General features: G+C 32.6%; 5 protein-coding genes, 3 long non-coding RNA genes and 1 pseudogene across 50 annotated transcripts; 6 read left to right on the top strand and 3 right to left on the bottom strand.

Moving 5' to 3' along the window:
• Positions 1 to 12,308: 12,308 nt before the first annotated feature.
• Positions 12,309 to 15,222, bottom strand: LOC143257555 (frizzled-4 pseudogene; annotated as a pseudogene). Its single transcript, XR_013031926.1, has one exon. The product of XR_013031926.1 is annotated as a frizzled-4 pseudogene (transcript).
• An 8,372-nt stretch (positions 15,223 to 23,594) lies between these two features.
• Positions 23,595 to 51,359, bottom strand: LOC143257554 (lathosterol oxidase-like). Of its 3 annotated transcripts, none has more exons than XM_076516406.1 (5): positions 51,220 to 51,359; positions 37,490 to 37,723; positions 31,942 to 32,074; positions 30,856 to 30,986; positions 23,595 to 24,924 (listed from the first exon to the last, which is right to left on the bottom strand). In XM_076516406.1, exons 2-5 carry the CDS (start codon positions 37,697 to 37,699, stop codon positions 24,571 to 24,573), a joined length of 828 nt encoding a protein of 275 aa, XP_076372521.1. In that variant the 5' UTR covers positions 37,700 to 37,723; positions 51,220 to 51,359; the 3' UTR covers positions 23,595 to 24,570. The 3 variants fall into 3 exon arrangements, with proteins under 3 accessions (XP_076372521.1, XP_076372523.1, XP_076372522.1); XM_076516408.1 differs by having other exon boundaries at positions 51,000 to 51,230; XM_076516407.1 differs by lacking the exon at positions 51,220 to 51,359 and adding an exon at positions 50,728 to 50,908.
• Positions 51,360 to 64,726: 13,367 nt separating this feature from the next.
• Positions 64,727 to 326,650, top strand: Dap160 (dynamin associated protein 160). Of its 19 annotated transcripts, none has more exons than XM_076516390.1 (45): positions 64,727 to 65,015; positions 74,800 to 74,927; positions 76,184 to 76,247; positions 76,637 to 76,824; positions 83,324 to 83,431; positions 89,520 to 89,646; positions 113,043 to 113,210; positions 113,809 to 113,975; positions 116,305 to 116,394; positions 121,383 to 121,533; positions 124,330 to 124,441; positions 126,778 to 126,927; positions 128,221 to 128,361; positions 132,114 to 132,201; positions 136,433 to 136,572; positions 139,823 to 139,970; positions 141,500 to 141,559; positions 154,635 to 154,807; positions 160,657 to 160,814; positions 161,557 to 161,704; positions 165,173 to 165,319; positions 170,073 to 170,134; positions 170,960 to 171,024; positions 184,695 to 184,882; positions 187,791 to 187,832; positions 194,493 to 194,537; positions 195,515 to 195,574; positions 200,608 to 200,652; positions 206,378 to 206,524; positions 211,588 to 211,750; positions 218,152 to 218,352; positions 243,244 to 243,365; positions 257,065 to 257,171; positions 260,744 to 260,816; positions 267,117 to 267,224; positions 267,983 to 268,081; positions 278,218 to 278,385; positions 280,785 to 280,856; positions 282,021 to 282,161; positions 287,262 to 287,374; positions 303,142 to 303,224; positions 307,841 to 307,924; positions 308,456 to 308,533; positions 323,327 to 323,500; positions 324,602 to 326,650. In XM_076516390.1, exons 2-45 carry the CDS (start codon positions 74,816 to 74,818, stop codon positions 324,748 to 324,750), a joined length of 5,229 nt encoding a protein of 1,742 aa, XP_076372505.1. In that variant the 5' UTR covers positions 64,727 to 65,015; positions 74,800 to 74,815; the 3' UTR covers positions 324,751 to 326,650. The 19 variants fall into 19 exon arrangements, 17 of the variants coding, with proteins under 17 accessions (XP_076372505.1, XP_076372504.1, XP_076372509.1 ...); XM_076516389.1 differs by having other exon boundaries at positions 139,823 to 139,976; XM_076516394.1 differs by lacking the exon at positions 187,791 to 187,832.
• LOC143257553 (uncharacterized) lies at positions 218,365 to 231,549 on the top strand. The gene is made up of 2 exons (XR_013031924.1): positions 218,365 to 219,336; positions 230,776 to 231,549. It is a non-coding gene; the product is annotated as an uncharacterized LOC143257553 (long non-coding RNA).
• A 10,474-nt stretch (positions 326,651 to 337,124) lies between the features above and the next one.
• On the top strand, positions 337,125 to 391,486 carry LOC143257548 (1-acyl-sn-glycerol-3-phosphate acyltransferase gamma-like). Of its 20 annotated transcripts, XM_076516375.1 has the most exons (10): positions 337,164 to 337,343; positions 342,708 to 342,781; positions 345,045 to 345,197; positions 353,721 to 353,915; positions 359,046 to 359,218; positions 371,960 to 372,121; positions 381,997 to 382,150; positions 384,559 to 384,743; positions 385,379 to 385,577; positions 388,802 to 391,486. In XM_076516375.1, exons 4-10 carry the CDS (start codon positions 353,741 to 353,743, stop codon positions 388,984 to 388,986), a joined length of 1,233 nt encoding a protein of 410 aa, XP_076372490.1. In that variant the 5' UTR covers positions 337,164 to 337,343; positions 342,708 to 342,781; positions 345,045 to 345,197; positions 353,721 to 353,740; the 3' UTR covers positions 388,987 to 391,486. The 20 variants fall into 20 exon arrangements, with proteins under 20 accessions (XP_076372487.1, XP_076372488.1, XP_076372493.1 ...); XM_076516373.1 differs by lacking the exon at positions 342,708 to 342,781 and having other exon boundaries at positions 337,126 to 337,343; XM_076516378.1 differs by lacking the exon at positions 342,708 to 342,781 and having other exon boundaries at positions 337,127 to 337,343; positions 345,045 to 345,185.
• An 8,927-nt stretch (positions 391,487 to 400,413) lies between these two features.
• LOC143257546 (uncharacterized) lies at positions 400,414 to 412,935 on the top strand. Its single transcript, XR_013031920.1, has 2 exons — positions 400,414 to 400,901; positions 411,633 to 412,935. It is a non-coding gene; the product is annotated as an uncharacterized LOC143257546 (long non-coding RNA).
• On the bottom strand, positions 403,410 to 424,608 carry LOC143257545 (uncharacterized). 3 transcript variants are annotated; one of them, XR_013031917.1, is made up of 3 exons: positions 424,278 to 424,608; positions 411,946 to 412,040; positions 403,410 to 403,587 (listed from the first exon to the last, which is right to left on the bottom strand). It is a non-coding gene; the product is annotated as an uncharacterized LOC143257545 (long non-coding RNA). The 3 variants fall into 3 exon arrangements; XR_013031919.1 differs by lacking the exon at positions 403,410 to 403,587 and adding an exon at positions 409,667 to 410,050; XR_013031918.1 differs by lacking the exon at positions 403,410 to 403,587 and adding an exon at positions 420,571 to 420,739 and having other exon boundaries at positions 411,931 to 412,040.
• A 42,073-nt stretch (positions 424,609 to 466,681) lies between these two features.
• LOC143257544 (uncharacterized) lies at positions 466,682 to 473,691 on the top strand. The gene is made up of 5 exons (XM_076516366.1): positions 466,682 to 467,021; positions 469,377 to 469,432; positions 469,705 to 469,742; positions 469,953 to 470,408; positions 471,090 to 473,691. The coding sequence occupies exons 2-5, from the start codon at positions 469,399 to 469,401 to the stop codon at positions 471,801 to 471,803; spliced, it is 1,242 nt and encodes a 413-aa protein (XP_076372481.1). The 5' UTR covers positions 466,682 to 467,021; positions 469,377 to 469,398; the 3' UTR covers positions 471,804 to 473,691.
• Positions 473,692 to 496,923: 23,232 nt separating this feature from the next.
• Positions 496,924 to 522,857, top strand: LOC143258273 (putative glutathione S-transferase 7). Its single transcript, XM_076517244.1, has 6 exons — positions 496,924 to 497,012; positions 506,461 to 506,601; positions 513,683 to 513,775; positions 515,982 to 516,100; positions 521,235 to 521,342; positions 522,494 to 522,857. Exons 2-6 carry the CDS (start codon positions 506,469 to 506,471, stop codon positions 522,656 to 522,658), a joined length of 618 nt encoding a protein of 205 aa, XP_076373359.1. The 5' UTR covers positions 496,924 to 497,012; positions 506,461 to 506,468; the 3' UTR covers positions 522,659 to 522,857.
• Positions 522,858 to 551,461: the final 28,604 nt, after the last annotated feature.

The following is a 551,461-nucleotide window of genomic DNA, read 5'->3' as shown; positions in this document are numbered from 1 at the left end:
AAATATCTAGCACAATCGTAATATTCCCATTTCTAGCATTATAAATGATAACTTTTTATTTATCTTATTAAAACAATTTTTAAAAGTTTTTCTAGACTAGTTTACTTTAAATGGCGTTCGTGTTCTTTCTAAAAGATATTGAGCTCTATAACTCCTGTTGTAAACTAAAAACTTCATAGATATTAGAGAAACACGCTTCATAATATATATATTTTAAAGCAGACGGAAAAATAAAATAATTTTACTACAGTTTAACCGTAAATGTTTTTCGAGTCTCTACTTGCTTTCTTAATGAATTTTTAGACCAAAGGTTATTTCTGAAAAAAAAAGTTATAAGACAAATGATCAAAATACTGCTATTTAATCTGATAAGAATACCTTAAAATTTGACGGTGAGCGTTGTTAATCAACTGTCTTTCCTTATTTTATTAGTTCCAAACTAGGGATAGCATAAGATAGTATTTAGGGAAAACAACTTACCTATTGTACCATCAAGGCCAGTGGTTCTCAACCTTTTTATGCCCCGCACCCCTAAAAAATTTTAATATGTTCTCGCACCCCTCACAGTAATTATTTATTTGCCCCCCAGTGGCACAGTGGTATGTCTACGGACTTACACACTAAAAACCGGGTTTCTATACCCGTGGCGGGCAGTGCACAGGAAGCTCATTGTGTAGCTTTGTGCTTAATTCAAAACAAAACAAATTATTTATTTAAGAATAAAGGTGAAGGTGGCCAAAACAATTTTTTTTAAAATTAGTATTTAATGATATATAAACAAAAACGAAACATTTGGAAAAGAAAAAAATATTACAACAAACTAAAAGTTGCATAAACCCTACATGGCAATGGCCTACAAAAAATAAATTTTCATCCATGCATGAAATGAAATTTCTTTGAATTTAAAATGTTCAAATGTTCATAAGCCAATTTAAATTTAATGACTCTTTTGTTCCTGTTTATTTATTTCGAGTTTTTCAAAGCGTGGCACTTTGTTGCTGATAGCAATCCGCAAGTCTGTGCACCCAAGCGATTTCTAGATTTTGTCTTGATTGACAAAAGGGCACTAAATCCAAACTCGCATAAGTATGTTGTCGCAAATGGGATGAGCACATTTAGTGCTTTTTCACAAAGTCTTGGAAACATGCCCATTGCCAAACACCAATATTGTTCCAATGTTTTGCTTTCAAACTGCATTTCAAGAACTCGATTTCTGCGCAGTTCAATAAGATATTCCTTCAGTTCTTTATCATCTGACATATTATCCAAATTGAAGGAGTATGGATTCATAATCCATTCTTCAGAAGTTTCCATTTCTCCTCCAAAATATCCATCAAAATGACTTTAATAGTATTTCCAAATGATCCACAATTTCTTCACACACACATGGAATTAGGGACTCATCCTCACCTACCATTTCTTCGAGTGATGGAAAATTTGAAAGATTCCCTCTTTTAACTTGTCGAAACAAAAGATGTAACTTTTCTTTGAAAGCATTTAACTTTTCGCAGCATTTCAATATGTTTATGTTTTTTCCCTTGAAGAGATACACTCAGGTCATTCATACGAGTGAAAATATCACTCAAATAGGCTAGCATTTGGTTAAATTCTTGTGATTCTATTTCTCCGGGCAGATCATAGTCACGTTCCTTCAGAAAAGTTTTGACTTCTTCTCGCAGTTCAAAGAAGCGCGTTAAAGCTCTCCCACGTGACAGCCAGCGGACTTCTGTGTGGAAAAGCAAAACTGAATGCTCACTTCCAAAATCTTCACAAAGCGACTTCAAGAGGCGGTGGTTCAGAGCGCGACCCCTAATCCAGTTGGTGGTCTTCACAGAAGTGTCAAGGACCTTTTTCAACTTTGGAGGCAATGTTTTTGATGCCAAAGCATGTCGATGAAGAAAACAGTGAGTACCTTGCAAGTGCGGAGTCTCTTGTTTCATCAGTGCAAAAAATCCTGATTTATTTCCTAGCATAGCAGGAGCATCGTCGGTACACACATAACCAATAATTTGGATATCTAAATCAGATTTCGCAAAGAAGTTCTTCACACACTGGAAGACATCTTTCCCTTTTGTGGTTGTTTTCAGATCTTCACAGAACAGGAAATCTTCCATTATGGTACCATCATGGACATACCTCACTAGTGCGATGAGTTGACTGCAATTTGCAACATCAGTTGTTTCGTCCAATTGCGATAACTTGGTCCAAAATGTCCGAACTTAAATTACCAATTCGGTTTTGAATAACATTATTTGATAACAGCACTAATTTAAGCCTGTTTGAGGCTTCTTTTCCCAGAACAATTGTTCCCATTTCTAATGCACACGGTTTTATTACCTCTTCTGCAATTGTATGGGGCTTCTTTGATTTGGCTACTTTATACGCCACATAGTACGAAGCCATCAGCAGTGGTTTGTCAGCAGATATCAAACCTAATTTTGGAAGGGTTGCTCGAGAACCAAAGCGGGTCTTTCTACCTTTCAACGATTCAACATCATGACCTGCAACAGCTGCTCCACCATGCTGGTTGTTGAAGTGTTCTTGCAGCTTAGATGGCTTCAAATTTGCATTTGAAAGGACAGCATCACAAAGCATGCACTGGGGTTTTTGCAGATCCTCAGTTGTTCCGATGCAAGTGAAACCAAACTTCTCATAATCATCATTCCATTTCCTTTTTTAGACATAATGAAGTTTTTGCACGAACACAGAATCAACAATGCACTGACTACCATAGGATCACGCATGGGTTTATATACTCTGCGAAACTTTCTAGAACATTCTCGAATATACGTCACATGACGTCATCGATTAATTCTGGATACTTTTGGAAGTTTCTCGAGTCACGAGCACGTGAATACATAACATAAATAAATAATAGACACTTTAAGACGGCGTTCACGAACGTAACCTAATTAGTTGTGCTGAGTATTTAGGTCACGTTTACGTTTCGTATGTTGTTTATTTACAGTTGTACATTAAGATTTCGGTCTGCGCCGGTGACGGTAGAAACGATAGTTTATCGTAACAAGGTAATAAGCTACGTCTGTAACAAGAAAAATAAGAAATAAAAATCGAACGTATTTTTTGAATATATAGGACAGTACCCTTAATATAAACAAAAAAACTGAAATGTTATCTCGCACCCCAAAGGGTGCGAGCATCCCTGGTTGAGAACCCCTGATCTAGGCTGTCCCATATTATAATCTAAACTAAAACTACTAAACAAAAAATTAAAATAAAATCTCAAAGCCAAACCTTATCATTCATATAGTCAGCAAGCTTTCTCTTAAACTTTTTCTTAAACAAAAGGCAACCCATTCCTACAGCCAGCAACCCTGCCAAAATTTATATTTATGTTCCCTAATCTTACTGTTCTCACCATTAAGTATGAAAAATGATGATGCATCAACATTATCAACTCCCTTTACAATCGTAAACACTTCAATAAGATTCCCTCTAACGTTTTTTTCAAGAGAAAACAATTTCAAATATCTTAACCTCTCTTCCTTTAACAACCCCTCCATCTCAGGTACCATTTTAATAACACTACCCTGAATCATTTTCCAAAAATTTAATGTATTTCCATGAGTAAGGAGCCCAAGACTGAACACAAAACTCCAAATCTGGGCTAACCAGTGACCTGTACAATGAAATTATAACCTCTTTAGACTTGTATTCAATTATTTCTGTAGATAAAACAGAAAATCCTATTTGATCTACCACTAGCAACAGCACACTGATTGGATGGTTTAGAGTATGATTAACTGATACTTTCATTGGTAACACTGTTAAGGTTATTCCGATCCAGATTGTACTTATAATTTAAATTGTAATAAAATACGTATTTACAATGTATTTATTATAACTACAATTCATCTGTCATTTATTTGTCCAATTCACTAAATATCTAAATCCTTTTGTAAATCTGTAACATCATACTCACAGTCATCAACAACAAAGATCTTAATATTATCGACAAACCTAAGTAATTTATTAACTATTCCTTTATCTATGCTATTGGTGTAAATCAAAAAGAGCAAAGGTCCTAAGACTGAGGTATCTCATTTGCGGCATTAATCTAGTTTGACTGAACTTCATTTATAACATTTCGCTGCTTTGTCTCATCCACCACTCTTTTATCCAATTTTCTAACCTATCCCCCACACCTATAGAGATAATGTTTACAAGCCTTTTATATAGCATCTTATCAAATGCTTTCTAAAAATTCAAGTCTACGCTCTTACTGTCATCCACATAAGCAGCAACCTTTTCAAAGAATGTCTAAAGATTTCTAAGCCAAAATTTTCTTAGTGAGACCGTGTTGACCATACAATAAAATTCTAAATTCTGTTAAATGACTTTGAAAAGTATCCCTTAACAAACTTTCTAAACTTTTCCCCAACTGTTGTAATACTAATGGGACTATAATAAGTAGAACAATTTTCAACTAACATCTAATCCTTCAGCATCTGACTACTATTCAAGGATTCACAAAAAAACTAGTAGCAAGTGGCTCATCCATCCAATTCTTAACCTTTTTCAAAACTTGCAGCCGTCCTGTTCTTTCTGGAAGGAAAACGATTATCTTGAATATCTAGAAATTTATCTTAAAAACTTTCCATATCTGAACACTGTTTCTGAGTAACTCAGAGACTAATTCACAACAGATAATTCTTGTTGCATCCCTTCAAAATTTGTTTTTGAAACTCGTAACAAAAATATCACTATTCCTTATCTCTATTTACAAAAAAAACAACAACAAAAAACGTTGAACTTAAAAGTTCAATGATCATTTACACCCAGTTGTTCACCAATTTCCAAACTCTCAGTTAATAATAAATCTAAAATAACATTGTCTCTAGTAATTTCCTTGACCAATTGGAGTATAAAATTATCTAGAACAATTTCTAAAATTTTTTCTTCGCGGTTTGACTCTAAAATTTCCAAAATATAAATGCTGAAATCAAAATGACTCATAATCATGACTTCATTAACATCTGAAGCCTTATTCTCATCATAAAATTCTTACTAATTTCATCAGTTTCATCTTGTTGTCTGTAACAAATTCCTACTAAGAGTTTTTCCCTCGATATCTACTAACATAAGCCCAAATGGATTCAATCTCCATGCTATTATTCTTAATATTCTCAACTTCAACATGATTTAATTGACTCTTTAGATACAGGGCCACTCTTCCGCTTCTCTTTAGTATTCTCTTCATATTAAATAACCTATAACCCTGTATATCAAAGAAATTTCCGTAATCAAAATCATCTACATTTAACCAAATTTCAGTTACTCCCATTATATCAAAATGATTAATTCCTAAGAGCGCTCTAAGGTCATTTATTTTATTTCCTATTCTTTTAGCATTATAATAGTAACAATTAATCCTACCCTTAAAACTACTTTTGTACTCATTTCTTACTCCGAACTTTTCTCTGCATCTCAGTTTTTTGTATTTAGTTTATCCTCGCCTTCACTACTGTCTAGTCCTAGCTTAAAACTTCCCTTACAGCTTCGTTAATAGCATTTGCAAAAAAATTATATGTAAACTATTTATTCCAAAAAGCTACCTTCTTCCATTAAACTGATCTAAAAGTCCAAACAGCCAGTCTGTATCTCCTTACATAATAACTTAAGCTTGACATACAGCCCTAGTAATCTACTTATAACTTCATCCCCACAATTAATTTTCAGTGGTATCCCTGGCACCATTAATTTATGACCCTTTTATTTAAATGCCCTTAATCAATTAACTTTTCTGTCTTATACTTCCCTATATTGTTAGCAGAACTAAACCTCAAATTTTAGCGTTGGAAATATTCAAGTTTAACAATGAATAATGTTCATAAAAAATACATAAATAGAAAACGAAAATGTCAAGCTATGTACAGAGTTAGAACCTTATGTTTATTAGATTTGATCTCCAAATATGAAACCGCATTAGACCAATGTCAGTGAATCTATAAAGACTTGAATTGTCTTTTGCTTAACAAATTTCCGACACTTAAAATAGAATATATTAACATTTAATTTGTGCCCAGATTATTTTCACACTTATTTAGTTTTTAGATTGTTATTTATTGCCCAAGAACAATTTACTGATAAAATTATAATCTATTTACAAATTGTTTAAATAGTAATTTACTGCTTTAAATCTAATGTTTTGCGATGAATACTATTAAATTTTACCAAAGTCCTGTTTCAATATATACACTTTAAACATTCCTGACAACTTTGAATTGTATTTTTTTCCTTTATTTGTTTCGGATATTCATATAAGACTATTTGCACTAGACATTGATGACTTTGAGCTAACAGCCAGCAGCTATAGTCAACCCACTATCATCTCTTAGGCCAATCCAGCCAAGCTGAATAATGTGAGTTGACTGCCAAACTTATCATACGAGCACTGTACCCACACTGCAGAGCACTAATTTTTTATTATCATTTTTTTTTGTTTCTATTTGAATGGAGGGGACAGGATAAGAATGAGGGGTCTTCGCATCCACAGTTCGGCACGTTAGGTCCTATCAAAAATAAACATTGAATGTTGTTTTTATTGTTCTAAAAAGTATTATTATTGGTTTTGTGGTATGTTTCGTTTCTGCAAAACGCCATACTTTGCTAATTGTGGAAGTGTTTGATTTTGTTAATAAGGTTTCATGCTAGGTTCGTGTTTTAATATTGTATCATTCTGTTCAGAAAAACTGGGGTTCCTTATGTTTGTATATTCATGGATTTGAGAATTTTTTTTCTTTGTTTGTTTCTTTAATCTGAGTTTTGAATTACTTCTTGTTTCACCTATGCCAAAGGTTGGGTAATTGTTACACTTGGTTTGGTAAATGTTTTCTAATGTAAGGGGTTTCTTATACATGTTTATTAACGTGTGTTTAATATTCATTCCATCCAGGTATGAAAATGAATCTAGTCGTTATGTTAAGGTTATATTTCTGTGTTTGTCTTTTTCAGATTCCTTATGGAGGTTCGCTAATATTTTCTATATATTTGATAGTAGAAGTGGTTAGATTTACTTTGTTATATGGGGTGCTTCTGAGTCTGTGTGTTCGTTAAGTGTCTCTTATCTGTGTATTTTAACCTCATTAACGATTTCAGTATCTTTTGTGTGAAAGAGATTTACGTTAGCGAAGTATTAAGTTAAGTACGTAACTTCTTTATCGATGTTTTCTGTGATGCATATGAAGGTTTCTTAGAGTGTTTACATCTAAGATTAGATTACATGAGAATGTACTTCTTGTGAATGGTCGCACCAGTGATCAAAACGTCGTGTCTGTTCTAAAAATGATCTTCCTTACTGTAAAAGCTGAAACTACTAATGAAACAACACTAAATCAGAAGGTAATTCAAAAATGAAGCTTTTAACATAACTGAAATGTTGACCATACAAATAAAATAATCAGTACATAAGTAAATGATTTAAGTGTAAACAGATCCTATTGACTAACACACAACTGGAAACATAACACAGTGTAGTTAAAATGTTGACTATACAAACTAAATGATGCAAGATCTTCGATGTAAACAGCTAAAAATCAGTAGGTAATTAAAATATGAAATGTTAGCAATATATATCTAAACGATAAACGTAAACAGGTTGAGACCAATATATAATCATTAACTTAGATGTAAGCAAGCGTTAATTAGTATGTAACTAAAATATTAAAAGTGAATAAACAAAGTTTCGAATTATTTCATAAATTCGCTGCACCAATGACAGACAATACTGAGTCTTATAGGGTAGGCCAAGTTTATTCCTGATGATGACATGGTAAATGTCGAAACATGTAGTCCACGTTTCAGAAGCCGTAGATTGGCCTGAATTCGAAAATGTTTTTAATTGTGTATAGGTTTTAAAGTGGTGTGTTATCTATTTACTATCTTAATAGGGCTCGGCATGAGAGTCATGGGTTCGAATCCCTCTAACACCAAATATGCTTGCCATTTAAGCCGTGGGGCAATATAATGTGATGGTCAATCCCACTATTTCTTGGTAAAAGAGTAGTCCAAGAGTTGGCGGTGGGTGATGATAACTAGTTACTTTCCCTCTAGTCTTACACGGCTAAATTATAGACGGCTAGCACAGATAGCCCTCATGTAGCTTGGCGCGAAATTAAAAAACAAATAAACAATTTTAATAGATATTCTATGAATAACGTTCCTGAGTTTACATAGAGGTAATGCGTACACTGTGTAACATATTACCATTGTGAGTTTAGAGGAGCGTTAATGTAGGTAATCTGTGCACTACACAGCAACATTACTGTGTTTATAGAGAAGCTAGTAAAAGTAATGGGTACTTTACTTACAACTATTCCTAATAGCTGTATTAATGTAGCGATTGAGACACAATATAGAACATTATCGTTGCGTTTAAAGAGAAGTTAATACGAATAAAAAGTACACTACACAGACTTACTGAGTTTACGGAGAAATTAAGGTAAGTAATATGTATCAATTAAAGCTGAGGTGAGTAAGGGGTACATTATGTAAAGTTTGCTTTCCATTATTTTATAGGGAAATTAAAGTAGGTAATGGGTACCCAGTAAAGCTGGGGTAAGTAATGGGTACATTATGTAAAGTTTGCTTTCCATTATTTTATAGCGAAATTAAGGTAAGTAATAGGTACCAATTAAAGTTGGGGTAAGTAATGGGTGCATTATGTAAAGTTTGCTTTCCATTATTTTATAGCGAAAGTAATGTAGGTAATGGGTACACTATAAATGAAAGAAACATATTTAGTCTAGATACAACGTAGTGTATGTACTAAGTACTCTATGTAAAATTTTACTAAGTTTGCAGGGAAGTTAATGTGAGTAACTGGGAGTTTATGTACAGCATTACCATAGTGGTTTTACAGAGAAATGTATATAATTAAAAGATATACTATGTAGACATTATTGAGTTTAGAGGGAATTCAAGTCAAGTGATAAATACACTAGGTAAAATAATGTCATACTTATTTTGCAAACTACTTGAAGCAAGTGGATGCTTAAAGAACATTACTGAGATTACACAGAAGTTGAGCTTGCACGGTCATATCTTTAGGGACGCTCGACTTTCAGCCTGCGGGTCCCAGATTTGAATTTCCGTCCTATCAGACATGTTCGCTTTTACGACCAAAGGGGCGATATGATGTGACGATCAATTCTACTATTCGTTGGTAAAACAGTATCCCAAGAGTTGGCAGTGGGTGCTAATGGATACACTAAGTAGAATATTATTTTCGTGAGTTTACAAAAACATTAGTATAAAAAATGTAAAATTATGTAAAACCTAAGTGTACTGAACTTACAGAGCAATTCATATAAGCAACGAGTACGCTCTGTAAACAACTGTAAGTTTACAAAGAATGTATTGCAATAGTGTGTACAATATTTAAAATATTCTCAGTTTACAGATACATGGCTAAAAGAAATAGACACAGTATGTAAAATATTACATATCTCTGTATACAGACAAGGTAAAGTACGTTGTTGGTACAATGTATTGACATTCTCTTTGCGAATTTACAGATACGTAATTATAATAATGGATAAACTATGTCAGGCATTACCATTTTGTATTTAAAGAGATTTTAATGTGCGATCTATCACCATACAGAGTTTGCAAAAATATTTGTGTAAGTAATTTGTATATTATGTAAAACATTGTCATACTGAATTTATAGAGAAGTTTGGGTAATTACCATACCGTTTTCGTTCTTATTAAAAAATAAGTATGACTACTAAGTTCTGATAAGTAAAACTTTTCATATCATTAAAACTGTAGTTTATGGCTGTATTTATTTTATTAACAATTTTTAGCTTTCAGTGCGAACTTACACACCTGAATTTAAGTTAATGATTTTCCAGACTTTTTACGTGATAGTTTATTTCAAACAAAACTGTATTTTGACAAACTTCATCAGACGTTAAACATCTACAACTAAAATGTACACAATGTTCCAAGATATATATTTAAAATTGGTTGTCCGTCAATATCAAACAGTTTACACAAAAAGAAACTACTTTCTGAACATCGTATTTCAACACCTCTACTGTCAAATGAAATACTTTCTGAAATCGGAATTTTGGGAGAATATAACAATTGCTTAAATATATGAATATATGAAGGGGCATTACTGATGAAAGATAAAAACCCTTCCTTGAATAACTATCAAGATTGGGCTGCCTACATAATCACTTTTGTAATATAAAAAAGCTGTACATACATGCGTATACATATTTACTTTACATTATATCTATTTTACTATCAAACGAATAAGCACCGTCTATATGAATTTTTTACGGTGTAGTTTACCTACTAGCAGTCATTATTTTAAAATAAATATAGTCTATAATAATAAACAAGCATGTCTGTTGGTCTGCGTGCGTGTGTGTATGATCGCCATAACTTCAAAAGATTTGTTTGTTTGTTTTGGAATTTCGCACAAAGCTACTCGAGGGCTATCTGTGCTAGCCGTCCCTAATTTAGTAGTGTAAGACTAGAGGGAAGGCAGCTAGTCATCACCACCCACCGTCAACTCTTGGCTACTCTTTTACCAACGAATAGTGGGATTGACCGCATTATACACCCCCACGGCTGGGAGGGCGAGCATGTTTAGCGCGACGCGGGCGTGAACCCGCGACCCTCGGATTACGAGTCGCACGCCTTACGCGCTTGGCCATGTCAGGCCACTACTTCAAAAGGAAAGAACCTAGAAACGTGAAATTTTTCACATACTCTAAATGGACCTTAGGGTATGTATTTTGGGTATTATTACTTATTCACGTGCACACGTACCTTTTTAATGAGGCAGGGTAGCGAAAAAACACATAGGAAAAACGTGGTTCCTTATATTGTAGAAATTACATACAAGTAGACATGCACTCGTGCACGTGTCTATCTATGTATGTGTGACCGTCATAGCTCCAACACAAAAGCACCTAGAAATCTGAAAATTTTGCCCATACTAAGTGAACCCTAAGTATATGAACCAGAGTATTATTACTTATCTGCGATAGTGAACAACTTTGTATGAAAAAAAAAAACATAGAAAAGAAATGGTTCTTTAGGTTAAAAATAGAAATCCAGGTAGACAAGAACGTACTTGTGAACGCACATGTACATTTGTAGATGTATGATAACCATAGCTCCAAGAGAAAAAACCAAGAGACCTGAGATTTTGCACCCATACTAAATGGACCTTGAGGGTATGCACCTGGGTATTATTACTTATATCCATGTGAATGCACCTCTTTTGAATGAGGCAAGTTGGCAAAAAAAAAGAGAAGTAGTTTCTTATATTAAATATTATTATTATAGATAGACAGAAATCAACTGTTTTTCTCAGTTTTGTAGTTTATATGTACCATTTTATACTTTCGGCACACAGACTCTAAACCAAAATATTTTAGGCTATACTTTATTGTTAAGCAACATGATATAAAAGTCATTGCTGGAATGTATTGTTATCAAAACGCACTGGCTTTTACATATATTAAAAGTTGTTATATAAGAAACCACTTTTTTATGTGATTTTTCGATAGATTGCTTTTGTTTGGCTGCAATTCATATATTTAATTGTGATATAACGAACCACATCTTTAATTATAATAATAATATTATTATAGGGCGTGTTTGCATTCGTCTGTGTGATTTTTTTGGGAAACAACTAATACTGTCCAACCTAAAGCACCTCAACGGTAAAAATTGTAATAGATTCTGATAAACTGATAGAAATTGTGACATCGAGTATAAATTTAAAATATTTAACACAATGATAACGTTCATAGGTAATAATTAATTCTAAATTTACTGCACTTTCTTTTCGAACGTTTTTATGTTTCTTGGAAATAAAAGTATTTAAAATATTTTTGACGATTCTTCTCTGCTACAATAAGTCCATAGTCACCTAGAGTATATCAACGTAATATTCCGAGAGAATCAGGTACTTTCGCTAAAAATTGAAAAAAAGTTGAAATATCATTTTAAATAACTAAATAAAATACTCATTTTCTTACGGTATATTTTATTTTACTCACATTCTAGTTTGCTATATTTTTATTTTACTTTCCCACCTTGCGGATTGTACTCTAGTTTTATTCGTCTGTCATTTATTTGCGACGCTTGTTGTTTTTGACTTTGTTTCTAAAAATGTTTTTAGATAATATGTTACGTGAAAAGATGCTTTGTTGATATACTTTTTTCTTTAGATGCTAAAAATAACGAAAATGATAAAGTTATGGCTAAGTATAAAATTGTATCTGTTCAGAATTAATATTTCAAGCTATAGGAATACACGATTAAAATTATGAAATATTTGTTTACTTTAAAATATATATATTTACAAATTGATCTTTTACAAAACACAATTTTTATTTACTTATCTTTTAAGAACTACTTAAAACATGCCATATTATACCTCTTAACTAATATTCTGTTGAAAATAGCAGGATCGTTGAGTTCCTTGCAACTTCAAAGTCTAATAGTCATTTGTGTGTTTGCTGGTTAACCTCAAAGAATTATATTTTTAAATGTACACAGATAATGATTAGAACATTACTCGATTGTTCTAAGGAAAGTATGTTGTTTATATACGTTATATTAATTACAATTATGTAATAACATGTCTTCTTGGTATGTTAACAAACCAAATCTTGATGACGATTAATAACTGACTCTCCTAATATCTTACAAAATTTAGTTTTGAAAACACATTATCGTATTTTAGGTGTACTAAAAATAACCATTATTTTAATAAAGAAGAAAAACATCCTGAAACCAATAAACCAAGAAATTCAATATAATCTATTGAGTAGTAAGCACATAAGCTGTTATAACTATTTTCGTGTAATTGATACACAAAAGATAATTAATACAGAAGCTGAAACAAAACCGAACTCCCTGTTATAAGCAAAATAAAATGCATTAAGATAAACAAAAAAAAAACGTATATTTAGAACTTCGTAATAATATCTGCAACTAAATTATTAATCTTGCTGTACTTTTCTTGAAAGTTCTTGTGTTTTGCATTAAGTTTCCCTTAACTACTTAACTTTCTCTGTTAGGCCTTTTCAGGTTTTGGTGTTTCTAGCATATAATTTCACTTCCTCTCTAGCATTTTTGTAAGTTTTTAGACTACCGTTTCACTACCTCTTTTAAAAGGGTGCATTTTCGACATGTTCATGATTACGTGCTTCTGAGAGAAACCATGGTGCCTATAGGTAAGTGGCAAGTTTTTTCTCCGTCTCTTGGTAATGCTTTGCCATCTTCTCCCCCATACGGTAACAGGCTCTTTACTCGAACACACCCACAAACCGGTTGTTATCCCAATCACGAGTGACATGAAAATTTTAAGGGTGAAAAATTCCATCCTAGGTCGTGAACCTGATCCGACAACCAGCCACTGTTCTCGAGAAAAGTATTCATAGAAGTTGGCACCCAATACACAGGTAGCTGGAATAGTATATAACACGGCAAAAATACCAATTCTGACTGTGTTAATATCAAGTCTCTCTGACTCATGGGAGGAACCGGAGCGAAATACGCTTACGATCCCGTAGATTAGGAATACTGACCCCATTAGAAGATAAACGAAGGAGGGGGCGATGACGAATGCAATTAGTGTGTTACCATAGTGTGCTCCAACATAACACGTGCCTGTCAGCTCGTCAGCTTCAACGTTCCCCGTAACCAAGACGACAATAGTTTTGATGGATGGTAAGGCCCAGGCAGCTAAATGGAAGTAAGTACTTTGTCTCATGATGGCCTTGTGACTCCATTTTAGCTTGGCTGCCAGAAACCACGTCACAGTGAGAATCAACCACCAAATAGCGCCAGCCATACCAAAGAAGTACAATAACATGAAGTTAATAGTGCAGTGAATATTATCCAGATCTTCTTGGATCAATATAGAAACTCCGTGTTGACTGTCCACATGACATGCAATTTCATCTCTGTGAATAACAAGTGGGGTTATATATGCAATACTATATACATTATAGGCAGCGCTGAGGAAAAGAATGGCTCTTTCGGGATAGCATGGCTTGCTAATATCTGCTAGAAAAGTGAGGATGGTGAAAAGAGTGGACAGAAAACACCCACTGGCCAACACTGCCACCCATATATCAATAAAGTCCTTGTTGTCATGGGTGAAAAGAATGTTTGCTGAACATTTCTGAGCACAACGGCGGGTTCTGTTGATGTAGTAGTATAAATGAGACAGCTTGTAGTCCTCACAAAGTCCATAATGCCTGCTCTTGAGACCAATGGACGTTCCCTTCTCTCCACCCAATATTTTCGGGTTGGTGTGATTAGGACTAAATGCTCGAACCTTACTCTTGAACTCAGAATTGAATAGATGATATTTTTCATAATTTTTGGTCTCGGGTCCGTCCATACACATATGATCTTGGTTGTTTACAGGTGGAAACTTGGAGCAGTTAAGGGAGGCCGGCCAGTGAAACCCAAAGTTCTCTAGCACCTGCTCACAGCGTGATTTGACACTCTTACAGAGAGGTCGACAGGGCCCTATGGTCTCTAACACTTTTTCGGTACACATAGGCAAGTACACGGAGCACAAAAAAAACTTTAGACGTGAGGAACAGTCGTATTGAATTAAAGGTACGAAGGTCTGGAGCTGCAACATTGCTTCAGATTGTAGCTCGCTTCCCACCAGGTTCGGCATTCCAGTATCACTGTAGCCCAGACCCTTGCATAATTCTGAGCGAATAGGCTCGCATTTGCGTGTCGGCTGATATCCACATGCAGCCAAAACAGCCAGACAGAGAAAAGCTAAACTCATAGCAGGGAGCTGGCGTCGTGTATCCGAGGAAGGCAGGGCCATTGTCTGAAGAAACTTGTGTTAAACTTAGACTTTCTATAGATTCGAATTTTTAGTTTTCAGTGCATGAATAGACAGACCCTGTGCTCTCGTTAGTGGAATAAAGTACAGCTATTTTCAAATGCGTCAAAGTAGCTTGTAAAACTGAAAAAGTAGAGTGAAAAAAGTCATATGGATTGCACATGTCTTTTCATATACTAGAACCATGTTTCTTCAAACACATTCCATATCTTTCACAGATTTAGCTTGATTTTGCATATGTGCATATGTGTCATCCTTACGGGGTTGTATATACATATGTATTTACTGAAGCTGACTTTGAACGCTAAATACTCTGAGTTCGAGTTGCTTCTGGAATTTTTAACTAATCCGAGCCAGTATCACGACAAGAAGATTACGCTCAAGCAGAAGTTTTTTGTGATTGGTAGAAGCGTATGTGTTAATCAGACCCGAGTGATATGAAGTTAAAGATAACTTGATTTTTTACTGAAGTTTCATCAACAGGCAGCTGAATGACACAGTAAAGAAATAAAATTAGATGTGGTGTTTTGTGATATAATAAGTTACTTCTCATAATTGAAGGGCTATAATTGTTTCCTCAAAGTTTATTTCTGACACAAAAATCTCGTGCAGTTTTCGATCTGGTTTCTGGTTTAATGGACATAAATTATGATTTTACAAACTTTCTGAGCAAATTATAAGATTGTAGAGGCTTAAAGCCCAATGATTGTTTTGAATTTCGCGCAGTTACACGAGAGCTATCTGCACTAGCATGTATGTATGTATGTTTTCTTATAGCAAAGCCACATCAAGCTATCTGCTGTATCCACTGAGGGGAATGGAACATCTGATTGTAGTGTTGTAAATCTGAAAACCTACCGCTGTCCCAACGGGAGACCTGTGCTAGCAGTCCCTTATTTAGCAGTGTAAAACTAGATGGAAGGCAACTAGTTATCACCACCCACTGCTTATACTTGGACTACTCTTTTACCCTGTTTGGTGTGACGAGGATTCGAATCCGCAACCCTCAGAGTGGAAAATGAGCATCCTAACCACCTGGTCATTTCTGCCCTAAAGCCCAAAGCAAACTGTGTTAGTATTTTTCAGTGATGTCGAGAAAACCCACTTGTAAAGAAAAATATATATGTAAAAACGGCTCTATGTAAAAAAATTCTCAACCCAAACGAGCCGTTTTTTTTTTATATATATATGTTAGTATTTTTGAAAATACTTTTTAATAATAGACCTATTTGTATACTTTTTTTATACAACATCTAGATGACAACTCTCCCATTAGTAATATGATAGCATTCCCAAGGTACTTTAAATTCACCACTGCACACAAACTGATGGGTGTTTTACTACTTTTAATATCATAAATAAAAAATAATTGCTAACTCTTAAACATTATTACTGGATTAAGTCTAACTGATTAGATTTGGTAGCATGAAACAAGGTAAGATTTTATAAATGTCGTTATCCCCGACTAGCGAAAGCTTCTAACTAGCTTGGGATGTTAAGTTTATATATTCTAGATGATTGTGTCAGTGTGTGTATTTTAAACCTATTGTCGCGTGGAAGAACAGTGAGAAATACTTTAAACATTTTTATTTTCAGGAAACATAAAAAAGTCGTAAAAAGTACAGTAAATTAAGAGTTATCATTGCGTTAAATAATCAAGTTTACATTTGATGTCGCAATGTCTATCACATATTATTATAATCTATTAGAATTTTTTTTACCATTTCAGCACTTCAGGTTAGATAGTATTAGCTTTTCTCTCAAAAAAATCGAAGACGGACTTACATACACGCTCTATAATAACAGTTATAATTAAAGAAGTGGTTCCTTATATTACAAATTATAAATATAAATCACAGACAAACAGACACGTGCGTGAATGCGAGTGAATGTTTTAAAGAGGCAATCTATCGAAAAATGATACAAAAAAGGGGTGGTTTCTTATATAATAACTTAAATATATATATAATATAAGCTAGTGCGTTGTGGTGACAATGGCTTTTATATCATATTGCTCAACAACAAAAGTATAGCCTAATATTTTTGTTGACAGTCTCTATGCTGAAAGTATAAAATGATACGTGTAAAGTATAATATTGAAAAAAATGATATCTGTCTATCTCTCATTTATATCTACAATATGTATGTGGGTTTTGTTGCCCACTTGCCTTATTCAAAAAATGTACACTCACATGAATAAGAAAAGTATTAATACCCAGGTGCATATTCTCAAGGTTCACTTAGTATGGGTGCAAACTTTTAGGTTTCTTGGTATTTCTCTTGGAGCTATGGTAATCATACATCTAAACATACAAGTACGTTCTTGTCTGCCTGGATTTCTATTTTTAACCTAAATAACCATTTCTTTTATATGCGTTTTTTTTCATAAAAGTTGCTCATTGTCGTAGATAAGTAATAATACCCTGCTTCACGTCCTTAGGGTCCACTTAGTATGGGTGAAAACTTTCAGGTTTCTAGGTTCTTTCCTCTTGTAGCTATGACGGTCACACATACACAGACATGCACACTTGCACGCATATGAGTAAGTAATAAAATACAGGTGCATACCATCAGGGTCTGGTTAGCATACATTCGAACTTTCAGGTTTCTAGACTCTTCGCTTTCGGAGTTATAGAGGTCACACACACGCACGCAGACCCACAATCACATCTTTTTGTTATTATAGAATCTAGATTAACCTTACTTCGGTAAATAATACTTTAAAACCATCGACAATTTTAATTAGCTCTAATAATGGTGACTGTATTTCAGAAACTAGTAAGTTGAAATATCTTATAAAGATTTTATCGTTCCTTATGCCAAAAAACAATGGCATATTTTACTCTTAATGTAGTAACACAATTATCCTGAAAGCAAAATAAGTTATTCTATAATAGTAAAAGGACTTGGCTGTGGGTCTGTGTGTGGCTATCATAATTTCAATAAGAAAAACCTAGAAACCTGAAATTTTATACCCATGCTAAGTCCGTGGACCCTAGGGTGTGCACCAGAGTATTAATACTTATCTGCGTGCATGTGCGCATGTGCATGTGCATTTTTTAATGCGAAAAACCACAAAGAAAAGCAATCACTATAGCTCCAAAAAGAGTCTAATGTGTAACAAAATTTGCTTTGTTATATTTCCCAATTGCTATTGTGAACTCTGCATCCATAGCTTCATAAAGTCTTGTGAATAGATATATATGGTTATTCACTAGTGCTTAATTTATGCAAGTTTTTGCTTAGTTTTCGATCGACTTTCATTAGTTGTACAAGTCTTACAATAAGACTGGGAAGCAAGAAACATTCTTATCTGCAACAAGAAGAAACGCATTTGTTTCTGAGTAATTTCATTATTATGATTCTAAAACTCATTTTGAAAATTATTTATCACCTTTAATTCTCGAGTTATGATAGATTTATACAATTCGCTGGTGAAAAACCAATCCATGAGGTACTGATTTCATTGCAGATGCAACATTTAGTTTTTAATTGATATACTGTTTAGTCTTTTTTTTTATATAAAACTGTAAGGTATTTTCTACAAATGTAGCATAAACTGTTTGGAGGTTTTTGCACTTTCAGACTGTACTTGAAGTGGAAGAAGCCAGTATTTCAAATGATTTTCTAAAAAATATAAAAGAATTTATACTTATAGAACTAGATTATTAAAAAAAACGTTTTTCAGAATTTGTTTATTTTGTGATTGTGATAAAGGAAGAAGATTGGTCTTTGTTTTGACTGTGCACAGAGTAGGGTGAAGTGATCAAATGAGTTAGTGAAAGGCAACAGAGAAAGGTATCTGACTCTGCTTCTTTTATAATCGATTGAGGGACTTCTGGAATATTATAGCAAACTTAACGTGTTAGTTTCGTGATTCCTGGGAGGAGCAGATGAGTGTGGGGCTAAAGCAAAAGTGGTGCAATTTGCTACAACTATATTGAAAACAACTAGAACACATGAACAATATATTTGGAATTTTACATTAATACAATATATTTAATGTTTGAATTTATCAAAATTATTTTGCCTGTTACACTGTCAAAGTAAACTTAATTTTACAGCATAAATATATGATGGATAAATTCGAACTACATATTTGAAATCAGCACTATCAAATTATCATAAATTATTTGTATTTTCTCCAACACCACATTTTTTGTTGTTTAGTATAATAGTCACTCGTTTAATACGCGAGTGATTATAGCGGTTTCTCGCAAGGATTGTGACACAGTTGTGTTACAAGATTACAAACTTTTAGGATAATTTGATCATCACGAACAACATGTTTGATTCTTTGAAGTGCATAGCAGTGAATTTTATAGCAGGATGGAAGCTACGGAGTAAATCATAGAAAGGTAATAAGTTTATTAAATAGTCATTCCAAAGATATCGTCAGTATATCTGACCCATATGTATAGCTTCTTAAGCGTTTCCATAAACCAGTGTTCTAAAGCTTACCTTTCTAAAATCTAACCTATGTAAAAGCCATGTTTGTGTCACGTCACACTTGATTTCTCGAAATGGGGGAGTCATAAAAGCCAAAATTCATTTACCTAGTTGAGCAGTTCGATTAGTGTCTGTCTATTACGATTTTCGTGACGACAGGCCGTTATGGGGTGGGTACCATGGAACCTTATAAGTGAAGTGAGTGTTGGTATTATAAGTCTAAAGACGTAGTGTGGAATCACCTAATCTAAAGACAAATGCATAAACTTTATGACGTAAATAAAAGTATATTCGATATATTAGAAGTTGTTCACCTAACTGATTTTTATTTATAATTATTCTACATATATGCCACAAATTAATTTCATGAATGATTTAGTTTTTATTTGCTCACAAAGGAATTTACAGATGTTTGTTTGCATCATTTACACTTTCCGGCCTCTTTTCTGTTCAAGATTGATTTCGCAAGATTTATTTCTGTTACCTGTGAGGTCAGAGTGTACTATGGGGTGGAGGTGGTAGACTTGTCCTGTCAGTTTTGATGGGTTATACACTAGTATACACACAAATAACTTTTAAAATGTTACAGGTACACGATTACTTGGAACAACATCAAATAACTGCTGATAGTAGGTAGCATTCAACTGAAAACAACTGTTTCTCAACAACAAAATTAAGCATGTCTTTAATTTGTTGAATAGCATATTCCAGTAAATCTAAACTTTCGTTATGATTTTCTACATATCCCATGACCAAATCAATGCCTTCATGAATAAGGATTGAGGGATACAATAAGCCAACATTCAGATTGAATAACATACTACCGGGTTTAATGGTGTTACTATCAGTATGTAGAGCCTTAAGAAAGAAAATATTAGGGATTTATAAGTTTGTAGGAATAAAATAAAAATAATTGTAAAGTAATCTGTCTATATAAGTCATGACAGTTTCTACATTAGCGAGTCTCAAAGGGACACCTTCTTTGTGGTCTTTAGGAAGACTAAAAAATTGAGGTTCTTTGCCATTGTTTGGCTTAAGATTGTTTGTTACATATTTATGAAGTGAATTTTTATTAGACTCTTTAATTACATCTTCACGTTTTTTCTCCAGTGTTATTACTAGGATCACGTTTTTGTCTTTTGTAGATGCTTTCATTGTATGGTTATCTATAACCATAAAACTCTTACTTTTATCAGAAACTTTTATAATTATGTCATCGTTTCCTTATATACCACTCAGACCTGTCTTTTCCGAAAATTTTAAATTACAGCGGTGGAAAAAACTCGCATCTTCCATTTTTTTACACTTTTCTTGATTTCTGTAATTGTTTACGATTGTTTTTGGAATTTCGCACAAAGCTACTCGAGGGCTATCTGTGCTAGCCGTCCATAATTTAGCAGTGTAAGACTAGAGGGAAGGCAGCTAGTCATCACCACCCACCGCCAACTCTTGGGCTACTCTTTTACCAACGAAAAGTGGGATTGACCGTCACATTATAACGCCCCCACGGCTGGGAGGGCGAGCATGTTTGGCGCGAACCCGCGACCCTCGGATTACGAAGCGCACGCCTTAACGCGCTAGGCCATGCCGGGCCAATTGTTTACGAGACTGTGCATTGTGAAAGTGTCAGAACTAGTGTAAAATGGTAAAAGACTTTGTGTAGTGTAACATGGCTCATATTTCACTCACACACATACACGCACACATACACACACATATATATACATATTTATTAACACGCCAACCAGAAAGATTTGTTTGTTTTTTGAATTTCGCACAAACTTACTCGAGGGCTATAATGTTGTTGGTCAGTGTATTATAAGTCTCGGAAGTTATAATTATGATTAACCTTATTAATTGGAAAACTACAGATATTTGGCCAGAAACGTTCACATATTTCGAACATCACGTACCATTCAACTTCAGAGAATTAACTTTAGATGTTAGCGTTTCTACAAGGGTAATAGATATTGTCGTCGGAGAAAAACCTACATGTGCTTAAAGGGAAGTGTACCTTTGTATTAGGGCCTGGCATGACCTAGCGCTTTAAGGCGTGCGCTTCGTAATCTGAGGGTCGCGGGTTCGCGCCAAACGTGCTCGCCCTCCCAGCCGTGGGGGTGTTATAATGTGACGGTCAATCCCACTATTCGTTGGTAAAAGAGTAGCCCAAGAGTTGGCGGTGGGTGGTGGTGACTAGCTGCCTTCCCTCTAGTCTTACACTGCTAAATTAGGGACGGCTAGCACAGATAGCCCTCGAGTAGCTTTGTGCGAATTTCCAAAAACCAACCAACCTTTGTATTAACATAGAATCAATTCGCTCTATGTGGACCGTAAATAAAATATTCAGTTCCAAACAAGATAGAAGACTCATTATTGCTTGTAAGTTTGTAAAATGTTTGTATATAAATCATTACTTGTAATGATCTTTATTATAAATTGTATTGTTGTTTGTATATTAAAATATAGTTGTGTTAAGTAAAGAAAATTGTATCAATCTTGTTGGCAAATATAAACAATTTGATACATCTCTACATTTAATTAACTTCTAAATTAAAATTGAATTCAGTTTCAGGCTATTTGAAATCCTAATGTGTAACAATGTTAATAAATCGGTTTGTTTGTTTGTTTTGAATTTCACACAAAGGTACACGAGGGCTATCTGTGCTAGCCATCCCTAATTTAGCAGTGTAAGACTAGTGGGAAGGCAGCTAGTCATCACCACCCACGGCCAACTCTTGAGCTACTCTTTTACCAACGAATAGTGGGATTGACCGTGACTTTATAACATCCCCACAGCTGAAAGGGTAAGCATGTTTGGTGCAATGGAGATTTGAACCCATGACCCTCACATTACGAGTCGAATGTCTTAATAAATTGGAGAATCAACCAAAATAAATTATAATACATAACATCACCCATACATTTACGTTTTTTTTTTGACAAAGAGAGACAACAAACTAGGTAATGAGCATAGATGACAGAACAGAGAAAAACAAGCTAGTTCTCAAACCGGTATTCATGCTGTGAGTGATGTAGTTTACTTAATAAGTAGCAAGAAGTCGATTAACAAAATTTACAAATATTTAAAATGCTTTCCTTAGAGAAATTGCAAAACTACATGAAGCTCGCCCTTTCAATCGTGTGGATGTTATAAAGTAATGGTTAATTCCACTATCTGTTGGTAAAAGAGTAGTCCAAGAGTTGGCAGTGGGTGGTGATGACTAGCTGCCTTCCCTCTGGTCTTGCACTGCTAAATTAGGGACGGCTAGTGCAGATAGCCCTCGTGTAGCTTTGAGGGAAATTCAAAAACAAACCAAACCATGAAGCTATAATTATGGGAGGGAAGAAGAGATAAAATACATTCAAGTGTTACATTTATGATGACTCAAATTTTAAAGACCGTTATCAAGAATCAGGTCAGCTAAATCAATCTGCTGCGAGTCAAACACTGTTACAAATTATACTGAGCTCCATGTTTCTGGCAGCTACTTTATATATAACATATAATTTACACAGTTTAAAAGAACTTTGCCTCCCTCTACTTTCAAAAGTAAAAATTACATTTATTAATACTAACTTTCCAAGTGGAGGTTTACCACAAGCAGATCTGCATAGTTCGAACACAGCTTGAATTTTTTAAAAACAAAGTGCCATATGAAGACATAACTTCAGACTTTTGGTACACTAGACACTGTGAAAACAATAACATATCTAACAATGTTAAAACTTAGCTAAGGAAAAAGAACAAATGCATGAATTATTTTCAGCAAAACTGGAAAGCTTGTATATTTTGTTACTTATGTATATTGCATACAGAGGCCCCCTAGCTTTCAGAAATGGAAGGATAAATATAGTTGCTAAACATTTTTTTGCAGTTTTATAATTTGCTTGTTAAAAATTAATTACTATTAGGATAGTAGTTGATGAAGAAAATTTTAGGAACCAAATGCAAAAACACACCATTGAAATTGAATGTCATAATTCCATGAAAATACAAAAGGTAACTGGTAATAGTGTTTGCTATACTATTAATAAGCACAAGCCATGAAAGAAGTTAGTTTCTTGACCAAAGTAAACATCTTCTTCAATGAAAAAAAAATCAGGGCAAGCCAATGTTACTGAATACTGAAATTTCCATTTTGCCAAAAACTATACTTGTTAACAAAGTACAAAACTGGCTAACCATAAGGGAGGTTAAAGTTATCAATGTTTAATTAAAAGTTATTTATTTTGGTAAATGTTTCCACCATTTTTTTTAGTTAAAATAAATACAATGTTTCCTTAGTTACATTTTTATTTTCTAGTTTAAACACCATATTGTAATGTTTCATATATCAACACTGTACAACCACATTACTGATACTGTTATGAATGCCACTATATTGATATAGTAAGCATATGTATTGCTGTATTGACTATATGGTCTTTTTTACAAAATCTCTTTGTTAACAGTAATAATTTATTATTACAATAGAATAATACCACTCAAGTAAGTTGATAGTGAACAACATAATACTGCAATAGTAACCTTATAACAATTTAGGCATATTACTTTAGTACCAACACAAGCAATGTTGTAGTAACAGTTCTTGAATATCTATAGTACAAGGTTTTAAACTTGAATTTACTAGAACATAAAACTATTATAGTAAATGTGTTTAATGCTCTAAATAGATGTTGAAAAAATTGCACATAAATAATGACATTTTTGTACAATGAAACTTAAATCCAGAAGAGCTATGCCTGAAAGTTAAAAAAATTATAATTTTTTTCTGAATAAGAAACCTTTTTACTGGTCCAGTACTAATAACTACTAAATATTTACCCTAATAGTTTATTTCTAATCAACTTCCCTGTTCAATAACTACAAATAACAATAAAACCCTCAAACATATTGAACTTTGTCATGAGCCAACAATATTCTTTGGCAACATAATTGTAACAAGCTTACAAAGTTTTACTAACAGCCTAAATTAACCATGTTACCTTTATTATACTAATTCATATACATTTTTAAATTACATAAAACAACATATTAACTTTAACATAGTAAATCACCAGGCTGTAAAATTCTTAAGTCAATGGTATAAACATCTATTCATTGCATACACTGTTACAATAAGTTTTATGAATAATCAAATCTCATAATGGCATTACATTTTTTATTTTAGATAATTTTGTTTTCTAAATGACAGTTATGTGATCACTAATATTTCATGCCTAAGGTTTGTAAATAATAAATTCAGCAATACTTAGGTGTCTTTGGTTTTTAATACCTCTTCCAAAGGACCATTGCCTTCATAAGAACTAGGATTGCGAAATGAGCCACCAAGTCTATCCCAGAGTGTGAGATACTGACCATAATTATAGTTATAAAACACATGATGATCCATATGATGGGCAGATCCATTAACCACAGACTTTAGGATGTTTGGCACTTGGTAGTTACCATCATGGATAGAAACTGTCCAGACATTGACTGCAATGTACAATACAAGGTACACATATTTGTTCATGGGGAAGAGAAAGACATAAATGTGGTAAGGAACACTCTGAAGAAATCCATCAAGTGGATGAAAGGCATGACTTGCAAAAGGAGTAGGGATCTGAAAGAAATTTATGTCATATGTAAGAAGTCAAACATAATCAAATATGTGTTGAACCTTTTGGGCCAAAATTATAAGAAAAAAAGAAGATGACACTTGTTTAAATAACGAAGTTGTTAAAAGTAAAAACTAACATTTGATGGTAAACAAAAATACCTGAAACTGAGAATAGCCTCATTCTTAAAATACAATAAAACATTTACTCAGTAAATGTATAAATATAAAAGCCTTTAGACTGGTTAGTCTCATTTGAAATATTTATTATGTACATTATTTTTTAAACATTTGTTATTTAAAAATATTGTACCACTTTTTAAAATTATTACACATATATACATATATTAAAAACTACAGAAAAAATAATAATACGTTATCCCACAATACATAAAAAATCTTAATCTCCACATGGCCTAAGCTGATTGTATCATTTAACTATTTTCCATATTTCACTGCTTTTATGCAAGAGGAAAGAAATCCTATGAGCTTTTTGAAAATGATATTAGAAAATTAAATGGTGAGTATTATGGTATATTTAGGTCCAACTGAATTTCCTTCGAGTAATAGGATAGGTCCATTGAATAACAGAAGATTCAAGGTATCTACTGAAGAGTACTTCTGAATTTCTCTAAACAACTGAGTTTGTGAGAAAGAACTAAAGAGACAAGATTCAATATGAAATACAAATGACTATTCTTTATTATAACACATACACAGAGTGTGTACTTAAGTGATTAACAATGGATGGTCACTTTTATTGGATCAGACACCTATTTTCCTCAAGATCATATATGACTTTCACTCATTGAATGTTTAATTCTAATACTTCAGGTAATATAAAATGTACTGAAAGCAAGCGAACATGACCCACATGACCAGTCATTCTCATTGAAACATAAAGTAGGTTGTAACCTTGATATATCACCTGGCTTACCACTAAAGGACACTGGTGTCTACATTATTACATAACATGCACTGTTACAGCCATACCCACTCTCCTAATGGACAGAATATGTGTGATTCCAAGAGAAACATAAGGTAAAAATTGTAAATAAAATTATATGAAATTAACAGTTTTTTTGACCATGCATTATGTGAAAAATAAATATATTCAGAAATAACCAATACATTTAGAATACTACTACTGTCATATTTTTGTATAAAACCTGCTAATTTCAAGACAGAAAGATCTACAAATACCTACAGATTTATTTATTCGAGTATGAAGAATGACTCATGTAAGATAACTAAATCTCATTTGCATATATTAAATAAAGATACTGGACAGTTTTAGTGAAAATGAATACAATATTTATTACAGAAACATAATACAGCATATGTTCTTGTACAATGAAAATGCAATCACTTCATTAAGCTATGCTTAGTTCTGAAGATTTATTTTTATAGTGACAGACTACCATTGAACTAAACACATTGTTCTAAACAGAAAGTCTTCAATTAAAATATAATACTGTCCCAGTCCTTTTAATTAAAATGCTTTATATTTTTGAATATTCTCTGAGGCTGAATATAAATTACCCATTAAAGAGAATAAAGAAATAAAACAACTAGAAAAATATTATTGTAAATTCCTGGACCATTTACAGCTGCCCTTATAGCATAGAAAAGCAAACATTTCACTGAAACAGTTAGAAAAGCTTTAACACCTTTGTCCCTTCTCTCTTTCAGGTTTTCCTCGAGCCAGTAGTTAAATTTAACTTTAAATCTAATCACCTATAAACTCCTGACAATGTTGAGACACATCTTATTTCCAAAAACATGCAATACAGACAAACAATATATATAACCGTGAGCTACAACAAACACTAAAAGCTTAAAAAATCTTTGAACAAAGATGTATTTATAAAGAATAAAACCCTTCAATCAAACATTACCTAAAATTTTTAACTCAATCAAAATGTTACAACACGTAACAATAACAGTGGAACTCTCAATCAAAATATTTCAACTCAACACAAGACATAACAAAAATGCCCTTTAATAAAACAAAAACAATGCATAAATAAATACTCACATGAACAAAAAGTAAAATTATGAAAGCAAAACATAATGAATATGCTGGCTGAGGTACACTGTCCACTTTAAAATGGACAGATCAACAAAACTATACACAAAGCTAAAATAATAAAAAAAAACAAAGCTACATTATTATTGTAAAATCTTATTATCAACTGTAATGTTGATAAATCACTAAGAGATGCCCCTTTCAAGATGGGAAAATCTGACACAAAATGAAGAAAACCTGTAACCATATTGTACTTTAGACAACTCTTGTTGCAACTAAACAAGCTGATAGATCCTATTCCTCTGTGTTTTCAGAAACAGGATTCAACTAAACTTCGGAGGACACATTTGCTTCTCAACCAACATTCAAATATCTTTCAAATTTGTTGGATCAGCCCAGACTTTCTACAAAGTCATAGAAAATTCTCATTGTAACTATTATACTTTCAATAAGTGTTTTCAAAGCAGGGAAAGTGATGCTGCAAATGCTTATTTTATATCAAAGGTGTCACAGTACTCAAAGTACGGTAACATCTAAAAAGTAATAGTGTTTCATTGCTTTATATTTAGCAGATTTCTACTTCAGATGCTAAAAGTAGAATAAACACAGAAAATGGTGCAAAAAGATTAAAATAAACTTTCAGGAAGTTTACTTAGGAACTTTGTTGTCCATACTGAAAAGGACAGGCAGTGCTATTCATTTTGTTTCTTCTAGTTTCTAAACCATTTACTAGCAGTAAACTACAGAAAATAAGTGGGAAAGGTTTTGTTTGTTTGTTTTGTGAATTTCACACAAAGCTACACAAGAGCAATCTGCACTAGCCATCCCTAATTTAGCAGTGTAAGTCTAGAGGGAAGGCAGATAGTCATCACCACCCACTGCCAACTCTTGGGCTACTCTTTTACCAACAAATAGTGTGATTGACTGTCATATTATAAAGCTCCTATGGCTGAAAGGGTGTACATGTTTGGTGCAACAATCCCCAGGTAATGAGTTGAGTGCCTAAACTACCTGACCATGCTGGGTTGTGGGAAAGGTAAGAAGTGTATACTTTGACCATGAGTAGTTTTGAAATTTTGTTATCAATACTAAAAATGCTATAGATTTTGTTTTGTATTTGTAATTTTTTATTTTCATTATACTTTGTTACTTACCAACAAGTATAATGATATAGTAAAGGAAATAATATATAAAGCTTTACTGAAAATAAGAATGTATGATATTTAATTACAAGTTTTTTTTTATTTTTCATTTGTTTTCTCTATTGATTATTATAAAAGTAACTAAAATTATAAAAGTATGAACTTATTAGGTACAATAATGAATGAAAAATGAAAATATCTTCATGGTCTATACATGCCAGTAACTTGGGAATTATGTTATTTGATATAATAATGTGATCAGCACATATATTATGTAACTTTCAACTTGAGTCACCATAGTGTCAGATGTGAATCTGGATTATGAGTAGGCTCCTGTAGAGGCTGGTGCCACTCCTACTGATATCTGGAAAAAAAATCCAGACCCTAGTGGGTTTTCTATCTTTTATATTACTGCAGAGGTCTTCAAAAATCTTTGTAACTTAGATTCTGCACTGTTATGGTAGTAAAACTTGTCCAAAAAGTTGTTAATGTTACCTTGTTCTAGTTATCTTATTTCTTTGTTTTCTTTAGTATGTAATGTCTTTGCCTACAAACACATTTCAGCATTTGGTAAGACATGCAGGTGCCAGGCTCACAACAATTATATGGGTGTGAATTTCCATATTATTATTGTGATCCTGCCATCTGGTTTTCTCTGACAAAGTGTTACACGTTATCCTGTTACGGATTGCGATTTTCGCATCACCTTGTCAGAGAAAACCATGACCAATGCTTCATCAAGAAACAGTGATTATACTATTTAACAGAAGTGCTTATATACAGTACAAGGACAGAGGGCACACAAGTTAGGGGATCAAAAGTGACAAACACTTAGACTAAATAGCTTTTACCTCATAACATTATACACTTATATATTTTTTATTGTTTTTATTATACTGGCCTTTCAGTTTTGCCTGCCAAACAATACAAAAATTTACAATAATGTTGTGTACGTGCATTTATGTTATTGTATCCAGTCATAGATGACCAGTCCTAAAAGCCATCCAAGTAAAGTATTTAGGATGTATCTACACAATATCAAATACAAGTCTACAGGTTATTTATTAGGCCACATTTGAAATATTGTGGTCAGTCTTGAGCTCCTCATCTTGGAAAAGACATCAAATTGTTGGAAAGGGTTCAAAGAAGTGTTATTAGAATGGTATCTTGGACGGAATGGTTATCACATGAGGAGAGTGTATTCTCTTGAAAAAAAAAAGTTGGAGAGATCTGGTTGAGGGGTTTAAGATTGTAAAGGAAATTGATAATGCTGACGCATCATCTTTTTATATATTTAACAGTAAGAACAGAAGGACTATGGGAGACAAATATAAATTTTGGCAGGGTAGGAATCGTCTTCAGCAAAGACAGTTTTATTTTTCTAACAGGATGTTGGTCTTTGAAATGTGCTGCCTTCAGATTTTGTAGAGGCAGTATATTTAAGTGAGTTTTAAGAAAAAGTATGAGAAGTATATGAATGATAAGGGCTGGCTTTAAGTTTTTTTAAAACTATTTTAATGTAATTTAGAGAATGGAATAGCTGATATGGACAAGTAGGTCATAGGTTGTCTCAAAATGTTATTTTATATGTCATCTTATAAATACCATTTTCTAATGTAAATTTCTAAGATATTAAAGATAATAATGCTAAAAAATAAATATATAAAAAAGCAACAGGCTTTTGTTTTTTAAACTACATGTACTTGTGAAAACTTTTATAAAGTTTTAAACAACTTCTTCCACTAGTTTTATTGTTGTAGTAAAATATAGCAAAACTTGTATTGGCTATGTAGGAAATTAACACGTGGTAATGACTGGGTTAAAAAATATCCAGCCTTGTAGACTGTTAAAACCATGATAAGACTCCTAAATGACTATCAAATGTCTGAACTAAACATATTAAAATAACTTACTTAACACAGTTCTTAAAATATCCCTAAATTATACAAATACTTTTAAATAATAAGAATACTAACATAAAGCTTAAATAACATAAGTAATTCCAAGAACTTAGCTTTAACCTGCCTTTCCATTATCAGAAGCCACAATTAATCTTCAAGTTGTAAATAAAATTTTGAGTTGAGTTAATATTATTTTTTCTTTAAATGAAATAACTGAAGAAATTATTAAGTGTCCAGATTAAATTAGTTGAACTTTAACAGAAGGATGGTCTACAGTCATTCATACTTTTTACCTGATACCTTGAATGAATGATACATAGAACTAATAAAATTCTGTTGAATTGCACTAAAAACAGCAATATAAATATAAAAGATGCCCCTCCACACACAACTACAATTCTGGCTGATTTGCTTCGATACACACATGCAAAAAGGCTGCAGAAGTATATTTATATAATTGATTGGAAATATGAGATATAATTTAGTGACTGCATAACACTAAGTTTTTGATGTCTCAGATCTACCAAACTAGCCATGTAAATAACCCAATGGCCAACTTGTATCTCTTTAGAGCATGCATTTTAGGCATATGCAATCTGAAAGACAGACTTTTAATTTTTAATGTGGTTTTATTTGAGTCAGTTTTATGCAAACCGTTTTGTAAATGCACTAAGAAGAAAATAATTGTTATGTTAAGAAATTATAACTCTTAGGACTGTCACATGCCTCATAACAAAATGTATATAAAGGACATATATATGAATTATAATCTAGTATCTGACAAGTTTGTTTCATGAAACCTTCTTTAAGACCTAAGATTGATGATTACTATTTTAAAAATATTCATATTAATGAAAAATAGTACCTTCCACTTATGATGAGGCTTGTGAATGTGCTTGTACACCAGTTTGTGGTGGAGGCCACGGTGAATCCAATAGATTAAGCAGTCAGTAAACATTATAAAAGCAATCACAGAAGCAAAGACTGTCCACCAGCCTAAAATTATATAAAATAAATATTCAATTTATTTAAAGATGTCATAAAACTAGAGAGTTCCTATATAAAATAAAACTTCAATTTATTAAAACAAACATAATTTTGCCACTTAAAAACTGAAAGGGATTTTTCATTACTCCTGTAAGTTAGATGTTTTCTAGAAGGCACATAACATTAAGATCAAGTAGGATTATTATAGAAGTAGTTCTAGAATATCTAATAACTGTGGATGTTAATGACTGAGACTCTGTAATATATATAGAAATACAAACAGATAATAAATATGAGGATCAGCAAGTTCAGTTTAAGTCAGAAGAATCCCAGTTTCCTTTATTTGTTGTTTGGCACAAAGTTAAACAAGGAGTTACCTGTTTGTGCTCATTACAAGAATTCAAACTAGGTTTTCAGCAGTGTGAACCCTCAGATGTACAACTGAGTGTAAATGCCAGCCAATGTTCAAGTATTAAAATCAGTGTATTCAATTAACCAAGAAACTGTAGAAGTGTAAGAAAAAATAATGCAATTTATTAACATTACAGTGACTAGACTTCACATTATAATATGCAGTCAAACACTTGTATTTCCTTGTTTCACAATATTTTCACTGAAACCTATTTTATTTTACCAAATTATTAGTAAAGTGTTTTTTAGACTATGCACTTTCATAATCTCTTTCTATAAAGCATGTTTGTATTTTATTTTAGTTGTATCCATTTACAATACAAAACCAATACAAAAAATAACAATAAACTCAAATTCTTCCTTTATTTTTAATGATGTATATAATAAATATGTAAAGACATTAAGTAAACTTATGTAAAATACAGATAAGTAATATATTTTATCTCAGATAAAAGAGATGGCAACCAGATATACACAGTTTCTTTTAAATTTTGCAACAAAACATTTCACTCTTATGATTATAATGATTTTCTAAGCACATTAAAGCACATACCATACTTTGAATCACTGATCTTGTTGTAAAGTAAAGAACAGCCTCTGATTTCAAGCAGGAAGAGTACACTGGTAAACAATGCCATAAATGGAATTGACTTCAATGTATAAAAAATCTCTTTTTGTACTTGTCTCTGTAAATAATATATAAAAAAAACATTTATAAAAAAACATTTATAAAAAAAAATAAGTTAACATTTTCTTAAACTGAAAATCTATTTCCAATAATATCTTCTCTAAAACTTACGACTATTACTCTAACACTCTATAGGAAACCCTCTGTCTCCAACCCAATGCCTGAAAATCATGTTTGGTAAGGATTCCACTAGTAGAACCTGGGGGTTATGTACACTGATAATTCCCAAGAAACATTACTTTGGAAACAGACAATAGGTGTACCAAGTTCCCTTAATTTTGAAAACAAACAACCTATCTAAGCATTGGCTTGACTATTTTTTTACTTGCTCCAATCATTTATATGCCATTGGCAATATTTGTACTGTAACACTCTCCACCTACATTCATGTACCCTCTATACTGGTACTGTATAAAAGCACCTGATTCAGATAGAGTTATAACCTTTTTGAAACTGACTCCATCAGCAATCTCTAACATCAGCTCTTAGTGGGTGAGAAGGAATGGTGGAAGAGCATGAAAAGAGGTAAGAATTATTGGAAATACATTTTCTATTTAAGTAAAGGTTAACTTTCAAAATACACTTGGCACAGATAGCCTAGTTGCTTTGCACCATAAAATGCCAAACAACCAACCAATCAAAACATACCTCCATTCAGCTAGAATTTCACACTGAAAAGGTGGAAGGGCTGGTGAGGGCATTATCCATACAGAAAGCATCTACAGAAGATTGACATGCTAGCAGGGAGAAATGCACTACATCCAGAAAAGGTATGCTCTTCACCTGAAACTTAATTCATGTACTGTAGACTGTTGACCAGGCCCCAACCAGATAATCAAAGTTCCATTGTTCAGGATTTGAATTATAGGGCCATGGTCCCAATATCCTACATTTGTGGCAAGGGCAATTGGACTGCAAGATAGACATATATACTCTAAGTGGCTCACAACCTGTAGCCTAGGGGTATTATGTTCTGAGCCACCAAAATCACAACCTTTTCCTCAACTTGATGAAGTCTAGCAATCCATCAAGCTCAGAATGGTGGGATCTTATGTGCCTTACTCAACCTAAAGAAACAGAACTCATCTGGTGGGTAATTATGAACACTCATCCTCATCCCAAACCATGAGGGCAAGGTAAATTCCATTTGCCCCAGGAATTATAGGGAGGACATGGAACAATTGTGCTCAATCAAGGACCCAGGATGGGACGACTCCTTGGAATTACAAAATGACAATGGACCCTCTTTCATTAGCTATGTACCTTACCAATACCGATCAAAAAAGAAGGACCATGCTCAACCTTGCCAGATAGCCAAATGTCAACCTAGATAAAAATAAAATATACTGCATCTGGGGTTGCTAGTGCTTGGCCAACATTTACCATAGCAAATATCCAGGGTCCTGGGTAGTGGGCCTTGAAATTTGCCCTCTTCTTCCAGAATGGAGGCAATTCACTCTAACATTCTGAAGGAAAGCCTCTGTCCATCATCTAGTGACTGAAAACCAGTTTTGTTAAAGAATTCACTAGATTCTAAGAATCTGGAGGTTATGTGCACTGGGAAGTCCTGAGGAACAGTGCAATAGGTGAGCCAAGTTCCCACAATTTTTGAAGCAAACTGATCATAATTTATGTAATCCAATTACTGCAAGAATGGCCAGGATCCCCTTATGCTTTGTGCATAATAGTCCATGAGGGTGGTCAAACATAGTACAATAATACTATCTAGCCAGTCTTGGAATGGTCTTATGAAACACCTCATTCCTACAGAGGCTTTTGAAACTGAGATAAAGCATATTCAATTAGTGTTTGCTGGTGCAGAATTGGTTTGGTAAAAGCACACTTGCTTGGGCAACATTTGCCACAGAATGGAATCCTGTGAAATTGGGATAAGTAACTATGAATGGTAAAGAAGAGATAAATGTAGCAACAAAAATACTTACCCTTCTGTGTAATCCAGCAGAAGGTGTTAATAGAACTATGGGGGTTGTCAAACACTCTGAAATTAAAATACTGCCAGGTCATGCAAATAGCATGAGATAAAATCTTGGTTGAAGGTTCATTTACCATTCTGAACAACGTCCTTCAGCAGACAATTCAACCAGGTTGCTAAGAGCATAGAAATGTGACAAATTTGACTAGATGTGACTCACAAAAAATTCCTTGACTTCCAAGAGAGCCCAGAATAAGCAAACGGATTATGTTTAGCACAATTGAGTGAAGTGGGTTCAACATCCCTTCACTACACAATTGCCGTTGTGTCATTTCTATTGAGAAATACCTATTGCCAGACTAAGCAAAGCCTGAAACAGATACAAAACAAAGATAGAAATTAAACCCTGACACTGTGCAAAGAACTGCATAAGCTCCATGCCTGAACCTTGAATTTCTGGATAGCTATGTGTACCATGTCAGATTATGGTTGCTTCAACAGAGATGGCCAAAGAGGAAAAAGTAGGTACTCCCTAGGGTATTGCAGAGGCAGAAACCAGGGTATGTCTGCCAATCAACAGAACCCAACAATGGGTTAGAGCAAATGATTTGTAAGTACACTGGATAACATAGGCATCTATTGCCAAGGCTCAAAGGTGAAGTACTGGAAACCAAAATGCCAGTAGTTGGGTGTTCCATCTCACCAGTTATAAGTGTTTCAAAAGGTGAATCACTCCAACAGAAAACCTTGCAATGTACCATCTATTCTGTTGGGAGAATCTATATGGGTCAAGAGAGTTGACCTGTGTAACACAACAAGCCAGTGGAGTGATATAATAGGATTGTTTCTGATAAAGGAGATCTAAGGTTTAAAAATTAGGAGCCTTGACCAAATGCCTTTTGACATAAAATGCAAGACACCACTACCGAATTATTGTAGTGATGCCTGATGATGTTTCCCTTAATAAGCCATCATGTTTTGAAGAGCAAGAAGGGCTAATTCATTGTAAAGGTAAGCCTCATCATCTTTTCATAGAACCTGGAATTCCTGAATGTTAAGATATCACCCTCTCCCAGAAGTCAGGGATTTGTAAAGATATAGATCTCTGGATAAAGTGGTGACAGAGGAAACTAAGTTTTAGTAGCATCCTAACTTAACAATCCCTAGAGAAAGAAGAGCAATCCTGAATAACAAAAGTGGGGGAATCCAGTGAATTGATATTTATGATCTCCTGGTCTCATAAAAATCATTGAAAGGATCTCTTGTACATGCATTCCTTTCAAATGAGGGACTGGAGGGATGCCCACATTTCTAAATGAGAAAGAACCATCCATGCAATGGTATGTACATTGGGTTAAGGAATGAAGGTGACAAGATAAAGCTCGTACCAATTGGCAGAACCCATATGATGTCAAAGCTAATTGGAAGGTAAAAACCCTGAACTGTAGCATGTAACCCCTGTGTACAAAAAATGCAGATAGTAGCAAAATCTTCCATTATGACAATGTGTATAGGAGATGACTGAATCAAACTTGGACATCCAAAATCCTAGTAAGAAATGGAAACTCATATAGATGAGTGAATCACTTGTGAAACTTGGAAAATATAGGCACTGAATTAGACAAGAAAAATTGATGACTGAATACCAACCACCTATCTTTTTAAACTTAATAATTAACAGGAATAAAACCCTGGAAGAACTAATGTGGCACTCTATATCTTTGCCCCTACACCAACCAAACTCATGTAGCTGAAGACATAAATTTTGATATCTGCAAAAAATGGAAACCAAACAGGTTGGGTAGATAATTATGGTGAAAATGTGAACAGAATGAATAATCCTGACTCAGTGCCTATAGATCCATGGTTAAGGTTATCTCACATCCAAAAATTCTTGGAGCTGAGCCCCACAGACCTCAAAGGCATACAATAACCACTAATAATGCTGGAGCATTCCTCCCAAGCAGAGTAATTTCTAGATATTGAAAGGATCTATTCTGAGAACAAATTTTCTGAAGGACTGAGGTCAAGGATCAGGACCATTGAAAAGGGCAAATTATGAACCTCTTCAGGTGTCAATGAAAGCCAAGATGCCAATAACAACAACAGGGATGAATTTAGAAGCTGACAATCAAATCAATGTTCAAGCTAACAATGGTTACAGCTCAACATCAAAGAAGTTGATGATCCCAAGAGTCTTTCAACATGTTAGGAAAATATGTAAGACATGAGAGTTGCAAGTCTGTAAGCATACCCCTATCCCACCAAGGGACATTAATCTATTCAAATTAATTATAAACTCTACCTCAGAACCCCTGATTTTGAATAGCAAATGTATTACTTAAGTCAGAATACACTTTTCCCTAGCAGTGGTAGTCTAAATCATGTTGTTCTGATAACCATGACAAATAATGCATAGTGGTTCCATCACGTAACTAAGCAGTAAATGAACCTAAAATGACTGTGAATGGAAACAAAATAAAGTCTTCACTGCCAGACTTTACAACCATCAAATAAGTTTAAGCTCAAAAGCCACTATGGAAAGACCAAAACATTACACTTAATAGATCAATGGAAGAAAGCAATTCAGAACCAGTTGTTCCCAAAGTGGCTTCCTTTTAGATGTCTTTTAAATGATGTTCTGATTGCCATGTTTAGGAAAAACATGTTGTCAGGTAAATTTATTTTGTTAAAGCGAAACAATGTTGAGTCATCTGCTATGTCCACAATAGAGAATTGAATCCCAGACTTAGCACTGTAAATCCATAAACTTACCACTGTTGCATAGAAAGACCAAGAAGTTAACAGAATGAATGAAGCCACAGGAAAAAGCAAATTTAAATTTGCTACAAAATGTCCATCACTGTCTTCAGTTGCTCCATGTAGGAGCACCAATAAACTAAATACATGTCACCATCTCACTGAAATATAAGATAACAAAAAGTCTTCAACTGTGAGTGATTTTCACTTGCTCCCCAACCACTGTGTGACACTATATATCAGAGAAAGGACAGGAGATGTGATTTGCCTCTGTACCAGAAATGATAACCTGGGAATTCATACTGTACATTTGCTTCTCAGTTGTGATGCTAAGAATTGGAAGTATTTCCAATGATCATAGTATGGATAAACCACTTGTGAATGATTTGTCAAAAAAAGTGATAACATTATCTAAATGAGGTGCTTATATAGAGAACCAGAAAAAGGGTGCATTGACATATGTGGAGAGTGTCATGAAACAAATATTATCAAAGGCAATTATGTGAGACATAAAAGACTGAAGAAAGAAACAAAAAATTGACCAATGTTTATCTGGACAAAGGAATAAACCATATCAGTCGAATAATAGCTGTAAGTGTGAAAGAAGGTAATTATGTTTTGGAATATGATAAATTTAGTAACAGTTACAAAAACTTTCAACTGTAGTAACATCATTGAGCAAAAAGAGCACTTATCTCAACACAAAATAACTATACTTACATGTAACACCTGGGGATGTTTTAGCAGTCTTTTATCATATACAAAACTGTAGCTAAAAGTTGCTGGAATAAGATATACAAGAGTTCCACCAAGTGTTAACACTACATTTAACGTCAAAAACTGTCTCCAGATGTCATCTTCAGGCCACCAAGATGGGTACAATAAAGGTGTGAAAACACACTGATCACACACTTGTAAAACTACATCCATTTTCTTCCACTGATTGCTTATTGTCTAAAAAAATAATAAAAAAAATTAGTGTTCTAATAATTCAGTACAATATTTTTCAAAACACATAAAAAAATTAAAACTTCATCTTGGATATACAGTTATGCATGAAGAAATATTTATTTACTTTAAAAATTAATGTGTAGAAATTTAAATAACTTATTTATGAAAATTTTCAGTAAAAACCTAATACTCTCTTCACAATATTACATAGTATCAAATGATGAAAACTTTACACATTGTCATGAATATAGAAGAAGTATATACAATATCCATATTACAGCTGCTGAGAATGCACCTGCTTTAGTTTAAAAAGATTCATTTAAATAAAAGAGAGAGATGCTTCTGTGTTTAAATTATTTTCTTTATCCATAACACTGATTATCCTTTCATAAAAAACCTTCCCTTATAATAAGAAATTAATTTTTTATTTAATGACTCAGTCTCAAAGTAGTATCAAAGTGGCTCTGAATAAAAAAGGACTAAAATATTTCACTGATGATATAAATTGTTGGAAAGAGCCAATAAATAATTTGTAATCCATGAAAATGTAATGCAAGATTTGGAAAGTATATTTCAATACAGATATTTAAAGTGCAAAAAAAGAAACTGAAGGAAAACCTTAACAAGTGAAAGTTACAAATATATATATATATATTATTTTTCAGGTGATAGTATTAGTACAGGCTTGTCGTAAAATATTATTAACAAAATAATTCGCTAAATAAATATGACATTCCAGACTCAGAAAAAATTAAGTATACTCACCACATACATGATTTTATGGTTTACAAAACTAAAATATTACATGTAAGCATTTCAAAATTATGGCTGAAACAGATAACACTTTTATCTTTGAATGTGAAGACTGATTGAAAACATTTTAAAAATATACTGTAAAAATTACAAACAAATTTAAAGTTTTTTTAATTAGTTTGAATTAGCAAATCTTCATTTCATAAAGTATTATTTTAAGATCTTCTATTCTTAATTTGGTTCTTTTCATTCTACAAAAAGTTTTGGAAGTCCAGTTCATTTAACAAAAAGTTTGTGTTTGTTCTACACAAGAGAAACAAATATCTTAGAGAATCAAATCCTAGATTTTAGCATTGTATATATATATATAAAGTTAAGGTTGACCCACCAGGTTGTGTTATAATAAGTGTTTTATTTCTTCAATGGAAAGTTTCACAACTTACATACTTTCATGTACTCATGATGAACTAGCAATTTGTCCAACACACAAATAAAATTTAACAGCTACTTATTTGTTCAATTTCTCCTCATATTTATGGCACAGATTAAATAAAACTTTATAGCACTGAAGTGATTAACTAATTAGCTAATATAACTAACATAATTAACTCATTAGCACACTGTCTGATTAACTCATTATATGACTAACTAAAGAATAGATTAACTAACTCACTGTTTATCTGGCTAACTCACTAACTAACAGATTACCTCTTATGTTTTTATAGACATAGACAATCCCAAATCCAACAACACAAAAATTATTATATTCTAGAAACCAGCTATTCTGGTGAACATTTCATTAGTTTGGAGATATTTCTCATATCCAGACTTTTTCTAGTTACTAATGCACACTTCTGATGAAATTACTGAAAACCACACCAAAAATTACTATCCAAAAAGATTAAAGTCACACTCTTGAAGTTTCTAAAGTCATCCTGCTATGCGACTTTTTGTATTACAAATATTCTTCAGGCACTTCAATTCTGCATGATCTGTCCAGGATTTATCCATATAATAATGGCAGAACTTACTTAGGATATAATGATGATTTCTAAGTTGTACAATACGTTCTTTGTGCAACATTCAATGCCTTGCTATAATAGATGGTCACATGTCTTTCCCATGTTGTTACATGTGACAGCATTGTTCCCACTGCAAAAATATTTTCATCTGTATCTGAGTGGATCTTCCAGTGTTGGGTACATTAATATACAAGTAGCAGTTAATTCTTTCTTCAATTTGTTGAATGCTTGTTTACAATCAGAAGTTCAATAAAACTTATTTCATTTTTCAAGTAATTTTTCTGCAAAGGTCAAAGTATATCACAGAATGATTTTACAAAACAAGAATACTCACAGCACATATTTTCTTTGGAGATGACTATTTTTGAGCAGATTCAATCAATGTTGGGTGAAGACACTCCCTCTTCATTCACTGTGTTTTCCAAGAAAGTCATCAGTTAATGGAACAATTCTTGCAATTCAGCTAAAGGTTCTCTTTCCTTTGTCCATCACAAGTACCATCAAAGGTCTTCACACACATGACTGTGTCACCCAAGTAAGTGAGTACAACATTACAAGGTACTCTTGAAAGAACACATTCCATTATTCAAATATATCAGGTGCATAACACACAAAATTTCCAATCCTATTTCCTGCTGTAAGTGATACTTTTTTTTCTACTTGCTTTACCAAGTTACATCTGCTAATATCCACACTTTAGATCCAACTGAAATCACATAATACAGATAAAGCACACAGAAAATAAAATCAATCCTTAGCAGTGGGTTGGTATCCTCATTTGTGACTTCATTCAACTTCTGGTAGTCCACACAAGATGTAATGGATCCATCTGGACTATTACTACTTGGTTCAATATCTTCTTATTCTTTCAAATCTTGTATGTCTTTGAGATTACAAGCTTATTCTGCAACTGACAAACCGATGTATTGGGACTACATTTCCAGTACCAATCTCAAATTTCCTATGTCCAGCAAAAGTCATAATATCCACTGTTGAAGATATCTTCATATTCCATGAGAATATTGTGTAATCTATAGCATTTATCAGCTGTAGGACCTTTACAGCTGTGATCATACAGCTCCTGTATGTGAGAAGGTAAGATGTCATTATGTGAAGATTTTACATCAGACTTCCTACATCTTGCCTTCTAGATGACCAATCTAAATCTTCACAGATTGCAGTGTTCCCTCTGGAACTGACTCAAATTTCATGGAATGTTGTGTTTATGACAGCATTCTTGCTTTTCAGATTCTCAGAGTTCTTGCATCCAGTAATTCCTCAAAAGATAATAAAGTGTTTCATGCTACCCTGCCTCATTCACAAGATGTAAACCTTACAACAAAATTTTATGGAAAGAAGGAAGTATGTCCATTAAGACTGTACTCAACTGAAGCATTTTTTCTCACAGTCACCTCTACATAGCACTAACCTGAAGGTGCCAATATTAAATATGTTTACAAATAAGTTCTGTAAACAATATTTCCAATATGAATTTGATAGTAATTAGTATTAGACCTTGACTTGAAACATGAAAATTCTGTATATATATATTGTTGAATTTTAACAAGTTCTACTAAAAGAATAAAATAATTTAGGAAAACAAATGTCTGTTTGTCCATTGTATATGAATATGAAGAAAAGAAAAAACAATTACAAGTATGGGTGAAGGCCTACTATGAGGTGATTTATGAATGTATATTCATTTCTGTATGTATATATTGTTAAAATTTAATGAAAATCCTTTTCCAACTGCAAATTATTATATCATAATTTTTCTGTAATGTTATAGCATTACAATTATTTTTAAAAGCCAATTGTAAGAGTACTCTTCACATTGTTTCATGCTGATAAAAAGATAATATTTTTATATTTTAAACAAAATGCACATGCACTAACCATGTTTTATATACATTTCAAACAGATTTTATGTATAATTTTCTTAAATTTTGTTAACAAATTCAATGTTTTATTAAGTTTGAAAATTCTATTAACAAAAGAAAAATGAATATCAAATATTCTGTTATTTAACTGTTCTATTTTTAACAAGTGTATACATAAGAACATGTAATTAAAACTTTTGAAATTCAGGCATGTAATGACAGTATCAAAATGCCAGAGATGGTTTTTAGTATCAAAACAAGTTATTGAAAGAGCATATCCTTGTGGACAAGGTAGGTAGGTATTTCATGTTTATTGGCACAAAGCTACTAGGTTACCTGTGCCAAACAATATGTAGTATACTATAAAGGTAAATGAAAAAGAAGATAAAAATACATAAAATATGTAAAATTAAGACCTGCCAGAAAGACTGAAGCATTAAGTTCAAACTTGCTGTCAGTCACCTGAAGTTGGCCTTTCCAGTCCTGGATTCAGGTCAAAATAAAATTAAAATGTGTAAAAGAAATCATGCTAAAACAGTGTATAGTCCAATAAAAACCTTAAATTACATTATTAGTTTCAAACACCAATGGCTCTTAAAAATGTAAAAACATGAGTGAGGCAGCCAGTATCACTTATGGCTATGCCAAGGGCAAACCTACCTTAAAAATACATTTAAAATGGCATTCTTGGCTGTAACAACGACATGATAATAAAATAAGTAAGATCATGATCTGAGTGCCACACAGACCACTCATTGGTGCATCAGTACCAGATTAAATAAAGGAAGTGATAAGTTAAAAACTGTGATCAATGCATAGCCTAGCCAAAACAACTTCCTCCCTTCAATCTTTACAGAAACAAGATGGCCAAAGAGCTAAAGAAGGCTTGATTTGAAAATCCTTATTATTTCATTGCATACTCCAGATCGACTGCCAACTGGTGTACAGCTGGGTTTTGATAACTGGACCATAGTCCATGTATGGAACAGGTACGGTGGTGATAGAGGCAGAGCAGATGGACTTTGCCTTTCTGTCAACTAGCTCAGTCCCACAAATACCAATATGACCTGGTATCCAAAAAACTAGACAGATATAGATGATAGAGAGAGAGAGAGAGATGGGCCAGTTTGTTTTGGATATTGATAAGAATAGGATGGTAAATAACATGGAATGATGTCAGGGCAAATAGACAGCTGAGTGAATCAGTATAGATCATACAATATGTATATTGCATAATTTCAATATGATTCAGGGCAAGATAAATGGCATACAATTCGGCAGTGAACACAGAAACTGTATAGGGGATTCTGTGTGCTACAACCGAACTGTAACAAACCATGGCAGAGCCTACAGAGTCACCTGATTTTAAACCATCCGTATATATGGAAATGGAAAAATTGTTTGAAAGATGTTAAGCAAATAAAGAGTGATATTTCCAATTGGGAGTACTGGCCTTCCTCAGATGACTGAAAGATAGGTCACAGTTGGGGACAATAATTAGCCATGGTGGAAGAGAACGAACTGTTGATATTGCTATGCTATTCAAAGATATATCCAATTCTTCTGATTGTGTCCAAATATGAAGGCTAAAAAGGTGGGTGTTTCCTTATAGCAAAGCCACATCGAGCTATCTGCTGAGCCCACCAAGGGGAATCAAACCACTAATTTTAGCATTGTAAATCCAAAGACATACCACTGTACTAGCAGGGAACAGGCTAAAAGGAACAGTGGCATATTTTCTATTGGATGGAAAACACAACCCCAAGTAGGATGCTGTGGTAAAGAGCGAAGTTTGAAAGCATACATAAGAGACAATTGCAAATGGAGAATATACAGAGGGGGTTCATGGGACTCCAAATACAAACTTTGGACTGGAGAAGTATGAAAGGCCCCAGTACAAAGCCAAAGCCCCTGATGGTGGACAGGATCCAGCATTTTCAGTGCTGAGGTTCTGGCAGAACCATAAACAAAAGATCCATAGTCAAGTTTGGATCGGATAAAGGCACGATAAATTTTAAGCATGGAGTATCCATCTGCTCCCCTAGAGGTGGAAGAAAGGACACGAAGGATGTGCATTGCTCTTATTCATTTGACACGAAGTTGCTTGATATGGGATATAAAGTTTAATTTTCAGTCAAATATAACACCTATGAACTTTGCCTCAGAGATGACAGGAAGTACAGCATCATCAATACGAAGTTCTGAATCTGGATGAATACCCCATTGGCGGCAGAAATGTACACAAACAGTTTTAGAGAGATTAAGTTGAAAACCATTTGTTGTGGTCCACTTACGTATATGACTGATTGCAGTTTGTAGCTGCTGCTCAATGACATGAGATGTGAAAGTCATCAACAAAAAGACCATTTGCAACTGTAGGGGATAGCTGTTCACTGATGGCATTAATCTTTATACTGAAAAGTGTGACCCTCAGGACTGTGGAAAAAAGTGGGAAAGTGTTGAGCCAACACAGACCTGGAATCTGCAGTTCATTAAAAAATGCTTAATAAAAAGTGGCAAATTGCCACAAATATGTATGAGTGAAGGTCTCGCAAGATGTCATATCTCCATGTTGTATCATAAGCTTTCTCTAAATATAAAAAAAATAGAAAAAGATGTTGTTGCTTCAAAAAGGCTTCTCTAAATGATGTTTCAAGGTGAATCAAGTGGTCTGTCATGTAGTATTGTCTTCGGAACGCACACTGAGAGGGTGAGTGAAGGTTGTTTAATTCAAAGAGCCAAACAAGATGAGCATTAATCATCCTCTCTAAGGTCTTACTGAGACAACTTGTCAAAGCAATGGGACGGTAATTAGAAGAAATCTTTGGATTCTTCTCTGGTTTAAGATTAGGGAGTACAATAGTTTGGCACCAAGCATCAGGAAAGTCATTCTCCTGCCATATCCAGTTAAAGACAGCCAGAATAATAGTAAGAGATGCAGGAGAAAGGTGGCACAGCATATCATAATGTATATCATCAGGTCCAGCTGATGTATTGCCAGACCAATGAAGCACAAGCTTGAGTTCCACCAATGTAAGAGGGCAATTGTAGTCATAGGGATGATCAGTCGAAAAGAGGCAGATGTTCAACTCGTGTTTTAATAGCTATAAAGGAAGAGAATGAGTTTGAAGAGCTAGATACATGAGAGAAACATTCACCAAAAGTATTGGCAATGCTCTGAGCATCAGCAACTTCATAGCCATTGAATATTAAGAAAGAGAGGGGGCAGAAGTATACCATCCACTCACCTTTCATATCTCGTCCCATATGACTTTTGAACTGGTGGTTGAAGAAATCCTGGAGGTATATTTAATCCAAGATTCCTTCTGGCTTTGACGTCTAACTTGCCGAGCCTATGCACGTGCTTGCTGAAATGCAATGTGATTTGTAAGTGTGGGAAATCTACAAAATTTATCCCAAGCACATTTCTGAGCTTTTGTGTTATAAAACAAGAATTCCACCAAGGGCAGGGATGCCATGGGAAAGATGTCGAAGTTTTGGGGATGCATTGAGCAGCTGCTTGGACAATACAATTAGTTACTGCTGCTACACAATCATCTATTGGCAGGATCAAGTTCCAAGAGAGCAGTGAAAGAGGGCCAGTTGGTCTGGTCCAACTTCCACTGATGCACATGGATCAGGTGGCACTGACCATGGCCAATCTCTCTTAATATGATAGAAAAATGATCACTACCCCATGGAATGATGTCAACCTCCCAAGAAAAGCAAGTGAAAAGTGAAGGGGAGCAGATAGAAAGATCTATAACAGTAAATGACTGATTGGGTACATGAAAATAAGTGTAAGAGCCAGTATTGTAGACAGGTTGTGATTCAGGAGCATATGATGTATAGCATGACCCCTCATATCAATACTAGAACCACCCCAGAGGGGATTATGCCCATTAAGATCCCCCAAAATTAAAAAGGGGGTTGGCAGTTGCTCAATAAGAGCCTCAAGGTCTGAAGGATGATAATTTTTTCCAGGGGTAAGGTACAGAGAGCAAACAGTGATGGTACAAACTAAGGAAATACGAATGGCTACAGCCTTTAAGGGTGTATTCATTGACAAGGACCAGGTGGGCACATGTTGATCAATCAGCAGTGCTACTCCCCTACGTCCTTGTCCTACACCTGACCTGTCATTTTGGTATAAGGAGTATTGTCGAATTGTGACTGTATTAATAGGTTTTAAAAATGTTTCCTGTAAAGAAAGGCATTTGGGATGATAAAAGTCAATCAAATCCTTGGTGTCATTCACATCTGACTGAAAACCTCAACAGGTGCATTGGATTAGCATGGCCATTTTTCTTTATTTTGGAGTAGAATATGGCATGGAGACCTTCTGTTTGCGACTGCACTTTTTTCTTTATTGGATGTGGATCGATCACTCTCTAATGATCCTGCTCTGGATCAAGTAGGAAGGTCGGAGTTTGTAGACATACGTTCCAGTGACTGAGGACATGAACAAATGGGTTAATTTTTGGGGTGTCAAGAGAGGAAGACCCCATGGAAATACCTGGGCTTGAACAAGGTGAATTTGGGCACTGACTAGAAGATGTAGTAGAGACAGAGATAGAAGTAGAAACTGATTTGTTAACTTTGTTGATTTTGGAGGGTACTAGATTAAGATGCACTGTTAAGGATTCTGTAGGAGGCACAGAAAAGTCTGTCTGGACTCCTACTGTAGTAGTGGAATGGATTACAGCAGCATAAGTCTGAGATGGAATTGGGAATCATAATTTCCAAGCTCTGGATAAATAATATTGTGAACTGTCTTGAGACATTGAACTTCTTTCTCTTCCACCCATTTTGGGCAAGAAGTAAAATAGGAAGGATGTGGACCATTACAGTTCACACAATGCAGTTCTAGTTGGCATTCAAAAACATCATGGTCTTTACCAGCACAACGGGCACATGTCAAGGAACCACAGCAAGATATTTTTGAAACCTGCAAGGATCTCTGACTCTGGAATGGTCTTTAAATCCCTTTCAACTATAACTCCTCTGGAAGAATTCAAAGTAGAATGAGGAGTAACCTCAATGGGTATATACCAATGGCCTTTGACTTCAAGAGGAGTTTGGAATGTTGTGATGACGCTGTTTCTACTAAAATGTCCCCAGACCATAATTTTGTTACTGATTTAGGTGAGCCAGGAAACCCTTCTGAACCATTGTGAATAAAAGATAGAGACATCTGCCCTAAGAGTTTTTCAGTTAAAAATGTATAATTAAAAATTGCAGGACAAATTCAAGTTGTGAGTTTGACTGTACAGAGTCATCAATGCATGGTCATTTGCCAGTAATAAGATTTTTCTCTATGCTGTTATGCTTGTTTATTTTTTCTTTTATTTGAGGGGAATCCATAATAAAAAAAGAATATTTTGGTGCCTACTGACTGATGGAGCCCTACGAGGGGACGCACTACAGTGCCATATAAGGTCTGCAGTGGTGACAGGGTTTCGTGAGCACAATACCCGAACACCAGTATCAGACATAATGTCCACTGCACCTGTTGAGGATGTCCTATGCTGGCACTCAGTTGACCCTGACCCAAATGGACTAGCCAATAGATCTTAGGGGGGCCACACCAAGACTGCTCATCTACAGGAATTCAAGGCCAAAGTGGTGTGTTGGAGTTGGACCCCTCAACCACCAGGATCCTCTCCTCCCCTTCATGGGTCACCATGCACAGCAAACACACAGGTGGATGTTTAAATCCCAGAGAAGGTAAACTGAAAGTACAGAACCTTCTCTGGGAGGTCCCCTCACCAGGAAACAGGAATCCACATCGAGGGACCTTGTGGACAAATAATTGATTTTGTAGAATTAAACAGGAATACTGGTAGAGTAAATACCACAATGTTACTTCATTAGTAAGAACAATTATATAATCTGAGAAAGAAAAAGCTTTACAAATTCATTTAGTGAAATATGAAATCATAAGAGAAAGACAACGTGAGTTCATAAAAGGAAATTTTCTTTTGATAATCTGTTATCTTTTAATTTGAAAGCTTTACTACTTATCTAGATGAAGTTAATGTTTGGTGTACTTAGATTTTCAAAAGTTTTCATTATATGTCAAACAAAATATTAGGCAAAAAATCGTATAGGTAAAGGTAGAGTAAGGGCTAATTAACTGTACTGTATAAAGAGTGACACAAGAAATAAAAACAGTTGTTATTAACACAGTCTAGTCAAACTGACTAGTGCTTAGGCCTTCACTTTTTGTACTTATATCAATGGCACTGATAAAGACATAATCAGTAGCATCTGCTGCTTACAACAATAATATCTTAAGTGTTTCTAGCTATTGTAAGGATGTCTAGGTACTAAAGAATGACATGGACTTATTGAGAAGTTAAACAACTGGCAATGACCTTACTTATAACAAGTGCAAAAGTTTACAGCCAAATATACACAGCTTGTGAAATGCATTACACCATAACAAATGTTGTAGTGCAAAGTGACAAATTTGCATTTAACATAATTTGAATCAGATTTACTATAAACAGGAAACTAACAGTGCAACTAAAGAATAAAAATTTTGACACAGCAGTGAAAAAGTCAATCAAGCCACAAAAGTAATGTTTTGTTGCTAGTTGTAAAGTTAATAATATTTAAGGGTGTATTTAAAAATGTGCTGATTATAAATCAGGAGAGGTAATAATCTCACAAAACAAATCACTATTTAGACCTCACTTTGCATTTTGTTAACAATTTGATCTGGGAAAAGATATCACATTTGCTAGTGTATACGACAATACGTTTTACTCTTAAAACAATTGTCTGATTGTATACCTCATCTTATACAAAGATTCAAAGAGTTCAGGTAAGAACTCTGATTAAAAGCATACTTAACTAAAACTACTTTCTTTTATTTTTGTTTGCTTTTTTAGGTAAGTGTGTTGACATTGTGCCACCTACTGTGTTAAAATAATGTATTTGTAATGGTATCACTTTTCTCAATCCTCCATAACTACAAGTTATTTATCTTATATGCTAGTTAAAATTAATCAAATATTTTTATTTCAAATGTATTGATTTCATCCATCATACTAAAACATTGTTAATATTAAATCAAAAAGTTTCTATAGCATGCACTAACTTTTGTAAAAATGTCTTTTATAGTCATTACTATATCTTAAAGTTTAGTATTTTATAACAGAACATTTCAACTGTGATGAAAACTTTAAAAGGTTGTGTATTACATGTTTATTACTTAAGTCATATTACGCTGTTTGTAATGTTTGAAGAGTATAAAAACCACACTTGTGATTATATTGACAAACCCAGAGAGCAGATTAGCACAGTTTCAAAATAACTTCTAAGTAACATTCTAGGCTTTCTTGACAATGTAAGTCATCCTATAAACAGAGCCTAAAATTTCACTTAACTTGCTCAAAAAATCCAGAGTTGTGTTATACACAGACAAATATGGTATTTACTTACTGGACAGAGCTCAAATCAGAGTTATTAAGATGGTTTATTGTACAAAAGAGTGGGCATTCTAGTTCTTTAACATGGCCCTGCATAACCTGAATAACTCAGATACAAAGAGAAGTAATCACTGAATGGACAGAAAAAGAAAGACTAACTATCTGGAAAGAGAGATGGTAAAAGATTACAGAATAGCTATAAGCATGGTAGAAGCTATGAAGAGGATGTAGCTGAAGAAACATAAACTAATAGTGTTAAAACATTGTTAGGTACAGGGTTCATGGAGTTACAAGACCTTTAGGAGAAAACTTCTGGTCTGGTAATATAATAGATCACAAGCTTATAACTTTGAATATAGAAACATACAGAAATCAGTTGATGCACAAAACTGTCTGAAATACAGGCAAGGGCATAGAATAACATCCATGAGTACAGTTATAAAACAATGTGAAATGTAACTCTAACACACCTTTTAGTTTACCACCATTCAGAAACGAATAACAGTGAAAAATGAAAACATGTTACCCTCCAAGTTTTCTAAATTGGAACAAACTGTTCACACAGTATTTCATATAACAGTTTACCTGATGATGACCACACAAGAGGTCATAATGCTGTTATAGTTAAAAAAAATAAGAAACAAATAATCCACTCAAATATTATATCTATGAACTTTTATTTAAATTTACACTACATATAATTTATACACCCAGAGAATTGGGAGTAGGTGCTATGAGCTAGTTGACTTCCCTTAAATCATCTGTTCAAAATAAGTGACAATAACAAGTATTGTTACTAGCTTTGCAGTAACAGAAAAAGAAAATTTAGTGGTAATGTGAATCAAAACTGATTTCTTCAAATCAGCATACCCTCCCCACACCCATTACATTCATTTGTAATTAAGCACAAAGCTACAGAATTAACAATATGTAATGAGTCCACTAAATGTATCAAACCCTGATATTTAGACTTGTTGCTGAGTCACTGGGACAGGGGTCACCCAATTTGTAGTTTGTGCTTAAAAACAAACAAAAATGCCAGCAGTATTTTGAATATTTAGATATTCAGAACAACTGAAAACAGTAAATGATCAAAAACCGTAATTTAATATTTTCATGACAGCTAATATAACTGTAACTTCAATTAACTGAATATTGAAATAATCAAAAACAGTAATAATTGGAAAAATTAATTTTGAATAGTTGATTATTTTTGTAATATTAATTGATTTCTTTATGAGACACTAATTGACAAAATCATTACTCCTAGATAGTTGATTATATTAATTAATCAATTAAATTACTCATCTCTAAATATAGCACACTCTGCTCTTATTATACCTTACTGGTAGTGCTATATTTATAATATTGTTGTGTGTGGTGACACTATTTTATTTACAGAAAAGTTGTAAGGAGCAGTGTTACTATTATTATACCTTACTGAAAATGTTATATTTTAATGACATTATAGTGATTAATGATATTGTTTTGCACCTCTCTGAACATGATATATTCATAATGACACTACTGAGTATTAGTATTACTATCAAGCCTTAGCAACAATACAGTATTTATGATATACCCTCACATGGTCTTGAGAAAAATTAACGAGATCTACTGGAAAATCACAGAAATATGGAGAAGAATGCTAAACAATCTAAGTTGAGAAAAGTAAGGATTATCAGATTATGGATGGTGCCAATATTAAAATACAAACAAGCAAGATAACCCAATATTTTACACAGAATTAAAATGTATTCTTGTGAAAATAATGGTTATTTTATGAAAATTATTTTATTAATAAATTAAAACTATATTAAATGTTACATAGTTTAACATACTGAGGGTGTTCAAAAACTTCAAAAAACATTAGAAGCTTTACATTGTTAATTAAGTCTTATTCAAAAAGGTCTTACTGTTGAAATTTCAGTTTCCTAGATAATACAAAATCTATATTTTATACTTTTATGTATTCCTGGTTTTATTTCTTTTAAATTAATGATTGTTTGTAATTAAGCACAAAGCTACGCAACAGGAAATCTGTGCTGTGTCCACCAAATATATCAAATCCTGGTATTTAGCATTATAAACCTTCAGACTTACACACACACACACACACGTATATATACACGAATACATTTTTTTTCAACAAAGTTAAAATTGAAGAAAAAATATACAATGTACATGCCTAACGCATTCCTTCAAATTTTACGTTAAAAAACGAAGAAAAAACAAGTGGAAGGGTCATAGGCTAGTAAATATACAGTAACCTAAACGATATTATAGATTTATAATTTATACTTATGTACTTAACAGTACTTAAGTGTTGTATTTAAACAGCAGTAGACATTCAACGGCAAAAATGGTAAAAGCTATGGAAAATCTAAGAACCTTAAGCTAACACACACCTCCCACGATTACAAAATCCAGATGCGTGTGATAGTCCGTATATTTTCCATCTAATGTCGAGAAACAGCACACAGTATAACTAAAAATCAATCAAGAGATGTCTATACACGTACGATATACTTTACACAAAGCTATCAAAAATATTCGTTACATGTACATGTGACACAAAAGAACTGCGTTATCAGAATTTATCCATTCCTCAAAATATAAACATTTGATATTAATAAATATGTGATTAATTATACATATATTTGTTTATTTGTAACGATTGATCAACTGATTGATTGATTATTTGGAATTAAGCACAAAGCTACACAACAAACTGCGCTCTGCCCACTACGGATATCTAAACCCGGTTTATAGAACATGCGTCCGTATACATACCGCTGTTTACTGGGGATCTATTTGTTTCGAATCTTAATACCCACTCTACCTCTGTAATTATACAATTTTATTCACATGTGGATTTTAACAAACGTGAAGTTTTGTGTCATGATATATAATAATAACTTTACATAAAATATATCTTTAAATCACAGTTTTTGCCACTATAAGGAAAATCATTTCATCGCAGTTCGTTCTCCATAAAAATTTGAACAACAAAGAAAAACTGTCCAAGTAGAATGATAGAAATGATTTACTGCTTGAAAAATTCTTATTAGTTCCTCCTGAGTGATAAGATAACTCCTTTATGCAGCACTGGTTGCGTTCTTATATTACCTTCTTTTCCACATTATACTTGCAATAATTGTGCTCCCATTGCTAACATCACGGCATCTGTATTTGAAGGAATCTCCAAACGTTTGTTATAGTAGGGGTCAATTCTTTTTTTTCACTTTGTTTAATGCTTGGTTAGAGTAAGCAATCCAACAAAACGTATTTGTTATTTTTAGTAATATGAGTACAGAACGAGTCATGTAAAAGAACGATATTGCAAAATGATAATAGTATAGTAAGAACACAATCCTAGAAATCCTTTTATCTCAGGCAAACCCTTTGGTGTTGATCAATTTTGTACACGTCAACATTTTGTGAGCTTGTTGACTATCTGTCCCAGGAAACTTGTCTATTGACAGAACAATTCACATTTCTTGAGACTTGCCTTAAGTTGTTTTCCTTCAACTGATTTATAACATTCTTACTCCTTCATGAGCATTATCAAAAGTCTACTCGTATGCATTTATGTCATCGAAGCAGATGAGCATGAAGTTCCAGGATACTCCACACAAAAACACTCCATTAACTGTTGAAATGTAGCACAGGCATTAGACAATAATTTTGCCACAATCCATTTTCTTTGAGAAAATTCACCCTTTCTCTATTTTCTTTGTCCACTTGCATTTTCTAATATCTGCTTATTGGTCCATGAGGTATAACAATATCAATCAAGGGATTTGGTAAAAAGAACATTCCTTGATATAGAAAGTTTTACTTTTTTCTGTCAAGATTGATATCGTTTGGATTGGGTGTCGGAGACGTGTTGCATTCGCCTCCGGATACTGGCCTATTTTAAAACTTGTTTTCATTTTTTTACCAGCTGTGTTCATAATCATTATTTTACACAGAACAGAAAAGATTAATTGACCAGAACCACTTTCCTCATTTCCTGAATGAGTCTGTAACTACTTGAAGATTCATTTGGCTAAAGGCCTCCTTCCAATAGCTAAATGATAAGCTTGAGAGCTTGCACTATTGAAAACCAGATTTCGATATCCATGGTGTGCTCAGTGCAAATGATCAATTGTATAGCTTTGTACTTAACTGTCTATCTCATACTACTCAGTTGGCCTAAAGACACCACAGTATCTTTTAGCTTTAATTTGAAGAAACAATATGTAAATATCTTTAATCTAGAAACTCTAATGTAAACACAGAATCAACAAAATATGGAAAAAAGAACTAGAATAGAATATTTTAAACGAATAATACAAAAAAATAATATCGCTTTGAACTTAAGATGATAAAATATATACAAAATATGCAGTGCTTGTTCAAGATTTTGCCCATCCTTACCTTAATCCTGTTATTAGGTTCTCCAAGACCATCATTATGATCTTTAGTCATATCTAGCCTTTGCGAAGGTTCTCTCAATATGTGTAAACTGGGCCCAAAAGGGGATAATTTCTTCATATCGCATCAGAGACGTTATCTTTCAGTACAACCATTTTTCTTCATAGTTGTAAAGAGTCCAAACCTCAAATATATCTTGTCAATGAATTTTCAACACTTGAATATTTTCTAGCATGTCTTTATAATCACTTGGTGGTTTACCGAGAGTTCCACCTTTGGTATTCTCTAAAACTGCTTTCATGACTGCTCGGCTGGTGGGGCTTCAGTAGTTTCTTGGACATTATTGTATCTTGTGTCTGTAAGACAAGGGTTGCAACATCCTTGTATTCTTTGGCTTCTTGGCCAATCAACTATATTAGATAATGATGGTTTATGAGTTATAACAATATCAATCAAGTGGTCCAACCAACTGTCAGAACTTCTTTCATTTCTAGTTTCAGTGATATCTCTTGGCCGAGCATGGCCAGGTGGGTTAAGGCGTTCGAGTTGTAATCTGATGGTCGTGGGTTCGAATCACGGTTGTACCAAACATGCTCGCCCTTTTAGCCGTGGGACGTTATAATTTGACGGTCAGTCCCACTATTCGTTGGTAAAAGAGTAGTCCAAGAGTTGGCCGTGGGTGGTGATGACTAGCTGCCTTCCCTCTAGTCTTACACTGCTAAAGTAGGGACAGCTATCGCAGATAGCCCTGGTGTAGTTTTACGTGAAATTCAAGACAAACAAACAAAGAAACCATTAATTTCTCATATGTCTAATCATGAACCACCAGATAAATACGTTTAGTTCTTTATCCCTTGTTGAGCAAGTTGATGTGAATTGATACTGTATCCTTATCCTATTTTAACCTGCCCGGCTCAAACTCATACTATTTGTCTAGTCATCATACAATAAATTTTTCTGTGTTGTATAGGCACTGTTTATTGCTGTATTCTACACTTTTTTGGTGGACTTCACAGCTGTTGTAGTGCATACATTAATGTACCTAATTTATTAATGAAAGACTAAAGGAAAAACAGTTAGTCATCACCAAATGAGCAGTGGGATTGGCCATCAAATTAGAATGTCTACACGGTGAGCATGCCGGACCGATACATTACTGATCTTAATTTTTAATTTATAAATGTTAAATGTATAGAATTATGTATTTAAATCAATAAAAGCTAATTTATCTTTTATTCTATTAATAACATCATATCTGCATTTTGAAAACCATTTTTGAGTTTAGTTTGTAGTATAATTAAATTTTAGAATATAATAATATATTTTAATTATGCTTTTAGATCTTGTTTGATTCTTTGTTTTTGAATATCGTGCAAAGCTACACGAGGGCTATCTGCGCTAGCCATCCCTAATTTAGCAGTGTAAGACTAGAGAGAAGACAACTAGTCATCACCGCTCAATGCCAAACCTTGAATTACTATTTTACCAATGCATAATGGGATTTACCGTCATATTATAATGCCCCACAGCTGAAAGGGCGAGCATGTTTGGTGTGACGAGGATTCGAATCCGCGGCTCTCAGATTACGAGTCGAGTGCCTTAACCACTTGGCCATGCTGGGACCATTTTGATCTACTAGCTCATCTTTACTTAGTACTTCTCTCCATAATATTCTAGAACAAAGTGTTTTTCATTATTTCCAATAATAAAGAAAGTATAATTATGAAAAGAATCTGCCAAACAGTTCTAATTGTATAATAGATTATGTATACAGTACTGTGCAAAAGTGTTAGAATAAAGTCAAAAATTAGATTTCAAATTACTTTCAAAAACTTATGGAAGGTAAATCACAGGTGAAACATCAAAATTTTATTAATCTTCATATTTACTAGAACAGAAACTCAGTGGAACTGTTCAGCAAACAGTTAATATTTTGTGTGTCTCTCTTTTACTTTCATAACTGTAGATAGTCTTTCAGACATTGTTGCAACATATTTAATCAAATTGCCTTTTGGGATTTTACTTTAAATGTCCTAAAACACTCCCATAACGTTTATTTGGAAGTAATTTTTGATTTGTCAAGTGTTTGATCAATCAAATCCCAAATCTGCTCAACTGGGTTGAGATAGAGGCTCTATAGAGCCAATTGCATCATTCGAATGACTCTAGTAGCATCTTTCTTATATTAGTAATTTCTGAATGGGTTGGATGACTGTTTGGGGTCATTATTTTTTTGGTACCAAATCCTTTACCAATAATACACAAACTACTGGGTATACAATGACAGATTATTAGGTGATGATACTTGCGCCAGTCCATTATTCTGTCTATTTTGCATATACCTATCTATTTTCGTCTCAATATAAAAACATCCCCATACCATCACACTGCCTTTTCTATGTTTCATTGTAGGTGCTGTACAAGTACATATCTTTCATCCTTCTTTATTGGATGTATAACTTTCGCTTTGAACTAAATATTTAAAAACTTGGACTCATCCATCCATAGCATCTTCTTCAAATAATTAGTAGTCCAGATTGTGTACTTTTCAACAATATTTGGACATCGAAATAACAATTTTTTTAACTGCTACAAAACCAAACATTCTCATTGAGGCTTTTATTATACTACAGTTCTGAACACTTCCTGCTTAAGACCAGTAACAGTTTTCCTTCTGTGCAGTAGCCTACATAAACGAAGATACTTAACATCAATGTCATTACGTTTGGGTGTTCTGTCTCTTCCTTTCCTATTTACATATTTACCTGTTTCAGTCTTACGATCTAGCGTGCATCTGAAGGTGTTTGTAGAGCATTTCAGGTCTGCAGCAATTTTTCAGAGTACGATCAGTATCACATAAAACTTTTATACGAACTCTCTTCTCTACCGACAATTATCTACGCTTTTTGGGCCATGACAACACAAAAAATTTTATATACAGTGTTAAACACTCTTTTTATCAAGGTTTATTTGTAGAGTGTTCTTAAATTAATTTCTTTTAATATATACATGCTAGCTTCTTTCTATATAGTTAAGATACTACATGGGATATCATGACAGTTATATCAGACCCTAAATTTGATCAGTGTGTTCGTTCAAGTAGAACCCTTATGAGATGCCCTGGTACAAGTATATAGGAATTATAAAGAATGATAAGTATTCTCACCCTAACTCATTCACTCGTCAACAGGGATCAGTGAAACATTATCAAAATCTTGAAATTTACAAAATGTATTGGCATGTGAAAATTAGCCCAATAAAATGGAAAAAATGACAAAATAATATTTTGTCCTAACACTTTTCCACAGTACAATATATTCATATTACTTAAACAAATGTTTACATTTAAATGTTTCTATTGTAATTTCATATATTAAAATAATAACAGGCTTACAATATTTTAAAGGGAAAGTATTTTGTATTATAGAATCATACAAACTTTTAAAAACTTAAAAAATTTAAAAACACATTGTTTAAAATTAACTACTATCTATGACGATATTCTTGTTGGTAATTCTTTAATTATATTTTCAAATTATTTACTATAAGCTTAAATTTTATAATATCAGTAATTATATGTTTAGCATGGTTATTTTGAAAAATGAAATGTAGGTAAAGCTTTTGTTAATACTCTTTAACTTTGAACTATTTAGTTTATATATAAGTTTGTCGAAATAATTACAAACGTTATCAAGCATCTACAACTTTTTATCTAAATCGGTAAAAATAATTTATAATTTACCTGTTTCATTATATTTTATCTTTACCTCTATTTTCTTTTTTGTTTCATTTTTGTTAAAAGTGTCTGAATGAAAGAAATTACCAGTCCAATTATTATTTCTTAAATTCATTGCAAAATCATATTTATAATATTGATTGAAACCATAATAATAAAAAGTTTTATATTTAAGAATATAAAAATTTTTGTTTTGTAATCTGAATGTTTCTAGGTCACCATCTCTCATATTATAATCAATATGTAAGGAAAATGATGACAGTTCTGTCAGTACTTAGTGGGACCCGGTACATTCGTAACATTCCTTTAATGGTGCAAGGGTGAGCTCCTGGTGGACAACAGAGCAGCTAATACTCTAATAAGCTGAACCATGTTCCAAGGCCTTCAAGTGAAGCCATCACTACAGCCAGTAAATACAGATCTCTTTATAGCAAATAGCAAAAGACTGGACATGAGAGATGAGGTGGATCTCTGGCTCAGTCGGGGAATGTTTCTCACAGAAAAAAAGTGGCTGTTGATGACCTTGGGTTTGGAATAGGTGTGTTCAGTGTATATACTGTGGAGTTTGTCAGCAATACTTGCCTGAACGACGGAAGGTACGACATTTTGAAGTAAAGTCATCTAGAGCCCAGAAACCAATGGATTGTATGTATATGTGGCCAAGAGAAAGGTAGTAACACCATTTACACTCATAATACTCTGCAGAATAATCTAAACAATGAATTCATTGGTACCACGTAATATGGTTATAGAATGTATTTAGTAGATAAACTGTTTCCTCTCCAAAAAATAGACAACATTAGCTCAGGAAGTGATCTGTTTAACAAAGGATGTGTTCTGATTTTGCTTTCCAACTACCGATGGTAGGTCATTCAGCTAGACAGGGAAATGATATCACTGATTACTAGTGGCTTATTGAATGAGTGTGCCAATATATCTGTAAGACCATATAGTCGACTGAGGCTAAAAACAGTAATTCAACATGATACAGACACCAGCGATACATGCCCAATAAAGCATCATTTTGATTACTTCCTTGGAGTACTAAGGAGTTTCAAGAAGATATAGCAGATGCTGCAGAAGAGTATTGTAAATCGTTGAAAGTGCTTGGTATTTTCCAGTGGTGGTTTTCAAAAACAAAGAAACCAAGGTTCTATATGGACTTAAACAGATAAGCATAGTGACTTGTATCAACACTTTCCAGTTGTCATGGAAAGATGAATGCCTGGATGCTTTAGAATAATTCTATGCGTTCTGTACTTTATATCTGTGGTCGAGGTACTGTTAAGTTGAATCGGGCGATAAAAGTAGAAAAAAAAGCTTTTAGTATGAAATATACCCTGAATGAATTTCACATCATTTCATTACAGTAATTGCAATGCCCCAGCCATTTTCAAGAATAAAATGAAGCTTACAGCTAAAGAAATGCAGTTGGACAGATATTTTGTTTATTTCCACAATATTTTGGTGTTTGCCCATCTTTTGAGGAAATACCTAAGAACCATGATTCGAAAAAAATATTCTAAAACTAAAACGTGGAAAGTATTTGCCTATGTAAATTGAATTTCAATTCCTCAGTCACGTAGTCAGGAAGAGTGAGGTTTTAATGAACGTGTCTAAGACACTACGAAACTGGCCCCAACCTATGATGAAACAGGAGATTCACAATGTTCTTGGTTTCTCTTTGTGTTATCATTTGTTGTGCCCAATTATCAGTAACATCAGCGCCGTTGTATGCTCTCACTAGAGTGAAATAACACTGATTGGAGTATGATCAAGCCTTCTGATCCATAAAAACTGGCTTTAGTGGATGCTCCAGTGCTATTTATCCCCAGTATGATTTTGGTTTCTCATAGATACTGATGACAACGACAGAGGAACAAGAGCAGCGATGTTACAGTTGCTGGATCACATATGTTAGTCACATGCTAGCAACTCCTAAATGAACATACTGCGCAATAAAAAAATTGCTTGCTTTGGTTAAATAAATGTCAAATTTGATGCTTAAAGAGCTCTGTGATGAGAAGCTAAAGGAATATACCTAGTATGGGCATTCTTGTGATTCAGTGAATGCAATTCAGCCCAACACTAGTAGAGAAGAATAGCATGGATGCATGTAACTTGTGGCACTTATACACACAATGTGCAAAAAAGTATATATTATTGTTACCATTCTGAGAGGTGGGATGCTCTAGCAATACTACAGATAGCTTCCAGAGCTCTATGGCTATACCAATGCATTTAATAATCTATATGTCCATTATATATGGCCTACTGTATCCTCAAGGCCAGATTAAGGGTTTTATTGGCCATAGGCTTTTCTACTTATAGAGGCCCCCTCGAGACAGAACATTTATAGTTATAGCTTGAGGCCCCCTACTTCGTGTGAAGCCCTGGAATTCAGCTCGTAAGCCCATGCCTTAATCTGGGGTTGTGTATTCTTATCTGTGACACAATTAATACATTTCACAATACAAAATCATGGTAGTTTATAGGATACAGTTTTATTTACTGTTCAATATCCCAACTAGTTCTTCTCTTTAGACTCATGAATATTTTAATGCCACATTTTTAATAATATTTTTATTCAGTATCATTTGCCTCATCTGATTACTCATCCAGCATGGTATATATCAATGTCACAGTTGCAAGTACCTCCATGAAACAACTCTTCACGACGATACTTACATCATTACATTAAACAATTAGCTTACCATTCAAGAATCAGAGTCACATTCTCTGCCTTCTATCCATTAATATTTTTCCTAGCAAGTTGCAGATTCTGTTACATGCATTCAATTAATACACTAGTAGTTAATTCATTTCAAATAAGACATGAATCCCTCAGATGTAGTTAGTAGCTTATCACTTGCAAATTTCTCCTTTGTAAATATTTCATGTCACAAAGCTTTAAATCTGCTCATCTTCCGTATCTCAGAAGGGTTGGTATGGGTATTAACACTTTTACCAAAATAAAGCAGAGAATAACGTTTCGATCTTCTTTGCTTCTCGTCATCAGGAATTTTTCACCTTCTTTTCATACAAATCAGATATTCCATCTGAAATGCAAGCTTGATGAATATGTTGAATCTTAATTTCATGAAGCAGATTAGGATTATTTTGCACTACTTTTAGCCAATGTAGTTTATCAAGTCCACTAAAAACACCCATAGAGTCATCTACTAAGAACGTATAGAGTTAGAAGAATCTGAGAGATGCTATGACCAAAGTCAATTGCAACTTGACAAATTATGATGGATTGCCTTTCTCGTTTTGTACCTGTTGTGAGATACATCTCATCAATGCCAAGATGTTGCAAAATATCTTGGCTAAATATCAGCTACATATGTATCAATACTACAAACCACTATAGTATTTGGATAAATAATTTCCATTGCGTGTGATACATTAAGAAGTGTACCAAAAATCTTCTTCTTGATCAGTCTCCAACTCAGCCACATATTTTTTCAATCCTCTTATCACGAGTTTCACCATTTTCAGATTCTTGAAGCCCCCTAGCAAGATATATTTGTTAGTAATCTTTGATTTTTTCAGAAGGTTGCCTCAACCTGTCCTCCATAAAAAAATTTGCAATGTTGGCCTTTGTCATGATACTGATAAATATCGTTTTCCTCTGCTCGGGCATTTCTCATCTCTGCATTTGGAAATTTCTATGTCTTAACCCTTCTTCAGTCTTGACATAGTACTCAATATGATAATTGTTTCTCGCTATTGCTACGTACGTAACAGTTTGGCTTAGAAGAATGCCTAGTGACTTTTAAAAAGTCTGACAGTCATTTGCATCAATGCAAACTACTCACAGCAACACTGTGTAATAAATGACAAATATTGTCTCTCTTTCAGATGAAGGCAATTATTACACAGATAAATACTTGTCCTTGATCCAGGCTAGAGCAGTATTTATGTTAGTTTTTATTCATACTTTCATCAAAGTGAAACACTGATCAGCTTCATATCTCTTTTATGAGATTATTTTCCACAAAATATTCACAGGTAATTCCAGTCAAAATATTCTCTTTATATCTGCTTATACCTGGTTCACATTCCAAGCTTTTCTTTGAAGACGCTCTTGATTAGTAAGTGATGAACAGAAACTTCGGGAAGTATTCAAAAACATTTAGTACATAATAATTCTCCTCCTAATGAATGACCATATTCGGTAATATACACATAAATTGCCTCTAATGATTATAATGACATGTAGGCGGAAATTTTCGAGAAATGAACATCGTCTTTGGCTTTCGATATCAAATTGAAACGTTGCAACACTTTTATTGTGCTGTTCAAGGTCTCAGACAACATAAAGAAAAAAGAATGATTCACACATTATGATAAGCAAAGAGAAAAGTGATTCACAGCTCGGATTGTTTTAACCTGAACATTTTGTCCGCTATTAGACTGAAAAATATCCTTTAAATTTTCATTATTAAAAACTAAAGAGAAAGTAAAAATTAGTAATCTATCTATCCCATCGTCATATATTAGCCTACCCTCATCATTTCTCGAAAGCCCCCTTTACATCATAACATTTTGCTAATTCTTAATGTGTCTAAAAAATCATTTCTAGTTATTTTATCGCTATTCTTTACAACCAGTCTATCTAAAAAAGGTAAGGAGTTACTTGTCCCTACTTCTAAGGTCAATTTTTATAGAAGTGCGTTGATTAGTTAGATGTAATAAAAACTCCAAACATAACAAAGTCGTGAAATATATAGTGAAAATGAAATGGCCGTAATTTCAAAATGTTGCATATAAATTTCAACAAAAAACAAAAGAGCACGTCGGAGTATAATCCTTCATTTTGAAGTACTGATAGTTCCAAAGAAAATATTTAGATTCGAAGCATAATTATAGAAGTTTATTTATTGTTGCTAGCCAACTTGTGATTCGAATTGTTCCATTAGAACAGTGGTTCTTAACCTTGTTGGAGGTACTGAACTCCGGAAGTTTCGTACTTGCATTCACTGAACCCTTCGTAATTGGAAAAATAAAATATGATTTTTTAAAATTCAAAACATAAGTAGATATTTTATTAGTGCACAAAATGAACCATGCATCAGTTGCACACAATACCACTGTGTTCAAAGAACAAAGCCAACAAAACATGAATTTCATACAAAAACAAAAACATAACTCAACGAATATTTACTGCAAATCAATGTGACTTTTGCTGTTGCCTTTCAGAAATGCGCGGCTTCACCTTGGCAAGTGCCACTCTCATATTATTTTAGCAACAAAGTCTGTTCCTTTTCTTCGTTTTTATGTCTACCATCCTCGAAAAGGATTGCTCGCAAAGATAGCCTGGTATGGCCAGGTGGGTTAAGGCGTGCGCCTCGTAATCTGAGGGTCGCGGGTTCGCATCCCCGTCACGCCAAACATGCTCGCCCTTTCAGCCGTGGGGGCGTTATAATTGTAATGGTCAATCCCACTATTCGTTGGTAAAAGAGTAGCCCAAGAGTACAGATAGCCCTCATGTAGCTTTGCGCGAAATTAAAAAAAAAAACAATGCTCGCAAAGATACGTTGTAACAAACGGTATGAGTATCTCAAGGGCTTTCTTAGCAATAACAGGGTATGCTACGATTCGGTGACACCAAAACGTTGAGAACATTGTTGTTCTGAAAAGTTGCTGTTGAACCTGGCTCTGCTGAAGTTCAATGATTTCGTCGAGGTATTCATCATTGACATCTGCTGTCGCAACACTAAACGTGAACGGCTGTCCCACCCATGCTGGATATGACTATCTGGGGGGGAAGTATCCGTCGAGAGACTTTGCGAGCTTATCTAAGTGCATGGCAATTGCTTGCTTCAGTTCCCCAGGTACAGAAACGTCTCCGATTTTAGACACATCTTCGATCTTACTTACATAGTCGTCCAGCAGGGGAAAGTTTGCGAAGTTATCATCCTCTGTTCGTCGTTTCCATAACGGTAGCTTTTTTTTGAAAAGCCTTCAGGTTTTCTTCTGCTTCGATAATGTTGACTCCAATGCCCTGCATCTGTTGGTTGAGATGATTGAGAGCATTGAAGATATCGGCCATGTACACCAAAATGAGAATGAACTCAAATTTTTCGAAGCAATCTGCATGACAATGTTGGTGCTCTCGTAAAAACAGGGCTAATTCCACATGCATGGCAAAAACGCGATTTAGCACTTTTCCCCGGGATAACCACCGAACGTTAGAATGGTACAGAAGTACCTCGAATTCAGAGCCTATTTTATTACACAGCTCTTTGAAGATGCAGTGCTTCAGGACACTATTTCGCACAAAGTTCACACATTCCACTACAATTCTTAATACTTCTGCCAGTTTTTAAGGCAAGGTTTTTGTTGCCAACGCATGCCTGTGCAGAACAGTACGTTACAATGATGTGTGGTGCATCGGCTTTTACCAGCGCACCAAAACCAGAGTTTCGTCCCAACATGACTGTAGCTCCGTCTGAACAAACTGCAGAAACCATATCCCATGAAAGATCATTGTCTCTGAAGAAGTCATTCACAAGTTTCTTCACGTTGGCTGCCTTAGTTGTTGTTGTAAGAAGCTTACAAAATAAAAAATTTTCTTTTATCTCGTCGTTCTTCATATAGCACACGAATACGACAAGCTGGCTTAGATTAGAAACGTCGATGGTCTCGTCGAGTTGAAGGATGAATTTTGGTGGGCTTGAAATCAGATCTGCAATTACTTGAGCCGAGATGTCGTCGCTCATGTCATCTATTCTGCTGTTGATGGTTTCATTTGAAAGAGGAATTTGGGATAATTTATTTTCAGCAGCTTTTTCCAGCATGATATTCGCCATTTTCAATGCAGCTGGTTTTATGAGTGCTTCACCAATGATGTGTGGTTTGCTTTGCTTTGCGATTAAGTACGCAACTTCGTATGATGCTGTGAGGATTGGTTTGTCAATGGGTACAAAGCCAAGAACAGGCAAAGTAGCCTTTTCATCGAACCTGGCTCTCTTTACCTTGAATTCAGCAAACATTGTGTTCTTGTATTTCCCATCTCCATGCAGCTTTAGGTAGTGTTCTCTTAGTTTTGCCAGTGCTAGACTGGAATTGCTCAACTTGGCATTGCAAATCATGCATTGAGGACGCCGACTCCCATCACGTTCCGTTATACACGTAATTCCTTATTGTACGTATTCGTCCGACCACTTTCTGTTTTTGCTCGACATAGTTAGTATGAAGGAATTAAAAGATTAGGAAAAAATCACAAATGATGCACGATTACTACAGTCACAAGTCGACTGCTAAGCGCACGAAGTTCCCTGCACCACAAATATTAAGGCCAAGTGATGAGACGTGATCAGCCGCAGCCAATGATGGCCAAGTGGAGCATGACGTCACGAATCATACGAGTGGGGTGAACGAACGGACACACACACAGTTTGTGTGTGTCTTGACCTCCGCCAAACCCCTGGGGTTCGATTGAACCCAGGTTAAGAACCACTGCATTAGATCCTGTTGTTCATTAAACGTTATACACCTCTGAAAGGCTTAGATAAGGTTTGTGCATTAAAAAACCCTAAAAGGCGATGTGATGGTAGTCTGAATAAATTATTTAATATAAGTCAATTTTATTGTTGTTCTCCTTCACGTGATTAGAACCTTATATTATTCTTCTTTTCTTTAACGTGTTAAATTATCGTTGCTTTTCCCTGCCTGATGACGATCTAAGTATAACGCCGAAACCTTGCCTGGCCATATATATATTTATATACACGTGTGTATTTCTCTGTAATAAACATTTCACAAGTTAGAGAGAACGAATTTCTTATATACGTCACAGAATTAAATCGAACTTTCATACGTTATATTTCACTTTGACACCAGTTTGTATAATTTTCGAAAGTTTCAACTGTCAGCTGTTAAATTATGTTCTGAACAAATTACCTATATTACTACGAAACTAACCATTAATATCTGCTGAATAGTAGGTCAAGCGATCGATGTGGTGCAGTTTAGCAAACTTAGCTTCGTAAAAGAGATGAGGGTGTAACTTTACTGCAGTTAGAATTTGTAGTACCATAGGTGAGTAATTGTAGTATTTTATTTAGCAGTTTTAGTGTATTTCTTTCTTTTATTAAGATAAAATTCACTATTTATAACTATGCACGTATGCTGTGAAAAGGAATTACGTTAAGAATGTTAAAAAATAAATATGTATTGTACAAATGTCGTACTTAGGCCTAATAATAATAGTAATACTGTTGTAATAATAAAAATATAATATTAACTCAAAAATTATAATTTAATACAATTTTAGAAGCACGACATCGAATATTCCAAAGTACTATAAAAGTCGCGCAGTTTCCGTCCGAGTTACACTAGCTTCGCTGACCTGTTACTCATTTTCATAACTTAAACAAGTTAGTGTTACGACCATCAGAGAACCAGTGGGTTAAATACTGAGAATGCTACATACACTTAATACGTTACAGTTAAGTGCAAGTATGTTGTGGTTAGTCGATACAAGAAAGATTTTAGTTAGACTTGTGAAGTTGGATCTTCAAAAGGCGTTTAATAATTTGCAACACAAAGTTGACTTGGTAGCCTTTTTTTTTGTCCTTAATTAAAGTACTGTTTATATAATTTATTTCGGGGTAACATCTACAGAGTTAAGACTCAACATAAAGATAGAAATAAAAGATGAATAAAGATAAATGTAAATTTTAATGCATAGCTGTTCAGTTTGTTTTGAACCACTTGTTAAGCAATGGTTTTACTTTTAACAATACTGTGAGCATCCAACATTCAAATATTTAGTCAACAATATGCTGCATATAACAGGGTAAATAAACTTTATGCTTATTAGTTTTAATCCTCTCCACACACATATTTGTTGAATTGCATTCAAAATTTTATTGAACTACTATTTTGTGAATTTATATTAATAAGTTTGGTACTGTAAATTATAATTAAAGTTTTAGTATTACACATAATTTGAAATCTTAATTTAAAAGTAAATATTGAAAACACATACTTAAAACATGGATTTTTGAGAGTCATTTGTTATGCTGAATGGAGCATTGATACATATTAGATGTTTGCAATGCTGAAGTACAAAGTGTTTAGTTTCTTATGAATTAGTGTATCAATTACCAACACTGACAAGCTAGAGTGTAAAATAAGAACCTGTATCTTTTCTATTTGAAGAGGTATTGCTCATGTAATGAATCAGACACAGTGGCTCCATCCACTTCTTTCAGTTTTTGGAAACACTGTTATAAATACTTTTTGGAAACTGTTAGACACTTTTGTATAACCAAACAAAAGTTTAGATTGTCCCCATAGTAAACTTCTCAACCATTTTCAAGTGTTACATCATATCATTCTTTTGATACAAATCTCCAAACTGAGAAGTTGAGTTTTTAGTCTTCTCAAAAATTCATAATTTTTTAGATCCAAATACAGCTTAGTTACTACACTTGATAAATTATTGTGGAATTCTATGGTGTTAGTTTAATAATTTATTATTTTTTTGGTTGTTTCACATCTTTTACATGTGAAATTTCTTAAGGCTTAACAAGCTACAACAAGCAGCAAACGTGTAAAAAAGTTTGTAACTGGAAAAAACAATTGCTTGCTTTACCTTTTTATTTACTGCTTCATGTCTCAAAAAAATATAGGTTTAAGAACTTGTTTGTAAACAATAAAAATGTGTATGCATATATTATGTACTAAAACTGAAATGTAACTGTATTTTACAAAATACTAGTCTGCTAAGAAACAGTCAAGACAAGGCACTTTATAACAGTCAAGTTTTATATCATTGGATATGGTTACCTGAGTGCACATCATTGCAATGTTTGTAATCTTAGTCAGGCACAGCTGAAAGGTCAACAGAATAAAAATAATAAATGTATAATGTTATGAAATTTAAGCTATTTAGACAAAATATTTGTATTTTTTGTGTTGTAATTTGCAGTCATTTTAGAAAGAAAAAAACATTTATACTCCTGATTGTTTTGGTGAAGGTTACAAAGTCTGTCAAATTCATCCAACCTGCAGAGGTACTGTAATGAAAATAATAGATAAAATATCAAGTTTTTTAAATTGATAATTATTACAAGTAAAATAAAATTTTCTTCCAAATAAAAGCATTTTCAATTTTAAAATGAAAATTACTTTGTATGTTGGTTAGGTAACATACAATAAGAAAAGAAAGAGATGAAAAAACATTACTTAAAAAATCTTAAAATTTAGTTTAAAAAATCTGATATTCTGTGTATGAAAACCATGTAATGTTTACTGATAAACTGTCAGATTTCATGAATATAGACTTGCTGAGATAAAAGTTATAGCAAGTAAACTATAACAAGGACAAAATAGTTATAATATTGAATCAGAGACCAGGCTCATACTGAAAGATTTAAGTATAGATCATTTAATTGACTACATTACCCATAGATGGCTAGAATTATATTTGTAACTGTAGATGCTTATCTTACAGAGGAAATTTCTCTTTCAAATGGGAAGATTGCAATTGATAAGTAGGGATTTCAATAAGAGAGTTAATGGGGCAAAAAGTTTTGAGAATTATACTTTAGGTCTGAAAAGTATATTTCATTAAGTAACATTAAATAGGTTTCAGCCATTAAAAACTGAAGAGTGGGTGTTTGAGCAGATAAAGGAAACAGATGTGAAAGAAAAGGATGATTATGTGAAGTTTAAGAAGGTCATAGTTGTAGCAATTTATTTGTTAGTGAAACATGTAGATTGAATTGTTTTTCTGGGGTAAATAGGGATAGAGTGACAAGATTATCCAGATAGAGGAATGAAGGAAATAACTGTTATTGTAAGTAATGTAATGAAAGATATAGCAGTGAGGTAATATTTGTGCAAAGAGAGTTGATTAAAGTTAATGATGTAGGGAGGAGCAGGTCAGAGGAGCTAAATGGCAAGTAAGAAGAATAATAGACTTTTAAAGAAAAGTGCTATAATTTAAGTTGTTGGGGATACTGCCAATGACTCAGTGGTAGGAATGATAATTGAAACAAGTCACTAAGACTGAAAGTCAGACTTAGGTTAATATGTAAGGATGATCAGATTGGCTGGTTGGACTTTTGGAGTAAATTTGATTGGGGAAAAGAAAGTTTTGTGGATTGGACAGTGTACACTTAAATAGAGCAGGAGATGGTTTCATGACCTTTAGAGGCAGCTTTAAAATAGAGCTAGACAGTTGTAAGGGCCAGGATAATTTGATGAATTAAAAGTAAAATACAGAAAAGGTTTAGGAACTAAATAGATGAGTAATTTTTTAGTGTAGGCTAAATTATTAGTATTTCAATGCTAGAAGTGTTGAAAATAAATGACTTTAGAGCACTTGTTGGAAATAAGGATATTGATACCATGAAAATATCTGATACTTGGTTAAATATATACAGTTGCAAAATAAAAATTGCTTTCAAATACAAAATCATAAGTGGTTCAACAAGGATAGGTTACTGAAATGAGGGGGAGTGACTGCATGTCAAGTATGAGTTATGTACAATTTGAAGTTGAAAATATCAAAGAAAAGTGTAATGAGGTTAAATCTATTTGGGTTTGTTAGTGGATATTAGGGGTAGAAGATTTCAGTTAAAATTTATTATTGATAACAGATTACTGATAAAATTAATGAAAATCATTACAGTGACATTCAAGCTATACAATTTGGAGCACAAGTGATCTTTGCTGAATTGTTTGTTTTCTTGCATATGAAGATTAGAAATAATTACATTTTGGTTACAAATTTGAAATAAATTTTGAAGATATGCAACAATAATTGTTTATTATGAATTAGGCTACTGAATTTACTCTTTTGTGATGGACTCAATATCATACACATTTGCACATACTAAATATTTTTATTATAACTTTTTATGCAGTATGTAAACCTTTACTAAGTTTGGTAGGCATTTAGTAAAGATTGCAAAGATTTTGTACACAAAAAAAGTTTTTTTTGTAATAATGTATTTTTACTAAAGATTTGTTTGCAAAAATATCAAGTCTGCTTCATTACTAGTTCAAATGCAATGTGATTTTTATGTTATGATTAAAAATTAATCCTCATCCCTATAATCTTAGATATTATTTGTGTAAACTCTTAAAATCTCCTAAATACATTTAAAATATTTGTTTTCAGTAATACATAATATTTTGTCTGTAATTTTCTCTACTCTAACTAAGTGGGGTCTGTTGATTTGACTAACCTAATAACCACCATAAAAAAGTTAAAAAATATAAATTATGCTTTTTTTTTTATTATGAGATGATGACAGATTATAACACAAATACAAATGTTTAGTCTAAGTAGATTAAGTCTTATATCATTGTATATTTTTATTGTATTGATCTTCCAGTTCTACCTGGCTAACATTACCAAACTGGCATTTATGAGATGCACATGCACTTATTTTACCATATCCAATAACATAAAACTGACTTTTAGTCTTTGCAAAGTGATGCTGTATTGGCTATGTTTTAGTAACTAGTATTTTGTAATATATATATATAACCATATTTCAATTATTATACATTATGTATACAGGCTATTCCTATTTAGAAATGAATTATTAAACTTATTTTTCCTCAAATAGAGAACAGTAAAAAAAAAGAAGTAAAGCAAACAGTTATCTCTTCTAGCTATGACCTTTGTATTCAGATGGTAACTGGCATAGGTTCATATGCCTTTTAAAATTGTGCACACAAGAATTTTCTAATCAGTTGACCAAGCTAATATTTAGCAATACATACAAACCAGATATAGCATGCACAGAAACATAAAACTATAAACAGTAAAAACTGGTTGCTGCTAAAAAAACAGCACAGACCAGTCAGGTTGATAACCTCCAAATTTATTAGTGATAATCAGAAAATTGTTCAGTGATATTTAATATTCTTGTTTTTATAACAGTATTTTCTGTATTACATGAGGTATAAATTGTGTGAAATTATGAGTTTAGGTTGTTTGTATTGTATTGCCTGGTAAACGTTTATGCAACACAGTTTGTTACCATGAAGAAAACAGTGTACTTTCATGTTTTCTTATTAGCTGTGTTCATGCATATTGCTTGCAAGATTAGTTTCCATGTAATAAAAATTAGATTTTTATATATAGTTACGTGTATAAAGATACCAACTTTTTCTACATAATTAAATCATTTTAATTTATGATACCTCTTATTTATTTTACATATTATGGGAAAGTTATCCACCTCTACCTTTTAGTTGCAGTTGCATTGTATAGATAGTAGTGTACCATAGGAAAAAACAACACAACTTTATAAATTAGCAAAAAACAACAAACAAACCATTGCCAAGAAGTTTATAAAACTATACCTCTTAAGACCTAATAAAACTTGTAGGCCAGGAAATTCATTATTTTTAGGGCAAGGTCATTTCACCTGGACTTTTCTCTTATTTTCAAGGGCAGCAAGGCCAAAAAAAATTCACTGAAAGGTACTAAGGCCAATACATATTATTGTTAATGAAATAGAAATATGCTTCCTAATTAGTTTAAAGAATATGGATTTTTTATTGAGGGGTTTGGAAACTGGTTTATCCTTCCATGTAGGTGTTAACTTCAAAAAGTGAGACTTACAGGGTAACAGTACATCAGCATTAAGATTTGCAAAAGTAGGTATTGTGCTGATGTAAGATACTTTGTGACTGTAATAAAATTCCTAGTTTTTGCCCTCTTCTGACTCAAATTTGCCATTTGACCTGAAAATTGTATACAACTTTTAAGCATATCTCTCTACTTATTAATATATATAATTTTGAGAAGGATGAAACATAATCCCTGGGAGAAGAAATATTTTAAATGTTTCCAGAATATGATCTATAGTGACCTTGCAAATCGTGAACACATTTGATTGATTTATCTAATTTTGATAAAGGTCTGACCTGCATATAAAGAGAACGAATACCTTAGATATATCATAGCTTTTCTCTCTCCTGACCCAAAAATTCCATCTAGATTTGCATTCCTTGCCTTTTGAACTAATTAATTCTTTTCCAGCTTCCATTTATGTTAGTATACATTCTTCCCATATATGCAAAAACTGACTTTAAAGTTGTAATAATCTATTTCTGGGGATCCTTGCAAATTTATGTTTTTTGTTTATAGACATACTGTATTTGTATTATGAGTATAAGAGGTACTTTCTTTTTGCTTCAGAAAAATCATTAGGATTTTCTTCAAAATATAAAACTTGAAAGGAAAATTATCATTTCCTTAAGCAAAAATGTGTTACGTATGAAATGATTATATATTTGGAATGTTCAAATAAAACTTCATTACAGTCATAGTTTATAAATACATAAGTACAATTTTTGAAGATTCATCTTACACTTACTGACATTTTTTTTATACTTTTCCACTTCACATCTTTTGTCCTTCTGCTGCTGATTTTACAGTGGATGTTAGATCCCTTCTGTAGTCAACCTTGGCAAGGCTTTCTTTGTTGATTATTTTTCTACTTACCTGGTTGCTTTGTTGTGTTGGAGAGATGTGTTGCTTGCAGGAGTTTGTTCCCCCTAAACTCACTTAAGGACATAAGTATGGCTCCCTCACCTTAAGAGACAGTTTTTTGTTGTTTTTTTTGTGGGGGGTGGTCATCCTGATTCTTTTGGGTCGTGTATTGATGTGGCAAGGTTGCTTACATCTGTCTTTTTTTGCTAATCATTTATCACAACCTTCATGATGCTATTCATGATTCAGGTCCTTTACCTGCATCTCAGTATTCTCATCCTCATTCTAGTTTTTTCCATGCCTTTTAAGAATATCAATAGCAGAGATATAGGTGACATAACAGTGGAGCCAAGCCCTGTTGAGGCCAGGCTTCAGTGCTTTGTTGACAATTCTTGTTGCCACCATCTCTTTCTTTGTTTTCACTTCCTTTCCATCCTTCAAAGGATCCTGTCTGAAGTTGTCATTGTCAAAGGCAGTGGAGAAACCTTTTCAAGAAAGCTGTCAAGCTAGTATGTCTTATTCAGGCATATTTTTACTCTGTTTTTCATTTTCCCCAAGAAGGCTGGGAATTGGATAGTAGTTATTGACTTCCCCCATATAAATTGGTTTTTGATTCTTTTTATTTCACCATAGAGTTATTTTTGTCCCCTTGTTGGATTTTCACTCCAGATCTTTGTATCTTTAGCTTTGGTGTTGTGGATACATACATTTAAGTTCTCATCTCTCCATCCTCTTGGGTTTGTTTTTGAGAGGTGTGTTTCTAGCTCTGGAATTGCCACTGCTCCTTTTAAATTTTGTCAAGTAGTGAAGATTTTCATTCTACATCTACAGGGTGTTCAGAAAGTCACTGTGCAGTTTTGTCTGTTAATAAATATATAAGTGCACAGTGACTTACCGAACGCCCTGTACATTCAGTGGGATTCTGGTCATAAATTTATGGATAACTGGCTCATTCCTATTCCATGTCTTCTGATCACACCTGTTAGTCATCAAATCCCACCTTGAGAGGTTTTATCTCTTAGGCATGTTAACTTTCCTGTAAGTTTTCATACTCTTTGGTCATTTTTCTTCCCTTTGGACTGACCTTGTTTGGTGGTTGGATAGATCAGTACTATGTCTGGGGTTCCTCTTCCATCTTTTTGTCTGGATCTGCATGTTTTTACTTGTTTCTCTTATGTGTTGGGTGTATATATCAATACTCAGGAGATTACTGGAAGTTTGTTGGATAAATTCAACCTTCATATCAGTGTTTTGTAGCTCATAGTTGTTTGTTGATCTATATTTCATTTCATCCATTTTCTGAAGTGGAAGGTGGCTATGGTGCATTCTGATAACTCCATGTATTTCACCAAGCAAGGGGTATGAAATTCATGTTCCTTTGCTTTTAGATTCTTGAGTACCTCTTCCAGGCCCACGAGTGCCATGTACTTGTGATTTTGGCTTTCCATTTTTCCAGTGTTTTGAATCTTATTGCAATGTGGTTATCCTGTCTTTACAAGCTCATTCCCACAAAGTGGTTTCTAGCTCCTCAAGGTTTCAAGAGGGATGTTCTCATATTGGGGAACACTTCATTTAGATGCATTTGCCATTCATCTGAACAACAAAGTACCATCTTTCTGGTTTTAGGTTCCTCATCCTCTGACTTTAGGAGAAGATCACTTTAGTCAAGAATGGAGGGGTTTTCACATTTATGCTTTCTCACCTATACATATTTAGAATGTGAACTACATGTTTTGATGTTTATCACAGCATCATCAGGAGTAAACTTGCAAAACATAAGTTTTTTTTTTTTTTTTTGGCTTGATCATGTGACATATATGATCAACAACAAAACAACAACAAAAAAAACAATAACAAATCATCATCATTATGCTATTTAAAATATGTGAATAAAATGTGAGAATATTAGAAACTTAAAAAATAAGAGATTATTTATTATTTAATTACCTGTTTCTACAACTCCTGCAGTTGTTGCAAGTCTTTACTACTACTGATTGAGACATGAGAAGGCATATTTTTCCATGTAGGCAATGTTCACTTGTCCTGTTAATATTGTTTGAAAAATGATTGTTCTTGTTGGTTGTAGTGATGTGATTAAATTTCTAAAGGATGAGAAGTTGACAACTCTAAATGATCAAAACTGTGAAACACAAAGCTCAGTGTTAGACCATTCAACTTTTATTGAGACACTTGGAGCTTTTTCCAAACATTAGAAGCATTTGCTTTTTTTTTTATTGTCCTAATAATCACCTGTAAGCATTTTAGGCATGTTGTCATTACCTTCCTTTGTTTTCACTGTTCATTTGTTTAGTGCTGCATTTTATTTCATTGTAGAATCAAATATTTGAGCAATAGAGAAATGTTTATGAACACATTTTTTCAACTATCTTGCAGAGTTACTGTTTACATTGAATGTTTAAAGAAAAGGCAACCAAAACAAACATTTGTGTGATAAGTGGCTGCTTCTAGTTTCAGTAATCTTATCCCCGTCGACCAAACATGCTTGCTCTTTCAGCCATGAGGGCATTATAATGTGATGGTCAATCTCACTATCTGTTGACAAAAGAGTAGCATAAGAGTTTGGCAGTGGGTGGTGATGACTAGCTGCCTTCCCTCTAGTCTTACACTGCTAAATTAGGGACGGCTAGTGCAGATAGCCCTTGTGTAGCTTTACGTGAAATTCAAAAAAACAATCTAGTAAACTTAAAGTATATGTTAAATATCACTGTGGGTTACATGCAGTTCAGCTTGAACTGCTGCTACTTTTTTGTGACACAGTGCTGCACATAACCTTAAACTCTGATAGTTTATAAACAACAAACAGAATACATACCAATGGTGTCCTTAATTAGTGTGAGGGCCCTTACTACAAGACTTGCACATTTTTTCCTGTTAAAGTATGTTTTGTTGAGTTGTGAATTTGTAATATTTCATTCCTCTACTGCTGTTCCAATATTACTGCTACTTAAAAAAATATTTATGGTTATTTCTATTAGTTTATTAAATATTATTTTTATAATTGGATAGTTTTAACTCCTAATTGTTATTAGTTATTTTGTATTTTTAATTATGTTAGCAGGCTATAATGTTACTGAACATTAAAATTAACAAGTAAAGTCAAAATGTGCTGTTTTGACTAAACATTTAAGTGTTTCTTAAATGTTATTGCAAAACATAACATTGTTAGTAATGCTACTTCCAATAATGGTTCTGCCTAACAGTGTTAAGAACTAGTTAGTAAAACGTGAGATACTAAACAATTAGAAAATTAAAGATGCCTGTTTTTGAGTAGTAGCTTACATGACTGTTAACTAGAAACTGAACTTTCTAGTATAATACAAGTTTTATTGTTTTTAGGATGTAGCCTGATACAATGGCTGGAATGAAACCAGTTGGCACTGATCCTTGGAGGATACCAAATGAATCTCGTGCAAAGTTTGATGAGCAGTTTCTCCAGTTGAAGCCAATCAATGGTTTGATAACTGGTAAGTAATTAATATAATTTTTTTTATTATTTATTATTATTATTCATAATGTTTTTAATTGGCAAAGTGCTACAACCAGTAAAAAAAATACTACCTTCACATTATTAAGCTTCTGTTTAGTCAACCTCTACAAGTAGTCATGTTACATATGTAGCTTATCTTTAATGAATATTATACTAAGACCCATATGTTACAATTTTATAAATAATTAAAACTAAACTAATTTGAAATTTTTAGTTGGGAATAATGTTATAACAATACAAACACTGATGGAATTAGTGAAAATCAGACTACATTGTTTTGTTCATTTAACCTTAGATGAAGTTTGTTGATTAGTGAACTTTTCTTTATGTGCAGTTCCAGTTCTTTTTTTGCCTTTGTTAGGATTTTAAGTTGCCAATATTTATTGGTTCATTACATTTATTCTTTGCATGTTTCTTAATGTTGGAAAATGAATTATATTTTAAATTTGCATGTTCTTGCAAATGAAACTGACGACCTTGTGGTGGATTTATTCTAGATAACATAAAGAACATTTAAGACTATAGACTATATTTGAAGTTTTGAATATGGGTAATATGATCCTTAAACTCTAATCTACATTCAGCCATATATTTATACTAATGTTAATAAATGTAAAATAAAAAAGCATGGCTGTTTATTAGTATTAATATGTATATTTTAATAAAGAAATACAATCCTCTAATAAACAAAAGGCAAAGAGTAGGTTTATACTTATGCTAGCTCAAGGTTATATGTTTGATGTTACAAATTGGGTGTACTTAAGTGCTGTGAACAACTGTACTGAATACCTGATGATGCTATAGTGGCAAAATGTGTTTAAATGTATATTTTTGATCCCATTTTAGCTGTTTTTGAATTTTAAACTTTGTAGAATGTGGAATACCTCCAAAATTAAAAACAAAATTGGAAATTTCACCATATGAAAATGATGGAAAAATTAAATTACAAATATTTTCATGGGTCAAAATTAGAGGCTATGTAGTATGTTTGTTCAAAATTTCATGTAATTTGGTCATGCATTTCTATTATGTTGATTAAAGGCTATTTCCATTCTACCACTGAAGAAGGAAGATGTACCTTCTTAAAGCACTTAGTCTATTGAATTACTTTAATTGTGATGTACTGTAGATGTTATAATTTTAAGAATATTTCTGTAATATTTGAATATGTTTAAAGAAGAGAGATATTTTTAAAGTGAATTTAGATATTCTTATATTTCTTGTTTTTAATAGGACAGCAAGCCAAAAGTTTATTTCTTCAATCAGGACTCCCACCTCAAGTATTGGCTGTGGTTTGGTAAGTTAATCATTGTTTGAATTTTTGCATGTTCTCCTAAATACTTGGTAAAATAATTGTTGCTTTTGAAATCAGAAAATGAGAACTTTGTATTCTTTCTTGATTTGGAAAGTTGCACTTTTTACCAGTACTTAGCAATTATTTAAGATATTTGAAAGTAAACTATATTGTGTATAGACTTGACAGTTTGAACTGTTAGTATGACACCTTAATGTTTAAAAATGATTTAATAAATATAAATGGACCATAGTAAAAATGCAGAGACCTCAACATAATTAAAAAGAAAATTATCCCTTTTCAGTTGACATTTTGTGTTTTTAATGAGAACAATTATAGGAACAGTATGTGACCACATTAGTCATGAATGTATGAATGTTTAATTTAAATAGGGCATTAGCTGATATGAATGCTGATGGGAAGATTGATCAACATGAATTTGCAGTAGCAATGCACCTGATTCAGCTTAAACTGAAGGGTTATGAACTTCCTAAAACTTTACCACCAAGTCTCAGAAATCCTACTATTCCAATCAGTTCTGGTATTTCAACTTTCAGCCCAATGACTTCTGTTGGTATGAGTAAGTAGCTTTTTTGCTTTTTGTTGAAAGAAGGGTCATGTTCTATTAATTTAGATAAACTATTTTTTTTATAAACATGTAGGGAATTTTGTTTTTTTGATTTAGTCTCATGACATATTAGGAAGAGTTTTACTAATGCAATCTAATACTTTATTTGTCTCTGTCATTAGCAGCAAAACTATAACCTCATATTGTTGTCTTAAGTGTGTATGTAATATTTCCAAGGTTTAAGGGCTAGCTTGAATTCCATTTTTGTACATCATTTCATGTTGTAATTTATACACATACTTTGCTTGACTTGGACATTTTGGAGATCTTAGCATGTCTTGAAAAAAAGTATACTGTATATGTTTTATGGTATATGATGTAATTAAAAAATTAGTCATTGTGTGTCTGAAATATAAGTGGATTTCTAAAACTTTCCACTGAACTTAGAAATGATTTAAGACAACTTCACAAATTAGATAAATTAGGTGTATTCAATAGTTTTTACTGGGATGTTATTGGTCAAGATTTGGATGTTTATGTTAGTAAGGCCTTGGACTTCTACTGCCAAGAATTGTATATTGGTTCTACATGCATGGTCTTACTAAAAATGTTTGGAAGTTTTGTATTATGTAGCAGTAACTAAAGTGCTGGAAAACTTTCAATATTTTTCTAGAATGCTTTTAACATTAGAAATGACATGTAAACATTTGTGATGTATTAGTCAAGATATGGAGAGATAAACTTGAGTAAAAATTAATTTAAGTGGGAGTTTGATTTGTGAAAGGTGGGCATGGCAAGAGGAACCTGATTTTCAATTTGATGACTGCATGAACAAATAAAATTCAAGGCTGTGAAAATTATGCTTTGCCTTAATGAGGATGATATTATACTAAGTAAATTACACAGAATATTGTACTTTTTAGATGGATGGTTAGTAAAATGTGAGAAGAGGGAATGTCTAGAGAGCAAGCATCAGAATTCTCATACGAAGGGAAAAAATATTGCCATATAAAATTAAGAAGTTAAAACTTGGGTACTGTTAAAACTTTGTAAAATGCTACATATTTATGTGAAATATATTCATATACTGTGAAAAGAAAGTAGATTAATTAGATTTTGAAAGTACTTCACTAAAACATTCTGATACATGAAGAAAAAAAACAGATGCCTATGGTAAGAGGATTTAAAGCTATAGTATGAAAACTGATAGTTTCTTTGTGGTTACAAGGCTGGTCAAATTGACTGATACAGTATGGAAAGAGTTAATTCATAATTTGGTTTAGTTGTGGGCATGGGTGATTTATGGAGTTTCATGATGATAAGAAACCCACATTCCAACCTAAAAAGGTTAATTTTATTCTATATCTTATTTTAATTAAAGTTTTAATACCCATACCAACCATCTTGAGAATATATTTATAGAGTTTGTTTACTAATTATGATGTGATTTTATTAATGCATTATTTTTGAATGATGATGGGGGGGGGAATGTATAATGCTACAGATTGGGTTTCTTTGTCTAGCTGTGTGTTTAACAACAAATATAATGGTGTTTTTCAAATGTTTGAATAGTAAAAAAGTAATAATCAGAAACTAATTTTGATTGATTGATTATTTTTGAGTCACAACATAGTGATTATGCTGAACAAATTTTAAATGATCAGAAATAATGAAAAGTCATGACTACAATATCTTGTTTAGGAGATAGGAGTAATAAGAAACTCATTTTGATTAGTGTATTATTTGTTTGGCATTAACTAAAGGATATGACTGCATTTTATGAACTTTTTCCAGAGTTAATTTTCAAATTTATTTAAACTACTTTATTATGAGTGTGTATTAAAAAGCTTGACATCAAAACACTTTATAATTTAAATTTTAATATGATCTAAGTTTTAATTTTGTAAATATAAAATAAATTGCTGAAAGAGGTTATCATTCTGCAACTAAGAATTGCACAACTTGATAGAACTTCATCTTCTCATTCCTCTTCTGTTAAAAGTACTTTAACTCTTCCATATGGGTTGGGTGCAAGCTACCCAGCTCATAATCATGAAAGTAATTATACTGTAAATTTTGATAATGTACTCTATTTTTCCAAAATTTTACAGGTTATTGGTAAACATTACAAGGCTTTTGAACACAAGATATCAGGTTTTTAAATTAAGTATTAATTATAGAATTTTTTATTATAAATGTTCTTATTTTTCTCTCAAGATGTTCACTATCAGACATGCAAATTAATTTTGATTTTAAGGTTAATAATACTTTTTTTGTATCAGTAAATTTTCAGATTTAGCATGTAAAATCTTTGTTGCTTCCATATACTTATTAACTATCTTTCAGACAAAGTGTTATATTTGTTATTTTCATTATTGTATCTGTGTGTGGATTGGTTTGATCAACTTTGTAACCTCAATAAAAAAAATTAGGAAATAAATAACTAATGCATTTTTCTTTGTAGAGTGACTACAAATTATAATATGAAGACATATATGTTTAGTTTAAATAGTTAAACTTTCATAACATTACACATCTATATATATTTAGTATTTTTTAGTATATTAACTGTTCATCAATGCCTAGGTAACATTATAGAAGTTGCAATGTTATGGTGCACTTGTGTTACTGTATCCAAAAATATAAAACTGGCAACCATAAAGTGACCTGTCTTTGGCTATGTTTTATTGGACTAGTCATATTTCAATTTTATTAATAATAATAATATACATATACATTTTTTTTTACTTACATACAAGTTTTTAAACATGTTTTTCTTAAAACATAGAACAGTAAATAAAGAAGTAACACTAACTAACCATCATTTGTTTCAGTTATAATCTTAGTACTTGTTTACTGTTTGGAGTTGATTGCTAAGTCTTGTAATATTTTGTGCATGGAGGATGTAAAACAAAATGATTTTTTTCGGTTATTTACACACACACACACACGCCAAATATTGATAGTGGTTTGTTTGTACTTAAGCACAAAACTATCCAATGGACTATCTGCGCTTTGCTGACCATTGTGTCACCAGGAAACATAATGGTTAGTACACAGTGGCATTGTATGTAAAATATATAGAATCAGGTTTCTTTGTTTATGACAAGAGAAACACCCAAGACTAAATATTTAGTTATAAGACTTTAATATCTAATGTGGCAACATAAGCTGTATACATATTTTCCAAAACATTTCTTATACATCACCTTGCAAACGTAGTGTTTATGTAAGGAATTTATAGATCGCTCATTGATAGTATACTAATGGAATAAAGGCCATCAAATATTATTAGCAAACAGGGTCTTATAACTGCTAATTCTTTCATTATTATAATCCTTCATGAAATTTTTCAGAGTAAGGGATAATCAAATCTTGGTTTGCAGTTTGTAAAAAGTGACTCAGAGTATGACATTTTATTTTTGGCTAGGTTTATTTTCTTTTTATTGTTTTATTATTGAGCTGATATAATCAGTTTGCCATCTCTTTGTTGAGACTAATTCATCAACTATGCTTGTGAAGATGTACTACTACTTTTTTTTTCCCTGTTTTTTTACCATTGGCTTTCCCTTTATCTTGTGGCTATTCACCTCCACTGTAGTTTCTTTTTGTTTTAAAGATGGATATTTAGGTGAATGCTAGGCCAATTACTTTCTTTTAAAATATTCTGCCATCATATGATTATTTTGCATCAATAAAATGTAAAAATTGCTACTTGAATTCTATTTTTAAAGATAACTTGATGATATCCTATTTCATTTATTTTCACTGTATTACTTGTGAAGGTCATTTATGTAACATTCAGTATTTGTTAGGGGAAAGGATAATGTTATAGCATTGGCTAATAAAATAGTAATCCAGGAAACAATTTGGCAACTTGTCTCCAACTGTTTACATTGCCTGCAGGTAAAAAGACATTTCATCCTGACAAGTTGTACTTAGTACACGTGTTGGAAACGACTAAAATTAAAGGAACTTTCTCCAGTTGAAAATGAAGTAACCATGGGTTTAATTTTAAAAAAATGAAAAAGAAACAAAGGTAGATAAGCTGCAAAACCTTTCTGAGAGCATTGCATAAGAAAGCATTCTGTCAAATGAACCTGATAACCTACAAACAAGACCACTTCAGAAAGGTACATTATTGTGAATCAATAAGCAAATGTATGCACACAAACATGTACATCAACATGAAGTTTTGTTTCCTACAAAGATGAAAAATAGCTTCATTATATACACTGCTGACCAAAATCTTAAGGCCAATGAACATAAAGAAAAAATGTGCATTTTGCATTGTTAGACTCAACCACTTATTTGAGTAGAGTTTTGAAAGATGAAAATAAGAAAATGGAAAATAAAAATACTTTTTTTAGCATTTAATAGGGAAAATGTGAACACTGAAATTAGCCTAAATACTAGCTGGTCAGAAGTTTAAGACAATACCAAAAAGAAGTTCTAAACAGGGTAGGAAATGCTCAACAACAGGACTCAGTAGTGAGTTGCACGGCCGTCATTGCGAATAAATGCAAATATTCACTTTGACATGATCAATACAAGAGTTTGCAGAAGGCTGGCTGGAATGGTATTCCAAGTGGTGAAGATGGCTTCACAAAGTTCATGCACTGTTTGAAATTGACGTCTATTTCTATAGGCTTCCCTTGCCATCCACCCCTAAACATTTTCAAGGAGGTTCAGTTCGGGTGAACATGCTGGATGGTCCAAAACTATCATGTTATTCGCCATGAAAAAGTTCTTTGTCCTGCAGGCACTGTGGATTGCAGCATTGTCCTGCTGAAAGATCCAGTCTTCAGACTAGATGTACAAGCAAGGGCCTTCAATCAATAAGGATGCTCTCTCCAACATGCCAATGTAGCCAGCTGCTGTTTGATGCCCTTGTATAACCTGAAGCTTTGTTGTTCCATGGAAGGAGAAAGCACCCCAGATTATAATGGAACCTCCACTGTGTCATGTAGAAAATGTCTCAGGTGGGATATCCTTATCGTATTAGTAACGTTGGAAGCCATCTGGACCATCCAGGTTAAATTCTTTCTCATCAGAGAACAAAACCTTCTTCCACTTTTGTATGTTCCATGTTTGGTGCTTTTCAGCAAAGTCTAACCGAGCTGTTTCGTGATGTGGCCTTTGAAAACATTTTTGGTTTCTAAAGCCTTCCTCTCGTAGATGCCGTCTTATTGTTCTTAAGCTGCATTCTGTGTCTGTAAGGACCTTAATCTGGTTTGACAATTAGCTGGTGTCTTGCCGGACAACCCGTCGAATCCTCCTACTCAACACCAGCAAAATTTTCTTAGGACGACCACTTGAAATTCTCGTTCCATATCCCTCAGGGTCTTTTAAGAAATTTGCAACAGCAGTTTTACTATGCCCAATCCCACCAGCGATGGCACATTGAGAGAGACCTTCCTTTTGCAGCTCGACAATTCTGCCACATTCAAACTCTGTCAACCCTTTGCCATGTTTTTACCCAATGTAACACAGGAGATGTCAGTGGGAGATGTTGACAATGCTAATGCTTGAACACAAATGACTGAATTTTGTTACATGTTTACCAATTAATGCTTCGTTTCAGTATGGTCTTAAAGTTTTGACCAACTAGTATTTAGGCTAATTTCATAGTGTTCACATTTTCTCTGTTAAATACTAAAAGAGTTTTTATTTTTATTTTCCCAGTTTTTATTTTCATTTTTCGAAGCTCTATTCAAATAAGTGGTTGTGTCTAACAATGTAAAATGCATATCTTTTCTTTATGTTCATTGGCCTTAAGATTTTTGCCAGCAGCATATATTTCTTATCACTTCTCAGTTTGAATGATACCCAAGAACTACTGTGTGAGATAGAAAGACATCCATGTACAGGCATTAACAATCTTTGCATAGAGATACTCATGGGAAGAGATGTGGAAATTGCACATTTTATTGCAGAACTGAGGAGGTTATCATATCATTCATTCAATTGCCCTAAAAAGCAGTGTTCTTCTATTTCACCAAAGATGAAGAAAATCACCAAACACTTGGAGCCATTAACACTGGCTCCAAATATTTAGACAAATTTTTAGTAAAAATGCATAATGAAAAATTTTGATATTTTCTTTTGTCAGCAAATGACTTGAAGGCTTATCAAAAATTTTCTGAAGATGCTCAAAATGTTTAAAAAATTATAATGATGAAACTTTAATTGTCCTTTGAGGTCATGTGGTTGACATAGTACACTGAGTCAGTGACAGAAACATTAATTAATTTAATTGTAATTTCAATCAGTTGATTATTTGATGTGATAATAACCAACACAATGAATGTGGAAGTTAATTATGTGATTTAATTGCTCAGATATACTTGTATTCAGTTTTTGTTTATTTTTTCAGTAAATTTACATAAAAGTCCATTTCATGCATTAATATAATATTCGAAACTGGAACATTAAAGTCTTGAAGTTTAACAAGTTGAAATGTATTTTATTTTACAAATGTCTGTGATTATATTTTTATTGTGTAATACAGTTCCTCCCCCTTCCTCCATGGGAATGGTTCCTCCTCTGTCTACTGCCTCACAGGTGAGACCTTCAGTTGTGAATGGTGGGATAGGAATTGGTCAAGGAGTGTTACCTGGTAAGATTCAACATTACAAAAATTGAATGACTTTCTGTTTTTCTTTTAGTAATGTTTAAAGTATATTTGTTCTTAAATTTAAGTATACAAAAGCATAAAAGAATCTCATGGGGAAAATGGAATATTTCTTTACATCTTACGTTATAATTAAGTTATGTGATGTGCTGTTGTAGGTCATTTTAATATGCACAGTTTATTACTGAGTGGTCAAAAATAATTCAAGATATTGGTACTTACTTTTTAACTTTCATTTTCAAATACTTGAGTATCATTATGTTGCCTAAATTCATATATCTATTCAAATAAGCTACTTACTATGTCTCCACAAGCAAAGAACTTTCCTGTGTACGTCAACTAACTTCTTTACAGTTTACCACAGTGACAAAAACATACAGGTTTAATACTATGCCAGCAGAATTATTTTGTTTGATGACTCTGTACGGTCAAACTCACAACTTGAATCTGTCCCGTGATTTTTAATTCTACATTCTTTAACTGAAAAACCCTTAGGGCAGATGTCTCCATTTTTTATTCAGAAGGTTTAGAAGGCCTTGCTGGCTCACCAAAATCGGTAAGAAAATTATGGTCTGGGGACATTTTAGCAGAAACAGCTTCATCACAACATTCCAAACTACCCTTGAAGTCAAAAGCCATTGGTATATGCCCATTGAGGTTACCCCTTATTCTACTTTGAAATCTTCCAGAGGAGTTATAGTTGAGAGGGATTTAAAGACCATTCTAGAGTCAGAGGTCCTCTCAGGTTTCACCAGCCAAGGTGTTAAAGCCATGCACCAAATTTTTACTTGTAGAGCTAGGATTATGGAGCTGACAAATGTTCCAATATTAACATTTACAACATCATTGGTATGGCAATATATCAGTTGGACCTGATGATATACATTATGAGATGCTATGCCACTTTTCTCCTAGCTGTCTTTAACTAGATATGGCAGGAGAATGTCTTTCCTGATGCTTGGCACCAATCTATTGTACTCTTTATTCTTGAATCTGAGAAGGATCCAAAGATTCCTTCCCATTACTGTCCCATTGCTTTGACGAGTTGTCTCAATAAGACCTTAGAGAGGATGATTAATGCTCATCTTGTTTGGTTCCTTGAATCAAACAACCTTCTCTCACCCTCTCAGTGAGGGTTCCGTAGACAATGCTCCATGATAGATCACTTGATTCGCCTTGAAACATCAGTCAGGAGAAGCCTTTTTGAAGCCACAACATCTTGTTTCTATTTTTTTAGAGAAAGCTTATGATACAACATGGAGATATGGCATCTTGCAAGACCTTCACTCGTACAGATTGCGTGGCAATTTGCCACTTTTTATTAAGCATTTTTTAATAAACTGCAGATTTCAGGTTTGTGTGGGCTCAACACTTTCCTGCTTTTTTCCACAGGAAGTTGGAATCCCTCAGGACTGTGTTCTGAGTGTCACACTTTTCATTGTAAAGATTAATGCCATCAGTGAAAAGCTATCCTTTAGAGTTGCAAATGGTCTTTTCTTTGACTTTCACATCTCATGCCAGTCATCAAACATAGGTTTATTGAGTTGCAGCTACAAACTGCAATCAATCATATACTTAAGTGGACCACAGCAAATGGTTTTCAACTTTCTCTCCCTAAACCTGTTTGTGTACATTTCTGCCACCATTTGGGTATTCATCCAGATCCAGAACTTCATATTGATGATGTTATACTTCCTGTCGTCCCTGAGGCAAAGTTCATAGGTCTTATATTTGACTGTAAATTAAACTATCATATCAGGCAACTTCGTGTGAAATGTATAAGAACACTGAACATCCTCCGTGTCCTTTCTTCCACTTCTTGGGGAGCAGATCGATACTCCTTGCTTAAAATGTATTGTGCCCTTCTCTGATCCAAACTTGACTATAGATCTTTGGTCTGTGGTTTTACCAGAACCTCAGCACTGAAAATACTGAATCCTATTCACTATCAGGGGCTTTGGCTTTGCACTGGGGCCTTTCATATCTCTCCATTTAAAAGCTTGTATGCTGAGTACCACGAATGTCCTCTGTATATTCGCCTTTTGCAATTGCCTCGTATGTACACGTCCAAACTTCACTCTTTATCACAGCATTCTACTTGGGGTTGTAATTTCCATCCTCACTGAGTCACACTTTTTTATAATAGAAAATCTTTCCTTGTGTCTTTCAGCCTTTGCGTCCGAGCACAATCAGAAAAATTGGATATATCTTTGAATAGCATAGCAATATCAACAGATTGGCCTCTTCCACCATGACTAATTACTATCCCCAACTGTGACCTCTCTTTGAGTCATCTGAGGAAGGCAGATACTCCTGATTGGAAATAACACTCTTTATTTTCTGAATATCTCTCAAATGATCCATCCATTCCTATATATACAGATGATTCAAAATCAAGTGACTCTGTAGGCTCTGCCATAGTTTGTTACAGTTCACTTGTAGCACACAGAATCCCCTCTACAGTTTTTGTGTTCACTGACAAATTGTATGCCAATTTCTCTTGCCCTGAATCATATTGAAACTGTGCAATATACATATTGTATGATCTATACTGATTCACTCAGCTGTCTATTAGCCCTGACATCATTCCATGTTATTTACCATCCTATTCTTATCAATATCCAAAACAAACTGGCCCATCTCTCTCTCTCTCTCTCTCTATCATCTATATTTGTCTAGTTTTTGGATACCAGGTCATATTGGTATTTGTAGGACTGAGCTAGCTGACAGAAAGGCAAAGTCCATCTGCTCTGCCTCTATCACCACCATACCTGTTCCATACATGGACTATGGTCCAGTTATCAAAACCCGGCTGTACGCCAATTGGCAGTCGACCTGGAGTGTGCAATGAAATAATAAAGTTTTTCAAATCAAGCCTTCTTTAGCTCTTTGGCCATCTTGTTTTTGTAAAGATCAAAGGGAGGAAGTTGTTTTGGCTAGGGTACGCATTGATCACAGTTTTTAACTCATCACTTCCTTTAATTTGGTACTGATGCACCAGTGTGTGGTCTGTGTGGCACTCAGGTCACAATCACACACATTTTATTAACATGCCGTCATTACAATTAAGAACAATGGCACCATTTTAAACATATTTTTAAGGTAGGTTTGCCCTTGACATTAGCTAATGTCATCGGTGATACTGGCTGCCTCACTCATGTTTTTACACTTTTAAGAGCCATTGGTCTTTTTAACTTAATTTAAGGTTTTTATTGGACTATATACTGTTTTAGCATGATTTCTTTTACACATTTTAATTTTATTTTGACCTGAATCCAGGACTGGAAAGGCCAACTTTAGGTGACTGACAGCAAGTTTGAACTTAATGCTTCAGTCTTCCTGGCAGGTCTAAATTTTACATATTTTATGTATTTTTACCTTCTTTTCCATTTACCTTTATAGTATACTACATATTGTTTGGCACAGATATCCTAGTAGCTTTGTGCCAATAAAGATGAATTACCTACCTACCTACTTTGTTAGAATGTATTTTTTATATTTATCAAAGTCACCTCTGTATATATTACAATTGTGTGGCTTTTTAGGACAATTTATGAACAGTTGCATATGGTTCAGTTATTGAACATGTATGTGAACCACAATGGTGGTTAAATAATCATTAGCTAGAAGAACAGTCTTTGTTAAAATCACATTTATGGATTATATCAGTCATATATTTAAATTTTCAATTAACTTTCTGATGTATGTATGTCTTTGAGAGAAAGTAATTTTTAACTGGCTAATGTTTAACAAGAAAATAAAACCCATCTTTGAATCCACACATTGCAACGTTTCCTTAAGCAGTACTGGACTTTGCCAGTTTTGTGGTTTCCCCACTCTTGCACGAAATGAAAATTTCAGTGTAGGCAGTTATTATGTGAGTGAGCTCAAAGCATTCAAAGAAGTTGTATGTTTCTGGTTATAATGTTTGAAATAAAGTGATTTGATAGTGAGGCTTTTCAATAAATGTATTTTGATGGTACTAAGTGAATAATGTCTAATTTGATTAACATAAAAAAATGTTGATAATAAAATACGTTGTGCATAAAACGATCCTGTAGCTGATATTTCTCTAGATGCAGTATACCTCTTTAAACCTATGCATATGAGGGGGTTAATATACATGTCTTAGAGTTTTACAGAGCTATATTCATATTTCTTTCACACATGGTGGTTGACTTTTGGAATGAGCTGTCCTCAAGGTTGGTGGGAAAAGGAAATCTATGAGTTCAAAAAACAATTGTATAAATATGAATAGTAAGGGGTGGGTATAGTTGTGAGCTGCAGGGGACATCCTTGATGGGCTAATAAGATCCTTTTTGTACATTTTAAATTTTATGAATCTAAAAATTAGCTAATTGTTTTTGCTTGCTTTAGTCTTTTATGCTCCACTCAGTTGCCCTTGGTAATAATTATTTTACGGTACTCTACACCTACATCAGTGTGCCCTTTCATGGTACTGTATATAAGCATTTTATTCAGATAATGTCGTCACTTTTTCTTGACAAAAAGTGACAAACAGGTTTCTCACTATTACAGTTGTTACGAGATGTTTTGAACATTATTGTGTTAACTGGTTAATTGTTTCATATAGTTGTCAAGCTGATTTATAGTGTGAACTTGCAGCTCATTATTTTTGGCACTGAGGCAAATTTGGTTTGTTCCATCTCATTTCTGCTATCTAGCTTTGCATAATAGCTTGAGGAGGGGTTACTTTCAGTGTAGGATGTTAATAATCTTTTCTATAGTGAGATGGAGACATGGATGATGCTGGTTCTTCAGGAAGTTCAAGGCTCATTCAGTCCAATTCTTAGCATTTAGAAGAGACTTTAGATTTTTCTGTTCCTTCTTTTAGTCTCTTGGATTTTCCTTCCCTCTGTGGGACATTGGTATATTTACAGACTTGAGTGGTAGGGCCTGGGGTTCAGTTCCCTAGGGTGGATGCAGTAAATGGCTTAAAATTGCTTTGCTTTAACAAAACAGTTGGATCTTGCTAAACACTTTGCCATTTAATGTTAATTACTGTTAATTATGTTGTTAGATGTTCTTAGCTAAAGTAAAAATCTATAGATTCTTGTTTTGACCCACTCCTGCAATAGGCATCTTTCTGTGCTCATGTCACATGACTTTAGTGTGTTACATTCAAAATTTAGTTAAAGTTCTTTCTTCTAAAGGTATACAAATAAACATGGCATAGAAACTTAGTTAATAATTCAAATTTTAATATTATGAGTTTTAAGTTTATATTTTCATAAGGCAGTAGTGAAAAAAATCTGAATTTCTGTTAGTTAATAGTTGAGAAAGTAAGTACAGTTTTCTGTAAAAAAAGTTGTGTGAAGCTTTTATGATGTTCTAAAAGTTATGTAAATTAAATGTAAAAACTGTAAGATGAAAAGAAATGTTTATTCTTAGTATGAAAATCACCTTTCACTAAGACTGATTCAGTGAAGGCTTCATACATTCACTGACACATCTTAAGTAAAATGTTTTAATATACAACATACTTTTCACATTTACTAAAAACTTGCAATATTTGTGAAAATGCACATAGATTCAGAATTATATAGGAAAGATCATTTCTGTTATATGGCCATTGGACCAAATCCCTGCCTAAAGGTTTGGTTGATTGTCATGGTTAATATTAGGTCCTATGTTGATGTGTCCAGTATACACTATACATATTTTTTCTTTCTTTTTTTTAATCTTATTCTATTTCATGAAGAAAAGACTAACAACCACATATGAAGTATAAAACTCAGATTTTATAGGAACAACAAAGTAATTTTATGATAATGTTATGTCTTTTTATATAAGGGTTAAGATTAGAATTATGATGTATCTAATTTACTGACTAGTAGACTAGTTTCGATTCACCAGAAACTATTAAGTTATGAAATGTTTACATAAACTACATGATGTAATAATAAAAGACTGGATCACACTTAACCAGGAAATATAAAAGATCTTAGTGGAGTTGCTAGTGTTGATAGGTAATATTTTAAAAGCTTGTAAAATTTAAGATTTTGTAATACTATCACAGATAAAGCTTACTGATATTCTTTTATTTCTGCAGTAATTCCAGCTCCCAGTGTACCCATTGCTTCCATAGCCTCATTAGCTCAGGGATTTGTTCGACCAGCTTCACCTGTGGATGCGAATCTTCAGAGATCAACTTCAGTTAGCAGTCAGGACTCGCCTACGTAAGTGTTTCAAATGATTCAAGGAATATACTGAGTGTTATCATTGAAAGTGGACATTTAGTTGTTTTTTTTTCTATAAATTAATCTGTAAATAAAATTTAAGATTTAAAATTGATTATAATTATATAAAATACTCAAACTTTAGTCTAATAGCTAGAAGTAACCAGAAATGGTATGTAAAACTTCCAGTGACTGTTGTGGTTTTGTTTGTGTGTGTGTATAGAATGTTAATACTCACCAGTCAAGTGAAATAAAACAAAATCAAAAGGAAGGGCTGCATTAAAAACGGCATATCCAAACCTGTGACTAATGATATTTTCTAGTAACGCCTAAACATAAAAAATCAAGAGTGCTGCACAAATAAACAGGATCCACCTTCCCACAATTGTCAGCAAGCAGTGAAGGGTGATATAGATTTGAGATGTTGTGGTATTTGAGCACCCACATCTCTCTCTCTCTCTCGCCTAATTTTTGTTTCTTTTGATTATTTTATTTATGAATTATGTGAGACTGAACAGAGGTTGAGACTGGTAGATTGGGTATCCCCATCACAATGTGGGTCCTGTATTTTCAGTAACTCCTAAAACCTAAGGTACATTTTATATTCCACATTATTGCCTGTATGCTGGTGATACTTTTGATTTGTGCAGAATTTTTATTTTTTATTTGGGCTTGTTTTTGTTTATTAGAAATCATACATGTATAGAAGTTTTAAAACATTAAGCATGTTAAAGTGAACAACAAAATCTATTTTGTACATAATCTGTTGTATATCTGATTTGATCATCCAGTCCATCTGTATGTTTCTTTTATGGTGATATTTTATAGCAGTTAGTGACTTTTTGAAGTACTTTTTTTACTTAGGCTTGAATTTTAGTTTGGACAGTATTTTTTTGCTTCAGTTTGTTTTCTAAATATGATGATACTATCATTTTTAAATACAGAAGTAAAACCTGTAACTTATAATAAAATAATACTTATAATCAGTAAGTAAACATACATTTGAACTTCTAGATCTTTAATCATGTTAAATTTAAGATGCAGTAAACTATGTATTCTCTGCATTTTAAAATATTAATTAAAGTGGTATGTCTATTATTTTGTGAAAGAAAAAATTTTATGAAAGAACTTAACTGAAGAAAGTAAACATGTTCCAATGCTCATGCTATTTCTAATATGGTACATATTTACTATAGTTGCCAAGTGATTGTGAACATGCAACTTTTTTTCTATTAATTGTTTGCATAACCCTCTCGCTACATGTAATCAAAGTGTGTTGTGACTTTCTTCTTGTGACCAATATGTACTTCCATTTGCTCACACTTCCCACCATTCTTCTACACATATTTAGGTGCTCATGTCTATTGCTACACTTTGAACTTTACTGACAGAGAAAATGATGCTTCTGTGTTCAGAAAATGGTGTAATATAATATGTCATTTGGTAGATGATAATTTTAGCTTTTTGTTGGTTCTACATAATATGGTATTAAGAGCAAGAGAGAACAAATCCAAAAAGAGATATTGTGACAAGTGAGTGTGGCAACAGGAGTCTGATTTTCTATTTGATAGCTTTGTAACTAAACAGTATTGAAGGCTATAAAATTATGGTTTGTCTGATCAACGATTACTTTATAGTGAGTAATGTACATTTAATTTCATTGTTATTGGAGAGATGATAAATAAAGAAGAGAGGATACCTAGAGGAAATATTACATTTCTGGCATTAGGTATAACTCAGGTTTTGTTCCATATAAAATTAGGAACTTACACTTTATAGGCTATTAAAACATGGATTATTAACTATGAATTTATGCTATACTAATTGACATAACATAAAATGTTGTTTAATTAAATTTTGAATGAAAGTCACTAAAACCTTGTGACATGCAGTAAAGGATACTTGTGGCAACAGGGTTAAAAAGACTAAAACTGAAATGTTCTGCTTTTTTTTTGTGTTATCTTTGCACTACGTAATAATTTCCTTTACAATCTTATATATTCTGTACACCATGTGAAGTTGTATACTGTGGTATGGTGTCTGGAATTCTTGTTGTAATCAACCTGCATTTTTTGTAGGAGTTCATGAAAGTTTCTGTTTGAAACTAGATCTGATTCATGCTCTGTACGAGCTGGAAAATTTCATGTCATGTAGTGGGTTCTCGTGACCCTTTCTGTTGATCATGTACTGGTCATTGGATTCGGTGCGAGCTCTCATGAGCATCTTATATCAAGTTAGTGTGTTCAATGTTAATCATGTGGTTTAACACTCTCTTGGTCAAAATGTCAGAGGCTTGATCCAATGCATGCTCTGTACGAGCTGTGAAATTCCAGCATGTCATACCGTGAGATTGTGCAACCCTACCCATTGAAATATGGTATTTCATCTCTTGACAGTGTACTGAAACCATTGTAGTAGGGTATCAGAATATATAGAGGAAAGGGTCTTACTGCATTTTTGAAAGCCATTGGTTATATATGTAGTTCATTGACTTGCTTCTTTTTGTCCTTCCATCAAGTTCATCCGTTAACTCGTCATCAATGGTGAAAGGACATCTGTATGCCACCAGCCTCAATTGCTTTCTTTCCACTATTTTGATCCGACCAGGCACCTCAATCCCCACTTCTCTGAAACAATTACAACCTTAAATATCAACTGAGTAATATAAAAACAAGCCAGACCAAAAATCAAATCCAAATTCTCGATAATCACAACAAAATTTTACAACGAGCAGGATGAAGGGGGTTATCAGTATCCTTGAACACCCCAGTTGGTAAAGTTTACCTTCCTATAAAACTAATTAACTGCCACAGGATTTACTTTCTCTTTCTTTCTGTTTGACTTAAGCTATAGAAAAGGATTTTATTTTCCACCATTTGGATTTTGCAAAATATTTCAGTAATAGTTTGTATGATTTATTTATAATACAACTGTAAACCTAATGGAAATAGTTTTATCTTTTCATCAGGTGTGGGAACACATAGCTAGATTTCATATGGATAATGTTTTTCTATGTGATCAGAGAATTATGAATTTTAGTTGTCATAAAATGTTGGATAAAATCTTAGGTGAAAGTTACTGCAAAATATGTAAGCAGACAGTAGTTTTCATAGACTTTTGATTTGCCCTCTGTTCAAATGACTTATCTTTATTGTTTCAGTTGCACAGTGCACTTTTTCTTAGAATATTTGGTTGTCTGGAGTGATGTTAACATGATTAATGACAGTGGTTACTGCATAATTCAGTTATGAAGTGTTCCTGATTAGTATCTAGGCTTTATCAAACTGGGTTTTAAAAGACTATACCAGGAAAGTAAATTTTTAGTGATAACTAGATATCTAACAAGGTGTATAATTTGGTTGTGCTAAATAGATGACAGACATGCAAAGCATATTTTTGTGGTACAAATTAGAGTTGTTAAAACACAGCTGAGGATGTATTACGTAATCCTACTAAGAGCAGCAAGCACCAGACTCACTTTGAAGGAGAAATAACTATCATTTAGCAATAGCAAAACAGCATCATTGGCTGTATATTAAAAAAAAAGAAAAAAGGATGGAGTGCTAGGCCAAGAATGGTAACATAGAAGATATTGGAAGTGGAGATTCTATAGTACTTGATACTCACACTCACATTGGTCCTACAAATCATTAGACTATGGTAAGACTACAATATTTATATAATTGATAATTTTTTCCTATAATTGATTTTTTTTTAAACTGAGGGTTTATATATTACATAGTTCTACAAATGACTGATGTAATGCATTGCTCCAAATGCAGTCTTTGGTTTTTTAATTTTTTAAGTTTGTGTTTTTTAGTGTATTTTGGACTGAGAACTCACTTTTACTTGTATAATCTCACCAGATCTTTTTCAATTTTTCACTAAGGGCAGAGCTGGGTATATAATTACTGCTCAGAAAATTAGTTAAATTACAAATCTATTTAATTTGAATATTAATTAATCCTTTTGTGGCAGGTTACGGATCAAAGGCCATGTCATTGCATTTGTTTATTTGCATTCAAAATTCTATTGAACTATTATTTTATGAATTAATGTAAATAAATCTATAGTTTTGTATGAATTAGGAAGTCAAATTACCAGTATTGGCAAGATAGAATATAAATTAAAAATCAAAATAGGAACTCAACTTATCAATATCAACAAGGTAAAATATAAAATAAAAACCTCATATATTTTTATTTTATTGAGATATGGCTTATATTCACACAGTGGCTCTGTTTACCTCTTTGGGAAACAGCTCCTTATATACATTTACTTCAATGTATGATGTGAATAACCAATGAATAGCTTAGAACCTCTCCTTTGTGGTATTCTCAGCCACTTTAATTTGTTAAAAGGATACCACATTCTTTAGAACAAAGATTTCTAGAAGGTAGTTTGTCTTTAGCTTGGTTTAAGTTTCATATTTTGTTTAAATCTAAATACAACTTAGTTATTAAGTTTGATAAATTGTATTGGAATTCTTTTGATTTGGTATAGTAATTTATAATTTTTGCGGTTGTTTAACTCTTTGTGTATATATAAAATCTAAAAAAAAAGTTTTGCTTCATGTTTTTCATGTACAAAATTTTGAGACATAACAACCTGTGTCCAGCAGTAACAAAGTTCAAAGCTAGAAGAGAATTGTTTGCCTTCTTTATTTATTGTTCTATATTTTAATAAAAATGTTTAATTTATTTCTAAATAGTAATAATCTATATATATATAATGTATAGTAATTGAAATGTGATTGCATATTACAAAATACTAGTCCACTAAAACACAATCAAGACAGGAAAGACTAAAGGTCAGTTTTACATTACTGGATATGTAACATGAGTGCATGACTGGAAGGTCAATATTATACAAAATATACATGTTCGTGTATAGTGTTATGAGACTTAAGCTACTTAGACTAAACATTTGTACTTTTGTGTTATAATGTAGTCATTCTAGGATGAAAAAAACAATTTACATTTATTTCCAAATTTGTTATGATGGTTACTAGGTGGTTAAGTGACAAACCTCATATAGAGGATAATAAAATAACAAAATATAGTCTTACTTAGAACAAATGTTTGAAATGTATTTAGAAAATTTTAAGTTTTAAATTGCTTGTAAAATCTCAATAATAAATAACATTTGGGATGTTAGCCACCCAAAAGGATGAAATGTTAAAAATTGTAGAAATTTTGATATTGTCTAAAGACTTCAAAAAATTTATTTTAAAATTGTATGGAATGCTCATTTATATATAGTTCTTTTGAATAATTTGATTAAAGTAGCATTGTTTACCAGCAAGATGTATTTTATAGTTATTGTATATAGCAACATTTAATAAGGACTACTTGTTATAATAATGTAATTCAGAATAGGCTGTAATTTTAATTTCAGTCTTAAGATCCATCTTATGTTGTAAAAAAATAACTGCATATTTTTTTATTCTACAAAAATTAATGTTTATTTTATTAATTTTTCAGTTAGTTCCTTCAAAAGAATGCTTCTAGACAATGAAATAGCTAGCAAATTCTAGTGGAGAAAGAAAAATCAACTTTCTTGACTGTACTTGATATTACAAGACATTTCAGGTCACTTTGAGAAACTAAAAAGCCAACAGGATTCAAGATATGTTCTTTTTGATGAAAGCCTAAACACCAAAACACAAACTACACAAATGAACATGCATTTTAAAAATGTGGGATAATGGTTCTGATTCTGTAGTTACATGCCACCTCACTTCAAAATTTATGTGGCATGTAACAACATAGGACTTTCTACAAGTCGAAAGAAGGACTAAACCATAAATCCTTATTAGTTGAGAAGTCATTGAATGGGGCCATTGTTAAATACAAATTATATATTTTGATAGAAGTGGAACTTGAACAACGTGAATTCGATATTCTTTAATTTAGTGAGTTTTGATTTGCACACAAAGCATTCAAAAAAGGAGCAGACTAGAGTTGAGAGGCTGGCCAATTTTTAAGTTGTGCTTATTGGTTACGGAAGCAAAGAAGTCTCTGTGGCTTTAGCATAATTTTCACCGATCCACTCTTGTCACTGAAGTTCTGAAAAAAAAAAGATGGTTAGAAAAAGTGACAGTCACAGAGAGAGTTATTAAAATAAACACTCAAGCAACAATCACTCATGTGTGAAATGGTTGAATTAAAGAGTATGCACTGAGGAAGGTGAGCATGCTGTTAGAAATTACTTGATGAATTGGGCTTGCAGTCTGAAAAACACAGGGAAGCTGATTTTTATTGAAAAATTAAATGGTTTTCAATGATCTGCTTAAAAATGAAAGTGCAAGTCTGTAACCTGTAAAAGAACTAGATGAAATTTTAAAGAACTCAAAGATGAAATGAAACACAACATTCAAACTGTATGTGAAACTAGAATTTTTCTTGCTCTTTTATGGGCATATCTACTTCACAGTACAAAATAGTGCACTTTCTAATTTGATTTTTTACATCATGTTTTAAATTAAATATGAAAATGAGATAGCTGACAGGTAGAATGGTTGTAATTTCTTTTCTGGCATATGAGTAAAATATGCACAAAATTTTGGCTTTTACTCTTAACATAGAACAGTTGTAATTGTACTTAACAGTGTAGTCTGTTCGTAGCTTATGCCCATTTAATTTTTCATAATCATGGTCATCATTAGCATAAAAATAAAGAAAAAGTACACATTCTAATCTGACATTGGACTTGTAAAAAAAAGAAATGGATTTAGTTGATAGATAGGAAGCTTGTAATTGAACAAAATAATGGAAATTTTTGACTAAATTGCATGAAGCTCTTTTAGCCCATAGAGCAGTTGGTTTTCAAATTTTTTTTATAGATTACTCAAGTTTTTTGAAATATAATAATGTAATTTAACAAAAAATTAGTGCATAGAATCACTACAGTATTAATCAGACCTACCTTCAAAGGATGCACCTGTTTTTTATGAGTAAGGTTCTGTAATGTTTGTCAGGTTCAGCATTCAGTGTAAGACTAGAGGAATAGCAATTAATCACCACCACCCACTGCCAATTCTTGAGCTATTCTTTTACCAATGAATAGTGGGATTGACTGTCACATCATAATGCTCCTATGGCTGAAGGGGTTAACATGTTTGGTGTTAGGGGGATTTCAGCCCGTGACCCTCAGATTACGAGTCGAGCATCCTAACCACCTGGCCATGGTGGGCCACATCTTCGAATTGGATGAAATATGACAAAACAGTAGTTCTCGGAATATATATATAACCTGAAGATGACCTAGGAAGGCCAAAACGCTGTTCTCTCCTTATTGATAAAAGTGTTAATACCCATACCAGCCATCCTGAGATACGTTATTAAAAATTATTAATTGAAAAATGGAAAAGGGATTGTCAAAAAGGTACAAAAACAAGAATCAAAATGCAAAGATATTTTCCAGCCTAAAAGTGGAGATTGTGTAAAGCAAAGTGAACAAATTAGGCTGGAAGTGGTGTCTAGATTACTTTTTCAATGTATTGAAATGTTCCATTAGGATACAACTTTACTGGTCTTTATTATAGTATTGAAATGCTCTATTAAGATGCACTGTACTGGATTTCATTGTGGTATTTGAAATGTTCCATTGTGATATTCTGTAATGGTCTTTACTGTGGTATTCAAATGTTTTATTGTGATATACTGTACTGGTCTTTATTGTTGTATTGAAATGTTCTGTTGTAATATACTGTACTGATCTTTATTATGGTATTGAAATGTTCTGTTGTGATATACTGTACTGGTCTTTACTCTGGTATTGAAATGTTCTATTGTGATATACTGTACTGGTCTTTAATATAGTATTGAAATCTTCTATTAGGATATACTGTACTGGACTTTATTATGGTATTGAAATGTTTTATTGTGATATATTTTACTGGTCTTTATTATAGTATTGAAATGTTCTGTTGTGATATACTGTACTGGTCTTTATTATGGTATTGAAATGTTCTATTGTGATATACTGTATAATTCAGGGCTGCAAGAGGTGAAAATCTCTGGAATCAGAAAGCAAACTACTTTGTCTGCAAGTTCTTGGTACTCTTCAGTTCTGTGGATTCAGAGCACTAGTAGCAGAGTGGTTTTAAAGTCTCTCTACAGTATTTGGTAACAATAAAGTTCTAACAAGCATTTTTCTTCCTCAGAGAAACCAGCAAGCAGATCATTATCTTGTGTGAAAATTCTTAAGTGAAGAAGAGGTTTTCTCATTTTGTCAAAAATTGTAAAATATAGTTTTAGATTTTTCTGCTTAATTCACACACATTCTTTTTGTTTACGTACCTGAACTTTTAAGATTGTGAGTCTTGGGTTTGCTATAAGGTCTACAAATTCTTCCTTCCCATAATTATGAAATCTCTTCGTGGACTACCTGGAGGGAAGTAAGGGCCAGCTGTGGTACACAGATTATGGCTTTGGGGACCTTTACCATAGTGTCAAGATGTCTTCCTTTTATAGCCAGTGCAATATTCACAAGTAACATTGAGGAGACCACTCTTCTTGATGTAGAAAACAACACATTAACACTCCAAATATCCATCAAGATCTTTGTACATTTAGGAACTCTTAATTTCTCACTTTTGCTAGCACTTTTGTAAGTGTTACAGTCAATACTGCATAGTATTTCAGTTTTGTTTGATATGGCTGTTTTAGAGGTTTTGAATTATTTCTATTTGAAAGCCATCCAAGAATCTATTCCGTTTATTTGTATTTTGACAGGTTTGACACTGTCAATTACTGTTTCTTTGCTAACTAATGTTTTTGATGTTGCTTATATTGAGCATCTTTTTAGACTTAAGCCAACACAGTCAGTCCAAATGCATGACCAAAAGCTGACAGGTCATCCTGTTAGCTCCCAGACAAAATTTGAAATTGGTCTTGATTATCTCCATCTTGCTGAATCCACTTTGTGCCTCAACAGAACTGGTTGATACAGACCAGCAGTAGGTCAGAGACTGCAGACGTTAGGTAACTCCTCGGGGATGAAACAATCAATGACTGACCTTTCTTGCTCTGTGTGGTGAAATTAAGTAAAAAAATAGATTGTGAAAAGTGTATTACAGAGACCATCATAAGAATTGCATTACTATTCCTGTTTTTAAATTATTATTTGATGTGTATTTAAAATTTTATTTTGTGAAGTATATGAGTGATAACTGGTTCAGCAATCAGAATGGGCTGATTGTTGCATAATAACTGGAATTGATAGAATTTAATTTCCCATCACAGAAAAGTGATTGCCAAGAAATTGAAAGTGAAACCACTCAGACCACTTTCTTTACAACAGCAATTTTCTGATTTGTAAGTATGCTTACAATAACAGCCCTGTACTTTTTCTTTTAGTACAAAACATTATTCACCATAGAATAAGATATTATCAGTTAAAGAATCTCTCTTTTTCTAAATTTATATGCATAAGTTAATACACTAAACAAAAGAGTTTTTAAAAAACAATGATCATCTCATGTTGAAACACACTCATTTCTTTACAGATCATACATCAGTGAATGGTTGATAACAGTACCACATATACAGAGATATTTGTGAACTTTTCTCCCATAAATGTTTGGGATCATACATCATGTGTTTACCTAGTAGTACTGCACTGTGTATTAGTTTATTATTTAGAGATGTAGCCAAAAAGTGCATCATAAATGGAATGATTTGAAACTTGAAGTAGGGGTTTTATTGTTAGTTTAAATTGTGCATGTCACTTTTGGATATGGAATTATAAGTTAAAAGTGTTAAACAGGTATACACAACTATTTACAAAATAGCTGACCTGTTGGGCAGCTGTGAAACATTATACACTACTGGCCCAAAATCTTAAGGCCAATGAACGTAAAGAAACTAGACATTTTGTGTTGTTAGACTCAACCACTTATTTGTGTAGAGCTTCGAAAGATGAAAATAAGAAAAGGGAAAATAAAAATAAACTTTTTTAGCATTTAATAGGGAAAATATGAACACTATGAAATTAGCCTAAATACTAGCTGGTCAAAAGATTAAGACCATACCAAAAAGAAATCCTAAACAGGGTAGGAAATGCCCAACAAGAGGTCTCAGTAGTGAGTTGCGAATAACTGCAAATATTCACTTTGGTATGGTTGATACAAAAGTTTGCAGAAGGCTGGCTGGAATGGTCAAAAGTTTAAGACCATACTGAAATGAAGCATTAATCGATAAACACGTAACGAAATTTAGTCATTTGTGTTCAAGCATTAGCATTGTCAACATCTCCCACTGACATCTCCTTTGTTACATTGGGTAAAAACATGGAAAATGGTTGACAGAGTTTGAATGTGGCAGAATTGTTGAGCTGCAAAAGCAAAGGTCTCTCTCAGTGTGCCATCGCTGGTGAGATTGGGCGTAGTAAAACTGCTGTTGCAAATTTCTTAAAAGATCCTGAGGAAAACGGAATGAGAATTGCAAGTGGTTGGCAGGAGGATTACTTATGAATATGCATGATTGCTGATTGGTTGGAATGCTCATGAATAAGAAACTTTATATTTTGGGATTTTTGAGTAGGAGGCAAATGGTTGAAGGACAAGAATGTTGAAGGTACCCAACAAGATGTACATGACCTTGTAACCAATTGCCTGTTGTACCTATAAATAACCCCTCGGTGTGGATTCCTGTATGTGGTGAGGGGACCTCCCAGGGAAGGTTCTGTTCTTTCATTTTATCTCCTATGGGATCTAAACATCCACCCACTTCATTTGCTGTGCATGGTGACCAGTGAAGGGGAGGAGAGGATCTTGGTGGTTGGAGGGTCCAATCCTAACACACCACTTTGGCCTTGGATTCCTGTACATTGGTGGCCTTGGGGTGAAAAAGAGTCAATTGGCTGTGTCCACTTGGGTGAGGGTCAACCAAGTACCAGTGTTGGATGTTCTCAACAGGTGTTGTGGACATTGTATCTGATGCTGGTGTTTGGGTATAGTGCCAACAAAACCCTGGTGTTGCTGCAGTGTTCTTGTTTGGCATTGTAGTGTGTCCCCTCATAGAGCTCTGTGGTGGGTGGGGTCAGTGGGCACTGAAATATTTTTATTATTATTATTATTATAGATCCTCCAAATAAAAATGTAAATAAAATAGTGAAAAACAGTCCATAGGTAAATGACCACGTCTTGAAGATTCTGAGCAGCAATCTTCAACATCTGTAACAGCTGTTGTAACTTATTTTCTTATACCACATTATCTTTCAAGCAAACTTTAAGGCCAATGTCACCCTTTTTTATTTAGAAAAGGCTAGAGGGTCTTGTTGGTTCTCCAAGGTCAGAAAAGAAGCTTCAATCTGGTGACGTATTGGTGGAAACATCCACATCTCAACACATTGAACTCCTCTTGCATTCAAAAGCAATTGGGGATATACCTATTGAGGTTATGCCTCACATTACTTTGAATTTGTCACATGGAGTTACTGTTGAGAGGGGTTTGAAGAACATCCTGGAGTCAGAGATTTTCTCTGGTTTTTCCACCCAAGGAGTTTCTGCAGTGAGGTGTATCTCCACTTGCAAAGATGAAATTATGATGCTGACCAGTGTTCTCATTCTGACATTTACATTGCCACATTTATCTGCTACCATCAAGGCAGGTTATCTTAATTGCAGGGTTTGGCCATACATTCCAAACCCTCTCAGATGTTTTCAGTGTCAAAGGATCAGTCACTTGAAGGCATCATATCGTGGTTTCTTGACATGTGCTTGTTGTAGTGACATGGACCACAATGCCTACGAGTGTGAAATGGACCATAATTGCATCATTTGCAATGGCTCTCACCTGTCCTACTTTTGTTCTTGCCCTGAATGGTTAGAGGAAAAAGAGGTGCAGTGTTTGAAAATGATTCAAAACATTACTAACTCTGAAGCTCGAAAGTTGCTGTCCACCACTTCGTTTTGGACATATGCTGCTGCACTTTGTCCCACTACTACAGTGGGAGTGCAGACAGATCTCTGTGTGCCTTCAAAAGATTTGTTCTCAAACCATATGAAAAGTCTTTTGACCTCCAAGGTTAAAGTTTATGAATGAACCTCAACACCCATCTCTGTCCCTAACATACATTCCAGGAATCCCCAAGATTCACTTTCTTAGGTTCTGAGTAAAGGCATACATCTTGTTCTCCCACTCCAAGATACAAAACAATAATTCATTCAGTTGCTGAATCCTCTACAACAGCAAAGACATGCCCAATTGACCCAGTGTAGGATTCATGGAGGTCAAGAAACCTCCTTGGTTTGTATTGAATAAAGACAATAAAGAAAAAAGATGTGGTTGGAAACAGAAGAGCTCTTCACCCAATTTGCCTACAAATAAATAAAAATGGCCACCTTGATGCAATGAAACTGTCAAGGTTTAGGTTCTAATCTGGATGACATCAAACCACTGATTGCTTCCTACCATCCTGTATGTCTTTCCTTATAGGAAACAATTCTGAAACCTGCAGATACAGTCACCTTTCAGCAGTTTTCTTTGTACAGAAATGACAGGCTGTGTGATGGATGAGTGCATGGAGGAGTGGCACTGTTGGTAGATAAGCATGTTCCCACCCTGTTTTTGCCACTCAACACAATGTTGGAGTCCGTGTTTCCTTGGATCACACCATTACTGTTTGTTCTCTCTACGTGTCACCTGGAGAGACCTTGATGCTGTCTGCCTTTTTAATCCTGGGGGACTTTAATGGACATCATCCTCTCTGGGGAAGTACTGGTATTGATTGGGAGGGTATGCTCTCTGATGACAACCTTTCTCTTTTCAATAGTGGTTCTTATACATCTTTTCATGCACCTTGTCTGTCCTTTACTGTTATTAATCTCTCAATTTTCTCCCCTTAACTATTCTCCCACTTTTCATGGAGGGTTGGCAATAATCCATGAGGCAGTGATAATTTTCCTATAATTTTGAGAGAGACTGGCCATGGTCAACACCACCTGATCTGTGTGCTTTGGTGGAAGCTGGATCAAGCAAACTGGGCCTCTTTCACTCTTTTTGCAGAACTTGATCCTGCCATCAGTCGACAACTGTGTGGTAGCAATAACTGACTGTATTATAGAAGCAGCTGCTCAGTGTATTCCTAAACCCTTGACACGTTTTCCATGATGTCCTCATTCATGGTAGAATCCTGCCTACCACTTGGCACAGAAGGCTTAGAAACAGTCCTGGGATACTTTTTGTAGGTATCTCACACTGCATTGCTTTCTAGCAGGCCCTGCACGTGCTTGGTGGGTGAGACGTCAAAGCCAGAACGATTCTTGGATTAAGTTCACAACCAGCATATTTTCTACCACCAGTTCCAAAGTCATGGGAAAAGATTCAAAAGGTCAGTGGGCAATATAATTCTGTTCCCTTCTTGATCTTGCTCTCTAATGGCCAGGAATTAGCTAATACCTGGAGCTTTGCCGATACTCTAGGTTCAAGCTTTTGTCAGATATCTAGCACTTCTGCTTCATCCTTCACCTTCTTAGACTCCAGCTGGGCAATCACCTCTTTCCATTCGAGTTGATTGTCTCTATGACTATAATCATCCCCTTACACTGCTGGAACTAAAACTGGCCCTTTATCGGTCTAGCAGTACATCAGTTGGACCTGACGATGTGCATTATGAAATGTTTTGCCATCTACCTCCTGCTTCTCTTGCTATTCTTGTTTTTAACTTGATCTGGCAGGACAATGTTCTTTTTGATGCCTGGCACCAGGCTATTGTTTTACCTTTCTTTAAGCCTTGGAAGGATCCCAAAATTCCTTCAAACTACCACCCAGCTGCTTTGACAAGCTATCTTTGTAAGAGTTTAGAGAGGATGATTAATGCTCGTCTTGTTTGGTTTTTCGAAACAAACAACCTCCTCTTGCCTACCCAGTCTGGGTTCCAATGACAGCACTTTACCATGGACTACCTGATTTGACTTTAAATGTCAATCAGAGAAGCCTTTCTCAAACAACATTTTGTATCGATATTCTTTGACATTGAGAAGGCTTATGATACAACATGTAGGTATGGAATTTTGCGAGACCTCTATTTATATGGGCTACATGGTCATTTGCCCATTTTTATTAAATATATTTTAATCAACAGGCGATTCCAAGTTCGTGTAGGTTCAACTCTTTTCCGTCCTTTTCTACAGGAACTTGGAGTCCCTCAGGGCTATGTTTTGAGTGTTGCACTTTGCAGTACAAAGATTAATACTGTCACTGAGCAACTCCATCTTACAATTGCAAATGTGCTATGTCGACAACTTTCACATCTCGTTATGTCAGTCATTGAACATGAAGTATATTGTTTGCTATAGACTGCCCTCAATCATTTACTGAAGTGGACCATAGTAAACGGTTTTAACTTTTCTCTCTCTAAAACTGTTTGCATGCACTTTTGCCACCAAATGGGTATTCACCCTGATCCTGAACTCTATATCGGTGAAGCTGTGCTGCCTGTGGTTCTTGAGACAACGTTCATGGGGCTTATCTTTGACTGTAAGCTTACCTTTATACCACTCATCAAGCAGCTATGGGTCAAATGTACAAGAGCACTGAACATCCTCCTTTTTTTCTCTTCCACCATTTGGGGAGCAGATCGATGTTCTTTGATAAAAACATATTGTGCTTTTATTCAATTGAAACTAGACTATGGGAACATTGGAGTATGGCTCTGCCAGGATTTCAGTTTTAAAGATGCTTGGTCCCGTTCATCATCAGGGACTTCAGCTTTGCACCAGGGCTTTCCGCACTTCCTCAGTTCAGAGCTTATACACAGAGTCTCGTAAACCTTCTTTGCATCTCTGCTGTTTGCAACTGTCTTTACTCTATGCTTTGATATGCTTTGAAACTTTGTTCTTTACCAAAGCATTCCACCTGGGGTTGTGTTTTCCTTCCTTGCTGGGCCATGCTTTTTCAGAACAGATGATCTGCCATTGCTCCTTTTGGTCTTTGTATTCAGGTGCAATTGGGTGAATTGGGTCTGTCCTTGGTTATCATTAGCTGTATCCACTGGTCAGCCCATCCCACCATGACTTATTACAGTCCCCAAATGTGACCTATCTTTAAGTCATCTGAGAAAAGCAGACACTCCCAATTGGAAATACTGTATGTTATTTACTGAACATCTTTTGAACCATTCTTCCATTCCTATTTATACAGGTGGTTCGAAATCAGGTGACTGTGTTTGCTCTGCCATGGTTTGTGGTTCAATGGTTGTGTGCAGAATCCCCTCTACAGCTTCTGTGTTCACTGCTGAACTGTACACCATTTCTCTTGCCCTGGATCACATAGATGTTCAGCAGTACTCACACTGCACTATTTATACTGACTTGCTTAGTTCTCTATTGGCCCTGGAATCGCTTCACGTTGGCTCACACCCTGTTTTTACCGATATTGAAAACCGACTGGCCCATTTCTCTTTAACATCTTTTTTCTGGATACCAGATACATTTTTGTGGATAAGTTATTTGCTGGAAGGAGCTTGCTGACACTGCAGCTAAATCTGTCTTCTTTGGCACTATCAATGCTGTGCCTGTTCTATACATGGACTATGGTCCTGTGTTCAAGACTCACCTCTGAGCCAGTTGGCAGTCGACTTGGAGTGAGCAACATGAAAACAAGCTTTTCCAAATAAAACCCTCTATTGGATGTTGGCCATCTTGCTCCCATAAGGATTGGAAAGAGGAAGTTCTAACTAGACTATGCATTGGTCACAGTTTTTAAACTCATCGTTTTCTTTTATTTGGGATTAATGCACAAATGTGTTGTCTGTGTAACACTCAGGTTGGAATAAGTCACATTTTACTATCTTGCAGTCATTACGATTGAATGATGGCACCGTTTTAAACATGTTCTGTCACAAGGTTTATCTGTAACATTAGACAGTGTTATTGGTGTTGGTGACACTGTGAACCTCAGATGTGTTTTTAGTTTTTAATCTTTTTAATGGTATTTAAGTTTTTTAATTTACACGTCAGACATTTTTTAATGTGATTCCCTTTTAAGAATCAGAGTATGACTAGTTCAATTTGAAATTAGAAAATGGCCGTAACATCAAATAACTTGAAACCAGGACTGGAAAGGCCAACTTCAGGTGACTAAAGGTGGTTTTTAAACTGACCAGTTAGTCTTCCTGCTAATTTGTGATAATTACAGTTATTGCTACAGAACATTCCTTAAAACTTGTATTACTGTAGCTTTTCTCTTATCATTGTAGACTAGATGTAAAAATTAAATTTAAAGCTATTTGTTTTTAATTCAAAAATTAAACTTTGTTTTGTTTTACCTTAATTCACTTTTATGAATTTTAATTATTGCACTTTAATTTTAACATTTTACTGGGTGTTTGGTGTAGATAGCCTAGTTGCTTTGCACCACAAAACACCAAATCAACCAACCAACCTGAAATTTTGCACACATTAAGTGAACCCTGAGGATGTGCACCTGGGTATCATTATTTATCCATGTGTGTGTCCATGTGCACCTCTTATGAGGCAAGCTTTTGAAGAAACAATTAGAAAAGAATGATTTTTTGTTACAAATTATAGATGTAAATCATAAACAGAAAACAAGAAACATTTTTATTTTGTATTTTATAAATTTCATTTTTAGACTTTTAATACATAGACTCTTAAGAACAACATTAGGTTGTACTTTTATTGCTGAGCAATGTAATATGAAAACCATTGTTGAAAATCATTGTTATCAAAATGTACTGGCTTTTTCTACATATTAGAAATTGTTATATAAGGAACTAATTCTCTGTGTATTTTTGTTAGATTGCTTCTTTCAAAAGTTGTGAACATTAGGTTATACTTTTATTGCTGAGCAATGTGATATGAAAACCATTGTTGGAAAGCATTGTTATCAAAATGTACTGGCTTTTTCTACATATTAGAAATTGTTACATAAGGAACTAATTCTGTGTATTTTTGTTAGATTGCTTCTTTCAAAAGTTGTGAACATTAGGTTATACTTTTATTGCTGAGCAATGTGATATGAAAACCATTGTTGGAAAGCATTGTTATCAAAATGTACTGGCTTTTTCTACATATTAGAAATTGTTACAGAAGGAACTAATTCTCTTTGTGTATTTTTGTTAGATTGCTTCTTTCAAAAGTTGTGAACATGAGTATGTATCTATGATTTTCATCTATTATTTGAAATACAATGAACTATTTCTTTAAATATAATATTTTTCTAGTGTGTGTCTATGTCTGTGCATGATTTCTTTGGGAAAACAACCAATATTGTAAATTTGAAGCATTGCAATGACAAAAAAAATTGTAATAAATTTTGAGGAAATGCACTTGAAATTTCTGATATCAAACATAAATGTGAAATACTTAATGCAATGATAATTTCCTTTGATAATAAGTAATTCTTAATTTATTGTACTTTATGGCTTTTTATTTTTCTGAAAAATAAAAATGTGTAAAAAAATTTGACGTTCAACTGTCCTACATTAAGTTCAGATTACACACACTTGCCTAGTCATTTAGAATGTCATACTAATAACATCCAAAGTAAAGCTAGGTACTTTCACTAGTTTTGAATAATTTAAACAGTATGATGTTGATGTACTTTATTGTAATGCATTTAAAGTTTTATTTGTTTTTCAAATTGGAAGATTGACCTTAATATATGCAATAAAGATATAATGAGGACCATTTTTTTATAAGACTAATTAAAAAAAATCTTTCAGTAAGCAAATTAAGATTCTTTATGAGTGAAACCTTTCAAATGCTGTCACTTTTTCATCTTTGGTTGAAATACTCATTTGGCTTAGAAAGTGGTTTTGTTCAAAACATGTAGAATAACAGCAAAAGTCTTTGAACTTGTGTCAGAAATGAATGATGAACTTCAACAGTTTGATTCTTATAACAGCCACATACTATTATGTACTATTCACATACTAGCTACATGGTCAGTCTGTATTTTACGCTCATTCAATAAAGAATGAAAATGTGATTGTGATTTATTTCTTCATGGCCAATTTATTGATAATTCCAACCATTTCAAATTCAATGAATCTTCAAAGTACATACACTGAATTTATTATAGTTTTTAAATTTAAACTGTGAACAATAATACACAGTGATATCATCTTTACTGTACATAATGAGAATTTGAGTGATTGTGTATCATAACTGACAGTTGGTGATTTCAAACTATGGCATCATTGGCAAAACAATCATCTTATGTTTTTTTTTTTGGTTTGGTCAGTTTGCGTTGTTGAATTCAAAAGTATTTGCCCTATCATGTATACATTTACAACCAATGTACAAGCAGTAAGGTAGATTCTCCAAATAATTTAAAAGTTATCAGTTTTTGATTGCCTACTTTTAGAAAGTGTCGACAAAAAAGAACTGTACATCTTTCAAATGTGTGAGCCTTGATGGAGGTTTGGTGTCATGTATTGAATGTTAAAAAGTTGCATTATTGTTGAAAACAGTAGTCATCTTTATAAAGCTCAAATAATCACTTTATTTCAGATTTTATAAGTGAAGATTTATATATCAGTTGAATTATGCTGATAAAAGTTTGAATATTGTACAAAGTGAGGGTATTTTTGTTATTGAAAGTGCATTTGTTTTGAATACACCAACATTAGTAGAAGTGTACATGACTGATAAGTGTTAGTACATTTGGGAAGGTTTATTTGTGGCTTGTTATATGTTACTCAGTTAAGAAGTGCTTAGAACGACTTATCTGGAGTGAAACTATTAATGGTTCTTGATATTAAGGGGCCATGTGGACTAACTAGAAGGTACTTTTTATGAGTCCTCTGGCTTTTTTGGTGGCATCTGCTAATTGTGAGCTCTGAGTTACCAAACAGTTCTTACTTCACCTGGCACAGTAGTAAGATTCTGGTATTTTGTGCACATAATATATCTTGCATGTTTTTTTACTTATTTTATATTAATCTTTGAATACTTTATGCTCATAAAAGTTATTCTTGTCCCCACATTGACTCAGGACAGTCCTTTAACCTGTGATGCTATAAATTAAGTTTCAATAGGTGTGGTAAGCACAGCAAAATAACCTGTTGTGTAGCTTTGTGTTCAACAAAGATCAATGAAATCAGTGAAAGATCAATACAAAAAAACTAGTCAGTTATGAGCTTCAATGGTAATGAATGTGCTACTGTGTCTATTTTATTACTTTATGCTCTGGAAAACAATGAACTGTAATGAATTTTTTTATTGTGATAACATGTTGACTGTGTGGTTACTGACCTAGACAGCTATGATTATTTGCAGGCACTTTAGTACAACTTTCATAGAGCACTGTACATATTACTTTTTGTATTTTTCATCCTAATGAATTTGTGTCATATTTTATTAAAGGTATTTTTAGAAGAAGAAAAAAATTATACATCTAGGCAATTTGTTATGTGGTATTTATGTATTAGAAAAAAAAATATTTTAATCTTTTTATTACAGAGTGGGTGGAATTCACCCAGCTCTGAAGCATAAGAGAAATTTTATAATAATGTTTGGATATTCACAAAATTTTGCAGGTTATTGGTAAATGTTACAAGGGTTTTGTAACTAAAATATTATAGCCTTAAATTTAGTATTAAGATTTTTTAATTAAAGATTTCCTCTTACATATTTTCTTTCAAAATGTTGACTAGCCAACATGCAGAGTAATTTTCATATTAACTTTAAAACTACTTTTATGCTTCAGAACATTTTTAAATTTCACATGTTAAATCTTTATAATCTCCAGATACTTGTACTATTTTTTCTAAAAACTTTGTATTTTATCTGTTATTTATGCTACTTGGTCTTTGTACAGGTTGGTTTGGTTTGACCAACTTTGTAAATCTTCATAAAAAAATTCAAATCATGCTCTTTCTTATACTAGAATGACCACAGATTATAACACAAAAACACAAATTTTTAGTCTAAATAACTTAAATCTCATAATATTATTTATTTATATATATATTATTTATATTCACCTTTCAGCAGTTTCTTACTAACATTGTAGAAGTTGCAAGGAAGTTGTGCATGTATGCTTATGTTAAAGTATTCAAGAATATAAAATTGACCTTTACAAAGTGACTGTTTTGGCTGTGTTTTAGTGGACTAGTATTGTGTAAAATAAAATCCAGTTTCAATAGGTTATATGTATATATACATTATTACTATTTAAAGTAAGTTTTAAATTTCATTTAATTTTCTTATAACATAAAACAATAAAGATCTGAAGCAAAACATATTCTCTCCTAGTTATAAACTTTGAACTCATTTGCTGCTTGCCAAGCTGTATCAAATTTCACACATGGAGGATGTGAAACAAAGAAATATTTTTAGGCTTTATGTATACATTTTGACATGACCTGAAATCTTAAATCACTATCAATACCATAGAATTCCAATAATTTATCAAGCTAAGGAACTAAACCGCATTTGAGTTTAAAAAATGAAATTTTGAGCTCAATATAGACTTGCATTACTGTTTAAAATCTACCACAAAAAACGGTGTTCCATATAAATACTTCATAAAGGGTCAGAGAACCCCTTAGGGACATTCTGATATTTTGACTGGTTGTTCATACATAGACAGAAGTAGGTTTACATAAAGAAGTGTATTCAAAAATGGAAAAAGATAAACGGGGCCACTGTGTTTCATTTAGTACATATAGTGATATCTTGGCAAAAAGAAGAGATAGGTGGTTCTTATTTTAGATCCTAACTTGTCAATATTGGTAATATGAATTCCTAATTTATAAGAAACTATAGACTTTGTAATTGGACATCACAAACATCAAATTTGAATCAGTGCTGAACTCAACATGCTGTGTGTCACACACACAAAATCAATATTTAGGATTTTTTGTAATATTTAATTTTAAGAAACTAATTAATAGATCAAACTCAAATTGAATTATAATCTACAATTTAATACTAAATGTATTGACATAATTCATAAAATGTTAGTTTAGTAAAATTTTGAATGGAAGTCAACAAATGCAAATTATGTTCTATAGTCCGTGATAACGAGAAAACCCACTTGTATAGAAAAATATATAAAAATGGCTTGGTATAGGTTCGCTTCTCTATATAAAAAAAATTTCTCAACCCATACCAGCAATATTTACATATATATGTTCTATAGTCTTTTTCAAATCAAAAACTAAAGTTAATGATATTGACAAGCTAAAATAATATCCTCCTATCCTTTCTGTTTTTTACTATTTTATGTTGAGCGAATCAATCAAGGTCACCCCATCCATCTCTTCCATTTATGGAAATAATTGTTTATGTACAGTACACATGCTTTGCTGTATCATGTTATAACCAAAGAAAAACTGTGAACTTTCCCCATGTAATATTTTTTTAGCCTATTTAAGGTATCTATTTCACAAGTATAGTCCTTTGTTTTCCATCCTGAAAGGAAGGGGTGAGAGAAAATAGGGCTCAAAAAGGTTTTTATATTCAAATTTGATTATTTACAGTGGAATTATGTGATAATGGTAGAGTAACATGTATTTTTTTTTAAGTTTTAAAATACATGTGTAAACTGTAAAACATTTTACATTTTCCATATGGAAAATTCAGCAAGACTTGGCATACAAAGTATTACAAGTGAGTACAGACTTTTTAATGATCATAAATAGTAGAGATTGTTGTTTCTTGTATTTACTGTTCTGTGTTTCAAGAAAACTGAAACATAAGAATTTATATGTAAATAGTAATAATATATACATATGTAACTGTATTTTATAAAATACCATTCTTCAAGAATAAAGCCAAAACAGATCATCTACTTTGTAAATGCCTGTATTTTGCTATTGAATACAGTGAGTTGAGATCCATGTGATTGCAACTGTGGTATTAGTCAAATCTTCCTGAAAGTTTAGTAAAAGAAAAATAACAAATATAGATGTATAATGTTTTTGAGCTTTAATCTATTTAGAATAAACGTTTGAAGTTTGGTGCTACAAAAAAGTGTAACTTAAATATAATTTCTCAATTTTTAGAGTGGTTATGAAGCTGGTTGACTGCACCAAAGCTGTTCCAGATAGAGAAAATAACATATGATGGTTTTCTGAAAAAGAAAAAAATTATACTTTAATGTGAAGTTGAAGAGATTTTGCAAATGCAATTTGATAAAATTTTGATGCATAATGGTATTTTAAATCATAAAATCAGAATTACTTTACATGTGTGATAGTTAACATGTGAAAAGAAAAAATGCACAAGCAAATCTTTAATGAAAAAGCTTCAAACAATTAAAAAATATATTATTTCACATACCCGAGCCTCATTATGTTTAAGAATAATCTGCCAAATGTTGTGAATGTATGTTAAAAGTTTTAGTTGAGTCTGTAGTGAATGCAATATTCAAAGTGAAAAAGTCATGGCAGTATGGCTGTAGTGAAATGAATCTTAAGTGCAAAGCTTTACTGATGTTTATGCAAAGGTAAATAACTAGTGACTTTTACAGTTGTTAGGAAATTACTTTTTTAATGGATTCAAAGGAAATTTTTTGAACTCTGTTTTACATTCTAATCTTGTTTCTAAAAGTCTGTCTTATGACATATGATGAAAAAATTAAGATATTAAAAGTCAGTCAAAATACTAAGTGTAAATAGAATTGCATATAGAATAAGATTTTAAGACTGCCTTGTTATAAACAGTTTTCATGTGTAGAGTTAAATAATGACTGTGACTTCTCAGAACCTTTTTTATTGAATAAAATGTACCACATAAAACTAGACCAGTAACAACATTATATAGTTTGGTAGTCTGCCCTAGAAGCTTGTATTAACTTATTCACACCAGGACAATAAGTAAAGAAATACAAACCTATTTTCTAGTGTAAGAGGTAAAAGAGAAATCGTTGCTCAACTATTACTGAAGCTTTTGTCATTTTTCATAGTACTAAGTTCTTTTGTAGAAGAATATAAATGAACATACATAAAGTGTGACAGAAATGCATTTAAGGTAAAACAGAGCAAAAACCAATAAATAATTAATATTGATGTATTTTCTTTTATTTATTTATTTTTGCAGTTTACAGGTAGAATTAATAAAATGTTTTAATGCATTTTTATCTGTCTTCATAATGTACACTCAGAAATTTTGTATTGAATTTTGAACATAATTATGTACCTGTCTTATAAATTAGGTTTGTTCAGTATTTGAAGGATTAAAAAAAAAAAGGTTATTTTCATGCAGAATTATTTAACAACAAAATGTTTTACATCTACACATTAATTCATTATTTTATGAAATTGTACCGTATGAAATGCATCTTTTTCTAGGATTATGTTTTGTTTAATTTTAAACTATGTTGAGTTACAGTTTGGTTGCCACACCTAAACTGTATTATTGTTGATTGAAGTTTCTTCATCTTTTTAATTGAGTGTTCTTTTCATTTTTCTTTTAGGACTTCAGTCAACCTGGGAGAGTGGATGATACCTCAGTCATCTAAACTTAAGTATACCCAAATGTTTAACACACATGATCGAACTCGAAGTGGGTATCTTACTGGACCTCAGGCTCGAAATATTCTGATTCAGACAGGTCTGCCCCATGCTGTCTTAGCCCAAATCTGGTAAGGTCCTGGCTTTAGAAACTAAAGCCTTATTAAGTTCTGTCTTGGATATCTTTTATATTCAATGCTGTTTGTGAATATAAAACTAATTCTTGATTTTACACATTGTAGGATAATTAAACAGCATATTAGTATTAAAATTGTACAATTTACTGGTTTCCCAACCTGTTCTTGATTTAATAAATTTTATTATGAAAAGAATGTTTATCGTATGCAGAAGATGCTTGCATGTGATATTTAACCACAAGACTAGAATTTTTGATGTAAGTAGTTTAAACTAAAAATGTTAATTTTGCATAAAATCATTTTGCAGAAAACTTTACACTCTTTTTTTTTTTCAAACTTGGAGTATTAATAAACAATGACAATATATTTCGTTTTATTTTTATATAGACAATACTGTGTTTTTATTAAGCTGTTTAACATATCTGAATAGTATAAAATTATAAACAGAATATTTGATCAACAGTCACTGTACAGTAGTCATTTAATCATGTTTATCTGTTTCTGTTGTCACTTGTCATTTTATTGCTATTGAAAATATAATTTCACTTCAGTTTGGTTTGAGAAATATTTCTAAATGGTTTTGTCTTAATAGGAACTTATCAGACATTGATTCTGATGGGAGATTGTCATGTGAAGAATTTGTTCTAGCTATGCACCTTGCAGACTGTGTTTCTGCAGGAGAAAAGTTGAAACCTACACTACCACCAGAATTGATCCCACCATCGTATCGACGAACTCGATCATCTAGTGTACATTCCAGTAAGTTGCAACTTTCTGAAAGGCCTACAGGTCAAGTCAGTATATAAAGAATTACACAGCTTACAGTTTCACTGTCTGTTTTAGGTTTTTATTATTTTAGAATTGTTACTTTAATGTGAAAGTGCATTGACATCTTACATTTCTTAATATATGTTTAGTAACCCTTCAATAATTACCATGCAGTGCTATTGTGTCAGGTGGTATGATCACATGCTAGTTTTAGCATGGGAAATAATTAATACCAGAATAATATTCTAAGTGTGGTAAAAGAGTTAATGATTTATATAATGGTTAAATGTATATAAATGTGTAACAGTAAAGTTCTGAAAAAAAAAAAACAACTAATTAGAGATCAAATTTAAGTGCAGTTTTAGTGTTAAATCCAGCAGTTAAAGGCTTAAGCTACTGGTTGAGCAAATAGTGTTCTATGAGGACCAAGTAATATTTGTGCATTAATGTCATATATTTCCTTGCCATAGTTTATTTAAAAAAAAAAAAAAAAAACTATAGGGTATTGGCTGATTTCAAACAGTCATTAACTTTGTACCTACAGACTCATTTGATTTAATCAAATTTGTAGTGCCACATAGACCTTAAAAGTTTCCATGCTATAATTTTAAAATATTTTGTGCATCTTCACAAAATTTTGCAAGCCTTCAGTAAGTATTGTCTTTTGTTGACAGAAATTCACTTTTAAATGAAGTATTTTTATAAAAGATTTCTTTGTGTTGACTTCTTCAAGTTCCAAGTGATTTTCATGCTAAGATTAAAAATATATTCTGTATCTGAAAATTCAAATTTTATTTGGATAATCTCTCTAACCTAAATTACTTTCAGATGTTTAGTTTTTAGTGAAACTGTCATATTTTATCTGTTCTACACCTGTACATTTGGTCAATTTGACTGATTTCATAATCACCATAAAACATTAAAAATTAAGAAATAGATGTTTATTACTATTTTTTCTTTCCAGAACAGCTGCAAATTGTAACAGTGATTTACAGTTGTTGATCCTGAGTAGCATAAAACTTCTACCTAAATTTTATTGTTTTGTTGAATTTTGAGCTTTCTGAACTAATAATTTCACTACACAAGTTGAAAATCACTTGGTATTCATGTAACTTATGTTACAGTATTGAGTTACATAACACATGAGCTGCTTGTGAATGTACTTTGTGAAGAATTTTATTAATAATTTTCTTTATTTTATCTTACCTATCTAAATAAAAAGTTTGTAATTTTTACAACTTAATGCCTTTTATAACAATAAACAAATAATGCACATCAAAAACAAAAAATATAGTACTTACCTGGATCATCTATTTTTGCTGAAATGTGAACCAACTTGTTTTTTTATATATGAGTGGTGGTAGACTACACTAAATAATGCACCCAGGAATACACAATAATGTCACATAAAAACCAGATAATGTCCTATAAATATAATAATTTTTCTTGTTTTCTAACTATGCAGTAAGAACTCTGAAAAATTCAGGAAAGCTTATAAGTGTGTCTTCCATCATGATAAAGTTTCATAATACAGAAAACAATGTAGTATAACATGCCATTTGATGGATTAAAACTTAGGCTTTTTACTGGTTTATAAGTAGTACAATGTTAAACATCAGAAAGAACTGTTCTTAATTTGTGAAAGAGAGGATGTGGGTATGATTTTCTATTTTATGGCTCCATAAACAAAAACTATAAAAAATTATTCTTTGAGTGAATGATTTACATTGAATTTCATACTTCTCAGAGGGGTTGTAAATAAAAGATTGAAGACTAAAAGAGCAAATGTCACAATTCTAATACTAGGAGAGATTGAGGATCAAAATTTAATATTATATAAATTTTAAGTTTTTATTTTTATGAGGCAATATTTATAAATAACTTTAATTTTCCCCAGTATCATAATTACCAAATTTATTTCATTAGGCATCCTCTGTTTTCTGATTTATTTGCTTCCTCTGTAATATTCTAATTTCTCTGGAAAAGCATAATTTCCTTGGCCTTCATTTGTTTGTTTTTGTAGCCATGAAATAGGAAATAAGATCTTACTTGCCAATTTATTACATACCTTTCAGAATATGATGTTTTTGTGGATATGGAAAGCATAAGTCTGTTTACAGCTAATTTATATTATAAAACTGTAATGTATTGCTACCAAAATAAAATTAATTTAGTTGAAGAATGTTGATTATTAATCTGTATTAAAAACGTTTATCAGGACAAAGATTAATTTTTAGGAGTTTATTTGTATTCCAAATTGTACTGAAACTGAAATCTACATACTACTATAAAAACAAAAACAAAAAATGTTTCTTTCTAGCTGGTTCGGCAACATCTAGTCAGAATCTTCTAGCCGATCTAGGGTCTTTGATGGGTGAAATGAAAGATGAAGACAAAGTTAAATCACTAGGTGTGTGTCTTGTCTTTTGTTTCTTCTTCTGAATAAAAGCTTTTTACTTTCAAAGATGTTTCTGAGCATATGTCTTGAGAACAAATTATTGGTAATAGTGTCTTAATAACTTGTAATTTACATATAGATGTATGTAAAGTAGTCCTAATGATATATATGTATTTTTTTTATTAGATGTGTTTTTATTACTGTATGAAAAGAAAACTAGGCATTTATTTTGCACTTCTTCCTCTGTTAATATTTGTTTTGTACTATTTTTTCTTACAATGTATGGACAAAGCACAAATTTTATCTCGTAATTGCACTTTAGATTGTTGTTTCTTTGATAGTTTCCTATATGACTTGTCAGTTTTTGGAAAGTTGTTATTGTAATGTTGGGTTAGCAGTGGCTCTCAACTGAGACTTCAGTTTCTAGTGAGTTAGAGACATATTTGGTTTGTGGTTTTTCTCCAAAGGGACTTGAGATTATAATTCAGAGTGATCCTGGACATTCTGGAGAGAATTATATTTGTTTTCTCCTGCACCGTCCTTTATTCTGTTGGCTTCTCAGGAGGTCACTTTGGGATGAGTTGCATTGGGCTCCTTTTCTGTAGTGTATCCATTAAGTGTTTTATGTTTTTGGTCTTTCCTTACTCACTCAGTTTTAAATCTGCAACTTCCTTGATGGATGAGAGGTATGGGATCAAATACTTAGTTCTCCCACCATCCATTGACCAGGTGAAAGCATATTCCAACTCTCAAAGAATAAATATGCTCCTGGAAATTTGGGGCTATAGAGCAGAGTCAGTAGTTAACCTGAATTAACCAAATTTTTCTAGGATTCATCTCATCATATATACAGGGTCAATTTAGTTATTATGTCTAAAATTTGTGAAAGAATTCTGAGATAATTGTGCTCATTGTTGATAAGTTGGAACCATTTTTATTATGCACACTGGTTTGACAGTCAGTTTCTACATTTACCACTGATGTCTTGACCTCTCTTTGCTCCTACAAGGGGTCATAGTTCAAGATTCGTACCCCCCAACATCAGCCTCCTGGTCCATTGGTATCCAGAATAGATTCTATCCACATATAAGAGTTCCTTTGCTCAATTCCAATGCCACCAGTGGCATAGGAGAGTGTTGAACATCTTTGGATTTGAGAATTCCTGGATATATGATAAACCTTAACCATGGATCCATCAGATACTACAGATCCTTGAGTCAGCAGTAGTTACTCAGTTTGCATATTCTTAGCCATTATCCACCCAACCTGTAGTGTTTCTGCTTTTTGTAAATCTTAGGATTTTAGAACCTCATTCTAGGACTGTCAGGATTTTGTTTGACCCAACAAACAGGTGGGAATAAAACACTGGAAGAACTGGTACAATCATTTCCTGTCTCCAAGAAGACAGGAGATTGACATCTAGTCATCAAAATTTCTTGTCTTTATCAATTCCAATAGTTCCTAGGCTCACAAATTAGTCATTCATTTGATTCAGCATTGTTTTTACTTGGAATCTGAATATAGAAGTTAGATTTTGCTTATCTGCACATTTCCATAGTGGCACCATCCAACCATTGTATGCATTTTGTGCAGGGCTGTATCCTTAAGACGAGCATGGAAATTTATTAATGGAAATGGCACACATATTGTCAATGGCATATTAAGAGGAGGTTTAACCCACTTTGATCAAAAGTGCCAACCATAAATTTGTCTCTTTTTTTTTTTTTTTACCTGAGTTTGTGACAAGGGTTTTGCATTTTTCACAATCACCCTGTATAAAGCAGCCTTACCTTTTGACATTTGAGACAACTTTATTGAGTCTGAAGTAACCTCCAGCTTCTTTACATCATTTTTGGTCTTTCATCCCACAAACAATTTAGTTACCCAACTGATATATTAAGGTGTCAGAACTCCTTTCTCAACATTTGAGACTTTAACCTCATGTGCTATATGTCACCTTTCCTTAAAAGATTTATTTTTGTTGCTGCTGCCAGTCAGAATGCTTTGCACTGATTGTTCTTCCTCCCTAAGACACTGAAAGCAATGGAAGAAGATAAATCCTATTCATCAGTTCATCTGATCACTATTTTTCACTCCTATGACTGAGCAGGTTGTTTATTAGGTGAATTGAAAGTTTTGAAGATTGTGATGTTTGAGGTAATGCCTTTAGAGATGCTAGACAACAACTTTATTCACTGAGATCATTCAGTTTTCCAGAATTTACACCAAGTTACATTAACAAGGTAGGTATGAAATTTATCCATATCACTTATTCTGGCCTTTGAATGCAAGGAGACTTCTCACCTCATGAGCTGTAGTTTATCAGATTCACCACATTTCTGCCCTTAGCAATAAAATTGCTAATTGCAGGACATTTCATGGGCTGGTATATGAACCTGTCCCAGTACTTTTGTCTCACATTATTTGCTTTATCTGGTTGTATTTTCTTTTAAGAGTTTTTGACTAACACCTGTAACTATAATATCTACTAGATTACACAGAGGGATGAGTTATTTCTTTGCTACCATTTTTTCTTCATTGCATTCCATGAATCTGCTCTGTGGTGAGTGATGCCAGGTTGGTGCACATTTATCACACCAATTCTGCACTAGCATTCACTAATTCATTCTACTCTATCTAGGTTGCAACAGGCTCTGTAGAAAGGAAGTGTTCCATTAGACCACCTAGAGGTTGAATGAATGGTATTGCTGTACTTTGCTGGACTGCCACTTGTGAACTATCATGAGCAAAGCTAAAGAGAGCCTGTACCCATCCCTTCTGGCCATTGAATTGATTTCTTTAAAAATTTAGGGAAGTTGGTTCCCCTATTGCACTGTTTTTAGAGCAGTTTCTCAGGGCTCCCTAATGCACATTACCCCAAAATTCTATTAGTGGAACTAGAGAGTCCTTGCCATAGTTGATTTCCAGTCACTGAGTGGTAGACAGAGGTTCTCCCTCCAGGGATGAGTAAATTCCTCTACTCTTTGAGAAGAAGGCAGAGTTGGAGGCCCTCTTATGTGGGTCCCTAGTTGTTTTCTCCAGATGTTGATAGAAAAGGCTTACTCGTGATACCAGTTCAGATTTGAACTCGGGTATCTGGTTGTGTTGAGCATGGCCTTTGTTTTTGATCAATATTGGTTCAGTACAGTATTCATGAAGAGGGTTCATTGTCTCTTCATAATTTTGAATGAGTGTTCTAATTATGGGACTTTGATTGTGCATACTTTGTTCCACGTCTTCCCAAAAGAACTTGTCCAATCAGTTATGGAGTAAAGATGGATGTTCCTGCTTCTAGACTGGATGAGTTTTCTTTTCCAATATGGTACATAGAATCCTGTCATTCTGAGCTTGGGGTGTTGCATTTTGGACTTCCTCAGGTGGAGGAGAAAATTTGTCCACTTTGATGTTGCTTATCTTCTAGTATGCTTCATGATTCTAGTAGCTCAGAATGCATCACTCTGTAACTACAGGTTGGGATGCTCTCGTAATTGTCGTAGCCATGAATTTGGTATAATTCCAACCCTGAGCAGTGGGACCTCAACTATCTGGCTGATATTAATGATAGCTCATGAAAACTTCCACCCACATTACATGTAGCACAGTTCCCCCATGAATGTTCCAATCTTCTATTGGCACACCCATGATCTATGCACATGATTTATGTATGGATCATACCCTTGCTGGTTCCTGCACTTTTATCACTGTGAGATTTTAGCTGTAGTCTTAGAAAAGGTAAGTAAGTTTTGGAAGTTTCTTCATCTTTTTAATTGAGTGTTCTTTTCATTTTTTAAAATCAAATATGTATTTTCAGTAACACTTACCTCCTTTCACATTCTCACTAAGAGCTGGTGTTGGGAACTAAGGAATGAGTGAGTCTTAAAAAAGTAATAGAGGGGGGGCAATGATGTGAGTGGAGAACATCATGTCACAGATATTGACAAGGGCAGTTAAGTTAGGAATGGAAAACTGTAGCAAGTGAGAAAAATTCAAACCAGTGCTTAGGTGAGTAAAGGAAGGAAACCCTAGCAATTGAGTAATAGCCATAACAGGAGAGGAGGTAAGTGTGTTTTTGAAGTAACACTTAAACTGTGAAATGTGCAGCAATTTTTACTTAGTAAATTCTATCCATCACCTAATGCCATTTTGTGAAGTACTTACAAGTTTAATGCAACAAGTTTATTTATAAAACAAAGTAAGGAAACCCTGGCAGCCAATTAATTGCTGTAGTGTGAGGAAAGGTAAGTATTATTGGAAATACATTTTTGATTTAAGAAAATACCTATTTTACTTACTGAAGAAATTTATCTTTTTGAAAATTTTGGGGTTGGAGCTATGGATGGTGCTTTTCTTGCATATCAATAATTTATATTTGTCTTGTATATTTAAGATGAAAAACATTGTACTGTTTATCAGTTTTTTGCATGCATGGGTTATTGTTTTGTTTTGCTTTCTTGTGTATGCATTTGTTATGTTGTGTGTTTGACAGATGGGCTAAATATTGGTATATTTAAGGTTCCATTCCTGGTGAGTAGCTCCTTTCTTGATTATGTTGGTCAGTTCTGTGAAACTTCCTGTTTCATTTTTCTTTAAAATATTTTATGTTTCTTCTTTTCATTATCTATGTGAGTTAAACAAAACTAAGACAGTTTAGTAAATTTTTTGTCAATAGAAAGTAAAATATTAGCTAGAGCAAATGTAAACTTGTGATGAAAAGCATCTTTGGCATGAACAGGCTGAAAAATAAAACAAATTACATCAACGATGATGTGGATGAAGAAAGCTGTCGTTTAGTTTTCAAATCATATCTAGAAATTGAACATCCATAAGTAGATTATACTTCAGAAGATGTTTAAAATGAAGAATTTCCTTCATTATGTTTTTCAATTCTGTTTTGAACTGTTTTATCCCAGTCTCTGACATACACATTTTAATATTTTGTTTTTGTAGCTATTGCAGCTAGATAATGTAAAGTTATTAATCTGTAATGAAATTTCAATTAGCTACGTTTGAAGATAGACGAAGGGAGAATTTTGAGAAGGGTCAAGCAGAACTGGAAAAACGACGACAAGCTTTATTGGAAATTCAAAGAAAAGAACAGGAAGAACGTGAAAGAAAAGAAAGGGAAGAACAAGAACGGAAAGAAAGAATCAGGTATATTGAGTTTTTTTTATTAATTATGTATTAAACTGTAATTCTATTTAATGCAATTTTGAGTTCAGTATATTCTCATAATTATTTTTTAGAGATATGGTAATTTTTGAACTAAATGAATTGTGAAATTTTTAATTAACTTGCAGCTTACATGAATATGAATTTTAGCATGAAGTTTATTCCTTGAATTAATTTTATGTGCAGTGATTAGATTTAGATGGTAATTGAATTGTTCTGTTTAAAGTTTAGTAAGATATCTTAAAAGCATTACAGTTGTTTGTATCTTGGAAAGTATTTTTGAAAATATCTAGAGCTGTATATTTGGTGAAATTCCAGTTAACACATTACATTCAGTTAAGTGTTAAAATTTCGACCAAGTTTCAATTTTATGTCATACAGAACACAAACTTACAATTTCCTTTTGTTACTTTCACAAACAACATGTGCTATATTTTTAAATAAAGTTTCAAAATCAAGTCTGTTACAGTTTTATGATTATCATATGTTGTTATGACTTGCAGAGGTTTGTTCTGCTAGAGTTTAAAACCAAGTTTCTGGTATTTGTCAAATAAATTATAACACTGAATTTTTTATATGTCCTTGGTTGACTCTATCACACTCACATTGGTACATCCAAACTTGAAGGAAAAAGTTTATCATTGAATTAATAATTAGATTAAATAAAGTTGTAGTCATTCTTCCACACATTAAAAAGATTTATTAATTTTATACATAAACGAAATCACAAGTTTTGATTGTAGGTTACTTTCAGTATGCCCTGAATGACATCAGTAGTGTTTGTAGATTTTGAGAATTTTTTATTTACATAATACATCTCATGTTCTCATGGTAGGATGTTCATAAGGATTTTGAACAAAATAGTGCCAATTTTACTTTCTAAATTTAATACAATGTAGATTGTTCCATTTTTAGCTAAGCACTGTTCCTTATCCTTAATTACAGTGATTTGATTGCATAGATCTCAACTTTAAGTAGTTAAAGGCTAGTGATCTGAACATGTAAACTATTTTTTGTTTTTGCTTCTCTCTATAACTGTATAGTCAAATATAGCTTGAACTTAGCATGTACTAATATAGAGATCAAAGTAAAAGTGATAAAAGATTAGCTTAGCAATTGGTTGCTAGAAGAACTTACACAGTGTACTTGATCATTTTATATAATTCATTTTAATTATATTTCAATGCAATCTATGGTCACAAATGCACACACACATTTTTACAGAATTTGGGGCTTATCTGTGACTGCAAGCTGACTTTCATTCCTCACAACAAGCAGGTATGTGTAATGTGTACAAGGACACTAAACATCTTCCATGTCCTCTCTTCTACATCTTTTGGAGTGGATCAGCATTTTTTGCTCAGGACCTATTGTGCCCTCATTCACTCCAGCCTGGACTATTAGTGTCTGATCTATGTTTCTTGAAGGTGCTGGATCCCATTTACCATCTAGGGTTTAGGCTCTGCATAGGGGCTTTTTGCACATCTCCAATTCAGAGTTTGTACACTGAGTTTCCCAAATCTCCTCTTCACTTTCAACATTTGCAGTATTCTTTGCAGTATACCATTAAACTTTGATTCTTACTACAGCATCGTATCTAAGGTTATGTTTTCCTTCCTCTATGGGCCATGCTATTTTGGAATAGGCAGTCTGCCAGTCTTCCCTTTGGCCTTTGTATTCAGACAGTTAGCCAAGTTGGGTGTATCATTGGATGAAGATGTTTTCTACACTTTTGAAACACTTTCATTCACATTTATATATATATGGTTCAAAATAAGTTGACTTTCTGAGCTCTGAAATGGTCTGTTGTGGTTTGGTGGTTACTTACAGAATCCTCTCGACAGTTTATGTGTTCACTGCTGAATTGTATGCCATTTCTTTCACCCTGGATTACATAGAAGTTATGCAGTACACAGATTGTACTATTTATTGACTCTGTTAACTATCTACTAGCTCAAGAATTGTTTAGCATTAATTATATCCCTGTTCTCATTGGTATTCAACAACAGCTAAACCATTTCTCTGTCACCAAAGTCAGGTTCATCTGTTCTAGTACTGTTATAGCCGTGCCTCTCCTGTATATGGACAATGGTTCTCCATTGAAGGCTTAGCTTCGTGCCAGTTGGCAGTTGACTTGAGTGAGCAATGTTATAACAAGCTTTTTCAGATCAAACCTTCTGTTGTCCTCTGACTGTCTTGCTTCCATAAAGATCAAAAGGAGGAAGTTACCCTAACTAGGCTATGTATTGCTCACAGTTGAAAACCAGTAGCTACAAAATCCAGTTTTTATTTTTCTCTTCCATGTGGATTTATTTTGATATCAATTTGGTGAAGTTTGACTCTTGTGTGTGCATTCTGTTGATAAACTTAGTTTCTTAACTCTGTGATTATCAAGGAATGTAAATTACTTTGTTACTTATAAGTGTGTTGTTCATGAGTGAAGGAAATTTTCTGAGCATTAAAGTTTGACATTTTGGATTCTCTAAGCACTGTGAAGATATTATACCTATCTCCTTGCATCTAGAAAACCAATTTTATTTTTGTATCACCAGATACTTATTTTATTTTTTTACTTAAGTTGTAATGGAGAATATCAGTCTTTTCTATATTTTTGCAAAGTTCAGTTATAACACAAGATATCCTGTAACCTGAAGGTTTTTAGAAAATAGATTGACCTTCCATTTCTAGAGATGAATTAAGGAAAAGAACATCTTATTATCAAAAAGTTTAGTTTTATGAAATTGGTTTTTGGAAATTAATTGTAATTTCTAATTGTAGGCAAGAGCAGGAGAGACGACGTCAACTAGAACTTGAGAAACAGCTTGCTAAACAACGAGAAATTGAACAAGAAAAAGAAGAACAAAGACGAAAAGTACTCGAACAGAGAGAGGTGAGAAGAAAAAATAACTTTCATTACAAGTTAAAAAAAAGCAAAAAAAAACTAGTCAGAAATAGAAACTGTTTTGAGTTAATATTTAACTTGGATTAAACAATTTCAACTTGCTCAGGTTATTGACAACATTATAGACTACTGTTTTAGATTTTAACATACAACTTCTTTATAGTTATTTTTCCACACTTGAATTATATTTTACACTGTGTTATGAAGTTTATGGTTTAAGACTTGATGTAATATACATTTTTAATGCTTAAAATATCTCTTTGATCAATCACTATAATAAACATACAAAGAAAGCTTTTGATTTAATATTAGCTATTAAATAAATTGTATATTTTAATCTAGATACTATGCAAGATATTGACATTACTTCCTATGCATCTCTAAATAAATATTTATTTAGTGGTAATTGGCCTACGAATTAATCTTGTTGTTTTCAAAATACTTAAATATTTTAAATTTGGTAATTATGAAATTCATGACTTTTCTAAAAAGTGATGTTAAAATATTTTTTAGGTTATACTCTTTATTTCAAACTTTTTATTAAACAAGTGTGATTAGTTTTTTATGCTGTGTGTAATATTGTTACACATTACATTCTGTTAAATACATGTTAATCCTCTCACCACATGCAGTGTTTTCTGTGCATATCATGAGGATTTAGTGAATTAACTTCAAAATTAACTTCATTAAACTGTTTTCCTATCATGGTATACCAATAAATATATAAATGTAGCCAATTATCCATGTTTTAAGTTCCTATTTTTTATAAGGTTATTATATAAAAAATCTAGAATTTTCCTAGTGTGGGAATTGTGTACTTTGTTCTCTAGGCATCCCTCTTTCTCTAATTTATTTATAATCCCTCGAAGAAGTATGAAGTTTAATGTAAATTACTCATTATGATGTTGCCATTACTTAGGCAATTAAGTAATTATAATAAGTTTTCACAAGGTACATGTACAAGTAGCTCTTGCATAATATGATTTAATAGCATAATCTCAGTCATACATTTACCAAGATCTACAACTTATAATGGCATAGATAATAGTTGAGCATAGTTCAAAAGACAATAAAACAATGAAATATATGTAGAAACATATGTATAACAGTTCCCAGACATCATTAAAAGTCGTTATAATTGATCTCTTGTCGTTAATAGTCTTTAACTAGTATTTTATACAAATGTTTCTGCTTCTCGAAAACAATTTTTTAAAACTAATGCACCAAAGAACACAGAATAATAATGTTGAAAAAGCAGGCAGTGTCTTTATAACTTTCGCAATATTTCCAACCCTATGGTTATGTGTCAAAACTGTTAAGAATTCAGCTAAATTGCTCAAAATGTTTCCAATGGGAAAATTAGTCTTGAAAAGGAATTTAATGTAAATTATCTGTACAGAATATAATGTCATATAATACATCATCTGATAGCCAATTTTCTTGTCTTTTTATTGATTATAAATACAATGTAATTAAACATCAGAGATATTTGTAAGCAAATTGTGGCTTCTTGGAGGGTGGTAAGTAAATTAAAGAAGAGGTGATGACCAAAAAACATATGTCACAATTCTTACACTAGGGGAGATTGAGATTGTTTTTAAATTATTTATTTATTTATTATCTATGTTTTTGATGTCAGGTTTATTTGTGTACAATGATAATTAAGTAGTTCAATTAAATTTTGAATGTAACTCAATAAAACCTTGTCATGCCCATTTTCACCTCCCCTTTGTGAGAAGGTTACGTTGCTTGTGAAATGTGATCTCTTGTGACTTAGAAATTGTTACAATAAATGTAGTTAGGTGGGAGGAAATAATAGATAAAATATAAGATTATACTGAAAAAAACGTTTGAAATTTATGTAGGAGGTTTTAGAGATTATGCAAATGAAAATTAAAATTAAGTTGAAGTATTTTTAATTTTGACATGAAAATTATTGCACTTGGAACAGTTAACACTGTGACCTCTTATAGTCATGGAGAAAATGCTATTAAATTAAAAGTTTTTTTTTTATATTGAAGACTTAATAATTAGTGAAAGTTCTCAAAATTTTGTAACAATACTTAAAATATATTACAAACTATAGTATGGAAATACTAAATGATAGTTTGGGTTTTGTTTATTCTCCTGAAGAAGAATAGTGAACTGTTTGAAAGTGCTCAAGTTTTGGATCTCTTTTTAAAAACCATCTCAACTTTCATGTGACATCTTAACCAAATTTTTTTATAGATTGTTATTGTTCCTTGACATACTGGTTTAGGAAAGAGATAAGTTGTGATTAAATAAATTGATACAAATGTGTTTTTCTTTCCTTTCTGTGACAGGCAGCAAGAAGAGAAATGGAGAGGCAGCGACAGTTAGAGTGGGAACGACAGAGAAAACAAGAATTGATGGCTCAGCGACAGAAAGAACAAGAAGCAGTATGCCATCTGAAAAACCACAGTAAAAACCTTACTTATGAACTGGAACAGCTGGTAAATATGGATTTTGATTTTGTAAAAATTATATGAAAGGGTGTATAAATATTAATATTCTAAATATCAGCAGGTGATTTTGTCTCTTTGTATAATAAACAGAACAGTTGCTAATGGCATCAGCCTTGATGCAGAGCTTGACCATAAGATCCACATGGCATCTGCCTCTTTTGAGCAATTATACTAGAATGTCTGGAAACAGCATGTTTTGTGATCAAAAACCATGTGTACGTAATATCAAGCCATGGTACTGAGCTTACTGTTATGTTCAACAGAGATTTATATATTCTGTCATCATCATGAAAAGAGATTGTCCAGCATACAGCTTTTACAGGGGAATCCAAATGTATCTTTGGAAGGCCAAATCATTAACAAGGAGGTCATGAAGTTCACAGATATGCCTAGGGTTGAAGATTTTTCTTAAAATTGTGCTGGGCTGGTCATGTGATGTGTTTACCAGAACATAACTTCCAAAGACTACTTTATGGATAACTTTCCACATGCCATCTGGCCAGACCAAAGCTACATTACAAGATGTAGTAAATAATCACATGATCACAGCTACTACTACTGCTGACTTGGGAGTCCATAGCCAATTATCTTGAGAAATGGAACAAATTCATCGAGAAGATTTGGAGGTTGCACGCCAAAAATTTGTGGAAGTCTAACAGGATCATCATGCTCAGAGACATGCTTTACCTACAGTTCCTTGCACAGTACAATACGACATACAAAAAGAAATGTGCCAGCAATTTTGGGGTCTAACCACACAAGTTGTTGAAATAGAGATGACAATCCAAATGTTGGTAGTTTCTTCCCCCAACTTCTCTGTGTCATCTTCAATTATTGAAGGACTGTCAAGGACAATGAATAATTTTGATGACTTTATAATACAAGGCATTTATGCAAGCCAGCACACCAATGCTGTCTAGTATCTGTTTTGGATTCTAATGTTAGAAAAATGTTTGAGTTAATGGTGTCAAAGTTTGGACAGTTGGTAAAAGATATTCTGATATTTTTTTTCATTGAGAGCTGAAAGTTGCAGTAAATTGAATAATTTCTTAGTTGTTTAATAAAATATGCTAAGATCAGGCTTTTTCAAACAGGACAGGTTAGATAAAGAGTAACCACTAATTTTTTCTTTGGCCTGATTGCATGAAGAGTTTACATAACATATATTCTAAAACATCCTTGAAAAAACTAGTTAATTGACAATTATTTTTAGAGAAAGTTTGAGATTTTTTATTGGATATGTACATTGAAATTTGTATTTTGTTCCCATTACCTCTGTAGAACAACAAAATAAATGAGCTGTCACAGAAAGTATCAGAGACCAGAAAGGGAGTAACAGACATAAAATCTTCTATTGATGACATGAGAGTCCAGAGAGATACTAAGCTGTCAGAATTGAACAGCATGAAGCAACAGATGAAGGTTAGTAGCTTATTGCTTTTGCATATTTTTCACAGTTTTGTATCTATAGTGAATAAACTCTCATTACTAGCAGATGACAGTTTCAAAAGTTTTGGTCATCAAAGATAAATGTATATATATATATATATGTATAAAGAAATCTGTAGGAAAACCATTTAATGATATGAAACGTATATAGTTTTAAATGATAAAAATAATGTGAAACTTAAATTTTATCACCATTATGTTAATATGCCAGGATTCAGTTTCTAATTTTGCATATGAAAATACCCACTCTAGTTGTTTTTTTTTACTCTTTCAGCAGAGCTCGGTCAGTTTGGCTGACCTTGCAACCTCTTTGTACTCATTTATAATCTTTGTAGATTTGATACTTCTTCCTTCACAAAATTTGGCAGTCTTTCAGTTAATATTATAAGTATTTCACATACAAAAAATCATATTTTTAGTGAAGTATTTTTAATAAACTAAGACATGGATATATTGGGTATTTGTTTTGAGTAGTTGTTGTGCAAAGCAATTTTCATATTAATATTAAAACCACTTGTCCTTATTACAAAAGTGTTATATTTCATTGTGTAATTCTAGAGTCTCTTCACCACATTTCAGACTCTTTATAAAACTATATTTTATCTGTTATTTTCTCTATCCTATCTCAAAATGAGATCAGTTAGTTTGACTAACCTCATAACTGCACAAAAAAAGAAATCAAAATAAAAGATGAATTACTCTTTGTTTCTTTCTAGAATTACTTCTGATTGCAACACAAAATCACTTTCATTTATCCTAAGTAGCTTTAGCTCAGTATACATCTATTTATAATTAAATTTTATTGTTTTATTGTCTGAACTGTGTTTAACTACTATCTATGCCATTATAAGTTGTAGATCACTTGGGGAATGTGGTATGCTGCCTAACAACATTACCAATGAGCTGCTTGCAAGTGTGCCTTATGAAACATTTTTATTATATTATTACAGTTTATTTTACCCAGTCTTAAAGATACCTACTTTTACATTTTTATTGTATTACCATAATTTATTTTTATTCAATCTAAAGATCTCATTTTTTACATTTTATAATAATAAATAAAGAATAAACATATAAAACAAGAAATAAATTACTAACCTAATCCTTTTTTTCTCATGTCCTTTTACATGTTGAGGACACAAACTTCCTGTTTTGTACTAATGGCAGTAATGTAATAAATAAGTATAATTAAATAATACACCAAAGAACAGACTAATAACATGCAGAAAGTAGACAATTTCCCTAACTCTCAATTATTCTGGCTTTCGAACTATGTGAAAAAAGCCTTTACAATTTCATCCAAGCTATTTGTTAACCTTCCTATGGGAATGAAGTTCGTACTCTAAGTGAAATTGTCAGTTTTCCATTCAAAACACTGTTATACAATATATCATTTGATAGATCAAAACTTTTACTTTCTATTGGTTGAACATTACATTGAAGTTAAATAATTATATCCAAATGAAGCTATATGAATAAACAAAATAATGAGTTAGGAATGCATTAAAAACAGCAAATCTAACCTTTCATTAGTTAAATAATAGCAATAACATTTTCAAGCCATCAACCAAAACACATTAACGTGAAATAAAATATGCTGCATATTTTTAAAAAAGGATTCTAGGGTAATAGCTACAACATGGGATTATAAAATGTATCTTAGGTTTTGTAGGTGACCGAAGAAGTAGGACTCACACTATGGTGTGGGGATACATCGCCTATCCCCCTTAATTTCCAATTTGCTAGTCTCACATAAGAAAATCAGAAACAAGATATGGTTGCTCAAGCCCACAATGATCCACATATATTTATTGCCATTAATAAATAATAAATTATTACAAAAATTACAATATCTGAATAACTGCAAAGTTATAATGTATGTGAGGTGGGTAAACCATAAATTGGAAAAATCAAAATATTTTCTTTTATGAAAAATATTCATTTTGGTAACCTTTTTATCAATTACTTTAACTTCTAAATCTAAATAATGTGCATCTGTATTAGAAATTGAAGTATTTTCAATTTATAATTCTGTTGGATAAATGGTGTCAATAACATTATATATTTCAGAATTATTTATGTCAATTAAATTACCAGCATATCTGTAAGTTAAAGTAAAAATATCTGGATTTGCATAGTTTTCAATAAATATATTTTCATAGTAATATAAATATAAATTTGCTACACAAGTCGAATAGTTAGCTCCCATTGGAACTCCTATCACTTGTTTAAAAACCTTTTTATCAAAAAATATAAAATTATTATAAATACATAAACTTAATATATTTTTATGTTTTTGGAACCATATATTTTCTTTTTCCAGTTTTATAAAAGGATAACAGTATTCTATTAATGAATTCAAAACAAAGATTAAATTTTTTAATGGTATTATTGTGTATAATATTGTAAAATCAAATGTTTGAATACTTTTCATGTGCTCATACTTTCTTAGACATTCTAAAATAGGTTGGTTATTTTGTATTATTCAAATAAGAGAGAACTTATTAATAAATCCTGAAAGAGAGGGTGTAACAGGTGGATGTGGAAGATGACGTGTGATTTTCTATTCAGTAACTATGTAATTCAGCAAAATAAAAGGTTATAAAAATTATGATTTGTGTGAGTAATGATTATTATATATTTAGTGATTTATATTTAATTTTGTGTTTTTTTAGGGGTGGTTGATAAAATATACAAGATAAAGTGTGTCATCTATGTCACAGTAGGGGAATTTCAGGATTTTTAAAAAAAATATTACCTTGTAATATAGATTATTAGCAAAGATTATACACTATACTAATTGGTATGAAATAAATACAAAAGTAATTTAATAATATTTTGAATGTAAAACAATTTTTGTCATGCATGGCAAAGAATACCCAAGACCAAGAGGATTAATATACATTCTCTAGTAATCAAATGATCATTGATTTTGTATGTTTATATTTTTTAAATATAAATAAATCTTCAATTGTTTGTCATTTCATGATATCATAGCACTATAAATTTTGAGAAATTGCATAAAGACAGTAAATCTTAATTTGCAATTTTTATATCTACTGTTATCTTTTTAAGCTGTTCTTTATTCACTTTTGGAATGATCTCAGAGGATTTGTTTTTGTTGTTAACTACATATTTAGAAGCATTTGAAAATTCATCCATCAGATTTGATTTAAGTTTTATATTTTCATGCACTTTCTATTTGAGCATTGATTACTGGTTATTGCCGGCCTCTGAATCTGAGGATTCAAGGTGTAACTCCATTGCTAGAAAAATATACTCATTGATAAGAGTAGCTTATTAGGTGCTGTTGGCTCTGGAATAGCTGTGAAAATATTCCTTATATAGTTTATGCAAAGTTATAAAACAATAAATTAGATATTTTTCATAGGCTGTCACGTTACCCAAATCCTAGATGCTTGGCCTAATTGGGAAAAATCAAACTTAGAATTTAAAATCATTTGGTGAGTAGATATTCATTCAGTGATGTTGAGAAAACCCACTTGTAGAGAAATATATATGTAAAAATGGCTCGTTTGGGTTGAGAAAAATTTTTTTTATGTAGAGGATTGAACAACGTTCGCTTTGTGAACCTGACGATGACAGAAGGTTGAAACGTTGTTCACTCCTCTACGTAAAATAAATTTTCTCAACCCAAACGAGCCGTTTTTACATATATATTCATTTAGTAATAGTTGTATTTAATTGGTTACTTTATTTCTTAGGAGTTGAATGATAGACTCTTAGAGTTGAACCAGGAGAAAATGTACATGAGTGGTCAACTCAAAACTGCTTCACAAAACAACCCAACAGGTGAGTGCCTTTTTGCCACACTGTAATTTCAAAATGTGCCATTTAACAGGTGTGCAACATATGTAGTATTGATAATTTTATAATATACAGTTTGACATGACATAGGTAAGGGTAATGGAATAAAACTGATAATTCAGTAATGTGTATTGCTAATTAAATGATTTACAGTTGATTGATATGTTGTTATATTAATGGTGATTTAATATTGCTTATTGTGATATGTACCCCTGATAATGAAATGTAATATTCTTATGAATGACTCTTTAGTATTGCTGACAGTGATGAGATGTATTGTTGCTTGTGATGATGACATAATGGGAGTATAGAGTTGATAACATAATGTATTTTATAATTGTAAATCCCAATTTGTCACTAAGGTATACCAGTGGTGAGGAATTGCATTTCCCATCAGTAACTTTTGACAAGAGCAAACCAAACGTTACAGGCTTTGATTTTTTTCATACTGAAATCTCTATCATCGTTGTTTTATTTTTATAATGAAGAATATACTTGAAAGTTGTTTTATTAAAAGCCTTAACGTATTATTGTAATCATAATTTGTATATAGAGCTATTTATAGAGCTAGATATAAAGTAGTTTAAAATGTAGTATTTCTTCTATTATATAATAACTTTATGCCTGAGCTTATTTGGTAATAAATTATTTTTTCTAATTGATTGGACTTGTGCACACATCTTTAAGATATTGTATATAACTAGATATGTTTTATATATTTCATGTGCATTTCTTAAATACGTATGTGATAAGTTATGTTTTGAAGGTGTTAACAATGAAAATTGTCAAAGTCCTTTCAGTGAACAACATTTAATAGTACTGGATCACTAGCAATATTTGCTAATTGTTTAATTGATGAGCTTATTGGTAAATTACTTTCAATTAATTGATTAGTACATCCTATACTCCTTAAAACTCATACAAGCAAAAACAAGAGGGAATCCTCAGCAGCCACGGCTCATGAAGTTCTTTTAGGCAGGGTTAGGGTAAATTAATGTATGAGAACTTTATTTTTTTTATTAGTTATATTTTTATGTACCACTGTTTCCAAGCATGTACCTTATTTGAATTTATCATTCATCAGGATCTCTGCCAGTTTACTTTTAAGTTGATATTCTTTTAGGCAAAATTATAGTAAATTAATCTGTGAGACCTTGTTTATGTTCAAACACATTAATCAAAATGTATCAACTTACTGAATCCAAACCCTTAATTAGATCTAAAATTGGTCAGAATATGATGAAGCTATGAGATGAAAGATTGTACTTAGAAAAAAAACCAAACAAACTGAACCTATTCTATGAGCCACTATGCTGTGGGTAAAAATAAAATAAACCTGTTATTACATAACAGCCTTGACTTTTCAGTCACTACATTGTTCTAACATAGTATTATTGTAATTCTTTTCTCTTTTTTTTACACAATTATCAACCTGTCATTGATTTAATACTATAGACTTCTTCTGAAGATTGCCATTTTCACATTTTCAAAGACACTTTTTTATCTAAACAAAACCAGGGATTAACTGTTAATATTATGTGTTTTTCAAGTATTTAGTAATTCCACTCCAATTTTTTGTAAATTGAATAAATTCATAATTACATTGTGAAAATGCTTTAATATCATAATAAGGGTAATGTTTTTTCTTGAATCATGTCACAATTACAAATAATTAAGTAGTTACATAGGCAGGGCCCGGCATGGCCAGGTGGTTAAGGCACTCGACTTGTAATCTGAGGGTCATGGGTTCGATTCCCTGTCACACCAAACATGCTTGTCCTTTCAACCATGAGGGCATTATAATGTGAGTCAGTCCCACTGTTCATTGGTAAAAAAGTGGCCCAAGAGTTGGTGGTGGGTGGTGATGACTAGCTGTCTTTCCATTAGTCTTACACTGCTAAACTAGGGATGGCTAGTGCAAATAGCCCTCGTGTAGCTTTGCGTTGAAATTCAAAACAAACCAAACCAAATACTTGGGCAGTTTACTTATGTTCACTGTTTGAATAGGATAAATCTAAAAATAATAATTGATAAATTTGAACATCTGTATTTTTCAATTGCCTGTTGTACTTACTAAACAGTATACTTATCTGATGTCATAATAATATTTATCTGGTGAACATAATATGTATACAAACATTGGCTATAAAAACATAAAACACTATAATTTTTACAGAAAGAATCAAACATCAGCAAACTACTTCTGTTAGGTTGTAAACAATTGTTGGAGTTCTTTGTTTAGCACTGTATATACTGTACATATGTAAGCTATGTGAACCTGATGGTGACAAAACCTTCTATAAATATTGTACATTTATTACTGTGTTAACCTTCTAATAAAGTTTTCTTTGTTACCTATTCAACCCATCTTCAAACAGTAAGTTTTTCTCAAATTATCTTGTGCCTTCTCTCTGAAAATTTCTTACTTTCAAACAGATATAATTTAATATACAAATATTTGTATAGTTCACAAAGAAAGGAACACTGACAAAAAACTATAAAAAACAATATAAACACATATATTTACTCTATTAATTCATGATCTTTCCAATTGTGTTTAATGATGAAACCTCTTGATGTAGCACCATAGCTAGGTTTTGACCAATGCCTGTTCAAGAATATAGTGAATTCCTGAAAATCAAAAAAAGTTGTATTGTAAGGGGTAATAGGTTGTTAATAAAAATAAAAGTACATATACCTGTTACATACAAAACATGCTTCAAAACTGAGTTTATAACTTTGAAAGAACAAAGTTCCTTGAATTTAAATTTTATGCTTACAGAAATGGTAATATTTTAGCCACAGTAGAATTCATGATAAAAAATACAATGATCTTCATTCTAGTATGCAGTTATTCCAGTACATGAAAATTATCAGTTTGTACATATTACTTTATAACGTGAACGATTATCAAAGGTAAGATAATTTTCAGAGAATGGGAAAGGAAGTTTCACAATGTTTTATAAAGAATCATAAATTATGTTCATTTAATAAATAATTAATGTTTAACCATATGTACTTTCTACAGTTTCAGGTAGATATCCATTTAATTTGACAATGCAGTTCCTGATTAAGTTTCCAAGATAAAAAGAACTTACCTCTGTGATAGTTGTATATCAAACAGTTTTAATTAGAGCAACAAGATAGGTTTACAGAGTAATAGGAGGTTTGAACAAGATGTGTATTATGAAGTATAAACTAATTTTGAGTTCTCTGAGTAACTAAGTTTGGTCAAGGAAATAGAGACTGGAGACACTTGTTTAAAAATACACTGAACAGTCTTTAATAACTTTGTGTGCTTGAGGGATGATGAATGGTCACTTTTACTAGATTGTAAGCTATTTATTCTCCAGACTACCTTGGTAGAGATCCTATTACAGAATGATTAAACATGACACTACCTACAGTGGTAATATCAAACTTACCCAGATTCATTAGAGCTACCCAGTTGTTGGTCATTCCCTTTGAAACTTAAGGAAAATTTGTAACATTGCACAATCCACAGTCAGAGGACAATGCCATTGATATCCATGCACAAGGTGCAGCTTTCAAATAATGCTAAGGACAGACCAGGAGAATGAAAAAGAACAAAGGTAGTTAAAATGAAAGCAATTTAACATCATTCTTGACCACATGTGAAAATTGCACATATCTAAATTAATTGAATACTTTAGAAAAATTCTTTATTAAAATAAGGTAGAAAATGAATGGTGTTACATATCACAACATATGATGCTTGTTGAACCTAGCAGTATGTTGCACATTTGCTTTATGTGTGTTTTAGCCATTTCATCTTTAAGTCGTTATCAAGTAGTTTATTATTCAATGTACTTATGAAATCATCTTTTTCACAGTTTTTATTATCCTAATTTTGTTCTTTGACCACCTTGTCCTGGAGAATTGTTTGTGTAGCCATGAAAAAAAGATTCTTTGGTGTAGTAATCTTATCATTGATTTATTTCTTATTGTTATAGGATTTGTTTTTTCAATGAGAAGTACTTTTTTTTCAGCTACATTGTTATTTACTGTTTAATGAACACAGTAGCTGCAGATTTTTCCTTTACTGTGTTACAGCATAAGAGGATTTACAAATCTTGAAGCATAACATATAACCTTAACAATACCTATGCATGTGGTAATTTAGTGAAACAATTACTGTAATCCTAGTGTTTAAACAATGAGTAATAGGCTTTTATGAGGAATTTTTCTTGTTTAGCTGAATCATACAACATTGTGATGCACAGCTACAATAATAAACAAGCTACTCTCAACCAGTTACGAAGTACCCTTGCCAGCATTGAAACAGAAACAGCTCAGAAACTTCAAGATATAGAAAACAACAATTCTGAATTGAAGGTAAAAGTTGGTGTATAAAATACTTTACAACTTTACAAACATTCTATTGAAAGTGATTATAGATGTACATTAAATGATATAAAATGTTGGTAGGTCTTTAAAAATTTTTAATAGTGTTTTATTGTCAAGTTTTCATGGCTAACTGGTCAATTCTTACTTTTCTAGTAACATTGGAATTGCATAAAGTAAATTTTTTCTGCTTTTCAGTATTTTCTTATTTTTTAAAATTCTACTAATATAAAGCTTTTTTCTTAGAAGTCATTGTTTTTAAATTATTCTTAACTTTTTTTAAACCCATGGTATATTGCCTTCTGGTATCAAGTAACATTTAAAATAATGCTCTGTGAACTATTTACCACTTTTTTTTTATGTGCATATGCATTCTTTGGTACATTACTTGATATACATTTTGCAATGTTTGAACTAGATACAGTATTAATATTATGACATACTTTGTAAAGATTAGATAGATAATGGAAGTTTTTCTTTTTCTTTCTCAAAATAGACTAATTTTTTTCGTGTTTTACAAGTTCCTGTACCTGTCAGTAATGTAACTAAAAAATGAGGAGGACGTATTAGGTTAGGTTGATAATGCAACTGATAGTAATATGAATTATTAACAATTATAATTTGTTAACACTTCTGCATGTAGCATGTTTATCTACATATCTCATGAGTTTTAGTTTGTTACATTCAAAAGTTATCATGGTGTACCAATAAATGTAGCTAATAATTCAAATTATACAATTACACAAGTTTTATGTTCTTAGTTTTGTAAGACAGTATTAAACCAAAAACCAGAATTTCCCCTTGTATAATAATTGCAACATTTTCTCTTTAGACGTTCTTTCTTCCCTAATTTATTTACCTCCCATCAAAGAAGTACAAAATTTAACTTACTGTGATTTTCATAGCCTTCAATCGTTTGTTGCAGAGCTGTAAAATAGAAAATAAGTGCTGTCTCCCCACCCTAACTGTTACATTCTCTCTTTTGGTAAATTGCCAGTAGTTATCTCTGACTTTTAATACTATGTTATATTTAACCAATAGAAAGCCAAGGTTTTAATGGGTCAAATGATATAGTTTACTATTTTGTTTCTGGTTGAAACTATATTCTCATGCATCAATGGGCTTACCTGACTTTAACAGCTCTTGTTACATAGTTAGAAAGCCAAAAAATTATGATAGTTATGATACATTTAGTGCTTTCTGCATGTTGTTATTATTTGTTCTTTGGTGCATTATTTTGATTAAATAGAAATATTTCATAAAAAAACTGAAATTGCAGTGTATGTGTACTCATATTACTATATCCAGTGGTACAAAAGTGATCTTTACAAAGTGACATGTTTTGGCTTTCTTTCAGTGGACCAGTATTTTTAAAATACAATTACATATTTCTTACAATACATATGTGTATATATTATTACTATTTATCAATAGGTTTTTAAATTTGTTATTTTTCATAAAAATAAAACAGTAAATAAAGAAGTGTTAAAAATGATCTCTTCTACTTATGAAGTCTGTAGTCACATGCAATAGAAATGGCAAAAAATTTTTAATTACTTTATCAATACCATAGAATTCCACTACAATTTATCAGGGTCAGTAACTAAGCTGTATATAGGTCTAAATTATTTCTTACTTATTTGCTTTGATTTTGTCAGGAAAAGGAAAGTTTTCCTGCATAAACACTGCAAAGGCTGAGAATATCACATGGGAGATATTCTGAGCTTTTGATTTAGTATACATACGTCTTAGAGTGAAGAAGTAGGTGCACATAAGCAACTACTTCCAAAAAATGGAAGAGGTGGGTAGAACTGTTGTAATTTATTCAGAATAGATAAGATATTCTTATTTTACGTGTTAGCTTGTCAACATAAGTAATTTGAGTTTCTCATTTGAAAGAAAGTGTAGAATTTGTGTTTGGACACATCAAACACTTAATTCTTTCAATATGAGCTCAGTCAGTTTGATTGATCAGGTGACCCCTTTGTAATATTTCGAAGTCTTTATACATATAATACTTCTAATTTTAAGTATAGTGTGAATATCTTCATGAAATTTGTCAGTCGTTTAGTAAACATTGTCTTTCACATACAAAAAAAAAATCAGAATATATTGTGAAGTATTTTTGATGAAGTAGAGATTTTTCTATGAATATATCAAGTATTTGTTTTGTATAGCCTGGTGCAAAGTAATTTTTATGTTAAGATGAAAAATACTTCATCTCAAAATCTCAAATTTCATTTATGTAGTTTCTGAAACCTTCTAAATATATTTTATATGTTTGTTTTCATTAAAACTTCATATTTTATCTGTTGTTTTCTCTACCCTAACTCTATACAACATTGGTCAATTTGACTATGCTCATTATCACAAAACAAATATTGAAATAAATCTAAATTACCACTTTTATCTTTGTAGAATGACTTGAAAAAACAAAATTTTTTTTGGTTGTTTTAAGTATTATTAAAGCTACTTTGCATTCATCATACTGTTATATTGTAACAGTATACATCTGTTTATACTTAAGTTTTATGGTCCTTTGAGCCATGTATAGCTGCTATTATTCATGCTATTATGTGTTGTAAATCATTTGTGGAATGTGGAGGACATTATGTGTTTGGAATTACATTACCCGTGAGCTACTTGCATGTGTGAATTGTGAAATATTTTTGTTATTTATTTTACCTAATGTAACCATAACTAATAGAAAGAGATCCCTGTTTTTTACATTTTAGCTACTTTTATAATAATACACAAACAATAAACGTACATGCTTTATGAAACATTTTTATTATATTATTATTAATTTTACCTAATCTCAAGATAATATGAAGAGATCCCTATTTTTACACATTAGTTACTTTTTTAATAATAAATAAATTTGAAAAATAAGAAGTATAGTACTTGCCTGTGTCTTTTTTTTATGTTGTTAACTGTAGGTGACACTTAACCGTAGTTTTTTTATTCTAATGATGGGTACTTTCTTAAATGTGTTGAGTACTATCTTTGCTTTATTAAAGATAGTTTTGTTTCTCAAACAAGTGCTGTCATTTATAGACTCCCACTGTACTTCATCATATCATTTCAGTAGTTGAAGTAATATTGCTTATTGCATTGATCTCTTGAGTGTTCTATGACTTTATGGCTTATATTTACTAAAGACTATTGTTAATGTTATGTTTCATAGGTAAAACACTGATTGATGGAATTATGTAAAAAATTTACCTGTTTAATATTTTAGGAATTAAAGCAACAATTAGCTGATATAATGAAAGCAAATGGAAAACTTCAACAGCTGTATGAAGAAAAACGGCTGCATGTTTTGCAACTGAAAAAGGAAAAGGACAGCACTTTTACTGAACCACATGCACAACAGACTATTCAATCTGGTATGAGTAGGTTTATTTTGTTTACAAGTTCATCAGAATTAAAGATTATTCTAAATTTACAAAGTATTCACAGCTACTAAACATGTAATAAAATTTATTCAATAACACTATGTTACACAAATTTTGTTCCTGGATAGTATGTGTTATTTCTTAATTGCTTATGTTGTAAAAGTACAGAAAATGGCCATTATTTCCTTCAAACTTTGCTTTTGTGACCTGGATAATGAAATTTAGAAATTAACCTATTTTCTATGTAAAAATGTGCAAATTTGCACCTTTTCATTTACATAAGGTCTGAATAAAACAACATATGAATCAAGATTTACATGTATTTATACTAAATTTGTACAAAAATGTTTAGAAGTGAGTAGTTTTTCAAGATTTGCGACTGTAATGTAATCCACTTTCATGTATCAGCCCCCAAATATAGTTTCCCTTCATGTCTTTGTTATACGCTCCTAGGTTACAAAAGCAAAGTTTGAAGAGAAAAATAGGTCTTTTCCATTTACTTTAGGCATAAGCAATTGGGAAATAACACTTTCTGCCCAGGAACAAGAAAAAGTAAAATATTTGTAACATAGTGTGATAAAACAAGAGTGAGGTGTACTGAGACTTATTAATATGGAAGACAAAGAACAAGGAGTAAGCTGTGTAAAAGCAGATAATAAGGTTGGTGTTTAATGCAGTCATTTTACATGAAGGCCCATTTCACAATTGTAATTTATTCATGTAAACAGACAACAATAACTGATAATTATATAAATTTAGATGAAGTTAGAATTTTAGATGCAGACAAAGTCTACAACAGAGATATATAAAAGTTTTTAAGAGTACTGGTTTCCAGTTACTTCTGTTAAGTTTGTGTGCTATCTTACTAATTTGTTGTAGAATATTGTTCAAAAGAAGATCCCTTTTTTTCAATGTTTCTCCCCTACTGTTAGTTCATTTGGGTGGGCACATTTTTTGAACTATTAGTTAATGAAATCTCTTCGTATAATGACCCAATAAGTATAAATCAATAGAATATCGAGTAGCACCAAAAGTACTGGGAACTGAAAATGTATCTCCATCAAAATTCATGATGCAATTAAGGCCCACAGCAACTAAAACAATTTTAGAAAATTGTAAGAAAAAATACACTCCAACTGAGCAAAAAAGTACTCATTCATACGTCACAAGGCCCAGCATGGCCAGGTGGGTAAGGCACTCGACTTGTAATCTCAGGGTCAGAGGCTTGAATGTCCGTCACACCAAACATGCTTGCCCTTTCAGCTGTGGGTGTGTTCTAATGTGACAATCAATCACACTATTCATTGGTAAAACAGTAGCTCAAGAGTTGGCTATGGGTAGTGATGACTAGCTGCTTTCCTTCTAGTCTTACACTGCTAAATTAGGGATGGCTAGTGCAGATAGCTCTTGTGTAGCTTTGTACACAATTCAAAAACAAACAAATAATTCAAAAGCTTAATGGATAAAGTAGTTAGATTGGGATGTTGGTCATTTGTGATCAGTTAATTTGTATTTTTCAGCAATTTTTGATGATGTCTGGGGAAACAGTGGAGTAGAGTTTCAGGATGATAATTGGGCCAGTGAGTATACGTATTTCTTTAATCACATTAGTCATTATTTTAACTATAGTAACTAAAATAATTTGGTTAATTATATTTCAGTTTATGTTGTAATTGTAACAGACAATAAGATATTATTACAAGGATAATTGAAAAGTGCAAAGAATGGTACAGTTTGCTATGAATATCACAAATATCAGATGGAAGGTGTGTGATTATATTTGAAACAGTTTCACTCCAATTCTAGTTTGAAAAATTATTTCATACGTGTCTCCAAATGAAAACAGGAGTATTAACCCTTTCATGACTCGTACCACTTTAAACACTTTTCTGTGCAAAACAGTGAGTTACATTCATGTTTAATTAAACAACTTTATTATCAATGTACTATAATGAAATTAACATTATAATGTTTTATAATTCAGAGTTTTGTGTTATCTAAGCTTATTTTATTTATGTTATCATTTATGTGAAAATAAACTTTTAAAAAATCCTTAAACTTCAGTTTCACATTGTTATATGAGCAACAAAGTATGAAAAATCTTAACTTTTCCAATCCCCATCATGTCTCAAGTAATGCCAATCTTCTAGATGTACATCAAGACAGCACGTTTACTTATTCTATTAAAATTAAAATTTTATGACTGAATAAAGTAGAAATAAATTATGAAGTTCTTATGGGTGTCATGCTCAACCTTTACACACACACACGCACGAGCTTTATATCTTACATGTGCTTGATACATGTACATTTTTATAGTCATCAAAAAAGAGCTCATTTTACACTAAAATCCACTGACAGCAATTTTGAAATTGATGCACAAATTTTATTATTTGATGGATGTAACTGTAGGGTCGATGGGTGATTGATCCCTGATGACACTCAGTTTATCTTAGCTAAATATGTTATAGTTAAAGACAATGAAACTGTGCTTAGATCTTACTGATGTCTGAGCTAATTGTGGATTATTTATGTTTTAAAATGCTTTACTGAAGTGTTTGAACATTAAGTACATATGACACTTTGCATGAGTTCTAAGTATGCCACGTTTTGCATGCAAGGAAAAGATAATTTTGCTAAAGGCTTGTGCATTTTTTCTAAAGATACTGTAATTACAAATAATTTTTAACTCTTTTGCAACAAGTGGATATGTTTCACATCTGCTTGTCTTTGGTATGTCATTTATGAAACTATGTGTGGTCACTTTGAGGTGCCTTCACAAAACCTGGTGATATTTTGTTTAAGATTATAAGTATCTTGTACACAATTTTTAAAAATGTTATTTATTTAGTGTTGTTATATGTTCTCACACTCTGAATAGTTCAAATGTAAGATGATTTTCATTTTAAGTATAAAAGCACTTTTCTTTATCTTAGTTTTTGTATTTCATTTGCATAACCTCCAGAACCTACATGATGAATATTTATGAAAAACTTCAAAGTTTTTTAAGGAACATGTTTATACTTTTTCATTTTTCTACTATGTTATTAATCTCAGCTATTATGATCAATATATAGTGCAATGAAATGTTTAAAATTAAGAACTAGAAGAAAAATGCATGTATATATCTTTTAACTCTTTATAAAATAGAATGCAGATGTCTTTAAGTCTTTTCACTAATATATTAATTTTAATGTTTCATTTTCCTTTCCAATATGATGTCTTTTATGATTTATGATAAAACACAGACTAGCATTTGCTGCCTATTCTAATGTTATAATTGGTAGAGACACTTTAGCTGCTCTCAGAATAGTTTTCACATATCTGTGTAAGAAAAACTTTAGTGGAGATAAGCATAGAATACTATTAAAAAATCATTAAACCTTTTCAATATTATTTTTAAAACACAAATAATGCATATTTAACTAAAGTGTTAAAGTAAGAGCTATATACAATTTAACTGTCTTGCTAAGTATAACATAAGAAAGAACCATAAATTCTGTCATTGACCAAGCATTCAATAATACTATTGGCAGTAGCATATACCCTGTAATGAATAGTTATAATGAACACAAATGAATACATTCAAAAAATGAACAACATCTTGTCAGATACAAACAAATTTAAACTACTAAACACAAATCCGACAAAAACACATGAAAACCAGTTAAACAAAATACTACTACAAATGAAAAAAAACAACACAATCTCAAAACATTTATTCTCACCTATGAAAGACCGACTCGCACACACCACAACTACACGGCACCCCCAAACCTCACAAACCTGATTGTCCACTACGACCCATAATGTTGACCTACGAATCATTTAACTACAACCTCAGTAAATTTATAGCATGGGCATTTTCTAAATATGTAACATCAGTTGGCTCCTCTTTCAAAGACTGTTTTAACTTTAAATTAATTCTTTATCAACTAAATCATAAAGCCTTAATGGCCAGTTTTGATGTTATCTCCCTCTTCACAGAAGTCGCAATGACAGAAGCCTGCAAGATAGCTTTAGAACTTTATATCCAAGACCCCAACTCATTGATACACAACCCTTATTCACTACCACCAAAACTGACTTTATGTTCAATAGCCAAATCTACCTACAAATAAATGGCTTAAGTATGGGGAATCCCATGTCACCAGTTCAAGCCAACATTTTCATGACACTGATTGAATTACAAGCGATCAATTCAGCCTTACACCCGCCACTATACTGGTACAGGTATGTTTGTGATACATGTGCTGGATTCACATCCACAGAAGACACATTTAGTTTTTTGAGTCATGTTAACTTGATACACCCCAATATTAAGTTCACCTGTGAACAGGAAAAAAGTAACCAAATAGCATTTCTTAACCTCAAAATTACTAGAACTGATACACAATTCAAAACAGAAATCTACAGAAAAATCATTCATACTGGATTATACATTCCCTGGAACTCAGCACATGAAAGGAAACAAAAACTCAACATATTAAGGAACCAAATAAACTCAGCCACAAAGCTATGTTCACCCAATGAAATTAACAATGAAACAACACTTCATTAACATCAACAAATTTCCTCAAAAAACTGTGGGAAAAAATTATACACACACACCTAACCAACAATAAATTCCAAAATACGACAAACTACAAAACCTAATACTGCTGCATACCATATGTTCCTGACATCAGTGAGAAAATAACTTACATTTGAAAAAAACTTATAACAAAACACAACATTCCAGTAAACACCAAATTTATTCAAAAGCGAGGAATAAAACTAAATTCCATACTATGTAAAAACACCAACATAATTTATAAAATACAATGCAACAATTGCCACGACTTCTATATTGGAGAAACAAGCAGAAAAATGGAAACTAGATTCAAAGAACACAGAAAACACCTCCACACATTTTTGAACATTGCAAAACAAATAAACACAACATAACCATAGAAAACATCCAGATATTAAGTAGGGCAACAAATAAAAACAAATGAAAAATCAAAGAAGCCCTACTCATACAGTAACAAAAACCAAAATTAAACCAGTATAAAGGAACACCTTTACACCTATACCAATTAATAATCTAACATCCACCTGCAATGCCCTTTACAATCCAGTAATCGTGTTTATACTCTCATCTCTAAGATGTGTCCATCAATGGTCACATTCAAACACTCTCTCTTTCTTAACCTGAAGATGACCTAGGAAGGTCGAAATGTTGTTCTCTCCTTATCAATAAAAGTGTTAATACCCATGTCAGCTGCTCTGAGATACATGTTTATAGATTTTGAACATTACAAACTGTAACTTCTATGGATTACCACCAGCTGTTAGTATTTTTATGAAGACATTATATAACTTCAGCTTTGAAAAATTCACCATAAAGTGAATTGCTCCTATATCAACTAAGAATTAATTTGCTCATCATGAACCATTGATAAAATACTTGGTTCCAGACCTGATAGAAGTCTTAATATTGTTTGTAAGTTTGTAAAACTTTTATAAGAAAATCATTATTTGTAATAATTAATATTATAAATTTTATTATTGGATGTATATTAAAATATATTAAGAAATAAAACTGTGTATCAATCTTATTGGCAAACGTCATAAATTTGATACATATGAGCATTTATTTAGCTTGTAAATCTAATCTACAATTTATCTCAGTTTTGTGCTATTTGTAATTGTAATATGTAATGTAATACATTAGGGGCTTGTGTGGAATACAAATCTAAGACAAAATTGAATCTAGATTCATATTCAAATCAGTGCCAACAAGATTTAATTATGTCTGATTATCAAGGTTTTCTTGAATCACCCTTCCTCAAATAACTAGAAATATAAAACAAAGTGAGTTGTTCTCACTTGCCATAGTATTAGAGTTAGAGGTTAAGAAATCGGTGACACAAAATAAACTAAAAAGTTTATTATTGAAATACTAGTTGATGATGATTTGTTATCTGAGGAAGCATTAGTGGAATACTCTAGTGACTCCACTAGCCAGTCAGGGTTGAGTGATAAAGATAAGTTACAGATGCATCTAAAACTCAAACAAATCAAGCTTTAAGAAACTTGTATTGAAGCTGAAAGAAAAAAGTAAATGTCTCAAGACCAAATAAGCCCATATCAAAGCTGACAAAGAAAGGCTTGCATCAAAATGGGAAGAGAAAGTAAATGTCTCGAGACCAGACATACGTGTATCGAAGCCAAATTGTGAGCAAACTGGTATCACAAAGGCTAGGAAGAAATTAAGCAGAAAGAAATGTCAGTTAGACTCAACTATGATTAAACATAGTAAAATGACAACTTTGAACTCAATATATTAAAAGTACCACCATTTAATGAAAATGAAGTTGATAAATGTTTCCAACATTTTGAGAAAGTTTTCCAAACTATGGAATAGCCCACTTTATTATTATTAAAAAGTGTTTTAACTGGTAAAGCACAAGAAGCTTATGCTGCTCTCTCTACCTAGAAGTCTATATGGATTATGATAAAGTTAACCTTTTTGCTACAGGTCATGGGTCAAAGGCTATATTATTGTGTTTGTTGACTTGCATTCAAAATTTCATTGAACTGCTATTTAATGAATTTGTCAGTATGGGCAATGGCAAGAAAAATATTCATATTAAATTTGATATGGATTCTGAGACAAAGGTTTTGTGGTCAGTTGAGACAAGTTTAGTTTTTAGTCTAAATTCAAAGAGTTACATTTGGCACAAGTCCAACACAGTACATCACCTAGTCAACACCATCTCAACTGTCAAACATGCTGGTAGTAGCATCATATTATGGGAATACTTCTCATCAGCAAAGGATTTAGAAGCTTGTCAGGATTGTGAGGAAGATGGATGATATAAAGTAGAGGCAAAACGTAGAGGAAAATCTGCTTGAGTCAGCCAAGAATCTAAAACTGGTTCAAAAAATTTACAATTTAGCAGGAAAATAACTTGAAGTGCAAAGACAAAGCTATCCTGTAGTGATTTCAAAAGAAGAAAGTAATTGTCCTGGAGTGGCCCAGTCAAAATCCTGTCTTGAATCCAATACAAAATTTATGTTGAGACTTGAGATTGCAGTCCATCAACAATACCCAATGAACTTGCTAGAATTTTACCAAGAAGAAAAGACAAATATTACACCATCCCATTATACAAAGCTGGTAGAGACTTATCACAAAAGACTTATTTATAACAGTAATTGCAACCTAAGGTGCTTCCACCAAGTACTGACATAGAGGCTGAGTACTTACATAATCAGCAAATTACTTTTGCTGGTATTCAACCTCTTTCACATATAATAGTGTTAAGTTTGATCATTAGAGTTTTGAATAAAAACAGATTGGTTAACTTTTTTAAAAATATTTGTATTTCATCAGAATGTTACATTATTAGTAGGAGTGAATACTTTTGCAAAGCACTGTCTGTAAATAAATTTGGCTATTAAACATTTTGACTCTACTTAGTTGATTGTCAGGCATGAGAAAATAAGGATAATTAGGTACTATAGATAATAGAAGATCTTAAGAATATTCTAATCACTGAAACAAGAACAACAAAATTAGCCAACCATATTGACTATTTTTAAACAGTATGAATGAATTTTAAAAAAATAAGGATAAACACATTTATGGTTTGTTTTTTTCAAATAAACATTCTGTTTATAGTTATTCTTCAGAAACTTCTTTTAGAGCAAATTCAGTGTTTAAGAGGATTGTGTTATATTTAAAATGGGATATATTTTTATGGATGCTTTCTTTTATTAACATTTTAAGGTTAGAATTACTTGTTTAGTGTTTCCAGTATAGTTGGGTTTGTAATCACCACATGTAATTACTGTCAATATAAGAGAAGATGATCTCTCTCTCTCTCTTCTTTTTTTAGAGATATTTTAATCTAAAGTACAGTTTGAAAATATTAACTTGTGTATCAAACTTTCATACTAAATACTGAAGTTGTTTAGAAAGTAGGTAGGTGTTGGGGAATTTATCAACTGTAAACAATTTTCTCTGATTTTTAAGTTTACAGATATCCTGTATGGAGAAAAACAGTTAGAGTATAAAATGTAATATGTCGAACAGATTTTCTAATAAGCAACTTTACAAAGAGAATGGTTATTTAAAAAAAAAAAAAGTGAACCTTTTTTTTTCTCACCTATGTTAATAGTGTTTGTTAATAGTAAGTAACACTTTTAGTTCATTTTGTTATTGTTATTGTTTCATGCTATTTATAATATTTGTTGATTTGTATTTTCTATTATTGTAATTAATATTAAGTTTTTCAAACATTAAGTTAGTGAATTTTAAGTAATTCACTGATGTTTGTAGGACTCTGACAGTAAATAAAATAATCAATAGCACCAGAGACATCATACAGCTTGTGACATAATTAGCACATCAGCATATGTGTTTTATCCATGGACATTATTTTAACTACCGTAATATTTTACCCTTACCTTTAATTGTTATTTAGTATGAAGGCAACCATAATAGGTCATGCAAAGAATAGCTAGGTTCTTCTTTAAATGGAATGTGTATAGTCTGAAAATGCTTTATAATCCTTAATCTAGGTTGTAGAGGATCACTATAATACAATGTAAAAGCTCTTAATAATACCAAAGTAGGCTATTTTTATTTTACAAGTTATTGTAAACATTTTATTGCAATGTATATTAACAATAATAGATGGAGTTACTGATATTTTATTTAAAATGGAAAATAAAATATAAACATTTACCTTAAAAAAACTTTTGATATTCATTTATGAGATTCTGTAGATTATGCAAATTAAGTGTGAGATAAGAATAGTATATTTTTATACTTCATATAAAAATTATCTTGCATGTAAACTAGTCAGAGGGTAAGTTCAAATAACTACATTAAGTTACAACTTCTTATTATAAGTGCTTAAAAAATCAAATTAAATATTTTATTTTTCTGAAAAATACATAATTTTGAGACTGTTGTTGTCAAATTTTAAACAATATCATTCTATAGTTTTTGTTTTTTTGTTACAATAAGTAAATATGACAAGAGTAACACTACCCATTAAATAAAATTGGTAGCTGATAGTCATAGTATTAATACACTGCTGGCCAAAATATTAAGGCCAATGAACATAAAGAAAAAATATGCATTTTGCATTGTTAGATTCAGCCACTTATTTGAGTAGAGCTTCAAAGGATGAAAATAAACTTTTTTAGCATTTAATAGGGAAAATGTGAACACTATGAAATTAGTTTAAATACTAGCTGGTCAAAAGTTTAAGACCAAACCAAAAAGATGTCCTAAACGGGGCAGGAAATGCCCAACAAGAGATCTAAGTAGTGAGTTGCATGGCCGTCATTGTGAATAACTTCAGACATTTGCTTTGGCATGGTCAATATAAGCATTTTTAGAAGGCTGACTGAAATGTTATTCCAAGTGGTGAAGATGGTTTCACGGAGATCATGCACTTTTTGGAATTGACGTCCATTTCTATAGACTTCACTTGCCATCCACCCCTAAACATTTTCAATGGGGTTCAGTTCAGGCGAACATGCTGGATAGTCTAAAAGAATTGCGTTATTCGTCATGAAAAAGTCCTTTGTCCTGCAGGCATTGTGGATTGCAGCATTGTCCTGCTGAAAGATCCAGTCATTTTCACACAAGCGAGGGCCTTCAGTCAAATAAGGATGCTCTCTCCAATATGCCAAAGTAGCCAGCAGTATGATGCTCCTGTATAACCTGAAGCTCAATTGTTTCATGGAAGGATAAAGCACCCTAGATCATGATGGAACCTCCTCCACTGTGTCATGTGGAAAATGTCTCTGGTGTGATATCGTTATTGAGCTAGTAAAGTTGGAAGCCATCTGGACCATCCAGGTTAAATTTTTTCTCATCAGAGAACAAAACCTTTTTCCACTTTTGTATGTTTCATGTTTGGTGCTTCTAAGCAAAGTTTAACTGAGTTGTTTCGTAGTGTAGAAGGAGGCATGGCCTTTGAAGACGTTTTTGGTTTTTAAAGCCTTTCTCTCATAGATGCTGTCTTATTGTTCTCGAGCTGCATTCTGTGTCTGTAAGGGCCTTAATCAGGTTTGACAATTGGCTGGTGTTTTGCCAGACAACCCGTCGAATCCTCCTACTCAACACCAGCGAAATTTTCTTGGCCCGACCACTTGAAATTCTCATTCCGTATCCCTCAGGGTCTTTTAAGAAATTTGCAACAGCAGTTTTACTATGCCCAATCTCACCAGCGATGGCACTTTGTAGCTTGACAGTTCTGCCATATTCAAACTCTGTCAACCCTTTGCCATGTTTTTACCCAATGTAACACAGGAGATGTCAGTGGGAGATGTTGACAACGTTAATGCTTGAACAAAAATGACTAAATTTTGTTACATGTTTACCGATTAACGCTTCATTTCAGTATGGTCTTAAAATTTTGACCATTCCAGCCAGCCTTCTGCAAACTTGTATCAACCATGCCAAAGTGAATATTTGCAGTTATTTGCAATGACAGCCATGCAACTCACTACTGAGACCTCTTGTTGGGCATTTCCTACCCTGTTTAGGACTTCTTTTTGGTATGGTCTTAAACTTTTGACCAGCTAGTATTTAGGCTAATTTCATAGTGTTCATATTTTCCCTATTAAATGCTAAAAAAGTTTATTTTTATTTTCCCCATTTCTTATTGTCATCATTCAAAGCTCTGCTCAAATAAGTGGTTGAGTCTAATAACACAAAATGCATATTTTTTTCTTTATGTTCATTGGCTTTAAGATTTTGGCTAGCAGTGTATATATTAAGTTTAAGTTCTTAGTTTTTTAAGGAAATGTTAAAAACAAGTCCTCAGTTTACTCTAGCATGAAAATTGTGATATATACTCTCTCAATATCCCCTTTTCTCTCATTTATTTACCACATCTCTGAGAAATATAAAATTAAGCATGAATTACTCATTATAATGTTGGCATCACTTATGCAAAGCATATTTTTTGTAGCCTTCAATTTTACTTGGTTACAGAGCCATAAAGTGGAAAATCAGACCCTTCTCACCATTCTTACCTGTCGCATCCTCTGATTCAGGACTTTTTACTAGTTCTCTCTAACATTTAATCCTATATTATTTGTAACCAGTAGAAAGCCAAGACACTAATCAATTTATTAATGTATTACATCACGTTGCCCTCCAGCGGCACTGAAGTATGTCTATGGACTTACAATTCTACGAACTGGGTTTTCAATACCCATGGTGGGCAGAACATAGATAGCCTGTTGTTTAGCTTTATGCTTAAATACAAACAAACAAATTCTAAGCTCAGAACAGTATACATCTATTTATAATTAAATTTTACTGTTTTATTTCATTTTCACCCATGTTTAATTGCTGTCTGTGCCATTAAAAGCTATAAATCGCTTGGGGAATGAGCAGTTCACATACCACTATCAAAGTATATTACCCACAAACTACTACAAGCTGTTCATGTGTATGCTTTGTGAAATGTATTATATTATTATTATTTAATTTATTTAGCCTTCACCAACCTAAAAAGATCTGTTTTGACATTTTATTTATTTTTATAATAATAAACACTAAATATGAAAAACAGGAAATAAAGTACTTACACAATCTTTTTTTTTCTTTCTGTTGAACATCAAGGATAAATTTGATTTAATTATATAATACGCAAAAGAACATAGACTAATAACATGCAAAAAGGTAGTCAATTTCCTCTAATACTCAATATTTTTGGCTTTCTAGCTCTTTGACAAGGGCCATTAAAAATTCATTCAAGCTAGTCATCAAATTTCTCATTAGAATGCATTTGATAGATGAAAACTTTGACTTTTTATTGGTTATAGGTGATGTATTATTAAATGTAAAAGAGAACATTAACAAATCCTGAAAGAGAGGATGTTACAGGTAGGTGTGGCATGAGAGGTGATATTTTCTATTTGATAATTGTGTAACCAAATAAAATTGATGTTTACAAAACTATGGTTTGTTTGAGCAATGATGATTTTATAGTGAGTAATTTATCTTTAATTTCATACTTTTTACGTTGTGGTGGATAAAATAGAGAAGAGAAAATGTCACTGAAGAAAATTAAGAATTTTTTAAAATATTGCCTTGTAGTTATTGGGAACTTAAAACTTGTGTAATATTAAAATATAGATTATTAGTCGAGATTTTATGCTGTACTAATTGACTAAAACAAAGAGTATTTTAATAAAATATTTAATACAAGACACTAAAATTTTGTGTCATGAGCAGTCAGAGATACCTGGGTTATGAGGGTTAACACTAACAACACTGTTACACTGCATAATCTTTCGTTTTGGTAACTCCTTTCTGATGGTGGTACTTTTCTGCACATGTCACAAGATTTTACTTAGTTACATTTAAAAGTTAATTGGGCTATTTCATGATCATTGTTTGTCAGTGAAATGAGCCTTAAAACTTACATTATAGTTCTAAGTTTTATACAATCTAAGTTTTAATTCCTTTATTTAAAAAAAGTAAAAACTTGAAGAAAAATTCATAAATTTTATTCTCACAATCCACTAGTTCACAAAATGTCTAATTTGTGTTGTTGAAATCTGAACAATTCTTGACTTTTATCTTCCATATGTAAAAAGAATCTTGATTAATTGCCCTGTTCACACATTCTTCATTCAAGACCCATAGGGTACATTTCAAGAAAGGAGAAATAAATTTCTTTGAACTCTTGACAGATGCCAGGACCTCTTTCTATCATTGAGTTACGATTTCTTAGTCAATTGTATTTAGTTTAGATAATGACCAGTGAAAAGAGTGCTTATGGAATTATATTTTCTTAACTGTTCATTTGAAATTGATGCGAAGAATTATATAGATAACTAACCTAACGTACTGTTAGCATTCTTGTTGCTTTGTCCCTGCCAATTTAGCATTATTTCTCACCAAGAAATGCATTAGTTTTATAGACAGCTGTACTGCATTTAGGGTTGAGTTTTAAATTTTACTTAAGTATGTTTTAAGGTGCATATCTGAAAGGTTTAATGTGTGTGTGTGTGTATTTCAATATAAACCACTGCCTGTTCAGTTGACATGAGATAGTACAATACGTGAATGCCACTACATTCTGCCAAGGGCTAGAGTTTCTTTGCCCATTGTATGATAAAATTAGCTGGGGATGGCCATTGACATTTATTGTGATAAATAACACCACTGAAAGACAGAAGAGCATGTTAAAATTTTAAAATAAATTATTTGTAAAAATGTAAAAGTCATATAAAATAAAGTGTTTTAAGATTATTTCATCAGATATTATAAAGTATGCACATTTTTCCTACATATTAATTTTACACAGTAGAAGTTGATGATAAGGGTTACAGTTAGTTGTATAATAGATGAAGTGAAAAATGTATATAAATATTGAACTTGAATTAAAATAACTTGATATTCACTTAGGAGGATCTAGAAGCTATGCAAATGAAATTTGAAAGACCTGTAATTTGGTAAAAAGTATTTTTCTATATTTTTGTTGGTTATTGAAGAGAATATATGGGTACAATACAGTAAACATAGTTAAATAATAAACTGAAAAACAGAATAATAATATGCAAAAGACAGACAGTGTCCCATAACTATCAGAATTTTTGTGACCTTCTAGCTATGTCACAAGAACTGTTAAAACTTCATCTAAGCTCATCATTGTGTTTCCTGTGGGAATGAAGTTTGAACTGAAAGTGATACTGACATTTCATTTTGCAGAAAACAATATAATATATTATGTCATTTGATAGATGGGAACCACAATAGAGTTTCTTTGTAATTTAAAGCAGTGAGGAAGATAGGTCATCCAAAAATGTTAGAAGTAAATTAGTGAGGAAGAAAACTGAAGCAGAAGGAATACTAACAACAAAATTATTTGTTCTTCTAAAATCTAATCTTATTCATTTTCGTAGATCATTCAGTGGCTTACAGACTTAGATTAGATTTATCAGACTTCAAATATCAAAAGTCTTAAGAAATAGCTGAAGAACATTTGTTGTTGTTTCCACATAGTGTGTTGAAAAACCATTAATAAAGGACAAGTCAAGATCAAAATGTGATGGCCTGAGCTTTGGGTTTGCTTTTCATCAACACTAGAACAATGTTTTGGGAATTTAATAGTGTCTTCCCAAATAAAGTATTAAGTTCTAAACTTATGCAAATTAGTATAAGAGAAACAGGTTCTTTCAGATTTTTTCTTGTTCAAGGTTAGCATAAAAATGTGGCAGTTTCTTAAGTATGATTGACTGATGATTTTAGGTAAGATTATATCTAAATTATTTATTTTTACATTTGTTTCTCTCTTTCTTGTCATAATTTAATTATTTTCCTACTTTGGTTTATATTTCATCACATAAATTTACTCTTTTAATTTAACACTATTTTTATGATGTTTTTCACAATAATGTAAATATTTTTTACATAAATAAAAGTTTCTCCTTTTATTTTCTAATGCCTTTCTATTGTTATGTATTGTTACTGTTTCTTGTACTTCTCTCCACTATTATTATTTTTTCAGGATAAAGATTGACCAAATCTTCACATAATGAAGATAAGTTGTGATAATCTTTTTTGGTAATTTCCAGTTCTTTGTAACTTAGATTGAAGCTTAAAGCAATGTGTTTGTTATTTTTCAGAGTTCAACATCACAACTGAAGTGCAAAATGAAAATACTACAACTGTTGCTTTGTCAGAAACTTTGACTGATTTTAAAGAGGAATCTTCAAGTATGAAAAAGTATCGAGCATTGTATGCATTTGAAGCTAGAAATGTTGATGAACTATCTATCATGCCAGGTGACATCATTATGGTGAGTAATGTTTGTGGTTTGTGAAACTTTTCCTCATGAGAATATGTAAGCTTTGTCTCATCTTATAGAAAACTAATAATGACAACATTAATTATACTATATATTTTTTATGTTGTGAAGCTTCAAACTTCTTGACATTAAAGTAACCAGTGATACTAATTAGTATAACTATTTCAGCATGATAATAATGGGGCTACATGTGATTGATTAACTTGGTTAATTGATTATCTAGGAACATTGATTAGTGTAAGGTTAAATAACCAATAAGTAGCAAGTTGTGATAAAATCAATTCCACAAAAATAATCACAAATAAAAATTAGCATTTCCAATTATTATTATTTTTTATTCTAGCTGTTTGAAAGTCTTTTGTGAGAATAATTGAGTAGTTTGAATGAGCCTCATGGTTAATCAGTTAGCAAATTCACCTACTTGCCCATCTCTAGGGCCATAGGTGGTGATTGCTTTTTAAGTGCTGATTTATGCTTAAAACATCTTTCAAACACTGAAAAATTCTAATAATTAAGAAAAAACCAAAAAATTCATAAAACTGTATTCTCTGATTCTCCATCATTTCAGATGAGGCCCAGCATGGCCAGGTGGTTAAGGCACTTAACTCATCCAAGAGTCATGGGTTTGAATCCTCATCACACCATACATGCTTGCCCTTTCAGCTGTGGGGGCATTATACTGTGATGGTCAATCCCACTATTCGTTGGTAAAAGAGTAGCCCAAGAGTTGGTGGTGGGTGGTGATGACTAGCTGCCTTTCCTCTAGTCTCACACTGCTAATTTAGGGAGTGCTATCACAGACAGCCCTTGTGTAGTTTTTCATAAAGCTCAAAACAAACCAAACCATTTCAGAGAAAAGTAAAGATGTGACTTTTGTTCATTATCATTGGTTAAAAAAAAGATCCCACTGAGCATCTAACTATGCAAACATGTCATTTTAAGAATTACTGTAATCAAATTATTTTTCTCATTGGAATATTATATATAAGGTAGTAATGAGCAGTTTTTGGACCTTCTTAAGAAGTTCACTCTATCTGTAACATAAACTGAAATAAAAATCAACTTTTGAAATTAATTTTTGGATATTATTATTTTAAGTTATTCCATTCATCTAAGTTTTATGTGGGGACAATTAATTAATTCACCTTATGATTCTTGCCTTATGGGGTTGATCAATATGATAAACCTTTTAACCACAAAGTTATCATCAGAGGTTTCATTCCATAACTTTTAACTTTTCTTTATCTCCACAAAATGTAGCAAGACATCATTAACATCACAAGTCTTTTGTATACAAAAAACAAAACAAAATCAGAATTTTAATTTAAATATTTTTACTAAAATGCTTGTAATGAATATATGAAGTAAGAGTGTTGACTGCCTGCAGTGCAAAGTGATTTTCTTATGAAAATGAAAGTACTTTATTTTTTTATTTGAAAATTTTTAACTTTCATTTGCAAAACCTCTAAAACATCTGTAATAAACATTTCTTTTTCAGTGAAACTATATATTTTACCTGTTATTACACCCTGTCTCTTCGTGGATATGGTTGTTTTCACTGACATTGTAATAAGCACAAAAAAATACAAAACAATTTGAAATTAGCCAATATTTCTTTCCAGAATGACTGCAAATTGTAACAGGAAAACTACTATATCCTAAGTAGCTTAAGGCTCATAATGTTCTAGATCTGTTTTTACTTACTTTTACTGTACTTTTAACTGTATCTGACTAATACTGTTACTACACAAGTTATAGATCACTTGATGAATTTGATGTTACAGTATTGAATGATACGGTGCACAAACTGCTTACAGGCATTTTTGTAAATAATGTTTAGTGTTACTTTTCATTATCTTACTAAATAAAACCTAAGTAAGTTTCTGAATTTTGTGTTTTAATTATGTTTCTAAAAAATATGCACAAAATACAAGAAATGTAATACTTACCTTGTATCTCTGTTTTTGTGTTGTTTTTGCTGTCCATTGCTGATGAAATGTAAGCCTTTGTTTTATAATGATGGTACCAGTACACTAAAAAAATTTCTTTACTTAAGTAATGCATTTAAGAAAAAAATGATAGCATGCAAAAAAGAAACAGTGTCTTCTGATTATTATAATTTTTTTGGTTTCCTAATTGTGCAATAAAAGAATTTAAAAATTCAGAAAAGCTTATTTATGTGATTCTGATAGAATAAAATTTGAAATTGAAAGATGAAATAGACAATGCCATGCATAGAAAAAATATAAAATAATATGTCGTGATAAATTAACCCTTTCCAGACGAGTTACAAAATCAGTCAAATGAAAACCAACCTATACAAGGATACAGTAGTGAAAATAACATATAAAATAGTTTTTTTCTTAAAATACATTTAATAGTTGTCAGATTGTTATAAGATTTCACATTTGAAGTTTGAAAATTTTATGATGCATAAAAGTATTTTTAAACATAAGAAAATAGCTATATGTATTGGATATTGAACATTTCTTGAAACATTCTTTAACTCAGAATCTTAATAGTTAATTCAAAATCTTGATATTTTGTGTACAGAAACCTTGTAATTTTTGCCATTAACCTGAAAAAATTGTAAATATATGCATATATTATCAAAAATTATAGTATATTTACATTTATGGATACTTTCATTGTTACGAGCTGGGTGGATGCCACCTATTCCATAATGAGAGGGTTATAAAGCTATGAAATTCACCTTACCTTTGAACTTGTATGTTATACTAATGCAGTCAGTGATGGTAATACTTTAAAAAGCTGTGAAATTCACTTTGACATTAAACTGGTCTGTAATACTAGTACAGACTGTAGATATGCAGGGTAAGTTGGCTTAGTGGATAAAAAACTAAATGAATAAAGCTGAGGATTGCTATAAAATGATGTTAATTTAAACTAGATGAATGTCAAAAGTATGGTGTCTCAGAGCTTAGTGTATGGTTTTCATTCTTTATGATTTACATCAATGGCATAGATGAAGGAATAATTAATAAATGGTTTAAATCTCTGATGATATTAAGGTTACAAATATTGCTAGTATATAAGAAGAATGCTTCTTCTTTAGAAAAGGATTTCCGTTGTTGAATTGGATGATAATGTAGCAAGATAGTGCATGTGATGTAATTGGAATTATGAATATAATTTTGGTGAGAATAGACTTTGGAGTGCTATGAAGTAAAATAATTTTGGCATTCTATTTGACCAGTCTCTTAACTTCATCCATGTGGTCTCAGTCAGTATGACCAACCTTATAACTACAAAGAAACCATCAGAGTTTCCATACTATAATTTTTGACATACTTTCCTTAAATATTACAAATTCGTTTGTACACATATTTTTGTAATGATTTATTTCTGAATATGTGGAGTCAGAGCTTTGAGTGCTAAGTGATTTTTAGATCAAGATTAAAAATATTTGTAATATAGTATTTCCTATATAAATATCTCACTTTAGTTTCAGTAAAATTTATATTAACTCTATGCACTTGTCTAGTTTCATTGATTTTACATAGTAACTACCATAAAAATAAAAATGAAATCTAAATTACCACTTTTTCCTTCTAGAATGATTGCACATTCTAGAAAGAAACTACAGTTGTTTTTTCAAAAATAAATTAAACCTCATAAAAGAGGTCATCTTTATATTCTTAAATACATTGTTTTATCATCACTTGTAAATCAGTGTTACTGGATTGAATGTCAAAAGTTCACAAGTTGCTTACAGGCATACCTTGTAAAGAATTTGTATTTTTATTTATTATCTTATTTAATCTAACCTATCAAGTTTCAGATTTTTACATTTTAGTTATTTTTATAACAATAAGTATAGAATATACATGAAAAGCATGTATATACATGAATACAGAAATTACATTTGACTTTTGTTGATAAAATTTAAGCCTATTTCTTATAAATAATTTAATTTACTTAAGTAATGCACATGATAACACAATAATAACTTACTAAAAGCACATAATCTCCCTTAATTATCATAATTTAACCTGGTTTCTAATTATGACATATGAGCCCTTAAATAATTCCCAAAACATCTTTTTGAACACTGTGAGATAAACTTGCACACTGAAGATGGAATAGTTAATATTCTGTACTGAAAAAGTCATTAGATAGATTAATACCACCTTTCCGTTTGTTCTAATAGTATAAAATGTCATAACTATTCACAATTTGCGAAAGAGAAGATGCAACAGGTTGTTGTGGCAAATGGGTCTTAATTTTTTTGTTTGACCCTGTAAGCAAATAATATTGAAGGCTATAAAAATTAGAATGTGTTGTAGTAACATCTGTATTATAATTAGTAACTTATGTTAAATTCCATACTTTAGAGAGGGTTGGTAAATAAATCAAATAAAGGAGAAGACCTGGAGAACAGATGTCACAAGGGAAGATTAAGGACTTTTTTTAAATATTTCCTTTTGAAATAAAGTAAAATCAAATTTATTAACCCTCTTTTCTTAGGCATCTTTTTTCCTGTGCATGTCATGGGATTTTATCGAGTTTTATTCAAAATTTAATTAAACTACTTTCTTATCATGCTATATTAATAAATCTGGTGTAAAAATGTAGCTAATAATCCATATTTTAACACTTTGTTTTAATATGACAGTATAAAAAAAAAATCAAACCTGAATTTCTCCTGGTGTGAGATTTGTGAAATTTTCTTTACAGGTATTTTCTCTAATTTATTTACTGCCCTTCCAGGATGTAAGAAATTTAATGTAGATTACTCATTATTATGTTGTCATTGCTGAGGCAAAACATACTTTTTAGCCTTCAGTCATATTTAGTTAAAGGATTATTAAATGGAAAATCAGGACACCTATTGGCATGCCCACTTGTAATATTTTGTTTCTAAAAAATTAACAATGATTATCTCTCATATTCGTATTTATTCCCAGGGGAAATACATTAATAAACTTCACTGAATTTTTAAAGGATCTTATTGCATAGTTAGAAGTTTATAAAAATTGGAATAGTTATGGGGCATTATTTTCCATTTGCATGTGATTACTCTGTTGTTTAGTGCATTATTTAATTACATAAAAAAGTGTTTAGTGCAGTAGCACTGTTAGTATTAAAAAGTAGAGTAAAAATGTATTCAAATGTTGAGAGCAAACAAAAGTCAAAGGTAAAAATTAGAAACTTTTATGTTTGGGTTAGATTATATAAAATAGAGAATGATAATACTTTGTGTCTTACATAATCTGATACAGTAACAAGAACTGCATGTTCTCCAATCGATTTACAGATGTTTCTGATGGGAATATCAGTCGTGGTTCAGAGAGTAATTAAGCATAAGATATGACAAGGGAGAAGTTCACATAAACTTGTCTCTCTAATCAGAAAAGTGGGAGGTTTAGATTTTAGATTATAAACTTAAATATCTCTTAAGTTAAGTTTCTTATTAGTTAGTCTATCTCACAGTCTTAGAAGGGAATGGATAAACTAAAGTAAAAGAATCAATAGGGAGATGGATCACATTGACACAGAAGTGAAGCTTAAGAATTTATTTAGATATTTCCTTTTGAAATTAAGAGATTAAAGCATAAATTATGTTTTAGTGACAAATTTATTGACAATAAAATTGTATAATTAAAGTTTTAATGTAACTCTCTGACATGCATGTTTTGCTCTAGCTGTAGACATAATATTAAGTGGATTGTACGTAGTTTAGTTGTCTAGTGAAGTTTTGGGGTCCCAAACCAAATGTTTGAAAAGGTCCCTTAAGGTGAACACTGCTATTTACTATGCTTAAAGAATATGGAATGGAAAGATTTTAAACATTAATTTGTTTTTTTAACATAATTTAGGTTCCCATTGATCAAAGTCCAGAGCCTGGTTGGCTAGGTGGTGAATTAAAGGGAAAGACAGGTTGGTTTCCTGAGTCGTACGTTGAGTTAGTTGAAAGTCCATGTGGTACTTCTCAAACCATTCATATCATGGGAACAGAAATGAAGAGGACATTAGAGTAAGCAATAAGTTTAATTTTATGTATTTTGATGAAAATGTGGTTGAACTTAGCTATGCGACATTTAGAATGATGTATTACTAAGAGTTTCAAAATTCCCTCAACTGCTCAGTACTACATAATCTGTTAAAAGCTAACTTGAACCTTTATTTACTTTTCCTTTTTGTTTGCAATTCAATATAAAAACAACTTGTATCAGATGTGGCAAATTGATGCATCCAGTTAATTATCAAATGTTAATCAGTACATTTTTTTATAGTTGGAGCTTGTCACCTTGTGTGGTGTGTTTTATTTCAATTAGATCTTAAAAAGAAGTTAAGGAACCAGTGAAGTCTTTGACTGTACAATGGTTGTTGATGAGGAAATTTAATTTGCAGTTTATTCAGTCCATTTTAGTCCCTCAAAAAGATTTTCAGCTGATATTAATTCTCGTAGTTACATAAACATTTGATGCTTATAATTCTGTAGTTAATGACAGGATGTTTTAACCATCCATCCTCTTACTATAATTTTTATTAGATACTCATTTGACTAATTAAAACAAAACTTTGAAAGAAAATACTGATTCTGATTTAACAAAATTGCTAATACTTTACATTTAGGTTGGCTTTCTGCAGAATGTTCAAATAAATAAAAGATTTGAAATGGTTAATATTATGCTGAAGTGTAAATCTTTTTTTTTTTTAAAGAACTCAACAGTTTAAAAACAAAATGTCTTACTTATTTTGGAATTATTTATTAGGGGAATATCTGAGGACCCAGAAAATGGAATAGCTGTTCGAAATGTGGGAGAAGAATTGCCACGAGATACGTTACAGCCATCTGAGAATTCTTCATTTACTCAGCTGAAGACAGGAGTATCGGGAGCTTCTTCTCCTATACCTGGACAAGTGGGTTATTATTCTTAGTTAATATTTTCAAATGTTTATTGGACTTGTTATGTATTGAGATAGTTTGATTTGTTACATTTGCTGTATTTTTTTTTTTTTTTTGGAAAGTTTTTCTTAAATATTAAAATCTATCCTTATAGTTTCAGAACTCTTTATGGGTTTCACTGTTGTGTCATAATGTCATGAAGGTGTTGTGTACATATCTTCTATATCCAACAGTTGAAACCCTTAGTTCTTAAACTACATGAATGAAATGAGGAAGGAATTGCATTCACTGTGGATTTCTATGAGCATGAATTGGTCTTATCAGATATTCTCATTAGGAAACATATTAATAAGATAAAATTCAGTGTATTTCAAAAACCTTTTGGCCTCAGCATACTGCCAGATTATTATTCTTTAAGTCAGAAACTGCTCACCTTTTAGACATGCTTGGCATATGATTAAAATGTGTTGTGATAGTAGAGATAAAGACAATAAAAAATGTATTTAAAAGCACTAGTAGTAGATAGAAGTTATAACTATAATTGTTGACACAGCTTTCCAAAAAATGAAAGACAGACCTCTATGAATGAAATACTCTAAGTTAACTCTGCTAAAAACATTTCAAAACAAATTCATTAGTATACCATTTTTACCTGGGATTTTGGAAAAAATTACTAAAGCTTTTCAGGTAACCCTATGACTACAATTAACTCTTAACCCATTTCTGCACATCATGAGATTTTACTAAGTCGATTTCAAGAAATCAAGATAAAAGTAGGAAATAACACATATAAGAAAAACAAGATTGAAAAGTATTCTATGAAAATTTCAAAGCAGTGAGGCCCGGCATGGCCAAACGTGTTAAGGCGTGCGACTCGTAATCTGAGGGCCACAGGTTCGCATCCCTGTCGCGCCAAACATGCTCACCCTTTCAGCCGTGGGGGCATTATAATGTGACGGTCAATCCCACTATTCATTGGTAAAATAGTAGCCCAAGAGTTGGCAGTGGGTGGTGATGACTAGCTGTTTTCCCTCTAGTCTTACACTATTAAATTAGGTACGGCTAGCACAGATAGCCCTCGAGTAGCTACGTGCGAAATTCAAAAAACAAACAAACAAAGCTATGAACATAACTCCATTTCATAAATTCAAACATTTTCAATGTAATGATGTAATAGAGGAAATGGAAAATAAAATATAATCATTTACCTTAAAAAATATTTGTATAGGAGGATTTAGAGGTTGTGCAAATGAAATGGGAGAATTATTAGATAATAAACAGTATTTTTATACTCAAAATGAAAACTGCCTTATTTTGTGAACTATTCAGAGTCTTGAGTGCAAATAACTACATTAAATGTTTTATTATAAATAGAAATATAAAATTAAATATCTCATTTTTCTAAAACTATGTAATTTTAAAATTGTTCAGGACAAGTTTAAAACTATTTCATCAGCTAGTTTTATTTCTATAAAGAACTTTCATGAGAGTTACCTGCCTACTTAAAATGTAAGTAGGTCATCATTGTAAGATTAAAAGGTTACAAAATAGCACTTATCCCACAAAAGATCCAAAAAAGATTTATTATAATGATGGAATATATTAAGTCAGTTGCAGTTATGTTAATATGTACATTGGACAAACAAAAATGAGATTGGAAGAACACTAGTATGACACAAAGCATGGCAACACTGTGTCCTCAACTGTAATTAAACATTACTGTGATGGTAATTATGACTGTTGAAATGTAAAGATTTTAAGAAGAGACATCAGCTCATTTAGAGGAAGCAGGGAACCTGTCTAAATGGAAGGAGACCAAAATCATCAGCAAAGGAATAGAAAACAACAGAAGAAATTAATGGAAGCTGTTTATATATTACTAGAAAATAACTTAAACTACACAGTGGGTGGAAGCATAGTGAAAGGAAAAAAGAATGCTGATTGTTCAGGTTGTAGTCAACAGATGGCAATAATGGACCAATTAAGATGTGGAAAGATGAAGAGACAAGGAACTTAATCTGGGAAAATTTGTATTAATACCTTTTTAAAGCACCATGGTGTCATAATCTCATGAAGAAGACTTGTCGTTAAGAATAAAAGATCCTGTTCTAGCATCTACAGTCTCATTGCCACCTTAAGTGTCCACAGTGCCATTCTTTCAGAACCTCTTGTCTACTCATGCTTACATCTCTTAATTACATGTTTACCATCTAAAGAATTAGCATATTTCATTATACTTAAATCTGACAGTAATTTGTGACTGGCTTGAATGGGATACAGTTTATCAGGAAATGAAATCTGTTGGCCAGTTCATTGTTTGAACAGAAATGAGATTTTTCTAACCCACATAAAGTTAGTTAGAAAGCCAAATAAATTTGTGAATTTTTGTGTACCAGTATGTCGATTTTTTTATCTCTAATTTGCAACTTTGAAATGTAGACAAATTAATTTGTCTTCCCTGCGCACTTGAGAGAATAAACAGAGCTTATGGTAAGGCATAGCCAGTATGATGTAAAATTATAAATCAATGTTATAAACATTGTAAGTACTAGGAATCTGTGTTATATTTGTTGTCTTATGTTTAAAAAAAATTAAGTACTTGTGAGTAAATAGCAGTAACATATATATACATGTTCATAAGCACTTGTACATTTTCTAAATTTATACTGCTAAATTCCAACCTTCCCAGGAGAAAGCTATCATCCAAATACCTACCAGGTTTATTGGATCAGCCATATTTTGTGCAAAACCATATCACAAATATTTTCTCACATTATTATTACTTTAGACAATTGTTTTTGCAACCACAGTACTGCATACAAGTTGGTAAATCCTCTCTTGTTGTGTTCTCAGAACAAAAATTACAATAAACACTGTGGGAAAGTTCTGGTAAATTACTTTAAGCTCATTTGCTATTGACAACATCAAGGTAAACTGTCTTATTTTCTGGTTTATATTCAGCCACTTACAATAAGATAAACTAGGAAATAGATATGTGAAAAGGCTAAAAGTAGAGAATTGCTGGAGAAGCACTTTAGAACTTTGTAATCAACACTAAAAGGGATAGAACAGTACTACTAACTTTATTTTACATTTTTCAACTTGAAAGCATTATGGTGGTTATGAAGCTGGTCAAATTCTGATTTGTCTACAGAAGGCTTGTAATATTTACTAAAAGTTTGAAAATGTTCATGAAGATGCACACACACACATTCATGTTAATAGTTATAGAAACTGGTAGTCAGTTTAGTGTCATGTGATTGATGTAATATAGCAAGTCAGTAGCAAATAAGTTAAAGAATATATTACACTTAAAGACTTCAAAAACTTTAAATGGTTTGTTATTTTTACTATAATTTGAAGTTGCACAAACCAGAAAAATGTGATTACACAGCTTATGAAGTCCATGTTACTTACATAACATTTTTATGAAAAGTAAGAAAAAATGTTTGCTTACTATTATTAATTATTTCATTTTATAGGGCCAAGCTGCCCCTGATGGTCTACAGGCTCAAGCCCTTTTTCCTTGGAAAGCCAAAAAGGACAACCACTTAACATTCAACAAAGGAGATGTTATATCTGTAAAGGAACAACAAGACATGTGGTGGTATGGGGAATTCCAGGGAAAGGTAAGGTGAAACTAGACTGTCATTTCTTATGGCCAATAGCAGTTTGTTGTAAGATAGGAAAAAAATATCCCAACTTTTCACTTTTTTTTTCATCTGCAAAAATCAACCAGCATTTTCAAAATAAAGACTGTTATTTATTAAGATGAAAACTGCTATTGTGTTCATGGTTCTTAACTTGCATGATCACCTAAGCCTAATTATTAATTTGTAACTAATTTCTTGTATTAACTAGATACTAATTCTCAAAAATATTTTGGCTTTCTACCTATGTGACAAGGGCCATGACAAAATCATCCAAGCTAGTCGTTAACTTTTGCAAAGATTGTACTTTGAGTGACATTGACAATTTTCTGTTCAGTACATAATGTCAATTAATGAATGAAAACCCTAGCTTTCTATTGGTTCTAGGTAATATATAATTAAATATAAGAGAGAACTATTAAGAAATCCTGAAAAAAGGGATGTGACAGGAGGTGTCTTATTTTTTTATTGATAGCTCTATAACCAAACTAAATTGAAGGCTATAAAAATTATGGTTTGTCTCAGCAAAAATAATTCTATAGTGAGGAATATACATTTAATTTCTTATTCTTTTAAGAGATGGTGGAAAAAATGCAGAAGACCAGATGCCTAAGGAAAATGTCATGTATCTCATACTAGGGAAATTCAGGATGTTTACAAAATATTCCATTGTAGAATTAGAAACCTAAATATTATTAAAATATGGATTATTTGCCAAGATTTTATTCTGAACTAATTGGTATAATATAAACAAAAGTACTTAAGTGAAGTGCTAAATATGTAAGACACTAAAGCTTTGTTATGCATATTAAAGGATTTCTGGGTGGAAAGAGCTATGGAGCCATAAATTAGAAAACCAGACACAAATTGCCAATTGTTTCCTCTGACATTTAATACCATATCATTTATAACCAATAGAAAGCTAAGATTTTAATCTCTCACTTGACATATTATACTACAATTTTCTATACAGAGAATTCTCTATTTTGCTTCCAGTTTAGTGTTCCCACAGGGATCATGGTGATGAGATTAGATAATACTTTAAAAGCTTGTATTGAATAATTAGAAAGCCAGAAAAATTGATAGACATCATCTGTTTTATTCTGTTTTTAGGTAGTTTATTTAATTAGAAAATTATATTTTGTGATTGTACCATTAGTGTTAAAAAGTAAGGTTTAAGTTTCATCTACAACAAAAAAAGGAAAGAAAAAAAAAAGACCCAGGTATTGACTTTATTTCATGTGTATTCTTTAGTATTGTAAAATTAACTAAAATATTTAAATTAAACTTTTTAGGTTAAATTCGGTAAAATAAAGAGTATTAATAATAATAGAATATGGGGTCGTGAACTTGGCTGATTTAACCCAAGTTCTCAGTGTGAGAATTAGTTTTGAAGGAATAATCTTGTAAATTGTTTCATATTTCCTCTACTAGCTCTTTGAAAATGGTTTTTATCTGCAACTATGTATCTTTCTGTATTGGACATTTTGCCATTAGAATTGTATGATTGAGATTCTTTACTGCTTCTGGTTGTTTACATTTTTCAACCTTATCATGATGATGCATACTACAGGAACATGGTTGCTTCTGAATTTAGTACCTAGGTAGGTTTTCATTTGTACTGCGCTCATTGATCTTCTTTTCATGGTAATGTAATTAATTTGATTTCTAATGTTATGTCCAGGACTTTTTCCTGTTTATCTGCTTTTTGGATAGTGCTCAAAGCATGTGTTTGTATTAACTTGATAATTTGTAACACATCAGTCAAGCCATTTTTTTTCTTTCCAAGTCTATTTGGTTCAGTTATATTATTTACTCATTCAAAATCAACATTTGCATGAAGGTCTCCCATCAGTTAGTCCACTTCTGAGGTTTGCATTACTCTTTCACTTTATCAAGATCATTATAGAAATAACTGTCCCATTCCTCATTTTAACATTCTGTATGTAAATTTCTTTTATTATAGTATTTAAAGTTTTAACCTTTATTTTTACAAGCATCTCTCTGTCTGGGACTGATGCACCAGTGTGTTGTCTGCGTAACACTTAAGTCTCAATAAGCCACATTTTACTTTCTTGCTGTCATTATGATTCTCAGTTATGGCACAATTTTAAACATGTTTAGTTCCAAGGTTTATCCATGATGTTAGACAGTGTTATTGGCATTGGTAACACTGTCCACCTTAGAAATGTTTCTAGTTTTTTAAAGGCCATTAATGTTTTTAATGCTATTTAAGTTTTTAATTTATAAATTAGGCATTTTTTTAATGTGATTCCCTTTTAAGAATTAAAGTGCATCTAGTTTAATTTGAAATTGGAAACTGGCCATAACATCAAATAACTCCAAACCAGGACTGGAAAAGCAAACTCCAGGTATCTAACACTGATGTTTGAACTACCCATTAGTTATCCTGGCAACTTATAATAATTAAAATTTTGCTACAAGTCTTTTAAAACTTGTATTACTTTACTTTATGAAAATGGCCATAACATCAAAAAACTCAAAACCAGGACTGGAAAGGCCAACTTCAAGTGATTAATGCTGATTTTTTAACTTACCTGTTAGTCATCCTGAAGAGTTATGTTGCAGAAAGTCCTTTACAACTTGTATTACTCTAGTTTCTCTCTTACCATTGTAGACAAGATATAAAAATTGGATTTAATGCTATTTATGTTTTGAATTCAAAAATTAAACTTTGTTTTGTTTTACCTTAATTTCCTTTCATGAATTTTAATAATTTTACTTTAATTTTAACTTTTTATCGGATGTTTGGTGCAGATAGCCTAGTTGCTTTGTGTCATAAAACACCAAACCAACCAACCACTCAGTCTGATATTGTTCAAAATCTGTGCAAAAACTTTTTGAGGTTTCTTCATCCAAAATGAACCCAACTCTTCTTTCATGAATCTGACCTCTTGAATATTGATTTTTAATCTCTCTATCTTATGCTTAGCATTAAACAGTTTTCCATTTTGGTGTAGTTCACACATTCTGTATTGCCACTTTGATTGCTCTCTTCTGGATTCAGACAATAGCATGCTGCCATCCAGGAATCATGTATCCCATTTGACTTTTACTAGACAAGATGCCTTCTCCATTTATGCTATTGTGATAGTTTCCTTGCTTTATGAAATACCATAGGTTATGCTTGAAAAAATATTGCAGTAACTTGTCATTTCTTGCTGCAGGCTGCAATTGTTAATTATCTTGAGCAGATTTTATCATTGTCCCAGTTGCACTAGGTGCCTGCCAAATGAGATGATCCACAATTTTTCTTTCCCCAGTGACTTGAACTGTAACCCTGATAAAGCAGAATAATAGGTGCTATGCCTTGCCTAAGGGTAACCTAGAAACTGTAGTATACAGGAAGTACTTCTTTCACTGTTACGTTAACAACTGCTGGATGCAATTTACCATCACACACAGGACATACAAGAAACACAAGACTTGATAATACTGACCTATCTGAAATAGTCCATTATTCAAGAGAAAAAGGTGTGATAATTTGGAATAATTTTGAAATATGGATGTGAATAACATATCAGATTTCCATGAAGAAGACTAGAATTAAACCTTGGCTCCTACTAAAACTGAAATAACCTTACTGAGGAATGTTTTAAATGTGGTAGTAGATAAGCAGCCAAAATCTAGAATTGAAAATGGTTTATGATTAGTAACTAATTAAACAAGACAAAAAGTTACTAATTCATGATTATATTTAAATGATTGTATACCCAGCCTCAACATAAATACTTAAAACTGCTTGTATTTCACTGAACAATACAGATGTCCTTGTTTGACCTGTGATGAACATGTCCAAGATAAAAGCAATGTATAATGCTAACACATATTACTTTTAATTGACAAAGCTGCTACAAAACAGAATAGACAATATTAATGCCTAAACAGTTGCAGCTTATCTAGTGTATCTTTTACTGTTGGATGGTAAGAGATGAACCATACTGACTGAACAAAGCTGTGGTTTCCTGTATTATTCATTAAATTAGGAGATAAAACTGTATATTGTGGGTTTTTTAGTACATTCAGTTAGCTAATGAAACTTGCCATGGTTGCACGTGTTGCTACATTTCCAGGTATAGAAGTGCTAATGGTGTTTATTAATATGCTTTCAAGTACTTTCCAGCTAATAATAAAAGGTTTTGTTTATGCATGTTAATTCCAAAAGCACACCCTTATTGTGAGTTACAATTCAGAAATACTTCTTTCTTTTTGCCAAATGTGGTCATTTCATGTCGACCATCAAAATCAAAAACATTTTTCAAATATCTTGCTCTTTTCTTGGCCAGTGAATTTACTTGTATGTAGGAGATCAATATGATCTGAAAACCATTTATAGTTATTACAGATATATAGAAATAAACTAAATTTGTTGAATACCCTTTGCACTCAGATGACTTCAAAACTCGATGCATGTACAGTCTTATAGTTGGACATGTGCCATCAATTTCAAGTACATGTCTACTAAGATGAAATTCTTTGTGTATTATACATTTAAAATATAGAAGTCAGTTCTAGAGGATAAGCAACACATGATTTTGTTCATACAAATACTTACTGCTCATGTTTATTAAAATACTATTTATTTGAATCTGTTTTATATTGTACCAAAATGTTTTCTTGATAATGTTTATATTAGTTTACAAATTTTTCCTCATTTAAAAAAATTCAAGCTATAAGAGAAATGGTAATTGGATATTTCTTTGTTTTATAGGTAGGATGGTTTCCCAAATCCTATGTCAAGCTGATTGCTGGGCCAATGAGGAATCAAGAAAAGTAATCAGTTTAACTAGTTTAGCTATACAGAGTTTATAGACAGTTTTTAATCTTTAGCAGATTAGGGATAGTGTTAACTCTGTATTATCTCAAAAAATGTATGTGAAATATTCTTACAATTTTTTTTTAAATTGCATACCACTCTTTCCAGAAAACCATTTATTTTTTATTCTAATAAATGGAGTTGTCATCTTTAATGTACAAAATTTTTTTGAGAACAAGGCTTTTCTTTTTTATGCTTATGAAATGATAGATACACTTAAGATTATTAACTGATTTTATACCAATGTTGAACTTGACTCTCTGAGAAGTTTCAGTACATAAGTAGTTAAAAAATATAGTACTTCATGAAGGTTAGTAAGTAGCTGGAAAGATGTATAATATTTCAAGCAGGTAAGTTGTTAGTAGTATCTGTAGCACATAAATAGAACTAGAAAGAAAGTTATTTCAAAGAGGTAAGTGACTAGGTAGTAAGATATTTCAGTAAAGCACATGAGTGATTTGAAGTACAGTATTTTGAGCAAATGGTTTACTAGTTAAAAAGTACGTTTCAAACAGTTGCGTGATTGATTAGATATAAATATAATATTTTAAGGATGTGAGTGGGTGGTTGAAAATGCAAGATACTTTGAGCAGTTGAGCAAGTAATTAATAAGAAATACAATATTTCTATAAGTGAGAAGCACCTAGAATTAAGATGTTTCATCTAGGTGGATAGGTAATTAATTTGCCCAAAAGGAAAGATTTTTTAACCTTTTTTTCTTACAACACATTTTCATGATATATATGAATGTAACATATTTCTTTTATTTTGAAAATTGTTAGTGTTTCATCATCTCCTCCTGAAACTCAGACAGCATTTGAGGAAGATATTCAAACTTCATTAACAGGTAACAAGAAAATGTTTTAATGAAATTTAACTTGCATACAGCTGCTTATTAACTCTGTCTTTACAGGCATCCTTTACTGAATACTTCATGAAGTTTTAGTGAGTTACATTCAAAATTTAATTAAAGTACTTTATTATCATAGTATACAAATGTACATAATAACCCATATTTTAATATTATATAAGTTTTAAGGCCTTAGTTTTGATAAAGAAATATTTTAAAAATCCTCCATCTCTATGCAATATAAAAATTGTAATATTTGCTCTCTAAGTATCTCCTCTTCTCTGATTTATTTACCACCCATTAGAATTAGAGTTTATCATCAGTTATTCATTATAATTGGTATCAATAATCAAGGTATAATACTTCAAGGTTATTTGATTTGAGAACCATGAAACTGAAAAATCAGAACCTTCTTGTCACATCCTCTTGTTCACAAATTGCTAGTAGTTTTCTCTAATACCAGTAGGAAGCTAGGGGTTTAATCTGTCAAATTATATATCTATTGTTTTCTGTGCAGATAATTCTGTTTTGCTTCCAGTTTAAACTTTATTTCCATGGAAAACACACAGATGATTTTATTTGATATTTTCTGCTTTTTACGTGATATTATTCTGTGTCTTTAGGTGCCTTACTTAATCAGATATAAAGTTATTTAATGTAATAGTACCATTAGTATAAAAGGTAGAGTTAAATTTCCTTGATTGTCAACATAACAAAAATAGTGATCTGGGTGGGTATTATTTTTCATGTATATTCTTTTATTTACTCTTCTAAAAGAATCTAAATTTTATGAATTAGAAGTTTATTAGATTAGAAAAGGTTAGATTAAGTAAGATAAAATAATATAAAACTTTTCACAAGGTATGTTCATGATTAATCTGTGCTTTATGCAAGTTGACAGGGTAACATCAGCTACAACTTATGTGATAGTGTTATTGGTTAAACATGGTTCAAATGGCAATAAAAGGTAAAGAGGTAACTCTCAATACAGACTCAGACCCAGCAGGCCTGGCATGGCAGGTGATTAAGGCACTTGACTCGTAATCGCGGGGTTGAGGATTCAAATCTTCGTCACATCAAACATACTTGCCTTTTCAGCCATGGGGGCATTATAACGTAATGGTCAATCTCACTATTCATTGGTAAAAGAGTAGTTCAAGAGTCGATGGTGATGACTAGCTGCCTTCCCTCTAGTCTTACACTGCTCAATTTGAAACAGTTAGCACAGATAGCCCTTATGTAGCTTTGCACAAAATTCAAAACAAAAATAAACCCAATCTCAGTAACTAACAACAGGACCACTTTCACTTGTATATAGTTTTTATAGAATAACTTTTAATACACTGTATATCTTCACAACATTTGGCAGACCTTTAGTACACATTATAACTATTTTTACACACAAAAAAGTTTTTTGTAATGAAGTATTTTTACTAAATAAGAATATATTGGAGAATATATACTTCATGAATGTATTGTGTATTTGTTTTGAATAAGTCATGTGCAAAGTAATTTTAATGTTAAGATTTGATTTGTGTATTCTATAAAATCTCTTAAATTCATTCTAGATGTTTGCTTTTGCTAAAACTTTATATTTTATTTGGTATTTTCTCTACTCTAACTCTATACAACATTGAACAATTTGACTGATCTTTTAACCATTGAATAAAAAAAATTGCCCCTTTTTTGTAACATGAAACTACATTTGTTTGTCCTATGTAGCTTTAAACTTGTAACATTACAAAACTAATTATAATTAAAGTTTATTGTTTTTTTGCTCTTTAAAGCATGCCTAACAACTGTTCATGTCATTATAAGCTGTAAAACACTTAAGGAATGTTGAGGTCATATTACACCATCAATGTTATGTTACTCACAAGTTTCTCGTGCATGTGCCTTGTGAAACATTTTCATTATTATTATTTATTTTAACTAATTTAACCTTAACTAACCTAAAGAGATCCATATTTTTATATTTTAGTTACATTTATAATAATAAATAAAAAATATATATGAAAAATAAGAAAAAGTTCTTAAGTATTTATTTTTCTGCAGTAGACTGTTGATGACACTTTATTCTACTTTTTAATACTAATGTAAGTAGTGCACTAAATACTTTTTTTAATTAAATAATGCATCAAAGAACATAGAATAATAACATGCAGTGAGTAGACAATTTCCCCTGACTGTCACAGTTTTTCTGGCTTTCTAACTATGATAAGAGCCATTACAAATTCATCCAAGTTAGTCATTATCTTTTTCATGGGCTTTTCCAAAGCTTTTACTAGCAGTGGCATTAACAAATAACAACAAAAAACAACATAATAAAACAAGTCACTTAGTAGATGAAAACCTAGATTTTTCTAATGGTTATATATAATACAGAGTTAAGTGAAAGAGAGAGCTATTAGTAAATCCCAAAAGAAAGGATGTGACAGGTGGATTTGGTAAGAGGGGTCTGATTTTCTGTTTGATGGCTCTGTATTCAAACAAAATCGAAATGTATCAAAATTATGGTTTGTTTGAACAGTGATCATCTTATAGTGAGTAATTATGTTTAATTTTGTACTTAATGGAGGGGGTAGTGAATAAAATATAGAACAGAGATTTTCCACAGGCAGAATGCAGCTCATGAAAGTCTATTGAAAAATAACCTACTTTTATAATAATATTTTTGTAGTGAAGAAATTAAAAATTGTGACCTGTAAGGTAAAAATGCATTAAAGCTCCAGCTGACATATACTAATGAAATTTTAAAATTTATTTTCTGTGCACCTATATGTTTATTATTTATGTCTATAATTTTACAGTAGTAACTTGATAGTAATAGCTTTTAAATTATATCATATACATCTCGGCATATTATACCATCATTTTCCCTGCTAGACAAAGTGGACTTGCTCAGCTATATACTCCCTCCCCTCTGCTAGACAAAGTGAACTTGCCAGGGTGGTAGCTGTTGCCAATTTGTCCGTTTGCTGTTGTGGAGGTCGACATGTTGTAAATTATCACTATTCAGTTCCATGGTAAATATAAACATGGTCAAAGTTTTAAAGAAACATAAATTGACAGTGAAAATAGAATGTACCAGAAACTTAGGGAACTTGATTATTTAATTACAAACAATAATGGCAAGTTTGTATGCAAGTTATTATTAGTGCCCAAAGAATTTAAAGTGAAAAGGCATTATTCAATGATGCATGAAGAAAAGGATAAAAAATATCAAGGAGAAACTTTGTTCAGATTGCAGATTTCAGTAAGAAATTAAAACAATGAAAGAATATGTTTAGCAAGTTGTCAGAAAGCCAGACATCTGCTTTGAATGCTTCATACATCATTTCTTTTGAACTTGCAAGAGCAGAGAAACTTTTTATTGATGGCAATTTTATAAAGAAATGTGCTGTTGAAATGGCAAAGGAGTCTGGGGATGCCAAATTGCTGAGAAATTTGAATCGGTGCAGCTTTCTAACCAAACCATACATAGAAGGGTCACTGATATGGGAGAAAAATTGTAAAACTCACTTGTCAGATTGGTTAAAAAAGTACTTATTTCTCGCTTTGTCTTGACGAAAGTACTGATAAAGCAGATGTAAGTCAGCTGTTAATATTTATACACATCATTCATGAAGTTTCTTCAACAAAAGAGGAATTATTGAGTATATGTGATCTTCGTGGGACCACAAAAGGAAAGGATATCTTTGAGGCAGTGAAAAATTCAGCTCATAAAATCGGAGGTTTCAATAAGTGTTCAGCAGTAGTGACAGATGGTGCACCTGCAATGATTGGAAAAATATTAGGCTTTGTGGGTTTTCTTAGGGAAAATGAAGTAACTTGTCCAACATTTCATTGTGTTATTCATCAGGGAGTTTTGTGTGGGAAGTCAGTGAACCAAAACAAGGTTTTTAAACTTGTTAAAGTTATTAACATGATAAGAGGGGGAAATGAAGCTTTTTTACATCAGCATTTGAAGCAGTTTTTGGAGGATATGGAGGCAGAATATGGGGATTTGGCTCTTTACAACCAAGTAAGGTGGCTCAGTGCCTGAAAGTGTCTTGAACGATTCTTTGGAATAAGGAAAGAAATCCTTGCATTTCTTGATCAGTTTGTTTCATTGGATACCTTAACAATCTCAACCTGAAGCTCCAGGGGCAGAACCAGATGGTATCAGATGTAATGGGAAACATAAATGGGTTTCGAAATAAGGAAAGAACTTTCAAAATTTGTTTAGAAAACAACGACTTGGCTCACTTTCTAAGTTGTCAGCAAATAACAGAACAGTTCAAAGATGACGAACCACTTGATTTTTCAGAATTTTGTGTAAATATTGAAGATATCATAGATGAGTTTAATGCAAGATTTGAAGAATTTGAAATGCTAAAAAGCAGGATAGAGCTGTTCAATAATCCTCTTTGTGTTGACATAAAAAATCAACAAGCTGACGTTCAACTTAAATTATGTGACTTGCAAGCTGATCTATTTCTGCAAACCAGACAAGAAAAAGGACCAAATTTCTTTAAATTACTTTCAAAAAATCGGTTTCCAAATCTGCGTGCTTTTGGACAGAAAATGACTTCAATGTTTAGTGGCACATACATATATGAAAGGGTGTTCTCCACTATGAAATTCATGAAAAACCACAACAGAAGTTGCCTCATGAATTCTTCTCTGCTTCACCTCCTGAAACTCGCAACGACAGAACACCATGTCAACATATCTGCTTTGGTCAGTGCTGCTGAGTGATCTCAAAGCTCACATTGAAAATTTTATGTTCTTACTACATTAAATATCATAGATATGTTTGCTATTCTAGTTTCTTTTATATGTAGCATTTTTTTCATTAAATTTACTTACTATGTAATTGAACATGTTTAAATTACATATTCTTTTTATTTTCATAAAGAAATTCATTTTTTTTTTCACAAATATGCACATCCAAATATCATGTAACAAAGTAAGTCACATTCAGGTTAACTCCTTCCCCAATCATAACTCATTTTACCATGTTGAAAGGACATAAATTAACCCTGCCATGGATCTATTTACTCTGTTTTGCATTATGTAATACACTAACAAGCCCTAATTTGACAAAAATATAATGCTGTTAACCACTAGACTCATGAATATAGTTGTGGCCCTTGGGCACTCTTAAGCTGGAAACACCTGATATAGAAGATAAATAGAGAAAATGTATCACACTAGGGGAAGTTAAGGATTTTGTTTAATATTACCTTTTAAAATTAAGAACTTACAATTTGTATACAAGTAAAATATGGATTATTAGCAAAAATTGTACTCTGTAATAATTGGCATAACATAAAAAGTAGATTAATATAATTTTGTATGTCACTTAGTCCTCATGACATATGCATTAAAAGATGTCTGTTGGGATATGGCTAAGCTGTTTACAGTAAACAAGTGTAGTTTCATGTTGCAATTTAAAGTCTTTATGAAAAGGAGGGGGTAATTCTAACATGGTATTGTTGTTACTGCATAGCTATTCTTATTCTAAGGCAAAAACTTTTTCTCATATCATACAAACTTTTTTATCTCTCCTCAGTTGAAACTGATTGATTCCAATGCTTCTCTCATACAAATCATCATGTGTCAACCCTCCACCAATAAGAGTGTAACATACTCTTATGGTGCATGTGACTCCCTTTGTTCACTTCTACTGAACTGTCACTTCTCGTTCAGCAGTACTCATGTTTAGACATTTTTATTTAAATTATCTTTGTTTGAGTCCTTTTTGTGAATTTATTAGTTTAATTTTCAAAGTAGGAACTCTTCATTACTTCATTTTCCCATTACATTGAAAAAAATGTTTCAATTTAACATCATTTCCCTTCTCCCTCGGGTAGGATTCCTGAATGTGGTGATGGGACCTCCCAGGGAAGGTTGTGTTCTTTCAGTTCACCTCCTTTGGGATCTAAACATCCACCCACGTGTTTGAATTGTGTAGTGTCCTGTGAGAGAAGGAGAGAAAACTGGTGGTCTAATCCTAACACACCACCTTGGGCTTGAATTCCTGTAGACGGGCAGCCTTGGGGTGCCCTCCCCTAGGATTAACTGGCTGGTCCACTTGGGCTAAGGTCAACCAAGTACCAGTGTTGGATATTTTCAACAAATGTTGTGGACATTATATCTGATGCTGGTGTTTGGATATAGTGCTCACGAAACCATGGCATTGCTGCAGTGTCCTTGTTTGGCATTGTAGTGCATCCCCTCGTAGGGCTCCGTGGTGGGTGGGGTCAGTGGGCACTGAAAACTTCTTTTTTAATTGTGGATCCTTCAAATAAAAACTTCAAAATAAAATAGTGAAAAAACAGTCCATAGGTAAAAGACCACACCTTGAAGGTTCTGAGCAGCACTCTTCAACATCTGTAACACCTGTACCTCATTTTCTTATACCACATTCTCTTTCAGACAAACCTTTAGGATAAGTGTCTCCCTTTTTCATTCAGAAGGGACTAGAGGGACTTGCTGGCTCTCTAAAGTCAGTCAAGAATCTTCGCTCTGGTGACATATTGGTGGAAACATCCACATCTCAACATAGTGAACTCCTCTTACGTTCAAAGACAGTTGGAGATATACCTATTGAGGTTACGCCTCATACTTTGACTTTGTCACAAAGAGTTATTGTTGAGAGGGATTTGAAAAACATCCCCGTGTCAGAGATTTTTGTTGGTTTCTCCACCCAAGGAGTTCCTGCAGTGAGGCATATCTCCACTCACAAAGATGGAATTACAATGCCGACTAGTGTCCTCATTCTGACATTCACATCACCACATCCACCTGCCCCTATCAAGGCAGGTTATCTTAATTGCAAGGTATGGCTGTACATTCCAAACCCTCTCAGATGATTCCAGTGTCAGCTGTTCAGTCACTCAAAAACATCATGTCATGGTTCCTTGAGTTGTGCTCATTGCATTGGCAAGGACCACAATGCTTATGAGTGTGAAATGGACCCTCATTGCATCAGTTGTTATGACTCTCACCCATCATACTTTTGTTCTTGCCTAAAATGGTTAGAAGAAAAAGAGGTGCAATGTTTGAAGATGATTCAAGACATTACTCACCCTGAGGCTCGAAAGTTGCTGTCCACCACTTTAACTCGGACCTATGCTGCTGCACTTTGTTTCACTACTGCAGTGGGAGGGCAGATGGATTTCTCTGTGCCTCCAAAAGAATCTTTCTCAAACCATATGAAAACCATGGTTTTGACCTCCATGGTTAAAAAAGTTGATGAATCAACTTCAACACCCATCTCTGTCTCATTCATTCCAATAAACCCCAAGATTCACTTCCTTTGGTTCTGAATATGAGCATTTCCTTGGGTACATCTTCTTCTCCCACCCCAAGATGCAAAATAATCATTCATTCACATCTTAGTCTCTGGAATCCTCTTCCAACAACAAAGACCTGCCCAATCAATCAAGGGCAGGATCTGTAAAGGTCAAAAGACCTTCCTCGAATAAAGACAATAAAGAAAAAGACGTGGTCATAAACAGAAGGGCTCTCAACCCAATTCTTCTACACATAAATAAAAATGGCCACCTCAATACAATGAAACTGTTGAGGTTTACGTTCTAATCTGAATGACATCAAAGCACTGATTGCTTCCTACTATGCTGTATGTCTTTTCTTACAGGAGAAATTTCTTAAACCTACCGATACAGTCACTTTTTGGCAGTTTTCTATGTACAGAAATGACAGGCTGTGTGATGGACAAGTGCATGAAGGGGTGGCACTGCTGGTTGATCAGCATGTGCTCACCCTTGAAGGCCATAGCCATCCTTGTTTCCTTGGATTGTACCATCACAATTTGTTCTCTCTACCTGTTGACTGGGGAAACCTATGATCAATCAGGCCTTGATGCTCTCATTGAACAGTTGCCATCTCTTTTTTTAATCCTGGGAGACTTTAATGGACATCATCCCCTCTGGAGAAGTGTTAATATTGATGGGAGGGGTTGCTCTGTAGAGTGTATGCTTTCTGATCACAACCTTTTTCTTTTCAATAGCAGTTCTTATACTTATTTTCATGCACCTAGTCAGTCCTTTACAGTTGTTGATCTCTCAATTTGCTCCCCTTCACTGTTCTCCCACTTTTCATGGAGGGTTGACAATAACTCACAAGACAGTGATCATTTTCCTATAATTTTGAGAGAGACTAGCCATTGTCAATGCCATTTGATTTGCATGTTCTTATAGAAGCTGGATCAAGCAAACTGGCCCTCTTTTACTACTCTCACAGAACTTGATCCTGCCATCTTCTGTAAGCCATCCATAGATGACTGTATTATACAAGCAGCTGCTTAATGTATTCCTAAAACCTCAACATATTTTCCACAATATCCTCCTCCGTGGTGGAATCTTGCCTGCCACATGACATGGAAGGCTCAAAAATAGGCCAGGGATACTTTTTGTAGGTATCCTACACTCTTGAAGCACATCACTTTCCAGCAGGCCCGTGCACGTGTTCGGTGGGTAAAAAGTCAGAGCCAGAAGGACTGTTGGATTGAGTTCACACTCAGCATATCTTCTGTCACCAGTTCCACTATCATATGGGACAAGAATCGAAAGGCCAGTGGGCAATATAATTCTGCCCCCTCTCAATCTTACTCTCTGATGACCAGGGAGTAGCTGATATCTGGAGCATTGCTGATACTTTAGGTGAAAACTTTTGCCAGGTACCTAGCACTTCTACTTCCTCCTCCACCTTCTGAGCCATTAAGACTTGGACAGAACAATCACCTCTTTCCTTTCAAGCTGATTGTCTCTATGACTATAATCATCCCTTTACACTGGTGGAACTCAAACTGGCAGTACATCGGTGGGACATGATGATGTACACTACAAAATGATGCGCCATCTATCTCCTGCTTCTCTTGCTATTCTTCTGATTGTTTTTAACTGGATCTGACAGGAGAATGTTTTTTCTGATGTCTGCTGTCAGGCCGTTGTCCTACCTTACTCTAAGCTTGAGTAGGATCCCAGTATTCTTTCAAACTACCATCCAATTGCTTTGATGAGCTGTCTCTGTAAAACATTAGAGAGGATTAATCAGTGATGTTGAGAAACCCACTTGTGAACCTGACGATGACCGAAGAAGGTCGAAACGTTGTTCGCTCTTCTATGTAAAATATTTTCTCAACCCAAACGAGCCATTTTTGCATATAAAATTAGAGAGGATTGTTAATGCTCGTTTTGTTTGGTTCCTTGAATGAAACAAATTCCTCTCGCCCACCCAGTGTGGGTTCTAAAGACAGCACTCCACCATGGACCACCTTATTTTACTTGGAATGTCAATTAGAGAAGTCTTTCTCAAACGACAACATCTTGTATCAATATTCTTTGACATTAAGAAGGCTTATGAGACAACATGGAGACTTCTGTTTATATGGGTTATGTGGTCATTTGCCCATTTTTATTAAAATTATTTAATGGACAGGCGATTCCAAATTCATGTGGGTTCAACACTTTCCCTTTCTTTTCTACAGGAACTTGGAGTCCCTCAGGGCTGTGTTTTGAGAGTCACACTTTTTAGTATGAAGATTAATGCCATCATTCCCTCTTACTGTTGCAAACGGGCTTTGTCAATGACTTTCATATCTCATGTCAGTCTTCGAACATGAGGTTATTGAGTGGCAGCTATAGACTGCCCTCAATTATTTACTGAAGTGAACCATAGCAAACGGTTTTAACTTCTCTCTCTCTAAAACTGTTTGCATGCACTTTTGCTGGCAACAGGATATTAACCCTGATCCTGAACTCTGTATTGGTGAAGTTGTGCTATCTTTGGTCCCTGAGACAAAGTTCTTGGGGCTTATCAAGCAGCTACAAGCCAAATGTACGAGAGCACTGACCATCCACCTTGTCCTCTCTTCCACTACTTGGGGAGCAGATCGATGTTCTGTGCTAAAGATATATTGTGCTCTTATTCAAGTGAAACTAGACTATGGGTCACTGGTCTATAGCTCTGCCAGGACCTCAGCCTTAAAGATGCTGGGCCCCATTTATCATCAGGGACTTCAACCCTGTCATGGGGCTTTGAGCATTTCCCCATCTCAGAGCTTATACACAGTCTCACGAACCTCCTCTACACCTCTGCGGTTTGAAACTGTCTTTATGCTTCAAAACTTTGATCCTCACAACAACATCCCACCTAGGGTTGTGTTTTCCTTCCTCGATGGGTCATGCTTTTTCAGAACAGACGATCTGCCATTGCTCCTTTTAGTCTTCATATCGAGGCACATTGGATGAATTGAGTCTGTCCTTGGATAACATTGGCTGTATCCACTGGTCAGCCCATCCCACCATGGCTTATCACAGTTCCCAAATGTCACCTTTATTCAAGTCATATGAGAAAAGCAGATACTCCTGATTGGAAATACTGTCTGTTATTTGCTGAACAACTTTTGAACCATAGTGTTTCTGAACCATAGAGCTTCTGTGTTCACTGCTGAACTTTATGCCATTTCTGTTTCCCTGGATCACATAGAAGCTCAGCAGTACTCAAATTTCACTATTTATACTGACTCGCTTAGATCTCTACTGGCAATGGAATTGCTTTACGTTAGTTCTCACCCTGTTCACATCGATATTCAAAATCGACTGGCCCATTTCTTTTTAACATCTACTTCTATCCAGTTTTTCTGGATACCAGGCCACGTTGGTAATCACAGGAGAATGGGCTTGCTGACACTGCAGATAAATCTGTCTGCTCTGGCACTATCACTGCTGTGCCTGTTCCACACATAGACTACGGTCCTGTATTCAAAGCTCACCTTGATGCCAGTTGGCAATCGACTTGGAGTGAACAATTGAAAACAAGTTTTTCCAAATAAAACTCTCTATTGGATTTTGGCCATCTTGTTTCCATAAGGATCAGAAAGAGGAAGTTATTCTAACTAGAATAAACATTGGTCACAGTTTTTTAACTCATCATTTTCTTTTATCTGGGACTGATGCACAAATGTGTTATCTGTTTAACACTCAGGTCACAATAAGCCACATTTTACTGTTTTGCCATCGTTATGACTCTTAACGAAGGCACCATTTTAAAAGTTTTTATCCTGAGGTTTATCCATAACGTTAGACTGTGTTATTAGCGATGGTGAAAACGTCCACCTTAGAAATGTTTTTAGTTTTTTTAAAGGCCATTAATCATTTTAATGCTATTTAAGTTTTTTTACTTTATACATTAGATCTTGTTTAATATGTTTCCCTTTTAAGAACCAAAGTACATCTAATTCTATTTGAAATTAGAATATGGCCGTAATGTAAAATAACTCGAAACCAGGACTGGAAAGGCCAACTTCAGGTGACTAATGCTGATTTTTGAACTTACTTGTTAGTCATGCTGAAGAGTTATGATAATTACAGTTATACTACAGAAAGTCCTTTACAGTTTGCATTACTGTAGTTTTTCTCTTACTGCTGTTGACTAGATACAAAAATTGGATATTATGCAATTTATGTTTTTAATTCAAAAATTAAACTTTGTTTTGATTTACCTTAATTTCTGTTTATGAAGTTTAATAATTTTACTTTATTTTTAACCTGACGTTTGGCACATAACCTAGTTGCTTTGCACCATAAAATACAAAACCAACCAACCATTTCCCTTCTTTATTGTTTTCTCTCACTCTCATCCTGTATTGTGCTGTGTCTTTTACTTCCACTCTTGGAAAACAGATAAGTATAATAAATCATTTTTCATTATGTTTTCTTAAGTACATGGTGTTTTAGTCTCTTCCCCATTTTTCTGTTATTATTTATTCTTTATGTTGATTCATTTGTCTTATTTAGCTCTTGTTTTTTACACACGTGGTTTCACTGTTGGGATCTTCTGGGTCATCGTGCAACCTATTGTGGGTTTGTATCTCCTTAGGATTTATGTATTTTTACTTTGATAATATGTTTTAGATCTCATATCTGAAATTTTGGAATCTCATCCATAATTACTGTCAACACTATCCTTTTCTCTTTTGTTTCAGGTCTTTCACAAAAACTCTATTCCTTTCCTATCCCTGTCCTTATTCTGTACTTATAGGGGTTTCTCAGTGTCAATAGTCATGTTGCCAACAGTACTGGAGACTAAACAGTGGGTTTTGGTCCAGTGGGAACTCAACTGTATGATTTTTCTTGCACTTAAGCAATTTTTCACCAGAGATCCATTGGTTCTTTAAGTTTTATCAGAGATACTTGTTCAACTATTTCTTTCCTTATCTCCTTTGTCTCTGTTACCCTTTTCCTTTCCCATGACTTGGGATCCTACCACCAGCCAGCATCTATCAGAGGTGGTACAAAATATTCTGTCTCAAAAGGTAATTGCACCTGCTCATCATCTCTCTCCAGGCTTTTATTCTGGGCTGTTTGTTACTGGTGGCCTGTACTACTTTTTCCTGCCTCAATCTAATTTTCTGTCTGCCACATTTTGCCCTGAACACACAGAAGTTGTTTTTAACCATAGGTGAGTTTTTCTTTCCACATTTGTGAATGATCAATTGGAGTGTCATAAATAGTTACTTGCATATCTTAATATCTCCTCACTTGCAACTCTCTCCTTGATTTATTCTTCATGGGGTGGTTTATCTCTTTCTTTGCTCTTTGGACTGCTTCAGCCATGTATTAAACACATTCAGAACATCATTCATCATTTACATGTTCTTGGGTTGTGCTTTCCTTTTTCTTTAGACAAATGGCTACTCCTAGACTTTTTTTGAACAAGAGTCCATCTGCTACCCTTATTAGCTGTTCCTGGAAGTGATCATAATGGTGAGTTAATGAAATTGGAGAAGTCCTTACTGCATCCTATCCAATATTTGTTTATGTGGTGATTTTTCTACACCCATTTCAGTCAAACCCTCCATTTTCAGTTTTTGATTTTGTTTGATGAGTTTTCAGTTTTATTACAGCTCTCAAGATTCTGTTAGTTTTGTTAATGTGATCTTCCATGGTCACATTTATTCCCTTTATTCAAGCTCATTTGTGAGCTCTTTATTGGGCTTTTCACAACCGGTGAAACCTTGTAAAAGGACCCTTTGTTGGCTCTTATTACCCTTCCTTCTACCCTTCTCGGTGATTGGCATTGGTGATTAGATATGATTCCCACATTGCCAGGTGTCCTGCTTCTTCATCCTCATATAAATTTACACTTTTCATGGACACATTCATTCATTGATTGTGAGCAGTTTGAAAAACACAAAGATATAGTTTTGGTCTGCAGCTACAGTTTCTCATTGTAAGTTGTATTTTGCTTCTTTTCTCTATCTCATCAGAAATTCTCTGGTAATGATCCATTCCAATCCTTCTCCAGAGGTTATTTATTTCAGTCATCAGGGTGGCACTTGTTCTCTATCTCTCTATATTCAAACATTGAATCTTCGATGTTATCTGTAACTTGTAAATTATTGTTACCTTTGAAAGTTCTTTCTAAGACTTTAGGTTTTTAAAAGACAATAGAGTTTGAGCCAGTCTGATATTTTCCATTGTGAAGAAATATTTATGGGCAATTACAAAATTTACAATAGATGTTTAAAGGTGTGTTTGTGGTATAATAAATACTATGAAAAGATTGCATGAGATTATAAACTTAAAATAAATATTTTTTTTCAATTAGGAAATTAATCAGTTGTATGACTGTGGTTGGTATATTTTCTGTAGAAGAAGCTGAACGTTTCGTAGCCATGTACCCATTCCAGTCCCAGGAACCTGGAGATTTATGCTTTCAACAGGGAGACACCATACTGGTGACCAAAAAAGAAGGGGATTGGTGGACAGGAAACATTGGAAACAGAAGTGGCATCTTTCCCAGTAATTATGTCAGTAAAATAGATTCTGTACCAGATGAGGTAAGATATAGACATCAAATGTTAAAGCTGTCTGACATGGATCATTTAATAAAATACCTCTGCAGTTAATTCAGTCTCTATTTGTCAAGACAAGAAATTCTATAAAGTTACTGTTTCAGTATTAGCAGTAAATCATTAAAATTGCTTCTTATTACATAGTTGTTCTAATAAAGAGTTAAATATTCTTCAGATATGATACCTAACCTCCACTCAGGCAGTAACTTTCTCAGTTCAATGCTGCTCTTTTTTTTGTGCAGTCCACAAACCATCCAGTTAAGATCACTGTTCTGATTGTTAAGTCGTTAAATATACACAATGACTGTTTTAACTTAAGTATAGCATGAATTTAAAATTTAATTATTTTTAGATGTGATAGTTTATTTCAGGTTTGTTTATGTAATTGTTCTAATCATATGCTGTGTAGTTCAGTTCTAATAAGTTGGCACTTATTGCATTATTTTACTAGTTTTTCGTGAGTATTATTACATCATAATATCTCATAGTTTGTGTAGAAAGTTCTAGATCTCAGTTGGGCTGTTTATAAATATTTGCTCAATAATGTAATTCAAAATAAAAAAAGTTGGATAGAGATGTAGTCAAATAGATCTAGGATGTGTGTTTGTAAGTTTAGCCATAAAGAGCGTGCAGTGGCATTTTAAATTTTTATAGTGCCAGGTACCATTTTTAATTGCTTTCCATGCATGGTACTGCATAGGATCTCTCTACTGTCAATATATTTCAATGAAACTAAGTTTATCGTGTATGTTACAACTTAAATTTTTGTCATCTAACATTTTATTTCTTTGTTTGAAATTAAGTGTTTAAAAACACATAAATTGCAATTTTTGTGTCACAGGATTTATATGCTATAAAAAATCTCAACTTCAATAGAGATTCATTCTAAACTACATAAGCTGGCATTGTACATGAGTATTTAGACCTTAATGGACTATTGTCATGTGCGATTGAAAGTCTGCAGTTGTGGTTGCTTAGAAACGGGTATAAATTTTCCAGCCCTTCTACATCATCAGGTATTCCACTCTGTGCATGTGACTTATTGTAACCACTTACTGTTTGCCTTTCCATTTGAAACTTCCACCAAGTCTGACTGCTTTAATTCGTGTTTCCCCTTTTTCAACCTTTTATGGACTTACATCTCTTGGATTTTATTTGTGGTCAATTCAGAATTTTCCACATGTGTAGTTTGATTTCTCAGTCAGTTTGTTTTCACTAGACCAACATAACCATAATAATTATCTGAGTACCACAACATGACCTTTGTCCAACTAATCAGCCACCACATCAAGTACAACAACTACAGCCTGTCCCAAGGTGACGTCATAATCAAGTCCAATTCCAGAGTATATGCAAACTTTGAACACCATCCCTTGAAATTTGTAGTACATAGAGATTAATTCCGTATTTGCGGTACTTATTTTTGATATATCAAAACAAGAACCTGTCATGTGAGTAAACCAAGCACTTGCCAATGCTCAAATCCTTTCTTGAACGGTAAATATGGATCATTTTATTACTGAAATAGTCCAGTAGAGGTTGTTCACACATTATACAAACGATCAGTATGAGGGTAGGAATTTTAATGTAAAAGATTTGGAAGTGGTTGTGACTCGTAACACCACTAAAAATAAAGATGTACAGAATATCAGTGGATAGGTTGTTCAGACCCATTTGAATTAAGAAAGCTAGAAACATTTTTCATTTCTGTTACCTCTGTGTTTTTCTAATATTTTAGATGCAGTTTTTTTTATTTTCACAGTCACATTTGAATTTATCTCTACGACAATGGTAGCTAGTAATTGTGGAGTCAAAATAATCACCAGGTGAAGCATCTTGTAACTGAATTCTAAGACAGTATTCATTGAAAGCAAAATTGACTGGATCTTGCTCAGTGTTTGGTCAGTTATGCAATGAGGACATTAGGGTTCACATCACCAGCTGTTCTTTAATCCTAAACAGGTGTTACTCCTCTATCACAAACTGGTGTAGCAGAACCATGTCTACCATCTCTTGTCTTTCCTTTGCAGTCACTTGGACCTCTTGTGTGTATCCCAGAAACCTATATGTCTGCCACACAATGTGATCAATTGGAAAATAAAATCTGATAAAACCATTGGGTCACCACTATCACTAGACTGGTTATCACTGCTGTCATTGGTCTACATTTCAATCTGAGCATCATTGTCATCTGAAGACATTGTTTATAGATATACTTGAATATAAAGTATGTGCATGTGCAGACCTGGCTTGGTAAATGGGTTAAAATTCCCTTAATGTACTGAGAGCAGATAGTCAACTGTGTAGCCTTGCACAAAGAAAAATAACATTTTATAAATGTGATTATACTGGAAACTAACAATAGGTGAGGTGATTGCACAAAATCTTCAGATTTGTGGTTTTAATTCAAACTCTCATAGATCAGTTATACTGGTATAGAAAGTGATGGATTATCTGATATAATGCTTAGCATATCTAACCAATGTTTACTGATTAATTCTTCGATAAATTAGTTTGTTTCAATAACTGCACGTATACCTGACATGGAAGTCCTTTTGAAGACCTTAAGGATTCTGCATATTTATTGTGTTATGCATGTTTTTTTAATTTTCTTGAAGATAGTTGATAACATGCACTGAAAAATGAAAACCCAAGACCTTTTTTATGATAACTTTCTTCACAAATAAGAGATTTTCCATTTTGTAAATTTACCAGAAATACAAATTTCCACCATGCTTTTACATACTGAACTTTTTGTGGCTCTTTCTTTTGCATTTAATAACTGGTGTTTTCATACAGTTTGTTTGATTTTTGTATTTGATAACCTGTGAAAGAGCATATTTCTCTGGTATAAGAGTAGTTAACCTAATACACTAACTTACTCTTGTTCTAGGAACCACCTATTAAATCAACTCACACAGATGACTTCAAACAGGTTTGTGGGGAAAATACTCACAATTATTATTTCTAGAAATTAGAAAGTTTGGTTGAAAATAAAAATTTTGATTAAGAATGGAGGACTTCAAAATTTGTTTTTATTCAGTTTGGAATTTCCATAAAAATATTAACTTGAGTTTGATAATCTGTATGTAAAGATCCATGTACTTATTATCAGAAAAATAATGAAAAAGAGAGAAATTTTAAATTAAAATTTGTATTGTACAGATATTTTTTGTGCACAAAAATAATCCAAAACAAATATTAATTGGTAATACTAGTGGAAACCCTCGTGTAGAGTTCTAGTAAAATTACTTTTATTTAGAATTTTGTGTTATTATAAAGAAGTGGTTGTTGGATACCACATTTATTTTTATAATTGCCCCAATGTTGAATACCGAAAGTGTCAAAGTTTTTTCATGAACTTTTGTTTGTTGTACCATTTAGTAGATGGCACCAGATACCAATAACATGTTACATCCATCAAAGTAAGATTACAAAGAGCTGGATGCAGTTTATCTCTGTAATCTTGACTATTCAAAGTGTGTGTGTGTGTCATGTCATAGTTACATTCAAAACTATTTAAAAATGCTATTATCAATATGGGTGTAGCATAACCTGATGGTTAAGATGCTTGACTCGCATTCTGTATGCTGCAGGCTCAAATCTTGATCAGTGTGCTCACCCTTTCAGTCATGGGACATTAAAACATGACAATTAATCCAACTACTTATTGGTAACAAGTAACCAAAAAGTTGGTAGTGGTTAATATTGATTAACTGCCTTCAATCTAGCCTGTCATTGCTAAATTAGAAATGGCTAGCACAGATAGTCCTTGAGTAACTTTATGTGAAATTCAAAACAAAAAGGAGTGAAAGTTATAAATATATACATCAGCAATCTTGGTGTTACTTGGTCATTTTGACTAAACTTTTATCTGCATTTAACTTACACAATATATATTCTAAATTTTAAAGGCACAAAATGTATTTTAATGAATGTTGGCAGCATGTTTTTAATGCTGCAAATTTCATTATGCAAAAAGGAAGATTTCAAAGTATTTTTTGCTAAAGATTCATCTTTACACCAGTACACCACTTTGACCTTGAATTTCTGTAGATGGGTGGCTATGGGGTTGGCACCCAAGGGTTATTCTGCTGGTCCTGTTGGGCTAGTATCAACTGAGTACCATTGATAGATGTTCCCAGACATTGTGTCTGATGCTGATGTTTGGGTATAGTGCTCACAAAACCCTACTATTGCTGTAGTGTCCCTGTTTGGCATTGTAGTGCATCCTCTTTTGGGATTCCATGGTGGTTGGGGTCAGTGGGCACTGAATCTTCCTCTCTTTATTATGAATTCACCAATTCTTGAAAAAATAAAATTATAGAAAACAGCCAATCAGTAAATGACTGTGTGTAAATGACTCTGTTACAAAATTGCTGTCACAATCAGAACTTATTCCATAATTTTTAATTCTTCACTCTTTATCAGACAAATTCCTGATGCAAATGTCTCTCTCATTTAAAAGGGATAAAATGGGCTTGCTGGCTTGCCAAAGTTAGTCAAGACGTTGCTCTTTGGAGACATTTTGGTGGAAACATTTACACTTTCACATAGTGAACTCCTCTTGAGATCATAGACCATTTGGGATACACCCATTGATGTTACTCTACATACTAATTTAAATTCTTCTTGAGGAGTGATCGTTGAGAAGTAAGTAAAGAAAATTCCCTAGTAGTCAAAGATACTTGCTGGTTTCTTCTGGTTTGTCGTATATCCACTTGTAAGAGTGGAATTATGATGCAGGAAAATATCTTGATTTTCACATTTACATCGTAATGTCCACTTGCCTCTGTCAGGGCAGGTTATCTGAACTTTAAGGTACAGTCATACATTCCTCACCCTCTCAGATATTTCTAGTGTCAACAGTTCATATATTTCAAGGCATCTTGTCATGGTTCTTTGACATGTGCTTGTTGGGATGACAAAGACCATGATGCCTGTGAGTGTCAAACAGATCCTTACTGCATCAATTGTGGTAGTTCACACCCCTCTTTCCTACCAATCTTGCCCTAAGTGGGTAAAGGAAAAGAAAATACAGTGTTTACATACTGTTCATGATATTTCTTACACCGAGGCTCAGTAGTTACTGTACTCATTTCCCTTTCAGTCGTATGCTGCTGCACTAGTTCCACTGCTACAGCAGAAGTGCAGACAGGTCTTTCCATGCCTCTAACAGAGTTGTTCCCAAACCATGTGAAGGGTCTTTTACCCTCTATGGATAAGCCACTTCACAAGTCAATGTCTGCTTTTGTCCCCACTATTCCTTCCAGTGACTGGCCACTATGATATAGGAGAACTGTCGAAGTTTCCATTATAATCTGAATGACGTTAAGGCCTTGATTGACTCCTATCATCCTTTGTGTCATTCTTTACAGGAAACATTCTTGAAACGTGCTGATACACTCACCTTTTGGCAGTTTTCTCTATACCAGAATAACAGGTTGTGTGATAGGCAAATGCATGGAGGAGTAGCATTACTGGTTAAACATCATGTGCCCACCTTATATATGTATATATACTCTTGTAGGCTGTCACCATCTGTGTTTCCTTGAGTCATACCATCACTGATCTCTCTGCCTGTCTTCTTCAGAGACATACAATCAGTCAAATCCTGATGGTCTCATTTAACAGTTGCTGTTCCCCTTTTTAATCCTAGTGGACTCCAGTAGACACAACGTTATCTGGGGTGGTGCTAATATTGATAGGGAGGGGTCATTCTTTAGAGCATATGCTCTTGGATCACAACCTTTCTCTCTTCAGTACTGGTTCTCATACTAATTTCATGGACCTATTCTGTCTTTTACTGCCATTGATATCTGAATAGTTCATGATTATGTATTTCACTGAAATAACACTTTTCTTAAAGGAAAGAGCATCAAAAGATGTGGACAAGAAGATCAAAGTGGAAGACTAGTATATGAAAGCCCATGAAGGGAGTATAAGTGGTGAGTTCAAGCAAAGTCAAAACGTGGTGGCTGATCAGAAGCAGAATGTCACCAAAAGTAACAAGTCAACAGACAAAATGGGTATGAGATGCCATGTTTATTATAAAATGGAACATATTTCAAGTGAGTGCAAGTCTGTCAACAACAAGCAGCAGCAGTTGTTAACATAAAGCAGTTGGAGCTACCTGCAGAGATAGTGCTGGCAAGAAACTAGAAAAGAGCTAATGTCACCATGAGTGCTGCTGCCAGCAGAAACAGGTTGAAGACAATGTGTCAGAATCATAAGAAGAAGGAATTGCTATCGCCACGATTAAACAGTGTATTGATTGATGGTCAGCTCACATTAGCAAATGTGTTAACAGAGCTAGTGCTAATTGAAGCATGTGACAAACATCAAGAGTTGCTTACAAATTACATCATGTGGGTAGATAAAGGTTATCATGGGGACAAGAATGTCTTACAAAATTTTAGGTGCAGCAGTTAGAATCATTCTGGTATCTAATGGCTAGATGACAGGCAAGGTGTGTGCTTATTGATGGGACAGTGAGAATGTTTCTCGTAGTAAGAATAAATGTGAATACTCCATTCTGTGTTGGGAAGAATGAGGCTGTGTGTATGAAAGCACCCATCTTCAACTTGGTGATTGGTAATATATAAAGTAGTAGAAGTTTGGAGGAACCATACAGAAAGGAAACTGATGAGGCATCTGCAGTCACCATAAGAGCTGAAGAGAAGAAGAAGAACAAGACAGAAAGCCATTACAAGTTTCAAAAGAATTTGGTCTACAGGAACCAAAGGAAGCACAGAAGAAAGATTCTTTATTGCAGAAGCTTTAGGACAGTGCCCAGGAGAAAGTTGAACAAAAAAGCAAGGGGACAGAGATGTACAGAGTAGAGGACCAGAAGAGAGTGCTGTGCTGGATCTATCAAGACAAGTTAAACAGATCATAATATTAACAGAACACCAAAGTCAATTGATGAAGTTCACTCATGAGTTGATTGTCCAAGGACACCTAGGAGCAAAGTAGGCAGCAGACAAAATCATCAGCAATTTATTTTGCTGGGGGTCATCATAGATGTGACCAGATTCTGTAGGTCATATGACATCTATCATAGGACAAGAGCTGCTGTGGCAGTGTGCAAATGTTTTCACAGACTGACGAGAGAGTTGTGTAACACAAAATTGAGACTATGATCAAGGATCTAGTCAAGGTGCAACTGTTCCAGATGCATTAAGTAATGAGAAGCCAAATTAAGCAAGAAGTTGAGGCAGTGTTAGATGCTGGAATCACTGACCCTTCAAATTTCACCTGCTGTTAACTGGTAGTAATCATAAAGAAGCATGATGGTCCATCTGCTTCTGCATAGATGTCCAGAAGCTGAACCTGTGGGAAATTCCAGGATTAATTGTACAAGGAGTTCATTATTCAGATGGATCCTCTGTCTTTTGCTTACATCCAGGTATGCAAAACTGACATTGTGAGGATCATGAAGTGAGCATTATATTTTCAGTACAAGTGATTCCACATTTAAGCCATTAAAGGGATTGCATATATCAGTGCAGAGTGTATGAGTAGACTTTGTGCATAAACTGAAAACCATATTTCTATATAGTTTTAAAAATTGTTATAAATATTTTTATTGATAAGAAGCTTGTTTTTTAGATATACACAACTGTTGTTGTCTAAGTATATAGTGTAAGTGTTAAATTGTTATTTGTGGATCTAATAGTTTATCACAGGTTTGTTTACATAACTTTATATGTATCATATGTTGTGTAATTCAACTGTAAATTGGTACTTGTTGTATTATAAAAGTTGTGCAGTTGCATGACCAAAGTAAATAATCACAGCAATAATTTATGGCCTTATTGAAAATAGCATTATCCATATAAACATAGCTTCTGCTATACCATCACCTAGTTCTTTGTTATTTTTCACAAACTTACTAGCAAATTAAATAATTTATGCAAGTGAAGATGTAAAGAAAAGTATAGAAAAATCAGTCTTAACATGATGAATTTTTATTCCATTTTGTCAGCATTGACAATCATGGTAAGTGCCAGGAAATTAGTCAACGTTGCAAATGGAGGACCAGAGTTAGGCATACAGACCAAAGTTAAAGACCCACATATTGAGAATATAAATATTGTAAATTATTTCGTCCCAAAAACATCTTTTCACACTATAAAGCTTGCAAGTATTTTGTGGCTGGCTGGGTGTGTGATGGCTAATGTCAGACTGTACAATCTGGATTTTCTACATTGTATTGTGTTGGTTTTGTAAGACCATGTGTCATTTAAGACCATTTTCTTCAGTACACATCACCATGTATTTCCCTCGAGCCCTGGATTGTAACACAGCCTGTCTTGACAAGTCACATTGTTGATAAAATTTTTAATTTCCCATTGAGCCCTTCCACATACCACTGTTTGTATGGATCTGTATTGTTGTATTTAGATCATGAGAAGTACCAAATATTTACAAGCTTAGGTTTTAACAAATGTTATAATTCTAGATTTTCAAAATTATTGTCTTACAGAAGTAAGAATTTAAGTTTTTATGCTATTAAAATATGGATTATTAGCTACATTTTTATGTTAAATGTATTGATATACCAGGATGAAAAAGTAGTTTAAATTTTGAATGTAACTCATTAAAACCTTGTGCAGAAAAAGATGCCTGTGGAGAGAGAGTTAAATAAGTTTGAAACTTGGTTTTGTACCTCTAAGCAGTTCTTGAGCTATAATCATTTAACAACATTTTTTTTTCAAAGATAATTACTGTATACGGTGTAAAAAAAACAAAACTTTTTGTGTATATTTCCTTTATGCATCCAGACAGTGTGAGACTTGTATGTATCATTCATCTATTAGTTTTGTGTTTTTGTATATGCTAATGAAATGTAGAAGGATGAGGAAAGTGATATAACATACAACACTGTGTATTGAACTCTGTGATGTGGCCTTTGTCATCAGTTTTATTTAAATTCTTTCTGTTGCATTTTCTTGAATAAAAAATAAAAGATAAAAGATGTATGTTTAGTGTAAATCAGGTTCACTGTGTTTGAGTTAAGGCCCAGAAATTCTCTGTAGATTGTTTAAGACGTACATCAAATATGTTTGTGTGTCATATTGAATAAATAATGTGACATTTGAGTCTTCAGAAGTGTTCTTTCAGTTAATTTCCTGAAGAGAACATAAAACTATTCAAACACGTAAAGTGAACTTAGTGAGGAACATTGATGTTTTAAGATGTTTTTCATTGTGTAAAAAGTCAAACATTATGTATGTTATTTATCAATGTTAAATCTTTTACATAAGTGTTGGAGTACAGTACAGTACAAAAAATAAAATGTGTGTGTGTGTGTGGTAATATATTTCAGTTTTTAGTGTATATTTTTAATTAGAATGATACATCTTCTCAAATTTATTTCACTTCCAAATGAAAATTGTGTTAATTTGGTCAGTATGATTCACAGATCTTCTTAGGTTGATAAGTTTGTGTAGTTTCAATGACACCTTGATTGATACTCTTTACCTTAATAACTGTAAATCTTTTGCAATAAAAATTTCTCTGTTTTCTTTCTTTGTCTCTCTCCAATATCTATCATTGGCATCTCTTGAACAACTACACACTCTTGTCCTAGGAACAAATTATTATTGAACAAACTCATTCAGATGAATCAGACCAGGTTAGTGAACATAAGTGAAGACTATAATACTATTAGGTTGAGGAATAATTCGTGAGCGTTTTTAAATAATTTCATTCAAGCATTACATGCAAGACTATACAATACTTCAATGCATGAACACATTACACCCAAAACATTTATTATGATACTTTATTTCATGTAATACCTAGGTATATAGTATGCATTGTTTTAAACAAAATTGCAAGAAATTAAATGCGAAAAGCAGATGGTGTCGAAAATGCTCGATTTTGTCCACTTGACATTCCATTTAATGAGTTGAAAATGAAAGCAAAAATTAAAGACATATGAAAATCAAACACACCATCTATTAGAGCAAAAAATTATCTACCAAATGACATGAAATATTTTGCGAAAGCGTTTCATTTATGAATATATTTTGTTAACTTGAAAAAACGCTCACAAATTATTCCTCAACCCAATATAATTTGAAATAGAAAGTATGGTAGTAAGAAATTGTTTTAATCAGGAGTAGAATGTTATAGGTAAACGTAAATTATTAAATGCTATATTTTTGTACAAGTATATTAGAAAAAAGTAGCATAAGGTAGAACCATATTTGTCAGATAAAAATGTTCAAATTGTCATGATGGCAAAAATAAGACAAAACCTGATTGTTTAGTGCTCAGTACTTACATTTCCCATTTTACGGTATGTGACTTGATACATATAGCAATTTTGATTTTGATTTTTTGTTTGTAGTTTAAAAGTAGTAGTTTTTGCAGTATATATCTGATTTCCAGTGGTAAAATACATCATATATTGTACATTTATCTTAAATTGTGATTATTTTATATGACATCAAAATATGCATTGAGGTTTCAGAACATAGTTTCAGATATAAACTTTATTCATGAAGCTGTTTTATGTAATGAAAAATATTTCTTAGGCCTTTTTTATGTGTGTTTTTACATGCATGCTTGGTAGCTTATGTTTTCCATTCCTTTCTTGTGATTTAGGTATCAACCACAATCCCATCTGACACCTTTTCAACTTCAATCACACCTTACACTGCAGAGGTAAAGATGATTTGTAGCTTTTGGATATTTATGTTATTAAACTTTATGCTGTTCATTTTAAAACAACTGTTACCTAGGAAAACAATTCTTAGGACAGAATGTGTTTATCAACATTAAAGATAGTTGGGCCCGTGAAAAAAGTTGAACAAGAGTTACTTTATACATATATATACATACACACGTAAGTTGGCTATCATAAGATATTCCTGTCATCATAACTTGCTTCTTTTTTTTACTCTGAAGTTTTAAATTACTTTCTTTGAAAGCAAGATTTTTACTTTTTACTGACTAAATTTTCATCAGAACCTTTCATTTTAGTTTAAATTAAAAGTTAATTTTTTAATAAAAATGGTAATAATTAACATTTGTAATTATAGATGTTTTGGAAATTATTGAAATTTCGTAATCAGCACTAAAACCTCAAACGTTCTGACTAGAAAAAAGAACATTAGCTATTAAATAAGTAGTTTTTTTATACAACTGAATGTTTAAAAATAATAAATTTAAACAGTATCAATAGTATGAAATCAACCATAAAATGTGTAGTATATCAACAACAAAACTGTTATGAGAGATTATTAAAAGAAAAAGGCTAAAATATAAGTATAAGTACTGCATTTTTAAATTATAATGTCAATAATCAAATAAAAACACTGGGAATCTGGAATTGATTAAATTCACTTTGTAATTGGATACAGCTGTTGAGTGGATAAGTTACCACGTTATCTGCTTCTTGCTGAAATTCTCATGTCGTGTGCACATATTTTTATGGTAATGTGCAGTTTTACCAACACAGGTAGCTTAAAGTTTCCAAAAGTGTATTTATATATGATTTGTTAAATGCAAAGGGGTGGATAGACACTTTGATTTAAACATTTTTTTAATTCTAAATATTGATATTACTACTATACAGAGCTTAATTTCTCGGTTATGTGTCAATTATTTGTTTTAATCTGTGGTTTGAATTTAAAATTATCTGGTAACGAAAAGTGATGAGAACTGTTGGATACTTTAAAACAGTGTGTATATCTTCATGGTAGATTCCAGTTTATTTATTAAAAATGTTCATGTGATAGAGTGTAAGAAATAAAGGGATTTTGGAAATTCTGTATGAAGATGTAATCAGAACAGATAAACTCTGTTTAGAACAAAGTCATATTTAAAGGGGTTTTGAATGAAACCGAAAATGAGAGTATAAGCTAGTGAATGTTGTCTTATGATAAAAAAGATGTTACAAAGTGTTGGTTTATATTGTTTATTTGGAGTTTAAAAGAAACAGTTGTTTTCTTTAATCGCACATGTAAAGATTATACACTGATGTTGTAAGTTGTATATTATAAAAAACTCTTTGTGCTGTTAGTATTGTGAAAAAGTAAAAAAACATCACTGATGTAATTAAATTTTGAGAAATAAGTTATAGAGGTTTTAATGTTGATGATGGAATTTGAAGTCATTCTGAAACATCCATAATTAACCCTTTTGCAACAGGTCACAGGTTAAAGGACATTTCATTGCACTTGTGGACTTCTATTGAAAATTTCATTGAACTACTATTTTATGAATTTATATCAGTAACTTTGGAATCAAATTATAGGTTATTATTCTTGCTTTAATATTATGTATGAGTTAATTTCTTAATTTAAAAATAAATATTAAAAGAACACACCTAAATATAGGTTTAAGTGAGTCACGTGGTATGATGAATGCAGCGCTATTTAAAATTAGATGTGTGTAATGGCAAAATACTGAGTCTATAGTCATGTACAAATTAAGAACTCAAGTTACTAATATTGACAAGCTAGAATATAAAATAAAAGCATGATATCATTTTGTTTTGCTGAAATATGGCATATGTACTGAATTAAACATAGTGGCCCTATTCACCTCATTCCATTTTTGTAAACAGTTTCTTATATACACTTATCTCAATATATGACAAGTGAATAACCAATCAACACCTTATAACTTCCCCAAGTGGTTTTCTCAGCCATTTTAATCTGTGGAAAGGCTACCATTTTCTTTCAAACTATGATTTCAAGGAGGTAGGATATGTCTTTAGTCTGCTTGGAGTTTCATATTTTTTTATGTCTAAATACATATTAGTTACTAGGCTTAATAAGTTAGTGGAATTTTATGGTATCAAAATAGTTATTTGATTTTTTGGTTATTCAAATATTTTTGTAAAACATTAAAAAATTTTATATTCTCCACTTGTGAAATTTAAAAGGCTAAGCAACCTATGTCCAGCAGCAATTGAGTTCAAAGATCATAGCTAGAAGAGATAATTGTTTGCTTTACTTCTTTATTTATTGTTCTATATTTTAAGAAAAATAAGTTTTGTAATTTATTTTTAAATAATAATCTTCTTTATACATATGTAATGTTTAATAATTGAATTATAACTTTTACAAAATACTAGTCCACTAAAACCCATCCAAGACAGGGAAGACTAAAGGTCAGTCTTATATTATAGGATAGGTAACACAAGTGCATGTGCACAATGTCAATGCAAGTTATGTTATCTAGGCAAGACTGGAAAGTTAATATATTAAAAAATAATGAGATACTTAAGCTACTTAGATTAAATATTTATACTTTTGTGTTATAGTAGTATGTAGTCATTCTAGCACAAAAAAAAATGTAATTTTATATTTGTTTCCTAATTTTTTATGATGGTTGCGAGGTTGGTCAAGTGATAGACTCCATATAGGTATGGTATAGAAAACAACATAGAATATAAAGTCTTACTGAAAAGAAACATTTTAAATGTACTTAGGAGGTTTTAGAGATTATGCAAATAATTTTTGAGATTTTTGGAGTGAAGAATAGTTTTCGTGATCATAACATGAAATCATTTTGCACTCAGACTAGTAATGAAACATGTTTTATTTTCACAAACACATTTTTAGTGAAAAATATTTCATTAAAAAATGATTTTTTGTGTACAAAAGACTAAATCTTTACTAAAAGTTTACCATATTTTGTGAAGGTACATTTGCTGTATCAAAAATTATAGTGCAAGTGTGTAGACGAACTTGTGTATTTTATACCGAGCCCGTTGTGAAAGGGTTAAATATTTATAATAAAACCTTGGTTTCCATTTTGATAACCTTTTAGTTCTTTGTATGTAATCACTTGTATTTGATACACTTATCGACAAAAGTGACAGAAAATATGTCAATATCTATGTACCAACTTGTTGACTTTTGACATGTAACTTTTGTTATGATCATTGGTTCTTTTTGTTGGAAAAGAAGTGTAAATTAATTTCATACATGGAACCCCCTTCTGTTAATGAAGGATGTGTTTGGTATATTAATATAAAAAATTTAAGTTATAAGGAACAAAAACTTAACCAAACTGAAAAATTGTTTTTGTTTTTTAAGTGGTGCTTTGTATGAAATTAAAAAAAGAAAAGCAGATAGTAAAATTTAACTGAGATTATTTGAAAACAATCTGTTTTTTTTATTATATTCAACTTGCTAATGATAAGATTCTGTAACATAGTGTGGTAACTTTGCCACTAAAAGCAACAGTTGTATGTTACATGTGTATACATATATTTGCTTGTTTAATTTGTGTGTCAAATTTTGCATGATTCATGGTTTTTCCCTAACATATTTGCATTTGACCTGTGTTTTTGCATTTTTCTCATGTATGTAATTTATTGTAACATTCTTTACATTCTCTTACATGATGTGACTTTCCATTGAATTAACCTGCTTTGCTCAACTTGTGTATTTCTTTGAGTAATGTATTAACATGTTATTTTCTAACATTAAGTTTCCTTCTTTCCCATTTTCACCTTATGAGAAATGCTGGAAATTTAAATGGTTTATCCTCCTTAATTTCTTAAAATATTTAATGGTTTTAAGCAGTAAAAACTAGTGATTGCAAAAAAATCTCTAAAATATGTTAATGTGATTTTGTTTTTCATCAGAGTAAATTGTGTATTGTGGTTTGGCAATTGACTCAGTGAAGTACATAATACAGAGTGCTGTTTAAAATTAAAAACCTATACTTATTCTGCTAGTAAAATATGTATCTTATTGTGTATGTCATGGTCCCAAAAATTCATTATCAAACTACAGTGGACTATGGAGGATTGGGTATGCTACATTAAAATGATGCAAATGAGCTGGTTGCTCAACAGCTACAGCTTACATAAAGCTACAGTGAAATAGCATATGCCAGAATTACATTTTGATGTTTTTTTTGTGTTCTGTAGGTCAAGTGATACCACTGAAAATTTATTGCTTTTTTTACACACCTTTCAGACAAAATGACATTTGTACACTCATTACAGTATGTTGAAATCAAGATTTTAGAATTTCCAAGACTTGGATATCCTTGTAATTAAGGGAATTGGAAAACAGAGAAATAAGAACCAATTATGTATAGTAGGTCTAACCATAAAAAGATGTACAAAAACTTGTACAACAGCTGTAGTAAATAGAGTGCTGTATCTTGCAGCAGGTAAAAAGCTATGAACACAAAGATCAGTGGTAAAAGCAGACCATGTGTCTTAGACAACAGTAAGCAATACACTTAAGAAGGACCTCCATCTGGTAATGGAAGCATCAAGGTAACACTTCTCATCATATCCCTATTCAGTTAAGTGTACTTCAAGCAGCTGGATTTGAAATAATATTAATGTTCCATATGAATACATGCTGGTCAAGTCACAAGATGCATTATCTATAAGTTTCTTTGCAGTAAAATTATTGAAATGAGTTCTGAGAAACCATCATCCTTTGCACAGTAAATTTATTATGGTAAGGATTCAGAAAAGGGAGGAATACTCTGTACATGGCATTCTTGTGACAGAGTATTTTGTAATGGAAACTATATTGCATGTGTACTGCCAGGAGGCACAGTTTTCTGATGCTGTATTACTGGATATGGACTGTTACAAAATTATTTTAATATAACATACTCAACCTCTGTGCACTTTATGATTGATCATTTCTGTTAGTATTGGTTTAAAGTTAAAACTTTATTCATTGGCTTTTAATGCACTCTTGGGACTTCAGGCTACAAGGTCAGACAGTCCTGCAGTTGAGAGTCCTAAGCCTAAGGTAATGAGTTGTGTTGTATTTTAGATATGTTCTACGTTTGAGCATGATGTCTGCATGTTAGTGATACAAGTTTTGAGTCCTTTAAATAGTTAATGATATGTTATGGGTGCATTTGACCATTTATATTTTTAACACTGCACATCTGAGGTTATTTATGAGCACACTTTTTATTACTACAGAAGACTTTGGATAGGTCTGATTGCTTGTTTGACTCTTATGATGTTTATAATATATTAACTCATTCTTTACAGCCATTTTTTGAGATATTTTGTGAAGAATATTGAATATTGTGATCTTATTAAAAAGATGGCTAAGATAAGATGATGAGCTGCTGCTTATGGGAACTTGGCCAGAATATGTTCGTGAATGTATAGTTTCCAAGTTAAAAAAAAATAAAATAAAAATATTAGTGCACATAATTCAAACATTTGCTTGCACATTTTGATATTAAATGGAAAGTGGGTAGATGGCAGAAGGTTAAGAAAACAATGGACAAGATGCCACAAATATAATTTGCTAAAATAGTAATCTTAGGGTGTGGGGATTAAATACCTTGGGTCATTGAATAGAAGAAAGTAAATTGTTGTGATAAGTAAGAGTTCATTTAAGCTGGATTCATGTTATAAGTGTGGTATCCCAGGGATTGATGTTAGAACATTTATTACTGTTTTTGAACTTACATCAATGACATGGATAAGAAATGGTTAGTAAATTATTCAAATTTATTTATGATATTAAAGTCTTGGGTGTTTTTTGATTGTAAGAAGGATGGAGCTGCTTTACAAAAGGCCTGATTGTTTGGTGAGTTGTGTGAATAAAGAGTAGATGCCTTTTAATTATATTAAATCTAAGGTAATGGATACAGATTATCACAATTTTAATTATTAGTATAATATTTGTTGGAATAATCTTAAATGTTATAGAATAATGGAATCTTGGTTTTCTACTTTATCTTCCTCTTTAAGCCATCCAAGCAGTGTGTCGTTGCTTGTGGTAGGGCAAATAGAATTTTAAATTGTATCAACAGAAAGATCTGAATAAAAGTCTAAAGAGGCTGTAATGTCATTGTATAGGTCATTGCTTAGGCCACATTTGGAAAACTATATTAAGTCTTTTCCTTCTTACCTTGGGAAGGACATTAAACTGTTGGAAAGGGTTCAGAGAGGATGTGAGTACATGTTTTAGCAGAATAATAATCACCTTTAACTAAAAAGCTTTATTTCTCTTAAAAAAGTAGTTAGCTTTTAGAATAGGTTATCTTCAGATGTAGTAGGTGCATTTAACTTCAGGTTTAAGGCTTGTTAAAAAATTGGAATGTAAAAGAGTAGTTGAGTGTGTTGGTTTTATTTTAGAATTCTATATAGTAAATGGAACAGCTTAGATATACATGTGGGTCCCTTGTTGCCTTTATAAGTTATTGACATTTTTATTTGTATTAGAAAATAAAAGGGAAATACTCTCTGACATTGAATTTTAAACAAGCAACAATATCTTAGTATAAACATTAAATTTATTTTCACACTTGTCTCTTGAAATAGTTAACAACTTGAAACAGGATGAAATGTGAAGAAAAACTGTGAAATGTTCTAAACATTAAGAAAGATTTTTTGGAAAGGTGTTGTATATTTATTCAACTTCTAAATTGTGACATAGCTAATATTTTAATATGTTGTATATATTCTATATTCAGTAATGCAATGACTAAAATAGAAGGAAATATGAAAATTCAATATTCTAAAAAAGTACTCAACCAGCTTTATGGAAACTTAAGTTTTCTATCAGAGGATACTGTAGAACTAAATAGTTTAATAAACTTTATAATTTCTGTAAGCCATGATACAAGTTTATATATGTATGTATAGTTTATACATGACAGTAAAATATGAGTGAAGCATGTTTATATCATAATGTATAGTTTTGATTATCAGATAAAATTATTGAAGAGAAAAACAAATTGTTAAAAACATGAAAAAAAAGATGAGATGATTACCTGATGAAGCTGTAAGCTTGTGATTGGAAAGGATTGTATTTCTTCATTGTTAAATATTTTTAGCTAAAGTAAGTAAATTATACATAAGAAAAGATAAAAGATGATTACTTGTTGAACCTATAAATGTATGATTGACAAGAATTGTATTTCTTCATTTATTGTTTATTTTATTTTTTTTAGCTAAAATAAGTAAATTTTGTATATTTCTTTGTTGTATGAGTAAAGAGAAAAGAATGGGAAAAACAGATTACATAAAAAGATTTTGTTATTCTCTGACGCTTCTCTCGAAGCCTAACTGTCTGGTAAAGCTTATCATGCCTAGCAAATCTCATTTGATGAAAAAGAAAAATTCTTCTAAAAACTTAGCAAACAAATTTGCAGAGGAAAAGAAATGAAAGAAATCACAATGTTACAGGAAATAAAAATATAGTATAGTATACTAATTAGTAACTTAACATCCAACTGTAACACCCTCTACAATCTGGTACCTGTTCATATTCTCGTCTCTAAGACATGTTCAGCAACGGTCAGTTGCAAACTTTCTCTTTCTTAACTTGAAGATGACCTAGCAAGATCAAAACGTTGTTCTCTCCTTATCAGTAAAAGTGTTAATATCCATCCCAGCCATCCTGAGATACATTTAAGTCTACTTATTTTAATCTACCAATTTTCATTACATGAAATGTTGACACACACATTACAAAACAAAAGGATTTTAAAGAAATAGTAATTTTAGTTAAAGTACTTCAGGTGGTGTTAAGTGAACAAAATTTCTTAGTAATATTGCATTACAATATTACTGATTATGTTTTGAAGATTTCTTTGTAACACTTTGAAATGCTTTGGTTGAGTTGTTAAATCTTCGGAATTGAATTTCTTGTTACCTTTCAAGAAATTTGTAAAATTTTTGTCACAGGCATCAATGGAAGTAAAAAGAGGGTTCCAAGTGAGATTAGCTGGTGTGTTTGACATTGGGACTGTGTTTCAAGAACATATTTCCTTTTAATCTTGAAATTCTTTGAAATGGCAACAGGAATTTGTTAGAGTAGTCAATTCTTCCCTACCACAGAACTAACTACTGACAGATGCATGCTTACCTTCTTTACTTCAAAGTGTATTTTGAAGCCACACACTATTTATCAGAGATACATGTTTATAACCAGTCAAAAGTCTCCAGTTTTACCTCTGTGATAATGTCAGTTTTCCTGAGCTGTTGGTGTGGGGAATGTTGGAGAATTGAATGTGTTATGATCAAGCTGAAAGTCTGTGTAGAAACAAACTTTTTTTAAACCTTTATGTAGCTTTATTAGAAAGATTGTTTTTTTTTTGTGGTATCAGTCTAGTAATTTATAATTTTTGGTACTTCAAAATGCATATATAAAATTTATGAACATGTGCAAGATTCAGTGAAGATTAACAGTACACGAGTCTGAGTACAATTTGTTAGAAGCTAGAATATGTCTATCATTGATGGAGTAATACAGCTTGTTGTAGCCTATTGATGTGTATCAAGAATAATAAAGAGCACAAAAGGACAAAAAGGAAAACATTAAATATAACTGTAAAAATGTAAGGCACACCAAAACAACTCTTGGAAACTGTATCAACACCATTAGTCTTCTATTAACTGAACACTTAAACAAATCTGGACATTCTGTTAATGATTTACTTTGATTAGCATTGAAACTTACTTGAAAATAGAGCTGATAGAGAGCAAGATAAAAGAACCTTAATGGACTGATGTTCTAATTACTGTCCAATCTTATGCAATAAATCTAAACCCTGTAATTAATTGTCTCTGATCATTCATTTGTTCTCTCTCAGAAAAATAATTCTTATTAATATACTTTGTGCACTCTCAGTGTGTACTACTAATTTTTCTGTTTATTTATGACCATTTTCCATGCCTGTTTTGAGAAATTAATCTACTTTACATTTCTCTTTCAGACATTTTTTATGTGTCACCCTTATTTTACTTCAACAACACTGAAGTTTAGTTTTTCTTGACCATTTCAACATGTTTTTACATAATGCTCTCACTTCTGGCCATATTGCACCAGACATTAGAGACATTTACTACCTGCTATAAGTAGAGTGCTCATGTTTGTTTCATGGTGTCACTCAACTCCCTTTATATATTATCATTTGGTTACACTACCATTTCTAGTTCAAATCTGAAGAAAGATTCATCTTTTTGAAAGTGCTAAGGTATTGGGTTTTTATCATTCTATATCATCATATAATAGTTTTTAAAAAACTACTACATCTCCATAATAATGGGGAAAAAAATGCTGATACCTCCCATAATATTTAAAACCACTGTACAATATTTCTTACTAGTTAAAACACACCCCAAGAATAACTGCTGTCATTGATTAGTGATGCTTTTTATACTACAGCTAAATATCTGATTACTCATAATAACTAAACAACACTAGGTCTAGGATCTCTCGGGATGGAAATGATTAGTGTATATCCATTTACCAAAGAAGAGAGAAGCAAGAGACAGTATGTTTGTTTTTGTTTTGAAAAATGAAGACACCTAAAACAAAATCAGATGGTTTTCTGAGTCACATATAGAGGAGTGAACAACGTTTTGACCTTCTTCTGTCATTGTCAGGTTCATAAACAAAGAAAGAGGTACTGACCAATAGCTGACCACATGTTTGAAGGGGGTTGTGTAATTGAATGTAGGAACGTAGAGAGCGTGCTTAGATGTTTGATTATGTTTATTAATATAGGTATAAAGGTGTTCCTTTGTATTGGTTTGTTTTGGGCTTGAGTTGTTTTATAAGTAAGGCTTCTTTAATTTTGCATTTGTTTGTTTGTTTCTTGACCGAAGAACATCAAAACATTGTTCGCTCCTCTATATAAAAATTTTCTTAACCCATACCAGCCATTTTTACGTATATATTTTTCTCTACGAGTGGGTTTTCTCATCATCATGGATGTATTATCCTAAATTGGTTACCTTTTAAATAAGAACAATTGGTTAGATATACAGTATTTTTCCATGCAAAATAAGTCAGTAGCCACGTTGATGGCTCAGCATGGCCAGGTGGTTAAGGCATTGACTCATAATCCAAGGGTTGTGGGTCCAAATTCCTATTGCACTAAATATACTCACCCTTTCAGCTGTGGGGGTGTTATAACGTGACAGTCAATCTCCCCTATTCATTGGTAAAAGAGTAGCCAAAGAGTTGGCATTGGTTGGTGATGACTATTTGCTTTCCCCCTAGTCTTACACTGCTAAATTTGGGATGGCTGGTGCAAATAGCCCTCATGTAGCTTTGCGTGAAATTCAAAACAAAACAAACCAAGCACATTGATAGTTTATATGTACATAAATTATTAGAAGCAGTTCATATTGTTTATTATGGTTTATTGTGCTTCAATTGCATTTGATTTAATAGGTTTTTTTTTGCTGAAGAGATGTGATTTATATTTCTGTATTATTGACCACATTGCAGTTGAAAACAAATATGATTTATAAGATTGTATCACTAAATATATTGTTACTATATTTCTCAAATTCTAGGGGGAGTTTTTCTTTAATATATTTTGTTTTATTATTTAAGATACTCATCAATTGTTTATTTTCGTTTTTGTAGTCAGATGTTTAAATAATTTAACAATTTCTCTTTAACCATGTTTTAGGAATATTATTTGTTTTATTTATTAGATAAATCATATTATATTTTGAAATATACATCACTCCTAATTTTTTTATTCTAGAACACCAAATCATTGAAGAAGCCTGAAATTGTAACAGTTCTTGCTGCATATAAAGGGACAGGTCCTGAACAGTTAACACTGGACCGTGGTCAGCTTATCCAAGTTCGTAAGAAAAGTTCAAGTGGTTGGTGGGAGGGAGAATTGCAAGTAAGACTTTTGTTTTTTTGTATTGTCGACCCTAACTAGTGTGAAAGGTTTCCTACTATATAACCCTCTGAATATAGGATGGGTGTCCACCCATCTCATAACCTCAAAAATATATATGAGAGTAACTGTATTATAATTTTTTGAAACTTATGGGAATCTTTACAAAATTTTGCACATTATTAGTAAACAGTACAAGGCTTTCAAATGCACAACATTAGGTTTTTAAACTCAGTATTAAAAGCTTTTTTGCTAAAAGATAAGTTTGCAAAATTTTTCTTTCAGGGAGGTTAACTATTCAGTGTGCAAAGTAACTTTATTTTTGAGACTAAAAAAATACTTTTCTGTGTCTGAAAGTTTTCAAGTTTTATTTTATTTCGTATATACTTCTAGATAATTATCAAATTTTTTGGATAAAACTTTAATCTGTTATTTCATCAGTGTTAACTCTATACAGTGTTGGTTGATTTGACCAACCTCATAACCATCATAAAAATTTAGAAATAAATATAAATTACTTTTTTGTTCTAGAATAAATGTAGATTGTAACAGGAAACAGTAGTTCAATAAAATTTTGAATGACATGCCCTCTGACCCATAACTATCCAAGTCATGAGGTGAATATGCATACACAAATGATAATTTTTGTGGTAGTAACTTTTGTAAGGATGTACTAATTTCTCAGAAATTGTCATAAAGTATCTGTCATTGTTGGTTTCATTTATTTTACTATATACACATTGATTTCTGTATATCACTCCTGATATGTTAAGAGTACTACCTTGTTGAACAGTATCACTACAGATTCACTGGTCTTTGTGTATATCTGTTCAGATGTGTTAACAGAGTGACAATAATCCATTATTGTCCATAGTAAAATGCTGCAAACTGGCTTCCTTCTCTCTTGTCAATAGCTGAGAATTAGAGATTATAGTAGATGGTGTTAGTAATTGTGTCATAAGTGCAATATTTAAAAATACAACACTTATTGCATTAAATGATAATTTATTCCATTGTTTCCTTCTACAGTGTAGCTTAATATAAAATACTTATAACCTTGCATGAAGAATGGTTTTCATGTGAGTGGTTGTGTAAGTGGTGTAACAGGGCTGTTTTTGCTTTATATATTTCAGAAAGTTTCATGATTACCATGCTGTATTGTTGAAAGGTATTAATGATTCTTGGATGGAGTTATTAGCTTTTAATAACACATGTCTTGTTGACCTGCATAATACCACCTGTATGGAAAGTATTAAGTCATAAGTTGAGCTTAGAAACATTATTGTAACCATTTTTTAACAACTGTTTTGTTATTGAAATGTTTGTATTCAGTTTTCCTTAATATCAATTGCCTGCTTTGATATTAACTATCCATATTATAACTGATTGGTTACATAAATTCGTACACAGATTGGCTTTTATCTGATCTGTGAAAGTTGATTTCATTGGTGGACACTCAGCATATTTTGGACACCAATTAAAAATATCAGAAAAAGTGATTATAACTTTTTCTATAACATTTTACATCACATTTATTTAAGGAGTGATATTTTGTAATTTATTTAGTGTAACTTGCAAAGAAAAATGTGCTGTACCAAAAAGTCTTGTATGTAAACAATGTTCTTACCAGTGTTTTTCTAGAAATTTTCAGCCCATCTCAAAGTATGTAGTTACTCTACGAGCAACTATCACGTCTTGAAAATATAATTATACATGTCATGTTTTCACGTGTTTTTATTGTTTTTATATGTTTTTGTTACAATAGTTTTTTCTTCCCAACCATTTTTTATTACACAGCATGTGGTCTCTACAGTAACTAACTATGAACAAGTAAAATTTAAATACCGTATACAGGTTTTAAACTGTTTATATCAGTTTAGAATAAATAAAGTAGTGAAACAGTGATTTTACTGTAGTTTAAAGTGACTCTCCAGAGCTCCTATTAGAATAAACAATGAAACTGATATGAAATTAAAAGGCTTGTAATAAACCTAAAAATATTTTTTGAAATTAACCCTTTGAAATTGGGAAGATGAATTATCATCCACTTGATAAAGGAAGGATATTTATGCAACAAAAATATAGTAACTCTTGAGCTCTTTATAAAACCTCTTAAAATTTTGTTAAAGTTTATAAATATTTTGTACAAACATTATTTTAATTAAGAGTTTCTAAGTAAAGATGTTAATTGTAGTAATTGTTTTGCACTTAGACTTAAACTGTAAATCACCTTCACTAAAACTATTTTAAGTATAAGTTGTCCCCCAGTGACATAGAGGTAGGTCTTTGGACTCACACAGCAAGAAATTGAGTTTCAATACACATGGTGGGCAGAGTGCAGATAGCCCACTGTGTGTAGCTTTGTGCTTAATTCCAAACAGTCAATCAGTTCTTAACTTTGTGGTTTTTGAGTTTCGTTTGCATAACCCCAAGAACCTCTGAAATTAATATCAGAAGGATTTAAGGTAAATGTTTACATTTTTTCATTTCATTTACCACATCACTAACACTTATCAATGTAAAGTGCAATGAAATAATTAAACTTAAGAAATAAAAAAATTCACACCTTTTTATTTCTTGTAAAATATTGTATTATTGAAGATACAGGGAACCAAAGTAAAGAATTTTCATAGCTTGTTGATCTTGTGGCAATACATCTGAAGTTTAAGTAGTTTTTTTAAGGGTTTCTTTTTAAATAAAATAATTAACACTTGGATAACATACCACTTCAGATCACGAGTTATAATGCTCATTACATTCACATACATTGATATTAAAGGTGTTTAATTAAATTTTGAATGTGACAGAAAAGGGTTTAAAGGAATAACTGCCACAAAGTGGTTAGATTATATCAATTTGATAGGTATGGGATTTTCTTCTGTAAAACTAAATCAGTTGAACTTGATTAGGTTTAGTGAATATGGTAGACATGGGTAAAAAATTGCAATGACTAAAATATTTATTGAATATTATTGTTACATTTATCGTATTCAAACAATGCATATCAATAAAATAACTTATTATTTTGTGAAAAGGAAGTATAGTATAATTTTTAGATAAAATTTGAACTCATCTGAGGTTATCGTTAGCAAAAATATAGTTACTTAACCTTACAAAGGTAATTTTAACACCAATGTGAAAGATAGGTTACTAGTCAGGCTTTGTTTTTGCAATATTATGTACAATTTAGAGATGTAAATTGACATTACTGAAGCCAGCAAAATAATATATCAGTAGTATGAAACTTTGAAGTACCTGAAAATAAAATATTTTTCTGTTGATCTACTGTTTTAAATACTGTCTCTCTTGATATGTCATAAACTTATTTGCCTTAACCCTTTTGCAACAGGCTTGATATAATATACACAGGTTTGTCTACACACTTGCATACATTAAGTATTTGCATCATAACTTTTGATACAGCAAGTGTATCTTCAAATATTTGATTGTCTTTTGGTAAAGATTACAAGTATTTTGTACACAAAAAATCAAAATTTTTAATTAAAGATTTGTTTGTGAAACTATAGTCTTTGTCATTACTAGTCTAAGTTGAGCACAAAGGATTTCATGTTATAATTTTAAAAAAATTATTATTCATCCTAAAAACCTCCAAATACATTTCAGACATTTGTTTTCAGTAAGACCTTACATTTTGTTATTTTCTATACTTTGTCAAATAATCAACCTTGTAACCATCATAAAAAAATTAGGATATAAATATAAATTGTACTTTTCTCATAGTAGAATGATACACATTACAACATGAAAATACAAATGTTTAGTCTAAGCAGCTTAAGTCTTATAATGCTGTATATACACAGGGTCATATATATTTATTATTTTTTATTATATTGACCTTCCAGTCATGCCTACATAACATTACTTAGCTTCCATTGTTGTGGTGCAACTAGGTCACATATCCAATGATATAAAATTGACCTTTAGTCTTCTCTGTCTTGGCTTTGTTTTAGTGGACTAGTATTTTGTAAAATGCCATACCATTTCAATTAATATACGTTATATATGTATGTAGAATATTACTATTTAGTAATAATTTATTGTTCTATATTTTAAGAAAAATAACTAAGTCAAGAAGTAAAACAAACAATTTCTGATACCATAGAATTCCACTATAATTTATTTAAATTTTAAAAATGTATGAAACTTCAAACATGCTAAAGACACAACCCTAACGTCTTGAAAACTGGGGAAAAAAAAGCTTAAAATGGCTGAGAGAGCCACACTGGGGACATTATAAACTGTTGATTGGTTATTTACATGTCATACACTGTAGTAAGAGTATATAAGGGACTGTTTAAAAAAAATGGAAAGAGTTAAACAGGACCACTGTTTGATTCAGTACATAAGCCATGTCTCAGCAAAATAAAAAGATACAAGGTTCTTATTCTAGCTTGTGAATATCAGTAATATGAGTTCCTAATTTGTACAAAATTGTAGAGGAAAAGAGTAACTTTATTAAGGCTTTATTGTAGTTACAAAGATGATCATGTTGACAAACTTTGTACAAAGTAGGTGTAGATAGAATGTACAATTATAAAACTTTTACTGAAAATAAATTTATTTAGGATGTTTTAGAACTTACATAAATGAGATTGGATATTTTGTCAGCTGAAGAAAAGTATTTTTACTCGTAAGATAAAATGCACTTCGCACTTGGAGCAGTCAACACATTGACTCCATATTTTGTGGGGAAACGTTTTGTGAAAATACTTCATTAAAAATTCTGATTTTTTGTGAAATCTGCGAAGATCAGTTTGTGGTATAAACAGGAGTGATTCTTGATATGTTAAATTATATAAATGTAAGAGATTAAAGGCCTTGGGAAACAGATATGTTGAAATAATAGTTTAGTGTATAATCATTGGTTATTAATATTTCAATTTGATATTAACTTGAAAATGTAAATATTTAATGAATGAATTACTTTCAGTGTTCACTATTCTTTGACAGGTGAGGTATATAAGAATCATCACTAGAATTAAAGCTATTTTTTGCTGTTGTTGTCATTGTTACGCTGTGAAAAAAATCTTTACGATTATATCTAGGTGAAGGGAAAAAAGAGACAAATAGGATGGTTTCCAGCTTCTTATGTGAAACCACTGGGGGGCAGTGGTGCTAGTAGTAACCGTAGTACTCCAGACATTACTCAACAGTTCATTCGCCAGCAAGAGGTCATACAAGACACAAACATAAATCTGCAAAGCCCAGGTAAGAGAAATCATTTTGTCATTGTTCAATGAATTTGTTGAAGTTCATTTTAATTAATTTTATTAGTAAAGATACCTACATTTGTATGTAGTTTTGCATGTATTAAATAAACAATTTAAAATAGAAAAGAAAAAGGAAAGCACTCGCATAAAAGAACAGTTACACAAGTTTGACAGTTTCTTTTGAGCCTCTGTAGCTGTTCAGCATAAACTGAGTAAAAAAGGATAAAACATATATGTTTTTCTTAAAATGTGTGAAAAATGTTGTACATACAAGAAAAATACAGCTTTTTATAAATCTCTGTTTTACAACCCATGCCATCTGTTTCGATTACCTCTGAATTTGCATTCATAAAAATTAATAACTCGGCAATAAAGTTTATATATAAAACACAGTGAATTCAAACATGAAGCATTATAACCATTGGATATTTTTAAACCTCAGGTGTATCCTATAAATACAGAAATTATGATGAACTAAGAATCAGTACATGATAAAATTGTATACTGTTTCATTTAATTCACAATGTATCTTTTAACCACTGACCCAAAATCTGTTTCACACATGCTTATTAACCATTATACAGCCAAAGACTTGATTTCCATATTCACAAGCCCATTAAAAGAAAATTTTAAATATCTTGTGTACTGTTGAAACTAATGCTAATTGGTAGTTACCTCTAGTCTTTTGGAAATCGTTAGCTGTCTTAAAAAGATGACCTGTAAGTTACCTTTACATTTGATTTGGATAAATGTAATTTGAAACAATGCTGCATTCAACATATCATATGCCACACAAATTTATTTTTGAGCATATGTTTTTAATATTTACATTTAAATTATGACATTAACTAATGTATAGTACTAAAAGTGTTGTTATAATATAATTTGATACCAAACCTAAGAGCTTTGAAAGATAAAAATAAGAAAATGAAAAATAAAAATAAAAAACTTTTTTAGCATTTAATAAGGAAAATGTGAACACTATGAAATTAGCCTGAATACTAGCTGGTCAAAAGTTTTAAGACCATACTGAAATGAAGGGTTAATCAGTAAACACGTAACGAAATTTAGTTATTTGTGTTCAAGCATTAGCATTGTCAACATCTCCCACTGACATCTCCTGTGTTACATTGGGTAAAAACATGGCGAAGGGTTGACAGAGTTTGAATGTGGCAGAATTGTCAAGCCGCAAAAGGAAGATCTCTCTCAATGTGCCATCGCTGGTGAGATTGGGCATAGTAAAACTGCTGTTGCAAATTTCTTAAAAGACCCTGAGGGAAATGGAACGAGAATTTTGAGTGGTCGGCTCAAGAAAATTTTGCTGGCATTGAGCAGGAGGATTTGACGGGTTGTCCGGCATGACACCAGCCGATTGTTGAACCAGATTAAGGCCCTTACGGATGCAGAATGCTGCTTAAGAACAATAAGACGGTATTTACGAGAGAAAGGCTTTAAAAACCGTAAACGTCTTCAATGGCAACGGCTCCTTCCACACCATGAAACAGCTCAGTTAAACTTTGCTGAGAAGCACCAAACATGAGACTTAGAAAAGTGGACAATGGTTTTGTTCTCTGATGAGAAAAAATTTAACCTGTATGGTCCAGATGGCTTCCAATATTAGTGACATGATGAGGATATCCCACTGGAGACATTTTCTAAACAACAAAGTGGAGGAGGGTCCATCATGATCTGGGGTGCTTTCTCCTTCTATGGAACAATGGAGCTTCAGGTTATACTGGGGTGTCAAAAAGTAGCTGGCTACATTAGCATGTTGAAGAGATCGTCTTTATTGACTGAATACCCTCGCTTGTGTGGAAATGGCTGGATCTCTCGGCAGAACAATGCTGCAATCCACAATGCCTGCAGGACAAAGGACTTTTTCATGGCGAATAACATGATTGTTTTGGACCATCCAGAGTGTTCACCCAAACTGAACCTCATTGAAAATGTTTGGGGGTGGGTGGCAAGGGAAGTCTGTAGAAATGGACATTAGTTCCAAACAGTGCATGATCTTTGTAAAGCCATCTTCAGCACTTGGAATAACATTCCAGCCAGCCTTCTGCAAACGCTTATATTGACCATACCAAAGTGAATGTTTGAAGTTATTTGCAATGACGGCCATGCAGCTCACTACTGAGACCTTTTGTTGGGCATTTCCTACCCTGTTTAGGACTTCTTTTTGGTATGGTTTTAATCTTGTGACCAGCTAGTATTTAGGCTAATTTCATAGTGTTCATATTTTCCTATTAAATGCTAAAAAAGTTTATTTTTATTATTCCCTTTTCTTATTTTCGAATAAGCTCTACTCAAATAAGTGGTTGAGTCTAACAATGCAAAATGCATTGGCTTAAGATTTTGGCCAGCAGTGTATATATGTATATATATATAGGCTCAGATATATTTTATTCCAATAATGTGAAACTGTTGATTACTTATTGATTTGAAATTTCTAATATTACTAATTTTCAGTTTTGTAACATAGGAATAAATGTGGTTTTATATATATATAAACTTGTTAGATTTGAATGTTTTATTTTTTTATTTATAATTTTAATGATCTATCATTTTTCCCAAATCTTACTACAACTACAGAAATGCTAATCAGTTGAATTCTTTTAGGGCCACATGTTCTAAAAGCACACAAAACAAGCTTATTGAAATATCTGCTTAGGTTCTAGCTTTCAGTCTTAAGTGAGTTGTATGATAGTTCACAGATGTTTTGGATACATCTAAAGTAATAACCTGTGTTTAATCCTTTCACTATAGACAGGTTAAATTACATATATCATTTTAAAGAGTTACATTGAACATTTAATTAAACCACTTTATTATCTAAGTATATGAATAAATTTTGCATCAAAACATAGTTAATACTAGACTTTAATTTCTGAATTTTATAAGGAAATATTTTAATAAATTGTCAATATCTTGCCAATTCTCTAATTTATTTATCATACTGTTCTGTAATATGGACCTTAACATGAATTACTCATTATAACACAGATATTATTAAGGAAAAGGCTAATTTTTGTAGCCTTCAGTTTTGTTATAGAGATATAAATTAAAAATTCAAACCTACTCGTCGCATCATCTTTTTCACAAATTGCCAATAATTTCATCTGTCACTTTATGATGTCACTTATAACCAAAAGAGAGAATTTTAATCTACCTCATGGAATATTTTATTACATTGTTTTCAGTATAGAGTATCTGTTATAGTTTTTATTTTCATGGACATAGCTTCATCAGTTATTGCTGTTAAATGTAATCTTTTTTTGGGGGTGTTTTTTGTGGAAAACTGATTTTTTATACTGCTTGTTTATTTTTTGCTTTTCTTTCATGTTGGAAGTGTAATGCTGATTTTTGTACATCATAGTTATGAAAATTTGATGTAAGAAGATGTATATTCATTGGTCAGAAGTGGTTTTTGTTCTGAGCATGTATTGTTTTTTGTCACTGCAGTTGTAATTGAATCTCTCTAATTCTTTGATAATTGTGCCTTTCTCAGAAGATTTTAGATTGTTGGAGTCGAAGTTAAGGAAGAGGGCTTTTCTAATTGGTTTATGAAGTTAAATTATATATTATTGTCATGTGAGTGATTCAAGGTGAATTGGACATTGGAGCCTGTGGAACTTAGATGGTCTAAAATTTAAAGAAGGAAAAGAGTGACTCTATAGCTCAACTTCGTCAGCAATATATTTAAACCAGAGATCATTGTTGGTGTTGGTATCATGATGCTACCAGTGAAGTGCCATTTCTCTCTAAAATGTGCATAAATCTTGTATCCTAAATAATACCTACTATGTTTACCCTCTGATACACCACTGAGTTGAAGTTATAGTTTGTCTCAAAATGAAAATATTAATTGTGTAGTAGAAAATGCAAGATTTCTCAGACATTATATATTGTCAGTCTGTACATTTCTACATTTGTTTTGTGATTCAACATGAACTTGCACACTGCTTTGACGTAACTGCTGTCTGTGCATATATGTGGGTAGAGAGCTATGACATCAGGTGTAAAGAGTATTGCTGTGCTTGTCACTATGTGAAACACATGCGTAATTCATAATAGCAGGCCTTATGTATTATTGAAACATGTTAGAATGCAGTTTAATAACAGCATCAAAATTGTACATGTAAGCCAAGACAGTCTTTCAGTAGAACTGCCATAAGCTGATTTCTTTCCTTACATTCGCAAGTTTCATTTTAATCTTTTTTAGTATGGAGAGGTTATTGCTTTGTGGTATTAAAAGGGTGTTTAATAAGACATGGAAACTGCATGAGTTGTTGAATCTGTAGTTGAATAAATTTCAGATATAGAATTAATGTGTGAAACAATGCCATCAGTTTTAATGTTGGTTGTAATAGAGGTTAAGTTTGCAATATTTTGTTGGATTTTGTCTCTTTATTTTCATAGAAATAATAATCAATGATAACAAGAAAACCCACTTGTAGAGAAAAATATATATGTAAAAACGGCTGGTTTGGGTTGAGAAAATTTTTTATGTAGAGGAGGGAACAATGTTTTGACTTTCTTCAGTCATTGTCAGGTTCACAAAGAAAGAAAGAGGTAACGACCGATAGCTGACCACTTGTTTGAAGGGGGTTGTGTAACTGAGTGTAGGAATGTAGAGGGCATGCTTAGATGTTTGATTATATTTATTAATATAGGTATAAAGGTGTTCTTTTGTACTGGTTTATTTTGGGCTTGAGTTGTTGTATAAGTAAGGCTTCTTTAATTTTGCATTTGTTTGTGTTTGTTACCTCTTTCTTTGTGAACTTGACGATGACCGAAGAAGGTAGAAACGTTGTTTGCTCCTCTACATAAATTTCTCAACCCAAACCAGCCATTTTTACATATATATTTTTCACAGAAATAGTTCTTTGGAATAGAATAAAAATTTATTCAAGGGAAAACATGTTTAAACACACTTGATTAGAAAGTTTAGTTGCTACTGTGAAACCATGTTCTTTAGCTGTAGGTTTAGAGAGGAAGTTAACATTATTAGATCATTTTATGCTGTTACTTTTTTTAACTGTTGTCACATTTTCTTGATTCCTATAGGCATCTGTGATGAAAGTTTCTAATTTGGTGGGATTTTTTTCATCATGTGTATACTCCTCCAGCTGTCCTGAGATACACATTTAATGACAAATAAACATCATGCACTTCCTTTTTTCAAAATAATATATATATATATATATATATATATGTGAAACAAGTTGTACATGTGTACAAGAAATCTTTATAGTAATTATATGGAAATCTTAAACACTATGTGGTTTTCTTGTCGAAAGTCCACTTAGGCCTATTTGGCTGGTTTAGAATTTCAGTTAACCAGACAAACTGCCTTTCCCTATTTCTGTTGCACTATTATTTTGTGTATAATTCACTTACAGTTTTGGTGTGAGTTACCACAGTCATATGTTACTCTTCTAGTAATTGTTTGGCTGCCTTTCTTAATAGTTAGAACCATGCTTTATTGAAATGAATTATTTTTCTTATCTCCTTTTCTATTGTTAGTTTTGCTCTAACATATTAAACATTAGACCTAGCACTGCTACAGTAGTTTACTACATGCTGAACCTTTCATTGGCCATGACTTTGCTCTCTTCTTTTGTTTTTCTCTGTTTGCTCTTTCACACTCATTTCATACTGTTTATATGTTTATTACCAAATCATCTGCTTGCTATATGCTTGACATCAGTGAGTAACACAGTCTCTAATAATTGCCTCTTTTTAACTTTCTTGTAATAAAAAAACTAAATCATAAAATATCTATTTGCAAAATAAACTACTTTAACATGTAAACTAAACAGTCTTTTTATCATGACAGATTCTTTCAGCTGATTCTTGTAGAGCAATGAAACATTCTTTTTATTGGTTATAAACATGTTCATAAAAGTATGTGTATTGATAAGTTCATTCAGAGCCATGACAAGATGGGAGGAGCTTCATTAATGGGAATCTCAGATTTACATATATATGTATATACATATATAAGTTGAGAAGATGGGCAGTTTTATTTCTATATTTTGAATTTTTAGCGTCTTTAGTTTGATTGCCCTCTAAAAGTATTGAAAAAAAAGATAAATTATAAAATAAGAGAATGGAAAAATTCATGCTTTACATGACACATAGAAGTGAATATAAAGAATTTTAAATTTCTTTTGGAATTAAGAAATTAAAGCTTGGATAATATAAAAAGTTAAATTCTGAGGTATGATTTTCTGTTAAGTTTATTAGTATACACTTGAATATAACTGTGAAAAGGTTGTAAAATGTGTATCTTGACAATACAAAACTACCTTTTCATTTTGGATAGTTATTAAAACAGTGAGATTCATTTAGTATGTGTAGGTTGTAAAGAAAATGACTTCATATTTTTCTTTCTAGAAAAAGTGGTGGCCTTGTATCCTTTTACACAGCAACATGAGGATGAACTAACATTCCAAAAAGGTCAAGTAATAATTGTTATTAATAAAGATGATCCATCTTGGTGGAGAGGTGAAATGAATGGAAAGATTGGATTATTTCCTTCAAATTATGTGGAACCTATCACTAAACCAAGTTCAGTGACACCAACACCAGGACAATGTAAGTATCTAAATGTATATATATATATGTGTGTTTTTTTACTAAGTCTCTTTAAACATATTGGAAATTTATGTTGTGAGACCATGTTCTAATGTAGAACTACCAATAAACTGGTTAAAGCAGATTAATAAACAAAGAAACCATCCAATGTGATGTACTTATCATTAAGTCACCTATAAAACATTGTTTCAGCCTTTCCCATTATTTTCCAAACAGATGCTTGAGTAATGCCTTCTTTGATCTCGTTGGTGATTTTCAGCTCTCAACAATAATATAAAATGTTTTGTTTCATGACTTTCTAGTCATTATTTCATGTTGATTGTTGTATGGAATCAATAGAAGTTCAGATGGCTAAATTTTCAAATTGGCCTGTATTTAAACAGCAAAAAAAAAAAAAAACAATTATGATGCAAAAATTTTGTTGGCTAAGTTTCTTAATTAGTTGTAAGGCTGTCATATCATTGCTGATTCTAAATCTAACTAGATGTCTTATTGTGAAACCTCATAGAGTGGATGGCAACTGCCTGTTGTGGAGAAACAAGTGTAGAGTATAATGTTTTGAAAGTCTTCTGCCTTTCATCTTCAAATCAGCGTGTGTGGAGGATTCTGGGTATGTATTTGGGTTAACTTATTATTCCATTCCCCAACAAGGAACGAAAAATAACCCGGGGCGGTCAGAAACTATTGTTTCTCTTCACCCCACACGAGGCAAGAATAAATTAGTCACCTGATCACAAAAATAATTAACTGAATTAGAGTGGCATGTTGGTTGTTATTCAAGAGCGATAGTCACTAATGACCTTTAAGTTCACAGTTTTATGTATCTAATTGAGGAGCATCGGGAAACAGCTGAGAAATGGGCCAATGAGCTGGAGAGAAAACGAAGAACAAAGGGAAAAGGTTCAGCACAACAATCACAAGCATCCGAAGAATTACGTGGTGTAAATATTGTCGAAGTGAGGGGAGCAGAGAGATGCAAACACAGTAAGCCAACATAATTAAGACTCATGACTTGGATTAACTGGACTTTAAACACTTAAAATTTAGGTATTAAAGTGATGGATCAGTGTGTGTGTATGTGCTGATGGTCTTTTATAGTGTCCTGGTGGATTGTGGAGAGCATGTTATGATTGGTTGGATTATTACTGTTTCTGATTGGAGGAGAGATTTCTTGTAGATTCAACCAATGGCAGCCACAGGTTACTCACCTCTAATCCGGAATCTCTGTTAAGTGAAGGTTTAATAGTGTTAATACAAAATGATTCTTTGATTTTTTCTTGTCTTCCAGAATTTGTCTGTGTCAATGATTCTAGTTTTCTGCCAGTTTATTCTCTGTCCAGTTGACATGGCATTCTCTCCAGTGGCTGAATTTTGTGTTTTCATGAGTCTTGCACTATCTTTATGTTCTTTTATTCTTGTTGCAAGTTTTCTTCCCGTTTCTCCAACGTATGTATCGTTGCAGGAACACAGAATTTCACAGATGACATTTTTGAGATTCTTTTTGGTAGGTCTCTGTTTTTTACCAGAACAGACCTTAAGGTATTGTAGAATTTCCACCAGACTTCTTTGTTGAATTTTTTGGCTATGCATTTGAGTTTCTCACTGAAATGTTGTGGGTATGGTAGGTAAATGATGATAAATTTCTGATCTTTTCTTTCTGTCATGGTCTTCTTCAAGGAGTTTTTGATGAAGGAGGAGATGTAACCATTTTGTTTACAATCTTTTGGCGTTCTGCTTTGATGGATGTCTTATTACAAATGTTTCCTGCTCTCTTATATAGGCATTGGATTATACCACGTTTTATCGAGGTTGCATGATAGGACTGGCAGTGTGGGTGGGTTTTCTGTATACAATTGTGGTTATTTGTCTTGCTTGTTTGCTGATGAGTATGTCAAGAAACGATAAACTGTTTTGTCCGTCTATTTCCAGAGTGAAGTGAATTCTTTTGTCCACAGAATTGAGATGTTCTAAGAAGGCTGGTAAGTTTTCATGACTGTGGGGCCAAATAGCAAAGGTGTTGTCGACATAAAGTCTGCAGAAAGTTGGTTTTATTGGTGTGAATGAAAGGGCTCTTTTTTTCAAAGTCTTTTATGAAAATATCTGCTAGGATTGGAGAGAGTGGTGATCCCATGGCTAGACCATATGTTTGTTCGTAGAATTCCTCATTGTATTAGAAATAGGTTGATTGTAGACAAATGGTTGTTAGTTCCATTATGGCATCTATTTTCATATGTGTTCTGTGTGGTAGAGAGTTGTCATTCAGCAGTCGTTGTCTGGAGAATCTCAAAAATGTCATCCACAAAATGCCGTGTTCCTGCAACAGTACATACATTGGAGAAACGGAAAGAAAACTCACAACAAGAATAAAAAAATATAAAGATAGTACAAGACTCACAAAAACACAAAATTCAGCCATTGAAGAGCATGCCACATCAACTGGACACAGAATAAACTGGGAGAAAACTAGAATCATCGACACAGACAAATTCTGGAAGACAAGAAAATTCAAAGAATCATTTTATATTAACACTGTTAAATCTTCACTTGACAGAGATTCTGGATAAGAGGTGAGTAACCTGTGGCTGCCATTAGTTGAATCTACAAGAAATCTCTTCTCCAATCAGAAACAGTAATAATCCAACCAATCATCACATGCTCTCCACAATCTACCAGGACACTATAAAAGACTGTCAGCACCTCCACACACACTGATTTGAAGATGAAAAGCGTAAGACTTTCGAAACGTTATACTCTACACTTGTGTCTCCACAACAGGCAGTTTCCGTTCATTCTATGAAGTTTTATCATGCATACTCTGCCTAAACAATCTATCAAAGATGTCTTATTATAAAATAACAAAGACATAACCAAACATCCATCAGCTAATAAAGAATACAGTTTTGTAAAAATTAAATATTTATTTAAATTAAGAATGTCTTATGAAGTGAGATCTGAAATAAAAAGGTTTGAAAATAAAATTTTATTTAATTGCTTATTGGATGGCAATCAATATCATGTGGGGAAGTCTGCCATAAGTGGGGTAGTTATATTTAAACATACTAGAAATATATTCTGAAAGGATAAATTAAAATTTTTGGGTCTAAGACAGACTCATACTGACTTCTGTACCATAGCAGACTCTGCTATAGCAGGACCCCATTGTATTCAGTTTATGATTAACTGGTGGTATAAATACTTGACTAGTGAAATGGGGTTTTATTAGAATATGAAGTGTGTGAAAAATGTTAATAAAGTTAGAAACTTTTTAGTACTTAATTTTCAATTTATTTAAACCCTGGCATGAGCCCCTAACAAGTGCACTGATTGATAGTAGTTCAAGCATGTATAAGTGAGATGTACACATTTCATACAGCTAGTGGATGTTTGACTGGCTTAGGAATACACTGCTAGAACTGAACTTTTATTATATTTCATTACTCTGTTTCTGATTTATTAGCATCCAATATAAACTAAAATGAAAGCTTCATAGCATTACTTTTTCATAATAGTAGTGGCACGGTAGTATCACTCTGACTTCTCACTTATACATTGATGTTTCTTACCTTATTAGATCTACTTATTGTTCAACCACTTAAAAACACATACTATAGATATTAATTGACACAGCATGGTATAGAATTTTAACTTTTTGTCAATTTACTAAGATGTCTATTTGTTCAACCCACATTGACACAACACTCCTATATCCTTTGCAATTCTCTCTGATATTGTTGCTGGACAAATTTATTACCCAGTGAAAGAATATGCTGTATCCTACATAAACAAATGTATGTTTTGCTTTAATGGTAAAAGCCAATGATACCTCATAGAGATTGGTGTGTTTAGACTAAAGACATTGCTCTCAGCAGTAAAAAATTTTTTAACCTATATTTAAGTTAATTAGAAAACCAAGTGAATTATAGTAGCTTTGGGACATCTGGTGTAGCATATATTTTTATGCTGTAAAATGCATATTTGAAGGTCATGAATTATTCTTGGACAACCAAAATAGTAACAAAAATAGGATTGTTAAACCATGCACTCAAATGCAAAAGATCTTAAGACTAAATTAAATGCTAAATATTTTGGTTTTTATATTTATATTTTTTTCTTGTTAATTTTTAAAATTAAAATAACTAAAATGTTCAAGCTAGAAAACAATTAGCCTAGACAAGAAACATAAATGAAAAATAAATAAATGTACTTACAAGAAACACATGGGTTGTTCTCACATGAGGTAACTCAGTAGTTTGTTTATCTGAAGTTCTTTTCTGGTAATGTATTGCTTTTTCTTCAAAGAACAATAAAATAATGAAATTAAATAAAAGTGGGTGTGAAACATAGGAGCCTGGGGTTATGTGGGATAGATAAATGTTAGTGTAATTACAGCCATTGTAGAGAGTAAAGGGTATTTTTGATTTTACTTCATATTTTTCAAAGTTTACCACAGTTTGTCTTCAGTTAGAGAAAGTTCAAGATTTTATCCATAAAAATCTGGATCTTCATTCAGGAGGTTCTGGTAATTTTACCAATAAAACATAAAAAATTCAAGGTTAAAAAATATTTTATTGTGAAAAATCACCTTTCACTGAGACAATATGCAAAGGTTTCATAAATTCACAAATAAATCTTTAGTAAAAAAATATTTAAGATGTGATTTTTTTTATACAAAAAGCTGGTAATGTTTACTTAGAATTTGCCAAATTTTGTAAAACTACACTTACTATATTCAAATTTGTGTGGTTACATGGTGACTACAAAATGGTGAAATTAACAGTTTGTCTCCGTAAGGTTAAACAGTAATGACATGCTTTTTGTGTTTAAATGTTAAGAATTCGTGTATATTTGTTGTTTCAAGCTAATTGAACTTAAATCCATGTGATGGTTAATTGTAAGCCAATTAGATAATAACTGCCTTTTAATAGGAGGAAAAATACAATTTTAATAGAAAGTAAAGTTCTTTGGTTATTCCTAGAATTAGTATAAGAAGCATCCAAAACAAAATAAATGTTACAATAAAAAAGTGTACAGACAGGAAAAGTGATAGCAGTTGGATAGATTTTAAAGATATTTTCAATCCCTGCTTTGGTTGGCAAATATAGACTGCTTCATTTAGTTATACAGATTTAGTTATACAGTTATATGCCAACTAATTTGGATATTAAAATCTTTTTTAAAATTTGTGGAATTAGTATTTTTTTTACTTGTGTGTGTGCATCTTACTGCATTATTTATTTTGTTTTAGATACTTTTAGCAATTCTGTGAATGACCAATGATTCCTACTTTCCATTAAAGTTTTACTTTTTTCCCCTGTTTATTTGTTCAGTGCTTATATGTGAATGGAATGGGCATGCACAACATCTTTAAATTTTCAGTATAGACATATCCCTGATAGCTATAACTTTCAGAAGAATTAAAACCACAGTCACAAACCTATTAAAGCAATCCTTACTTTGGCCTGCAGATAAGGCTGTAAGGCTGCCAAGGTAGGGATTAAATTTTATAAATGTGTGGTTGTAGTTTCAATTCTAATTTCATTACTTTTTGTATCAGGATCCCTACTTGATTTTAAAATTCATAGTTTTTTAATTTTTATGTTATACCTGCATAAAATATAAACTTCACCTTTAGAAACTTTTGTTCATTTATGTTATTCTTGTATACACACACATGTATATATATCATCACATAATGCATTTCAATTTTAGTCATTTATAGACATAATAGAATAAAGCTAATAGTAATATCACCCAAAAAGTGTTAGGGATATCTTCTGTCAAACAAAACCTAAAATGCCAAAGTTAAACAAGCTGAGCATCATGGAAAATCAAAACATTGGTGTGGAGGTGAGTTCTTAAATTCACATCTCATTTTCTACTGTCATTTGTTGTCTGCAACCAGATGTTGGAAAGCAGTTACCCTTAAATTATTTAAGTTTTAAAAGTAGAAATAGAACTACTCAATTTTTTTTTACAATATAAAACTCCCAACCACCATTCTTATAAATATCTTAAAGCATAAAAATGACATAAAGGAAACTTATAAATTGTAAAAGATTGGTTCAAGTAAAACACAGGCAAGAGAAGTTATTTATTCAAGGCCATCCTTGCTAAACTAACAATCTCTAAGCAGGGAGTTTTCCATCATTGACAATTTATTATTTATTATAATTTATTATAATTATCTAAGTCTAGACGATTAGCATAACAGTCATTGCTACTGCTTTTATCTGTTGTCAGTTCCTCAGGATATATTATACTTAAGGCAAAGGATAAGTTATTTATTCAAATTAAATCATCAATATCTTGGAATGTATAGTTAAACAAATTGGGATTTAAACTTTTGTTTTAAAAATAAATATTTGTAGAAGAAGAGATATATATTGGCCATATTTGAAGAGAAATCAGTACCCTTTGGAATACTTACCATTTGTTTATAGACCTCTTAACCAGAGCTAGGTCAAATTGACCAGCTATGTGGCCTCTTGAAACTAATTTAAAATCTTTATATATTTACTACTTCTACCTTTCAGTATATCATGTATATCTCCACAAAATCTGTCAGTCTTTCAGTTCACATTATAACTGAAGCAGTTTTAATAAACTAAAAAAAGATTCTCCATGAATATATTTGGTATTTGGTGTAAATAATCTGTGTGCATAGTTATGTTTATGTTGAGGTTAAAAATACTATTCTTTATCTCAAAAACCTGAAATTTTTTTTGTATAATGTCTAAAACTTCCTAAATATATTTCAGATGTTTGTTTTCAGTAACACTTTGTTTTATTTGTTACTTTCTCTACCTTATCTCTATACATCATTGTTCAATATGACTAACATAACTCTTCACCCCCCCCCAAAAAAAAACAATCAAGATAAATCTAAATTAATATTTTTTTCTTTCAAAAATAACTTTAAATTATAACATAAAATTATATTCATTTATCATAAGTAGCTTTGAGCTCATAACATTATACATCTATTTATAATTACATTTTATTGTTTCATTGCTCTCTGAACCATGTCTGGCTACAATCTGTGTCATTATAAGTTGTAAGTTGCTCAGGAAACATGCAACTCATATTACACAATCGAATTATCATACCTCATGAAACATTTTTATTATATTATTATTTTATCAAATCTTAACTAACATGAAAAGATTCATCTCTTTACATTTTAGTTACTTTTATGATATTAAATAAAAAAATAAGCATAAAAACAACAAATAAAGTACTTAGCCAGTCTTTTATTTTTTCTTGTTGTCAGATGTTGAAGATGTGTAAACCTACAATATTTATACTGCTGTACTACACTAAATAATTTTTATTTAATTAAATAATGAACCCAAACACATAGACTAATAACATACAACAAAATAAACAATTTCCCCAAACTCTCAAAAATGTTTCTGGCTTTCTAACTATGTAACAAGAGCTCTTACAAATTCATCCAAGCTACTCCTTAATTTTCTCATGAGAAAAGAGCTTGTACTCTGAGTGAAACTGATGATTAACTCTTCAGAACACAGTGTTATACAATGTCTGATTTTCTATTTGATAGTTCTGTAATGAAACAGAATTGAATGCTATAAAAATTAGGGTTAATTTGAGCAGTGATGATTCTGTAGTAAGTAATATCTGTTTAGTTTTATAATTTTCAAGGGATGGAGGAGAAGAAAAGGTGCCTAGAGGTGTGTTGTGTGTCACAGTAAGGGAAAATCAAGATTATTTTTTTTTAATATTGCCTTGTAGAATTAAGAACATATAACACTTGTATTATTAAAATGTGGATTATTAGATTTTATGCTATACTAATTGGTATGACATAAACAGAAAGTAGTTTAATAAAATATTGAATGTAAGACATTAAAACAATACCTGGGACAGGAACATTAAAACCATGTAACAACTTATTCAGTATGAGCTGATCATGTGGTGTATAATTTGGCTTTTTATAAAATACCTTTATTAATTACTTCTCATAATTTTCTATAAACCTTTTTGTAATGGGTGTGTCAAACTTTGCAAGTTGCAACTTGTTATTAGTGTATCAAAAATTAGCATTGAAATGTAGTTAATAAATTAAATTATGTAAGAAAATATTTAAAAAAAATCTTCAGTCTTTCACAGAATGAGAATTGTAACATTTTCTCACTAGTTCTATCCTCTTCTGTGAATTATTTACCACCCCTTTGAGAAGTACGTAACTTATTGTAAATTATTCATTATAAGTATTACTCGGGCAAAGCATAATTTTTGGCTTTTAATCTTATTTGTCTGAGAGCCATAAACTACACCTACTTGTCAAATCCCACTTTTTGCAAATCATTAATAGTGTAACATTTTACACTGTACTGTTTATAACCAGTATAAAGCTAAAAATTTAACATTTTAAATAACATATTACATACTTTTCTGTTCGGGACTTTGCTTCATCAGTCAGTTTCAAATTTATTGTCATAGAAATCATATCAGTGAGCTTAGCTGAGTTTTGAAAGGCTCTTATTTAGAAAAGTGTGAAAGTTACAGGACATTGTTTGCTTTTCTGTGTTATTATTCTATGTTCTTAGATGCAGTATTTAATTAAATAAGAAATTATTTGTTGTAGTAGTAGTAGAACTATTAACATAAAATGCAGGCTTAAATTTTAACAGTCAACAGCAAAGAAAATAACAAAACTGGTGAGTACTACATTTCATGCTTTTTATGGATATTCTTTATTAAAAGTAGCTAAAACATAAACACTAGAAATTCGTTAGGTTCATATTTGTAAAATAATGAAAAGTAATATAATGAGTATTCTTCTTGATACATGCTTCCAAGCAGTTCATGCATTTCATAATTCAGTACAGTAATTTACAACTTGTGTGGCATGATTATAAACTGTTGATGGTTCAGAAGTTAACAAAAGTAAGTATAAAAAAAGGTCTACTGTTATGTGCTGTAAGCTATTTAGGATAAATAACTATAGTTTCATGTTACAACTTGCAGCCATTCTAGAAAGAAAATAAAGGATAATTTAGATTTATTTCATTATTTTTTGCTGTGGTTACTAGGTTGACCAACCCCATATAGAGTTATGGTATAAATATAACAGATAAAATATAGCTCTGCTGACAAAACATATATATATATATATATATATATATATATATATGTATACTAATTTTGTGGTGTTCACATTTTCCCTATTAAATGCTAAAAAGTTTATTTTTATTTTTCCTTTTCTTATTGTCATCTTTCAAAGTTCTACTCAAATAAGTGGTTGAGTCTAACAATGCAAAATGCATATTTTTTCTTTATGTTCATTGGCCTTAAGATTTTGGCCAGCAGTGTAAATATACATAAATAGAAGTTTCTATATATGAACAGTCAACATACTCCATTATTTAGGGACAAAGTTTTAGTAGAAACTCAAAACAAATTTCAATTTTTTTACATAAAAATACATGGTAATGTTTACTGAAAGCTTGTCAAAAATTGCAAAGGTACATTAAGTACTTACAAAGTTATGTTTACCTTCAAGGTTTATATGGTGGTTATAATTTAAGTACAAGGTTCTGTGAAATACACAAGTTTATTGTGAAATTGTTTAGAACAGTCTGTAACTTTATGGATACCTATCATACAAAGGTTGTAAGATTCATTTCAAAGCAAATAGCATGTTAAATAATTTTAGATAACCACTGTAGAGTAACAAGAAGTATCACAGAGAAGGTTTATCTGTAGTCTTAATAAACAGAGTTACATAAAAGTATAGTCTGTGCATGGATTCTGTTATGGGGTTTAAATAGGGATTGTATGTTTTTTATTACTTGTTAGTAAAAGTATGGTTTGTGGAAAGGTATGTTTTAGTTTAAATAGGGATTGTATGTTTTTTTGCTTATTTGTAAAAGTACAGCTTATGGAGGGAATCTGCATAGTTTACATAGGAGTTGTATATTTGTTGTTGCTTGTTAGTAAAGGTATGGTTTGTGGAGTGAATCTGTTTATTATCAATAAGGATTGTATGATTTCTATTGTTAGTAAAGGTGCAGTTTGTAAAGGGAATTTGTTGTTTGGTTTAAATGGGAATTATACGTCTTTTATTTCACAGAATTAGCAGTGCTACCTGTTTAATTTACAATTAACCAATTTTTTTTATCATGACATAACAGAAGTGCAAATTTTATTTTGCATTTTGTAAAGCCCTTATTATAGTACATTACATTGTCCTCTGTTGGGTAAAGGTTATAACATACATTTCATTCTCCTCAGTATTGTTCTCTATAAACATAACTATATTTTTTCCTCATTTATATTCTACTCCCTACCTTGAAGGTAATTTGGTACAGGGAATACAGTTATTAACCCTGTTAACTATTCAGTATTAAATAAACTGAGCACAAATGAGAGTACTTCATTGTGCAAAATAATTTTGTATTACTTTAATTTTGACAGTTAATTTCTGGTAATGCTGGACTTGGTTTCATACAAAATTTATATTTCAGTATTCTGTTAGTGTATATTTTTTAAAATTAAATTCCTGTGCGTAAACATTCAGTAACATCAATAATTATTAAATTAATTAGGTCTGTGTATTTGTAATTGTTTACTGTGGACTGATTTTCTTACTCATGAAGAAGTTTTTTCAAAATGTTTGTCACATGTGTTATGACATTTAGTCACTAGATGGAATACCCATCTTCTTGATGGAAGTTATGTAAATGCATGATTAATGAAAGGATATGAAAATTTGCTGCCCTTACATATAATTGTTAAGAAAAAAATTCAAAAGTGCACATAAAAATTGCAAAATATAAAACATTAACTGCAAGTTTTAATGCACCTCCACACGGACCTTGGTGAAGATCCATTTATGTGAGACAAAGGAGGTATGACAGACAGTAGACAGTACTATTATACTTATATAGATAAGTGAGATTACACTGGTTGTCATTCTAAAAATGAAAAAACATAGGAAAGTGATAAAATGAAAGCAATTGTTTTTTGTAGGTGTGTTGCCTTAAGTTTTTTTGGTTTTTTTCTTATGGGTATTCCTACTGTAGTTTGTCATTAACTGGTAAACTTTTCTGGCTTGACAAAAAATGTTTCCTCACGCTATTTCAAAGATAATAAGATGAGAGAATATTTAAGGTGAAATGTATCCAAAAGTCTAACTACAGTAGCTGCATATACACATGATTTTTTTGAAATTGACTGGTCCATTCTTGACTTAATTCTGTTAGCATGTTTACTTACTAAAAGTGAAGAGAGTAAACCCTCACTGTACAGAAACTTGTTATATTGAAATCTGCCATGACAGAACTTATAAATTGATGAATCAGGTTGTCAACAGATAGCTGAAATTTATTTTTATGGATTTCTTTTTATCTGTAACTTATAAATTTTAAGTTGATGAATCCATACAGTCCATGGTGAGAGATTTTTTTTACTATAAAAGCTTATTGTTTTTCTTCCTTCATGCAATTTTTTTAAATCTAATTACCTTGCTTTTATGGTTACTGTATGTAAATAGTCAGTAATATTGTTGGTCCACTATATTATTATTTTTGTGCACAATTTTAACATTTTGTTGATCTTGTATTTTTTGTTGAGCATAATTATCGTTATAGCAAATTTATTGTGTAGCAACATTTTTAAGTTATATATATATAAAATGTATTTCTTTTTGTCAAAAATAATGAGACTTAAAAACACCTAATTTAATATAAGCATGTTTATCTTGAATGTGCTGATAAGGTTAAAAATAAACACAGGAAAAGAAATTAATGAACATATATAAGTGATTTAGTATCTAAAAATTGAGGAGGAAGTTTGTAGAATCTGTAGAAATCAGATCAGATTACTGCAAAGGTTATTGTGTAATAAGCTATTTACATTAACAATTTGCAGTTGAAAATATTGTTAACAGCAAAGATACCCAATTGCTGAAACTGCATTCTATTCTTTATAAGTAAAAATGTAAGAAAAATATATTAAATTATCGGTATTCATTACCAAGTTCATATTTAATTTTTCTGTAGTTGGTGTCTTTGTCTGATCAGAAGTTAAGTTATTACACAGTGAGTGATGGATGTGTACTATTTCTTTTATGTGTTTATTTTTAGTGCACATTCAAATAGGAATTGCATTTCAATAATAGTTGTTACATAGATATGGTTAATTTTGCAAATTAATAGCAATGCAAAGTTGTCAACTCCATCCTTTCTCTTTCATGACATGACTAGATGTATTCCATTCCCTTCCTGTAGAATTAGTGTTTGCTTGTGTGTTTGATGTAGAAAAAGTTTTTCTAATTTTGCTTCAGTTGAACTGTTGTTATGGTAGATACTTATCAGTGAAAACAATTAACTACCAAACTGATGTCATATGTTTGAGACACTTGTTGTTGTAACATCATCTTTATGGTTACTACAGGAAGGAGAGAGAGACAAGTGGATATTTAACTATTCAGCAGACAGCCCTGGACCCACTACCATACCCCAGTTACAGATGCTGGCTTCAGTGATCACAGTTGCTGTGATCTACTTGTCTGTTATTTCTGTATTACTGAGAGTTGGTTGTACAATTCTAGTGTAGCTCTTAGTATTTTGTGATGTATGTTATAGTTATACCTATACTGTGTTATTCATTGTTTATATATGTATGTGTGTATGATATATAAACAGATATGGAAAAAGTTACTTTTTGTAGTGTGCTAAAATGCAAGAAGCAGAAGTGGTTAATAATTTTGTGTGATTGAACTTAGAATATCTACTATACATTCTATGTTTACAGAATTGTATCAAGTTATACTGAATCATTTTATGTAACTTAAGACTTCTCTACAGAAAAATTATTCAACTGTGTACATTTTTTTGTATATTTCTTTTTCCTTTGGACAGTGTTATAAATGAACCAACAATTCTTTTTGTCTTACCAAACTATATATGTGTCTGTATAATGTTAGGAAACTAAATAGATGTTTTCATATAGTGCTTCAGTATAAGTCTGTTTTTGTAGTTTATTCTATGCATAATATTCAACCCATCATTAATGTGTAATGTTATTCTCATCTGGTTTAATGATGTCTTTGAAACTATGAAAATATTTCAAGCATGTGTGGCAGAATTGAATTACTTTAATCATAATGAATAATGTCATTAACATGTTAGTAGAAATAGATGTACATGTGTGTGTGTGTGTGTGTGTGTGTAATAAAGGTAGACATGTTTGAATTACAAAAGGATAATTCATCCCCCCCCCTTGAGATATTCAGTATTCAATAAAATCAGCAAAGGTGGTTTATTCAAAGATACTTTTCACATTTTTGTTTTAGAAGAAAGGTATGTTTTAAACTGTGATAGCAAAGACAAAAGAGTTTTAACATGAATCTCATATGAGAAAATTAGGTTTCTTAATCATTAACTTTACTGATAATATTTTCAGATATAATGGAATTTTTAAGTATTACATACTGAGATTATACTTGAAGGTTTAGCCTATAATTTATTAACGGTATTATGTAATACATATATAATAAAGTAATTGTAATCTATTTATAGCCACATAGAAAAACTAAAATTAACTTTCTTGTCTTATACACTTAAGAAGGAACACATCAGTATTGTATACTTCACACTATACTATTCAAACTGTTTATTTCAACACATCAGATTTATTGAGTTTTAAGTGCTGGCCACCAAAGAATAAAATAGATTTTATACTTTCTGCCTCTGACACTTGTCTGAACTATAATTTGTCTTAAGTTTATTTTTAGAAAGCTTCACACAGATATAAGTTTTAATTACGTTTATAGATATATATACATGTGTGTGTTTGTGTATTAATAGATAATTAACTTACAGTACATTTTATTATATTCTAAATTTCTATCAACTTGTGCCTAAGTTGGTATTAGAGGTCTACCACAATTAAAACTGGTAAGATACTGAATGAATTAGGTGCTTTTTTATGTTCCTGAGGTTTATTATAGTATAAATGAATAGTTAAGATAGCTTTGCTTTGCCAACCTTGGGTTTTGCATGCTTCTCTGGTAGTGGGTCAAGGGTATCCAAGCAGCTGAATGGTATGGTCTGTTTATTTTGTCTTAGTTTTTCTTTAGTGTGGTCCAGTTTAAACACTTACTATTTTTATGTTTTTGGTTTATTACATGACTTACCCTTGAACCACTACTTGATCCACTAAACTGGTTTATCGACAGCATTTTTGTCTAAGGCTTTAGTGCATTTAGTGTTAAGATATATGTTTATTGTGAAAATACTTAGGTACACAGATAATTTTATCATTTTTATGAAGTCTGTTACATTCTGAGTAGACATAATTCTAGCTTTAATACTACTATAATGCCAGACAAGTTTTGTTCTGAAGACCTGTGTGATATATTCAAATTCAGATAGTTCTTTAGGCTTATACCAACACATTTCCTGATATCTGTAATATATGTAGTAAATGACTGAATTTTACATATTCTCATTCCAGTGTTGAATATTTGAAAACAAAAGACTTGCTTTATAATGTGTTTTATTCAGAGTTATGATTTTAACAGCATAACTTAACCAGTGTGTACCATAGCATAATTGAAATGCATTAAGTTAATCTCTTGTAATATTAAAAAGTTAATATACTACTATACATAAATATGTAAATTACCACTAGTTAACTTGTCATGTTGTAAAATGTAGAGATACCTAAATACCTACTATTCAGATAGAACAATCATTAACAAAAACTGTTTGATGCACTTAGTTAGCTAATGCTAAAATTGAAATTATTCTAGTACTTGTCATAAACAACATTATAACACCAAATTTATTTTTTAATTTGACTTCTAACATTTTGCTTTGTAATTTATGTTTTAGTGAAATGCTTCTGATGAAGTTCTAAAGCTGAATTTTGAGAATCCAGTTAAAGAAAAGTAACAAATTTTATATTATAAAATTGTTTATTAGTACTATTAAAATGTTTCGTATACGCCAATATGTTGACATTATTGTGTTTTTAATGTCTATATTCCAGTTTCATAATGCGAAAGATGTGGATTTAAGATTTGGCAGTGGGTTTAATAGAAAAGATAACATTAAAATCATATATTTTGAATTGTCCCAAACTTCTATCAGTTTCTTTTGTGATGAATTGTCATTTGAAGATGTTTGAGTAAAACTAAATGATATATTTTGGTAACAATATAAATTAAATAAAGGTTCTATACTCTAAGCAGTTGGATTACTTAAATTCACTATACTGTTACAAGTTTTAAAGTTAGTCTCCATTAATATTTAACAAGGATACATTACAATGAATTGGGCAATTCGTGATGGATAATGCCCACAGATGTTTCAGACAACTTGCAAAAACCAGTGTGGACACAGTCACACTCAAGAAATAGCTGTTTTAAAGTACAGCTTACTTGGTGAGAAAACTGATTAGTGAGGAGGCTATGTATTTGATTAAAAACTGTCAGATTGTAGCATTTGTGTAACATTGATGCTGTGTGTTGTACTTAAGGCTTGTTTTTATAAAATATTATTTGTAATTAAATGTTGCAGCATTTAATGATATGTTAAGTCAGGATGTTTCTAGAACTCAGTCTGTAACTTTGCATTGAGACAGTTGGCTAATGAAGTCTTACACACCTTTACAAAGTACATCCTGCATCTTTATATTAAGACAAATGGCTAATGATGTATTATGTCTGGATGTCTAGAACTCATTTTACATCTTTACATTAAGACACTTAGCCAATGAAACATTAGATCAAGGATACCTTTTGAAAGAGAGTCTACAACTTTTCATTGAAACAAGTGACATTTTGAGGTTAGGGTATCTTTAAAACAAGACTGTATCTTTACAGTCACACAGTTAACTTTAAACTTTTATTTTAATATTCTTTGTGGGAGAAAATAATAACTTGAGGATATTATGTTTCCATAATTATCAATCAGCAGTATTATATAAAATCTTCAACATGTTCCATAAACACATTTGTTGGTACTGAGTATAAGGGAAATATCTGTTCATTTGTGTTATTGATTTTGCTGATATAGTATGGAACTGAGAAAATAAGTCATTGAAAGACATTTTTTCTTTGTAAGTTAGCTGTGTGATACAAATAATATGTTGTTATATCTAAATATAGGCTCAGCTTTGTTACCTGATACCATTACTGGTGGTTTTAACATAATGGTTGTTAGTGGTCTCACATTAACAGTTAATGAGATTGTAGAATTATTCAAATAAATGTATAAGAAGGTTATTAATAGTAATTTCTAACCATACATGTTTTTAGTTATAAGAATTAACTAATTTCAAAGCCTCAACTAAAGTTTAAAATAAAATTATTGTAGATACATCCTAATAAGAAGCTGTTTCCTTCAAGTGTATTGAAAAAGAATTATACTGCATGTCTTAGAATTATGATAGGTAAAATTCTCAAAACACAATTTATGATATCAATGACTTGGCTGTTAACAATGCTGTTAGTAATGATAATTATTTGCTATATTATGAAAACTGTTTAGCATGCCAGTTACTTTCTAGAGACTGTGTCAACAGTATTTTGGTAATAGTTGAGATTTAGTTAAAATCTCTAGTTTCCCTCCTCCTTTTATGATAATATTTATGGCTATATGTCATTTTTCACATGCGATATATAATACTTTTACGGAGAATTTTTTGTGAAATGTACTTTGATTTGTTATTAAAAAAATCAGTACTGAGTTTACGTAAGTTTTGTGTTTTGTTTTTTTGCCTCATTTACATATGGTTTCTTATATAAATTAATTTGAATTGAAAAGATTGAAACATTTTTATGGGTTTACTGTTTTAATAATCGAAATTTCAAGGTTTAAAATAAGCATGTTTTGTGTTACTCAAAGTTTGCAAATTGTAAAATTTTTATGTGCAAAAAAATAGATGAAACAGGATTAAATAATAGGACTCTATTTTCTTGGATAATATATTAAAAAGCAATACAAATAGATAAAGAACATTGTTAGGTTAAAAATAAAGTTTAGTGGCTTAGAAGAATGACTACAAATTTGTCTCTCATTATTGCTATTAGAGATTTTTAGCCTGTTTACTCTTACCTTTATCTTGTACATGTGGCTTATTTCCAGTAAACATCTAACTGTATTTGAATGTCTTTATTGGTGGATTTTTGTTGTCTTTCTTTGTATGCAAGTCCAAGGACATCATGGTCCAACATATTTTGAATCAGTTTTGCTTCTCATAACTATACTGACGTTAAAAAAAAAACAATTATATAGACACACACACACAGACATCAACCAAATGCAAGTTTCAGTACACCAAATGTTATTTCTTAGCAAAATAGTATTACAGAAAATATTTCATACTGATATTTTACTTAAATTAATAAATCGATGAATAAATATTGTGTGAACTAAGGAAAAAAAAAAGATGTGAATTTATTGCAATATTTAGTTATTTATTCTAGTACTTATATCTATAAATCTGTCAAGGCTAGTTAATGGTATTTCCACCATTGGTTTATTCATGAGGGATTAACAGGAGAGCGCTATTGAAAGGAAGAATGTTATAATAAAAGCACCTGGTGTGGAATCATATTTATTGTTAGTGATATGAAAATGCACTCTTTACTTCAAAACTGTTCATGACTCATGAACCTGTTACAAATATTCCCAAGATAAAAGATGAGGTTAGGTAAATTACTAAAGAATAAACAATTGATAATATTTTGAGCCATTGGTTTTTATTGGCTGTGGTTTGCCTGACTTCATCCTTTATTATAGCTTTATTCAATATATATTAGTGAAAATGAATACATTTTATTGAAGTTAAATAAGCAAAATCACAAAGAAGGACTGCATTAAAAACAGCAAATCCAAACCTCTGACTAATTTTATTTGTTTGTTATAACTTAAAAGACAAGCCATAACAAAAAATGCTGCTCTAATTGAAAAGATCACAGGTTATATTTTATAATTCCACTTTATAACTTGTACCCAGGGATCTTTTCAGTTAGTGTAGTGTTTTTGTTTATTTTTGTTTTGGCTTGTTTTTCAAGTTATGACAAACTAATGTATATATATTAGTTTTTCTAGTCATAATCTCCCTTCCTGTCAGTGTAACTTAACCTTTGAATTATCTTAATCTATTTTCTTTGACTGACAAAGATTAAGACAGCATTATGAAACTGTGATAAATCTTTTAATATAACTTTAAAGATTTTGCAACTGCAGGTAGCTTTTCTGTTTAAGCCATTATCTGTCATATTAAGTACAAAACATTTCACATTTTAAATACCTCTTCACAAAGTAAGTACTAGTGAGAAATTTCAACTAAGTCAACATGCTGTTCTCTACTTGTCAGATTCTCTTTATTAGACATAAACTTCAATGTATATTTACATAGATACCTTTTCTAGTTACACTTTATACAAATATGATATGAATTTGTTGGATTTTTATGGAAATTAGTAATTAAAGTTACAAATTTTATTGTAAAGCAGCAACCAAATATATATATTGAATAAACTTTGTTTTTACAAGGAAAGTTTAGTTGGTTGAAAATTGTGTACTGACCTGGTCATTTTTTGTAGGCATATACTTTTTGGAGTAGCACTTAATATATGAAAACTTTTTGTTGTTAGGGTGACAGGATCTATATGAGCAACAGGTAGCAATTTAAATTGGAATCTTATCTACAACAACAAAATATTTGAGCTTATAATTAAAGATTTATTAACGTATTATAAAATCTAGCTTTCCCACAGAGATTCAGAGATGTGGTTTGAAATTACCAAAAAGTTAACTTATACTAACTGAAATTGAGATTACTCTTAAAATAATTAATTTTCATATAGGCTAAAGTTGGAATAAAATTGATGGCAATTTTTTACTATAATTTAAAATTTATTTCACTAATGCTAACTGATGACTAATGTTAGATTTATTTAAACAAATAATTCACTAAAGAAAAATAAAGTCATATTCGAAGATAGCCACATGTTTAATTCATTGCCAGTTATTTAACCAAAGTTGTTGTTGGTTGTGAATTTGAAACCTACAGCTTTGAAACACCAGAATGTAATATTCAGATGTGCTTTTTAGGGTATCTTTGACAAAACTGTAACATATTTATGAGTCATGCAATTTTCATGTCACAAGTAAAGATTGCACTCTCACATTGTTTCATCTTCTACAATAAACATAATGTTATGCATGTTTTCATTACTAAATTATCATATCTTTCCACTCAGTAGCAGTCTATTTCTAATTCTTATTGGATTACCCAATGATTGAACTGATGCTATCTACTATATTTGCTTAACATGGCTGTCTTTGGGGCATTGAAATATTAAAAAAAAGCAAAGAATGAATACAAATTTAAAGGATTGAATGAGTAAGTACTGAGTAAATTAAGTGGTGAATAAATGTTGAAATACGTGTATACATATAAATGTATTCATTCATTATTAATTTATTTTAATTTCACCCTGAAATATCCTCCATATCATAACACCTTTTAACAGTTACATAGTTAATCTTAAAGGGAGTTGGTTAAGTTACATCATAAACGACATGAAAAGGTTGTACAAGTGAAGACTAAGATTAGGAAACTATAATAATTTAAGTAAATTATATGATTAAAAATTATATGATAATGACCAAATATAACAGACCATACACATTATGTAATCTGTTCACTCCAGTAAAAAACTTTGATTCACAGCAAATTCAAAAGTACAGTTCATAACATCACTAATATGAAGTAATAAAAAAAGAAACCTTATATATGGTAGAACGAGAGTACAAAACATTCTAATTTGATATTAACGAACAATATTAGTAGTATTAAGATATAAAAACACAGAAATATGAAGTTTATTGTACCCAAAAATCAAACATTTTTAACCTAAACTTATGCTGTTAATATCATAAGTCAAGAAAATGGAGACCTTGATCATTTATCAAAGCTTATAATATCACTGATTGTAAGTCTTGAAAAATTAAAACAGAAACATATCACTTAGGGGCCAAGCACAAGAAACTTACATTGATAATGCTAATGATATTATTAAAAAAACAATTTAGAAATATGATATAAACTATCATTGAAATTTAAGCTTATTTTATTGGCAGTGTTATGATTCTAGTGACAGAAATGTTTAGTACTGAAGGACTGTTTTTTTTTTTATACTTGTAGTAGTAGATTATCAGCAGTAACAACATTTGGTTCGTACATCTTCCTGTAAAGGATAATGTAGGTATGTATAAGACTTGGACAGTGATTGTACTGGATGTAGATATGTATGAGACCTGCCCTGTAAAATTAAGAGGTTTGCCTCTCAAATATCCATGTTAACATCTGGTTATAGGGAGTGCATATTTATCTCTAGGAGTTGTAATAGGTTTATAGTCTTGTTTTCATTCTCTGAAGATATATTTTGTAAAAATCCTGAAGAACCATTATGAAGATTCTCACTGACAGCCCTGTTTAAAAATGTTGGATGTGGTATAGGCTTGTGCATGATTTCAAGGCTATTATCTTGTAGTGTTGTTATTTTCTTATTTTTTTTAAGGTTCTAAGGAAATCATGATAGTTACAGTTGGCTTCATGAATTCTTTTTAAAATTTTGGAAGAATCCTGTTGATTATAATTTATGTAGAATTTCTATTGGTATTTCACCAAATCGTTGGAAGCCTTATCACGTAAGTGGCACATAGTCCATAATGTGCAGTGCATGAGATGGCATGATGAAAGTTGCAGTTTCTTAATGAAACTTTGTTGAAAATTTTGTAGGTGACAATTAAGAGGGTGAAATGTTAACTGATATTTATGGAGAATCAAACTTTTATAACGACATTAGCTTGTGAATATGATGTGAGAGTTGCATCTTGTTGTTTTCTTAAGAGTAGCTAAACATAATAGTATTAGTAACTTGCATCACAGAACAAGGTTCAAATGCAAAGGGTGAAATGACAATGTAATTTTAAAATTTGAATGGTAGTTATTCATGTATTATAAAGATTTCTCCAGAATATTTTCTGTATGTAAAGGTTATTATTTGGATCACTAGAATGTAACACAGACAGAGTTGGTGAATGAAATGTACAGAACAATTACAACACTTTTCCCATTAAATGAGTTGCAAATGTAACACAGCATTACCGATTGGTTATAAACATGTTCATTAGCTATATAAAATTTACTAGCAAACAATCTCAAAAAATCAGAAATGGGTTAGTGACTTTTCTGGTGGGTTTCACAAATTTATTTATATCTCAACATATCAAGATGACAAGGTTCAAATAATCATTTCTTGTAATTATGTATAGTTTTCCTAAATAGTTTGTATAGCAGAAGCCTGTTTTTCATGCTGGAAAATTCTTAAAAGTGAGAAATTTAGTTCAGATGTACTGTGTGGCAGAAAAAATAAAGGTTGAAAATTATTTTTGTTGTTTCAAGTTAAGAAGCTAGAACTTAAATAATGTATGTACTTGAATTATAAATACCTTTTTTTGTGAAGTTTGCTGACATATACTAACAATCCAGTTGTCTAATTAACCTTTGAATGTAATTATATAAAAAGTAGTAACCAGACTGAGATGCAAAGGGTTAAGCCATAATGTAATTTTAATATTTGAATAGTAATTTTTCATGGATTATAAAGATTTTTTGAAAATATTTTGGATGTGAAAAAGTTATTATTTATTTCACTAGAATGGAATACACTCTCAATTAATATGTAAAATGTACAGAAAATTGGTGATATTTTTCCCACCAAATCAGTGTTTAACAGGAGTACCGAGTGAAACTGAAACAAAGAACAAGCTACTGACTAATAGGACAAAGCATATGTGTTTCAAGTTATAGTACAACAACATGTACATTTATTTTGGAATATGAAAAAAACCATTGGTTTGCAGGTGAAATAAAAAGAAATCATCAGCTAATATCTCGCACTATAATGTATTGAGTGAAAGTAAAGCATAGAATTATTTAATAAATAACACAACACAGAGTTACTAAATTAAACTCTAGTCAAACATCAGCTACTAACTAATAGAACATAACATTATTTTCTCTAGGTGAAAATAAGACAGTGTAATAGTTATTAAGTGATACAAAAACAGCCTGATGATCCACTGAGTGAAATAAAAAAAATTCATGTGTATTACCTTACAGAATGCAGCATGATACACTGATTGAAAATCAAGCATCAGTTGATATATTATAGAAGCATGGGTTTTAGAGTGAAGTGCAAACTAAGCATAAGTTGTTAACTACTAGAACACAGTATGAAGTATTGAATGACAAAATAAACCATTAACAACAAACTAATACAATATAGCATGAGCTAATGAATGGAAATAAAACATATTAGCATTTACTAACAGAACATGGTATGAATTACAGAAACTAAAATAAACCATTAAGTATCATCAAATAAAGTCATAATATGAATTACTGAGTGAAACTAAAGCCATTAACTAATAACTTTCATTACACATTATCAATTACCAAATGAAAGTAAGACAGCATTAGTTACTAATGCTAGCAGAATACAGTATGAGTTACTGAGTGGTACTAAAAAAAAAACCATGAACTACTGAATAATAGATCAACACATGAATTACTGAGTGAAATTAAAATAAACCATTAATTACTGACTAATAGATCAAAGCATGAATTACTTACTGAAACTAGAATAAATGATTAACTATTGAATAACAGGTCAAAGCATAAATTACTGAGTAAAGCTGAAATAAATCATTAAGTACCAACAGGTCAAAACATGAATTACTGAGGAAAGCTATAATAAATTATTAACTACTCATTGATAGGTCAAAGCATGAATTACTGTATAAAACTAAAATAAACCATAAACTACTGACTAATAGGTCAAAGCAAAAATTACTGAATGAAACTAAAATAAACCATTAACTACCAAAAAATAGGTGAACACGCGAATTACAGAGTGAAAGTAAAATAAACCATTAATTTCTGAATAATAGATCAAAGCATGAATTACTGAATGGAGCTAGAATAAATCGTTAACTACTGACTAATAGGTCAAAGCGTGAATAACTGAGTGAAACTAAAATAAGGTCTTAATTACTGAGTAATGGGTCAAAGCATGAGTTACTGAGTGCAGCAAGAATAAATCATTAACTAATGACTAATAGATCAAAGCATGAATTACTAAGGAAAGCTAGAATAAATTATTAACCACTGATTAATAGGTCAAAGCATGAATTACTGAGGAAGGCTAGAATAAATTATTAACCACTGACTAATAGGTCAAAGCACAAATTCCTGAGTGATACTAAAATAAACCATTAACTAATGACTGATAGATCAAAGCATGAATTACTTACTGAAACTAGAATAAATGATTAACAAATGACTGATAAGTGAAAGCATGAATTACTGAGGAAAACTGCAATAAGTGATTAACTACTGACTAATAGGTTAGAGCATGATTTACTGAGTGAAACTGAAATAAACCATTAACAACTGACTATCACAGCAGGAGTTATTCATTGCAAATAAAAGTATTGGTTGCTAAATGTTGGACACAACATTAGTTGCAGTGTAAAACCTAAAGCACCAGCTTATATACTATAGAATACATTAATAGATACTAAATTAAAATGGTACAAGGATCACTTATGAGATAGTAGAGGCCAGTGAAAGGTACTGTGTAATGAAACACTGTTTTAGTTACTGAGTGAAACTTAAAGTATAAGCTACTAAAACATTATGAGTCACTGAGTAAGAATAAAATAAAAGATCACCTACTATCTAATAGAGCACTACATGAGTTACTGAGTAAGAATAAAACAAAAGATCACCTACTAACTAATAGGGCAGTACATGAGTCACTGAGTAAGAATAAAACAAAAGATCACCTACTAACTAATAGAGCACTACATTAATTACTGAGTAAGAATAAAACAAAAGATCATCGAATATCTAATAGAGCACTACATGAGTCACTGAGTAAGAATAAAACAAAAGATCACCTACTATCTAATAGAGCACTACATGAGTCACTGAGTAAGAATAAAACAAAAGATCACCTACTAACTAATAGAGCACTGATGAGTTACTGAGTAAAAGTGCTGCAAAGTATCAGTTACTAAGTAATAGAAGGTAACATGTCAAACTAGAACAAATCATTATTACCTTCAAACTAACACAACAACATGAGTTACTGAGTGAGAGTAAAGCAGAACATAACATATTATCTAATACAGCACAATATGAATTACTATGTTAAACTAAAGCCAGTCATTAGCCATTAAGTAACAGAACACAAAATCAATTACTGAATGAAAATAAAGCATTAACCACAAACTAAGGTTGTAGAATATGAATTATTGAGTGAAACAGAAACAAAGAATAAGCTACTAAGTTATCATGTATAACATTTATTTCTGAGTGCATAGTATGTACTAACCATACAGTCTGGTTAGTACATGGAAAGTTTTTAATATCTCATAAATAGAAAACTTGAAAATTTTTTTATTAATATGTACTTTCTAAATGAAAATGAACCACAACATAATTTGTGATGTGATGTTTGTTCATGTACAGCATCCAACTTGTAACATACCCACTAATTGTGCATTTCTATTAACAACAAAGATAATTTTACCTGGTACATAATTTCAAATATAGTACTATAGTATATATTTCTATAATTTGCATGTTCTATGTTTTGCTTTACTGTAAAATTATAGTAGTAACATGGAATGTAAATTAGATTTTTTTTAAATTCTTGAGCTTAGATAATTTTTGATAAACTATTGTTAATTCATACTGTTTGAAATGTTAGGAAAATTAAAGTTGAAATTTATTAAATGGTAAGTTAATTCCTTGACTTCTCACTAGGGGGAGGAGATTGGCAAGTTTTCATGTCATTATCATCAGATGAGAAAAAGCGGCAAGGCTACATCCAAGAATTAATATCGACAGAGCAGGCTTACATGGATGACATGTTAATTGTATTGGATGTAAGTACATACTTATGTTAAACTAAACAGAAGCACAATCGAACTTGTACAGTTCACAAATTCTATTATCAACAATTCTTCCCAGTTTCACTGACTAAGAGCTCTATTAGTTACTGTGTAAAAACAAAATGAAGTGTCGGTTACTGAAAAAAAATGTGGTATGAATTACCAAGTGAAACTTGAATTATTAGCTGCTTAATAATAGGACACAACATGATTTTGGAGTTAACATATATAATCATTTCCTAAGTAATGTATCATAATTTGAGTTACTGAGTGAAAGTAATACAAGTCATTAGTACTGATGTTGCCACTGTTATACTGACCATGCATAAGTTATGTATAATGTTATAAGTGTGAGGTTATTTAGGATAAACAAATATAGTTTCACATTACAACTGAAGTACTTTTAGAAAGATAAAAAAAGGGGAATTAGGTGTTTTTGTTTTGATGGTTGTTAGGACAGTCAATTAGACAAAACTTGTATGAAGTTATCAAGAGAAAATATCAAATAAAATGTAAAGTTACTGAAAAAGTACATTCAAAATTTATTTAGGAGGTGTGAGAAATTATGAAAATAAAATTTGAGATTTTTGAGACAAAGAATGTTATTTTTAATCTGAAAATAGAAGTCATTTAGCACTGAGACGAGTAAATAGAAATAGTATATATATTCAAAGATAAATATTCAGTAAAAATACTTCATTAAAAACACTTATTTTGTGTTTACAAATGACTTGTAATACATGCCAAAAATCTGCCAGACTTTGTGAATCTACACAGTTATAATATGTAAACTATAACTAGTAAAAATGGTTATGAGGTCAGTTAATTCAACCAATTTTGTTGTGAGAAAATTTATAAGTTTTGCAGACTTTCCAAGTTCTTATGCAGATATTGTTACCATATATTACAACCTTCTGTATAAAAGTGTGTTAACCCTTGTACCTCGAGTAAGCTAAAGTGCACATGTCATGATGTTTTGGAGCTTTATTTTCAAAAATTTTATTAAATAGCATTTTTACTTCTTACATCAGTTAAATTGACATCAAAATGTAGTTTATAATTTTAATTTTTATATACCTTTTAATTTCTCAGTTTAAAAGGAAATTTAAAGAAAAAAGACAAATATCAATTTTTGTGTGTCACATAACACGTCCAGTTATCTTATTGCTCAGTTTCCATTTTATTACACCCACCACACAACATGCACAAGTATTTAATGAAGTAGAAACTCAAATCTGAGATATATATACAAGCTAAATATGAAATAAGAACCTCCCATCTCTATGATTTTCTGAGATAACAGTTTTTAGTAAATCTGTTTGAGTGGCTCCTCCCATTTTTGAAAGCTCTTATCTAGTCCCACCTACCACTAATTAGCTCCTGTTTATAACCAATAGAAAGAACATTTTTCCCCTCTTCATATTTCTGATAGTTGTTTATAAATAGCTTGAAGGAGAAAGTAATAATTTTACCAAAACTGTTGAAATGTAATGACTAAGTTATTGTTCTGAATATTAATGAGATTTTTTTATAATCCAGATACAGTTTATTTAGGGACCCAACTAAATTACTGGGATTTTCAACATACTAATACAGAAATTTGATAATTTTTGGTTTTTAAAAATTAATATTTGAAGTTTACAAAAAATTAGTATATCTACATTCTCTAGCCAGAAGAATAAATGGAGTTTACACAGTAGCTTAGCACATTCAGTGCATGAGTGCAACATTTCATAACAGAGTTACATATTCAAAATCTTTATTTTTCAGTGTATTTCTTATTTACTTTTTATGCTTTAAGAAATATAATTTAAACATTTATGAGTAAATAGTAATATGTGTTTGTATATTTGTTATTGTAACATATGGTAGCCAAAATGTCACTGTAATTTTCATTATATTTGTAATATAAATACACTTCTATTTTGTACGCCAATACATAGGTATGCCTACTGAATTTTTTTCTAATGGTCTAAACTGAGGAAAATTAAAACCAAATTAAACTAGATTCAAAATTGAAAAGTTTAAAACAAGTTTATTCATAACATTTAGAAAAATTTAATAGTTTGCAAATATTGGGATATAATATTATGCATCAGTGCTTATACATGCATACAATGATTAATGCACATAAATTTGCATGAATTAAAAAGAAATACACAAAGTTGCACAAAGAAAAAATTGTATGAGTGAATGGGAATTTATAGGTATGATACTTTACTACAAAGATTTGAGAAAGCTGCAAAAGCCATACTAATAATAGCATGTAGAGTATAACATTATAATACATGCTTTAAAGGAATAGTGTAGTTTCAAACTCCATAAATCAAAAACAAATACATAAAGCCATACACAGAAAAAGTTGCATGAATAATCGAAATTTATAGATATGTATTTTATTAAAAACATTTTAGAAAACTGCAAAAGCCACACTTATGATAACATATACAGTATGACATTTTAAACTGACTTTGACACATGAAAGTGAACATCATTATTGTACATATAAGTTTATGAATACGAAAAAAAACTTACAAAATATTTTAGTCCAAAAACAGTAAAAATGCTACTATGATTTGTAATTTTTTTTAAAGAACACAAAACTGTTCTTACAGTAAAAGAGCAGATATTTACCTTGTACATAAGCTAAACTTCTTTTAAAAGTAACATTAGTTTGATACTCTTCAAAATATTCATACAAAGAAACTCATCATGCATTTTACATTTTGCACATACTTTATTTGTAGGAAGACATAGTCTGCATCTTTTTCTATTAGATGTGTCAACAAGTGTAGGAATGTGACTGCCAAGAGTAAGTCTTAGAGGTGATGAGTCTTGTCCAGTTCTAGTGGTTTACCAGAAGAACCAAGACTATTTTGTAATAGAGGCTCAACAAAAGTAGTGACCAAGTCCATTCTGAAGGCCTTTAGGTTAATGCTGGCTTATTGGTCTGTTGTTACTACAAAATATGAGGATTTACAACTGTCAGGTCCAAAAACTGGAAAAAAAGTTTTTTATACCATTTTATTGTTCTTCATGCAATGGAATAGTAACTTAAATGTTGATCATTTAGGTCAACTCCTCCCATAAACTTGTTGTAGTCCACAATTAACTAGGGTTTTTTAACTTTAGCATTCCTCCCTCTTCTTGTCACTGTAGTCATAGTACTGGGGTATATAGCTGAAAGTGTGTAAATATCTCTTGTCAGTATTCTTTATAACTGTCACAGTTCTACCTTTACAAAATCATGCTTTCCCTCTCTGTAGGTTTGCAGAAACCAGTTGGTATGGGAAATACAGCATGTATTTCCTGCATAGATTCCCATACACAGTAGTTTGTCAAATAAATGAGAGGAAGTGTAAAAGTTGTCCATTAAAGCCTAATGCCATAATCTTTTATATTTGTCTGTTAGTTTCATAATAAAACTGTCTGATAAATCATTAGCTGACATTTGTCCCTTTTTGCCTGTGTAGATTTTGAACTTCAGACAGTAACCACTCACAGTTTCTGCTGAGACCCACAACTTGATACCCCACTTGAGAGGTTTTATGGCAAATATTTGAGTAAACCAAATCGATATTTTGTGTCCAATATCTGTTTGTCTATAGTTATTTTTCTCTTAGAAGAGTAGTGTAAAGCAAATGATTTTAGTAGATGATCTATGACAAATCTACCTTACAAAGTTTGTCACAATTAGAGCCAATTCTAGAAAGAGCATTAGTGTTGTTATTAAAGTGAGTATAGACAACTAAAAACCTGTTTCTAGAGAAAGTGTTAGAGAACCATGGGGTATGGACAGGAAAATAGGTATACCAGAAGTCAGAAAAAGAAGGACAGAGCTGAAGTCCCATAACTATTCTTGCTCCAAAATAAGCTAAAATGTCCTCATGGGTGATATCTGTCCATTTTATGTTTCATTTCTTTTATTTGCACTGGGGATTTGCCTTTCTGCTGTAGCTCTTTAGATTGTGTATACTGATTTGTCTCTGTAACAGTATAACTTAAAGTTTCCAATGTCAACAAAAGTTTAAACAAATAAATAATTGTATTTGTGGAGGTTACCTGTGAGGACACCTGTTCACTTCTACTGAGTAGAAGTACATGGATAGGTTTTTCTTTGGTGACCTGCACCCAGGACCACTGCAGGTGAAAAGCTTCTTCTGTTGAAAAGGAGCAGTTCCAGTAGATCCTCTTCATCCTGCTTCTTTTCTGTGGTGGGGGAGTAGGTTGCCTTGTTTGGGTGATTCTACAACATCCCCATGTGATCCATAAGACAGAGTCAACAAGATCTGGCTCTAGATTTTTGTACAATCTGGATTTGTAGAGATTCTATCAGAGGCATTGATACATTAGCAGAAACTTCTTCAACATCAGATTCCTCTGACAGAATGGAATACCTTCTGCATCAGATGAAAATGACACATTTAGAAGAAACTGTATCTCTTCCTTATTGAGTTTGTGTTTTTCCTCAGCTCTTTTGCTTTGGTTTTCAATATTTAAGATTCCATTTCTTGAACAAAAAAAAACAACATTAAATGTACATTACAGATATCTTCTGTTATGTATCATTATATATGTGTATATATATATATATATAGTGTATTCCCTGATGTATATGTTTGTTTTACATGTGTATATAGATATATACAACATGTAAATGTGATGTATGTCTTACATTTCAGAATGAATACATGATGTGCTAAAACACCAAAACAACTACACTGTATTGTGATCAACAACTATGTTTTGAAATCATTGAACAGGCATTATATATCTGATGATGAATTAATATGTTATCAAGAAGATGTTTTTCAAACCTTGATTGCTAGTTAGAAGAACACAAAATGCTTGTTAGAGAGTCTCTATTTAGAAGACTTTCTAAAGTAAAACTAAAATGGTGTAACAGATGGTAGTGGAACCTTATTTTCTATTGGTTGACAAATAAGCCTGGTGAAAGTGAAAGAGGGTAGTAAATTTAATAAGAATGCACCCAAATAACACCTTTGTACATTTATGCTGTGAATTTTCATACACTTCAAATGGATGACCAGTAGTACTGGAACACTTGTGATCTAATTGGAATGGACAGGATCGGAACCTGCAATGTTTACTGGATCATCCTAACTTTGAACTGTATAATAAATGTTTCCACACATTCTAAATGAATTTTTTTTTTCACCTTGGGAAATTTCTGTTGTAAATGTTGTAGGAAACATAAGCAACTAAGTCCCATATTGTGTTCTTGGTGGAAGGAACATGCCACCTTACTGCTTTGCTCGTGTGTTGTTGCTCTTGAGAGTATCATATTGCGGTTATACATAAATAGTCTAATAACATGAGCAGTGATTTATGCTTTAGTTACAGTGAGTTTCCACTTTAGTATTGACAGCAGAACGAACACCGAAAATATATGAAATATGCTTAGCAGTTGAATTTCTTAGGGTAAGTTCTTTAAGAATTCATGATCAATCATGAAGGGAAAAAAGGACACTGCTGCTCATTTTATTTTTGATTTTACAGTTTCTTTTCACTATATTTGATGTATACAGGCTGAAGAATCAAGTAATAGCTGTGATAACAGATGAAATATAAAGTTTTACTGAAAAAAGTTATATATTTGTTTAAGAGATTCTTAGATGTTACATAAATGAAATTTGAGATTTTTGAGACAAGGAAAGGTATTTGTAATCATTAAACGAAAATCACTTTATGCTTGGACTAGTTAAAAAAATCAATATATTCACAAACAAATATTAGTAAAAGTACTTGATTACAAAATCTGATTTTTTCTGTGCAAAAGACATGTAATGTTTATTAAAAGTCTACCAAAGTTTGTGAAAGTACAGTTAACATATTAAAAGTTAGTAGTATGTTAATTGTAATGAGTACAAGTGATTATAAAGTCAGTAAAAATGACTGAGAAGGTGTTAAGAGAGTTAATACAGTTATACAGACTTTACAAGCACAATTATTGAGGCCATGCACCACTGCTTTTTGTTCACAGATATTGTGATCACGTATCACACCCATCTCTAAAAAATGTGTTACTATAATTATACTGAATTTTTAAGTTGTTTACCCAGATATTTTGATTGTATACCACAGTTTTCTCATATAAATTTATTGGTACAACTGTGCAAGATGGTGGCACGAATACTGACCATATATTTAAGATATCTGCATAATTCTGATACCCATATAAAATATTAACATAACCATACTAGTTACATGTATGCTTCCTGCTCTTCCATCTAATATGTCAGTACAGATATATTTACCATACATACATACAGTAATTTTAATCCTAAAGTATTACAACTTGGTATATGTTTTTATTATTCTCTTTATTTTTTGATAGAATTTTAAATGTAAAGCTAACACTTTTCCTACATATATCTACATTTTCTGAAAACAAATGCATTTCAAAAGTTTCAGTACAACACTAGATTCTTCTGTTCAATTACATATTATTGGTGCTGTCTCAACATAACACTAGATTCTTCTGTCCAGTTACATGATTAGTTAATAGCCTGGATGGTCTATGTCAGAATGATCTAGAGCAATGTTTCCCAAACTGGGCACTGAGGTGCCGCGAGATATTTCAAATTTTTGAGGGAAACACAACAATATCTACATCTGTTGGACACCTCGTGAACCACTAACTTGACAACACAACAATATCTACATCTGTTGGACACCTCGTGAACCACTAACTTGACAACACAACAATATCTACATCTGTTGGACACCTCGTGAACCACTAACTTGACAACACAACAATATCTACATCTGTTGGACACCTCGTGAACCACTAACTTGAGATAGTTCACAGTTTTAGCATTAGATTACACTACATTCCTTTTGATGATGTTCTTGAATGTTTGAGATATGTTTTTGTTTACTTGTACTTTCAGCTACATCAGTAACTTCTCAAACTTTCTCGTTTCTTAGATTTTGTATATAAATACCTGTTAGCACTCTGGGTCCATCAGTAATCGAAATAAGTGAAGGGTGTTGTGATCAAGTGTTTGCAAAGTCTAGTGAAGTTCAGTGAATTATTTTGTTGATTTTTAGTCCTTGTGCATAAAAATGGAAAGATTTTTCAACATTAATAAGAAGTGTGGGAGTGAAAAAAAGGATAGCAAACCACAGACCAGTGGCAAAGCTGTGAAGAAATGGAAATATGACAATAGTTATCTAGATTTTGGTTTTACTTCAGTAGATGTCAATCATAAAGAGTGTCTGCAGTGTGTATTATGTCTAAACGTTTTGGCTCCAGAAAGCATGCTACCAAGTAAACTAAAATGCCACTTAGAGGCCAATCACCCTAACATGGCTAGTACATCCCATGATTAGTTCACCAGAAAGTTAAAATAATTGAAAGAACAAAAGGTACATTTTTGAAACAAGTATCAATATCAAGCAATGTTTTGCTAGCATCCTACAAGGTAGCGTATAGAGTTGCAAAATGTAAAAGCCTCACACCATTGCAGAAAAACTGATTTTACTGGCTGCAGTGGATATGGTGAACATTATGGTTGATGAATTTGCAGGAAAACTGCTTTCAAAGGTGCCTTTATCTAACAAAGACTTCAATGATCAGCTAATTTAAAAAAATGAAAGGGAAGGAATTTGAGTTACAGCTAGATGAAGCGACAGATAGTAACAAGGATGCTCATTTGATTTGTTACATATGGTTTGTCGATAGTGACAAAATTGTGGAAGACCTTCTCTTTTGTAAAAGTATCACTGCAGACACAAAGGCTGATGACTTGATTGAGATCTTCAACACTTTTATGTGTGAAAACAACTTAGGTTTAACTAAATGTGTTGGTATTTGTACTGATAGTGGTTGCTCTATGTTCAACTGTTAGGGAGAATTGCAGACACTCATATGAAGCAAAGCTTTTGATGCACTGTGGACCTACAGCATAATCCACAGGGAAGCACTCGTGTCAAATCGCCCAAGTCCTCCAATGAAACTAGTCCAAGAAAGTGTGTTGAAAGTGGTGAACATTATAAAATCTCGGCCACAAAAGACAAGGTTTTCTAAAATACTGTGTGATGATATGAGATCTGAGTACACATCTTTGTTGTACTACTGTGGCTCACAATGGCTGTCCTGTGTGTTGTAATTACAATAGGAAATCTACTCTTATCTTGAAGAAGACGAACACAAATGTGCTAGAAACTTTTTGAATACTTTGAAATACTAAATGCATTGAATCTCTCTATGCAAGGAAGCAACATAGACATTCTGTAACTTGCAGAGAAGGTTTCAGCCTTCAGTATAAAGTTATTACTATGGAGAAGAAAAATGAATGAAGATGGTGGCAAAAAACTGTTTCCCCCTGTTACAACAGTTTGTTACATCCAATTAAGTTGATTTGACCCACAAACTAAAATCTATTTTTGAGAAGCACCTAACACAGCTCAATGACTGGTTTGAAAATTGCCTTTCAGAAAATATGGAGAAGTTTTCATGGATCCAAGACCCATTCAAGACTAAGGCCCCATCTGAATTTACCTCTGCAGAAGAATAAAACCTTATTGAGCTGTCTTGTGGCAATACTTTAAAACAAAATTTGGCAGCATGGAACTAACTGGGTTTTGGATATCAGTTAATGATGAATATCTGCTGCTAATTGCTAAAGTTCAGTGAATCCTAATTTCGTTTGCAACATCATATCTCTGCAAAGCTGGGTTTTCGACAGTTGCTATGATGAAAAGCAAATACCATGTGAAAATCAACGTGGAACAGGAAATGAGGATGGGGTTGTCCAATCTGGTTCCAAGGATTAAGAAGCTGTGCAGTGCCCAACAGGCACACACATCCCATTAGTGATTGTTGTTATTTAAAAATGAAATAAAAAATATTATTTTTACTTTCAATTTACATGTATTATTTTTTCAAATGGCTACTAAGTTGTTAGGACATAAATACTTATTAAGTATAAGTTGTTTTGACCTAACTGCTTAATAAACAGAACTGTTAGGTTGTGTGTTTTTTGCCTAGGGGTGCCATGAACCAAGGAAGTTTAGGATACACTCGCGACCCCTTACCTAAAAGTTTGAAACCCATGTGACCCCCTACTTAAGGCTTACTATCAGCAGCTTAATTTTTCTTTTATTTTCTGTGAAGGAGAGGGAAAGAAACATCTAAAAAAAATATTTAAAAATTCTGTAATTATTTATTAGCAAATTAAATCACATTGGTCCAACCTGAATTCACAAAAAGAACATATATTTCTTAAAATAATATTAACATAGGTTTGAACAGCTATCCAACCCAGCTAGTGAGATGCCTGATGTTGCATTTCAGCAGCAAGCTTTGAAATTTGTGGCCGAGCGTTTGTTAGAGCCAGTCTCATGTCATCTCCAACATCCAATCTGTTCCTATTCTTTATTTTTATATTGACAAGAGTGGAAAATCCTGCCTCACACAAGTAGATAGAAGCAAATGGAACAAGGACACGTAAAGCTATCATGCTGACTTTGGAGTATGACTGATACATAGCGCACCAGAACTGAGTCAAGGATTTCACCTTGAAGAGATCACGAGCTGAAGAGTCGTTCCTTAGATCCAGAAATTCATCTTGGATATCATCTGGGATGCTGGATACATCAAGTTCTGTACAATATGGGTTCCTTACCAGGGCCTCCTGTTCCTGTGATAGCTCAGGGAAGTAACGCTCGACTTCCTTTTCTAGAGACTGAATATGTTCGGTAATCTCATCCTTGAGGAACTGATACAGTTGGATCTGAGACTCATCCGTCACTCCCCAAAACTTTTCAAATATAGCGATATTTCCAAGATTGGTTTTCCGACGCTAGTTCTGCAGTTTGGAAACAAAGGCCTGAAGACTATCTTGAAAAAGGAGAACATGTGTTTCCCTTCCTTGAAGCTTCAAATTGAGCTTGTTCAGCTGGTCAAAAATGTCGGCTAGGTGCATAACCCTTTTATTCCATGCTTCATCTTCGAAGTGAGCTACAAGATCTTTCCTTTCTTGAGTCTCCAGGAATAGCTTTATTTCATCTTTCATTTCAAAGACACGATTAATAACGTTTCCTTTCAACAACCAACGTACTGCTGTGTAGAAGAGAAGGACTTCGTGGTCAGCATTCAAGTCTTTGCATAGTTCTTTGAATAGGCGAGTGTTGATTGCTTGAGTCTTCACATAATTTACAATTTTGATTACAGATTCAAGCACTTTCTGCAGAGAGGCAGGGAGAGTCTTACTGGCGAGAGCATATCGGTGAATCATGCAGTGGATGCCCTTTGCTTGAGGTGCTAGCTTCTTCACTCTCGACTGGAATCCTGATTTCGATCCCAGCATAGCCGGTGCCCCATCCGTACAAACCCCACACACGTTTTCCCATTGAAGATCTTCGTCTTGAAAAATAGTTGAAACTTTTTCCATGACACCATCAGCTTTTGTTGTGGTTTCAAGTGCACTGCAAAATAAGAATTCGTCTTTGATGTCACCCGAATTAATGTATCTCACAAAGACAAGCATCTGAGAACATGAACTTACATCTGTTGACTCGTCGAGCTGAAAGGAGAACAAAGGGTAACCCTTGATTTCAGTCAAAACCTGTTCCTTCACATCCATAGACATTTTAGAAATGCGCCTCTGTATAGTATTATTTGACAGGGATACTTGCTGCATCTTCTTTGCACTGGCTTTTCCAAGAATAAGATTTACTGCTTTCATCATGCAGGGTTTAAGAAGTGTTTCTCCAATCATTTGAGGCTTTTTTTGTTTAGCAATTTCAAATGCAATCTCATATGAAGCTTCCACTACGGCTGCACTCTGCTGCTGAAACAACCCACTTCTCAGTGATGTCGAGAATCCCACTTGTTGAGAAATATATATGCAAAAACGGCTCATTTGGGTTGAGAAAATATTTTACATAGGAGAGCGAACAACGTTTCGACCTTCTTCGGTCATCGTCAGGTTCACAAAGAAAGGGGTAACTGACCGGTCAGTTACCCACATTGTTCGACCCACTTCTATCGATTCTTTGGCTTTTAAGACACTGTTCATGCCGTTTGAAGAAATCCAAACCCTTCTTTGCGTGTTCTGGATGTTTCATCTCAAGATGACGCTTGAGTTTTGATGGTTTCATTGACTCTGCACTCAGGACAGCATGGCACAAAACACACTGTTGTTTCTCGATGCCGTCGTTGACGAGCACAGTGGTGAAGCCAATGTTGAGGTAGCATTCTGAGTATCTGCGCCGTTTAGCCATGGACACAACTCACCTCTACTGCTCACTTATCTCCTTGTTAAAATAAAATAAAAATGTTGAATAATGAACGCTTTGGCAACTGTAGATCTTACACTGATTACTTGTGGGGGGTGCAGGTAGAGTAATGATGGGGTAAGTATTGGGAGGCAAGGGAGCATGGCCAGTCACGCGATTCATCATCCACCAATCAGCAATGGACATGTGACTCACGTGTCGACAGCGAGCACACACACACTTAATCACAGCTAAACAGACACACAAGCATATGTACATGCGCGTGCACTCACATACTCGCTACTCACTAGTACACACATACATACAGTTGCAGACACATACACATTCACACAGGCACATTCACTCACAGGCACGCATACATACACCCATAATATCACCTAATGACATTGAACTAATGTAGCACACGTTTTCCTTTGCACCGAAACAAAAAAAATGTAAGAGCATGAAAATGTAATTGATGAAATAAAATTAATGTTATCCCAAGCTACTTCTAACAAGGCTACGTGACTCCCCTGCCAAGGCTTCGCGACCCACCGGTTGGGAACCCCTGATCTAGAGTATCACCTATATGAAACTAAAACAGTACTAAGATTTGACACTGACTTACTAATTAACAATGATCATGTGACATTAGATGTGTGTATACAGTCTTTATTTGTTGATTTCTGTGTATGTTGCATATCTATTTCAATTTATTTTAATGAAAATTTCAATATATCAAATATCAATTTTAGGTTATGATGGATTTGAAGTATTCTGTTGTTGTTTCTTTATTAAACTTCCATTTTCCTATTATTGATTTTCATTTAAGTTAACTTTTTATAATCATTTATATACACATCTTACTATCTTCCAAGTATTAAATCTAATGCCAAGGATTTTAACCCATTGCAGATTTGGTATTCTGGGACTTATAAAAATGCACAAATATAAGTACAACAACAAAAGGAACTAGAATTTATATAGTAAAATAATTGATTTATTATACTAGTTTAAATAAAAACAAAGTAAAAACTCACTGGTGAAGCTCACATAAACAGTTTATTCATTCATCAGTCAAAATCCTAAAATAAACTGAAATGTTATAGGCATAAACCTAATATAAAGTGAGCAACTGGCTAAGTCTGCTAAAGGGAAGCTGATGTCATACAAAAAGTAAAGCCAAAATAAGCTGAATTATATTTTGCTATTAACTGAGAACAGAACCAAGATTGGAGTAAAACAGGTGTCTGATACGAACAACTGTAAATTGGAACAAAGAAAACTAACTACTATTATAGAGCACTTTACACACAAGTTTAATCTTTATTAACTCATAAGCTAAATTTTTCAAAAATACCAAAAGTGCTTTAAAAATTCATATTTTTCTGTAGCCAGATAACCACATTTATAGATCAGGTTTTCTTTTATGTCTGCACATCATAAACTACCCTCATACCAAACAACTGTTTAGTAAACAATGTAGTTGTTTTACGGGGTAGCAGCAACAGCTTTTGATTGTCTCCTATTATAGAGGCTAACCACAAAGGCTAGACTTAGCAAGTGATATAAACGTGTTTTGTGATTCAGAAATAATACAAAGGAAAAACTAAATTTATTGTTTCTAATGCTGAACTAAATTATTGGAAAATATAATACTGCTTTATTTAAACCAGTGAAATCTAACATGTAGGAACTGGTGTTATGGGTAATAATGCTTTTAGAAAATCACTTGTAGACTGTGAAGTGACATCATTTCTTTCTTGTTTCCTTCTTTGTAAAGTATATCACTGTGTCATTATCTGTAACAGATTAGCAGAATGTCCAAAATATTGGGATCATAGATTCAACCTTCCAGAAATTTGTAGAAGGTAAAAGAATTGAAGCTTGTTTTATTTCATTTTTTTGTGGTTGTATAATTGTCCACTTCTTCCTTACTGTTTCTCAACAGAATTGAATGAATAAAAACAACACACTCATCTCACTGAACATAAGTTTAAGCAGGATATGGTGTTAATGACTATATTGTATAAACTAAAACTATCTTTACATATTTCATGTGGCAATCATGAAAATAAGAATTAGTTAATGTGAAATGGTTCCTGACAAACTGTACATTAAAATCATTGGGTTCCAACCAAATCCTTTGGCATACTTCATGCATGTGTGTGTGAAAATATTTTTCATCCTGTCTACAATTACCTTGTGTTAAGAGTATTTAACCATAACTAATAAAAGTGGTTGTTAACTATTTTTATTTATTGCTATTTATACGTTTTAAAAAAGCAATGTTTTGATTGTAAAATGTATTTTAAATTGACACTGTGCTGTTTGAAGGTCTATGGATTTCTATGGTGTATTTGTCATAAAAATGTTTTTCCTAATTTTTATATTCTGTGTATATTTTACTGATATGTCAAAGCTGTTTATTATTCAAATACTTTAGGCATTCTACTCTCCTCTAAAAGAGTCTGGGGTACTTACTGAGGAGGAATTACAAACAATCTTTGTGAACTGGAGTGAACTTATCATCTGCACACTGAAATTGTTCAAGTAAGTACCCATCTACCAGTGTAAAAGAGAGGTTGTTTGAAAAGTGAGTGATGCTCTTGTTTGTCCAAATTGTTCAAATATTATATGTGAACATTAGTTTGTTTATGTTTGGAAAATATTTTAAAAAGTTGTAAAAAGTAATACCACAAACAAAATATTGAGTGAAAAACAAAAGTTTTAATTTTAAAATTATCTCTCAAGTATAGAAGTTTTTCTTCAAAAAAATGTAAACTATAATAGAGCAGAAAGTTTGTTTTTAAAAAAAATATATTCAAAAATGGTGCACATCTATATACGACAAAGAGCCATTACCTTTCATGAACTGTTGTGTAATTTCCTGCGTATACAACAGGCCTTGAATAAAGCTCTCGCTTCCAGATAAGTCAACATATATTACATATATTGTGCAAACCTATGATCTAATCATGTAATCATTATCAAACTGTATCCCTCCAGTAATAGTACTTCCCAGTAACAATTACCACATGAACGCAAGCTCATTTTTCTATGATCTAATCATGTAAACATTATCAAACTGTATCCCTCCAGTAATAGTACTTCCCAGTAACAATTACCACATGAACGCAAGCTCATTTTTCTATGATCTAATCATGTAATCATTATCAAACTGTATCCCTCCAGTAATAGTACTTCCCAGTAACAATTACCACATGAACGCAAGCTCATTTTTCTATGATCTAATCATGTAATCATTATCAAACTGTATCCCTCCAATTACCACAGTAATCTAATCATGTAATCATTATCAAACTGTATCCCTCCAGTAACAGTACTTCCCACAATTACCACATGAACGCAAGCTCATTTTTCCTTGGAACTGCTTTTCTACATATGTGTTTTTTATGACATTTACCAGAATTTGTGTGCTTATTGTTTTAACTTTTCTTTACTTATTTGTCTTGTAGTTTTTTTTAATTTTTTAGAATTATATTAATCTTTAAATTTATCAGTTTAAACTTTCCTTTGAATTTTCTTTAGTTTGATTTTATTTTAATCAATTCTGTATTTTTGGGGACACATTTCCCTTTCTCTGTTCCAGTATAGGTTTTATCCAGAACTTTTCAAGGTTGCCATTGGATTTATACACCAATGTCGCTCTTAAATCATTTTCTTTTTAACTCTCATTTTGGGGCTCAGTCCAGTCAGCTGAGTTCATGGCTCCAAATTCATCTTTATAGTTCTTATACTATAACTTCTAATGTGGTTTATGTATCTTCACAAAACTTTGCAAGCTTTCACTTATAATTGTGATTCATTAACAAAATAATTATAATGTATATAGAAGTATTTTTGTTAAAAATTTCTCCTTGAATATATGGAGTCAATGTATTGACTGCTTTGAGTACAGAGTGATTTTCATGCTCAGACTAAAAATACTTTTCTTCATCTGATAGAATCTCATATAATTTATGTAATCTCTAAAACCTCTTAAATAAATTTAAAATAACTTTTTCTTTTAGTAAAACTATATTTTAGTTTTCATTTTCTCTATTGTGTATGTGGTTGGTCAATTTGACTCATTTTGTAATCACCAAAATAAATTTGAATTACCCCTTTTTTTCTTTCTAGAATGACTGAAAATTATAACATGAAATGACATTTTTTCTTCTTAAATATCTTTAAACCAGTAATAGAATACATCTGTTTATACTTAAATTTTATTTCCCTTTGAACTGTGCCATAAGAATTGTTAAAAATTCAGCTAAGCTGGGTATGGTAATATTGGTCTGATTTTCTAGTTTATACTCTTTAACTAAATCAACTTGTAAGCTGTAACAATTTTGCTCTGCCTGAATAATGACAATGTTATAATGAGTAATTTATGTTAAAATTTGTATTTCTAAAAGGAGTGGTAAATAAATTAGAGACAAGGGAATAACACATTTCAGACTTTTCATACTTAGGGAAATTCAAGATGTTTTTGTTCTTTTGCCATATAAAATTAGAAACTTAAAAGGGTCATATAATATTAAAATTGGGATTATTAGCTATGTTTTTATGGTAAATGTATTTGTATACCATGATTAAAAAATTATGTAACTAGATTTGGAATGTAACTGATTAAAACCTTCAGACAAGAACATAGGGCTTCATTATTTACATGTCTCAGAAAAATGGACCACCACCAAATGTTTTATGCAGTAACTATATTGAGCATTAATATACCCACATTTGTGACAATACCCAAGGTTTTTAATACTTCTTCACAGAAGTCATCCAATACTGTGATGCAATTTGTGTGGCACCTCTGATCAGCAATGATGTTACCACTGTTGTTCTTAATGTGGTTGGTTCCATTCTGACCTTGGATCCAGAATTCCCTACTTCCTACTTCTGTTGCTTTAGCCAAGTCTGCACCTACCTGTGGATGTTTTGATACTTTTTATTCCATGCTTGGTTTTGCATATTATTCTGTCTTCCTTACATGGATCAGGTAGTCTCTCATTTGGTATTCACTGTTTGAATTCTATAAATATGTGTATTTTAGTTTGTTTCTCTGGTAATTTTTGGTGTATCTTGGATTACTTTGTTGCATGAGCCTCCTTCACCTCATTTTCTACAACTATGAGCAGTGATGGTCTGTGTTTGGTGTGGTTCAGCCTCCTTGTTTATGTTTCAGATATATTTCTTCCCCATTTCTTTTGCAAGAACCATCACTCACTTTTAACTTGACCTTTTTCCACACTGTTCATCCCAGGGAGAGATTTTTCTTCTCTAATATCCCCAAAATTTGGGTGGCTTGCAGGGTGATTGAATATTTTCTTTTTTCATTTTCATTTCTCTTACCTTCATGTTATTCTGATCCAGATTGCCTCCTTTGCTGTGTATGGTCTATTCATTGTTGTCACAATAATCCTAATTCCTTTATGGAACACTTTCTAACATATTTCCCGTGTAACTTATCTCCTTTTACTTTGTGGAAGTTGAGTTATACACCCTATCTGCTAGTCTCTTATTCTTTATTATTAGTTAATGTTCTTGGACTAGCTCACAAAAAGGTGTTAAAGAAATTTGCTCACAATGTTATCTGGGCATATTTACATGTAAAGGTATTACACTTTTACGAAAAACAAATTTTATTTTTCATTTTTAAATTTAGTATCTCTATTAGATATTACTTTTGTACAGAAATCATGTGATGTTGAAGTGGGTGTGTCCATTTTTGAGATTAAAGTGTGTATATTACTCCTTATAATGAACTAATTAAATTAAAGATGTCCATAATGAAAATGTACGTTTATTATGTTATTTTTCAAAACAAAATTTGTATGATATCAAATGATAAACCTCTGCTTGTGATTTAAGCTTCTTTTTTTTTATAAAAAGTTAACTTGGAATAAATTACAATGGATAAGGTGTTATAACATTTGTTTAAAATGATAAAGATACATAAAACTAAAGACTATTATTGTGAAAGAAACTTATCATATAGCAAGAGTGCTGAGAGAAAAACTCTCTTCATAATAAATTATTACATCAGGGAGACTGTTCCTGTTATGTCAAGGAGATTGTTCCTGTTATGTTAATATGTATTTTTGATAATCTTTCAGATCATTGCGAGTACGCAAAAAAATGAGTGTTGGTGGTGTAGTTCTTACTATCGGGGATATTCTTTGTGAAAACGTAAGTGATGTTCTGATGTTTTTCACCACATATTTGTTACAAAAAAAATTAATATTCTATTTCAAGAGCCGTTTCACTTATGATAATAACATACAATATATTTAATTCATGTAAAATTGAATGTCCCATGCTAGTACCGCAGTAAGTCTATGGATTTACAATGCTAAAATCAGGAGTTCAAATCCCCTCAGTGGGCTCAGCAGATAGCCCGAGGTGGCTTTGCTAAATGAAAACTCACTAACTCACATGCAGTTGAATACTATATTAAAATTTAGTCATATATTCCAAACAGAGATTACATATCCTGTCCTACAGTTATGTTAACACATTAGCCTGATAGAAAGCCATATGTTTGTTAGAAAATTTCTCAACATATTCTTTACCAGTTCTAAACATTAATTTATTGGCAGGACAACAATAAACTACAGATACTTTATTGCTAACACTTAAATATACATGTGCTTCATCCATTTTCATATGCCAAGTGCTGCTCATGCAGTTCTAACAGTTGGACCACCATTTAGTCATTTGTTATGGGAGAAGTTTTTGAACTCAGCTATTGTCAATACCTAAATTCATATTAAGTATTCTATTTACAGCTAATACTCTAACTACTCTAGATTCTTTGGTTACTTTCTGTGAAAAGCTACTTAATGTTCACTGTCTACAGTGCAAGAAGTCATAGATTAACCTGTTTTTCACTGATTTTACCTTCTCATGCTGCTTTGGTATGTTTGAACACTACAAATAGGGTTTGGAAATGGTCCTTGAAAACCTTCAACATCCATAAATTTTTAAACACCCCAAATCCAGTGGCATAAAAAGTGCTTAAAATATGATGGTATTTTATACAAGGTTCTTAAAATTATTGAATTTTATTTTTTAACTTTTATTAATTTCATTTGACTACTTTTAAGCATAATGTAAATGAGTTTTATTAAAATTCCAACTATTAATTCTTGTTATATATTCCTCAGTGCACAATAACATGTTTTTCATGTAGTGTTGTAACTTTCAAAATTTGTTATTAAACATGTAGCAACTGTGACCAGGCCATTAGGAGCAGCAATCAAATCATTGAGAATTATATTTAGCTACTACTTTATTTTTAATTCACACTGAAATTCACTTATTTAATCTGATTGGTGAAATGCTGGGAAAATATTTATTTAATGATGGGTAGCTAGAAATGGAAAAATTCAAATCTTGGTTTAAAAAAAAGAACTGACAAACCTAAGGAAAGTTCTTTACATTTTTTTGTAAAAAGACAGCAAACAACCAACTTAGCTACAGTGGGTTAATATGCATTGTCAAGCCATGTGAGAGGTTAGTTCAAATAATAATATTTATAATACAAATATGCTTTGCTCTAATTTTTAGACAGCTTATCTATATTTATAAATTTTGTTTCATAGCCTTTAGTTCAGAGAAAACCAAAACTTTAATCCAGCAATTAGTAGCAGATTGTAAACCTGTACATAAAGACAACAAAGTTTTTGTTTGGCAAAATCTTATCTACCTGAAAGGGAAACCACCACTAACACTTTTTATAATTTTTGCTTTTGTGTATCAAAGTTTTGATTTGATCTGGGCTTTTTCCAGTAACTTGGTGCAAACAGGCTTTCTGTAACTAATTGGAAAAGTACTGTACTATGTCTGGAAAGAATAACGCCAATTAAAAATTTTAAAAAAATAACTATTTACCATTGGAGAATTATTTATATTTCATTATGTAACTTTCAAAATGAAACCTGGAAAAAAGTTTATTTATTTATTAAATAAGTTGTTTTATGCTTTGCATTTATGATAAGCAATACTCATTTTAAATTTAACAAAACAACATACTTGTTAACTTGGTAAATATAACACTGTGTTTATAAAAAGATAATATCAAAGAAATGCAATGAAAATGTGTAGAAAGTGAAACAGTGATAGTTCTTGATACAATATTATTTTTGGAGAAAGATTAATAATTTCATGTACTTTAACTTTATTGGACCCTTTCCAGTGAGTTATCTTTTATGACTGTTACCTATTCAATTGTTAGTTTATCTAGAACCAAATTCTTGGTTGTTAAGCCTGTTGCTATGTATGTGACATCACACTTCTGTGCTGTATTAAACCTAATATGTTCCCAGTGTTTACACAAATGCAATGTGTACTTTTTTATACCTTCAAATTTGTACATTATCTTATCATGTATTACTGCTAATGGTTATTAATTCTCTCAACATGGGCTCAGTCAACTTACAAATTTAGCAGGCTTTCAGTAAACATAAGTCCTTTCACGTGCAATAAATATCATATTTTTTTAGTGAAATATTTTAATAAACTAAAAAAAAGGATTTGTAAGTGATTATATGAAATATCTTTTTTTTTTACCAGTCCACATGTAAAGTGATTTTCACATTAGGATTAAAATTACTTTTTTCCTTTCAAATATTATGTAATTTCTAAAACCTCCTAAATACATTTCAGATGATTGTTTTCAGTAACACTTTATGTTTTTTCTCTTATTTTCTGTACCATATCTCAGTATGGATTTGGACAATTTCACCAATCTCATGACCACCAATAAATCAAAAGTACTTTTTTTTCTTTCAAGAATGACTTCAAATTGTAACATGAAACTGCATGCATTCTTCCTAAGTAGCTTTAAGCTTATAACAGTATACATCTATTTATAATTAAATTTTATTGTTCTGTTGCCCTTTGAATCATGTTTAACTATAATTCTTGCCATTATAAATTGTAGATCACCCATGTCATTTGCAGCTTACATTACACTGTCAAATTGCATTATCTATGTGCCTTTCTCATGTGTTCCTTATGAAACATTTTTACTATATTATTATTTATTCTAACTAATCTAAAGATCCATGTTTTTACATTTTAGTTAATTTTATAATAATAAATAAAGAATAAACATGAAAAACAAGAAATGAAGAAATTACACAAAACTTGTTTTTTTTTTTACTGTCAATTATTGATGACACTTAAATCTACTTTTTTATACTAATGTTAGTAATGCTCTAAAATATTTTTATTTAATTAAATAATGTACAAAAGAACATAGAATAATGACATTCAAAAAGTAAACAATATTCGCTAAATTATCACAGTTTTTCTGGCTTTCTAACTACGCAACAATAACAGTTACGAATCATCCAGGTTTTTTGTTTTCTTTCCTGTGAGAACAAAGCTTGCATTAACAGTGAACATGACAATTCTCAATTCAGAAAAAAAATGCTATATAATATGTTACTTGTTAGTTGAAAACCTTGTCTTTCTGTCAATTATAGGTAATATGGAATTTAATGTAAGAGGGAACTATTAAGAAATCCTGCAAGAGAAGATATGACAGTCAGGTGTGGGAAGTAGAGCCTGTTTTTTTACTTAATGGCTCTGTAAAAAAATAAAATTGAAGGCAATAAAAATTATGGTTTGTCTGAGCAATGATGGTTTTATACTGAGTAATCTGTTTCAAATTTCATACTTATTGGAGGGGCTGTGGATAAAATAGAGTAAAGGAGGAACCTAGAAGAACTATGGGACACTAGGGAAAAGATTTTTTTAAATATTGCTTCATAAAATTACAAACTAAAACTTGTATACTATTAAAATATGGATTATTAGTTAGGATTTTATGCTGTACTAACTGGTATAACATAAACAAAAATTATCAGCAGCTTATTTCAATTCATGTTTGGTAATAGTGCAGTGGATAAACAATGCACTTGTGGAAAAAGAAAAATGATATTAGTTTGGAATACACATGTAAAAAACAAAGCCAAACACTAGTCAAAATATGTGCTGCTGTTGATGAAGTGCAAGGTAATCAATGAGATTTGTGTATCAGAGACAGGAGTGAGAATTGTGTCCATTTAAGATACCTGACTTCAAAAGTCATTGTATATCTATTAGATGTGTGAGATGTTTTAAAAAGCGTGTGGGTGTTTTTGCTTTGATAATATTTTGTATTGACCTAATGTTAACTAGAAGCTGTACTCCATGTTACAAGAAGTGCTCAATATGAAGAGGTGTAGTACTGTGTGTGTACCATAATATTTATTCAGAGCTGGATGTGCAGTAACAGCATCAAAAATTGACCATGATCTTTCAATTGCATGATGGCTCTTTAAAGATTCACCAGCTCATTGTGAAGACTTTGTAACTGTGTTAGGTTGTATACCATTTTCCCTGGATTTCTGCAGATGCAGATGGCTGGCTAAAAGAATCTTTCAAATCATATCTTTGATAAACAGTTTGTTATTACAGAAATCCTGGATGTATTAGAGTAAAATAACAAATCATATAGGTATGTTCCAGCATTTATTAAAGATATTTGTTTCAAAGGAAAACTGTTTTATTGACAACTATTAGAGAAGTTCCACCATTATTGAAACTTCATCAAACAGACAAACCAATACGACCATTTCTCTACAATGACATGGCATCTTTGACCAAGAAACTGGTGAAAAGATTTATCAGACCTGAAGCAATGCAAAATGCCCTATATACATTTAAGCTTCTTCACATTGACACCCAAAATACATCATTTGACATGGATGTTTCCAGACTGAAGATTGGCTTTGTAACAGAGAGAAATCTGATGCAACTTAAAGAAAAGCTGTAAACACCTGAGTATCAACTTTTGGAATTCAGGTCTTAACTACAAATTCTTTCTGTAAAAAATGATTTCTAAACTATCAGAGAAATCCTCGTTGTGGTACCATATAGTGAGGAACTTGAATTTCTTTGATCAGATCTTCATTTCAAATAAAGAAGTATGCAGCAAAAAACTGATCTGTGTTCCATGACTATAGACAGAAGCAAAATCTACATCCCAGGAACCATCTGTGGTAAAATGAAAATTTGACAAAATCAATTTACATACATTACAAAGTGATCTATTTTTTGAGGAATATATTTTATGTTACCCCCAAAATAAATCACTTCATCATACATTCAAGTTATTGTTGCCAACTTATTACTATATTACTATAGTTTGGTTTCATACTCGGTTATCTGTGATAAAATTGTGAACGAATTCAGCAATTTTTATGACATTCCACTTCCATTAGATTTATTTTCTTTTAATTGCTTCAGATCTTAAGTTGGTAGATTAGACACATTTTCCATGACAAGTTGGCTAACAAAGCTGATTTGAGACATCTTGATAGAGACTGAAGTTTGTACATATTCTGACACGTGGACAAGAAACAGTAGAGTATGGTTTTCAGTGTATGAAGAAATGATGGAAAACCTTTTTGAGCAGTCAGTTGGCTATTAACTTTAAACTTGAAGAGAGAACCTTATTCAAAGTATAATGAATAATAATTAAGAACAGAAAGACTAAAGTTGCAAAAATAAAACCAAAACACAATAAAATTAATATTCTGGCACATAGATATCAAATAAGCATCTTTCAACTTATAATTGTTTAGTAAAATACCAAATTGACTGATGACTGTTAAGTAAGTTACATCTGTCATTCCACTGAATAAAGAATAACATGTTTTGAGATTTTTGTTTTTTCTTGGTTCCAATATATTCACTAATTTACACCTCACATTTTTATCATCAGTGATATCTGACTAACTTAATGTATAATGTATGTTATAATTTAAGAGCCTGTCAGGGACTAAAATGGTTTGAAACTAGTAATAAAGCACTAATAACATAGAAAAAAAAAAGCAGTCAGACTATATTTTTTGTTAACAAGCTGTCAAATCAATTTTTTTATTAATTTTTAAGCTAGTGAAAGTTTTAGAATTTAGATTAACACAGATATTGAAATTTAGCATAAAATGATCTTATGTTTGTTTTGATTTGATACTACTGCAAAATAACTGTTCACAGAATCTTTTTACTTTTTAAGATATAAGCTTTCAAGAGTACAGTTTTTTTCATTGACATCATAAAGCTATAGTAGTTAAAGTTTCTTTATTGAAAGAATAAAATTGTATTTTTTTTTCCAACTGTAACTTGGTTTCTGTTTTACATTCCTCTTACAACTTACACTCCATATTTTTGCCCACCTGCCAATTGTTTTTTTAATACAGGGATACAATGCTTCACCTGTTGCTGTGATTTTTTATTTGTGCAAGGAGGAATTTAATGGTAATAATCGTTGAAAGGGTAAATTGCTGATTGTATGATTATAAATATTTGTTCTGTAACTTCTAGTCCTTATAAAATGGTGGACTACAGTTTATAACTGAAATCTCGATAGATATTACCACTGATTGCTTTAATTTTAAATTTGAAGCTATGGATTTTTTTTTTATATTTCTCCAGCTTCCTCACTTTAAACCCTATGTGAGGTTTTGTAGCTGTCAGTTGAATGCAGCTGCTATTATTCAGCAGAAGACAGAGTGTGTGCCAGAGTTTAAGAATGTCACCAAAGTGAGGAATTTTTCATTCATGTTGAATTTAAGATAGTAACCAAACTGTAAAAGTTTTCATTTATGTTAAGTTTGGCTGTGGTTACTAAAGCAATATGATTTTTATAAATTTTTAACTTTAAGCATAGTAACTAAAATGTGATTCTTTTCATCATTTTAAATTTACAGATGATTACTAAGTTGATATACTATTTATTAAAGTTAAATTTAAAGATAGTAGTAAGAATGAGATGTATGTATACATAAATATATTTTATTTACATTGAATTTTAGGATGGTTGTTAAAATAATGCTTATTGAGTTGAGAGATGTTACTGAAATTATTTTGAATTATGAGAACATAACATTAAATAATTGGCTTTATGGGTTTGCAGTCCTTTGGTTTCTGAGGTTTTTTAAGATAACTTCTATTAAGTTTTGTAATATACTTTATGAATTTTGAAATCAAATGTATTTAAGAATCATTTTGATAGTTATATTCTTAAAACTGAATTCAGTAAAATAAGTAATTTTGTTTTTCTATTAATAAAAACATACCTACCAACTATTCCAATTTTTACCTTCACCCCCCCAAATCTTTTATCCAGTAGAGCTGCTTGCTGAAATACAATTGGCATGTATGAGTTAATATTCTTCTACTAATAAATTTAGCAAATTCAGTTTAATGTGATGATATGCAAGATACTATACTTTTTTGTGTTTTTATATGAAAATTTTTTTGTACATTTTGTTATGTTTATATTGCTAATGTTACTATAGCGTTGTGCTATGGATCCAAGGACGAAAGGAATGCCATTAAGTAGTTTCCTTCTGAAACCTATGCAGCGAATTACAAAGTACCCTCTACTTATAAAGAAGGTATGTTTACAACTTAATAAATGCTCCTTAAAAACATAGGTATTGATATCAGACAAATGATTTTATTGTTCTCAAGTGCTTGCTTCTAAAAGTGAGTTTAAGTTTCAATGATATGAATTGGTGGCTTATTGTGGCTTTAACAGAAAGGATGGTGGCCAAAACCCAACATTTTCATTAACTAAATTTTCATGTAATGTTAAGAAACTAAGTCTTCATCATTCTGTTGATGATATTAATTATTGTTTAGTAGCTATATCAGCATCCATTAGATGTTTGACAGATGTTACACATCTACTCTTCAAAATTTTCCTAAGATACAATCTGTTCATTTTTAGAAAGCTTTATTTGCAAATCATGCAGATTTTCTAAAATAACTTTTAAATTTTCTAACTTTTTATCTTGCATAGAGGAATGACTTTTCACTGTTGAAATATTGATAGGTAATCAGATAATGCTGATGGTTTCCTCAGCCTTTTTTTTTTCACCTGTCAGTACCAATATACTTTCCTATGCACCAGTATAGTAAAATATGTATGTACAAGACAGTTCTTTTAGCAAGAAGTGAGAGTTGACCATATGTTGAGCATCAGCAAATGTTATTGTTTTCCTGCATATCAAGAATACTGTACACCATTTATATCATCTGGTATAGTAATAAAGAGAAGTAAAACTACTTGGCATCATATACACGTCAGTTTGTGATACTTCTGTCAAAGTTTTTTCAGGCTTGAACTAGTGGACATGCTCTTCTCACTTGTAAGGCCTGAAATATTACTTAATGGACTTAAATGATATGATTACAAATGTTCCTGTTGGAAAAGAATTATTACAGTCCACATTCTGTGCACTAAGTCCTTGATGTTTTGCATGTAATAACTTTTGATAGCCTAGTACAGATTGTATCATCATTGGATTAAATAGTGTTTTTCATTCTGTTAGAACATTGCTAATCATACTCATGGAATCAAACAGAGTGTAAACTTGAACTGACATTAGTTGTTGTAGATAAAGATTAACAGGATGGATGGAGAATGGAGAGGTTTTTCTAGAGTAGATAAAGATCAGTGTTATTTAAATTTATTAAGCCTTTTAGGTTAAGTGTGAAACAAGTGCTCTCTCATCCACTTGCATCATTACAAATATTCATTTTCTTTACATCCATTGTTTGGGAAAAACATGGTGGCTAAAAACAGGTCGTTCAGCTTTATTTTCATGACATTGTGTACATCATGAAAATAAAGCTGAACCACCCACTTTTAATCACCATGTTTTCTCCAAGCAGTGAATGGACTGTAGGCCTTAATTTACTTTTCTGAGAAGAACTCTGATGTCATTGTTTTAGTCATTATGAAATTTAATGTTTAGACTTAACTACAAAAACTTGTATCCACTTGCATGCCACTATCTTTGATACTTCCACCTACCCCACTTGTTTAATGTGATACAGCTGAGCTATATCATGCACACAAGCATGTGACAACTCTCTACTAGTAGGAGTATGACACACCCTCCTTGCACAGCTAGCTCCCTCTTTACTGTAGAACCCATCATTACTTTTAGATTTGGCACAGTAGAGTTAAGGCAATTTAAATTTTGCTCATGATTTTTCTTTCACAATTTCTTCAACAACATTTTTTCTGCTTTTGTTTTTTTTCTAGTTCAATTTGAGTTACTGTCCTTTGTTAATTTTGTTATACACTAAGTTGAATTATGAATTTCAAATTACTACTATTGCACCTTAGTCTGCAGTTGCTCAGACTTCTAGTTCCACACTTTTGGCTGAAGAGATCTCAGTTTTAGTATGCATCCTGTAGTGTCTCCTGATCCCATGCCAAGATATTCTTTTTCCTAGTGAACCTGAACAAGAAAATGATGATTTAGATAGCCTCTTTTCACCTCCTTCCTTTGCTGAGCAGTTCTATCTTCTCCCTGCAGATGCCCTTAGATTATCTTCAGCTTTTTTGGATAGGATGTCACAGGTATGTTACCTTTTGTCTGTATTTCCTGTGTTGTGTGACCCCTTCCCTTTTACATTATGCCCTTTCCTCTGACTTTCAGTTTTTCCTTCCTACCAAGGGTACTTAGTACCTAGTGTTTAGTTCTTTCACATTCTGGGATCAGTGTGTCTTTCCTTTTTGCATATTAGATAATTATGCTTTGTCATACCTTCATTCAGGTTTTCCATTTCTCATTCTCAACTTTCAAACCTTAGAAGAGCCTTTGGTCTGGATGTGGGGTTCTGGCCCAGTTTTCTCACCTCTGTTTGTCCCTCTCCACCATCTCAAAATACCTTTTATTTCTGGTCCAATACTGTCCATCACTCCCTTGTGAGGTTGTTGGAAGATACTCTCTCCTTTATGTATTCCACAGTGATACATTTGTCTTCCTCAGCCTTTTCCTTTTAAACACAGTTTCCCTGTTGTTGAGATCTCTTGGGTGTGGAAGAGCAGTTAACTAACATGTGCTTATCCATGACTTATCTACAGGACCTCTGTATGACTAGGTTTTTAAGTAGAGTAGTTTTTGGAGATCTTTCTTACTCTTTGGAGTCCAGGGTGGAGACTGCTTGTCAACACTCTTCCCTTTTTTTCCTTAGTCTCTCACCTATTACAGCCTTTACCTGCCTCTGTTTCCCATCCTGCACCTTTGCTTGTTCCTCTGTTCCAAATCTCAGTAGCTAGCCACCAGATTACTAACTGCTGAGCTCTCTGCTGAGAACAGTACTAGAGACTATCCCATAAGTTTTTACAAGGTCATAGCATAGGTTGCTAAGTTTGTGTATCTATTGAACACTTTCACTTAAGATCCTTGGGTGTTCAGGTTTAGTCAGAATGTCCTTCCCTTTGATATCTCATCCATCCTTCCTTATCCCAACATTCCATCTCTTCCCCCTTCATCGGGATCATATTTCTTGCTTGCCAACTGGTTCAGACTTTTTTTCTTAATGACCTGTAGAACTTTTCAGTCATTCTTCTTAAGGATCCTATTCCAGGATGTTTGTTGTTTTCCAGAAGACCAGAGATCTTTACCATTTCAACCTTTTTTATCACTCTTTCTCACACTTTGGTAGATGTTTACACTGGGTACTTGGATAACAAAGGTGGATATTGTGGATGAATAATTTCACATCCCTATTTCCACAACATCTTATTTCATCCACGAGGGCTGAGTTTATCAATTCCATGCTTTGCCATTTTGTCTAGAATCTGCTCTCTGTATATTCTACTGAGTGGTTATGGATTTTGTTCATATTATTCATTCACATGGTCTGTGGTTCCACAATTAACTGAATGACTGACTGCTATTAGCTACATCCTGTCAGACATCTCACAAGCACACTAACCTACTTCTTTGAAAGACAGCTTGGTAGGTTAGATTGTCAAGGTGGAAAATCTTTTCTTCTTCCAAGACAATATCTTATTCATTCAGGAGTGTTTTTCAAGTTCTTTCTCAATCAGACCCAGCCTTCTCCACTTCATTTGTTAGTGCTGGAGCTATTATTTCTGAAGTCTCAATCAATTCCTTCTTTTACTGCATATGAGGTCATTTCTCTCTAGGTGACTTAGGTTTCCTTGGAGGCTTTCAATCTTTTATGTCATACTCACATGTACACTTCAGTAGGGGTTGCATGATCAGTGGAATCTTGCTCAGGACTCTGTAATCCTTTTCCTTCCTTCATTCCACATCAATTTAGTCTGGTGGCTCAGCAGAGACAATACCACAACAGAAGTTCCACTTCCCTGTCTGGAATTGTGTCTTTTATATACACTTCTCTGACAAGTTGAGGAGCATTTCTAGATATATTAAAAATTGTGGATTGTGGCTATGCATGCCAGTGTACTAGAGCTTCTTGCTATTCATTGAGCTCTGGATCATTTTCTTCTTTTAATACCAGACAAAGTTACTGTGATCCATTTTGACAATTTGAATGAATCTCTTATCTCAATTCATAAGGGATCGTCTGTTCACACTTGCTTTGTTTCTGAACAGTAGTACTTCTCCTCCGAACCCATTCACATCACACATCAGTTATCTCATTCCAACAAGGTTCTTCCCATGGAGTAGTCCCTTAGTCTTAAAGTGTTTCAGTGGTTTTGCAAACAGTTGGGTACTCCTCTACTGATTGCATTTGTCACCTTTCTCTATACCGAACTCTCTCATTTTTATTCCCTTATCCCATATCCCTTGGCTTTTGCAGTGGACCCCTTCAATCAAGATTAGTCCCACCTTTACCAGTATGTCTATCTATCTAGCCATTTCCTTCCCAAAGTTTTAACCTCTACCCAGTCAACTCTGTGTCAAGTTTTCTCATCACACTTTTTTGCCTTGATGAGCCTAGATTTCTAGTTCTTACCCTCATTCAGTCAACACCTTCCTTACTACTTCTGCTATATCCCTTCCTCTCTCAGTAACCTCAATCATCAGTGTATCATCCCAATATCATCAAAGTCTGGCTTCATATGTAGCATATGTGCAGTTCTTTGCTACGTGATCCAGACTCTCCACATGAGCAACTTCCATTTTTTTCCCATTCAGTCTATCTATCCTGTTATTGGTGTATCTGAGAAAATGGTATGTTTTATGCCATTGATTTCTATGTCATGGTTACCTCTCTTCTTTTCCTATTGTTTCTCTCTCTTTGGCCCTCTCACTTTTGTTTCATTCTTTTTGTCTCCTCATTCTTTTTGTCCTGTGCCATTTTCTGATTGAAACTCCAGCATTTTTCATCATGCCCATACCCAATATCATTATTTCAAATTCTTGGACACCTTTGTCTCTCACGACATATTTTTTGCTCCTTTATCCCTGTGGTTATCATAGGTCAGATGTTTTTATCCTTGACATATCATATGCCCTTTATCACCATATCTGTTTTCCTGTATTTTGATCATTCTCTTTCCTGAAATGTTGGCATCTTGTGATGATGACATCACATTTACTTCTACTTCCATAGCATATCCCTTTCTTACTTATATTCCTGCTCTTGTCAGGGATGTCTCCTTTTCTTATTTCCTCTTTGTTCACCCATTATGACTTGTATAGCATGGATTTGCCAGTTTATCAGATTGGCTGATTCTTCCTTGTCTTCCAATTGTCAACAAGTTGTCCACATGTCACCTCATCACATATGGCACTTCTCTCTTGTCTGGCTGTACATTGTCCATTGGAGGAAATAATTGGGTTGGCATGTGAACCACATCCAACACATTCATCTCCCATTACCTTCATCTTATGGCCATCTCCTCCTTAACTGAATACCAAATACTGCCTGTTGCCATTTTCCACAACTCATTTCATCCACTTCTTTATTTCTCTTTCAAGGTTACCACCTTACATATTGGATTCTGTTCTATAATAAGTGATGGTTGTCCAGGTATACTAATACATAAATATGTACTGTGTGGATTTTCTGGGTCTGTAATACCCACTGTTGAGATATGGTGTAAACACAAGACCATTAGTAGGTTCATTCTCATAGTGTTTTCTGTATCCAACAAACCATATCTGCTTATTCCTTCAATCCTGGTTGAATAAATTGGGCCTAATCAGCTTTTAAAAATCTTTCTCTGATGTTGTGTTCCTCCAGACTCCCCACAGCATTATTCCCCACTTTAGAAATAAAATAAAAACCCTATAACCTGAGTGCTTTTGAAAGGTAGACCTTTTGAAAGTGCTCAGGTTATAGGGGTTTTATTTCATTTTTATCAAGACTTCTCAAATCTACATGTTTTTGGAACATCGTGAATTCTCCCTATTTAAGTGGACTGTGAGAGCCCTTACCACTTACCATCTCCTAGCTGCTGTGGTGTTGGACCATGAAGACATTCTTCTGAGTGTGCTTAATCCCATTCAGTTGAGAGTAAGGTAGTGGTGTTTTATCATTGTAGATGGTGTGAACCCTCCTTCTACCATTAACAAGATGAAAGATACCCCATTCCACATGGATATAGACTGGAAATGGTCCATCAAAATGCAGTTCACACTCTTCATCATCCTACTGCTACTTGGATGTCGACCTGTGATCTGGGACTGTATTAGAACTAAATCAGCCAAAATAAGTCTTCACATGTGCAGCTAGTAAAGAGCCATCATCCTATTTGAAATGGATTGTGAAAATTCCCAGTGCCACTTGCTTTTAAAATTGAGTAACCCATCATGTTGCATTTCCACTTCCTACCTCTGCCTGGATGTCATTTTCCAGGTGGCCTTATTTTGGTTGTGTATTAAGTCTGCACACATAAGCCTTGACTGGGATAGCAAGACAGAAGTTTTTTTCTCTTTTGTTTCCTTGTTTTGAGATGAAACTAGCAGTAACCCTCCTTCTACAACAGACCAGACAATAGATACTTGATGCCACCTGGTCTTAGACTGGAGTTGATCTACCAAGTATGGTCTGATGTGCCCTAGTCACTCTACATCATTTGGCATGTTCAGTCAGATATTAAATGTACTTCATTTCCACCTGATTTAGCAACAGATATTTTTGGAATGAGTGAAAACTATACCTGGTGCAGATGTGGCATAGTCTCCTGTAAGTGTGTTCCTCTACAGAAAGATGTCATTCTCATGAGCTTTCTTTGGACAGTTTCTGGATGCTTATCTAAGTAAATCTTGCACTGGTCCCTTTACCAATTCAGTATAGGATTCTAGCTATTATTTGTGAAGAGATAAGATATCATATTGGAAGTTATAAGTTTCCTAAACTACAAATGTATATTCCAGTAGATACCTTCTCTCACACTGTCCATCCTTCCTCCCACTTCTAGTGCTTCTTTTTTGTCTCATCTCCAATTGAATGTTTGGTTTGACACTATCCGGCTGTGTCAGGAGATGTGTTGTACTTCTCTTGGTGGAAGGTTATAGTTTGTTAATTTACATACTATAACACAGCTGTATCATGTTAAAAACATGGGATAAGTGAAAGTACCAAGGCTAGTGGCAAACAAAATAAGTGTGTCCATATAAAGGGCATTATTGAAGGAGAAAATGTAACTATTTAGGAGAAATACATTTTGAATTTAGGAAAATTAAAATGTTTGGACTTACGGAAAACATGGTATAGGTGGCTTTTTACATTCCACTTATCCAAGTATTTTGTCCTTGGCTATCTTTGTGGTCTGTGACTACAGAAGTTTCATGATGAAAAAGTACATGTGACTAAATTTTATCATTTGAGGGAAAATTACATTACACTGTTTCCCTGCTCCATTATCATAAAAGCATAATTTTTTTTTTAAATGAATATCTGTAGTGTTAAACAACATTAGTAAAATTTAGAGATTATAGCAGGAAAGAAAAATTGGATGTTCCATAATCAGTTACAAGTTGCAAAATAAAAAAGTGAAGAAAGTTAAAATAAGGCTTGTTATTAGGAGTGAACCAACTGCATAGTGACACAGTTAAAGCAGGAAGAAGATAATTCAACAGGATTTAGGTCGACAAAAGTGGCAGTTCACAAATAAAAATGTAAATTTATGCTATATTATTTGTAAACATAATAGCTCAATTATAATCACCAGATACATCATCCATGAACTTCCTTGCTTTCAGATTGCACAACAACATCCTATGATATATTGCTAAGCATGTAAAAAAAAGTAAACCAACATTGATCTCAGGGTATTTTACAAAATCCTTCTGAAGTGGAGATTAGTCTGTGGAGTAATAGTTTATATTCAAGGCTACTAAATAGAATATATTTGTATAAAAATGGGCTGAAAGGCCCTTATATCCATCCTTATCATCTTAAATTGTGAACATCTTGCTGTATTTAGATTTGAAAAAGTAAAAACTAAAAATGAAGTTCACTGTGTATTATGGAGAACACCTATAATATGAATCTGATTTTAAAAAGATATATTTCAGCATGTATGGCATTTCATTACCTTTATACATTTAGGTTTTACATAGAAGGTTATTCTGTAAAACCTGAACATTTACTTATTAACTTTTATGGCTTTTATATTCAGTTAACAATGTGTAAACTTCACTTTCTAAATAATGAATACAACTTTTGTGAGAATTTTTGTGACTTGTAATATCCAAGTATGCTTAAGAAAATATACTTAAATAGGTGTCCATTCTGTGATTTTTTTCCTTTACTCTTTACAATAAAAATATATTTCTTTTATGATCATCTCGACAACAGAATTACATCTTGGTATCATGAACATTTTAAGATTCCCTCAAAAACACCTCTTGAATAAAGGGCTTCAGATTCAGTATTTTGAATCTTGCATTTTATTATTTAAGATACTTAATAAAGGTCACAAAGTGTTCTCCTTTATTTATAACATTTCTTTGCCTGAGTGGAAAGATTAAATAATTATTTAGGTATCTGAAGAAATTGCAATTTTGAAGTAGGTAAATTTTTATTTTCTTGATACAGTTGTTGTCAAGCACAGAAAGCTTGGACTGTAACATCATGAAATTCCTTTTTGTTTTTTAAATAATAACCTTATCAGTGAACAGATAATTGCTCTCTGTAATTGCTGATCACATTGAACAAAATGTTTTTTGTTTATTTGTGTGTGTAGGGTTCGATTATGTTGATAATAATATGAGGATATGTAAATTAATACATATACAGAAGAATGTCTGGATGTTTGTTAACAGTAGGTTTATTAGATTTCACTAGTAAAGTTTCTAATTTTTCTTTCATGTAACTCATCACACAAATTATTTAAGATAAAAAACAGTTCACATGAAACTAGAACATTTACTCTAACTCTCAACATTTGTTACTGTCATTTAATTAAATTACAAAGATTATAGTTTCATTAGCTGCATAGACTTAATGTGGGTTATTCCCCATCAAGTACATTATTCACTCTTTTTATACATTATACTGAACATATAAATGCAATCTTACAAAAGCCTTCATTTTAGTTTTAATATGTAGATGAAGTTTTCTGTCAGGAAAAATCAAAAATGAATAAACAGTATCCTTCCATCATGTAAACAACATACATTAAGAAGTACAATTCACTGTTGCAAGTGAAAATAACTTTCAAATATTTTTTTAGAATATGAATATCACATGAGCACAAAAAATTTCAACATAAAATTCCACAGGAAAACACGGTAGTTAAGTAAACTGATTTTTGCTAACCATGTAACTTACCAAAAGTTAGACACCTAAAATGCCTCCTAAATTCAGCATGTAATCTTATAACACATCATCAAATTGATGAAGAAGTCATACACTTAGTTCAATGTTTCATTAATTCTAACCAAATTCTCCTCCAAAATAGATATACAAACTATAGATTAATTTTAAAAATGCAGAAAAATCTAAACAATACATACCAAAACCATATGGATTTTTGCAAAGCACCATTTGTTTTGCACAGAAATATGGCAAAAATTAATAAAAAAACATGAGCTCAAGAACTAGATTTCTGTTCAATCCAGGAGTGAAAATCAAAATACTAGTAAAACTATATAAAGAACCAAACATCCAGTAAACAAGCACAAAATACAATACAACAGTTGTCCAGTTTTTAACATAATTGAAACAGAGCATAAATTATACACACAAATGAAAGAACTCTTAAAAACTTTTCAAGCAAGTGCATGAAATGTAAAAAAATGTCACTGTACTAAAACATGAACTGAACATTACTAAAAGAACAATTACTTACTATATATTACATGAAGTAAAACTACTGTTATCAACCACCCAGGGTTTTTTCTGTGTATTTTTAAATATCTTTTTCTCAGTTTATTTTCTTACACTCCCTATACATACACACACCCACACAAAAACTATAGCAATTCTTAATGATAAGAATACCCATACCAGCCGAACTATAACACTGCTCTTACACATTATCAGAGATTTGATAGAAAAATTAACTGTTCACTGGTAAATTATTATTTAAAACACAAAAATAACTTATATTACATTATGACTTTTCTTAGTGATCATGTGAATAATAAAAACTCTGTAAAGTAAATAAAAGTTAAAAAAACTACCACTCTAAATCTACAGATATCTATCAACATTAGGAAAGTGAAAACATATATGGCTGTTGTCTCCAGCTAAAAGTTTATGATAGAGGAGGTATGTTTTATTGATTTTTTTATATAACTAGAGGCATAAACCAGGTTAAAGATAAATTTACTTCATGTAGATAATTGATCATACACCAAAGGATCACCCTGACTTAGTTCATCTTGAGGAAGCTTTAGTAGCAGCAGAGCGCTTGTGTAGTCAAGTAAATGAAGGAGTCAGAGAAAAAGAAAACTCTGATCGTTTAGAATGGATTCAAAAACATGTTCACTGTGATGGTCTTCCTGAAGTGAGTATATATATATATATATATATATATTTGTATGTGTATCACTGCCAACACCTTGAGTCTACCTCTAGTTTATTAGTGAACTAGAAATACTCAGCATATTCCTTAGCTACATTGATGCTATTAGAGGACACTAGCAATAAACTATTCTGGAACTTTTTGATTTTTATGTACATGTTTTGCTTTTGTCGAATCATATCATACAGGATGGCAGAAACCTGAAAACAGAAGTTGGAAAATAATGGAAGTACCAAAGACAATTTCTTTCTTCACACTTACACACACACTTTTTTGTGTATCTAAACAAATATAAAACTTGGATCTTAGACTATTTGTTGTTGAAAAACAACTTAAAAAGCCACAAGTACATTATTTTTATCCAAGAGTATCTTTTTCCAGAAATAATCTGTGATTTAAAGTGTAAAGCCAATGTGTTAATATGTGGGAAAAGTTAAACTTTTTGAAGTAATTATACTCAAACTATCAGAAATTGTACAATTACAAAGGCCAATAAAACTAATCACAAAGTAAAATCCAAAACTACAGATATTTTGAATTATTCATTATTTTAAATTGGATAATGCAGCTATCACTGTGAATCTTTATATATGTGTGTATATATATACGAGTTTCTTGTCAGATGTTTTACCTTATGATAAGTTGTGATTCTGATTTTTGAGAAATTTATTTTATTTTCCAACATTTGTAAAAACCTTTTTTACATGATTGGATTTAATCTGATTTCAATAAGTAAGTTTAAGATATTAGTTGATTTATCTCATCATGACTAACTTTAAGCATTTCATTTTGTTTTTTGTTTTTTCCTTTTTTTAATTTAAAGAACACTTTCTATGGTTGAATTTCATTCATTCATACATAACAAATATACTGTTAGAAAAACACCATTCTGAAGTGCATTATTTAACCACTAGTTTTTTTTTTAAATTTTATTCAAATTTGACAACGAATATGGTTTCAGAGCTGCAGTGTTGAAGCTGTGTTTTCCTGACCTTTCTTTTTTTAACCCCTTTTGTAATTTTGCCCTAAATATCCCAATGTCTTTCATGTTTCTAAAAGTATTTATCAGGCGAATTGTTTGTTATTGTATAGTTATTAATCCAAATTTATTTTCATGATATCTGTATTACAACAGTCAGTGTTCACCAAATGGCATTAGTAATGTTGTTTCTGCTACCCTCTATTAGATTTATTCTAAATTACGTAATTTAAACACGGGAGAAAAATATTCTTATTCCCTAATGTAATTACATAAATAGTACATATCACATATAAATTCAGATATGTAATATGTGTTTATTGAGTATATTTTGTGCAGGAATGTAATAATAAATCAGAAAATAACTTTTGTTTCACTAATACATAAGTATAGGTTATCAAAAATAAAATAATGACTTTTTTCTTGGTTCATTTCCAAGAAAACATCACACTAAAGTGTTGATTTTCTTCTTTCTATTTTTATATAATGATTTGAATTTTATGTCAATAAATCCTAAGTTAAAGTAAATTTCTTTATCTTGTTTGAATATTTTCATTCTTTGATTGAATGTTCTTAAGTATTTAAAAATATATTTCTCTAGATGTATTTTGTTAAACTTGAAACAGTAGTTTTTCAAGATTTGTAAAAGAGGCTTTGCTGAATTGAGATCACTGTATTATAATTGAACTGAAATGGGTATATCTTAGTAAATTAACAATATTATATCAAAAATGTTATTGAAATTAGTCAAGTGACTATTTTATACAAACATACTGTTTTGTCTTCTGACATACTTGTTTAATTACTTTAGTGTTTTTAATTTGAATTATTTTTCATAACATGAAACTTAAGGGATTTAACCTTAACACTGTAAGATGAAAGCAAGGTATTTAATAAAATCAAAAACATTCCATTAAATGATGGACAAAGGCTTAATTAGAAAAACGATTAACACTAATAAATTTTATTAATATTTTATCAAAAGAGTCATAAACATGCAGAATGAGAAAAAAAATGACATTACTATTATATTTTCGAAGTGAAACCCAAAATATGAACAAGATCCCACTTAAAGTACTACTATTTTAACAAGTGTACTAAGCTCTCCATTACTGCAGAATGCTATTAGTCATGTATTTTTCTGGATTATGTACTTTTTATCCCTGTAAGTTTTTATATAATAGTTTGTTTAGATATATTAACAGTATATATTAATTGGGATTAAAGTATTGATTAATAAGAACACTTTATTTGAACATGTAACTGTATTCTGTTACTTTTTATATATTTTATGTGTGTAATATCGTTTAATAATAAAAGTTACCTTATTATGTGTTTGCTTATTTTATGTGGAAAATTTCTATTATTTAGTTTGTTTTCTGCAATAAATTTTCCTTTTCAGCAACTAATATTTAATTCCATTACTAATGCACTTGGACCTAGAAAGCTTCTGCACTCTGGAAACTTGTTTAAGGTTAGTAAAATATTGGTTGATTGAAAATAACTGGCATTTTATTATTATTGTTTAAAAGTTTCTACAAAGATGTATTCAGTGATGAAACTTCTAATAATATTCCTGCAAGTTAAATTTTACTTTTTAAACAGTTTGTAATAATGTAGTCCAACAAATTATTCCAAAACTGTTTTTATTTATATATATATTTTTTAAACTCTAGAAACTCAACCATTCTTAAAATAACTTATTTTACACTTTTATCAGTAGGATAATCACTTTGTAGTTATAGGTCATTTATTTATTTGGAATATTTTTTTAAATGGAGGTTTTTTTCAAGCACTATTTTGAGATTTCTTTCAAACTTGCAATCATAAAATGAATTCAGTATAACTGTGTAATGAAATAACATGTCTTACATAATAGTCAAAGAATGGTATTTAACAAACATATTCTAAACATTTTAAAATAATATGGTAGTGGGTGTTTCTATATATTTTATTTTTCTTTGTCATGATTATACTATGTTACTCTGTTGTTCCTTTACATTTTACAATAATTAATATCTCAAATGTTTATTACTGAATCAAAAAAAAGAAATTTTATTTAATTTATTATGAATATCAATAATAATTAAGCAATACAATTAATGTCCTTGGAGGATCAGTGGTAAGTTTGAGGGCTTATAATACTTAAAATCAGATTTCAGTATCCTCAGTGGTCAGACCACACATAGGCAGTTGGATATTCCATAAACTGATTCAAGTAATTTATCAACAGAATTTATAATTACAACATACTGTACTATAATAAACTACTTAGGTAATGTGGATGTTTTGTGTTGTGTTTGTATATTATTGTTAACATTGTGTAAGCTGGGTTTTATGATGCCTTGTGTGAACCAATTGAATGTTGATAGAGAGATAACATTGCCCTTTTAATTTAATTTTATTATTATTTTTTATATTTAATTTGATTATTCAGGAATAATGTTTATAGAAAGGTAATTTTTCAAATGTTTTCTTCTTGAGTGTACACTAATGTGAAACAAGCTTTTTATAAGTATGCTTTAAAACCTTTTTGTTAAGTTAGTTTCCCTTATGAGTGTATTTCAAGAATTGTTTTCATAATATTAGATGTTAGTATACAATATTATAAATCTTTAGAGATTTAATTTATTTTCAGGCAAAAAGTAACAAGGAACTGATGGGGTTTCTGTTCAATGACTTTCTCCTACTCTCTCAACCTAATCGTGACCTTGGCAAAATCAGCAATGTATTCACATCAGAGAAAGCACTGAATACCCATTACAAAATGTACAAGCAGGTACAATGTTTCTCACTTCAGGATTGCATGTAACACAAGAAAAGAAAAATAGAAGTAAATGTAGGATGGCAAATATCAATGCTTCAAAAACAACATAAACAAGATAGTGGGGTGGCATTTGCATCAACCCTCTATAATAGCACAGGCACCACAGTGTAGTGGAATGTTAATGGACAAAAATAGGATAAATTGAACACAGTTATGACTGTACAGGTATTAGCCATATATATTGCTTTATGATAATTATTGTTTGTGCTATTATGTAGGAACGACCCAAGGTCATACAGAAATGGTAAAGTTGAAAATACATAATTCCAAAATGGTTTATTTAATAATATACACACTAACTATTTTTTGCATGTATATATTTGAAATTCTCTGCATGCCACTAGCCATGAGCTATCTTCCACCTAAGATGCATGTTTTAATGTGAGTTATTCCAGGGCATGATATAATAATTGTGTGATAATAGCTCTCCACCAATAGAAGGATGAAATGTCTTCCATGAGCAGTAGAACCCCATGGGCACTTGCATTCAAAATTAATTTCATTCTTTTTTCTTTCTTTTTTTTTTTGCATTGTTGTGAATGGATGTGTTTATCAAAGATTTAACTTTGTTCAGTTGAGTAATATTTATTCTGTATTTATTTCAGTGTTAACTTTCCTTCATTTCATTTTATTTGGCTTCAGATTTGACTTTCAAAATGCAATGCCTTTCAATTACTGCTTAAAACAGTTTATTACAACAGTGAATTCTGAAGTGATGGGTACTGCTTTCTCCTTGTTGGAGTTGACGTTTTTTTTTTTTTTTCATGTCACTTCCCATAAACTTAGTCATTTCAAGGTTTCTTTTGAATATAGCTGTCAACATTTCCTGAATGAGATATTGCAGGTGGAAATGTGGGTGATCCCCAACATTTTTGTGTAACATTACTTACATCACATTGCAGTTTCCTCAATTCCTGGGTTTTGTTTTTTCCCCTCAGTCACCATTTTTTAATCTTCCCACTGACTTTAAATAGGTGAGTTGCTGATAATTTTTCTTGTCAGATTCCCTAAAGAAGCAACCATCTCAAACTACACACATGCACACAGATATATATATACATGTGTTTATGTATCTGTATATATACACTTGGAGACAATGGAACCCATTGTGTGGCCAATGCTGTCTTACAAAGAATGCTACTGTCACTCTGAATTTGCATTAAATAGGAAATAATGTCCTCATGCATCTGCTCTGTGTCTGTTGTTGAAATAGGGTTTTTATGCAACACTGTTTTAGCAGTTTATATATTTCACCTTCCACATAATACTCTTTCCTCCAAAAATACAACAACAGATTTTTGTTTTCGACCTCTTACCTTACCAACTCCTACTGTCCCTATTTGAAGTAACCCATTACACATACACACATGCTTATTTTGTGACTTTATACAAATAATAAGTTATTATTTTTATTTTACACACTTTTCTGGTGTTCTAACCTATGTGAAGTTTTGTCTAGTGGAGTAGGAGAACCATTGTTACCCAGAACCAAACCCCTGAGAAGGTCAGTATGAAGAGTTCCCCTTTGGATTGGTGTAACCCTGCTAGTATAAAACTGAGTGTATGCACTTCTCAGTCAAAATTAGGGCAGGGTTTTTTAACTGTAATTGTGGTGTGAGTAATTCCCTAAATAAAGAACCAGACTATCCCTGGAGATGTTGACTAGTCAGATGGATCTTGAGTGGTTTTTTTTTTGGGGGGACACAGATCTGAGATGACTCTTCACTGCACTTGCTTTACTGGTACATGTTTTGTGTAAACATTTTCTACATACTGTATAGATTAGCTTACTGCCAAAATTACAATATACTTGTATGCTTTACTGACCACCTAAGGTATCCAGGCTTTTCTCTCTTCTCAGCTTTTCAATGCTTAAGCAACATACAGGAAGTTTTTACTACCTTTTACACTACCACATAGATGTGGAGAAGAATATTTCCTTTTGGAAATGGATGCAGTCTCCCACTGAATGACACTATCACTCAGCCTATTCCATGAGTTTTCCCCTTCTGTCACCATATTTTCAGAAAAAAAACCCATTAAGGTGGGTGATTATATAGAAAAATGAATAGCAGTTAACATTTTTCTTACATGAACATGAAATGTATTTCAGACTGATATTCACTTTTCTACAGAACCATGCACCCTTCCTTCCCTTTTCCAGTGTCTCTCTGTTGCTTCATCAAATATATATTTGGCATTTAATGTTTTTTGAAATGTTTAAAATAAGTAGTTCATATAGCAAGCTCTGACATTTTATTTATTCTATGAATGTTAATGTTATTGACCAGTTTGTTTTTTTGTTTTATTGAACATGGTTTAAAAATTATCTTCCTTCCAACAATAAAACACATATCCAATTAACTAACATCTAAGTATAGTAGCCTTGTGGAAATTTGTAGCAACAAACCTCCAGTAATCTTATATTTTGTATGTCATTTCAGGTTTTGTGTTACGTTGGTAAGATATACTATTTGATTTATAACATTTTATGATTAAAAAGTAACTTAACCCTAAATTGTTATACCTGAGATTGTTTTTGATATTACTGTTCTGTATTTAGGTGAATAAAATTGCAATTGTCATATTAAAAATTTAATTACACAACTTTATTATAAATGTATGACAATAAACTAAGAATCAGAATGTTGTTTATATTTCAAAAAGAAATATTTAAATGTATTTTCAATCTTCACTTCCCACTGTTATGTAAAACTTCTTTACTCCAAATTGCCTATTTTAGATTTCTTTCTACCCCTGTATGACCTTCTGATGTTCCATGAATTACATAATTATACTCTAGGTTTTACTTTGCATGTGGGTAAACTTATATCCTCTAAGCTTATTACTTTATTGAATTATAAACCCACATGCCATTTCCTCCTATTTCATCCTTTATTTCAAAAAATGTCAATAAAATTTTCTATTGGATTATTTATAATCAATAAGAAGAGCAAATTATTCTTGGCAAGATTCTTTATATGACTAGTTTCTTTAAGTGACAGGACAGAAAAATATTCTTAAATCTAGCTAAACATTGCACAAATTGACAGAATTTGTAGTGATTTCTCACTCTTGGTGTTTCTTAATTAATTCATATTGTGATATTTTCATATTACTCATCAGAATATACAAAAGGTATACTACCCAACCAAACCCTTAGCATCACTTCAGTGTTACGTTTATTGTTTACCTTTGCAGTGTTTGTATTGACCAGTTAAATGAATTTCTTTTAATAGTTTAGTTTAAAAACTTGTTAAATTACAGTATTTTTAGGACATTTTATTTTTGTGCATTATAACATCTTGTGTTAAAAGTTTGCATATTTAAAGTAAAAATTAATAATATTTTGGACCACAAACATCTCTACAAAATAGGTGTTGCATACAATCTACCAAAAGCAAGAAGCCCCAGTCCAGACAAAAATACTAAATATCTTCTTTTATATATATGTTTTATGTATTGTTATAAAAATAATTACAATTAAAAATTAGGAATGTTTTAGGTTAGATAATAAAACTTAAATGATGTAATAACATTTCTCTTATTACTCAATATCATAACATACATACATTGCCTTGAGTGATTGTAAATTTGATGGTGCTTGTAACTTAATTGTTTGTTTACACAAAGCTGTCTGGGTATCATTAGTTTTTCTTGGTTTACTATGAGTCTAAATGCAACTGTACAGCAATAAAACTAAATGTGCCCATGTTTTCAAAGTATTAACTTTGACCATAAGAATAAATAGTGTGTAAATATCTGTATCATATGCATTCAGTCTAGAAAGGTAAAGAATTTTAGCTTAGATTTATTTTATGTTTTTCAGATTTTCATTTTACTCTATAAGTTGCCTATTTTGCTACAGTTAATGTTAAGGTAGGTAAAATATAGAGTTTTACCTAAAAAATGTGATATTCATTTAGGGTTCAAGAGATTATATAACTGAAGTGTGAAAACTGTAAAATGAAAGAAGAAAAAAAGGCACTTTCATTCTTAGCATGAAAGTCATGCAAATAACAGACTTGTGATGCTTTCTGAAAGCTTCCCAACTTCATTAAGATATATTTACTATATTAAGAGTTGCAGTATGTATAGTTTTATAGTTAAAATCAGGCAAAATAACTGAGCTTAATTTCAAAGAGTTAATTAACTAAGGCACAGTTTAAAAATGTTTTAACAAGTCATAAATATGAATATTAGTCTCGTATGAAAATATTTAGTTGAATGTAATCATTTAAAGAGCTCATTAATTAATCAACTAGCAACTTCCTCTTATAAAGTCAGTATAACTGTGGTGACTGGAAGGCTACCCGTATTTGCAAGTCAAAATACCAGTTAAAAATACATACCTATGAACATATGAGAAGACTATACAGAATTGGTCAAAAATTAATAGGTTTTCCTTCCTCTCATATACAACTACACCTAGAAGATTACAAGCACTACATCTGTATAAATAACTTTGACATTAGGCTCATCTAACCAGAAAATTCTCATACAAACACTGTTAATATCACATTAATACCCAAACCTTAAGAATGACTATAGCTCATACCAGTTACCACCATTTCATTTTTGATGTTTGTTTTTAGTGCCTATTTGAAATATACATAATGCTACTACTGTGCTGTTTTATTTCTTTAATTTTTGTTTAGCCAGTTACTTTAAAAGTATCTGTTGAAAATAGTGTATCACAGTTATATATGAATCAGTACCATCTTTCATATATTAAAGACCACTAACAATTGGATATGTACATCTCAAAACATCTTAACTTTGAATATTGTATCAATCATACTGATTTTCCTTTTCATGCAGTAGGTATTAGTTTTTATCCAACTCTGATAGGACTGTTTATTCCTATATTGAACAGTTGTTAATTATAATTTGTTTTTTTATATAACATTAAATGTCTCTTACCATGAAGTAATCTTACTTTCAGTAAGTTGACTGTGGTAAAATATTATTGTGTATGCATAGTTGTGACAGATTATGTTGCATGTTGTTGGGTTTTTTCTAAGAAATTTATTATATTGTCATATTTTACAGCCAATTTTCTTGAATGAGATTATGATAATAGAGAATTTTCAAGATGATACAATGTTCCAAATTTGCCACACTGAAAGGACATTCTGCTTAAAAGCTGTGAACAGCAATGAAAGGTTAGAAACCAGACTTATTTTTTCATGTTTGTGAGACATGAGTCTTAATTGTGAAGATATGAATTGGAAAAGATAAGTAGTACTTTTACACTTTTGTAATACATTTATACTTTCTCATAGCTTCATTTTTTATTTGAAGTATGCAAGTAAATTCCAAAATCTCTTGCAATCAACACTGATATACTGGTTTTACTTTTAATGTTAACAGAAATTATTATTGATAAAAATCACACTAGGGCAGAGATAGTTTATTTGTTTACATTTTTCTTAATTAATCTAGACAGCAGTTTGTGACAGCATCTAAATAGATTTTCAATGCTTTTTTTTTCACATCTGTAATATACTAATTAAGAGGAGTGTATGAAAAAACATCTGCAATCTACCATGATTTTTGTCATTGGTATGACTGGTTTTGGGTTTTAAAATCTGATCATTATAAATTATTGTTGTCTTGAAAATTCCTTTGTTAGCCAAATAACTGTTTTTCTTCTGTTACCTTATTGGTTTTTTTTCTCTCATGGAAGAATTATTGTCTTTTTTTATAATTACCTTTTATTTGCTTGAAATACTCCTTGATAGAAGTTATTACCACCCAAGCTGTTATTGTTTTGGAGAGACATTTTTATCAATAATATTTTTCTCTGTATTATTATTTAGAAAACTATTTATTTTTTAGTTCTTTTCTCTGGCATTATTGTTTTATTTTGTTTTGTAAAGTTTACTTTGAACCATATTCTGCCTTGTTATAAATAATACACATTACTTGATGTATGTAGGCCTAAAACTGCCAACAACCCTTAGGAAAGTTTGTTATTTGTGTCCTCTAACACTCTCCAACCATACCCAGGTATACATAAACAAACTGACTGTCAAGAAACTGAAATTTGTGGTTCCTTAATAAGATAATTTATCCAGTCTTGAATTAAAAGTTGTGCACTGTTATATATACCATCTTGATAGATTTACCCTTACCTGTATATCCTGCTAACCTATTGCATTTTCTTAGATACTTTGCATAACATATTTTGAGGATGACTAAGAGCAGTGTTAGTGTGGATTTGTTAGTTGCTAGTTTGTCTTAATCAAATAGAGGGATAATATGATGAGAAATTATGAAGCATTATGCTTATTTTATAACACAAGATATGTTTGATCTTTATTTTATTACATATATTTTTTTATTCATTGTATACATAAAAGCAAATTGAATATATGTCCAAGTTGCTGCTAGCAATATTTCAACAAACTACACAGATGAAAATAGGTGGAAAGTTTTTTAAGGAATCAGTGATTAATTCTGTCACCATACAATTGACAAATGCACTAAACCACAAATATAATGCTTTTTAAAAGGAAATCACAAAAGCCACTGATTAAAGTATTAAACAGATTAATAAAATTAATAGAGAAAAAAAATGAAACCAATGCTTAATTGCACTTAAACATTTCAGTTATTTGGTAGCAAAATAAAATAGAATGTGTTGAATACAAATCAGGTTTATAATTCTTTTTCTGTTTTAATACAAAAATGAGTTTGTCATAATTAATCTAGACATTTAGTTACTTTATGATTTTCCTTGCTTTCTATTCAACAAAATGAGTAATTATTTTGCTGAAATCCAAAGTACAGGCCAACTGGTTTGCAGTTACAGAGGTTTCCCAGATTAGGCAATGGTGGAATGCAGATGATTTTTTTAAGCTTCTTAAAAGTTTTCTTCTTTTTTGCAGCCATGCATAAAATTGTGAAAAACTAACAAAAGGATACAGAAAAGTGGATGTAGCTTGACTTTGTATGATTTAATGCAGTATCACCAAAATTAGCTTTATGGATGGCCTTTAGATGTTTCATTTCATCCACTAAGTCTTCAGACACATCAGACTATATTTGCCAACAAACTCCCTAGTTTTTGAATGTAGATTATCCTCTGATATATCTAGATATTGCTACAAAAAGAAAAAAGTCTGATTTATATCCATGGCTGCTCTATATCTTGTAGTGAGTACAGCAGAATGATCTGAAAAGGCCTGTCACTATCTGCCCACCATGTTCCCAAAAGACTTGAAGAGAACAGCCTCTCTTCTTCTTGTTTTGTTTTAAGTTAAGCACAAAGCTACACAATGGGCTGTCTCTGCTGTGCCCACAATGGGTGTCGAAACCCAGTTTTTAGCATTGTAAGTCTGCATATATACCACTGTGCCATTGGTGACCTATCTTCTTGATAGGAATGCTTACTTATTGTGGGCTACAATTAAATATATTGTAAAGCTTTTGAGCTGTTAACTGCTTCTGCTCCAGAAATATTGAGACTTTGAAAAGAACATGGTGAGAATTTAACCAGAGGATTTAACATTTAGTAATAGAGCTTTAGCACTATATTGGACCCATTTTAATATCTTTGTGCTCTATAATATATTATTGGTATTTCATTATCAGCTAAGTAATTAGGTATTAGATTAGAAATATCAGTCATGATCTTCTTATTGCAATCAATAGATCTGAAACTTTTCTTGAATGACCAAAGAAGAACTTTAGCTGAAATACTCTCATCAGTTAAGCTACCAACATCAAAGCCACTGCGTTTTGGAGCTTTTGAAGAAAACATTTCTCAAATGTTCTCAAATGAAAAGTTTCTCAAATAGCAATTGTAATTGGCTGTGTGTAGTCACTTTGCTTTTTTATAGCAGGAGGTCATCATTGCTAGTATCGTTTGACTTTTCATCATACTCAATCAATTTGTTTCAAGTAACAACACTTGTTTCTTGGTAATTATTGATATCAGACCCTGAACAAAAAAATATTTTGGACTGACCTCCTTTTTTCAAAACAAACAAAAATTTGCTTTTCTCTGATTTTAGCATATTCTTTCTTCTGTTTGAATTTCCTCTTTTGTGCACCAAATTTAGGCCCATATTATTGAGACATTCCTCAGTTGTGAAGGAAATTTAAGCTGAAAAATAAAAACATATCTTTTAAATCATCAATATATATTCAAACAGCACACTAAATTCTATGTTAATGTATTCTAGGTTTATTGCTTGTTATTATTCTGCATAGGTAGGTGGATTTTTAAGTACATAAAAAATATTTAGTGTAACAGAAGCAGGATTGTAAAAGTTTATGGCTTTTTACTGAGGACTGACACTATATGTGCACAAGCACCTTTATAACGTAGATTTGACTGAGCACTCAAAGAGTACTTTAGTTACACACATTTCAAAATGAATATAAAATAATAAGGTAAAGTAGAGAAAAAAGACATAAAGTTATACAAACTGAAACCTATTCAGAATGAACAAATGTCAAAAATTGATAACTTAGTGTTCTTTCATACTTTTCATAGTGGTTAAAAGGTCAGTGAAATCTTAAAGGGAACATTTGATGTTATTAAGTCATATGAAACTCAGGAAATATAATTCTGTGCCTCTTTTATGACTATCATAATGACATAAAACTTTAAGTTGGTCAACTATTGTATATAGTGCATAATATAATGATTTATCCTAATATTCTATACTGATATCAAGAAAATGCAAGTTTATAACTAAAAAAGTATTATGACTTGGGTTGGACTACTTTACTTATAGCCAGAACGTACAGTGCTATAGTGACCACCACATTTAAAGGTTATTCAAATCAGAAACTCGGCTAAACCCTCATTGGGTTACACACACATTATCAAAAATGTGTTGTAAAAATCTTACAGTTTAGGGATACAACATTCTTCTTGTTCAACTTTTAATAATTACACGTGTAACTAATTGACATGTTTTTGTAAACTTGTAGAAAGTGGTATATGGTGTGAATTAAGTAATATAACATTGTAATGGCATAATGCAGTAGTCATAATATTTTCTCCTATACCTCACCTTTGTCTTCTGACTGATGTTGATTGTGGTAGTAGAAGTCTTCACTTATAATCTTTATAATACTTATATTTATTACTTATATTCTCTTTCTACTAGTTAATCAGTTACTTTGTTGATATTTTTAATATTATCTTTTCTCTGTTCCAGGCTCCATAGAGGCTTGGGCCCAAGGGGTTTTTCCCTGGTATGCCTGCCTTCTCACTGGGCCTGGATGTTGTTGTTTGTTGATGACTTATAATGACCCTTAAATTTTACATAGGTTACTAATATTTTATTGTGTCTATTGTTTTTTTCAATAATGTTAAACTAAACTATTAATATTTGATCATGATTAGTACATGGTACATATTTCCTATATTACTATATGGTAGTATTGGCAATGTTATTACACTGTTCACTGTTGTAACAGAGCATCTTTATAATAGTTTAATGTGACATAGTGGCAACAAACATTCTAATCAGTGGAATAATAATTGCTGTCCATTCCAGCCATATTGAAATTTGTGTGATATCTAAATACTTTGCTGTGCTATTTAAAGACACAACGTTATGGACTAGCAATTTAATTGACTAAGAATATATATTACCCTTATGTTATTTCACTATTGCCCCTTTTTCCACTTTTGAAAGACTGAAAAATTTAAGCATAGTTGTTATATTTCTAACTTATCATTGTGTGGCTAGTTATCACTCAATTGTCAAGTGCTCTGTTTTCAGTTCTTGACTTTAGCATATGCTGTGTGTATAAAAACATGGGTAAACGTGATTTTTTACCATGACCTATCCACTTTCTTGTATACTTTTGAAACCAGATATGGTAACTATTGCAATAGATTTTGGAAGCTTATTCAAGGTTGAAACTGCTAAGCACTCTTTTACTTGTTGCTGCAACTATAAATCTATTCTTATCCATTGAAATTATTGTTTTAAAACTCAGTGTCATCTCACCTTACCTTAGCTAGGATATCAATTAAGCCTGAAAAGTATTTGTTGTTGCTATAATGAAAATTCTACTCTTTGAACAGAAAATTCATTGCAATAACACTTCAAACTATACAAGTAATTACATATATGATATATTGGAATTAATGTCTGTACTGATAGTAAAGTTTATTCTTGTATTATTTCCTCTATAAATTTATTGAATGTTTCATCATGAATTGATGCTTCTCTAAGAGCACACAATGTACTTTGATCATAACCTCACATTAAGATTCTTCCTTATAAAATGTTATTTGGGACTAATCTTACAGAAGTTACTTCTGTAGGCTACATCTGTTCTAAAGTTGAAGTTATAATTGACATGTAGACATTTCAGCATATTTAATTATGATTTACCCCTTTATAATAAAATCATAAATGACTGATCATCAGTATAAAATGAATGTCTAGTAGAAATGAGATCACTGCCCTGTTTTGTAGAGGTCCCAGTACATGCAAGCAATTTAAATTCACCAATACTGAATCTTGTATTAGTATGAGCTTGCAGAGTGCAAATGTTTTTTTGGTGTTTTTTTATCTGTAAATTCTTGACAGAAGCTGATGTTTTTTTTAATCACTTGAAGAAATAGTTCAAGAATTTTGTATTTTATATCACTGGAACTTCATATGGCTTTCAGAAACATAAATAAGTAATTGAAATTATAGATGAGTAATGTATTTGATGAATAGTGTCCCTTAACAATAAAAACTGATTTTGATTTCCATTATTGCAACAATGTTTGAAACTTTTTATCTAAAGGCAACTTAAATTCCAGTATTCTAGCAATTTCAGTATTGTTACTAAGGTAAAAATTTATAAAAATTATATCTGTCTATTGTAATAGTTTATATGATAAAGTACCAAGTTGAGCAATAAGTACAAGAGGTATGTTTTCATTAAGATTGAGGCATTGTTAGATCTCCAAGCAACCAAACATAAGCCTAAAACTAGCAAAAAATATAATTGAATTTACTCTTACTGCAATGATACAATAAAATCAACATGAGCTAGCATAAATGTATATGTAAATTTAATGAAGAAGGGTAAAGAAAATCATATAAGAGTGTTACTCATCTGTAAAAAAAAAATAAGTTTTCTCATTTACATTTCACGAAACCATTACAGTTCACTTAATTGCTAATTTGTAACAGGTGCCCATAGAAGCCAATTGTTGGAAGTCGACTTTAATTCCAGTTATAATAGTTTTTTATTAAATCTATGTATTTAGTCACAAGTTAAGTACACAACTCACGAGCTCAAACAAGTTTACAGTACAGTTAGAGAAATAATTGACTCTGATACCAAGACTCCAATATCCACTTCAGCCTTTAATACAATTAATTTAAATATTTATTTACATTAACATTAGCAGAAATATCTTTATAAGTTTTTACATTAAGAGAATTAAACAAATTTCATTAATTATGTTCTCTACAATACTAGTTATTAAAATGTTAACATTGACAGAAATATCTTTATAAGTTTTTACATTAAGAGAATTAAACAAATTTCATTAATTACGTTCTCTACAATACTAGTTATTAAAATGTTAACATTGACAGAAATATCTTTATAAGTTTTTACATTAAGAGAATTAAACAAATTTCATTAATTACGTTCTCTACAATACTAGTTATTAAAATGTTAACATTGACAGAAATATCTTTATAAGTTTTTACATTAAGAGAATTAAACAAATTTCATTAATTACGTTCTCTACAATACTAGTTATTAAAATGTTAACACTGACAGAAATATCTTTATAAGTTTTTACATTAAGAGAATTAAACGAGTTTCGTGAATTAGATTCTCTTCAATATTATTTATTAAAATGTTAATCTACATTACATTTTTCAACTTGAGAGTTTTGCAGTAACTACTTGCATGAAGCTTAAGCAAGATAAGATTTGTGGTCCTTGCATAAAAAGGCATTGGCATACTAGTTCCAGTCGTCAACGTAGTCAGCAGCAGGCTGATGATATTTCTTTAAGAGACTTCTTTAGTGCCAGAAAGAAATCACTTTCTATGTCAGGAAGAGAACTCACTTTCTAGCCCAAGAAAAGGGGTTCTTATACCAAATCTTTTAGTATCCTTATGATTTTCTAAATAGTGTATATGTCTGCCTGCAGTTAGGTCTGTCACTTAATTGGATGATTTTTGCATACTCATCATAATTCTTGCAACCAAAAACCAAAAGATTTCAATAACTGATCACAACAGAAGACAGTAAATCAGCTGCCTGTTTACATGTAGTATTATGAACATCAATATATCAAAGTTCCAACTTATCCCCTTTTTTGGAATTTGTGTCCAAGTTAATATAAACGTTTCTCATAACTTTCTCTCTAGTAAAGTATGACCATTCGCATGGCCCTTTTTTCTGCTTTGATAGTGTTGGGCTAAAGATAATGTAAACCTCTGTTTCTTAACATTGATGAAATGCATCTTTTGTTTATATATGACATACTTGTTCTTTAATGGTCAAACATCTTCAATATATTATTCAATTCTGCACAACATTTCATCGTTTTGGGAATATACATGACTTTGTGATATATATTTCTCACTCCTGTAAGCAGTGAAAATATAATAAAGAATGCCTCAAAATACCACAATGCTTCACTCCTCCCTCCTGTAGAGAAATTTTTATTGACGATTAAATTTCACCACAAGACCTCCATGTTCCTACCTTGTTATATGGGACAGTGTTTACAATTATCATATCTCCTAAGTTCTTAATATGATTATTTGTTATTATCTTTACTCATTAAGTACCAAAGTTCATATCACCATTATCATATCTCTCTACTAACAATACAAATACTGATTACACAGATTAATATTTAGAATACACTTAGTAACATGACTTTTTCAGTTACATAATCAAATTATCAAACAATATAGTATTCATCACAAGTTATCAATAACATACTCAAATATCATTATAATTACATATCATTACAGTATATTCAGTTATTCAACAGTTTTCAAAAATAAGCCATTAACTCATAATACTTGTTACTAATATTATAAACATGAATTAATTAAGTCTGACTTCTATCATAAAAACTTAATAAATCAACATAAATATAAGATAAATGCAGCAAATTTCAGGCCATCATCAACAATCAATGTTTTCTTTCACTACCATCTTCAGTTGTTGTCTTCCTGTATCTTTGTTCTCCTGGGAACCATCCTTTGAAATTCACCACAAAAAAACTCAAACACTGAGCTGTTGATAATGCATTCATTAAGTACACATGTTTAGAATGTTTTGGATGCCAGTATGCTGGACAATTTCAAGTCTATACACAGGAGTCTTGTTAATCTGGTAATGACTCTAGATTTTATTAATCCTTTGGAATAAGTTTAATGTAGTTACGGCTAAGGCCCTGATAGAAATCAGTCATGTTCAGAAAAACATATTCACTTTCTTCCAAGACAAGGTTGTGGAGGTTGGTATTATATGTCATCCTAGCTCAACAAACCCCTAGAAAACAGGGGGTTGAAACTATAGTTATCAGGCCATTCAGTAAAACAGTCCTTTCACAACACACTCCAACCTCTAAGAACCCTTCCACTTTGACTACGGCTGTCTGTTTTTTGCTTTTGATGTAATATCCACACATAACATAGGCCAGGGCATCAACATTAACAGCACTTCATGACATGAATCTGAGTAGTGTCATGTTTTTTCATTATTGTTCCAACATGCTTATGATTTGTTGAGTCACTCTGGTTGTTCTGAGTTGTTACTGATTCATTTTTCTTGCTTCAATTTGATACTACTTCAGTTAGTGTATGTCACTTTACATCACCAATAACATGTTTCTGATTAAGTTGTCTTTGAACATCTTTCCCTTCATTCTTGTATTGTTAATTCTCAGTTCTCTCTCTGTGATCAGTTAACCTACACCTATTAATTCTACCTATAATGTTTACATTTTATTATCCACTAACCTCATCAATTTGTTATACTAACCTAATTTTATCACCAGTCTGTACCATTGGTCTGTGTCCTAATTAGGCATGTTGCAGTTATTTAGTTCAACCACTTCAGTGGTCTCTGAATAGGACAACCTTTTGCTGTTGCCTGGTTCTGTTGTTTTCTTATTTTTGAATTTACACAGCCCATTTAATTTCATCAATTTTATCAAAGTCAATTTATTATGTACATTATACAACACTATACTTACTAGTGCTGCTATTAAACATAATATTATACCCACTGGATATGATAATTTCCATTTATCTAACCTGAAGCTCTTAAGTAATCTACGTGCTGTTGAAATTCGCTCAGCATGGCCAGGTGGTTAAGGCGCTTGACTCATAATCTGAGGGTCGCAGGGTCATATCCTCATCACACCAAATATGCTTGCCCTTTTAACTGTGGAGGCATTATAATGTTACGGTCAATCCCGCTATTCGTTGGTAAAAGAGTAACCCAAAAGTTGGTGGTGGGTGGTGATGACTAGCTGCCTTCTCTCTAGTTTTACACTGCTAAATTAGGGACAGCTAGCACAGATAGCTCTTGGGTAGTTTTGTGCAAAATTCAAAACAAACCAAACCAAACTGTTGAAATTCCTCAATACTTAACCCTGACCTCTTAGGGGTTAAGTTTCCTCTGATATTTTTGTAAGTTCTCTGATGTTTGAATCTATATTTCTACTTTGATTTAACTATGATTCTTTCTTCATCAGTAATTCTTGCAAATTGGGTATTCCTGTTTTTAACTGAGCTTTACTTCTAAAACTTGAGAGTAATATTATTCCCTAGCCATTTACAGGAACAATTTTTATCTAGTCTCAAGTATCCACTGTGTCTTAGCTTAACCACTCTAGACTGATGGTCAACTTGGTACACATCTGAGTTAGGGCATACTACTAATAAAGTAATTTCATCTCACACATTAAATAACCAGGTTCCTGGGGTCCTTGTTTTATAGAAATGAAATGGTTCAGGGATAGTTATTTTCTTTTTACATGACACAGCTATTCTATTTTTAATCCCTGCAAACATTATGTAGTTAAAATTACAATAGATGCTGAATAATTCCCAGATTTGGGTCACATATTTAAATGGGTCCATCTGTGCATTCCTCCATCACTTTTAAATAAGTGTACTAATTACTTCAAACAGCAAATATATAGGTTTTCATTCTCCACAGTTAAAGCCAAAGAGTGATTCAATGCTAATGATAGGGATACAATACAGTTTAAATATTTTATCTGTTACTTTCAAGGGTATCTCTATAAACATCCTTAAGGTATCCCTTACTGTAGTTGTCTTTACATCAGCCCTCATATGATACATGTATATCTGACTACTGAATATGGGTATCGCAAACTGTAAATGTAGGGGTATCTGCTTTCAGTTTCATCTCTTACAATTTCTAATTTGCTCAGAGGCTGAAAGCATGAACTTGTCTTTCTTTCTATAGCTACTCCCTGCAGTCAAAAATAGTTGTTGTAAATTATTCTGAATCCTAGCATTGAAAACTAATCTCCCAAATCCTGCTTTATGAAGATCAGTTTGTTCTACTCTAGTATGTAATAATGTGTTAGTAACATTTACTTGTGCTCTAGATACTTCTAATATATCTTGGTTATGAAACTCAATTGTATGATTTAAAAATATTTGTAATAGTTACTTGTTCACCTATTAGGTGAATAGAGATATTTGTTTCTGATGATCTACTATCTTATTTAGCTCATGTAAATTGTATAAAATCTTCTGCCTGAAAATATGAAACCATATTTTTGTTAGTTTAAGTCTGATTTTGATATGTTATCTTTAATATCTTTTATTTCTTGTAACAAATCACCTATCTCATAATGATGTCATCTATTTAGTGTCTTATAATATTCAATCAATCCTTCTTATAAGATTATTTCTAGTTTAAAGATAGCTGTTCCCTGATATGTCATATGATATACTGTCATATTTTATGTATTTTTCATATCAAAGCTAACAGCTAGCATAAGTATCAACATTGAATAAATTATCAGTTGCAACTAGTTCTTCACATAAATAGACTAATAACTGAACATAGTACTGAAACAGTATGTCTCCAACAATTATCAACTTATCTCTAGATAATATTAAATTTTCTTCCTCAACAAATAACATAACCATCTTATTCTCTACCAGGACAATACATAAATTTTGTCCAGCTATAACTCCTCTCATCAGTAACTCAAGGATCCAGATAAACCTACAGATATGTTTGGTAATAACATGTATAATTAAAATGCTGATAAAACATATATAACATACATAATTATATACATGTACAACTTATCATACATAACTTAAATACAACATTGTAAAGAGTCTGTCATATTATTACATGCTTCTAGTGCACTGCCTCTTACGTTATTAGGATAAATATTAAATAACGTCACAGGCTTGTTTGCTTTATGACTCCAAATGGTCCTTTTCTTAGTTTTTTCCAGGGATTTTCTTTTTTTTCAACAAATGAGGTGTATAACAATACTTTGTCTCCTAACCTTATTCACTGTTACCTTCCTATCTGCTTGTTTCTCCCTCTATTCAGTGGTCTTAGTCAAGTGTTCATGAGCTAACTCAAATACTAATTATATCCACTGTAGCAACTCTACTTTATATTTGTCATCCACTTCATAATTTACTTTACTAGGAATTAGTATAATCTGCATAGGTGGTATGACACATATGATGTAATACAAAGAATGGACTTTTCTGGGTGGATTCATTTTTAACACTTTGAAGTGCTAACAGAAGTAACGGAATCTACTCATTCCCAATTTTCTAATCTTTTTCACAATATTGAGAGATCATATTTAAAAAGTTCTAGTGAATGTTTCTGCTACATCATTAGTAGCTGAGTAGTAAGTAATGGTCTAAGTTTTCTTAACATCTAGTAACTCACAAACTTTATCAATTTAGAAATGAAGTTACTGCCTCTACAGTAAATACTGTCATATACCATGTCTAGCTACTAGGTTATTCATGAATGCTTTGGCAAACAATTCTGCTTTCTAATTGGGTAAACATATTGCCTGAAGAAATATAATTAGATAGACTGCAACCATTAATACACATTTGTTTCATGGATATGATGTAAGCAATGGACCTAATATATCCATAGCTACTAAATGAAAAAGCATAGTTAAACTTTTTCTGTAAAGGAGCATTTCTAAAGTGTGGGCTTGCTTTTTGTTTCTGGTATTTTATGCCTGAATCACAGGAACCCTTACTGTAATATCTGTAATATCATTACTCATGTTTACCTAAAAGAATCTTTTACTAATTCTACTAGACATTTTTCCAAAAGGTGAAAGGTGTGTCATGATAAGTTTTCATGACATTAGATATAACTATATGCAACATTCTGTCTATCTGAGTCTGGTGTGTACTCTATATCTTTTCCCTGTAATACTGTGTTTCATACGTTATTTACTCCTCTTTTGTTCATTAACCACATGATTTATATTTCAAATTATTTCTAAATCATCCTTATTTTCCTTTACTACTGTTTGTTAAATGTCTGTTTTCCTCAGTTTCTTCTTTTCCTACTCTAATTTTGCTTAGAGAATCAACATTAGAGTGCTTTCTTCGTAATCTGTTTATTGTTTCAAAATCATAATACTGTAACAATAATGACCATCTTGCTAACCTAGAGGAGGGATCTTTTAATGCAATTAACCATGTCAGTGGTGCATGGTCTGTAATGATAGTAATAGTATCAGAGAGTTTTAATTCTGTGCACTACAGCTAAGCATTCCTGCTCTTTAACTGAACGTTTTATTTCAGCTTTTCGTAACTGTCTACTCTGGCAAGCTATAGGATGTTCTTTTCCATTTATGTTGCACATACAGTGGAATCCCTCTAAGCGGCCACCCCTCAGATTCGGTCACCCCTTGAAAGTGGTCATTCAATCACAGTCCCTGTTTTTGTTTACATAATCCCTAATTATCTACAGTGGAACCCCTCTAATCAGGCCAGTTTGTCTCAGTCCCAAAGGTGGCTGGTTTAGAGGGGTTCCACTGTATATAGCAAATCCTGAAGCATCTGTGCTTAGGATAAACCATTTACTGAAATCTGGGTAGCCTTTAATAAAGCATTTCTCATGTTCCTCTTGCCTTTTATCTGTCCACTGAAATTTTATTTATTTCTTAGTTAGCTCAATTGATGATTTAGCCAGCACTGCAAAATGTGGTGCATATATATATATCTTCTCTAAAATTCCACAAAGTGTACAAATATCTGTCATTGTCTTAGCACTGGATAGTTTTTGTAACCTCTAACTGTTTTTGGGGTGAGGCTTTACACCATCCACAGTTATCAAGTGGCCTAAGTATTCTACTTCTGTTTTAATATTTGCTTGGCTTGAGTTTCAAGTTTGTTTTTTGTATCCTATCAAATACATGTCTTAACATTTCTGAGTGTTCTTAAAAAACTGCAGTAAACACTATGACATCATTTAAATATTAAAAGCACCCTGAATCTTGAAATCTAGATAATACAATATCCATTAATCTGTGAATTGTTGAATAGACGTTTAATAAACCAAATGGTTTTCTATTAACCTAATATTTACCTGAAGGTAACACAAAAACAGTTCAGTCTTTATCGTCTTGTACTTGTACCTGCCAATACCCATTATGTAAATCCATAGATGAAAAAGTACTCACTCTTACTTGACATGTCTAATGTTTATTGGATATCAGGTAATGGATAAAGATATTTGAGTGTTACACTATATATCTTCCTAAAATCCACATATAATTTTAATTTTCCATCCTTTTTAGGAACCAATAAAACTGGGGATGTGTACAGACTATTATCGTTCTCTTTAACTCCTTGTTCAAGCTTCTCTTTTTACATGTACCTTTAATTCTACTCTGCCCTTCTTTGTACTCTGTAGAATCTCTGTGCTATAGGCTTGCTGTTATTTAACACTCTCTTATGAGTAATCTCACTTGTACAGCCATTACACTAATTTTTTCATTCAAATATATTTTTAAACTCTTCTGGTAACATTATCAGACTTTATGTTTCTTCTACGTTTGCAAAGATAGAATTTTAATCTAGCTTACTTTGTTGCAAGATTTCCTACATTATGCTGTCTTATTGTAGCTACTGTTTCTTTACTACTAACTTTATCTACTGCAATGTACATAAGTATTATAACATTTTCTTTATTTATGTTTAACACTTTTATAGGCACTGTCTTTCTCTCCATCTCAGATACTGTTAATACAAGCAGCTATATAAACTTCTGCTTTTTCTATTTCAGTAGGTTCAAATAACACTTCTTTGTTACATTTAAGTCATTTTAGTTTCAACAATAAATTGACTTCTTGTAGGAACTCCAGTTATTTTAACTAGTCTTACAGGTTCTCTTTCTCTCACACACTCCTCTTATAACTAACATAAGCTCTTAGTGATGTCGAGAAAACCCACTTGTAGAGAAATATATATGCAAAAATGGCTCGTTTGGGTTGAGAAAATATTTTACGTAGAAGAGCGAACAACGTTTCGACCTTCTTCGGTCATCGTCAGGTGAAGAAGTTCGAAACGTTGTTCGCTCTTCTACGTAAAATATTTTCTTAACCCAAACGAGCCGTTTTTGTATATATATAACATAAGCTCTGTTGCTTATGTTAGTTGTAAGTGTAGAGTCATCTGAGGGATCTAATTTATTTATTTCTTTCTCTTAAAAGTATATTTTCTGTATTATTTAGCTCCATTTCAGCATCATTCACTTTTTTTTTCTTGCTGCTATTACAACCCATGCTTCTGCTAGGCTTAGGGCTTTTCTGTTTATTCTTACTCATTGTACTTCTCTTTGAACACTTGATATTCTTACTGTACTGACTTTGTCATGGATCACTACACTCAGTGTTTTGTCAGTTTTGTTACTGTATAATACATTCATTGCTGAGTGTTGGAACTTACATATCTGTTTTTCTTATAGTACCTCTTCAATAGCTACTTAATGAAGTCCACTAAGGTTTCTTCAAGTGTATTTCCTCATTTACATAGCTGCTGGCTACATTACTTAGCAAGCCCCACCCATAATCAGATTATAAAGTATCCTGTATCATTAGTTCATTTGTGTGTCTTTAAACTTTCCATAATCTGTTTCCTAACTCTGGTAGCTTATCCCCAGGTACTCTCATTGACTTACCTTGTTCCTGATTCAAACTATATATCTGTGTTAAAATTGAATTTGATTTCACTCACTTTCCTTATTGTTCTACTATCCTTAATATTATATCCTGAAAATCTGCAGTTCAATATAAGCACTAACATAATTTTTAGCTTCTCCCGCTGTTCTCAGTCTGACAATATCTACTATTTGAACATCAAACCAGTATGAAGTAATAGTAACTTTATTTAAAACATCTGTAAAACTCTCAATTTCCCAGTTGAGCCTACCATGATATGGTGGTACAGTACCTATTGAGTATGTAGCACCTCATGGACCGACTTATGTGAGTTTACCTGATGCAGCCCCTCTATTAATTATAGAGCATGCACTCTCATCTGTAGTAGTATCTATACCAGCTGTAGCTATATCTACTTACTTTTACCTGTGTACAAATATAATTGTGAATTTTATTTTGTAATTTCATTTTGTTCTTATGTGTTATTTGTATTGTAACAGAGTGATCAGAAGTGGGTACTAATCCTTTGTTTTTAAAAAGTTGTTTTAATCAGTTAATGTGTGCAGATGTGCTCCTACTGAGCTAATCTATTAATCTTATAGACAGTAACTTCTTATTCATACTTGACAAATGTGCATTGTTTGTTTGTTTTTTTGTCTAGTACAGATATTAGTGGTGTTTGCTTGTTTGTTTTTCATGTAGTATCTATATGATGAGATTTGTGAAGTGGAAATGTGATAAACTGCATTTTGTTTGTTATTCAGAACACTGTGGGTGAAGAAAATTGATGAAGCATCAAAAAATTATATTATGACTGAAAAAAGGAATTTTACTCGACAACATTCCAGTAAGTAACTTTCAGTCATTCATGGTTATTACCTTGGAATAAGTACAAAAATGTCAAACACTATATGGCATACAAAGCTTTTAATAGATGCTTCTATAAAAAAAATCTAAGTTTAATTCTCTGGTTACTTTAAAGTACTATTCATTCACTTGATGTGTTACTTTATGAATAGTAATTTAAATAATTAAGGTTAATGAGTTGGGAGCATTTTATCAGGAATAACTTTTATAAATTTGAGTATTTTATTCATTACATTACAAGTTTACTAAAAGCACATATGTTTTTCCATTTTATAAACTCGTACTGTAAACATGGTTTGATTGTGTTAATATAAAGGGGTGGACAAAAAAGTGTCCCCCTGAAAATGTTATTAATTTGTTTTATGTTTTATTGGGTAATAGAAAAATATGTAAAACTATATACTTTTTAAAATCACTCAATGAGATCTGTTCAAATAAAATCTTACATCCTAATTTTAACACTGGCTTTTGTAAATGCCTGAACTTTTCATGATTTTAGTTTCATTTTCTCATAAAACGTGTTGTGAGCCTGCTGTAATTTCTTAGATCTTCTTGTCACACTTAGCACACAAAATTATCAAACAAATTTTTCTTTTTGAATGTTTTATAAAAACATGTAGCTTTTTACATATTTTTCTGTTAGCTGAAAATAGATATGATGAATTAGCAACATTTTCAAGGAGACCACTTTTTTGTCCACATCATGTATAATAGACTAAATAGATTCATATTTATAATAAAAATGTTCCATAAACAGCAGGTGATTTTTTCTGCATTTCTCGTGATTTTTCCATTTTGAAATCTAAATCAGAGGTGTTTAAAAATAGCATTTCAGGTTGTTAGATATACACAACTTAAGTTTAAAACAAGAGTATTATTTAGTTTCTATTGTATAAGGGTTAAAGTAAGTTATTTTTAGAAGCAATAGTTGTAACAAGTTTGCTTATGTAGCTGTTTACAATTCAGTTGTTGTGGATTCACATCATATCACTCAAACCTTTGTTATGTATCTTCTTGCTTTAAGTGAGTATTCTTACATCATAGCATTTTGAAGTCTGTAGAAAGTTCTGGACTTCAGTTGGATGATATGTTTGTGTGTGTGTGTGTGTATATATTTTAGAGAAAATTCATACTGATAGAGTTAAGTAAACAAAATCAAAAGAAAAGACTGTGTTAAAAACAGCAAATCCAAGCCTCTGACTAATTATTTTAGTTTTTTATAAGCAAATGCAAGCTGAAACAAAAATAAATTAAAAATTAAAAAATGCTGCACCAATTGAAACAATCTCAGGTACAAGGTATAATGTGGGATATAAAATGTACCCTAGGTTTTGGAGGTGACTCTGAAAGTAAGACCCGCATTGCAGTGGGGATACACCAGTCTCACATAAAGAAATAGAATTAAGTAAAAGAATAGCAATAGAAATAGTTGATATAGAAATAGAAATTAGGAAAGTGAGATGTGGGTGCTAAAGCCCACAGTGTTCCACATCTATGCCACCCTTCACTGCCTGCAGACAGTTGTGGGATGGTGACTGCTCTCAAAAGTAAAGAATAAGAAAAAAATTAATTGAAAAATACAAATAAAAGTAAAAAAAAATAAGGTACTGTTATTTGGGGGTAACTAAGTTAAATAAACTTGAGGTTAGTATTCCAGCCCTCATTATGGTAGAAAGGCACTTATTGGTAGCCCAGTTAACAAATTATGCTAGTATGAATAGTCCCATCCAATTATATAAATTAACTTGTATAACTCCCAGCCAAGTCTACTGTAACTATCATGTAGTACTCAAGCCATTATGTGTAGTAAGGTGTGTAAAGTATACATCCACCTAAAGTAGTGCCAAGTTGTTAAATGACCTTATTCACAACTAAAAATAGTTAATAGAAATTTTTGGTAAAATTTCTTTGATTTTTATTTCTTTATATTTATTTGATACATTTTTATATTTGTTACAGAATAGTTTACTAATTTTATTTAAAGTTTCTTTATTAAATCATTAACTATTAATTTTTGTTCCAGTATTTCAACATCACTGATAAAATATTGTAATTTATTACAAATTGTACAATATCTGAATAATTGTAAAATAATTGTATCATACCTTTGTGTTATAAGCATTATAACTTTGCAATTTCATTTCATTTATTATTGTTTCCAGCTTATTACTTCTGGTTTTGAACAAAAGTTCTCTTGATCAATGACTTATGGAAGACAACAAAGAATTTCTAATGTTATTTGTGTGCACCTCTGCTTCACAATTTTAAATAAACAAACTAAGAAAAATGTGGAAAGAAACATCTGTAGTTTAAGTGAATTTTAACACAAATCTCTTGATTTCTAATCCTTTGCAGGTTTAAGCAGTTAAAGCATGATTTTTAAAGATTTTATATATTAGGTTATTTGTCAACTCTTGCAAGTTCAGTCCTAATAGTATAAGAATCTTTGGAAATCTATTTTTTAAGATTCTTGAAAACAATTACAAAAAAAATCATTAAAAACTTCACTTTTTAATTCTTATTCTTACCTAAGGAGAACAGTATCCATTCAACTATAATCCCAAGCATATTAGTTAATTATTAAGATAGTATTTTAAAATACTTATTAATATCTTAAATAGGAACCTTATTTCTTAAATAACTAGATGTATAGAAAATAATATTCACAAATCATGTCACATAGAGTTATACCTCAACTTTTGTAGCTAATTAGAATTAACCCTTTCACAGTGGGTCACAGGTTAAAGGTCGCATCATCATATTTGTTGCCTTGAATTAAAAATTTTATTGAACTACTATTTTATTAATTTATGTCAGTACATTTGAAATCAAATTGTAAACTATAATTCAAACTGTAATATTATATATTGAAAGAAAATATTAAAAGAACATGCTTAAATATAGATTTTAGTGAGTAATGTGGTATGTTGAATACAGCTCTGTTTAAAATTAGATGTTTGTACTGTCAAAACACTAAGTCTGTAGTTTTATAGAAATAAGAGATTCAGATTATTGATATTAATAAGCAAGAATATTAAACTGGCACTTCATTTTTTAATTTTTTTTGCTGAGATATGGCTTATGTACTGAATCAAACACAGTGGCCCCATTCACCTCTTTCCATTTTTAGAAACAGTCCTTTATATACATTTACTTCAATATAAGATATGTGAATAACCAATATCAACAGCTTAGAATGTCTTCCTATTGACTTTCTCAGCCATTTTAATCTGTGAAAAAGCTACCATGTTTTTTAGAACCAAGATTTCGAGGAGGTAGGTTGTGTCTTTAGTTTGCTCAAAGTTTCATATTTTTTCAAGCCTAAATACATCTTAGTTACTATGCTTAATAAATTACAATGTAATTGTGTGGTATCAATATAGTTATTTATGATATTATGGTTATTCAACTGTATATATAAAATTTAAAGAAAAATGTTGTTTGATATCCTCTACATGCAAAATTTTAAAAGGCTTGGCAAGCTGTGGCCAGCACCAACTGACTATAAAGCTCGATGCTATAAGAGATTAATTCTTTGTTTTACTTCTTTATTTGTTGTTCTATATTTTAAGAAAGTAGGTTTAAAAATGTATTTCTAAATAGCAATCATCTATATATATAAAATTGAAATCTGACTGTATATTACAAAATACTAGTCTACTAAAACCCAGCCCAGATAGGGAAGACTAAAGATCAGTTTTATATTATGGGGTACATGAAGAGTGCTCATGCGCTGCATCAATGTAATTTATGCAAGATTAGCTTGGCATGACTGGAAGGTCAGTATAAGAAACAAATGATAAATATATAGTGTTATGAGACTTAAGCTACTAAGACTAAATATTTCTATTTTTGTGTTATAATATGTAGTGATACTAGCACAAAAAAACATAATTTACATTTATTTCTCAATTTTTTTATGATAATTATGAGAAAGACCCCACACACTTAGTTATATAGAAAATAACAAGAAATATAAAGTCTTACTGAAAACAAATGTTTGAAATGTATATAGGAAGTTTCAAAGATTATGACAATAATATTTGTGATTTTGGAGATGAATAATTGTTTTTTTTTTAATCATAAGATGAAATCACTTTGCACTCAGACTAGTAACAAAAAAGGTTTGGCATTTTCACAAACAAGTCTTTAGAAAAATATTTCATTAAAAAAAACTGATTTTCTGTGTACTAAAGAATTGTGATCTTTACTAAATGTTTGCTAAAATTTTTTGGAAGATACATATGCTGTACCAAAAGTTAGAAAGCAATACTTAATGTGTGCAGATGTGTAATTACACTCAGCCCATTGCGAAAGGGTTAAACAAAACAATATTTACATTATCATCTGTCTTTAATTTAAAATGTACAAAACAAAACAGTTTATGTCATCAGTAAGTTTTTTCATTGTTATCTTTTATTTTATCTAGCATCTGAAGTAATCTTTTATTCTTTAACATTTGTGTGATTGTCTGGTTTTATCCAAAAAAAGGTGGTGAGCAGATCTTAAGGTATTTTTTTCTGCTAGTTAAAAGCAAATATAAATTTCTTGTTAATATTCATTAGAAAATTCGTTCATGTTCTTTCATTCAATCAGTGAAATCTCAACAAACAACAGGTGTAGGGCGCCTCCTGGTTGTAGTAATGGAAGGAGTGAAACTGAAGGCTCATTCCATAAATGGTAAGATTTGACAACAGATCAGGAAATCTTTGACATAATTAAAACTTCCGTCCCTCAGGACTATGATAACACCAGTATTTACGAAGTGCTCTGGAACTGTCTTTGATTGAGTGATTTACATTGTTCTTTGTAGCACAATAAGATGAGAAACTTGTGCAACAGCATGTGATTTGTTAGTTTGAAATATTCAAGGTTAACTTGTTGCTTAGAAATCAGACTGGTTAACCTTGAAAAAGTTTATACTAGAAAATTAATAGAAACTTTCTTCATTTCAGTGGGAAGATTACCCTATAAACAACTGCTGCTTTTTCTTTCTCTTCTGTTTCAGCCTAGAATGTGAAGTTAAACAGCATGAACACTTCTGTTTTTTTTTTGCTGAGCAAGAAAGCTTACTAATATTTATATTTTTTTTCCTGATATCGCTCAGACTTCTATAATTTGCATGAACTTCTCACTTATGCATGAATCATCACTGGTTCTCTTAAAAATGGTTTTGTTTTTTCCCTCTTATGTTACTCCATTTTCCTGTAGTTCGTCGTAGATGCCCACTTGGCAAGCTTCAAGTCATAGTGCTAGAGGCGTGTGAGCTGCTTTGTAACCAGAGTAAAGGTAGGAATTCCACAGTGAAAGTGGAATGTGTGCAGTTAACTTAACTTCAGTCAAGAAATCTCATATTTATTGTAGGTCTTTCCTATTTTTATATCTGAAATTTAAAAGCTTACTTGAAATATGATTTTGCATGTTTTCAGCATCTCATGTTGCTTAAAATTAAGTAAAGAAAAACATAAATGAATATAACTTTTTTTATTTTTACTTGGATAGAGTTGGATCCAAAACAGAAAACAATCAGATGTGATTTTTGTTACCTATACATTTGATGTTAGACCTACCATTTCTTCTTAAATGTTAGCTAATCAACTGGTATACTGATGACAAAACTTTGCTGTTATTATTAAAACTGCTGGCTAGCTTAGCAGTTATTAGCTCAAAAATAATTTGCAGATAAGTTACACATATGTAGAAGTCTATGGTTTCTTTCTGATTAAAATCCACTTTCTTTTTTTTCTATTTATTTGTCAAAGTTATTCAGCAGCATGATAAAAGTTATCATGGTTTGAATAATTAAATTTCCATTACAGTTCATTCAACTAAATATTTCAAAATCAAGATTACATTGTGTATTAAAATGACCATGCACTGTTGTGTTTATGTATTTACACAAATATAGTAATATCTCAGTTGCAATTCTTTAATGGTGCCTGGTTTTATGACCTCACAGTTTTGAAGATGATACTAAGACAATTATTTTCAAATTGGAAAATTACCAAACTTTATGATAAAACACGTCACAATAACTTGTGTGTGTGCACATATCATCCTTTTTCATAATGATGTCACTGTAAATTTATAATTCTGGAAATACTTTGTTGTAATAATGTTACATGTCTTGTTGCAGGAAATTGTGATTGTTTTATGATACATGCATGTGTGTATGTTCCTTTGTAGAAGTATTAGCATTTGTCTACTACTGATACAAGCATACCTAATACTTTTAAAATGAACATTCATACTACTTCTGATACAAACATACCAATTATTTCTGGTATAAATATGCATTCTACTTTTCAGATGAACATACCTAATATTTCTGATACAAGCATTTCTAGCATATGCACTATTTCTGATACAAACATACCAAAAACTTGTAATAAAACATACCTTATACTTGTAATAAAACATACATGCTGCTTCTTAAACAAAACTATTCCTAGCAGAAGTTCCTACAGGACTGGTATTCCAGTACATTAATTGGTTTCTATAGGAATGGGAGTTTTGACACTTTTAATTAGTTTTAACAATAATTGGTTCTCCAGTAGATCTAGTGGGTTTACCTGTAGGTCCCAAAAAGTAGCTCTTATACACTACTTTTTAATTAGCCACTTATTAAGGCAATCCTACATCCCAGTTTTGATGAGAGTCCTTTATTTAAGTCCTGTTCCATGTGTCCCAAATTTTTCCCTTTTGCAAAAATGGCTATTTGTTCCATTTTATTTTGCCTGTTTATGTTATATATGTAGGATAAAGTATTATGGAATTATGTAAGTGACATTACTTGATGTACCATTTTATAACATTAAGTAATTATATCAATTGAAAATAGACATAATTGTATTTTTTGCATCAGTATCAATGGTGATCAAATTTATGAAAGGCAGTTGATCTGAGATGAATGCACAGTCAAAGGTTACTCTTGTTGTATATGTAAGCAAAGTCTTTTGAACTCTTGTAATATCTCATCACATCTCATTTTCAGCATAGAAGAATATGGTCACTCCTACCACTGAATGATTTACAAAAGGATAGACAATGATCACACAATATTTCAGTAACTTTTATACTTTTATTAATTAATACACCTTAAATATTACAAAATAAAAAAAAACATAAATTTCCAATGTAGTACATTACCTCTATCACATGTATAGCTCTTCTCATTCACTGCTGCCCTCTATTGATTTTTTCCATACCTCAAGTTTTAAACTCTCATGATCAATGTGTGCAACTACATCTCACATGTAAATCAACACTCCACCAATAGGAGTGCAACACACCCTCCTGATGTATGTGACTCCCTCTATTTGATTATAAGAAACTATCACTTCTCTTTAGACAGTTATTAAATGCAGAAATCTTCCACTGTGCTTGTTTCTGGTGTTCATTTCATAATATTTTTTGCAAATTAGTGATTTACATGATTTTTTTAATTTTGTCTGCTGTAGTTTGCTGCAATAACTTACCTTTGTTTATTAAGTTTTTCTTCTCACTTTCAACTTCATAATTTAAGATGAATTCCAAAGCTTGTGTTTTACAACCTCTGATATTATTATCACTATTTAAAATGTCATTACCAGTTTCAGGTCTGGAGGCTCAACTAAGGATTTCTTGGCTGTCATTTTCTGTGAAATTGTCCATCAGATTAAGCATCCTTTTTCTATCAACAATATTTGGGTTCCTCCTGCATTTTTCAAACCTGTTAATGATGAGGAGGATTTTCACAGGTTTTTGTCCTTCCTTCCTAACTATGCTGTGCATTCCCATACAATTTCTACAAAATCTACAAGTCCTAATTCTGCTATTTTTGGTATGCTTTCTCAAGTGTGTTCCATTTTCACAATCTTTACAACATAGTGTTTCTCTTTTAGCATGATTGTAGTTCCTTGTTTTTCTTCCTTCCCCAGTCATCAGGGTTCATGCTGAGCATTTCATTTCTCAGATGAGAACTGGTGTTAGCATGTCTCATCATTGATGAACTTTTGTTCTTTGTGCTTTGGCTTAAAAAAAGCATGCTCAACTTTTTCTCAACTCCCAGCAGTTAATCACTTTTGATCATGTAGGGAATTAAACTGTTCATGATAATACTGTCCATTTCTCCCTCCCACTTCCCTCTTTCTACCTTTATCTTACCTTTACAGCTTTCTGTAGTACTTGTCCAACATATAATTTCTTTATGAGTGCTATTGTCATTTTCACCCCTAAGCCTTCACATGTGGTTTTGTTGCTGTTTGGATCTTATTAGGAAGAACTCAATTTTTTTGCAAAAACTGGTTGAATTAAGATGTTTTTGAAATTCTAAATAAAATCCCAATGTCATTCCATGACACTAAACACATCATTTACATGCCTTAAACACACTGAGGGTTTCATCTCAGATGTGTTAACTTCATTTCAAAATTGAGCATAAGTAATTTGGATAAAAGAGGGTGCCCATTTGATTTTTATGTTTAGAGCCTTAAAAATATGCACTTATGATTGTGATATGAAAACAGAATTGAAGAGGAGCTTATTGTTAGCTGTATACAACTGTTTCATTTAAATTGAATATGAGAGTTATGATTTAGATAATTATAAAGTGGGAAAATGTGTTTTTTATCATCTTTTGGTCTCTCTCACTCTCAGTCTATTCATTTTCAACTCTGAATAAGAGAATAATTAGCTACAGTGACTATAAGCATGTTTGGAAATGTTAGCAGGAAGATTCTGAGAGAAAGCTGTAAAGGAGGTTAGAGAAGGCAAGTTAAAGGTATTTTTTTCAATATCCTAGTGGATTGTGGAGTATGCGTTGTGGTTGGTTGTTTTTTTCATTCCTGGTTCTGAATGGTGGGATGGCTGCATGTTACTTTAACTGATGGTAGCTTTAAATTGCTCACCTTTAATCCCAAATCTTTATTTACTGAAAGCTTTATTGTATTAATATAGAAAGGTTCTTTAATCTTTCTTATCTTCAAATATTTGCCTGTGTCAGTTGTTCTAGTTTTATTCCAGTTTATTTTATGTCCAGTTGGCATGGTGTGTTCTTTAATTGTGCCATCTTTATGTTCTTTTATTCTTGACTTAAGTTGTTTTCTCATTTTGCCAACATGTGTTTTGTTGCAGGACCATGGAAATATTAGTTGATTCACTCCATGGATGTGATAGCTCTGCTTTTCAAATTACACTGTCTCTGGTGTTGTGATACTTTGGACTCTCCAGCACATATTTTTTTCTTTTTTTCAAGTGGAGTATCAGAGTCCTTGCCACTTACCAGTTCTTAGCCACTGTTCTGAGTGATGCATAATACCACCTAGTTGAGAGTAGGGTGGTGGCTTTCTGTGGATGTTGACAGCATATAGCACTTTCTACTATAGACCTAATGTACAATTTCAGATGCTGCCAGGTTTTGGTTGTAGAATACTGTATCAGTATATACATATATATATATATCAAATTGTCTTTTCCAATTGTGGCATTGCTCCTTCCTACCATTCTCCAGATGTACAATCCTGGTGGGTATGGAGTTTGTTAGAAATTATCCAGTCATAATTAGAATCATGTGACTATGGTGTGACATCCTTAATACTGCAGATGTGATTACAATCCCAGATGCAGCCAGGTTTTGGTTGAAGCACTACATCATGTAATGACTATGTATGTATATATTACAGTTTGTCCCTCAAGCTGAGATTCTTTTTCTTACCTATCATTCTCTGGATGCAGTTCCATAGGGTTGGGTATCAGTTGGAGATTGTCCAGCTAAGTAAAATTTCACATGTGCTCTGTCTGGTATCCCTCTTTCTATCTCAGATTGGATGAAAAATGCTCAGTGCACCAGGTTTTAGGCTGGAAATACACACCATGTTTGTGGTCCTTTTTCCTGTCACCTGCTATATGTTGGTTTCTGGCAGATCTGCTGCCTGTCATAGCTGGTTGCAGTACAGGTATTCCCACTTATGTACAACCACATGAACTTTGTCTTAGAAGTTGTCTGATATATTTAACACAGAGAAAGGTTGTTTTATTTCTGAACTTCTCTTTTATCCTCAAAACTTAGAATGCTCAAGAGGTTTATTGTATGTTTTCTTCAATACACCCTTCCATTTCTTCTTTATACAATCATTTCAACATAATCATTTGCTGATTGGAAAGTTTGGTGTTATCTTGCATTAACTGCTCTCATGTGTGGTTATCACCATTTGTCTTTTTTTGGCATGAGATTCTTCTTCTTGGGACATCTCACATTTTATTCTGACTAGTTGGGTTTGTCAACTCATCCAGTTTCTTTATCTTTCCAAGGGAGAAGATTTCTATTGATATTATATTATAGCATCCTATCAGATTCACCATCTTATGGCTTCTTTCATCTTTTATTGTCAACATAACTTGGAGAACTTGCAGACAGGGATTTGGACAACTCCTGTCACATTTGTATCTTGTAATTTACAATCACATGGTAATTTTGTCTGTATCTGGGTTTCATCTCCCTCATGTCACCATTCTAAAATAGTTTCAAAGTCTCTAGTGAGGTAAGTATTGTTAATTTAGTTATTTGTTTCTATAATAGCTCCCTTATAGTCTTTGCTTTTTAATAGCTCTCTTATAGCCTTTGTGATATGTTGATGTACATGAACTGGAAATGGAGAAACCCATCTATTGGTTAGTTGTTTCTCACAGGGCATAATTCTCTTTTACCAAATCTGCATCGATCAAGGAATTTCGGGAATGTTTGGTCTCTCTGTCCTTACTTTTGTACAACTTCAACAGAATATATATCTTGAAGGCCATATTTTTGGTATGAAAAAAAACAAATGACAGCACCTGGTATGTGCCTGCCCACTGTCCTTGGCTGAAGTAACCCATTATATAGCCTGTTATTTGTTAAAACTTGTGTAAAATGTGATTTTTCCTATTCTCACTGAGCACCTCTGCAACATGTGAATTCTTCTCTCCCATTTTCTTCTACAGGAATATGAGAGAATCGTTGCCTTTCCAATTCCAAGCATTGGAAAGATAGGTGTGAAAGTTCCATATTGGGTATAATCCAGTTGGTATGAGACCAAGCAGATAAATCCCTCAACAAGAAGTAGGGCTGGTGTATCAGCTGAAAGTGTAGTACAGGCCATTCCAGTACATAACGAAACAAACCATTCCTGGCAGTCATTCTAGCCAGATGGTTCTCATTTCCCCTTGAGATGCAGATCCAAGATTCATTTTTCACTGCACCTGATTGTCCTGGAAAGTATCTTGCACATTTTCAAATTTGGAACAGCCTGACATATTGCTCAAGCAACACTTCAAACTCGTGCTGAGCCAGTGTCCTGTGAGATAATGGCAATTTGAGCAATCTTACTTTTCATCCCCTTGCGTGACACTTTAGTACCATGATAAAGATTATTTTGACAATATCTTGTGTTCCACCACTTCTCTTGAGCAAAAAGTATTCTCTGTTTGTAGTAGATACAGTCTTATGTTGAGTCATGCCAAACTAAGTTACCCTTCCTAGTGGGTGACATGTTCAATGGGTATTCCCTTTTTGACACTACATTTTCAGGAAAAAACTCATTTTTGTCACTTATTTTTATCTGCACTGGCCTCTCAACCTCCTTTGGTATATGATTTTAAATCTCTGTCATACCAAAACATAAGTTTAAATGCTAGTTTTTATGGTGGATGTGTTGCTCTTCTGTTGGTGGAGAGCTCTATCTTATAATGATTACATCATATGCTGGTACAGTACTAGTTAATAACTGTGGGGTTGAATGTTTTGTACAAGGCTTGTGACATTCATTCAAATCTTCATGACAGATAACTTTTTATTGTGCAGAGATCTGAGTATTTGAAATACATTTTTAGATAAGGAAAATGTCAACTGATATAAGAATAACTGTTACTTTTGATACAAGCATATCTAATAATTCTGACAGTGAAACAGATACTTTTTATGGCAGTCATTCAGGTGTGACTTAACATGAGTTATAAATAGAATTTACTTAATTCCAAGTTATTTAGTTGAGAGTCAACTCACAGACCATCATATTGATGATATTTACATTAAAAATAAAGAAATTCACTCAGAAACTAGGTAACACAATGCACTTAATTTAATGAATTCAGGAAAGTGTCTACACTGATTTCAAAACTATTTTATTCTGCATTAACATATCTCAAGACGGCTGATATGGGCATTAAAACTTTTATTAAGGTAAAGTAGAGAGCAATGTTTCAACCTCTTTAGGTCATCTTCAGGTTAACAAAGAAAACTTCTGCATTAATATATCAGTTATATCTAACAAGTTGTTGATTAACTGGATTCTGCTTAAACTCTTGGTTATACTGATACTCTTTAATCCCTAAACAGCAGAAATGTTGTAGGTAGCAGCATCAATTCATGATAGCTGCCATTTAAGGGTTAAGGAATATTCAAGTTGCAAGTCTTCCACTAAATATCTCAACATTTGTATTACATCTTCTAACAATCTTAACAAATCTGTTATTTTCACCATTAGTACAGTTTTAATCATAATACATTCTTACTTAACTATGTAATAAGACTAGACTAGAAATAGAAATTCATCTTACAAGGAGTTCATGTGGCAGATGTTCTCTGTTGATTACAATACTTCCATGGTAGAATATGGACTTTTGTTTCAGTCTGATGATCTGGAGTATCTGCTGAGGATGATTGCCAAAAATCTGTTTGTATGCATTAAATTCTATGCTTGTGCTGTTTTAAAAAGTTCTTTCACGTTTAAAACTTGTAACTATTTCTTGGTTTTGATTGGTTAACTTGGCCATCTGTCATTGTAACTATAAGTATCACTGAGTTACTGATAGACTGTCTTGATATAACATGCTTATTTCTGTATAGCAGCTCACAGATATGTGTGAGGAGACCCAATTTATTTAATTTCTGTATAGGAACCATAGATGCTTCACTTCTGGCTGGAATGTTTTTATTCCTCCACTTGTTGCTTCATGTGGGTAATTCCTTAATTTTTATAACACTCAACTTCTGTGGCGCATTTCTAGTTTCATAAACATCTGTTACTTGTTACAAACCAAGTTGTATCTATGCTCTGCTGATAAAAAGAATCCCTAATTCCTTCATTTCAATAACAGACTGGAATGTCCTACTGTTTAACTACTTCACATTGATTTCTGTCAAGTTTATGAGACTGGATTCTTCACAGTCAGTGTCTGTGACTTGTTGACAATAAATTTGAATGATAAATGGGCAGCACATAATCCACTTGTTTTAAACTAATGTATTCAAAATAAGTTAAATGCATCTACAAAAATTCTTTACAGGATATCACAGTTGTATCCAAAACTCTAAATGATTCTCTTTTTCTTATCAAAATACACACAGGCTGATTTGGTTACTTTATAACACCATCCGACAAGACAAATTATTCTCCTTATCTGTTTAAGCTATGAAACTCACTTTGAAATATCACCTGCTATGGTTAGATTAACAATCACACACATGAATGTCACCTTTCACTAATTTAACCTTCACTTGCACTCATACTTCCCAACTGAAGCCTAGAACTTTCTACAAATTACAAGACATTAGAATGTAACAATACTCATTTAAAGCAACTAAAAAAGTACAAAAGTGGTTCAAGTAATGTGATGTCAATTTACAGCAACTAAATTATACACTCACACATTGTAAATAAGTTTTGTAACAAAACTTGTCATAACTACTAAAGTAAGTAACTTTTAATACCATTGTTTGAAAACTATATAATCATTAAATATTAAATCTCTAAATTAACTAACTAATAACTCTTACACTAAACAGTCTTGTACATCCAACAATCTTCTTCAAATCTCATATTTTGCTTTGCTTAATGGCATTTGTTGCTTTCTTAACTTTATTTGGTCATATATTATTTTTTTAAGTTTCCATCATATATTTGTACTTCACTCATACCACAACTTCTTGAAAATTGTGATTTAGCAAATGTTTTAATATAAACATACTTACAATTTCTGCTGTTAGTATACTTAATAATCCTAATACATGGATATATGTTACTTCTAATAAAAACATACCTAGTACTTCCAGTACAAACATATAAACTATTACTCATACAAGCAAAACAAATACTTCTCACATAGATGTGCTAATTCTGATACAGGCATAGTTACTTATTACATATTACTTTTAATACATGAATATTAGCTACTTTTGTTGTGAAAATACCTATTACTTGTGATACAAACTAGCACACTACTTCTCATATGAACATTGCTACTACAGACACAGTATATCCAGTACAACTGATACAACCATATTTAATACTTTTGACACCCAACCTATTACTTCTGACATCCTGACATTATAGATAAGGAGTTGCTTGTACCTGTAAGCAAGTAGAAAAATGAATAAATAAAAAACATGAGAAGGTGAGAAACAAGTAATAACCATGGTGAAAATAATAGAATTTGGACAAAGTTGGTGAAAAAAAATCACCGAAAAGATAGCATAGTAAAGATATTTGTAATTCCAGAAAGTTGATACACTGGTTTTGGCTAGCACTCTTATTTAGGTAAAATCGTTAATTGGTATAGGAAAAAATTAAGATGATAGTACTTAAATTTAGAATAAAGCAAATGGTAAAATCCCTCGTGTTTTGACTTATTGTTATCACAAAGATTCTTATTTGTTTTGTTCTGTCCTGTCAGTAGTCAAGGTGTCATCAATTTTGTGTAGTTTTCAAACTCCATTGGCTGAGATGCAACTTACGCTTGTGTTGGTGCCCTTGCTAGTCTCACTGCAGATGGACTAAATTAACTGTGATACTGTTCTCTTCTCCACCATTATGTAAATTATCATTGATTGTTGCTAGGCAATTTCATTTTACCTCTGAAGAGCACCCTCCTATGTCTTGTCTCATCCCATTGGCCCGGCATGGCCAATTGTGTTAAGGCAGGGGTTCCCAACCGTTGGGTCGCGACCCCTCAGGGGGTCACGTAGCCTTAGCAGGGGAGTCGTGTAGCCTTGTTAGAAGTAACTTGGGATAACATTAATTTTATTTCATCAATTACATTTTCATGCTCTTACATTTTTTTGTTTCGATGCAAAGCAAAACGTGTGCTACGTTAGTTCAATGTCATTAGGTGATATTATGGGTGTATGTATGCGTGCCTGTGAGTGAATGTGCCTGTGTGAATGTGTATGTGTCTGCAACTGTATGTATGTGTGTACTAGTGAGTAGCGAGTATGTGAGTGCATGCGCATGTACGTATGCTTGTGTGTCTGTTTAGCTGTGTTTAAGTGTGTGTGTGCTTGCTGTCAACATGTGAGTCACATGTCCGTTGTTGATTGGTGGATGATGAATCGCTGACTGGCACGCCCCTTCCCTCCCAATACTTACCCCATCATTACTCTACCTGCACCCCCCACAAGTAGTCAGTGTAAGATCTACAGTTGCCAAAGCGTTCATTATTCAACATTTTTATTTATTTTAACAAGGAGATAAGTGAGCAGTAGAGGTGAGTTGTGTCCATAAACGGCGCAGATACTCAGAATACTACCTCAACATTGGCTTCACCACTGTGCTCGCCAACAACGGCATCAAGAAACCACAGTGTGTTATGTGCCATGCTGTCCTGAGTGCAGAGTCAATGAAACCATCAAAACTCAAGCGTCATCTCGAGATGAAACATCCAGAACACGCAAAGAAGGGTTTGGATTTCTTCAAACGGCATGAACGGTGTCTTAAAAGCCAAAGAATCTATAGAAGTGGGTCATTTCAGCAGCAGAGTGCAGCCGTAGTGGAAGCTTCATATGAGATTGCATTCGAAATTGCTAAACAAAAAAAGCCTCAAACGATTGGAGAAACACTTCTTAAACCCTGCATGATGAAAGCAGTAAATCTTATTCTTGGAGAAGCCAGTGCAAAGAAGATGCAGCAAGTATCCCTATCAAATAATACTATACAGAGGCGCATTTCTAAAATGTCTATGGATGTGAAGGAACAGGTTTTGACTGAAATCAAGGATTCCCCTTTGTTCTCCTTTCAGCTCGACGAGTCAACAGATGCAAGTTCATGTTCTCAGTTGCTTGTCTTCGTGAGATACATTAATTCAGGTGACATCAAAGACGAATTCTTATTCTGCAGTACACTTGAAACCACAAGAAAAGCTGATGATGTCATGGAAAAAGTTTCAACTTTTTTTCAAGACGAAGATCTTCAATGGGAAAATGTGTGTAGGGTTTGTACGGATGGGGGCACCGGCTATGCTGGGATCGAAATCAGGATTCCAGTCGAGAGTGAAGAAGCTAGCACCTCAAGCAAAGGGCATCCACTGCATGATTCACCGATATGCTCTCGCCAGTAAGACTCTCCCTGCCTCTCTGCAGAAAGTGCTTGAATCTGTAATCAAAATTGTAATTTATGTGAGGACTCAAGCACTCAACACTCGCCTATTCAAAGAACTATGCAAAGACATGAATGCTGACCACGAAGTCCTTCTCTTCTACACAGCAGTACGTTGGTTGTCAAAAGGAAACGTTATTAATCGTGTCTTTGAAATAAAAGATGAAATAAAGCTATTCCTGGAGACTCAAGAAAGGAAATATCTTGTAGCTCACTTCGAAGATGAAGCATGGAATAAAAGGGTTGCGTACCTAGCCGACATTTTTGACCAGCTGAACAAGCTCAATTTGAAGCTTCAAGGAAAGGAAACACATGTTCTCCTTTTTCTAGATAGTCTTCAGGCCTTTGTTTCCAAACTGCAGAACTGGCGTCGGAAAACCAATCATGGAAACATCGCTATGTTTGAAAAACTTTGTGGAGTGACGGATGAGTCTCAGATCCAACTGGATCAGTTTCTCAAGGATGAGATTATCGAACATCTTCAGTCTCTAGAAAAGGGAGTCGAGCGTTCCTTCCCTGAGCTATCACAGGAACAGGAGGCCCTGGTAAGGAACCCATTTTGCACTGAACTTGATGTATCCAGCATCCCAGATGATATTCAAGATGAATTTCTGGATCTAAGGAACGACTCTTCAGCTCTTGATCTCTTCAAGGTGAAATCCATTACTCAGTTCTGGTGCGCTATGTATCAGTCATACTCCAAAGTCAGCATGATAGCTTTACGTGTCCTTGTTTCATTTGCTTCTATCTACTTGTGTGAGGCAGGATTTTCCATTCTTGTCAATATAAAAAAAGAATAGGGACAAATTGGATGTTGGAGATGACATGAGACTGGCTCTAACAAACGCTTGGCCACAAATTTCCAAGCTTGCTGCTGAAATGCAACATCAGGCTTCTCACTAGCTGGGTTGGATAGCTGTTTAAACCTATGTTAATATTATTTTAAGAAATATATGTTCTTTTTGTGAATTCAGATTGGACCAAAGTGATTTAATTTGCTAATAAATAATTACAGAATTTTTAAATATTTTTTTTAGATGTTTCTTTCCCTCTCCTTCACAGAAAATAAAAGAAAAATTAAGCTGCTGATAGTAAGCCCTAAGTAGGGGGTCACATGGGTTTCAAACTTTTAGGTAAGGGGTCGCGAGTGCCAAAAGGTTGAGAATCCCTGTATTAAGGTGTTTGACTCGTAATCCGAGTGTTGCTGGTTTGAATCCTGGTCGCACCAAACATGCTTGCCCTTTCAGTCGTGGGGTGTTATAATGTGACGGTCAATCCCACTATTCGCTGGTAAAAGAGTACCCCAAGAGTTGGCGTTGGGTGGTGATGACTAGCTGCCTTCTCTCTAGTCTTACACTGCTAAATTAGGGACAGCTAGCGCAGATAGCCCTCGAGTAGCTTTGCGCAAAATTCAAAAAACAAAAAAACAAACTCATTCCATTATTAGTGAAATTTTCTGATGAATTAATTGTTGAGCTCACTATCCATTTATACTCAAGTAACTAATTATTCTCATTAGATTACCAAAAGAATTTTAAAAACTACTTCTACATAACATTAAATGTGAAAAGAAAACTAATCATGCCACAAATTTGGTTTTGATACCCATAGTATACAAAATACAGTTAACTCTTTGTGTAGCTGTTTATTTAACAACATAAACATAACAGCAGTATATCAGTTAATTGGATAGTTAAAATAATCTGAAATGCCTATTTTGATTAGTTTTTTTTATATTCAAAAGTTTTGACATTAACTGATTAAGCTGAACAAATTTAATTTATTCAAAAATAATTATAATAAAGAACAATAGTAATATTTTGATTATTGGATAGTTGGAATTAGCAAAAACAGCAATAATCAGGAACACAAATTTTGATTAGTTATTTATTTTCATGACATTAGTTGATTTAATTACGATTTTTATTATCTTTGTTTTCATTAAATTAATCAATTTCTTAATAATTTTGATTACTGAATAGTTGGAACAATCAAGGTATGTCAATACAGTAATACAGTACAAGTATTGTGAAGCTATGATACATGTGTATTAATACATTGTTTCTTATGATATGATTTATGTATTTTCACAAAATGTGGCAAGCTTTCAATAAACGTTATAAGTCTTCTGTAAAACATCAGAATTTCTAATAAATATTTTTGCCAAACACTGATGATTGAATAAAGGAAGATGAGTATTAAGTACTACATTTTGTTTTCATTTCTTTTATCAAAAACATTACATGAAAGTAATATAATAAATTAACAACAACAAAATAGGTAGACACATATTAACTTTTTTATTTTACTTCTTTTGCCAGATGCCATTTAGTTGATCAAACCTGATAATTTGAAAAAGCTGTGTAAAGTCTAAAGTACTTAAATAAGATAATGTTAGTGATATAGATAATAAATTACAGACAAAACTTTCAAACTTTGTAACAAACTGTTGGTAAAACTTCTGTATCTAGATACATATTATGTCGTGGCATCAAAATCTAGATACGTATAACATCAGTTACTAATAAATGGAAATACTAGTTGTTTATTTTTTTAATCTTAATTGATTTAGTCATAATTCTAGTTAATCAGTTATTTTACTTTATATTAAATGATGTAATTGTTGCTCATAAGTACCATTTCCATGGGAACTATGATTGCTTGAATACTCTCATAATGCACTGATGTCAGTGCAACTGAGTGTCTTGTAAATGTGCAACAAAATTAAAATATGATAAGCATGACATAAGTATGAAGATAAGATTTTTTTTATAGGTAATGCTATAATTTATATCATTAACTTCAGAAAAGTTAGTGCTTATGTTCACGGGTAATTGATTATGTCTACTGATCCAACTTTAAATTCAAATTCCTTCAGATGAAATTTTACACATTTTCATACAGCTAAGTAATTAGCAAGACCTTTATTCAGTTGTTTTGTACCATGTAAAAAGCATAGCCTAAGTTACTTAAGATAAATTTTAAAGTACTGATTTCACAGATCCTCTTCATATTTTTCATAAAGACTTCTGAAACATGGAATTTTACTTCAAACTATTGCATGGAGTAGTCATCACCAGTTAAACTCTGGTTTTTACTTGTTTGTCTTGTGGTATTTCTGACCAAAGAATCATAAGTGCATTAACCAAACTAGTGCTAGGAATAGTATGATTGTCTCTTACTCTGATATGACACTGTCTGATTTAGTTGATGGCTATATTCTGGTGAAGCTCATTTTCATACAGTATAAGAAAGCAATCCCATAATATCCATTTTATTCGTTTTTTTCATAATTATTTCCAGTTCTGTGTGTAATATAACCTCCATGCTTATAAAGATCATATGTAACCTGTGTGTTTTCATACAGCTATCATAATGTCCTTTGGAATGTATGTTTAACATGAGACTTCATTGTTTTTTCTATATGTGCCATGACCTACCTGATAATATATGTGTAAAAGAAACTTTGTGCTCACAATATTTTTATTTAAACTGATTCATATATACACATAATATAGCCTTTATTTTTATGCTTTATCTGAATAAGTTGTATAATTATTTGTTTAACATAACCTATATTTTGAATTAAGTTTTATACATATAGTGTTAATACAAAAAGTTGTTATTTCTATTAATATTTGGCTGTTATATACTACTCAGTTAAGTAATGATTAATACAAGTTTTTGGTGGTTTTAGGACAGAGTGATCCATATTGTGAAGTCAGTATAGGCTCCCAAGTACACAAAACTAAAGTTGTATCAAACTCAGTCAATCCAAAGTGGAATTCCTCCATGCAGTTTCTTGTGAAAGACCTGAAGCAAGATGTATTGTGTATAACAGTTTTTGACAGAGATCTGTTTTCTCCAAATGGTACAGTGCATTTATAATTATATCACATGCAGAAAGAAATGATAAAAACATTTTTGTTTTTAATGTAGAAGCTTTTCATAGTTTTTTTGTAAAATTATTATGTAATGTATGTTTCAACACTGTTGATAAATACATGAGCAGGTATGTTGTAGCCTTTTCATGTGTGTACAGAAACATGAATACACCAGCTTAAGTATTACTTGTAATACTGCAGAATTTTAATGGTTGACACAGAATTTCTATAAAGAATATTTTAAAGTATTGAAAGAAAATGTGTTATTGAAAATGATCAAATATTTATCACTTTTTTGGTACTGAAATACTAATATACCTTTAAGTTTAATACAATCTATTTGATGAGTTATACTACCAAAGGGAAGAGAGAAAGTATTAATCCAGTAATTACTCAATTCAGTGAATTGTCAAAAACCAAAATAGTTTGATGTGTTAACTTCGGCATCTCTTATTTGAAGTCAAAAACAGATTTATTTATCTGGTTTCATGTACCTCCATGCAGCTACAGAAATTATGCTACCTCTACTAAATGTGAAACATTATATTCAATTTCATAAAGACTACAGTTTCTAGTTCTGTGAACTCTTATTATTTTACACACAATCGTGTTAATCCACTTAAAGTTCTGCTCATTTTGTTCCACAAGAAATGTTGAAGATATCTAGCTACTTAACATATCCAGTATGAGTAAATATTAAAAATAAATATAAAGCCCAATCTATTAATCAAGTAGTGAGTAAAGAACAACTCAAAACATTATTCAGATAGTATACAAATATGTTTAATATTTTATGTAACATAATACATTTCTCCTTTTGTTACATAACAGTAAATCAAATCACTTTCTGGGTCAATAAAATTGAGCTTACTAAAAAGAAATATGAAACATCTGTAAGAAAGTGTAATAATTTACCATGTTCATTAGTTCAGAAATGTTTTCTCACTTTATAGCATAACTATTTTATGCCTTAATATGTTTTGATTACATGTAGTTTTTACAGAAGAGTTAAATGCTACTGTTCCTTCATTAAATAAAATGTAATTAGTGACTTTCAGTTGGTATCACCCGTTTTCTTTTGTTTTAAGACTTTCTTGGGAGAACTGAGATCAGAGTTGCTGAGATACACAAATATACCAAAGAAACCATGGGACCAGTCACACAGCGTCTGCTGCTGTATGAAGTTGAAACAGGAGAAGTTGTTTTAAAGTTTGATCTTCAGTTGTTTAACAATTAATGAAGGTAAAAAGATAGAATAATATTAAAATTATAACTTTTGAGGTAAAATTCACATGTTGTTGCTTGAATATCTTGGTTTAATATACTACAATGTGAAAAAGGCTATTATAAAATGAATTTCAGCTCTATCGTTTAACACCTTCAGGTACAGATTTAAAGTTGAAACATGGTTGACCTTCTGAGAACAATAAAAACGTAATATTCCTTATTGGCTATTATTTATTCTAACATTTAGAAAAGAAAATTTTCAGTCGTTTTTATTTGTTATGTAAATAATAACATTTTAAAATGTTATAGCAATTTTAAGTGTTTCTTTATATCCGTATATTGAAAACTAATTTTGTGAGTAAGTCATTTAACATTTTTCTAAAGTTTGTATATGGCTGAGTGAAAATAATAATAAATGTGTAGTGGATATATATTTTGCAGTAACTGAAATTATAATATCTGTCCAAGTTTGTATGTACAGTATTAAAAGATATTATTACAAAACATTTGTCAGAGGTTTTGTGGAAATGCATAGATAAATAAGAGAGAAAGAGACATCCTGTTAATTCATCTGTAGCTCTTATATCAGACCAGTTGTATCAAGTTATTAGATTCAGAATATTATCCTCCTTAGAAGGATCTGATGATAATACTGTGTTTGTTTTATTTCTCTCGCACAGCATTTAGAGGATCTCAATAGCTCATCACTAGACAGTTTTAATACTGTCTAAAGAAATGTGTATTATGACAAAATCTCTTACTTAAAATACTTTTTCTATTGATTTTGCATTTATAAATTTACTTCTCGATTGAAGGTAATAGAAAAGGTACCATACATTACTTTCGATATAACTTAAGAAGAAAGTGGATAGTTTTTAGGTTTTTAACATTTATGATAACTAAAAAATTGCTAAGTTTTACTAGAAGTTAGATTTCCTTTTTGCAGAAAGAGATAGCTCTATCTTACAAAAGCATTCAGGTTACCCAGTTTTTGATGTATGAATCTTTTACATAAACAAAATATGCTCAAAAACATGAGGCATTACATATTTTATAAATACCATGAACTTATGTGCTAATTAATATGCTACAATTGTAAATGTATGTTCTTTAAAAATCTGTGACGAAGAGTAGAAATATAGTGCTAACATAAGAAATGACTCTCTCATAAATATCCTGTTAAGAAATGGTTAAATATAGGAAAGTGTTCTGTGGTGTTTAAAATATCATTGCAGTATATGTACCAGTGGTTCATTGATATTCAAAACTTTTTCATTCCCACTTTTTGAAATCATTTTTCCATTAGCCCATTGTTAACTTATCTTTTTTTATCCATTTATTTGTTATATATCTTTCATAAATTGGAAGTGTTTAATATTTAAATCATCTGGGAATTTATAACATTTTAAATTGAATTCCAACAAGATTGAAAAGTTTTTCAACTGAATGGAAGTTTGTTTTTTTAAGTAAAATTTTCCTCTTTAAATAGAAGACCAATACATAAATATCACAAAAATTGTCACATTAACAAATCATTTGTATTATTATTATTGTTTTGTGTTGATGCTTATTTAAATCTTGCTTGATAAAAAAGCTGTATAATTATAATGCTATACAGTTAATATTTGAGTGAAAAAAAAAGCCTTGTATGAGCTATCACATTATGAACTGAAAAATCAATCCATAATTTGTTCTGTCATATAATTAGTTGTAGTATCCTCTAAAGTTTGAAAAATTACATTTTATATATCAGCTACATAAGTAATAACAGTGCTAAAAAATACATATTTTTTTCTGATTTTTAAGTTTTAATTATGCTTGATATTGTGGAAATGTTTATATATTTGATGATATGTTATGACTTTAAAATAAAGATAATATTATTGCATTGTACATGTTGTACAAACATTGATGTGGTGTGTGTGTCCAGTCATTTTGTGCAGTAATAATATTTTGAAAGCTCCCTAGTAAGTTTTACCATGTTATAATATAAATTCTGAGAAGTTGAAATTGTGGCATTTCAAAACAACTTCAAATTACAAAGTTTTTGGTGGATTTTGCATGTTAAAGTCATTATATTGTGGTGATATTGTAATATGATTGTTGCAGTGTTTGCCATAAGTTCATTTGTAAATGGTTTAAATACAAATTCAAAGTATACTTCTGTTCTTTGAATTGGAGTATGAAGTTGGTATATTTCTTCTGATTGGATATTTGATTGTTAGCTTTTCGTGGAATTAACCTTTGTCAATGTACAGTTCAGATATTTTAGCCAAAATTATTGTTGTGCTGATTAAAGAAGAGTTAATCATACAAATAATAACTTATCTTCTTTGCTGTTGGCAAAATTGTGATATAGAGCTTGAAAGAGCAAAGATAAATGTGAAGGGTCCAAACTAATTGGTGGAGGCTTAAATACTGTATTTCAAGTTTAAAAGAAAACAAACAGTATTTGTCATAATAGTATGTTTAATAGTGTCACAGCATTTTTTTTCTCTTTTAGATTTAACAGTGAAAAAACTTACAAAATATTTATCATGTGATGACCAGTTCACAGAACTTGCTCAAGGATTCAGTAATTGTTATATTTCTAGTCCTTTACTTTTAAATCTTCAGGGAAAAAACTTAGAATTGAATGTTTTCCTTCCTGATTTTTTTTCCATCTATGGATTTCTATTTCTTGTTTTTGTGATGATAAAATGTAATTTGATATACCTTATCTTTAGCAGGCCTAGCTACACACACTTCTCATTAAAATACCAAACTGTGATGATAGAATGTTAAAGCTCTTATTGTGTCTTTTCAGTATCCTATGTATCAGGCATAGTTACCCTCAGCTCATAATGTAAGCAGTTTGAAGCTCGCATTAAACTTTGTCATTGTTCTGTATGTGTGATACAATTGACCTCAAGTCATAATGTCAACAGTTTTAAAGCTTGTATTGGGCTTTGTTGATTGTTTGAATGGCAAGCACAGTTAACCCTCACAATGTAATGTCTACATCGTAATTAATGTTAGTATTAGGCCTTATCAGTGGTCTATGAGTCAGAGACAATTAACTTCAAACCATTACATTGGTATCGTAATCATTGCTTTTATTGGGCTTTGACAATGATCTGTATGTCAGATACAATTACACTAAAATCATAACATCAACTCTTAAAGCTTACATTGGGCCTTATTATCTGTGTCAGCTACAAACCATAATGCCAACATCTTAAAACTAGCATTGGGCCTTAAAGTCAAGATGTGAGATACAATGACACTCAAACCATACCTGACATCAACATCTTGATATCTACATTGGGCATTTCAGTGATCTGTATGTCAAACACAGCTACCTACAAAGCATAGCATCAGTGTCTTAATGTTTCGTGTTTTGTTTTGCTTAATTAAGTTTGAACTATGTATCTTAATTTGAAGATGGTATTTGAAACTGCTTGCATGATGAATCATTTACAAGTTTCTAGAAACATGCCAGATTTGTCCTATATAAACAGGCACCTGCTATATAATCATTGTGTTTTTCTTATTTTTTCTTTCCTCCCCTATGAAGTCACTTTTAAGAAAGCTAAGTAAAGACCCATTTTTTGAGTATTAAAGTGAGTTTGAAGTTTTCTTGCATATTGTTAGAGAAGGAACATTATCTGCTTGACAGTATTTAAATATGTTTAGAAACAGAAAGGTTACTTACTGTAAGATAAAAGTTATAAGTACAGCAATCTACCCAGTGAAGAGTCCTTGACATCTGGTTAACTTTGGAATGTGTCATAAACTATTAATGACATATATTGTGAGTTAGAGGTTTTAAAAAAAAGTAATTGAAAATTAGTCGTCTATTGCATATCTAGTAAGCAATAGGTAACTTTGTGATTTACAGTTTAACAGTGAATACTCTCTGTTTGTTTTTCAATGTTTATTTTTACGAGGCTAAAATGATCAGAATATGCTATTTTCAGTTATTCTAATTGCTTGAAACTTTAGAAATTGTTTGGGGTTTGATGGCATTAACTCTTGTTCACTTAAATCATTGGGATTGTGTTTGTTCATGACAGTTTAATAAGAACAAACTGTTCAGTTGTCATATCACAAGTATATCTCCTTGAGTTATGGATTTTAATTAAATGCACATCATTTTTTTATTTAGTGAAATATATGTTTTATGTACTGTTTGTAATTATTCAGTCTTCCATATTAAAATAGTAAGTGTTGTTTGTGAGTTGATGTTTTTTCATTAGCTTCACATCTTATTGTGTCACAACTGCAAAATTATTTTGCACATGATTGTGTTTTTGCTGCAATGAAAATAGGTAACTCTGAAAGAAAGAGAAAAAATATCCTCTATCACTTTTGAGCCACTGTTGTGTGACTAAATATTTGGTTTAACTGTTACTTTGATGTTACCCCTAAGGTCCCAAATTGTGGATTGCATTTTTTTCAGCATTGAGTCTAAACCATACTTCCTCAGATTCACATTCCATACATGGTGATCACTACGTCATCTATAGCCATACTTAGAAATGCATAACCTCAGTAATAACTTTTTCAGTCAGTGATAAAATGAGTTAAATATTATACTTTATACAATATTTCTTTTATGTCATAAATTGTTTTAATAATTTACAATTTTTTTATTAGCATCAACTTATTATGCGGTTAAATTTCAAACTTATTTTGTTCTTAAGGCATTTTTATTTTGAAAACTATCATTTCTTTTGAGGTGTGGTTGGAAGCTTATAAACTTGTAACTGGTGGTTTTGATTAATTTCAAATCCTTGTTTATTTTGTTAATGGTGCCAGGATATATACTGAGATTTGTTGAAATGGTATTTATTTTGGGTTGATGTGTTCCATTTCATAGCCATAATTTTTGTTTTGCCAATAAGGGCATTGCTCAGGATTTTCTATTAGTTTGGTTTTGGGTCTCAATACTGTCCTAAATGTTCTCGTATATGTTTCTCCGCTTTTAGGAAGACATTGAAGGCTATCTTCTCCAAATATTATATGCTTCATGTTGTGTATCATTAAACAGTCTCTCTGTATGATATTGTTTCTCAGGTTGAGCTGTGACATAATCCTTCAGATATAAGTCTACATATGACAGTATTGTACTGTTGTTTAGCCAAGAATTAGTTGTAAACCAAATATATGTAGGTATCAAATTTGTTACCATAATACCATGGTTCACACTAATGGGTAACATTTTTTTAAATTATAAATAACCATCTGTGTATTCTGATTTAAAATAAATATTAATATACTGAAAAAGTAAAAATATGTTTAGTTTTTATGTAAGCATCCTTTGATTTAGCTTTATTGAATTTAAGAAATGATTGAATAACTTAAAAATTCTTTACTGTTAAGTATACACAGTAGAATATTTATACTCACATTAAACCTAGTGAAACATTGTAACCATAAATATTACTTCCTGTATATCAGACAATAAACAAGTTTGACATAAGAAGGTATGTCCTTTAATTATTCAGTAGTTAATTAGTTGAACAAATAATCTGAACAATAATAAATCATCAATTGAAAAAGGACATATTTAGGATAGATAAGTCATAATAACCTGTTCTAGAATGAAACACTTTTCACATCTCGGGTGGCCAGATCATAATACATACATCAGAGATAGTCAAGCCATGCCATATCATGCACTAAAGCCTGGCACAGGTAGGTTGGTTGGACCATATCGCACACTAAAGTGAAACACCTGACATGTATACCTAGGTTGGATTGGTAATATCACACACTGAAGTGACGTTTCTCTTATATCTAAGTTAGTCAAGTCATATCATGCACTAAAACGTGGCACATCTAGGTTGGTTGGACCGTATTGCATGCTAAAGTGAAACACCTGACATGTATACCTAGGTTGGGTTGGTAATATCACACAGTAAAGTGAAACATCTAGCATATATATGGTAAGCTGATCATAACATCACATAGTGAAACTATATATTTGTAATATCTAAGTTGAGTGGATTATATCAAAAGACATGCACTAGGCATATTTGTTCTAGTTAGTAACTGAGACTGAGATTATTCAATAAATGACACTATATTCCTTTTTAAAATGCTTTCCAGAATTTAAAATGAAATATCTTTAATATTTCTAGCTCTATTTGCCTATAATATTTTTTCTGTGTGGATTAAAATTCATACATAAAAGTATGCATATACAATTGGAGAGAGCACAGTCCCTGGGTGTAACTAAATAGTTAGCTAAAGAACTATACACAGGGCCAAAATAAATATTTGTTGCTTGTGTAGTAAGGATATGATAAACTTAGTGTATTATTTTATACAATTGCAATGTGTTGATGTAAAAATGTTTAAAATTCGTGAACAGAGTATGATGCCAAAGCTGGTAGGTAATAATCCTACATCACATTAAAATCAAAATGTTTTTAAACTCTTCACCCTTAGATAGATTGATACTGAATACCATGGAGAAGAGTTCATATTATAAGATGATTTCTAAAAATTCAAAATCAATAAATTTTCATACCACAATGAAACTTTTATTTAAGAGTTTTGAAGCTTATTTACACAAAATGTGTTTCCCCGCTGGTATAGCAGTACATCTGCAGATTTACAATGCTAAAATCAGTGGTCGACTCCCCTTGGTGAACTCAGCAGATAACCCGGATGTGGCTTTGCTATAAGAAAAAACACAAACATACACAAAGTGTTTCAACCCTCTCAAATTGTGTCATCAATAAAGGTCTTTTCCAGTCTAAAACGAATTTGTTTGTGAATTTTGATTAAAATCAGCAGTTTAGAATAATAGTTATCAGATGAAAATAAAGTTTCTATTTCTTGAAATAGTGGTATTGATCTATGGTTTTGTAATTGAAAATGAATTGTGTTTTCCTCCACCTTCAAGTGACCTGTGCATTTTGATTTAAATTTATTTTATAGAACTAAGTTTTGTGTGGAAAGTAGCTCTACAAATGAACAATATGATTGTTATATCCCTCAAACTTTTTAGTGCAGGATAGAAAAATACGTTCCATGCAATAATCTTGTAACAGCCATCCTAACATACAATATATCTATAAGTCATCAGAAGAAGTTGAATACTCCTGATTGGAAGTATTATCTTCTCTTTAATGAAGACCTTTCATTTCATTCTGTTGTAACCAGTTTTGAAGATGGGTCAGAATCTGGTGGCTTTGTCAGCTCTGACATGGTTTGATATGGCTTGGTGATTGCTCACAAGATCTCCATCACAAATTCTGTGTTCACTGCTAAGTTATGTATCATTTCAATTGATGTTAATTGTATAGAAGCTGAGAAACTTATTGTACTACTTATACTACCTTTGAAGGTTTTGAAATTGATTAATGTCTGTTCTCACCGACTTCTCTTGGATACTAAGAAACAACTGGTTCACTTGTATGAACTTCAGGTCTGCATAAAGGCAATACTTCAACCAGTTAGTAGTTAACTTAGGATTAGTGACATAACATGCATTTCCAAATAAATCTTACTGTTGTTACCTAACCATTTACTCCACATAGTAACCATAGGAAGGAAGTTGTCTTGACAAGGCTCTGCTTTGGCCAAACTTTCTTTACCTATCAATTTCTGTTACAAGAGACTGTTCCAACTATATATGAATTTTGTGGCACCCAAGTTAAAAATATCCATATATTACTTTTGTGCCTCATTAGAAACACTAGTGATGTCATCAGCGTAGATGGATTTTATCTTTGGGTTTGTCTCTGACTTTGGACAGTACCATTGGCAACAGTGACTCTGTCTTTATTGATTGTGTTTCAGTCTTTTTACATGTTATGGGTCATTAATTTGTTATTTCATTTTTTCTTTAATTCAATAACAATAACCTGATCATGCTGGACCCTTTATGTGGTGTTCACATACATCTATAACATCAAATAAATAAATATATTCATATGCATACATATCAACATTGCATATCTTATGTGCTTGTGGCATAAAACATACTTTTTAAGGCCTTACACATAATACCCGTAACAGATCATAGTTTCTAAAAAAGTGTCAGATCCATTATTGTTTGGTGAAGCATTTTATGTTTTAAAATTTAACAACGTAAATATTACTGGGAATATTTTTTTGGGAAGGGGTTGGAGAAGCATAGTTCACAATACAACCAAGGCAGTGCTAAACTTGGTTATTGTATCAACCTTCAACTGAAAGGTTCAAAATAGGTTTTGGATCTCGGATACAAATAAACCCAGTGGAAATTAAACATTGGATGTCTTGATTAACTGGCCAGAGTTGTGGCTTTAATGGAACTACTCGATACACTATAAGGGCAGCTAATACTTTGGCAACTCCTGTATCTTCCTCGCATCTATGTGCTTTTATTGGTATATACCAAGTAACACCCAACCTTAAGAAAGCTTGTCTGCTGTAACTCTTGAGATTAATAAGCAAACTTAATTTGGGTTACATTAGTTTTCAAGAGCTGGAGTACTAACATTCATAATTTTCTGCAATCCTCCTGCATCTGCCGAGCAACCACGTGAAACTGAGATTTCACTCGGTAGTTATCTCCTAGCATACAAACAAAGCTCACATCCAGTTTTCTACAACACAACCATATGAGAGATGCCAGGGAGCCCCATCCAGTCACTTTTGTCTAGTGCAAGTGTCACCACATTGTCTCTTAGTCATCTGTTTTCTGCATTTTGAGGTTCCAAACTATAGTTTCTTTTCTTGAATTTATATCTGAAGAAAGACTGTAATTACGGGCTTCTTTAACATTGTCCACAATCTTACATTCAGGACATAGCTCCTCTGTACCTTACAGCTGTTTCAGACAATTTTCTACCCTTAGCAACAACCTCAGCTGGTTTTGTCAAAATGCCTTTTCTTTTTGCATGAACATTTTGAAAACTTATGCAATGCAGGAATTAAGAAAAGTATAAAATAACACTTGTATTTTGTCTGTATTTTCTTATAGCAAACCCACATCGGGCTTTCTGCTGAGCCCACCGAGGGGAATTGAACCCCTGATTTTAGTGTTGTAAATCCATAGACATATTGCTGTACTAGCGGGGACGAAAACAACACTTATCAAGAACAACAACAAAATCACATTAACACTTTCTGTTGTCAGAGGACAAAACATAAATCTTACTTTCTACGAACCAGCATGGCCAGGTGGTTAGGGCTCTCGACTCTTAATCTGAGGCTCCCCAGTGGTTCAGTGGGATGTCTGCAGACTTACAACACTAAAAACCGGGTTTTGATACCCATGGTGGGCAGAGCACAAATAGCCCATTGAGTAGCTTTGTGCTTAATTCAAAAAAACATCTTAATCTGAGGGTCATGGGTTCGAATCCCCATCACACCAAACACTCTTGCCCTTTTAGCTGTGGGAGCGCTATAAAGTGACAGTCAATCGCCCTATTCGTTGGTAAAAGAGTAACCCAAGAGTTGGCTGTGGGTGGTGATGCCAAGCTGCCTTCCCTCTAGTCTTATACTACTAAGTTAGGGACGGGTAGCGCAGTTAGCCCTCGCGTAGCTTTGGGCGAAATTCAAAAACAAAGAAACAAACAAAATCAGTTGCTTTCACGGTAGGCCTCTGTAAATCTCGTAAATCTACACATTAAACACACACAGTATAAAACCCCTCTAAAATGCTGTAACCGGAACAGCAATATAGAAATTCTGGGGTGCCTATGTTTCAGGATTCCCGTCTCGACCTTGCTAGTCGAATCCAAAGGAAGGAAGTGTTTGATATGTTTGGAACCAGCAAAATTACAGAAGCTGTCGGAACAAATGGATCATATCCATTTGACTGCATGTCGAGGCACTTCTCCCTGGAACATCAGTAGTAGAATAGAGAAAAACTGCTTGACGAGTCACTTTCATTTTGTTAAAATGTATAAAAATAGAGACGTTTTAACATTATACCTTAGAGAGGTAATATTTAATAAGTTACCCATTCAATTTTTCTCCCTTGCCTTATGAATTCTGTTAACTCAGAAGCTGTATTTCTACATAAGTTTAACGTATGATGCACATTTAGTGTGCTATAAATAGTATATATTTTCTAAGAATGAATAATTCACCCATCAATACCTTTCCCATAATTTAGAAGTTTCTTAGCAAGACATCTCTCCTGAAGTCCTATTGCATGTAACACTGCATGTACAGAAAGTTGTTTGTGTTTTTATAAAGGCCAAGATTTTTTTACAATAGTTTTCTGTTGGCGATGAATGTCAACAATAAACGAATAGCACAAAATCCACGTATTTTAATATAACATGTTCAAAACAAGTCAAACAGATGCAAAAAGATTGTTACATAAATGTTTATACAATTCTATTCGGAGCTTTAAATAATTGTCCTCTGTTCGTCAAATTCCACAAGGCAGGTTTATTTACTTTAGAACACCCTTTCAAAAGATAAATTATTCATCTTAATCTTTGTTCTTGTAATACCTGTTACTGAATTTCTTCTGTATCTCCACATATTCATAACACGCAACAGGAAAATATAGAAATGGTTAGTTTTCTAATAACAAAAATATTAAACATAACTGGAAGACCTGGAAGCTTCGAGTAAGATAACTTCAACAATATTACGAGAGCCTCGTACAACAATTAAACTGCATGCACAATATATGACTCGTACAAGGTTACGCAACGGAAGTTATCATAACCATCGTTTTTTATATAACTAATTTTAACTCTTTTGTAATGAAAACTAAATAATCATTAAATATATTAGATCATTAAATAAACTAGATGATAACGCTTAGAATAAACAATTTTGTATATCCAACATTGTTTCTTCAAGAAAGTTTAATTATACTCTATATTATAACAGGTTGATTTAAAGCCTTACTATCTACTTTATCAACAAAATGTAACAGATGTTTTCCATTTCTTTTCAAATTATCAATTAGAAAGATGTGCTTCTGAAGCAATCTCCTAATTTCGTTCAAGAATAACTACAAGATGCATCATAATTCATAAAATAAGTGTTTTATCTACCAATATTCCTCCCATTTTGCATTCACACAGCTATAGAATCAATTACTATTGCACAGTTTTCCATATATGATTTTATTGTTAGTTTTTTTTAAATATGCATACATAAAACGTTCAGACATTATATAGAAATTTGTAAACTTTAGGAGCATAAAAATCAATGGTCATAGACAGCTCTTTCACTTTTTGTGAGCAATGTCTATAACACTGCTTCAATTCTCTTATTCTCAAAATATCTTGTATTAAAAGTTTCACGACACCAACACTGGATACATAGTAATGTTTAATATAAGAGTTATTATCTAATTTGTTTAGTGATTTAGTACTTAATGATTATTGAATATCATAATAAGTGTTAAAAATAATTATTTTGAAAGCCATAGTTAGGACAAATTTCGTTACGTAAATCCGTGAGATCAGTAGTATAGTTCGGTTGCAGTAAATTGGGCGTCATATTATTAAAATCTTTTGTGTATTTCTCATCGCTTTAAGTGAGTGTTGTAGAAAGTTCTAGACTTCAGTTCGAAAATGTTTGTGTGTGTATATAACTATACGTAAACAAGTAAATTCAAGAAAAGTTCAGTCAGAAAACAGTTAGTGAAAGAAAACGTGAAGTTAACCAGCGTGTGACTGATTAGCCTTGATGTGGGTTTTACAATTGTATTATAATAACAAAAATAGGATAAAAAAAACTGTCTTGTTAATTGCCTTCTAAAGCAACTGAACCAGCCTGTGTTGACTTTGGCGTAAAAGAGAATTATTTAAAGCTCTGGTTACAACTGTGGTAACCCACGTGGTAACTTAAGTGAACTTATCACAAATTATATTGTGATAACATAAAAGTATTTATTTAGAGTTTTGGTTAAACTCTTATATCCTATTGTGTAAATAACTTTGTACATACATTTGACTTGTTTTGAACCGATATTAAAAATCCTGACAACCATCAAGGGCATTTGTGATGGCTTTACATTTGCCTTCATTTAAACTTTGTTGTTTCATCTTCATGATCGACCTTTACGTCAGATATCTTTTTCATTATTTCATCTCCTCAAGCATCTTCTCGCTTAATTAACCTTCTTTCGAAGAAATCATTTAGTAAGAAGAAGGATTTAAAAGTGTTGTTAATCATCGTCTTCTTCACTACTTGTACTAGAATATGGTTCTTAAAAAAAAAAACCTTTAGTATAGGTGTACATCCAAGTATAAATATAGTTAATTGTATTTCCAATTACTAAAGAGGATATTTTACTACAAGATCAATTTGATATATTTCCTGTTTATATGCAACTTTTACGCAAAACGTGCATTGCATATATTTTAAATATATAAATTTATAGTAATGAAATTATAATATTGTGCAATTATTTTAATTTTTCAGTCTCTTTATACGCATATTACATAACTCATGTTTGCATGTTTTTGTTTTGCATAATGTACACGCTATTGTAACGACCATCTCAAGTTTATTAGCGTACGATATTGTGAAAATGGGGTAAATAGTCCTCTTATAACGTGATGAGGAACGTGAAACATGAACCATCGTGTGACTGATGTTATAAGAAGGAAGATATAAGGTGTTAGATAGCGCTTCTTTTTTCAGGTAGCATATCTTCCTAGCGAGAGAGAGATATATATATAAAATAATTACGATATTTATGATGAAAATTGCTTTAGATTAAAAAGTCTTAATATTAATTATTCATTTGAATAGAAAGAGCAATTGTTAGTTACGGATAAATCATACAAGTACTTAGTAGAAATACTTTTTGTAAATTGTAGTAAACTAGTCCGCCTCATTAGTTTGAGGAAAAGGGACCTTAGCTTCAAGGTTAATACTACACTTACACAAGTTACAGGTACTTATAAATTACAATTCGAAGTAAAAATGTACCGTCCGAGTAGTGTAAAGGTGTTTATTACTCTGTGAAAAATCATCAGTTTTTCTATTACGTTAGATATACTGATTAGACGAAAGAGTTTATAGTCTCCCTGGGGGTAAGTTTTACGTTAGGTTAGTTGTGTTGCATAACGTGATATTACAAGTAGGTTTTAAGTGTTAATCATCTTCATTGCTTGTACTGGAATATGGTTCTTAAAAAGAAACCTTTAGTATAGGTGTACATCAAAGTATAAATAAACTTATAGTTAATTGTATAACCGATTACTGAAGAGGATATTTTACTACGAGACCAGTAGTTGAAGGTGGTAATTATGATTTTTTTGTAGTTTGAAATTAAATAATGAAATAACAGTATAAAGACTGAGTAGGAAATAATAAGTAATACTTATTATTATCGATAATATTATTGTTACATTTGTTATGTTATTAACTGAAATTAGGTAGTAATGAATTTTGGGCTTGAAAAACATAACCCAAACTTGATTCAGGTAAATTGTAATATTTAAATTTTTCATTGTAATATCAACTTTTTTTTAAAGAATTTGATCTAGGAAGTATGGAGAATTATTTTGTTCTGAAATTTAAGTTAAAAGAATAATTGGAATACCTTTTCATTAAAGTATACTTTTAATCTTTTTTAGATTTATAATAAAAAATTTAAAATCAAACTCGTATGATAAAGTTAAAATATTTATTTATGAATAAGATTTTTCAAACTTAAAGATGTAGTGCTTATTTTAATCATCGTGAAATTAAAGACGTTGACGAACTGCAGCAAGAAAAGGAACTGCTTGACAATAAATATATGAAAATAGAAGGTATTCAGAATTTAGACAATGAATGTCACAGTAGTTTTTTCTTTTTCTCACTTCTGTTCTAAGGAAATGCATATTTCACTTATGACATGTACTTTCTTTTCAAAATGCATGTGGTGGAAAGTTTTAATATTATGAATTAAGATTTTAAAAAGAGAAAAAAAGGTGAGTTTTAATTTTGTTTAAGTGTTTTTGTAACAGAACCAAATTTAACTGGTTTCTTTTAACAACATTTTAATTTTTAAAAGTTTTTCTTAGTGTATGTGAATCATTGCCTGTTGGCACTTTTAGCAGTTTATCAAGGTCACTCTTTTCCTTATCAATAACAACTCAATGTTAAGGATGTTAGAATAAATAATCTGAATTTTCACTTTGTTAGTGTTTTTTTACTGTTTATGACACTACGTAATTTTAAGAATAACTTGCTACTTCTTACTTGTTTATCGACATATATACTTATTTATAATTCTTATGTTTCATAATATAATTTGAGACAAATGTAATGTTTTAGTACTATTAATATGAAAGAAATGTTGTAAATATTAGCATTAAAAGTTCATCTATACCATGCCAGCTACTAAGTTTAAGCACTAAAAACTGGAATCTAGCCATTATCGTTCAATAATTATCAGGCTTTTTCTTACATTTTCTTAAATTAATTGCAGCTGAAGACAACCTGTTCCAAAACTCAATCACCTTGTTAGAGAAATAAAGCTGTGTTAATGGAAGATGACTGTTATCCTGCCAAAATTTATAGGTACATCTCCCCCCCCCTAGTTTTATCATTCTCATCATAAAACAGGAAGAAAGGTGATGCATGAGCACTGTATACCAACTCTGTTAACAATATTAAATACCTCAGTCAGATCTTTCTCTTTTTTTTGTTCAAGAGTAAATAATTTCACACATCTTAATCTCTCCTCATAAGACAACCTTTCTATCCAGGTATCATTCTAGCAGCATTTTTTTTAATTCTTTTTAACAATTCAGTGCCCTTTCTAAGGTAGTGAGCCCAAGATAGAATACAGTACTCCAATGTGGCTTAACCAATGCCTTACACAATGACATTGTAATCTTTTTGCACTTTTATTCAGTATTTCTATAGATATAATTTACAATTCTATTTGCCCTACCACTTGCATCAGCATATTGTTTGGATGACTTAAGGGACTGAAGAAACATAAGGATACCAATATTTATTTTTTTCCACAATACTATTATTTTCATTAGCATTGTACTTCTGATTCAAATTGTGATATCACACATGTTAATTGCATTTATTATTAAAAGTCACCTGCAGTTCATTCATCCAGTACACCAAATAATCCAGATCCATTTGAAATAACACCCTTATCACAGTTAGTAACTCCCAAAACTTTGTTTTTATTAATAATTCATTCATCTGTGTTATTTATATAAATCAAAGAGAAAAGGTCATAACACTGATTTCTGAGATACCCATTCATGACCTTAATCATTTTTACTGAATTCCATTTATATAACAACCCTCGTCTGACATGGTCAAACTTTAGTTTTTCTTCATTCCATGCAGCAAAAAAGGCTTAAGGCAAACTAATGTGGAAGAAGTCTCTGAGCTTAATTTTGTTTAAATGCAATGAGCATTGCATAGAGATGCATGGTAGCATGTAAAAACCCATAAAAGCCACGAAGAGACTGTTGAACAATATCTGTGGTAGAAGCACTTGTTGTTTATTGACATGGCAGTGACTTCATTTAACAAGGAGAGGACCAGTGAGATGCCATTTGAATAGTTTCTAAAAGGATTGATTAATTTAAAGAAAATTAAAGCTTTGTAAGGTTAACCCTTCCACAAAGGATCACAGGTCAAAGTCCATGTCAAATTGTAGATTATAATTAAAACTTTTTGTATGAGTCAATTTCTCAATTTAAAAGTAAATATTAAAAGAACATTCCAAAATAGATTTTAGTGAGTCGTGGTATTTTGAATAGGGCACTGTTTGAAAATAAATATTTTTGATGTCAAAATACTAAGTCATATATAAATTAGGAACTTGGATTACCAATATTAACAAGCTAAAATGTGAAATAAGAACCTCATATCTTTTATTTTGCTGAAATATGGCTAATGTACTGAATCAAATGCAGTGGTCTTATTCACCTATTTCCCTCTTGGAAATGGTTTTTTATATACACTTTAATTCATTATATCATGTGAATAACCAATCAACAGCTTAGAATATCCTCAGTTGTTGTTGTTTTTTTTTCAGCCATTTTAATCTGAGAAAAGGTTACCATGTTCTTTGAACCAAGATTTCAAGAAGGTAGGTTGTCTTTAATGTGCTCGAAGTTTCATATCTTTTTAAAATCCTAATACATCTTAGTTACTAAGCTTAATAAATTATAAGAAAATTCTGGGGTGTTAGTATTGTTATTTATGATTTTTTTAGTTATTAAAATGTAATATGAAACCTAAAAAAAAAAGCTTTATTCACATGCAAAATTTTTAAAAGGCTTGGTAACCTTGGTCCAGCAGCAACCAAGTTCAAAGGTCATAGCTAAAAAGAGATAATTGTTTGCTTTATTTCTTTATTGTTCTATATTTTAAGAAAAATAAGTTTTAACTTATTTCTAAATAGTAATAATCTGTAGACATATGTAATGTATAATAATTTAAATGTGACTGTATATTTACAAAATAAAAGTACAGTAAAACACAGCCAAGACAGTCAGATTACTGGATACATAATGTCAGTGCAAATGCACTGCATTAATGCAGGTTATTTAATCTTAGCTAGACATGACCAGAAAGTCATATAATAAAAAAAAAAAAAAAAAAAAAAAAATTAAACAACCAACTATTTTATTAAATAAACTTACTTTAGTTGATAAAATTAAAAATGTATAAATAATAAAAAAATGCATTCTTTTTGGATAATAAAAAAAATATAATTGACCTATTTTAAAATATCTAAACAACTGTGAACAAATAAATAAATAAATAATATTGAAACATTTAATTTCATTGCACTGTACAACACAATTCCATTAAAAGATTTAATCTTTGTTTTCAGTTCTTTAATAGAACAGTTCATTTATCCTTTTATAGAACTGGAAGAAAGAAAATGTAGCTCCAAAAATATAAAAGATATATTAAGTTTTTGTATTTGCAATAATTATATATTTTTTCAATAACTAGGTTTTTAAACAAGTGATAGGAGTTCCATTGGGTGCTACTTATTCTACCTGTATAGCAAATTTGTATCTTTACTATTATGAGAATAGATTTTTTTTTTTTTTTTTTTAAATTACACAGATTTACCTTAACTTAGAGTTATAGATGATTAGTATAAATAATCTTGACACAAATAGTTATCAACACTATTTATCCAGCAGAATTAGAAATTGAAAATACTTCAATATTTAATACAGAAATACATTGTTTAGATTTAGAAATTAAAATGATTGATAGGATACTGATGTGAATATTTTTGATAAAAGAAAATATTTTGCTTTTCCAATTTATGACTTGCACTCTTAATAGCAATGTACTATACATTTCAATTATAAGCATTATAACTTTGCAATTATTTAGATACTGTAAAATTTGTAATATATTACAATATTTTATCAGTATTGTTGAAATACTGATACATAAATTAATAGTTAATGGATTTAATAAAGAATCTTTAAATAAAATTATTAAACTATTCTGTAACAAGTATAAGAATGTATTAAATAAATATAAAGAAGTTAAAGAAAATTTTAGTAAAAATTTCTAAAGTATCTTCTAAAGCTTGTCACTACTTTATATAGATGTACACCTTACTGCATAGAAATGCTTGTTTAGGGCATGATAGTTACAATAGACTTAATCAGTGGTGGCTGGGAGTTATACTAGTTAATTTACATAACTGGATGGGATTATTCATACTAGCATAATTTGTTTACTGGGCTACAAATTAGTACCTTTCTACCATAATGGAGGCTGGAATGCTGACCTCAAGAGGTAAGTTTATTTAACTTGCTTACCCCCAAATAGTAGAACCTTATTTTTTTTAAACTTTTATTTGTATTTTTCAATTAATTTTTTCTTATTCTTTACTTTTGAGAGCAGTCACCATCCCACAACTGTCTGCAGGCAGTGAAGGGTGATATATATGTGGGACACTGTGAGCAAAGCACCCACATCTCACTCTTCTAATTTATATTTCTGTATCTGTTATTTCTGTTGCTGTTCCTTTATTTTCTTCCTTTTATGTGAGACTAGCTAATGGAGGTGAAGACTGATATAGTGTATTTCCACGACAGTGCAGGCTCTACTTCTCCAGTAACCTCCAAAATGTGGGTGCATTTTATCTTCCATATTATAGCTTGTACCTTGGGACCTTTTTAATTAATGTAGTGTGTTTTTTGTTTTTTTAATTTATTTTTGTTTTGACTTTTCTTTGGTTATAACAATTTGAAATGTATTTAGGAGGTATAGAGATTATGCAAATATTTGATTTTTGGGATGAAGAATAGTTTTTTAATCACACTCACTTTGCCCTCGCATTAGTAACAAAACAGACTTGATATTTTCACAAACAAATCTTCAGTACAAATGTCATTAAAAAAATTGGTTTTCAGTATAAAAAAACTTAATCTTAACTGAAAGTGTACCAAATTTTATGAAGAATACTGTGCTGTATGAAAAGCTATAATGCATGCACTTAAAGTGCAAATGTGTAGAGAAACTTGTATGTTATACTGAGCCTGTTGCAAGAGGATTAAAGTGATGGTAGAATTGATCATTTGTTGAACTTGCAACAATACCCTTATCCAATACCCTTGAAAAAATTTCATTCATGGAGAAATCCTAGTGCTCTTCTGCACCTGATTTGTGTACAAGGTATGAGGCTGAAAATAAAAAGTTAATGGCATATATTTTTAAGTACTGTACTACTGAATGTTAGCTTATGATTTTATCTAATAAATGGGTGATGTGCGAGTTTGTCATGTAGCATGCATGGTTACTGTATATTCATATAGTGGCCTTATGAACACTATTTTTAAGGTAGGATTACTATTGCATCCTTTATTTATGGCTCTGATATGATGTAAGTGCATTAGTCTTTAGTTTTTAGTGTTTTTAAAACTGTTGAAGAGCGTTTCAGCTCATGTAACTTCCATTTGCCACTGTTTTCACTTTTGTTTCTGTCTTGCTCGTCTCCCTTTCCCTGCCTCTCTCTCTCAGATTGGAACCTTGATATAGACATCCAGTCCTTACCCTTCTTCCACTTAAGTTATTGTCAGCCTCTATTTCATGACTTTTTTTTTCTTCTCTTGGATGTGGTCTGTTGAATATAATTGACTGTACCTTATTTTACTGTTCCCATGTTGTCATTTTTTCTCAACTGTTCTTTCCTGTCTAAGACAAGCAGTCACATCTTGCTTTCTTCCATATCATATTTTTATGACCATTTGATACTGATTGCTTTCTGTGCTTGGTTAGGGATCTCCACTATTATGTGACATGCACCAATTCTTTCCAGGTTCTCATTCCCATTTTTTGGTATCCTTCCTGTCCTTGTGACCCTTGTATTATTATCCTTACGAATTAGATTTTCCAGCTTGTTCAACCAATACAAAGGAACACCTTTATACCTGTATTAAAAATAATAAAATAAATAATATAAAGTTGTATATTCAAACATCTAACACTGCCCTCTATATTATGACACGCAGTTACACAACCCCTTTCAAACATGTGGTCAACTTCTGGTCAGTTACCTCTTTCTTTCTTTGTAAACCTGACGATGACCAAAGAAGGTCGAAACGTTGTTCGCTCCTCATCATAAAATATTTTCTCAACCCAAACAAGCGGTTTTTATATATTTATTTCTCTACAAGTGGGTTTTCTTGACATAGATGATACATTGTGTTGCCTAGTGATGGGTTGGAGATGTATTCCCACTTTGCTGTTCGACTTCCTACTGTTCCCTTAATGTCAGTTCTCAGTGGATGTTGGGATAGCTCTTAGATTTGCACACATGATGCAGATACTTCGTACATAGGCTCATCTTCTCAACCAATTCCCATGTGAGAGGTGAAAGGCAGAGTATCCTCTTCCTACTGTGAAACAGATATCACTATCATGGTTCACCTGGTGTTGGTTGAGATTGGTCTTCTGTTTATGGTCTGATGCTCTCTTGCCAATCTGTGCCTGGCTTTCCTTATTTTCACACATGTGAGATCATCTATCCACCTCCTCTTGCAAACTTGATGATACATTTCCAGTGATGTACATGGTGATAGACTAAAGATGCATCCCCACTCTGCTATCCACCTACCTAATGTCCCATAGTGGATATGTTGATAGTCAGGTTTAAGCTAGGAAGGTCCCTCCATTATTTCTGCTCTTATTGTGACAAAATTTTCGTGTGGGTGTGGAGTATACCTGGCTCCAAAGTAATGCATTTTACCACATAGGTGTTGTTGTCTTCCATTTAATAACTCTTCTCCATCAACTCAATGTGAACTTGCTATTTATGAGGTGAAAGTAAGATATGTTGGAAGTTAATGTTTTTTCATACATTTAAAATGCATTTCTGATATATACCTATAGGTTTTGTATGTACTGCCCAATCTTGAAGTGATTACAGGCTGCACACAAGAGAGGGCACTTGAGACGATAAACGTTGTGTTGCACCATTGTTGGTGGAGGGTTGCTACATGCTCCTTTGCAGAAACTTGTTAAGAAACTGATGTAAACAAACAGGTTCAGTAGATATATTATAATTAAATCCATAAAAGATAGTTTTTGTACAAATAGTGACCTTATTGTTTTCTTAGATCATGGGGTTCTATTGGTTGATTGTATTACGTTTAAATTAAAGAATATTAAAAATGTTGATGTATCAAGTGTTTTTCTTATAGCAAAGCCACATCGAGTTTATGTGCTGAGCCCACTGAGAGGAATTGAACCCCTGATTTTAATGTTGTAAATACGTAGACTTACTGCTGTACTAATGGGGAACTGATGTATGGAAATCAGTATTTCAATGAACTGTTAAACATGCGCCAGTTTACATATATTAATATTATGTGATGTTTGAACCCCTATTTCTACTAAAGTGCAACTTGTGTTTGTTGAAGGTGTACTTTTTATTTCTTGAATAAGTCAAATACATAAAATTTATGAATAAATTAGTGTAGTAGCTTAGTTCTTTCATTGGTGGGTTCTTTTATGTTATATTCACGTAACAATAAGTTACTTTTCTCCTTTGACATTTCTTCGAACTAGAACACAGTTTAATGGAGTAAATTTGCTGTAAACCTTCTTTATAAATGATGTTTACTGATGTAAAATAAATCAACTTGCTTGAACAAAGCAACTTGGACAATTGCAGAGATGCCAACCATTATGATTTTGGTGTATACACTGACTATACGCTCATACAGACAAATGTTACGACTTGTTGCAACTCCCAAATTATTATATATTATATAGGCCTAGACAGTAAAGTAATAAATTGTTCCCCCAGGGCTTGAAAGGGGGTGAAAAGAAAATTTCTAGTGAGATACAAATAAGCTTTGATAATAAATAAGACATGGTCCAAATGGCTACTTGTAATAATCATATTTGTGTTTGAAATAATAAAAAATATTTGTATCTCCAATGTCTACCAAGAGTTTGAGTGCGGTGCTTCTCCACACTGGTTACGTGGGGGAATCCATAGTTTTGTCATCAATGCTTGTCATCCGCTCAGCGTTCGTGTAGATGGGTATTTCTTGTTTTTGAAGCAGCATAGAAACACCAGTGCGATCATTCACAAGATGGAAAAAGAGGCTTCATTCACTGGATTGTCTTGTTTCTGGCAAATCTTCTAAAAGGACTAAAACTGTGAATCAAAAATTTAGGAAAGAGTATAGTGCAAAATATCCAGTCATTGCATCAAAAGTTGGTGAGAGTCATACATTTTGTACAGTTTGTCACATCAATTTTTTTTTTATTTTTTTATGTGGTGCATGGCGGGATAAACAATTGTTCCACACATACAAAATCAGCATCTCTCCAACAAAAGGCTGAGGCGAAGACAAAAACGATGCAGATAACAACATTTATGAGTAAGAATTCAGAATATGAAACCGTAAATGCAGAAGTGATGTTCACGCAATTCGTCATTGCTCATAATTTACCCCTAGCTGTAGTCGATCATGCAGGACATCTATTCAGAAAAATGTTCCCAGACTCTGATATAGTGAAAAAATATGGCTGTGCTAGAACCAAAACTACAGCCATTGTATAGATGTTGGGTTGTGAAGATGACAAAATGATTTCAGGCATACTTACTAACAGTGTTTACAGTTTAGCTACAGACGGATCCACAGACATGGATGACTTAAAACTGTATCCAGTGGTTGTACGATGTCTTGACCCTTTTTTTGGAAAAATTGTTTGTTCTCTTTTGACAATGGTGGAATGGAAAGAAGCTTCAACAGGAAAGAATATTTTCAAGCTTTTGGACCACAAACTGACAAAGAGGAAAATTCCATGGGAAACTGTCTTAGGTTTTCTTCAGACAATGCCTCTGTTATGCCTGGTATAGGTAAAGGTGTGATAGGACACATCTCAAGATGACAGCCTCGCATTTACTTCATGGGCTGTGCCTGTCACCTCGTGAATATTGCTGCCCAGAAAGCTTCCAAAGAATTGCCCTGCCCAGTTTCTGATATATTGATAGATATCTGCTATTTTCTGGACAAAAGTTCTAGCAGAAAACATTTTAAAAAGTTTCAAAGATTCTATGACAAAGAAACAAGAAAAATTCTACAACTTGTTAACACAAGATGGCTATCACTTGGGGTGTGCCTCAACAGAATATTGGACATGTGGAAGCCATTGCAGAAGCATTTTCACTGTGAAGAGGAAAAACTAAATTCAAAAGGATCTAAACGTGCAGCTCAGTCAGGCAGCAAGACTTTGACAATCAGGACACCCTCCCAGCCACACAGGGACACAAGACAACAGTCTTCAGAAGCAGACAAAGAAACATTTGATATAACCTAATATATGTTTAAGCAGTCTGACCTTGAATTGAAGAAGAGACAATCAATGAAAAAAGAGGAGAAAATGAAAGCTAGCAAGGAAGTAACCAAGAAAATTTATGCACAGAGCAAGTTAGATAAGTTAACAGTTTTCTTGGACAACAAAATGAACTTCTTATTTTGTTTTTTCTTCAGTCTGCAGTTTTTCTATTTGAGCAAGGCAATTTGATATTGCAAAGAGAAGAACCTTGCATACACATTATGCATAGTACTCTGATCACACAAGTTAAAAATATACTTGTCAGATATATCAAGCCAGAATATCTTGAAGGCAACATCACTGAAGTTGACTACAACAATGAATCCTTACACAAATCTGATGAGGCAGTTTCTATTGGAAATGCTGCCAAGGAATACATTGTTAAATAGAAAAAGGACCTGGACCTGATTAGCTTCTACACCAGTGTCAAGAAATACTATATTGCAGCTACAAATTACATGATGAAACATATCCCTCTAAATGATTAACTTCTGATTTACGCAGAGGTTGCTGATCCGAAACTGAAAGTCTGCAAAGATTCCTCTTCTCTACATTTCTTCACAGACAGGTATCCTGTCCTTGTCAATACACATGAGTACGACACTATTGACAAGTTGGAAGGGTAATATTTGAACTATCAAATTGATGCTTTCTCAGAAACTGTCCTTCAGTTGAATGTTGACAAGTTTTGGGTTTAGCTGTCTACAGTTAAGGAAATGGCAACCAGAAGTATGACATTCTGTGTAGGGTTATGCTTGGAATTCTTACAATCTTCCATTTTAATGCTGACAATGAAAGGATATTTAGTTTAGTGACTAAAACAAAAGCAAGTTCAGACCAAACTTGATCACCTCAGTTTTGAGCAGTATTGTAACACACAAGATGTGTATGCAGTCAAATGGACAATGTTGTTGTAACTCCCAACCATCCAGAGACTTTCTCATGAAAGCAAAGGCTGTAACAGCTGAAAAACTATTACAATAAGTGTCATAAACATGATATAAACTAGTCCTTACACAAAGGGTTTTTCTGCTTACTGTTTGTGCATGTTCAAAGTTGTTTTACTAGTATGTTTATTACTCTGAACTAAATAAAAGGCATAATTTCAAAACTTTTTTAAAATTTAGTTATTAAATACACAAAACTCGGTCATAAATGAGCAATCTATAGCAGTAATAAATAATAATAGTAGCTGCAAATGATAAAGGGCTCTGTCTACAATCATTACACTCTTGAAAGAGTTTGCATCTCTGCAGTTAACACACACTGATTCACCCTATACTGAAATAACATTGCACTTTCATAACCATCTTTTATATATAATCTATCTTCAGATGTTAGAAAATTGCCATATACTCAGAACTGTTACTCCATTGGCTGCAGGTATCCTAAATGAGCATGGAATTTTTGTAACACATACACTGTATACATCACACATGTATTCAACTGTTAGTAGCAGACCCTATGTGATGAATTTGCACTCAATAAGTTAAGCAGGCATTCTAGATCTATTTTATTAAACCTAATGTCAACATTATAATTAAAACATAAAGCTCTTTTTAGCTTATATTTATATTACACTATTAAAAACGTAGCTCACAAGAATAATCTTAAGTATGATTGGCTTGTGTGTTTTCCAAGTTACACGAAAGTCATCTTACAGGTGTAGAAATGCTGAATTTTATGCTCGAGGACCTCTGTATTGATCAGTGGACATAAAAATTATTTTATTTATGCTTCTAATTTCAGTAATTGCATTCTATAATCATCTTTAGATGAGACCCCAAAACTCGAGTGTTTTTAATAGTTTGCTGTTCTTCAGGAGAATAATGGTTATTGTTTATGAGTATAATGAAATATACAGATGTTGACTTGACATAAACAAAATGTTGATTATTTTTAGTTTTCAAAACTAGACAAAGTAGAGTTTTTTGTATCAAGTTTAGTTTGTGTGAAAGAGGTGTGAACAGTAGTAAAAGACATAAATATGATAAAAGTTACAAGAAATGTTAACTGAGTTTTATAAAGATAAGAATAAAATAACAATAAATGGTAGTGGGAAATAGAGAAAATGATAATGCAATACTATGTATGGGAATAATGCCAAAGTAGAGAAATTAAAACATAAATAATACTAAAAATCTAAAAAGTTTAATTATGAATTTAGTTTTCAAAACTATTACAACTTTTGCATGTGATTTTAACCAGAACTTGTATGTTTTATAATTCTTGTCCAAATACTATTAGAAATATTATTTGTAAAATAAATTCTAACACTGAAGAATATTTATCATTACATGTTAAGCTGTTTACATTTCCTATAATTACATTAATTTCTTCATAACATTAGACTTGTGGAAAATGCTAACATATAATATGGAGTGGTACTACAACTGTTGTATTTTCTTGCTTTAATGTCATGATTATTAAGTTGTGCTGAGGTCTTGAAATAATCCTAAATTACCAGTTGCCAGAATGGCCTACGTTCTGTTGACTGCCCTAGACTCGATATTAAAAGGTACTGTGCTGGCTTATGTGGCAGATGCAAAGTTGGTATTTTATGAATCTTACTTTTCATTTACATGTCTTTGAAAGCAGATGTCATGTACATATGTATGAACTTGAAGTACTGAGATACTTTGTACTTTAGAAATCTCTGATTTTATACATAATTCCCATTTAGTATTTGCTGGGGTATAAATCTATAAAATTTTCCTATTGAACTATCTGAACAGTTTTAGCATGTTTGCTTAAATCTTGTTCTAATAATGCATATTCCAACAAACAGTAGTTCTGGAACAAAGTGACAATATATTGTGTTTGTCCTATGTTTACACTTCCTCAATTTATTAAGAGATACATACCATAGTTAAGGGCCTTTTTACAATCTTGTATTATAAATTTAATGCACTAATGAATAACATGACATTTCTCTGCTTAGATTATAACTATTCTCTGTGAGTTTCAGTAGTGTTTAATGCTCTACTATCTGTTTTCATTGTAATTATAATAATTTACAGTCATAAAATTGCAAATACATGCACATATTATGCATGTTATCCTAAAAATAAAATTTTTCATCTTGTATACAATACTTGTATCAGCATCATGCAGTTTCATTTTCACATTCAAACTTATTACTTTAATATTAGTAATTTATTGTTGAGTAATCTGGTGACTTAAAATAGTGATAAAGTGCAGTAAGTTGCATTTCTAAAAACAATAGTTTCAGACCCTATCAAAACTCAAAGCTTTTCTTCTAAGAACTATTACCTCCCACATAACTGCTGTAGAATTTCCTACACAAGCCTTGAACAAACTCCTACTTGTACACATATCTGTGCCTTGCACAAGCCTGTGATATAATAGTCATAATGCCATAGTTATCCACCAGTAGGAGAGTAACACAACCTTTGTGTGCAGAAATACCTGTGATTTACTAACTAGTTCTTTCAGCACTTTTGTGTTCAAATGTTTTTTTCAGTTTCTGTATGCTTTGTTCAATCACCTTTCTGTATTGAGTGCTACATTATTTTACCCAAATTGTACCTTTTTTCTTTTTTTCCATTGACCTGATTGGAACTTTTTCTCTTGGTGCTTTATCTGTTGATAGAGCTAATATTTTGTATTTATGGTTATTCCTTTAACTCTCTTAGTAAAGCTAATGCTTGGTCTGTTATAAATTTCAGATTTCATTCCATGACAAAGTACTAGAAGTATCTTATAAAACTGTAAGGGGACCACTGTATAACATGTTCACTGCTGATTTTTTCCAACAAAATGTTACCATTATTCCAGAGTCAGTTGTTTTTTGTGTTGTTAGAGGGCAGTCTTTTATTTTGTTTAAATTGTCCCTTTTCATTTAAACCACCATTGTTTGTTCTTACTAAGACACATCTCTTCTTCTTTGGACTTTATCCTCTTCCATTTTAACTGGTTGGGTTTCTCAACTTGTGTGTAACACATACTTTGTGAGTCAGACCAGATACTTTTTTGTGACACTTCTCATCACATTATTGCCTGTTTAAGTGCCAGTCAATGGAGATTTTCCAGTCATGTATGTGAATTACATTTAACACATTTATTTCATATTATTTACATCATTAAGTAGCTTCAGATGCTTCTTATTTTTGCCACTCTCTGGTAACTGTTCATTTTACCCAGAGGCTTTATTTAGCATAGCAACTTTTGTTATATTTCATTTCCAACTCAAATGCTGACCTTGTGTGATCTCATTATCTCTCATACATCTTGTAACAGTACCATTTGTGAATTAGTTTTCATACATGTTCAGGAAAAATAAACAAGGAAGGAAAACCTCAATAACATGAGGAAAGTGAAAGTAATAAAAACAAACATGGAATAATACACTACGTACAGAGTGTTTGGTGTCACTGAATTCTTCTAGAGTGGTTGACATGACTTTGCAAGAAATTCTTACTTGAAATGAGTTTTTCAGCTGGACTGCTTTAGTGGTATACATATATAATTGATATGGACATTTCTACATCTTTTACAAAAAAACAAACAAAAACTGTATCAGGTGTATTCCACCCTTACACCTGTCTTTAGTTGTAGTAACTTTTTGCACTGTCTCTCAGTGGGTACATAATTCCAGATAAATGTACTTGATGCTACTTATCTTCGCATACACGACCACTGGTACTCGTTCCTACACATATGTTCCTCCTCTCAAAGTTCTCCTATTGGAGGATGAGATAATCTTTACTTCCTCAGTCCCAAACTACTTCTGTGAGTAACACTTTCTCTATTAAGAAACCAGTTGGTCCCACCACTTGTTTGAGATGTAGGACTAAGGTGTTACCTGGAAATGTAAAAATGAACACCCTGTTGCAGCATTTTCCATGCAGTTCCCAGTGGGTGTGTCTTGTTGGAAGGAACTTGGATTTGCCTAGAGGTGCAGGTCAGGTCTGTTCTCTTCAAAAGCCCTAGCCATATTACATATCATAACATTCCACCCTCGTAGTGATTTACATGATATCTTTTTGTCTCTATTTTCTCAGCACAAAACGTGGGTGAAGAGTTTCTTCTTGAGAAGCATGTATTCACTCACTGGGTGTTACTTCACTAAGTGATATCTGGTTTTGTGGAAGTCGCACTTTGGGGCCCCTCTACCTTTCTAGTGTGGGATTCCAGCTCTTAATAGTGCAGGGAAATAGGTAAACTTTCTGAAGTTAATGTTTTCCTAACATAAAAATGTGTTTCAGATAGATATTAACCTCTATACCACCTTCTGTTTTATTTGCCTCATTCAGTTATGGGCCTGTATCATGTGAGGTCATTGCACAAGGAGGGTGTATTGCATTATGATGATTACAGAATAGGCTGGTGTAATATGTGTAGAAATGTATATGGATGACAATTTGTTCATGGTTTTTTGCATATGAGATAATAGTTCTACAATATAGAGAAGTAATTCTGAAATACATTTTTGACTAAAAATGTTAACTGCTGGTTTATACTAATCTTTCACTTGCTAAAATACTAGGACTTCATTTTTCAAGTGAAATCTTTTTTATCTGGATTATTTTCATGTAATCTAAATTGTACAAAATAATTACATTCATTCCCACAACCTTGGAATATTACTTGTATAATAAACATTTTAAAAAATTTTAATGACTGTCAAAAAATAACCAAAGAATATAAAAATGTGTCAAGTTGACTAAGACTAGATAAGCAAATGTCTGTTCATTGGTTATTCTTGAACAGACAAATATAACATCATTTAAAAAAACAAAAAAACTCAGTTTGGTGTTGATTCAAGATAATGCTGAGTTATTCTATGAACATTTTATTAATGTAACCTCATCTATCATTTGAGTACAGACTAAAAATAGATAGATGCGAGTTGTAGATCATTTAGATATTGCTAATGCTTTCAAGAGGTATAAAACTATAGCATTGATTTTTAATATTGGTTAAATTCAGTATATTTTTACATCATTATCTTTGTTGTTGTTGAAAGAATGAATAATTCTTTGTCTGTCTGCTAGGTCCTTGTGGAATTAAGAGTGCTTTCTTATTGATGAGAGTAATATTTATATTTAAATGTTGTGGTGGTTTATTATTTCACTGAATCTGTAACAATCTAGGGAAATATTTGAAGCTCACCATTCTTAATTTTGGACATTAACATGTAAACAGCCAAAATGGAGGACATTCATTTATGTGAAACATTTTACCTTGCAGTATCTGTTTCTCCCCTCAAGATGATAGACTATGTGAAGAGTTTATTTATATGCAGACTTTTGATATGTCTGTGTTTTGTGTTAAGTGGAGTTATCCTGAACAGCATACAGTTGTGCGTGTATTGTGGCATACGTCCATTTAGTAAACACCTGTACAGAAGAGTCAACTACTATCTAATTTATTCTTGTTGGGCTCGTAAGTACACAAAAATTTCAATAACTATTACAATTACTAATTATATTAGCTGCTAGTATATTTTGTACTTCGGTTTACTGGTGTGTGAATACATGATGTTGAAGAAATTGGTACATTAAGCAGAATTTGTACATGTCATTTAAGATCTGAAAGGTTCTGAATATTTGTAAATTCAATTTTCAGGTTAGAAAATTCTTTAAAAAAATGATAATGTAGTCAATAATTATAGAAATCTAAAATCTTTTTAAAATATTTTTATTTAATAATTTCCAGTCTTCAGCAAATTTCTATTTTGGTAAATATTTTTATATTTGTATTTCATAATCCATCAGCCACTCAATAGAAGATTTTAAACTTAACAAGGCAGTTGCAGCTATTTGCTCATTCATTCAAGTCTAGGATCGTGCTTAGTATTTCACTTTTACGTCTAGCATGACAAAGTATTCCTGAAAAGTCTATATACGTTTTTTTATGCTCCTGAAGGTTTGTATTTTTTAAACATCTCTTCTGATTTAAGTTTTTAAATTGAAATTCAGGTTCTTATCCTTCTGTGTTTTCCTTTACAAACAACCTTTTCAGTGTGCTTTCTGTGAGAGTCCTCCAGTATGTAATATTATGATCAAAATATTTCTCACTGCAAGCAGAAAAAGACTTATTTGTTAGAAACTGATACCTGAATGGTGCTTTAATATGGCATATGTAGCTGTAACTTTTCACTACTGAGTGCCCTCTAAAGCTCGGCACATTAATCTGCTATTTTCGTGTTCAATAATGCAATTATTTCAGTCATCTCTAATTTACTATCGGATAAGTTTTGAAATGCACTTACTCACTCTTAAATATTACGTGTATCCTGATAAAAGTTTCTCTTCATTGCCCATCCAAATATTGGTATGAATCTTACTTTGCTTGGTCTAGACTTTATAACCCACTGTAGCAGTTTAAATTGTATGATTCTTTTCATCTATGTCAATGAACCCCTTCTACCAGATTTGTGTATAAGCTCCCTGATTTTACTTTCTATTCCTCCCTTTTTTCAAAGGCAGTATATTATAACAACAATGTTATGTGCTTGCTGTGGGTCTTTTATGTTATATAACTAGTTAAAGCTATGCTTTGAATGATTTTTGTTTGACCTGCATTATTGACCTTGAGTTTATCATTTTATTTTAAATTTTGATTAAGTATTTAAAAAAAAAGATCTGAATTTCAAACAAGAGTTCTTGCACTCATGTCTCTGTGGAGTCTCTTCGTGTCCTAACCTGCCACTTCTGGCATTCACATTGCCTGGGTGTAGGGGGGAGGCCCCTTTCTACAGAGGATGTTGCATTTGGGATGAATCTTCTTATAAGAATCCTGTTCACTGGACTTTATTACCATTCCACTTATGTTCTGTTGTGTCTTGATAGGTCCTTTTTTCCCTTTTTTGTCAGTTTTCATTTTTAGGAATGTTTAAATTCAGATTGTCTCTTATTCTTGGTTCAGGCTCTTCAGTACACTGTTGTTGGCATTGAAGGGTTCTGGGGGTTCATATCACTATTTATAGTTCACTTTGATAGGTTATATTCATCAACTGGTGTGTATTGTATATTCTGAGCTTTCATTGAAAGGTTGTAGATTTCTTCAGATCTCATCTTATCAAACTTGCCCTATCTCAGTGTTCCTGGAAGCTCAGTTATGTTACCTGCTAGAAATAATTGTATAGGTTGGTATGTGGACCATGCCTATTATATTTGTCTCATTATTTAACTGATTTGACAATTGCCTTTTCTTAAGGTTTTTAACTATCCTCGTAGCTATTCTTCATGCTCTGACTCATCTGTAAAACAGTTGAGTGGCTTAATTTCTCTTTTCTTTTCTCTGTGCCCTTTCATAATTTTTTATTGGGAACTCGCTCTGTTGCATACTGCCTGGTCACATGCACTTACTTCCAAATTTACACTAGCTACTAGTCAACTAATCAGTTTTCTTAATGGCAGTGAGCTGTGTTGAGATTGGGTGTTGCATAAGACAACCTTGTGTGTTTTCCACATAGTATTAAAACTGAAATCTGACTGTATTTTACAAAATACTAGTCCACTAAAATAGGTCACTATCTAAAGGCCAGTTTTATATTCTTAAATACTGTGATGTTAGACAAGCACTATTTAAAACGGTGGTTCTCGACCTTTTCTGACTTGCAGCACGCTATGACAATCTGAAAATTTTTGTGGCACACCTGAAAAGCCTTAATGGTTTTTTTAGGTACACATTATACGACAAGAGTTAAAAGCCTTAGAACAAAATTCTCAGCCAAAGCAAGCAATAATAATGTCATTGTGCATCATATTTAGATACATGTAACACAGAAGAGTTAACTTAAAAAGCCTTAGAATGAAAATCACAGCCAAAGCAAGTGATAGTATTGTCAATGTGCAGATGACATTAATATTGTTTGCTTTGGCCACAAGTGTTATTCTAAGGCTTTTTAACAATTTTGTGGTATAGCAGAAAAATCAAAACTTTTTCATTTTTACATACGTTTTCAATGTGACGCTTGTGCCTGCTTCCGAGAGCAAATCAAATTGAAGTAAAGCTCCAATGTAGACAAACAAGCTTGCATTTCATCATTGACTGTAAGGTGCTGAAATTCCAATTTTGCCAAACCACGAGGATGTAAATGAAAGCAGAACTTCAACTGCTTTTGAACTGATTGCAGGATATGAATTTTTAATAGAGATCCAAAACTCATCCAAGCTCTTTTTTTGTGAAGCAATGAGCTGTTCTTCCTCCTCATTTGTAAGATTTGTTGTCTCGTTGATTCCGAATGGATAGGTCACCGTTATATTTGTTGACACCAAGTGATGGGAAGTAATGTTTTAATGTGGACTGTATGTCACTTAATGTGTTCAAAATTTGAGTGACAATTTTCTTCTTTGACGGACATTTGTTAACAGAAGGAAAACAATCAAGGACTCCTTTCGAGATCTTATTCTTTCACAGCGTCAACTTTTCATCGAAGGCCTTCACTTTGGATGTTGCAGTAATAATGTTTTCAGATGGTCCTTGGAGACTTATGTTCAGAGAATTTAATTTATGAAACAAGTCGGAGAGAAATTGAACCTTCAGCCACCAGATCTCATCGTGAAAATTCAAAACCTGCTTCCTCAACCTCCAAAAAAGAAATTACTTCAGTTTTTAGTTGGACAAGATGCTTTTAACACCTTTCCTTTCGAAAGCCATTGAATTTCAGTGTGATACAGTAGCTTTTTGTAGTCTAAATCCATCGCCTCACAGAGAAGAGAGAAAAGTCAAGATTGAAGTGGTCGAGATTTGATGAAATTCACCACTTGAATAACTTGATTCATAACAGACTGCAAATCATTCGGCAAATATTTGGAGGCGAGCACCTCTGTGAATCATGCAGTGAACAATCCTAATTTTTGGATTTTGTTGGTGCACCAGAGTGATGAATCCCTTCTTTTTTCCTTGTATTGAAGGACAGCCATCAGTGCAAATGCTGACACAGTTATTCCAATGTAATTTGAAGAGCAAAATGTTTTCATTCACCAACTCAAAAATGTCTTGGTTTTTTGCTGTACTTTTTAAATCTTTGCAAAATAAGTATTCATTTACGATTTTTTCCATCTTTTATGAATCGAACAAAAGCCAGAACTTGATGAATCTGCTGATGTTAGTGGGAAAAGCTCAAACTTGAAGAGACCATAGCAGAGACAATTCACCTTCAGGCACTTCAAAGTTTTTTTTAGCAAACTTGATTCTTCAAATTCGACGACAAGTCCACAATTCTGCACGAAATTGTCATTGGACAGTGGAACTTTCTTGACCTTTTTGGCGTCATCTGTTCCAAGCATAGTTTCAACGATGATTGCTAACGTTGGCACAATGACTGATTCAGCCTCTATATGCGCTTTCTTGCATTTTGCCAACAATTGAGCAACCTTATAACTTGCAATCAATCCTTTTTCCGGCAACTTCATGTAGTTCACAAGTTTCCTTGATTGTTCATGTTGCTTAGGCTCAAGATTCTCGAAGTATTCTTGTGGTTTATCCTTCACAGCTGAATGTTTTGTTTTCCAAGTGTCTCTTCAGTTTGCTAGGGACAAGTGCATTGTTTTATAAAAGCAGTTTGATTGTTTGATGTATCATTTATGACATACGAAGTGCTCGTTGCGCCACAATTAAACTAAGTCCAACTGTTGAGGTTGAGAATGAAATTTAAGTATGAACTTCTCAGTGCTCTAGTTCAATGAAAACCATCAAATGTTTTGGAAGGTTTCAGAGTATCTCTGTAGTAGCTTTTATTTACTGATGTGTTTGACTTGCTTGTAAAATCCCAAGAAAGTTGAATGTGTTTCAAAAACACTGTAGCACACAGGTTGAGAATCACTGATTTAAAATGTCAGTGTAATAAATATATGTAAATTTATAATGTTATGAAATCTGTTATTTAGACTAAACATTTGTCTTTTATATTATAAGCTGTATTAACTCTACTTTCTAGAAAGAAAACATAATTTGTTTCATTTCCAATTTTTTTAATGGAGATAACAAAGTTGGTCAAATTCAACCAACCTATACAGAGATAGTAGTGAAAATAATAGATAAAATATAACCTCCAGAAAATTATTTTAATAGTGGTTAGAAAAAGCTTTAAGTATTTCACATGTGAAACGTGAATGTTCTATTGCATAGAAGTATTTTAATTCTAAAATTTGTATGTTGGATACTCCTTATTATTCTGAAAAATATTTGAGAACATCTTTAATTAAAAAATATTAATACTTAATTTAAAAATCTTTATTTTGTGTATGAAAACCTAATGTTTATTAATAACCTGCAAAATTTTATAATGGTATATGTACATTATCAAAAAGCACAGTATAATTACTTTACTTTCATTTATATGAGCTGGGTAGATTCTAACCAAACACTAATGGAAGGGTTAATTTATGCAATATCTTTAGTTTCGTTTTTTTGTTGGAATTGTTTTATTTATTTAAATACCATTTATCACAGATTTGAATGTTTTTAATGCAGTCATTCCTTTTCATTTTATCTTGCTTCATTGTTTAAGAGTTAATTTTCTTTCTCTCTGTTTAAATTTACATATATATATGTATGTTTCAGAAGTAGTAGCTATCACTGAATGGTGGTCCCGATCTAGTTGTTCTATCTACTTTGCTGATGAGGAGACAGAGAAAAGGTTTAGCACAGAGCATGCTATAGTTTTGATGAATCACAAGTATGAAGTTGATTGGCTGATGTGTTGGGTTGCCACTGACAAGTTTGGCATTTTAGGAGTAAGATCTTTTGTTGTTGTTTTGAATATTTATCAACGATAAGCAGTAAACGTTTGGTATTGGGTATGATGTTTGATTGTCTTGCACGTCACACGTAACCTATTTTCAAATAAGTAACTGAACAATATTTATCAATAATGCTAGAAGTTTATATATTGTAATTATTCAAAGAATTTACTAAGAAAAAAAGTGATGTGCATAGTGCCAGCTACATAATCTACATCATTTACTGAATACATGGTCTGTAAGATAAAATTGAATTGCCAAAAATATATATCATGAAGATAAAGTAGTTGTAGATATAGGTTGTTTGTTTTGTTTTGTTTTTTTTGTTTTTCAGTCCAGATTTCCAATTGACTAATTGTTTTGAATTATTAAACTTTGGATAAAAGTTTAGGGTATTGAGGTTAATCTGCAGAAGACATTTGAATATTATAAAACGTCAAATTTTACGCAATTTTTATCATGTTCCTCTGTGTTTTCCCTTAGTTACCAAGGCAACTATGTGAAAAAAAATTCTTTTAGCACATTTCGTTTGTTTGTTTGTGTACATGTTATCACTGATCAGTTTTGAAGGTATATATCATTTGAATACTTTTGACCAATACTGTCATCCTACCTGTACTGGTGTAACCAGTTTCCTATGCTAACTTACTCAATCTTCACTTTCTTGATTGGCACAGCATTGTTTAAACATGTTTTTTTTCCATATGACTACCATTCAAGAACATGCTTCTTGTCATTCCAATTTGTTTTTTAAGTTATATTTTATTGTGTGTGCATTCATAAGTTTCAACAATTGTTTTTTGCATTTATTTTTTGTTACTGAATAACCAGAGATTTTTAGTATTGGTTGGCAATCAGTGTATTGACAATGAATTTCCTGTTACAATCGAAAATTAGACTATTACTTCTTCCCAGGAGTTGGGTTTGACTTTATCTGTAGAGGAGGTATAGAACTTAATCCACGTAGAAATAGATTCATAAGTTTGGTTGTCACTTTCCTTTTTTTTTTACTGTGTTTCTGAGGAAGAATACATAGTCAGTGATAAGACAATTTGGACTCTTTCCCCCCCCCCCCCAGTACTTTCTTATTTTGATCTGTGATATTCCACACTTCTTTAGGAGTTTGCACCATCCACCAATTGCCATGCCATTGTGTCATTCACTTTGGTGGAGAATTGTGCTTCCAGTTCTCCCAGGTGGTAAGTTTTTAAACATGTACACTTCACACCTGGTTGATTTACCCATGGTAGGCATGTCTCATTTGTTTTTTTTATGGTTTTGCTCTGACTTACGCATGGGAGAATTAATTACTTCATCAGAGCTTAGACTTTAGTAAGATAGATATTTGTCTTAAGTTACTTTAGAGAATTGTAAGTTTGATATAAATTACTTTTTTTTTTTTTTAAGGTAAATTTAACTATTTGCACCTGTGTTAATATCATGTACTTTGAAGACTAGGTAAATTTTGTGGGTGATAGTACATTATTGATAAGTGCTTTTACTAGATATGTTTAGATTGCTTGAGTTGTGTATTATTACTGGTAGTAACATTTGATACATTGTTCTGTTTGAGTACATTTTTTTTGTCATCACGAACTATATACATTATCTTAATTTTCTTCAGTGTAGGACTTAATTATGTGTTTTCTAAGTTAATTTGTATGAATGGTGAGTTAGATATTGAGTGTTTTATCGGTAATTTTCATTGGTTTGCATGTTTGTTGTTATTGCATACTTTGTGGACTAGATAAAATTAGATGGTTTGTCCATTTGATATTTATAACTACTTTGTTAGCTGGGAATGTTTAGATAGCTTGTTACAAATCATTACTTGTTCTATCAGAATTTTTTCTTCTAGTTATTAATTATGTGCTCTTTCATCATAATTTTCCTCAGTGTAGGATGTAAGAATTTTTTTCTTTAGTACATAACCAATATGTTTATTTCTTTCCTGTTTGTAGGGATAAGTTCTACTTTGACTTCTTTTCCTACATTTGGGATACTAGAAACTTCATTTTCTTGAAATATACAATTCAGATTTCTTACCCCAGTGTTCACTTTGTCAAATGTTATGGTTCTGAGCAAATCTTCCAGGTCAGGTCCTACTGTTCAGACTAACCTTGACTCTTAAGTCTTTTGCTCAAATTAATTCTAATGTGACATCACTCTAGAAATTTTTGCTCTTCTTTTTGTGGATGACTTGGCTGCTAGTTGCTTCTCACCATTCACACTCCAGAGACCACACTCATCTGCTCCTGCAATTGTCTATTTGTTTAAGAGGGTCTCAACCTTCTCTGGATTTACAGTAAGCAATTCACATGTCCATCACCTTGCGTTCCTTGCAGCTCAAGGTGTTCTGTTTTTTTTGGAACCCCCTCATTGTGGATGTCTGTATTTGGGGAGGGTTCTACCCAAAGAAGGTTCTAGCTTTTCAGTTTACCTCCTCTGATCTGAATGTATGGGATGACTTGTGAAGGAGAGAATGGGATCCTGATGGTTGTGGGTTCCAACCCTGACACACAACTATGGCCTTGAATTCCTGTAGATGGATGGTCTTGGGATGGCCACTCAAGTGTCATTCATCTGGTTGTGTTGGGTTAAGGTCAACTGAGTACCAGTACTGGGCATTCTTAAAGGGTGTTGTGGACATTTATGTCTGATGCTGGTGTTTGTGTATAGTGTTCATAAAACTCTGGCTTTGCTGCAGTGTCCTTGTTTGGCATTATAGTGTGTTCCCTAGTAGGACTCCATAGTGGGTTGGATCAGTGGACACTGAATTCTTCTTTCATTATATATCCTCTAAATCCAAACTAAGAAAAACGGATAAATGTTAAACAGCCATGACTTAGACTCTGAACAGCAGTCTCTACTTCCTCCTACACCTGTACATCACTTTTTCATACTATATTATTTGTTAGTCAAATCTTTTAGGATAAATGTCTCCCCCTGTTTTCTTCATTCAGAAGGGATTATAGGGGGCTTGTTGGCTCTCCCAAGTTAGTCAAGAAGCTGTGTTCTGGGGACATATTGGTGCAAACATCTACCCCAAAACACAGTGAATTCCTCTTGAATTCAAAGGCTATTGTGAATATACCTAATGAAGTAACTCCCTATAGTACTCTGATTTCCTCACAAGGAATTGTTGTTGAGAGGGATTTGAAGAACATCCCTGAGTTGGAGATCTTCATTGGTTTCTTTAACCAAGGAACTTCTGCAGTGAGATATCACCACTCATAAGAACATTTACATCACCACATCATTACTGTTTTGGAGGGTAATCTAAACTGTAAGGTATGGTTATATATTCCTAACTCTCTCGGATGTTTCCATTGTTGGTAGTTTGGTCACTTGAAAGCATCATATCGTGGTTCTATAATGTGTGCTCGTTGAGGTGGCAGATACCGTGATTCTTACAAGGGCAAACTGAACCCTTGTTGTGTTAATTCTAGTGGCTCTCACTTCTCTTGCATTTGTTCTTGCCTAGATGGATGGTGGAGAGAGTTAGTGTGAAAACTATCAACATTTCTTAGCCCAAGGCTTGGGAGTTATTTTCCCCAACTCCATATTAGACATGTGCTGCTGCATTACATTTCACTGCTACTGTGGGAGTGCAGATAGATCTTTCAGTGCCTCCAACAGAGTTGTTTTCAAACTATGTGAGAAATCTTTGCCCTTCATGGATAAACTGTTCCTACCAGTGACTGCTTGGGTCCACTTCCTTCAGCCTTGGCTTCTGACATCAGCTTAGATCCACCTTCTTTGGCTGTGAGATGTAGAATGATTATTCATTCATGCTCTCAATCACTTGAATCTACATCTACTGACAGAGACCTGCCCACTCAACCCAGAACAGAATCCATGGAGGTCAAGACACCTCTTTCTGATTTAAAAAATAAAATAAATAAAATGAAGTGTTCAGAAACCAAAGGGTTCTCAACCCAGCTCTTCTGCACTTAAAAGTGGTCACTTTGATACAGTGGAGCTGTTGAGGTTTCCTTTCTAATCTGGATGACATTAAGGCTTTGATTCCTATTATCCAGTGTGTCTTTCCTTACAGGAAACATTTCTGAAAGCTGCCGATACTGCCACCTTTCAGTAGTTTGCATTATACCAAAATGACAAGATATATGATGAACAAGTACATGGAGGGTGGCACTATCTGTTTCCTGGAGAGGCTTAAGATGAATCAAAACTTGAGTGCTCTCAGTGAACAGTTGCCATCTCCCTTTTTAATCCTGGGAGGATTAATGGACAGAATCCTCTCTAGGGTGGTCACTGTCAAACCTCCAAGAAAAGTGAAAGGAAGCATATAGTAAGATCAGTGGCAGTAAAAGACTGATTAGTTGCAGGAAAAATAGTATAAGAATCAGTATTGAAGAGAGAAAGGTTATGATCCAAGAGATATGCTTCATGAATTAACCCCCTTCCATTCACTTTTCTTGGAAGTTTGACCCATGGGACAGTGATAATTTTGACAGACATTGACAAGGTTGATGTTACCCAACTCGCTTGCCTGTGGAAGTTGGACAGAGACAACTAACCCTTTTTCACCACTCTCTTGCAACTTGATCCTGTTATCTGTAACTGACTAATGAGGTAGCAGTGACTGTCAGTATCATCCAGGCAACTGATCAATCTGTTCCTAAATCCTGGACATGTCTTTAACAGTATCTGTGTTCATATTGGAATGTTGCCTGCCAGAAGGCTCATGAACAGGCCTGAGATACCTTTTGCATTTCTTCCACTCAATTCTACCACCAGTACCAAAATCATATGGGACAAGATTTGGAAGGTCAGTGGCAAGTATACTTCCCATTCCTCTTCCATTATGCTTTCTAATGACTAAAAAATTACTGATTTCCAGAACATTGCTGATACTCATGGTGTATCTAGCACTTGTTTCTTCTTCTTACTTCTTGGCAATCAAGTATGAGGCAAAGCAATCATCTCCGTAACTATAATCACTTCTTTACACTGGTGGAACTAGAGTTTGCTCTTTATTGGTCTGGCAGTACATTGGTCAGACCTGATAATGTTCACTATAAGATGCTGCACAATCTCTCTTCCTTCTGTTGCAAATGTTTTTTTCTGATACTTTAGAGCAGTCTATTGTCCTTCCTTTCTTTAAGTCGAGGAAATATCCCAAGATTCCTTCTATCGTCCAATTCCATGTGCTTTGATTAGCTGTCTCTGTAAGGTCTTAGAGAGGATGATTAATACTTGTATTGTTTGGTTTCTTGAATCAAACAACCTTCTCTTCTCACCCACCCAATGTGAGTTCCATTGGAAGCACCCCACCATGGACCACCTGATTCAATATTAAATGCCGATCAGGGAATCTTTCCTTAAGAGGGAACATCTATTTTCTTTCACCTTGAGAAGGCTTACTATGCCATGTGGAGGTACAGCATTTTGTGTGACCTCCACTCCTGTGGGTTATGTATCTATTTATCCATTTTCTTTCAAAAAATTTTTTACTGGACATGTGATTCCAAGTCTTTTTGGGTTTGACAATTTTACATTCTTTTACACAAGAACTTGGAGTCCTTCAGGGCTATGTCTTGAATGTCACATTTTTCAGTATCAAGATTAATGCTATCACTGTTCAGCTTCCATCTACTCTTGCAAATGATTTCTACGACTTCCACATCTTGTGTCATTTGTCGAACTTGAGGTTTATTGAGTGGCAGTTTCAGACTACCCTCAATAATTTGTTGAAGTGGACCACAGCAAATATTACCTTTCTTCTAAACTGTTTTCATGCTCTTTTGCCATCAATGGGGTATACATTCCTGATCTCGAGCTCCATATTGGTAACGTTATTTTTCCCAGGGTCTCGGATTAAAAGTTTTTGTGGCTTATCTTTGACTGTAAACTGACACTGAACATTTTCTGTGTTTTTCTTTCACCTTTTGTAGGAGCAAGTCAGTGTTCTATGCTCACAATCTATCATGCTATCCTTCCCTCTATATTGAATTATGGGTTTCTGGTCTATGGTTCTGCCTTGGCCTTGAGAATGCTGGATCCCATTCATCATCTGGGGGCTATGGCTCTGTACAAGGGCTTTCTGCACTTCTTTAGTCCAGAGTTTGTACACTGAGTCCTACAAACAATTTTGTAATCTCTGCCATTTACAACTTTCTTTGCAGGATTCCATTAAACTTCTATCCTTACTATAGCATCCCACCTGGAGTTGTCTTCCTTTCTCAGTGGTCTATGCTCTTTCAGAATAGATGGTCTGCCAGTCTTCCCTTTGGCCTTGGTATCCAGGCACAGGGTTTGTCATTGGATGACATTGATGTCTTCACTAATTGGCCAACCCTGCCATGGCTTATTACCATCTGCAACTCTGACCTTTCTTTGAGTCTTCTGAGAAAGTGGATATTTCTGATTGGAAGTACTGTCTTCTCTTTGCAGAACATCTTTCAACCCATTCTTGCATTCCCATTTGTACAAATGGTCTGAAATAAGGTGACTCTTTGGAATCTACTTGTGACTCTGGTTGCTCACAGGATCCCCTCTACAGTTTTTGTGCTCACTGCCAAGTTGTATGTCATTTCTCTTGCTCTGGATCATGTAGAATCTATGCTGTACATCATTTGTAATATTTACACTGATCTCCTAGCTTTATACTGGCCCTTGAATTGCTTAGTTTTACATCTTACCTTGCTCTTGTCTATATTCTGAAACAGTTGTTTCAGTTTTCTTTATTTAGTGCATATATTTGTTTTTTCTGGATACATTGCTTCGTATCCATGTGAACAAATTCACTGATACCACAACTACGTCTGTCTGCTTTGGTGCCATCACAGTTGTGCATATCCTGTATGTGAACTTTGGTCTTATTAAAGACTTTGGACTCTGTAGTTGAAATGAGCAAGATCATAACAAGCTTTTCCAGATCAAACCTTCTGTTGTTCTTTAGCCATTTTGTATCTGTAGGCCACTCAAAGACATCTTTTCGTGGTTCCCTGACATGTGCTCGTTGTGGAGGCAAGGACCACGATGCCTATGACTGTGACATGAACCCACATTGCGTAAACTGCAATGGTTCTCACCCCTCTTACTTTCATTCTTGCCCAAAATGGTTGGAGGAAAAAGAGGTGCAGCGTTTGAAAACGACACATAACATTAGTTATCCTGAGGCTCGGAAATTGCTGTCTACAACTCCATCTCGGACCTATGCTGCTGCACTTTATTCCACAACTACAGTGGGAGTGCAGACAGATTTCTCTGTGCCTCCAAGAGAATCCAAGATTGATGAATTGACTTCCACACCCATCTCTGTTCCTCCCATACCTTCCAACAAACCTCAAGATCCACGTCCTTCAGTTTCAAATACAGGCATTTCTTCTGATACATCTTTTTCTCCCACCACAAGAGACAAAACAATTATTCGTTTGCGCCCTCAGTCACTGGATTCCCCTTCCACAACAAAACCTGCCCACCCGACCCAGAGCAGGATCCATGGAGGTTTATAGACCTCCTCCGACTAAAGACAGTAAAGAAAAAAAAGACGTGGTCGTAAACCGAAGGGTTCTCCACCCACTTCACCTACCCGTTCTTAAAAATGGCCACCTTGATACAATGGAACTGTCGAGGTTTACGTTTTAATCTGGATGATATCAAAACGCTGATTGCTTCCTACCATCCTGTTTGTCTTTCTTTACAAGAAACATTTCTCAAAACTGCTGATACTGTCTCGATTCGGCAGTTTTCTCTGTACAGAAATGACAGGTTGTGTGATGGTCGAGTACATGGAGGGGTGGCACTGTTGGTTGATCAACACGTGCCCACCCTGTCTTTGTCACTCAACACACCCTTGGAGGCTGTAGCCATCCGTGTTTCCTTGGGTCATACCATCACTGTTTGTTCTCTGTACCTGTCCCCTGGAGAGACATATGATCAATCAGATCTTGATGCTCTCGTTGAACAATTGACATCTCCATTTCTAATCCTAGGGGATTTTAATGGACATCATCCCCTCTGGGGAAGTGCTATTATTGATGGGAGGGGCCAATCTGTAGAGCAGATGCTCTCCGATCACAATCTTTCTCTTTTCAATACTGGTTCTTCCACTTACTTTCATGCACCTAGTCAGTCCTTTACTGCTATTGATCTCTCAGTTTGCTCCCCTTCATTATTCTCCCATTTTTCATGGAGGGTTGACAGTAATCCACTAGGCAGCGATCCTTTTCCGATCCTTTTGAGAGAGACTGGCCGTGGTTGATGCCACCCTACCCGCGTGCCCCGGTGGAATCTGGATCAGGCAGACTGGTCCGCTTTCACTGCTCTCGCAGAACTGTGATCCTGCCATCGTAAATCAGCCATCAATAGACGACTGTGTAGCAGCGGTAACTGACTGTATTACACATGCAGCTGCTCAGTGTATTCCTAAAACCTCGACACGTTTTCCACGATATCCTCGTCCGTGGTGGAATCCTGCTTGCCACTTAGCACGGAAGGCTCAAAGCGGCCTGGGATACTTTTCGTAGATATCCCACACTTTCAAACCGGGTTGCTTTCCAACAGGCCCGTGCACATGCTAGGTGGGTCAGACGTTAAAGCCAGAAGGAATCTTGGATTAAGTTCACAACCAGCATATCTTCTACCACCAGTTCCAAGATCATATGGGACAGGATTCGAAAGGTTAATGGACACTACAATTCTGTCCCCCTCTCGATCTTACTCTCTGATAGTCAAAAGGTGACTGATGTTCGGAACATCGCTAACACTCTAGGTGAAAGCTTTTGCCGGGTATCTAGCACTTCTGCTTGTTCCTCCACCTTCCTGGCCATCAAGACTCGGGCAGAGCGATCACCTCTTTCCTTTCGAACTAACTGTTTCTTTGACTATAATTGTCCCTTTACCCTGGTGGAACTAAAGATGGCCCTTCATTGGTCTGCCAGTACATCTGTTGGACCTGATGATATTCATTATGACATGCTGCACCATCTATCTCCTGCTTCTCTTGATGTCCTTCTGATTGTTTTCAACCAGATCTGGCAGGAGAATGTTTTTACTGATGCCTGGCGCCAGGCTATTATTTTACCTTTCTCTAAGCCAGGGAAAGATCCCAAGATTCCTTCAAACTACCGTCCAATTGCTTTGACGAGCTGTCTCTGTAAGACCTTAGAAAGGATGGTTAATGCTCGTCTTGTTTGGTTCCTTGAATCAAACAACCTCCTCTCTCCCACCCAGTGTGGGTTCCGTCGACAGCACTCCACCACAAGACCACCTAATTCGTCTTGAAATATCTATCAGAGAAGCCTTTCTCAACCGCCAACATCTTGTATCAATATTCTTTGACATAGAGAAGGCTTACGACACAACATGGAGGTATGGCGTTTTGCGAGACCTCCAGACATATGGGTTACGTGGCCATCTACCCATGTTTATTAAAAATTTTTTAATGGACAGGAGATTCCAAGTTCGTGTGGGTTCGACACTTTCCCGTTCTTTTGTACAGGAACTTGGAGTTCCTCAAGGCTATGTATTGAGTGTTACACTCTTCAGTATAAAGATAAATGCCATCACTGAACAACTCCCTCTCACTGTTGCGAATGGGCTGTATGTCGACGACTTTCACATCTCATGTCAGTCGTCAAACATGAGATATATTGAGCGGCAACTACAAACTGCCCTTAATTGTGTACGGAAGTGGACTCTGGCGAACGGCTTTAATTTCTCTCTCTCCAAAACTGTATGCATGTACTTTTGCTGTCGACGGGGTATTCACCCTGATCCTGAACTTCATATCGCTGAAGTTTTGCTGCCAGTGGTCCCGGAGACCAAGTTCTTGGGGCTTATCTTTGATCGTAAACTGATCTTTATACCACAGTTAAAGCAGCTTCGGGTCAAATGCACAAGAGCACTGAACATCCTACGTGTTCTCTCTTCTACCAGTTGGGGGGGCAGATCACTGTTCAATGTTAAAGGTATATCGTGCTCTTATTAGATCAAAACTCGATTATGGATCAATGGTCTATGGCTCTGCCAGACCCTCGGCCTTAAAGATGCTGGACCCCATTCATCACCAAGGACTTCGACTCTGCACTGGGGCTTTCCGTACCTCTCCAGTTCAAAGCTTATACATTGAATCTCATGAACCTTCTCTACACCTTCGCCGTTTGCAACTATCTTTACAATATACTTCAAAACTTCATTCCTTACCAAAGCATCCCACCTGGAAATGTGTTTTCCTTCCTCGATGGGCAGTACTTTTTCAGAACAGACGATATGTCATTGCTCCGTTTGACCTTCGCATCCGTGCGCAATTGGATGAATTGGGTCTGTCCTTGGATAACATTGCAGATTCCACAGGTTGGCCCATCCCACCGTGGCTTATTACAGCCCCCAAATGTGACCTTTCTTTCGTCACCTAAAATGGCAGATACTCCAGATTGAAGTACCGCTTTTATTCAATGAATATCTTTCAAACAATCATTCAGTTCCCATTTATACAGATGGTTCCAAATCGGGTAATTCAATGGGCTCTGCTATGGGTCAGTAGTTGCGTGCAGAATCCCTTCTACAGCTTCTGTGTTCACTGCTGAACTGTATGCCATATCTCTTGCTCTGGATCATATTGCAGCTGAGCAGTACTCCAACTGCACTATTTATACTGATTCGCTTAGTTCTATACTTGCCTTGGAATCGCTACACGTTAGCTCACGTCCTATTCTCACTGATATTCGAAACCGACTGGCCCATTTCTCATTAGCAGCTACTTCAATCCAGTTTTTCTGGATACCAGGCCATGTTGGTATTCGCGGGAACGAGCTTGCAGACATGGCAGCTAAATATGTCTGCTTCTGCACCATCACTCCTATGCCTATTCCGTACATGGACTATGGTGTTGTCTTCAAGGCTCAGCTCCGTGCCAGCTGGCAGTCCACTTGGAGTGAGCAACGTGACAACAAACTTTTTCAAATCGAACCCAAAATTGGACTTTGGCCATCTAGCTTCCGTAAAGTTCGGAAGGAGGAAGTTGTTCTCGCTAGGCTACGCATTGGTCACAGTTTTTTAAGTCATTGTTTTCTTTTAGCTGAAACAGTTGCACCAGTGTGTAGTTTGTGTAACACTCAAATCACTATCAGCCACGTTTTACTTTCTTGCCATAGTTACAATTCTCAACGACGGCAATATTTTAAACATATTTTTTCCCAGGGTCAGTCTGTAACATTGGACAGAGTTATTGGTGATGGTAACTCTGTCCACCTTGATAATGTTTTTAATTTTTTAATGGCCATTAATCTTTTTAATCTCATTTAAGTGTTGCATATTTATTCATTACACCTTTTTAATTGTGGTTCCTTTTTTACAGTTTTAATCTCTCTCCTTCAATTTGACATTGGACAATGGCCAGAACATTAAATAACTCGACACCAGGACTGGAAAGGCCAACTTCAGGTGACTAACGCTACTGTTTGAACTACTCGTTAGTCGTCCTGGCGAGTTGTTATTATACTTTTGCTGCATATCATTTCACACTTTTACTACCTAACTTTTTAGTACTGGCCATATTGACTCATAACCCAGAACCAGGACTGGAAAGACCAACTTCAGGTGACTGATGGTGGTTCTTGAACTTACCTGTTAGTCTTCCTGGCGGGTTATGATCATTACCTTTTTGCTAGAGTAAATACCTTACAACTTCTTATACTCTGCCTTCTATCTTAACATTGTAGACTAGGTGTCAACATTGGTTTTATACTTTTTTGTTTTACCTTCATTTCCATTTATGTCTATTACTACATTTTACTTTTTTACCGAATGTCTGGTGCAGATAGCCTCGCTGCTTTGTGCCATAAAACACTAAATCAATCGATTGTTTCTGTAAGGGTTGGAAGAAAAAAGCTGTCCTAACTCGTCTTCACATTGGTCACAGTTTTTTAACTTGTTTTCTTTTATCAGGGACTGATGCACCAGTGTTGTGTTGTCTGTGTGACAGTCAAGTCATAATAGCCCACATTTTAGCATTGTACTGTCATTACGATATGTGTAAATATCATTTATAAATGTGCTCTAACTATATGTAACAACTATGAAACAATCTGTATAGAAGAGTAGTAAAGATTAATCTAAAGTAACTTGCCATTACCTATAATAAAATATTAAATTAGTGGTTTTCAATTTACATAAGTTATGGTTGTTAGTATGTATCTTCCCAAGTTTTTTCTATGTTTTGCAGTTTTGTAAACAAATTAATGTTCTGGGTATTTAATAAAATGTAGTGCTGATAATTACTTAGATATCTTTATACATAAAAAGTAGCACATATATTTTTTTGCATCAGTTGCTACACTTACTAGAAATCATGTTTCACTATCTGTAATGTGTAGCTTTGTACTTAACAGCAAACAGTCTAAACAATTCTGATCCTTTGATCATATAAACAAATTTCTTAAGGTCTTTATCTCCTAAACTGTTGAATTGAATTAATAAATGAGCAAAAGTGTAAAAACTTCTTTCCTGACTTAACTATGAAGTAATGATTTAATGTTAGTTATAAAATGACTTAAGGTAAAAATCACTCTTGTAAATACTCTGTACATCTAGGGAAAAGTGTGTTTTTAAACTTTCTTGATTATTGTGAATTACAATAACTCCTTGCAACACTATGAGCATTCAGCAAATAAGTGAAAAAGTGACTGCTTTATATCTTTCTGCAATGCATAAATATAAATATACGTGTCCAAAGTAATATTGTTAACAGTGTTGGTTTTACTCCAGAGTGCAAAATCTTTTGCTAAACGCTCTCTAAAGAAGATCCCCGTTATTGGTTGGGGATGGATATTTGCTGAGATGGTTTTTCTGGAACGCAACTGGGAAAAGGATTCACAGAGTTTGGGTCACAAACTAGACGAATTGGTGTCCTATCAGGACCATGTGTTGGTAAGAGTAAATATGAATTTATTTTTTTTTTCTTTTGAGTGAAGTAAGTGATAATGAGAAAAATTTCCAGTTGTGTTGGGAATCTTCAGACTTTAAGGATAAAATGAGCAAGTACCTTGTTTTTAAGGGAATAAAAAAAGCTTTTCTTCTGAAGTGTCATTCATTCACTATTGCTCTTACAGTGGCATCTTTTTAAACTAAAATTTGAATAAAAAACTTTCAAGGAATATTTCTAGTACCAGAAGTAAAGATTATAAGCTAATTAACTTTAATTTAGGAGTATTGTATTTCACACAAGGTTAAGTTTATTGTCTAGTTATGTTTTGTTAAGTGTTACGTGGATTTTGTATTAACATCATTTTGCTATGAGCTGCTGCTGCTGTTTAATAGCTGTGATTCTCTTTATGCACATGTACATTTTGTGGAAAGTATTAGATATTGTTTTATTAACTTTTGCTATGTTTCAGTATTGTCTATAATATCTATGGGGAACATCATTTGAATTTGTGTGTGTAGTAGGTTGAAAAACTTCAAATATCCTGTTCATGCAATACTCTTTTTCAGTCTGATCTCTTCAGAGTAAACAACAGAACCATTTCAAGTTTTGTAAAAACAACTTAAAATCAATTTGTGGAAAAGTGTTATCTTTAACTTTGAACAAATGAACTTTGAAGTAATTAAGAAAAATTTTCTTTAAAACGATTAATTAGATATAATTTTCGTCTTTGGACAACAAGGAAGTTACCTCTAAGACTGGGCTTGACCATAAAAGTTACTTATAAAGTGTTAGATGCAGGCATATTTTAATTGTTTGGGAAATCTATGTAGAAATTTTTTTTTACGTTTTTTTCATGGCTTGTTTTTATGTTAGCTGGTTTGATTTTAAAAAAAAACACCTCATGTCACCAATTTGTTTATCAGTTTAATATTTTTGAACATTCAATTCTCAACTTATTTTTCTCTTCAACATATTTCTTTTTTTTTAATGTTTTCTCTATAGCTTTCTATTACTGGATTTGTATAAGTCTCAGATAATTTTTGTATGATAGACATTTACATAGTGTGGTTAGTAACATAATAAATTGTCTCCCAGTATGATGTTTCTCCTATAACAAAAACTTCATTTTATATGTTGAGCTGTATACAAAAATGCAAATCATTTAACTGATGGTTGAAAATAATTTTAGTAGTTGATTTTGAAGAAACATTTCACTGTTATCATGATTGTAGCAGTTCATGTTAGGTATCTAATTGATGGGAAGTACAGGAATGTCTCTCACAGTGTGGTTAATGCATTAGAAAAAAAACTACTGCATTGATTGAATCAACACTGAATGGGGAATAGTTTCAACAGGAAAAATAATATGTGGGTATCATAAGGAATTTCCTTATAGAAGAAATAATTAAGCCTGATTAGTTAGAAGAAAAATAATAAACACAAATAATTATGAGGTAAAATAAAAATTGATAAACTTTGTTTGGAAAACTTAAAACAATAAATTTTATTTTGAAAAAATGAAAACTGTACAAATTTACTAATTAAAGAAAAAATCTATGTAATCTAAGGTGTACCTTTTTCTTTTCGTGGAGTTTTCGGCAACATTGAATGACATTTTCTAATGCTCGTCGTGCATTAATGCTGTGCTTTCTGTCTGGATCATGATTCATAATTAAGTCTGACACAGTTTCCACTGCCCTAAGCATTTTTTTCAAGTTCGTTTAAGAGAAATTCTTTGTCCTGCTCTTCTCTAGCACCTTTGTTACACTCTGGACTTTCTTCTTTTTCCTCATGTCCAATCTTGGTCTAAATTAGCAAGCATATTATTGTCGAGAGCTTGAATGTGTACCAAAACACTCTTGAGCATTAGCCACTTCCAAACACTTGAATCCAAGATTGTGTCCAGTTTTGACGAAGTCTTCGGAAACATCCCTAATATTAGACTCAAAGCTACAAGAGTTACTTGTGCAATGAGGCAAAATGTGCTTCCACACTGCTCTCATGATACTCTCACTAACTTTGAGCTATGCTTCGTTGATGATTTCAATAGCTTTTCTGATGTAATTTTTTTTTGTCCAGAATGCAGTGAAAGATAGTACAGCTTCTCTAGTTGTAGCCTTTATTGTTTGAGAAAAAGTTTGCCTCAAATAATAAGCTTTATATGTCACAATAATCTACTGGTTGCAGTTAAGATGTATTAGGTGGAAGAAAATGAATTTTAACATTTTCATTAAAGTCGCAAAGTCCCGTTGGATGGCCTGGTGCATTATCTAATAACAACAAAGCTTTAAAGTCCAAGTCGTTTTCTTGCAGTGACATTCAGCTGCCAGACAAAAATAACTTTTTAACCAGTCTTCAAACAGTGTTCATGACTCATACTTTTTTATTTGATTGCCAAACAACTGGGAGAGTCTTCTCTGCACAGCTGCTAAGTACTCGGGGGAGTTTTCGCATGATACACAAGTATTGGTTTTAATCTAAAATTGCCAGATGCATTTCTGTCAAACAAAAGTGTCAAACGATCTTTTAATGTCTTATAACCTGAGTTTTTTCATTTTCTGATAGATAGAAAAGTTCAAGTAGGCATTTTATTCCAAAATAAACCTGTTTCATCAACATTAATAATTTGGTTATCTTTGTATTCACCTTTTTCAATCAATTCTATAAATTCATTAGGAAATTTTTCAGCAGCATCTTAGTCTGCACTTGAACTTTAGCCTACAATGAGAACATTATGAATCCCCAAGCATTTTTTAAAATGAAAGGACCAACCACGGCATGCTGAAAATGTTTCATTAGTTACCCCTTCTTCATCGTTTTCATCTGTTACGTTTTCTTTAAGGGCATTGAAAAGACTCGTTGATTTCTGTTGAATTTCCACTTGACTTAAAGGAATTTGCTTCTTTTTGCAATCTTCTATCCATGTTGATAGTTCCATGTTCACTGATTGAGAACTCCTTTTGTTTTTTACGATTATTTCTGAGGCAAAATAGTTGGTAGCCATTCCATACTCTTTGTAATCATTCTTTTCTTGTAAAATTCTTCTTACAGATGATTCGTGTATTCCTTTGTCTTGTGTGAGTTTGGCAAACAAAGCACCTTCTTCATGGCATTTGATTGTTTCAAGTTTCTGTTCTAATGTCAGACATTTACGTTTCTTTGGCTCGGTATCATCACAATTTCTTTTTTTCACTCATAATAAAGGGATCTCTGTAAAAATATTACAAAAAGGATACAAACATGCTTAAGAAGAAAAAGCTGAACTTAAACTGCTGCTGGAAACAAGTGATTCTCAGATTTATACTGTACAGTATATAAAGGTGCATACACATTGTATAGGCTTGAAGAAAGATCCAGAATAAGTGAGTGTTGCAAGTTTGTGGAGATCATTACATAAAATGTTAGAAAAATGTCAGCCATAATAAAAAGGACCCAAGAACTTATATAAATATAGCCACGTTATAGTGAATCATTGAGTATTAATTGAATCATTAGTTGCAAATTATAATCTGCATTGGAGTAAATCTTGTACTGATTGAAGCCACACTGTGAGAGGTATTGCTGTATTTAACTGGTGGCAGAATTCCATTTTTTACATTCAGAATTTTTAAATTGTGTAAATTTCTAATTGTTTCTGACTTTTAGGAATTTTATTTTCCCAAGAAAAAAAAAAAGAGTAAATAAATTTTCTTTTTTTAAAATATATGTTGTATTAAAACAGTTTTGTTGCAGAAGTGTCATGTATGGTTTTCATTTTATCAGAAATGAAATAACATCTGTTGTGCAGAAGAAAGCAAACTTCGTTATGAGAAAGTTTTTTAAAAATTGTCACATCTACAAATTAGAGGATGACCTAATATTTGTTTTAATCCGTTTTTGAAAAGTACAAGCAAATCGTAAATCTTTCCTGTTTTTCAAACAATCTCAATTATGGAAATTTTAATACTCATTTAATTGAATGAGTCATATATAAAGATTTAGCTTAGTAATGTCAAAGAAGTCATCGGACTTTCCGAAAATTGTTTATTTCTCTGTGTAGATTTGTAAGCGTCTCATTTCTGGTGCTATGTAGCCGATGGTGATAATGTATATGAAAAGGTGTTTGTAGTATTTTAACTTTGGAATGGATAAAATATGTGTGTGTTTTAAGAACTCTGCTCAGGTGTTTAAGTAAAGATAACACTTGGAGTGTTATATAAATCAATTTAGAAAGAGGAAAAAAGAATTATTTTGTGAAAAAAGTAAGTGAGGAATAAAGTTATATTTATGACAGAGATGAAACTACTGGCTGGGGATCACAGATTCCTGGATCTAGATTAATTCGGAAAGGTTGAACAGTGTTTAGCTTGGCAATCCAATATGCTTCTTTTATTTCTCTGTCTGCTTTAGTTTTGAATCCTGTTTCAGTGCCAGTGAAAGTAACATCATTAATTGAATGATCATGTTGGTTAAAATGTTGAGCAACAGGGAGATCTTTTTCAGTGTCAACAGAGGATTTGTGATTATCAAAATGTTCTCTGGGAGTGTTTGTGTATGCCTTATATGCTGATAATTGTATTTTTTCCACTGTGCAAGATAAATGGTGTTTTTTATTTCACAAGTGATTTCTTTAGATATATTAAAATTTCGTTGATTTTGTTTGTCAGAAAATTATTCATTGGCTTTTATGAATTTGCAGGTTTGACAACAGACTTTATTGTATGGATGACAACCATTGTTGTCAAGTGGTTGAAGGTTGGTTGTCCAAATGAAAAATATGTAGTTTGTGTAACGTTTCCATGTAGGAGGTTTTACGGGCTGAATTGTAAAAGCTGGTTTTTAATATGAGCCATAAAGATATTTGCAATGGATACCAAAATGGCTCCAAATTATGCCATGCCATTAACTTGAATGTAATGGTTGTTATTAAATTTGAAGTTGTTCAGAGTTAGAACTTGGCTGGCAAGATCAGTTATTGTTAGAGATTCTGATGGTTTAGAGATGTTTAGTGTAGACTTTAGAGTTTTTAGTCCTTCATCATGGGAGATGTTGGTGTAAAGGGAAGAAACTTCCATTGTGCAAAGAAGACTATTTTATGGTAACTGCCTGTCAGTATTAATATCTTCTGTCATGTTGAGAAAGTGCGTAGTGTCCTTTATGTAAGAGGGGAGGGTACAGAGACTACATTTTATGTATTAGTCAACGAAAGCAGACGGCTTTTCCGTAGCCATGTTTATATTAAAAAATTATGGGTTAACCAGGATTGTTTGGTTTGTATATTTTGAGTAAGAGATAAAACTTTACCTGGAGAATCTTGTCTGGGAATCAAATACTGACAGGTTTCTTTGTTGATTTTATTGTCTTTGAGGAGTTCTTTAAGTTTATCAGATATGGTTTTAATAAACAGAGTTGTAGGATAATGTGAGTTATTTATAGAAATTAATGTCCTTTAATTGCCAGTTAGCTTCTGTAATGTAGTCATTTTTGTCAAGGATAACAATAGCTCAGCTCTTGTCTGCTAAAATTGTTATTTCATTTAAAATTGTTTAAAGCATTTCTTTTATGGTTTGTGTTATTAGGACATTAGAAGATTTTAAGCAATTGGGTTATAAGGGTTTCTATTTCAGTTTTATCAAGACTTCTTGGACCTACATCAATAGGCATTTAGTCATTTTCTGATTTGTGATTATTTAATAGGAGGAATTTGAAGTTTTTATTGATCTTTTGTCTGCTACACTTTCTTTTCATGGAAAAATGGAGGATGTTTGAAATTCAACACCATTCCTACAGTTGATTATTTAGGTTTGCAACTTTCTTCTTTGTCTCATGATTTTTCTTTCCCTTTTTCATGAGCTTCCTTCTTTAGATTACTTGATTTTATTTTCTTTCTCTGGATATAGAAGTTCATGTTCAAAAATTTTGTTCTGATGTTCTGGTTGATACGCCTCACCCCCATAGTGTTTCTAACCAATATGCCTTGGCCTTCCATCATTCTCCTCATTCTTATTTGAATTTTCAGTGTTTGAAATGGAAGAGGAAACTTGAATTACAGTCTCTTTGTTTCAGGCTCAATTTGTGAGAGCTTATCTCACTCTTAGGTATGCTTTACCCTAGCTCTCTTTATTGATTCTGTTATAAGACCTTTTTGTCGTTATGATCTTGATGTCTTGGGAGGAACTCTGTTCTCTTTTGTGGCCAATTTTGGCTAGACTTTTCTCATCTGTCCTTCCACTCCTAATATAGCTTATTTGTTGTTTGAACATGTTTGGGAATAAACATGCTACTTACAGGAATTTTCCTGCCTCCAATTTCCATTTGGGACTTATAGACACACTTTTTTGCATGATATAATTTTTGGGGGTTGTTCTGATTCTTTGGAGTCTCAGATTGATGTAATCAGGTTACATAATTTTTTATTTTCTATTAAATGGTGAATCATTTATTTTACCCTTCCATGTCTGGTCATTCTTGCCCTTATTTTTATGTAAACTACATATGTTAGGAGTGTTGACAGTGGTATCAGTGGATTCAGGTTCTATACAGCTAGGCTCCACAACTCCATGGAGGTTTGGGGAATTTTATTCTTCAGATAAGTGTGCTCTCCAGTTATTAACCTGAGGTCATTCTCTTCAGATCTCCTCTCCCTTTCTTCTTCCTCTATTCCATTCCCTCTTCCTGACAGTCCAGTTTCATGCATTCATCATTATGTGGTAGTGTCAGAGCTTTCACTCAAAGGTGCCATTGAAACAATAGTTCAAGTTTCTCCAGGTGTTAATTCTCATTTGTTTGTTGTCCCCAAGAAGACTGGAAATTACAGACCATAGATCTGTCCTGTCTCAATCAGTTTCTGGAATTTCCTTGTTTTCCCATGTAACAGATGCTTATCTTCATGTGCCCATATCTCCATCTTCCAATCATTTTCTTTGGTTCATTCATAAGAGATGTGTGTTTTTCTAGTTTTGAACTTGCCACATCATCTTGGTCTTTTCAGTGATGTCGAGAAAACCCACTTGTAGAGAAATATATATGCAAAAACGGCTCGTTTGGGTTGAGAAAATATTTTACGTAGAAGAGCGAACAACGTTTCGACCTTCTTCGGTCATCGTCAGGTTCACAAAGAAAGAGGTAACTGACTGGAAGCTGACCACATGTTTGGAAGGGGTTGTGTAACTGAGTATCGGAATGTAGAGGGCGGTGTTAGATGTTTGAATATATTATTTTATTTATTTTATTATATTTAATATAGGTATAAAGGCATTCCTTTATATTGGTTTATTTTGGGTTTAAGTTGTTGTATAAGTAAGGCTTCTTTAATTTTTTGTTTGTTTCTTTATTTAGTATTTGAGTGTTTTCTATGGTCATGTTGTGTTTATTTGACTTGCAGTGTTTGAAAACGTGTGAAGGTGACTTTTTATGTTCTTTGAATTTGATTTCCATTTTTCTGCTTGTTTCTTCAATATAGAAGTCGTGGCAGTTATCACATTGTATTTTATAAATAATGTTGGTGTGGTGTTTGTCAGTGTAGTTTGTACATAGTATAGACCTCAGTTTTGTGCCTGGTTTTTTGAATAATTTTGATATTAACTGGAATGTCATATTTTGTTACTAGTTTTTGCCAAATGTTGGTTATATTTCTGCTGATGTTGGGAATATATGGTATGCAGCAGTATATGGTTTCGTGATTTTTTTTTTATTCGCGAGATATATTTACTTTTGTTGGTTGATTTTGCTTTCTGTCTAGGTGTGTGCGTATAATGTTTTCTACGGTTTGTGGAGGAAACTTGTTGATGAAGTATTGTTTTATTTTGTCTAATTCATCATTAATTTTATCTGGCGAGCATAGTTTTATGGTCGTGTTTATTTGGTTTCTTAGTATGTTGAGTTTTTTTTTTTTTGTTTCATGTGCTGAGTCCCAAGGAATGTATAGTCCAGTATGGTGATTTTTCTGTGCATTTGTTTTAAATTGTGTATCGGTTCTTGTAATTTTGAGGTTAAGAAATGATATTTGATTGCTTTCTTCCTGTTCACATGTGAAGTTAATGTTGGGATGTATAGAGTTAATGTGATTTGAAAAAATTAAGTGTGTTCTGTAGATTTGATTCCTGCAACCGTGTCATCTACATATCTGTACCAGTATCTTGGTCTTTTGTTGGATTGTCTGAATGTTCTCTTGTTATCTCTATTCTTTTAGTCTCAGGACTCATCATTATTTGGATAACTGGCTCCTTCATTTGTAGTAAATACTTGTTGCCTCCTTCTGGAGGCAGTGAGAGTAGGTTGATTGATTAAGTTGAAAAATCAGTTTTTTACCCCACTCACTAGTTCATTCATTTGGGTGTAGTATTCAATTCCTGTCACACTCAGGTATAGCCATCTCCCCCTTTGTATTCAGGATATGGAGAGATTTTGATAGTCAAGGTTATATCTTCCTCTTATCTGCTTGATCAAAAGATTCTTTTAGGGATGGGTGCTTCCATGGAAGTACTTGTCACACGTGTGCTCACAATGTATATGTTGTCTTCTACTCGGACTGTTCCTTCCTTCTTAAAACATCTTCTGCCTGCAAAGGAGTATTTGCTTTCTCTCCTATCTCCTTCCCTTCTGTCTCACTCTTTTTTCTTTCTTTTTTTTCCTGCTTGGATCCTGATCCACCTTCTGTGTCCTTTATGAGTAGTGACTTGCTATATTACTCATACTTTTTGTGGCTCGTTTATTTATTTCATGAAATCCTGCTGTTTCTTGTGATCTCTATCCCATCTTTTTTATGGGTTGGGTTCATCAGCTCTTGTGGTTGGCTTCTACCCCTTTTCCAGTTAAGGATGTTTTTATTATGTCTTCTGTCATCAGATTCACCATACAACTAGATCACTGACTGTTTATTTTTATATCAGGCTGATATTACTTGCACCATTTGGCTGTACTGGCATATACGGTTTCCCTCTAATGGCAGTTCTGTATGCTGCAGTTTAGTTATGACATTGGGAAATGTATTCTTTTATGCTGTTCTTTTTTCAGAGCCTTCCCATTCATTAGTTTCATATTCATATGCTGCTCTGTGGTGAGTGTTACCTAGTCAGGTTTGCTGAGATATTCCTATGTATATTGACTAAAGCCTGCACCTGCTACATTTAGATTGTAAAATACAATGTTGAAATGAAGTGTTCCATGGTAGAGCATCACTCATAGGAAAAGCAGAAGGGGATTGCTGCCTATTCCTTGCTAGTTCCTTGATTGAATAATTCTGGAATAGTCTACTTCAAAAGCCAGTAGCGACTACTTTAATATGCTTTGATTGTCTTAAAATTTTATCTTGTGTACTTTTTAATTTAATCCTCATAAACATATTGGGTGTCCATGTACCCTGGATATAGCAATAATATTCACCTAACTGCTGACATGTACTTCTTGTGTGTTAATATAGTTTTAAACAACAGATTTTAATTGAATTTTGCAGGTTACTTTTCTTAGGGATGGAAAAGGATTCTGTTGATTTTGATGTTAAAAGATCAAAGGTCAAAGTTATACTTGAGTAAGAAAGTACCTTATGTTAATACAAAATATGTTGTCAAACAATTTATTAATATAATGAATTTATTTCTTTTGCATGGAACGTGGTATGTGTAATACATTCCTAAAAAAATAACCTTCATTATGGGTATAAATCATTGTCTGCTAACTTGTTAGGTTATCATTTTTAGAAATAAGCATTTGGGTTTTAACCCTTGTGGGATAAAATGAACATAACAAAAGATGCACACTATATTTTTAAATAGACAAGTACAAAAAAGAAATAGACTGATAATTGTGAGAATCTGCCATTGTAATTATTTTTTTTTTACTGTTTTGACATGACTTGTTGATATTATAGTGCAAAAATATTTATCCAAACTATTTTTAGTTGCTGGTATTTGCTGAAGGTACAAGATTCACTAAAGACAAGTATTTGGCAAGTTGTGAGTTTGCTGAAAAGAATAACCTTCCACATCTTAAATACCATCTTTTACCTAGGACAAAAGGTTTTGTTTTCACTGCACAACATTTAAAAGGCAAAAGTAAGCATTGTTTTAGTTCTCATTACTGTCATTTCCAAGTTTAATATTTTGGCTATAAGCTTATAGAAAAGTTTTTTAAGTTGTATATTTGTAAAGCAGATTTTTATTTAATAATTAAAACTGCTTGGATTCATTCTACAAAATAATTAACTATCTCAATAATGGCTTAGCCAATTTGTCCGACCACAGGATCTCTGCACTTGTTTAAATTCATTATAACAATGATACTACTAATGTTTAATATAGTATTTATATCTTCAGTAAACATTGCAAGCCTTTTTAATTTGCCCATGAATATATTTAGTATTTGTTTTGAATAGTCTGTGTGAAAAGTGATTTTAATTGACATAATCTCTAAAACTTTCTAAATGTTTTTCAAATGTTTCTTTTCACTAAAACTATATTTTATATCTTGTTACTTTCTCTACCCTAACTCTACAAGATTGATCAGTCTGACAGCTTTTAATACATTAGGTTGAAGTCAATGTTAGATATTACAGCACATGCTCCTTAATTCTGGTACGAGTAATACCATTCTACAAGGTGTGGAAGCTAGTGCATCCATCAGTTCATGTTGTTGTTCACACTTGTGATTGGTGACTTAATTACTGTCAGAAGGGATTACATCAATTGTTCTCTCGTAAGCAAATTAATTGATCAGTTAGTGTCACAAAAATCATTAACAAGTGGAGACTAGCATTTACAGTTATTACTGTTTTTAACTATTGCAACTGCTTAACTAATTGAAATTTTCTTTTGTCTTTGTTGTAAACTATATTGCCCTGAGTACTTTTTATTGAACATGACACAAGGTTTTAGTGCCTTACATTAAAAATGTTATTAAAATAGTTTTAGTTTGTTATACCAATTAGAACAACATAAATCTTAGCTAATACTTCATATTTTAATAGTATATGAATTTCACGTTCTTGTTCTACAAGACAGTATTAAACAAAATCCCAAATTTCCCCAAGTGTTGACACTTGACATTTTTTTTTGTCATCTTCCACATTTTATTCATCACCTCTCAAAAAAAAGTAGGAAATTAAATATAAATCACTTTTTATAAAACTCATTGTTCAGACAAACCATATTTTTTAGTCTTGATATTTTGTTTGGTTACAGAGCTATAGAATAGAAAATTAAACCCCTCCCGCCACACCTACCTGTCACATCCTCTCTTAGATAATTTGTTACTAATTCTGTCTTGCATTGAATTATATATTACCTATGACCAATAGAAAGTTTTCATCTCTCAAATGACCTGTTGGATATCATTATATTCTGAATGATTAAATGTCAATTTAACTCTGGGTACCATGCATAACATTCCACCATGACTTTATATCAGCTCTGATTATCAGTTGACTTACCTATTTGTATATTAAAAATTGTTTTGATATTACGTACTGAACCACTTCTTCTACAAGATTAGATATCAATGACATATTTTGATACATAGATAAATGAGTGTTAGGGAAGCAGAAAAAGCTCATTGACAGAAACTGATATTGCTTATAATTCTTTAATTAATGTGAAATAGTATATTTCATATTTTAATCTGAATACCCAAAATGGTAAATACCATGAGATCTAGGTCTAATCAGAAAGAAAAATATCTCTATTCTTTTTTCTTTTATAAAGAACTACTCTGAATTAATTTTAAACCATGGATGCTGTGATTTCAAAATTACTTAAAATGCAGTCATCGTCAAACATCTTAACAACAAGTATTATGTAATTTCAGTTTCACCGAAATCATAATAGTTGCCACCAAAAAATATGGTAGATGGTTTTTGTATTTTGTTTCTTAATCTAATTTTTAGTCAGTGTGTTATAAATAATTTTACTAAATCAATCATTCCTTTTGCTTTTACTAATGTGGTAACATTATCATATTCATTGGGGTTTACTACATTGTTGTTTCTATTAAGCCCATTGTGAAATTAGTATGATAATGTTAGCATCACTGTATTCATTGTGGCATTAGTAGTGTTATTGTTATAACATTCATTACACCATTATTGTAGTGTTACCATCTTATGTTCATTTTACTTTGGTGCAGTTCCTGTTTTTATGTTTATTGGGACATGAGTAATGTTATTATATAATGTTTCTCTTGATATATTAATTTTGGTTTTATTATAATGTTACTTTAGTTATGTTCACTGTGACTAATAAAGTGTTACAATTCTTATGTTTATTGTGATTTTATAGTGTGTTACTATTGCCAATAATTAGCCGAGCAGTTTTTTTGTTTTTTTTTAAGGAGACTTTTATAGGTTAAGAAGTGTAACAACAAATGTAGCAAGCAAAGAAAACAAGCTGCACTGTGGTTAAAGTGTGTTGGGTGTGTTTATTTTTACATTCAATGTTTTGAGTTTGAAAACAAGTTGTGTATTTTTTAGTACCTGCCATTTACAATGTTCAACTGGAGTTTCCACAAAATTGTTCCCCTCCAACAGTTTCCAGTATCCTTAAAGGGAAAAGAATTAATGGTGACATGTATGTGGAAAGAATTCAGCTTGATGATGTTCCAACAAGCTCTGAAGAGGACTCTGCAAACTGGTTGTATAGTCTATATCAAAGAAAGGTAGAGGCGTGTTAAGCTCCTATTATGATAAATGATATTGTTTAATGCTTACACTGTGTAACTACTATTAGCACATTAGTGCTATAAAAATACAGTCACTATCTTATTTTACACTTCCTTTATAAAAGTGAAGTGTAATGTATTATGTTTCAATATATAGATTGAAAGACGAAATGTTGTCATAAAGTAGCTGTTGTATGTTTAGTTGTTGCATCTTGGAAAGTATAGCAATTAAATTTATTGTTCTGAGTTGTCAGAAGTTCTTAAGTTGTTTATACCAATGACCAAAAGAGATACAGTAAGATTACAAGAATTTTTACTTCTCATTTTTCTTTGATTGTACTTAATGTAAAAACTTAAGTTTATGAAATGCATTTGAAATATTCATAAGTTATAACTTTTGCTTTTAGATTTTAGTCAAATTAAAAATTTTCAATGACCCACATTTACTTTGTTTTATTTTTAGTAAAATGAAGGTGTTTTGTAAGTGTCACAGCAAGTGTTTATTTTTTTTTTTATCATGTAAGGCCTTTCATAATAGTTTTGAGGTTTCAAAAATAAAAGTTCAATATAGGTTTAGTTTTTCTAACGATACATATCGCCAAATAACCAAAACTGGAATTTTGTCTGAACAGGATGAACTGACAGATCAGTACATGAAGACGGGAACATTTCCTGGACGTAAAATTGACCCAAAGCCTAGAATTACTACCTTAGTTAATTGGGTCATGTGGTCAGTGGTGGTAGTATCTATGCTGATATATATCATATGGAAGATCTATGTGTCGGGCAATACCAGCATTGTCATGATTGCTAACACACTTATCATCTTTGGTAAGTTTATTAGTGAACTGAATGTTTGTTGTGTTTACAACATTATGAAATTTTTCAGACCTAGTTTCAAAAATGTTGCTTTTTAGTTAATACTTAAAACAGTTTTCATTCAAATTCAGTGAAGACTTCTTGTTCACCCTTTTTAAGAACTTGTTATATCTCACTTGATTTAAGATATGTGGTATGTTTGACAAATCACCATGTCACATCTGAGTTAGAAATATGTTATTCTAGAGGTTTTGTGATAATTAAGAACAAGTATTTTTACATAACTCAAATTACACTTTTTGTCGCACTCTTTAGTATTAATACACTTCCACCATAATGGGCCCTTTAGCATGAAGTATTCGTAGAAACTATAGCTTCTTGTACAGAAGAGAAACGTAGTTTTAGCGTATTATAGTTAACAGTATACTCTGTGGCAAGAAAAATCCTATACCATTTTGTGATAGTGACTAATTGCCCTAAAGTATTTGCTCTTTGTTTGACATGAAAATTCTTGTGTATGTAATAATCCAACACTTGTTCCACATGAAATAAAATACAGAATGAAGTTAAAGGAAACTAGAATCTTAAAATGTAAACAGCTATCAAGAGAAACATTTTGTCCTTTAGCTTTTCAAAAATTAACTTTCTATGAATGATATAGCAGTTGATTTAATATAACTAATAGCTGATGCAATTTGTAAGTCAAATGGTGCATTTTCAAGTCTATTGACAGTATTATATTCTAACAGTACAACACTGTATCATAGTTCCCTCACACAGCATACTGTACAAGTCTTCCAGTTTATTTTTTGAAGTATATATTGCACAGAATATTATCCATAGTTTTTTTTTGGGTTTTTATATTCATTAGTAAAAATGTAGGTCTTGTAGAACACATTACTGTTATAGCATTAATCTTGTGGTTTAAATACCTAGTGAACTACATATATTTTCTTAATTTACATACTTTTTGTTAATTTGAGTTTCTCTTAATTTTCACTACTTTTAAACAGTTTATGGTTATACTAAATTCTTCTAATGTGGTATCATCTGTTAAGAATACATTTTTGACCTTTACGTTGTATCAGCTGTTATTCATTTAGATGTCACAAATGTAGTCTCCTTGAAAACCCAAATATATTTTGTCTGAAATCGGACTACATGCAGCTAAATCTAATTTTTACAATGTACTTTTGTGAAATCTTGGTCTAAAAGAATGTCATAGGCTTTTCACAGATTGAAATGGCTGAGAAAACCACTCTGGGGACATATTAAAGTGTTGATTGGTTATTCACGTGTCCACCATGTTTGATTTAGTACATAACACACATTTCAGTAAAATGAAAAGATAGGAGGTTCTTATTTTATATTTTAGCTTGTTAATATTAGTCATTTGAGTTCATAATTTGAACTAATTATTTGTGAATTTATGTAAGTTGGAATCGTATTGAAGATTATAATTCAAACTTTAATGTTATATAGGAGTTAATTTCTTAATTTAAAAGTAAATATTAAAAGAACACACCTAAATATAGGTTTTAGTGAGTCACATGGTACTTTGAAGGCAGCACTGTTTTAAAATTAGGTGTTTGTGATTTCAAAATACTAAGTCTCTAGTTTCATACAAATTAGGAACTTGGGCATTTTGTTTTTGGTATACTGAAGTGTAGTGCAGTTTACTAAATATCTATTTAGATGTTCTTTTCATTTCTTCCTTTTATCTAGAACCACTTTATATAATAGGTGGTAAGTCACTAAATGTTTATCAAATGGAATTTATAATAAAATATTTAGTATCTGTTTAAAGTCAAGCAACATTTTTACATTAGCAAAGATTAGTGATTACATTAAATAACCTACAAAAGTAAATATTTAAGTGGGTTATTTAGATATATAAGAAGCATGGCACAAGTGAAGTTGAGTTTATTAAATTACAAACTAACATTAACGTTCAAGTTATTTAGATTAATATGAAGGGGCCCTTTCAGCCATGTGACAGTCAGTCCCACTATTTGTTGGTAAGAATAGCCCAAGAGAGTTGGCAGTGGGTGGTAATGACTAGCTGCCTTCCCTCTAGTCTTGCACTGCTAAATTAGAGATGGTTAGTGTAGATAGCCCTCATGTAGCTTTGTGCAAAATTCAAAAAACAAACAGTATGAAGAGTGGCACAAACAGTGAGTCTTGAATTACACACCAACATTAATATTAAAGTGTTGAGTAGTGAAAAATGTTGATTCAAATTTTCATAACATAGGTGTATGAAACTATTAATCTAGAAAAAAGGTAAAGTTACTTAGCATAGCTCCTTTTTAAAAATTTATGAACTGTTTGGTGATAAAATAACAAATTACTTTAATGAAGTAAACTGTTCATACTTTTCCCATTGTATTGTGTGAAGCATTCTTAAAATGTACGTGAATGTGTGCCAATATGTGTTGTTACATATTTATTTTCATCTATGGAGCTTTCTTGCTCTCTTGACTGACTTTATATCAAATGATTTGTAATCTTTCCTGTCTATCAACAAATATGGTCCCAACCCTTCAGTTAAATAGTACCAGCACTTGATAATCTGTATATTTATTGCTTTAATTTACACTTTCCAATTTGGTTTGTAGATATTTATACACTTTGTACTTTTAAGTTTAATGTTTTAGTTTGATTTTTACAAATATTTCACTTCCAGATTATTTCATTTAAACATTTTTAATGCCATATTTTGGTAGGAAATTCACTCATTTAAAGAAAAATGTTATATCTCCCAGATTCTGTCAATAAAATGCTGAATGTGTATTAAACTAGTGTTTTTATTTTGTAGTGTATTTTGATCAAATAAATACCACTGTCACTAAGTAAATGTTGTGTTAATTAAGGTAATCATTAAACAGTTCTTACAAGTGAAAAGGCTTAGGATTGTGATGCCAAAATAAAAGTCAAAGCTTGAACTTCCTTTTGTTTTGGATAAAGCTATATAAAAAAAAAAAAAAAAAAGGAAACTAGTCAAACTATACATATATTGAAGTTTGTGGTATTGCTAAAACAGCCCAAAATGATATTTCTAGAGAGACAAGTAATGGTGCTTACAAATGTCACATGATTTATCTCTACAACTTGCCTTTAAGTATCTAGTTTACAGGAAGTCAAGCTTGAAATAACCCAGTCTAAGTTGTACCTTTTTGTTATATCTTGCAAAAATATTTGAGCTTTAGTCCTGTTTATTTGTTTATATGTGGCAGCTTGTAGTGTCATGTACTGGATGATTGGACAAACTAAGATAAAGAAAAGTTCCTCCTACGGTAAAGGTCACACTTATTCAAGCAGGACTGGGAAGAATCAAGAAACCATTTTGAATTACCAAAAGTTACAGCCTAACAGTCATCCTGAGGATTCGGTAAAACATTATAATGGGCACATTCAGTAGAAAATTATGGACACAGGGTTATTAAAGAACAATCAATTAACTTGATACTGTTCGTAATGTTGATAAAAGGACATGAATGTTTTGGATTAAACTAGATTTTTTTGCACATATTTGTGTTGTGACTATTAACTTACTAAATGATTATACCAATGATTATGATAATATTGTTTCCAGTGAAAGGTTTAAGATTATAATGAAAAATGATCACATTAACATACTTATTTCAAACTTACAATTTTAGTGCTACACTAAAAAAGAAACCAAGCTTTATAAAACAAGAACTTCCATGGCAACTGTATATAAAAACAAGATAGGAAAATTGTTTATAGTGCACTGATGCATTAAGTTTAACAAATAAAAGAACTTATGGTTTAGATTGTTATCATTGTTTGTTTTTTCATTTTCAGTATGAAAGTATGTTGCTAAGAGCTAACGTTTTGTACATAATTGTCACATTAAAACCTATGTTGAAGAGTATTCTCTGAAACATTTCCACATTAAACCAGATGTTAACATTAGTAACAAAATATAAAACACACAAAAAAGGTTTGCCTTTTATCTTTACATAACTTCCAAATAATGATCAAATTGAGTAAAAGTAGATATATACAAGTTAGACTTTTTGACACAAGTTCTTTATTTCTAATTTTATAACAAAGGATTAAGTCATTGCTTGCCCATTATTATTTTGTGTACTGAAAATATTCTAACTAATAAACTAAATGTTTTTAAATCATATCAATTAAATATAGAATTTAGACATTGAGTCTTTACGTGTTATGGGTTTGATGTAGTTGCATATTTTATATTGATATTTATATACATTTAAGGGTACTTAATGTTTCCTAAAAGGAAATATTTGTGGTATTAATGTTTGTTATAAAATTAACAGGTAAATTCCTGTTTTCATTCTTATCTAATAAAGATGAGTGTAAAAGTGTTTATAGCTATTGCTAAGGTAACCTTTGCCTTGAATCATCTCCCAAACATCTTTTGTAAAAAAGTGATGTATCTATTTTGTGTTATGCTGATGTCTTGTTTTTCTGTAATGACCTACCAAAGATTTTGTAGGTTTTTTTTGTGTGTAATATACATAATGTTTTTGTAGTTACCTTTTCTAGTATGTGTGGATATACGTTAAGATTTTGAGAAATCACCTGCTGATTTTTTTTGGCCAATTTTTGATCAGGCCAGAATAATATATTTTGTTCTTTATTCCTCTGTTAAAACAAGCATTATTTCTTGCATTGATGTTTATTTATCCAAAATCAGTATAGGTTAGGAAATCTTTCTTGTAATAAATAATTAACAAGGTTAAAATGTTAAGAGTCATGAACAGTCAAATCCTAAAGTCATTAGTTTGTCATACAAAAAAGTATTTTGAAAAGTGATCTTGAAAAAAAACTATTTTTAAACTAAAAAGTGCTTTTAATAATTGGTGCCAAATATTTATAGTGTTTGCTACAGTTTTGATGTACATGGTTACACCTTGAGATATTTTGTAATAAATTAAAATAAGATAAAGAAAAACTAAACTGAATCTTTTAATATATTTGTTCAAGTAATCGAAATTAGTTTTCATATTTACATCGTTTTTTAAAAAGTAAAAGTCGTGCTTGTCTGTAGTCAAAACATTAAAACTTAAAATTGTTCTGTAAAAAGAATTATTTTTCTTTCACATGCAAAATAAATGCAGCTTATGAAAATGTATCTTATAGATTGTTTCATGATATTTGTGTTAAAAATTGAAAAGTTCAACTCAAAAGATGTTAGTATGGAATGAAAAAAGCAATCTACATTTTAGTTGTCAGAAGAAAATTATGGTTTAAATCTAGATTTTCATGAAAGTTGTTGTAATGTTGTCTCTTATTTCTGAACCTTTTTAATAAACATTCTTATTTTGATGATAATTTACGAGAATTATAAAGTGTTGTAACATTTGTAATTTTGATTACTTAATGGAAACTGATTATACTTCTGTTTAATTTACACCATATAAAATAAAGTTTTAAAGGCATTCACACTGGTTTCAGAGAGCTAGAGAAACAATATTTTGCTTTAAATGTTGCACCATTTTATAGTAACAGATAACTTTTAGTTTGGACATAAGAAACCTAATTGTGTTGTATCCTTTCTTAAAGTTCTTTGTCTTTATATAGCTCTTATTGGAGGAGTTATGTATAAATCTTTGCTTATCAATCTGTTGCTATTGCAGAACTGTTATTATTATGGTAATTGAAATTATGTTAAAATGCATGTACATGAAAATTTGTATGAAGAAATTTTCTACTTGTATTCCAGTAACTTAACAAAGCCCATGGGTTGTTATATGTTATACTGTGGTGTATGATAGTGATAATTCATAAACTATTTGTAATTTATTATAATTATGACTACCAGAAAGTTTATAATGGTTTGTATTATTAATTTACCAAAAAGCTTTATATGTTGGTGATGAATATTCTTCTGGTCAATAAATACCAATATTTTTCATTTTCAAGGTTCTTTTCTTTTCAATATTTAATTTTTCTCACTCTTCCAAGTTTATATAAAGATGATTATTTTGTTCGTTCCAATAGTACAAACACTTTTTTTTTTTTTATCAAATATTAAAACCGATGTGATAACATGATTGTGTAAGCTATGTATATATTTTTTTAAGATTCCATCATATCTTGACTGATCTGAGATGTGATTACAGTTTTGAACTCGGGAGCTCAAACTCTTTCGACTGATGTATTTGATCATGCTCAAGATCTCGTAGATTAATTTAATCTTGCCTAGAATAATTTCAATTTTAGGGTAGGTTAGTAAAGATGCTGATGATTAATAAAACCGAATCGTGTATAAGCGCGTCCCACGCCTGGTATTTCTGGCGCACGAAAAGGTAGCTAATAAAAAAAGAAAAAAGAAAAAAAAAAGAAAAAGGTAAAAATCTTAGATTAGTTTACATTAATCGTGCCGAAAATAGTTTTAAATGCTGCGGCTATTGAGGATTCACTCTTGTTTATGCAATAATGGAAGTTTCTGCGTAGCCCGCTATTAGCATGTCTTTGGGACGTCCTTCAACAATAAAGAAAATTATCTACCGTTAACTGAACAGTCATATTTTAATAAACGCTACAGTGTTTACGTTAGTTGTTTCGTAGGCCTACAGATCTGTTTTATTAAATATACGATGGAATGCACGAGTTTTATCATTTATTCCTCCTTACTATAATAACTATACATATGTTTGTGAATTTCGCGCAAAGCTACTCGAGGGCTATCTGCCCTAGCCGTCCCTAATTTAGCAGTGCAGGACTACAGGGGAGGCAGCTAGTCATCACCATCCACCGCCAACTCTTTTACCAACAAATAATGGGATTGACCGTCACATTATAACGCCTCCACGGCTGAAAGAGCGAGCATATTTGGTGCGACCGGGATTCGAACCCGCGACCCTCAGATTACGAGTCGAACACCTTAACATACTTGGCCGTGCCGGGCCCTATACGTCTGTACTTGGTGTTGTCAATCGACAGTTGTAAAACGAGCACGTGTAGTGTATTGATTTAGGCTTGGTTTTAAGATACTTCAACATTTATTAGTAATATATGTAGTATATATCACAATACGAATGATGATATAAATCGGTGCTTCCAAGACTGGGTAATCATGAACTAGTAATATTTTAAAAATGCTTTTCGACACTCCAAATGAAATTTCTATTAAATACATAAGTAAAATAATACGATATTTTCAAAAAACAAACAAACCACAAAACCTTTTTACGTCACGTATATCACATAACATGAAATTTGTCCTCGACGCAAGTTTGTCTATTTGTGAGTATGTGTTTGAGAGTACCACACGAAGTGGTGTCTGAAATGCTCAACCTGTTTCGTATTTATCATAGTAACTGTAAGCTTCACAAAGGTGTGTTGAAGGAAATGAAGCAGCATCCTTAAAGCCGTTTCATTTAATTCGAGGCCCGACATGGCTAGGTGATTGAGGCACTCTACTTGTAATCTGAGAGTCGCGGGTTCGAATCTCCGTTACACCAAACATTCTTGGCCTTTCAGCCGTGGGGGCGCTATAATGCTACATTTCACTCCCATTATGCGTTGGTAAAAGAGTTGGTGGTGAGTAGTGATGACTAGCTGCCTTTCCTCAAGTTTTACACTGCCAAAATAGGGACGGCTAGAGCAGATAACCTTCGTGTAACTTTGCACGAAATTCAGAAAATAAAAAACATTTAATTCGGAATATTTTGGACGAACTTCCAACCAAAACTCGTGTGGCGTTAATGCGTTTCCATGCTCTTACCACTTTCCAGACCCAATGGTTTGTCTTCCCAGCTTGTTTTTAAAATTGCTATCGTCATGGCTACTGAATGGGTTTCTTAAATACTCGTTGCACCATCTCGGACCCTTGACATACGGAAAATAAGAATAAAACCATTGGGATAATGATAATTGACAATAATAGTATTTATATTTTGAACATCGATATATTCTATACTTTAACAATAAAGGCAACATTATAAACATACTGTAACGCTCATTTGAAATTCTTTATTTTCATAACTAATTTCTTTTTCAAAGCATGCACATTGCGAGTCATTTTAAAAATTGAAGACATCTTACCTTGTAGCGAAAGATTAAATTCGTTTAAACTAGAAAATATATCAACTAAATATGATAGTTCACGAATTCTTTCCGTATCTCGAAAAAATGTCCTCCATTCTGGTCTATTTTCCTAAAGAAAAAGTTCAGTTTAACTTCGCAGGTCACTAACGCACTTCTGTAATCAGCACTAACTACTTATATACGTTTCCTGTATTAAACAACAGAAGATAAACGAGAATTGAGCAGTGGCGTCGCCGGGGGGGCTTGATCCCCCAAAATTAGCCAAGCCCCCCCCCCCCCCAATATTGTTACCTACGTATATTCATAAAATATGGAAAACACAATCGTCGTTGTTGCTTAACAATTAACATCAAAGAGGCATAGATCTGTATAACTCAACGTCTTCATTAAGATGAAAGATAGTTAGCCTGATAGTGACCTTACTTTTCCTCAGAGTGTATTAATTTCACATGTGATAATTCGTTTCTGCTATGTAAACTATGTCTTTATGTTATATTTCTTTTTATTTGTAGCTTTACTCTTAATGGTATATTAAATGTTCAATCTAAGCTAATCTTGATTTTCTTTATTACTATGTATTACATTGGGTGGAATTTAGGTGAGCTTCCTCTTTTACATATACGCATATTTTCATAAACAGATTATTTCTAATTTGTAATAATGAATTATTAATCAGAGTATGAGTTTCCAATGAAAACTGCATTGAAAACGCAGTTCAAAATAGCACAACTTTCTGAAATGTACCTTGGTATTTATATTATTATAATTTACCATCTATACTTCATATTGATGGCATTTTGGGAAGCCCTCCACAGTTTACCTCATCCCCCCCCAACGAAAATATCCTGGCGCCGCCACTGGAATTGAGGACATTCACTTTTATAAAATATACAGTTGGTAGCCTCACTAAGAATACTGTGTAGTTCAACAGACATCTTTTATGTTGTTAACATTTCACGGTGAATAGAATAATGAAATTATATGCAACGGGAGCAACTGATTTTGTTTGTATCTTTTTTAATTTCGCGCAAAGCTACTCGAGGGCTATCTGCGCTACTCGTCCCTAATTTATCAGTGTAAGACTAGAGGAAAGGCAGCTAGTCATCACCACCCAACTCCAACTCTTGGGTTACTCTTTTACCAAGGAATAATTGGATTGACCGTCACTTATAACGACCCTCAGATTGCAGGTCGAGCGCCATAACCACCTAGCCTAACAGTGATAGAAATGTTTTTGTTAACAAATGATTTAATATTTACTACCAGTTGTTGGTTTAGAATTTTCACGAATGGTTATACAAAGGCTATGTATACCAGTTATTCCTAATTTTAAAGTTGGTGAACTAGAGGTAAAAAAGATAATCAGTAGCACCAACCGCCAACTCTAGGTTGTCTGAATAGTGAGATGTGACTATTATTCTTATAATGCACCTACCTTAATCACTAGGTCACGTTTACGAGCAAGCAGTAATGGTTATAAGTAATTCACTAGAAATTCCGCATAAGGCAGAAAGAGAAAGCATGTTTATTGTGACGTGGATTGGATTCCACGACACTCAGATTATGAGTCGAGCGCCCTAACCCTTTCATTCTTTTTACAACGCCAGAGTGAATTCCTGAGATGATCGCCGCATCGTCCGAGTATAAACTAACACACGTCGTCCAATCTTACCATGGTTAACATATAATCATTAAGAACATCAGATGTCAGCTGTTTTAGAATGCGATTTAAATTCTGTGAAATAAGGTAAATCTTATTCATTACAATAGTCTTTTTTCATATCATTCGAACATGAAAAAAGTGCATCATTTAATTCAGTTGATTCGTCAGTTTGAAGTACGTAGCATTTCGTAAACTGTATTTGCTGCAACATCTGATCTTTAGACATATCTTTTACACTCCTGCTAGTTGTATTATTTAATAAAGATGTTGAATTAATCTTTTCGCTGTTGAATCACCGAACAATTCGAAGCAAACGTCTTATATATATAGCTGAATTAATTTCTTGACAATTGTAAATGGCTGTTTTAGCCTTTGCAATACGTAGTGAAAGTTTATGCTTTTGGTGCCGTTCTATTTGTATTTCTGATACTGTCAATAATTTTTGTTATTGTTTTAATTCTGAAAGTTTTCTTTCTTGGATTGATTTTAGATCGCTGTGCTACCTTTTCAATGTCAATCATATCAGTAAATATGAACTCAATATACGAGCTGTCGTATTTTTGGATTAGAGAGCACTATTTATTTTTGGTGGGCTCAAAAACCTTTTTCTTTTACTTCTGTGGAACTACCAGCAACACAATTCACATCATCTCTAGTGTGACATTAAAAAACAACAACGCACTTTTCAGGGAAGTTTATTTTTACGTTTTTGGAACGAGATATTTCAGTACAGATTTATAACCAGATATTACAGCCATGAGTGACAGAAAGTGTGAGATTATTTAAAGTTGGCCTGGCATGACCAGGTGGGTTAAGGCGTTCGACTTGTAATCTGAGAGTCGCAGGTTCTAATCCTTGTCACACCAAACATGCTCGCCATTTCAGCCCTGGGGGCTTTATAATGTGACGCTCAATCCCACTATTCGTTGGCAAAAGAGTAGCCCAAGAGTTGGCGGTAGGTGGTGGTGACTAGCTGCCATCCCTCTAGTCTTACACTGCTAAATTAGGGACGGCTAGCGCAGATAACCCTTGTGTAGCTTTGCGTGATATTAAAATCAAACAGTACTTAAACGAAAAAAATAGTGAAAACTGAAAAAAAGTAGCCGAATAACATTGTGAGCTTATGTGGGGGTAATATCGTAGTCATAACATTGTCGAGTATTATATGTTAAGTATTAATTTATCCTGGCAAGTAACTTATCCTGATTATAAAATAAAATGGTAAAGAATAAAATATACAAATAATAATATATATATAATACTACCTATTAACTCAACAGTCTTGCAGAAGAATAACCTTCTAGATTATTTTCAAGGCTGCCAAAACTTACGGTATGTATATATATTTATATTTTTAATTGTGCGTCTACTAAAACTGATATGTGGTAGATTTCGACGAATGTTAGTAAAATATCGAAAAGAAATGTAAATAAGCGTCTGTGGTTAAAACAACCAAGACACGATGCGAACAGGCATTTGGAAAATACTAATCTGAATTAAAGCATCCTTTACTAGCCAAACATGGGTTTCCTCCACTAATAAGAATCTTTAACAGTATTTTCACTATATTTGGTTGTGTGCCGCTAAGTATGTTGTATTGTTGTGACTTAATGACACTAAGTAATTAATTATGTTGTAAAATACAAAATGGGTAAATATTGTAATGGATTTGATGTTACAAGTTTATTTTAATATTTGCGTTTGTTCCAGTTCGATGGATGTGACGTATATGGTTGGATGTTTTGGGATATTGTTTGGCCACTACAGTCAGTGTACTGTAAGCATCGGAAGCTATAATTGTGGTAAACGCTTATTAATAAGAAAACTACAAAATTTGTCCAGGAACATTTATAGATTTCGAACATTACAAAATCTTCAACTTCAGTGAATTAACTTCGGACGTTAATATTTCTATGAAGCTATCGCATAATTTCAGAGAAAACTTCAGACGTGAAGAATAGTGCTAGATAGCATTCAAGTGAAGTGTATCAACATGAAATTAATTCGTGCCTCGCGGACCTGGACCGTCGATAAAATATGCAATAACTGTTATTATAAATTGTATTTTGTTTAGTGTATTAAAATATATTGGTGTTAAGAAAGAAAATTGTGTGTATCAATCTCGTTGGCAGATATCATAAATTTAATACATATTAACAGTTAATTAACCTCTAAATTCAAATTTCCGGCTATATGAAGTCGTAATACGTAACGCATGTAACATAATAAATCGGAGACTCCTTCGAGGTAAATTACAATATGTAACACTATATATGATCTGCTTGTCAAAAATTACAATCACAATGGATTTAATCCACTTACACAATAATAACAAGGGTTTAACGTTTTAAAAATTAAAAATACAACATTTTACAGTTTGTGTCTATAAGACGCATTTGTAACTCACTGTAAGATTTTTTTTTAATTTCGCGCAAAGCTACACGAGGGCTATCTGCGCTAGCCGTCCCTAAGCAGCTAGTCATCACCACCCACTGGCAACTCTTGGGTTATTCTTTTACCAAGGAATGGTGGGATTGACCGTCACATTATAACGCCCCCACGGCTGAAAGGGCGAGCATGTTTGATGCAACTGGGATTCGAATCTGCGTCCCTCAGATTATGAGTCTAACGCCTTAACCCGCCCGGCCATGCCGTGCCCACTGTAAGAAATTCGCTCGAAACAAGTTTAGATTTAATAATCACTGATGACGAGAAAACCCACTTCTAGAGAAAAATATATATGTGAAAACGGCTGGTTTGGGTTGAGAAAATTTTTATGTAGCGGAGCGAACAACGTTTCGATCTTCTTGTGAACCTGACGATGACAGAAGAAGGTCGAAACGTTGTTCGCTTCTCTACATAAAACTTTTCTCAGCCCAAACCAGCCGTTTTTACATATATATTTTAATCTTGGATTTAATAAACTTAAGAGAAAGCGAAACCTGGGATCTTAAACGTTTGGTCTTAGAGAAATAAACTGAGTGGTTATGTGTGATTCGGGTACTCTGGAGAAAGATAAATGCGTTTGAAATAATTAGAACAAGCAGACACCCGCAACGAATTCGTCGTCAAATTATTAAATTTATTGCAACAGTATATTTTAAGTATAAGATTTCGAGTAAACACAAAATAATTTTAATCCCAAGGAGTGAAATCTGCTAGTCCAACTCTCTTACACCTGATTTTACTCATACCTTTATAAAAGCGATGTTTGATTTCCCCGTTGGTATAACGGTATGTCTGCTAACTTATAACTCTATAAACCGGTTTTCGATAGCCATAGTGGGCAGACCACAGCTAGCCGCTTGATTAGCTTGTGCTCAACTTCAAATAAACAAATAAAAGGTAAGTTAACACTGTAAGTTGTGTAGTTTTTAGTTTAGTTAGAGCTAAACTTTACCATACTTAATACTACGAATAAATAAGCTTACAATATCATTTTACGACTGAACGTCAGAATAAAAAAAAACAAAACAAAAACCTTTAAAATCATGTTGTACAAAATGTCATTTAAAATATAGTTACATCATCATGCGACGTTACACAGTAAGATGAGCGCGCATTTTCAGTACATAAGAAAAACCTAGCATTATTATAATATGCCTCCTAGTGGCACAGGGGTATTTCTGCGTACTCACACCGCTAGAAACCGGATTTCGATAGCCGGGGTGGGCAAAACACAAATAACCCATTATATAGCTTTGTGCTGAATCCAAAATAATCAATCAATATTATATTATAAACAAACTTATTGGGATAAAATGCAACATCGATGACAATTATTATGGAAAACTTTAAACTGATACAAATATAATAATATTTTCTAAAGTTAATTGTACTAAAAAGACTGTTTATTTTTAAAAACAAAGCCATATTCAGTTATTTAATATGTCTATAGAGGAGAATCAAATCCAGGATTATAGTGTTGTAAGTTCGTAAACTTACCGTCATCCTACCGGAAGGACAGCAATTCATTGTGGTTTAACTTAATTTTAATTATTTACTGTACTTAATGATTTATCTAACGACACACTCAGGATTAGATAAATTAGAAAAAGTAACTATATTACAGCAAAACTTTAATATTAAGTTAAAATGCTAAATAATGTGCTCTAACAACTTTAGGGCCCGACATGGCCAGGTGGTTAAGGTACTCGACACGTAATCCAAAGGTCGCGAGTTCGAATCCCCGTCACACCAAATATGCTCGCCCTTTCAACCGTGGGGCCGTTATAATGTTACGGTCAATCCCACTAGTCATTGGTAAAAGAGTAGCCCAAGAGTTGGCTGTGGGTGGTGATGACTAGCCGCCTCCCCTCTAGTCTTACACTGCTAAATTATGGACGGGTAGCGCAAATAGTCCTTGTGTAGCTTTTCGCGAAATTCAAAACAAGCAGACTAACAACTTTAGTCCAAAATAAGTTAAATGTTGAACTACAAGAAATATATAGTGCTTTTACTTATATTTTGAAATAAATAATCATTCTTAAACTTAATTTTCTTAAGCAAATTACAAAATTAAATCACAGTATTTTTTCCATTACATATGTTTTCTTATATTACATGGGAGTTTCACTTGAATGAATCAATATGCATTCTCTGTTTATGTCAATATTTGAATATTAGCATGTTCAATGGTAAGAAAGATCACAATAAGACCCAATAGATGCCGCTCTGGTAGATAAAAACTAATTTGTAACGAGAAAAAAAATGACAAAAAATTATTATATATATATATATATACCAAAATTCTGTCGCAACCTTTTTTTTTCTTAAGGAAAGTTTAATTGTTGGACACTCTTTGGATGTTTTCACAAGATACCTAGTACCTGTTAACGTTATAGGCTCCTGTACGTATATAATATCTTTATAAGTCTCTGCTTTAATCATTCTCAGTAAGTTCCGAATGTTGTTTCTGATTGAACCTTCTGTAGATGACCATTTTCCATGGAATTTACTGAAGAAAGTAGCATTTAACAGTTGTAATTTTATGCTATTAATTCTTTCAAGCGTAGGAAAAGAGTTTTGATAAACTTTCAATAATTGCTTCATTATACATATTTATTATTTTTCATAAATAGTTACGATTTAGTTAGATTTATTGTTAGATGGAATATCACTTAAGATGTCACTTTGCATTGTTGCTCCTGTTATTTTCATTATTTTTTCACGTTGTAATTAAGTAAATGTGCATTTTGTCTAATGTTTTTGAAAATCAAATTATATACCCATCTTTACCCTTGGTGAAAGCCCAACAAATACAGTGCAAGTTTACAAGTAAAAATGAACTCTCAGTTGATACTGGGTTTTATTTATAAATTTTTTGTAACAGACTTTAAATGTGTTATCTTAAAAGTTTTGTAGGTTACTTCAGTAAGACTGCACGCCTCCATTTGTTTCCTCTTGAGAGCTCGCACAAGTTGGCTGAAAATAAGCAAAAAATCTGTGAGGATTTTCACTAGCTTCATTTTCGAAGATTATTATTGTAAGACAGGGAAGTGGATCGGAAATGAAGACATATAGAAGTGGTTTCGAGAAACTTTGTTGAAATGGCAAAGTAGTTGCTTCACTTCGTGACGAGAAAGCCACTTCCGTCGGTTCTTTTTAAATACAATCAATTTGTGAGTAGAATTTTAGTTAAGATTCCTATGATCTAAATTTGTCACATTTAATGCATTAAATTTAATAATAATTTTGAATTTTGGTTCCACGGAAAATATGTTTTACTTCGAGAAGAAATATCCTTAAAAATGTCTTTATTATGGAATACCTTTCTAATGTAGGCTTAAGCGTTTATTCTAACCCTAGTATAAACCGACAAGTTAAATACTGTGTATCACAGAAAAGAACAGAAAACTTGCACAGTAGCAGTATTTTTATTGTCTGCACTGTAGCTGAACATTCCATTACTCTATACATTGGTTATTATAAGAAATAAACCAGTGTTGAAATTTTTATTTATAGACTTTTTGACTTTTAGAATTTTGTTGTTGTGTGAGTTTTGATGAAACTAAACTATATGCAGTAGTTATTGCAGTAACAATATACGAGGTATTGTACAAAATAGTTTCAAAAGTGTACTACGAATTTGGTTTGTTTTGGATTATTATTATAGTATGCAAAGTTTGGTCTGGGTCAGTCAACTTGTTTATTAGGAGTTGAGACAAACAAAAAGTTTCCCTTTATATTGGATAGTTACCGTATAAGTGAAGAACGCCTTTACCATGATTTCCATACTTCAATCTGCCGCTCGAAGCTTGATAAATTAATTCTGAATTATTTTATAAGGCCAACTTTAACATTCAGTAAAACGAAGTAAATTAAAACATTTTATGAAGAAACAAAAATATGCGTGAAAGCTGCTTACCAGTTATTGGTAAATTATTTAAACCTGCAATATAATATATGTTTGTTTTTTTAAAGCGCAACACTATACAACGAATATCGAAACTCAATTTCTAGCGACATAAGCCCACAAGCCTATCGCAGAGCCACCAAAAAGAACCGGAACGAATATACATAAATAAAATAGACATGTTAAGTTAATATTGATATCAAAAGGGAAAAATGAGTTAAAAAAACAGAAAGATAAAACTTATGATGAAACAGAACATACTTATAATTCAAAATAACTTTTAATAAAAATATAACGCTGCATAACCAGGATAAATTAAGTCGCTAGAGCACAGGCTGTGATGAGGGAAAATAAAATGTATCGTGGAGTTGATTGGAGAAGTAGGGCACACATACTAGTGATGATTCAACGTTAGTAACACTTAACCTCCTTTTAAACACTCGTACATGAAATGAGTAAGACAGTAAAATAATAAAAAACAACAACAACATAATTGTTTGTTTTGAATTTCGCGCAAAGCTACACGATAACTATTCGCGTTAGCCGTCCCTAATTTAGCAGTGTAAGACTAGAGGGAAGGCAGCTAGTCATCACCACCCACCGCCAACTCTTGGGCTACTCTTTTATCAACGAACAATAGGATTGACCGTCACTTTATAATGCCCCGACGTCTTAAAGGATGAGTATGTTTGGTGTAATGGGGATTCGAACCTGCGACTCCCAGATTACGAGTCAAGCGCCTTAAACACCTGGCTACATCGGGCCTACATAATAGGAAAGTGAGATGTGAGTGCTCAAGCTCCCATATATATATCACCTCTCACTGACTGATAGATAGTTTTGGAAAGGTAACTGCTATTAGAGAAAAGAATAGAAAATAACCGAGAAAGAAATAAGACCCTGCGGATGAAAAGTTGGATTTTTTCTAGTTCGGATAACTCGGTAGGGACTTTAGTTTATTATTTTTAACAATTACTGTTATTGAATAAAAAATATTTTTGTTCTGCTGTGCTATTAATATTAATTGAGTCATTTCAGCAGCTCACAACTTGGGTTGGAATGTCAACTTCAGAGGGTATTTTTTTCCTAAATCACCACCCACAATAATAGGACTTCCCCCACCTTCCCACCAATATCGAGAGACAGTGAAGGGTGTCATAAATGTGAGACGTTGTAGGCTAAAATACCCACATCTTGCTCCCCTATTTTCTAGTTCTTTTTTATTGTTTTATCCTTTATATGTGAGGCTGGACAAGTTCAGATCAAAAGACGGTGTATCTCCACCATTACATGGGTTGTTCTTTGAAAGTCACTCCAAAGACAAGGACAAATTATATATTTCCCACATTGTAACACTGTGCCTTGGTGAGTTTATTTTAGTTATACAGTGGTGTACTTTTATTAGGACTTGCTATTTATATATGTAACTAGAAACAGTACAAATATAGTTATGACACTGTTCGATGAGAAATATACATGTAATACATTTCGTTTGTTGAATGAATCTTTCTTATCAGCTACTACACAACTTTAACATTCTCAGTCAGTAGTTAACTTTATTTCAGTTAATTTAATTTTCAGAAAAGTTCGATTCATAAACTTTGTCCACATATTTCTTATGTTGTACAAAGACATTGTATTTGAAAGTTTATGTTTTCAATTATTACTCTCGCTTGCAAACTCATTAAAAACAATGGTAGAATATGTCGTAAATAAGCATAATCAGAATTAGCTACTATTTTTAACAAACGTTTACAAATCTGTTCTAACAACTTGCCTGAAATGGATGTTTTTTATGAATGGGATCAAGTGATATTTCGGTCGCTTCAAGTCATTCCCGGATGTAAAGACAACGATAGTTATTATCTGTACCTCGTGGGCAGTGGGGCATGATGTCTTTTTCGTAGGCAAACAGTTCGTACTCTCTAACCTTTTTCTGTAGATGTTTTCTCCTTAAAAAAAACAACAACAACAAAAACCATCAAACATTGTTGTTCAGACCGTAACTTCATTGTGTTTATTTGCACGTTTTAAACAGTAAAGAGGGCAACAATGAGTACACTACCAAAAAACTATATACACCGAAATCTTCAAATATTCTTCTATTTATTTATTTATTTTATTGACGCACGAACTAAATAATGATTAGACTTTAAAATACAGAATTACGATATTCAATCACAGTTACAAATAACGGACTAAAACTTGAAACGTAAAGGAGTGTGTGTGTTTTTCTTATAGCAAAGCCACATCGGGATATCTGCTCATCCCACCGCGGGGAGTCGAACCCCTGATTTTAGCGTTGTAAATCCGGAGACATACCGCTGTACTAGCGGGGGGAAACGTAAAGGAACACTAAATAAAATAATGTTTAAAAACTGTCTTACGATATGCCTAACAAACGACGAAATTTATTTACAATAAATAAAAATACGATTAAATAACATCTAACTCAATTTAATTCAAACGAAACTATAACTTTAGTTAGTTTAGTTTAACTTGTTTGATTCATTAATATAAAAACCTTATATTTTAACTTTGAAACATAAAAATACAATTGTGCGTATTTCTTTTCCTTAATAAATATAAAATTTCTCGCAAAGCTACACGAGGGCTATCTATGCTAGCCGTCCCTAATTTCGCAGTGTAAGACTAGAGGGAAAGCAGCTAGTCATCACCATCCACTTCCAACTCTTGGGCTACTCTTTTACTAACGAATAGTGGGATTTACCGTCACATTATAACACCCCCACGGCTGAAAGAGCGAGCATGTTTGGTGCGACGGGGTGTATGGGAACGTCAGCGTTATTAAAGCAGCGTAGCATGCTTGTAATGGGTTCATTCCGTGGTTATCACTCCGATAAAATCAAGAGTAATTTATTCTGCAATAATTCCAGGCGGAATGACAGGTCAGTTACACCCTTGTGCAAATTAATTGAAACAATACGGAAAATTACGATTTTTTCAATTTTTTTGCGTTTTATTTCTGAGAATCGCCGTTATTTTTCAGAACATCATTAATCCTCTTCGGCATCGAGTCCACGAGTTGACTGCAATCTTTACTAATTTTTGGATCGCGGTACCACACCTCAATTATGGCCTCAATTAACTTATCTTTCATAGTACAATCTTTTCCCCGAAGTCTTTCTTTACAAATCGCCCAAAGATTTTCAATAGGATTTAAGTCCTGAGGGTTTCTAGGCCAGTCCAGCACCTTTATTCGCGTTGTAATCATAAAATTCTTCACAAGTTTCGATGTGTGGCACGGAACCAGATCTTGCTGAAAACTGGAAATCTTTTTCAATTCTGGAACGACTCTTCTCTGCAAAACTCCGATGTACTGTGGTCCTCGCATCATACCTTCTACGATATGTAAGCCTCCGACACCATAGTAGTTGAAAAAGGCCCAAAACATCTTCTTCAAGGGATGTTTTACGAACTGATTGATGTGAGATCCTCGAAGTTTCTTACATGCAGACTTCTTTGACCCTGTACGAAGAAATGAGTATCGTCACTGAAAAATACTTTCCTCCATTGTTTTTTCTTCCAGTTTTTGTATTTCAGACCCCATTGATACCATTTTTTCTTCATTGAGTTGGTAAGAAGTTGTTTTTTGACTGGTCTCCTTGCCCTTCTAACGCAATTTCGAATGATGTAATATTCCTCAAAATTTAGTCATATATCCCAAAAATAGATCGACCGTACTGTAAAACACGGCTAATGACGCCGTCTGTGTGAAAAATGACTATTAAAGGAAATCAGCGGGTCCAGAGAGCCTACACCGGCCGTCATGCTGAAAATATTGTAAAATGACCATTTGTTTCAATTCATTTGCACAAGGGTTTACAAGTGTTTGATGTATCTATTAACAAGTCATTCAAAGAAAGTATCCGCAAGCATTATCATGTTTGACTGAATAAAGACAATCATGCTTTGACACCAAGTGGCGAAATACAAAGGGCATCAGTATCAGCAATAGTGGAGTGGATTTGAAAAGCTTGGAAAGAAGTGTCGGACATTATTATTAGAAAATCGTTTTTAAAATATTGTTTATCCAATGCTGAAGATGTAAAGCAAGATGACATTCTTTGGGACAATAGTCACTCAAGTGATGAAGGTGCTTCAACTTCAGAATATAACAGTGAATCAGGAGAAATATTGGAATAACGTTCTGATTAAATAAAGAAAGCAGAAGAAAATGAAAATTTCTAATTTCCTGTATATTTCACATACTTTTTTATTATATTTCATTTTAAATACATTAACATTTTTATTCGTTGATTAATTCTTTTAAAACATATTTATTCCTTTCTGATTATCATCCAAGTCTGTTTGTTTTTTCTGAAAATCCCTTTTTAAAAGTGGGATGAGTCTTAAATTCGAAGTAATACGGTATTATCATTGAGGAAAATAGAACAAATTTTGTAAGTAATAAATAACAACGTTAAGATTTTTTTATACTGTTCAGAAAGTTTTAATTTAAGGTCAGGTCAAAACTGAGTCGATAATACGAAATTAGTTATCCCAGACGGATACCGTGCTACACGTCACCAAAAGGAATGGGTTGAAAGGGTTGAGATAATGATATCATGAAAGACTGTGACGTCATATATAATATTTAAATAAACGTCTTTTTTTAACGTTTTACATATAAATGGCCAGAAAATATGATTAACTAATGAATTAGTGTTTTAAATCGATTATGTTAATTACAGCCATGTTGTGAGACATTGATACATGGCGTTTGCATAATTTTCTATGATGTCCTTGCCGCTTGTCATGTCGGCCTAGTATCTCGCCCCTACTGACATTTTGTAGAACTACGACATCATAATTTTTGGCGATATCACCGTCTTTACCATTTATCTCCCTTCTCAGAGGTCGACACAGGTATGGCGTTCTCTTGTGGAGTGTCGCACGGTTTCCGGAATAACTACTTACGGAACATGGATATCTGATTGAGAAAATAACTAAAGTTCCAAAGAGTTCTGCTTTGATTAAGGTTTTATTCGACTTGTGTTATCCAGAGCCTGAAGCTTAACACCTATAAATTGCATGAAGTTTTTAACCCTTCTGGCGTTGAAACATTCCTGTCTTTCAGCCTTTTATGATTGGTTTCTTAATAAGAAAATTAATATTTATGACTTGAGTTCAAACAAACTTTTATTTATATTTTATTAGTATGACGTATTAATAATATATATATATATACACACATACGCTAGTTGGATAACCGTACTGTGGACGGATGTTACGTATATTCATGTTTAATGAAAGGTTTCTTAGGACTTGAAAAGTTGCCTCTCTTACTTGTAATTATAAGAAACAAATAAATGCCCATAAAACCTGCAAATAAAAAAATGTGAAACTGCAAGTTCGTATACATCTCCACATGGACCCATTAAATCATTAAGTCAAATTTGGTAAAAATCCATAAAGAGGGGGCGAAATAGTATTTTAAAAACGCAACCCCCCATAAAAAGCGCAAAACGCAAAATGCAAAATTAAAACTTTGCTTGAATAATAAATTTTCAAAGTAAATTTGGTAAAGGTTCATCTAGAGTAGTAGTAGCAGTTGTTAAAAAGGCGAAAACACCCATAAAAATCACAGAATGCTAAATTTGAAGTTGAAAATTCGTATGTATTTCCTCATGGACCCATTGAAGTCCATATTCAAATTTGGTGAAGGTCCATCTACACTTTGCGAAGTAGTTATATGGATATATAACAGACAGTACCATTATGTTTTTGTATATGTGCTTTTACATCTCTTTCCAAATATATTTTACATTTACTATGAGAGACAACATTGTTATTTTTAAAAGTATCTTATAGAGGGCCGATAGTAATTACCAAGAACATATGAACGCTAGATGCAGTCATGTGAAAAGTTAGGACATCCTATGAAAGCCTGAGTATTTTTGTAACATTTTTGGATACATAGATATTTAATATCAATTTCAACAATACTGAGAGATTATAGGAATATAACTAAACAATTAAAACTGAAGAAAAGACTTTTCAAGATCTTCTGTAAATGTCATGCTACAAAAATACATATTCGAACTGAGGAAAAAGTTAGGACACCCTACACCCTAATAGCTAGTGTTACCCCCTTTGGCTGAAATAACTGCAGTGAAACGCTTCTTGTAGCCACATACCAGTTTCTGACATCGGTCTGAAGGAAGTTTGCCCCACTCCTCAATGCAGAATTTTGTCAGCTGTGAGATGTTTGAGGGGTTTCTTGCATGTACAGCCCGTTTCAAGTCACCCCACAGCATCTCAATGGGATTAAGATCTGGACTATGACCCGGCCATTCCAGGACTCTCCATTTCTTAGTTTTCAGCCAGTCCTTGGTATGTTTTGGGTCATTGTCGTGTTGCAGGGTCCAGTTCCGCTTCAGCTTTAATTATCGTACAGATGGTCTCACATGATCCTCAAGCACCCTCTGATACACAGTAGTATTCATGGTGGATTCTATAACTGAGCTGTTCAGGTCCTGCTGCAGCAAAGCTGCCCCAAACCATGACACTTTCACCTCCATGCTTCACAGTTGGTATGAGGTTCCTTTCCTGGAATGCTGTATTTGGTTTATGCCAAACATGTCCTCTGTTCTGGTGTCCAAATAATTCAATTTTGGACTCATCTGTCCAAAGAACATTAATCCAGAAGTCTTGGTCTTTGTCTACATTCTCTCTGGCAAACTTCAGTCTGGCCTTGATGTTTCTCTTAGAGAGCAAAGGATTCCTCCTTGCACACCTCCCATGCAAGTTAAACTTGTGCAGTCTCTTTCTGATTGTAGAGGCATGCACTTTCATATCAACAGTAGCCAGAGCCTGCTGTAGGTCCCGTGATGACATGTTAGGGTGTTTTGGAGACCTCTTTTAGCATCTTGCGGTCTGCTCTCGAGATGAACTTGCTTGGACGACCAGACCTGGGCATGTTGGCAATTGTTTTGAAAGCCCTCCGCTTGTTGACTATTTTCCAGACAGTAGAATGGCTGATTTCAAACTCTTTTGAGATCTTTGTAAATACCTTACCAGACTCATAAGCTGCTACGATTTATTTTCTGAAGGCCTCAGACAGCTCTTTTGCTCTTACCATGGTGCTTACTCTCACTTCAACAGTCAGGAGCACACCAAACTAAATGTCTGAGGTTTAAATAGGGCAAGCCTCATTCAGAATGCTGAGTAACGATCTTCTAATCATGTGCACCTGGTGTGATACACCTGTGTGTGAGTTGAACCATTTTAAGTGGGAATAAATGTGGGGGTGTCTTAACTTTTTCCTCAGTTAGAATATGCATTTGTGTAGAATGACATTTACAGAAGATCTTGAAAAGTCTTTTATTCAGTTTTAATTGTTTAGTTATATTACTTTAATTTTTCAGTATTGTTAAAATTGAGATTAAATATCTATATATCCAAAAATGTTACAAAAATACATAGGCTTTCATAGGGTGTCCTAACTTTTTCACATGACTGTTTATCGAACACAAACTTCCGTTGTTTAAATGAGTAACTGACAATAAAAAGATTAAAGTAGAACATAGTTTTAAGTGTTATATTAATTGACACTCCTGGTTAATTTTAATTATTTTCAGGAAAAATATGTTTTTATTATTTTATTACTGCAACAGTTTTTTTTCTTTGTTTTGATTGACGTCGTTACTTAAGTTGTATCCAGGATGACTGTACCGAGTGTATTAGTCTGTGAAGTTGGAAGTATTTCTGTCTCTTTATATTCGGCCAATGGGACAGTGAACGACTAGACGAACTAAAACTAGTTGTTGTTTTATTTGCCTGTTTCGATCCACCAACATTGATTAGATCGGGACTGACTATCACATTTTATTACAGAGTAAGCTTAGCACTATTGTCTTATGACGAATACAAGTAAAGGTGGTTCAATATAAAAGTATCATATCTCAACACTGTTTTTACACTGTTCTATTACTGTATAGTTGAAGAATTTCATTTCAAAACCGTTAACTTCGTTTTCAGAATAGACATCTTTGTCGGACCGTCGCTAGTATCACTGAGTGAAATGGTAAAACAATATATTTCCCTGGGATTCCATAACACTAGTCATGTCTTCCAAGCTACTTCGCAAATGAATTAAAATTTTGTGATAGCAAAAAGCAGAGTTACACTTTGTTTCTGAATGTTTTAGGCTTGAAAAATAACAGACAAAACGCAGTTTATTATCATTTTGAATGATACACAAGACTCTTAAATGTATGTCAGTGATAAGTTCCTCACTATCGCAGTAAATGGACGCTGTTACAGGTGAAGATGTCGCAGTTTCAAAGTTATCACCAGAGAGCGAATCAACAAGGACGCGTTGCTAGGCTGCCATGACAGGCGACCATTTTGTCGTAGTTTACCAAAGGACGCAACTCAACTTATGGAGGGCTGAAATTATAGTTTGCTATCAGACAAGTGGTCATAATGGATGATTAAATAACTACCAGAAAGTAGAGAAGTAGTTTCTAGGCTGTCATGACAGGTGGCCATGACTCATACAATACATATCTCATCATGTTGATAATTAATATTTTATTAAATAAACAGATTACCACTTCATTTCTATGCTCGGAAATATAAACATTTATTAATACTCCATTTCTAGCTCAGAAATTCATTCAGATCGAATTTTTAATATCAACATCCCGTCGCTTAGCTCAGAAGTTCACTATTATTGAATTATTGAAACAAATAATCAGCTAAAAAATTCGCTGCATAAAGGCTGCATAAAAAGTTCTATTAAGTTACTATAGATTTCTTGATATAAACATTCATTATTCTGTCACTGCTTATCTCAGAAGTTTATTAATAGGAGAGAAATACATTGCTATCGAAATTTTTAAGTACACATTTATTTCGATTGAATTTCGCTACACGGAAATTCATTGTTACTGAATACCTCAAATAAATACTCATTACATCTCCGTTATTTTATATAAAAATTTATTATGATGGTAATCTTAATATAATGCTTATAACTATTAAAAATTATAAATTTTTTATCAAGTTCTAAACATAAATACCCCATTCTGTAATTCAGAAATTCACTATTATCGAATTCATAAAACAAATGATCATCACAACTTCATTTCTCAGCTGAAAAACTTACTGTTATGGAATTATTAATGGAAAGATAATCAGTGCTTCATTTGTTAGGTGAGAAATTCAATATTATCGAATTTGTAATATAAAAACTCGTTACTATTGCAGTTTTTAACTAAGGAAATTTATGGTATGGAATGTTTAATACAAAATTCATTAATATTACGTTGCTGAACACTTAAATTCATATGTATCGAATTTTTCAAAAATATTCATGACTACTTACTTCGTTTTATTGATCTGAAATTCGTTGTTTGTTTACAAAATTCTTAATACGAATCCTCATTTCTCTATTACATATTTTTCAGACTCAGTTACGTCATCGTTATAACTTTACAGATTTTTTTCAACTTATTCTTTTAAATTGAAATTGTTTTTTAATTCTTTACACAGACCATACTATTCCGCAGCCTGGAATTGTTATTTATATTTTAATTGTAACTCATTATTATACCACATGTTAAGAATTATATAATTAATAAACTAAAACTAACTGATTGTGTTAACTAAAATGTTACTGGTCTCTGTGCCCCTTCTGTGAGTTTAAAGGTTCTCTTAACCTTTATTTATTCTTATTTTTGCTAAATCTATACTAAGCACAGAATAACAAAAGATTAGCAAAAAATCATTATGTTGTGTCATTTTATAAGTCAAAACCCCGAAAGGTAGATCACACTGAAACATTAGTGAAAATAAGAAATTTTGTTTTGTTTTGAGAATTTTATCATGCAAAAGTTTTATATTCATGACAGAAGGAACACAGGAAGCTATTTAATGGAATACTAAAATCAACTTTCTTCTTATATTAATTAAAATGACTTAATTTCAATTTGGGTCACTGTAATCTCAATACTTTTCTTTGTTTTAGGGCTAAGGAAGATACTCCAGGCTTGATAAAAAAAAAGACGTTTATGACCTCTTCAGTTTACTCTAGAAAATAATAATATAATTTCTGTGACTTTTATTCATGCATGATGACTCACTGCAATGTTAATTACTGTTATACAACTATCATGTGCTCTCCCTTTCAACATCTGAGTGCTATCGAAGAGTCGTGTTAGGAAATCAAGCATGACGAATCCCCGATGATCTACTTTTGTTATTGTTTGAATGAGATTATACGAGGAATAGTTTCCTGTAATCATCTTGTTCATGTGACCCTTATTAGAAGAAATACTCACGCGGCCTCGTTCATTGCATTCGTTGTCCTCTCCGTGTTCTTCAACTCACCTGCTTTCGACGATACGTCACGTCCACAGAAGAAAAAAGTTGACTCCTGAAATAAGGATTTGATCTTGGCGAGGCTATAAAGTTTAATTTTCCTTAAGTAATTACAATACATAAATAAGAAGAGGTATGCATCAAACCTGACCCTTCCACTTCTCCAAAAGGAAACACTTCAACATGGAAAAAACAAACAAACTTAAGTCCTTCTTCTGTATTACAGAAATAATGAATCACACATAGTCCAGTAAAAATGAGGCACTTTTACTTAACCTTGGAGATCACGAAAGAAGCAATGATAAGATAGTTTTATATTTCCCGGAAGATAACTTAAACATAGAAAAACAAAATATACAACACTGGATGTTAAATGAGTTGCACTTGTTAAGTAGTTTCTTTTTATAAACCAACATAATCAGCCAATGCTTGAAAATTGTCGAGTCAACCAAAGGTTACTGAGTGGTATTTTCTTAGACTTGTGAAATATTGCCAAAAGATGGCCTTAAAATAATAGAAACCTTGATTTCAAGAATGAGTAAAACTGCAAAAATTTGTTCTAGAAAAAATATAAAATATACACATACAGATACAGAGGGCAAGCTATAAGGAAACATCTATACAGCGTGTCACATGAGTAGTTATTAAGCACACGCACTTCGAGATTATTACCCGATTGGACTGGATTCGTGACTCCAATTATGCCGATACCCCTTAACTCCCCGCACTGTTACCAATGTTAGTAATGAAATATTTGTAGAATTAGTATAATAATGGGGCCATGGGAAATGTTCCTGTGTCACCACATCTTCATTTAGACTCTAAATGTTGTGTGTTATTAGGTTTATCTTTATAAGACATTATATGTATATAGTTCGATATTGCTCTTGTTATTATTTTCTCTGACTACTCCTACATACATGTATCACAATATATTTCTTTATTTCGCTGCTTCTTTCAAGGTATCGATTTGGAATTATAGTTTTCTCATAAAATGAGGATATACGCTTTTCGTTTTTTTCTTCTTCAAAATACAGAGATGAACAAAAAACTGTGTAGACCAGCGGTTCTCAACCTGTGCGCTATAAACCCCTAGCGGGCCTCGGCAGTACAAATCAAGTTTCTGTGTTATATCAAAAAGAGGAATTACAGTACAGTGGATTACATCCAAATACTGTATGATTTGTAAATTTGTTTAAACCTACTTAATTATCTCTGTTCTGCTTTATTTTATATTGAACAATCAATATCCGTAGACAGATATATCTAAAAGTTTGTCGTTGCTTTGAGAAGGGAGGAGGACAAGGTCGAGAACCAATGGTTTTATTGGTAACATATATTAATTTCGTACAAACGAATTCTGGGTCGCAGGAATAGTGAATTATAGTATATCAGCCACACAGTATTTGTTATACTAAGTGTTGAATACAACAAATCACTTTACATTAAAATACTGTGGTTCAGTACAAAGCTACGTATACAATACGCCTACGAAATATTTTCCCGTTAAATCAAGAGCTATATAAAATTACGAAACAAGCAGTAAAATTACATATGATTGTTGAATAGCAATAACTGCCAAATATGTTCAACTTGTGACTACATACGACTATTCAATGCTTGTTTTCTTTTTCCACTTGATACTTTTTGCACCACAGTCTACGCACGTCACAGAAACTAATTATGTTTGTGTGGTATTCTCAGGTTCATTGACTTATCTTAGAGCAATAGATCAGGAACCACATAGTAAGAGGAAGCTCACTATAAAGTTATTCGTGGAGCGAAATTATGAATTATGAGACATCGACTGAACTTAAAGTAAAGACTTTAGAGTTAACTATAAAGAAGTCCCCCGCTGATACAACGGTAAGTCTATGGATTTACAACGCTAAAATTAGGGGTTCGATTCCCCTCGGTGGACTCACCAGATAGCCTCATGTAGCTTTGCTATATGAAAAAAACTCAAACTATAAATAAATAATTATTACACAAACAACAATCAAAGTTTAAAACAAGTATATTTGGGGTGCTTTTACTGGAGCTAGCAAATTAATATATGTAACCAATCGAATCAATAATCTATTATGTAAGAAGTTAAGAAAACATGATATTGTATGTTAATAACAAGAGTGCCATTCTTCACATGTTAGTAGACACAATCCACGTAACCAATGATCAACATCGCTTCAAAATAAGACATCACTTGTTTAGAAGTAACGGCCATCATCACTTCAAAACAAGTTCTGTCTTATTTTTGTAGCATCAATCGACTTGCTAGTAGTACAAAAGATCACTATGTGTATACTACAATAAACTTTATTGGAACCTTTCTCATGTGTTACACTCTATTTAAATGATCCAAATCCATTGGTAATTATGGTGAGAGAAATGTTGTAGCTACCTTGACCGACATCTTATATGTATGGTAATTTTGATTTTTCTTAAAAAATGAGAACATTAAAAACATAGCATGTCTGCATACCATATTTGTAAGCTTTCACTTCAGTTACATAAGGAAAAACATAAGATAATGATATTCTCAGAACCACATTATTTCAGCATCAACAAAAACTATAAAAAAGGCTGAAGAACAAGTACAAGCTAATATTATTTGTAGCCTTATTCTTTTGTTTACAAAAAAAGTGTACGAAACAAACACAAGTTAACAGTAACTTTATTCTTTTAGTTACAATAAGATTAAACAACCACAAAGTTGATAATATTTGTAATCTTAACCCTTCAGTTTCAAAAGGATTAAACAATAAACAGAAACAAGTCATACTTGTAGTTGTGGCTTTTAGCAAAAAAAATCACCAAAAAATAGTTACTAATCGTAGCTGTCGTCTTATTATTTTAGCAACAATGCTTGAAAGATTTGTTTGTTTACAGTTGAGCAGAAAGCTACACAATGAGCTATCTGTACTGTACATGCCACATGTATCGAAACTTGTTTTATCGTATTTGTAGGGTTGAAGAATGTTACTTTTTATTTATATGACAGAAGGAGGATGAACTAGGTGTGCATTTTTCAGTTGTGAACCAAAACAACATATTAATCGAGAACGTGACATCAGTAGGGGTTGAGAAATGATGATGTAATAATCTAAATTATCACGCCGATAGAACCAGGGTGCAACAATAAGCGGAATTTAAGTTTAGCACTTACCAAAAACACCGTTAATAAATACGTGACTGACCAAACTTGATACTAATGTTAATGAACGTTAAAACATAAATACCGATATTATCTGTTTCAAATGATGGAATCAGGAAAAGATCTAGAAGAAGAAGGAAAACCTAATTAAAAGAACACTGTTACAACCCTCCCTTTCTATATCAGTAACAATATCGATTGATAAACAGTAATAATTCATCAGCTATATCGTTCGCTATTATATCGTCACTGAGTTCATGAAGCTTATGGCAGGGTATTTATTCATTCGGTTAGGTCACGAAGGTAGATCTCATGTAATCATGAATTTACATACAGTCATGTGAAAAAGTTAGGACACCCTATGAAAGCCTGTGTATTTTTGAACATTTTTGGATATATAAATATTTAATCTCAGTTTTTACAATACTGAGAGATTATAGGAATATAACTAAACAATTAAAACTGAAGAAAAGACTTTTCAAGATCTGTAAATGTCATGCTACAAAAATACATATTCGAACTGAGGAAAAAGTTAGGACACCCTACACCCTAATAGCTAGTGTTACCCCCTTTGGCTGAAATAACTGCAGTGAACGCTTCTTGTAGCCACATACCAGTTTCTGACATCGGTCTGAAGGAAGTTTGCCCCACTCGTCAATGCAGAATTTTGTCAGCTGTGAGATGTTTGAGGGGTTTCTTGCATGTACAGCCCGTTTCAAGTCACCCCACAGCATCTCAATGGGATTAAGATCTGGACTATGACCCGGCCATTCCAGGACTCTCCATTTCTTAGTTTTCAGCCAGTCCTTGGTATGTTTTGGGTCATTGTCGTGTTGCAGGGTCCAGTTCCGCTTCAGCTTTAATTATCGTACAGATGGTCTCACATGATCCTCAAGCACCCTCTGATACACAGTAGTATTCATGGTGGATTCTATAACTGAGCTGTTCAGGTCCTGCTGCAGCAAAGCTGCCCCAAACCATGACACTTTCACCTCCATGCTTCACAGTTGGTATGAGGTTCCTTTCCTGGAATGCTGTATTTGGTTTATGCCAAACATGTCCTCTGTTCTGGTGTCCAAATAATTCAATTTTGGACTCATCTGTCCAAAGAACATTAATCCAGAAGTCCTGGTCTTTGTCTACATTCTCTCTGGCAAACTTCAGTCTGGCCTTGATGTTTCTCTTAGAGAGCAAAGGTTTCCTCCTTGCACACCTCCCATGCAAGTTAAACTTGTGCAGTCTCTTTCTGATTGTAAATGCATGCACTTTCACATAAACAGTAGCCAGAGCCTGCTGTAGGTCCCGTGATGACATGTTAGGGTGTTTTGGAGACCTCTTTTAGCATCTTGCGGTCTGCTCTCGAGTTGAACTTGCTTGGACGACCAGACCTGGGCATGTTGGCAGTTGTTTTGAAAGCCCTCCGCTTGTTGACTATTTTCCAGACAGTAGAATGGCTGATTTCAAACTCTTTTGAGATCTTTGTAAATCCCTTATCAGACTCATAAGTTGCTACACTTTTCTTTCTGAAGGCCTCAGACAGCTCTTTTGCCCTCACCATGGTGCTCACTCTCACTTCAACAGTAAGGAGCACACCAAATTAAATGTATGAGGTTTAAATAGGGCAAGCCTCATTCAGAATGCTGAGTAACGATCTTCTAATCACGTGCACCTGGTGTGATACACCTGTGTGTGAGTTGAGTCATTTTATGTGGGTATAAATGTGGGGGTGTTCTAACTTTTTCCTCAGTTCGAATATGCATTTATGTAGCATGACATGGCCCGGCATGGCCGAGCGTGTTAAGGCATGCGACTCTGAGGGTCGCGGGTTCGCATTTCTGTCGCGCCAAACATGCTTGCCCTTTCAGCCGTGGGGGCGTTATAATGTGACGGTAAATCTCACTATTCGTTGGTAAAAGAGTAGCCCAAGATTTGGCGGTGGGTGGTGATGACTAGCTGCCTCCCCTCTAGTCTTACACTGGTAAATTAGGGACGGCTAGCACAGATAGCCCTAGCGTAGCTTTGTGCGAAATTAAAAAACAACAACAAAGAAACAAAAACAAATTGTAGCGTGACATTTACAGAAGATCTTGAAAAGTCTTTTCTTCAGGTTTAATTGTTTAGTTATATTCCTATAATCTCTCAGTATTATTAAAATTGAGATTAAATATCTATATATCCGAAAATGTTACAAAAATACTCAAACTTTCGTAAGGTGTCCTAACTTTTTCACATGACTGTATCTTTTCCTACGTTAATAATACCTACAGGTCACTGTTAAAGAAGCCAGTATCAGATATATAATAGATACATATTTATTCAAGATAAACATAATCAACTAGAAGGTGATTTAGTATTTTAACGTAACTAAGACTGCATAGATAAGCGATGAAGGAGTAATAAATGAACGATAAACAAAATCACACCAACAACAAAAAGTTAGCTCACAAGGGCAGTGGTATAAGAGTAAGTTAAAGATTGGGGACGAGTCAGTGCACCCTTGTTACTAGGTGTCAGTGCTTGTTTTTTGCTCTTTGTCTGATGTACATTAACGTAAGATAAAGTTTAAAGATTATAATCGCAGCTATTTGCTAGAAAAAAATATTAACCTTGGTGATATAATAGTCAAGAAAATTAGCCTAGTATGTGGTAGGCCCTGGTGTTGTCAGGTGGTTAGGGCGTTATCTGAGAGTCGGGGTTTGAATCCCCTCACATCAGAACATACTAGCCCTTTCAGCCGTGGGAACTTATTATGTGACGGTCAATACCACTATTTGCTAGTAAAAGAGTGGCCCAAGAAGTGGCGAAGGGTAGTGATGAATAGCTGCCTTCCCTCTAGTGTATCACTGCTAAAGTTGAAATGGCTAGAGCAGACAAACAAAACAAGTATGTGGTAGCAGAAATGTTACAATTTAAGTAAGAGTGAAGTATTTAGTATCAAAATTAATTTCGGTGTCACGATTGTTTGCTCAGGAAGGATTATTATGCATATTTAGTTACTTGGTCGATTTCACGCGTAGTTCTACAATTAACTTATTTTTATAAGTTAGGTTTAGTTGTTATGTCTTTTAAGTTAAGCACAAAGCTATATAACCACGGTTTCTAGTGTAGTAAATCCGAAGGCATATTGCTCTCCTATTGGAGGGCTGTAAGTTAGACATAGTGTTGTTAGTGAAGGATTTCTCTTAAAACATTATTTATGACAATAAGCTTACAACGTGCGTTAAAGTGAATGTAGGTTGAAGAAGTGCTATTGAAAATTGCAAATAGTAAACTAATTCATTATTATTAAATATGCTGGACTTGACATTATTTTGACCAAATAATCCATAAAAAACCTACCCAATAATAGAATATGTTATAACATATATGTTACAACTAAGACTAAACTTCAAACTTGGGTGACCAAAAAAAGGTAAACTTGTTAGAGATGATAGAACAATGGAAACATGTGGAAAGGGACAGAAAATAAGATGAAATAAAATTAAAAGATGATCAAAGGGTAAGAAGTTGAAATTTAATAGAAGTAATAAAAAACAAAAATAAATCTGATAGATGACAAGGCTGATTAAACTATTGGAGATGCGCTAGCCGTCTATAATTTAGCAGTGCAAGACTAGAGGGAAGGCAGCTAGTCATCACCATCCACCACCAAATTTTGAGCCACTCTTTCATAAACAAATAGTGGAATTGACCGTAGCATTATAACGTCCCCACGGCTGAAAGGGCGAGCATGTTTGGTATGACGGGGATTCAAACCAGCTACCCTTATATTACGAGTCGAGTACTTCAACCATCTGGCCATACCGAGCTGTATCTAAACAAGTCCTATTTTGCATAAAATATGTTATTTATTTTACAGAGCACTTTGATTCATGTTTCTTAGACTAGAAAGAAAACATTTTTATATCCAAGTGAAATTTTACTTTTAACATGTTACTGAAAAGTAATAAAAACTATTGCAATTAATACTTAATGTCAAACTGTTAAGATTCAAAGATGGTTTTCTATTCGATACATCTAATCCATGTTTTTAACTGAAGTATTTCGCTATAAAACTTATAAGACTAAAACACTGATGAAAAAAATGGAGAAAAACTTAAGTTTAAATCATAGGATTAGATGTATCGAATAGGAAACCATCTTTGAGTGGTGGGCGGAGCATAGATAGCCCATTATGTAGCTTTATGCTTAATTTTGAACAAAAACAAACTCCATACGGGGAAAGCCAAAAACAGATATAAAAATTTCTCTCTCAAAATTGCGGTGTGTAGAGCTCAGTCAAATTCTCTTAAACTACAAAGCAACATGTTTCCACTGCATGGATATAGAAACCCAGTTTGTAGCGGAGTGAGTCCGCAGACATGCTGCTGTGCCACAGAAAAGCCCCAGTATAGGGGCAAATATCGCAAGTTGAGACCAATAATATAAGTTAAAAAGATTATTTATTCACCAACTACTTATAATATAGTTATAGCTTTTAAGCAACCTAACTTTTACAGTAAATTTAAGAAGTGTAAAACGGTTTCTGTTGGCAGTTTTTATATGCATTACAGAATAGTAAATACCACTCTAAACATCTATAAAAACGTGTTGATGTAAACAATTAGCCAAACAAAGTAAAACCGTACTTATAATTTCTCCTGTAGTTTCATACAATTTATTATAAAATATTTTAGATACTGCAGATGTATCTAATGTAATTGACAAATTTGTCTGGAGTTAGCCATGACTCAAAAATGGGGAAGATCTAAAAGCTTTCTCCCAGCAGGTTTGAAAAGACCAAATAAATTACTTAATTATCAGCTGCTCAGCGACATAGCGGTATTCCTGCAGAATTACAATACTAGAAATCGGGTTTCGATACCCGTGGTGGGTAGAGCACAGAGAGCCCATTGTGTAGCTTCGTGCTCAACTTCAAATAAACAAACTTAATTATCTATTGTATACACTAGAGGGCGATATAAGATTACTTCGGTTTTTTTCCCAAATAAAACAAAATCAGATTAAAGGAAACAGATTATAGTGAGCTAGACTTGTCTGCTAGGAGAGGCTGCTCACGAATAATGAAAGTGAAACTAGGCTGACACAACCTCTCTTCCACGCAAAATAAGAATACAATAGGCAGAGGGTACGCCCATTCACGTGATCGTGAGCCATTGGTTTTTGTTTGTTTTTTTTATAAATTTTTCACAAAATCAAAAATTTGAAAACGGAGAATCTACGTCATATAAATAATATGAACTTCAGTTTAAAACTACAAAATATTGCCCTGGTGACAAACACTCGTAAAGTGAATGGTTCACTCTTACGCAGTAATATAAAACATACTATTTTCTTTTTTTCAATCGTTTCGTATTTTGTCGCGTCAGATGACTTTCAATGATATTAGCTGCCATATATTAACTTAACAAAAAAGAAGTACTTAGCCTACCTTAACGCTTCTTATATGGCTTGAGTTTTAGTTGGTGTCGACTTATAAAAATACTAGCTGCGTAGATATTTAAGACTATATCTGCACACAGTCGATTGATCCTCATGAAACGAAAAGTTCTCGAATAAAATTGGCTGAATAATATATGTAAGTATTTGCTGCAGGTGAACTAAAAAAGAAGGAATGAAGAGAGGTTAACATGATCAGAAAAAAAGGACTAATAAGATTACTGTTATCAGCACATGAGAATGACTTGCACCATTAGCGAAAGGAAGAGATGAAATGGTAACAGAACAAACAAAGCTGATGGAACTGATAATACATTAGTATGATCATTAGAAAAGATAGTTCAGAGGTTAGTACTACCACCAGAAGGATAGAATTGAGGTACGTAAAGTCAGCAGATGATACAGAACAAAGGTTAACATGATCATCAGAAGAGGCTAATCAAAGGTTAGCATGAGCAGAAGATGAAAAAGATGACATGTAATATGACAAGCAGAAAGGCTAGATAAAATTTCAGAATTATCAACAGAAGGGAGAAACATAAAGGTTATTGCAATAAAAAGAAAGAGTGGAATAAAGGAAAGTTTTTAGGATAAATGAATTGTTATTCAAAAGAAGTTACTAAATAAATTTAGCACACCTAGCAGAATCACATGATGAATAATTGAACTTAAGGGAAGGATGAAGCTTTACCCCAATAAACAAAAGGCTATTACGACCATCATATGAGACAAGTGAAAGTATACAATGATTAGTAGAAGGGAGAAATGAAAGGTTACTGTGATCAAACAGGAGATAAAACTGATGAGAGCAATCAGAAAAAGGAATAGACCAAAGCATGGCATGAATCTGAAAATGGATAAATGAAAGGTTAGAACGATCAACAGTATGAACAGATGAAAAGTTACGATACTTTAAAGATGGCTATAATGAAATGTTGCACGGTTAGAAGGTGCAACACATTAAAAGTTATGATATTCAGTATTAGAGATAGAGTAAAGGTTAAGAAAGTCAACAGAAGGGGCAGATGAAATGGTATCATAACAAGCAGATGGGACAGATTAAAGTTTAGCAGAGTCTACACAAGTGATTAATGGAATTTTAGCTCTATCAGAGGGGATACAAAAAAGGTGAACACGACGAAATGTTCAACAGATGTGATGTTAGTACACTGAGAATAAGGAATAGAAGAAAGATGAGCATTATAATCAGAATGGAGGGATGAAAGGTTAGCACAATTACCATAAGGAACAGATAAAAGATTAGCAACGTCAACAGAAGTCACGAGTGAAAGGTGAAGACAATAAGCAGAAAAGAAAATAATAGAAGAAAGGTTAGCATAGTCAACAGATGAGCACAAAAAAGAGCATTAGCAATATCAGCAGAAGAGTAGAATGAATCGTTGAAAGGAACAGCAGAAGTGTAAAGTGAAAGAGCATGACTAGTAAAGGTGTCTGATAAATGGTTAGGATGTCCAGAAGATGGCAATATCAACAAAATGAGCAGATTAAAAAAAGATGTGTGATGACTGGAAAAGATATGTGAAATGTTTCATTACAAACAGATGAGATGGATTAAAGGGTAGTATAATCAGTAGAGGTACAGGCGGAGGGCTAACATGATCAACAGATGTTAGGTCAGAACCATCTCAAAAAGTACCAGATGAAATGTCAGCACCATCAACAGAAAGGCAGGTAAAATATTAACACAAACAAATGAAAGATTAGTATGATAAGTACAATGGATAGTCATGCTTACCAGATGGGAGAGATTGATGAATTGATAGAATGATCAAAATTAGGGGTAGAGAAGGGGCAGATAAATGATTAGGAGAAACGTTAGCATTATTAGCAGAAGAACAAATAAAAAGTTAGTACGATCAGTAGGTAGGAGAGGTTGAATGTTAGCACGATCAACATATGGGACAGGTAAAAACTTAGCATTACAATCAGGGTGGAGGTATATGAAAGGTTATCATGGTCAGCCGATTGGATATAAGAGAAGTAACCACAGACAGTAAATGGAACAGATGATAAATTATAAGGATCAATAAAATGGACAAATAAAAGTGCACTAAAATTACCACAAGTGACAAATGAAATGTTTCTATATGAGAAGATGATATGGATTAAAGGTTGTTATAATAAGTAAAGCATATAGACTGAAGACTAACACAATTAGCATTCGGTACAGATATAGGGTTAGCATCATCGATATAAGCAATAGATGAAATGTAAGCATGATCAGTATGAGGGATAGATGAATGAGTATTATGATAAAGAAAAAGGACACATGAAGGGTTAGCATAATAAGGAGAGAGGACAGGTGAAAGGTAAGTACGACCAGTGGGTAGGATAATGAAAGGTTATAATTGCCAGGCGTGGAGGCGTTACAATGTGAGAGTATTTCCCACTATCCGTTGGTAAAAAAGTAGCCCAAGAGTTAGCGGTGGGTGTTGATGACTAGCTGTATTCCCTCTTGTCTTTTACTGCTACGTTAAGAACGGCTAGCGCAGATAGCTCTCGTCTAGCTTTGCGCGAAATAAAAAAATAAACAAACTTTCATCTTTACGTGTGCGAAAACTGTAACGTTAATTAAGGTCACAGTATATGTTCTGTTAGCTTTATGTTTTTACCCTACGCAAAGTCTAGCAAAAACCATTAGTTAAGGAAAATTCGCCCACAGGAAACATACAACTTTCAGCTTCGGTGAAGTGCAAGTCATGCACGAAACAAAACAATTAACTGTCAGCGGAAGTAAGATTGGCACCTATATTGAAATGTTATAAGAATGCATATTTATTTATTTTTATTTCACATTTATAATCATACGAAAAGAGGTAGAAACTCTATTAACGATTCTTGACTCAAAGGGTGAATTTCTTAAGTTTCAAGTGATCCGTTAACAGTTTCTTTTGAATCTCTCGCAAAGCTAAAGGAAGGATATATGCGCTAGCTGTCTCTTATTTTGTAGTGTAAGACTAGAGGGAAGGCAGTTAGTCATCACCAACCACCGCCAACTCTTGGGTTTCTTTTTACCAGCGAAAAGTGGGCTCGACCGTCACATTATAACGCCCCCGCGGCTGAAAAGGCGAGCATGTTTGGAATTATGGGGATTCAAACTAGCGACCTTCGGATTAAGAGTCGAGTACCTTAACCACCTGGCCATTGATCCCTCAGTACCTTCTTTTTAGGCAGGAGAAATAATTTAACATTTCTGTATTTTGTTTCTGTTGTCATATAACGCTATACTATAGATATTTGCCATTCAATACTATTAAGGATACAAAAATTAGGCAATTTTTCCCATAAACAAAAAATAAATAAAACTTTCTTCAAGTTATGATAGACCACCTTTTAATAATTAACATTAAACAAATACCATTTAATAATTAAGATTTCACAAATAATATGTAATAATTAACATTAAACAAATACCATTTAATAATTAAGATTTTACAAATAACATGTAATAATTACCATTAAACAAATACCATTTAATAATTAAGATTTCACAAATAACATGTAATAAATAACATTTTAATCTTAATTATTACATGTTATTTGTGAAATCTTAATTATTAAATGGTATTTATTAAACTAACATTTGACAAATAACAGTTAATAATTAAAATTTAGAAACAACATTTAATAAGTAATACTTCACTAGTGTTAGGTTTTTGAACCATAAAATACTTCTACCATTTCATTTCAGTTTCTAGTGTTTCATTAATCATGCCAGTAAACGTCAGAAAGAATCCAGAAACTAAGGTGCAAATTTATCCTGCAGAGTTCACGGATGAAAAAGGAAAGTTGACGCTAAGAAACATCCGCCTTATTAGCAAACTATGTCAACTTTTTTATAGTCTCCCAGTGAACTAACAGGTTCTCTCGCTCAAGGTTAACATAAATCACCTTGAGACTTATGGCAGAACGTCAAACTCTCAGAAATTTTTGCTTTAAGACGAAGCGTTAAACCTGCATGAAAAAATAAAGAAAGAAAAAAGAAAACTCTCAGTGTGATGTGAATGTAAATCTTAACTTTTTTCCCAGTCTAATTAAAAGTAACACGTCAATTAAGTTGTTAATATTTTAATGATAACATAGTTGGTGAATAATCAGAGTTTTTTGTGCTAGATTATCTTCAGTTTATTTCCTGACATGAACTGCTGACAACCACGGAATTTGTTAAAACTAGATTCTTTGTCGGTAGAATGAATGTGAAGTAAGCATGTTTATTTCACTATAGAACATCCTATGATAATAATCAGTGTCGTAACTGAATTTCGTAAGTGCCCTCAACCATTGTTGTTAACTAGTGTGAGGTACAGCACGAGGCTTGGGAAGGAGAAAACCAGTAGAAAAGTAATATTAATAATAATGAACCACTTTCGATAACAGCTGAACAAAGAAATTCGAATATTATCTGTCTAAACCCAGAACTCGGCAGGAGCGGACTATGGTAAAGAAAACATTTCGTTGTACGTCTGCCACATTTTGAATATAAATCAATGTTTTTAATCCACTCTCATCATTATAAAATTATTAAGTATTGCAATTAAAAATACATATATAAAATGTTACTAATTATTTAATTTGTTTTGAAACGCATGCTGTCTTTTTTGAGTTTGAAAACAATTTTTGCAAATATTGTGACGCAAAACAACCAAAAGTCTCTCGTGTAATTAAAAGTACAATAATTTCAGTAAACGATGTACAAATAATATTAATCCATGTCATGACAGCCAGAGCTAAACCGTTGGGCAGATGAATAGAAAATATAATTTAGAACTTTAGAACAACATTCTAATTCAAAATCAGAAAACAGATGCTAGGACAAACTGGTGACTTTTAAAGTCCCCCACAGTTAACGCGTAAAGTTAAACGCTGCAAAAAGAAGATTGTTTGTTTTGGAATTTCGCACAAAGCTACTCGAGGGCTATCTGTGTTAGCCGTCCCTAATTTAGCAGTGTAAGACTAGAGGGAAGGCAACTAGTCATCACCACCCACCGCCAACTCTTGGGCTACTCTTTTACCAACGAATAGTGGGATTGACCGTCACATTATACACCCCCACGGCTGGGAGGGCGAGCATGTTTAGCGCGACGCGGGCGCGAATCCGCGACCCTCGGATTACGAGTCGCACGCCTTACGCGCTCGGCCATGCCAGGCCTTGCAAAAAAGAAAGAATGAAACTAATAACTTATCCAGTTTAATCTTAAATTCACATTGATTATTCACGTGTTAAGTAATAAAATGTAAAGCTCCAATAATCATTCCCCTGTCACAGGTTTTGCGCAAGTGCAGTTTTGGTTTCATTATTCCGTTAAGATGATCCTTTTGTCTATAACTCTTGTTAAACTGATCATACAATGACAGATGCTTTAAATAACTCTATTCAATACATTGTTTTAATCTGTGAATAGCATTATACAAAGAGGTGCACTATATTTGATAAATATGATAACACAGGTCTGTTTTATTTTTCTTTATGAAATTGTTTCGATAAACAAGTAAAAATTGATATTACTTCATTAAAAAGTTCATATATAAGATATTTTACATAAGTTAAAATTAGTTGGTGCTATACTAGTCTCCCTCAATGGTGTATACTATACTAGTCTCTCTCAATGGTGTATGAAAGGTTTTTCTAAAGTTTGTTTAACAATTTCAGAAAGTAATACATATGAATATGTAGATACTACATATCATAATATCCACAGTATGTACTTTATATCTATTCACTTCATAAATTATCAAAATTCTAATTTTGTAACATTAAATCCGGCTGAGATCATGTGTAGCATTCAGCCTGGGGTGTTACTTCTGTGCAGCTTTTTGTTGCATTATGATCTATCACATAGAACACATACATCCACATTTTGATCTCTGTTTTCTTTTACTGCAGTAACAAACAGAAGGTGTTTGTGAATACAGTTTGATACTTTTCAAGTGATTCGTCCTAAAAGGGACGGTTCAACGTCTATAACGACTCAAGAAGTTCCTCTGTGTGCTAACATTTTATCCATTGCTTTTGCTGTTAATGATAACATTTCATCTGTCCCTTCTGATTATTGTGCTAACCTTTCTTCTGTCCCTTCTGCTGTTCATACTAAACCTTTCGCTGTCCTTTCCGCTGATGCTATTAGCCCTACCTGCTAACTTTTCACCTATCACTTCTACTGATCGTCCTAAACTTTCACCTGTCATTTCTGCAATGATTGATGAAAACCTTTCAACTGTCTCTTCTGCTGATCATACTTAGTTTTCGTTTATCCCATACACTGCTTACACTAACCTTTGTTTGTCATTAAGCACAAAGTTACACAATGGGTTATCTCAGTTATGCCAATTACAAGTGCCGAAATACAATTTTAGTGTTATAAATCCATCTACCGCTGAGCCACTGGGGGCTCTAATAGCTTTCAATCCTTCTCTTCTTCTTTATCATAAAACTATTCATCTGTCCTATTTACTAATCATGATAAATGTTCATCTATCCTATCTGCTAATCGTGGTGACGTTTCTTCAATCCCTTACCTTTCATTTGTCACTACTGAATGCTAAAATGCAGGTTTCGATTCCTTGTGGTAGACAGAACGAAAAAATTAAAATGTGTACCTTTGCGCCAAAACAAATAAGCAACAATGAACCTGCATTTTGTTTGTAAAAGTTGTTTAAACGTTTTCGAGATCTTTTCCTAACATTATGAAAGTTTGGAATCTGATCTCTACTGAACTTCTTATTGTTTGTACTATAACAGTTTTTACACGTTGATATTCTAGCGGATTTACTATTATATATTTATTTTAATATCAACGTTTGGGTGAGTTAAATATATATTTAGAAATGAATGCAACTTATATCGTTAAATGTGTACTGCGAAATTCTTCTTTGCGAACTTATTAAATTTGTAGAAGATTCTCAAGTGTAAGAATTAACAACATATGTTTTATGAAAGTACTAACATACCATCAGTATTGTTGCCTCAGCTGAAATTTCCAGGAAATATCCTCTCAAGCTTATAAAAGGTAACCAATGCAAAGCGGACACAGTTTTATGTTGTTGGTTTGATACAATTGGTATAGTATAAACCTCTGAAGCTACAACTGTGGGAGATATGGTGCATACAATCATCCCCCCCTACAGTTTGGTCTGTTGAATTGTTTTATTGCATCACAAGCCTACAAACTGTGTGTTTGTTCTTGTGATTCACGTGTTCTTACCAATCGAATTGCATAATTAGGCCTAGATGTAGGTTTTTTTAGTAGCCGAAATGTACATCTTTAATATAGGTGTGCTTCTAAGCTTTTCGATCAAAGTTATAGTTCGAAACTTCGTAAGTATCAGTCAGTAGGCCTAAGTATACATGCAAGTATCGTGACAACAAGATTACTCTGTGACTACATGTTTACAGCTTTCAGGTTCACGTAATCAGAGAATACCAGTTTGCAAATTGAACAGTCCACATAAGTGGTTGCAAAAATCATCCCCCCATCGGGTGTAAAAAATCGGGTGTAATGAATTAATACAATTTTAAGGCAATTTCTTTTCATTTTTCAAACACTTAAAAATAAACGTTTGATGTATTATTCTTCTCTTCTTCATGTGTCAAATCTGCGGCAGACATCAACGACCATGGCATGCCAGACTTCTCTGTTGTCAATCCTCCTTACCAACTCGATGTTGTTCATTGAGTTTTTGGTGACATAGTTATTGAGGCTGTCGATATATTTAGTTCTTTGACACCCTCTGCTTTTCCTCCCTTCTATTTTTCCACATAGCATCTGTTTCTCTATCCCATTCTTCCTACAGATGTGTCCTAGAAATTCCATTTGTCTCTTTCTTATAGTTTTCATAAGGGACCTTTTGTATCCTGCCAGTTCCATGACTTCCACATTTGTTTTTCTTTCAGTCCATGATATTTTTAGCATCCTTCTAAGGAACCACATTTCAGCAGCTTCTAATCTCTTCTCTGTATCTTTGTTCAGGATGTATTATAATCCATACTAATAAACGTAATTTTCATACACTAGCTTTTAACCTACGCAAGAATGTTCTCCCAGAGTTTAGGTTATTTGGTTGATAGATAGATTGTGAAGTGGTTCATTTAATTTTTGTAGTGATCAACAGTTTTGAATGAAATCTTCCCTCCAGTAACTAGTACACTATGGTGGTTATAACAGTATGAGTTCTCTTCCCGTGCTCGTGCGTAGGGACCGACAATAATAGTTCAGAGAGTGACTACAATCTCAACCACGTCACGATCAGCTCGCAGCGACGAACTACCCCCTGTAGTCAGATGAGATTCAGGCCGAAAATAATCTTGTCAACTCAGAAATAACCACTGAAATTCACACTATATTGCTGCTATAAATTATTTCATGAGAAAAAAAAATCATTTATCGTGTTGTTGCCTTGCTATTGTATGTTGTTATCCCGACTTCTACATTGACAGGGAACTATTAACGTGTTATTACATTTAAAAGTATATTCATTAAAGTATTTTAGGAAATTAGGTTAAACTAATAAAATATATCTGGCTGTGTCAGACCTTTCTTTCTAAAATAATTTTCACGGAATGATGTATTGTACTTAGAACTAGATAACTAAATATAAACTCCCACAAATCACTATAAGATTTTTGTTACTTTTGGTTTGTTTGGAGCTAAGCAAAGAGGCACACAATGGACTATCTGTGCTTTGCCCATCACAGGTATAGAAACTTAGTTTCTAGTGTTGTAAATCCGCAGAAATACTGTTGTCCCACTGGGGGGGGGAGTCTATTACTTCTGGATTTAAGGACAACTTATTCATGTTGAACATTGTAACGATTTCAGTCGTTGAGCATGTTCCTTTTAATTATTCAGTATAAATAATGTAAAGTCCACTAGAGTTAATGAAAGGAAAGCGTTTTATTACTTCAAGTGAAAGTTTCAGAACTTACCCAAATTCATGAACTAACGTCAACCGGGCAACAGGCAAAACTCACAAACGAAACTTTAACAATCTCTTACAAGTTGTTTTCTACCGTATCTTCAGCACTAGCTAAAGATACCACAGAAATAATTTAGTAACTAACTCGAAAATATGTTACTGATTTAAACTGACAAACCAACTCATTAGTGCTTTTAAATTACAATCTCAAAACAAAAATTCAAGGTTGTATGTTTTAGAACAACGCCAAATTTGGCAATCTGTTGCGTTTACTGTAGGAAACTGAACCCCATATTTTAGTGTTGTAACTTCTTAGGCTTATTGTTGTCCCCTCGGGGACAAAAATTGTTTGTATTAGAGCAAAGCCACATTGGGCTATGGCTGTCCGCTGTGGCTTCGGCGAGGAATCGAGCCTTGGGTGTTAACATTGATAAGTCTACGGACTGGCTTTGCTTTCTAAAACAAACTAGCACATTTCTAATTAATGGGATTAAATTAAATATTATTCAAAGAGGTTTATATGCTGTGCCCATTGTGGAGAATTAAGCCCCAGATATTTAGTGTTATGAATCCGTAGACTTACATTTGTTATACTGGCAAACAATTCGAGGGATTTCATGTCAAATCTAGGCACTGGAAAGTTTTAAGCATTACATCATTCACTACGTAATTCAAAACTCGCTCTAGAAAACAATACCAATATCTAAATAACAATAGTAAAAAATAGTCCGTAGTGATAACGTACTGATTATTTGCCCCGAGCACGTACACATAAACACAATTATAAAATACATCTGTAACATTCAAGCTGATATTAACAAAATTATAAAATACATCTGTAACATTTAAGCCGATATTAACAGAATTATAAAATACATATGTAACATTTAAGCCGATATTAACAGAATTATAAAATACATATGTAACATACAAGCTGATATTAACAAAATTATAAAATACATCTGTAACATTTAAGCCGATATTAACAGAATTATAAAATACATATGTAACATTTAAGCCGATATTAACAGAATTATAAAATACATATGTAACATACAAGCTGATATTAACAAAAGGCTGTAGATAGAAATCTTCTAATTAAATTAATATTTGGCTAATAAACAATTTCTAAATATATAAACACAAAACAAAACAACACCTAACTTTGATAAAGTCATAACAAACAGTTCTCTGAAGTCATAATGTTATAACAAACAGTTCTCTGAAGTCATAATGTCATAACAAACAGTTCTCTGAAGTCATAATGTTATAACAAACAGTTCTCTGAAGTCATAAAGTCATAACAAACAGTTCTCTGAAGTCATAATGTTATAACAAACAGTTCTCTGAAGTCATAAAGTCATAACAAACAGTTCTCTGAAGTCATAATGTTATAACAAACAGTTCTCTGAAGTCATAATGTTATAACAAACAGTTCTCTGAAGTCATAATGTTATAACAAACAGTTCTCTGAAGTCATAATGTTATAACAAACAGTTCTCTGAAGTCATAAAGTCATAACAAACAGTTCTCTGAAGTCATAATGTTATAACAAACAGTTCTCTGAAGTCATAATGTTATAACAAACAGTTCTCTGAAGTCATAATGTTATAACAAACAGTTCTCTGAAGTCATAATGTTATAACAAACAGTTCTCTGAAGTCATAATGTTATAACAAACAGTTCTCTGAAGTCATAATGTTATAACAAACAGTTCTCTGAAGTCATAATGTCATAACAAACAGTTCTCTGAAGTCATAATGTTATAACAAACAGTTCTCTGAAGTCATAATGTTATAACAAACAGTTCTCTGAAGTCATAATGTTATAACAAACAGTTCTCTGAAGTCATAATGTTATAACAAACAGTTCTCTGAAGTCATAATGTCATAACAAACAGTTCTCTGAAGTCATAATGTCATAACAAACAGTTCTCTGAAGTCATAATGTCATAACAAACAGTTCTCTGAAGTCATAATGTCATAACAAACAGTTCTCTGAAGTCATAATGTTATAACAAACAGTTCTCTGAAGTCATAATGTCATAACAAACAGTTCTCTGAAGTCATAATGTTATAACAAACAGTTCTCTGAAGTCATAATGTTATAACAAACAGTTCTCTGAAGTCATAATGTTATAACAAACAGTTCTCTGAAGTCATAATGTTATAACAAACAGTTCTCTGAAGTCATAATGTTATAACAAACAGTTCTCTGAAGTCATAATGTTATAACAAACAGTTCTCTGAAGTCATAATGTTATAACAAACAGTTCTCTGAAGTCATAATGTCATAACAAACAGTTCTCTGAAGTCATAAAGTCATAACAAACAGTTCTCTGAAGTCATAATGTCATAACAAACAGTTCTCTGAAGTCATAATGTTATAACAAACAGTTCTCTGAAGTCATAATGTTATAACAAACAGTTCTCTGAAGTCATAATGTTATAACAAACAGTTCTCTGAAGTCATAAAGTCATAACAAACAGTTCTCTGAAGTCATAATGTCATAACAAACAGTTCTCTGAAGTCATAATGTTATAACAAACAGTTCTCTGAAGTCATAAAGTCATAACAAACAGTTCTCTGAAGTCATAATGTCATAACAAACAGTTCTCTGAAGTCATAATGTTATAACAAACAGTTCTCTGAAGTCATAAAGTCATAACAAACAGTTCTCTGAAGTCATAATGTCATAACAAACAGTTCTCTGAAGTCATAATGTTATAACAAACAGTTCTCTGAAGTCATAATGTTATAACAAACAGTTCTCTGAAGTCATAATGTTATAACAAACAGTTCTCTGAAGTCATAATGTTATAACAAACAGTTCTCTGAAGTCATAATGTTATAACAAACAGTTCTCTGAAGTCATAATGTCATAACAAACAGTTCTCTGAAGTCATAAAGTCATAACAAACAGTTCTCTGAAGTCATAATGTTATAACAAACAGTTCTCTGAAGTCATAATGTTATAACAAACAGTTCTCTGAAGTCATAATGTTATAACAAACAGTTCTCTGAAGTCATAAAGTCATAACAAACAGTTCTCTGGTGGGTTAACGATAAGTTTATGAAATTATAGTGCAAAAATTCGGGGTTCAAGTCTCGATGATGAACAGAGAGTAAATAGCCTATTGGGCAGCTTTGTGCTAAATTAAACAAATATAAAAATATTTCACGAATTAAATATATTAAGAATAACTTTATTTCTGTTCATGTGAAATTTGGTACATTTCGCTAATTAATGCTACGAACTCCGAGGTGATTGTCTCTCTTTACTTCTTAACAGAAGATAGGTTGAATGAATAAATTTTGCAGTTGATGAAGTGCATTTTCGCACAATTTTTATTTGTTGTTATAGCGTAACTTTTTAAATTACTTTTAATTGACACTAAATATTTAGATTCTATCACTGCTCAGGACGCTAACGTGGATTATGTGGAGTGAGTAGCTGCACTACTTAATCGTGAGGCGAATGAAGTACCAATCAAGATTAAGACTTATGTAATTCAATATAAATATGTGGCATGGCCAGGTGGTTATGACGCTCGACTCGTAATCTGAGGGCCGCGAGTTTGAATCTCTGTTGCACCAAACGTGCTCGCCCTTTCAACCATGGAGGCGTTATAATGTGACGGTCAATTCCACTATTCGTTGATAAAAGAGTTGCCCAAGAGTTGGAGGTGGATGGTGATGACTAGTTGCCTTCCCTTTAGTCTTACACTGCTAAATTAGGGACGGCTAGCGTAGATAGCCCTCGTGTAGCTTTGCGAGAAATTCGAAAAACAAACAAACATAATGGAGAGATGACTACCACCCGGGGGCGTTTAAGATTTTTGCGCGAAATTAAAAAAAAACAAAAAATCTTACAGTAAGTCACAAATGGGTCTTACAGGCATAAACTGTAAAATGTATTTTTAATCTTTAAAACGCTAAACCCTTGTTATTATTGTATAAGTGGATTAAATCTATTGTGATTGTAATTTTTGACAAGCAGATCATATTTAGTGTTACGTATTGTAATTTACCTCGAAGGAGTCTCCGATTTATTATGTTACGAATGCCATGAATCTTGAACAACATTATGCACTCTGTAGGTTACAACACAGCATAACTTACGAACTTCAAGAAATGAATAATGTTTGTTGCTCTTAATTTTGGTTTTATTTACTTTTAAAACAGAACACTTTCGAAGACCATGCGAAAGTACATCTTGTATTAAACAAAACAGTTTTATGATAATTGCGATAGTAGTTATAGTAGGGATGGGCTAGATTTGCAATACAAATTAAAATCTCAAGCTATCTGCAAATAGCTCTTAAACAAAACTTTATAAGTACTTTGCACTATTTCTCAGTACTACTAACGAGATACAAATGCGTCAATAGCCATATTTTATCATTACGGACACGCTGTGTGAGTTTTCAAGTAGCAACCGATCCTCATGTCACGCGCGAGTACGCAATTACTTATGCGCACACTCTACATAATCAATCTGTAACTGTATCAGCTAGATAAAAAACGTGAACTACGTAGATGTTATAGATCTATGTTCTAATCAGGTTCGAACTTGTGAGTTTTATATATCTGAATCGAAGTTTCTGCGTTAGACAAAGCAATTATATCATAACAGTCGGTGCCTAAAACGTGAGGACGAAAGCTGATACGGCTTTGCTCGAGCTTTCTGGACACAAAACATCAATGCTAAGTCGCAAAATCATTATTTTTAAAATAAGTGTTATCTATCGATATCTATTGTATTTGAAACAGTGCAATTTTTAAAATATGTTTTTCAAGGAACCAAAAGGGGAGAAAAGAAATTGTATTACTGCAAAAATGGAGATAAGGCTAGAAACAGTAATGCTGAGTACGTGAAACAAGCCTTTGCCATTAAACCAGTCAAAGAAAAGGTTGACCTCCTGGCTAAATGGAGAAAACTATAGCAAAGATACCAACAAAAGTTAGAGAGATAAGCGTTTCTGAGACTTAGCACCAACAAAAGCTATGAGACCAGTGTAAAACACTTTTAAATACAAAATTAGGAAGTAAAATGGGAATACCACGAAGTAAAAAAAACATAGTGAGAATGAACCGGTTAACATTACAGCACATGGTGGTTTTTTTACACCTTACAATATCTAAGTAGATGTGGCTAGTCAATTGTGTAGCTTTGTGCGTAGTTCTAAATACTTAACAAATTTCAAAAATCAGCTGTTTTAATACTAGTGTTTTGGCCCATCCTTTATCAGTCAAATAGGTATAATGTCTCACATAAACAAAGTATGATTGTTGGACCTTTCTATCGCACTTCCGACATCAACCCCCAATTGTTGTTGTTTTAAATTAAGCACAATGGGCTATCTGTGCTCTGCCCACCACGGGTATCGAAACCCGGTTTTTAGCGTTGTAAGTCCGCAGACATACCGCTGAGCCACTTGGGGACTCAATCCCCAATCTATAAGGTTATGTTATTTCATTAAATACATGTATGTGTACGTGATTTATGAAACACAGTTTACAAGTTTACAACAGAGAAAATGAGCTATACATACTATCCATTTATTTTCAACAATTAACAAATTATAAAAAGGATGCGAAGTAAGAATAAGTGGAAGGCTGACCACAACCACTTTGAGGCTGCACTGTGTGAAAACCCGTCAAGTGTTGTAACATTATTCCGCCCATCCCTACCTTGTTCCCTTGCTTTTGGTGCTCCCATTCCTATTTTTTTACATTTTAATCAAAGATTTTGATACTTATAAATTATTAATGCATTTCCTTATTTTGCATATTTGTATTATTAATTTGTATAAACTATTCCATGTTGTGGTATATAAATTTTGAAATGTTCTCTATTTTTTGAAAATTTAATGTTACTTTAATTAAATAAGTAATTAATTTGCAAAGTTATTGTGTTACCTCAATGAAAAGTTGTGCTCAGCCGATAAAGAACGTTGTACAACAGAGAAGCATACTTATTATGTGTTTGTGATTTTCTTATAGCAAAGCCAAATAGGGCTATCTGCTGTGTCTATCGATGGGAATCGAACCCTTGATTTTAGTGTTGTAAATCCATAGAATTACCGTTGCACCAGCGAGGGACACTTATAATGTACCGGAACATTTTACTGTAAAAATAATCGTTCTTTTTTATTAAGCATTTTAATTGGCCCAGCATGATCAAGTTGTTATGGCGCTCGACTTGTAATGTGAGGATCGCGGGTTCGAATACTAGTCACAATAAGCCCCACTTTAAGAATCCTGTAATCGGCACTAAAATTGTGTGCAAGGAATAATAAAGGGATTCGAATACCTTAGTCTTAAAACATAAAAGCAGCAACCTGAGGTACTAAACACTGCCAGTCTCTCTTGCGCGATAAGGAAGTGTTTGAAGAATAACCAGGAGAAACAAGACTTATAATATGGTGTAGTATTTTGTTCCTTCAAGTTCCTTACCGGAATACCGACTTCACGGTTTAGTGAACTGCATAGCGAGAACATTATTAGCGAGAATTTTGTTATCATTGGATTTATAAATAGATACTAAACAGGAATCTAGATAGATATGTGGAGAACTGTATAGGGGAATTAATATTAGGCCATAACCAACTGCTAGATAGAGGAAAGATGTTACATTTAGTACACGTTTTTCTATTGTGTATACAAAGGTTAGAGTTTATTCTTTTAACAAATATCTATTTAACAAGATTGTTGGGTATTTCTAATAATTTCTATAATACAGTCTATACATACATGTTTCAGATAATCAAGTGGTGTTGGGGGATACATGTCAGGTTATCCAAAAAATTGTATCAACACCAAGGAGTTGTAGTATGATGAAACATTTTGAAATCTTACAGATATAATTCGTAACTTGTAAGGTGCTTTAACTTTTTAATTATTAAATGTTTCTGCATAGAATGAATTTATTTTTCAGCAGATTTTATTTGAATCTAAAGATTTTTGAAGTAATACTTCTGAAAACTGACCATACTGAAATGAAGAATAACATCTAAAGTAATACTTCTGAAATCTGACCATACTGAAATGAGGAATAACTTCTAAAGTAATACTACTGAAATCTGACCATACTGAAATGAGGAATAACATCTAAAGTAACACTTCTGAAAACTGACCATACTGAAATGAGGAATAACTTCTAAAGTAATACTTCTGAAAACTGACCATACTAAAATGAGGAATAACTTCTAAAGTAATACTTCTGAAAACTGACCATACTGAAATGAGGAATAACTTCTAAGGCAATACTTCTGAAATCTGACCATACTGAAATGAGGAATAACTTTTAAAGTAATACTTCTGAAAACTGACCATACTGAAATGAGGAATAACTTCTAAAGTAATACTTCTGAAAACTAACCATACTGAAATGAGGAATAACTTCTAAAGTGATACTTCTGTAAACTGACCATATTGAAATGAGGAATAACTTCTAAAGTAATACTTCTGAAAACTGACTATACTAAAATGAGGAATAACTTCTAAAGTAATACTTCTGAAAACTGACCACACTGAAATGAGGAATAACTTCAAAAGTAATACTTCTGAAAACTGACCATACTAAAATGAGGAATAACTTCTAAAGTAATACTTCTGAAAACTGACCATACTAAAATGAGGAATAACTTCTAAAGTAATACTTCTGAAAACTGACCATACTAAAATGAGGAATAACTTCTAAAGTAACAATCTGTACTCACCCAAAACTAGGTGCTTTTAGTGAATATGGTTTCTGTAATCAGTTCATTAGTTTGATTTCCTACACATAATTTACATGCTAATTTGTTCTTCTCAGTGGCACAACGGCATTTCTGCACACTTATAACGCTATAAACCGGTTTTCGATACCCGTGATGGGCAGAGCATAGGCATGTATTGTAAAGGTGGTAGTATGGGCTCTAAAATATTTATTAAAATAAAGTACAGAACAACGTGTCGACCTTCTTAGGTCATCTTCAGGTTAAAAAAGAGAGTTTGCAACCAGTTGCAAATTTATATGACCTAAAAGTCCGAGGGTCGCAAGTCCGAATCCTCACCACACCAAACAAGTTCGCCCTTTCAGCCGTGGGGGCGTTATATTTTTCGGTCAATCCCACTATTCGTTGGTAAAAGAGTAGCCCAAGAGTTGGTGGTGGGTGGTGATGACTAGCTGCATTCCCTCTAGTCTTACACTGCTAAATCGAGGACGGCTAGCGCAAATAGTTCTCATGTAGCTTTGCGCGAAATTAAAAAGCAAACAAACAAACCTAAGAAGGTCGAAACGTTGTTCTGTCCTTTATTTTAATTAAAGTTTTAATACCCATATCAGCCGTCTTGAGAATATATGTTTCTTTAAGAGCAAAGATAGCCCATTACCAGCTTGTGCTTAATCATAAACAAACATAATAATCTAAATGAAGTTGATAAGGTTTTATGAAATGCATCAACAGAATGTAGTCATAAAATTCATATTCTGTTCATAATTATCATTCGAGATCACATGACTGATTATCAGATGTCTCATATATATAACAATGAACTGTGAGGGTGATTGACATTATTATATAACAATGGTTTTTGCTTTTTCAGAGCTACAATATTTAATTATCACTTAATTGTTTTGGACAGTAATGTCGGTTTTAACCGCATCTACATTTTAATACCTGTAGAACCTTCTTAAAACTTCACTCCCACGCAGTGTTACTTACATAACCCCAAAATACGATTTCGTTCTCGCTAATGAGACGAATGACTTACTGCAACACTTAAGTTCTTTTAGAGCACATGCTAAGTGAATATTCTAAAAACGGATACCTGCGTCACCTTATTTTTTCAACAGTTCCATATCTAAGTGGACCAAAAGAGTAAATTATAGATTCGAGAGGATAACACTGGGTGTTTTTGTTGGCAATTTCATTTATGTAGTTTAAAATAATCTATAATGACAATCTCTTTTAATACTTGTCAAAATAAAACTTTTATATTATCATGTTTAGATAATATAATCATATTATAATATACACATGCGTTAAACATTTATTTTATTTTTCAGCAAGGGGAAAATTGACAAGAGAGTGTGTGTGCGTTTCTTATAGCAAAAACCACATCCTGTTATCTGCTGTTCCCACTTAGGGTACAGCCAATCAAGGAATGTATCAGGTCTCTACGTCAGAGTTCGTCTTTTCAATTTTACCCATCGTGAAAAAAAATCTTAAATACACATTTTATAATCAATAAACAGTTGGCCAGCTCTATAATAAAATAATAATAATAGATTAGGTGGAATCGCATAACATTATTTACGTACCTAAATTAATTTAAATTATTGTATGGTAAATTATAATAGGGGTCCTTAGATAACAATATACTTTACGAAATAATATTCACTTATATTGATCAAGGATCATATTTTTAAAATATTTTCTAGCGTATTCCAATGTTCGTTTCCTTATGGTGGACAGAAAGCAGGTAAATTTTTGTATCTAGCATGATCTGGTGGTTAGAACGCTTGACTCTTAACGTCAGAGTTGTGAGTTCGAATTCCCGTCACTGAGTATTCTCACCCTTTCGCCCATCGGAGTGTTAAATTGCGACAGTCAGTCTCACTATTCGTTGGTAAAAGAGTAAGTAGTCCAAGGTTTGGCGGTGGGTGGTGTTGACTTGCTTCTTTCTATTGTTGTCAAATTAGGGAGGGCTACCCTTGTGTAGTATTGCGCGAAATTCAAACTGTACCGAACTTAACTAAATCTTCTACCAGGGTTTAGAAGAAGGGTCATTTCAGTGGCGAAAGTATGTTTTCTCAGTCTCCATAACTGCGGAGGGAGGGGGGGGGTGAACCAAAGGGTGGCCCATATTAACTATAGTTATTGTGAAATAAATGTAGACGGCCGAATTACTTTTTATGTGACTAGTTCATCTTTTGTTGTTACGCCACTGAGTCAATGGGTTACTACATCTTTGGATATAGTGAGCATGGGTGAAACAAAGGTTATTTTTTATACGTTTATATTTGATTTAAAAATAAGCAGATAAGGTAGTCTTATCTTAGAAAAGATACCGAATTGTTGAAAATGGTTCAGAGGAGAGCTACAAAGATGATATTTGAGATGAAAAAGTTGTCATACGATGACAAGTTAAGATATCTGAAATAGTTTTTCCTTGACGAAAGAAGAGTTAAAGCGGATATGACTGAGATATTTAAGATTATTAAGGGGACTGATAGAGGTAAAGCACTGTTGGTTTTTTTTTCCCTACTTAATGGCGAAATTGGTGACAATACCAATACTAGAAATTTTACAATATCTGCAAAAACATTATCGAAAAGAATTAGGAATAATCTTGCATATGGAAATAAATGTGAGTTCAAATCATGGGACTATAGAGTGGGTAACACGTACCCAAGGAACAAAAAATGTCATGTAGAAACTGGCTAGAGAACGCAGATTGGAAGTAAACATGGTATATCACGTTTTATTCAACAAGTACATTAGAAGATTAAAAGCATAATGCATCCTAACTGTTTTTTCCCAATGGGCATACTCTAGACAAGGACTACCTTGATCAATATTACATAGAAACGACCAACTTTGACACATCAGAAGTGGATCAAAACTTGATAATGCAAGTAATTAGTACAAATATTCAAGCGAAGATGCTCTGATCCTTCCTGCGTACAACTAAAAAAACGTAACAATAAAGATAATAGTTCAACGGAACATAGGGTTTGTTGCTAGGCCACCATACATCAGAGAGGATGAGGTCATGGTTTCACAAAATGTCATCAGATGGTGCATGTACCTGGTCAACATGAATATATTAACACAGTTAGTATAAAACACTAATTCATTAGTTCTACAGATTTCCTGAAAATTTATATCTAAACTGTCCTGACTAAAGACGTGTGTGTGTTTTTTCTTATAGCAAAGCCATATGGGGTTATCGGCTGGGTTCACCGAGGGAAATCGAATCCATGATTTTAGCGGAATAAATCCGTAGACTTACCGCTGTACCAGCGGTGGACGAAAAAAGACGTGTATTAGAGTAATTGAAACATACTGTTTGATTCTTTTTTTTAATTACAAAACAAGTGTTGAACCATACTATTCGACTTTTTAATTATAAAACAAGTGATTATTTCAAAGATTTTCAATAACATGAGTACAATAAAAAAATCTTAAAACAATATTTCTTTTTAGAAATTATTAATTTTCTCACAATAATGATTTTACAATCTGATATACAAAAATAATACGTATGTTTGTTTTTGCATTTTGCGCAAAGCTACTCGAGGGCTATCTGCGTTAACCGTCCATAATCTAGCAGTGTAAGACTAGAGGGAAGGCGGCTAGGCATCACCACCCACCGCCAACTCTTGGGCTATTCTTTTACCAACGAATAGTGGGATTGACCGTCACATTTTAACGCCCCCACGGCTGAAAAGGCGAGCATGTTTGGTGCGACGGGGATATGCGAACCCGCGACTCTCAGATTAAGAGTCTCACGCCTTAACCCACCTGGCCATGTCGGGCCACGTATTTTAAGAACAAATTTCGATTGAAACGCTTTGCAACAAAATCGTGAACAAACATACTATTACTAGCTTTGTGGGATTCACATTTAGATAAGAGTTTTGGCACATGTTGACAACGACAATAAACATAATGTGCACAATATTATAAATATGTGAAAACAAACTAAATTGACAATAAACATCATAAATAGATAAATGATTTAATCTAAACAAGTAATGTAAGGTGTCAATTGGTTGGCTAAAAAAAAACTAGTTTATTGACTCCGTGATGATGAGAAAACCCACTTGTAGAGAAAATTATATATGTAAAAATGGCTGGTATGGATAGAGAAAGCACTATGTAGAGGAGCGAACAACGTTTCGACCTTCTTCGGTCATCATCAGATTCACAAAGAAAGAAAGAGTTAACTGACCGATAGCTGACCACATGTTTGAAGGGGGTTGTGTAATTGAATGTAGAAATGTAGACGGCGTGCTTAGTTGTTGGATTATCTCTTTCTTTTTTGTGAACCTGACGATGACCGAAGAAAGTCAAAACGTTGTTCGCTCCTCTACATTAAGCTTTCTCTACTCATACCAGCCGTTTTTACATATATATTTTATTGACTATTTCGAAGGAGATATTTCCATGCAAACTTTAAAATCGTTAAGGTAACTAATTTTTCACTTACAAGTTATATATATCAATACTCTGTAATTTTTTTATATGAAAAAGCATTATAGTTTAATGTACTATTTTCATCACGTGCAAGTAATTATCTCAGTCTAAGTATAGCAAACATTGAAAGACCTATTAACAAAACTTAAATATACACTATTGACCGAACTATATATGTCTTGCTTTGTCTTTTATGGTAAATTACATTTTATGAATATCAGGTTATAACGATATGTGCAAAACTCCATTTATATTTTTATATAGAAATTTCACGTTTCACTATAATGGATGTAATATCATTAACAGATATGAGTAAAATCAAATTTTTAACAAGCATACTTAAACAAAACTTCAAGATTAATTACTGTTATTTACAAAAACCATCTTAGTCTATAAAATACTAACTTACAACTCAGTGTAATAATACTTGTGATATATATTTAATTATATATATAATTTCTGAATTAAGTTCCACAAGTAATACACAAGACCTATGTTCGCGAATCGAGGCTATACTTCACTAAGGCAACAACACAATAACGCCCTTTACATTGGACTCTACTCATCTATAAATACAGAGGTTGGCGTAAATGCAGTGTATGAATTCATGTTGAATCATATAAACAGTTTGATGATGTACATACTGACAACAGATACTGTCAAAGAGATCTTACATTTCGTCCTATACAGAGGATATTTTTGTTTTAACGAAATATTATATCTTCAACTCGGTGGGTAAGAGAGTCGCTTTAAAACGGATTTACCGTTATACGTTTATTTTAATACGTATGTGTTTCAGTTTGGTGTATGTGACATATATTGTTGGATGTATATTGCGAAGTTCCGCCTGTTCTATGAATTTGTAAAAGATTCTCGGGGGCAAGAATCAACAGTATGTGGTTTAGGTGTTTTTGAACATTGTTGAACGTTCCAGAATCTCGCCTTAAGCTATATAAACCAATGCTAACAGACAGTTATTATTATCGGTTACCTATAGTCAATATAATATAAGTCTTGGAAGTTATAATTGTGGTTAACGCTTGTTAATCGGGAAACAACAGAATTTGACCAGCAACGTTTATAAATTTCGAACATTAAAAACCGTTCAGCTTCAGTGAATTACTTCGGACGTTATTATTTCTACGAGGAAATTAAATATCTTCACCGTAAAAAGTCAACTTCTAACTGGTGTGAGGCCAGTGGAGAAAGGACAGCGCTAGCTTACGCGAGGTATAACAATATTAACTCACAATTAATTTGCTCGTTGTGGACCTGGACCATCGATAAAATATTCAGTTCTAGACCAGATAGAAGACTCGGTATAGTCTGTAATTTTGTAAAACTTTTGTAAATAAATCAACATTTTTAATAACCGTTAATATAAATTATATTATTATATGTATATTAAAATATATTTGTATTGTAAAAGAAAGTTGTATCAGTCTTGTTGGGAAATATCACAACCTTGATACACATTGATATTCAATTAACGTTTAAGTTCAACTTAACATTTCTGGCTATTTGAAATCGTAATAATGTGTGTTTTTTTTATAACAAAGCCACATTAGGCTATCTGCTGAGCCCACCGAGGGGAAGCGAAGAAATCGTAATACATAACATAAGTAACATAATAAATCGGAGATTCGTCCGAGATAAATTATAATACGTAACAGCTGTTATTCATACTGTAAAATTTATGAACGTTTATGTAACAATAGCATTGTTTCTCACACCAGAAAACAAACTTCTCTTCTTGTTTACTGCAGGTAGCTGTTAATTATTTTAACAATAGGCTTTACTACTTAATACGTCAAAGTATGCTGTACAAATGCACGTTATACGTTCAAATAAAATTGATTTAAATCATCTAAAGCTTCGTGGCTCGGCATGGCCAGGTGGTTAAGGCACTCAACTCTGAGGGTCGCGGGTTCGAATCCTTGTTACACCAAACATACGCACCCTTTCAGCCGTGGGGGTGTTATAAAGTAACGATCAATCTGTTGGTAAAAGAGTAGCCCAAGAGTTGGCGGTGGGTGGTGATGACTAGCTGCCTTCCATCTATTCTTACATTGCTAAATTAGGGAAGGCTATCGCAGATAGCCCTCGTGTAGCTTTGCGCGAAATTTAAGAAAACAAACAATAAAGTTTCGTACTATCAGTTTCGGTTTGTATTTCAGTGAAAGCTCCTGTAAAGCCAAACGTTTAGTGTCTAATTAAATAAAAACAATATTTTAGTGTCGTTTATCTTTAGAATTAATATATCTTCTATACACCAATACGCATTCGAGAAATTTAAAAATAAGAAGAAATTGAATCACAAATTGTATAATTTATATCTCATGTATTTCTTAATGGATTACCTTAAAATTTGAAATTAATATATGTGATAGTTTGGATTATAACAGTCCGAGTTTGATAAAATGGCAAAGTGCTTAAGTAACATTCCTGTAAATATAGCGTCCTGCAGGTTATTTAGGCCGCACGACGCAATACCGTGCGTCTTGATACGTAATTTAAAGTCAGTGAAAACCATAAACAAAATTATAATACGTAATTACTCAAGTAAAATTGATAAAGATTACAGTTAACCAATTTAATATAGTTCCCACCGAAACAGTTTTTGTTCAAGCAACAGATGTTATAAATAGCGGACTCGGCCATCATTATATCTGTCATATCCCAGTCGGGCTATTGACCCCTGGTACTGGGCGAATGGCATAATCGGTACTAAATGAAGCTGATATCACGTTGTTGATAAACTATTACATAATTCTCTACTTTCACTCATACGGTGCTGTTGTTCATATTCTTTTATATATTGTCATAGTATGTTGTGTAAACGTGTCACCTTCTTATTAATTGTTATGTTTTATTATTATCGTTAAGAGATAGCTAGATAAATGAAAGGATTTGAAGTTTTATACACACAAAATACTTAGAGTAGTTCACAATAATCTGGAAAACTAAAACAATATTTACAAACAATACATTGTTTATCGAATCACCATCGTTTAACGACTTAGTTCTTCTGCTAGTCATCTCTTTGCTTCTTCTTTGTGGGTATTTGGGTATGTTGAATTTTTAAATACCCAGGAGGGGTCAGGTGCACAGGACCTCTTTCTTCACCCCTAGTTTTCATGTCGGCTACTATTATGTTGTTGTTGTAGTGTTTATGGGCCAGAGTATCTCACAGTACTCCGGCCCTCTTCAGAACAATGCCCATGTATTGTCTTGATTTTCCTTTTTAACCCCTTTATCTATTTGTTTTTTCCTTTTTTATTCCATTTTTTTCACATTTATTCTTATATATATATAAGACCCTCAGATTACGAGTCGGACGCCTTAACCCACCTGGCCATGCCGTGCCCCCTCCATTATGAAATGACTATTTTAAAGAACTGACATATTTAACTCTTGTTTTTCTAGCGTATTTTTTCTGTTGTATTTCTTGATACAACTAAGAACTTTAAAATAGTTCAGTTCTATTTTAAAGAACTGACATATTTAACTCTTGTTTTTTCTAGCGTATTTTTTGTTAATATGTTAACACCATGAATAATATTATCGCCCAATATGAAGTCCAAATGAACAAACGTAGTGGTTTAATGAAGGAGGTTTAGTGGAACCAACTAATTCTGGGTCAAACTGTTTGGCAGCTGTGTTGCATGAAAGTTGGACTTATCTATCGAATCTCATAATCTTGAAATTAATGCATGTTAACAGCATATTACTAACCATAATTATTGGGTTTCTGTGCTAGCTCTTATGTCAGCGACAAAACCACTAAACAGTAGCTAACTCGAATTAGGCTTAATACGTTGTGAACGACGTTACACTCAGTAGAGCACGTAATAGTAATTGTTATGTTAATCTTGAAACAAACAACAAAATATAACAACAAAACTAAAATGTTTCTCTAAAAGTGAGGGTCGAAGTCAATCATATCTGTGATAAACTAGTGAGGAAAATTAATTTGTTATTAAAGTATAGATTCTTCTTCTTACAGTTAAACTAAGAGACAAATCAGACTAAAGGCGCCAAACACCGTTAATAGCAAAGGCATAACTATTATTGTTTTTCAAATTTGTAAACAATTCAATGTTTGACAAGAAATATATTAAATTTATAGAAACTAAACATATATACCAATTTTATTTTTTCTAGGCAACCGAAATAAAAAAACACATTTAAAATTTTAATTTTGTTGCCAAGTAAAACGAATTTCATATTTATAACAATACTATACCTTTATTTCTATTGCTGTCTGATATGAGGTTTCAAAAAATAAGTAGATTTTAAATATTATATTTTGTCAATCCGATCTGTTTGTTGTTGTTGGCTGTTGTTTATATGAAGGGTCGGAGTTTTGTGAAAAAGAAAGAGAAAATAAACGGGGGTTTCTGCTTTTCCTTCAACATTGTATTTAAATTACGCAATGAAAAGGTCTATATTTAGGTCGTAGAATAATATTATAATGTTATAAACGTACACAAGGTATGGAGGTACTATATACAGTGGTAATTTATCTCTTTATCAAATATGGCCCGTATCTATAAAGGCAGTTGTTCTCTCATATGGTTGTTAGCAAGCTGTTAAGCTTTTTTAGATGATAAATCTTTTGTTGATTTAACAATTTGAGCGAAAAATAAGAACCTCAGAACTGCTGAAAAATCATCTATTAGAGAATATTCACTAGCATTAAGTACAAGTTTTATAGGTTTTCAGCTACTGAAAATTCAACTGCAAGAAAAACTTAAGCAAGTTTTTTATGGTTCATTTAATAAACACTCGCTTATAAATATCTTAATGATGATGAACACCAGTTATTTTAATTACATAACATTATACTATTAAACAAGTCTTTCCAATACTGAATACAAGATGTTACAAAAATCTTAAGTAGCGTTAAGAACCAGCTATGATTCTTATTTACTGAAAACTCAACAACTAAATATTCCTTAACCGCCAGTTACAGTTTGTATTTATTTAACAAGCAAAACAAACTCAACTATTAGAAAATCTAAGTAGTCCTTAATTAAACAACAGCTTTTGAAAATAAATAATAATTATTTGTCAAACAATGCTTTCCATTATTAATAGAAAGTGTTGTCAAACAGTGTTAACCAGCTTTAAGTACCAGCTATTCTCATGTAAAATATTCCGAGCTATAAACTTTCTAATATTAAACACAAGGCTAATTCTAAACTATAAAATACTCAAGTAGTAAACAGTTATTCTTCAGTATTAAATACATGACGCGTTTTGAATATAGAATATTTAACTAGTAAATGTTATTTCCAGAACTAAGTAAATATTAATATTTTCCATTCAATTACGAAACAATTATTTCTAGTGTTAAGTAAAATATAATATTCCTCATTGTAGATTTCTCATCTATGAAAATACAATTTTCTATTAAGTAAAATGTGATTTTCTAAATTGTACAACACTCATCTACCAAACAATTCCTTCTAGTGTTAAGTAAAAGTTGCAATTTCCGGTTACTGTGGCCTGGCATGGCCGAGCGCGTAAGGCGTGCGACTCGTAATCCGAGGGGCGCGGGTTCGCGCCCGCGTCGCGCTAAACATGCGCGCCCTCCCAGACGTGTGGGTGTATAATGTGACGGTTGTGAGGAATGCTAAGTCATTCAGCCAGTTCTCATTGCTCAAGAAGTCCACATTCTGACGTTTGCTCTCCACGAAGAACTTTATCTCCTCTCGCAGATTCCAGAATCTCTTCAAAGTAGCAGCTCTACTAAGCCAACGTACAGCAGAGAGTACAAAACATCTGAATACTCACTGTCCAGCTCATCTAAAAAGTTTTAAATTGTCGATGATTTAATCCTCGTGTTCGAATATAATTTACGCATTGGACGACATTTTCATGACTTCTGCAAAATCCAGAACTTTGGTGCACAAGCTCTCTTGGTGAATAATGCAATGGCTTACAACTACGTCTTGTGCTCCAATTGCAGTTAGAAATTTCTTGGTGAATCCATTTGTCCTACCTGTCATGGAAGGAGCACCATCTGTTGTAACACCACATAATTTATAAGGATTCAGTTCAAACTTTTCTACAACCTTAAGCACTTGTTCACAAATATCCTGTCCTGTGGTTGTGGAGGAAAGGCTTGCCATATCTAAAACTCTTCGAAAACATCAAAGCCTGCAGTAACAGCTCTGATGAAAATGACAAGTTGGGATGTGTCATTGATATCAGTGCTTTCATCAAAGCCAGACTGAAAGCTTCACACGAATTCAATCTCTCTTTCAAAGTTTCTTTGATGTCCTCTGAAAGATCTTTTGTCCTGCGTGAGACAGTAAAGCGGGAAAGGCTAGTTTGCTCCACCAAATATTTTTTCTCTGGACATGCATATTCTGTGAATATTGTTAAACAATTTTTAATAAATTCTCCATCACTGAAAGGCTTTCCCTTTTCTGCCATACATTCACAAAGCTTAAAACTCAGTTTTGTCACCAGTTCTGAATTTTTCTTGAAAGTGGTAAAACACCTTGTTGCTTTTCAATGGATGTTTTAAATGTTCAATTTGTCCTTTCGTGCCTGACCAACAATTTCATCAAACTGGGAGAGTGCTTAGTTGCGTAATGTCGCTTAATATTGTACTCTCAATCCCACTATTCGTTGGTAAAAAAGTAGCCCAAGAGTTGGCGGTGGGTGGTGATGACTAGCTGCCTTCCCTCTAGTCTTACACTGCTAAATTAGGGACGGCTAGCATAGATAGCCCTCGAGTAGCTTTGTGCGAAATTCCAAAACAAACAAACAAACAAACCGGTTACTGTACAATATTCAACTATGAAAAATTTCTTTTCATTATTTGGTAAATAGTAATATTCCCAACTGTGCAATACGCAATTACGAAACAACTGCTTCTAACATTAAGAAAAAGGTGGTGTTCCCAATTTTCTGATACTCAAATTAATAATGAAATATTTCAAGCGTTAACAACGTTATTTTACCCAATTATATAAAAATTAATCATAAAACAACTATTTCTAGTATTAGGTAAAATGTATTGTTCCCTAATATATAATATTTAGGTATTAAGCTATTATTTCTAGTATTATACGAAAAAATGTTATATAAAATGCTTTACTGTTAAACATTTGCTTGATTAAAAGATAAAAGTAAAAAGATTGTCAAAACGGGATCTGTCGTTTGATTTAAACCAGATATTTGAAGAGATCTATCTGAATTCTTCCACAAAATTTATTTTCTCGCAACAATTTGTGATTCTAGACAGACAGACAAGAACTCTTTTTATGTAAATAACCTATCTATTGCTGTAGAGTATTCAACTATATTTATTTATAATGTAAATTTTAATTATCATTACTGTATATATTATATAAGAACGATTTTCAGTATGCAAAACAGCAATTAATTTGATAGACATAGCCAATATAAATATGCGATAGATCGGCATGTATAAGAACTACATGTTGACATATCGAGCGGTTTATTCTTGTTCGCTCTCAGGAGGAGATTGTAAGTCCTTTTTTAAGCAAATTGTTCATATACTGAGACTATAAACATGTGTTCGTAACGGGAATTTAAAAATTCCAAGATAAGTATATTCAATCTTATTAATAACAATGAAAATAAATGAACACGAATCAAATTAAGGTATTAAGACCATCTAAAATGAGACCTGCAAAAAGTCGTATCACAGTAGTAGAAACAAAATGCGATTTCCTGTAGTAGATGAAAATTCACAAATACGAAAAATCGTGGAAAAACATTACGTTCACACCCCATCAAATACTATGACACATAATTACAAAGGATCTCTATTTGGAAATTGGTAAAAGTCAAGTGTTACAAGCTGCTTGCATGTCACATTTTTTTCAATAATCACTTACCTCAAGCAGCTGGAGAATAAAACTGATTATTCCTGCTATTCCGTACGACGACACATTAGTCAAGATGCCAGCAGCTATTGTGTCCTGTGCAATCGGACTGTTGAAATAGGTGTTAAGACACCGTCATCCTAGCATGCTAATCTGATTATTGAAAGCATTCAGGAAGGAATTGTGCGATTTAGACACAGCAGCCTTACGATGGAGCATTTTGCAATCAAAGTTACACTTCATTGCTCGGTCTTCAGATTAAACATAAATAACTTGGCAACACTGGCTATAAGGATGCTATGAATAAAACCATATCTTAATCGTATAATAGATAAAATAAATGTGAAAGATAAATGTCCCCATATGCGTTGTGATAAGGAATACTTTTTTGGTAAATTCCACTGACATGAATAAAATATAAAGCACAAGAGATATTGTACGAAGCAACATATTGTTTTGGTAAATCTGTGTATATAACATTTTAAACAAATACTCAGATATCAGGCATAACACTTAATGGATTAGAGGTTTTATAGTGAGGTTTGAGTTATGGTTTCGTTAATTTTGTATTTCGTGCAAAACTACTCGAGGGCTATCTGCGCTAGCTGTCCCTAATTTAGCAGTGTAGAATTATAGGGAAGGCAGGTAGTCATCACCACTCATCACCAACTCTTGGGATACTCTTTTACCAACGAATCGTAGGATTGTTTGTTTGTTTGTTTTGAATTTCGCATAAAGCTACTCGAGGGCTAACTGCGCTAGCCGTCCCTAATTTAGGAGTGTAAGACCAGAGGGAAGGCAGCTAGTCATCACCATCCACCTCCAACTCTTGGGCTACTCTTTTACCAACAAACAGTGGGATTGACCGTAACATTATAACGCCTCCGCGGCTGAAAGGGTGAGCATGTTTAGTGTGACGGGGATTCGAACCCGTGACCCTCGGATTACGAGTCGAGTGCTTTCACCACTTGGTCATGTTAGGCCCAGTTTGAGTTATGACTTGCTTTTCATACTCATGTGGTATTTATAAGGGAAATAAATCTGTTTAGAGTAATCTATATATAAAATAGGTAGACTATAACGAAACTAGTTCAGTAAACGATAGGGTCTGTTTTCCACGTTTCTAACGGATTGGTCCCCTTCCTGCACTACCACGCATGTGTAAGTCAAATTACCATCAATAAGATATACGCAAGAAATTCTCAGTCTATTTTCTTCTTCATTAAAAATATTCACCACACCAACAATGTTTTTTTTATTTTCTTTTTCAATCCGCAGGTTGAATATTTAATCGTTCCTTAATTCAACAGTCAGGATGACAATTAACATAAGACTCAGCGCTAAGTGGTTCACCGTGATATTTTGTTAAGGCAGTAAATCAGATAGTGATGTACCATAAATGTTAATGTGTTTTAACGAGTATGGGAATTGTGGCATCAACAAATTCTATTATGAAATATATCTCTTTCAACTGACCTGTTCCATTCTTTTTTCCGTTTGTGTTATCTCAACAGAGATTGCTTTGTTCTTTAAATGCTCTATAACCTGATATTTTTGGGCAACGCTGTATGCAAACAAGAGGACTTGATTATAAAACCTTATCACACTGAAAAAAAAATTGGTGTTTATTTTCTGTTTCAAACGCAGCTTGAATATATCGTCGTTTCTTTTTCTTGAACACAAAACGTGTTTTAAAGTGATTTTTAATGGAAGACATGGATAGAAAAAAATGTTATATAAGACAGGGAAGAAAATATATGGTATAATGATTCTAATTAATAGTTGTTGTGCGTGACCATTAAATGGGATAAAGAAAAACTGAGTGCAAATATCATCTCCGAGTGGGTCATGTCAAAATTTAAAATAATACTTTTTCTAGAGATTTACTTGGATTAGTTGGTGTCCATATTTGCAATTAGGTTAAAGCCAACGAAATACACGTAGTTCAGATTAATGACATTTTGAGTAATTATTGTATATTGTTGTACTTCCTTTTTTTCTTTTTAGCACAACCACTCTCAACATTTTCCTGCTTGAAATTTACTAAGTAGGATACATGTGAAAATGTGTCATCAAGAAACTGAAGTGGTGTCGGAATGACAACAAAGGTCCACTCTGCATTTAAAACAATAACAAAACACTAATAATAATTAATTTCCAAGAAACAGTTATGACAGTGAATTTCAAGTTTTTTTTCTTTTAGAAAGGATTGATTATTTGTTCGTTGACTCAGCTATAAATTCTTTTTAATTTAAAATATCACAAAAATTGCAACAGATTTCTCATGGCACTTTTCTTTTAATACCTGAGCTTTTAATCATTATTTTAAAAATCATTTTAAGGTACAAACAATATATATTTATAGTGAGCTATTTTCTAGGAAAAATAATCAGAACATAAAAACTCAAAATTGAAATGTAGTTTAACACAACTAGTTTAGTCTTACGATATAAGTAACACTGTTACTCGACTAAACTTGTATTACATAGTTACGAAACACTTTCACCAGAACATCTGATAAAATTATTCAACATTATCACAAAAATGTTTACATTTCAGCGTGGCCCAAACATACCAGGTAATAGAACATTTACAGAACAAAGTATTCTCTGTTCAGATAACACAAACAGAAATAAGAATGGAACAGGTCAGTTGAAAGAGATATATTTCGTAACATAATTTTTTGGTGCCACAGTTCCTAAATTCGTTAACATACATTAATATTTAAGTTACATCACTATCTGACTTATTACCTTAACCATTATGGTGAACCACTTAACGCTAAGTCCTGTGTTAACTGTCATCATGACTGTTGAATAAATTAACACTTCACAACAGTTTTGTTAGAAATGAATAAAAACTTTATAACTGTTTTTTTCACCATGTAATAGTTGCATGCATCATAAGAAAATGTCATTGTACGACTACCGATCCAATTGTCAAGAGTAACACTTGAGTATATACTATAAATTGTGTGCTTACTGACATTCCAATCATATTAACAGATGGTAGATATGGTGTGTTTGACACAATCTATGGTCAACTCTTATGGTAACTCATAAAACCTAGTTCAACTTTACTTTGATCAGTTCTGATGGTAACTGACAAAACATAGTTAACTTTTACATTCATCAACTTCTATAGTAATTGGCCAAACATAGTTCAGCTTTACTTTCGTCAACTTCTATGGTAACTGGCAAAACATAGTTCAACACTATCTTGATTAGTTCTGATGGTAACTGACAAAACATAGTTCAGCTTTACCTTGATTTTTTTCTGATTGTAACTGACAAAACATAGTTCACTTTTCCGATCTATAAATTGAACTTATAGTAACTGAATGTTGAAGACGATTAAAAATGGTTTATATTTTATAAACAAGATGTAACTAATCACTACAGTTTTTATTTCTATTTATTACATTATTTACATAAGTAGTATAACACTGATTAGTGGACAACCTATGCCTCGATCCATTTCAGAAATATATTACACTAACTTACCAAAACATGGATAAATCGTGGTTTGAAAAGAAGTAAAAGCTAAAAATGCATAACGTCTTGGAAAGATAGACAAGCACGTGTCCAGAAGCGTTGTGTGTTTTTCATTCAGAATATTCATAGAGACAACGTCGTTATTTTCAACAATGTCGTGACGTGTCTTGCTTGTCTCCGTCTGATCGAAAAATCGCAAAATGATCAGAGACAACAGGTGGTATTACACTAAACCGCCATGATTACATTAAAAAATTATACATCATACCATTACACTTGTCACTATTATTTTCACTTGCGTGCTCTAGAGTATCACATAGTCTAGTAATTTGTTTTTAATGTTACTTATAAATTTGTATTCTTTTCTGTTATTACTGTTTTTTAGCAGAATATATTTTTCTTTACGTTTATCTAGCTAAACATAAAACATGTTGTTGTTCTCTTTATTTTTACATATCACAAAATAATTATATATTTTCCTATAACTGCATAGTTAGTGTTGTAACTATACTATAATATTAGAACAATAGTGAAACAATAATGATAATCTCTAGATTGTTAGACGCACGTGACGGCAGACTCGAGAAATAGAACATTAAAAGCAGTTTTATAATTTAATGACTATTCTAATATGAAACAGTTATATATATTAACCCTGAAGAAACGTTGGTTAAAATTATATATATATATTTGAAAAATAAAGGTAATTTTTCTGAATTTTTTTTTTTTTACCAAAATGTGTACATCCCTGTAAAGTACACTACAAATTTTGAAAGACTACAATAACTTTTACAGGAACCATCATTGTTTATGTATTTCATGGTTAAGCGTATTTTCTGCTTTTCTTTGTCTGTTTATCATCCTAATCATTTGCTTAATTTAAATTTTAGGACATCATATACTCATTTCAGACAAACGTCCAGGTCAGAGGTTATAGGACTCTGGTTAAGCAGTCTTTATTTTTTAAGAAATGACGAAAGGGAAAGCAATCAGACGAAAGTATTTGTTGCTAGGAACATTCTTTCGTCTTTTTGTACCGATTAATGAGAGTAATTAATCCTGGACCCTACTAGACCCAGCCTGTCTTTAAGAAGAATTTAACTGACGAAAACGTTTTGGTTGTCTTAAAAAAAGCTCTAGGTTCAAATATTATGGTTTTTAGTTTATTAAAACGGCATAATACGAGCAAAGAAAGATCCCCAGTGTCTTAGCGGTATGTCTGCAGACTCACACCGGTAAAAAACGGATTTTGATACCTATGATGAGCAGAGCATCGATAGCCCATCGTATAGCTTTGTGCTTAATTAAAAAATAACGACAACAGCAAAGAAAGAAAATTACTTTGTTTGAAACACACTTTCAAGTAAGGCTATTTTCTTATTCCTTCCAATTCTTTACTATTTTTATAGATATGTCTTTTAGAATGCTTATGTTATTTATACATGCTGCAATGTTGCACAAAAAGAAACAAACGGTGATCATATTAAACTATGTTACTCGATCAAATTCTGTAGAGTGTAGACCCACAACAGAGAAACTGTGTTTGAAGCGTGACAAGCTATTCGTAGAAAACACATGGCTTTTTGTCACCAAAATTAACAAGTTAGCCAGATGTTTCTTTGTAATAGCGTTATAAGATGAAATTCTTAAGAACGTTAAAATCTGGGTTTTGATACTCGTGGTAGATACAGCGCTGATAATCCATTGTATAGCTTTGCGCTTAAAAAGAAACAAGTAAACTACGTTTTTTGTTGTTTTTTCTGTACATAAGAGAGAAACAATGATCTCATAAAACTAGACGCAGGGTTGATCTTCGAAAACAAAACATGGTAAGTTAAAAAAAATGCGCGTCTTATAATTTAGGTCAAAATGTTAAAAGTCTTACGTTTATAACAATGTGTAAGAATGCTAGTTTCTCGCCTTAGGTGATTCTTGAAAACGAGTCAAAAACCATAATTGAAGTTATGTTTACAATGTTGCATTACTTCCAGGAAAAAACAAGAGCCAAGTCTATCTTAAATTAAGGCCCGAAATCAGGTGCTTAAAACATTCAGGAGCAGGCCCATAAACGCGGGAATTTCCGGCGTTTCAGTATGATATCAATCATAGTTTTCTGTTCTGATTTTTTTAAGACACAAACTGAGAATTCGGGGCACTGTTAAATAGAATGGGGACACGGCCCTCTCTGTTAGTGCCTGACGGCGTCTCTGGACATAACTGCGATGAATAAAGAAAGGAAAATTTCGTCGTTTCTTATCAAATTATTGTGGCTATTCGAGCCCATCGGTCCATCTAATTACATCACGTGGTTTCAGCTGGAAGCAAATGGTCTGTTTAAGCAGACAGTCTTTAAGTAAACACTAGATTTTCAGAAAGTTTGGTTTGGTTTGTTTTGAATTTCGCGCAAAGCGACACAAGGGCTATCTGCGCTAGTCGTCCCTAATTTTGCAGTGTAAGACAACACATCATCACGTACCAAATAAACACAGTCAACAATGTTTTTTGCTTATTTATTTACCACTGTTATTATAATACAACGCATCATCATGTACCACATAAACAGTAATTCACCATATAGTACACAGTCAACAATGTTTTTTGCTTATTTATTTACCACTGTTATTATAATACAACGCATCATCATGTACCACATAAACAGTAATTCACCATACAGTACACAGTCAACAATGTTTTTTGCTTATTTATTTACCACTGTTATTATAATACAACGCATCATCATGTACCACATAAACAGTAATTCACCATACAGTACACAGTCAACAATGTTTTTTGCTTATTTATTTACCACTGTTATTATAATACAACGCATCATCATGTACCACATAAACAGTAATTCACCATACAGTACACAGTCAACAATGTTTTGTGCTTATTTATTTACTACTGTTATTATAATACAACGCATCATCATGTACCACATAAACAGTAATTCACCATACAGTACACAGTCAACAATGTTTTGTGCTTACTTATTTACCACTGTTATCATAATACAACACATCATCGTATACCACATAAACAGTAATTTGTTTACTTTCTACCTTCTGCTTGTATAAAGTGCAGTAAAAACAATTTATTTAGATACCTCTTTAATACTGTTTTATTATACCACAGATAATGCTTCATTTACTCGCTTCTCTCCTATATTAGTACCATGCACCCCATAGATAATTCTTTGTTTACTTACTTGTTCCTTACTTTTGTTTTCGTCCATCATTTTGTCGTCAGTTTCGTTCCTTATTTCCTACTATTATTGTCATACAATGCAAACATTTTATTTACTTATCTCTTTTATAGTGTTATTATCTTTACTTATTTCTGTTATATAATGTTTTCTTTCACAATATAGAAAATAGTTTTGTTTTTTCTTTCCTAAGTTTATTATCATACATTCAATAGACTTTTCCTACTTTTATTTTCGCTTGTGTAAAGAATTTTTTTGTTTTGTTTTTTTAGAATTTCGCACAAAGCTACTCGAGGGCTATCTGTGCTAGCCGTCCCTAATTTAGCAGTGTAAGACTAGAGGGAAGGCAGCTAGTCATCACCACCCACCGCCAACTCTTGGGCTACTCTTTTACCAACGAATAGTGGGATTGACCGTCACATTATACACCCCCACGGCTGGGAGGGCGAGCATGTTCAGCGCGACGCGGGCGCGAACCCGCGACCCTCAGATTACGAGTCGCACGCCTTACGCTGTGTAAAGAAGAAAATGTTTAAATAATAAAGAAAAAAGTAGGAATGGGAGTTCCAAAAAGTAAGGAAACAAGGTAGGAATGGGTGGTCTAACGTTACAACATCTGACATAGTGCAACCTTAAAGTGGGTGTTGCCATTATTCCGCCCATTCATACTTTGTGTTTTTTATAATATATGTTAATTGTTCACACTGAATGAACGATGTACAGGGTGGCCCGTAAGTCCCTACCCATTCATATATCTTATGTATCCAGTGTATCTATGTGCTGTCCCTCATTCTCGCTGCATAATATACCCACGTACTTGTCACAATATGCTCTTCAAGTGTAAATGGGCTTACATCGGCCATATTTCTCTGTAAAAAAGAAACAAATTTATAATACATGCGTAATTGAATATAACATAATAACATATGGATGGTTAGAGACTTACGGGCCACTTTATATATAGATAAATTTCTCTGTTGTAAGCTTTGATTCAGTAGTCACGTACAAATACATGTATTCAATGAAATTACATGGTTTTAAGACACTACTAGAGGTGTTTGATATCGAAAGTGAGGAAAGCTTCGACAATCATACTTTGCTTATGTGTAAAATTATAGCTATTTTACTGGTAAGGGGTAAACTAAAGGACCAGTGTTAAAACTGATGATTTTTGAAGTTTCTAAATTTGTTGATTATTTAGAAAGGATTAGCTACTGATAAAACCGAGTTGAAGTCCATAATTATATTCTTATAGCTTTTCTTAAAGCTGTCTTTCAAAATTTTTAGATTTCGATGGTATATTTATTATAGTTTTTCCTTCTATCTAGCTAGGATGACAGCCTATTCTTCGGCTGGATTAATATCTGAGGCTTGTTCGTATATTCAGCATTACTGTTGCTAACCTTACATCTATTCTTGCACTAATTGGTCTTTTCACTGAAACAAAGATCTTAAAGCTTACTAATATACAATTTTATCATTTTCTTTCGTTTTGCTTCCTTGTAAGAGATATTTTAGAAATCGCTCCATTTCTAGTACAACTTTAAATGTCAATGTGGCACTTAGTTTGAAAACAATTCAAAAGTAAATTATACAACCTGTTTTTACTCCAGAGTGCCCGAGTAGTATTGCGTTTCTTCTTGCATAGAGGACTCACGTCTTTATTTACATACTTATTTCCTTTTTTTATTTTCACACATAACATACACAACACTTTATTTTGTTTATTTATTTCTGTTATTGTACAGTATATAAATAATTTACTTTTATACTTGTTTCCTAATGTTGTAACCCCTAGGACAGTTGTAGGCCTACAGACTTAAAACGCTAAAATTTAGGCCTCCGTTCCCCGCATTGGACACAACAGTTACTGCAACGTAGCTTTGCTCAAAAACAAACACAAACAACCTACTGTTAATATCACACAGCACATGTTCAACAGTTTATTCATTTCTTCCTACTATTATCATCATTCGGTATTTATATATTCTTACTTCTAGTCTACTATTATTATACTTCCTTCCCATTGTTTGTGTGACATATTAGCTTTTTTTTTACATTTTACTGGTAATATCATATAGCCATATTATTTTTGTATTTACATTTTTTTATAGCCCAGCATGGCCAGGTAGTTAGGGCGCTCAACTAGTACCATAAGAGTTGCGGGTTCGAATCTTCTACACCAAATATGTTAATCATTTTAGTCGTGGAGGCGTTATAATGTAATGGTCAATCCTACTATTTGTTGTACCCTCGAGAGGTGATTATGAGTAATGATGGTTAACTGCCCTTCTTCTAACCTTTCACTGTTTAATTACAGTCAATTCTGTAGATTTGTGAGAAATTCAAACAAATCTACTGTTATTTTCATACAGCTCATGAACCACACTTTATTTTCTTCCTTTCTTCATTGTATACCACATAAGCACCAGTTTATTCACATACGTTTTTGTACTGTTTTTATCGTACGGCAATTTCATTTACCTATTTCCTCTTGTTATTATCAGTAACAGAAACGCCGTCCTACGGTTGACCATTCGTGCTAGTAATTACTAATTGTATAATTTCTATCTTATTGAAAAAAGATAAAAATTAATATTTTATAAAAAAGGGATTTTCTGGGGGAACTACCGCACAGAAGAGTATTGTGTTCTTTAATCATACGAAACTCATTATGTCAAAATGATTCAATCTACAGAGCTCAAAATTTCAATACATTTTTACTGAAACAAATTATAATGTTTTCTATATATTAAACTTGGCAATATTATTTAAAAATAATAGATTTTTTAAGAAAGAGTTTTGATAACATTCAGTAGATGCCATAGGAGTTGCCATTACGTACATAGATGCTGATATGGATGCTACGTCCACTATGGTAATATACATTAATTAGGAAATACTTTTATTTAGTATTTGCTTAGTTTTTAAATTGCTGTTTCTTTACAGTAGGTAAAAACTAAATTTAGTTAGTTTTTTGATACTGTTAACATCATACATCACATAGATACCAGTTTACATATTTACTTACTTTCTACTAAACATTTCGTAAACAATTTTTTTACTTATTTCTTACCTTCATACAGTACATATACTGCACTTCAACTTCTAACTTCTTTCCAAGTATAATGTTCGTACATCACATAAAACTATTTAGTTTATTTTTTCTGCAGGTACTATCATACATCACACAAACAACAGTTTATCTACTTTCTTCTTTCCTACTGATATTATCATACACCACATAAACAATAGTTTATCTATAATTTATCTACTTTTCTTTCCTACTGATTTATCATACACCACATTGTTTATACTTTCTTCTTTCCTACTGATATTATCATACACCACATAAACAACAGTTTATCTACTTTCTTCTTTCCTACTGATATTATCATACACCACATAAACAACAGTTTATTTACTTTCTTCTTTCCTACTGATATTATCATACACCACATAAACAATAGTTTATCTACTTTCTTCTTTCCTACTGATATTATCATACACCACATAAACAATAGTTTATCTACTTTCTTTTTTTCTATTGATATTATCATACACCACATAAACAATAGTTTATCTGCTTTCTTCTTTCCTATAGTAATATAATTAAATAGAAAGGTTTTATTTAGTATTTGCTTACTCTTATATACTGTTGTTTTCTATTGATATAGTACACCACATAAACAAAGTTTATCTGCTTTCTTCTTTCCATATTTGATAATGATGTTAGTGCTATGATACTGACATCAATATACATCATATAGATAACAGTTTACTTATTTACTACTAAAAATCCGTACGTCACGTAAACAACTCATTTACTTAATTTCTACCTTCATAGACCATACCTCATTTTCTAACAACACTTTTTATAATAATATGCAAATAAAATACCGAAAATGTGTTCTCTAGACGGCTGGTATGGATATTAGCACGTTAATTAAAATAAAGTACAGAATAACGTTACGACCTTTTCGGTCATTTTTACTTCAAGTGGGTTTCTTGTCATTATGAAAATAATGAAGTTCCGGTATTTACAAAAGCCAGTGTTAAAATTAGGATTTGATATAATTTTTTTAGATCTAGTTAAGTGCGTTCTAAGAACAAATAGTTTTACACATTTTAAACATCAATTACATTTCTTTTTTTCTACTGTTGTTATCATACATCATAGACAAATTTTATTTATCTATTTCTTTCTTACTGCTATTATCATACACAACATAGGCAACAATTTATTTACATTTTTCATACTGTTATTAACATATACCTGGGATAACAGTTTATTTGTTTGCTGCAACGTTTCTCTTGAATGAAATTTACAGAACACATTTTTTATGTTCAATTTTAGGTAAAAGTTAAAATATTTTGTTGTTTCAAATTCTCCTGAATTAATATAACCAATCTGTAATTTAACGACTTTTATTTTATTTTTCATATTTTTATACTCTCCATTTATACTATCAACGTTTTTAAAGTACACAACTAAAAAACTTTATTGTGAGACCGTAGATTGTTTGAATTGCATTTATTCAAGTACTTTGAATTTTAACATAGTCTCCACTTTCTTCAATACAACATTTGTTACTTAAACGTCCGGAAAATTAACTAAACCTCTTTGGTTTGGTTTGAATTTCGCGCATCGCTACACGAGGGCTATCTGCACTAACCATCTCTAATTTAGCAGTGCAAGCCTAGAGGAAAGGCAGCTAGTCATCACCACCCACCGCCAACTCTTGGGCTACTCTTTTACCAATGCATAGTTGGATTGACCAAAGCATTATAACACCCCCATGTTTGGTGTGACGGAGATTCAAACCAGCGATCTTCAGATTACGAGTCGATGGTCTTAACCACCTAGCCATGCCGGGCCGTACATTTTTGGATATTACTATTACTTACAATTGATACTTAGCCTGAAAACCGCTGTGAAATGTTGGAAGTGTCAACTAATAGCATGAAATTAAACTAGTTGTACGTTACGTGGCTAGAGCTTTCACGTATTTTTAACCATTGTTTGTTTTACTAGTTTTTAAAGCTAAAACAATTCCCATGAAGATATCGATATGTGAGATAAAAATCAATCCAACACTCAGAAAATCATTAATTCTCTTTTGTTCTAGCTCAGTTATTGTGGTTCATATCATGTTGTTCGGGAAGATTATTTCGAAAGCTTTAGCCTCTTATATTCCTCTCAGAAGAGAAGAGAGAAAGAAAACAAAAGAAGGACAAATGTTTTTTCCTTGTCATATTAAAATAACTGATTTCACCCAGTGTATATTGGCATGAAAATGATACTTTTATACACACTTATAAATACCAACGGTTGGATTATTAATTTTTATTGAACGATTTACTGCATGTTTTGGGTTACTGTTAGGTAATAAGATATCTCACCTTTTCATGACTAAAAATATAATTTAGTTTGTAAATAACTCATCAACATTACTGTTACTGTAGTGTTGCATACAGTCTCTTGACACCACAGTTTAATCACAAATACTTTACAATAAATAGTTACATTGCTTCTATAATGGTGTGGGAAGTGATAATATTTTTCATTAATTGAAGTACGTCAGAGTTAGAATAGGAAATAAAGTCACTACAAACAATGTTACCAGATAGTTACATTAGTTCCTCAAGCCTTCTAATATTCTGGATACGTGTTTGTATGTTTGAAGTTAGGAGAAGTATTTCCTTTACGTAAGGACCATATTATATCTCAAGACGTCTGGTATGGGTATTAAAACTTTTATATATATGTAAAAACGGCTCTTTATTAAAATAAGGTAGAGAACAACGTTTTGACCTCCTTAGGTCATCTTCAGGTTAATAAAAATGATATTGTCAAAAAACAAATACAGAGAAGAAACCTTTATGCACTCAATGCTCCTTTCATGTGATGAACTTCAGGGAATTTCCACCTGGTGGCTTTTACGGAAATCTTGATGACTTCGCTGTTGAATTACGTTATTTCTGTTGCTTACGAAGTTTCGTAAAAACTTGTTATAATGATGATAGTTTCAACAAAACTTCAGCAGAACAAACGTGTACGTTTTAAAGCAACAAAACCAGCATAAAACGTTTCACTCTATATTATAGCATACAGATGGATGAGTTGTTGAAACCTCTTAAGAAGGTGAAGAATTTATTTTAACAACCTGAAGAACAATTAGAATAGAAAAAGGTCATGTGAATGTAGGCTGCCTCACTCCAACTACTTCCGGCCAATGTTTTGTATCATAAATAAAACTGTTGAAAGCGAATCGAGCATTCAAAAATGGATCAACAAAATTGTCTGTTGTTTTATTGAGTAGTTTATATCTCATTCTGACAGAGTCATGTAATGTAAAAACAGCGGAAACTTGCTGCGTGACTTGGATGTAAATAGGTACATTTAACCCCCAACAATAGTGTGAACAATGAAAGGTTTCGTCTCTCGAGCTCCTACAGGTGCACGAGTTGACCGATATTATCGAGTTTCACTTTCATCACAGTAATCTACCCAAACATAAACCACGATCTTTGTAGATTACCCTGTGAAGAGCTATACAGTACCGTGATAAGAAACGTAGATTTGCTAAAGTAGCTTTATAACAGACAAAACAAAATAGCCAGACCATTCAAACCTATATATTAAGATGAATACAGATTTTTTTTTTTCACTTTGTCCTTAAAAGTCTGTTTCCTCCGTGTACAAAAATGTAAACTAACAAGCTGTGCACATTGTAGGAAAATAACGTGAATTATCAGAAATAAATCGTTAATGAAGCAGTTTCGCTAAACCATTTTAAACAGGTAGTTTCTTATAGTGAAATTTTTGTACAGGTTTAGAAAACAATCCTTTTTAATAATAATAGAACACACTGTTTCCTCGGTTTTATAAGTAATATTTATTTCACATGTTTATTTTCGACTATCTGAGCGATGCCCATCGCATACATTAAACCTCGAATTTTTGGCATTATGAGTCTTCAAGCTTGTCACTTAAGTTTCAGATCGTATTAACACAAGTGTCAGATGTTCATTTGAAATCAACGTGTCTGTCTGGCAAGTTTGAAGATTTTTCAAACTAGTGTGTGACTTGTTATTCCACGTTTTTCTAACTTTCACGGAGTAGAATCATTAGCTGGATATGATTTTTATTTACAACACCATTGAAAAAGAGAGTTATGTTAATTATTACGTGTCTTTCTTACTAAACACAAAATAGTGTGTTACAAAAAAAAAGTGTATCACATTACCTCACTAATTGCTAACCTGAAAATGATTTGTATCAAACTAGCTAATTTAATGCTATACTTCAAATGGATTAAAAAGACAAAATTTTTTGGTAGGAGAATAAAGAAAAAGAAAGGCACATTTATTATCCATAATCCGTGTCTCAGTAATGGGTATAAATACCGAAGGTTTACTGAAAAATATTTTATTATATGCTAAAACATATCAAGGAATCATTTTCAGAGACTCCGAAAAAGCAGTGGTATGTCTGCCTAAAGATAATAGTTGGATTTGAGTTTTGTAGTGTTTAGTTGAATTTAGTGGGTAGGACAACCTAAACTGAGCAAAACTTCCTTTATTGTCTTTTAATATTATGTTATAACTCAATTCTATCAAGGAGGAGGTATTATATATTATCCCCTATGTGGCACAGCGGTATGTCTGCGGACTCACACCGCTATAAACCAGATTTCGATACCCGTAGTGGGCAGAGCACAGATAGCCCATTGTGTACCTTTGTGCTTAATTCCAAACAAATAAACAAAATTATATCTTAGTTCTTGGTAAGAGGGTATTATATCTTGGTTCTTACTAAAAGACTTGATTTTTATAATTTTGGGTTTTAGGAACAACAATAATAATGTATCATGAAGGACAGGAACGCTGTGTTTTCTAGCTGATGAACTTAAATAAAATTATTACTCGAGTAATTCTAGTTTTTGTTCTTCAGTTGTGATGGTGTGCTAAGACAAGAACAAACAAACATGCAAAGCGCAGTAAGTATTGAAATAACGCTAATTATAGCAGCCCATCATTGACCATCAAGTGACATTAACCAATCCAGCCATATCACGTGACCGGCTGACTCACTAATCGCCTTCTTGTGTAAAAAACGTAAAACTCCATTTGCAAGAAGCATAATCACAATTTCCAGTTTTTATCTCTGACGAATGTTAGCTGAAAAAGGCAAGGACGGAAACTGTGCTTTCAAACATCATTAACTTTCATAAGAATAACATTATGAATTTACTTGATATGAAAGACATCCTTGCAAGTAAGACATACCAACATCATATGAAACACAAACACTTAATATCTTGTTAATCCTACGTTATTTAACTAAATAGAATTATTACCTTGTAATGTTGGACAATCGTATATCATTAAAATAAATACGTTTAATACCCGCTAAGTAACATATATCAGTCTTTCACCATTCAAACATGTATTAAATGTACCTACACTTGATACTTTTTAAGTACCGTATGACAAACCTAAATAATTTAAACAAATGTTCTTAATACCTTCAAAGTACTGCATGCCAATTTTTAAAACAAAATTTAATAAGTTTGAATACCTCAACATTAACCATGGAAACCTCACTTGTTAAATACAGGTGAAGGATCTTGAACATCTTAGGATTGTCTGTGGAATCCTCACTTGTTAAATACAGAATGACCATAAAATTCAGTTTATTGTTAGGCCTTATGAAGTTTTAAACATGTTGGAATAAGGTAGTTGTGTATGCATGAAATGGTTGTGTGAGTCCGCAGACATTCCGCTGTGCCACTGAGGGACAGAAGTGAAGTCTAGTAATTACGTGCTGTACCAACTGTATATGGTGTTTAAACTGTAATATCTACAGTCTTGAATTTGTTTGTAAGAAGCTAGAATGTCAATAACTACAGTTTTTTTTATCTTGTTGATAAGGTGTTAAGACCCTAATAGACAAACTTTGCCTTTTTGAGAAATGTTGACATGCTAAAGAAAACAGGCTAAGTTTTGTAAATAAGAAGTTAAAATTATAATAAATAAAGCTTTTATGTAGTTGGTAAGAAGATAAAGTTATAGTAATCACTATATCCCTTATCTCGTTTTTAAAGTGTTTAAAAGCTAAAAAATACATTCTTTATTATTTTGGTAAGACGTCACACCACACGATATTTACTACAGCTCTTGAAAGTTGGTAAAATGTTAAAACAATGATAAATACAACTTATATTTTGTTGGCAACATGCCATATTTTAATAGCCTTTAGTGGTTTATAAGAAGTTGAAACGTAAACAATAATAGCTTTAGATATGTTGAAATGCAGTCTTTATCTAGCTAGTAAGAAACTGTAGTATAGCCTACGTGTCTTACTTTGTTTCTTTAAGATGTACGATTTTGTTTTTGTCACAAATAAAAGTAGAAGTTATGTTCTGTTCCGTTGCACACTATTCGATTTCGTTTATTTTGATATTAAAGAGAATAAGTACAAGAATGTTTTACTTTCTGACTTCGAATGCTATGTCTAAATATTCTGTGTAAAGAGAAAAGCTTATTTAGCCAGTTAAAAAAGGAACATAAAATGATTCTGGATTGAATATATTTTTATTTTACTCAACACCTTTTCAAGCAAAGAATATTTATTTAAAAAAAGTGCAACTTACATTTTATAATAAAAATCCATTTAGGCCTGTATATAATCTCTCAGCAACCTGTCTTTGAAACTGGTAAACTTGTACACCATTATTTTGTGTTACGTTTTATGAAGATAGCTGTGCTTAATAACGTAAACATCTTCTATAAACCATTTGACTGGTTATTTAAAGTTTGGCGTTCACATAGAAATGTTTCAGCCTAACGAAAAAGTTATTTTGAGCTTATTTAAATGATTTTAAAGTTCTGTTGGATTACCAGTTTCTAATACGCAAACGAAGTCTATTAGAGAAGGAAATAATTTAGGAGAAAAATTATAACACACGTAGAGATGAAATATTGCATTCAAGACATTAAGCAATCAGACAGTTTCGGAACAAAGAGTTTCCTTCTTCAGAAGTGAAACGAAATCGACAGTTTGACTACTTTAGGGGAAGCGAAACCACTTTCTTCTGGAACTTTTTCATGCTTGGACAAAAGAACAAACATATAATGATTTTAATATTATGAAAAATATTTGAAATTTATAAGTTGTTTGACTGTGAAGGGCGACACCTTTAGTAACAGTGATGGAGAAAATTGTTCAGTTTGTCACGCAGAAACTAAAATCGTTGCAGTCAAACCAAAACAATGGATTACAAGAAGGTCAGTTTTAAAATGTAAGATTACCTTTTGAACAACCTTTAATGTCGAAACCGTTTGGTCTTTACTCTGTTTCTGAGTTTAGGAGAAAGCAAGAAAGAAACGCACGAATCGAAGAAGGAAAATAACAGCAAAAAGTAGACCACCTTTCTAAACTGGTTGTGATGTACCGAACATAATCACATGAGATGTCGATTAGAAGCTTTCAGAGATCGGGAAGAGACGAACCGCCAACCAGCGCTTGAGATGGAGATGCTCCGCTAACCTAGATGGACATTTCTGAAAACTTTCTGGAGCGGTGAGAGCACGCGAGAATGTAGCACGTCACGACATACCAGGTATATAAAAGTGCCAGACAATCAAGTTCCTTCAATCCAAACTGACCTCTGGTGGAAAGAGGGACTTTACTTTCTTAGGTTCCAGAATTGAACTGATTAGCTTCTGTGGAGGACTAATAAAAGGTAAGATATATGAACCCAGATGTACAAACTAAGTAAGACAGTTTATACTGTTTTAATTTTGATGTGATACAAAGTGATTCGGACAGCTTGATATGAAAGAACGCATTAAAAAGTTACATTTTTAAAATTTTCAAAAAATTACAGTTAAGTATCTGAAAAAAAATATTTCGTTCAAGGCTGGTTGATTTCAAGAATATAATATCAATCTCTTACTTAAGACCTAATATCATTCGTTACTGACCAATTGGAACAAACTGTCCACAGGAACTTATTTTTCGAGGTAACTAGGTGAACCGTTTTTAGATTAAAGTGAGGTCTGTTCCTTACTAAATTCATGTCCGCCATGGTCAGGTGGTTAGAGCGCTTAACTCCTAGTCTAAGGGTCGCGGGTTCACATCCCCTTCGCGCCAAACATGCTCGCCCTTTCAGCTGTGAGGGCGTTATAAAGTGACGGTCAATCCCACTATACATTAGTAAAAGAGTAGCTCAAAGGTTGGTAGTGGGTGGTGATTACTAGTTACTTTCTCTCTATCCTTACACTATTAAATTAAGGACGGCTAACGCAGATGGCCCTCGTGTAGCTTTGCGCGAAATTAAAAAAAAAAAAAAACCAACAAAGCACACACTAACGTTATATGTTATTAGATATTCCCATGTAGTAAATTCGTTTTATATTTGTGAGACAGGTAAAAGTTGCAACCTAGATTTAGGTTGACTCGAACATTATATAATGTTGTTGCAAGCTGCTGAATGAATTACTGGGAACAGGAAGTTGTATGTACAGGAGTTGGTGTCTTTAGCGCGAGTTGTATGTTCTCAAAGATAAAATTATCTCCTAGGACGTGATGTTATTCAAGACTATTGGGGTTGACTGTTGCTTGCAGTTTAAACATACTGAAAATGACTAGATGAGATGATTCGAGAATGCAGGTGTTACACAGATTCAAGAAAGGATAGTTCAGATGATCAGTTTAGTTTCTGATTCCAAAATTGAATAAAAACTTGATGATTTTGGTCAGGTTTAGTAATTGCTTTATTATCCCAACAGTATGCGGATTTCTTTGTGTTAGGATGTCTCCCTAAAACGCTTATAAATTAGTGATCTGTGTTAGTAATATTTAATTAGTAGAATGTTGCCAGTATTAAACGGAAGGTTTACAAAACCAACTTACTTTATATAGTCTTCTGGTGGGACAGCTGTAAGTTTACACACTTACAAGTCAAACCTGCGGTTCTACTTATTAAACAGAAGGTTTACAAAACCAACTTACTTTATATAGTCTTCTGGTGGGACAGCTGTAAGTTTACACACTTACAAGTCAAACCTGCGGTTCTACTTATTAAACAGAAGGTTTACAAAACCAACTTACTTTATATAGTCTTCTGGTGGGACAGCTGTAAGTTTACACACTTACAAGTCAAATCTGCGGTTCTACTTATTAAACAGAAGGTTTACAAAACCAACTTACTTTATATAGTCTTCTGGTGGGACAGCTGTAAGTTTACACACTTACAAGTCAAACCTGCGGTTCTACTTATTAAACAGAAGGTTTACAAAACCAACTTACTTTATATAGTCTTCTGGTGGGACAGCTGTAAGTTTACACACTTAAAAGTCAAATCTGCGGTTCTACTTATTAAACAGAAGGTTTACAAAACCAACTTACTTTATATAGTCTTCTGGTGGGACAGCTGTAAGTTTACACACTTACAAGTCAAACCTGCGGTTCTACTTTCTGCGGCGGAAACATCAAATAGACCAATGTGACATTGTTCTAAACTGTCCAAGTGTTGTTTTTTAAATATAAATACCCAGTGATTTATCTTGGTAATTTTGAAACGTAATAATCTCGTACATAGCTTTGCTTTACTTAAGAGGTACACAGTGTAAAAAAGGATGAACTAAGATTTTTAATTCTGTTTACTATCGAATAATAAACTGAAATTTCAAGATCTTTGCATTATACAAATAATTAAAATTTTATTCAAGTTTGGAGTGTAGCTTCTAGTAGAAGCTTTTGAGTCTGATTGAAATGAACTAACTAACCCACGTTGGACACTTTGACTATGTTACTGACAGACACATTATTTAATTTCTAAGAATCTTTTTGTATGACTCAAGCTTGACGTATTATTACCAACCGATGGCTCTTTTCATTTCTACTTTATTAAAATGTTATTTTATTTCTACTTATAAACTACAGCGTGGGAAATTATAGAAATTATATAAACGTATGAAATTTAAAATGTATATATTTGATCTAAATATAATATCATAGTGTATATTAATTTAATAATTATAAAACATAATAAGCCTAACTGTGCTGATTTGATGAATAAATTTATCTTTCACAGTCAGCCGTTAATAAGAGGAACCATGGGAAGAGAGTGGATTGTTGTGGTTACTATCGGTAAGTTCAGTTACTTCTAAAATATGTTGCAGGTAATAATATTGTTTAACATAATTCTCGATTATTTCAAAGAGTGAAAGTGAATATTACTGTTATATTATTTCAAGATGTAATTTCAGATACAGTTATCAATGTTGCCATTAATTCTTTCTAAACGTAAATTTTTAAACCGTATTCCACACAGTTGGACAAACTTTCTTTTGTGATGAAAATATTTTTGATAAGCGACTAGATACACATAAGTTTTTACATGCGACTTCATGACTTTTCAGGGCTTTTGACGACTTCCTTGAGTGCTGAAGAGAAACGGGTAAGTGTGTTATTCTTCTGTAAAGGGAAGGAGAAGATAAGTTATAACTGTATCATGAGTAATGTGAGAATTAAAATACGCCTTAGGTTTACTTTTGCCGTATCCATTTTCGGTAGTACAATTAGTTCAGTACGCTAAGAAAAAGAGTAAAAGTACTTTCCTCAAAGTTATTTTGAAAAGTCCGCAACTAATTACTTCTGTTTTATACAGGTAAAACGAGATGGCTATGGAACTACACAACAAGTTGGAGGTGGTTTCCAGCAAGGTGTTGGCGGTGGAGGAGGTGGAAGCCATCCACAACAGGGTGGTGGTGGCGGTTATCAGCAAGGTGGCGGAGGTGGCTTTCAGCAAAATGGTGGTGGCGGTTACCAGCAAGGTGGCGGAGGTGGTGGCGGTTACCAGCAGGGTGGCGGAGGTGGTGGCGGTTACCAGCAAGGTGGTGGAGGTGGTGGCGGTTACCAGCAAGGTGGCGGAGGTGGTGGCGGTTACCAGCAAGGTGGCGGAGGTGGTGGTGGGGGTGATCTCTCTACGGGGCGCTTAGAGGACGTTATTCCAGGGACTCCAGGACAAGATTATCCAATATACGACACTGTTCCAAACACGGGTTTTGACTGTAGTCAACAACAGTATCCAGGTTACTATGGTGATGTTGATGCTCAGTGCCAGGTAAGAAGTTCATTACGCCTATCCATGTTTACACGCTGATAAACTAATCTCTGAATGTTAGGTGAGAAGTTCATTACGCCTATCTATGTCTATACGTGGTTGAACTAATCTCTGAACATTAGGTATGAAGTTCATTGTATATGCTTATGTACATATACACGTGGTAAACTAATCAATGAATGTTTCTGAAGTAGACGACTCACATTTTAGAAGATGTTAGTTGTCTTGTTTCTCTATTAACGTTTAAAACAAAAGTAAATAAAGGCAATTATAACTTCCGTTACTGTTTACTTTGATATATTGTAATGATAAAAACATATTAGGATATTTTGAAAGTATTCCCCGATAAAAAATAGCTCGAATTGACGTGATATTATTATTATTACTTTTCGGTCAGTTTGTATTTAGTTGAAAAGATAGGTATAAATATCATTTTCTTAAGTCAAAAAAAATTGTTGTGACAATATATAATATTTTATTTGTGTTATTTTGACATATTATAGATATTTTAAACCATGTATTAAGTTGGGAAGTATATAATGTATATAAGTATATAAATGTCGATTTTTTATATCATCCATAATCATAGTACCTTTTTTTTCCTATAATGGTATCAATTTCTGACAAATATCAGCTTAGAGCACTCACAGTTTGAAACATTTATATTTTTACTTAAATTAGGTTTTCCATATCTGCCAATCGGATGGTCGCCAGGACTCTTTCCTCTGTCCTATTGGAACAGTTTTTAATCAGCAGTACTTTGTGTGTGATTGGTGGTATAACTACAATTGTGCCGACACTCCTAACTATTACAACCTCAATGCTAACCTGTATATAGAACAAGGAGGAGGAAGTGGCGGTTATGGTGGTACTGGAGGTACAGGAGGTAATGGTGACTATGGTGGTGGTCAAAGAGGAACTGGTGGAACAAGTGGCTATGGTGGTGGTCAAACTGGAACTGGTGGAAGAAGTGGTTATGGTAGTACTAGTGGTGGTCAGAATGGTGCTGGTGGAAGAGGTGGTTATGGTGGTACTGGTGGTGGTCAGAATGGTGCTGGTGGAAGAGGTGGTTATGGTGGTACTGGTGGTGGTCAGAATGGTGCTGGTGGAAGAGGTGGTTATGGTGGCACGGGAGGAGGGGCTGGTGGAAGAGTTGGTTACGGTGGCACAAAAAATGGTGTTGATGGATATGGTAAAGCAGGTGGCTCTGGTGGGCAAAGCAGCAGTGGTTATGGTGGATCTGTTGGCGGTGGCTTCAGTAAAGGAGGAACAATATCAGGCGGCAGTCACAATGGAGCTGTAGGTGGCGATAAAGGACCATATTTTAAACAGAATTTCAACAGTCAAGGTCAAAGTCACAGCTATGGGCAACAACATGTGGGCTATGGACGTTAAAAAGCATTTGTGATTAGGTGATGGCAGCCAAATTGTTATCCAAATATTGAAATATTTTTTGTTTTTTTTAGAAATATTAACAAAAATCACTCATGCACAACAAACACTTTGATTTATAAACTGTTGTTTTGTTGCTTTTTAAGGGGAGAGGGTGCTTAAGATAATTTGGATTTGTTTTCGATATTACGAGTCCAATAACTGAATGACAGTTCGTAATGCGGTATTTATATTTTCTCCATTCTGCTGTCGACAAATACGTAAAGACAAAATTTAAAGTTCAATTCCACATACAAATTTCTAAACGAAATTTTGTCATAATTTCCTTCGAATTTATCGCAGTAAAATCTACTTCTTTGAAAACTTTAAATAGTTAAATCATTCTTTCTAGTACTCGTACGGTTTGTTCCTGTTTCATTTCTAATTCTCAGAACTGGTTTTTAATTAAAATCTTATAGCATAGAATATTGTGTCTTTCCTTATTTTTGTGGATGCATGAATACATTTAAAAAAACATCAGTAGTAAATTAGAAGTATACAAAGCTTGACCTTTCCATACCAAAGTAAAGAGTTAAACTATCCAAAGCTCCACTCTTATATGCCAAAGTCAGAATTATGAATATCCAAAACATGAAGTCTCGTTTGTGCTTTTGGAAACATATCTCTCTTTTTGCGTTGAAATTAGTTGTTTGTACTTGGGTAACACAGGGTAATGTGTAACTCTAATATCTGTTAGTTTATTGTGCATGCTAAACCAAGAGTTTACACTTCAATTTGTGTTATGGTTTTATACAAGGACTGTTGATGAATATTTAGTTTTTTTCTCGGCTTTCTATATACATTTCTCTTAGAAATAATGTGGTAGTATAATGTTATATGATTATTTTAACTCTCGCTGAAATTTCGTATTAATAGGGTAGTTGATCTTTAGTATAAATTTACTTCCTTTTTCAGGATAGTGACGAAGATATAAATATATTTTGTTAAAGCGCATCAGTCATATGATTTGTTTATATTATTTTGTAAGCATCTACACATTTAATTGGTAAGCAATAAACTGGCTCTGAAACTAAAGATGTTATTTTTCATTCTGTCATGAAATACGTATCATAAATCACATATACAAATGCAATTATATAATGTATTCATCGCTATTCTTTTCTTCAAATTTTAACAGTTTAACCTGGTATGTCACTAACTTAGTTGTCTCATATGTTACAGGCTACTTTTCATTAAAATAATTATCTCAATTCTTACAGGCCATTTTCTAGTAAACTAGTTTCCTTAACTCTTACAGGCAACTTTCTAGTAAACTAGTTTTCTCAATTCATACAATCCACTTTCTAGTAAACTAATTCTCTCAATTCTTTCAGGCCACTTTCTAGCAAATTAATTATCTCAATTCTTAAGGTCATTTTCCTGTAAACTAGTTTCCTCAACTCTTACATGTCACTTTCTAGTAAACTAATTCTCTCAATTCGTACAAGCCACTTTCTAGTAAACTAATTCTCTCAAGTCTTTCAGGCCACTTTCTAGTAAGCTAGTTTTCTCAACTATTTAAACTCAATTTTTCTTTATTCTAGTTATCTCTATTTTTACAACTCACTTTTTCCAGTAAAATTGTTAATTAGATTTTCTTAATTCTCACACACCAGTTCTCAAATTAAATAAGTTATTTCAATACTAAAAGATCATGTTTTCGTCAAATCGCTCATGTCATTCTTCCAAAATATTTTCTCTTTAAACAGCTGATAGCATTACTTACAGGTCTTCTTCCAGTAAGCTATTCAATACTTGAACTACTACAAACTTAATTTATATTAAAGTAGTTCTTTTTTTTCTCGTAAGACAATGTGGTTACGAGCTATGAGGTGATAAACAACGATTATGTAAGTGTTTGTTAAAATGAAGCTTTATAAAAATATGAATTAATCATAAAGACTTTTTTATTGTTTCTTCTCTACATTAATAGTGACACACTAAGCAACAACTGACATTACAATCAAATATATATCAAGTGGAATATTAAAAACCGTTTAAACAATTCAAAACTTTGTCTTCAGCAAGTGGTATGAAGAAATCTAATTAATACACATTACTATTACAACCAACAAAAGTACATATAGTTATGTATAGCGATTATGTGATTTAAAACTTCATCAAGTCGTCATGGTACAAGGAGATAATCGTTTGGTTTCCTCTAAACTAACTGTATTCTGTTACAATTAAAAATAAACGAGATAAGAATATACATTTAATATCCGACAACGTGAGAATTCAGTTTTAAAGTAACAAAGAAACTCTGTTTAATTTTGAAGTTCGCGTAAAGCTACATTAGGGTTATCTACGTTAATCGTCCCGAATTTTGCAGTGTAAGACTAAACGGAAAGCACCTAGTTATTAACCCCCTATCATATGGGCTATTCTTTTACTAACAAATAATAGGATTGACCGAAATATTATAGCGCCCCATGGCTTAAAAGACGAGAATGTTTGTTGCGACAGGGATTCGAACCCGGGGATTATGAGTCAAGCATCCTAACCACGTGGCCATGCTGGGCCAATGAAATTTGTGGCTTTTAAATTTGATAAATTTGTATTTGGATTAAAATAGTTTATTTAAATAAAACTCATTGAAAGAACGCGTTTTCAGAAGAAGCACACATTTTTATAAATATTAGACATATAAGAATAAAGCTTAACTTGTTAAATATGCTACATATAATTTATTTCGGATGAGTCTCCAATTTATTAAGTTATATATAAAGATTTCAAATAGCCTGTAAGTATCGAATTTATATCTGCCAAAATGATTCATGCACACAATTAGCAAATACATTTAAACCTGAAACTTTCCAAGTCCATCCACTACGTTTAGCCTTTTATGTATCGTTATACACACCGTTATGACATATAGAAAAAATATCACTCGTTTTTGCAGTTAGAGATAGATTCATGAAACTTGTCACTAAGAGCTCAAACAAGAAACCCACTGTTAGCGAATTTCGCGACTAAAGCTAAAATCCACCTCGACATTTGATTTACTCCATAACAAATAGCCTTGAGTGTCTGGAATAGTTGTCTTAGTTGTCTTATGTTACTACAACTTATCGTTGCTTTATTTTCATGTCCATTTAGTGAAACTGGGATCATTTTTCGGTGTCATTTAGTGAAACTGGGATCTTCTCGGAGTAATCCCGTTTTCTCCTCACATCAAGTTTAATGCACTGGATGTATAGGGATGCTACCATACAAAGCGGCCATTTGTAATAGAGTGGATCGATCGAGTTTAAGTAAAGCCGGACTTTTCCAGCTTGAAACAAAAGTCGAGTCAATGATCAAAACAGACACACGACGTGCACGGATGCCAGCTGGTTTTCACACCAGAATAGGGTAAAGTAGGTTCACTGATTTCATACAACCACAGGAAATATTAAACGCCCAATCCCCTATCATTATGTACTAAAAATACTTTCAGTACTGACATGGTTTGTACGAATTTTGCATCATGCGATTGGACGTGTGTAATATGCTCATCACTTTCGACAAAGACTAGCTAAGCTTATAGCAATAGGGCTTCAATGAAAATGATGCCTCCTCTATGTCAACGTTTAGCTGTGCTGCTAAATATCTGTGTATTGTAATTCAAGTGATAAGAGAGACAGGTTTGAAGCTGTAACCGTGGAAGGTAGACAGTTTTTTTTAAAGTCTTTAATGACCTTGCATAGATTACAATGGTACGAGACTGACTTCAATCTATAACGATATGGGAAATCCATAGTTTCCTGAGTTTCATGTGGTATTACTTAAATTTGAAGGCCAACTTTTGGGTGTAGTCATTTTATATTTTCTTCTTAAATACGCTCAAATAAATGTTTTAATACTGTGCAAAATCTCTCAAAAATCTTCTAGTATTTCAATGCGGACATTTCCGTAGCCAAAGATAAATATATTTAGAAAACATTTGAAAGGATTAACGCTGAAGTAGTATTATAAAAAAATCACCATCATAACACTTTAGAAGCAAAATCAATACCTCATTTAAAATATCCTTTGAGACTTCATTTGATTGCTGTTCTTTATTTAGGTTATATGGTCTGCAGGTTTAGATCAGCAAAAATTAATAAATTTGATCAAATTATTTCATACTAAGTCTTGTATTTAGTAACTTGATAATTTAAGGTTACATTGTTATTTGTCTTATCTGTTATAGTCCTAAGTTAATCTATTTAAAACTTTGGAAAGCCAAAGATTATCGTAACAGCGGATTTTCCTAGGCCCAAAAAAGGAGGAAACTTGGGCAAGGAAAGTCAATAATAGTAATTGTGACTAGTTTTCTAAATAACTGAGCAATGTTTCAATATGACGTCTTTCTAAAGCCTAAATTAATAGTCCGTGTTTAACTCTCTAAAGATTGACGTTTCTAAAATTTCTTTAAAAAATATAAAGGTAAAGTTAAAAAAAGAATAAAGCCTGTACTAATGGAGAGAAATGCCATACTTGAAGGCCAGTATAAACTAGGCATCAAACAATGGATAAAAGTATCCATACTTGAAGGCCACTATAAACTAGGCATCAAACAATGGATAAAAGTATCCATACTTGAAGGCCAGTATAAAATAGGCATCAAACAATGGATAAAAGTATCCATACTTGAAGGCCAGTCTAAACTAGGCATCAAACAATGGATAAAAGTATCTATACTTGAAGGCCAGTATAAACTAGGCATCAAACAATGGAGATAGAAAAGTTAGTTTTCTAAATTCAAGATTTTCATTCCCTATGTTCCAGAAAAGTGATATTGGTTTTATCGTCAACGCTCTGTCATGTGAGCGGTATTATACTAAATGCGTGCTATATATTCGCCATCTGTTGTTATTATTGTAAATTTCGATTTACATTTTTCACTGAACTGTGTTTCCTGTAAATTTTAATTCAAAGTCTGGCGGCCTCTGAGTTTCGTTATCTTACACTTCACACCGCATTTTCTACCATACTGTTATTTTATTACATTTAAGCCTCACACTTCTTACCAGCATGATATATAATGGTACTTACAGTTACCACACTTGTGACCATTATGATGACATGATATAACATGGCGCTTATAAGCCAATATGATGTTAGACTGTCATTATGGTACATTTTAGCTTTTATATGTTAGCACAGTAAATTTTATCCTCCACATCTTTCATCAGACTATTGTATGCTACTATTCACTCCCACATCTGCCTTGATATTATTATTATATTAAATTTAGGCCTCTGTATTCCTTCCTCCCTAACATCTGTCATCAGGCTGTTATAACATTTAATTTCCCCCCTGTCTGTCATCAAGCTTTTATTATCATATACTTCAGTTGCATAAATGTAAATTGACTGATATTGTCTACACCTTCGTTTAAAAGCTGGTATTATACACTTAAATTACTTTATGATAACTTATAGCTCCATGCATGCCAGCCTGCAATGCAACGACCATTGCTTTACGACTGTTAAAAATGAACTTTATAATTACGAAAATAAGTAGCAAACTGTGATATACAATGATTTATATATCATGTGTATTCCCTTGATCATTAAACCAAACATGACATAATTCTGGATTTTCATATTAAGAAGTGTTGGAGAAAAAATACCATAATTATGAACATTTCAACTTACTTTTCTAACGTCTCCCGCTGGCACAGCAGCAGGTCTACGGAATTACAACGTTAAAATCAGGGATTCGGTTCCTCTCGGTGAACTCAGCAGATATCCCGATGTGGCTTTGCTACAAGAAAACACACAATCACATACTTTCCTGACTGTCATAAAACAATATCCAAGTGTCGAGTCAATTATATAGTTTCAACATTAAGGAAATAATGGAAAACACCTCATGGGGAAAGAAAAAAAGTAATGAGTACAGTTTCCTCGAGGAATGTAGTGTTTACTCTTCCATCACGTTTTGAGGTATTAAAGACGTTTCCAATTGGCGAGCACTACACAGACTTAGTATTTTAAAATTCTGCGCTTACCCATGACTACTACATTATGTTAGTGTACAGCTCATTGTATAATGGCGTAATTGTAATAGAGCGATGTGCAGCTCTGCTGTTTAGGAGTTTTACCCTAATAAAACAAACAAGATTTGGGTTGGCCACAAAAGTACGTGATATTTTAATAGAACTTCTGCGGATTTAATCTTGAATATGAACGAATCCTTGCTCAGCAGATGTTTTAAACCAATTACAGCACGATATACAAATCATCGTAGGGATGTTTCAGTACTACACAGAGTTAGTTATTACCGCTAATGTATATAATAGATCACAAATTGATCTTGTTGGTATAGAAAATCCTTCATATGGGCTTTTTTTTCCTATTGCTTATAGGTTTTTCCAACCCTCCATCTTTTCATCAAATTAGAGATATGTTGCAATTAATTGACAACACGTAAAGGACCCTAATAAGCTTATTCTAATCAAATTCCTGTATCCAGTATTAATGAAATATTTAAAAAAAGTTTGTTTTTTATTGATAACTATATTTCATTTGTGCAAGATAGCTTAAGTCATTGCATAGACGCGAAGCCTATAATATATTGGATTTATTATGAAACAATGTTTTTATAGATAAAAAGATAATTTATTTCATTTTTAAGTCTCTCAGTTTTTAGAAACTGAATCGGTATGGGTTGGAAAAGTTTTTGTTTTGTTTTTTAATTTCGCGGAAAGCTACACTAAGGCTATCTGTGTAAGCTGTCCCTAATATAGCAGTGTAAGGCTAGAGAGAAGGCACCTAGTAATCACCACCTACCGTCAACGTTTGGGCTACTCTTTTATCAACGAATAAGGGGGATTGACCCCACGGCTGAAAGAGCAAGTATGTTTGTTGTGACGGGAATTCGAACCTCTGACCCTCAGATTATCAGTCGAGCGCCCTAACCACCAAGCAAATTGTTACTATTATGTACAGATAACCGATTTCGACAAAAATTATTGTTGGATAAAAATCACAAAGGTCATTATTGTGCCGATAGATGTCTTTATTCATAATGTGTTTGTGTGATTTTCATCAGGAGGTCAAAATAAGGTATGAAGAGAAATATATTAATGCGTACTAAACATAATAACGTCCCCGCGGCTAAGGCAGGGATTCGATCCCGCGACCCTCTGATTGCGAGTCGAGAGCCATAACTACCTGGCCATATTCACACTAGAGTGGAGTTATTTCGTTCACACTAGAGTGGAGTTATTTCTCGAATTTTTAGTGCAATTTTTTAAGATATTAAATTCAGAATAAGTTTTCCGGAGCAAAATTTAATCATTATCGCAATTTCAAACTAACGTTTGACAGGAGCTGTGTCTGCGTTTTCATACAGCAAAACCACATTGGGCTATCTGCTGAGTCCCCTGAGGTGAATCGAACCCCTGATTTGGTAAATTCGAAAACTTATCGCTCTACCAGCGGGGACCTTGACAGAAGCTAGAGCAAGCAATGTTTCAGGTTACAAAATGTTCTCATTTTGTTTTCCATTAGACAACATTAGACATTTAAAGACAAATATAGGTAGAAACAGCTTCATATCATACCTCGGAATTGTGTTACAACAATGTATTCCATGGGTGGAACATGTCTTTTCTTTAGAAAACAATAAAGGAACAAAGTTATTTAAAATGAAGTCAACTTGATAGTTTTGAGGGCCATTTGTTACTCAAAAACTGCATATACTTAGAATAAACAAAATATTCGAAAATTTTCTTCAGTAAAATAATAAAATATAGATTGCACGGTGTCATTTTCTTTTTATTTTATTTTACACTATATTTTACACTTGTTCACAATATCACCATTAAATTTACGTCAAGAAATCCTTTTACAAACAGATTATAATGTGTTACAATAGTACAGGGGCCTTGCATGGCCTAGCGCGTTAAGGCGTGCGCTTCGTAATCTGAGGGTCGCGGGTTCGCCCCCGAGTCGCGCCAAACATGCTCGCCCTCCCAGCCGTGGGGGCGTTATAATGTGACGGTCAATCCTACTATTCGTTGGTAAAAGAGTAGCCCAAAAGTTGGCGGTGGGTGGTGATGACTAACTGCCTTCCCTCTAGTCTTACACTGCTAAATTAGGGACGGCTAGCACAGATAGCCCTCGAGTAGCTTTGTGCGAGATTCAAAACAAACAAACAGACATAAATCACGTGGCTAGAAAATTGCCAACCTGATTTCATACCTATATTCCTCAGAGACTATTTATATATGATACTTTCTTGCTGTTTCAATAGTTAAGTCACGTTTCTCAGTTCCTTTCCTACTTTAATTCTCGACAACCAAACACCATGTTCACATCATAACTCGAGGATACTGATTCCTTACCTTTCTAGACGGCAGGATTACCAAAGAAGATAATCACTTTAATAACTCTGTTTATAATTAAAGTACTTCTACTGGTCTCTGCACCAATTTCAACAGTTTTATCCCCAACTTTTAAAAACGTAATCTGGTCATATCATTGTTAAAAAGAATTTTTAATATTGGATTGAATTATTTTTTTTGCCCAAACACATGATAAATAATGGCTATCGGGCTGATTTTCTAACGAAGATTACACGCAATTTTCTTCACAGTAAATTCCAACCATCAGTAGCACACTGTCTCCAAATTTTCTCTCACTGTTTTCCTTCCTTTTATGGTTGGTAGTTCTTACAAACTGAAAAAGAATGCTCCTTTTTAATAATAACAACACTTCTGTTTTCAAATTCACCTCAGACTAATATTCAGTACTAGGTTTCTCTTTAAACAGTTATGTCAATATAAAGGTCAACCATGTCAACTTCTACGTTCATGGCTTGTGTAGTGACTGTAAGGTCACGTAAATTGGCAAAATTAAATGTCACTTGAAAACTAAAGTCTGTGAACATTTAGGAGTATCCAACAGAATCCAGAGTATCAAGTGAAATACTTGATACAAGGCACAAAATAAACCCTTCAAAACTGTCTAAAATGAATAACGTGAAATAGATATTTTAGCACGGTATAAAAAATCAAATAACCATTTAAAAGCAAAATACATGGAAAATAACGTATTTTACATGACACAAAATCCTTTAAACAATATAAGAAAGTAAAACATGAAAGGACTTTTCACATATATACAAGAGAAAGTTCCATTAAAATCCCGGTCGCACCACATATGCTCGCCCTTTCAGCCGTTGGGGTGTTATAATGTGACGGTCAATCCCACTATTCGTTGGTAAAAGAGTAGCCCATCAGTTGGCGGTGGGTGGTGATGTCTAGCTGCCTTCACTCTAGTCTTACACAGACTGGAGCACTCATCATCTAATAAAAGATTGTTTTTGTTTGTTTGTTTTTGAATTTCGCACAAATTTGCGTGCCTGTGAGTGAATGTGTATGTGTCTGCAACTGTATGTATGTGTGTACTAGTGAGTAGCGAGTATATGAGTGCACGCGCATGTACGTATGCTTGTGTGTCTGTTTAGCTGTGATTAAGTGTGTGTGCGCTCGCTGTCGACACGTGAGTCACATGTCCGTTGCTGATTGGTGGATGACGAATCACGCGACTGGCCACGCTCCCTTCCCTCCCAATACTTACCCCATCATTACTCTACCTGCATCCCCCCACAAGTAGTCAGTGTAAGATCTACAGTTGCCAAAGCGTTCATTATTCAACATTTTTATTTTATCTTAACAAGGAGATAAGTAAGCAGTAGAGGTGAGTTGTGTCCATGGCTAAACGGCGCAGATACTCAGAATGCTACCTCAACATTGGTTTCACCACTGTGCTCGCCAACGACGGCATCGAGAAACCACAGTGTGTTTTGTGCCATGCTGTCCTGAGTGCAGAGTCAATGAAACCATCAAAACTCAAGCGTCATCTCGAGACAAAACATCCAGAACACGCAAAGAAGGGTTTGGATTTCTTCAAACGGCATGAACGGTGTCTTAAAAGCCAAAGAATTGATAGAAGTGGGTCGTTTCAGCAGCAGAGTGGAAGCTTCATATGAGATTGCATTCGAAATTGCTAAACAAAAAAGCCTCACACGATTGGAGAAACACTTCTTAAACTCTGCATGATGAAAACAGTAAATCTTATTCTTGGAGAAGCCAGTGCAAAGAAGATGCAGCAAGTATCCCTGTCAAATAATACTATACAGTGGTGCATTTCTAAAATGTCTATGGATGTGAAGGAACAGGTTTTGACTGAAATCAAGGATTCCCCTTTGTTCTCCTTTCAGCTCGACGAGTCAACAGATGCAAGTTCATGTTCTCAGTTGCTTGTCTTCGTGAGATACATTAATTCAGGTGACATCAAAGACGAATTCTTATTCTGCAGTGCACTTGAAACCACAACAAAAGCTGATGGTGTCATGGAAAAAGTTTCAACTATTTTTCAAGACGAAGATCTTCAATGGGAAAACGTGTGTGAGGTTTGTACGGATGGGGCACCGGCTATGCTGGGATCGAAATCAGGATTCCAGTCGAGAGTGAAGAAGCTAGCACCTCAAGCAAAGGGCATCCACTGCATGATTCACCGATATGCTCTCGCCAGTAAGACTCTCTCTGCCTCTCTGCAGAAAGTGCTTGAATCTGTAATCAAAATTGTAAATTATGTGAAGACTCAAGCAATCAACACTCGCCTATTCAAAGAACTATGCAAAGACATGAATGCTGACCACGAAGTCCTTCTCTTCTACACAGCAGTACGTTGGTTGTCGAAAGGAAACGTTATTAATCGTGTCTTTGAAATGAAAGATGAAATAAAGCTATTCCTGGAGACTCAAGAAAGGAAAGATCTTGTAGCTCACTTCAAAGATGAAGCATGGAATAAAAGGGTTGCGTACCTAGCCGACATTTTTGACCAGCTGAACAAGCTCAATTTGAAGCTTCAAGGAAGGGAAACACATGTTCTCCTTTTTCAAGATAGTCTTCAGGCCTTTGTTTCCAAACTGCAGAACTGGCGTCGGAAAACCAATCTTGGAAATATCGCTATATTTGAAAAGTTTTGTGGAGTGACGGATGAGTCTCAGATCCAACTGTATCAGTTCCTCAAGGATGAGATTACCGAACATCTTCAGTCTCTAGAAAAGGAAGTCAAGCGTTACTTCCCTGAGCTATCACAGGAACAGGAGGCCCTGGTAAGGAACCCATTTTGTACTGAACTTGATGCATCCAGCATCCCAGATGATATCCAAGATGAATTTCTGGATCTAAGGAACGACTCTTCAGCTCATGATCTCTACAAGGTGAAATCCGTGACTCAGTTCTGGTGCGCTATGTATCAGTCATACTTCAAAGTCAGCATGATAGCTTTACGTGTCCTTGTTCCATTTGCTTCTGCCTACTTGTGTGAGGCAGGATTTTCCACTCTTGTCAGTATAAAAACAAAGAATAGGAACAGATTGGATGTTGGAGATGACATGAGACTGGCTCTAACAAACGCTCGGCCACAAATTTCAAAGCTTGCTGCTGAAATGCAACATCAGGCATCTCACTAGCTGGGTTGGATAGCTGTTCAAACCTATGTTAATATTATTTTAAGAAATATATGTTCTTTTATTGAGTTTAGGTTGGACCAATGTGATTTAATTTGCTAATAAATAATTACATAATTTTTAAATATATTTTTAGATGTTTCTTTCCCTCTCCTTCACAGAAAATAAAATAAAAATTAAGCTGCTGATAGTAAGCCCTAAGTAGGGGGTCACATGGGTTTCAAACTTTTAGGTAAGGGGTCGCGAGTGCCAAAAGGTTGGGAACCCCTGGTCTAATCGTAGGCCAGTTTTTCCAATTAAGATGTTACAAAATATATGTATTTATATAGGGAATATGAATAAGTAAGAATTTTATTCAAGTTGACAATATGTAAAAGTTTTTATTGCTTATTGTGTTATATTTGCGAAGTTGAGTCCTTTGTTAAGTAGATGTATCTCGTCTGTGTTTAATTATCGGTCGGATCTGTTAATTGTAAAGTTAGTCAACGGTTTGTCGTGCTGGTGTCTTTTTCGTTTTTTGTGTTATATGTGAAAACACAACACATGCACATAAGTCAAGTCCGTGATTATATCTCACCATATTGCTCTTAACAAAATTAAAGTAGCAGATGGCTAAAGTTTTCAATTAATCCCACAATACTGTACTTTTAATATGGCATTCACAAAAAACACACACACTGAAAATATAGCCAAAACTATTGGTTAAATTTAAGGTGGAAAATAGTAAAGGTTATGCATTATTGTCCTAAGTCGAGCATTACGAAATTACAACAATAATTAAAACAATAATACAATTAGGTAAAAATGATTATTCAGTATACATAACACTTATATTCAGCGTCACACTAGCCAGGCTCATTTGACTGTTTTTTCTGCAGATTAATGGACTCTGATGATATCATTAAAATAATATATATATAATAACTTCGACAAAATTGCAAAATTCTGGGAAATGAAAACTCACAAAATGTTTAAGTACAGTGTTAGAAATATGATATGCAGTGCATTACACGTGTTGTTAATATGACGCATGGAATAGTACCTCTTTCTCCGATTATTTATTTCATGACTTTTTTTTGCTATATTTTAACAGTGCACTCTTTATATTACCACAAAATGAATTCAAATACAAAGCCAGTTAATATATAACAAAAATATTTAAGATTAAGACATATGGGTGGTGATAACTCTTTGTCCGTGTCACGAACAGAGGACTAATAAACTTTAAGATGTGAACGAACTTGACGCTTCCTGGTTCAAAGTTTAGAAACTTTTTGGATACAAAATAATTCGTGATAGTCGTCAGTTGTTTGATAAGTCATCCTTGAAACATATATATAAACAAACAAGTCGGTTATAAAACTGAAACACATAAAAGAGATAAATTCTAAATTATGTGAAAATCTTAAATATGAGGACTTTAACGTATCTCTTTCCATTTATATATTTGGTAGTTATTGCTACTCTGACAAACGGTTTATAAACAGTTGAACAAATTGTAACGGATTTACTATTATACATGTATTTTAATAACGACGTTTGTGTAAGTTAAATTTATATTTAGAAATGTACATAACTTATACTGTTAATCAACAGTAAGAATCAACAATATACGTGTGAAACTAAATACTAATGTAGCGTCAGTAATGTTGTGCAGGCTGAAGTTTCTAGAAACTCTCCACACGCCTATAAATGTAACCAACACGAAACGCCAAGAGACAGTATATATTGTTGGTTTAAAATAGTTAATATACTATAAACCTAGAAAGCTGTAACTGTGATTAACGCTTATTAACAAGAAACTTCAGATATTTCATTAGGAACGTTTATGGATTTTAAACATTACAAAGTGTTTAATTTGAACAGACTCACATCGGGCATTAGTATTTTTACAAAAACGTTACATAACTTTAACGGTTAAAAAATCGACATGTGGTCATGTGGCTTCTTGTTAAGTGAACTATATCTACATCAGTTCGAAGTTAATTCGCTTATCTTAAACTCTCGATAAGAGACCAAGGAAGTTCCAGGCCAGAAAGAATGCTCGATATTATTTGTAAGTTTGTAAAACTTTTGTAAATAAATCATTATTTCTAATAACCATTATTACAAGTTCTATTTTAAAATATATTTGCATTAAAAAATAAAATGTATTTGTCAATCTTGCTGGCAAGTGTCATAAACTGGATACATATCGACATTTATTTAATATTTCAGACCAGATTACAATTCAACGTTTTCGGCTATTAGAAATCGTAACATGTAACAAATTATATAACCAAGGTATTTTGAAGATCTATGTATACTGAATATTATTGTGCTGCCATCTGGTATCTAAAATCGTAAATGTAAAGTACATAGCTTTGGGAATCAGTAAGCATTTCTAGTTTGTTCGTGATAAAAAAAACGTTCACCTTTCAAAAGCGCTCAGGTTTGGTATTCTGTTTTTAAAGATTAGAATATACATTTTTCATCTTGCTTAATTAAAACTAAAGCATGTCAAAAATATGATTTATATACGTTCTTCAGGTTAAAATATGCGCTCCAAAAATAAGTTGTTTTAATTTCTTCATGTGAAAGACTGCTTCACAAAAATATTTGAGTAATTTTTTTAAAGTAAGGTGTGATTTCTGAACACATGATCTGTGTATTTCTTAAGATAAGGTCTATCTTCTGAACACAGGATTTGTGTAATTTTTTTAGGGCTAAGTCTGCCTTCTGGAAACATGATTTCTCTACTTTCTTCAGATTAATGTATACCTTCCGAAAACATAATCTGATACATGTTTCAAGTAATGTTCTGTATTCTAAAACGTGATTTTGTAACTTTTAGGTCGAATCCTTCTCACGAAGACATCTTCTCCTGTTTTTTCAGGCGAAGGTCCGCCTACAATAAACATGGTTTTATATTTTCTTCTGGTTCGAATCCCGGTCGCACCAAACATCCTCGCCCTTTCAGCCGTGGGGCGTTATAATGTTATGGTCAATCCCCTATTCGTTGGTAAAAGAGTAGCCCAAGAGTTGGTGGTGGGTGGTGATGAGTAGCTGCAATCCCTCTAGTCTTACACTGCTAAATTAGGGACGGCTGGCACAGATAACCCTCATGTAGCTTTGCGCGAAATTCAAATCAAACCATGTATGTAAGGCTACTAGTTTGCCACATTTATATCCATCTGAATACATGTATAATTACGTCAGACGTCAAATTCATATTTAACTTTTAAAATGAGAATGTAACTGTTTATATGACTGACATATTCTCATTTAACTGTTAAGTAACTGCATAGAGAAATATTCATGTGTACTATTCAATTAAAGTAAGGGTGTATTTAAACACTAGTATAATTACATACAGTTGTTCTTGTGAGGTACATGTATGATTGCTTAACTTACGTATATACACTAGTATACTTACATCCAGTTGTTCGTGTGAGGTATACGCATGATTGTTTAACTTACGTATATATATATATTTAAAAGTTGAACTAAAATGAATGTCTCGTAACATAAATGGCGTGTTCATATCAAAATATAAGGGTGGTTGCATAGCCCACTTATTTATATCTAACAATTGAAGTGAGAGAAAATGTGCTCACATGTAACTATTAAAATAAAAGTGAAGTGTGTGTATGGATGCATAGTTCACATAGATACGTATCTAACTATGCAAATGAAGACAGAATATGGTTACACATCTATATTATTTATATAGAACTATTAAATAGGAGTATGGATATTATTGAGTAGGTCGTGTTTATATATAACTGTTAAAGTGGAAGGTTTATGAAGTTATCTAACATTTTATGTCTAATTGCTGAAATTACGTTTTTGGTTGCATAACTGAAATGCTTATGTCTAACTGTTTAAGTGAAGTGAGTGCATGTTTATATAACTGGTGTGTTTCTATCCAACTAATAAAGTGTATTAGATGTAACTAGCCGATAACCAGAGGCGCCAGTGCGTTAGATCCATGTGTGACGTATTCTTAACGTCATATCTGCACCCTTAGAATGGCGAAAAATGATGTTCTCCGTAACGGGAAATGGAGGCGAAACGGGAAAATCGTGACCCCTATTGCAAATCTACATGTACACAGGATAAACATTTCTAGACGCTGGGGGTTGCACATTGCGTAATAAGAAGATTTTCCAGTATCATATTTGTACACAATTGTAATACATAAGCTTATGTAATATTGTGCAGCTAACATATATTTAGCTAACTGTTACGATTTCATACGGTTTAATGGTTTCACACCAGACATATTTACAGTGAAATGAGTGTGTGGATACATAGCTGGGATGTTTGTATCAAACTATTAAAATGAAATATTTGTATAGATATAGAACTGAAATATCTATACACACTCTTGAAGTATGTGAATAGTTTAATAACCGATATATTTGTATTAAAGTGAGGTATGAAGCTGCAATGCTGCGATATTTCTACCTAACTGTTTAAACAAAGCGAGTCCCTAGTTCTCTAACACACTGATATCCAACTGTTGAAACTGAATACAGTCTTAGCCAAATTACTGCATGTATTGTAAAAAAATACACTTAGCACTGCCATACTGAGAAATATATGCATATATTAAAAATGTACATGTGTAATTTGTATGATAAAAATGGTTCTATAAACATCATGAACTATTTATTTGAACAACAAATAATTTTATTAGACATCTGTAGAAAGATGTGTAATTCAGCATTTGACCTGTCATAACAAAACATACGTGACAACATAATATAACACCAAATTAACATAAATAGCGACTGCAACCTTATATCACTTTATATTAAACATTCAGTACTTGGTTGGTGTTTCTCGTGCTCTAATAACCTCCACAAGGCGACGAGACATGTTATTGATGATATTATTGATGTAATCAACTGTGATTTCATTCCAAGGCGCTGAAACTCAGCTACAATAGGTAGTTTAGGGTTTTGGTTAGCAATTTTCCGGCTTAGTTTTGTCCAATAATACTTAATGAGATTACATTATGGAGGTTTACTGGCCATGGCAATCTTATAATGTCTTTCTGGTACACTATGGCCAGGTGGTTAAGGCATTTGCTCGTAATCTGAAGGTCGCGGGCTCAAACTCCAGTCACACCAAACAGCTTGCCCTTTCAGCCGTGGGGGCGTTATAATGTTACTGTCAATCCCACTATTCGTTGTTAAAAGAGTAGCCCAAGATTTGGCGGTGGGAGGGTGATGACTAGCTGCCTTCCCTCTAGTCTTACATTGCAAAATTAGGGACGGCTAGCGCAGATAGCCCTCCAGTAGCTTTGTGCGAGATTTGAAACAAACAAACAGACATAAATCACGTGGCTAGAAAATTGCCAACCTGATTTCATACCTATATTCCTCAGAGACTATTTATATATGATACTTTCTTGCTGTTTCAATAGTTAAGTCACGTTTCTCAGTTCCTTTCCTACTTTAATTCTCGACAACCAAACACCATGTTCACATCATAACTCGAGGATACTGATTCCTTACCTTTCTAGACGGCAGGATTACCAAAGAAGATAATCACTTTAATAACTCTGTTTATAATTAAAGTACTTCTACTGGTCTCTGCACCAATTTCAACAGTTTTATCCCTAACTTTTAAAAACGTAATCTGGTCATATCATTGTCAAAAATAATTTTTAATATTGGATTGAATTATTTTTTTTACCCAAACACATGATAAATAATGGCTATCGGGCTGATTTTCTAACGAAGATTACACGCAATTTTCTTCACAGTAAATTCCAACCATCAGTAGCACACTGTCTCCAAATTTTCTCTCACTGTTTTCCTTCCTTTTATGGTTGGTAGTTCTTACAAACTGAAAAAGAATGCTCCTTTTTAATAATAACAACACTTCTGTTTTCAAATTCACCTCAGACTAATATTCAGTACTAGGTTTCTCTTTAAACATTTATGTCAATATAAAGGTCAACCATGTCAACTTCTACGTTCATGGCTTGTGTAGTGACTGTAAGGTCACGTAAATTGGCAAAATTAAATGTCACTTGAAAATTAAAGTCAGTGAACATTTAGGAGTATCCAACAGAATCGACGATCCATTACTTTAACCTAGCCATTCGTTGACATGATGAAACCACAGGTCACAATACTTTATTTAATGATTTCTCTGTTATTACTACAGATTAAAAAGACTTGAACTCTGTAATAAAGAAAGTCTGTTCATACCTAACGAACTCTATACTCTTAACGACTGACAAAGATCTAACGACTCTTTAGATCTAAAATTATTCTAAATTTATTCACTTAAGTCTCAACTGTTTTGCAATGTATTTATAATCGTTTGCTTTTTGTTTAATTCTTCCTTACTTAATAAGTAAGTTAGTTTGCGATATTATAGTTTAATCAGTAAATATCTTTGTAACACAATTTTCAGATTTCGCTGAATACCCCCAATGCACAGAATCGAGAATCTTGAAGTGTCCCCCCCATAACACAGAGGCATGTCTACGGACTTACAACGCAAGAAACCGGGTTCCAGGAATTCTTGTGTTAGTCCAATGACGTTTCAGGATCCTGGACAATAGTAGACTGAGGTACTCTATTGTTCTGGTAGTGCTTGATTGCTTTATACCATTGCTGAACAGTCGAACAATCTGACGCTTATTACTTCTGACATGTTACGAGTATTGACTCTATACCAGTTACGGATAAATTGCCTGCACACAGCGTTCATAAGTTTCGAAAAGATTACATTAAAGGTAAACCATTTTATACAAAACATCCGCGTGTTTGTGTTTTGATGAAACAAATGCTCAAAACAACTTATATGTTAGAAGAACAACTTGCACATGTTTGACCAATCATGTGTTACCTTCTTTGTTACTGCTCGGGCATTTACTCAATATTACTACTCTATGTTCACTGTGAACAGTAACATATTATTACCCTGTCATTTGTGTATAATAATAAAAATAATAAAATTAAAACCATTTCTGAAAAGTTTACTATACATGTTTGAAAGTTTAATAAGTCATCATAAAGTAAACGTCGAAACATGTAGAATCCGCACTTTGAAAATGATATTAGTTGGTATCGATGTTAACGTAGTGTGTTGTATATTAATAATGTTAACACCAATATAGTGAACAATACGCAAACATTTTAGCAAAGACTGTACGTGTTTCATTCCATACTTGACACATTCATATGTAACTGTTACGTAGCTAATATATTTATTTCCAGTGATTAATTTTAAGTATGACTGAAGATATATAACCGTCACATTTTCATTTCAAAGTGCTGCACATGAATGATTACATAGCCGTTTACATTTTACTTTTAAAGTGGTAATACTTTATGGTTATCTGGCATATTTGTTTCCATATGTTGAATTTAAATATGTGTTTCGTTGCAATGCTAAAAATCCAAGTAAAGTGAATGAGAAATTACGTACACAACATATTTATATTATTCTGTTAAATTGACTTATGTCTACTGGCCCGGCATGGCCAGGTGGGTTAAAGCCTTCGATTTATAATTCAAGGGTCGCGGGTTCGAATCTCCGTCGCACCAAACATGCTCGCCTTTTCAGCCGTGGGGGCGTTATAATGTGACGGTCAATCTCACTATTTGTTGGTAAAAGAGTAGCCCAAGAGTTGGCGGTGCGTGGTGATGACTAGTTGCCTTCCCTCTAGTCTTACACTGCTAACTTAGGGACGGCTAGCGCAAATAGCCCTCGTCTAGCTTTGGGCGAAATTTAAAAAACAAACAATATGTGTATAGTTACAGGACCGGCATATTTATATCATACTGTAAAACTGAAGTACGTGTATAGTTACAGAACTAGCCTATTTATATCATACTATAAAACTGAAGTACGTGTATAGTTACAGAACCCTTATACACATGCGCAAAGGATAAAAATTTCGTGAAGTTAGGGGATGCACATCATGTAATAAAAAAGCTTTTTTCTAGTATCATATAAGCCATAGTTCCATTATTGTATGATGGCAATGGAACTGACATATCCAACTCTTGCATTAAAGTATGATTGCATAGCTGACTCTTGAAGAATAAAAAGTATATGGTTATTTCACTGGCACATTCTATCTAACTTAAAATTAAGTAAATGTGTAGCCAGTCACAAAGCACTAATTCTGTTTAACTTTCGATCATAAGAATCTTTATAAGACCAACTAAATAAGAATTAAAGAGGATCTACAGAAGATTCTTGAAAATCAATTTGTTTTTGTCAGTCAGTTTGCACATTATGTTAAAAGTATGAAATTAATATCACGTATCATATACATATATGTATGTATGTATGCATATTCAAAGGGTATTAATTTAATGTATGAACGTAAAGACTTAACGTATAAATATGAAAGAAAAATACCGCATATAATTGGACACTACATATGTAATTAAGAGGTGAACGTCAAAGAATATAACTAAATACGGCTTACGGACTCATGATACTAATATCATAAAATACGTTAACATACCATCACAGGCGTTATATCACGTTTTACACCAATTTCAACAACAGCATTTTTACTGTTTTGTTGAAACCTTCAATATTGACACGTCACGTGTTGTGTCTATTAAAATTAAACCCATTCTAACTTTCTATAACTGTTCAAGATAAAACCTTTAGGTTTAAATAATTCATTTGTAGTATAAGCACAATACTACACAATGGGCTATCTGTGCTCTGCCAACCACAGGTATCGAAACCCAGTTTTTAATGTTGTAAGTCCGCAGAAATACCAATGTGCCACTGAGGAAGACGAACTAAAACGTCTTTGGAGCATTTGATAATCTTGTTAGATGATTTACATTAAAAGATTTGTGTCTTACAGCTTAGGGCATGCACCAAAGTAAAATAACCTAAAACTGTAACGTAATTGGTTTAGCAAAAGTAACTAGAGTATTTCACATTTGTATAAATATATTATATATCACAATGATGTGTAGAATGTGGTAAAAATCAAATTCAGGTAAAGTTTAGTGTGTATCAACAAATTAATAACCTAAGTTAAAGGAAATTTAACATGAAAGTGTGTTTGTTTTTTCTTTTAGCAAAGCCACATCGGGCTATCTGCTGTGTCCACTGAGGGGAATCGAATCCCAAATTTTAGCGTTATAAATCCGTAGACTTACTGTTCTACCAGCGGAAGACTGACGTAAAATATAATACTAAAAACTTTCTCTGACGTGAATTATAACTTAGAAGCATCTGGTTAAGAACGTAAGAATTATTTCAATCACTGGATATAGGAAATTAATGTTGCCTTCGTTTGTTTCGACTTTCAAACAAAAGTAATAATGGAATAAACTTATAATTAAATGTATTTGAGGATACAAACATCTACAAACAATAAGATTATCATTATAATCTATACTTTATCCAACAGATGGTGCTTCTTTTTTTTTTTTCTATCTTTGAGTTTGTAATGATGATTGGCTTTGTTTGTTTTGAATTTCGCGCAAAACCACACGAAGGCTATCTGCGCTAACCGTCCCTAATTTTGCATTGCAAGACTAGAGGGAGGGCAGCTAGTCATCACCACCCATCGCCAACTTTTGGGCTACTATTTTACCAACAAATAGTGGGATTGAACGTAGTTATAACGCCCCCACAGATGAAAGGGCGAGCATGTTTAGTGTGAGGGGGATTCGAACCCGCGACCATCAGATTAAGAGTCGAGTGTCTTAACCACCTAGCTATGCCTGGCCCCGAGTTTGTAATGAAGAAAAAAACAACAACAACTGAAGCAAAGCGACTTCTCTCTTCCACTGGTGTCCTCGGCTAGTACAGGGGTAAGTCTAAAGATTTACAACGCTAAAATCAGGGATTCGATTCCCCTCGGTGGGCTCAGCAGATAGCCTGATGTGGCTTTGCTATAAGAAAAAAACACTCTTCTACTGCACGTGGACTCTAGAATACTTTTGTCAGAATGAGTGGGTCTCCATGTTGGCTTTATAAGAAATCTTTATAGTAATTACAAATTATTTAAAATGTAGAAAAAAACATTAAATAAACAGTGAAATACTTTATTATACCATACTAAAGATAGCGATGATACAATGTAAATAATCGCCATGATAAAAAGTTGTCATTTCGTTATTCTAAAGGATAAAGAAATTGCTTTGAGACATTTACTACCGTTCCGCTAGTTAACTCTTTCTGGTGAAGGTATTGAACCAAACCGGAAGTGGTCCACCATTAGTCTCGTTCCTTGCTTCTGAATCATGTTGAGTATTTGTCTAGCTGGTTTATTCACCTCTACATGGAATTTCTCCGAATATTGCAGTCTGCGTATATACATAAATTTGGAATTTCTCGACGCTGACGTGGCTAGAGGCTTTGACCAAATATTCGCGAAATCTAACCGCTCTATAACTCCTTAAATATCTATTGTTTTATTGTTTGTGTACAACGTATACTTTATAAAATAAAATATTTCGGAAACTTGTGAAAAACCTTCACTTTTCTTGCATAACTGAAAACAAATCAGAAACAAATACCTCTTTAGTCCGACTTTATTTGTATCTTGACCACAAAGCAACATACTAGACTGTCTGTGCTTTGTCACCACAAGTATCGATAATCAGTTTTAACAATGTAATTTTTCAGACAGTTGGTATGGGTATTAAAACTTTAATTAAGATAAGCTACAGTACGACGTTTCGACCTCAGGTCATCTTCAGGTTAAATGATGACCTAAGAAGGTCGAAATGTTGTGCTGTAGTTTATTTTAATTAAAGTTTTAATACCAATACCAACCGTCTTGAGAATACATTTTTACTTCAAGTGAGTTTCTCGTCATCACGAATGTAATCCTTCAGTCTTTGTGCTGAGACAATGGATGGGGACGGAGGTGCCAAGTATATTAAACGTTTCCGAATTTTTCTATTATTTGGACTCTTGAACGTCACTATTATATTTATTTTATTATTAATTTAGGAACTGTCTCTATTTGCAATCCTCAGTGACAGTGACTCCAATACTAATATTTACACTATCTTGTTATCTAAATAGATCAAACAAAATTTAATCACAGACACTCTTATCAAACGAACTCAAATCAAAGACACTCAAACGAACAATCATACGAAAAGTATTTTTCATTATGTAAGTAAAAGTAGTGTATATGACATCAACTACAGAAGTAAACTGGGTAAAACATTATGGTTTAGAAATAACTTGTGTTTATGGCAATGTTATTATACATACCTACTGCCGTCCGTAATTTTGAACCTACCGACCAAAAGGCAAGCAGCCAGAAGCACCCAACCAATTACATTTTAAAACGTGGGGGATTATTTTGTGGTGTCTAATGGGTTCTAATCCTACCCCCCAGCTCCGTAATCCAGAGCTTTACAACAGAACCAACCCACACGCAGGTTTAAAAATAAAATTGTATAATTAATGGTATATTTCCATCGCTAAAATCTTTTTAGAACCATTCTAATTTATTTCTCGAAGTTTTATCCCAAACATTATTATTCCATTATTAATTCTACTGGCATGGTATCTTATTATTCTGTTATTAATTCTATTAGCATGAGATAATGTATCGGTATGACTTGATTATTTATTTTGGACAAAATAATACCATGTGAAAAAAATCTTTGAACATTGCAACTAAAAATAATGTATTTTTTTATTTTTAAATTTTAACTTATATTTGAAAATCGTTATTTCACTAAGAAATTAATAAATCACTTCAGATTAATTTAATAGTTAATTTGGCGTAGTTTTCATGGAACAAAAACAAATGGTATTACGTATTACTAATATTTTTGGGTTGAAATTAAAATAGCATACATAAGCTGTTATATTTTGTGATAAGTTACGCGAACAACAACGAAATTAAAGTGAAAATGTATTCATTTTCCATTATCAGGACGAGAAATATTAGCATAATAAACATATTGTAGACGAGTCTTCGTATTTTATCATTAAAATTGGAAGTAAATTAGAAAATTGTTGGTAGGATTTTTGCAAAAAACTGCAAAACGTTAAAAAATAGAAGCTAACGAAAGTTAACAAAAAGAATCGTATACTTCTCTTGACACTGAACGAAATCGAGCAAACTTTAAACCCAGGGTTAAAACAGTTAGATTAATAGAGATAGATAGGGAAGAGAAGGTATCAACTGCGTTTCTCCACATATTTGAATTTGGTTACGTTTCACTCATTCTGTGAAATAATTAATATAACGCAAAAGACTTGACATATTCAAGACATTTGTGAAGGGGTTCTGGTTATATATAATTTTTTAAGCCAAAACAAAATAGATTAAAATGAAACAAATTGCACTGCATTTTATATACATATGTATATACACATATAGTGAAATTAAATAAATACATTTGAATGAAGTTAAATAAGTAAACAAAATCATGAGGTAGGACTACGTCAGAAACAGCAAATCCCAACCTCTGATTAATAATATCATAACCATAATTTTAAGCCAAAACAAAATACATTAAAATTTAAAAAATACGCTGCATTTTATTAACTTTTAATATGTTTTGTTTTGGCTTAAAATTATGGTTATAATATTTACATATTTATATATTTCAGTCTTTAACTTTATAAATTATCTTTTACTATACTATCAACTATAATTTATACACTGTTAACACTTAAAGTTTATACTCTCTATAAAATCTCGAAGAAATTGTCAGTTAAAGTAAGGACATCTTTAAAACATAAAAAAAAGTTATCAGGAAACGTTTTAAAATCAGAATGTATTTACCATTACATTAACATACCTCTTCAGCGGTATGGAACCGAAACAATGGAAATATATGATTAGGCTTTAACCAAACCTGAAGTATTTAGTTATAATAAATGTTGTATAATTAACTGCATATTATACAACCATTTCGTTATTTTTCAAATTCACATTGTATATACGTATCGAAAACGCATATTTCTTAACCGTGGTCTCTAAGTGCTAATTAAATATATTCTGCCTTTTAGTGCTAAGCCTAGTTATTAGTTTAATAGGCTACATATTGCATCATCAAATGTTCAAGTAAGTCTACACCGCTGAACAAAATTTTATTTTTACCTCTTGGAGTGTTAAAACTCTAAGAACCAATCTTATTATTTAGTTAAAACCATCAGCACGCTAAGAGGTGGTTCTGCTGAACATTTGACCTTTGGTAAAGATTTTAAATCAAGGATTGTTATGTTTTAACCTTAACAGACTCTACTTCGCATTACGAATTCAATTCCATGAACATCTAAAAGGTCATCGCGATGACGTAATTAATTATAATAAATATAATATTGAACCGTAGGGATCTCCACAAATATTTATTTTTATTAAGTATTGTATCATTTCAGAAAGAAAAGGAACATTCAAAACAATCGCTTCAGAAATTCTTGAATAGAAAACAATGTTCGTGAAGGTGAAACAAAAATAATTGGACTGGCTCTACTCTTGTTGGTCTTTTTTGTATTTATTTTATCAATTTTAAGTCGTTGTATTTCTCTCTACGTTTAACTCTATAAATCGTACCAACAACTATCCAAACATAAATAAAACTTTACCATGCGCGAAGAAACGTGCCTCTGCGCACTGCTGGTTACATGCGCTGTAGGAATGAGCAGAAAAAAGGTTGTTAAATAACCCTGTACAGAATAGAATTTATCACAGAGACAGAAAATAGTGGAACCGTTTGGTGACTGCTTCTTTGAGCTTGAAAGTACCAAGTAAGTATGGCACTCGAATTTCATCATTAGAATAGCTATAAGGCCCATTTATATTTTTAATTAATTCTAAATACACGAGAAAGATAAATTTTGTTTATACTATTGATTGATTATTTTCTCTAAGTTACCCACTTAAGATACAGAATAAAAACAATATCTTCATTATTACTTATTAACAGAGATGTCTCCTATTTGAATTCTCTCTGGTCTATCACTTCAGAATTAGATCGGTCTGAATAGGCAGACTTCGAGTGACTTTGAGCGATATCGGACAAAAGCAGTTCGTTAAATCACTAGAACTATTGATAAAAAACAGTAATAGCACTTCGTCTAACTTTTGGTTTACAAGATCAACAAATTATTCTCAGATATATACAATCAATTTGTAATTAAACATTTGTTTGTACTTTTGTACAACTCAGTTAACACCAGTGATCCTTAAATGTTGTCCACAGAGTTAGATTACTGATATAACACAAGAAATTAAATCCCATTTTTCAACTTGTGAACATTTGTTGAATTACTAATACATTAACTGTGAGCAATACACGTTGTTTTATTTGTTGAATTACTAATACATTAACTGTGAGCAATACACGTTATTCTATTTGTTGAATTACTAATACATTAACTGTGAGCAATAAACGTTATTCTATTTGTTGGATTACTAATACAATAACTGTAAACAATACACGTTATTCTATTTGTTGGATTACTAACACAGTAACTGTGAACAATACACGTTATTCTATTTGTTGGATTACTGATACATAAACTATGAGCAATACACGTTATTCTATTTGTTGGATTACTGATACATTAACTATGAGCAATACACGTTATTCTATTTGTTGGATTACTGATACATTAACTGTGAACAATACATGATTATTTCCACTATTAGATTTCTGATTAAATATTAATGGGAACTAAACGTTCTCACTAAAGGAGTAGCGATAGAACACTAATAAGCACTAAACACTGCTCTCACTGTTACATTACTGATTCATCACGAGTGAATGCTTTATCCAGTTAACAATGTTGAATTACTGACACACTACCAGTAAGAACTACTTGACTGTTCTCAATAGTGTATTACTGATACAGCACCAATGAACACTACCTGTTGGATTACTGACACATTCCTAGTAAGAACTATTTGACTGTTCTCACACCTGGATTATGAATACAGCACAAGTAAGCATGCATAAAATGTTCTCACTGCTAGATTACTGTTACTACACCTATTTACAACACATATTATTCTCAGAATTGGACTAGTATCACTACATTCTGCCATTACTGATAAACATCTAAGCGACACTAGAAAGCACTATATCACAGTTTTCAGGGCGCTACTTCTTGTTTTCATTGTTAGATTAGTGGAACAAGCTAAGAGGGCGCTTCAGGAATGTTGTACTACTGATACTTTACTTATCTAGTTTCATATGCCGTTCTAACTATTGGAATTATATAACGGGCAACTGGTTCAACACTAGAGATCAATTCACACATTTTCACTGTTGGATTATTAATATAACACTAGTGAGCATTACGTGAATATTCTTGGAGTTGGCTTACTTAAACGCCACTAGAGAGCAATATATGCAGCTATCACTGGCATGGTTTGTGTTGAATTTCGAACAAAGCTACATGAGGGATATCTGCGCTAGCTGTCCATAATTTAGCAGTGTAAGTGTAGAGGAAAGGCAGCTAGTCATCACCACCCACTGCCAATAAAAACTGTTTGAGTGAGACTACCAGATGTTGAAAACTTTGTTGTTGTATTTATTTAGTTATTAAATAATTAAATTTTAAAATAGGAAATATAATGTTGGGCCTCTATGTATATTTACGTCAAGTGGGTTACATATCAACATTTCCGCAGTTCTCAATATTGGTTTACTTGCACAGCACCAGTAAACATGAATGGAAATGTTATTTTTTGTTGGACTACTGATCAACATTGGTAGGTATCAGTGAGAGTAGAAAGGTCAATGGATGGTCTAAAGGTGTGATCAGTACTTCTCTTTGCAAATTACCGTAAATCCAGCTGACTCGATTAGTAGTAACTGGAAGTGTCCTTTACTCGGGATCGCAAGTGAAGAGCAACGGCGAGCCCAGAGGGAAACCAGAGTAAAAGACAGAAACGTTATGATCTCAGAAGATAACGGTTACTCGCAAGTGAAGAATGTTCTGAGAAGAGAGGCGGCGACCTCTTTCACACTCAACTGATAGACGGCAATGGCAAACTGTTGTTGTAAACTGCTATGAATAAACCTGGTCAGGCACAGAAAACAGTTTCTTCAAAACAGCGTGAACAGAGCCTCGTTCACACAAGGTGGAAGAACCAGAAATGTCCTTTGTGACAGAGGAAACATAACCGTCTTCAGATGCCTGTCCACAATCATAAACAAAACTTCAAGATAGCAACCTGCAGTGGAAGAACGTTATACCAGGCTGAAAAGCTGAAAAAAATGTGAAACAAAAAATGAAGAAAGGCATCCAGAAATAAGTTGTACCAGATGATGCATAAAGATAGACAAGATGAAAATAATATACTCCGAGGTCAAAGAACATGAAGAAGAAGGAGGGATCCTAAGAGATGAACAAACAGGAAAAAGCATAAGCATTATTAGGCAATATCTGAAAGAGTCATTCTTGTGGAGATCAAATGTCAACATATCTGTAATAAAAGTATATATTCCAACGTTAACAAGTAACAAAGAAGAAATCTATAAATTTTATAAAGATGTTCACAAAGCAAAGATCATCTGCAAATTTCAGTAAATTATTATTATACTGGGAGATTTAAATGTAAAAGTTGGCAAGGGACTAGAAAATCAAAAAGAAAGGGCCTCATGAGCTGGGTGTGAGAATAAGAGAGGGGAAGAGATTTATAGAATGCCACAAGGTCAACAACCAAATCATAATAAATATCTGGTTCAATAATCATACAAGGCGTTTAGGGATATTGAAGGGTCATGGAGATAATACTCGAAATCACACAGACTACATAACATACCGTAGTGCATTTAAGAATGCAATTATCCAATCACTTGCATGTCCTGAAGCAGAGTGCAACAGCAATCACAGTCCAGTGGTGTGCAATATGAGGGTCAAGCTGAGGGACAGAAACAACCAAAACCTCAAAGGGAACTAAACTATAACTTATTGAGAACTAATCAAGAACAAAAGAACCAAAACACATTTACAGTAATAAAACAGATTCCAGATTCTAGAAACACTGGAGGATGAAAGCCCCAAATCTGAGAGATTTAAGAAATTAGTAATGAAAACCACAAAATAAATCATTCTTACTAAGGCTCATGAAACAAAAACAAGTGGACAACAGAAGAGATTTTGAAAGTTATGGAAGAACAAAGAATTACTAAACAAATTAATACATCAAAATATGAACAACTGAATAAGAGAGTATGACCCAAATGCACAGAAGCAAAGGAAAAGAGGTTGAATGATGAATGCACCGAAATAAAAAACAAACAAACAAACTGAATAATCAAGACTATATAAATAAATAAAAATATCATAGGTAAACAAAATGGATGCTCCTCAAGTGGATGCATAAAGTCAAAGAAGGTAATACTATTTTAGAGAGAGAGAAAGTCCAAGAGAGATGGATAAAATATGTAAACGATGAACGAGATGAAAAACCAGAACTTTGAAAAAATATGGGAGGTCAGAGTTGAGGGCAGCTGTGAACAAAATAAATGAAACCATTGTGCCAGTCGACATACCTTTGGAATTGATACAGAGCTTAAAAGAGTTTAGCTCTTTAAACTGACTGAAATACTAAATGAAATATATGAGAGATGAGAAATCCTAATGGATCTAAGTATGTCAGTTTTCTTCACACTGTCCAAGAAACCGTGCACGTTTGAATGTGAGATACACCGAATAATAAGTAAGATCACCAAAACAGTTCTTAGAATAACCATAATGAGAGCAAGAAAACACATCAGATCTAAAACTGGGGGACACCACTACGACTTTGTAGCAGATAAAGGCACTAGAAATCAAATAATAACACTAAGAACGAGCAGTTCAAATACAACATAATCTGTTTGTCTGCTTTATTGATTAAGCAAAAGCTTTTGATAAGGTACGACATGAACAACGTTTTGAAACGTTACAAAATTTAGACATAGATGGAAAAGGCCTCCGAATAATCAAAAACCTGTATTAGGAATAAACAGCAGCAGTGAGAATAGAAAATCAAATAAGTAAATATAACAAGATACAACAAAGGACTTGACAGGGATTGTTTTCACACCTGATCTATTCAACCTATAAAGTGAAATGATATTTTGTGAGATGCAAGACCTACATGGAGTCATGACTGGTAGGAAAATGTAAACAATTTAGGGTATGCAGATGATACTGTATTTGTTACTGATATGAAAGAAGATTTACAGAACATACTCAATAAAGCTTTAATGGAAAGTATGAGGAAAAGACTGACCATTAAACGCAGGAATACCGAATGTATGATGATCAGTAAGAAAAAGGAAATACAAGAATACAGATTAACCATTGGGAATGAAACATTCAAGCAGCTAAATGCACATCTTGGAAGCTCGTTATTTTTAGATAGAAAATGTGATTACGAAATCAAAACGTAAATAGAAATGGGAAAAAAGCATTTCGAAAAATGAAAACCAGATTCACTAAGAACAAATCAACCATTTTAAAAAAGACAGAGTTATACAATGCTATGTTCATCCAACTCATTTTTATGATTCCAAATATTGGTCAATATCACCAACATTTAAGAAAAGCATTGATGTAGTAGAAATGTGATTCCTAAGACGAATGTTTAAACCGACATGGAACACACATACAAGTACTGAAGTCCTTTTAAAGAAGGCTACGACAAAACAAACATTGTGAGAAAATTTAAGAAAGAGACTACAGTGGACATATTGTGAGAAAAGGAAAGATGGAAACTATCATTATGAAAGGGAAAATACCAGAAAAAGTAAAGGAAGGCAAAGAGAGATGATAACAACAGTTGCTATGGAAATAGTAATTGCCACTATAAAAATCATAAGAGCAACTGGAGACAGAGCTTATGAAAAACCATGCTCACAAACACTCTACACGTGCATGGTTCCTAGAGATAGAGGTATTAGTTGTTTTGTTTTCACATTTCATCTATTGACGAACACCAGATATATTACTTGTGCTTTTCTTACTGATGGATTATTGGTAGAAAAACCACCAACACGTAACTAAATTGCGTGCAACTGTGTTAAACTCTTAAGCATTATTTATTTTTGCATTAGTATTTGTATCACTTATTCAATGTAAAATGATTGGTAGTTTGTGATGAAACAGAATTTTAATAAAAAGAAAATTAACATTCGTTAATTTTGTTATTGATTATTAAACATCTCCATCAGTTTTATATGTTTAGTATGCATTAATATTTCTCTTCATACCTTATTTTGACCTCCTGCCGAAAATCACACAAACACATTATGAATAAAAACATCTATCGGCACAATATCACCTTTGTGATAGTTATCCAACAATATTTTTTGCCGAAATCGGTTATCTATACATAATAGTAACAATTTGCTTGGTGGTTAGGGCGCTCGACTGATAATCTGAGGGTCGGAGGTTCGAATTATCGTCACACCAAACATACTTGTTCTTTCAGCCGTGGGATCAATTCCCCTTATATATTAGTAAAAAAGGTACCCCAAGAGTTGGCAGTGACTGGTGATGACTAGCTACTTTTCCTCTAGTCTTACACTGATAAATTAGGGACGGCTAACGCAGATAGTCCTAGTATAGCTTTACACGAATTACAAAATATAATGTGCTTTCAATAAACAACTCTTCTATTAGGGTCTGTTGCTCGAACAAAATGGAATTAATAAAAGTATAGTCAATGAAAAAGGGTTTTTGTTATGCAGAGGTTTTCCATCTCAAGCCTATTGTATTACTTTATACTGTAGTCCCCAGATTACGATGTTTTGTTAAATAAGAATGGAGCTGTATTACCAAACAAACATAATATTACATAAAGCATTATAAAAAGAAAAGTACAACATTAACGTTTATAAAAAATAATCCTTAGCCTATAATTAATTGGAATATTGATACGATATAAATACAAATTTTGTGGGCTGTTCTCACTGTTGAACTATTAATACAGCACCAACGGCAGTAGAAAGTGAATTTCACTTTTTGCCTACTGGTACACTAAGATAAACATTATTTGCTATTCTCACTTTAAGACTAATGATACAACATTAAGTGACCATACGTGGCTGTTATGTCTTTTAGACGACTGAAATTACACCAGTAAGCATTACATGACTGTTTCCAAAATTGAATTATTGATACGATACTAGTAAGAAATATGTTTGCACTATGCATTACTGATACGATATGACAAGGCATTATGTAACTCTTCTCTTACATGAATTTATTTTACAACATTAATGAGTACTATATGACTGTTCCCACTTTTGGACTACTTATATAACATTGAGGACAATACACGATTATTTTAGAGTTGTATTACACTATGTAACACAAATTTTGTTCCTGGATAGTATGTGTTATTTCTTAATTGCTTATGTTGTAAAAGTACAAAAAATGGCCATTATTCCCTTCAAACTTTGCTTTTGTGACCTGGATAATGAAATTTAAAAATTAACCTATTTTCTATGTAAAAACGGGCAAATTTGCACATTTTCATTTACATAAGGTCTGAATAAAACAACATAGGAATCAAGATTTACATGTGTTTATATACAAGTTATACAAAAATGATACAATACTAATTGACCTTTCGTGACTGTTCTTACGGTTGGATTACTGTTATAACACCTGATGATTTTTGTATTACTGATAAAATATCGATAAGTACTACACACTTTTCTCAGTATTACCATACTGGTACAAAACCAGTGAGAATTATCTGTTGTTTTTCACTTTACATCACTGATACGCACCAATGAATACTACATGATTGTTCTCACTGTTTGATTGTTGATGCAACACAAATGGACCCAAATTGGTTTTATGTTATTTTGACTATTGTATCACTGGTACAGCACTAGTAGGTATTACTTGGGACGGACGTCATATTGTTGTATCACTGGTAAAACACTAGAAAGTATTACTTACGATCTTCTCATTAATGTTCTACTGGTCAACACTAGTAGATATTACTTGGGACGTTCTATTGTTGTACTACTGGCATAAAACTGGTAAGCATTACTTGAGATGATCTCATTCTTGTACCACTGGTGCAGCACTAGCATGCATTACTTGGAATGGTCTAGCTTTTCGATTATTTATCCAACACCAGTGACCACTACACTATTCTCTCTTTTGAACTACTAGTAAAGTACCTGTGGGAATTTAATGCTATTCACTCGGCTGCATTATGGTACAGCACTATGGGGAATTAAACTATTGTTATCAATGTTTGATAACTGATATCCTATTTTAATGTTCTAATTGTTGGTTACTAATTCTGTATTAGTGTATATCATTTGATTGTTTTACTGTTGGACTACTGATAAACTATTTCACTGTTCTGATTGTTGGTCACTAATTCTGTATTAGTGTGTACCACTTGATTGTTCTTATAGTTGGACTACTGATAAACTATTTCACAGTTCTGATTGTTGGTCACTAATTCTGTATTAGTGTGTACCACTTGACTGTCCTCACTGTTGCACTACTAATAAACTATTTCACTGTTCTGATTTTTGGTCACTAATTCTGTATTCGTGTGTACCACTTGATTGTCCTCACTGTTGAACTACTGATAAACTATTTGACTGTTCTCATTATTTTCACTGTTGAACTACTATAATACCAACGTGCACTAGACTGTAAATATGAGCTGGACCAAATACATAACATTAGTGACAACAGACTTCAGATATTACTGTTAGATTACAAATACAGCATCAATCTTGATATAATCTCTGATCTATTAATTCCTTAATGACACTAGAAAATAAATAAACGACCTAATAACACCAAAATCTTATTTTTATTTAATTATAAGGTAATATATTTCTAGCATTAATATGCACTTCAGAAATTAAATTATGAAAGCAGACTTTTGATAATACTGTTGGACAAATGAAACAGCATCATTGAACACAAAATTGTTAATAATACATCACTGAACACTAAACTGTTAATAATACATCACTGAACACTAAATTGTTAATAATACATCACTGAACACTAAACTGTTAATAATACATCACTGAACACTAAACTGTTGATAATACATCACTGAACACTAAATTGTTAACAATACTGTTAGACTAATGAAACAGCATCATTGAACAATAACCTGTTGATAATACATCACTGAACACTAGACTGTTGATGGCAATGTTGGACTAACGAAACAGCATCATTGAACAATAGACTGTTGATAATACATGACTGAACACTAGACTGTTGATAATACTGTTGGACTAATGAGACAGCATCATTAAACACTAAAACGTTGATAATACTGTTACACCAATGAGACAGCTCATTGAACACTATACTGCTGATAAACGTATGGACTAATGAGACAGCATCATTCAACACTGAAACGTTGTTAATACTGTTGGACTAATGATACAGCATAATTGAACACAAAATTATTGATAATACATCACTGAACACTATACTGCTGATAATAGTATGGACTAATGAGACAGCATCATTCAACACTGAAACGTTGTTAATACTGTTGGACTAATGATACAGCATAATTGAACACAAAATTATTGATAATACATCACTGAACACTATACTGCTGATAATAGTATGGACTAATGAGACAGCATCACTGAGCACTAGAGTGTTGATAATACTGTTGGACTAATGAGACAGCACATTGAACACTATACTGCTGATAATGGTATGAACTAATGAGGCAGCATCATTGAACACTAGAACGTTGATAATACTGTTGGACTAATGAGACAGTACCATTTAACACGGAATTGTTGATAATACATCACTGAACACTAGACTGTTGATAATACTGTTGGACTAATGAAACAGCATCATTGAACACTGGACTTGATAATACTATTGAATTAATGAGACAGCATAAATGAACACAAAATTATTGATAATACATCACTGAACATTACACTGCTGATAATAGTATGGACAAATGAGACAGCACCATTGAACACTAGAACGTTGATAATACTGTTGAACTATTGAGACAGCACTATTGGACATGGGATTGTTGATGCAACTGCTGAGCTGCGTATATGGCCTCAGTCAACTGTACCTAGATATAATGACATTTTTCTTTTCGCGTGATTAGTTTTATCCTTTGAATTCAAAAAGCGTCATCAAAATTTTACTTTTTCTTCAATATGAACGTAGTCCTTAAATGCTGTTGAATCTGCGATAAAATTTCTTCTTTTTTTAGAGTTCGAAATGCCATCCTACAAGATAGTTGACTATACTTATCCGACAGAGGGCGGACTCGCTCGCCTCATCCTCACCTACCAAGGAATAGATTTTGAAAGTGTGAGATTTGACAAGGAGGACGCGGCTGAAGCCGAAACCAGTAAGTTATTACTTTAATTTTATATTTTGTCTGAAATATTTAGGAGTTTATCACAGACTTAACAATATAGTTAGTAAAAAAAATGAATATTAATTATTTGGTAGTTGTCTGTTTGTTAAGCAGTTCAATTTAAGATATAAAGTTTGTGGATTTGTTGAAATCTAGAAGTAATTCTTATTATTCTTTTGAAAATTCAACATTTTGATCTTTTTAATTAATTCAACTAAATCTAGTTCAATAAGAAAGAAAGACTATCAAGTTGGAAATATATAATACACAGCACAAACGTATTTGTAACAATTACCTGCGAAACTCTAAAGGTTTGTTTGTTTGTTTGGAATTTCGCGCAAAGCTACTCGAGGGCTATCTGCGCTAGCCGTCCCTAATTTAGCAGTATAATACTAGAGGGAAGGCAGTTAGTTATCACAACCCACCACCAATTCTTGGGCTAATCTTTTACCAATGAATAGTGGAATTGACAGTAACATTATAACGCCCCCATGGCTGAAATGGCAAGCATGTTTGGTGTATCGGGGATTCAAACGCGCGATCCTCGGATTACGAGTCGAGCGTCTTAACCAACCGGCCATGCTGGGTCAACTCTAAAGGGAACTATTTAATGCACAACACAAGAAATATCTGCATTGCTCTATAGAAGATATTTATAATACATAGCCTATTAGTATTCGAAACAATATCCGCCAACTTCTAAAGATAAAATACATAATGTATACAACGTTTCTTGACATACATATACACAGAATATTTATATAAAATAGGGATAAAGTCAAAAGCATAAATTTGGATTCGTCACTAACTAACCCTTTTTTGACTTTAATTTGTGCATTAGTTATTTTATCTTACTGTGAATATATTGCAGTAATAAACAAAATGTATTTGATAAATTATGTTACATTTGCTATTATAATTTTTTCTACAACGTGGAACGTTTAACCCTTCCTTAAGTTTTAGTCTGGTATGTTGTTGGTGGCTTCTTTCGTATTAAACAAGTCATCGAAGAAATTAATGCAATCGAATTCAAATCGTAGTTATGGATATTCATAGTTTCAAAATAATTTTATTGTTCTATTGAATAACTAATGCGATATACGTTAATAGTAAATATTCTGAGATGAACTATATGTTTAGATTGTTTAGAAGGGGTCGTGCAACCTGAAAGAAAACCTTGGGTGTATTGGAAAACAAGGAGTGTCATAGTTTCTGTACCTAATTTTAATGTAGTGTGAACGATGGTTGTGAATAATTAATATTACTTGAAATATGGAACGTTTTCCTTTAGTGTTGTATATTATTGAGTTATTTACAGTAAAGAATAACCACAGAACAGTTTTTAGAAATACCTACTAAAATATCGCCGACGTCCGTTTTGTGTTAAAATTACGACTTTAACGTATGAACGTATAATGTTATTTTGTTCGTTAGCGAGAATTAAAATTTAGGTATAATAACAATTACAAAATTTAGATACCTATTTTCACTATTTGGTAGCGATATCATGGATATTGGTTGAGAATATATGAAAAATTAAGATACATTATATGTGACATTCCTCAATAAACAAAAAATGCACGTTTCAACATTTTATTCAAAAGAAACAACAATTTGAAGAAAAAACAAAGACAAAGCGCGACATGAACTACAGATACTGACTAGAATATATAACAGAAACACTGACCAAGAACAAAAAGTCAGTCACAACATAAAATGTTAGCTAAATCAACATCTTGACTGAAATGTATCACAAATAACAATAAGTGAAACACTCTAAGTTATCGGCATAGTATATATGGTATAGGCCTAACTCTGCTACATTTATACATAATATCAGAAACATTTTTCATTTCTCATCACTGTTCATGTTGTGTAACAGTAAATTATCATGTTAAGTTGTTACTGTTATCTGAGCCTTCATCGTTAATCCTTCTTAGCGTTTTGTGTTTGAAGGATATTTCCTTCAAATCATAGAGGGTCAGATTTTCCAACCATTCTCATCTGTTAGTTAGCCTTTATCACTATTCTGCTTCAAAACCCCTGTGGAGGAAAGTGCAGTAAATTGATTGCTCTCCGACCTGGCCATTTAACAAAGAAGGTGCTGTTCAAGCTAACCGTGGAAATACCAGAAATAGAAATGTGTTTATGATATTGTTACAACACTGATATAATATGAAATGTTTATGAATAAAATATGTGGAAAAGTTTCCACAAGGAGATAGATACTGCTTCGCACACTTTGAATTCGTTATGTGAATTTGATTTTTGGAATCTCACAATCTCTTTGTAGTTTATTTTGTCACGTCTGTTTTTACTGTATATAATGTCTGTATAGATTAATAACAGTCCTGAAGTGTGGTTTCAAATGCAAAAGTCTCTCTCGTAAGCTATTTTGTCCAAGGGTACAAAACTTCTTCCGTCCAACTCACCATGATCTATACAGTATGCAAGGACGATGGTTTTCTTGTGAATATTTCAAAAGTTCGATCACACAGAAATCAGTGAACAGTGTGCCTAGTGACATGTCCGATATGTCTTTGTGTCAAATACCTATTTCATTTTCCAGATGCTTGTTCGTGGATTTTCAGCCGTTACAAAAAGCAGCACCTTGGTCGGTATATAATTTTTTGCAGGTCTTTTTCTGGATGGTGCGAGTACGCCAGGCTGATCAATATTCTTTTGTTTCCAATGTTAATTATAAACATCAATCTGAATAAACCTTTATGATTCTAGTATAGAAGTAATTTGCTGTTACATATCCTCCCCAAACGTGACATAATTTTCTTTGGCACCAAACAACACGTACGAATGCAAAACAATGTCAAGATTTTTGTAAAATATTTTAAGACTATTTTATTTCACCTTAGTTCAGGGGCGTCGAGAGGTAGTTCGGCCCCGGGGTACAATTATGTCTCCGGACCCCTTTTTGAAGTCTTCATAAATTCGTGGTACATTCATGGGCGTATGAATTTTTCTTTCTGATGGGCGGAAGCCAAATGTGTTGAGAATTTCCTTTTTTTGAGGCAAAGCGATTTCCCGCAGTACTGCAATAGTTCCTTAAGTATATTATGAAAATGAGAATACATTATTCTTTATCCCATATTTACCCGGGTCCCCTAATTGATACCGGGATAGTTAAACCCGCTGGTCACGTGACAACCACAGCCGTTCTTTATTCTTTATTTATTTTCAGGTTATTATAACCAAGAAAAGTTTGGATTAAGTGAACTACCAGTTTCAAAACGTTTGCATAACCTATTCGTCAAAATTAAATTATCTAGTTACAAATAAATGTGAAAAATAGTCTTACAGCTACCAGTTGTTTAGATGTTTCCATTTTTTAAATAAATAAAGGAAAGTCATCACGAATTTACCGACACTATGACAGGTACTATGTCTGGCGATAATTTAAAGTTTTATTTCTCAAAAGAGAACTCGTTTTCCCAAATGAAAAAAAGGCCTGGCATGGCCAAGCGCGTAAGGCGTGCGACTCGCAATCCGAGGGTCGCGGGTTCGCGCCCCCGTCGCGCTAAACATGCTCGCCCTCCCAGCTGTGGGGGTGTATAATGTGCCGGTCAATCCCACTATTCGTTGGTAAAAGAGTAGCCCAAGAGTTGGCGGTGGGTTGTGATGACTAACTGCCTTCCCTCTAGTCTTACACTGCTAAATTAGGGACGGCTAGGTGCAGATAGCCCTCGAGTAGCTTTGTGCGAAATTCCCAAACAAAACCAAATGAAAATAAATAACATAATTTACACTTTCCTATGTCCTTTTGTACAGGCTTTCATAAATCTATCTTACCTTGAAAAATGTGCTCTCAAAATTGAAAGTTTATCTGAATTTTATCCTTATACACACATTCAAAGCTCAGAAATAATTTCATGTCCCTGTAGTCTTCCTTCCCTACGTTCTTTTAGGTACCACTCTCACTCGAGGAAAATAATCTTTCTGAAAAAGTATGTACGTTACTTCATCCTACCCCAAATATTATCTTAGCTAAATCTTTCCCACACATTTTTATCGAAACTGTTTTTATGTCATGACAGTTTTATTTATTTTATTTGGTTGTTTTTGCACCAATTACACAAAATAGTTGAAGTAAAAAAGTTTCTTTAGAACCAAGTAGTTACAATATAGAAACTTTAGAACCTGAGACGGGCAGTCTGGCAACCTGTATGGAATACTGACACTGTAGTACCTCAGACTAGCAGTCTGGTACTTTGTATGGAATACTGACACTGTAGTACCTAAGACGGGCAATCTAGTAGTTCATATGGAATACAGATACTTAAATATCTCGGAGTCTACCGAGAAGAGTATAAAATGATATTCCAATCACACTCTGTTCGCCGTATCTGTTGGTGACTACTTGCTTTTTTTCAATACTAAATGACTTTTAAAATAGCGTTCCAATCACTTCTATGTTTAACTGTATTCGAGCCAGCCTGATAAGTTCTGATGTTTAGAGAAAAGGGTCGTTGGCAATGGATATGAAGGACATAATGTATTTGAAATACTGTTATCACACTTCTTCTTAGAAAATTGTAAGAAACTCAGAAAAAAACTGTACTATTTAAAAACTCAATAAGAATTTTGATAAGAGTCACACCTCGCCAACAAAATACACTCACACCAAAAATGTATTAGTCTAATACGTCGTTTATAGAACGGACACCAAAAAAAAACTATTAATCTAGTACCTCGTCTATATAACAGCCACCAAAAATGTATTAGTTTAGTACCTCAACTTTAGAACAGCTATCAAAAACTATTAGTCTAGTACCTCGTCTATAATAATTCACAAAAAAACTATAAATTTAGTACCTAGTATATGGAATAGCCACTATAGTATTTAAAACTTCACTGACACCAGTCAGGTACTATAACAGACGACAATGTGAAGTTTTATCTCTAAGAAGGAAATTCGTTTCTTCAACTCAAAACAAGTACATAGTTTACACTGTCCCAGTGATCATGAAGTACCTTCAGCCTAGAGAAACGTGTCTTACCGTGAAAACAGAAAGTTGCTCAAGTTAAATATTTTATCCGATTTTCTTATATCAATATACTATTATGTACTCCTGATGTCAAAATACAGTAATGCATTTCTCCTCTTCTCTGTAAACCCACAATATATCAAATAAAGTTCGTACTAATTACAAACACACTAAGCCTACTACTATTGTCTTATTATTTATAAGTTTTTGTCTTGTTCGAGGCGAGGACTACCAGGTGAGTTATGATTTATAAATATGAATTTTGTTTGGGGAAAGGACTACCAGGTGAGTTATGATTTATAAGTATGTATGAGTTTTGTTTGAGATGAGGACTGCCAGGTGAGTTATGATTTATAAATATGAATTTTGTTTGGGGTAAGGACTACCAGGTGAGTTATGATTTATGAGTTTTGTCTGAGATGATGACTACCAGATTAGTTATGATTTGTAAATATGATTTTGTTTGAGGTGAGATCTACCAGGTGAATTATAATTTATGAGTTTTGTTTGAGGTGAGGACTACCAGGTGAGTTATGATTTATGAGTTCTATTTAGGGTGAGTTATGATTTATAAGTATGAGTTTTGTTTGAGGACTCCCAGGTGTGTTACCGGTTAATGATTACATGTTCAGGATGTGTAGAATCTGATTTCAATGCCATATCGTCCCAGTCTACTCTCCTGTTAAGAAGTGTTTTGTGTTCGTATCACTTAAATGTAGGATAATAGGATGTCTGGCGCAGAATCTTTATCAGCGAAAATATCAATAAGAAAAAAAGGTCTAGTTACCACATATAGTTGTCTAGCTGTAAAAATTAATTTTTACAGTTTGAGACGTTACAATATTAACACTTATTTCAGTCAGTGTCATGTTGTTTCAGTCAGTGTCACGTTATTTCAGTCAGTGTCATGTTGTTTCAGTCAGTGTCACGTTATTTCAGTCAGTGTTACGTTGTTTCAGTCAGTGTCACGTTATTTCAGTCAGTGTCATGTTGTTTCAGTCAGTGCCATGTTATTTCAGTCAGTGTCATGTTGTTTCAGTCAGTGTCATGTTATTTCAGTCAGTGTCATGTTGTTTCAGTCAGTGTCACGTTATTTCAGTCAGTGCCATGTTGTTTCAGTCAGTATCTTGTTGTTTCAGTCAGTGCCATGTTATTTTCTAATCTTTTATTTTCAGTCAGTGCCATGTTATTTCAGTCAGTGTCATGTTGTTTCAGTCAGTGTCATGTTATTTCAGTCAGTGTCATGTTGTTTCAGTCAGTGTCATGTTGTTTCAGTCAGTGTCACGTTGTTTCAGTCAGTGTCATGTTATTTCAGTCAGTGTCATGTTGTTTCAGTCAGTGTCATGTTGTTTCAGTCAGTGTCATGTTATTTCAGTCAGTATCTTGTTGTTTCAGTCAGTGCCATGTTATTTTCTAATCTTTTATTTTCAGTCAGTGTTATGTTGTTTCAGTCAGTGCCATGTTATTTTCTAATCTTTTATTTTCAGTCAGTGCCATGTTATTTCAGTCAGTGTCATGTTGTTTCAGTCAGTGTCATGTTATTTCAGTCAGTGTCATGTTGTTTTAGTCAGTGTCATGTTGTTTCAGTCAGTGTCATGTTATTTCAGTCAGTGTCATGTTATTTCAGTCAGTGTCATGTTGTTTCAGTCAGTGCCATGTTATTTCAGTCAGTGTCATGTTGTTTCAGTCAGTGTCATGTTATTTCAGTCAGTGTCATGTTGTTTCAGTCAGTGTCACGTTATTTCAGTCAGTGCCATGTTGTTTCAGTCAGTATCTTGTTGTTTCAGTCAGTGCCATGTTATTTTCTAATCTTTTATTTTCAGTCAGTGTCATGTTATTTCAGTCAGTGTCATGTTATTTTCTAATCTTTTATTTTCAGTCAGTGTCATGTTATTTCAGTCAGTGCCATGTTGTTTCAGTCAGTGTCATGTTATTTCAGTCAGTGTCATGTTATTACAGTCAGTGTCATGTTATTTTCTAATCTTTTATTTCAGTCAATATCGCAATACTTTATTTTATTTTTCCTTATTCCAGTCCACATCATAATGATTTTGTTTGTCTTCTGTTTATAGCTGCTCCATTCGGGCTTCTTCCCATACTAGAGGAAGATGGGCAATTGGTAGCCGCTGGTCAAGCTCTGTGTCCATACTTAGCCATCCAGCTAGGTAATAAGAACGAGTGTTCCAAGTTATTTTTAGTTCTGAATTTAATACAGATATTTTAACGTGTGTGTGTATATCCGAGTACAACTACAAGAAAGGAAAATTCTTGAGTCTTAATATATTTTACTCAGAGATTAACTAAGTGTCCACAAGTTAATACAGTTACTGTAAACTGAATACATGTAACTTACGGGATTATTTGATTGAATAAATAGCGTTTTAACTGTATAAAAATAAATGCCCTCTATAGATAACCTCCAACATTTCAGTTGATTCTGTTTCTTCCTCTCCCTCTTTCTGTTTTTTTTTTTCGATGTTTAACACATTGATTTTGTAATGTGAAAAGCTTATAGCTTATTTCAGTAACAAATAAATCTTCAATATGTAACCTTATTAAGTGCAGTACAAAAGTTGTTCCCAGCGTTTCTCCCATTCACCTCGGACACTACCCCCTGTGTCACTTGGTGTGACTTTTTACCTTCTTTCAAAACGCAACAACATTTATAATTTATAAACCTTCCATTTCTTTATAATTAAACATTTAACATTAATTCCAAACAACTTCTCTGTTATGGTAGTTGTTCATAGGTGTGAATACATTTGACTGTATCTTCTTATTTCCTGAACTAAATAAAAACAACTGCTCACATTAAAAGTGAATGTAAGCTTCATATGGAACTCTTGTTCTGTTCCACCTTCGACGATACATTACTGTATGTTTTCAGTAGCTGAGCTTATTTAATATATTCAAAAGTTTCGGCATTTTCAAAAGCCTACAGAAAGTAATTCTTTGGATGGCACATTACCCCCCCCCAAAAAAAAAAGAAAAGCTGAAAGAAAGTATTATTACCATAAAGACACCAATATATATCACTGATTGGTTATTACTTTTTAACAAGCTTATAGGACGAACTGTTCAGTTTTTCTTTGTATAATGTTACAAATACGTTTGAAAATTAAAATCTTTTGAACATTATATGTATTATTCTGTCCATGTTATAAAAACTTTCATTACAAGAATATTTTATTTTTGGTCTCAGTATCAATACTTCTTTCGTTAACTTTAAGTTAATGTTTCTGATATACTAGCTCTGACTGTGCCATAACGTTTACTAGAAAGATCTCTAGGAGGCTAATATCACACACCTTAAGGTGTTAAGTGCACTTAAGTATTACACTTCTTAAGGTGCTAAGTGCACTTTTTAAGTACTAAACATCTTAAGGTGCTAAGTGTACTTTTAAGTATTACACATATTAAGATGCTAAATGCGCTTTTAAGTATTAAACATCTTAAGGTGCTCAGTGCACTTTTAAGTATTGCACATCTTAAGGTGCTAAGTGCACTTTGAACTTTATTGTTTTATTTGCACCTTCTTCTGAAAACCTAAGAAAGTGAGCCTTGATCACTGGATCTCGTGCTCTCCACACTTCAAGAAAACATCTACTCTGTCGGTACTTTCATATCTATAGCACTCCCGCACTTCAATTGTGCAAATAAAACTTGCCCAGAAAAGACACGAAGGGAGAACCGGATGACACTTGACACCTCGTTTCAAGCTAGTGTCGTGTCCATTGATGTAAAGAGAATATTCAGAGACACGCTTATTACAATATATGTGTCTGGAACACTTAAAAACTATAAACGTAATCTGGACTAACACGAGTAGTCCAATTATAAATGGTTTTCTGCTTCCACAGCGAAAATTCCACCTCACCCCCCACCTCACTAGGTGCGGTTTTTACGACAGGATCTCCTACTGAAAGAAACAAAACTCAAGCTCACAGAATGAGCTTTATTATTATTATCATGAATAAATAAAACATAATAAAATCGTGATACAAGTTATTCAGGCTATTTATCAACGGCTGTGTATCCTTTATTGGACCATTCAAACAACTTTATCTATGAGCTCGTGTTAAGTTGTCACCGTCACTTTTCTTTCATGTTTGTTGTCAGAGGGCGATACGACTTACCGTCAAAAACTCTACACTTTGAGAAAACGTACTTGAGATAATCACCCATACCCATCGTTCTTCTTCCTTTAACTTACGTTGTGCACACTTATGAAAATGCTGATTATGTTTAATCTCTGAAAGGTAAGACGGGTCTAACCACGAACTAGCTTGTTTTTGTTAAAATATTGAATTTACTTTTTGCTCTAGAAACAGAAATAACTTACGTTTTCAATTGTCACGACTTTTTGTGTAGATCTGGCAGGAAAGAACATGAAAGAGCAGGCCATGTGTGGTACGATAATGAGTGGGCTGTACGAAATGTTTAGGAATGTTCGAAGAGAGTACATCCTCTCCATGCCTCTGGAGGAAAGAGTGGGTTCTCTCAGTTTTGACTAAATTGTGAATAATTGTGATAATATTTTAGTTTCATCATTAATGTAGAATTTTGCTTTAGTGTCATTACATCAGTGTAACTTTAAAAAAAATAATTATTTATATTATGAGATCAAAACTTTCGTGTCAACATCTAAATGTTATTATTATATCAGTACCAATGTGCAAGTTTAAAAAAAAAAAAAAAAAAGTTATATTAAGAAATCCAAAACTTCCTTGTTAACATTAAGTTCATGTTATTTCTGGCATGGCCTAGCGCGTTAAGGCGTGCGCTTCGTAATCTGAGGGTCGCGGGTTCGCGCCCGAGTCGCGCCAAAAATGTTCGGCCTCCCAGCCGTGGGGGCGTTATAATGTGACGGTCAATCCCACTATTCGTTGGTAAAAGAGTAGCCCAAGAGTTGGCGGTGAGTGGTGATGACTAGCTGCCTTCCCTCTAGTCTTACACTGCTAAATTAGGGACGGCTAGCACAGGTAACCCTCGAGTAGCTTTGTGCGAAAAAAGAAAGAAATTCATGTTATTTTACTGTGGAGTTTTCCGGTAAAAACTGATTTATTAATAACTCCGAACCTGATAAATTAATTGAGCTTTGATATTGCGTGTGAAATAACGAAACTGGGTACGTTATTTATTACCATAATTATTATTTATTTGATGTGTTTACCAAATGTGCATAGGGTCAAGAAGAAGCGTTGACGACACTAATGTGACAAACTTTTAGTAAAATACAGAGAACTGAATTTTTTATACTAAAAACATCTTTTTAAAATTCCAAAATAAGTATTGCTGTGACTCTGAAAAGTTAGAATGCAAAGTAATTTTTACTTGTTTGTTTGTTTTGAATTTCGAGAAAAGCTCGCTAGTTTAGCAATGTAAGACTAGAGGGAAGGCAGTTAGTCATCACCACACACCACAAACTCTTGACCTAGTCTTTTACCAACGGATAGTGGGATTGACCGTAACATTACAATGCCCACACGGCTGAAAGGGCGAGCATGTTTGATGTAACGGGGATCCGAGCTCGCGACTCTCAGACTGCGAGTCGAGCACCCTTACCACTTGGTCATGCCGGTCTAAGAATCTACTTGCAGAATAAAAATATTTTTTCATCATTGCATGACCTATAGAACCTCTGAAATGCATATCTTTAGCCTCTACAACGAACTGTCACTAAATCAGCAATGAAAGGTAAAATGAATAATTGAGAACACTAACATAATACTTCTACCTACATTGATTGATACTCTTTGAAAGTGTACTGACTTCCACCCATGCATATAAGATTAATGTTTCTTAAAACACTTATGAAATGTTCCATTTCATGATTTTATATCACTTATTTAATAAACATGCGTTTGTTTGCATGTTTATTATAATGCCATATACCAATCCTTCCTGTGTGCGTCTTGTAGCTTATACAGCTATCATCTGTTTGAATTGCGTATTGACGTTACACTTGATAGAGATGATAGTGTCATCTGGGATTGACAGGTAGTAGTCCTTGAACTAGTACTTGAGAACCATTGATCTACTGTCCAAAAAGCTGAGCTCTATTATATTTCATTATTCGTAAAATAAATATTCACTGGTAAAATTCACACGAATCCAATATTTTGATCTAAAAAATCCATACAGGTTTCTAATCATTCAGTTAGATTGTGAGAATGAATTGGTTGAAACATTAGAAAATGTTTGGTGTCAGAAATTCTATACAGCTTATTCTAGGAAAGCAAGGTTAACAAACTTTATCATTCACTAATTTTTTAGCCACATGATCGCCCCATCTGTTGACAATCAAACGATAATGCTACATGATTGTATAGTTCAGTGTCAGTCTCATCTGCCAGTAATAAAGTGGTAGCCACAGAATGTATCGCATACATTGTGCTTCGAATACTACGCTATAGCTTGGAAAGAAAGGGATTTCTACACACATTCAGTTAGCAGTCATCCAATTACCACAACATATTAGCTGTAAATAATCAGGTGAAATTTATATGCAAAAACGGTTCGTTTGGGTTGAGAAAATATTTTACATAGAAGAGCGAACAACGTTTCGACCTTCTTCGGTCATTGTCAGGTTCATCGTCAGGTGAAAATCACAGAACGTATCAAATACATTACAGTGTGCTTTCCCTGGCTAGTAAGAAATAGCACTTTCTTTCAACCATCAGGTGTTCGACCTAATGATTATACTTGTTTAGATTTATCAGTCCCATCCATTTTAGTCTTGGTGTTGGAATTCCGTCTGCCAGTCAGAGATGGTAGTTGTTTCTATTCTACGGTGTTTCTCATTTGATTCATCAGAGACTGCCAGATACATCTCTGTATCTCCCTCTCTGTCTTCAGCCGATGGTAATGGCTTAAGAAAATTCTCTCTCATCCTTCAATTCATTGTCTTCCTCTTCAGATTTCTAGTCAAGCTAGTGTACCAAATGTTCTTCTGAGATGTATTGATGCAGCTTACTGACGTGCTACATGCACTTTTACATGCCTTCCATTCATTCAATGGAAAAATAACTTGGAGTATCAGGTGTTGACTCAGGTAGACAAATTCAAGTTGCTTTCTGCAGTTTGCATGTACTACAACTATATACAGCCACTGAGTTGGAACAACCAATCTTTTATTGAACAGTAAAAGCATTTTTCTGTTAACATGTTGCCTTTCCGAGTTTGTCAAGAAATTCATGTATGCTCATCATTATTGATCTCAGTCACTAAGAACCTCTTGTAATAGAGAACTGTATATTAAATCCACAGTGAGAACCACTTTCCATCATAAAATGAGTAGTTTCGTAACTAAGCTGTTGATCTCTGTTTCATTGCTGTATATGCTATCATCAGTGGTCACGAACATAGAGATTTCCTCGATTTTCGCTGGAGCTGTACTTGGACAACCCTGGCGAAATATCTAGTGCAAGGAAGCTGCTTTTGACTTGTATATTAAGTGATATTTTCGTAGGTGCAAGCGCATCTTCTGGAGGTAAATGTACATCTTCTGATGGGATAGGCCACTTCACTCCATTATTCGTCAGTATTCATTGTCAGTAATAGCAATGATGAAGACTGCTGGACTCTCTAAACATTGGCTTTTCATAATTAAGCTGGTGTTGCATAGATGGTAATGTGACTTCCTCTCTCATATATAGTCATGCAATCCATTGTTCCTTGGGTCCTTCTGTCTGGCATTGTATAACTTTTATACTCTTTAGTATATCCATTTAAGAATGATGATGCCAAAACCATCATTAAAAGTTTGAAAACGCAGTTGAAACGTTTTTCTGAGCTATGAAGTGAATTTTCAGAGACGAAACCTTTTCTAGTACAGTAGAGAGAACTCTACTGCATACTCTTGGATAGATTATTATTCTCACTAAACTCAGACATAAACGTTCCTCACGTGCACCGAGAGAGTTGTGCTTTAAGTGTATATTGATATATACTACATGGCCAAAAGTATATGGACACCCGACCATCACATCCATATGTACTTGTTGAATATCTCATTCCAAAACCATGAGTATTCCTATAGAGTTGGTCTCCCATTTGCTGTTATAACAGCCTTCACTCTTCTGGAAAGTCTTTTCACTAGATTTTGGAACATGGCTGCGGAGATTCGCTCCTATTCAACCACAAGCGCATTAGTGAGGTCGGGCATTGATGTCGGGCGAGAAAGCCTGGCTCGCAGTCAGCGTTCCATTTCATTCTAAAGGTGTTCGATGGGGTTGAGGTCAGGGTTCTGTGCAGGCCAGTCAAGTTCTTCCACACCAACCTCGGCAAACCATGTTTTTATGAACTTTGCTTTGTGCACAGGGGCATTGTCTTGCTGAAACAAAGAAGGGCCTTCCCCAAATTGTTGGTACAAAGTTGGAAACACAATTTTCTAAAATGTCATTGTATGCTGTAGCGTTAGAATTTCCTTTCACTGGAACTAAAGAGCCTAGCTCAAACCATGAAAAATAGCCCCAGATCATTATTCTTCCTCCACAAAACCTTACAGTTGGCATTATGCATTCAGGCTGGTAGCATTCTTCTGGTATCCGCCAAACCCAGAAAAGCCGGAGTAAGAGAAAACAGGGAAATGTGGTGTATGAAAAAACTATGGGTTTCTCATTGTTTATAATTCTTATTCTTTATTTTGAATATGTGTAGGTTTCACATAACAAGACAATCATTAACTTAATCTTGGTTTACGCTTTCATTGTTTTATGCCATTCTCGTGGCCGAGCACGAGCAGGTGGTTAGAGTGCTCGTGTAACAACCTGGGGATCGCGGGTTCGAAATTCCGTCACACCAAACATACTTGCGCTTTCAACCATGGGAGTGTTTTAATGTGATAATATGATAGACAATCTCCCTATTTGTTGGTAAAAGAAGAGCCCAATAGATGGCATTAGGTAGTGATAGATAGCTGCCTTCCCTCTAGTCTTAAGTTCCCAATTTGGTACGGCTAGCGCAGATAACCTTCGTATAGCTTTGCACGAAATTCAAATCAAACAAAACTTGTCATTTTCATTTTCAAAGTTAATGTACTGGTACCTTCAATGGAGGACATTGCTCAACGGCTTTGCGTAAGGATTTCGACAGCAATGTTTGTTTGTGCGTTGAGTGTCTTAAAAAAGATTGTCCACTTTATCTGTTTTTTTGTCCATCATATTAATGTCACTGAACAAACATTTAGTTACTAAGCGTTTTTAAGTAGTACTTTTATGATTCAGTATCTTGACTTATCCTGATCGCATCTTTTGTTTTATAGACCCACCAGATAGAGCTCATTCAATATTCAGTTTACTTGAATGTGTAAGAGAGTGTCAGAAAACCAGTGTATTTAAAAAAAAAGTTATATTACATGATCAAAAATACTCTTTCGACATTAAGATTCATTTTATTTTTTAGTAATACAGTTTCCGATCACAAACTGTTGCTACTTCACTAATGTATTTCTCAGAACCACCATAAAAATAAGAGTTTTTTAAACATCCTTAAAACTAATTATTGTGTACTTTGATCTGGTAGTTAATACATTTAAACAGTATTCAAAGATAAACAAATTAACTGAAAAATATATACTTCCTTACCTTCAGAACCTGTGTAACTGAACAGTTCATTTCTCAGGTTGAGCAGGTCTTGAAACTAGTTGAGGAGGACATTCCCAAGTTCCTGGATTACTTTGAAAACCTTTTAAAGAAAAATGAAGAAAATGGAGTTTTCGTTGGAGACCAGGTGAGACACTAGAGGTCGTTGTCTTATGTTCAATTGTAAGCTCGCTTTCAGTGTTCAAATTTAGATGTTAAATAGAGGGTACATGGCAATAGAATCGGGTTTTCGCTGGAGACAAGTTGAGTCACCAGAGGTCGTTATCTTATATTTAATTGTAAACTATACTTTCAGTGTTTTAATTTAGATATTAGATAGAGAGTGCATGGCAATGGAATCGGGTTTTTATTGGAGACACGTTGAGTCACCAGAGGTCGCTATCTTATATTCAGTTGTAAGCTATACTTTCAGTGTTTTAATTTAGATATTAGATATAGGGTGCACGACGAGAGGATCGAAAAACTTAGACTAAATACGAGTTAGTTCACTTAGTCCAGTGATTTTAGAATTCAGTGAATAATTTAATAAGAATTTAGCGAAGCACTCAGATCAAAGTTAGTTTTCGAATAAATTTTGTTACTCGATCAGTTACCCGTGGCAGTTCAGTTGTACATTATCTTGGTACTATTAGCGAAGTACTTCTGTTAAAAGTAATTTGTAAACATGGGTTTTGAACAGTGTGAAGGCAAGGACAGACTGTAGAAACATTACAGAGGATGTAAACTAAATCATTACTATTACATCGACTGGGAATCCCATCATATTCAACAAGTAATTTTAATTAACCTGCTCAAGGTTAGAACACGTTAAACAACACCATTAGAATAATCTAACGTCTGAAAAATAGAACTGTTTTGTTAAAAAGCTACGATTTGTTCTTATACATGTATGTGAGGGTGTTTTGTGTAAGAGGTGACTACGTCAACATGTAGATGAAAGACGTTAAACAGATGATAGATGGCGTTATTATTTGCACGTAGAAGTAATCTTGAATCCTGGATGACACTGCGTGACTGATGTACGTGTCAGTCTCACGGTTCATCATTACTCCAAAAGATTATGTATTCATACAGAAGAAACTGTTTCAAGATATCTGGTTTATATTTAGGTAAATTAAGTCCCATATTGCAGCTTCTAGGTGTTATACAACTTAACAGGAGTATATTGCAGCTACTAGGTGTTATACAACTTAACAAGAGTAAAGTATTGACAACAATTATTCATTGTTTCCCTTCTCATACATAACAAGTAAGCATTATCCTTATGTTTATATACAGGTAACATACTGTGATCTAGGCGTCGCCATAGCATTAGAAGCTCTATGTAAAGTTCGTCCGACTCTTCTGGACAATTTTGAGCACCTCAGAGCCCATAAGGAAAAGATAACGTCACTTCCAGTTGTGAAGGACTATCTGGATCAGCAGTTTTCTATAGACCAGTAGTGCTGGGAAGTAAAGTTACGAGTCAAAATATTTAATTCTTGTAATAACCTAAAATATTTCTTTTCTCGTAATGTTTTCCTTTTTATTTGAATATTTTTTCTCATTCTAATATATTCTGTTTTACTCAAAACATGCAATACTAACTACAGATCTAGTTATGTCTAATATGTAATGAAATATTTGACCATAAAAACAAATAAAAGAGTAATATTTACTTTATGTGTTAAGTACGTCCTTCCTTTAAACTTACATTACATAGTTCTAGTTAACAAAGATAACGCTTTAGACGGTGGTAACCACGATTCGATGAGAGCAGAAAATAATAATAAAATAAACCTGCACACTTTTACTACAAATTAATTTAATGTACATCGTTTCGGCTGTATGTGTACTGCAGCAAAAACGTAACGGTTACAGACAATTACGACTTGAACTAGCAGAATAAATAATTATATCACAATTTTTCCCTTTTACATCAAAGTAAAAATTGTAAATATAATCCGTGACTCTGGGGAGTAATTCGTTCTTTGATCCGTTTTACCCTCTGCTCTGAGCTACAGTTTCGTCCATTCAAAGTTCATCAGCACAGAAAATGAAATAGTTGATGTATATATAATATTTATAAATATAATATATATATATAACATCAATTTCACGTGAATGAAAAGCCGATCATGAGTTTCATTTTATCAAGGAGATAATTTAGCTAGTGTTTTACAAAACTTATAAAATATTGACCATATCCACACGTTTAGACGCTGTTCCCCCCCCCCTTTTATTAATGTTACAAAACTGATTGTCTCTTAATATATGGCTGAGTTCTCTTTACTTTGTTAAACATTTTCAAAGGTTCCTCGACGTCCCACTGGCTTCTTAGAAGTTTAAGGAGGTTTTTATATTTATGTATGTTATAAGATTTAGTTTCACTTTATCATTTAAAAGAGATTAACGTGAATTGATTTATAAATACTTTTAATAATATAAAGATTTCCAACTTAGTTACATCGAAGCATCAAAATTATATCAATGGCAATAATATTTAATTTTTTCCTCAAATTACCATCTACTATAATTTGAAAAAAATCACATTAATTTTAGTATGTGGTTTCGGTCATCAACTAATAAGTAGTCTAAAATTAGAAGTTAATCTGTTGTTTCACATATTGTGACATATTTGACATTAAATTTGAACATGTGAAACATCATACCTATAATTTATTACGATCTCTAAACAAACACGCATTTCAAATTAAATTATCTTACTGAAGTTACTGAAATTATAAAACTTACATATACCATCAGTTAACAACTGCTGTTTTTACTTTTTTTTAAGTTACCTATCTTTACTCAAATCTTCAATGCTGGCCCGGCATGGTCAGGTGGTTCCACTTGTAATATGATAGTCGCGGGTTTGAATCCCCCGTCACACCAAACATGCTCCCCCTTTCAACCGTGATGGCATAATAATGTGACAATCAATCCCACTACTCCTTGGCAACAGAGTAGTCCAAGAGTTAGCGGTTGGTGATGATTACTAGCTACCTTCCCTCTAGGCTTACACTGCTATATTAAGGACGGCTAGCGCAGATAGCCTTCGTGTAGCTTTGCGCGAAATTTAAAACAAACAAAACTATATTGCTTAACATTTTAAAAATTTACAGACCAGGATAAAACCTAAACAATCCTCCCATTAATTTAATCTTTGCGTTATTTAGTCATTCATAAAACTATTTATTGGATAATAGCACATTTAAGTAATTAAACTTTCTTAATGTATTCCGTTTTTCTTTAAAGTCTTAAATCTTCTACTGAACTTCAGTGTGTAGTTTAATCACTAAATTTGGAAACTACCCTCCTGCTTATTTTCTTTATATCCTATTAACGATGTTAAGTCAAGTAACAACCATCAACGCCCTCTTTAAAGATCACTGCATCTACTGCATTTCAAAGTTCCATCCAATGTACTTTTTAGGTATTTTGATTTGAACATATTTTTGTTTAAAGACATTTAATACCTCACTGTAGTTGATACTCAGTTTTTCCACCATTGATTTTATTATTTTCATTTGTTGAATAATAACTTGTAATGTAATATTTTTTGTTGTTTTTGTTTTATACCTTCATTAGTTAAATCTTGAAACTTCAATGACGTTTTAAACAGAAAGAACAGATTATCCAAACAGAATCATTATAAAAACTTGTCTTTCGACAAACTTTTGATTTGTATCTACTTCCGTAAATAAAAGAAGTCATAAGCTGTTTGTATGTCTATTATTAATTTTATAAAAGTTCCACAAATAAAGAAACATTGGAGTCCCTCATCCACTGATATAGTAAAGTATAGCCATCTTATTATGCACTCTGTGCGTTACAGCGTATCGGTTATGATGAGCCCTAATTATTTAACTTCGTAATTTGTTACATTAACGTTCGCTAAACTAAAAATTGATAAGAAAGAAAAACAGTTCAGTCTATTAAATCCACATAACTTTCTTTTTAAAATCACCAAGGAATTTAATTTAAAAAATGCCAAAGACATCAATCTAATCTGAAAATATTTAAAAAAAATAGTTTTTATTTCGTACCAGTTTTTATCGATTATCATGACGTAAGCTCTTAAAACTAAATTATTTCGAAAGTCATGCAGATTAATAAAAAACTAAGTTTTTATGTTTCTTAATTATATATGTGAGAAACAAAAATTTAAACTTTTAGGTATAATCCATTTTATTTGTTACGTTAATAGAATACGTTTCTATTAACGTAACAAGGTTTATTCTAAAGGTCAATTACAGTAGCTGAAATAATATATATTTATATGCTAAACCCCTGTTGTTATTTTTTGTGAACTCGTTGTGAACCGATGAGTTACTCATTAAATAGTCACGACCAGATCGTTAAAGATAATTAACTCTGGGGAAATATTAAACCGTTACGACCTATTTCCATAGAAAACCCACAACAAAATATTCCTCAGACCATACCATACAGACCCCTATATTTTATTTCAGTTTTTCAGGACTCGGAGATTCGTAGTTTGTATTAATAAATATTTTTATCATTAAATTAATCATAATTAACCTATGCAGTCGCACGTTATGAGTAAAATTTTCTGTGATTCTAAATCAAGGTGAACGTAATTTAAATATAATTTCTATAATTTTTGTTTCTTTATTTTGCGCTAGCCGTCCCTTATTTAGCAGTGTAAGACGAGAGAGAAGGCAGCAAGTCATCAGCACCAACCACCAACTCTTGGGCTACTCTTTTACCAACAAATAGTGGGATTGATCGCCCATTATAACGCCCCCACGGCTGAAAGAGCGAGCATGTGTGGTGCCACTGGGAGTTGAACCCGCGACCTTCAGATTACCAGTCTAACGTCTTAACCCACCTGGCCATGCCGGGCCCTTCTCCTTCTTCCTCTCCTTTTTTTTTTTTTTTGTACAAATAGCTTATTTGTTATTCCAACAGAGCAAAAGATGGCGCTAGAACAAAACACAGCAAATTGTGTAAAAAACATAGCTAAGAAAAAATATAATTTATTAGGTTTCCAGTAAAACCATTGTCCCAATAAATATTATCCACGTATCATTTAATTATTCATGATGTATTAAAGATTCGGGTAAAACGCGCAACCAATTATAAGATTAAAAACAGTTTTGCATAACACAAAATTATTTTCGTACTGTGTAAAACTGCAATAAATTACTGAACTGATAAAAAATATCAGTTACATACATGATACATCGTTGAACTAAAGCGGGATTCGTATAAAACATAACAGATCACGAATTACTGAAGTATGTAAAAACAAAATTAAATAATTTTATGTAACATCTGAGTATGAGAATCAAAATTATTAGATAAGCTAAAAGCAATTAGATCAGATGTCCGAACTATTAAAATAGAGATATTCAAAGATATGAAGATCAAAGCTACAAAAATCAGAAATATTAAACTCAAAATTACCAAAATCAAATCTGGAACGGTTAAACGTTTAGTTTGAATTTCGCGCAAAGCTACACGAGAGCTATCTGCGCTGGCCGTCCCTAAATTAGCAGTGTAGGACTAGAAGGGAGGCAGCTAGTCATTATCACTCAATGCCAACGCTTGGGCTACTCTTTAACCAACGAATAATGGGATTGACCAACACGTTATAATGCCCGCATGTCTGAATGGGCGAGCATGTTTGATGTGACGAGAATTCGAACCCTTATTCTTAAGATTACGTGTTGAGTGCCTTAACCACGTTGCCATGCCTGACCTGGGTTAAACGTATAACACCGAAGAATGACGGTTATAACTATTATGTGTCACTTTCTTAACTGTTACTTTTTGTCCCTGAAGATTATAAGTAACTTTGACAAAGTCCGAGACGAAATTGAGGTTCTCAGTACCGCCACCACATTGGTTCTGGACAATGCAAATGGTTTTATTCTATTTTGGAAAATAATGTAAATACTGTTCCTTTTACCTAAATGCTCTTATTATATATATATATAATGTAATATCAAATAAACGCTTTAAATACCTGTTATCATAAAGTTTCTTACACTCCTTAAGCTACAAATGTTTTCTCTAAATTAGAGGCATAGTAAAATATGGTTTTTAAGGAGCCGCAGACTAGCTTTTGAAGAGCCAATGATTGGTCACCCTTGTTCAAATGGATACCTATTGTTCAATAAAGTTAATTTATACATTCATATGAGAAAGTACTGTAAGAATAACTTGTTTAACGGTAGTTGCCTGTTGGGATTAAACTGTAATAATCTGAATTGATAGATCTATCGAAGTCACCTTCTTTAAACAGTTTCCAGCTCTCGTTGTTTTAATTGTTATAATGCTTCATTATACTCGCCATATTCTGCTGTTCAAAATATAGTTGTTTGTTATACTGTTAGGATAAAATAGTTTTATTGTGGAATGCAGACGTATGAGAGCCACATAGTTTTTGCGCTTCGGATGAGGACAAGAAGTTTTTATTTTGTATCATATCATTTCTCTGCGCTAATTTCCTTCTCTTTACGTTTTGTCATTACAGTATGCAGGCCAAGAAAGAATATTAACCGGGTTTCTGCACTCTGCCAATAGACATAAAAACTTGTTAGAATTCTGAGAGAAGATCTGTTACTGTCACTAGAATTTCGGGCAAGATACTCGTGAGTGACCTTCTTTTGAACGATTGTTATAGTGGTCCATAAAAATCTATTACAACTCCTAATGTTATCTTAGGTTCCTATAGTCTAAATGCTATTCCATCTCAGAACTAGTACATTTGGTTAGCCAGAAAATTTGACTAAAACACCACTTTGACATTCCATTATTTATAATGACTTCTGATCATTTAGTTCTATCACGTTTTATAAGCTGCATAAAGCTTTAGCAAGAATTTCTTACAGCCCACAAAGATCTTTATTTCCACTTCTTTGCAGGTTACATTTATATCAATACTAGCAAATATCTCTCAAATAATTTTGTTTGCAAAAATTATGGAAAAGATAAAAAAGCGATTTGACGTGAATATATGTTACAATCCAAACAAAGTTGAAATATTAATAGCTGAACCGAACCTTAGGAAGAGAACAATATTAGCATAAATTAGTATTAATACTAATAGTATTAGTATTAAAGAAATCAATGTTGATTTTTATATTCTAATAGAAGTCTCTGTTTTTATTTTGCAAATATAAAAATCGGTATCTTCACATAATAATCTTTAGTTATCATCACATTTTAGTTTCATGAATCTATGATACAATCAAACATCAGTATTTTTGAAAGATCTAGAATACTCATACAAACATAAGTTGGTTTATAGTATATTATTTTTTCATATTCAAAGGAAGAGTGAATAACGTTTATGCTAATATTGTTCTCTTCCTAAAGTTCGATTCAGCTATTAATATTTCAACTTTGTTTGGATTGTAATATATATTCACGTCAAATCACTTTTTTATCTTTTCCATAGTTTCAGCAAACAAAATTATTTAACATTTTATAAAAAAAAATATTTTTAAAAGTCATTAGTTGCTTTATTACACGTTTGTATTTTAGGTCAATATATTTCTTAAGCTAGCCAGATTGTTTGAACTAAATCACTCAAAGGATTTTTTTACAGATTTATTCATAATGTTAAATATCATTTAATATTTTTATTTTTCTCATCACGTAAAGTTGTCATTAATTTGATTTCGTTGTTGCAATTATTTCCTCTGTTGCTGAAAATGTTTCTGAATAAATAGTCCAAATCTATTTTTTTAAAAAAAAAAAGATATTTGAGATGAGTTCCCATCAACTTGATGCAAACATGATGATATATAACATATAAAACATTTTTCATTTTCATTTTTAATATTTACTGCAATTTTTAAAGGAAATCGATATATGATGAATAATTTAATGGGTCATTTTTATTGATTCAAAATTCCAAACTGACTATGCTTTTGAAGATCAACACAGTCCTCTTTCTTCAAATTCAGTGACTTCTGTTAAAAGTTTGAACAGCATCTTCATAATATTTTTTTTCCAAATTGCTCAACTTTAGAAGTACTTCATTTTTCGTTTAAAATGAAAATTATTTGATAAACACAATGCAATTTAACATTAATTTTAAATTCTTTTTACATAATTACTTCATGCATGGCCTGGCATGGCCAAGCGCGTAAGGCGTGCGACTCGTAATTCGAGGGTCGCGGGTTCGCGCCCGCGTCGCGCTAAACATGCTCGCTCTCCCAGCCGTGGGGGTGTATAATGTTACGATCAATCCCACTATTCGTTGGTAAAAGAGTAGCCCAAGAGTTGGCGGTGGGTGGTGATGACTAGCTGCCTTCCCTCTAGTCTTACACTGCTAAATTAGGGACGGCTAGCACAGATAGCCCTCGAGTAGCTTTGTGCGAAATTCCAAAACAAACAAACAAACAAACTTCATGCACTTCGGGAAAAATGCTATCATTATTAACAATAACTATTAAATAAGCTTTCCAACGTCCTTTTTAGCATACTTCCACTTCTTGACTAAACTAATTATTGTGCCTTTTATTTTAAAGGTAAGTTTTCTCAAAAGATGGTTTGTAATATTTTCCATGTACATCAGATTTAATTTTTTCTGTCTAGGTTTTTTTATTTAACAATTAGATCTTTATGAAACTTTTAATTTCTCTCTGAGGCTCATCAATAATAAGTTTATTAAGTCATCATTTCTAAGTTTAAAATTAAATACTTTATATTCATCTTCTTAATTGATCCATGTTATAAATTATTATATATTTTATTAATTTATCTGAAACACCAATTCATTATATGTATTTTAGGCAGTAAAATATTGTTACATTTTATTTTCATAGTTTTAATAAATCTTTCAACAATCAAGGCTTTAATATTGCTTTCAGTTGAAACATTTGAGCATTCTGAACATGAAATAATTTCAGAGATTTTATTAATAAATTATGTTCCTTTATCACTTTGGATATTTTGGAGTTTCCTCTATGTAATATTTTTTAAATACATTTCTTATTTGATCTCCAATTATTATTTTGATTGGAACAGACCAGGCATATTTGCAGAAAATGTTTACAACTGTTTCTGTTATTATTGAAAGCTTTAAATGGTATCATACCAACTAAATTTACTAGCCATTGATTGTCATTATATGTTAGGAAAAGTGTTTTCTTTTAAATTTTATTTAATTTGTTTGTATGGAGTATATTTATCTTGTTAATGTAAACATTCTGTAATTTCTTTTTGTGGTAACTGAATTTTCTTTATTTGTTGTAAGCCGCTTAAAACAACCAGCGAATAATATATTATTTCATTTGTTTTAAAATGAGACTTTTTTTTGTACCACAAATTTTACATATTTCTTTAATCATAGATTTTTCAATCTTTAAGGTAGCTTCTTAGATGGAATTCCATGGCTGAATATTTTCTTAGCTTTAAAGGTGAATTTTCAACAAATTTAATAAATGCCTTAGAAACTGTACTTTGGTTAGGTATAATTCCTGTGTGGTTGCCATGTTTTTAAACACTTTAAATTTTGAGTAAAAAATGAAACAAAATATGCGGGTCCTCGAACTCAAGTTCCTCTCGGTCGTTCGGCTGTTTCCGTGACGTTTTACAACTATGACGTAATAGTTGCCAAACACGCTTCGTTGGGCGCCGACCATTTTGTTCCTTTTAGTGCTGGTGTTTTATGTAAATCTATCGGTGCTTTTTTCGGAGTACATACTTTGTGAGACTATTTTTGTCTTGATATTGCTACTTTATGTTTGTTTTATGATAGCATGGTTTACTGCGTTGCTTATGGCTGTAAAAACGGTTCGGCATCGGGCAAAAGCTTCTTTTCGTTTCCGTGCAAGGAGAAGGAACCGGCAAGTTGGCAGCAGTGGGTGGGGATGGTCAATAGGAAGAACTGGACTCCTTCACACCATGCAAAGCTTTGTCAAGATCACTGTTTTGTGAACGCTCATGTTTTGTGTTGGATCCCACTGTTTTGGATTCCGTGGGTTTCAAGCCAGGCAGGCTGAGACTGAAAAAAACATCGGCAGTAGACAGGATCTTCCCCATCATCTTTTCTCGTGTAGAGCTGAGGACTGATTTCAGCCTGCATCGTACAGGTTCCACCCCTCTGAAGCTATCCATTGCCATCACGAAAAGAACAAACGACAACAAACGCACTCTCTCCTGGTTGGCATCGGCTCGCATAAACCACACCTACACCTTGCATAAACATACGGAATATGTCATATAAATTATACATTTATGGTAAATACTATATTAACTATTCAGACTGCTACTCTAGTTTCATTTTATAGAGATAATTATGACGTATAATTGAAATTCATTTTGTTACGAGTCATAAATACCCGGTACAATGATTGTGGAAGGGCTGAGTATTAGTTACCATAGTCGGCAAAGTATAAACAAATAAAACCCAGTCTGTGATATCAATAATTTATAAACACCAGGCAAGTTTCGAGATACTTAAAATTGCACGTGAAATAATACAGACCATATTTGTTGTCATGACTTAGGCTTACCATTCTTCCACTGGAGGTATGATCGACTCGCAATCGGCCTGGACGCTATTAGTATCACTCACAGTTCCGCTACTCTCGCTCGTGGAACTGTCCTCATCACTAGAACTTGTCAGATCTCTGTCAAAAGTAACTGTTCTAGGTTCGTTCAGAGTAGGTTCGAATTGATATGGCGCTACTAGACATTGTTCAGAACACAAAGTCAAAACAGACACCGCCTCTGTTTCTCCGTACGCACTGGCCATGTTTATTTAAATTCAACGCGCTGGCGTTGGCGGTTTGTTTGGCAACTATTACGTCACAGTACTTTTCCTAGCGACAAACGTAAAAACTAAAACGTTCGGATTGCCGCTCGGAAAGGGCTCTTTCTGCACCAAGTTCTATGTTTCATTTATTAGCACATATTTTTTATAAAAAATGTAAACCTGCAAAATTAATCAGTATGAGTAGTTCTTTTGACTGCAAAGTTTTCTTTTTTCTGTAAAATTCACCTTCAATACTTGATTTTGTAATTCTTCTAGCAGCTCTTTTGCAAAAAGATTGACCTTGAATAGCATTACGTTATTTTGTCAATTTTTAATCCGCAGCACGCATATCAGCTGTAACTTCTGACTTACTATATCATGTTATTATTATAATTTCTTAAATTTTTATCCATTCTGTTGTACTAGGATCATTCCCAGCAAGACGATTTTAAAGCTTTATAAAATGTACACAGTACTTGCGTTCAAGTAAATGCATTTTGGGGAGAGGATTAAACTGATTTTGTATTCAATCAACTAGATCATGTTCCTTTTAGTTTTGTGTCATTGATATCTATTTAACTTTGCAAACTTCATATACCTCTTTCTTTGAAAGTATTTTAATTTTTTATGAAATCTTTGTCCCTCAAGTTAATTATCCTTCAATAATAATTAAAACTTGTAATAAACATATTAAGATCAGACTAGGGTTCATAATTTCTCTCATATATAAATATTCTCTTCTCTAAATACTTCTACGTAATTTATGATAGATTAAAATTCTCTCTAGAACTAATTTCGTGATTTTAAAATCTAATAACAAAAAATTATAACTTTTAATAGTGTGTTTGTATATTTGTTTAAAACCAGTAGCACTCTTAGATCCATCGGTTTCTCTACTGATTTGTTTTTCTCTATCTTGAAGTTTAAATAAATAAAAAATAAATTACAGTTCCTTCTGATTTAATTGGAGTTGAACAATAAGACTGCAATAAAAATTACTGATACATTTTTCTTTCTTTTCCTGAGGGCCTGGCATGGCCTAGCGCGTTAAGGCGTGCGATTCGTAATCTGAGGGTCGCGGGTTCGCGTCAAACATGCTCGCCCTCCCAGCCGTGGGGGCGTTATAATGTGACGGTCAATCCCACTTTTCGTTGGTAAAAGAGTAGCCCAAGAGTTGGCGGTGGGTGGTGATGACTAGCTGCCTTCCCTCTAGTCTTACACTGCTAAATTAGGGACGGCTAGCACAGATAGCCCTCGAGTAGCTTTGTGCGAAATTCAAAAAACCAAAAAAAAACAAACCTTTCTTTTCCTGACAAAAATTCAACTATTTTATTGTCTTTCATTTCATTTGTGCAGTAATGAGAAACAATTTTTTAGCTCAAGATATCAGCGTTTGCCATATTTTCTAAATTATTAGAGAATAATATTTCTTTTTTAAATTTTTACATAGTTATGTAAAATTCTTTCTTATTTTTATTACTGACAAATAGCAATTCATCTACATCTAGACCATAAAAAATTGTAAAGCTTTGTTGTAGTTTTTCATATATATTTATATGCTGTTCTACATCTTGTGCACATAAGTATATATTACATAGAGTAATTAATCATCGATTACATTTAACAACAAATTTGTTTTTCCACAGCCAGATGCAATAGCAATCAGAAGCCTAAACAGATGTATAGATGGTAAAAGATTTTTATTAAAATCTTCAAACGTATGGTTCTAGCAAAACGTTCATCGAATAAGTTGAAATACCTTGTTGGTTTATTTAGAAATTAGTACATTTCACGAACGATTACGTCACGACGAAGCATCTAATACAGTCTTCTGCACTGATACTTACGAAACTGAAAGAAAATAGATTTTAACATTAAATTACGATGGATCGACAACAGTGAATGGTGTGGATGATAAACAAAATTCATAATTTAGCATCAACATTTAAACATAATCCTTTTTAGAATGTAAATTTTACCAAAAGATGAAACTTGACAAAAGTAGTAATAAAATAGTCTCTGATATCTTTATGTTTGTGCGTGTAATGAGAAGTGAATGTATGATGTTATTTTTATTCATGTGTTTAATGATGTATAGATCCTTGGTTCGCTTTATGTCTATATCTGTAACGAAATTTGGGTCTGTGATTACGTTTATGTCTTGGGTCCCTAATTATGTCTATGTCTACGTAGAAAATAATAATATACTGGTTTGACATTATGTCGTGGGTAATAAAGCATAAATCTATAATTATGTACGCTTCTATATTTGTAATAAATGAAGTATGAGACTAGTCATAATTATGTGTATGTATGCAATTGAACAGGATGTTTGATTCTGTGTGATACAAGCTGATCTATTTTATGATCACGTGTATGAATGTAATGATACACGAGAACTACTTACCTTTATGTGCGTGTTTCAAGTAAAGTATTTTTCTTGTAATATTTTTGTCTATGTATCTAATGAAATATGGGTTCCTGCTTTTGCTTATATCTATTTATGTAAAAACGTAGAGATAAGTTCACACGCCTTCCATGAATACAGAGTTGTGTCACTTAAAATTGAATTCAGATCAGAACAAAAGTTGTTACACAAATCTAAGTTTGGGCTAAAAAAACATAATTCTGAATAAGTAAGCAGTTGTACCTTTTAGAGATCCAAAATGTTAAATACGCATTAAAATAAAATCCCAACATAAGGAAGAAAACAAGCATTCTACTGCAGCTGTTCCAGTATAATACAAGTAAAGATACAGTATCTAGTTTAATATTGTCTCCTGTATGAAGAGAATGATTAGTCTAGTGCCAGATTAGATTCTATATAGTTTTCATAAGAACGTCTTTCTTCATATTTAATGATAGAAAATGCCTGTCAGAAATTTTTTGCTACAGACGTCTTAATCACGAATGTCAACCAATATTAAAATTGAAACTGCCTGAATAACATTTGACACATTTGGGCAAATTTTTGTATACGGTTATTGACTGTTTGCTTACCTCTCGTAATGGATTATATTTCATTTCAATTTATGCCTATAAGTGCTGCTGTTATACGCATTTATATATTTAACTGCATTACACGGGTTTCGAAGGGGCGGACAGTGTTTCTGTAAGTAAATGGTCTTTTTTTTAAAATTTCTATTGACAGATAATGCTACTAAGGACAGAGGTACAATAGTTCGTAGATTGATCAATTGACCAATAGTATTTTATCTTATTTTCACAGCGCAGTATGTTATTATTAACACATTTCAGACTTAAGTATCACACATAAACAAATGTTAACAAAACTTCAAACTTTGGTACTCTAATATACAACATCTTAGTTTACAAAATACTGATGTATACATGTCTAGCTTAGTCATTTATGATAAATTACACCTCATGAATATCATTTTGTATATATAAATTTTGTTTCATTATAGCCTAACATGTTATGACTAATACATGCAAGTAAATTCACATACTTAACAAACATGCTGTAACATTTATTAACAACAATACAAGTTAGAAAAAATCGACTTAACAATTTATTACAAATAATGTGCATACTTTCTATTTTGAAGCTTTTAAGAACAAAATCTGTAAAAGTTATTGTCAAAATATTTATATTTTATTATTCTTACAATAAACAATATGGTCTACAGGAAAAGAAATTTCTTTCACATTTTTATAAATACATCACATTTACTGTTTACCGTTACAAAATATACTTTACAACAACAATGTAAAACTACAAACTTGTCAAACATACTGAAATGTTTATTAAATTACAAGATGCACTGTTATACTATAAACACCTTGGTTTTAAAATACTAAATTAGCTTTCATACATCTCTTGTACATTATGTCTATATTACTAGCTCAGTTAGAGTTTATATTCTTCATTAAAACATCATTATGTGGAAACAACCACTGACTTTATCACAAGAAATTTTAACACAGATTTTGAAAACACAATGTATACTCTTCAAAACAAGAAACGCAAAAGGGATATTTTTTGTTATTTTAAAGAGAAATATATGTAATAACGTTACAAGCTCAGAGTATGTGATGTTACACGTGTTAAGGCACTGATTGTCAGACCAAAATGACAATAAAAGTTGTGCACTTTGAAAACGGAGGAAAACATCGGATTTTTCGCCAAAACGCATGCGTGTCCAATAAATTTGTTTGAGAGATCTGCATGTTCTGCAAGTGCAACATGTGCAAAATCCCTATAAAAGTGACGGGTTCTCGGTTTCCATAGCTCAGTGTTAAGCCACCGACACGCAATACAGTTACGCCAAGACTGACTGAAGCACAACGCAACAACCCCATTGGTCGCGTGGAAGCAGGCGAATCTCGATCAGATGTTGCCAGAGCTGTGAATGTCCACCCAAGCACCATCACAAGGCTATGGAATCGTCACCAACAACATGGATCAACTCGTGACCGTCCACGATCTGGCAGACCTCGTGTGACCACGCCCGCACAAGATTGCAACATCCGGTTACATCACCTTCGGGATAGGACCACCACTGTGACGTCTACTGCCTCAACCATACCAGGGCTGCGTAGGATTTCCGATCAGACCGTACGCAACCGTCTATGAGATTCTTAGGCCCCATGTGCAACCCATCATGGTGAACGTCAACGACGTTTTTCAACATGACAACGCCCGTCCTCACACAGCCCGACTCACCACTGTCTTCTTGAGACACCACAACATCAACGTTCTTCCCTGGTCCTCCAGATCACCAGATTTAAACCCCATCGAACATCTTTGGGACGAATTAGACCGACGTCTGCGACGGCGACAACCTCAACCGCAGACTCTACCTCATCTTGCAGCAGCTTTGCAGGCTGAGTTGACAGCCATTCCACAGGATGTGATTCGTCATCTCATCGCTTCCATGGGCAGGAAATGCCAAGCAGTTATTGATGCTCACGAGGGGCATACTCGTTATTGACGTTGAGTGACGTTAAACTTCACCTAGTGAGCGTGGACTTCGCCTTTGCAGACTTTGGATGTTCAGCAGTGAATGTGCAAAGTTTCACACATGTCATACAGAACTACCCGGAATAAACTTGTTAACGATTTGTCTCATATTTTGCCTTTTGCGTTTCTTTTTTGAAGAGTATATGATAATAGATATTTTCTTTATACCTATACAAAGAACACTACATTTTATCATTACTTTTTTAGTTACAATCAATGTTATATTTCAAATGTAACATACTTTGAACAAGTACTTTCGAAGCTTAACTAAATATCAAAGGTTACATAATTATGTATCTAGTTTCACCTGATATATTTTAAACCCTTGTACGGCGTTTAAAATCAGGAACACTATACAAAGTGCTGCTTTGAATGCATTGGTTATTTCTGACAATGCGCTGTCAGAAATTGTATTGAAATACAATATCTACGTATTTCATAGATTGTGAAATATACAACGTTTACAATTGACGTGTTCAACTTTTGTTTTTATGATTCTCTCTCAACATACCACCAACTGTGACGAATTAATCCAAAAATCCAATAGGATTGAAGTGTCCACATTGTTTGGTGATTGTATATATTGACATTTCCACTGTTGGTATTTGAAAAGAAAGATGAATGCTCCCGGTAACATTTGGCCTAAATCTTTGGCTTAGGTCATATTTTACCTGAAATATCTATCACGGAATTTGATAGATTGTGTTCAATGTTAACGGCCTAAGATAGGAGTGGAAAAAACACCTGTACATAGTAAATCGTTTAATGTTCCCAAATGAAAATATTTAGAGGAAGGTAAGAATATAATTTTCCACAACAGTAATGGTGAAACTCAGTTAAATATAGATCCTTTAAACTAAAGTTCAACAGAACAACTCAACGTATAAAGCTAAATATGAAATTATTGTACATTATTTAAATAAGTGTCCCTTTCTGGACTAAAATATAATATATGATGTATTAGTTATAAAAATAAAAACTGTAGAACAAAAGAATTAGCAATAAGTGTTTTGTCATAAAATTTAAAAGAATGCAAAAGGTATGTTATGCAAATTAGATATGAAGATGAAAACCATAAACAGTGTGTTAAGCATATACATTAAGTGTGTTAATATCACTATCCTCCTATAGAAACACGTGTAATACATTTAGATATATAAATGGAAAATATTAATATAATATTATACTGCTTGAACTTTGTATGCAGTCCTATGGAAGTATAGTAGCACTGTTTGCCTACAGAAAGACCATCTGCCTTTTAAAGGCACATAATACAATTACATATATCAATGAAAACTCTAAATATAAGTTGAAACCAGTTGAAACCTGTATGGAATCCTATTGAAGTATAGTATCACCCTCCACCTACATAAGCGCTGTCAGTCTTTGGAAAACATATGTAACTGAAAACTATAAACTAACTGTCAACATTAATAAAACGAAATATTTTGTGAAGAGCTCATTTACTATTATACACAATAGAAATAATAATTATATGGTTAAAGGAATAGCACAATAATATATTTAATCCACAAATACAAACTAGTGGAACAGTAAGATTGTATATTAAATTACTGCATGATATTTAGAGATGATATCACGAACAATCCATCCTTTTCATGATTTGTTAAAAGTATACTGTGGAAATAAGCTAAAATACTATTAGTTAATTGAACAGTCTACAAACTGTTGTAGCTCTGTCCTTAGTAGCATCATCTGTTCATAGACCATCTGCTTATAGAAACATTGTCCGCCTTTCTGAAACTTGTCTAATGCAGTTAAATCTAAAAATGAAAATTACAAACATAAGTTGAAACAAATCGAAATCTGTATGAAGTCCATTCTACCGATAGAAACAGTATTTACCTTTGTAAAACATAAGCATTATATAAGAAAACTACAGAGTATATAAGATTAAAATAACATATTTCATGTCCTAGTCATAAAGCAAAACTGGTAAACTTGAATCCCATAAAGATACTAACGAGATTTATGATTTTGTTCCAAAACGTTATCGTACGTCCATAATAAATATGTATTTTATGTAGATCAGATTGAAAAATCTTTATTGTGAGAAAATAATAATAATGTGTCAAAATTAAATATTTTCGCAAAAACTCATTTATTATGTAAAATCAATAAAAATATAAATAATAGTTTTACATGCAGTTAAACATAAATGATCATCATAAGACATCCCATAATTAGCTCGTCATCCTATTGAATCATCCACCTGTACAAACACTGCTTTTAGTAACAGTTTTAACCTTTGTAAAATGTATTTGAATTTTATTGATAAAGTAACTGTGATTAAATTGTCAATTTAAAGACTAATTCTTAACGTAAAATTAATTTCACAGTAATTTACATCATACTTTTTATCGTCCTAGCAATGCGCCCTCTAGCGGTATAACTCCCATCTGTCATGGTGTCTTAGCAATACGCCCATTGGTGACACTTCGTGGAACTATTTAGTCATCTTCTCTGCTCCTCCTTTCCCCTTAGGCAGCCAGTAAGCGCGTGTGTCTGAACACGTGCGTTAACTACTCAGGTGTTAATTGTTACCTATACAAATAATTGTATTTCCAACAAACAAAACTAATCAGATGCTACCTATAGGGACAGAAGCATTTAAGTACAAACGAATGACACAGAACTGATGTTAACCATACAGATAGAGTAGTTTCTATTAGAAAAATAATGAACTAGATTTAACTATAATACTAAATCAAAAGTATTAAGACAAAGTCAAGAATTAGATTTCAGACTACGTTCAAAGAACAATGGAAGATAAATTATTCAGATATTCAGAGAGTGTATTTCTAACAAAACAACACTGGACAGATATTAAATAAAACTACAAGTGAATTTTCAAACCAACAAAACTGGAAGGTGTTAACTATATAAAAAGATGAGCTTGTAACAGAACAACAGTGAACCACTGATAACTATAAGACCAGACAGATTATTTTCCAGAAGTAAAGACAAACGCTTGTTAACATTTATGTAAGTTTCCAACTAAACAAAATTAAACAACTGTTAACTATACAGACTGATACAGTTTCCAAGTCAACAGAACAACATTAGACTGGTGTTAATTGCCCAGGGAAACATTGAAAAATGAGTTTCTAGAGAATAAAAGTAAGCAGGTGCATACTACACAGAGTTGTGTGTTTCCAAGACTGGATTGTTACTTTACAATGCATCCTTATCATTCTCCAACAGATCAAAAGTGATCACGTGTTAACTATACAGGCAGAGACATATCAAACTGAGAAACACAACACTAAATGTTAGCTACACGAACAGACGAGTTTCTAACAGGAAAAAACAACGATATACTTTTTAACTATACAAACTCGAGTTTCCAGTCTGAAAGAACAGCAGCAGTGTATTGTTAATTTTAACGTATAGCTTTGCAATAGAACAAAACCTGACAGGAGTTAACTGTACAGGCAGATTGTTTCCATCAGAACGTTAGTGAAATTCTGTCAACTATACAGACAAATATGTTTTCAACGGAGCAACATTGGAATGGTGTTAATTACACAGGCGAAATATGTTTCCAAAACAGCAACACTAATCTGGTGTTAATTATAACAGATGAGTTTTCAACAGAACAACATTGGACTTACGTTAATGTAACAAATGAAAATCCAGCAGAATAACACTGAGTTGGTTTAAAATAGTAAAAAATAGTAGGAGTTACCGCAACATAATAACATCCACACGGCTGAAAGAGAAAGTACATTTGGTATGACGGGGATTCGAACATCATATTCAAAGTCGAGCACCCTAACCATCTGGCCATGTCAGGCTCTTTTAAAAATATAGGCAGAGCGAGTTCCAAGAGAACCAAACTGAAAAGTTGTTATCCATACGGGCAGGTGTGTTTTAGACAACAACAAAACCTAACCAGGTACTACCTAAAAAGAAAGATAGGGGCGTTTCCAATCGCAAATATGAAAGTAGGACGTGCGATAACCACTCAGGCAGATGGCGTTCCAACAGAAAACCAATGAAACGGTTTTAATTATACAGACAATAATTTCCCAACAGAATAATACTAGACTGCTGTTATCTATACAGTTCCATCTAACAACATTCAACTGGTGTTAACTATAATAAATGAGTTACCAACAGAATACCGCTAGACCGCTTTAACTATATAAACAGATTTCTTTTCTACAGAACAGCACTGAATTGTTGTTAGCTATACAAACAGAACAGTTTCTAATACAAATATATTGCACTGGTGTTAACAATAGAGAAAGAGAAAAGTTTCCAACAAAACAATATTGTGCAGGTGTGAACAATACCAAAAGTTAGTAACTAACAAAACAACACTGAACTAGTATTAATTATACAAACAGGTGAGTTTCCAAAAGAAATACACTGAATTGGTGTTATCTATACATGAACTTTATTGTCCAACACAACGATACAGAATAGGTGCTAGCTACACCTACAGATGAACTTAAAAAACACCAAGACCAAATGTTGTGAGCTAAACCAAGAAATTAGTTTCTAAAAATCACTAAACTATCTTAACTAAACAGAGATGAGTTTCCAACAGAATAAAACTAAGCTTGTGATAACTACACAGTCTCAGACTCTTATTAACTATACAAACAGAACAATTTCCAGTACAAATACACTGTATTGATGTCAACAGTAGGGATAGACAAAAGTTCCCAACAGAAAAGACTGGACATGTGTTAACTACATAAATACAGGTAAGTTTCTAACATAAAACTCAGGAAGGTGTATAACGGCAGAGACAGATGGGCTTCCAATCTAGCAGAACAGCACTGAACTGGATTTTACCTCTAGACATAATTTTTCAACAGAATATCATTGGTCTAGTGTTAAATACGCAGACAAATGACTCATCTACGAATCAACATTGGACAAGTTTAACTATTCTATCAGATGTGTTTTCAGCAGAAAAACCTTGACTTTCCATAAGACAGATCTGGTGTTATCTGTACAAACATATAACTTTTCACCAGAATAAACTTGGACAAATATTGCTTCTACAGACAGATAGGTTTTCATTCCAACAGAACGACACTAGATAGGTTTGTATGTACAGACGATGGCCCGGCATGGCCAAGTGGTTAAGGCGCTCGACTCGTAATCTCAGGGTCGCGGGTCCGAATCCCCGTCACACCAAGCATGTTCGCCCTTTCAGCCGTGGGGGCGTTATAATGTGATGGTCAATCCCACTATTCGTTGGTAAAAGAGTAGCCCAAGAGTTGGCGGTGGATGGTGATGACTAGCTGCCTTCCCTCTAGTCTTACACTGCTAAATTAGGGACGATTATCACAGATAGCCCTCGTGTAGCTTAGTGCAAAATTCAAAACAAACATACAGACGACTTTCCTGCATTATACAAATTGAACAAGAGTTAACCATGGAAACAGGAGAGCATCACTGGATTGGTGTTAAGATGAGTTTCCAGAAAAAGAACGTTATCTGTACAGTTAATAGCAGTCCACTGTTGTTCTGTTCAAAAGTAATCCCTCTGTATAGATAACACCAACTCTATGTTATTCCGCTGGAAACTGCACTGTTACTGTTAACTTCATAGTTTGTGTTATCCTGTAAAGAACTATATACTATAATACATTAACAGATAATTTTTCTACCAAAGAGAATGACACTGGACTGCACCAACATTGGACTGCTTTTAACTACACAGAGTGAGAGAGATGAGCATCCAGCTATCAATAACAGACTGGTTTTAGCTGAAACGAATGAGTTTACAACATAATAACATAACTGATGTTAACTATACAGATAAATGAAATTCCAACTTGAATTGAAATATCCAGAAAAAATGGGTTTCCAACGTTGCAACACTAGGAATTTGTTAACAATACAAACAGATAAGTTTCTAAGAGAGTAACAAAGGGAAAGCGTTAAGTATACAAAGAGCTGAGTTTATAATAAAAACAAATGGACCATGTGTTAACTATAAGAGATGAGTTTCCATTGGAACAGCTGACCTTGTGCTAATTATAGAGGTGAATGTGCTCCTAGCAGAACGACACTGAACAGCTGTTAACTATAAAAACAGACGATTTTTCCACAGAAAAATTGGAAAGATGTTTACAATACAGACAGATGACTTTCCAACAGTGCAATGTTGGACGTGCGTGAAGAACAGGAATACATCACTTTCCAGCTCTTCAACACTGGTCAGATGTTAAGTTTACAGAAAGCTGAGTTTCTAATAGAACAAAACGGTACGTATTTTAAATATAACAGATAAGCTTTCGGCATAGAAACACCGATACATTACTTTCAAACAAATCAACACTGAACTGTTGTTAACTATATAGACAGATAAGTTTCCAACAAACTGACCAGATGTTATGTATAGAAACAGATGAGTTTCCAATCACACAGAGAAACACCGCACAGGTGTTAGTTATTCAGACAGATGACAATCTATGAGATAAACACCCCATGCAGGTGTTGACTAATCAGACATTTTCAGTAGAATAACATTAAAATCGTGTTAACTACATAAACAGTTGATTTTCTTACTCCAAAATAACAACAATGAAATGTTCTTAACTTTTCAGAGACATGGCTATTCAATTAACAACACTGAACTGGTATTAACTATAAATTAGTTTCTAACAGAATAACGTTGAATTGGTGTTATCTATACAAACTACCTTCCTACACAACAACACTTGAATGCTGTTAATTATACAAACAGATGAGTTTCCAACAGACAATACTGGACTAAAATACCTAAATAGATGACTTTCAGGGCAACACTAGACCGATGTTACTTAAATAGACATGTTTTTCCTACAAAACTAAACAAGTGTTAACAATACAGTCAGAGAAGTTTCCAAGAGAACAACACTGTTCACATCCTAACTACACAAACATCTGAATTTCTAAAGGAACAACATGGTTTGGATGTTAACTATAACAGACGAATTTTCAGCAGAAAAATATTGACCTGGTGACATATATACAGGGATCGAATAACGCTGGACAGGTGTTAGCTATAACAGCAGGTGATATGACCAAAATTAGGCAGGTGTTAACTACACAGAAAGATGAATTTCCAACACAAGAACTCTGAACTGTTGTGATCCATAAGAGAGATAAACATCTAACTAACAATTATGGCTTAGTGTTAATTTTAAAGAAATGGCTTTCCAACAGAATGATACTGAACGGGTGCAAACAGATTACATTTCAACAGAACAGCACTTGATTGTTTTCATCTATATAGTCAAATCTATATAGAACAACATCGGGCTGGTGTCACAAATACAAACAGAAGAAGTTTGGCAGAACAACATTGGAACTGCATCGATTATTGCACATGAATCTTTTGCAGCTCCAATCCAACAGAACAACACTGAACAGGCGTTAGTTATACAAGGAGATAAGTTTCTAACACAACAAAATGAACTGGCGTTAACTAAACTGCCACATGAGTTTACAGCAGAACAACACTGGACTTGTGTTAACTATACAGACAAATAACTTTTCATCAAAATAACACTAACTTGGTGTTAACTTAACAGATATAAGATTTTCTATCAGAAAAAATAAACAAGTGTTTACAAATGTTGACAGTTGGCTTGCGAATAATGCAACATTGAACTGGTATTAGCAACAGACCAAAACTGGACTCTTGTTACCTATAGAGACAGAAAAGTTTCAAACAAATGTGTTTTCAACGTAACAAAACTGAACAGATGTTAATTATATGCAAACATTTGAGTCTTCAATGCAACACAAGAACAGTGGACTGGTTATGCATACAGAGACAGATGATCTTCCAACAGCAAAACACTGGACTGATGTTAGCTACAGAAACAGATTCATTTCCAACAGGACAACGCCGAATAAGTGTTAGTTATACCAATAAATGAGTTTCCGGCAGAGAAACAATGTACAAATGTTAACCATGTAGATAGACGATTTTCCAATCCAACACAACAACAATGGACTGGTTTTACTATACAGACAAATGACTATCCAACCCGCAGAACAGGACTGAACTGGTGTTAACTAAACAAACATACAAGTTTCGAATTCAATCGAATAAAACTGAGCAGAAGTGTAAAGGCAGAAGATTTTCTAATACAGGGTGTTCGGAAAGCCACTGTGCACTTATATATTTATTAACAGACATGTTTCAATATAGAATACAAGAGGTAAATGTGAATGACAGTTATAAACACTCAGACACTTGTTGAAGATTTAGAAGCAGGTGACGGTTATACAGAAAAAACCAGTAACAGATATGTAAGAAGAAATAGTTTGGTTTGGTTTGAATTTCGCGCAAATCTACTCCGAGGGCTATCTGCGCTAGCCGTCCCTAATTTAGCAGTGTAAGACTAGAGGGAAGGCAGCTAGTCATCACCACCCACTGCCAGCTCTTGGGCTACTCTTTTACCAACAAAGAGTGGGATTGACCGTCACATTGTAATACCTCATGGCTGAAAGGGCACACATGTTTGGTGTGACGGGGATTCAAACCGCGACCCTCAGATTATGAGTCGCACGCCTTAACACGCTTGGCCATGCCGGGCAGAGAAGAAATGACTTTTCCTAAAGACTTAACCAAGACTATATTGAAATTATATAGACAGATGATCTTGCTTTCTGGTCAAGATGAAAGTTTGTAACTCTCCACTACAAAATAAAAGCTACAGTGGAACAACAAAAGCAAGCGTTTAACATAAATAAACATTGAACATGTAACAATAATAACAATTTGATTAGTAAAAATGAAACGAATGAAGAAGATATTGGCATCAACAAGTAGTAAAATACATTAATAAATAACTTAGCATACTGTATACGTTTGTTAAATGGTAAAACGAAAAATATCGGCAAATTAAGCTAGTAACAGACGAAATGTTTGTATCGGAATCCATACATTGGTAAAACGATCAAAATAATTAAACAAATATTATTACGACAGAAATCGAAATAAAACTGTTTCTTATTGCTTATTACTGACAACAAAATGAAATGATTATGTGTATTTTAAATATATTAACAATTATTATGTTTCACCCGGAAACATGACTTTTTTCGTGTCATGTCCTTCCAATCGAAAAATACGTATGTTGTTTTGTTCCCATTAAATTTTGTCGCTTGTAAGGAAACCTAATTCTTAATATCAGTAATACGCATGTGTGGTCTGTAAATTTCAAAATATAATCAAAACATGTGATTCAATTTGATATGATCCACAATAAAAAAAAAAATCCTTACTGAATATCGTCACGCAATAGTTTCAAACTCATCATTATGAGAAACCCACGAAACAACCTTCTGAAACGCTTTAGTGCAGCCATAAGAGCAAAGTTTGACTAATAGTCACCTGTAAGATGAGTGACGGTAGGTTGTCGACCTTTTATTTTAAATAACAGTAATTGGAGAATAAACACCTACGAACTGTGGTTCTATACAGTCGAACAGATACCAATACTTGAAGCATGTTCACTAACATGCTTATTATCTCCCAGATATTATTGTCAAGCGTAGAAAAATAAAATGAAACAAATATAGTTAATTTCACTTGAGGGTTTTGCAGGCCTGCCATTTCTTCAATCGGTTATTAATCAAACCTTTAAAGTACAAAAGGTTGAAGAAAAACGATGCTACTAAGGCTCTCTTAAATAAAGTTATATTATATAAGTATAGTATGTGTGTGTGTGTTTTTTTCTTATAGCAAAGCCACAAAGGGCTATCTGCTCAGTCCACCGAGGAGAATCGAACCCCTGATTTGAGCGTTGTAAATCCGGAGACATACCGCTGTACTAGCGGGGGGCATAAGTATAGTATCATGTTAACATCAAATTATGCTGTTAAATCATATAACCGGGGTATTTCTTTGCATGGCCAGGTGGGTTAAAGCGTTCGACTCGTAATCCTAGGGTCGCGGGTATGAATCTCCGTCATACCAAATATGCTCGCCATTTCAGTCGTGGGGGTGTTATAATGTGACGGTCAATCCCACTGTTCGTTGGTAATAAAGTAGCCCAAGAGTTGGTGGTGGGTGATGATGACTAGTTGCCTTTCTTCTAGTCTTACACTGCTAAATTAGGGACGGCTAGCGTAGATAGCCCTCGTGTAGCTTTGCACGAAATTCAAAAACAAACATTGTTCTTTGCAATATGTATTATTACGCCACATAAACATTATATCATTTTCCTTTTATGTTTTTCTGTACTGTATGTCGCCCACATAGTTGTTATATTGTTACGTTTCATATAAAATATCTTAAATGATACAACTTACAAGATGTGTGTTGCTATTTTATTTATGTATATATCACTTCCTTGTCACTTACATATGACAGCTTTTCTTATGGTCGAATAATCACGATCCAAGATCCGCGTCATTTAGTTCTTCTTGGACAGCTTGGAGGCCCATGGACCGACTAAAGTAACAAAATCATAATATTAATTCAACCGGACTTATCAGGCTGATTATTGTTTTAAGCATTTTTTTATGTTTTTTATATTTATCAAACGTGCATTTCTATACCTTCCCCGTTTAGCTGTCGTATCGTAAACGTATTTTTTTTATTTAAATCCCTCGAAAGTAGGCCCTAGTTCTCTGGTGATCAGGACCTATATTAGCCATTATGAGAAATCCCTATGACGTCTAAAATTAAAAGGAGGTTCCTAGAGCATATAAATGACGGGACCTGCATGAATGAACTATGATGAACATTATTACCTCTAAGGAGAAATGTTTTACTTCTTTTTAATTATTACAACATAATCTTAATTCACACTACTTCGTATTTTTCTAGATTATTACAAAGCCATGTGTATCGTTCCAAGAGTGATGTAGTCAAAAACTGTTGTTTTCCAATTTAATATAATTGTTTAATATCACATTCACGTGCATTGAGTACCTGTTTAAAAATTGCTCTTACAACTGAAGAAATGAAATTAAGGAATATAACTATTCTTAGACAGGATCAGTTACACCTAATAAGGTTTAATTAAGCCTAATATAACATAAGGTACCATTAGAATTTTTTTGAAGGACCGGTTGAAAACTTTGCACATTTTGGGCCCTTTTAATAATATAGTCCTTTAAAAATCTACCATTTACACAAAACAACCTAATTCTAAGGCGCACTGTCAAAAGTTTTAATACGATGATACTGGAGTATTATTCTGTTACTTCTATATCTAGTTTCATAAAGTCATCTAGTGTGATGATTACGAATACACCTTATAAAAAAGCCTAATTTGATATCAGTTCCCCTAAGTTCTTATACAAAATTCTACCCATTGTGCAGCTTTGTTCTTAATTTCAAACATCTTACTTTTTTAACACTATATGATACTTTCCTAATGTGTTGCGCTAGTGTAGGGCTTGGGCCTGGCATGGCCTAGCGCGTAAGGCGTGCGACTCGTAATCCGAGAGTCGCGGGTTCGCACCCGCGTCGCGCCAAACATGCTCGCCCTCCCAGCCGTGGGGGCGTTATGATGTGACGGTCAATCCCACTATTCGTTGGTAAAAGAGTAGCCCAAGAGTTGGCGGTGGGTGGTGATGACTAGCTGCCTTCCCTCTAGTTTTACACTGCTAAATTAGGGACGGCTCGGTGCAGTGGGCTAACAATCTGCTCACTTAAATACTTGTTGAAGAATCCGCAAGCGATTGCGGTCCTATGTTCCTAGATGGAATCTAATGGTGATAAGAAGAAGAAGTGTTGGGCTGCATTACTTGTTGTTGGAATGTACTGTAATTGCTACGTCAGAGCTTTCTCTTATTAAATTGATGATAGTTATGATGTTACATCACAATAGTTTCTGATAAAAGTGTTGATATTTGTAATGTTAATTATCAGAACAGTATCTTGCATGAGAACAGTTTTTACTATCGGCGCTTTTTTTACTGTTGTGATGTAACATTATAACTATCAGCCTTTTATAAGATATTGACTGTTCTGATGTAACATCATAACTATCAGCACTTTTACAAGATACTGTTGTGAAGTTACATCATAAATATCAGCACTTTCGCAAAATACTTGTGAAGTAATATCATAACTATCGGCCTTTTTACAAGATACTGTTGTGAAGTAACAACACAGTTTTAGGGACTTTTAGAAGATACTGTTGTGAAGTAAGATCTTAACTATCGGCACTTTAAGAAGATACTGTTGTGAAGTAAGATCATAACTATCGGCACTTTAAGAAGATACTGTTGTGAAGTAAGATCATAACTATCGGCACTTTTACAATATGTTGTTGTGAAGTAAGATCATAACTATCGGCACTTTTACAATATGTTGCTGTGAAGTAACATAACTATCAGGATTTTCAGAAAATACTGTTTTGGAGTAACATTATAACAATTGGCGCTTTCACAAGATACTTATGTGAAGTAACACCATTACAATAATCACTTTTCAACATTTCTGTTGCAAAAAACATAATAACTATGGACACTTTTAGAAGATACTATTGTGAAGAAACATCGTAACTGTCGGTACTTTTACAAGATATTGTTGTGATGTAACATTACAACTATCAACACTTTTACAAGATACTGTTGTGAAGTAACATCATAGTTTTTGGCGCTTTCACAAGATACTGTTTTGAAGTAACATCATAATTATCAGCACTTCATGAAGATACTGTTGTGAAATAACATTATAACTATTAGCACTTTAACAATATAATGTTGTGAAGTAACATTATAAATATAAGCACTTTTACAAGATACTGTTCTAAAGTAACATAATAACTATCGGCACTTTTTTCTAAATAAGTAACATCATAACTATCGGCACTTCTTCTAAATACTGTTGTGATGTAACATGATGTTGATGTTTATGAATCTACAACTAATTTTTTGTAAGTGGAATCATAAGTAGAGTTCTTTGCGTATATACCTCAACACAAGATATTTAAAATCTGATTGTCATGTTTACATTTAATTCAATTATTTGTGATTTAGCTTTGTGTCTTAACTTCATACTACAGTTCCTTATACATAGCTATTTCTATTCTGAGTGAACCAACTTTAATACTAGCTCTAAACGTATCTTCATAGAAGATCTACAATATGTATCATATATCTCCATCTCCTGAAGGCATATATGAACTTCTTTGTCACGTTTTCAACCCGTTGATGTTCCCTCACGAAGTATTTGGCTTGAGGGGTTTACTTCGACCTATAAACGTCGGCAAATATTAGAATATTCATCGACTATCAAATATTTGACATGTGGCTGACGTCATAAACGTGTTGTAATTGCTGCACTATCTTGATATAGAGTCACGACTTTAAGAGGAACGAACTCTGAGGTTAATCTTAAAAATAGTTTATGGTACTGAGCCGAAAGCACATATTATTTTATCTTTTTTTTTCGTGTTCAAAATAACGCCTAAGGTTGGTTTTTAATACGTTGCCACTTATAAAGAAATTTCATGGAATAATAATTAAAAAAAAAAGAATTAAAATATGGAGTGTACATAAAAATTTAACCCAAATTAATTTTTGGTGTGTTGAAGGAAGTCACAATAACCATGACACTCCTATTTCTTGAGTTAGAGGAACCTTAATATTTTACCAATCCTCCTTTGTTCCGTGAAATTTGATATAACAAATAATTTACTTTTTTCTTCTGTAAGCATAAGAACCAAAGTCTTCCTACCTGTCTTTGCTCTAAAAGTATAACAACATATTACTTCTTTGATACACATTATTGAGGTTAGAACAGCATTAAAAAAACAATTGGAGAAAGATTAGTCACAGTGAAAATTACCGCCATTTTGAATCTCCGGTCGATTTTCACTATTAAAATACTTCCAGATAATGACAGCACGTCGATAATTACTGCCATTTTGAGCTAAGATGGACTTTTATTATCAAAATCCTTCTGAGATATTTCGATATTCAGAATTAGTGCTATTTTGATTCTACAATGTTTTATTTTGTTTTAATTATCAACACCTCTCCAAGATAATCCAGTCATATCTAAAGTTACTACTATTTTTGTGATACGATGGATTTTCATTATTAAAATACGTTTAAGAAAAGCTTGTTTGTTTGTTTGCTTTTTTGAATTTCGCGCAAAGCTACTCGAGGGCTATCTGCGCTAGCCGTCCCTAATTTTGCAGTGGAAGACTAGAAGGAAGGCAGCTAGTCATCACCACCCACCGCCAACTCTTGGGCTACTCTTTTACCAACGAATAGTGGGATTGACCGTCACATTATAATGCCTCCACGGCTGGGAGGGCAAGCATGTTTGGTGCGACACGGGCGCGAACACGCGACCCTCGGATTACGAGTCGCACGCCTTACGTGCTTGGCCACGCCAGATCCGTTTAAGCTATTACAATAGAAATATATAGTTTAAAACTGATATGGTTGTACCTCTACCACAGAACTCTTATTTTACATGCTACATCATTACTTTCAATTGGTTCAAAAGTTGTTCTAACTCATAAAAATATAGTTTTTGATATCCAGTTATTTAAAAATTTTTATATTAATAAAGGGAGGAAAAAAAAAA

Source organism: Tachypleus tridentatus, chromosome 7 (genome assembly GCF_004210375.1).
Source record: "Tachypleus tridentatus isolate NWPU-2018 chromosome 7, ASM421037v1, whole genome shotgun sequence".
NCBI classification, from domain to species: Eukaryota; Metazoa; Arthropoda; class Merostomata; order Xiphosura; family Limulidae; genus Tachypleus; species Tachypleus tridentatus.
This window is presented reverse-complemented; position numbering and strand designations above follow the sequence as displayed.

Bases quoted from the DNA above. Each gene is read 5' to 3' on its own strand.
- LOC143257548 (XM_076516367.1), top strand. From the start codon at position 340,734: ATGTTCTTTGAACCAAGATTTCAAGAAG. The intron at 340,762-353,720 runs GTAGGTTGTCTT...TTTACCTTGCAG, and splicing joins TGAACCAAGATTTCAAGAAG to TATCTGTTTCTCCCCTCAAG. The intron at 372,122-381,996 runs GTAAGAGTAAAT...AACTATTTTTAG, and splicing joins CCTATCAGGACCATGTGTTG to TTGCTGGTATTTGCTGAAGG.
- LOC143258273 (XM_076517244.1), top strand. From the start codon at position 506,469: ATGCCATCCTACAAGATAGTTGACTATACTTATCCGACAGAGGGCGGA. The intron at 506,602-513,682 runs GTAAGTTATTAC...TTCTGTTTATAG, and splicing joins CGCGGCTGAAGCCGAAACCA to CTGCTCCATTCGGGCTTCTT. The intron at 516,101-521,234 runs GTGGGTTCTCTC...TTCATTTCTCAG, and splicing joins CCATGCCTCTGGAGGAAAGA to GTTGAGCAGGTCTTGAAACT.
- LOC143257554 (XM_076516406.1), bottom strand. From the start codon at position 37,699: ATGGATGTAGTTTTACAAGTGTGTGATCAGTGTGTTTTCACACCTTTA. The intron at 30,987-31,941 runs GTATGTGCTTTA...ATATAATTTTAG, and splicing joins GATCAGTGATTCAAAGTATG to GCTGGTGGACAGTCTTTGCT. The intron at 24,925-30,855 runs GTACTATTTTTC...AATTTCTTTCAG, and splicing joins AGCCTCATCATAAGTGGAAG to ATCCCTACTCCTTTTGCAAG.
- LOC143257544 (XM_076516366.1), top strand. From the start codon at position 469,399: ATGGGAAGAGAGTGGATTGTTGTGGTTACTATCG. The intron at 469,433-469,704 runs GTAAGTTCAGTT...ATGACTTTTCAG, and splicing joins GATTGTTGTGGTTACTATCG to GGCTTTTGACGACTTCCTTG. The intron at 470,409-471,089 runs GTAAGAAGTTCA...TACTTAAATTAG, and splicing joins ATGTTGATGCTCAGTGCCAG to GTTTTCCATATCTGCCAATC.
- Dap160 (XM_076516389.1), top strand. From the start codon at position 74,816: ATGGCTGGAATGAAACCAGTTGGCACTGATCCTTGGAGGATACCAAAT. The intron at 161,705-165,172 runs GTGGGTTATTAT...TTCATTTTATAG, and splicing joins CTTCTCCTATACCTGGACAA to GGCCAAGCTGCCCCTGATGG. The intron at 218,353-243,243 runs GTAAGTATCTAA...ACTTCTCACTAG, and splicing joins GACACCAACACCAGGACAAT to GGGGAGGAGATTGGCAAGTT.